We start from the raw sequence: 416,098 nt of genomic DNA, 5'->3' as shown, positions 1-416,098 counted from the left end.
AATGGCAAACTGTGTTGGCCTCTAGAAGGTTTTGCTCCCAGGCTGCTCCTAATTCAGCAAAAACTTGTATTTCTGGCATATTGGACTCATCATCACCTTTGTCAGAAATGTCTTTCACCTATAGATACCTTCTAGTGCTGCAGCACACCAGGGGCAGCATTGAGGTGGGTTGTGGGAGGGGGAATTAGTTTGCATCCTCACCAGTACAATGTATTTTATTTTATTTTATTTATTTTATTTTTTGTTTTGTTCTTTTCTTTTAGCCACTGCCAAAACTGGCGAGGTCACCCTTGTAGCACACTACGCTGGATTGGTGCAGAGAGCAGGGAAATCACAGTGTCTTTGCAGGCTTGCTGTGGCCCAACTTCCCCAATCAATACTGGTGTCCTTGTCGGAGCAAGAACAACAAATAACAGTTCAAAAAGAAATTAGAAGCCCCAGCCAGTCCAGTGTTGCTTTAAGGCGCTTCTAGTCTTCCTCCTCTCACTCCCTGGGGCTAATGGCTAAGGCTTGCCTGCCAGCCAGCAGTTGCCATGGCGCTGGAAGGCCTGCAGCCTTCTGTGTATGCGCCCTGCCAGAGGGAAGGCCCTGTTGCTATGGGAACCAGAGTAACAGCCACAGGCCGGGAGGGAGAAAGAAGGCCTAGAAGTTGTGGAGCTGCTCTGGAGGCAGCAGCAACAGCAGCAGCAGCAGCAGGACCAGACAAGTAAGTGCTCAGCCAGCCTTTGTCTGCTCTCTTGGTCTGGAATGGCTGAGGATGGGCTGCTGGGCCCTGGGGCACCTGTTCAACGTCCTTGGAGACCTCCTTGCTCATGTCCTTCCTTGGACTGGTACCTGGCATTTGCACTCAAGGAACTTGTGGTGTGGGGAGAGGGTTGATTAGGCCCAGCCTTTGAACGCATGCGTGGAGCAGGGACGAAAAGCCTCAGTGTTAGCGGGAAGGGCCACTGGGCTCTAGGAAGTAGTGATGGAGGAGGCAGCTGCCTCGGAAAGATGGGGTGGCATCACGAGAGTGTGTGCTTTGCATGCAGTAGATCCCACGTCCCCACAGCATCTGCAGGTAGGGCTATCAATGGCCCCTGCCTGAAACCCTGCAGAGCCCTGGCTGCCAGTAAGTAGAGATTGCAGAGCTAGATAGACCCAACGGTTTGACTCGGTATAAGGCAGCTTCCTATGTTCCTATGAGAAACCAATTGCTCACTAAGGTGCTAGCACACTTTTGAATCCAGACAGGTTGTTATAGGGAGTTATTCTGGATTTGAAAGCACAAGGCTATAAGTATAAGCTATTATTGGTTAAGAATACTAATAGCCTGCTCTTTAGCCTCACACAGTGCATAGTTGAACTATGGAACTCCCTTCCACAGGAGGCAGTGATGGCCACCAACTTGGATGGCTTAAGAATCATAGAATCGTAGAATTTAGAGTTGGAAGGGGCTCTAGGGTCATCTAGTCCAACCCCCTGCAATGCTGGAAACTTGCCCAACATGGGACTCAACATGGGGCTATGAATGGCTACTAGCCATGATGGTTATGCTCTGCCTCCATGGTCAGAGGCATTAATGCTTCTGAAGACCAGTTGCTGGAAACCACAGATGGGGAAAGGACTCTTGTGCTCAGGTCCTACTTGCAAGCTTCACAGGCAACTGTGAGAACAGAATGCTGGACTGGATGGACCATTAGCTCATCCAGCAGGCTCTTATGTTCTTATGTATATGTTACAAGAGACTTTCAAAGCAGCTTACAGAAGTTTCCCAGAATAAATCATATCCAGGTTTAATACCAGGAGCAAAAATTACGTGGTGTCCCTCTGGTGCTAAGTGTTCTGCCTGCCTCCTCCTCTCTGCTGCACTTTTGCTCCTTATCTATTGTGCAACAGCCCTGAGGCACGCAAGGGAGCAGGGCTGTGTAGCTGGATCTCACTCAAGCCATGAAGGAGGCAGGTCTTCTTATAGCTTCTTAAGTGCCTCTAGGTTGGAGTTCATTTATCTCCACCCTACCTCCCTGTGTCTCATTTCTGAGCCTTCTACCATATAAAGAGGCAGGGGACAGAGGAGATGTAAGCACTGATACCTTCATGTTGAAAGATTTGAAATGGAAGCAGAACATGAAAGGAGAGATCTGTTGGAGCTAGGATGCACATTTCAGGGTCACACGCAGTTGAACATCTGTATTATTGCATATAGCAGGAGGCAAAGGTGCTACAGTGGAATATTGCTACCAATGCCTTTTTGAAATGCCATCTGCTATGCTTTCAAGTTCCTATAGAGCCCTCAGATAGATCACAGTGTTTCAGTTCTTACTGACAGGAAAGAGAAAGTGTCAAAAGCAGGCAGGTAAGAAGCTTGCTGTTTGCCTTTTAAATTGTCAGCTGCCATAGATAACCATATGCCTTCCTCCCAAATGAGCCTACTCACTAAAAATAGCATTTCTTTTCCTATGTATTTTTTATTATGTAGTTATATCCCATCCTTCCTGAAATGAGCTTAGAGCGGCCTACACAGTTCTCTACTCCCTCCTCCCTGTCCTTACAACAACCCTATCAGGTTGGTTAGGCTGAGAGATGATGATTGGCCCAAGGTCACTTAGTGAGCTTCATAGCTTAAGGGGGATGTGAACTCAGGACTTTCCTACTCTGATTTCACTCGCAACCATGCCAGCTTCAACTGGATTCTTCTCCTGTTGCTGGTGTATACAGCATATAATTCCAGGGCTCCATTTAGTTGTCTTTAAAGGGGTCTCCCCACACTCTAACTTGCAAGTGTGCTTTGGAATCTGTGCTTCCAGAAATATAATATTTAAGATTATGCAGTGAATAATAAGCAATTCTTTTTTAACTAGTTATACACAATCCAGCTAAAAGCCATGCATGACTTAGCTGAATAAGAGATCAGTTAAGAGCCCACGAGCCCTTTCAAGTAAGATGCTCCTACATGCAGATAGAAACTTGCAAGTGTGGTGCATTGCCTGCTGCATCTTCAAACAACCAGGTTCTGTTCTGATCCAAATAAACAGTCCTGGCCATTAGCAGATAGCATGGTGGGACTGGGGGGGGGGGGGTGTCATCTGACCTCTCATCAATGAACTCACCATTGCATACCAGGATGAAGAGGGAGATGGGAGCAGTGACGACAAGGTCAGTGTGATGCTAATGTGCTGGTAGAACTTTTCTGACACTCCTACTAGCACATTTGCACAGCACCAACCTTGTGGTCTCCCCTCTCTATCTCAGTATGCAGCAGCGACTCAGCTGGAGTGAGAGATGCAGTCACACAATGTCATCTGCTAATTGGAAAGGGGGGCTCAAGGCACCCGTTACACATCACACACAAAAGGGAGTGATAACTGGGTAATGGGAGGCTGACAGAGAAACAAATGAGAATATCAGATCTTGAGACTGCTTCTCTACTAATTTCCACTTTGAGTTTCATATTGATATATTTTTGAAGGGAAATAATTGGCAGCCATTCTCAGTTCAGTGATAGTCAGGATTGAAACTCAAGCAGAATTGTGAATTCCAGGAGACTTTTTCTCACTGTTTAAACCAAGTTTGTTGTTGTTCTTATTCCAGAGGTTCTGACAGATTAATTAAAGATGCTAACAGACCGAGTCCAGAAATCCTTGGGCCCCCACAAGTTCTCAGAAGAATTTCAAAGCAAGGTGGTGGTACCTCACATCCCAAAACTGGTCAAAGAAGAAAAGAAGCATGCCCCAGTATGTTTGCTTGCGCTCAGCTGATCTAATACCTGGCCAAGTCATTGAATCTGCCTTTGTGATAATAACTCCTGAACACCTTTTAGTTTGACATGCCTTAGAGCTTATCCACATTTACCTTTCCTCCATGCTTCTCCAGGCATGTTCAGGCACCCCCTTTTTCTCTCTGGAGCTTTCCTCTCAAAAAACTGCTCTTTAAAGCTGAATTGGAGCAAATGGCAATCCGTGGAAAATCCACATTGGCATTTGTTGTGCTTCGGCTTTTAAGACTGGGCTTTTGCACAGAAAGCTCGGGAGGTGGGGAGGTCCTTGAACATGGAGCTTTAAAGGGCACACCATCCTGGGAAAGAGCAGGAGAAAAAGTAAGTCTGAATAAACCCTTAATGTGAGACAGTAAGCAAAAGACAGTGCATTTTAAATACAATGTCCATTTTAGATCAGGATGGACAGAAAGTAGATGAGCATCTTCTGGGTGAGTTTGCAGTAGATTGGCAAGGAGGGCTTCTAACTTACAGCTGTTTAGTGCTAGGAGAGAAAAAAATGTCTCTTCCTTCCCTGCCCCCCAAATTAGACTGATTGCAGAAATAAAGCCTGAGGTGACCAGGAGTGTATTTCTGTGCATAACAACTGTGGGCTCAGTTTACTTCTAGTGTTCAAAATTAATTCCTGGGCTCAAAATTGTTTCTTTCTAAGACTATGACATTTGCACCAGGCTGGTAGATCTCATGGTTCTAGTAGAAGAAGAACAGCAGATCCTGCAATCTGGACATCTGTCCACTCCTGTTTTTGGTGATGTTTAGGCTTTATGTTCTAAAAACAGAAAAACCTGTCACTGATTAAAATACCCCTTAGTGTGTACTGAAGACCAGAAGGAGACTCATTGAGGCGGAGAGAGACAATGATTCACCAGTATATGATGGATTGTGTGTGTGTTGTTAAGCCTATAAGTTTCTCCCTCCAAAGTTTGATGAAGAGAGCTTCTGCTGGTTCCCTTTGTTTGTTCTTTTGCTCCCTACATAGGAGCAAGAAGACAAGGTTATCAACACTTGTCAAAATCACTTGTAGTAAAAAGGCATGGCAGAAGTCAATAGGAAGGGAGTTCCGCAGTTTTGGGGTAATCACTGAGACAAAGATGCACACAGTTTGATAAATTATTATTATATAATTGCTGTCCCACTTTCCTTATTAGTTTGTGAGACACAAAGTGGAAAACGAGCTTATGCTTTTCAAATATTCCCACCCTGTCCCTGGCTGCAACTCTTAGCCAGTTTATTTGTCATTCTGTACATGAGCCTAAGTCTTTTATTGTGCCCCTCGCCCTTTAAGCATCTAGCGAAATTAGCCGTACCAAAATCCCACAATCTCTCTCTAAAATAGCAATGGAATTTAATTACTTTGTGCCTTAACTGCTGACTTTGTTCAGCACAAGAGAGAAACCATGCAGACATCTGAAAATCTTGCAAGCAGGTGCCATTTCCAGTAAGAGTTCCTTTAAGATAGGTAGAATGGAAGTCCTGCATCCTGAATTTTAAATGTTTCAGCAGGAAAATTAATGGAGGTCTAGGATTCAGCAGTGAACACATATTAATCAGAAGTGCTTAACAAGGAAAGCCTTTCTTAACTCAGGCATTTATGTGGTCTTTGTTTTCAACTGCAGTTGACTCCATCTGCCTTCCTGAAAGCAATGACTCTGACGACGGAGCAGATGCTGGCAAACACCCATGAGGTGCGCCGGCCTCGAATTGTGCAGCTTCTGGACATGAGCGAAACCTCACACCAGAAGGTATCTCTTCCACATTCACCCCTATTTATTTGTGACATAACACATTAACATAATTATATACTTGCTGGCTGATGGGAGTTGCAGGCCCAAACATCTGGGGGCACCAAGTTGAGGAATGCTGATCTAGTTGTTCAGCCTGTATATCTGCAGTCCCAAGAGGATTCTAGTGCCATCATCCAAAAATGTCTGACCAAAGTTTGCTATGGATGTCCAGTGCCTTTGTTATCTATTTTTAACGCTATAGGTTAAAAACTGGTAGTCCACACATTCTTGTACGTTTGATTTAATATCAGTTGTGCTTGCTCCTTCCAAATAATTGCCACAACCTTCCTATTCACTACCATCAACAAGACTGGTAGTTCTTTTTTCTCATGTCTCTGACATGATGCTGAAAGAGACCCATGGAATGAAAGTGTGCTTTCATTAAGAAAGGCAGCCACAACAAACTATGCTTGTTGTGGCCTAGGATAAATATTATGGGCTACTTTCTTAAATTACTGTCCAATGTATAACTCCAATTACTGTTTATTTAAGGTAATTATTATCATTTACTCCCATAAGTCCTAGAGCTGAATCATGAAAGTGTGCAATCCTATGCACACTTTCCTCTGAAGGCAGCCCTGTTTAGGGAAGTTTTTAATGTTTGAAGTTTTATTCTGTTTTTAGTGTTCTGTTGGGAGCTGCCCAGAGCTGCTGGGGAAACCCAGCCAGCTGGGCAGGGTATAAATATTATTATTATTATAGTATTGAACACAAGGTGACTTGCTGCTGAGTGAACATGCGTGGGCTTTGGTTCTGAAGTTGGTAATTTGCCAGCAGCAGCAAACTGATGATATGTTGCCTGGTTAAACAGCCTGGAAGAGACGAACTTATGAAGGCTAAGCAGGAGATGGTGGCACTGAGGCATAACCAGAGAAAACAGGACTAACTAACCCATGTAATAGGTCTGTTGGAATACTACTAGAATGGCATGCTACACTTCCCTGAATGCCTGAATTTCCTTTGGGGCAGGATGGCTCCGCTCTGAGTGGTGCTGGCCTGTCCTGCTTTCCAGTCCTGCAACTGCCAGGCAGCATTTACATGCATCTCTTTGTGTCTTCTTCAGTTCTCTTCTGTTGATCTGGACCAGTCTCTGTTTCAACCATTCCCATCAGAAGTGATTTTCCAGAATTATGCCCCTTGTGAGATGTATGAAGTGCCACTAATTCTGAGGAACAATGACAAGGTATGACATGTCAGTGAAACTGTAAAGTAGTTTTGAGGTGGGATGCAGGGAGAGAAAGCACGATGGCTGGAGCATTCTTTCTCTTCTTCCCAGTGAAATAACTCTCCTGGCAAACTTTTCAGTGCCTATGTCCCATTTTAACTTCCTCTTTAGCCATTGTTGTTTGCTATCTAGTTGATCTAAGGACTGAGAGGATGGCCTGGTGAGGCTTTGCTGAGGTTTCCATAAAAGTGGTGGCCATTTTGATACCAAAAAAGGTTGCAATGTCATTTATTGTTTCCTATGCCCCTACCATGGTGACTCCAGGCTTACTGCAACTGGGCTCACAATTCACATATCTGTGATCTATGGATCTTAACAAGAACAAAAGTAAACAAACTATCGGTGGAAATGATATATTTATCTACAGAGCTGCTTTTTCTTTAAAAGTGAAGGCCTTCTGGGAAATGATCTACAATGAGCTAAAAAAGGTGTTCAAGTACACCTTCCCTAAGAAACCAGAGGCCTTCCTCCTGGGTATTGTTGGCCAAAAGGTGTTAAAGAAGGATAGAACTTTTTTCATGTACGCAACCACAGCAGCAAGAATACTTATTGCAAAATACTGGAAGGTACAAGATCTTCCCACACTGGAAGAGTGGCAGACGCAATTGATGGACTATATGGAACTGGCTGAAATGACTAGCAGAATCCGAGATTTGGGAGAAGAAACAATGGAAGAGGACTGGAAAAAATTTAAGGACTATTTACAAAAACATTATAAGTTGTATGAATGTTAAGAAGTTGCACGATTTGGAAATTCTAGCTTCAGCAATCAGATTTGGTGAGCAAGAAACTAAGATAAAAAACGTAAGAAAAGGTTGAAATTTAAAGCTATATTATGTTTATTTTAAGGTATAAGTTATTGACAAAAGGTACTTTAAATTTAGAAGAATAATATTTGAAAGACACAAGTAAGGTATGAAACAAGGTAATAATTTGCTGATATGTTTATGGAAAGGAATGCAGGGGGAAGGAGACGTGGGGAAGTCCGGTTGGTAATGTAAAAATGCTTATGAAAATTGGATTTTTTTTTCTTTTTTCTTTTTTCTTCTTTCTTTATGTGCTTTACACTTCTGACTTTGTACTTGAAAATGCAATAATTTTTTTTTTTTTTTAAAGGATTTAAAGGCAGGATACACCTGTATTTTTGATTGCATGTTTTATTAAATGTTGTGAAGTTAAATGATGTAAGTCCTTTCCAAAAGGGCAACCAGATTCCTTAGTGAAGATTATTTTTTGTGTGCTCCCTCTGAATGTCATAATCTTTTCAGATCTCATTCTCACAAATATGTACTGTACAAGGCTTGCTTGATCTTTCTTATTGATTATGACCATTCTGAGATGGCATAGTCATGAAACTGAAGTCTGCTCAGTGCCTGGGATTCCTAGGAATGCTGCTGTGAGTTCCACCACAGAAGGAAGGATATAGATGCGATAAATAAATGGAGCTTGTTGAACACTGAAAGTAGAGTAGCCCACAGCTTCTCAACTGGCCATTTTTTTCCTTCATGGCTCAAAGGCTCCTTCATGGCTCCTTCAGGACTGTGTTTTCACCAAAAGTCCTGTGCTGCTGCCTGCAGCCTGTGTACTCTTTGCTTAACTGAGCAATCATGATCAGATTACATGCACACTGCATCCCTTATGCTTTGTCCATCAAGTAATAGATTGCCTCCAACTGTCAGAAATGGCTTCCCTACCCCTCAGCTGCCAGCATCCATTTAGCTAGTTTCCTTCCAGCACTTGGCTTTAAGCTGCTGTTGAAAGGAACAGCTGGCCCTTTAGTGGTTGTTTGTGCAGAGTTTGCCCCAAATTAGCAAAAGTATGACTTACATATTTGTTCTAGTGTTCAATCAGTGTTAAATTTGCTGTCATTTCTAACTTTGCTAAGGAAAGGAATAACGTGTTGAATAATTTGGCATTTAATTATAATGTCATGTAGCATGCTTATGGACTGGTTGAAAAACACATCCACCCAATCTGAAATAAATGCTTTGCCTCTGTTCTGAAATTGTTCCCAAATGTAAGGTGGTGGGGCATTTCACCTAGTTCTGGGAGGGCACTTCAGTTTTAGTCTTTGCTTTCCTGGAAGCTGCTTTCTTGAAGTAAGGTTTTCAAGCTGTGCTGTGTCAATGAAAGGAGGAAAAACCTGATAGGCCAAAAACATTTACATCTCATTTAGAATATGGGGTTGTATCAGTTGTTGTCTTGTCGGTGGCTGCTGACTGTCTTTCCCCCTTAGTGCCACCATAATTATGCTTTTCTTTCTTCCAATCCTGCATGGGGAATGTGGCACACCACCACGCTGAGAGCCTGCTCCTGCCATTGGTCCATGTCATGGGCAGGACCCAATGAATTCCCCATTTTCTTTGGGCTGAGAACGGAGCCAGTTTTAATTAAACAAATGCTGCTTAGAGGAGCATTACACTGCACAGATAACGCATACCCACACTGTATGCCTTCTTGGACTGCCTGTCTCTCTACCCCCAAACTTCTAAATTTGGCAACTTGTGGAATTCCATGTGGGGCAGTGTAGTGCTTGTCCATGATTGGCTTTGACAGTTTACCAGCTCCACCCCACCTGACCCTGACTTTCTTTGCTGCATCTCTCTTGGCCCACAAAAATAGTTTACAGGGAACTGGAAAGGTCTGGGGGGTGGGGTGGGGGAACACTTGCTAAAAGAGGAATCCAGTGGGAATTGTCACCAGGAAAGTTACATTGATGGAGATGAAGCAGAAAACATACTAAAGGAGAATATTGAAGGTCTGAATGTTTTCCTTGATACTTTGCAATAAATGTGCTAGGAATGAACAGAAGGGCAGCATGAACAAACAAGGAAGTGTGAAAAGTAATCAAAGCCCTACAGTTTTGTGATTAAATACTGCAGGAAGATGGTGAAAAGTTTAGAAATGCAGCAGCATAATAGCAATGCAAACATGTGCAGCCCCAAATATAAGGAAATATGATTTGGAGACAAATGAATACTTTACTGGGAGAATAGCTAATAGGGAGATCACTGATGCAGAAGCCCAAAGTGGATGCAATGTGGTTTTGCTAATACATCTTGGGTAATTTTATTATGACAGGGTTTTTATCTGCAGCCTCAACTGAAGAGCACAGTGTCTATGTCCAGAGGGCACAACACTGAATGTTAGTAATAGAAGAATATTGGAAATAAGACTAAGAGAGATGATGTTTTTTCACAATACCAAAGAGCCTAGGGGAGATAATTTTGCAAGTTTCTTTCATCCACACCTCAGTTCAGGTGATATATTAGGGTGTGAATTTATTTAGCCCTATTGGTTTCAGTAGGATGAAATCATTCTAAAGCCGAGTTGTGGTGAATCAGGCTGCAGTGTAATTAAATCTTATTAATGCTTGCAAACAGACAAGTGTTAAAAATAAATACACACACTTCCCGCCGCTACATATAAGGTTGAATACAAATGGCGGTCCTTCCTTTCCCATCTGGCTCTGGTGTTTTTCCTGGCTTTTTGGAGACTGCTGCTGCTGGTATTTGGGTTAGGATTAGAGATATCTGAGCCTTTTACCTTGATGTTTGTGCATATACTAGTCATTGTCCTCCTTACTGCTCTATTGCAGCAGGCCTTTGACAAGGGTGGTGCTGTGAGCTCCTCTTGATTGCATGGTTATGAACTGTGTGTGGAAGGGACCCAAAGGGTCATCTGGCCCAACTCCTGTAGTGCAGGAATCACGGTAAAGAATCCCTGACAGATGGCTATCCAACCTCTGCTCTTACTGTCAGAAAGTTCTTCCAGCTGTTTCATCAGAATCTCCTTCTTGTAACTCAAATCCATTGGTTTGAGTCCTACCCTCCTGAGCAGGAGAAAACAAGCTTGCTCCATGTTCCATGTGGCAGCCATTTAGGTATATGAAGATGGCTATTATATCACCTCTCAGTGTTCTCCACACTAAACATACCAAACTCTCTTAATTGTTCCTCATAAGGCTTGGTTTCAAGACTCTTTATCATCTTGGTCACCCTCCTCTGCACACGTTCCAGTTTATGAATATCTTTCTAAAACTGTGGTGCCCACAAGTGGACACAGCACTCCAAGGCAGACTAGAGCAGTACTAATCCTTCCCTTACTGATGTCATTGTGGCTTTCCTGCCATTGCTGCACATTTGTTGGTACTGTGTATGCTGTCAGAGACTGGCTGGATAAGGAAGAGTGGGAGAGTCACCTGTCCAATAGCGCCCCCCCAGGAGGGCACAGAAAATGACAACTTAGATACTGGATCCTGGTGGTGGGACACTGAAGAGCAGTCTACAGAAGGGACAAGCTGGGAGGTGCTAGAAGCAAGGGGGTTGAGTGATCAAGAGGGATCAAGAGAAGGAGGGCCTTCCAGGACAGGGTCAGAGGCTGAGAGTCACAGTGAGAGCACAGATTCAGACCGAGAGGAGTCAGAGGTGGGCCCTGCTACACAGCAGCAGGACAGTCTCAGCCCTGCTGGCTTGCCTCCTGCTCTGACACCCTGCTCAAGGAGAGTCATGCAAGTTGCTGAGCAACAGGCCAGACAGGCCCAGAGGAGGAGCTTGCCCCCTTGTTGCAGCCTTTGCCTGCTTGGGAGGAATCTAGAATGAAAGGCTAGAGGGGAAATGGCAGAGCTAGTGGTCAGTTTCAGCAACATCTTAGCTGGATTAAGGCAAACCAGAGGAGTCCACTGTGTTGTTATTTTCTGTTAAGAAAGAATTAGTTGCCTTCTGTGCCTTCCATGTGTGTGCCTGTCCTGTGGCTGACCTGAATCATTGATAGCTCCTTGGCACATGCATGGATTATGGGTGGGCAGTCTTGGTGTACAACATCATGTTTGGTGAGGAGCAGCAGAGATACCAGGGATGTTCTCAAGGCTGCAGCTTAGCACTTATTTCTCCAGTAATTCTTGTGCTGCCTCACTTGTGCTTACTACTGTAAATGCATAGGATTACTTTACCACCACTATACTGATGTAGCTGGACCAGAGGATCAGCCCGTCTAGGTTGTTGGCTGCTAGAATACAGAATATATTTCTCACAGCAAGGCTGGTTAATTTTATTCATCTGTTTGAATCATGGCAAAATATTTTTCTGTATTTCTTATAGATCCCTCGGCTGGTGAAAGTTGTTCTGGAGAGTTCACCTTACTTCAGAGTCATAAGCCCCAATGATGTGTGTAACAAAGTTGCACCTGGCATGCATTCGACATTCCGCATCCTCTTCACTCCTGAAGAGAACAAGGTAAGACCATCGCCTCTCCTGCTGGGAAATCTGTGTTTCTGTTTAAGGCTGCATGGCAAAGAAAGATGCAGGAAACTGGGAGCCAAAGAGCCTAAGCCTGAGACTAGCAGGCCTTTGCACATAGCCCTGCAGTTCAGGCTCACCCTTTGTGGAATGTGTGGCATTTCTCATTTCCTCCTATTGTCAGCGTCACCCTCCTTGAACACACAATTGGCAGAAGGCCTTCTCAAACAAAAGGAATAAATCAGAGAAAGAGAAGTTGGTAGTTGGGCATGTGCACTCTGGATGTTTGAAGAGGAACACAGTGTATAGGAGCTGATATGCTAATGCTGCACTCTGCCATTCATTTGCTCATTCTATCTCTGGCTCTCTTAATGAGCTAGTATGGGCAAGGATCAAGGACACAGGTGGCTGGCCTCAGATACCCATGAATCTTGTCTAACTTGAACAAATGGAAACATTAAAGAGATGAATAAAAAATTCATTTATTGAGGCACAAGGATATGGACAAGGCTGCCTTGATCCTTTGCCTTTTATCATCTTGCACAAGGATCAGGAACCTGTCTCAGCCTGAGGGATACATCTGGGTAACTATTCAGGGACCATGTGCCAGTGGTGGGTGGGGCCTGAGGCAAGCGTGGGTAGGGCAATGAATATAAATTTTACGTTTGTACAGTGGGTAGTTTCTACACATATTCACATGGATCCGTTCACATGTAACAGGAAGCCAAACTATGGCTTAGCACAATCCATGGGCTCCCAGAGAGCAGCTTGCAACTGCTTTGCTCCACTATTTCTCCTGCTATGCACGAAGATATGGTTTGGCTTAGTCTGTTGTCTGAACTCAGGTTCATGGTTTGTCTCCTCCAGAGAAATCAAAACTGTAAGCCAATAACAATACTTGTTTGCAGCTCCTGGTTTGTCCAGAGAGACAAATCAGCTCCTTTTGTAAAATGGCTCCTGTAGAGTCATTGCAGGTGTTTGCAGTGAGACCCTAATCAGAGGTTGAAGTGAGTTCAGGTGTCAGTTTTCTGGGGCAATTGGGTGTGTCAGTAGATCCTACAATACTATGCTGTTCACCTTGAAGATCTTTTCTGGCATCTGCTGTGGTGGAGGGATGCTGAGCCCCCAGAAGCAAGGCTTCTCACTTGCATATTATTCTTTCTCTCCAGGATTATTTCCATGAAGTAACCTGCATTACTGAAAGGGAAAAGTTTATTGTCCCTATTCGAGCCATTGGTGCCAGAGGCATTTTGGATTTCCCAGACAAGCTGAATTTCTCCACCTGCCCAGTCAAGTACAACACACAAAAAACACTGCTTGTTCGTAACATTGGCAACCGAGAGGCCCGCTATCAAATCACTACACAGAGGTAAAACCTTGAGATTTCTGTCTGGGTTAGAAGGTTTCAGATTATGGAATGTGACATCAGTAATAGCCAGAGCATGAGACAATGACTCCCCCCCCCCCCCCCGATTTAAATAAACCTTTATTGTATGTACAGTGGTACCTCGGGTTACAGATGCTTCAGGTTGCAGATGCTTCAGGTTACAGACTCCGCTAACCCAGAAATAGTACCTCGGGTTAAGAACTTTGCTTCAGGATGAGATCAGAAATTGCGCAGTAGCGGGAGGCCCCATTAGCTAAAGTGGTGCTTCAGGTTAAGAACAATTTCAGGTTAAGAACGAACCTCCAGAACAAATTAAGTTCTTAACCCGAGGTACCACTGTATTTTCATTTTTCTGTATAATAAAGGAGACAATGACTTCAGTCAAACATGTTTAAAGTTACTGAGCAGGTTGTCATAGGCTACAGGAAACATTTCTTGTGCTTTAACCTAGGGGAATTTGAGCCAGCCACACCTTTGAAATAGACCACTGACATGGTTTGGGTCTAACACAGCTCTGCGTAAGTGAGAGCTAAGAAGGCTGGAGTGCTGGTTCTGTGGGTGTGGCTTAGACTTAAGAGATCATTGGCTACCGATGGCTTTAACTGCTCCCTAGCTTTCACTTTGTCTTATCTAGGTGAGCTCTGCATTGAAAAGAGCTCCCTGCTTATGCCCTTGTACTCCACGTGAGTGGGTCTGGAATATCCAGTCTCGGTTTTGTACCTGCAGCCTAAGGACATAAGAAGATGACCCTGGCTGCTAGTTAAGATCAAAGACTCACCTCTTCGGGCATCTTGTTCTCACAGTGGCCAAAAACATGCATCTGAGAAGCCCTCAAGCAGGACCTGAGGGCAACTGCAGCAGTTGGTCCACTTGAATCCAGAGGCTGTCTCTGATATGAAGATAGTTGAGAATGGTCAGTGCTGCTCATTGACATGCCTTGAAAGAGAGGGATAAATACACCTTTTAGATCTCTTTAGCCCTCTGGCTGGGAGTACAAAAGCCCAGTTGAAAAGTGTTACAAGATCACTATACCATGTTAACCAGGCTTGAATAGGTGGCCCTAGTAAAAAAAAATGAGCTTGATCCTGACCAAGGTAATTGCAATTAGTTCATATTGAAATCCATGGGCTTCAGATTAATTTGTCCCATTGATTCCAGATTTCTCCTTTGCATTTCAGACCATTCTCTATTGAGCCCTCCATTGGGACCCTTGGAATCCAGGAAACTACACAATTCACCATTGATTTCCATCCTCAAAAGAGTGGCAACCACTGTGAGGACCTTGTAGTGCATTATGACACAGGTGAGTGCAAAATAAAAGGATGTATCATTTTCTTTTAGCTTTCTTGTTGTGGAATAAAAGGGTACATAGAATCAATCCAATGTCATCTAGGAACCTCTACTACAGATGCCTTGCTACTTCCATGGGGCTGCTCTGCTGTCTGAACTGAAGTCACTTCCAGGTGTTTGGCATGAGAGTTGCCAAAGAGCCCTGCTGAAATGAACTGTGGCTGCCTAACAGGATTGTTTGCAGACGTTTCTACAACATGCTTCACCTAACCCTGCTTTGCTTACTCACTGATTCCTCCCAGGTCAACACAGTTTCTGAAGCAACAGTGCTCAGTAACCTTTTTGTTTTGTTTTGTTTTGTTACCTGCCAGCTGCTGTAATTATGCCAAAGCAGCATATGGGTGTGATACTTCCACAGGCACTAAATGGCAGAAATTTCTTCCGTTGGATGAAGTTTTCAGAACTGCTAGAACAATGCCGTATGTGAATGAGTGCCCTCAGTCATGTCAAGAGGTACCTAAATTGAAGGTTACATCTGATTTGGCCCTCAGACCTTGGCTCCAGCTCAAGAGAAGATCTTCACCCAAGCATCTGCTGCAGCAATAGTACCAGCAGTTTGCAGTTGTCCTGCCAAAGATGCTGTTTATGCCGGAGCCTATATTTGAAAGGTTCCATCACAATGTGGAAAATCCCACTCTGCTATCACTGCACAGCCATGATTCCAATGTTAAGATGATCCTGACTTACTCAGAGAGAGAAATACCTTTGCCTTTTCACTAGAACCAACCCCTGTGTGCAGCACATGGCACCTGTGCATTAACAGCCTGGCTTCTCTTCACAGAAGGCTTTGTGCCACTGAGTCCCCTTCAATCCAGACTGCAAACTACCTGGCCTGCATAGCAGGATACCAACATGATTGATGATGGCATGTCTTACCCTTTCTGAAGCATGTTACCCAAAAAGATAAATAGGTGCCTGATTCAGGTTTTTCAGACTTCTATGCTGACAAAACAACAAATCAATATTGTTATACGCTCAGTCAATTGTCTGCATCAGTTATGCTGAGAAGGCACACACACACATAGTTGAGAACCACAGTAGGTCCAGAACTAGATTGCAGGGGTTCTCGGCACTTACACAGGGTTTTTGGGGGGGAGGGGTTGTGGTAGGGAAGGGAATATGGCACTGTTGGTGTGTATCCAACCTGTTATATCCTATCCACACTTGTGGGTGTGATAAAACCATGTGTGCAGGAAAAAGACAATGCACTCAAACTCACAATTTTTTAAAACCACTTTGAACATTCAATTTTTAAATCAGTGTTTAATTTGTGCTAAAGCAGTATTTAAATTTAAGCTTTATTATGCATAACTTTGAAAATATCTTTAAAGTTGTTTTAGGGTGAATTAGAAGGTTGGGTGGAAAAGCATGATGATAAAATGGTTGCCAGCTGGAAAGACTAGAAATGGCAGCATGCTAAAACAACAATCCAATATTGAATTTGCCCTAAAACAGTTGCTTGTTTAAGTGCTATTGCATATTTTACACAAATTATAAACTCTTCTTTGAAAAATAAGCATGTTGATAAAAGGGCTCCACTGGAGAAAGGTAATAGGGATGGTACGCCAAAGTAAATGCATGGTAAATGCTTGCCAGAAAGCTTTATTATTGCACATGTCAACATCACACCTTTTGAAAGGATGGGAGACAAATGCTAAGCCTATTACCTGTGGAGATTGCGCTGCTCTTCCACTATTTTCACAAGCCACAAGTATTACTGGTGAGACAATGGCAACACTGGCTGAGGCCTAGACAGTTCCATTCCAAGCATCTGTGTTTTGTGGAGCTTGTTGAAAGAAAGCACTTCTCAAAAAATGCAGGCCTTCTCAGTTCTGTAAGTCCTTCCCCATTTCTCATTTGCTATCTCTCCTAGGGGAAGATATTCATGTAGGCTTATATGGAGCAGCTACAGACGTCAATGTGAGACTGGACAAGAACTCCTTGATAGTTGAAAAAACATATATCACTTTAGTGAGCCAGAGGTCTGTGGTTATTCACAATCGGAGTGATATCATTGCGCGTTTCCAGTGGAAGATCTTTGCAACGCAAGAAGAGGAGGAGCAAAAAAAGCAAAGGTAAACTTGAGGGCTCTGGATTTGTTGGGTTCCCCGCCCCAAATTTTTTAATTCAGTATTATAGTGAAACATATTCACAATCCTCACTTTCAAATTTTATTACACCATAGTTTCATATAATTATACAATGTATTTAATATAACATATAAATACAAATAAAGTGGCCAACTGTTCCCAAATAAAATATATATTTAAAAAGAAATCCCTATCAGCTTGTAGTGTTTTATCTTCACGTTACAGAGAAAGTATGCATGGTTTTTAAGAAGTTTAAGGTGTCACATAATTTGAAAAACAGGGTACTTATGGTAAGTATTTTCTGAACCCTCCTAGTGTGAAACCAAAATGTGTGTTTATCAAGGTCAGGGCTGTTCAACCAAGTGGGCTGCAAGGGTACATTGACATGGATCTTGCAGACCATACACTGCCTTGTGGTGCACAGGGAGTGGGGTGGGGTGAGACAAGTGAGGCCAAAATTTGATGCCTTCACGCTGCCTTCCCAAAGCTGGCTAAGTAAAGTGCTGGGCTTTAAGAAGGAAATTTGAGGCTCTGGCAGGCTCCTAGCGTCCTCCTTTCGCCTTCCCAAAGCTGGGGAAGTGCGAACTTGGCTTTGGGAATGAGGCAGGAGGACTCTAGGTCCCTGTCAGAGCCCTCATACCTCCTTCCCAAAGCCCAGCACCTCACTTACTTGACTTTGGGAATGCAGCATGAGGTCTCTCTCTCTCTCTCTCTCTCTCTCTCTCTCTCGTGTGTGTGTGTGTGAAATGTTACTGAGGGCTGCCAGAGGATGTATTGAGGGTCTCATGTGGCCATCAGGCCACATCTTGGGCCACCCTGATCTTGGTCAATGCCTATTATATTATTGCATGCCACCCCAGTCTCTGAGTGGTGCAAGATTGCAGGGGTTCCAGGCACTTACACTGGGTTTGGTTTCCTCAGAATAAGGGACGGCCGAGACTATGGTGACTCTACGATACATGATTTATACATATATAAAACCTGAGCCTACAATGGAGGGACTTACAACATTAAACCCATAAGAAGGTCTTCTTCCAATAGCCATACCTTGGATTCCAGCAGAAATCAGGCATGGCTCTTTCACTCAGCTGCCCAGCCTGCCTCTAACCTTTAGCTTTCTCTCACACACACCACCACTATGGCTTTTGTCCTTCTAACTAACTGCTAAGTTGAGGGAGGACCCACCACCCATTTTAACCACCCATACTTAGGCCATTATGGCTCTTACTGGCTAGTTCAACAATTGAATCCTTGCTGGATCCAGGAATTAGAAGGGTCTCAGGCAGTCAGCCTAACCTCTCCCCCCCCCCCACACCCAGAAAAAAATCTCACAACAATATTAAAGTCCAGAACATCTTACAACATTTCTAGACCAGCCACATTTGTGTAACTCTATTGCTCTGTTGATTCTGCTGATTCCTGTGGCTCTAACAGTGCTCTCAGTGTGGACCAAAGCTGGAACTTAACAGGCACCAATCAATGAGCTGGTTTCTTGTGGCTACCTATCAGTGCACAACTTTGCATGATCCCCTCAGCACAACATGCATGTGCCTGCTGTTTTACCTCACATGTCCAGTCTCCCAGAGTTTGGTTTCCAACTTGCACCAACTTTAGCATGGACGGTAGATTCCTTGATGCTAATGTTGCTTCTGCACGGGGGAAATACAAAGTTCAGCTACTGGGCCGTGGCAGCAGAGTGTGCGTGGAGTAACTGGGTAACAGAGAAGGAATTCAAGCAGCAGGGGAGGTGAAAAATGGGCAATCTGTTGGACCCTTCGAACTTTGCACTTTCTGAATTTTGCAGTTCCTGTTCTCCAACCCAAAATCTGTGAAAAATGTTTATGTTAAGGAAAAGTATGCATTAAAAGCCCTGTGTTGGTGAAAGCAACATCTAAAAATGCATGCCATTAAGGAAAATTGCTTGCAAAAATGTGGCCATTAGGAGAAACATGCACTAAAGTACTGATAAATTTTATGATGAGTTAAAAACAACAACTAATGCTAGCAGATGTGGAAATGTTGTGACCTGAAGATTGGGAAAATGAGAAATGGAAAGAAACTGAAACTGCCAGACTCATTCATCTCTAGCAGCAGACTCTGCTGCCACCAGAGTCTAGATCTCTCTGAGAGGCACAGAACAGGTGGGGAAAGGGGGGTGTGTGTGTGTGGCAGGTGTTGCTACGAGAATGTGGCAGGATGGCTTGGCTGAGTTGGTGGGCTGGTCCTTGCCTTGCTGTGGACTTGAAGGCACCTGTGGCTTCCCTAAAGGACCAGGCTGCAGGCGACACTAGCTGTAACCTTCCTCCTTGGTCAGAGTGAGACTTGAGGCCAGTGAGTGCATGGGCTATATGCCCCAAGGAGAAAGAGGAACAACTTGGGGGAAGGGGGCTCAGAGTTACAAGCCAGGAGCTTCCAGGGTTTCTTCCCTTCTCCCTCAATAAAAGGGGGATCCTCAAGGATAGGTGCAGGGTGCTGAGAGCGAGGGGAGGCCTTCTCAGACTCTAGCCCCTGCTGCTAAGTCTCAGTGCTGTTGCCCAGAGGGAGCATGATGCTTGCCCTCCGTCTCCAGTGGGGCTGAAGTGAGGATGAGTTCAGCCCCTTCCTTTCCCTGCTTCCACCCCTCTGGATCCCTGTGGCTAACACAGCCCCTCCATAACTGCACAATTGGGAAGAAGTGAGAGGGTGATTTTTGTTCCTATGGGAACCCAGATCTGAGCAAGTAATGGGATTTGGGGCTGCAAGGAGAGGTCCCTCACCACAGGATCCACATGTAGGATTAGTTGCCTGGATTTTGAATTGTAAACAGGCTGGCCCTACTGTTAGGCAGAGTGAAAGAGTCATCTCTGGTGGCAGCTGCTGAGGGGTAGGAAGCAGAAAGAGGTGTGTGAGTCATGTAGCATCCCTGTAAACCCTGCCCCCAGGTGCAGTGGAAGAGGATGCTGTCCCATCACTAGTGTTAAAATAAGATCCAGCTGCCAGTTGGTTGGCTCTTGTACTTGGAATTGGGAGAGAGAGTTGGTGTCTTGTCCTTTGCCTCAGGCAATGAAATGCCTTGGGCTGGCCCTACCTGTTAAGCACTGAAACGTCCAGGCCACCACTTAGGACCTTTTGTGGTGCTGTTGGGGCATCTTTAGTAAGGGTTCTAGGCCATGTATGCACAACTTGCGTCCCACTAAGCCAAAGGCAAGTGCCCACCAGAAGGTCCAACAACTTCCTGGGTTTTTTTGGTAGCTTGCTTGGGACTGCAATAAGGGGGGGGGGGAGTTGTTGAACCATTGACAGGCTCCAAGGTACATCTGGTGGGCCATGTTCAATGTGGGTGTTTTCCACATTTTGCTGGTCTGACCTAAGCTCTTCATGGGAAGGTGAAATTCAGGGCTGAATGCAGAGCCTTCATTTCTGGACACTTTTACCTTATCATGAGAATTAATAATGGCTGGAGAACAGCCAGACCTGAAATGTGACAAAAGTCTGGTCCACCTGACAAAGGGTGCAGCAGGCCCCCTTCTGCTCTTGACACCCCATGAAGACACCAGGGAGTCATTCTTCATTCTGGGAGCACCAAGGAGGATAATAATTCAGAGGGACTTTTTAAAAAGCATTGCAGTGAGGCTATTAAATTTACACAGCTTCTGTGATAACACTTTGGAGGTGTGTAACTGGCTAATGAAGGAAGGGTTCCTGACAAGGAGTGGTTATGAGAGGGATGTTTTGCTCATGATGCTAAATGGCATAAGGCCATCTGTTTGTCATGGTCATACTCTATTTTTTGCTTGACTGCTTTGCCAGTGAGAATTTTCAGAATAAGCACCATCTTACTCCATATTTTCAACTAATTAAAGTTAGCCATGGCTTTTATAAAATACTTTACTGAGCAACCTGAAGAATGGCAACTGCTGAAACCACAGATTGGACTTTGGAAAACTTAACTAGATTGATCTGTCCTGGAGGGGAAAGAGGGGTGAGTTGGGATTTTGTTTTTGTATTCTTTTCTTTCTTTTTTTGTAATTGTTATATATTGGAAATCAATAAAACTATATTAGAAAGAAGTTAGCCATGGCTGCTGCATAGATGAAAAAATTATCGATTGTTGAGGAGGACTCAGCCTCATCCCCCACACTTTCCTATTAGGATGCTAAACCAGTTTTTTACTTGAGTAAGATGGTCTTGGTTGCTGAAGGGGGAAAAGAGGACTGCGTATTTGAGCTGAGGCTGATTTTACTAGGCCACCTTCATTGGTTTGGCATTTCTTAACTTGCAAGATGGGTACCTCATAACCTTTTAGAATGTGGAGTACTAAACATGCCTGCACTGAGTTGTTGCTGTTGTGTGCTCGCTCTCTCTCTCTCTCTCTCTCTCTCTCTCTCTCTCACACACACACACACACACGTATGTTTCATTCTCTTGCCCTCTCAGCATAGTCAGAATGAGAGAGCAGCTAAGGGAAGAGAGAAGGTCCTAGAGGGGCATAGCCTAGAGCAGCTTTCTTCAAGCTGGTGCCCTCCAGATGTTTTGGACTACAGCTCCTATCATCTCTAACCCTTGGCCACGATGGCTCAGGCTGATGGGAGTTGAAGTCCAAAATATCTGGAGGGGAGGTTAGGGCAGGCTAGGGCAGACTCCCCTAGCCTGCCCTAAGGCCTTGCTAAATTCAGAAGTTGCATAGGATCCCAAGACTGCTGCTTGATGTGTTGGCTGTCAGAGCTGGAGGGATGGGTCTCAAAATTCCCCCAAATCTTGAAAACCTGCTGTTTATCCTGCAAGCAAATGCCAGTTGTAGCCTGAGAGTTCCAGCCATCCTCATTTGCTCTCTTCTTGGCTCCAAGTTGCCTATTACATGATCCATTTCCTCCTTTTTTCCCCCTGCGGCTCCAGGCTATGCCATACACTGCAGGCCCAGGAAGAGGGTGTGCTGGATCAGCTCCTGGCTGAGTGTAATATGCATCCTGATCTTCGTGAGCATCTCTCCATTGTCACCCGTACCTTTCAGAACCGCCAGGCCAGGGTGCAGGAAGACTCCATGCTCTTCAACAATCACGTTTTTACTGTTGAGCCTCTGGTAAGAAACTGTGCCTAGAAATTATGACAAGCATAGGCGTGCCTATGCTATTTGTATGCTGTGTTCTAAAAAAGCTTTGGGGTATTCTCAGTAATCCTCACCCAAACTTTGTGAGGGAAATTTCCTTCCTTCCTTCCTTCCTTCCTTCCTTCCTTCCTTCCTTCCTTCCTTCCTTCCTTCCTATTAAAATAGAACAGTGTCAAATTGCATATACAGTGGAACCTTGGTTTTTGAATGCCTTGGTACTTGAACATTTTGGCTCCTGAACACCGAAAACCCGGAAGTAAGTGTTCCGGTTTTCGAACATTTTTTGGAAGCCGAATGTCCGATGTGGTTGTCAGCTATTGTTTCTGGGGCGCCAGCACCAATTGGAAACCGCACCTTGGTTTTCAAATGTTTCGGAAGTCGAACGGACTTCTGGAATGGATTACATTCAAGAACCAAGGTACCACTGTACCTGTTATTCTCCTCACACTGGAGATGGAAGGCTGACCAAGCAATCCTGTTTTTGAGCTATGCTGGCTGAGGGGCTCCTGGATTTGGCAGAATGCAAGATGCACTTCCACCATGGGTGTAGCCCTGGCAGGGTGGTAGACATCTGCCCCCCTAAATACAAATCAATACAAATTTGAGGTTCTGCCCCCCCAAAAAACCTGCCCCCAAAATCCTGATTGCACCCATGACTACCACCAGGACAGATAAGGCCAATGGAACACCACAGGTATGCCAGCAGAATGCTCTGCCATTGCAGCTGTTCTGCCATTAAATATATGGCAGCAGAGCATGGTTTTAAAAGTGCAGAGTCATTGATAGGATGGGGGTAGCACTGGGCAGAAGCCATATTTAACACTCCTTAAAATCATGAGGGCACCTCCATCAATAGTGGAGCTGTACACCATCCTCGGACCCAACACTAGGACATTCCCTCCCATTAAATCATAGCATTGAAAGGGATGAGGGAGGTGCAGCTACAGCATCCCTGGCAGTTGGACATCCAGTCTCTCCTTAAATACCTGCAGAGGAAGAAAGCATCCCACTAGCTAAGGGAGCCTGTTCCACAGTTGAACAACTCTTGCCACCTGCTTTCTTGCCCTTTCTGGTCACTGACCGTATTAAAGATATTTGAATTTGCCCTTTCCTGTAGTCTGGAGCAACAGGAAACAATCCTTTTCCATCTTCTGCATGACTGACAGCCCTTTGGATATTTGAAGACCCCTATCATGCCTCCCAGGGGTCTTCAAGACCCCTATCATGCCTCCCGGGACGCGGGTGGCGCTGTGGGTTAAAGCCTCAGCGCCTAGGACTTGCCGATCGAAAGGTCGGCGGTTCGAATCCCCGCGGCGGGGTGCGCTCCCGTCATTCGGTCCCAGCGCCTGCCAACCTAGCAGTTCGAAAGCACCTTCGGGTGCAAGTAGATAAATAGGGACCGCTTACCAGCGGGAAGGTAAACGGCGTTCCGTGTGCTGCACTGGCTCGCCAGATGCAGCTTGTCACGCTGGCCACGTGACCCGGAAGTGTCTGCGGACAGCGCTGGCTCCCGGCCTATAGAGTGAGATGAGCGCACAACCCTAGAGTCTGGCAAGACTGGCCCGTACGGGCAGGGGTACCTTTACCTTTACCTTTTTATCATGCCTCCCGTTAATTTGCTCTTCTCCATGTGCAGCTCCTTCAACTGTTCTCACAAACTTTGTTGCTGTGCTCTTGAGTAGGGGGATGACATGAGAGTTGTATAAAATTATTTGAAGTGCGGAGAAAGTAAACAGATAAATCTCCCCCACTCTCTTGAAACTAGACCTCACTGGTGGTCATTCAGTGAAGCCGGATGTTGGGAGATTCAGCTTTCTCTTCTGCTGGCACCAATTAAAACCTTGCTTGCATGCAGGAAAGCTTGTAATTATTGTTATCTGTGTTTTTCCAAAACAACTTGGATGATGTTGTCATAGAAACTTAGAGCTGGAAAGGGAGCCATAAGATCCTGAAGAACCTGCTAGATCAGGCCAGTGGCCCATCTGGTCCAGCATCCTGTTCTCACAGTGGCTAACCAGATGCTTGTGGCAAACCCACAAGCAGGAACAGAGCACAAGAGCACTATCCCTTCCTGTGGTTTTCAGCAAATGGTATTCATAAGTCCTCTCCATGAATTTAAAGCCACCTAGTTGGGTGGCCGTTACTGACTCCTGTGGGACTGAGGTCCTTGTAGGCTACCTAGTTCAACCTGCTACTTAAGGCAGGAAATCTGGAACTGAAGATCTCCCACTGGTCAAACTGTATGTGAAGAGCAAGATCTCCAGCAGGGAACCAGTAAATGACAAAAGCCAACGAGGCTATATCCAAGATGATTTGTTGTTTTCACTAGTCTGCAGGCAATACTCCAGAGACCACTGGTGAGTCAGAGCCACCTAGTCAGTAAGTGGTGTTAGTAAAGAGTTGTTTCTGGGCTGCAAATCTAAGCTCTTTGTGGTCTGGTCTAATCTTGTTGCTTGAACAAAGCAACTTGAGGACAGATTCTGAAACTAAAGGGTTATGGAAAAATAAAGGAACCCAACTTAAAAAAAAGAATATGTTTGTGGAAAGTAAAAAGCCAAACGATCTGAGCATCTTTCCAAGCCCATGGGAAATAAATGGTTATGCAACTCTGACTTTCAGAGTACATCTCAAATTTAGCTTGATTTGGTTTTGCAAAGAAGCATGATCTGTCAGCAAAAAAGCTCTGGGGGAAGCCCAGGTGGCTTTTGCTCTTCTAACTGCTGAATAGCTTTGATTCCATTTGCAACATCTATTAGCTGCAAGTCACATTGTGAACATGTGCAAGCTGACTCCTTGGAAATGGAAACCAGAAGCAAAGGGAGGTAAGGTGTGTGCTGCTATTGCACTGCCCTTGACAGGACATCACTGCCCTCCCCTTTAAATATGCTGCTCTGTCAGGAAATTTAACTTTTTATACCCTCTTATCAGATTGTTGCAGCAGCAAATAAAAGCTGAAACACAGCTAAACTCAACGCCTAGAAAGCCACTTGGCAAATGCATATTTACCAGAGCGAGCTCCTTTTAATTAGCTGGTGATGTATTGCATTTGTCATGAATAAACCCATAATATTTTGAGGTAGGCCTGCAAGCTTAGATATTCTGGTGATAACTCCAGCCAATAGGGGAAGGACTGTCTGGGAATGTGTGCCAAGGAGGCAACACTAAGGCAATGAGCTTCTGATGGCTCCATTCTTAACAGGGTGGTTTTACCTGGGTGTGTCTGGCTTTCTGGTTCCCTGGGGAAGTCATAGAGTAAAATTCATCTTGAGAACAGGATGCTGAGAACAAACAGCAATTCCAGTGATGCAATTCTTACAACCTTATTGGGCTGCATCCGAATCTCTGAGAGGTCAGGTAGGAAGGAGCCTGGTAAGCTAGCTCCATCTGTAAGGGCATCCTTGGTCTAGCTGATTGTGGCATGAAATGAGGGCTATGAAGCCAACCTATCTGAATCTGTCCTGCTCACTGACCCTTCAATGTGGGCTGTTATTTTGCAGGCTCTTGGTAAGAGCTGCAAGACCCCTGAAATGAAATGCCCACTCATTTGTGTGCACTGACCATCCAGCACACATAGCTATACACCTCTGCTTCCCAGCCCATGTGCGCACAAACTAGCTCATGTGTTTGGTTGTAAGCAGTAAGAGGAAAATAGCATTAGTTCTGATAATCAATATGTTTTTATAAAAAAACAAGCCATACCAGGTCTTTTTTGATAACTTAATGGATTTTGTGGATAAAGTTCTAAGCACTTGATCCAACCAATATACCTTGACCTCTGCTAGGCTTCTGTCAGAGGTCTGTGTGACTTTATTGTATGAGGTTTGAAAGAAAGCAAGGTAAAGTAATGATCAGACCAACATTTGATTGGAAAGCCATATCCTGTGATACACAGAGTTCAGTGTTCCTGTTCTGGTGCCTTAGTCAAATATTTGACGTGGGAGTAGCAACTATGATCTTCAGATTTGTCAACAATACAATATGCCCCCTGACTGAGACCTTGTAGAGTTGCTGCCAGTCAGTGTAGACTGGGAGGGGGATTTTTGTTCTGTTTTTGTTCTTATTTTCATTATGTATTGTGTGTTTTATATTGTAATTTTATGTTGTGAACTGCCCTGGGATCTACCAATGTAGGGCAGTATACAAATTTAATTTAATTTAATTTAATTTAATTTAATTTAATTTATTTATAATAATAGTAGACAATACTGAGCTAGATGGACCAGAGGGCTGACTATGTGTATGACAGCTTCCTAATGTTCAATGTAAAGTGTTACATACATACGGTTAAAAAAAAGAAAGGCACAAGTATAAAATGGAAGGAAGGCAGCCAAAGATCATTACTGCAAAAGGTTTAGCAGAGAGAGTTGCTGGATGATACACTGAGCATGAGTCAGGTGTGTTGTTTCAGTGGCTCAAAAGGTCACTGTCACTTGGGAAAGGATAGTGCTGCTCCATTGAGCACTGGTTGGTTAGTCAACAGAGCAATTAAAGAACCTGCTTGGGTAAGAAGGTGGTATCTTCTTCCTTGAAGGAAGGGTTGGGCTCTTAGGGGTGCTTCAGATGTCTTGGAGGAAAAAGTGAGGTGCTCCATTGGGTCATTTGGCATTAGGGGCTCAGCCCCCACTTCTGCCTTTGTGTCACCTACTCCAGAATTCTGTTTCCAATGGAGGCCTGTCAAATGCCTCTGGAAAGCTTACAAGCAGAGCATAAAGCAAATAGCCACAAACACATGTTTGCTGCTGGCACCTGCCACTTGGAGAGACACTGTTTTTGAAGATGGAGGTCCTATTAAGCTAGTGGAGCTCTATGCACAGACAGAAGTAGGGAGGATGAGACTTGAATGTGTGAAACTGAGTAAAGATGGTATGGGAGAGCTTAGCAAGGGGAAGGGGACTTTTTAGAGGCCCCAGGTGCCCCTAATTTTGGGTTGGGAAATTGCCTTGCTGGGTCTTGTTGGAATCTTTGGCCATAGAAGACAGTCCAGCAAATGCTGCACTTCCAGCTCCCCAGGATGAAAGGATTCTTTAGACCTGCTTTATGTTGAGAAGGCAGGGCTGGAAGGGCGGTGCTTAAAGCGTTTTTGAATGCCCTCACATATCACTTCCCTTCCATCTTCAGGAGGGAGAAGTTTGGCCCAATTCCACAACCGAAATCAGCGTGATCTTCAGGCCACAAGAAGCTGGGGTTTATCACCGAACTGTATACTGTGATATCTCAGGTATGATATTCCCGCTTCACACTGGCATTATGGGATATGGTAGGTGCTTTCAGAATTCCTGAAGTCTGGTCTCGCACTCTGGTGAGCCTAAGATCATTAGGCCTTCCAGTTACATCAGATGCCTGCCAGCTTGATTGGGAGATGCCTAGCACAGTCTGAAGCACATGTTCTAGTCTGCTCTGCTTGACAAGAGGAAAGAAACGAGCCCTGAGCATGTTTGTTTGCCCTTTGCAGAGATGCAGTGTGTTGTTGCAGGCTCTGGACAGGAGCATACCTAGCTATTGGTGAGGTTGGCCCCTGCCAAGGATGCAGGCCCAAGGGGGCATGGAAATTGTGCTGCTAGTGAGTGTGTGTGTGGGCGGAAGGGCCATGTGAATCTTTCCTCCATTCCTCTCTCCTTCCATGTTTGGCCAACCCCAACCTGGCCAGAGGCTGAGACCAGGGTAGCATTGCTCCTGCCACTTTCCCAGCCCAGGCAACAGCAGAAGGAGGTGCTTATTTCCAGCACAGCCATAGCAGCTGCTGACACATTCCCCTGTGTGGAAATCTTGAATGGAGGAGTGGTTGGGGGAGGGAAGGAGTGTGTAACCCTTTCTCCACAGCCACTTTTTTGCTCCATATCATCTCACCCAAACTTAGTTTCTCTCCACGTTGTTTCAGATGTTCGCACCACAAACATTTGGAACACTGAACATGAGTATCAAATGCAATGGGAGGGGAAAATATTGCTGGGAGGAGGACATATTTGGAGTAGAGAAACAGTAGATAGGGAAAAGACCTTAAGTCCACTTCTGTGGTACTTTGTAATCTTTCAAGAAAACAACCATATCCTTGTGGGCTTTGCAAGAGCACGTAGAAATGGCATTATGATCAGCCACTCACAATAAGCCACATTGATCCACCAGGATTCCATGGAGAGGGGAAAAGAAATTTATATTTGTTGACAACTTGCTAGCTATTCCTTGAAGAACTTGACTGCTGATCCCCAGTATAGGACTGGGAAGGTCTAATCAGTGGTGGCTGGTGGAAGGCAGAGAGGCCAGTAGGAAGTGGAGCTAGAGCCAAAGACAGGCAGAGCCAACTAATTCAAGTTTTGCCCCCATCCTCCTCTCTACTTAATGACAACACAAAGATTGAGGAGGAAAAAGCTGACAGCCAGTGCCAGCAGCCCCTGGAACAGATGTACGAAAGCAGACAGGTGGGGACTGGCTGATGGCAGACCAAGGTTGGTGGGACAGTTAAGGGAACAGCCTTAACTGGGTCTTTTTCTTTTTAGTATGGTTTATATTCTGCCTTTCTTGCATCTTGGAACCCAAGGTGACATACATGGGAGTGGGAGCAGACTGATTTTCAGGCAGTGTCCTACCCAGCTGCTGATCAGAGCTAGCCTGCTTAGCTTCAGTGGTAAAAACATCTGGAAGGATGGATAGCACTTCAAATACAAGTACAGCAGAAAACTACACAATTTTCTTCAGCTTTAATAACAACAGTAGTAAAAATAATTTTTGAAGTGCTTAAACTAACTTTAGGTGCTATAAGAACATGCATCACAATAGAGGTTGACAACCTTAATTTGACAACAAAATATTAGAAACAAAACTAAGAACTTGAGTGCATGAAAGCCAACTGTAATTAGAAATAGGCCAGCTGAAATAAAGGAACCTCAACATCCTATTATTTAAAAAGAAAAAGATTCAAGTGAATGAATTAATGTGGGCTAGTAATGTAGTAATGTAATGTAATGAAACCCCTCACCTCGGTGACCCGTCTGACGCAGCGAAGAGCGGACCGCCCCGCCGTAACAAAGGACCCGTATGCCTACAACTCTTAGCGGTGGATCACTCGGCTCGTGCGTCGATGAAGAACGCAGCTAGCTGCGAGAATTAATGTGAATTGCAGGACACATTGATCATCGACCCTTCGAACGCACTTGCGGCCCCGGGTTCCTCCCGGGGCTACGCCTGTCTGAGCGTCGCTTGAAGGTCAATCGTCCGCGGGTCCCGCGCGCCGCGCACGCTTCTTCCCCCTCGCCCGCCCCTGGCAGGCGATCGGGGTGGTCGGGTGGGCGGCCGCGGGCCGGGGCGCAGCTGGGGGAAGCCGGTCCGGTCCGCCCGGCCGGCCGGCGTTCGCAGACTCCGATGGTCTGCCCCGCCTGTGCGGCCCTTCCCCGGCCCCGGGGAAGGCCGGGTGATGGCGGTGCCTACGACCCCCCAAGTCCAGACCCGACGCCCTGGGGTGGCCCGCCCTGGGGAGCTCGTCCCTCTCATCGCGTCGCGCTCCCCTCTGCCGCGCCTGCGTCCGGCGGGGCCGTGGCCGGTTGGCGGTGGCGTTCCCTCTCGCTTTAGGGACGCGGGTGGCGCTGTGGGTAAAAGCCTCAGTGCCTAGGACTTGCCGATCGAAAGGTCGGCGGTTCGAATCCCCGCGGCGGGGTGCGCTCCCGTTGCTCGGTCCCAGCGCCTGCCAACCTAGCAGTTCGAAAGCACCCCCGGGTGCAAGTAGATAAATAGGGACCGCTTACTGGCGGGAAGGTAAACGGCGTTCCGTGTGCTGCGCTGGCTGGCCAGATGCAGCTTGTCACGCTGGCTACGTGACCCGGAAGTGTCTCCGGACAGCTCTGGCCCCCGGCCTCTTAAGTGAGATGGGCGCACAACCCTAGAGTCTGTCAAGACTGGCCCGTACGGGCAGGGGTACCTTTACCTTTTAGTAATGTATTCCGTAAATAAGAAGCTATGAGAGAAAATGTACAAAGACACAGAATAGGGGAAGAGAGTTGGAACGCAGGAAGTCACTAGAAAACTAGAGAGGATAACAAAAAAATCAGAACAGAAGGATATGCAGAAATGAAGGGACCTAATGTAAGGAATAAGGGTTCCTTGCCTTGTACTTTGTTTCTGTCTTGCAGGGGATGTGGCAACACGAGGCCCTGGCATCTGCCCTTCTGTGCTGCCAGGACAGCTGTCAGGCAGAAGGAACTATTGATCTGCCTAGCTGGACCAAGTTATCTTGGGAGCCAATAGGAACTTGACTGCCAGGCTTATATAACTGTCCCTCCTGAGGGAGTAACTGCTCTAGAAATTCCCATGCTGCACCTCACTCTTCTAGACTGTTGCCTTTCGGAGCCTGACCACCCCATATGACCATGACTATGTTCTTGCCCCTGGCTGCTCTTATTTTTATTTGCTGCTCTGGACTTTGGCTTCTCCCTGACATACCTATGCAATCACCGCTGTCCCTTCCCATGGATCATTTGCAGGCCTAACCCTGTAAATCTGTGACAGTCCTACGATATGGAATTATAAGGAGGAAAGAATTAAAACAACTCCCTTGGCTGGAAGCAAAACAGGGACAGCCGTTTTAGCTGCCAGACACAAATGCAGTGTGTTAGTACACATTTGTGCTAATTACCATGTATGGTTGTTGCCAAGCAAACCCCATGCAGTGATGAGAGAGAGAGAGAACAGGAACTTTTTAAGGGCTAAAGCAGAGGATTCAACAAATGGATGTGCCACACAGACTACAAATTAAAGCATCCACTTACACAGTGGGTTTTTTCTTCTTCTATAAAGTATATATACTTTCATCTAAAGCCCAGGGGGAGTGATACTTCTCTGGAAAGCCCACCAGAAAGACTCAGTTATTATTAACCAGGAGCTTTGCCTTTTGAGCAGAGCTCTTCCTCCTAGTGCGTTGGGCTCAAACCAAAGGAGTAACATTAGAGTATGTAGTAACACTGAAGGTATAGGCAACATGATGGATCCAGGACTCCAAGTAAGTCAGAACTTGCCTTGCTTGAGTTGGCTTTCTGGCTATATATCTGTCTACTCAGGTGCTCAAAGTATGGACCTGCTTCTGAGTTTTAGTCCTCTCTGCACCATTTCTCTTGAGTTTGATGCATTGATTAGAATATCCCAACATTACATTTTCATGCTTTTTCAGAAATTGATGTAACTTTGAAATTACAACTTGTGCAAAACAGTCCTGATGGTCAGACAAGACCCTAGCTGTTATTTCAACTATTTCTGTCAGTCCAGTTTCACTTTTTTGCTTTAGTGCTTCCTTCCACTCAGTATCTTTTGAGTTCATATCCTAAAGGTAGAGTCTCATCTTCTCAGGGCGAGAGACCCGGCTCCCTCTGCGCATCAAAGGAGAGGCCATGGCCCCCAAGCTGCTTTTCAACTTTGACCAGCTGGATGTTGGGAAAATTTTTGTTGGCTCAGCCCACAGTTATGAGGTGAGTCCTGTTCTTCATCAGAGCTGTGCTCTGCCTTCCTTCCATGAGCTTAGGGCATTCACATTGTTTTATCCTTTGAGGTCACTTAGGCTAAGAGAAGCAGGGTATCCAAGGCTATCCAGTCAGAGTCATAGCTGAGTGAGGTTTTGAACTCAGATCTCCCTGTCTAAAGTCCAACACTCTCATCTACCTTTGGTTCATAGAAGCCAACCTCCCACATTCCTAGCCCAGGATTATGTAATCTAGACATCTGTGATGACGGTAACAATAGAATGGAAGTTGGAGACAGCAGCACCAGTTTTAACAGAAAGGTAAATGAGTTGCTTCTTTGAGAATTAAGATTGTTTGCATCTTCTCCTCTCCCTTGCTCCAGGCCATCCTTTCTAACAAAGGAGCTATTGATGCCCTCTTCAGGCTGATATGGCCATCCACAGCCCTGGGTGCCTGTTTCACATTTCAGCCCAGTGAAGGAATAATTGAGCCAGGAGGCCACCAGGCCATTCAGGTCACCTTCAGCTGTACTATCCTGGGACAATTCTTTGAAGAGTTCAAATTCAGTGTGAATGGATCTCCCCAGCCTGTGATCTTAGTGATTAGGTAAGCTGGCGTTTCCGTGTGCGGCTCTGGCTCGCCAGAGCAGCGATGTCACACTGGCCATGTGACCCAGAAGTGTCTCCAGACAGCGCTGGCCCCCGGCCTCTAGAGTGAGATGGGCGCACAACCCTAGAGTCTGTCAAGACTGGCCCGTACGGGCAGGGGTACCTTTACCTTTACCTTTTTTAAGCTGGAGAAACTATGGCAATGAGTTTCAAGCATATCCTTAGGGAAGTTTCAAGGTAAAACTGATGTTTAAAAAGAAAACACTTTTGTAGAGAAACAGACACACAAAGCTATACTGACAACCCACTTCCTGAGGTCCATCACATTCATAACTCAAGAAGGAGGTTATGCAGACAGTGGAGGTCCCAGTTCTCTACTGCTGTCTTGAGCTGTAGTCTGGGACACAGATGAGTGTGTGCGCACATATGTGCACATGTGCATGTATATCCAAATGCATCTGACGTTAGATTCTGTATTCCATAACAATTCAAGCATAACTCTCTCCCTTGGTCCCCTGACAACCACACTTGTGTGTTGCAAAGGCAGGGTGGGAGTCTTTGGCCCTAAAAGTTCTGCTAACTACTTCAACTAAAGGTGACTTTTCTCTGAGTCCTGTTACAAAGGAGTCTCTGTTTTCCCTTTCAGGGGCTGCGTCATTGGACCGACATTTCATTTCAATGTCCCATCCCTCGATTTTGGGGATGTCTCCTTTGGTATGTTTGCACTATTTGTGGATTTTTGTAGTAGTTGTATAATAATTAAATATAATTATTAGTTAGATTTCTTTAAAAACAAGGCCAGTTGTGAATCCTGCTTGTAGGCTAGACTGGCTTTAAGGCCATAATAATGGGGAGGGCTAGGTAAGGGCAGCTGAAAATGTGCTCAAGGTGAGGCATTGGTTCTTCTCCAGGAAATGGTGATTGCAAAGTGAGTTTTAAGGTGGGTTTTGAAGAAAGAGGTGGAAGCTGTTCTAAGAGAGCCTAACAAAAGTCAGTGAGATGGGGGTGTGAAGAAATACAAATAAATAAATAAATAAATCAGATAATCTTTAGGAAGGATTAGGGTTGACTGGGATTAGTTTCAGGAAAGACCAAATAAAGTACCACTTCATGCAATGCATAATTTCCTTATGGAATTCATTATTGCAAGAACAAATGATGGTCACTGGCTTTGAATAATAGAAAAGACCAATTAATGTCTTTCAAAACCGATTAATATGATAGCTAAATGGACTGCCTCTGAACCTTGGGGGTTCCAGCTCTCAAAACCATCAAATCAGTTAGGAAAGGACAGCTGTCTTTCCATCTTATGGACTTCCAGAGGCATCTGCCTCACCACTGTGGCTGGACTAGGTGGACTGTTGGTCTGATCCTCTTGTTATGTTCCTATTGCTAATGTAGCTATTCAACCCCCCCCCCCCCGTTCTCCTTGTAGGCCTGTATTTGTTTCCTTCTTCCTGCTGCAAACTCATCTTCCCCAATATATTCTTAACTCGTTATTTCAGATAATTTCCATTCCAGTGTTGATCCTGGCTCCTCTGTCCCAGCCTCATTAAAGACAATCTGACGTTTAAATGTGAAATCAATAGTGGTGTGGCTGAAGGCGTAATTGGTGCTTGATATCCACCATAACCTGCCCCATCCTGCCCCGTATTCCTGTTATTCAAGAGAACTCATTACTTTTTCTGCATATTTTCCAGCACTCAACACCATTTCATTTTAGCATTAACCTCTTTGTTTTTGATGAATAAATTAAAAATAAAAATCCAATCGAGTCCTTTTTGATGCCTTGGCTGCTGGCTGGACTACCTAGAGAGATGCCTTTGAAGAGTGTTTGGAAATTCTAGCTGGTTCAGAATGTTGTAGCCAGACAGGAATACCTTGGTCATGGTGATCAATACATTGATAACCTCGTGTCTAGATCATTTCTAATGGCTTTATATATGAGGCTTCTCTTAAAGATGGCTTGGAAGCTTCCATTAGTGCAGAACTCAAATCCCAGAATTTTGACTGGTACAGCCAGGTAGGTTCATTGAATCAATTTTGAAAGAACTGCATTGGCTGCTTCTTTGCTTCCGCGCCCAATTCCGAGTGCTGGCCCTTTTAAAACCTTAGAAAGCTTGAGACCCAAATACATGGCGGAGTTCCTCTTCCCTTGTCTTAAGATCTTTGATCCAGGCCCTGCTCTGAGTGCCTTCTGTAGTGGAAGTATGTGATGTATTTTAAAAGGAAAAGCCTTGAGTGGGGAGGGCATTCCAAAGTCGAGCGGGGTGCTCTCATTTGCAAATACAGACATATATTGGAGATACTGCAGGTTCTTTTCCAGAACACCACACTAAAGTGAATAGCGCAATAAAATGAGTCACACAATTTATTTTGTTTCCCAGTGCATATAAAAATTATGTCTCCTTTTCTCCCACTTGAGCTTGCCCAGCTTTTAAGACCCTCGGGAGCCTTTTGCTCTGTCCCACCAACCTCTGAAGCACATTTGGCAGGAACTCAAGAGAGGACCTTATCACTGGCTGCTTCTAGGTTCTAGAACGCCTTGCTAAGGATTTCATTGAACTTCTCCTGAGCAGATCTTGACTCACTACCATATATGGGCTTGGGAGTTACTTTTAGATTGACAACTGTGTAGATTGGAAATTAGCCTTGAGAAGTGGGTGGAGGATTGCCTTCCTTTCTAGCATATGGCTTGGAGTGTCATTTAGGAACCCCACTCTCCTTGCAAACCATGTATGGTTATTCCTTCAGAACACCTATACCTCTAGGTGAAGAGTTGTTTCTACACATTGAGGAGGGACTGTTGCTGTATGACATGGGCCTGTGCGCTTGCTGTGTGGGCCGTTTTCTTTTCCTAAAAGAAAAAATTGACTGTGTGGAGGAGTCCAAATGAGTGTCCTTTTGGGTCACTTTCAGTACCTTCATGGAGCTCCTTCTCAATTCCTGTTGGGTGAAAACATTATCTTGCAGGTTTCCCTCACACCCTGTCCTGCTGCCTCATCAACACCTCTTTGGTGCCCATGACCTTTGACCTTCGTGTCCCAGGAGATGGCACTGGGGAGCCAAGTGTCATGAGTGAGCATCAAGCCTCTGACATCTCAAGGCCAACGTGGAGGAAGGCACACAGTGGAGGGGCAAAGCCCAAAGAATTTACTATCACTCCCAACCGAGGCACCATCCGCTCACAAGGAATCATGGACATCCAGGTACAGTGCCACTTATGCTGCTGTTTGTCCTCAGTGAGGAGCAGGTGGATCCTGAAGTACAGCAAATTGATTATAGGACTTGTGCTGAGGATAGATTGTATTATAAAGACTCACTAAGCTATGAGGCAATTATTGAGTTGCAGAACCACTCACTTGAAAGTCAATTTAAGTTACAGTAATGTTCATACTGTTCACAGTGGAAAAGCTTGGAGAAACTGGCCAGTGACCTCAAATGAAAAGAGAGAGAATTCCTTTCCTATATCCAAAGGGCTGCCAACTCCTCTCTTCAGGACTTGGCCTTTTCTGTCTTTTCCTCCTGCAAAAATAATGCACGTTCAAACTCTGCTCCGTGCTGTTTGAGGCCACATAATGATGCTCTTTACAGAATGTCTCTCCTGCCATCTTTGCCCCCATTTGTGTTAAACTCCTTTTTCTCTCCCATCACTGTATTAAGGTTGCATCACCCCTCATGGCTTGGGGGCAAAAGCTGGGGTTACTTGGGACCTCCATTTTAAGGAGCACAAAAATCTTTCCTCATAAAGCTGCCACTGTCTTGCTCTTCTTACAATTGAAGTAACCAGGTCGCCAATATTTAAGATGTGTCTGTCCAACACTCCTTTCAAAAGAACTCGCTTTAATTGGGGGAGGTGCAAGACCCTTAACAGCATGGGACCCAGTAGCAATGTGAGTAGGGTTGAGTATGAATGGCACAGAATTAAAATTATGAAGTAAAATAGTTTTATTGATGAAATCAGAGTTTACAGACATTTAGAGAGAAACATGAACAAAGATAAGAACAAGGAATGACAGTGTAAACATCTTGCTTCCTGGGTCCCCAATGATGGTCAGGAAGAGGGCAGAAAAATAGTTCATGTTGCCTCTGTGAGTACAGAGAGTATAGGAGAAGGAGAATAATAATAAGTCTGTTGATTGAGTGCACTCTAGGTCTCAAAGGTAGAAGTTGTGTCTCTCTTACTGATTTTCACATTTCCATATCTATTACCTATACAGCACTGAGAACTCACAGCCCCCTTTTAATAGAACAATATAGTTGGGAGAAGATGGGATCAACCTGAGTCAATCAATCAGAGATGACAGTTCACCGAGGATAGCCATCATATAATGGGATCAGCAGAGGACACAGTTCTCTTACCCATTCACACTCCATGCAGATAGTGGGCTAGGAAGCTATACATTTATCTTTCTAAGTAGTGCATCAGCTAAGAGCACACATCTCACAGGGTGACTAATCCCCATTCATTCAAGGGAAGTATCTGCCCTCACATGGAGGTTAGGGTTGTTTAAAAAACCAAACTAGTAGGTATCAAAGATGACATTAAGGTGACCAAACTTTTAAAGATACAGCTTATTTCTGCTGTGCACCTGTCTCCCCAAATCAGGGGTTACCAGTGTGGAACCCATAGACACACATGCAGCTGCTGAGACTTTCCCTGACACCCCCCCCCACTGAAATTAAACTTGAAAGAAGCATTTCATTGTAGTCAATAAAATAGGTTGTCTTGTGTGCTTGTTTGTGGGTGGTGGTGATGGTACCCATGCCTGTTTCTTTGTTTTGCAAATGAGCCCACAGGCCCCAAAATATGTTGAGCAAAATCAGCCCCTAAAAATTTGAGGGGGAGATTTCCAAGCTTCTGAAGGCCACATGGTAAAATGGATGTGGCCAGGGCAGAAAATTGCGCATGACCACTTAATTCTATTTATTATCAGCCTTTCAGAGCCCTCTTCCCCTAACCAAAATTCACCCAAATACATTTTATATGCTCACCAGTATGATCAATAGGTAATGCTGAGTTTCTTCTATTCACTGCTGGCTTCATTGTTTGCGTGTCGAGGTCCCCAAGCCACCCCCCAAATAACTCACAACGCACACTTAATTTTTGTTTAAGGTTTTTGGCATAATTTTGGCCACAACTTTATTTAAATACAAAACCGTGAGTGGTTGTTTAGGCATTGGTTAAGACTATCTGTCCCCCCGCCTGGGGACAGAACTGACTTCCGGGCACCACCGAAAGACAGTGCGGGGGAAAGCAAGTCGGGGAGAAATGGAGCTGAGTCACAGACCCTCACCTCTCACCCACCTGCTCCCCGAAGGCTTGCCGGCCCTAGTCCCATTCCAGGGATTGGACGAAAAGATGGCAAGCCCCAGGATTCCTTTAACGGAATTCCCTTTCCGCAGCAACCATGGAGGGGCAGGCCCAGCCTATCCTAACCCCTCCATGGAGGGGCAGGCCCAGCCTATCCTAACCCCTCCTCCACCAATTTATAACCAATGCCTAACTGCAACCTTACAAGTTGTGACGATTTGCTACGCAGTAGGCAAAAACCAAATGGCCCAGCCAATCTGCCAGATGGACAAATTCCTACCAGGCCCCCGCTCCAAGGCGGACGACCCCATGACAGGCATAGCAAGGTCAATGCAACAACCCCTTACTCTAGGGCGGGTGGGCGGGTGATCCGTTGCACACAGCAAAGAGAAATCTCCAGGCTGTGTGCAGAGTATTTAAACATTTTACCCCTCCCACCAAAATTGCAACATAACTTTTACCCCAGCAACTCAGTGAACCAATCACTGCCCCAGGCCATCTTTAGAGACCCTGCCTGGTAACAGAGGGGTGGCTCAGCAGACCCCACCGCAACACGTGCTCTCCATGAAGGAGAACACGCTTTCTCCCACTTTGATGATCACTCACCTTTGGCTGCTGAAGGCATCAAAAAAACAATGCCAGTGAGACATCTTACATGGGTTGTGCTGGGTGAGAACCGGCCCACAGTGCTTTGAAGATTGTTAGGGCGTGTCTCCATCAGAAACATTTTGTCACAATCCTTACCCCTTTATTCTGTTTTATTTTATATCTCTCTGTGCCCCAACATCCCAGGGCTACTCTTCTTATATTTTTTTACATGCCTGCCTTTGGGGGATTGGGATTTGGGCTGGTCAATCACAAGGTTATGAACCTGAATTCTTTCTTCCTTTTTCCATGGCAGGTGACCTTATGTTCCAACACTGTGAAGACGTATGAAACAGCACTAGTAGTGGATGTAAAGGGGAGTGGAGAAGATGTACTGGCTCTCCCAATCACAGCAAGGTATTGCTACTTTGATTGCTGTCTTTGCTAGAATCATGTGTGTTGTGCTGACCCCATCCTTTGTGCCAATTCTGAATGAGATGGGTATTGCAACAGCATAATTGCCATTGTTTGAGTACCTGGGTACAGCATGATGCAACATAAGAAGGAGTTTGTGACTGCTTCAGTAAGAGAAACCAGAAAAATGCAAGACCTGTCACCTCTGTCTTGCTTTATTTCTTTGCTTTCTCTTCCCTCTGTGCACTTTAAGTCCTGGTTTCAAAAAGCACTTTCACACTGCCTCTGGTAAATCAGCCCTGGATGTACAGAAATGGACAGTGCTAAAAATTCCAACAGGCTCTTGAGGAAAACAACCTGGCTTTCTTTCAGCAGAAAAGTGAAAGGCAAAAAGATCCCTGCTAGAGCAGCTCCTCCGAGGCCAATAGCTTGGACAAGTCAGCAGTACCACATGATGTCACCAGGACTCCGCATTTGAGTCTCCTGTCCCCTTCCAAGTGTTTAAAACAAAGTTGTTCATATATTAGGATAAGCCACCAACCAAATGCATCTTCAGACTGCAGCAAAGTTAAGTGTGAACATATAGACCATTAAACCATTAAAATATGCCCTTATGAGTTCCAAAATAGTACCCTCTTCCCCCAGCATAGAAAAAGACCATACTTTTGGTGAGTTAAAAATGGTTAACATACAAACTCTCCAAAGGCCAGGTTCATATGCTTTTCTATACAGCATTCAGAAAAAGTTGCACAGGCAGTAAAAGCTGACTTAGTTACAGTGGTGAAAGGTGAAAGTTCCTAAATTATTAGTATAGGAACAGAGCAATGGCCTGTTGGAGCCATGTGGTCTGAGCTTAGAGCAACCAGCTCAGATCTCTTTACATGCTGAGCTTCTCAGATAGACTGGAAGGCAAACAAAGTCTTAATTACCTAGTCCCTCCCAAGGTGAGGGGAGTGGATATAGCTAAGCATGGCAGGACAGCTTACTGTATGGTATTAAACCCTTCATGCATTAATTAGACATAAGTATGTTGGTAATATGAGGTTGGTTATCCCACATTTTCCAGGTCATATCAGACATTCTGTGCAGCAGGACTCTTAACACTCAAAAGGCCAGGAAAACCAGGCTGTTAACAAATTGTGCAGGGCAAGATCTCTCTCCATCCCTCTTATTGCCAAGTGAGGGTCTGTGTCTATTGTCTTCACTTCAGATCTACTTTGAGATGGTGTACTAGGAACCTGGCCTTTCTGAATTTGAGTGGCCACATGGCTGATGATGAGCCTCTTCTTTATAATGATAGATGAGTTGTTATTATTCTTTGCCTCCTCATTATGGGTCAGATCTAAGCAAGCTTTCCTCTCTGTTTATTTGCTCATGTAACTGACTAGATGCAGCACACCTCCACTGCATGTGGCTAATCCCATCCTGAATTTTGGACGTTGTTTCTTGAAGTTCCCATACCAGCAGATGGTGAAACTTGTGAATGAAAGTGATCTTCCAGGGTGCTATGGTGTTCTTCCCCAGGTTAGTTCAGTTGTTTCTATTGTATTTTAAAGGCCTGCAGATAAAGCTGGGAGCAGAGAGGAAATGTTTAAGTCCAGTTATCACAGTTCTCAGATGATTTTATTTGATTTTAGAATATTTGAATCTTCTTTGTTGGAGCTCTTAAGCTACCCAAAATCATGAAGAGCCCTGACATGACACCAGTGGTCTGAAACTGAGTGTTTTGTCATCAAGATCTTTAAAAAACAAAAAAGATGTCCAAACAGATTAAATAAATAGGTTTCTTCACTGAGAAGACGATGACAGCTTAGCAAGTGAAAAGTATGAAGCAGGTGTCTCTCTCTGAAGGTTTGGTGTGATGCTTTTATCTCCATCCAGGAATATGAGAAGTCCCTCACCGTCTTGCATTCCAGTCCTCTGCCTTGTGGTATCATTCAGCCGCATTCCACTGTTGAGATCCCCTTGGCCTTGGAAGTCCAGGAGAAAGGACAGCAGGAGGCAGTAGCTTTCATTGCTGTCTTTGGGAATGAAGTCTTCCCACTGGTGAGTGAACTAAATGAGGGACCTGGGTGAGAAGGAGGTCTTCTCCCCTGCCCACTCCCACCCCTTTGCACTCGAAAAATGCTCAGGGAAATGGGTTGCATATGGTAACAAGTCCACTTCTTTGTAATGTGTGCATGCTCAGAACTAGTATGTCTCTGGGATATTTGTATATTGCAGAAATGAGGATTTCTGGCCACAATCCACAATTCTTACGCTATTTTTGAACATGAAATTGAGAAGCAACAGTTGCCCCAGGTGATTTTGCACTGTTAAAAGCCACAGTTCATCAAAGCCAGCCAAGCCATTTATTTATGTTCTTCCTAGGCAGAAATCTAAACAATATATTTGAGAGAGATGCCAAATTCTCTAGGTCTAGGACAGGGGTCTGCAACCTTTAAGACAAAAAGAGCCACTTGGACCCGTTTCCGAAGGAAAAAAAACCTGGGAGCCGCAAAACCGGGAAGGTGACGTCGGGACGGTGCGTGACTAACGCATGCACCGCCCCCATGTGACGTCACAGCCAGTACAGCGCCCGCCACAGTGGGGAGTGTCAGGGCGCACAATGTGCCTCCTCCCCTCGCTAGTATCCGCCCCGGAGCCGCGGCAAAGGTGTAAAAGAGCCACATGCGGCTCCGGAGCCGCGGGTTGCAGACCCCTGGTCTAGGACATCCACACCTTACCAGATTCAGAAAGGAAGGCCTTTGAGGGGCAGTCATGTGCCTATAGCCCTTGGCAGCAAATGTCCATCCCCATCAGGAATGAGGAAGAGACTGAAAGTCTGGCTCTTTAAGTTAAAAAGAAGTGACTGCATGCCCCCGCCCCTGCTTTCTCCTATTCTAAATGGAAACATGAATGGGAAAGTATTTTTCCTCCAGACGTGAAATGTGAGTTAAGCACAAAAGAAATGTTTGTTGGTGCTGGAGCAGGACAGAGTTCAGCATTATGATATAATGGAAAAACATAATAAGCAGAGACAAATTTATGACAAAGTAGGGTATACAGTTCTTGCTCCCATTATGGAGTCTTTTCAGCTTACTAATTTGTTTCATTTTTATGAGTGCCTTTTAAATAGAAATTATTGAACTGCAGTATCCTTCTGTATCACATCTGGCTGGTGCATGCAAAATCTTCCTCCTGTTTTTCATAAACTCCCTTCTTTGTTGCATGTTCTGTTCATGCTCTGGGCTTTGTCATTTCACTGCTAGTATTAATAGTTGTTATTATTATTATTATTAATTTATTTATTTAATAATAATAACAACAATAATTAATAATAATAATCGGTCCATCTGGATGGGTTTCCCCAGCCACTCTGGGTGGCTTCAAACAAAATACTGAAAATACATTAAAACACTAGCAGATCACACTTTGGGGCAGGCTGCTTGGCACTGGGATAGGTCAAGATTAGAGGATAAACCAGTCCCAAGTAGGGCTTGCCTTTGGCAGAATTGGCCTTTTATTGTCACTGTGGACCAGTTAACAAGATCACTGAGACTGATAGCAAACTACCTTCTTCTTATCAAACAGCTAGCAAACAAAGTCCTGAGCAAATTCATTTTGGAGTCTACAAAATCAATCCTTTTTATTCATGTCAGGTGGGCTTTTAATGTGCAAAAGGACTGTCTGCCTATATTATATTGGTGAGCACGTGAAGGGCAAGAGCAGTCAGACTCCCAAGTGGAGTCCAGCAGCAGTATTTATTTTGAACTGAGGCCTCAGGGTTGAAAATGCAGGGCCCAGGTCTGTACTCAGCTTAGGTGGGGATCTCCGACTGAGCCAAATCTTGTCAGCCTGAAGATCTCATTGAATAGAGGCAGACAATGAGATGTCTTCCAGATGTTGTTGGGAGTTCATCATCCCCAGCCAGCATGACTCATGGCCAGGGATGATGGGGGATTGAGCCCAACCATTTCTGAAGGGCACCACATTGGCTACCCAAGGCCTTAGTACAGTCCCATCTCCCTTTCAACAGCCAGAGTCTGATGCTGACTTTTCATCTTTATTTCCTGTTTCCTGTTATTCTCTGTGACAGACGATCCAGCTTGTGTCCTTTGGAGAAGGCCCTGTCGTTTATGTGCATCCTGCTAAACTAGACTTCGGCCCCATCCAGGTTTTAAAGGATGTTTCTCGGGTGCTCTATCTTTCCAATCAATCTGTTATTCCTGCACCATTTGAGGCACAGATGGTAAGCAGAGTGTGGCATGGTTTCTAATGAAAACTGTGAACGGAAAGGAATTGTATCTATAATAGCCTGCGGTCTGGTTTTATGTGAAGGCGTCTCATTAAACTATCTTGAGCTGAAAGGTCATTGGATGTGGTTGCACTCATGTGTTTTTGGGTGGCCTCCAAATGCATGAGACCTTCACTGACATAACTTGATGCTCCCATTGTCTCCCAACCGTAGCTTCTTGCCATTTCCTCTTTCTTCCTTATAGTAGTGATTGTCACTGAGCTGTGCTGGTGTGATTTACATCCCATGGTAAGCAGAGGCAAGGCATTCTCTACAAGCCTTTCTGTTGAGAATCTGCAAGTGGCCCAGGGGATAAGGATGTTGGATGTAAAGCTAGGAAGCCTGGATAGGTCCCTTCTCACTTTCCTTCAGAAAAAAAATGAGTTAAAGTAAGTGGTGAAGAAGGAAGGAACCAACTACAGAGTGTTTTGCACAGAGAATTTTGCACCTGACAAATACATACTGTACTAAAAGGATAAGCTATGAGCTGGAAGTTCTTGGTGCAAATCTTAGCCTCAGCTTACAAGGTGCCCTTAAACAAGACAATGTCGTCAGTCTCCTATCTGTAATTTGGGGATAATAATTACTGTTGCCTTAACCAGGTGGTTGTAAGGATTACAGAGGTCATGTGTGTGAAGTACAATTTTATCACTCTTCCAAAAAATGTTTCTTTAGCCAAGGATGTTGTTGAGAAGGCTGAAATAAAAACCAACCTCTTCCCTAATCCTCTGCCCTTCTTCCTAAGATCTGTCACTGGGGCTGTTAGCCATCTGGGCAGAGAGTCACTTGAATCCTGTCGAATTTCACAAGCATAAGAATTGGTGTCAGGGGAGGGTGTTGTTTGGAGTGAGAGAGGCATCTCCAGCTGTGCTCTTAACAGCTGTGTGGCAGCCTCTGTGCCTCCTCTGCCAAGTGCACTGCTGAGCAATTTCAGAAGTGATCATTCCCTCTCTATTAATTACTGTCAACATTTAACCAGAAGAGCAGTTGTGCAGCCAGTGAAGCGGTCACAGAAGACCAGCCCACTTTTGAATTGGGTTTTATATTTTCACAAAGATGGTGGACTTGATAGCCAGGTGTTTTATTATCTGATACTGCCAGTGTGAACTGTACAGGTCTAGAACCGTGTATATGAACTGGTTGGGAAATGTAAACTGTATCTGGCAGAGTTGGGGTGGTCCTGCAGTTATCTGAAGAATATGGACACAGACTTGTTTGACCTAACTACAGAGAGCAGGTTGGGATGCTGCTTCAAAACCCAGTGAAGCCATCAACCCAAGAGTAAGAATGGTTTAGTGCATCAGTGGGCAGAGGCAGGCTGCCCTTCCCTGGTGGGAAGCAACTGGAGCAAAGTGGCAAGACGAGAATGGGACTTTTCTTTAGTAGCTCTCTGTTTGTGGAATGCTCTTCCCTTGGAGGCTCACCTGGCACCTTCATTACATACTTTAAGGCACCAGGTGAAAATTTTTCTCTTCGGCTGATTCACATTCAATGTCCTTTTAAATGTGTTTGTGGGAGGTTTTTGTTTTTTATGTATTTTGTGTTCCTATTTTGTATTTTTATGTTGTGAACTGCCCTGCGATCTTTGGATGAAGGGTGGCAGGCAAATTTTAATAATAATAATAATAATAATAATAATTTAAAAAAAAAAAAAACATGGCACAGAATTGGGAAGGACTCTGCTTCCAGGCCTTCCAAGGAGGAGGTTTGAGATCCACACACCGTTGTTTTGTTCTGCCCGTGGCAACTTTCTGCTCATAATGAAAGGGGTCCGCCACAGATTTTGTGAATAGGAGGGAACCTGGTGAGCACTGTAGAGATTTGTAGCTTTTAATGTTTAATTAAACATTCGACTATTAAACATTAAACAAAAAATAAGCTTTTAAAGTTTAATAGACTATTGTATTTTAATATTTTGTTGGAAGCCATCCAGAGTGGCTGAGGAAACCCAGCCAGATGGGTGGGGTATAAGTAATAAATTATTATTATTATTATTATTATTATTATTATTATTATTATTACTTCTGCATGTGGATCAGGGCCTGACTGAGTGCCAGGGCCTCACTGGTGCCTCCACGGTCTATGTAAGCAGTTCCCCACCTGAGCTGCCTCAAGGTTGGGGGAGTCACTCCATGCTTCAGTCTTCCTGAATGGCTTATAGGGGCTTTTGCAGCAACGAGCATGTGGGGCTCTCTTTGACGCTGCGTCTGCAGATGGAAACTGCAGCTAGTGCAGAATGTTCCTGCCCAGCTGGTGAGTGCAAGATGTAGAGAATGTGTCCGCTACTGTAGTTCAGCTACATGGTTTCTGAACTAAAAGTTCTAGCATTTGCCTTTCAAGCCCTGTAAATGGCTTGGCTCTGCTGTGCTTGCGGAAACACTTTCCTGCCTATTTCTTCCCCATCCCTTGAGATCTGCTCACAAGGAGAGAAAAGGCCCATTTTGCATGCCTGGGTGAGGAAAGAGCAAGGCCACCTGTGGTGTCCACCTACAATAATTCCTGGGCTCTGGTGGGCTCCCTCTTGGTGTCAGGTGAAGGTTTCCATTTATTGGAATGCCTTCCTTCCAAGCTGTTGACGGGCAGATACAAAGATTTTGCATCTAGAATTTTGCTGCTGTTTATGAGATGTAGAATGATTTTTATAGTTGACTTTTATTTTATTGATTGTGATTTATGTTTTGCAGGAAAGTGACCAATAAATAGAAACACTGATAAAAAAATCTGAATAATCTGTTTGCTGTGTGATTTTTCTGTTTCCCATTGTAACATTTTTCTACCTTCCTGCCTGTCCTACAGAATGGGAGGCTTTGCTCTGATGGTCTGAAGTTCTGAGAACCAAGAGAATTAATTCTACTTGATGCAATAACAATTCAGCTCTTCTAACAGCCTCCTAGTTTTTGAAAAGCACCCCAGGTCTCTAAAATGTGTGCCAAGCTTGTGCTGTTGTGATCCTCATTTAATTATTTTAATAGATAGCTTAATATTTGTTTGGTTTCACAGTCTATGTGTTGCCCTACAGAACACAAATTCTGCTAAGTGAGCTCACTAGTTTGCAGCCATGGGCACATGCTTTTGGGTGGCTTCTGATCTGTGCAATTTATTGAAAAATGTTTCCTGCTTTAAGTACTACTGTATATCTGAGTGGCTCCTTTCTTTCTTTCTTTCTTTCTTTCTTTCTTTCTTTCTTTCTTTCTTTCTTTCTTTCTTTCTTTTTAAAAATAAGTTTATGCCTTGCCATGTGAGACATAGATGCTAAGACTGGCTTTTGGAATGTGTTTCAGGCCCGAAGTAATTCCCTGTGGAGAATTGAGCCTAATAAAGGAATTGTCCCTCCAGAGAATGAGATATCGCTAATGCTAATAGCTAACCTGGATGACACGGTGCTGTTCCAGGACAAAGTTAACCTGAGCATAGAGAACAGCAATTCTTACATCATCCCAATCCAGGCCACTGGCATTGGTACCACCATTGTCACAGACAAACCCTTTGCTCCAGCCATTGACCTGGGACCCCACTTCAGGTAGGCTGGCTTTGTGGCTTGTGGGAAATAGTATTCTGTTTTTGGATGAAAGGATATAAGTCGTTTAATTCTCATAGGGCAGTACAAGCAAATGGAAACCTTGAGCTCTTGTCATGATGCCTTGGCAACCTATAAGTAAAGGCAATGTATACTTCAGTACCATAGAGCAAATTCCACTTTGTGAAAGCAAAAATAACTCATTCTTGGGCAGTCCTGTGCCCACTTACACTGCGTGCATTGTAAATGACTGGCTGTGGAAAGTGCATGGGTGGTAACATCTCTAAAATGTATGCACAACTCTTCACATCTGTAGATATACTTGAAATAATGACTAATCTCACATTTTGTAGCTGCCATTGAGGTAAACATGGCATGATGACCAGGTTGATCTAGAAGCACTTACAATCTTAGGAGTTGGCATGACCTGCTCCCTTGGGCTTTGTACTCAGCCCTATATTATGTCACTGCAGTGCACTGTGTGTTGGGATGCTTTTGGAGACTATTTGGAAACTGCAAGTAGTTCAAAATATTACTGCTAGGCTTTCAACTTGGACCAGGTGGTGGGAAAATATTCACCAGTACTTAACAACTCTTGGACCCATTTCCGTGCACAATTCAAAATACTGATGCTTACCATTGAAGTCCTTCATGGCTTGCTATGTGGAGCACTGCCTCCAGCAACATGAACCTCACTATACCCTGAGAGAAACTTTAGATGTAATTCTGCAGGTCCCTTTACCCTGTCAAGTAAGATGGGTGGTGACAGAGGAAAGGCTTTATCACTGGTGGTAAACCACTGTAGGATGCTCTTCTCAAGGAGGCGTGCCTGGAAACCTTGCTGCCTTTTCATCCTTGAGGACATCTCTGTCTTATTATTATGCTGCTTTATCTGCTCTCTCCCTCTTGTTTCTATGAGGGTTGCTTTCTAAATTATTTTATGAGGCAAATAGGAGTGATTTGGGTGAGGTTTTCACATGAGCAGGATTGAGCTGGGTTAGGGACATCCTATTATCACAAGTTGCTCTATGGACATGGGTGCCCTTAGAGTGATGGATTCATTTTATAAAAAGCAAAATCAAGCTAATTAGGGAAATGCCCTCCATTGAAGTGGGAAGCAGGGGTGGAGGGATGGGGGATTTTTTCATTTTGACAGACGGGTCTATCTTCTAATCCCAGCCTCTTATTCTCTGATGCCTGGGATTAAACACTGATCTGTGAGAGGGATGTTGAAGTAAATATTTTAAGGTGTTATTATTCACATGCATCTATACTGTTGTTTCCACAATCACCCCCTTCCCCCATGGTAGTCAATGGAGATAGAATTCTCTCTCAGAGAAATGAGGTTGTATCCCCAAAAAATCCTGCTGGAATTCACAAACCTATCCTCACCAGTGATCCTTGGGGTAACAGTCCTTCCTTGGGAGGTAACATTTCACATACCTCTGTCTTTCCTGGGACCCTCACCCTTTGCCTCACTATGATTGCTATCATAGCTACTCAAAAAATGGTAAAGTCTTCTCTGACAGGAAAACACGTTACCTATTATTCTGACATTTGGCAGGCTTCTTCCCCTTAGCTGCAAATGGTTTCCAGTTCTGGCAGAAAACAATAGTTTTTCTTTTAAAAACAAAAACTTTCTGGATGTATCAGTATACGACCTGTAATAGGTGTAATCTACTCTGGAGGGACCCCTATGCCAACAAATTTAATTTCACTTCAATGAAAAGAAAAATAATTTTTAGCTGTTTTTAGAGTCCCCATTATAGAGAAACTTTCTTTTCAACAGATCTTACTAGTTTTGTCCTTGGAAAAACAGAGCAACTCTCAAACAAACTGGGATGCTTTCCAAAGCTACAGGTGCAAGTCAAATCTTGAGAGCAGTGCACACCACTAGTTTTTAACCTTGTTTTGTGTGGTGTTTTAAAGGGTCTGCTTCAACTTGTCAGCTGCCCTGGAAATATTGATATTGAAGGGTTGCATCGAAATCCCTTAAATAAATGTTCCACAAAATATAGTAAAGACCATTCTTATTTGCTGCCCTGAGATTTTAGCCCCTCTCTGCCCCTCCTTTCCTAGCTTGGATTCCTGCTGCTATCGCTTCAAGATCACTAACCGCGGGCGCCGCACGCATCAGCTCTACTGGATGACAGAAGGCTTCCCCCCATTCCGCCAGCGCAACACCCTCCCTCCCATCAATGCTAACACAAAGAAGAAGTCCTCTGAACTTCCGCTCTTTAAGCTTCAACCACTGAGGATGGAGCTGACCCCAGGAAAAAGCATGGACATGATGCTGGAAGGCTGTTCTGATGTTCCCAAGGTAGAGAGACTTTCACCTCTTTGTTGGGGGCATTTTGGGCTCTCAGTTACTTATTTTTGGAAATGAACCAACTTCTTTCAGGGATTGCTGCTATGTCACAAGTTGCCATAGTAGCATCAGCTGCATTTCAACTACTTGTTGCCAAGGGTTACTGTAGCTACCATATAGTCAGTCTCAAAAAATCATATATGGGTTTTTATAACTGATGTAAGAAGAGTTCTACAAGGCCTGATCAAAGCTCAATATTCAATTATTTTGTCAAGAGTGCTTAATCCAGGAGAGACGAACCTTTTTCAGGCTGAGGGCCACCTTGACCCATGTTCAACCTACATCCTACGTGTGTGTGTGTGAGAGAGAGAGTAAAATCACAGCAAGAGACTATTTTCTGTATAAAATACATATTAATGAAATAAAATGATACATTACAAAAAGGACTAATGTAAGTGGCATTAGAGTGAAATGTCTGATATGCCCACAGGAATTAATATAATCCAGGGCACAAAGAGCAAAATATCAACTGGGTATTGATGCCTTCTCTAATGCCTGCAGGAGAAAAATGAGACAGGATTAAGATTATACAGTACTGAATTTTAAAATCAGCACAGCAAGGCTGCAATCCTAAGTAAGCCACACTGAATTCAATGAGACTTACTTTTGACATGGCTAGGTTTGCAGTGGATCCAGAATTGGCCTCCACAGTCACTTACAGACTCATTGTTAAAACCGTGTTTATGGAAGACAATCTTACTTGGCTACGAGTGATCGCCAAAGAAGAAAGAAGAAGAATGATTGGCCATTAGCTTTGTCTTTACAGTGCCACAGGACTCTTTATTGGGTTTTCTGAAGCAAAAGTTTGACAGTTACACCTCTGGAAATTGATTAATTTTCAAAGGGAATACAGCTGAATTGTAAATATCTGTTGATGGCTGAGATATGCATATCTATTGTGCAATATATGTAAAAAGTTACATTGAAACAGTAGTGAGACTTGTGCACAATAAACTAATCACAGTGGAACAGAAAATATCAGATGAAATTGTGGATGAATGTGGGAACAGATTGAGACATGCTTGTACATCTCTACCATTTACACAAATGGCTGATTATGTCCTTGATTCTCACAGCCATTTAATTTATTACTATATAGAATGTTGTTGTTTTTTTAAAAAATAATTCTGTGGGAAATGTTATGTTGCAACTGGATACCAATACTGTACGACCTTTTTGTGGAAAGATGGTATGATCATCACTTTTCCATGATTTGCTTTTAAAGGTCAGTCCTTAGGCACCAACTGGTGCAGAATTCAGGATATATGGAATTGTCAGGAATCAAACTTCTACAAAAGAGAATTATATATTTGCCAATTCATGCTTCTTTTGCTTGGAACCAAATGGTAGCCAAGGCATAGTTTTCGGGGAGCCCCATGGCCAGGGGTCCACTGAAAGCACCACAGGCATAGTGGCCCAACCACTTTTATTCTGGCAAAAAAACTGTTCTCTTTCTTCCATGTACAGGTCGTAAAGGAAAGGCTGCTCTGTCATGCCATCATAGGGAAGCAATCTGGGAAGGAGCTTATCATGAAGGTTGATGTCATATGTGAATTCATTGCCCCCATTCTACACATTTTCCCCAAAGAGATCACATTCCAAGTGGAGAAGGTTAGTGCTTTGGCCATCAGGCTGCTTACTGGCATGTTACAAAGGGCTAGTGGAATGAATGGAGGATGGAGTGGGTCGTGGAAAGGGCGGTGGGCCTGTGATCAGAAACTGCAAACACACACTCAATCACATTTCAGTTTAAAAGAGGCTCAGATGTTCAGGAGCTAAAATGACAGCCACCTCCATTTTGCCAGAAGGTTTGTGCAAGCAGAGATGGGCAACCTCGTAACACATCAAAACCATGATTGCCAAAGAGATCAGCCCAACTCCTAGGCTCAAAGAGGCCCTTCCTTCACGCCTGCAAAAACATGCTTGCCAAAAGGTCATTTTGCAACTTGTTTAGCTTCCTCCAACTCAGGGCTGAAATGTGGCTTCATAACAGAAATATTTACTAAGAAGGAACAGAAAGGGCCATGATCAGCCAGCAATCAAGATGTCTGAGTAACCTGGAGCTCCTGCCCTTGGGTATATAATTTCTCTTCAAAGCAGCTGATCAATTCAGAAAATTGGAAAGCTTTTACCCCCACTCAGAAGGGGGAATGTCAATAAATATGCTGAAATCGAAACAAGGCAGTTTAACAAACTTTCTCAAGCCACAAGAACATTGCAGAGAAGCCAGGGCAATGAGCCAACAGAGAGACAGCATGGCGCTTGGCCCAATTAAGATTGCCGAAGCCATGGTAGAAAAAGATACAAATGCAGTGCTGAGAGGAATTTGCAGCTCAAGGTATCCTCATTAAATTAAAGAAATTATTACAGAAACGTGGAAGGAACTGATGGTTCATCTCAGAAATAAGGCAAATGCAATGTCAAAGGAATTAGAAGGAATTGTGGAAACTGCATCAGCAGCAATAGATTTAAGCTTACAACATTAAAAAACCCTTTAAAAATTATTCAAGTGAATATGAATATAAAATCAAAGCTGTAAGATTTTCAAAACAAACTTAAAGGGTCAATTTTCATCTGAGGAGTTTTGTGGAAGGGGCAGTATATGACAGTATTGTGGACTTGATAGTCATAGAATCATAGAGTTGGAATAGAGCACAAGGACCATCGAGTCCAACCCCCTGCCAAGCAGGAAACAGTCCTGTGACTTAAATTGTCCTGTGACTTAAATTGCTAATACCTGTCTTGTGTGATTCAGATCCTCCAAGAGACATTATTATATGAAAAAAATAGGAGTTTTTGACGGTGCTTTAGAAATGTGGAAGATATAACTTTTGAAAATTAACACATGGTTCTCTTGACTGCTTTGATCAATGGAACTGGCACAGTTATAGGTGCCCATTCTGCATTTGTAAGAACTCAATCTTTTAGTGTGATGGTACCTTCTCAGTAGTGGCACCTAGCCTGTGGAACGCCCTCCCATCAGATGTCAAGGACATGAGTAACTATATAACCTTCAGAAGACATCTGAAGGCAGCCCTGTATAGGGAAGCTTTTTAATGTGTAATTTTAAAAAATATATATGTTGGAAGCTGCCCAGAGTGGCTGGGACAACCCAGTCAGCTGGGCGGGGTATAAATAAATAAAAAAAATATTATTATCTAAACTTTGGAAATTCTTGCCTATCGATATCAGGTAGGCATCTTCATTGTACTCTTTCCAGCGCCTGCTAAAAACATTTTGGTTTAGACAAGCCTACCCAGATGTTTAGAAAACTGATGTGAGTTTTAATATGTTTTTAATCTATTGTTATTTTAACTTTTCTTATTGATAATTTTTTTGATATGTCTACAGTGGTACCTCGGGTTACATACACTTCAGGTTACATACGCTTCAGGTTACAGACTCAGAAATTGTACCTTGGGTTAAGAACTTTGCTTCAGGATGAGAACAGAAATCGTGCTCTGGCTTTGCGGTGGCAGCAGGAGGCCCCATTAGCTAAAGTGGTGCTTCAGGTTAAGAACAGTTTCAGGTTAAGAATGGACCTCTGGAACGAATTAAGTACTTAACCTGAGGTACCACTGTATTTGTAAATCACCTGGAGGGTTTTGGTTTTTTGCAATCAAGCAGCGTATAAATTTCATGGAATGAATGAATATATATATAAATAAAAGGGAATGGAATCACATCAGTTTCTACCCCCCCCCCCCCGCCCAATGAATGGGAACAATCAGTATCCTCTAGTACCAAGTAGCAATTAGTACCAAGTAGCTGGCTATTAAAAGCGTAATGCTACCCCTGTGAGGAGGTCATTTCTCATCATGGAATATGGAAGGGCTTGATAGGATGGGATGGAAAGTGATCCTCTGGTTGATCACTTGGTGCTGCGATGTACACCAGGATATACCATATATTTTTTCTGTTCTTTAATACATCTCAAATGTTTTTGTTTTCCCCTGCCAGGACCCCAATGATAGCCTGAATCCCCAGTACGAACCTCTGACTTTGAAGAACGTTTCGTCTTTGCCAATCAATGTCCTCCTCTCTTTGCAAGAACCTTTTTCCCTCTGTGATACTGATCATGAAATGCTGCCAGTACCTTGTCAGGTATGAGGAGTCTCTTTTCACCTCAGGCCTCTAAGTAAGAGGCCCTTTGCAGGGTACAGTTCAGGCTGCTGGTTGTGACCTGTCCAGTCCTAGACAGCACTGCAAACAGTCTCCAGTGACTGAAAATGCAGAAGTCATTTTCAAAGAACTACAGTGGTAGGCAGATACCAATCAGTTATTTATTTATTTAAAATAAACTTATTTCTTTCCTGATTTAGGCCTTAACTATGGACGTTGGGGAGATGCATGACCTCTGTATCAGGTTTGACCCTCTCTATAGAGATGACTTGTACAACCGAGTGGCAGAAGAAGTCTTGACTTTCCGTTACCTAGAGCATCCCCATGTAGACCACATCAACCTACGGGGAGAAGTGCGTTTCCCTAACCTACACTTTGAGACGATGGATTTGAATTTTGGCTGCATCTTGAATGACACAGAAGTTGTTCATGAGATCAATATGACCAACTGCAGTCCCCTTCTTGTAAAATACCGCTGGTCCTTCATGACAGACGATCATGAGACCCTGATCAGGTAAGAGCAATCATAAGTCCTCCCTTTGGGATTTTGTCTGATGTCCCAAGACATTGTCTACGGGTACATGACACAGTCACCCTACTAAGTGGTTAAGCAGGTCTGGGTCTCAATGGGAGATACTTGGGAACTTAATGGATACCACCTTGAGACCCACGATGAAGTAAAGGCTGGATCAAAATGTATTAATTATATGCTATTTACGTTGTTTATAATCTCTTGAAACCAACATTTTGGTTCCCAATGTCAGCCTGTGGATGAATCTGATTTGGATGATGTGCCAGCCACCCAACTTTTCCCCCTGATATTTATATTTTATTAAGGTGATTTCAGTTAAAAGAAATAAAGTGATACAGAAAAAAAGAAGGAAAAGTGAGAGGGAGAAAAACAATAATAACAAAGATACATATAAAAGCGAAAATATGGAAAACCCCCAAAAAAACAATATACAATATTCCCATACATTCTTGTATAAATTGGTATAGTGTTATTGTCCTAGTGCTTATGTAAATGTTAATAGCCTACTGCATTTTGTATAAACTCATTCCAAATGTTAATCATATCATAGCCATAGAGTCTGCGCCTGCCTGTAAGCAGTCCGTTCATAAATTGCCAGTGATGTCATATTGTCAGTCCATTGATTTAACGGTATCATTTCCTTATTTTTCCAATTTCTCAATATCAATCTCTTGGCCACCATTAGGGCATGGAAAATCTATTTCTGTTATCCCGTTGATAATTTCCATACTGCAGGTATATAGTTCAATAAAATGTTCTCACACAGGGAGCGTGCTACTCCGCCATCTTCAAAGCCGGAAATCACCTCGGCTTCCCCCTTCCACACTGCCTCATCCTGAGGATGTAGCTTTTCTTTCAGTCTTGGCATGCTAGAAGTTCCAGTTTGGTTCTCATGGCCGTTTTTTCCAAAATCACATACACCTATGAATTGGGTGATGTCACCCAATGAGTGACTGATGTAAGCTCATCAGTGGGCAGTTCAATTCCGCTTGGTTCAGTTGCATGAGTGAGTTCCCCATGGGAAACGCATTTGTGCAGTAGATCCCTACAAAAGGCAGGCTTCAATTCACCTCCCACTAACTGATGGGTGGGGAGCTGAAGCCTGGTTGTTTTTGTTATCTCTCCTTACCCCTGTGGATAATCCACTTGTTAATCATCAAGCATCATTATTATGGCAGATGAATGACAGCTGGGTGTCAAAGTTGGTCTGCAGAGATTGGGGGAGAAAAGGATCTGGCCAGTGGTGCTACCCTTTTCTTGCCTATTTGATAAGCAGCTTATACTACGCTGCCAGTGCCTCCCCTCTGCCTTAAATGCCCCAGAATAACTGAACTTTGGTTTAATTTTTCTTCTGAAAGTAGGAGAAAGAGAGAGAGAGTGCAAATGGTAGAAATGATTGCAAACAGGAACAGCTTTTGTCAAGCTGCCTGCAAACCTTCTTCCTTGCAAATAATATGAACCAGCAGTGCTGCTGCTTTCTCAAACTTGGCCTTCGTGCAGATATTTTAATTACAGCAGCAAACGGATTTTCCACAGTGCCCCAGGAAGTCCAGTAAACATAACAACTGCATTGATGGTCTGCCATTCTGAATAACATCAATAAACAATTTCCCGAGGAAAACATAAGCCAACCCAGTGGAAAGGCCTTTTTGGCTGGCAGAGGGTGGGTGGGGGGAGCCACTGAGCGGCACTCCTCCTTGTGAGCTCATTAAGGAGTCTGATCCTGGTCTGTGCCAAGTGTTTTCTGTCAGACACTGAGTGCCGTCATCCCTTCAATGCAGTTTGTAGCTGTTTGGGAAACAGTAGAGTCTGAAGGATGAGAAAGCAAGATAGATAGATAGATAGATAGATAGATAGATAGATAGATAGATAGATAGATTTGAAGTACTGTAAATGCAACCCCAACCCAAAGCATTTCTGGGTCTGAGGCTGGTGGTTTTGTCACTAGAGAGTCCCAGGCCACATTTTTACCGTGGCTGCTCATAGAGACTTTCCTTCCTCATCTTCAGTGTTTCAGCAAGCAAACAAATGCAGGTGTGGGTCCCTAGTGGCAGGAGGAGGATGGTTGGAGGGCAGTGGGGCTTAGAAGCTGCATTTAACTCCAAGGCTTGGCCAAAGACTCTGTGGGATAAAGGAGCAAGCCAAGTACCCCAGGCAGAAAAGATGTGGGGAGGAAGTTTGGCAAGGCAGACAGGCAAGGTGAGGGCATGCTGTTGGAGCCATGCTCTAGTTTCCATTTCAGCAAACTTCTGTTTTACTCGAGGTTGACAGCATCCCTTAAATCAGCTATGGGAAGGGAAGAGGATGAACCATGATATTGTTCTGTGGTGGCTCCAGGTGGTCCTTGCAACATCAGGTGATCTACAGGATCCCAAGGACTTTTCCATATAAGCCATCTTGCTAGTTTCCTACATAGTAAATGCACATTTTTTACAAATTTGTTTCAGGGGAACCGGAGGACTTTCCTTCAGGGAAAGCAGGAATATTTTGTTTTCCCAGCACACACTGGGCTTGTCTGCTCTCCTGGCTCCTCAAACCTGTGTATGATTCTCACTTGCTAGCTTCCTAGTTGCACTAGGGAGTCTTTGCCAGTGTTGTATCTTTATTGAGTATGGGGAACCTTTGCCCCTTCAGCTGTTGCTGACCTGCAAGTCCTATCAGCCCCAGCAAGCATGGCTAATGTCCAGTGATAATGGGAGCTATAGTTCAGCAACATGTGCAGGTTCCCTACACCTGACCTGTACTCTGGGATTCCACATAAGTATATATAAAGAACTAGACACAGCATTCCCAATATTATTAGCTTGATTTGGTAGTCCTTCGGCTGCAATGTAAAATCAGAACTGTTGTGAAGTGAAAGCCTTAGAAGGCCGGTAGGTGTCTTGGTTGTGCATCTCCTTCTTTTACTTTCTTATAGGGAAACCTCTGGCTTTGCTCTTACTGGATTGTAGAAAGGCTGGACCATTTCCAGCAGTCCACAGCCCCTTCCCTTGCTCCCATTTGCAATCTGCTCTTGTCAGCCATGATAGATATGAGGCTGTAGCCCACCTCCTTCCTAGGTGTGGTGAAATCCTGAGTCTCAAAATATGATCAGTGCCCCCAGCATTAGGTTGATCTGCTTCTTATCTAGGTATTCTCATAGGTCTAATATTTAGTAGTATCTGCACCCTTGGGATAGGTCAGAGAGGCCATGGAGGTTCCCTTTGGCTTGAAGGTCACAGGAGAGGCGCATGGAGCTGGGTGTTGTAAGCCCCACAGCTCTATCGATATTGGACTTGGGTTGGCAAGCTCTGACATATGTGGTGGAGGAAGAAGTAAGGGCTGAATGAGTAGTACCTGAGTAAGATGAGGGAGGATCTCCCTTTTCTACCCCAGGTTCTATTGCTTGGGGGCAAAGAGCAGGGATATCAGGTATTGCCAAAAATTTGGGAGGGCTCGGAGCAGCCAAGGTGGGAGGAACTACTGGAAGTGGAAATGACTTAACAGGAGCCTCAACAGGAGGGTGCAGTCTTGTTGCTTCAAACCAGGCTCTGCCTTCGTAGATGGGAGCAGGCCCACCCACCCTTTAGAAGCACATTTTTACAATTCTGACATTCCCTGAAGACAGCAGATTCTTGTGAGTGAGTGCACCACACCTGGGTGTGACAGGTCATGGAAACTTGTTGGGACATCTTTGTTTCTTCTGTCTGGTTCTGAACTTCTTGCCCTGCTCTTGAACTATGGCCCCTGAGCCTTTTGTCTGCTGCTGGGCCTGTACCAATACTTGAATAATGGTAAGTGAGAGATCTTACTTACAAGTAAGATTTCTGTGTTTGGGGATAGGAGCCAGGACACATGGTGCATACACCCCACATATCACCACACATCTCCACCTCCTGTGAAATTGCTTAAATATTTTATATCACTGCAACCCACCATCATGGAACCAGGCTTTTGGTCTCTTCTCTGGCTTCCCCAGCCAATCCTCCATTATTTATTATCACACACACCTTCAGACTCTCTAACCATGCTATGGCATGTTGGCATTTCAGAAGACTGTGTGAAGGTGAAATTGCCACATGCAGTGCTCAGGGGTAAAGGTAAAGGTAAAGGTACCCCTGCCCGTACGGGCCAGTCGTGACCGACTCTGGGGTTGCGTGCTCATCTCGCTTAAGAGGCTGGGAGCCAGCGCTGTCCGAAGACACTTCCGGGTCACGTGACCAGCATGACGAAGCTGCTCTGGCGAGCCAGCACCAGCGCAGCGCACGGAAACGCCGTTTACCTTCCTGCTATAAAGCGGTACCTATTTATCTACTTGCACTTAGGGGTGCTTTCGAACTGCTAGGTGGGCAGGAGCTGGGACCGAACGACGGGAGCTCACCCCGCTGCGGGGATTCGAACCGCCGACCATACGATCGGCAAGTCTTAGGCACTGAGGTTTTACCCACAGCGCCACCCGCGTGCCCAGCATCTCACAGGATTAGACCCTTCATTCTGCAAGGCTCCTCATTAACCTTCCGGATGTGATGCTGGTTGACCCCTTTCTTTTCATCTCTCTCTTTGTGTATTAATTAGGCTTCCCGGCTGTTTCACGGGGTCCTTGTGTCGGCACCACCTGACTATCCGGAGGACAGCTGGGCCTGAAGGGAGCCTCCAAGCTGTTAGCACCTTCACTTGGCCATGAAGTGGCCAGGAAGAAAGCACAGCTTGTCAGATATTATTTCTCTTTTGCTACCATGTGTATAATTACATCCAGCTAATGCAGCCTGACAGTTTGGTAGCTAAAAAACAGGTCACTGCTATTCTATCCACTCTGTGCCTTTCATCACAGTAACTAATTGTCATTCAGATTAACATCTGTTTTTCAGCTAGGGGTGAAGAATGTGACTTATTTAGTTTTATTTCTGGACCTTATAATTAGGGCAGTGACTTTTATGGTTTTCATCTAATTATTCAGTCTTAACCTTTCATTTCCCCCTACCCGCCTTAGGAGAGTTCACATGAAAGCACTTCGTTTTTCTGCATTACAGTACTCTGGAATTATTCCCCACACTCTCCTCATGCTAACATGCAGAGTAGGAGATTCATGCTGCAAAAAGGGGCAAATGCCATTCTGCATGGCATGCAGCATTAACAAAACACCACATGTGTAGCAAATGATCACTTGTCATATGTGGTGGGAACATCAACATGCCTATGATTTTGGGAGACAAACTATGCAATAGGTTACATTGATGATAGGAGCACATTTGATACTTTCTACAGTGTTGGTAATATTTAATTGGATTTAGGGTGATGTGTCTGTGGAACAGATGTATTGAGTAAAGTCTTGGTAATTGCAGCCAGAGTAGTACAAATCTACAAATCTATATGGGAATGGCTTCTGAAGTGCTTTGAATTAGCAGAAATAGCGGACCAGTTTGGTCTATAAAACAAAGTTAGTTCAGAGGCGGCCATACTTTGTAAATTATTGATATATGAATCTGGGAAATATTACAATTTGTGTAAATCTCTAAAATGATGTCTGTCTGTCTGTATATACACATGCACCATATGTGAAGCATGCTCAGTAAGCCCAGCACTTCTGGGTTCTGATGGATTACTGTTCCCCATTTTATAAGGATCCAAATAAATTAGATAAATAAACATTTTCAGGGTCTGATTGCCTGACTCAGTTCAAAGCAGTCATGTACTTAACAGGAGTTCAAGAGCAGAACCAATAACTTCTCAAGGAGAGATTCCAGACAAGATTAGTTATTAAGGCTGCTTACATGTGGCAAGGTTTGGACTGTAGACCTCAATATACATGTGTTCTGTCCCCTACGCCTCCGCTCCACATGCCTGTAGGATTCTGAAAATTATTCTTCCCTCCCACAGCCCAGTCAATACATTTTTCTGTTCCAGGTGGCTGCATTGTACTCTCTTGCAATGTGGTAAGAGAATGCAGGGATTTAATGGGATTGCAGGCAGACCACATCTTCTGTGGCATAGCAAAGGGACACAGGGCAAATCTTGTGATTGTGTGTGTCCGTGTGTGTGTGTGTTGGGGTGATGTTTTATTAAAGTTGGCTAGTTACCTTGGAATATCTGGAGTCTTTGCATTTTAAAATAAATAGCTCCCCATTCCCAAATCCCCATGCATCCTCCAGCTCTCTAGGACTCTTAAATTGCTGACAGTGAAAGAAATATTATCCGAGGCTGTGTAGGAGTCTGAGACCAAGCCTCTGCTCTAACACCCCCACTGGCCTCAGAGTTCTTTAGCACCAATTTGTTCCCATCCCAGACCCTCATGTCAATCAGTGTTACTGTCTGTGTTAGCCATTGGGTTGTGTGCTCCTTGAGGCAAGGATGTTCATTGTCCAAAAGTCTCATGGAGACCTTGACCCTTCCAAATGTAATGGAAGTAACAAGAAGGAAGAGCAGCCAAGTACCGGTAGATACCACAACACTTTTCTCTTTGTTTTTCCCATCACTGGAGAACAGTTTGATGAGCTGAAGGCTGATAGCTTCTTTGATAAGGGATAGAGCTTTGTATAGCCAGCTCCCCTGGGGCTTGCTTCTGACATCCCAGGCCAAATAGCATGAATGTCAATTGCAGAAAACAAGGTGGATTTATAGGCATTTCTGGGAAGGAGAATCAGGGGTCTTGAGAGGATACCATTGGGTGGTGAAGGGTTTCTGCCTCATAAGAAACAGGCTCCAGGGCCACACAGCTAAATTGCTCCATGTATAACTTCCATCATCTCTAACCATTTGCCATGTTGTCTGGCAGGGGCTGGTGGGGTTTGGAGTCCAACAACATTTGGAGGGCTGCACATTTCCCACCATTGTCTTACTCCATGGGTTGGGAACTGGATCCCAGCAACAGGCGCATGGAGCCAAAAATGGTTTTCTACCCCTGCTGTTGAGCTTCTGACAATTATACTCTTTCCTCAGCTTGATGTCTCATCCAGTCTCTAGCCATAAAAGGCACAGATCCCTGGCAGAACATGTGCTTTGCATGCAGAAGATCTCTAGATCCACTCCTGGCATCTCCAGTTAATAGAATCCCATAACAAGTAATGAGAAACAGCCTTCCCTGCTCAAGATTGTGCAGAGCTGGCCAGGTGGATGGAGATCTTGACTTGCCTTAAGGCAGAAATTTCTGATATTCCTGACCTTATGCACAAAACAAAACTGATTCCATGCTGTTTACATAATTGGCCTGGGAACTAGCAGGATAGGAGGGCATATTCTGATGTTATTGGCTGTTGATGAACCTTTGATTTCAGATGTTTGAGGCATGTGTGCCCTGGCTGACTAAGCCAGCCCCATCAATATAGAAATCATTGCCAACTCTGTGTCTGTTCTTGTTTCTGTCTGATGGGATTTCTGTGATTATACTCAGCATTTCTTTATTTCTGTTTGACATCCTGTGAAACAGTTACAGTGAAGTTATCTGTATTTTTCTGGACCCGTCCCAGCTCCCTCGCATCTCCATCCTTCTGCTTTGTGCATTGCAGCCCTGTAGTGGAGATAGGATGAGCAGTTTTGTAGATGCATTTGGGGCCTCCTCATGCCTGCAGTGAGGCTTTGATGTTTGGCTTAGTCATGTTCCATGAGGTCACATTGCATTAAATTGAGGATACAGGGAGAGCAAGCCAAAGAATTGGAAGGCTAGTTTAAGGCTAAGGCGAAGAGCCCTGAGCAGGACCTCTTGACCAATCTGCCAGAAACCTCTTCTTCCTTCCAGCCCCTTTAAGAGTTGCTAGGTGGGGTAAAGAAAGCAGGGGTGTTCAAGTGACATCAGATGAGACTGAACTGCAGGATAGGGTGGCAAGGAAGAGGCAGGATGTGTGCTGTCCTAGGAAAATGTTCCAGGTACTGTGGAACCTGACTCTCACCGGGTGCTTCCCCGCAAGAGATAACATAAGACCTCAGCTCAATTAGACCAAAGATCTGTCTAGTCCAGCCAACCAAATATTTATGGGGATCCCACAAGTAGGACATGAGGAGCTCAGTTCTCTCTTGCTCATGTTATTTAGAGGCATATAAATCATATCGGACTCTGGTTTAATATTTTACCATTAATAATAACAGCTCATACTGTGTTTTATTGATGGATGTTGCCTATTATATAATGCATTAAAAATGTTGCAATATTACTACAGTACTGTCAGAATGGATTGTTATCTGAAATTGGTTGCTATTATACTGTTAATTGGAATGATGTGTTGATGTGGATTTTTGAGGTTGTGTTGTTAGCTGCTTTGCCATGAGCCCTGTGGGAGGGGGCTGGCTGGGCCAGGACAGAGAAAAGAAGTGGCTGTCATGACTCCAGGGTGGGATCCAGTGGGCTGGAAAGGTCTCTACCTGGATTGGGAGAGCCAGAGGAAGACGCTCCTGGCCAGAAGCTGATTCTGGCTTCTTCATCTTGCCTATCACTCTGGCTGCTGTGCCTCTGGAGTTGCCAGAAATCATGTCCAGTCCCAGCTGTCACATCCACCTCTGAGGAGGCAGTAATATCTTGCCTAGGTCATGGAGATGCCAACTCAGGCATAAGCAGACAGGCTGGTTCAACTTTCTTGGGGAAGTGCTAGGTTGCTTACCCAGACTAAGGACCAAATCCACTTGCCATGATATGTTGTCTCCACCCCTTTTTCTTACAACATGGTTGCGGGGTAAGGGGGTGTTGTTTTTGAGTCAACATTTTTGCTTGTTTAGTCATGTGTAGCAACTACTGTGCTTTTGAACAGTGTTTTGCCTATGTATTGCACCAATCTGAGCATTAAAGATTTGGGTACAAACTGCAACCTGAGTTTGAGTTCTGCATCAAGTAGGGGCCAGGACAGCATTGCTGCTGCACAGAATGAAGAAGCTGCTTCCTAGAGAGAGTCTATCAACTGGCACAGGGTTGGTGCTCAGAAGCTATTTTGAATCATCATGAGTTGGTAGTGAATCATATTAGTAATCTGACGATTTTTTTGTTTTCTACCTTATTTTATCTGCTGTTGGTTATATATATATATATATTATAGTGATCATAATGTTAAGTTTTTCATGCTGTTGTTGGGAACTGCTTTGAGCTCAGTGTGGTTGTTGGGAAAGTGGAATACAACTAGTAAATATAAGCAAATCAAAATGGCACTGTGTTTTTCAGATTCAGCCCCAGAGATGTTACAGCCCTTCCTAAACAGGAAGCAGCCACTGAGCAGGAGGTCCCACAGCCACAAGAAACTACGAGTCACAATGACACCAAAGATTTTGAGAGGTTTGTATACTAGGCCTCAGAAATGCATAGTCTGTGTCTTGGCCCTGCACAACTAGGTGGTCCATGCCCATCACTCTGCCTGCTATGCCACACTTTGATAATGGGAGCAGACGACAGATTAGGGGGCTCTTGCTCTCTGCCATCCCAGGGATTTAGCTTGAGCAGTTAATTCCTTAATGTATCGGCTGCGGCTGTAAGTGAAATACAGCAAAGCTCCTCTTGCCACTCCACTCCAGATTCATTCTCTGGTCTTTTCTGACCCAAGTGCAGCAGCTTCATCTGCAACCATGCACAGTGCAACTGTGGCTTCTTACACTGCTTACATACATTCAAAGTATTCCCCCCACAGAATCCTGGGAACAGAAGGTTACCTCTCACAGATTTACTATTCCCAGCACCCAATACAAACTGCAGTTCCCAGGATTCTTGATTTGAATGTATGGTATGTGCACACAACCTTTATGTTCAAGGTGAGGAAGCAGATCATGCAGGAGCACACCCCTACCCCCCGGCATTGTTCCAAACAGATATTCATTGAGAGCCACAGAAGCAGCAATGAGCCTTTTCTTGTGGAGAGAGGGTGTGTGTGTTAAAAATCAACACAAAACCCCTTAGTCCACAAGACTTTAAAGGTAAGAATGCTCCCCACAATTATTCACATTTGCCTGCCCCCAAAGATTACCCGCTCACTCATATTTATACAAAACCACGTTTGTGTCCCTATTACTGTTACCCATACCCAGATATGCTGAGCACCATTAAGTAAAATTTCTGTCCCGATATTATGATTCCAGAGAAGCAGCTACAGAAGAAAACCTCAACTATGTCAATGGAGAAGAGACTGTCCCTAAGGAACTTCCAGACACTGCAGAAAGTAGCCCAGAAGCCAAGGCAGCCTCCAGGGTAATTGTTCATCTCACCTTACCTTTGGCTTGGAGACGTGGCTTGGTTAGGACACAGGTAGCACCTGTGGGTGATTTCGCACAAGTACCACTGATGTGAATGGGCTAAGTGGGCTGCTCTCTATGAATGTCTTGAGGCTGTTAGAGCACTCAGTGAGTATCTGCGAAAAGTTTCATGGGGCAGGAGGACATGGGGCTATTCTTACTAGGAGGAGAACATCTGGATGTTAGAAGGTTTTCCCTAAGTTCTATCCTTGACATTTTCTCCCAGCTGTGCAAAACATTCCAGTGCCTTGGCCTGTCTGATATTTTTCTTGTCATGGTCTGGGGTGCTATACATCTGGTTATCTGAAAACCTTCAAGCCAACCTACCTCCACTGCCTCTTGCACCCATTCCCGATGCTCTTTTTTTCTAGTCCCCATTGCCAGCTGCTGATCAAGGGGAAGAGGAGCTTCCAAAGAAGAGCGAGGTGGAGACCAAGGAAGTCCTGTGGTATGCAGAAGCAGATGATCATCATCTGACAGGCGTGGAAGAAGTGAGCAGGAATTTGTTTTTATCATTATTATTTTATTTATTCATGTAATATATGTGTATATCACTCACTCAGAAATAATTTTCTCTAAGCTGTGAACAATAAAATAAGACAATATGTTAAGAAACCACAACACTGAAAACAGTCCAGCGATCAATCTGATAAGCCAAAGGTGGTCACACTTCAGGGCAAACAAGAGCATTCAAGTGCCTGTAAAATAAAATAGCCACTTGCTTAATATACAAGGAGAGGGGATGCCATAGTATCATAACTAAATGCTCTACTCCTGCTGATGGTCCAGTTCTCCAAACTGTTACCCAGTCTCCATCTGCTGATCATTCAAGGCTGAGCCAAGCTGGACTAAAGAGCTGGAGCCATGTGTGGCTATGCCACTTCATGCTGGCTGAAGCCCACCAAAGTCCCTCTCTCCAGTGTGAGCCTCAGATGTTTGTGTTTGATGATGACCTCTGCTCCCAAAGAAGCTAGGTCTTCCTCCTCAGCCTGAGGCAGGAGACAAGCCTGATCATCATCAGCAGCCAGACCCTTCCCATGCAGGGAGGCACAACAGTTTCAGACCTTGGTTATCACACTTGGATTGGCTAAGATACTGGGAAGAGGATCAAGACTGTAATCATCCTATGGAAATGTGCAGTACATGGGGTTTTGCACAGGAAGAGCCTGAGTAAAGGTCAGAATGTATAGAGATCCATCTTTTTGGTGCCAATCCTGCAGCCACCATGCTTTCCCCACAGCTGCATTGGCTGCCTTCATCCTGAACTGGATCTTGGCATTTGCTGGCATGCAGCCTCTGCCCCTCTCTCTTCCCGATCAGGTATTTGACATCATGCCGCTGTATGGGATGCTGGAGCCGAGTGAGATTGAGCGGATGACGTTCACATTCTATGGCCATGCTGACATCGTTGCTCGTGTCAAAGCCATCTGTGAGGTGGAAGGGGGCCCCACCTACGAAATCCTACTGAGGGGTGAGGCCTCCCTTGTGAGTTATGCATTTGACAGGAAGGAGATTGACTATGGACTCCAGGTAAGTGAAAGCTGCACACACTTGACTCTGCAGGCCTCCGGCAGGTCACTTCAGTTATTTTCCCAATAAACATGCCTTGTTGAAATGTCCCCCTGTGCTTTCCTCCAACCCACCATCCTATGATGAAAATGTTTTGCAGATGTTTATGGTGGGTTGAGTCTTATGGGGACTTTTTTCAAGCCTGAACTTGTAGAATGGGTTTCCTAATTGCCTCTGAAGTACTTATTATATGCAAGAGAACACAAAAATGCTTTTGATCACAGTAGACCACTGGAAGCTGTACCTAAGCTTCCTCTTCCTCAGCTTCCACCCATTTCTTGTTTACACCTAGTTCATACCCACTTCCCAAAAGGGAGCCCAACTTCTTTGCCTTTATATATGCTTCCCCTCCACATGACATCCCACCCCACAATACCTCTCAGCTGGAAGAGTGTCTGTCAAGTCCACTGGATTTCTTATATCTCAGAAAATGGACTCTCAGGCTCCAGGTGTTGCTTCTGCTTATACCCTTCAAACTTCCACTCTATATGCTTCTTTCTTGAATTGCACATTCTATGTAAGAACCATGCTGTCTGTCCACCTCCCCACAAGGACCCTGCTGAAAAGGACTGCTTTTCCCTCTTCATTGGGCCCCATTGAAAGAGTTCAACAACACCTACTAAGCCTGCCTTAACCTTGCCTAAAGTGATATTCAGGGAGAGAATTTGGGTCCTCCTTGGCTCCCCGCCTCCTCCTCCTCCTCACCACAGCAAAACCTGCAGTGCACCTCCACCGCCTTTATACCCCTGAGAGGCTTGCCGAGCCCAAGAACCGGGGTGGCGGTAGGGGAGACTCTTTCCCTAGATATCTGCTCTCTGATTAACCTAGCCACTCTCAGGTGGCCTCTGTCAGGTCCTTATGCCTCTAATACATGCACCCCTCCAAGCAGAAGTCATACCAGCTGATGACCTTCTCTCAGGTTTGGGCATAGCCAATTTTATAGCAGGGTTTGATCCACAAGGCCACTCCCTCCACCTGCCCTACACCTTGTGCAGCTGACCCCTGCGGAAAGCAGGATTGAACTCTCCACACATCAGCTGATGCGCAGGGAGTTCAATCCTGCTTGGTCGTTATCCCCACCCCACTGCCAACTTTGGCAGGTGACTAAAACAACTCATCGGTTCATCACCTGGCATCAAATGACTGAGAGGCAGGTGATTCTTCTCCCCTGCCAAAGTTGGCCCCCATGGTAGGATTAAAAGATCTGGCTTGCCAGGCCAAAAAGATTCCCCACCGGGTTAAGGTTAGGGTGTTAGGATTAGGGGGATGGGGGTTCAGGTTCAGGGATGCAAGGCGACATAGATACTGCATTAACATGATCTGAGGATACACAGCAACGCTACCAAATGTTTCTTAAAATAAGATTTCTGGTGACTTAGGAGGGTCCTGCTCAAGTGAAACATCTGGAGATATTTTGTTGCTGACAAGATCATCAAAATACAGCAGACTAGTGCTGGTTGGAAAACTTTACACATGTGCAGAGCATCACGTATGATGTGGTGCTGGAAATATTACATGATCTCCTCCCAAACGGCTGGTTGGTGTTGAGTCAGAGGAGGGATGGAAAGAAGGGCTCAGGGCAAGATGCTTTCAGCATTGCAGCAAAAGGTTTGCACGTTCATATTGGCATCACTCTTTTCTCTCCCTAAGCCTTTTGATCAGATATGTGTGACTGAGATTACGCTGAAAAATACAGGAAAAGTTGGATTTGAGTACTTTGTGACCAACACCATTGCAGCTTCAGCCAACAACCCTGCACCTGGTGTGCCACTGACTCTGCCTGTTTCTGTGAGTAAGAGCAGAAGCTGGATAGATGCTGTTGTGTTTAAGGGTCACTTCTTTATGCATTTTGAGTTTTGAATTATTGTGCAGATTGTGCAAAGCAAGGCAGGCTCTTGTAAATGTGTCATTAGAATTCAGGTGGAATCTGCCTTCAAGCATGAACCCTTTTTAAGTTAAGGCTTCCTTCCTTCCTTCCTTCCCTCCTTCCTTCCTTCCTTCCTTCCTTCCTTCCTTCCTTGGCCTTTCTCTCTGTCTGTTCTCTGGAAAGAGCTTTCCTTTAAGATAACTCATTCATTTCACAAAGACTCAGGCTGAGCACACACACCCCGCCCCTCTGTGCGAGGTGAAGTCCATCCTATAGATGTCAGAATGGAGGTTTTTGGTGTGGAGAGCCTTCCTCTTTTGCTACCTGCTCTAGGTTCCTTTCTTGTAGGTGGGTCAGCATTGAGCCGGTTGCTCTTTCACAACAAGAGAGGGGAGCACTGACCATTTTCCTAACTGGAGAGAAATGCCCCTTAAGTGTTTAGTTATTTGGTGCCTCACCAAGAAAGCCTGTACTTTTCTTAGCGCAGGCCTGTGAGATGCCCACCAAATCCTGTCCCTGCTCATCTTGGGTGGGAAGAAGTAAAATTTCCAGCAACAATAAAATTAAAAAAGGTGGGGAGATGGCAACCCTGCCCCTAGACTCGAGACACTGGAGACACTGGCACAGTCCATCAATCTAGGACTGGGTCTGTGAAGATGCCACACTATCCATGCCATCATCTCTTTCCATTCCTTTAATCCTTACTTAGGAATTTCTTTGAAAGCTCAAATCCTTCTGTATATTTAAATGACAAAAGCAAATGTGCTTAATTTGCATGATGTCTCTGGTAACTAAACCTGGCTTTTATTTGGTGGGAAATCTAAATTTAAAAAACAATGCAAGAGTTTACACAACCACCTGTGTAACAGGCTAACATAATGTTTCTCACTGATCCAGTCTGTGCCCAAGACAAAGAAGATGTCAGGCTGTCCACTTAAACCATTCTATGAAGGCAAGATTGCTCAGCCCTCTATTTGGCAAGGAGCAGCGTTACCTATTCAGGATTCTCCCACTTGTCTCTCCTAGAGTTATATTGAATCTGGGAAGGAGCAGGTGTTGAAGGTATATTATTTGCCTGGCATTCCGGAGGTCTTCCAAAGAACCTTCCAGATCCAGGTGGCCCACATGGATCCAGAACTTATCACCCTGAAAGGAGAAGGAATCTTCCCCAGAATTTGCGTGGATCTACCCATAAATGTTAAAGGTAGGGGTTAGTATCCTAGAGCTTCCACCGTCCTTGGAAAGTGCAGCTCCATCCCTGGTCCAAACTCTCACCCCTTTGTGCTTGCTGTAGGAAATGACCGGTACAGCATCCTCCTAAGAGAAGTCAAGGAACGCATGGAGCAGGATTCACACAAAGATTCTATCAGTAACTCGGAGGCAGTGGGCACAGACCCAACCATGGAGGAATCCAACTCTGTAGTAAGATTAAAAGCTCCTTTGCTTGCTTGTGAGCTAGGCTGGGCTGGGCTGGGTGAGGGCTGGGACACATTGGCAGGGGGAACTGGAATTATTATTATTATTATTATTATTATTATTATTATTATTATTATTATTATTTTATACCCTGCCCATCTGGCTGGGTTTCCCCAGCCACTCTGGGCGGCTTCCAATAGAATATTAAAATACAATAGTCTATTAAACATTAAAAGCTTCCCTAAACTGGAAGAGCCATGCAAGCCACACAGTTCTGACATGCAGAAGGAAGGGCTGAGCAGGAGCACAAAATGGCAGATGGCTTCTTCAGAAGGGCAAAAGTGGGCATTGGCAACCATGGAGGTATAGGAGGCCAGTAGATCAAAAGCAACCGACAGAAAAGGGAGCTTTCTGGTGCTGATGCTGTAGGGGAAGCAGGAAGGACTGTGCAGGATTGGGGCCAGGTTGGCTGACTGTCTCCTTGGTCTTGACAGCTTGCCATGCAAGTGCAGTTGGAGGTGGAGAGGCTCCTTGTTCGAGAACATGCCTTGGAGCAGCAGAAGCAGCTTTCCTGTGACCCAAAGGAGGACCCTGCCATCAGCCAGCGAATTCGCCGCAGATTTGTCAAGTGGGTGCAGATCTCCTCCCTATGGCCACTTCCCCAGACTTCAGGGTTATGAGGGGGGCTCCCAGCACCTGAGTACTTGGAAATAAGTGGAGAATCTCAGGAAACTGCCTGGTCCTCCCAATCCACCCAGTTTCCTCTGCCTCTGGGAAGTGGGGAAGCTTTCACCATGTGAAGTTTCTTGGCTTCGCTGGCAATCTCTATTTGGACAGTCTGCAATCTGTAGCAAGCCACCAGACTCTGATGCATAGAATCCTGTCAGAGATGCATGGGGAGTCAACTCATGGCTTGTCCAGGTCTTAGCTGAATGCTGTTTTGAATCTACCTACATTTGAACTATAATAATAATATAAGAGGAGCCTACTGGATCAGCCAACAGCCCATCTAGTCCATCATCCTATTCTCACAGCAGATGCCTGTGGGAAACCTTAAAGCAGAATCTGAGCACAAAATCACTCTCCCTTCCTGTGGTCTCTAGTAACTGGCATTCAGGAGTATTTCTGCCTCCAGCTGTGGAGGCAGAGCACAGCCTTCATGGTTGGTAGCAACTGATAACCTTTCTTCTTCATGAAGTTGTCCAGTCCTCTTTGAAAACCATCCAGGTTCATGTCCATCACTGTCACCTGTGGGAACAAGTTTTATTTTTAATAGTGCTGCATATTTATTTTAATATTTTAATAGTGCTGCATGAAGAAGCATTTTATTTTATCTTTCCTGTATATTCCAACATTCAACTTCATTGGATAATAAAAGTAATCCCCTCCCAAAGGGCTGCAGTGCCATTTCTGTGATTGGCACAAAGGAGAATGTTACTTTCCGCTCTGCTACCCTCTGCCATAATTATGCTCTGGCACTTAAGTGAAATGCTTAAATCCTCAAAGTCCTGTTGAAAATGTAGCCCTCACTATCAAACATCTATTTACAACCAGCCGTTGCTACTTTTTCAGAGCACAACTCCCTGAGTACATCTTAGACTTTGGCTACATCATCCTGGGCACCGTCCGGACCCACATTATCAAAATCACAAACACTGGCCAGTTTCCTGTGTCCTTCTATGCAGATAGGCGGAACTTGCGGGACTCAGGTAATAAGGAGATCTGGTTCCTTTTCATTTCTAGCTCAGCCTATCCTGAAAACTTGATTGATCAGTAATTGAATGGGAAAAGCATATACTGTATAAATATATTAAAAGCCCAATGAATTTGCCACCAGTACAAGCCCTTCCCCTCCCACCCCAATTGTTTTACTCTCAGACACTGAATACTTTTTTCCAAATAAGGTTTTCTTCCACATCCAGTTGCCCACTATGGGCAGAGTATGGGTAAGCACAAAGACCAAAGAGAGAAGGAGATGTGTGTCATCAGCAGACTGATGGCCCTGTCAGGATTCACATCTGGTCCTGCTCAGTTTGCCCTGTGCTGGGAAGATTATTATGGTTGGAATGGCTGCTCATCTGACTGCTGTGAAGGTGGTCAGTGGTTCCCTCAGCCCCAAATTCTTGAAATAACACTACACAGAGCCCTCCCTACAATTGTATTTCTATGGTCTGAGATTTGCCTATCAGCAATACAGCTATGTGGACGTAGCCCCTTCTCATGCTAATTAGGAAGAATATGCATTTGTTAGGTTTGGCTGCTAATTTCCCACATTCAGTTTCTCTCAGAGGGAATTGTACCAAGCAGGCAAGCCTGACATGGCTGCCTCCAGTTTTGCAACCCCAGGTGCTTTCTCAGCCTAACCTGCCCCCTGGGTATGGGGGATAAAAAGGGTGAAGAGAGAGCCTTGTGCAGCCATTCTAAGCTCCTTGGTGGAAGGGTGTCATGTCAGTGTAATTGAAAACAAACAAACCAATGGCTGATTCCTCCCTGCACACCTGAATTGGCAAGGAATGACACTGTTGCTTTTTTGAGCCAGGTTTCGACACAGAGCTGGACAGAGTGAAGAACCTGCCCTACTGCGAGACGGAGACATTTGGAGTGCGCTTTGATCCCCAGAGTGCCAACCAGCCCCTGGGAGAGGTGGAAGTGATCCTGCCAGTCAAGGTACCTTTCATTTTGCAGCCCGCCATTCTGCACTGCCTTGGGACCCTTGGCTGAGGCTGGGGATGGGGAAGGAATTTAGGAAATTGGAAAAATGGGACACTGCAAGGAACTGAAACTAGTGGGTTCAGCCCTCCTAGTTGACATGTCCTACAAGGCAGGCAAAGTTTGTGATGCATCACAGCTAGGATGTAACTTTCAGAAAGAAATGCAGTCATCAGAAGAGCCATGAACACGTACTTCAGTTGTAGCTACAGCTGGCCTCCCATGATCCACTTTGAAGTCCTTGGAGTTAAGACAAAGCCTGCCATGAATTATGGAGCCACATGGGTGGGCAGGGGAGACCAGCAACTGGACAACTGCATTGGAATTTATGGAGGGCAGCTGGATAGGCCATAGTAGAGGGGAAGGGACATAGCTGTGTGGTAGAGCACTTGCCTGGCCCGTAGACTGTCCCAAGCTCAATCTCTAGCAGCATCTCCACATAGGGCTGGGATAAGATTTCCTATCTGAAACCATGGAGGGTTGATCCCTCTCTGTGTTGACTGCACTGGCCTATATGGACACATAGTCTGACTCAGTATAAGGCAGCTTTCTGTGTTTCTAAGAAAGGCTTAGGAAGGCCACATCTGACTCCAAGGCAGACAATGTGATCCAAGAAGTGCCATAGGCAAACTGTGCCCTTATAAGTAGAGCAATTCCTTCTGTCTGAACTGAGCCCAGCTCTCTTTGCTCAGACCAGGCTCCTTAAAAGTGCTCTGGCCTGGAGTCTAACACTCCTTTGGGACACAACAATGCTGTAGAATGGAGTGTGAGAGGTGGGGCCATGCCAAATTTTAGCATTGCACAGGACAGTGCTGAAATTTGAGAGCCCCATATCTGCCAATGCGGCTCTGCCCACTTGTCAAACCTGGCCTGTGAGTGGTGGGGGAGAGACCGATCCTGTATCTCCAGGCCCGATCTGCAGCATATATATTTGATTTCTCCACCATTTGATACCTGCATGGTGCCCCGAGTGCCATTAAGGGTACAGTGGTACCTTGGTTTACAAACTTAATCCATTCCGGAAGTCCGTTCTTAAACCGAAACCATTCTTAAACTGAGGTGCACTTTCCCTAATGACACCTCCTCACCGTTCGGATTCCGTTCTTAGACCGAGGTAAAGTTCACAAACCGGGATACTACTTTTTTGCGGAGTTCGTAAACTGAATCGTTTGTAAACAGGACTGTTCTTAAACCGAGGTACCACTGTATGTGTGTTAGAGGTTCCCATTTCCTGCACATGGTGCTTAGGTCTTGTTTGTTGTTTGCTCCAGGTCCTGACCGGACCCACATTCAACATCTCTCTACGTGCCATGGTGATTATGCCATCTCTCTGCATGTCCAATGACAATTTGGAGTTTGCTGCCACTCAGTGCGGCCAGTGCCAAGTCGAGACAATCCAGCTTCACAACCAGCTCCAGGTCACCTGTGAGTGGTTTGCCACCAGCAGCGAGCAAATAAAAAAGGTAAAGTAGACCTGGCCGCAGGCTCCTCTTTCCCCTTTTCTGACCATCAGGTTCCACCCTGCTCTTTCCACGAGGGTTGCCACCTCATCAGAAATGAGTCAGCCTCTCCTGTGCCTTGAACAGCAGCTCAATCTCCAGAAACTGACCAGTGAAGCTTTGCACTGGATAGAGATTAAGTTGTACTTAAAGGTGTAGCTACAGATGATAGCTGAAAAGCTGACAGAATCTGCCCTCCTTTTTCTACTCTTGAGGCTGAGTCCTTTTGATGCGTAAAGCACTGAGGCAAGGTCTCCAGAGGTTCAGAAAGGCAAGTTCTCAGAGGCAGGCCCTGTAGCTGGTTAAGCCCACAACTGGCAATTCAGCTTCAGACTCACTTGAGCCACTGAAAAATGCAAAAGAAAATAAAACTGTGAGGTAAAACACCCTCCTCAGACAGCATTGCTACTGCAATGAGGAAAGCATCTTTTCCCTTCCCCATCACCCTAAGCTGGGGAAACCTTTTAGTCTTGTGCCTATGAATGGAGGGCAGCACCACCCAGGGTGCACTGAATTGCCAAGAAACATTGGTCCATCTACCTGGCTAGCAGGTTGTTGCATGTAACAAGACAGCAGGCACCTGAATTTCAGATGCAGTTAGGGTGGGAACAGGTCTGTTCACAATGGCACAGAGATCCATTGCTCAGTGATGTCATTGTTTGTTGTATGTTTAGGTGGACAAGCACATGCCAATGGCCTTACGTCGGAAGATGCGCCGTGAGTTAAAACACAAGCCTAATATCTTTGAGATGATCCCTCCCTATGGGATTCTGGCTCCGGGGGAGAGGCTCAATGTGCAAGTCAAGTTTGCACCCAGAGAAGAGGTAGGAGGTCAGGATGCTGTTCATGCTATTGAACAGTTGCAACTCTCGTTGCAAAGAGGGTTCAATGGTAGCACATGAGAGTCCTCTAGTCAGTATTTTGGGGGGGGGGGAGTGATGATTTAAATGATTCATTTGGTGACAGTTAGTGTGAATTATTTTAGCTTTTTAAATGTTGGCAGACAGGTCAACGAGTCTTTTAGAGTTGAACCACAGCATTGATAGCCCTGCTATTGATAACATTGAAAGCGATGATGTTTTGGAATGGAAGGCTAGGTCAGCGGTGTGCTCACCCAGAGTCCTTAAGGATCAGAACATGGGAAGGAGCTTGGCCTCATTGAACATAGAGCACATGAGGTTAATAAAAGCTGTCGAGAATAGGCTAGGTCCAGAACAAGTTGGGGAGAAAGTGACTATTCTGTTCCATTTGGAGCGCTTTAACTTGTTTTTATAATAGGAATGGTTTTATCTGTTTTTTAATAACAACATGTTGTATTGTTGTGAAAGATGGGTAAGAAATTTTACAAATGACAAATAACAAATAAATAAGGGATCAACAGCTTTAGCCTTGATAGCCAAGAGGGCTTTTCCAGTTTAGAGGGTGAAAGAAAAGTGCTGATGACAGGCCATGAGGGATGAGAGGAATCTTGGTCTGGCCCAGCAAAACAACCAAGAATCTTGTGGCACCTTCCAGGCTAATATATATTTCATGGCAGGAGGTTTCATGGGCTAGAGAGAGCCCGCTTTACCAAACATCTAGTGCTGCCTTCTGCTGGCAGGTGTATTTCTATCAGCATGGGTGGTGGAAGAGAATGTTATAACAGAGTGAGGCCAGAACTCCCAGCATTATAATAGATGGGTAGTTGACATTACTATGCTGAGCACAAATGTAGAGCAAGACAATGCAACAAGTATGAATCCATGGGCATAGTTTTCTTACGACTGCTAGGCAAGAGCTAAACTTGGGCCTTTCTATATTCTTTCTTTCTTTCTTTCTTTCTTTCTTTCTTTCTTTCTTTCTTTCTTATATAAAAAGAGGTTGGATGGTCATCTGTCAGGGATTCTTTAGCTGTGAATCCTGCATTGCAGAGAGTTGGACAAGCAGGGGTCAGCAACCTTTTTCAGCCATGGGCTGGTCCACCGTCCCTCAGACCGTGTGGTGGGCCAGACTATATTTTGAAGGAAAAAACTGAACGAATTCCTATGCCCCACAAATAATCCAGAGATGCATTTTAAATAAAAGGACACATTCTACTCATGTAAAAACACACTGATTCCTGGATCATTGGTGGGCCAGATTGAGAAGGCAATTGGGCCGCATCCAGCCCACAGGCCTTAGGTTGCCTACCCCTGGACGAGATGAATCTTGGTGTCCCTTCCATCTCTACAGTTCTGTGAAATAATCTCTCCAACTTTTGTTATCTTAGAAATCCTACCGCCACTACCTGATTCTGAGCATTTCCCAGAGCACCCAGCAGCTGCAGCTGAATGTCTCTGGGCAAGGTCTGGAGCCGCGTCTAGAGTTCACTCCTTCCATTCTGGAACTTGGGCCCCTCTTGCCTTACGCCATTGGGGATGAGGCTGAAGTGGTGGTGAAGAACCCTTGCAGCTTCCCCATTGAATTCTACTCCTTGGAATTTGACCAGCAGTATCTGTTGGAAGAGCGGGTAAGAACCAAGCACACTTCCTCCCATCTGAGGCTGCAAACTCTAGCTGTGCATACTCTGCTAATCACACTGTTCAAAGTGTGGTACAGTGTCAACAACAGATGGTGGGCTCAAGTCTAACAGGTTATGGCCTTAATGGAGCACTGGCCAGACTCCACATGAGACAGTTCTTTGTATCCTTATATATCTGCTTGGTTTTAGATTCTGCGGATGTTGAAGGGCTATGACACCCATAACATGCTTTTGTTGCCTCCTCGCATCCCTGGGGAGAAGTTGCCTTTTGAAGTCCTGGAATATTATGAGGAGCAGAAGAAGTTTCAAGGTGACCAGGAGACAGTTAATCAGGAAAATGGTGAGCTGAGGAGACTGGGCTTTTTGGAGAGTCCAGCTGCATGGGGTGGCTATTTTTGGACATCAGAGAGGGTGTAAGGGGACTGACTAATTCCAGCTACCTGCTGTGCTCATTTCTAGATTTTGCATCTACTCCTGGAATGAAAAGGTGGGATAATGCCTTGCTAGTCATTCTCACGGTAGACCCATTGAGGTTAATGGACATGTCTAATTTAGGTTCATTAATTTCAGTGGGTGAAGAATTGTAGAGTTGGAAGGGACCATGAGAGTCACCTAGTGTAACCTCCTGCAATGCAGGAATCTTTTGGCCAATGTGTACTCTGAGTAGGAATTAGCTGGATACAACCCCGTGCTTGCAACTTTCATTATTTAATGTGACAAAAGAGTTCTGCAAGGATTACTCAAACTATCCAGGAGCATTGCCTAAAGCGGGAACCCAAAGTGATGTCAGGTCTGACACACTGCTTCCATATCACCTGACTACACCTATTCCAGTATTAAAGGAGGCCCTACCTGATTCACAACTGCCTTCCCCCTGCAGCCCCAAAATTCTGGGGCTGCATACACACCATTCATTTAAAGCACATTTGAAACACATGGGTTCCCCAAAGAATCCTGGGAATAGTAGTTTACAAACTACAGTCCCCAGGATTATTGAATTGGGGGTGGGGTATGTGTCTTAAAGATTTGCAGCCCAAGGGTATGGTCTAAGTGCCAGGCCAGGGGAATCCCTTCTCCCACCTTGGCACATCTGGATGCTTCCCATTGACAGGACTTGTGACTTACTTCCCCACCCAGACTTGGCTGCTGTGACTGAATTCCCTCTCCCTTTACCAACCCCCCCCCCCCCAGTGCTAATCCCTACATCAGTGTTTCCCAACCTTTTTTGGGCAAAGGCACACTTGTTTCATGAAAAAAATCTCGAGGCACACCACCATTAGAAAATGTTAAAAAAATTAACTCTGTGCCTATATTGACTATATAAAAAGTACAGTGGTGCCTCGCAAGACGAAATTAATTCGTTCCGCAAGTCTCTTCGTCTTGCGAGTTTTTCGTCTTGCGATGCACGGTTTCCCATAGGAATGCATTGAAAATCAATTAATGCGTTCCTAGGGAAACCGCCTTCAGACCAGGTCCGGGGACAGTCTGTCCCCCGACCTCTTCTGAAGGCTGGGGGGGGGGGACAAGGGCTTTTCTTCCCACTGCCAGCCTTCAGAAGGCTGTTCTGAAGGCTGGCGGTGGGAAGAAAAGCCCTTCTTCCCACCTCCCGCCCCGCAAGCTCCGGGGACAGGAGGGCTTTGCTGCCGACCGCCAGCATTTTAAAAGCCCCTGCTGTCCCGGGCGATTTTAAAATGCTGGCGGGCGGGAGCGAAGTCTCCGCTGCCCCGAGGAGATTTTAAAATGCTGGGGGTCGGCAGCGAACACTTCGCTCCTGCCCGCCAGGATTTTAAGATCGCCCGGGGCAGCTGGGGCAGGTGTTCCCGCCCCCCCCGCCCCGCTTCGGAGCAGCGTTCCGAAGCGGGGCGGCTGGGGCAGGTGTTCCCGCCCCCCCGCCCCGCTTCGGAGCACCGGGAGAAGCGATCTCCCCGCAGCCCCTTGCTTCAAAAGAGGTCCGGGGGCAGCGCGAAGCGCTTCCCGCTGTCCCCGGACCTCTTTTGAAGCAAGGGGCGGTGGGGAGAAGCGATCTCGGGCGCCGCGGCGCGCAGGCGCACTGCTCGCTCCTCTTTCCGCGCAGGCGCCTTCTCTCGCTCTTTCGCCTCCTTTTCTTTCTCTCTCGATGGTCCGCCTACAAAGGAGCGAGGGAGGCGCCCGCCATGTTTGGATTTGCATCCAGCAGGAGATGCCGCCGCCGCCCCGCCTCTCCCGCCTCCCTCCCACGGCACACCAGGCAAGGTCTCACGGCACAGTAGTGTGCCGCGGAACACCGGTTGGGAAACACTGCCCTACATCACCACACCTTCACAGGATGGACTACATAGAGCATGAACTGGGTGGGTGGTATAAATCATTATCCCTTCATTCCAAAGCCATGGTGTCTTTCAAAAGCAGCCTCTGCCCATTTTATTTTACAATTGGTTAAGGTGAGCCATACATAAATGCAGTTATTTGTCCAGGCAACACAATCTGAAGGCTAGAAGCTAGTCTTCTGTGTTTTTGAGCCTATTTCCAAGAGCTGATTGGTGCTGGTGGCAAAAACATCTGGAAGGTGCCAAGTTGGCAAAGGTTGGTCTATAGAGAATGGCATGTCCTTCACTGGTTTGCTTTGGTTAAGACCGAGTGTGGGGAACTTCTGAAAGTGCCACCAGTACATTACTTGGTGTCTCTTGTATGCACTGTGACATCTGCCCTCCTTTCCTCTTTAGTAGAAGAAGAAGAAAATGCTTTAATTTCTGATCATGGGATGAAGCTCCTCCCTTCCAGTGCTGGGCAAACAACATCCACGGCGGCCTCTGCTCATCCTTCTCTTTCCCTTAATGAGGATACCAGAACTTTCAGGGTGGAATCGAAATTTGATCAGGAGGAAGAAGAGGAAGAGGAGGGGACAGACAGAGGACAAGGTGAGTGAGAGCTTCTGGTGCTGCTGGGACAGTGAAAAGAGCATGTCATCATCACCACTGAAAAAAGAAAATGTATGTGATGTAATGGGGAAAGATTTAGACATCCACATAGTGACATTTTGCTGCCACCTCATGGTGAAAATCTATAAGGAACTAGATCAGGAGAAAGCTTACACCAAGAACAAACTTAGTTGGTCTCTAAGGTGCTACTGGACATTTTAAAAAATTTTTTATATATTTTGACTGCGTCAGACCAACACGACTACGTACCTGAATCTAGATCAGGAGAGTTTAGGTTCCACATGTGTTGGAATTGTGGACCAGTGCATGTTTTCTAAATCTCAAAAATACCTGGCTTGACAAAATCCTTTTGACTCATAATTGTGTTGCATGCCATCTCCTGCAAATTTTGTTCTCCAGCATGAAGCAGCTGCAGAAGTTGTAGTGGAAATACATTATCTTGACTTTTCCCATTGGACAAAGGCTTAAGCCCTGTCCACCCATTGCTTGTGCACAGGCCCTCACTATGTTGACAGAGGAATGAGGCTTCACTCTTAGCTTGTCTCCCCTGATATTGCTGATCTTTTTTGCATGTTATGTTCAGGGGTCTGTGGTGAAATTCCAATGCACAGTGTTTGATCAATGCACATGACAGCATTGGTAAGAAGTCACATAAAGGGTGTTGAGGCTGGAGGGACAGAGTGAGCAATAGAAAGAAGAGAGATACAAGTACATTAATAATGTGATAAATTAAAACAAAAACAATTTCTTACCCTGCCTGACAGGATCAGTATAAAGCGTTCAAAATAAGCTCATTGAAACAGATTACAGGTTCTGGAGTTAGATTTATTTATTTTTAACCCCAGAGCAAATGTATAGATATATACTGTCTGTTGCAGTAAAGGATTAAAAAAGCCACGGACACCCCTGCCATCTGCAGCAGCAAAGATGAGAGAGTGGCATTCCTTATTGGGCTTAAGGATTTCTCCCCTTTGGCCAACCCTCTGTTCCTCCTTGAAAAAAAAAGGGTCTGTGCAATTTCTGAAGATGTACTATTTGTACCTGACACCTTTCCTTTCTGAAGCCCTTTGAAGGATATGGCCTTTGAGCAAGCTGTCTATAGCCCTGATTCCTTTTCAGGAGGGAGTCAGCAAAGTGTGATCAAGAATAAGGAAGCTGTGGGAGAACTAGACAACAACCCTGTCTCAAAAGCCATTGCGCGTCACCTTGGCATTGATATATCTCCAGAAGGACGGGCTGCCAGGAACCGCAGGGGCATTGCCATCATCATCCATGGTGCTCCCCTTACAGGTACAGAGACCACCTCGGAGCAGCAGGGCTACATCTGTGGTGACTGTATACTCCCAGATGGCATCTGAGTACCACCATGTGCTCTGAGATCTCACTGTCATCCTCAGTTTTTTGCAGCTCTCTTCTGAATATTTTTTAGTTTGTGAACAACTTTTTTGGGAGCTGAAGGACTCGAGGCATTTTCTTGCCAAGGCTGATGCTAACCGTGGGCTAAGCTAGAGGTGCGCTTAATGCAGAGCAGGCAGAGTGACCTGCCTTGTTCTTCCTTGATGAATGGCGGGTGCCAGGGAGAGGGGATTTGCCCTGGGAAGGCAGCCATGCTCCTGTTTTAGAGAGTCTGTTGATAACTCCTGTTAGAACTCTCCCCAGACCCCACCCATCCATCACTGCTGGCCCTTCTGGTTTACTCCCCCCCCCCCCATGTTTTTGTCTTACTGGACTATGTCCTTGAATTATTGCTTCTCTGGAAGAGAGGGGTAAGTGAGAGAGTATGTAGAAACTGGCTTACTGTTCACATTCATTGTTGCACCCACTTTTGCTTCCGGCCCCACCCCCCACTGCCATGTGGCCCTCAGAAAGTTGTCCAGAAGAGAATGTGGCCCTTAGACTGAAAAAGCCCCTCCATCCCAGATATAAAGGGATGTCAATAAATGATGGATGGTGAAAGTGTGTGTGTGTTTAGCAATACCTTTGTCTCTGATTTCTCTAGGAAAGTCCAGTGCAGCCATCACCCTTGCCAAACACTACAGTGCTGCTTGCTTATCCATTGATTCTGCGGTCTTGGAAGCCATCTCTGATGGGAACACTTCAGCAGGGCTTCGTGCTCGTGAACTCTGCATCCGAGCTGCCATTGAACTGGCACAACGGGAAAATGAAGAGGGGGGTAAGTGGGGGTTGGGGGGTCTTCAACATCATGGCAAGTACCCATCTGGCCTTTGCCTGTGCTCCCCATAGCCCATCCTCAGTGAACTTTTACTCTCTTCTCAGGACCAGCTTGACTCTCACTCCAGCAGGGTATATCCAGTGGTGGGGTAGTAGTTAGAGCATTGGAATAGGACTTGGGAAACTAGGGATCAAATCCACACTCGGCTACTTAAATCCCCACTCAGCTTCAGCTCACTGAGTGATGACTTTGGACCAGTCATGATCTCTCAGCCTAACCTACCTTGCAGGGTTGTTGTGGTAATTAAATGAGATGGGGAAGAACCACGTATGCCTTCTTGAGTTCTTTGGAGGAAAAGATGGGATAGAAATAACAATTAAATAGCAAATACTCTCCCATAGGGAAACTACTTGAAGGTATGTCTTGCCTAGCCACAAATTAGGAAAACCTAATGTTATCATGAAGGCTGTGGAGACCTGAGCTGACCCAACAGTGACCTCAGTGTGAATGTTCTGCAACCCCACATCTGAGAGGGCCTCTAGCAGCTCAGTCAGGGAGGCTGTTGTGAGCTGCACTAACTACATGCCCAGTCTGACCTTTTGGCCCAAAACTAGATACAGGCCCTCAAAACCTGGCTCTGGGTAAAGAGGCCTAGTGGAAGAGAGCACAGTGCTCCCTCCCCTTGCTTATGCTGACACTGCAATGGGTAGCCAGGCAGACATAGTTGGCTGAGGCCAACCTTTCCCAATTCACCCACTGAGATCTCATCACTATGCCTTGCCAAGTTTGGATGCTGAAGTAGTGTTCACTTCTCTGACTTGTAAAACATCAAGGAACTATTTCTGTCTGTCTGTCTTTCCCATCAAGGAACTGAAGGGCAGCTCACCCTGCCTCTGAATAACAGGCTCAGTACAGAGGCTTTGGGTAAGCACACCTCAGAAGGCAGCCATAGTTCAGAGTCCAAAACAGGACCCCTCTCAGCCGTCTCTAGAGGCTATAGGGGAAGCACGGCGACGGCAAAGGGCAAGTCTGAAGGTCACACATCACAAAAGCAGCAGCAGCATCAACAATCTGATCAACCTGGATCCCAGGTGAGAGAACTGAGGAAGAGCAATGACCCAGTGGTAGAGCATATGCTTGGCATGCAGAAGGTCAAAGGTTCAATCGTTGACATTCCTAGGATGGAATGGGGAACTACCCTGCTTCGTTTAAAATCCTGGAGAGCCTCTGCCAGTCAGTGTAGACAGGCCTCCACCAACCTGGTGCCCTCCAGGTGTTGGACTACAACTCCCATCAACCCACCAGGTTGGTGTAAACCATACTGAGCAAGATAGACCAATGGTCCAACTCACTGTAAGGCAGCTTCTTAAGATTTGCCAAAAATTCCTGCCACCCTGTTGCCCCTTCCTGAGGGGAATAGTATGGTGTCCCAATGCTGAGGCCTAGTGCCCCTTGTAATGCCATTCTGTAAATATTTCTGATACACCTACCTTTCTCTCAGGTGGGTCTCCCAATGGTCACCCATCCAGGAATTGATTAGTTTGTATTTGCTTTGCTTCAAGAATGCTGCAGCAACTTCAGGTCCTCTCAGACCATACTGTGGATTCCTGTTGAGGTGTTTGGGCCCCTGCAGACATACTTTTTAGTGCAGATTCACAATGATACAGCACTAATGTTCTGGCTTATACTTGTCCTGGTTTTATTGCAGTGCAACTTCTCCAGCCAGCAATTACACAGTAGCATTGTAGAACAACTAATAAAGCAGAATAAACCCACTGCTGATACACTATTACTGTGTCAGGAATGTTTTGCAGAATACACCCAAAGCAATATACTACCTGTCTAGAGTGGCCTTTGGTTAAACATTCCTGTTTTCATGCCTTGAGGGCAGTTCTTACCAGGCTCTCTTGCTGGCCTTGGAGCCACTGGAAAAAAATGGGTGCTGATGCAGCTGCCCTTGGGAAGAGGAGCCACGTGTGGCTGGTCCACTTGTCTTGACACTTGGTTGGAGCTGCCCCTCTGCCCTTTGATAACCAGGTGCTGAAGCTTGGAGAGAGCAATGCATACATCAGGCCTCTGAAGCACCTTCCTTGGAAAGACATCCTGCTGGTTTTGAAGTTAAATGGTTCCATTTGTGTTTATAGTTTCCCTTAGTCAGAATTTGGCATCTGACCCTCACTCTGTTCCTGCTCTCACAGAGGGCAGCCCAGATGGCCAAGGACAAGAGACACATCTTAATGGGAGGCACAAAAAGACCTCAGCTTTGAGAGACTGGCCCAGAGAGCCATATTTTGGCTCCATATTTTGTGGAAAGGTCAATTTTCAAAGTGTTGTGTATTTATTAGTTTGTATATGTGTTTCTCTTTCTGCCTCTCCCCTGCCTCAGACTTCCCTCCCTTGTCCTCTTGGCAATTGACCATGCTTTATTCCATCTCCCTAAGCTGGGAGGGAAAGTGGTGACCCAGGGGTGGCTGAGTTGAAGGGAGAAGCAGGTGCCTTCTAGCTCAGCAGGTTTCTTGTGGGAACTTTCTGTCTTATCCCCAATTTACAGATTCCGTCCAGCCCTATTCCCAGCGCTCCGATCCAGCGGCGCCTTAGCCTCTGTGGCAGTGTGGCAGGAGATTACGGCCTGTTGAGCTGTGTGCTTCCAGAGGAGCTATTGGTGGAGATTCTTTCAGAGAGGATGCAGGTAACAGCAGCAAAGGGAGACACTAGCCATGCAGCCTGGGGGTCTTACAGTGGTTCCATCTGGAATCCTGGGCCTGGGTCTACACAATGTCTGCCTGCCAGGTCAGGAGTATCCTGTCCCTTCCTGCATAAAGGACCATGGCAGAGTTGCAGATGGCTTTCTAGGGTCCCTTTTCCTGGTGTGATTCCAGTGGCCCAGAGTCCTGTGCACTTGGCTATCAAATACCCATTGCCAAATCGCAATTCCTGGCCAATCACAATAAAGAAATGGAGGGACCATGAGCACCTGTCAACCTCAGTTTTTCATTCTAAAATGAGAGTACAGTGGTACCTCGGGTTACATACGCTTCAGGTTACATATGCTTCAGGTTACAGACTCCGCTAACCCAGAAATAATATCTCAGGTTAAGAACTTTGCTTCAGGATCAGAACAGAAATTGTGCTCCAGTGGCGCAGCAGCAGCGGGAGGCCCCATTAGCTAAAGTGGTGCTTCAAGTTAAGAACCGTTTCAGGTTAAGAATGGACCTCCGGAACGAATTAAGTACGTAACCAGAGGTACCACTGTACTAATGATGCATTTATTGCAGGCAATTTTATCACGGTTAGGCATTGGCCGGGGTATTGTTATGCAAATGAGGTCGGGGGGGAGGATCGCCATCACCTCCCCCAGCGCTTGGAGGGTAGTTCGTTAAAGGACTCCGGGGGGCGTCACCTCGTCCGAAACCTACGGAGGCTAGGGCCTAAAGCGCGCTCCCGAGCGGTAACCCCTTGGGGAGCGCCTACGGATGTACATCTGGGGGGCTCCCCCTGTTGGTGCTTAACCCTCCCCGGTTAGACCGGATAGTCTGTTAGGGGTCAATGCCTAAGGCCAATACCACTCTTACCTGTAATCAATAAAGTTGTGGCCATTTTCGCCCATCAACCTTAATTCTGGTGTCCGGTGTCTTTATTTATTTCTTCTGTGGGAGAAATAAAGTTACCTGCACTTAGGCTCTTTTGTAGCTGGCAAACAAGAATTAGGGTTTCCTATGGTGCTAAGGGCTATGGATCACTTCTACTTCCAATGAGCTTTAAAAATGTGGAGCAGTAGCTATAATCTAGATCCAGTTGTCTAGCAGGATTCCCATAAAATGTATTTTGCAAAGATGGTTGTGAAGTATCCCAGGCTCCACAGACAAAGAGAGGATGAAAGTTATATTTTGATGAGGAATGCAGCTATGCTAGAGGGCCACAGGTGGTGATGCTTGGGGAAAATGGAGAAAGGCCAAGGAGGCAGCAGATTTGCCAGAAAAAGCTGTGGCTTCCAGTTAAAGGGCCTGGGGCGGGTGGCCTCAGGTCTCTCCCTCTGTGTTCCAGTGTTACATAGCTAGATGCCACAGCAATAGCACTGAAAGCCTAACTGGCATTATCACCGAGGTGCGGGAGCCCAGGTGAGAGTGCCCTGCAAGGAGGCTTCTTGGCCAGTAGCTGGCTTGGGTGCCTTAACTCCCTTTTCCAACAGGGAAGAATGGGAGTTGGTTTGCTTTCCAGCAATTCAGTGGTGCTTCAGCTGATTTTAGAACCACTTTACTTATTTATTTAGAGCATTTGTACCCCACTCATCTGCCAAAAAGGTTCCCATAGTATCTTACATACAATGTTAAATTAAACAGTCCCTGCCCACACAGACTTACAATCTAAGAAACACAACACACAAGGAAAAATGGATAGGGTGAGAAAAGGGGGGAAAGCAAACCAGGCACCACTTCTTAAATATTAGTTCTCAGCATGACCAGCTGCCATATGAACAGTTATGGGGCCGGAGGTGCCTTATGGAGCTGTTTTTTGGCAAAGCTGATGGGATGAGTCTCCTGCTTCCCATCTCTCTCATGCAGGTAGCCTATCAGCAGAGTGACTGCTGCCAGGTGACTCCTGCTGCAACAGGATCTGGGCCTGGCAGTGGCCAAAACCTTGCCTGAGCCTAACGGGGATGTGCTTTCATTTTCCAACAGCTGAGCGACTGCTATCGTGGCATGGTGTTTGATGGGCTGGATACCTTGTTTGCCCGCAGCATGGCATCGGCGCTTACCTGTCTACTCAAAGCTATCAACAACAGGCGCCACATCTATTTTGTGAACCTGTTCCAGGACTTTGTTGCTATGAAAGCCAGAGAGAAGGCCAAGCAAGAGCAGGAAGGTAAGGAGGAGGAGGAGTTGGGAAGGTGGTGGTCCCTTGCTTAGCCCAGCTGTTCCTCTTTGTTTTGCTTCCAGTTGCTGAGAATCAGGGATGGGGGAGAAATTCACTTTTGTATATTTGGTTTAAAGGCTTTCCATACATTAGGAAAAATCTTCACTTGTCCCGGTTTTCAACAATTTGGGTTTGTTCCCACAAAAAGGTGGTTTCCTTTAAAAACTCAACAATCTTGGGGTCTTGCTCAACAACTATGTGGGTGCCAGGAAATTAACTTTGTGAAATATGGCAACCCCAAGTGTGCATAAAAATGCAAATATAAGGGAACGTTGCTTTGCAAAAATGTGTTTTAGGCAAAACTGAATACAAACTTACGTATATTAGGAAAAATTAGCAGTCAAATGTTGATGAATTTTCATGAGGATTTGTTTTTTATTTTTATTTTTTAAAAATGCAAACTCATTTGGAAATGTGGAAAACAAACTGAAGAGTGGAAAGGTGAGAAATGGAAATGGAGAGATTCACCCCTCCCTACTGTATATAGAACCCAATCATTCTCTCCCAGGATTTTAGCTTAATGCTACTACTCAGTTTGATCTGCAACTCCCCTGTTTTGCTGTCCCCACCCCCTGATATTTGCTCTGCAATAAATTTAATGGATTGGGGGCATGGGTGGCATGTGGTATTGCCACTTGCCTTGGATGTGGCTCTCCTGGTAAGTTTCTGGTGTCTTTCTTTCTCCTTTGTCTGCTTGGAAGAACGGGAGCAGCAGGAGGCCATTGCAAGAGAGAAGGTTCGTCTTCAGGAGATGGATGAAGAGGAGTATGATGCTCTCACCGAAGAACAAAAAGTCCAGTTTGATCATGAACTGTTGCTGGCCCTGCGTGAGAGAAAAAAGAGGTCAGAGCAGGCCTGGGAATATACTCTGTCCCTCAAAGAGCGGGGAGGACATTGTCACTGTGGGCAGTGATTGTAGAGTTATCCTTAGGAATGGATGTAGTTCGCTGGTCATTTCCATTATAATATTTGCTGTTCTTCATCCTCTCATTGTGGCTTCTTTCCCCATGCTTGATCCCTGAACTGTGAGAAGCACATGCCCCAAAGGGTGTTTAAGCATATAAACTGGGGGAGATGAGGGCAAATAAGCATACTTTGAAAGGTTCAAGAAGGAGACCCTAAATGCTGAGCCAACATTCAGACAGCCCAACACACTGCAACCAGAATGTGATGATGGCACCAAATCCCTGTAGTTCCAGTTTCTGGAACTAAGAGTTCAGATTCCACCTCATCCTCCATATCAGAGCCCTGTTGACTCCAGGCTCCAAAATAGGCTTCAAAGGGCCAAAATGACTCTGACCTGCCAAAGGTTGACTGGCCCATAGTGCACCTGATGACATAATGAACTGCTCAAACAGCCTCCCTATATAGTCTTCCTAGCTGAAGAAGGACCTTTCTGTCACACACACACACACACACACACACACACACACACACACACTCTCTTTGTACTTCTGTACTTCTCATGATAGCTGAGGAGGGAGTGGGAGAAGAGGGCAAGAGGTTTCACAAGGACATTCTTGCTCATGGTTGGGGCATCCTAAATTGCTGGTCATCCTGGAAGCCATACTTCTCCCCATGCCTAGTTACCTGGCTTGCATTTGCCTGGCACCAGAGCCTCCCAACTGTAGCCAGCTGCTGCCTTTTTAGCCAGAAGCAGGGGTGGGAAGGCCTCTGGACCCTTTTGAGTACTCTGAGATGGGGTTCGGTGGCTGAAGAGGCTGAGCTGATTCATACTTGATCGGGGGGGGGGGGGGAGAGAAAAGCTTGATTTGGGGAAGTTTTTCAGGCACCTGGGAAATGAATTAAGTTCCTGATTTTCCTGTGTGCCATGCATTGAAGGGAGCAGGAGAAGCTGGCTCGGGAGCTGGAGGAGAAGAAGCACCAGCAGGAACTGGAGCGCCTGCGGGAAGAGGAGGAGATGAAGAGGAAGAGCAAGCGCTACAAGAGGGAGGCAGCAGTGGCCAAGGAGAAAGAGGAGGCTGCAGCAAAGAAGGCCCAGCAAGGAGGCAAGCAAGTAAGTCCCAAGCAGCCCTTGAACCCAGTGGTTCCCCCAATGGGTGGTGCTTGCCCCTCCCCCCAGGGGATGGTGGGATTACCTAGAGGCAAGGGGGTGGCAGGGCAGTACTGGAGGTATAAACAACTATCAGATTTTGAAAACCTGGTCTCACTGGACCAAGTTAATCAGTTTTGTTGAAGTAGTTAAACCAAATTTCATTTAATTTTGAAAAAATGTGCAGTATATTGTTACTATTCTGAATTGTATTGTGTTTTTACGTTCCTTAGTGTGTCATGCAAACTGCTATTCTGAATAATGCTTTTTATAGGGTAGGGTAGGGGGCACTGGGAATGAGTTTACGGAACCAAGGAGGTAGGAGCCCCCAAAAAAGTTTGGGAACCACTGATCTAGGGGCACGTGGCTGATGGAGAAAAGAGATAAGATTCCTATGGCTAAGTGATGCACCCACTCATGCCAGGGCACTTATCTCCACTTGGCAGCATCGGGCAGTTTGAGTGGCTTTGTTTCTTAAAGCTTTAGTGACCAGTTTGTGGGGAAGTGGCCTGCATTTTTTAGGAATAAGCCAAGTCCCAGGTGGCTCTCAGCATTATCATCACCATCATGCTGTTGGGACACTTGGATCCTTTAGAATGCGTGAAAGGTGGCTATCTGGGCTCCTTGCTGCAAGCCTGAAGCTACGTACTTGACAGGCTCTCCTTTTTTCCTTGGTTCTGCTCTTCCAGAACGCCCCAGTGCCTGCTTTGAAATCTGACGGGAGGCTGAATGAAGGGATTGAGCGGAAAGCATCCACCAAGGAGCGCCCAGAGTTTAATGTCAATGACAAAGATGAGAAGAAGAGGAAAAGTAAGACGGGCCCACAGAATGGTCAGCCAGGAGCTGCCCCACCCGTAGCCCAGGAAGATGAGGAAGGCGAGAAGGAAATGATGAGCGAGAGTGAGAAGAACTTGGCTCTGAGGTTCAAGCTCTACGATGCCAACCAGAAAGACATAGTCCAGATCCTGACCTTCTGGGACAGAGTTCAGTTGGTGCAGCTGCTGCCACCCGGCTCTGAAGAGAAGCAGGAGGAAGCAGAGGACCAGCGGCAAGCACCCTCAGGCCGCAAGGGCAGAAAGGACAGGGAGAGAGAGCGCCAGGAGAGATTAGAGAAGGAGAGAGCAGAGAAGGAGCGTCTGGAGAAAGAGAGAGTGGAGAGAGAGCGCCTAGAGAGGCTCAAAGCGATGGAGGACAACAGGGCTGGAGGGCAGGAGGGAGAAGGGGGAGAACCAGATGTGGGGATCCCATGCTTGGAGTTCCAGGTGCTCAGTTCTGAGGACTCCAGTGGCAAGAGGATCCTGGAGAGTGGCAAGCTGCCAGATATCGTCCAGGTGGGGACCCTCAGTGATTTTCACAGAATGTGGGCTAGCCTCCACACACCCGAGAAATGGGGATTATTCTAGTGGAAAGGAACCTCTCCAGTATTAGCAAGAATGTAGAAATTTAGCTTGAGGGAGCCTTACAGATGTGATGGAATCCTGAAGACATCAGTTTTCATTTAGAGAATAAGCATGATTTTAGCTCTCGTAGAATATTGGTTTAATTGTTTATGCACAGCACAGGCAGGTCTTCAGGCAGGCAATGGCAGTTTGAGACAGGCAAATGGCTCATAGTCTCGAGAAAAGAATGGCCAACAGATCCAGACATCCTTTCATGCCATCCTTCAACAGCAATGGTGCTGTGGGCAGCTGGTCTTTTAAATCCCCATTCTATGTGTGGGAAGGATGCAGTTCCACCTAGATGCCTCTAGTCTCCCGTGGCCGATACTAGGAAGAACAATATGCCCACTGGTATAAAGAAAGAGGCAGGTCATTTCATTTGCATTTTACAATAGCAGCATTGCAATGAGGCCTTAATATAGCTTTCTTTCTTGCTATAGATCTTGAATGGCTTGGGACTGGGTCCTTCTGGGCCACCCATTCCTCCCACTGCCTGTTTCTCTGTGATCCCATATCCGGAGAAGCGGGCAGCACCAGTTCCTGGAGAAGCTCTCAAGCATTTCACCTTCCTCTTACCTGAAGATCCGAGTCTGGAGGAGGACAAGAAGGAGACTGAGAGTAACTTGGAGACTCCAGTGAATCTCCCTACAGTAAAGGTAGAGGGCCTCTTTGCTCCTTCATGGGAAAAACAGAACCTGAGAAGGGGAAAGTCTGCCAATAAAGTTGCACAATAAGGAGGACTGACAAACGCCATTGTGATCAGGGAAGCTGGGTTTGTTGCCTGGGAGGCAAAACTAAAAAAATGAACCCCTTCTCCATCCAGTCAGGTCTTTGGGTTCCTCTATACGTATGCTTGTTTTCTGTTTGACCCATGCTTTCTAGCCAGGGGTCTGTCTTTGCCCCACCGCTTTCCCCCAGAAAACCTGCTCTTCAGTGCTGAATCAGAGCAAATGTCAATCCACGGAAAACCTGATTGCTGTTTGTTCCAACTGAGCAATAAACAATGGGTTTTCCTGGGAGAAAGCAATGGGGCAAACAGAAGTATGCGTGAGCCCTCTGTTACATACGCTGACCAGGTCAGCATGCTGACTAAATCAGAGGTAAGGCTGCCTTAATTGCCAGGCATGTGAAACACATCACACTGGATGGAAAGGAGCACCCCCAACTGTCATTGACCAAGGGAGAGATGCCAGCATTTGGGGAAGACAAAGATGATGTTGATCCAGAATGAGACTTAAGAAAGCAAAAATATTTCACGCATAAAAAATACTAAAATTTTAAACTAGACAACAGTTCTGACTACTAGACTTAAGTGGCAATTGCATACTCGCTTACCTGAAAGTAAATAATACAGTACTCAGTGGGCTTACTTCAGAGTAGATATATTCAGGATTGTACTGTAAATAGTGTATTGGGAACTGAATCTCTGCAGACTAAACAAGATTTATAACTGGTAAAAATGTAGCAGTTGGTTTACGTAATAGGTTTTGGTGGTCTAATTATTACTGATCTTTTATGATCCATGATCAATAATTGTTAAGATTGAGTAACCTAATGTTAAATAAGGTTCTACTAAATAAATAATTTTCTCTTTTTTGGATAATGGAGTAGACATTTTTGTTAAAGCTTCTTGGGATGTTTAACTTATAAATAAAATAAATATCATGCAATGATCTGGATTGATGACTCCCTTTCAGAAAAAAAAAATTTGCTTGTGAAGAAGTCTAGGCAGTGGATGTCCCTTTGTCACCATTTGCTACTTTTCCCATGGCTCCAGAACCATCCTCAAGATCCATAAGGGGAAATGGAACTCCTGGAGGAATTACACATATAGATTAGATATGTAAAATAGGTATTTCTGTTCATGGTGTTAGAAGGCCTAAAGATTTCTAGTTGTAATAGTAAATCTGGATTAAAAGGGGGGTGGGAAGGAGAAATGGGGGGGGGGCAGAATTTTGATGAGGACAACTGTGTGTGTGCCATGAAAACCTGCAAGAAGCAACAGCAGTATATCTACAATAAGCTGCCTGCTTCTCTCTTTCCTCCTGTGTTTCTTCTGGGTCTTAGGAGGAACAGACAACCCCAACCCGAGGCAAGGGCAAGAAGGAGAAAACCGACATAACCCGTGATTCTTCAAAGGATAAGAAAGGCAGCTCTCGTGGCAGGAAGGGTATTCATCCTACCCCTGGTGCAGTAACAACTCTGTCAGAGCTAGATCAGGGTGGCCTCACAGGGGAACCATCTACTGAGAAGCTCAGCCGGTAAGGGAGCACGCAATAGGGCCTGGGGCATGTCTCACAGCAGACAGAAAGCTAGCCAGGGCTGGGGTGCGGCTTGAAACATTGGCTGAGCAGAAGCAGAAAGTGAACCTTGCATGCTGATCTGGTGGGGGTGAGGGTGGGCAGAACTCTGCTCCTATGATCCTTGCATACCCATATACCCCACCCCAGTTGTTTGAGGTAGACTCTTTGTGCTTTGTATTCCACAGGTTGACCTGCTTTCGTTGGACGGTCCCTGCTAATGGAGAGGTTACAATGCGCCTCCATTTCTCTTCCACCACAACAGGGTACTTTGATCAGGTCCTAAACTTTGAGATCCTGGGGACCCAGCGACAGTATCAAGTTTTCTGCAGGGGTGTCTGCATATATCCATCCATTTGCCAAGATCCTATGTAAGTGCTAGGAAAAGGGCACTGCCTAGTTATATAAGCCTTCTGGGCTAGGATCCAGAGCTGGCCTGAGAGATGTGTACCTTCACCTCCTTAAAATAAAGCTGCATCTAGTACCCAGCAGAAAGGTATTCTGCAAATATGAGGTCCTGGCACAACACTGAAGAGAGAGGATGCTCCAAGCAGATAACATGTCTCCTGCTGATGTGGTTTCAGACACTGGCTGAGGGCTGTGCCCTTGACTGCCCCGTGAATCTATAGGTCTCTTGCTTCTCTTTGTGGTGAATTCTGTTTTCTTTCTGAAGACAGTAAGGAAAAATGCTGCCAAAGGCTGATATGGAAATCAGACATCCGTATAAAGCAGTTATAATGAGAGTGAACCTCATTCCTTGCCCCTCTTGTATTATACCTGCCAAGACACTGTGCAGTCAGATTATTTGCTGAAGCACCTCTACATCCAGGCAAATAATGAGATGTGGATGCTTGTCCTGAGCAGGTGAATTTTCCAACTAAAAGATACATAGAGATTACACTACCATGGGGGTAAAGATTATACCCATTTTCCTCATAGGCAAAGAAATTTAGAATGGGATTTCTCTTGAATATCATCAACATTAGTTGACAGCATAAGGTTTGTCTCATCTTGGCATCGAGGCCAAGGGACTCAGTAGTTCACAGGCTATTTATTTGAGAGGCATGTTTGTATTGCCACCTCCCCCATGGGTGCTATGCCATCACATGGGTTGATGTTGCCACCTGTTGTCCAAGGCAGGAAATGTTCAAACATGAGACTATTACTACTTCCTGTCCTTCTCACCCAATTCATTTCTTGCTTTTGTCCAAGGTGGACAAACCCCCAGTATGGCCATAGCATGGATCTCCTTCCAACAGGGATATTTGCCCCTTCCCCAAAGGACCACCTGAAGTTCCACTATTGCAGTCTTGTTGATCTTTCCCCCATTGCACACCTCCTGATGCATTTCTGCTTCTTTCCTCCAGGATTGTATTCCCACACCGTGTAAAGAGCGTCAAAGCCGATGACATAGTATCCAAAAAGTACATCATGAATTTGGGGGTCTTTCACTTTGGCCCCTTGCTGTGTGGGAAGTCAAGGGAAAAGTAAGTGCCGGTTGTGTTCAGCATAAAAGGACAAGCAGTTAGCCCAGAACTTCAGCGGTATTGAATTCACTGGTTGACAGTATACCAGAATTGTTGAAGTGCCCCCACATGAGCTAGAAACCTGAATGCTGGGTCCAAGCCCCATGATCAGTGGTGAACATTTTCAGTGCAAAAACAAGCTTTCCAGGGTCATGAAATGATTCTTCAAATTCTGCCAAATAATCCTCCACTTTTGTGTTCTCCATCCTGGCTGTAAAAGAAGGCGTGATTCCATGATTCAGGTCTCCTTTGAGTGCAAATTGCTCAGTCTCCACAGGATGCTGCCTGCTCCAGGCAAACATATCTGAGCCAGGGAACATGGGAAGTGCTTCAGTGTTAGGCAGTGCCTTGTCATGAGAGGCAAGTGTAGCCCTGCTCTCCCCTGCAACTCCCAATGTAAGCTATTCATGCCTACAGGTACAAGGCCCTGCGATACCCCAATCATTATGAAAAGCTCACCATCCTCAACATATCTCCTTTGGATGCGGAAGTTCATTTCTTCTTCCAGTATGACTCCAAGGCAGTCACATACCTCTTTGACCCCCCTACCATGACACTCAAGCCCAACGAGAAGCAGGTAATGACATGAGGCAACCATTGTCTGTAGTGTGCATTTCACGCAAGTCAAGGCTTTCCAGCTGAATGTGTGTCATCCTGACTCCCCAGGAGCTGACAATTTGGGCTTATCCAACAGCCAGTGGTATATTTGAGGACAACATTGTCTGTTGCATTAAAGAGAATCCAGAGCCTGTAATCTTCCGGGTCAGCTGCCAAGGAGTTCGCCCAGAGCTGGAGCTAGATCGCCGGCTGGTGCATTTTGAAAAGCTCCTATTGCACAGGTAGATCCCGCTGCTTTGACCAATCTCCAGTTGCTTCCTCTGCTTTAAGTTCCTTGAACGTTTTTTGGTGCTTTGGATGCAGCAGGAGTTTGAGACATGAACTTTCACCATTGACCTCTGAGCTTTCCAGGGTAGCATACAGTGTATTTCTCTGCATTGAGTGAGGTTTGAAGGGCATGTAAACTGTGAGCATGTAAAACTGAAGTTGCTGGCCTTGTTTATTCAGTTGAGGCTGTGTGCAAATGAATCCTCTGCTCAGCCATTATGCGAGCTACAGCATGGAACTCAGCTGGGTGTCATTCTCCAAGAGATGTTCCCTTCCTTTTGCCATATGAGTCATGGCCACTTTCCCAGTTGGGTGAACATGATCTCACCTGCCCAGCATAAAGAGGCACAGCAAAACTCTTGTAGCCCCCAGAAAACTATGCTGCTTTGGCTTCTCTTGTTTCTGCAGAAAGGAGACAAAGCCACTCTACCTCAAGAACTTCACTCCTCTGCCTGTTGCATGGAGGGTCAGCGGCATGGAGAACATTGGTGATGATTTCTCTCTTGCCGTTGATATGGGTGTGATTGAACCCTACTCGGAGTACTGCCTGCTAGTGAACTTTAGGGCCACAAAGACACTCAACATTAAGAAGGCCATTCGCCTAGAGGTGAGCATTCCTTAGCAGCTACAGTCCACTTGGTTGGGTCTTGCATGCTGCCACTTTTCCTGGTGTGTGTGGTTTGTTTGTTTGTTTGTTTGTTTGTTTGTTTGTTTGTTTGTTTGTTTGTTTTGCAAAAGCTTGGGAGTGCCTCTGGTCCTTGGGGCTGTAAAAATATCAGGGTGGCACTTACAGGAACAGCCCTATCAGGTGGCAGGATGGGGCACCTGCCTCAGTTGGCAAATCCTGTGGGGCAGCAGTAAGGTGTTGGAGGACAAAGCTGTGTGTGCTACATTGTCTTCTCTGCAGCCCCTCACTTGGCATACTGTCCCATCAGTCACCCACGTTGAAGTTCATTCCAGGGGATACTCTGGTCAGCCTCTACATGTAGAAAGGTGAGGACCCCATTTTGTCCTTTGCCTGAAGCAGCATAAAATATTGGCCAGGCTCTGGGCACTTCTTTAGCTCTGTGTATCATTTGGTGTCTAGGGCTTGAACTAAGACCAGAATCAACTTAAAAGTTACACTCTGCTGCTCACTTGCAGAATTTAATTTTTCATCCTAAACCGTAGTAAAACATTGATGGAAATAATGTTTTTTTCTGATTGCTTCTGAGTGTTGCAAGTATCAGTCATACTTTTATTTGAGACCAGATAATTGCAGGTTAAGGCAACAAGAATGTGTGTGCAGATAAGAATGTGTGTGTTTGTTCTGGGCAAAGCCAGTTGTGGAACTCTTCACCAAGCCACAAGCCCTAAGAGGGTTCTCAGCCCCCTCTCATATTCTTCTGTGCAGACGAGTTAAATTTGGATAGCTCATTTGGTTAGAGCGTGGTGCTGACAGTGCCAAGGTTTCTGGTTCGATCCTGTAATGGACAGCTGCATATTCCTGCATTGCAAATGGTTGGACTAGTCAGGCACGGCCAAACTCAGGCCTCCAGATGTTTTGGAACTACAATTCCCATCATCCCTGACCACTGGTCCTGTTAGCTAGGGATGATGGGAGTTGTAGTCCCAAAACATCTGGAGGGCCAAGTTTGGCCATGCCTGGACTAGATGATCCTCAGAGTCCCTTCTAAACCTATGATTCTATGAGATATCTGTGAGGTATCTTAACTATCACTAGAGCCTTCTCTAATCTTGCTTCTGCAGGATTTCTTCCATCAAAATCTCCCTCTGTCCTTTCATCAGCCCTCCTCTTCTCTTTCTTCCTCAGGATTATCTGCTGCTTATAAAGCAAAACCGACCACTCCTGCTTGTTCTGCAGCTCTGCTTCCCATCACCACTCCTCATATAGGCCATCTGAGCTTAATTACAGCCAGCTGGTGTGGGTGGGGAGCACTGCTGCCTCTCCCATCTTTACCACACATATGTTCTACTGCTGGGATAAGGCGTGGCTTCCCTCCTGCTCCATTTTCACAAAACGATTTGTTCCCTCTGAAAAGGGGACAGGGAATTGTTCCCATTGTTGAGCGTGGGGTAGCAGTGGCTTACCAAACGTGACAGAATATGACATGGCTGAGGGATTTATTTATTGTGCTTTTAAAAACATCTCCTAGGCTCTTATATCAACCACAAGGTCTAGCATCATTCTCACTGAATTCTGGTCCAGAAAATATGGCTGTATTGGCAACAAATTTCACCCAGCAAAGAGTGATCCTAAGGGAGCTCAACAGAACTGTTGCTTGCTGTCATTTCAGGTTTCAGATGTGGAAAATATTCTGGGGATTGTCCAGATTGAAAACATCCAGATCATTGCTGAGGCCTATGATGTTGCCCTGGACATCAGCTTTCCCAAAGGTGGGTTCAGCGCTTCCCAGCCAAAACCATTCTGAACTGATTGTTTACAGGAAAGAATGCTAAGTAAGGGTGGGCAGTCAAGAGTAAAGGACCAAAAGGACAATGAACCAATATTGGAAAACTAATAATAAAAAAACAAAGGACAAGAAACCTACCGTATTTTTCGCTCTATAAGACGCACCAGGCCACAAGACGCACCTAGTTTTTGGAGGAGGAAAACAAGAAAAAAAATATTCTGAATCTCAGAAGCTAGAACAGCAAGAGGGATCGCTGCACAGTGAAAGCAGCAATCCCTCTTGCTGTTCTGGCTTCTGGGATAGCTGCACAGCCTGCATTCGCTCCATAAGACGCACAGACATTTCCCCTTACTTTTTAGGAGGGAAAAAGCGAGTCTTATAGAGCAAAAAATACGGTAATTCCTGGCCTCCCAGGACAGGACTTCCCTATGTCCCTTTCCTACAAATTAAACTATGCAACCCGTAAAAAGAGCCCTGCAGCAGGATCAGACCAAAAGCCCATCTAGTGCAGCATTCTGTTCCCATAGCAGCCAACCAAAGGCCACTGAGAAGCCCATGAACACGGCAAAGCACAATAGCCACTGCTCTTCCAGGAGCTGGGGGGGTTCAGAAGCATGCTGAGGAGTAACATATATGCCACCATGAGAGCAGCCACCACTGCAGGGGCATTTCTCAGTAGATAGTTCTTTCAACATGGTCATATGTTATTGCTTCTTGTTGCACTCCCCTTTCAGAGAAGCCGATCCTGACAGGTATAGGAGCTCCTACACAATGTAGATAAGTCACTTTGGGAGTGTGTGTGTGTGTGTATGTGCACATGATAATAGTGCTTTTGAACCCTTTCCTAAATTCATCCTGTCTCACCTGGGACCTTGTTATCATATGATTGCCTGGAGTGCAGCCTTCCACTACCTGCAAATGCACTCCAAGTGTTGTTGGACCCCCAACTTTCAACAGCCCCAGCCAGCATCATCAGTGATCAAGGATGTGGGAGTTGTAATCCAAAGCAACCTGAGGGCACCAGATGGGAGAAGGCTTGGACATCCCTTTTCCCCATCTTTCTTTCTGCCTTTCTCTATGCTTACCTGCTTCATCCAGACATATGCACCACCCTTTGCTCTCAAAGGAGGAGTTTAATTGGTTTTAAAAGGCAGATAAAAAAGAGCCTTGCTCTTCTGGCTGCATCATGGATAACAAAGCTTCTGGGAGAAAGATATAAAGAACTTCAAGGCAGAAACTGCCCTCTGTGAGATGTGCTCTGGCATCCTGAATCACTCATTCCTTAGTACTCTACAGCAATTGCTGCTGCTTCCCTCTGCTACCCCCACTGCTGCCAGTGTAAGGGTTGTAATCTACCTGGTCCTGCCTGTGACTTCTACTCCTAAGGGTGGGAAAATAGCAGTGAAATCCAGACCACTCATGACAATGACTTTTGGTTGCTGCAGGTACAAATGGTGGTGTGGAGCTTGGGAATATTAAAGTCATGGATGAAGCTAAACAAGTGCTGTCCCTGAAGAACAAGGGGAAATATGAGATTGGGTACAGGTGAGCTCCATTTACTCTGAAGGCACCTTCTGTTGTGCCCTTTGTCTCCTGTTGGCTTTATTAGCATGGGCTGAAGATGGTGCACAAACACTACTGCCATCAGACATCACCCTCTTCCTCCTCAGTCCTTCTGAGATTAGTTATAGAGCTTGGCTTTACCCTAATTGTAACCCAGATTCAGGTCATTCTACATTCAGGGCTTTGGTTTAAGTAAATTCTTTGTGTTTCCAATATCTTGGCCGAGGACTTTCCTTATGGTCTAGGTATTTTGGAGGTAGGAGCAGAGTAAGTGGCATTCCTTCATCCAAGTGGCAGCCCACACTTCCCACCCACACTTTAATTTGGGTTTTCCTTATCTGCAGTAAGGAAAAACTCCTACATAAAATCCTCTGTTACGCAACTGTGGATGTACTGAAGTATGTTGTGTGGGCAGGGTTTTTGTGTGTGAGTGGTGACATTTTGCTGAGTGTTGTCTACCACCCTCCACTTCCATTGGCAAGCTGATCCCTGGTGGGCTGCTGATGGAGTCAGACATGGCACACTCTCTCTCTTTTATGCTGCTTTGTGCAAATTTGATATACTGGGAAATGTGTAACTGAAAAATAAATTTAAAAATGGCTGTGCACAGGCAAACCAATACCTGAGTGCATGGCCTACAATGAATCTCAGGTTTCCAGTACCCAGGGAGGATGGAGAAGTTCCAGTTGCGGGGAGTAGACAGCACAGCATCCCATCAAGCACCACCCACTAATGTGGATGGGAAACATTGAGACAGAGTTCTATTGAAATTCATCATGTGTAGATGAAAGTGCACAAAAGCATGTGTGGAAAAATGGGCTCTTCAACCCACAGGCTCATTGACACAGGCTCATTGTGTGCACACCTCACGTTTTTGGGGGTCATTATATTAGTTTAAAATGGACACAGCTGGCCACAACCTTTTGGGAAGTTGTTTCAGTATCTCTTCATTTTCTTACTGCCTCTAGCTTTAGTGTCTGTCATGATTCTGGACCAGTGCTGAGTCATTTTTGTTTTGTCCTTACTCTCTAGCTTTGTTGTGGAATCCACAGATCATGGGATGCCCAATGTGACTCCACTCTTCACCATCACACCCCAGAAAGGGAATTTGGGTCCCAATGACCGTCCCACTTCAGTCCTGATACTTTTTCGCTCTGGGAGGGAAGTGAAAATTGAGGAGAAGCCTATTCTGCAGTGCCACGTAAGAGAGCTGGCAAGAGCTGGCAGTAAAGAGGCCTTGAAATGCCTTCACTGTGTATACTTGAGTATGTGTGTGTTTGTCCATGGCACATGGACTTGGTGGCTAAGCAGTGCCTTCAGTGCATAGCTGCTGCTGTTACAGGATCCTTCTTTGCTTAGGTGGTCTCTCCAGAAATCACCATATGAACGGAAAAGCCTTAGCAGTCAGCCTTTCTACCTACCAAAGAGACAAAACAGGGAAAGAAGGCTCAGAGCCAGGGGACTGGTGGTGGTAGGATGATGAATGGTCAAAGGGAGAAGAGGGAGCAGACTGGGAGGAGGAGGTGTTAGAAGCTGAAAAGGTGACAGGGTTTAATGAGCAGAGAGAGGCTATGGCAGAGAGCAATCCAGACTCAGAGGCAGAAGCGGTGTGTGTGTGTGTGTGTGTGTGTGTGTGTGTGTGTGTGTGTGTCAAAAGGCAGAGTGAAGGTAGGCTGCTGAAGAAACTAGGGAATCTCCCCTTCCTGCTGTGACCAGCTTCCCTGCCACTTGTCTCCCAGAAGACGTAGATAAATGAAGAGAGCAGAGCAGAGCAAAGAGAGACAAGATGAAGGAGGCGTAGACTGCTGGGGAAGGAACTGGGGGAGGAGCAAGAGAGAGAGGTGGGAAGGTGGGGACCTTTGGTCCTTGCAATTGCCTCATTGGAGCAAGATCTACTGCTGTGATCACTAGGCCTGCACTGTTTTAGTTTCTTTGAATAAAGAGTGCCTCCTGGCAGGGAGTCTGCTCTTGTGCCCAGGTGACTTATTCTTGGAGCGCTAGTCTCTGACTGCCATTCCTTATGATGACCTACATGCAGCGGCGTAGCGTGGGTTGTCAGCACCCGGGGCAAGGCAAGTAATTTGCGCCCCCTAACCCGTGGATTTGCGCCCCCTAACCTGTGGATTTGCGCCCCCTAACCCGTGGATTTGCCCTAACCCCAGATGTTGCGCCCGGTGCGGCCGGCCCCCCCTGCACCCCCCACGCTACGCCACTGCCTACATGCATTGGAACAGTTCTGTGATAGGAGGAGCCAAAGAAAACCAATCTCTCAGCAGAGTCTGTGCTGGGCAGGGGGCGTGTTTCCCACCTCTCCCTCTGCAGCTTCCAGGTGGGAAGAGAAGAACAAGAGGGTCACCAGGGCAAGGATTTGGATTGTGGTGCTTTATCGCCACAAGCTGGAGCTCATCCTTCTGCCAGCCTAATCTCTTGTCCTCTGTCTAGGTTGTTGAGCCCAACCTCTGCGAAGGAGGAGAGATCATTGCCACCATTCCCATCAAGGTGTCAGTGCATTGCATGTTTACCAAATACAGCATCACCCCCCCATCACTCATAAACTTTGGGCCTGTGGTACTCAATTCCCGGAAGACCAACAGCTTCACCATTGAGAACAAAGGGATCCTTGACTTCAAGTATGGCATCTGCAGGCAAATCCGAGATGTGGTGATCCCACTGAGGAAAGGGTGAGCAGGCAACGGGGGATGTTTTCTTGAGAGAGAGGATGGATTTGGGCTCTGAGCTTGATTGCAATTTGGAGTGTGTTCTCAGGCAAGGCCAGTGTGGCCATGCAGAATCCACATGTTCAACCTTCCTTTTCCTTTCAAAACCTCATTAGGTTCCAAAGAAGTGTCATAAAATCCAGCCACTGCAATAAGGCAGCATGTTTCCAGTGTAATGAAACTACCCTGAAGGTTTGCTGCAGTTCCCCCGCCTCCCAGCCTAGAAGACTCCATGCTCTCCTTTTCACCCTCCATTCATCACCTGACACACACCGTCTAGCTGCGACATGAAGTCATTTGCCCCTCTGGTTTCACCACTTCCTCATCAGCCTGAGATCACTGGCCCCATGCCAGCCAGCCAGCCATGGACTTGTGGCCCTTTTGGAGGTGCCTGTCTGCTGGTGACTCTGGGAGCCTCTGACATGTGTTTGTTCATGAGTTTATCCCCAATAAGATGCATATTTCAGTTCTTCCCAACTGTAGCAAAGTCAGGCTCTGGAGTGGTGGCTGGAGTCTACACCCCCATCCAGAAGTATTTTGTTTCCACTTTCTCTTGCAGACCCTCTCATGAGAAGACCTCCCGCACTAGTGATGTCTACCTTGGCCGGCAGACTGCTCAGCTGGGAAGGCAAAGCAAGCGCACAGAATCCATGCAAAAGGATGTGACCATGGTGGTGCAGGTAGGCAGGGGCCTGCTTCCCCTTCATCCCCTGAGCTCTGGGTCTGGCGTCTGGGTCTCTGGTGCTCTTTCTAGGCTCCTTGGGAGCTATTCTTTCCTCATTCTTTGTCCTTCAGACCTTCTGGCTATGCTGGGATAGTGTTTCCTATTGGGCAAATGTGAGACATCTTACTGTTTTGGGGAGGAATGGTATTGCCAAATATGTTATTGTTTTCACTTATTTATACAAGCAGCAACAATCAATATTCAGCAATTGCCTGTCCCCCCCAAGCACCAAGTGTCTATTTAGTTACATTTAATGTTTAAGTCACTTCAGTTTTTAAGAAAAGGTATCATTCCACAAGTCGCTGTCTGTTTTTGGAGGCCTATATCCATGTTTTGTTGATGTTGCCCGTGTAATAAAACTATGCCGGGTTGATTGAAAGGTGTGTGTTTTTTTGGTCTGTTCGACTCTCTTGGATGTGGGTTGCCAATTTGTTCATTAAGTCCCAGAGTCATATAGAGTCTTCCAATACCATGCTGGTTTTCAATGTTGTAACTTTGTGAATTGCATCTGTATGAACATTACTGTTGTTAGTTGCTTTGAGATGCTTCGTTAGAGACCAATGAATGAATTAAATGAAGTATCTAAACAAGCACATGTGCGCCATCTTGGCAGGTGCTGTGCTCAGGGAAGGAAACCAGGGAGAGGAGGCAGAGAACAGCATTCCTTGGGAACAACCTCTCCCTCCCCAGGTGTTCCACATTAATGGACTCCAGGAAGGAAGAGCAAGTAGGGTTGGATGCTCTGATTTGGTCCTCAGCTTTCAGCATCCTCAGCATTGGGCACACTGCTGCACCTGTGTAAGGTTTGCCAAGTGCAGCTTCCTTACGTTGCCAACTGTCTCTTTCACCTGCTTCTATAGTAAGCAGACCCAAAATAGCTGGTGCAGCACTACCTGCATTGGTTCAGGGGCAGCTGTAGTGAAGGCTGCCTCCTGCTTGGGCTCTCTCCATAGGCTCGCTTCTCCCTTGGCATATTCACCGTCTCCCCTGGATTTGGAACCATTCCTCCAGGAGGCCATCAGACCATCACTGTGGACTGCATTGCAGATGCAGTAGGGAAATTTGAGGAGTACATGAACATAGAGATCACTGACCGAGACCCCGACGACAACCCTGGTGGCATTCAGTACAGTCTGCTTGCAGAATCGTGTGTCCCAGGTAGGTGATAGTAGCAGCTCTGGAACCATCACAGCTGGAAGGAGAACTAATCTCTTGAGTCTCATTTTGCCTGCCATCTGCAGGGAGGGAGGGATTTATTTTGTCTGTGATAGTCTTCCAGGGAGTAGCCCTCCTTCCCCTGAAGCCCTGTGAAAGGAATGATAAATAATTACTTTTGGAAGAGTTGCTCTGTCCTATCTCAACTTCAATCTGTAATTAAGTTGTCCTCACTGTATTTCCCCAAGGTTTTGTGATGGATGACATGGGGAGCATTTTTGAGGAGCATCGAATCTGCAACAGCAGCAACCTCAGCCAGGTTCTGAAGACCATAGGATGCGAGTGTGTGTTTGTGACTGATGAAAACAAGTTCATCTTCAATAACGTTTTGGTTGGGCACCAGGCAGTTGCCCGGTTCAAGATCTGCAACACTGGCCGAATCCCCTGTGATGTGGTTTTTAGCGTAAAGTCCATCTCTTCCAAGGTGAGAGCATCTGCTGTGCTGTGGTGGTTTTGTGTGGTAGCTGCTGCTGCTGCTGCCACCGCCCCTTAGATTGGGTGTTAAGATTGTATTTATTTAACACGGCTCCAGGTGGCCATCATGGGTCTCTCTTGCAATCTTCCTAATGTTCCTCCACTGCTAGCTTTGATACCATGTTTTTATTTCCCCCTGCCTGACTGCCTACCACAAAACAGATTCCCTTCCTTGTGCTTCCTGTAGCCAGTTCCCTGCAAGGGTTGGCTAGGGCATGTAAATTACATGACTGCGATGGGAAGACTGGAGCATGGGGAGGATTCGCTTTCCCCATCTATATTCTCCCTGCAAGAGTGTACATAGGAATGAATGGCCATGCCCACCATCATGCGCTCTTGTGGTTGCATATGGTCCTCAGGGGTAAGCAAAAAGTTTGCCCATCTCTATTTAACCCAAGAAATCACCATGTACATAGCTGAAACAGAATAAAATTAATGGTCTAGGAATTTCATGTGGAAGCTTGTTATAGAAATACAGGGAAGACTTATACGTTTGCCCCTATCATAGCAAACTGGGTCCATTGATAAATCAGTCATGGCAGCATTTGCTGCATTGGCAGAGCTGGCGGCAGCTTGGAAGGAAGCAGGCTAACTGCCAGTCCAAAATGCCACAGCTAGACTGGTAGTGGCTGCCAGGACCATATAACACTGGTCCTGAAAGACCTACATTGACTCCTGGTATGTTTCTGAGCACAATTCAAAGTGTTTGTGCTGACCTTTAAAGCCGTAAATGGTCTTAGCCCAGTGTACCTGAAAGAGTGTCTTCCCTCCATCATTCATCCCAGACACTGAGATCCAGCTCCGAGGGACATCTGGCAGTGAGGTTACAAGGAACCAGGCAGAGGGCCTTCTTGGTAGTGGTGCCTGCCCTGTAGAATGCCCTCCCATCAGATATCAAGGAAATAAACAACTATCTGACTCTTAGAAGACATTCGGGAAATTTTTAATGTCTAATGTTTTACAATTTTGTATGTGTTGTAAGCCGCTCAGAGTGGCTGGGAAAACCCAGCCAGATGGACGGGGTATAAATAATAAAATTATTATTATTATTATTATTATTATTATTATTATTATTATTATTATTATTATTATTATTATTAGTCCAGGAAGTGTCCTGTCATTCTCCACATCCTCTTATTCAGGGAGGGGGCTTTCTGTGAGTGGTTTTTGAAGCTTCACCAGCTGTATGATGTTTCCACAGTCCAGTTTCCGGATCAGTGACATCTTTGAGCTCCAACCAGTGCGGATGTGCATTGCCAGCCGTTCACATGCCTTCACAAGCCTGACCTTCTCACCGCAGAGCATGCAAAACTACCAGTGCATTTTTGAGGCTGCTGTTGATGCACCGCCCAGGTATCCCAGTCATGGCTGATGGAAAGGTGGTGGCTCCTTTGGGCCATCTTCTAGACATGCACACAAGGGCAATGTGTTCCCTTGTCTCTTACTTTCAGTGTGGTTGCAAAGTCAAGGAATTTATCCTTTGAGGTCACTGGGGATGGCAACCTCCCTCAGGTCACCATCATGCGCCCTGTGCTCCGCAATAAGAAAGGGAACCCACTCCTACTCTTCAGGAGGCTCCTGTTGGGCCATACAGAGATCCTTCCTCTGGTCTTTAAGAACTGTGGCAGCATCCTAGTCCAGGTAGGCAGCTTTGGGCATGGCAATGTTGCTCTTATGTGGTCCATAAGGTGCACTTATAAATATTTTTCTAAATAAATAAGTAATACATATGTTTTAAAAATATATTAAAGTGGTTTACAGCAATAAAACAAAAAAAAATTGAAAAACCATATGAAAGGTGAAAAAGAGGCATCAGTTAACCATTGGGGAAGAATGTGTTGCCTGCATACACCTGGGGAAATAGGAAGGTTTTCAGCAGGCATTTAAAAGTCAGCATGGAAGGGGAAGTCATGGGCTTTTTTTATACATGCGGGGAGAGCTTTTCACTTTCTTCCCACCACCCGTGTCACAGGGACAGCTACTCTAAATGCCCTGCTCTGATTTGGTCTTCTGAGATCTTTGGGACCATATATGAGGGGGGGGGTGTAGTTCCGCTGCCATCACCCAACCCTCCTGTTCTTCTTTCTTCTTCTTTTTTCCACTCTGCCTCTGCCACACATCCCATCTGAGGGCTGGCCCTTGAGGAAGCAACCCTTGGCCACCATTGCTGCCACTGGGGTGTGCCGCTGAGTGAGGCTGCCCAGGAGAATGGGTGGATGGTGTCCCTCCCCAGGGTGCCTCCCCTGCACTGTTGTCCAAGTAGCTCTCCACTTTTTCCCAGCTGCATTCTTCTTCCATGTGTTTTTCAAGCTACCCAGGGTTCCTTCTTCAAAGGGCTCAAAAGCTGCCTCCAGGAGGCTTTCATGAGTGTCTGCCGGGACACTAAAGCTACCATGCCAGAGCCAAGGGGGAGAGGGTGGTGCAGGATTGACTTAAATATCCTGGGAACAAGATCTGGCCTTGAGGTCAGCAGTTTCCTATCTGTAGTTTAATGAATTAAAGGGTTTCATAGCAGCATAGGCTGAATTGGTTACCTGAAACATCTGGATGTTAAGAATTTACAGAAAAAGCTGTCAGGCAAAGTTCTGCCTATTTGATAGTATTCCAAGGTGCTGTCTGGATCTAAATGGTCTCCCACGACTCATGGCTGTGTTGCTTTTCTTGTTTTGTCCCTTTCCCCAGCTGTTTCTCAACATCTCAGATGAAAATTGTGCTTTCACTTTGAAACACAGACCCACTACCAAGTGCATTTATATGACTTCTCAGAATGAGGAGAATGAACCCAGCGAGGGAGGTAAATGACACATACCTGCTACCATGGCAAGGGCGCAGTAGCTGTGGAAACGTGGGTGGTTCTCCCTGTGGCACTGGCTTCCTTTTAGCCCCTTGTCCAGAGCACTGAGACGGCTGCCTGAACAAAATGTCTGCAGAGGTGCAGCTGAAGGTCTCGTAAACAAAAAGCAAAGGAAGGGCCTTTTCTTTCTCCCAGAGATCTCTGGGCCTTGTGGAGGAGGAATTCTGATATTTTGGTCTCCTGTTTCCTTTGTCCTTTCATAGTCAGGAAACCTCACACGGCCTCTCTTATCCTGCACAATGGGGAGTCTGCTGAGTTTGATGTGGTTTTCCAACCCACCTTGGCCCAGCGCATTGAAGGACTGATCCACCTCTCTATTGTGGATAATCAGTACGAGGAGACCAGCATCCAAATGGTGGGCGAGGGCTACCAGGATGATGTTGTGCTGGACAACATCCACAGCTTGATTACGGGGACTGATTCTGAAAGACATCTGGAAGAGAACACAGCCGAGGGTGAGAGAAAGGGGAGGTGCTTCAGTGAACTGGGAGTTGGACCGCTAGCAACGTGTGACAAATTTATATATATATATATATATATATATATATATATATATATATATGCAGGTTTTGGTGTCCTCGGGTGTCTTCCCGTGTAAAAGTTGGGGTGTCTAGGCGACGTTTCGACGAGGTCTCACTCGTCATCTTCAGGCTGGTGCTTTCGGCTTCTTGTTACTGGAACAGAGCAGGATCTCAGTGTTTGAGTTCCTATAAATACTGTGGAGGAGGTGTGGTGTATAGCCTCCAATGTTCTGGGCAGAGAGGAAGTTCCCATTGGAGGCTATACACCACACCTCCTCCACAGTATTTATAGGAACTCAAACACTGAGATCCTGCTCTGTTCCAGTAACAAGAAGCCGAAAGCACCAGCCTGAAGATGACGAGTGAGACCTCGTCGAAACGTCGCCTAGACACCCCAACTTTTACACGGGAAGATACCCGAGGACACCAAAACCTGCATTCCTGTACCCGTGAAAATCTACGAAAGCAAATATATATATATATAAATATATATATATATATTTGCTTTCGTAGATTTTCACGGGTACAGGAATGCAGGTTTTGGTGTCCTCGGGTGTCTTCCCGTGTAAAAGTTGGGGTGTCTAGGCGACGTTTCGACGAGGTCTCACTCGTCATCTTCAGGCAGGTGCTTTCGGCTTCTTGTTACTGGAACAGAGCAGGATCTCAGTGTTTGAGTTCCTATAAATACTGTTGAGGAGGTGTGGCCTCCAATGTTTTGGGCAGAGAGGAAGTTCCTAGGCTAGTGTGCCTTTTCTTCTTTTGTTCCTTAATTGCTTGAGGGATATCTTGAGTGATTTCTTGAGTGATATCCTGAGTACCACTTAGGTGGGTCATTAGGTGTGGATTAGTTGCTAAAGCCTTTGTGTCTTGACCTCTTGAACTTTGTGAAGAGTTTTTCTGAGAAGATGGGTGTACTACATTTAGTTGTGCTCTGGCTTGGCTTCGTGTATAGGGGCGAGCTGTGGTTTTGTGGCCTGTGCCAGCCAGATCTGTGTAGGGATTGCAGGGGGGTGCAGCATCCGGAGGTGCCACCATGGTTTGGCTACTGGATGGTGTCTGTAATTTATCTGTGGAGAGGGTCTGGGTTTGGGTCTGGTGTGGTTGATTGGTGATGGCGTTCTGTGTGCCTCTGGATCTGGTGTCAGTTTTTGTGGGGAGGGCTAATTTCCAGATGTCTGGCAAGCGGGATGTGTCGTCACGCTTGTTCATGTTGTGAGGGTGTTTCTCTATCTCGATGGCTTCCATGATTATTCTCTTGTGGTGATGTTCCATGTTAGAGAGCAATTTGGAATCTGCAAAATTAATTTCGTGTCCTGTTTCTTTCATGTGTTGGAAGAGAGAGGAAGTTTTTTCTTCTTTTTTGACGGCATTCTTGTGTTCTGCGATACGTGCATTTATTCGTCTGTTTGTTTGTCCAATGTACGTGGCTGGGCAGACTTTGCAGGGTATTTCATAGACCCCTTGGTTTTCCAACTGGATTTTATCCTTGGGGTTTCTGAGGATATTGGCTATTTTTTGGTTGGCGCAAAAGGCTGTTTTGATATTGTGTTTATGGAGGATTTTGCTAATTTTATCTGTAGTGCCCTTGATATAAGGAAGGAGGGCCATGCCATTGTTTTCTTCTGTGTCTTGGTTTTTGGGGGGTGTTTCTTTTTGGATTAGCTTCGTAACCCTGTTTTGCTGGTATCCATTGGCAATTAGCACATTTGAGAGATTCTGTAACTCAGTTGTCAAGTGGTCTTTGTCAGCCAGGCGTTTGGTTCTGGAGATGAGAGTCTTGGCTACGGAGTTTATTTGTGCAGGGTGGTGGTGTGATTGTGCATGTAAGTAGCGGTTGGTGTGTGTTTTTTTCGGTAGATAGTGTGTCCTAGGGAGCCATCAGGTTTTTTGTAGATTAGGACGTCAAGAAAGGGAAGTTGGTTTTACAGACACCATCCAGTAGCCAAACCATGGTGGCACCTCCGGATGCTGCACCCCCCTGCAATCCCTACACAGATCTGGCTGGCACAGGCCACAAAACCACAGCTCGCCCCTATACACGAAGCCAAGCCAGAGCACAACTAAATGTAGTACACCCATCTTCTCAGAAAAACTCTTCACAAAGTTCAAGAGGTCAAGACACAAAGGCTTTAGCAACTAATCCACACCTAATGACCCACCTAAGTGGTACTCAGGATATCACTCAAGAAATCACTCAAGATATCCCTCAAGCAATTAAGGAACAAAAGAAGAAAAGGCACACTAGCCTAGGAACTTCCTCTCTGCCCAAAACATTGGAGGCCACACCTCCTCAACAGTATTTATAGGAACTCAAACACTGAGATCCTGCTCTGTTCCAGTAACAAGAAGCCGAAAGCACCTGCCTGAAGATGACGAGTGAGACCTCGTCGAAACGTCGCCTAGACACCCCAACTTTTACACGGGAAGATACCCGAGGACACCAAAACCTGCATATATATATATATATATATATAAAACCATTTTAACAAAACAAATTATCAATCAAATGTGTGGCAATGTGCTGGCCATACCTAGCTGATCACAGACTAACAGTTAATTGATGCAATGGATTTCCTCAGAGCAAAATCTTACCCAGAACTTGAAGATTCTATGCTGGGATAATAAGACAAACAATAATTCTTCTTGCATGGACAGCTCTCGAGGCCAACTTTATTTTTTTTAATGTCTCAAGAATATAATTCTATTACAGAATAAAAACTAGTAACTGTATTCACATCTGATGCATAAGTAGACCCAACTAATGTGGTAAACATTCGTGATAAGAAGGCTATAATATTATTCATTTTTTATTGAAAATATTTCAATTAAACAAAATAAAGTGGAAAACAAGAAAAATGAAACAAATGGTGCATAAAAAGGGGGAAAACTCACTATAATGACGTACATACTTATCTAATACAAAGGCATATAAATGAAATTAATACAGTGGTGCCTCGCAAGACGAAATAAATTCGTTCCGCGAGTTTTGTCGTCTTGCGATTTTTTTCATCTTGCGAAGGACGGTGTCGGGAAAGTTTTGGAAAAGCTTCAAAAATCACCAAAGTCTTTAAAAACCTCAAAAAAGGCTACCACACCGCGTTCTATGAGTTACTCCTCGAAGTCAAGTCGCAACTGTATTAACGGTGTTAAGAAAAAGGAAACAAACTTGCAAGACGTTTCCGTCTTGCGAAGCAAGCCCATAGGGAAAATCGTCTTGCGAAGCAGCTCAAAAAACAAAAAACCCTTTCGTCTAGCGAGTTTTTTGTCTTGCGAGGCATTCGTCTTGCGAGGTACCACTGTATTCTAATACATACACGATTTATAATCTACTATATTTTTTATAAATGGCTTCCAAATGTCATAATAGTGATCCATAAACAGTCTATGTCTATAAGCTATTTGTTTGTATGTTGCAAGAGTTGTCATATATTCTATCCATTGATTAAAGGGGGCCATAGATTTATGGTTCCAGCAGTGGCGGAGGAAGAGGAGTGCGGGGCAAGTGCACCACCCCCGGCAGCGTGATCCCGGTGGGGTGCCATCGCAGCTGCCCCGCCCGTGCTGGGCGCCACGTCCCCACAGGTGGCATACCACGCCCCTGCCTGCTGTCCGCCCCCCGGTGCCGGAGCATGAAGCTCCGCCACTGGGTTCCAGTGGATCAATATCAGTCTTTTAGCCGTAGTGAAGGTGAAAATAATCCATTTATTCTAACCAGTTGTCAAATACAGTAGGTAGATATTAAAATAACACCGTCCTCTGACAATACTAGCTTTCCCCCCAAAGTAATATTTATACACTCTAGCACTTTCTTCCAAAATTTCATAAGCATTGGACATTGCATAAACATACTTTTCAAAGAAGCATTATTACATCTACAACAGGTTGTCATAGATAGTCCCTTTCTATACAAACATTAGAGTCCAATAAATTCTAAATATTATATTTTGTAGTATAAGACACAATTTTAAATTCATCGACACCTTTGCTACAGAAGTTGATTTCTATATTTCCTAAGATAAAGAAAGTAGATTTATATCTATTTGCAGCAATACTTCTTCATACGTATTACTACATTGTTAAAAAACAAAACATACGCAGCTTTTTTTTAGTAGTATCCCATGGTGGGCCAGATCCTGAGCCCCTTCTCCCCCAGCAGATCACTTTGAAAGGTTGGTGATGCACTGAGGAGATGGAAGCAAACTTGTGAACTTAGAAACCTGAGTTCTAAGCAGATGGAAAACAAAAGCAGACAAGCAGCTCCAAACCGTAGTTTGGCAGCTATGCATATGGACCTTCAAACCATGATGTGGGTTCTTAACGTTCAGTGCATACCATGGTTGAGTGTGGCATTTGAATTGAGCTAATGGGCAAAGGGGCTTAAAGGATCAAGAAGGCAAGTGGGAAGTAAGAAGCTACGCCTTGTGACAATGTCTTTATCACTGGGAGGCAACAAAAGCTGCCCTTGTTCAGAACACCTGGCCTCTTTCCCCACAGCTCCCCGAATAGATTGCGTCCAGTTTGGGGACTGTCACATTGGCAGGTCCTATCAGGCATCATGTACCATAACCAACCACAGCAAGTCAGATGTGATGAGATTTGAATGGCCGACTTCGGGTCCACTTCACTTCTCCCCACAGGTAGGTGGAGGCACCCCTGTCCTCAATTCTCCTTTGCTGCCAAAGCTCCCAAAGGCCCAAGGCTTTGCACCCCACTTATCTCTTGCAGGCTCCATTGTTTAGTGTGGAATTGCCATATGTAGTCCCAACTGGAATGAAAATATGTTTCAGTATGTTCAAGATCATACAGGGGAGGCTGCAGCCTGAAGTTGCCATTGTGCTTTTCACCAGTGCTGAATTAATCCCTTAGGAAAAAAGTGCAGGTCACCATCAGCGTGCACTCAGTTTACTCTCAGGGCTGTCCAGTGATCAATGCAGGTCTTTTCTGACCCTGCTATTTCTCCTTGGTTATCTTGCCAACATCTGACTCTCTGGTTCTCCACACCCCTCCCCTAGGTTGGCCACCTCCATAGCGGGTGCACCAAAAACATCACAGTGACCTTGAAATCTAGCCTCCCCGTCACACTGAAAGAACAAGCCATCAAGTGCAAGGTGACCAAGATTGCCTTCCAGCTGCCAGCTGACCAAATGCCTGATTGGGACGATCGCCTTCACACTGTCAAATGGGTGGACATCTCAAAAAGTATCACGACAACACGCCCAACTAAGAAGAAGGTAAGAAACAAGGGAGCGAAGAGATGCTCAGAGAGGTCTCATGCAGGCACTGATGGAGCTGAATTGAACAAGGCTAAATTCTGCATCAAGGGAATGAGGATTCCAGGTCCAAGACAAATTGAAACAGGGGGGTTGCTGTATGTTGCACATGTTGTACAGCTCAGGATTTGTCACATGACCTGTTGTAGCCTTTTGTTGTTCAGGAGGTTTCTCTGCTGGTTTTTCTTCTGCTTGCTGCCTTGCCAGATATGAACCTCACCTGGCACTTGTTGGGCTCTGGGTTCAGGAGCTACACTCTCATCTGGAGATGTCAAAGGAAACAAATGCTATTTTCTTCCCAGATCTAATGGGTGATGAAAATGAAGCCTGTCCTTTTGGGATTTACATATTACTTGGAATGAGTTACTTCCTTATCACCTGACCTGTGACGTTGTCCTAATTTGTTTACTTTAACTTCTTCATAAGGTTTCATTTTCTATTTACTTCCTTCCTTTTGTATTAATTTTTCATATGTAACCCAATTTTTACTCATATTTATCCTTTTCACACTCATCGCTTCTAATGGGGACACCCATCGCAGTGTTTCCTTTGCTGAATCTCACTGGCAAAGTGGCCTCTCCTTGTGCCTCCATCCACTTGCCGGCGGTAGTAATGCCCCTAAATACCAGTTACTGGAAACCACAGGAGGGGGAGAGTGCTGTGGCACTTGGTTCCTGCTTGCAGGCTTCCTATTGACCACTGTGAGAACAGGATGCGGGGTTAGATGTGCAACTGACCTGATCCTGAAGAGCTGTTCTTAAGTTCTTAAGGTTGGAAACGAGCCACCTTGTGGTTGCTTCCTATTGTGGCTGCTTCCTATTGTTCTGCTGTTGGTGTAGGTGATTGAGACAGATCCGGAACCTGCTCACACGACTGTGGAAGACAGTGGCCGAGAACTGGAGCTCTGGGTGAGTGCCACTGTGGACTACGCACAATACAAAATGGAAGTGGAGACAGTGAACTTCAAGGACACTTTGCTGTTCCAGACAAGGGTGTACGAGTGAGTAACAAATATGCAGAATCTTGTTCAGAGGCTGTCTTCTATTTTTGTGCCCCCCCCCCCTTTTGTGGAGTCCAGCTTCCCCTACCTTACAGTGTGCTGGACACATATACCTGATTATTATTATTATTATTATTATTATTATTATTATTATTATTATTCATGCTTCAGGCCACCTTGTTTTCCCCAAACTTAGTGATGAAGAGGATTGAGTATATGTGACCAGAGCACAGTGACTCCTCTATTTCCTTTGTTCTGAGCCAGACCTCCCAATTTCCTCCTTTTCTCTCCGCCCTCTTGTTCTACCAGTGTGGAGCTGTCTAATACAGGGAATGTGCAGCTAGAATACACCTGGAATGTGGTCATGGAGGAGACCGGGAGGGCAGTCAACTTTGCTACTGAGGCTTTGGCAGCCAGCCCAGAAGGTGCAACAGGTAAGCCTTAGTGGGCTTCTCAGGCTCTACTTTCCACCACTTCTCAGGTGCCTTGAGAACATCCTCAGATCCTTCCCTTCTAGCTTGTGGAACATCACACACCCCTGCCTGTTGGCCCTTTCCTCTCATCTTTTTGGATCTTTCAAGACTGTTCATATATTTGCCTGGGATGTTCAGGGCAGGTTGTAACAGGTACAACAGTAGCTGCATCAGCCAGAAGGGAGTTACTTGCCAAGGGATGCTTTCTAGAGAGTTAATGGGGAACTTTTAGCTTGTCTGTATGCTTATTTAAAACATTTCTTTGGCAGTTCACAAGCATATAAATACATTTTCTATTAAAAAACCCCAGCACATTTGTAGTAAAGTCTTTCCTAACTTCACTACAACATTAAAATGCAATAAATGCATCCAGATTAAGCAAGACAATTTTTACAACAGCATCACAACAGAAAAGCAGCACACCACCCCTCCCCAGCTATCACAATATGGATCTCAGCAGCTGCAATGCAACTTCATTTGAATATCTAAGCAGAGAGACAGGTCTATCTGCAAGAAGGCTTTCCTCCACATAACCTAGGCCAAGCTTGCTAAGGACTTGGCCCAGAAGCAAACACGCAGGCAGCACCGTTCTTTTAAAAGTGGTGCTTCTTGCTCACAGTCGACAACTCCACTCAGTTATGCCATTTCACTGCTTCTGTCCAAGCTGCAGCTTCCAGGCCAACCCTAAACATGGCATTTTTGCTCTATGTCTCAAGTGCTTGCTGTTGCCATCACCTCTTCCCCATAACATTCTCTGGAGCATGAAGGACACTGGCCAGGGCAAACTTGCACGCCAAGTCCCAGAGATGTTTGCCCTGGTAGATGAGTTCATAACAAGCTATAACGTCCAGATGTGGAAAATAAATGGAAGGTCACAAAATGCTGCTTTGAATAATGCATTGAGGAGAAGCAGTTGTCTCAGCAAATTCTTCCTTCAACTCAGCTGAAGTTCCATCTGTTGCTTCCATCAAGACCGTGTCCAGCCGACGGTTCAGTCATTTTGAGAGTATGGTGGACAGCCTTTCTTCCTACGTGTCCCCAGCAGCCACTGGAGCCCCCTTCTTCATGGAGCCCAACTGTGGTAGCATCCTTCCTAAGAGCTCCCAGACCCTCCAGGTGAAATTCTGTCCTCAGGAAGTGGGAGAGTTTGAGGGCCGCCTACTCTGCAGGTAAGGAGACTTCCCACAAATGCCATCCACAAGTCCTGAGAGAGCAAATCTTCCCGACACTGCAGATGTTGTTACATCTTGCTCTCACCTTGAGTGCTTCCTTACACAGCTGCTGTGGTGTTCGGTGGGAGGCAGGCAGCATGGTCTGTGACTTCCTAACAAAATGGCTATTACCTAGGTTTAGAAGGCTCTGAACTTTGCTCTGTATGACTGCACAGAAATTATAGTCACTATCTTTCTGGCATCAACACTGTCTCTCTGAATCCAGGGGAGAAGGAGCAGTGCAGAGGCAGCAACACAGGTTTCCTCTTACTTCATTGCCCCCTTTTGATGGACTTGGGATGGTGGCGGCTCAAGTGTTCCCATAAATAGGGGGGAAAGGCCTCCAACAACAGAGTTTTGACTCTCCCTGACAGTGCCACAAGTAGTTGAGCCTTATGCAGTGGAGGCCTACACCAGTCAAATGCTGAACTTATCTGAATAGTATGTATATATCTGCTCAGTGGGACAAAATGCGGGTGAAGCTTTTGCTCATGCCTTGGAATGCCAGCAGATGCAAATGTGCATTGACCGCATAATGCTTGGTGAGAAACTGTGTAAAATGGGGATTTGTTAGTCCAGAAAGGGTGGTGATCACTGCCAAAGAGGCAGAAAAATAGCAAGGGAGTTTCCTTGTGGGGAAAAGATGAATCACATGCCATGTGTGAGGTAGGGAGTCCCAGAAATTAATTTTCATATTCCCTGTCAACCTGGGCCTTTTTTCCTTTCAGTATTTCTAACCTGAAGCCTGATGAGGAAGGCCCAGTTGTGACTGTGAAGGCGAAGAGCCTCCTGCCCTACTGTCATTTTGAGCTGGAAGATTCCAATTACATCACTGCGCACAGACGCAACCAAGACTTGCGAGGGCCTGGTGGGATGAGCCTGGATGCCAACACCAAAGTGATTGAATTTACCTCTATAGGAGTGTACGTCAGGAACACCCGGTGAGTATCCAGTCAGTTCTTTGCATTGACTGCTTCATTCAAACACTCATAGGTCTTCTAAGCAGTGACTGGGAACATCCCTTGGGCTTGGGCTTTCAGCCGAGAGAGCTGCTTTCCCTTTGGCAGTGTTGCATGCCCAGGATGGTGGGGCTGCTGGTGCAGCAGTTTATTCCACGGCTGCGTTTTTGCTATTTCTCCTTCCTGCGTGGCACACCAGCGCCAGTCATGACTCTGGGGAGGGTCTGAAGCAGCTACCTTGGAAGCATTTGCTAACATCTGAAAGTTTTGCATCAGTGCAAAAGCACCTACATATAAAAAAGAATGTTTATCAGCAGAAAAGCACAAGAGGAATAAGGCTATATCCTCAGTAGCTGGATGTTATCACTGCTTCCAAGGACCGTTGAGGAAATAGATGCTATTGAAAAAGATTTGTCAAAATGGATTGTTCAACTGGTGTTCCCTCTTCTGATTAATATTATTTGGGCTGTTTTGCTGTATCTTTATTGATGTAATAAATCGGTCTTGTTATTGTTTATGCTTTGGCTTCTGGGAACCTTTACCATTGTTTTTCTTCATATAAAGCATGTCACTTATCTGATAAAAGTCAGGAGGCAGGGATTGAAGCTTGTGAATTTCATAACTTCACCCAATAACTTGAGTTCTGGCTGACAGTGACCCACATGCTGAATTGGTGAATCAGGCACTTTTATTTGCATCCAGGCTTCAAGCTTTTATTGATGTGTAAAGTTTATTTGATTCACTGGTGGGGGCTGACTTTTAATCAGTAGCACTCTGAAAATGAAGGCACACTTGCTTATTTTTTATGTGGCTTTGTGATAGGCTTGTTACTGTAAAGGGAAAGAAAATCAAATGTTAAAAATAGTCTTTCTCTCTAAAATGAGTGATAGCTTTAAGAAATAAATTGTGTTGTACTTCACCACAAAAAAACAAAAACCAAGCACATATCCTTGCACTAGACCTTTGGTGCTATGCAAAAGTGCATAAATGCAATTTGTTACTGAACTGGTTTCTTAAAAGACAGATGAACAATCAACTAGACTCCCCCCCCCCATTAGCTGACAGCCTAACATGTCTCCGATGTCACTTCTTCCATGTCTTGGGTAGGAGCTTTGCCATCATGAACCCCACCAATGCCACCTACTCTTTCCAGTGGGTCTGTGAGCAGCAGGAGAACAAAGATTATGCTGCCTTCATCTGCTTTACGGAGCGAGGCCAGCTCCGGCCAGAGAAAAAAGTGGAGGTGAGTTGGCAGAGGGAATGCCAAGTTAGGGCCACCATTTCTTGCCTCTGAGTCTTCCTTGGCAAGGTTGTGGCCGCTCCTGGTTGCCTGTTCCTCTTGCAAGTGTGGAATTCAGACAAACAAAGGGCGAGACATATATGGATGTGTCATATACATGTACCTTTTCCATGTGCCACTTCTGGTAGTTCTTATTCCAGCAAGCCGACACAGAAGCACATCTATTCTGGTAACAGTATGTGTTTTGAACCCACATGCATGTCTAGCACTCATGTGTATTCACACACACACTAAAGATAGGTTTAGGATCTTTTGCGGGAGTTATGACATGTGCTTGTTATGTGTTAACCCTTAACCTCATGCCCACAATAACTTCTCACCCCAAGGTATAAAGAAAGCTTGGTTTATTATAGGAAACACACATGGCAGAATATATAAATGTTGCTTCAGACAGCAAAATTACAAGTTAAGCAGGCAGCAACTACTACAGTGCACACTGCCCTTGACCTGAAGAGTGAAAGAGTCCCTGTTTTAAAAAGCCTATGGAAACATGGGTATGACAATTTTGCCAACAAGACCCACACTAAGAGCAAGAAAAAGAAAGGGAAGAATATATCTGGTGTAGGTGGGTTTCCATGAAGCAAGACACAGCGATAACAGCAAGAACCTTTATTGACCTACATAACTGTGGAAACAGGGACAAAGCAACTGCTTATAAAGTGAAGCAGGCCTGTGCTGTTCCTTGAGAGTGCTGAGAAAGAGAGTTCCTCAATGGAGCTATGATAGCTATTGACTATTGGAAAACCTGGGGTTTTAATAATATTTTTAGTCAGTGCCTCCTAGTAGAGAAGGAAGATGCTGGCTGCAAAACTGGGGAAGTCCTTAGTGATGGTGTGTGTGTGTGTGGAAATACTTTTGAAAGCATTGTAGTAAAAGGCAGGGGGAAGGAGGTAGAAAACTGGCACTAGCAAGAGCAGGGCTGTGCCAGAGGTTTCCAGTTGCCTTTTTACCTGTAGGTCATATTTGAATTCATCCCTCAACATCTGGACACCACAGAATCCTTTTGGACTTTCTTAATCCCTGAACACAACCTTTCTGTCCCATTCCTCTTGGTTGGCCACACCACGGATCCTGCTGTGTATCTTGAGAGATCCCACCTGAATTTCCGCTCGCTCCTTATTGGTAAGGATAGACATGGAAGGCAGCGGGGGGGGGGGGTATCTGTCCATTTCAGTTTCTTATTTTCCCAGTCTGAATATCTATTTACCATATTTCACACAGTTTGTATAAATGTATGGTGCAATCTAATCATATTCTGCAATTTAATCTTAAAACAAATATTCATAAAAATTCTTTAGTATTTTGGTGCACAAAGAAATCAACTTTGCAAGGTAAGAACCAAATGGTCTTTCCCTTTAATATATACATTTTTGTTTATATATTATAGTTGAATATAATATAGTTTATTATATTTGAATTGCAAAATTCAGAGACATGTGAGTTTTAAAGGATAAATGTGTTTCATTTTGTGTAAGTTTTATTGGGGAAAAATACATTTTACTCTTAGGCAGTAAAGATTCTGAGTAAATATAATTGGGAAGGCGGTGAGTTCTCTCTAGCAAACTGACTCAAACCCTAGCAATCTGTTGCTATTCCTCTCTCGCCAAGGACACGAGGCTCGTGAGAGCATCGACATTATCAACAATGAGAATGAGACCTACAATTTTTCCTTCAGAGAAGGCTCTCGTTTTTCAGAGGGGCGAATCAGCTGTCTAAAACTGCAGCCCATGGAAGGCTCAATCCCACCTCGTTCCAGGTAAAGGAGGATGTGGAGCTAGATAACAAGTGCCTTGAATGGCACATTCTTGGTACTCAGGCTGTCCCTGTTGATTGGGAGCGAGCCAGACATTCCCTTCGTAAGATTCTTGTGTTTCTGGTCCCATGGCATCATCTGTAAAGCACTTGTTCTTTGGCCCCTTTCTCCCCTGCAACTTCACATTCTGCATTGCAGGGAAGGATTTTGGCTACAGGCTTAGCACAAAGCATGCATTGACATACATGCAATTTTCCGCAGGTTTATGAGGGGTTAACTGGTCTTGAAAAGCCCTCAGTGCTGAAAGGGCTCAGCATCCTACAGGATGCAGTTATCCTTGTGACTAGTTTTCTCAGTGCAACCAACCCCAACCAAATGTGTGGTGTTTTCTCACCAGGCTTCCTATTAGCATCTTATTCATGCCTAACCTGGAGGGGGAGGTAAACTTCAACTTGATCTGTGATGTCAAAAGAAAGAGCCAGCCCCTCTGTTTGAACATCAAAGCCACTGGCCACACCATGAATGTGTCTGTGAAGTGTCAGGAAAGTAGTGGTTTGCTTACTGAGCTGGACCCCGACCAGCCACACCGGATCAGCTTTCAAGAGGTGAGAGCCCAGGATTATCTTATCGCTACTTGACTCCAACAAGCATCAACAATTTGCAGAATTTTCCATAGTGATGGCTTGCGAAACAGTGTCTTTAACAGCAAGCTGTGTTGATGGAAACATCCCCAAGCAGATTGGCTAGGCCGATCCCTAAGCATCAGCATTGTGGATTCATTTGTAGGAAAGGTAGGGTCACAAACTGTGAGAGGTCCTTGCAGAAATGTACTCTGATGCTCTTTGGCAACACTCCAGGTGGTGACAAATCCCCTTCTCTCTCCCACTTCAGGAGGCTCGTATTATGCATGCAACTTGAGAAAAAAATCAAACTGAGCTCAGTGGAGCTTAGATCCTAGTGCAGAGGTGGGGCACGGGTGCCATTGGACTCTTAACACCTGAATGGCTTGGGTTACTGACACGCTCACCCCTGAGTGCCCTCTCCCACTTCATGGAGCCTGTTTGGCCCCCTGGTATACTCCAGAGCTTAGGGCAAGGAAACAAGCTGGGAGACGGCTTGAACGCAAGTGGAGGAAAGATCTGAATGAATGCAACCAAACACTGGTAAGGGCTCATTATCAAGCCTACCTAGTGGTCGCAAAGGCAGCAAAGAAAGCATACTTTGCTGCCTCAATTGCATCCTCATTATGTCCTCCTGCAGAGCTTTTCCAGGTTGTACAGGGCTTTTTACAGGCTGGCCCAAAGGAGGTGGGAGAACCAACGGTAGCCCACTGTGACGTGTTTGCAAAGCATTTTGAGGATAAAATCACTTGGATCTACCAAGACCTTGACTCTGCTGTTATAGCAGATGAATCTCATGGGGTGTCCAGAGCACTGTCTAGTCCTGTTGTGTTGGATGAGTTTCAGTTGGTAAGGTTTGAGGATGTGGACAAGGTGCTCAGATCGGTCAGGGCCACCACTTGCACTCTAGATCCTTGCTCCTCTTGGCTGATAAAAACCAACAGGGAGAGAACAGTTGGCTGGACCAGGGAGGTGATCAATGCCTCTTTATGAGAGGGGGTGGTCCCTGCCTGTTTGAAGGAGGCAGTGGTAAAACCATTCCTTAAGAAACCTTCCCTGGATTTGGGAAACCTAACTAACTACCGGCCAGTTGCTAATCTCCCTTTCCTGAGCAAGGTTCTGGAGTGAGTGGTTGCAGACCAGATTCAGGCACTTTTGGAAAAAACTGATTTTCTGGATCCATTTCAATCGGGGTTTAGGCCCGATTTTGGCACAGAAACTACTTTGGGTGCCCTGTATGATGACCTCTATCCAGAGAGACACAAGGGAAACATGTCCCTGTTAATTATTCTTGACCTCTCAGCAGCTTTTGATACCATCGACCATGGTATCCTTCTGGAGTGACTATCCAAACAAGGTGTGGGTGGCACCACTAGTTCAAAGGAAGACAAGCCTATAACAAGCAGTGGTTCTGCAACAGTATTAATGCTGCATCTTCTCTTTGCTCTGGACAGATGCAAGTCAGTGATTATGCTCAGTGCCATTTCTATATTCTGAATACTGGCAAATTTAACTTCAACTTCTCATGGGAACTTGACCTTGCCAAAGCAGTGAAGCAATATTTTGCCATCTCTCCAAATAATGAAGTAGTAGAAGCAGGGGATCGGACAGAGGTCCTGCTGTCCTTCCACCCGCTGAAGCCATGCACCTTAAAAGATGTGGAGCTGAAGCTGCAGGTAAGGAAGACCCAGGGTCGGTGGTGGTGGGTTTCTTCTGTTGTCTGACGAGAAGGTTTCAAATCACCCACTTAATATTTACACCAAGGATATAAAAAAATAAAGCTTAGAACTCCCAGCACAGATATTGTCTTAAAAATAAAATTAGCCAAGTATATATTAGTCTGACAACTAATCTGACCAGTTCTCAGGCAGCCTCTCTCTGTGCTCACAGATCAGCCATGGACCAACATTTACTTGTTTGCTGGAAGGCTCAGCTGTGAATCCCAGCATCCATTTCTCCCTCACCAAAGTGGAGTTTGGAAGCTGCTTCATCTACCAAGGTGGAATGACCGTTTCCAAACGAATCCTGACTGTCACGAATAAGGATGCCAAGGATGCAAGGTAAGCTGGACCAATGATGTGCCTCGCAGACACAGAGCACCATGCCAGATGTGCAGGAGGTAAATTCAGGTGCACAGCACCAGCAGTGGTGTGATGTTGGGCTACAGGCAGAGCAAAGAGCTAGCAGGGTGGAGGGCAAAAGGTGGGAGAATCAGAACCAAGAATCACAGGCAGGGAAGGTCAAATTAACCATTGCTCAGGTAAAGTCCCATGTCTGCCTTGGGAATTTAGATAGCCCCATCAGCAAAGGGCAAATCAATACGCTACCTAGATCAGCGGACTCTCCTTAAGAGGCATCACAGCCCTGTCAACCTTTCAATCTGCAGCATCTGTTGGGGTTGCAATTAGAAGATCTCCAGCTGCTTAGATGGGCTTTTTCGGATGAGCTAGCTGGTATCATTAGTGGTCCCAACCTCCATTTTCTGCCTCACTTGTTGAAGGCAGAAGGCAATTTTGGAAAGTATAAACCTCACCCCTGATGTGGTACCTGACAAATGTGTGATGCCCCATTTGCACAGGCACATTAGCAGTTAGGAAGGGATGAATGTGTGACACAACACTTTGGATCATGTCTTCTCTCTCTTTGCCTGCTCCAACTCTGCCCTGGGAGGGGCCCCTTGTGTTCTAGTGCCTTGCCTCAACATTGTCAGTGGAGGCGACAGCGTTGGTTTGTCAAAAGCCCAAAGCACTGTGCATCTCTCCACTGAGAGCAGCTATTAGCCCAAGAAAAAATGCACATAGCAGAAGCACAGAGAGTTGGAACAGACATTAGAGCTGATCACTGTATGGAGAGAGAGAGGAGAGAGGGAGATTGTGGAGGCTGTGAGAGGGTAAAACAGAGAGCAGTGAAGTTCAACCCCTGTCACACTCATTTGCTTTTTGAAAATGTAGCTTAATAATTCCAAATAAGTGGCATGGATTAAATAGGCGGCATGACACAGGGCAGTTGATACAGAATTAATTACCGTATTTTTCGCCCTATAGGACACACCGTCCCATAAGGCGCACCTAGTTTTTTTGGGGGGAAATAAAGGGGGGGAAATTATTTTTTCCCCCCCAGGCACGGGGCTGGGGCGGGGGAAGCCCAAGCTTCCCCCGACCCCAGCCCCCAGAACAGGCAACTCTCCGCAAGCCGTGGGAGCCCGGCGCCGGGCTCCCATGGCTTGCGGAGAGCTGCGCGAAGCCTGGAGAGCGAGAGGGGTCGGTGCACACCGACCCCTCTCGCTCTCCAGGCTTCAGCGAAAGCCTCATTTTTGGAGGGGAAAAAGTGCATCCTACAGGGCAAAAAATACGGTAGTTTTACCATCTATATTGGCAACCCTGCTACTTTTAGCTGTCAGTGATACAGATATTATAACCAGAAAGCAAATAATACAGTATACAAATAATTATAACCCCAAGTTAAATAATTAAATAAAATGATGAGGCAGGTTAATAAATAATTAAGTAAATGATTAAGTAAAAAGTTAACTGGGTAGGCAGATCAGCATAGAACATATCAGTAACATGTAAATCAATTAAAATGTGCTGTAAAAAGTAGAAATTGTCACATTGTATACATAAAGATTAACCTAAACCTTAAATATAAATTTCTTCTGAGCAACCTATAGAACTGTTACGAAACAGGAAAAGAGTTATAACCTGGCACTCCTTGATATTTATTCCAAAAATCATTTTTTTCAGTCATATTTGAGGTCCACAAGTCAAACTGTTGGAAAGCTGCTCATCTTTCAGAGTCAGAGGCACCTTTTTGGAGAAAGAATCTTTCTGTTTCAAAATGTGGTATCAGTGCCACCTAAGTCTAGAACCTAGTAGGGGCTCAGGCAGGCTTTGTGGCTGGAGAGAATGACCACCACTCTGTAAGGTTGATGATAGTCTTTTCTGCCTCTTCATAGCCTGGAATGCTTGTTCACCAACACAGCTTACCTCGAGGTTGGTTTCCATGCTGAAGTGCTGGGTGCTGGAGGAAAGGCAGAGATTCCAATCACCTTCTATCCCCGCGAGGCCATTTCCTACCATGAGGTCATCACCTTTGAAATCAATGGGGTCTTGCAGCGTAATATTGAGGTCTTCGGGAAGGGCATTGAGATGAAGGTGAGACTGAGTGAGTGTCCTGGACCTCTGGGCTCCACAGCCAGAGAGGCCAAATTAAGACTTCAGCTTTTGTGTCTCTTATAAGATGCAGCTCAAATATGTTATTCTTTAGGCAAGTGGGATGTTTTTCTAGGAGCTGCATCTTATTTATCTTTATTGAATTGGCTTCCTTCAGCCTTGCATTTGTTGGGTTTCTACAGTCAAATCTAAGTTGAAAGCAAGGAAAAGATCCTCCAAACAAGCAGAGGCTGCTTCTCAATTTTTACATCGAGATAGAAGAGTTAGCACTGACATGGTCATTAACTGAGGTGTGCAGAGTGGGGCAGAACCTACAGTGACAGGAAAGTGGTTGCAGACAGGGTAGGAGCAAAGCAACATGGTTAGAACTCTTGAAAGTCCCCTCCCTGGGCTGAATATGAGATTGTTGAATAAGGCACTTCTGAAACAACATTGCATCGCAGTCAGGGATATCCAAAGCTCACACTGGAAGGAGGATAGATGTTCACGACAGGGATGGGGATCATCTGTGCCCCAACCTCCAGCAGCCAGCTGGGCCAGTGCTCAAGGACTGCAGGAGCTGTTGCCCAGTACGTTCTCCACCTCTGCTTGGTGACACGCTAGGCCAGAGGGAAATGGTGAGGAGTTTGACTTTCCATCACTGAAGGAAATCTGGAGATCTTGGAAGGAGACAGGGGGACTGAGGCATCTGAAAGGGGCATCAGCAGTTTCTTCTGGGCAATCTAGACATCATGAAGGCACAAAAATTTTGAGTTTTTTCTGCTTTCAGCATAATTGCTCACCTGCTGTTTTTTTCCTAAAAGACAATGTTGTTTCCTCATCCTTGAGCCTTTCATGCACTCTCCTGGTGTCATTTTGTCCTCATGTCTCATTGTTATATGGACCCTTCATCACACTAGCCTGTGCCATTTTCTTACCTCTTTTCCCTGCTCCATTTCAGTTCTCCCCACTGTGTGTTTTCTTTGCCCACAGATAGAGGTTACAGAACCTCACAACAAAGTGCTGAAATTTGGAGCTGTACCTCCAGGGCACAGTGTGAAGAAGATGGTGACGATAGTGAACCGCAGTGTCACTTTTGTCACCTTCAACCTTAATTTCATGTACTCTGCATCAGAGTTGCAGGAACAGAAGGTAAGGGTCCCCCCCCCTCTCCTGCCATGGGACCCCCCCTGCACCACTGGTCATTCTAACATAAGGGATTGTGTTATTAATATTGTGAAGCATTTCTAATTTCAGTGGCTTAAACACTCCCCCCCCCCCCCGAAATCGCTGAGAAAGAATTCAGATTAATAAGTAAGGCTACAATCCATTATTAGCTCAGAAAAGTTAAGACTTGGATATTGTTCACCTGACTCTGTTTTGAGTGAAGGAAGAAATGCTATTGCATAGCAGAATCATTAACCAAAAATGTCTTACCAGTCAAATTTGGCTTCTGGAACACTGCCAAAGCTAAACGAGACAAACTCTCACCAAAGAGGTTCCCTCCCAAACGTAATGTATTTTCTGGCTTTCCTCTCCTTTTGACAACACATGGGAAGCCTGGATGGCTTTTGTAGTTGGTTACCTTAGGAGGGGAGAACTCTGGCAAAACTTGGATTCTGCTCCAGTTTGGGCACTTTGAACTGGGTTTGAACAACTTCAGGTATATTTTATGCAGACTAATGTTATAACTTATTTTTTTTCTTCAACTGCACTCCTGTGAAATTATGGCTGGTTCTATTAGCCTTGTGATCTAAACGGAACCTCCATGTTCAAGCAGTACCATATGCTGGTGGAAAGCAAGGAAAATGAGAAATATGAGTGGTTTGGTTATTTCTAAAAATGGTCGGCTAGCAGACCAGGCAGACCTGGTCTCTACTGGGGCAACTGAATCGCTACCCATTTATCTGGCAGGACCTTTAACAACTCCATAAGGAGAAATACGAAGCACTGTCTGTCCTACCTAGTAAGGGTGTCAAAGTTTATAATTGAGATGTTTGTTTGGATATCACATTTCACAGTTCTGAAAATTCATACCCATTTTAGATAGAATCCATCTCCCCTCTGAAGTTCAGCCCAGTGTTGACCCTCCTTGACACAACTGCCTCCAATCTAAGATCACCAAATAGCTATGTTTGCATCAGGAAGATTTCATTGGTCCTTTAGACTTTGGATATAGCTATAGCAGTATCCTAGGCATAAGGGCCCCTGGGAGCTTTAGTTCCCAAAGATGTCCTTATTAGCACCATCAGGATCCATGGGAGCTACTTTTCCCAGTTCCAGAGGGGTAGCCATGCTAGATTGTTGCAGTGAAAAGAACAAAGAGTATTGTGTAATCTTCAAGACTGACACATTTATTATGGTTTAAGCTGAGGTGAACTACAGTCCACTTCATCAGATGTGTGAACTGTTATCCTGAGTTACAGGTACAGTATATGTTTGACATGTGGAGGAAGTGCAGGGAGGTTAGAGGGAAATGAATTACAGAAAAGCACAGACAATTAACAGTTGTTGAAATGACATCCTAGTGTTCTATGAAGTATGTAGTATCCATGGATCCTGATGGGTCTACTAGGGCACCAAGAGCCATGGAACTACATCTCCCATGAATCTTTGCACTGGGAATAAGGTTAAGTCCTCCTAATTGTGACATTTTGCAAGTGAGTTTGGAAAAAAGTGAAGCATTGAGGTGGGGGTTCCAGGCCTGTTTATTAGTAACATGAGAGGGTGTTACCTCAGAATGGGACTCAAGTTTAATTTGTTTGAGGTAGGTCCATTCTAAATCAATCCAGGAAGAGCTTGCCCTTCACTAATTACATATTCATAGTGCAAAAGCCATACATTTGCCTGTTATGCAGCTGTTCTGCCAGAGAAAAAAGTGGCAACCTTAGCCACCAAACCTACCAGACTTGCTGGAGAAAAGCAGCCCCTTGGAGTTATCTGGGGCAATGTCTGGTCCAGGGAGTGTTCAGTCCCATCTCTCTTTGACAGGTTCTTTCCATGACTCCATGCAATGAAATAACCCTGAAGCCCAAAGAAGGCACATGCCACGTGGAGTTGACTTTTGCCCCAAAGAGCCGCATCCTGCCTTTCAAAGAGGAGGTCCTGCTTGAGTGCCACGGGATCCTGCGCTCCCTCTTTGTGGTGCAAGGCTGCAGCCAGGGCATCGAAGTCAGTCTGGACCAGGATCATGTCCCTTTTGGAGCAGTGGTGCTACGGAGCCAGGCTTCCCGCCGCATCATGATGCAGAACACAGGAGACATCGGTGTGGGGTAAACAGAGAAAGTCTTTCTGGCTGAGTTTCCCTCTCCACCCCACTCCACCATCCTTTATGCTCCACAAGGCTGGTCTTCCTCCCTTCAGGTCCTGGCTTAAGTGGCCATTCACTTGTTCCAGAGGTGTCAAAGGCAAAACAAAACAGAGAGGAAACAGGACAGTAAATCCATGTCCACTGGGCCAGCTTCAGCTGGTAAAAACTTTTGCACGTTTTTGAGTAACCCAGGATTCTGTTAGGGCAATGCCACTCACTTGACTCTCCTTCCAATCCTGTTATCCTTCCCCCATCACCTCCCACTGTCTTTGTCACTAGGGGGATGTCGCTGCATCAACCCCTTTTCAGTAATTCCTCTCTGTAGCCCTTCCGTGGTGCACCAACCATCTTCAGAAGGGCTAATCCAAAATGTGTGTTTTCCCAACCCCAATGGGAGGCATCTCTAATAGATTGTGTCTGTTACAATACCTCTAATTCCCTGTATGGCAGCAACTCTCAGCATTAGAGATCAGCAATCTGCAGCCAGTGGGTTTGGTCTTCAGCCTCCCAGGTCGGCCTCCTGTCTTTCTCTTCCAAATGTGCCTCTTGAAATGAAGGCACAAGGAAAGGAAGCATGGAGGAAACGAGAGCAAAGGGGCTTTCTGGGTTGTCCTCCACCTTTCTGCTGAAATGCTTCTTTTTCTTTTTGTGAAAAGATTTAAATGGGACGCCAAGCGCTTCAAGCCAGACTTCTCCATTAGGCCAGTGGAAGGCTACATTTCCCCAGGAACGGACGTCTTCTTTGAAGTGACTTTCCACCCCTGTGAGCAGAGCCAGGACATCTGCTATGAGAACCTCCAGTGTCACATCCAAGGCAGAGAACCACTCAAGCTCATGCTCACCGGATGCTGTGTGGGAGTCCCCCCGGTCAAAGAGGTACAAAACCTCCTCAACAGGACTGTTTTTGTGGGATGGCAGGTCTCACATGTGACTAGCCTGTGGAACACTCTCTGAAGCTGTATTTGCATATTTGGGCAGAGGATTAATGTGTTTGGATCAGGCTTGGATGTGAAACCTCTGAGATTTGCACTCCCTGAACTACCATGCAAAACTGAAATACAGTTATCCTTCCATCCCCCTCCCCCCATCTGGCCATGTCCCAGCACTTTCCTTTTAGTTGCTCTTTTCTGTTTATTAAAAAATAAAGGTCAGATGTGGGTATTTCCACCCTTGCCATAATAACCTGCAACACACACTTTTTATTTGGCCCTCCAGATGTTTTGGGAATACAATTCCCATCATCCCTGACCACTGGTCCTGTTAACTAGGGGTGATGGGAGTTGTAGTCCCAAACCATCTGGAGGGCATAGCTGATGGCCATGCGTAATGGAAATTGTAGCAGTATTTGGAGGACACCATGTTGTTGCTATCCCTGAATTACCAAATAAGGAGTAATACAGATGTAGTAACTCAAATGTTTTCAAAATGTCCCCCAGTGATAAAATACCAGTTGCAAATGTTTTTGTGCTTGGGGGAAGATGTGCTTTGTAGGTTCTTGAGCTCTAAGCCAGCCTTCCCCAACTGGGTGCCCTCTAGATGCTGTTGGACTACAACTCACATCATCTTTCGACTTCTGGCTCTACTGACTACAGCTGATTGGAGGTAGAGTCCAGGAACATCTGAGGGCCCAAGGTTAAGTGACTCCAGACTATGAAGGACTGGCAACAACCCCACCACCTCCAGTCCCACCCATTTATTTTTTCTTTGAGACGGTGCACTGGAACTCTTGCTTCCCCAGTGTAATTCCCATCTTCAGTCAGCTGCCCTGGAGAGCTTTCTCCTCTTTGTGAAGGGAAATTATTTAGCAAGGTGAAATTCAGGAAACCAGTACCAAAACAGCTCTGGACAGCCTGGTTTTGAATGTGCTAAAACCACCTGGAACATGTTCAGAAGTCAAGTGTGTTGACCATATGGGGAAAAACTATGACACTCTCCGTCCCCTCCTTTCACTCTTCAGGTGGTGAATTTCACATGTCAGGTGCGGGCAAAGCACACACAGACCATTATGTTATCCAACAAGACCAACCAGGCATGGACCCTGCGGCCAATCATCGAAGGGGAGCAATGGAAGGGTCCAGAGTTCATTAGGGTAGAAGCCCACCAGCAAAACAAGCCATATGAAGTCACCTATAAACCTCTTGCCATGAATTCAGACAACAAGAAGGACCAGGTATTTCACAACAAAGGGCAAAAGATGCCGGGGGCGGGGGGCAGAGAGGATCTTTTGGGTCTCAGATCAGAATTGCTAGGGAATTGAAGTAGATTTGCAGACTTCTGTCTATGGAGACTTGCAATTGGCAGCCAAAAGTTTCCATGTACCTTTATCAGCCAATTGTTTTAAAATAATTATTTTAAAGTAATTATTAAAAAGAAATATTTTATTTATTGCATTTCTATCACACATTACTTCTCCAAGGAGCTCAAGGTAGTGAATTTAGTTTTCTCCTTCCTCATTTAATCCTCGCCACAGCCCTTTGAAGTGGTTCAGGCTGAGAGGCAGTGACTGGCCTAAGGTCACCCTGTGAGTTTCATGGCCAAGGATTACCATTTTTTAAAATTAAATAGAAAAAAGATAAAAGAACATTAAACTAAAAGAACACAAAAACTGAGAGTTGGATCCAGTGCTAGTCATACTCAATGAACCCATTGAAGTTAATGGATCTGACTAACTTTGGTTCATTACTTTAGGTGAGCTAAAAGTATTTTAGCTGTAGAAGCACCTCTGTAGCTTCATTTGATGCTCTGCTATGTTGCATTGAGCATGGTGGGCTTACTCCAGAGAGTGGCATTTCCAGGAGAAGGCAGCTGTTTTGTTTTTCTCTTGCAAATGCCAGGTGACCTGAGGACCATCTTCTTTTCCTAGTATCTTTCAAAGCAGCCACATTTCACAGGGGAAATCTGGTCATGTCATGTCTGTATCTTGAGGTTCACATTTCTCCTCTTGCCTGTTAGGGGTCCATCTTCTTCCCCCTCCCGGATGGGACGGGGCTGCTGTACCTCCTGCAAGGCACCGCAGAGCCTCCAAAGTCTGCTGGGAACATCATAAGAGAAGTTCCATGCAAAACATTCTACACAGAACTTCTCCCCATCTCCAATTGGCTAAACAAGCCACAAAGGTAAATGGGACGGGGTGTGTGTGTGTGTGTCATAGGGTTGGGACTGGCAGCGTCTGTTCCAACCAGTGCCAAGCAGGATTCTACAGTTCAAGGTGTGCCTTGGTATCCATTGTCAGTAACCTGTTACAGGCCATGGTCCCTGAATTCTTCAGACCTCTTGCCTTTCTCAGCCCTCCCAGGCTGAGTTTTCCCCAGGCTCTCTCTGCAGTTCCAGTGGCTGAGAGTTACACTCTGTTGGGTGAGCTTTGGTTGCAGTCCAAGGAAAGCCTTGAGACTTCTGCAGTGACCAGTGGTGAGCTCCATGCAGACTATTCCCACAGCAGGAAGTGGGAAGGAAGGAAGGAAGGAAGGAACTACAGCCAGGCATACCTCAAAAACCTGGGCAGCACCGGTGAAGGATGCAGCAGATAGGCTAGTCTGTGGTCTAGGTCTTGCAGTTTGGTTGCACTGTGTGGCACAATAATGTTCACTTTGTTACATCCTCCTCCTCCTAAGTCCAGGGCAACAGTATAGCTCTGAGTAAGTCTCCACCTGTCTTCCTTCTATTTTATGTGAGGAAACTGCAATACATCCCAGAGCTCCCAGCAGTTGCCTTTCTTAACCTTAGTCACTTTGAGGTCCACATAAAATGAACATTGTTTCCATAGAGGTGGTTCTGAGCACCCCCAAATGTTGCTCAGACTCTTCCTACCCCCTAACCACACCAGTTTCATGCCTGATGATGATATATCTAAGCAGAAATATATTGAAGGACCATGAAATGGGTGAGATTGATGGTCCAGCTGTGCAATGAAATGTGACTCTTTTGAGTCAGGTTGGTGAGCCCTCATCAAGACTATACTGCTTATGATGGGCCACAGGAGCAAAATGAATATATTCCTTTCACAATTGCAGTGTGTGTGGGGTGTGTGTGTGTTTCTCCAGTGCTTCTCCAAGTTGGAAGTCAACACCTTGCCCTCAAATGGACCTTCAGCCTCCTTTCATCTTTTCCTTCTCTGTCGCTTTCTGTGGTCACATCAATCAAATCCCACCTTTGAATATTGCTCCAGCAAGTCCATATTATATTTCTCTGCCAAGAAAACCCAAACTAAAGACTTAGGATGCTATGGAATCGGCCAAGAATCTTGGGTATAGTGCAGAATACAAATTTCAGTAGTAGTAGTAGTAGTAGTAGTAGTAATGGCTGCCCTGTGCCTTTAACACCAGCTGAATCTGTAGAACAAGCAAGTGAAACTTTTCATATCATTGGAATAAATATGATTTCCTGCTAAATGTCTGCATACCTGGCCCTGCCCATGACCCAGTTGAAGAGGCTAAGCTATTTATTTTTTAACTTGCTTGAATAAAAGTTGAAAAGCTGCAAATTATACAGAAGACAGTTATTTGCTTGTGGGTGTTTTTCTTCAGTGGATAAAGCTGGAGAGAAAGTGGCCTCTCTTTGTCTGCACAGCCACAGCCAACATTCCACATCTAGTCCCTGTGGAGCATTTAGAGGGTGAATGTGGTGACTGTCCTTCCTCTGACAGATTCCGTGTGACAGTGGATATGCTGAAGCCCGAAAGGCTGGAATTGACCACCACACTGAAGACCCTGGACTATGTGGATGTGCCTACTGCTGCCAAGAAGGACCACAAGCTCACCTTCTTCTCTTACAGGGAAGGCATGTACAGTGCCAAGGTAAATACCCAGCCCAAACACCATCCCCTTTGCCCTTCTGAGGGCACCTGAAGTAGAAGGATCCCTCGCAGTCATAGGGACCACATCAGTGGAGATTTAAGGACAGCCTACTCAGCAGAGCATTTGGGGATGCAGCTAAAACCACCATCAGCCCCTTTCTGGGCTGCAGGGATTTCCATACAAGAGGCTGTTCTGCAGGGTTTTTTTGGGCATTTTGTATCAAATGGGTGAAGGGCAGCTCACATGGTGCCCCCAGGTGTTGTGGACCATTTATTGTTTATTTATTACATTTATACCCTGCCCTTCCTCCCAAAGAGTGCCAAACAGCTGTAGCTTCCAGTATCTCTGACTGCTGGCTTTGCTGTCTAGGGCTGATGAGTGTTGTGGTCCAAAACATCTAGAGGGTACCACATTGGTTATCCCTGGTGCACAGCTGAAAAGGAAAAAGTTTCCGATATCAAATGCTTTGGAATCATTTCCCCTCAGGCTCTACATCTGCTGTCTTGTGTGGGCTGAGAATTCATTGCCATCCTTTCCAGTCACCTGACCATTTTGCATTTCTCCTTTTCTGAGAGCAGCCCAGCCACTGCTGGCAAGAACTGCAATTCATCATAGTTTCAGTGATGCTGAGCTGCAACACTAGTTCAGTTGCCCTGCACTAGGCAGTCTGAATGCTCAGTGCTTCTGGAAAAAGCAAGGGTGCTCAGTTTTGCGCAGTGTTTTGGCAAAAGGTGGGTGGGATAGAGCTGACCTGAATGGATTTCCATCCTGCAATGGAGTCACCACCATGGCAGCTCCTGACCCTGACACTTCCTTACCTTTGCAGGTGACCTTCCGCAATGAAACGACTCAGGAGTTCCTGTTCTATTTGGTGACTTTTAAGGTCATCCCATGTGGCCCACTTGGCACCATTGAGCTGATGACCCCTGTGCGGCAGAGCACCTCATCTTCTGTGAAGGTTGAAAACCCTCTCCATGTCCCAGTGACCTTCAACACTGACTGCAAAGTGCCAGACATCAACATTCCCCCCCAGTTCATTGTCCCGGCTCAGTCGGAGGTATGAATTTGCCTTTGAAGTGGCCAAGAGCCTGGTCTTGCAACTGCCTCAGCCAGCAATGGCCAAGAGGGCTCTGCTGTCATTCAGCAGTCAGCAGAACTACATCTGGGTGATTGTTTCCTTTCCCTAAAATGTTTTGGTTCCACTTTATATGTAAATATAATAATATAATAATAATTATAATTATAATAATAAATATGGATTTCCCACCTGCTGCAGTCTGGCCTGGAGCCTGGCTCAGACTTGACACAATCCGTGGGATAACTTTAGTCCTACCCTTAAGTTGCTGAAGGCAGCTGGCATAAATCTCTCACCCTCATACGTCCTTCTTCACTGAGGAATCCAGGATTTCTTTCTCTTTTTCCATTTCTCTCCTGCTCCCTCACACACCCTCTTTTTCCTTCCACTGTCTCCTTATGGCAGGCCTCTAAAAAACCCTTTCACCTTCCCTCCGGCGTTCTCCTGTGGAGATGCTCCCTCCTTCCCCATGTGTGCATTCTGCCTGCAGGAAGGACTGGTTGACTTTCTTTTCACATTTTGAAAGCAGCATGATAAGGAAGGGGAGGCAATTCCCGAGTTACTGTCAGATGAAAACAAGCTCCTCACAGGAAGGGAAATGTCACTGCTGCTGCTGCTTCCAACACCTCCAAGGTGTGGAACGTCCTCCTGCCCCCTGCCCCTCCCAGAGTCATCAGGCAGCCAGGACCCTTGGCATTGGTCTGGCTGTCACTGGATAGATTGTCAAGAGGGATTAACTAGCATCGTTCAATAGTCCATACTGTTCTGTAGAACAGAAAGTGACCCAGCCCAACTGAAAATGGGAATATTTTGGCCTCTAGAGATGTGATTTCTCTATTATCACCTTACTCTCCAAGGAGCCTAGGGTGGTATACATGGTTCTCACCCTCATTTAATCCCCACAATAACTATTTGAGGTAGGTTAGACTGAGAGACTGTGAGTGGCCCAAGGCCACTCAGTGAGTTTCATGGCCAAGTGGGGAGACCTGCTCTCTCCCAGGTCCTAGTCTGACACTTTTAACCACTATGCCATACTAACTCTCTATGCCTGCCTATTCGCTTGCCTGTTCCTTGCCTGCCTTCCATGCTGCCCTCCCAGCCTGCCACCCTCATCAACTTGCCTGCTGCTCAACTGTCTCCAGGTTGACCCACTGGCTGTGGTGCCTCCGTCCCAACCCTGCTCTTGAACCTGCCAGAATTTGCCCCTTCTGCTTTTCCACATGCTCTCCCTTCTCTGCTGCTGCCCAGTGTTGGCCATGGATGCTGAACAATCATTCTTGCAGAGAAAGGGAGTTGGGTGGAGCCACTCAGTCAGTGACTGTCAAATCCCCCTCCACTTCTTGACCGGTTTCTTGTTCTGCCCCCTCCCCTCTTTTCTCAGGGGGTGCTTGTGTTTGAGTTCCAACCAATGAGGCCTGGAGAAGTTACTGGGCGCCTGTCCCTCTACAGCAATGAGCTGGGCTCCTTCCAGTACGACTTGATCCTGAAAGCCACCCCAGCCCGGCCAGAGAAAGCCCTCTCCTTCTGCGCCATGCTGGGCAGCAGCCAGATCGTCTTCGCCAAGTTTGTCAACTATACCCGTCAGAAGACAGAGTACACCACCAAGGTGATTCCTGTTGCTGTGATGCCGTTTCTGGTCCAAGTTGACAGACACAGAGCTTTCACCCACGGTAGCCTTTGCTTGTAGGCAAATCAACTTTCCCATCATCCTGCTCCACTAGCTTATGATACTGCCACACCTTTGTGGCATTGTAGCTCTTGCTACAGGCCCTGCAGAAGCAAAGTGCTTCCTCCCACCCCATCTTGACCACAGTGCCAACAAGCTTCTCTTCCCAACTAGCTGGAAAGCATGTGAACATCCCTCTGGAGCTGCTTTCTGCTGAGTCAGTCCTGTTAACATCTGCTTTTGCAGGCAGAGAAAGGTATTTCCCAGCCTGGGACTGAAGCAGGGACCATGTGCTTACTTTATGATGTTTATACTCTTGCCTTCCTCCAAGCAGCTCAAGGTAGCATACACGGTTCTTTCCCATCCCATCCCAACAATCCTACTTGTGAGAGGTAGCGACACTAGCTGAGTGGGGATTCCCACGTCTCTTTGACTCTTTGCAAAGCATTTGCTCTGCTGTCCTGAGCTGTGACCCTCCTGTTACGTGTGCCACCCACTCCCAGCAGACAATGGCAGGGATGGGGAAGGGCTGTTAAATTTATCTGGACTTTGGCTATGATGCAGCTGAAATCTGTGCTAGCTGGTTGTGGGTCCCTCTCCCTGCTCAACAGGTTTAACCCAGGCTGACCTGAGCAGTCAAATGGTTGTTTATGTGTGTGACTGGGGTGAGGTGAGGAGTTCTCCACGAGGAAACGTTGACTTTTCTTTGCAGAAGATGCAAGCAGTTCTATGAGTCTCCCCTTTGCTGCCAGGCAAATGAAAATTGCAGAGGAAGTGGAAAAAGTTTGAGGCAGCACGAAGGCAAGGGTGGATGTGACAATGCAGTGCAGTGCAAATTTGCAACTGAGAAAGCAAGAGGCCTCCTCACTCCATTTGAACATACCTTTTGGGTTCTGACAAATATAGCATCCTCCAGGATATTGTAGATAAAAATAGCTGCTGCCAGGCTCCAGATTGTTTCCTTCTGTGCCCAAGTTGGGATTTTTCTCACAAGGAAGGATTCTGGGTAAAAGGAGATCTGCCTTACGATGCCTGTGTGAGAGGCTGCCAGGGTGAAATGCCTGTAGGTGCATGGGACCTACCCCCGCCTCTATGCCTCTCTCTCCTCTCCAGTGAGACTCCTTGTTTTCAGAACAAACCAGTACAATGGGTTGCGCTCTTCTGTCTGGGGTTGGTGGCTGATTGCTTCATTGCTCCAAAGGACAAAGGCATTGCAGGAGGAGTTTTGCCAGGGAGAGGAAGCAGTAACTGAGCCTGAGCACAACAATAATGCAACCCAGTTTGTTTGTTCTGTTTTACTGGAGTTTGTTCTGACCCTCTGGACAAGATGTGAGTCAGTAAGAAATGTTACGTTTGTCTGCTCTGTGGTACAACTGCAGCCACCAGACCAACCAGACTGTGATTTCTCTTTCCAGCTTGACTGCCCTGACTTCCACGTGGACAAAGTCATCAATGCACCTGCAGGATCTCTAGGAGGCACTGAGGTCAGCGTGGAAGTAATCTTTGAGCCTTGCCAGTTGGGTGAATGCAAGGGAACACTTGTCCTTTCCTCAACCATAGGAGGCGACTATGTCATCCCTCTCAGTGGCACATCAATCCCTCCTAAACCACAGGGGCCTATTCAGATCAGGGCTGGCACCAGCACAGCCATTCCCTTTAAGAATGTCTTCCTGCATCCCATGGCTTTCTCCTACATTGTGGAGAATTCTGCCTTCACTGTGAAGGCCACTGAGACTATTAAGGCTAAGAAATCAGCTACCATCCTAGTTTCCTTTGAAGGAAACCCAAGTGGCACCAAAGCCGCTGTCACCAGCAAGCTGGTTGTCTCTTGTCCTCGTGCAGCTGGGCTGGGCTCAGGAGTTTCCTGGGTTTATTATCTAAAGGGTATCACGCCTGAGAAATGAAACTGTGGAGAGCCACTGTGTTGTCTTGTTTCATTTAAGCATTGCCATAAGGAGGGGGAGAGAGCTAGACAGTCAGCGCATGTCTTGCTTTTTGGTATTTGAGCCCCTGTGTCAAGCATCTTCCTTGCTTTTCTTGGGAGAAGGGAAAGTTGGCAATGCCTCTGTACCTTTTGGAAGGAGAGGGGAGGAAAGCCCTCTGTGATTGTCCTTGCGGCAGGCACGGAGGACAGCAGGGTGTGTTATACAGGGCTTCCACATGCAAGATTTCTGTCAGAACAAACCAAGTGTCTCCTTGTGTAAGGAGGGCAGCACACATCACACCAGGAATGTCCTTCTTCCCTTAATATTCCTCCAGTGTTCAATCTGCTGAATAAGTTAATGCAGCAGCATAAAACATCACCTGGAAATGTGCAAAATGAGCTTCCGCCTTATATTCATGATAAGAATGTCTTGTTACATAAGATTTTATTTTGGAATAAAGGTTATTAAACAAAACAAGAAACTGCTTGAAAGTTTGTCAGGACAAGGCTGCGGGTAGGATTCTGGGATCTGGTTGGGAGAGAGCCAGACCAAAAGCTTAATGTCTGCTCAGGTTGCCTGGAAACAGTTAGATGATTTGGATGGCAATAATCAGCTGTCAGTTCCCTCCATGGTAGAAAGTGGGAGAGGCAGAACCACCATGACCTGTGACATCAGGGTTGTGCATAATGTCACATACCTGTCTGTAGACTCAGCTGTGCAAATGTGCAGGTTAGGCTGAGAGGGACAGCTGGCATCCTGAGAATCTGTTTCTGGAACTTCTGGCTGCAGAGAAATATATAAGGGCATGGGCAAAATATTCAGTGAAATATTTGACTCCAGAGGGGATAACAGGACTTCTCTTGGTGATAGTGATGGAGACCAGGGCCTCCTTGCTTATGACCCAGATGCTTTCCAACAAGGTGCTATTTGCCATCATGCCTCTCTTCAGAACTGCCCTCCCCCAGTGTTGGCTCTGACAACATACTAGGTCCAACTAGAGAAAAGTGAGCCATTTCCACAAGTGGCTGATTCCTAATTAAGCAGCACAATCTCTGCCACTGCTCACAGTTGTCCTAGTGTCAGGCTTTCATTTAAATAAACAGGTAGAGGGGGTTGTGCTGCCAGTCTTTCAAATGAAACTTAGGGACATGGGGGATAAGTATGGTTTTGACTGTTTCTCACTCAACATGCCATCATTTAAGTTCCTTCAAATTGAAATGCTTTAAGCAGACTAATGTCAGCACTTTCCAGAAGTTGTTGGGACTCCCAAGTCTCCTCAGCTGGATGGCTGCAGGTTCGCCACCCGTCCTTTACAGCAATGCTCTGCAACAGAGGGTTGGGACAGCGGCATTATTTGCCAGAATTTTAAAGGGGTCCCTAAATGTCTGTTTGGACGAAAGGTGGGATTCGAGTGTCAAACTGTTGAAGGCAATTACTTTATACAGTAGAGTGAGGAAAATGCTGGGTCTGCGAGACCCGCTGACATGAATGAAGGCGACTAACGTAAGCCATCCGTATCAGTGGGTCTATGAGCAGCACTGAGTTGGAGGCAGCCCAGAAAGGCAGGAAAGTGATTTATACCAGGTCAGGCCACCTGCGGGAGCTGCTAGCCCTTGGAGCCGGGCGATCCCGCTCCACCGCCTGAGGGGCGTCTGCCGATCCGGATGAGGCGTCGCTCGAAGGCGCAGGGCGAGAAGCCCCACCAAGCCTCCCCGACCTTCAAGGTGGACTGCGCCGCCCTGACTGCATCTTGATCGCTGGCGACGCGCGGGAGCCAGTCCGAGGACCGCATGAACGAAGCGGCTCAGGGGAATTTGTCACGTGAGACCGCCGGGAAGGGGGGGGGCAGCAGGAAGCACCTGATATCTCACGTGACTGGACCAAGATGGCCGCCGCCTGGTAGCCGGAGAGAGAGGAGGGAAGCGCCTCCTCCGCTACAGCAGCGCCAGTGCCTCCTCCCCGCCCACCTGCTCCTGCGCTCGGGAGCCGCTCGTCCCTTTCTCCCCTTCTTCCTTCCTTCCTTCCTTCCTTGAAGCCGGGGCAGGGCGGGACGACCGGCGCGATGAACCCGGAGAAGGACTTCTCTCCGCTGACGCCGAGCATCGTGCGGGCCTTGAACGACAAACTCTACGAGAAGCGGAAGGTGGCGGCGCTGGAAATCGAGAAGTGAGCGAGGGGAACGGGCTGCCTTCCATTCACGCTCTTGGGCCGCTGAGGGGGCCCTTCTCGCACCGCACTGGCAGCAGCAGCCGCATTAGTAGTGCCCGGCAGGGTCTTTCCCATTGGCGGGGCTTCAGCCTCTGAGCCAAAGCCCTTTCCTCAGCGCCCGCCTCCCCTTGCTGAAGGGCTGGCCCTTTGGCTGCTCCTGCTCATCCTGTCACCGAAGGGCCTCTTCTTTCTCTTGGAGCAGGCCTGAGCGGGGGGCTGGAGTGCTGGTTTAGAGCGGGATCTACAAACAGCAGCTCTGAGGAAATTGCGTCTCTTCTCTCACTCCTGCATTTCTCCGCTCTCACCACATACCAGGCATAGAGATAAAGCCCTGAAATAGGTGACACAGAGGCAGGCTGCTGTTCGTATGGTGGAGGGGCCTTATCCAGCCACAGAGAAGACCAAGCCTTTCTCCCTGCACGCACCTTGCAAAACTACTTGTCAGCTTGAGTGGGCAAAACTGGGCAAGGTGGACCAGTTTTCTGGCTCCATTTCATTTGTTCATAGATGATTCATTTGTGGGCATACAGGGTTGCTAATGGCCAGCTAAATTAAAAGAAATATATTTCTCATGTTAAACTGGAGCCAGACATGGACCTGGTGAGACAGGATACAGCCTTCTTATTCTCCTGTTTTTAGGCTGGTGCGTGAATTTGTGGCTCAGAACAGCACAGCTCAGATCAAGCATGTGATTCAGATTCTTTCTCAGGAGTTTGCACTTTCCCAGCACCCACATAGTCGAAAAGGGGGGCTTATTGGCCTGGCAGCCTGCTCCATTGCTCTTGGGAAGGTAGGTGGTATTGCTGTTTCTTTGACCCCATAGGAGGACATGAGCCCTTGTCCTCTGTTAGAAGAGAGAGAGGCTGTCTGTTCTAACCTCACAGTTCCAGAGGAGGAAGACATTCTGTGATGGGTGCCTTTGGAAATCTAAAAAATGGATTCCAAATTAGTTACAAAATTATTTATCACAATCTCCAAAAATAAGCTTTATGAATAATTAAGCTCTAATGCTGATTTAGTGCAATGTTAAGAAATATCTCCTAGTAACATCTTCATATGTAGGGAAGCATTTAGTCAAGCTGTGTGCTGCTTCCAGCTGCCTTTGACCAATTTCCTGCCATTTTCCCTGGCAAAATTTGAGCTTATTCACACATTATTTGGCTAATAAGGAACTCCAAGTTTTGGGCCACCTTTTGTTTATTTTGGCATTGTTGGAAGGGAACAGGTTCCCTTCCCTCCCATCAGCGGCCAGAAAAGGCAAGGGAGATGGGACTTCTTGTTAGCAGAGTGACAGCTCTTCCTACATTCCTGAAAAGAGGCTGAATTCTGGCCCATCTCCTCTCACTGTTTAAAATGGACTTTCTTGCCTTTGCTGCATAGTAAGGAGCTTTTGCTCTAGGTTTGGGGTGCCCATACTTTTTGGCTTTGAGGACACTTTTGGAAACTTAAGAAACTGTTGTGGGACCAACAAATGTTCATTTCACAGAAGAATCCCCCCCCCGGCCCCCAATCCACATCCCAAAGACCAACACCAACCCAAAATAGGCAAAAAACAAAACAAAACAGGAAACACCCCCCACAACAACTCTCTCCCATCTCCTTTTTAAAAAATGGACAAGGGATGGAGACTTTAGCACCTGTGTGCCTGAGGAATCTATGTTGCCCACAAGCATGATGTTGGTGACTCCAGCTGTAGTCAGTGCCTGGGCATTCTGTTCTTAGCCAGGTTTGCTGGCCCTATTCTAAGCCCCCACCCCCACCCCGGTGCACTTGCAAGAAAGCAGGGGCTCCACTCTGGTGTAGCCACTGCTTAAGTCCATGGCTCCGCCCCCCCATCCCTGTGTTTTGATTTGCAGGACTCTGGTCTGTACTTGAAGGAGCTCATTGAGCCTGTGCTGACATGCTTCAATGATGCTGACAGCCGCTTGCGGTACTACGCCTGTGAGGCCCTATACAACATCGTGAAGGTGGCCAGAGGCTCTGTCCTCCCCCACTTCAAAGTGCTGTTTGATGGCTTGAGCAAGGTAATGGGTTTCCTTGACAGGCCAAGAATGTCTCACCTCTGAGGTGAGGTCTCTGATGTCCTGTATATTCCTGCTCTGGGGCTCTTTGGAGGTGTGGGTGCTGATTCTGGACAACTAGGGCTGAGAGATGGCACTGAGGATTTCCATAAGCATCCCCTAGAGGAAAATGTTCCTCCTACATTGATGCCTTCACTCCAGTTCATCCCCCTAATACTAACATGGCTGCAGAAGAGCTCTGGGAACCTGGCAGAGAGTCTGGTCCAGGGGTCCATGAATGTGCTTTCCAGATCGCTCATGGCAACCATAGCTCAGATGGTGGTGTGCACCTGTGGGTGGGGCTTGCCTCTGGCTTTGCACACTTTCTGGGCATTTCTGGAGCTCAGTTTATTGTCAGACAGGAGGTGGTGTCCCTGTCCGATTGCTGGGAGTCAATAGCCAACAGAAAATAGTTGTCTCTTGGTCAAGTCACTACTAGTGTCTTATACACATGGCTCAGCCACACCACATACTCTCTCTGTTTTTCCTAGCTTGCTGCAGATCCAGACCCAAATGTCAAAAGTGGATCTGAACTCCTGGACCGGCTTCTGAAGGTACAGTTCTTCCTGCTGACAGCAGCTCATGATGTGCTGGGGATAGGTTACAGATGGAGGGATGCATATTTCCTGCATTAGTCTTGGGGTGTTGAATAAGGCAAAGAACCTAGGAATTTGCTTGGCTGATTTCAGGTATCAAATTGTGGTATTTGTGATCTCATGTAGAATGCAGTATCCTGGTTTTCAAGTTTTAAATATAGAAAGCTGCTAAAAAAGTGATAATGTTCTTCTGGGTGTGATACAAGTGATGAGTAATATGAAAGTTAATTTTGCAGAAAGTGGTGAGTTTGGGTGTCTGCCAGAGTCCCAGGCCAGGAGAGAGACCATGTTCTCAGCAGCCCTGCCATTCATGCTTTATATGAGACACCTGAGAAGGCTGGAGACTGTGTTGGAACTAAGTAGCACTGGAATGTGGACCCAACTCCCACAGACAAACGCTTCTGTTAATTTTTCTAAGGGAATCAGAAATTTATGGGAGTTTGAAAGATGGGAAACTGAAACCAGGTTCATAAAGCAAACTGAGCATGCATAATGCACCTCTGGCTGGATGCTCTAGCTACTGGCACTGGATCCTAGATTGCTAAGAAACAAGCCATCTTGTTCTAGAGGCAAGGCGGATGCTGCTGACCAGCCTTCTTCTTTAGAGATCAAAGGTCACCTTCCTTGTTCCCACTGTCCTCTGAGATTGGTTGTTCCCTGAAGAGCAAGCAGAATTACACGAAAGCGAGCTTCCTCTTCCAGAAGTATCTGAGTTCCCTAGGAAAGGCGAAGAAAAAGCTATACAGTAAAACCTCTGAAGCAGCTTTGGCCTTTGCCTGGGCATCTGGCTGAGTCACCAGAGGACTTCTCAAGCACTCCAGAGAACAAAGAGCAGATATTTAAAATGGTGTGAGGCTTTGGTCATCTAGGATTCTAGGACAAGGGAAACAAACCAGGTTTTTAAAAAATAAAAGATTGTGAAGATTTGGTTTTTCACAACCTCTATAGAAAACGGACAGGGTGTGATTGTTCTCTGAAAGAAGGCATAGAGTCCAAAAAACTAGAAAATGAAAGAGGAACCAGCTCTTCCACAGAATCCCTGTTGGCCATAATACCAAACATGAAAACTAATTTAGCACGGAGGGCATTGCCCTCATGACCAGAACTCTGAGGATCAACTGGAAGTGGAGAAAGAAGTGGGGGGAGAGTGTTGTAATGAGCATGATTTCAACCACATTCACATCAACAGAGTAAAAACATATTTGGAACACAGTAAATTACCTGAAGTTCTAGGTTTACGAAGCCGCTGTGGCTTAGAAGGGTTCTGGTCATGGAGCCTCCGAGAGTGCAGCAACCAGGAACTTAATGCTGGTTTTAATAATTAACCCCCAGGACCTGTGCCCCTGATACAAGTGTTGTTGACTGATCAAGAACACAACGTTACCAAGTGTGTTTGTGTGCATATGGATTCCTCTTTTGAAACCAGATGGGACTATGTTTAATTTAGTTGGCGATGTTTCACTTTTGTATACATATGGTGGCTGGAGATTTGCCAAGTAAGTTAACTGTAGTTGCATTTGGTTTCAAAAATGGATTTTTTTCAATAAGAAGGAAATTAGTTCAAAAGGAAAATTAAGGACATTAAATCTCTGCAGAATGCTTGGATATGGGGGATGTTCAGGGATCATCCTCTTACAAATGCTGAGGTCATACATTCACACTGGAATATAAAGGCAAGTGTTGGCTATCATGGTGTGTTCAGCAAGCATATGAAGCAGATTGTAGGACAGCATCAGCCAGAACCCACATCTCTGTTAGGAAAAGACTGGACAGCAGCCCTTAAAGCACCACAATGTTGTCCGGAACATCTGGAAGACTCCTGGCTGGTGAAGGCTGAGCTTATGCATGGCTGGAAGGCTCTCTTTCCTTTCTAGAGTGGTAGAGGTCCTGGACTTTATGTAGGGTTCAAGCAGTGATGGGAAGGGAGTCAAGGCTCATTCTCATGCTCATTGGCTCTGACTGTCTAGGACATTGTGACCGAGAGCAACAACTTTGATCTGGTGAGCTTCATTCCACTGCTGCGTGAGAGAATCTATTCCAACAACCAGTATGCTCGACAGTTTATCATTTCCTGGGTAAGTGTTTTTGGTCTGATGCTGGGATTTGTTTCTCTGGCATCTCAAGTGAGCAGTGTGTTTTATAACTGTCAGCTCAATGTTTTCTGATACTTTGGAATGGATGGTGGTATAAACAGCAGCATGGGGGTGCTTATTACCTGCTTGGGAAGCAGCTGGAGCTGCTGTGTATATTGTTGCTCTTGATGGCTCTTTTAGAAACTGATGGTAACAGGTGATGCATAGTTCCTTTGTGGAAAGGCCTTTCTTGTTTCTCCTTGGCAATTGTTTGCAGTTTGTCACCAGTAGCTGCTGACTTCCTGATACCTTCCTTCCAAGCCCTGTTGCAGGTTTAGCAGAAGGGAGTCCCTTGCTCTGACCACCTGTGTGCCCTGGCTGCATGAAAAGGGCCTTTGAGAGACTTTCTACAGGTGTGGAATTCCTTTCTACAGGTGTGGAATTCCTCTCTTCTATGTGAGGTGCCTCTTAGTGGCCTAAAATGACCTTTCAGAGTGGGAAAGGCTGATTTCCACCTTGTCAGTCTCAAATACTTTGGGGAGCATATTTTAACCTTGAGCTGGCTAAAAATTTAAATGATTAGTGAGGCAAATCTTCCATGTATCTCAAAGACTTTTTGGGTCTTGTTTCTTTTGAGTGAATGTACATAACGGGGAGATCTGCTATTAAACAAATGAAGCTTAAGCTGCAGTGCCCTTAATCCTGGAGGGGCCACAAAAGTGAATTTAGTCCACACTGCTTAAAATGTTTAGTTCTAGCAGTAAGGTAAGGTAAAGGGCCACTGGACAGTTAAGTCCAGTCAAAGGCGACTATGGGGTGCAGCACTCATCTCACTTTTCAGGCCAAGGGAGCCAGCATTTGTCCACAGACAGCTTACTGGGTCATGTGGCCAGCATGACTAAACCGCTTCTGGCACAACAGAATACTGTGATGAAAGCCAGAGCTCATAGAAATGCCATTTACCTTCCCACCGCAGCGGTACCTATTTATCTACTTGCACTGATGTGCTTCAAACTGCTAGGTTGGCAGAAGCTGGGACAAAGCAACAGGAGCTCACCCTGTTGCGCTGATTCAAACCACCGACCACAGCACCACCCGCATCCCTAGCCCCTAGTAGACCCAATTTGAGTTGAGCTTTATTGTATATATTTCAACAATCCCGAGAGTCAGTAGCACAGATGTGAATGTGTAGGGATCTGTCATGGGAACAACCCCATTGAAGAAGATAACAGTGGCTACCTAGACCTTGTTTCTGGTTGCAAGGAGCTCCCATGACAGTTCAATCTTCAGGGCCCCCAAAATGTAGCTCCGCCACTGGCACATAATCTAATTTTCCGGAACACCCCATCTCCTTTAGAAACTCACTTGCTAAAGGCCAGGCTGGGCTGGCTGAAGGTTGCCCCTGAAATGATGTTACCCCCACTCTCTGTCCCCTTCCTTCTCTCCCATTATGCAAGCTGCTCTAGGACCCAAAAAGCACCACTTGACATCTTGTGGCAAATCCGGTCTAGGTCTAAAGAGACACATGCTACTTCTTGCCACTGCTCTTCTGTATCATCTTCCTTTTGTTTGTCTTTTCCCCTTGAGTTAGATCTTGGTTCTGGAGTCAGTTCCAGATATCAACCTTCTGGATTACCTGCCAGAGATTCTAGATGGCCTCTTCCAGATCCTGGGTGATAACAGCAAGGAGATACGTAAAATGTGAGTGCAGAGCTGGATAACTGCTTGGCTGTTGATACGCAGGCTTTGCCCCCCTGTTTCCAGGGCAGTGCTCCATAAGTTGTATCACCATTTCCTTCAGCTTCAACCCAGTTGACACTCTTAAACAGGAAGCAGCAGCTTTGGGTGTGAAGAGGGGGCTGTTGCCTTGTGTGTCCTGCTCAAGAGCTTCCCACAGGGACATCTTCTCGGCCACTTGAAGAATAGGATGCTGGATGAGATGGGCCCATCTTGGTGTGATCCAGCTTCAGGGCTCTATGTTCAAGTGTCTTGGTAGAAACCAAAGTTTCTAGGCTGGAACCTGTGCTGGATGCCCAGCAAGCAGACTCTGTCTGTGTGTCCTCTGTCTGTGTGAGGAGAATGAGTGAACAGAAAGGGGCCTCTGCTTCCCTTTCCACCCTTTCATGTTATTTCCGCTATAGCAGAAGACCTATCTCTGAACCCCCTGCTTCCCCCCCCCCCCTTGCACACAGGTGTGAAGTAGCCCTTGGTGAATTTCTGAAAGAGATCAAGAAGAACCCTTCCAGTGTCAAGTTTGCTGAGATGGCCAACATCTTGGTGATTCACTGCCAGGCTTCTGGTAAGTTACTTGTATTTCCAGCCCACCCTTCACCGTATAATCCTCATGTGTGTTCCAGAACCATCACAACTGAAACAAGTATTATTAAAATGAAACCACAAGACAAAGCATAGGAGCAGAACAGAAGCAGCACTGTTCAGCAGTGATGGAGGGAAGAGGAGGGAAGGCTTCCTGGGGAAAGAGAGGCACCTCACCCACCCCTTTCCAGGCATCCTGCTAAACCACCTTTTTGTTTCCTAATCACTTTGACTGCAGATGACCTAATCCAGTTGACTGCCATGTGCTGGATGCGCGAATTCATCCAGCTGGCTGGCCGGGTGATGCTGCCATATTCCTCAGGGATCCTGACAGCTGTCCTGCCGTGCCTGTCCTATGACGACCGGAAGAAGAGTATCCTTGTAGCAGAGGCTGTCCTCCCCCCATCCCTTCCTTCACAAATGTCCATCAGCACCTGGCAGAAAGGAGGGAGGAGGGGCAGGCTACGTCAACAGCCCTGGTTTATGCCGTTGGAGGATTTTGCTGCTGCTGCTTCCTTGTGAGCCTGTGGATCATGAAAAGGACTGGGGGACAGCCCCATAAGCAGCTTTGCTTTCTGTGCTTTCCTTTTCAGAGCAGCCCCACAATTGCTTTCCCTGGGATGCTTAAGCAAAGGACTGGCTTCAGTAGGAGAGCCATTTTCATGTGGACACTTCTTTTGTGGGTATCTTTACTGAAAGATGTAGCATCGCTTGGGCTGGGCCATGAGAAGGAATCAAGCATACTTCAGTATTCCTTTTGGCCCATGAGTTGAGAATCTTTCCTATTTTTTCTGATAGAGGGCTTGTGCTGTATTGTTCTCTAAACATTTGCCAAATCTGATATCTGATGCAACCTTTGCCAGCCTAAAAATTAAAAGGTTTTGTCTTGAAAACCAATCAACCTGAAACCAGTTTTCCAGCACGTAAAGGCTATGGAACTCACTCCGACAAGAAATAGTGATAGCCACCAACTTGGATGGCTTTAAAAGAAGACCAGACAAATTCATGGAGTAGGCTATCAGTGCCTACAAGCCATGATGGCGATGTTCTTCCTCCACTGTCAGGGCCAGTGTGCCTGTGAATACAAGCTGCTAGGAATCTCAAGTAGGGAAAGATGCTCTTGTGCTCAGGTCCTGCTTGTGGGGTTCCCAGTGAGGCATCTTATTGGCCCCTTTTGGCTTGGTCCAGCACCCCCTCCCTCTCCCCTGTCTGTTATTCTAGTGCCTATGGGCCCCTGTGAAAGGTATTGAGGCTAGACTCTTGCCATAGGGCCTGTTCTGTATGAGCCTACTACAATGGTGATTGGGAACATGACTTGGGAATGAATGTTCCTTACATCCCTGGGGTGCAGGCATCAAAGAGGTGGCCAATGTGTGCAACCAGAGCCTCATGAAGCTGGTTATTCCGGAAGATGATGAGGTTGATGAGACCAAGCAGCCCACAACAGCCCCCCAGATAATGGAGGGTGATCAGGATGAATCTCTCTCCAAGCAGGAGGTGACCTCCGGCGGTAAGTCCTTTCCCCCCCCAAAGCAAACTGTCTTTCTGTCTGGCTTTTTGTGCAGATACTTATCCCTGCTCTCATGACCTGGACTTTGGAGTATTGCAATGTGTTTTCTGTTGGGCTGGAGAGAAGGGGTTACCTGAGAAAAGTACAAGGCTAGGGGAGCGGCAGGATAATGTGCTAAACAAGTGGAGATAGGACAGTACAAGTTTCTCACCATGGAAAGACTGGGAAAAGATGAGGCAATCAAGACATTCCAAGGCTACCCAATCACTCCATAGTGGGAAAATTGTATCTCCAGTCACTTAGCCTGTCTTATATTGGCTGGGTTTTAAAAGGTGGTGTTCTCAAGTAGTTGTGTGTGTAAGAAAAGAGTGGAGGATGGTGTCCTCGAGAGAGAAGCAAACACCTACTGTTGATCAGGTTCCCGGTGAGGGGAGGCTCAGTTGGAAATGAAGCCAGGTCTTCAACAGAGGCATTTTGGCAGTGGCTCAGAGTGTCAGCTGCACCATGGACCTCAGCAACGAGGCTGCTTGGTTTTCAGCATCCTGAATGTTATCTACAGACCTGACCACCTCACCGTCTTGATGCTTTCAGAACATTCTTACCTGGGGCCACATCACTATTTTGTTTGGGGAGCAGTCCTTGCAAGTGCCAGCCCTTTGTGTTCCTCTGACAGTGTTGTGCCATGTTCAAGCTAACTGACACCTGTCTCCCTGCAGGCTGCCTGGATGCCTCCGGCGATTCCAATTTCAGCAACACCAGTGTCTTTATACCAGCCAGGTAAAAAACAACTGCCTCTTTTTAATGAAACTGGGGGATCATCTGTAGCATTTTACAGATGGGGAGATTCTGCTGTGCATTCCTATGCTTGGATCTTGCGCTGGACTGGATAGTGCCATTGAGTTGCTGCAAACCATGGTTTACAGAGGGCTTTGGTGGCAGAGGATGCTGCTTAGAAGGAATTCAGAGCAGCTGGTGAACTATGAGGCACCTCTCAATGATGTGAGGTTCTTTCCTGCTAGTAACTGGGGGGGGGGGCATTCAGATGAAGCGAGCATATTTCTGCATGCATTCCCCCCACAATAAGGTGCTGTGGGTCAAAGCACACCTGTGCTTGGGATAGTAAACCTCTTTCTTCTAACCCACAAACTGTAGCTTACAAACCCAAACGCTGTTTAGACTTGAATTCTGTAAATAGCTATGAAACTTGCTTTTAGCTGTCTCTAGGGGCAGCATTTGAGTTTGTGCAAAACATCTGATTTCAAATGGCAGCAGAAGCTGGTGAGTGGCAGGTGTTCTGCCTTTGGGCACTCAGCAGTTTTGCAGGATCCCTTCCGGGCATTTGGGATGGGCATTGTCCAGTGGGCAGAAAGAGCAAAGCAGCTGAATCCTGTGGGATAAAAACTTTGCTGAAGCAGAGGAGGTGATAATTGAGTGGCATTTGCCCAGACAGTTAGCTTGCCTTCACTCCATAAAATGAACAGGCCATGACAGTCTGTTTGTGTATTTAAAGGAAGCATGGAACCTGAGTGTGGCCCTCTCAGCAGCCTTGGGTTTCTTGTATACCTGGAAGCTTGCATATCTGTAAGGTAGCTGGGGCTGATGGGAGTTGTTGTCCAAAACACATGGAGGGCACCAGGTTGGCAAAGGCTGTGCTGCAGCATGCATAATTCTGCAGCTCCTCAAGTCTCCCTTCTCCTCCCCTAGTCATCTTAGTTTTGCAGTTTGCCTTGCAGGGAAAGTTCTCAACCCAACCTCCCCCCACCACATACTTTTAGTCACTCCTTTTCCAGCTCTCAGGTGCCCTTTTTTAGATGAGGCAACAACCAGAACTGTATGTATTCATTTTTAAAGAAATGTTACATTAAAATAAAACAGTTTAGACCAGGAGATGGCAGAGCAGCACAAAGGCCAAGCCTTGGGATGGAACTCATGGTTGGAATGCCTGGGAGAGTAAAACTTTTCTTTGCTCGGTGCTGACAGGGTATTGAGCGTAGGTGCCAGGGCAAGGCATTGGCACTGTGACGGACCTTTCTCCCGGTGGTTACTTGCTGCTTTGGGGGAATGGGGGCACTCAAAGTTCCTGCCTGAGGGTGACCTTGGGGCACAAGTAGGCTTTTGTGGGGAAAGTGATCCATACACAACGTTCTGTTGGTGCATTGTATTCCACGTACAGGTTTATAGGAAGTAATTATAGATTTGACTTTTAACAATAACAGCACCCCAAAACTTTTAACTGCAATAGTAACAAATGATAGTTGATCAATATGCTGAGAATGGCCAGGAGGAAGGAAAAATTCTTGGAGAAGGAGCAATGAAAATGAGGAGTCAAAAGTGGATGTGGTGATTTGGAGGCCAGCAGTCAACACAGTTAGCTGTGGCCTCACAGATAAGGGGCTGCATAAGAGGTGGAGAAAGAGAAGTGCCTTAGAGCACTGGAGGCCTGATGCTGGATCTAACCACCCAGGCCACCTCTTTCCCACAGTGGCCCATCAAACACCTCAGTGAGGACCCCACAAGCAGCAGCAGCAGCTTCTTCTTCTTCTTCCTTGGCAATCACTCATAGCCAAGTAAGATTGTCTTCCATAAACACGGTTTTAACAATGAGTCCATAAGTGACTGTGGAGGCGAATTCTGGATCCACACGTCCTTCTCCAGTGGGGACATAGGTTTCTGGGCAGGAGTTGATCATGGTGATGGTTTGCCAAGTACGCCTTCCTCTTAGCATGTTTCTCCCTTTCATCCTGAGTTTGAGTGTCTTCAAAGCCCATGACACCTTTGGTAAAGGCTCTTCTCCAATTGGAGCACTCGCAGGCAAGTGTTTCCCACAAGCAGGACATGGGAGGCCACCTCTCCCTCCTGTCCCTTTTGTTACCCAGTGACTGGCACTTGGAAGCATCTTCCACCTCTCATCCTGGAGGCTTTGTGACCAGGAAATGAGGCGAGCTCAAGAGCTGCTTTTCTGCAGTGCTGTTGCAGGGCAGTGGGTCCCATGCAGCCCCCAGTAAAATTAAGGTGCAGAGTCAGCAGTGCCTGGTGGGCTTGCTCCCTGTGTCTTCTGGAATATTGAAATGAGATTGCATAATATCCCCTGTGACCTTTTAAAAATATATAATTTTTTTTTATAGATGTAATATAAACCCGCTTTTTTCTCTGTTCTACGCATGCCTCCTAATACCTCCTAAAAGGGGCAGCATGCATTCCTTCCAGCCATTCTCTGCATGGAACTGAATTGGTTGCTAACTGTGGGGCTGCCAATTTTCTTCCCTTCCTTCCAAATCTGCTTGGAAGGGAGACGTCATCTGCCCTTGGGAGTAGCAGGAGCCTTTGTACTTCCTTGGAATTGGAGTAATATATTGACATCCCACTGTTCTTCCGTTGTGGAGCTCAAGACTATGCACATGGTGCTTCCAAGTGGTCTGCACATCCGTGCACTGACAAGACGCAAACCTGTGTGGCTTTTGCAATGTGGCTACATCATGTGCCCCCGGGACCAAATCAATAAGCACAAGCTATTATTAGTAACAAAACAAATCACAGGAGGGGGTTTGCAGCATGCAGGGCAACACCAGGAGCAGGGAGGAAATAAGTTACATCCTCTTGGTTATGTGTGCATCTTTCATAATGGGATGGAATGTCAATATGTTGCTTTCCTTCTTCCGAAAACCAAAGAGAATAATTTTTTTCCAGCAACATGCAGCCACACAGATCCATGAGATGGTACTCAGTCAACAGCAGTTGCTTTAGTTGCCACAGATTTTTAAGGGTTTGTTCTTAAGCATACAAAATGGAATGGTGGAAGCAAAATGGAAATTCAATCTACAGACAAAGGATGGGAGCAGTTGCTGGAAAATAGCTGCCAGCATTACTGGAATAGAGAATGACTTTGCTTTCATTCAGCTGGCAGCTTAGGAAAGCAAGCAAAGGAGCAATATTTTAGTGATTTATGGGAGATAAACTTTGTCTCTTTGCAAGGTGAAAGCTGTATATATGGGAAGTGTTTGTTGAGGTGAAATGATGAACCAAGGAGCCTGTTGCATTGTGAGTTTCTGTGTGCTGTTTTTATATGGACTCAATATAGGCAGCTAAGTATTGAGAAGAAGTCATTCAGCAAATGCTATTGACAATAGGGAAACCAAATGGTACAAGTTGCCTTGAGGTTATTTATGTTGAAGGGCGGTATAGGAATTCATTGAGTGAATGAATGAAACCATGTTCCTGCCTGATCTTAACTTCTGTCTCCTTTTACCTTTAGCACTGAGAGAATCCAGGTGACCCTGAACCTCGATGGAATTGTCCAAGTATTGGACTGTCACCTTCATGATTCAACCATTGGGATGATGACACGGATAGCAGTCCTGAAGTGGCTGTACCACTTGTACATCAAGACGCCTCGCAAGGCAAGTCTGCTCATTGATCAGATCAGCCCTGCATCATGGCCATTGGCCCACATTAGAGTTTCTTTTCCCCCTGACTCTTCCTTGAAGAGCAGCTAAGATGCTATTCTTAAAGCTTTGGAAAGCAAGCTTGCCTCTTAAGAATATAGTGGTACCTTGGTTCTCAAACTGAATCTGTTCCAGAAGTCTGTTCCAAAACCAAAGCGTTCCAAAACCAAGGCATGCTTTCCCATAGAAAGTAATGCAAAATGGATTCATCTGTTCCAGACTTTTAAAAACAACCCCTAAAACAGTAATTTAACATGAATTTTTTTATCTAATGAGACCATTGGTCCTTAAGATGAAAGCAATAATCAATGTACTGTACAATAAAATAAAATAAATAAGACAGTATTGTAGATGATAAAAATTAAAAAAAAAAATATTCGTACCTGCACTGAAGATAGTCATTGTTTGGATGGGGGCTTTTATCCATTTCTGCAGCCTTAATACAATCAATCCATCTTAAAACGAAGAACAAGCCACAGTCACAAAAACAAAAAAGCCACACAAACAAAAACGCAAAAAATAGCAAAAACAAAAGCACCAAATATAAGCTCCAAATATCACCTCGGAACACTGCAGTCGGAAATGGAAGGCTTTGATTACAATGGGGGGGGGGTGCAAATTAGCAGTGCAACAGTGAAAATGGAAGCTCAGGACCACATTCGGCTACTAAAGCAAAGTTTGCAAACCAGAACACTGACTTCTGGGTTTGCAGCATTCAAGTTCCAAGTTGTTCGTTAACTAAGCTGTTTGAAAACCGAGGTACCACTGTATAGCATTGCACTCCTGATACATGTGCTTTTTCAGCCCAGAAGGAACTAATTTTTTTTATTAAGTGAGGCACATTTGTTGAGTCAGCGAAATTTGGGAGCTCTTTTTGGAACATCCCATTGCAGAAGTTTTCTTCCTTTTCTCCTCCAGCTTTTCTACCCCCCCCCCCTTTGGTGCTGATTGGCTTGGTAATAAAGCTGCTTGTAATGGATGGAAGCCCAAATTGTTTCTTGCTTTACATAGAGTCTGCTGAAAGTGCTACGGTTATGAGTGCTCTGGCTCAGTTTGCATGTAATGCTAAGCCAAGCCATGCTTCAGTGTGAACACACAGGCTTCCCGAGAGGAGATCACAGCTGCTTTTCTCTCCCTCCAGTGCTGCTGCACTGCCCTGACCTAAGCTGTGGTTTGGCATGGAAAGTGCTCTGAACCTGGGACCTGTCTCACAGCAGACAAACCATGAGCTGTAAATCAAGAAAAGCCTTGGCTGTGTGGTTTGTCTCCTCTCTGCGTGTTCATGTTAAAACACAGTTTGGCTGAGTGTTACGTGCAAACTAGTTCAATATATCAAAAAGCAATAGAATACTTTTCAAAGGAAGAAGCCCTCCCTCTAGTTGGTGACTCTGGCCTCAGCTGCAGAGTTTGTTTGGTAAGCTTGCGGGAAAAGAGGGCATCTTTCCAGCACAAGGACTGGGATGCTCTTAAACCTGGAGGCAGCCTTTGCTGTTGTGGTGGCAGCCTCTGGCAGAGCACCAGACACAGTGACTTCTGTGACTGTTTTGGGCTTCTTTTGCCTTTCAGATGTTCCGGCATACAGACAGCCTGTTTCCCATCTTGTTAAAGACATTATCTGATGAGTCTGACGAGGTGAGCATAAATCCTGCACTGGAAACATTTACCTCCATTTATTTTATTTGTGTTTTTTAAAACAACAACAACCTGTGTACTGAGAGAGTAAAAGTGGCTAGTAGGTTACTCAGACAACAGGTGAAAAGTTCATCAAATTCATTGTCTCCTGAGCACTGATGCTCTTGGGCAGCTCTATTTAGCGGGTTAGGTTGTAAACAGAGTGAAGCACTGTCAAACCACCCACATGTTAAGAGGTGATTGAAAGAAGTGGCTTTCAGAGTTTCCCTTCCTCAGCCACATATTCTCAGCGTGGAACTTCAGATGGTGCTTCCCTTGGAGGCCATGGCAGTTTGAGCTGTTGAATAATGGAAGCAATTGTACTAGTCGCATTTGCCTGGAAGCTGAGAGGCTGCTGTCTCTGGTGAAGCTTCTAATTTGATTCTGCCTCATGACTTGGAGGGGATGGTTCTCAGGAATGTCCTCCTGCGATCTCCTAGAATAAAAATCCATGGCAAGTTCAGCTTCACTTTCACAAGAAGGGAGCTGCCTGCTGAAGTATTCCCACTTGGTGGATCTTGCACCAGGATGAGACCCTTTCTATCATCTGGCTTTGACTTCTCTGCTACTTTCTTTGTTGCAAAGAGGCTGGGATATTGTTGGCATACTGAAGATATATGAAGTTGGATACACTTCGCTGCTGAGGCCCTGCATGCAGGTCCTTAGCAAGCGATCATTGTGGTCCAGGGCATCCTTTGTTAGAAGTTAGTGCCATGTGTCCTTGTCCGCAAGTTGGGAAGTACATGCATCTTGGAGTCACATACCATGATCCAAATTACACTGAAAGGAATGAGCAACCAGATAGCAGATCAAAGTTTGGAAATACACTGTTTATTACAAATAGAGGCCGTTATTATTTACATAGTATTTGGTTTGGGCTGGCAGCCTGGAAGTTAAATCTAGGACACAGTACAAATGTGAGGGATCTAATAGCAAATATGGACAGTAAAGATTTGCTGGAGCCAGGTAGACAGGTGTGGAGTTGAATTGCCTTAGAGGGGGAAGAAGGATGCAAACACGCATCTCTGCAAAGCAGCATCAGTACCTGTGTGAGAGAAAAACTGAAGCTCAGATATAACCTATTCCCAGATGGGGAGCGATTCTTCTTTGGCTGGGTAGGTGGGTTGCAGTTAATCAGGAGATTGTCTTGGCACTTGGACCCCTGGAGTTACTTAAGCTGCCTGAACATCTGGCTCTTCATCGGTAATATGTATTGCTGCCAACAAACAACCAGAAAAAAGGTAGTTTGGGAGACTGGTGGTAGGCTGAACCCCTGTAAGTTTTCTTGAGCTCTGTATTGCATCTGTATTGCTGTGAAAGGTGTCTGTGTGTTTTGTGCCTCTCCTGGAGCCCTCCCTAAGCAGATTTAAAAAGACAGGAGGGAGGAAAGGCAAGGAGAAAGGGGGGCAACGCTAACAAGGAGTGGAACAACTGAGGTTGCCCAAAAGCCAGCCTTGATCAGACAAAGATGGAATGGGCTTGAATTGAATTGAATGGGCTTGAATAGACCACTAACATTTAGAAGTAGAATTCTTTTTTTGGCTACTCCAGGAAGGGTTTCCCCCTGCAACAAAGGGGAACTGGAGTGCTAGTTGGATCTGAGCTTTCCCACTGGGCGTGTTGAGAGCCAAAATGCATGATGCTCAAGAAGGGGTTCCGGCTGCATACTGGAGGTATGGAGGTACATGTTTTGCATGGAGGATCCTAACTTTGATGGATGCTAATGGGTGTTCGGGTACCTAGGATGTGTTTGTCAGGGAGTTGCAGTGTCTTGGGCATGAGGTGTTCTCCAATAGGGCTCTGAGTAAGCCAGATCAAGATGTACCTTGGGTGGGTTGATCAGATTAGAGGTTGGGAAGAAAAGAAGGCCTTTACCATTTCCCAGGATCTGCACTATGATCCTTGACTGGCAAGAGTCCCACCTGTTGGTTGGTTGGTTGGTTGGTTGATTGATTGATTGATGCAAGGGCACACTGTGTCTTACTTGCCCAGCAAGCCAGAGATTTCAGAGTCAAGATGCCTGGGAGCTTCCTTGAGACCACTGTGAGGCTAAGCTCCTTGCCCACAATGTAGGATCCCATGGGAACAGCCAGCCCATGGCCCTGGTGCCACTGGGTGAGTGGAAGGAAGGAAGGAAGGAAGGAAGGAAGGAAGGAAGGAAGGAAGGAAGGAGAGGTGCTTGTTTGGGGGGGTGCTCACTGAGACGTTTGGCAGGGAAGAGACTGGCATTTGCTCAGGGTACTGAGACATCCATGTGGTTGTCCTGAAACCATTTAGGATGGTGGGGAGACAAATTGCAAATGCTTCTGAAGACCTTCACGCTCTCCCCCACTTTCCTGTGTCTACCTCTGCTGCAGGGCTTTCCCGAGGGAGGGGCTTTCCTGCACTCCCCTTCCTCGCTCCGTTATCGCCCAGAGCTGCAAGCCCTCTTGCCCCAGCCTTTCCTGCGGAATGGGCTTTTTCACACTGAGTCCCATGGGGCTTTTCTCCATGTGATGCAGATCCCAAGTACAATGAAGCTTAACAAAAGCTTGTGCCAAAGTGAATGGCTGCCTTTATCCGTTTATGCTTTTATTTGTGCTTGGTTGGATTTCAGCCCGCAGTTCCCCCGGTTTCCCAGCTCCCAGCTTGCCAAGGCTGAAATTTGGGACTTTGGTGTGTTACAAAGAACAAGGAGGGTGAGCTTGACGTGACCTCGGATGTGCTTCCTTCCCCTTGTTCTCGTTGTAGTCCTGGAGTCACTGTTTCATTTGCAGGCCAGCGGATTTGCAGGCGAATGTGGCAGCCTCCAGGGACAATGTGGGTGTGGGAGAGCACTTTTAGGGACTGGGCAGCCCTGGGGTGAGGCAGGCAACTTATTCAGATGTGCGAGCTGGTGCCATGGGAGAGGCAAGCTCCTCTGCCACCCCTCCTTTTAGTTTGTGTACACTCTAGACTCAGGGAAAACATTCGGGTAGTCAGAGGTTATGAATTGGACTTTAGAAAATATCGAATGAATAAAAGGTGCACGTTGGGTCATCAAAATTCCTAACCTCTCCTATGTGGTCTGAACTGGAGGGGACTAATCGGGAAGATCTTGGGGTTGTGGTGGATGGCTCATTGAGAATGGTGTTGGCGCATCTGGGCATATCCCATTTTGTTTCAGTGGGGCTTGCATGGGATAAATTCCCCAGTGGGTTGTGGCTTCTAATGATGGCTGCTGCTGCTGCTGCTGCTTTGGGGCCTTGCCAGCATTTGTGTTAAGCCACAATAGCTTAAATAAGTGTGGGGAGAAGGGAGGGACTTTCCTGCTTTCGGGCAATGTCAGTTCCAGATTGAACAGAAGCCGGATGGGGACTGTGAAATTTTCTGGTTCAGAGACCAAGGGGCAAAGTTCACCATCCCTTTCCCCCACTGAAAAGGGGGCTAGTTAAGTTGTCACTGGAAGATTGATTGGTTTCTCTTGGAAATGGGGAAGAGGGCTCAAGCCTAGTCTTCACATTGCACTCTTTTTTTTGGTGGGGGTCTGCCAAATAGGGGAGATCTTGTTCTTGACCGGGTTTCTTCTTTCTCTGATGGTTGTACAAAAAGAAAATTAAGTAGAGGAGCCCTTTGAGGCGACAGAGAGAGAGAGCGCTTGCTGCCTGCCCTTGCAGAAGGGGAGTTGCGTTCAGGGCCCAGGCCGCCTTCCTATGAGATGGATGGGGCCCCTTCAGCCCTCCCAGTGGGGCTGAGCGGCTTGGGGTCTTAGATTTCCCTACAGTTGGGAGCATCAAGTGTTCTGTCAGGCACTGGCCACTAGGGGGCCTCAGAGTCTGCAGCAGCCTTTTCATTTTCTGTTGCCTGGTCCCCTGCCATTCAGAAACCTGTGCGGAAGAGCTTCTGGTAGCACGGTACTATTTGCACTTGGCAGGTTGTGTTCCACTGGTTCATCCATCAGCCCAGGGGCAGTTGATCTGAACATTAAGCTGGAGGACATCCTTCGGTCTGTGTTTGTCACCTAGATGCCCAGGTGACTTCTGTGGCCAGGATGACCTCGCCACAATGGCCCATGCATTGCTAACCTCGGGACTTGATCACTGTAACACACATTGTGTGGGGCTGCCTTGTAGCTGCTCTGGAAGCTGCAACTAGTGCAGAATAATAATAATAATTTTATTATTTCTACTCGCCCATCCGGCTGGGTTGCCCAGAATGAGGCGGCAAAGCTGCTCACAGGAGCAGATTTACTGACAGCATGTTACTCGGCCCTGAGAGAGCTGCACTGGTTGCCAATTCAGGGTTCTTGTGTTAGCCGTAAACAACCTGGACCAAAAGTAACTCAAGGACTTGCCTGGTCTGTTGCTCTCCACCTCCGTCACTGAGATCCTGTAATGGGGTGTTTCTGGTGGGCTTGGCTGGCTTGTGGAACTCACTGCCAATAGAGGGCTCAACAAAAACAATCCCTGCCCTCTTGTAGTCATCTTCTGAAAACTGTTATTTAGACAGGCTTTTGAAACTTGAATTCTTTTTTTCTTTTTTTTCACTAGCCAGTATTTATTGATTCTGTTGATGTTTCTGTTGATTTTATTGCCATGTTTTTATGTGCCTATAAATACTTAAACAAATAGGCATGCTAGTAGTTGGGGAACTGAACCATGTGGCATCGGATTGGGGCAGCAGCAGCAGCACTTTTTCCTGTTCTTTCTGGAGGAGGATCTGGAGCTTCCCCCACTGGCTTTTCTGTGGTTGGGGCTAACTCACAAGTTGCATCATCACCCTGCCTATCCCAAGTATAAGGAGGCCTCTATCCTTTGAGATCCTGCTCTCTGCGGATGGTAGGAAGTGAGGGGGGAGCAGCAGCAGCAGCAGCAGCAGCAGCTCCTTTTTCGTGAAGGGAAGATGCTTCTCAGTTGCTGTCGAATGTGTCACGTCTGCCTGAGCGCTGGAGGTCTGCCAGAGGCCAGCTTCATTTCCTTTAGCTCCAGTTATCTTTGCCAGCTCTGCTCCCTTGACCGTGCGCCTCTTCAGAAGGCAGCAGAGAGGCGAGGGAAGCGAGGCAGAGAGCTCAGGGTGACTCCTTTGGTAACCAGAAACCTGCCCACCAGTGGTGGCGGTGGGACGAGTGTGGATGGGATGTGACAGCAGTGTCAGGCAGATGTTTCTGCTCAGGATGCTGACTTTTGGACTTGTATGTGTGTGTGTGAGAGAGAAAGAGCCCTTTGTTGGTGAGCAGCAGAGGATAGCTTTGCACAAAAGTAGGTTGCAAGAGGATGCAAGAGCACCAATGAATAGTGCTAAATAATTGCTGTGTGTAGATTCTGTGTGTTCCTGGGATCTCAGGAGACTAATATCAAGCTATGAGGTTCTCTTTTCGATGTTGTGGCAAAGTTATCTCCTGAATAATGGCATTCCCACTGCCCCTGCATAAGCTATATGCACGTACTGCAAAGCTGCCTTCATTTTATGGAAAGAGGTGACCCATTTACGCAGTGCTCGTAATGCACCTGTATCGTGTAGCTCTGATGCTAGGGGTGCGGAAGGATCAGGGCAGGCACAGGGTGCTGAAGCCCTGGAGGCTACAGGAATTCTGGCTCAAAGCCCAGACCCAACATTGCCCCCTTTTGCAGCAGTGGGTATGAGAGGTTTTCAGGGAGTCGATTCCAACACGCGGCACCAGTTCCTGCACTGGTGATCCTGGGACAGATATGTCATTCCCCACAGACCACTTTCCAGCCTTGGTGGCATTTTGTGTTCCCATCCTTAAAGAGGCAGCAGGATGCACTCCCGAGGTGCTGAGGCCTGGCACTCCTGAGTATTCGAGTCTTGGGAGGAGGAGTGTGTGTTGTGTGCTTCCATGCTCTGCCTCTTCAGCAAGACTGGGGCAGCTTGCACATGAGCCAGTGGAGCGAACATCAGATTGGTTCAACTGGAACATGAGGCACATTAACTTGACCTAGATCTGGTTAGCAGAGGAAGTCTCGTAGACATGCATTGGGGGAAGGCAGTAGCAGCAGCAGCAGCAGCAGGATTTTCATTACTAGAAAACGCCTCCTTGAAATGCTTTTGCTCTCCACTCAGCAAAGCTAGTGTCATGTGGAAGGCTGAGCTGTGTTTTTCCCACTTTCCGTCACTCTCAGCCATTCCGCAGTGGTAGTAAACATATTAGATGCAAAATCCCAAAACCTCCTAGCAGTGCTGTTTCCTAATCGTTGTGGTTATGGACAGATACATGAAAACATGTCAAAAAAGCTCAGCTTTATTCTGTGATACACATGCATTCTTTGCCATTCCCAATAAGGCTGTTCCTCCTTCCACCCTCCCCCTTTGGCGTGTCTCTGCTCTCATCTTTTCCATAAGGCACATCTGACCAGATCCAGTATCTGAGAAGAAATAAAAACAGATTTCCAGATTACGTAGAACTTGGGCAAAAGCTGCAGCGACCTGTGCAAACCAGATTCATATTTGCACGGATGCATGCTATTATTTCCCCCCACCTTCGGAGAATAGGAGCATCTCTCGCTGCCGGTTTTATCTAGGGCTTTTCTTTCTTTGAGCCTAAATCCTAAAAAAGTAATCTCACCTTCCCATTTTTAAAAATAATCTCTGCCAGCTGATCTGGTGGCTCTTACGTTAGGGGGGGGGGTGGCTGTGCTTCTGGGCTGCACCCCTCCCCCCACCAGGAAGCCCCCCCCCCCACGCTCTGCCTTGTCCGTGGGGGAGGGGAAGGGCTCTGTGGCCTCAGCCCTTTCATGTCCAATAATGGGAGCTTAAAGAGCTGCTGCCTCGGCTGCTTCTGCTTCTGCTGCTCTCAGATGATGGGACCCAGCTGATGCGCCTTTCTGGCACCTGGCCTGTTGCCGTGGCAACGTTAGGCATTTGTGTTCCTGCAGGATATTGCTTTTCTTACACCCTTCCAGTTTCATTCTTTCGCTCGCACAAAAGAGAGGGAGAGAGAGAGAGAGAGAAGCTGCCTGCTGGAGGCTTGCTTAGTGGAAAGATGCATCGCGCATGCAAAACACTCTCCCTCCCCCTCCCCGCCATCCTGGTTGAGCTCCTCTTGGTAGGATGCACCATTTCAGTTCATTCAAAGGCAGCCTTGCATGTGGAAACCGCCAGGCTGAATAGGGTCCAGGGGGGTCCAGCTAACTTCACAAGGCAAGGCAGTGCACATCAAAAATGGATATGCGCAAACTCGTTTGCTCGTTCCTCTTCCAGGGCAGCAGTGGCCAAGATGTGGTGCTTTCCCCTGACAGCCTCCTGGTGCCGCAGCTGCTTGCTGCTCAGTGCCATTCCCAGGTGGTTCTACATTGTCTATATAGGTTCAGCAGTAGGGTGTGATGGGACACCAGCCATTGCTGAGGAGAGGTAGTAGGGGGAGGCCTCTTGCCTTCATGTAGGTGCTGGGCCTTGGCCAGAGCAGAAAACTTCACGCTGCTCCTGTGGAGCCTTCCTTCCTTGCTTGCTTGCAGAGAGTGCTCAAAGTTCATGATCAGGGGCTACCATATACCAAACGCTCTTCCTCTTCCAAGGCCAGGCTGTGTGGCAGAATAACTGAGCCTCACTTGGCCCAACCCAGGGGAAGGATCAGGTGAGGAGACCCTGGGCATGAAGCAGAGCTCACCCACTGAGGTCACCTTCACACCATACATTTAGAGCACTGCAAATAGTCAGTGACTTCCCCCAAGTAATTCTGGGAACTGCCGTTGGCTATGGGTGCAGAGAGTTGTGGAGAGTTATTCCTCTCACAGAGCTACCATGTCCCAAGTTCCCTTTGAAGAGGGGTTGACTGTTAAACCACTCGGAGGATTTTATAGCTCTAACGATGCTCCTCCCCTAACAACTCTCAGCACCTTTAACAAACTGCAACTCCCAGAGTTCTTTGGGGGAAGTAATGACTGTTCAAAGTGGTATTAAAGTGCTTCAAATGCGTGGTGTGATTAGGGAAGGTGGGTTAGAGTGGACACATTGCAAAAGTGAGAGGCCTATGCTGAGTCACCAGAATAAAATCATGTGTGCCGCCTCTGTTTTGGCAGTGGAGCACAATGCCTTCCTGGGCTCCTGTGGGCAGATTGTGCTACCGGTGCAGTGGTGGTGATGCCACGGCTGTGAAGCAAGTTAGTGATACTTGTGGCAGCTTGACAGGTGGTTGGGCGACATGCTAAAACATGCAACATGGCACAATACAGGACAGATGGCAAGCTTGGTGCTGTACACATGCCTGGTTTGGTGCTTTGTTTTTTCCCCCTTTAGTGGACCTTGGGCAGGGGCTGAAGCTGGTGAAAGGCCCCAGGCCCAGCCTCTGGCACTTGGGGGCATCTTTGCCCAAGACCGTGAAAATCCTGTTGCCAGTCAGAGCAGACAACACTGTGGGCCTAATGCTTCATGTATCAGGCAGCATCATAGTAGGGGCAAGGGCAGTCTTCCCAGCCAGGAACCCTCCAGATTTTTCCTCTACAACTCCCATCAGCCCCAGCCAGCACAGCCATGGGGCTAATAGGAGTTGTTGTCCAAAACACCTGGAAGACACCCAAGTTGGCAGAGGCTGGGTTAGAGTGTGGGATTAGGACTGAGAAGATCCAGATTCAAATTCTCAGTCAGCCATGAAACTGGCCTTGGGGTCAGTCACTATAGCTCTCGGGCCAGCCTACTGCTCAGGGTGGTTGTGAAGATAAAATTAGTGGTGAGAACTATGGAGGCTACCCTGAGCTCCTTGGAGGAAAAATGGAGGGGTAATAAATATATTTCCTTTTTCTTTCTTCATTTTTGCATGCTCACCTTACCTGATCCCATTGACTGGGGGTGTTGGCTTGACAGGTAATCATCTCTTGGAAAAGCATCCCTGGTGAGATGCATGAAAACAGGTCCTTATCCTCCCGAAAGCCTCAATTCCTGCTGACAACGGCAACAGTGACTTGCCATGCCCACGACAACCTCTAAAATGCCTATGCAGAGGACCCTCTGCACTGATTCCTCATCATGGAGCCAGTGAAGAAATTTTCCTTTGGATGTTTGAATTTGCTCTTAGTTCAGAACTAGATTTGCTGGGATGTCCTGCTTATGCTCTGAGTGACATCCCTACACCACCTTCCCTTGCCCAAGGCACATAAGAGGAAAGTGAAACATTCCATCGTTGCGTCGCAAGTTTCCCCACCATCATAAGTGGTGGCTGGTAAGGGACGTTTGTGTGTGTGTGTGTGTGGATAGACATGCAGCATGGAGGTATTATACTGCACAGTTTGGATAACTAGAAATTATGGGATGCAGGGCAGGAGATATGGGAGCTTCACCATCAAGCTTGTCCATAGTCTTTCAAGTGCAGGGATGGAAGTGAGTTCATAAGTCTCATAGAAATCAGAAGATCAATCAGGGATTGAAAGTCAGATCATAAGGGCAAGGCAGAACCTGTTCAAAAGACACCATGCCTGCCTGCTTGCCAGCTTGACCTTTGTGGTTGCCAGGGGCTAGTTTTACTAGAAGCCATCATTGTGTTTGGGGTGTACCCATTGCAGGTTAATAACAGCTGAGTATCGCTTGGCTTCCACACTCCCACCTCAAATCCTGTATTTGGCTTAATCTCCATTCATTTGATTTAAACACTTTCCCATTATTTTAAATCCATGCATTTCAAGAGCGCACACTATGGCTATGACCATTCAAACATTTGTTTGCAATATTCAGGATCGTTAAGAAAGGAACTGAAAATAAAACTGCCAATATTAAAGCGACCTTGTACAAACCTTTAGAGCCTCTGCATTTGGAATACTGGTTTCAGTTCTGGTTACCGTATCTCAAAAATGGATATTGTAGAGCTGGGGAAAGTGCACAGGAAAAGAGCACAGGGAGTCCTTGTCTTCTCTGCCTGGCTTGTCAGCCACCCCTTGATCTCTTTTTATTCCTTGATTCCAGGTCATCCTCAAGGACCTTGAAGTCTTGGCCGAGATTGCATCCTCTCCAGCAGGTCAGACAGAAGGACAAGGGGCACCTGACGGCCCCAGTTTACGACCTGGGCAACTGGAACTGCACATTCCTGCTCCAACTAAACCTTCCCAGGTTGGCTCCTCTGGTAAGTGCCCCTGTCTCTGGCAAAGATCTCACACGCTCTGAGCAGCCTCTGGATATTTTTTTCTCCTGGTGCAAAGTGGCACGGGGCAGCTTTAGACAGGCGAAGGCAAGTGATTCCCTGGCAGAATCGGCACCAGTATTTGAGGGGAATGTGTTTGCCACAGAGGAGGGCCGCAGAGTGTGATTCCAGCTACAGCTGGAGCCTGAAGACTTCTGTGCAGCTTCTGCTTGTAGTAACGGCTGGTGGGTGGGGAGAGCGAACGGAAGCATTTGTGTTGATAATTATACACCTCCAGACTGATGCAGAAGGAGGGTGGGAGGTGAGAAGAGAAGCAACAGTTGTGACACCAACAAGGAGGCAGTTTGGGAATCAAAAATGTTTGGCTGTGTGCCTGCCTTGAGTCCTCATGCCTGCAGAGTAGAACTGAGCCAGGTGAGAGCTTAGAAGAAGTTTGAGGGTGAGACCTAGACTCCATTTCCTGCTCTTCCCTATTGCTGGCCAGTCTCCTTCATCCCATCCCATTCCTCTGCTTCTGAAATGCTGTGCCTGCGCCCTTCTGTCGTTGGGACAGACTGCAGGGCAGCCCCTCTGGAGCAAGCCATAGCAATTCATCAGGCTGGTCTTCAATAGAGTTTGTGTCAACAGGAAAGGAAACAATGGCTAAAGTTTTAACAGGGAATCTATATTTCCACGCAAATCAATCCCAAAGCTTTTAACGGATGTACATTATAGTATGCCTAATTTCTGCCATTTGTGAATAGTGGGAGTCCTTGCCTCTGCCGGGAACTGCTTCTGATTTTGTCTTAGGGCAAGTGAGGTTTTATGAATGGGGACATCTCAGAGCACAGGGACCCTTTTTAGCCCAGATGGGTGAAACTTGATGAATGTTAGCATTAATCAACATACATAGCAACAAAGCCGCTATACAGAGGGGTGAAGGTAATAGAGGGGAGGGGAAAGACGAATGAGGATAGAGAGAGAGAGAGAGAGAGAGAGCGCACACAAGTGAACAGCCAACCAGTGGTGCTGGGGGACTGTGGCATTTGGAACACAGGTCAAAGGCACTGAAACAGCGCCACCTCTCCCTGGGTTTCCAGGCCCAGCTCAAAGGGCTGTAAGGGCTTTTTCATTATCAGGGACTAGCTGCCCACTCTTCCAAGTCATCAGGGGAGGCCCTCCAGGTCCACCCCCTCCCCTCATGGAGCTTAAGGATCAATGCCTCCACTTTCCATGTGCCAGACTGCACTGTCTTCCTCTTCACTCTCCACCTTACAAGAATAGTTAACAATCTTCAAGTAGTTTTCTTCGTCCAGGTCAATTAATTTGGGCTCTATGTGTGTGAGAGTGCTGTATTAATCTGCTTATCCTTTGCACTGTTTCCCACGCCACCCCCAAAAAACAAACACCTTTTTACTGTCGTGCTAAACTGCTGTTTCTTACTTTAATTACTTTTGTCTTTTTTGGATTGTAATAATGTTGAATTTATTTGTAATGTTTCTTATGGTAATGTGAGACATAGCAAAGGCTTGGTGACTTGTTTGGTTGCCTTTGAACACAAGGAACTTGGACAGGGGATTGGGTACCTGTTGGTTCTGCTGATTTTGCAGGGGCTTCCATTATCATTGGCCATGGGCTGTCGTTCTGGAGAGCTTTGCACCCCTTTTCAGTGGTTCTCCTTAGAGGAGCAGTTTCAGTATGCTCACATCTGATGCACATTTGGCAGAAACCCTAAGCAGGGGCTTCTTGGTGGCTGCTGGGACTCATTGCCAAGGGGGACAAGCTTGCCCAATTTTTGACCACACACTAGTTGGCAAAAACATTTTTATATGGACAGATAAGCTGACTTTAGAATATGTTGAAATTGGGGTTTTTTTCTGTTGGTTTTGATTTTATTGATTTATCTGCCTTATTTTTCTGTTCTTCCTCACTCTGTATTTTATTGCTGTTTCATTATATCTTGTTGTACTTGTGTTGTTGCATTTAGTAACCTGGAGCACCATTTGGTGGAAAGGTGGGAAATAAATTTAAAGATCAAAGACACAAGAACGTATCAAAATGTGTATTTGGGTAGGTAACATGGCACTGGTGGAGGCTGGTTTCTTCGAAGAAATGACAACTCACTTTGGATTTCCTTATTGGTAGAATACCTAGTTGACTCTTCTTATCTCTCTTCATCTGTGGCCAATTCTGTAGCAACAAATGTGGCCCACAGAAAGAAGTGGTTGCCCAATTGGGAGTCCATTTGGGTGGTTCCCTCTCCTGCCTTGCCAGTGTTTCCTTCCAAGGTTCCAAGTTCTTCAAATACCATCTTGGTGGAGACTAAAGGCAGTGTGAGAACATCAGATGAAACCTGAAGTTGCAACTGCATCAGGCCAAAGGTCTTGCATCTTGCATCTAGTCTTGCATCTTGTTCTACACGGGCCAAACAGTTCTCATAATGGGAACCCTGTTGCTGTTGCCAAATCTGCCCAGTAACACAGATAAGAGAGTAACAAGATGCCTGCAGGTGCATCGTGGTGAATGAGTTGTCTCTGCTGACTCATGAAGAGTTATTAACCCATTAACTGCATTCCTTAACAAACCCAGCATTCAGGACCAGAGTGCAGCAGCAACACTCTCCCCACCTGTGACTCCCAGCAACTGGCATTCCCAGACATACTGCCTCCAATAGTGGAGGGGCAACATAGCCATAATGGCTAGTAGCCCTCTCCTCCATGAATTTTTCTAAAGCTGTCCAACTCTGTGGCCATCACTGGCTCTTGTGGGAGCAAATGCCATGCTAGTTCTTCTTCAGCAAGACTTGTTCTTCTATATGCTTGGTAATTTTATCTTTAACTATGCTTCCCACCAGCTTTCCTGGAAAACAGATGTTAAGCTAATGAGCCTGTAATGTCTCAAATCCTTTCAAGATGCCCTTTTAAAAACTGGTATTATATTGGCCCCTTTCCAGTCCTCAAATATGGAGGCTGATCTTCAGGGTGAGTTACGTACTTTTGTTAGAAGATCAGCACTTTCACATTTGAGCTCTTTGCGAACTCTTAAGAACTTGTTGAGCCTTGTCCATTCAAAAGACAAAGAATGGAAGTCCAAGCAACCTCATTCTTTTGTGACTTCCAATCTTCCAGTCTGCCAAAGGATCCCAGGCAGCAGTCTAGTCCAGATCTCTAGGAGAGGCACTCACAGGGTGCTTCCTTCAGGTTCAGAGCAGGTAAAAATCCATAAAAGTTCATCACCCACCCAGATCACACAGGTATGGCAGAGGCCTGACTGCTAGGTTGCTGAAGGATGCTCAGAGTGCAGCATCTTGGAGATGGCCAAGGTCCTCAGGACTGGGTTTATGACATCTGTGGGAGAATTGCATGCCCTCCCAAGTCATCCCTAATCCTCTTAGCCTCTGTTGGGCAGAGGGGCCACTGAACCAGCCCTTGCCTGCTGTCAAAGAGACCCTCTCACCTACTAATCAAGGCCCCACTGAGAAGGGAAGATTAAAAAATCACAGGGAAGATTAAAGATTTCATCAGCACCATGGAAATGTGAATTTTGCATGCAGGAAGCATCTATGCAGACAGCCCTTTACTTGCCTTGATTGACTCACGTTCCAGAATGCTTAAAATGTGTTTGGCAAGGTTAGGGCATGAGGGAAAGGAAGGTTTTGTTAGGCTTATCACGTCGTGCCTATGTACATGCCATATATTTAAAGCACATTGCTTCCCCCTAAGAGTGCCAGGGACAAGTTTGTTAAGGGTGCTGGGAACTGTAGCTTTGTGAGGGGTAAACTACAATTCCCAGGTTTCGGGTGGGGGGGATAGTGTGCTTTAAATGTATGGAGTGGATATAGCCTATGTATTTCCTCTGTCCCCCTGGGAGCTCACTCACACATTTCTCCCTGAGCAACTGTGTAAGAGAAGTGAGTCACACAGCAAGCTTCATCCCTGAGCAGGGGCTTATCCTGGTCTCTCTTCCCTGTCTAATGCTCAGCCCACCACCCTGTACTGATTTCCCATCTGGTGCATGGCTGATGAGCAGGAAGGGCAAAGGGACAGATCATGACAGGCAGTGGGAAGGGATAATAGGGTAAACGCCAACCATAGCCTGCCTGGTTGTTCGCTTATAGTTCACCATCTGGCTAGAGGCTCCCTACTTCTTCATGAGAGGGTTCTGGGTTACCTGAAGTTGTGGCTGGTTCTACCTTTGCACAGTGCCCTGGTGCTGTTGTCTCGCCCGCTTCTTGGAAGCTTTTGGTCCAGCCTGTAATGCCCTGGCTAGGAAGCACGATGAGCTCATGCTGCTTGTCCCACTGTTGGCTTGCGCTGAGCACAGCTGGGAGCAAATGCGCAGGGCCTCGAGTGTGCTATTGATCCTCTGTCTGTGCGGGAGACGGGTGGGGGGAGGAGCTGGCTAGGCGGCTGCAGAGCTGTGCTTTAGATCAAGTGGATGGCTTTCTCTTCCCTCCCCTGTAGATTATCTAAAAATAGCCATGCAGTTGTGGCATCCATCCTAAAGGCTGCCGTGGCCCCTTTAACTCCATTCCAGTCCAAGCCTTTTATGTCACATAATAATTTGGAAAGAAGATGTTCAAGAAGCTGTGTCTCCCAGCTTTCTTACTACTTAAAACATCCATATCTGTGCAGCCCTTTTAAGGACATGGCTCTGGTTTTTGTGCCCAGGATCATAATATCTGCAGCTGATTGCCAGTAGAAGTGTCTATTGGCTAGAGACTAGGAACACAAAGAGGTTTGCCGAATGTCATGAGATGCGAACCCCCCAGCATCTCATGGCCAGAAACAAGTAGGTGCAGCTCCATCATAACCGTTAAGGCAGATGGCCCGGTTTGCGGGAATGATCCTGTGTGGGACTTCTTAAGTTCGTTCTTCTGAGAGAAGAGAAGAATTTGGTGATGTGGGGGAAAGTCCAGCAGCTTTTGACAAACATGCTTGTGCCAGAGTTTTTTTTTCCTTTGGGGGGGAGGGTTATTCCAGCCTGAGGCCGCCAGCAAATTCTGTACATTCAACAAGGCGTTTCTCCAGTTGCACAGTGGGCTTCAGGGCCAAGAAGATGATGTGGCAAGCTGCCCTGACTCTTTCTGGGCAAAGACAGAGCTGGGGGAGGATGGCAAAGATAGGAGGATCAGAAGCTGGACTGTTCTTCCAAGTAGACTCCTAGGCATGCTGTGCTAAATGGCACCTTTGCAAGCCCCCATCTCGCCCTCCCTGCTGGTTTCCATTATATGTTTGCCTGCTCAAATGGCAAACCACCAGATTGGCTCCCCAGGGTGGAAGAGAGGACCAGTGCCATTTCATCCTCACACTTTCCTCAGAATCTGCTTATGCAAATGCTGCTGTTTGCTTTTCCTGGCGGGGTGTATTTGCTCTGCTTGCTGAGCAGATCTGCTCCCTGCTTTGCTTCCCCCTTATTTCTCCTTTGAGAAAGCTGCAGCGAGGTGTGCTGAGTTGTCTTCATGCTTGAGGAAAGTCTTCGTACTTTTTTCAAGCTGCCCTTTCTTTTATTTGGCAATATTTCTGTGACTGCATTGGTACATGCCCACACTTTCACAGGGCTTCGCAAAGATGATAAGTGCTTTCTTGGTCTGGAAGCATCCTGTTCATAGCCCAATATGAACATGTGGATCCTCAAATATTTGCTTGTATCCCACCTTTACACCGCCCAGTGGGTTCTTCTGGGGGAGTGCAACCTTGTCAGAAACAGGCTGAACATCTAAACCTCAAGTGAGGGATAAATTTGTAAGAGTAAGTGGATTGTGCCCCACTGCCCCAGACAGAAACAACAATTTTAAAGGGGGCAGGGAGCCAGGATAATAACTATTAGCTTCTCCGGACTCGTGACTTCTGTTTTAATGAGGAGAAGGCCAGGCTTGTGATCTTGAAATACTTGGGCAGGCTCTCAGAACCAGCAGATCAGCTGCCTTGTCATGTGAGGGCCCAGCCAGAGGGGAAGCAGAAAGCTCTGCTGTGAGTAAATGACTTGCTCTGGTGTGCTAGCTAATCCCCTTGCCAAAATGCTGGCTCTGAATCTGTAGCTCTGTCAGACACAAAACCACCCACAGAGGTGGGTTGCCCCCTCTGTCTTCAAATTGCTTGGCTAGCACTTCATGGAACATGTTAAAGTGGGCTGGATCTCTGAGATCCTAGTAGTGGGCTGGAATCAACGCCCCCCCGCCCCCCCCACGGCCAGCGTTTCTTCACTTCAAACTGCTTGATCGAGAAGCAGGTTGCTTTCCCCTCCCCTTGTGATGGGCTTGGGGGGAGGGCAGGTGAAGCAAAGTATTTTGATTTTTACAGTGTCAAATGCCTTGACTTATGCTCCTCCCAGTGTATCCCAGCCCATGAAAGAAGTCAGCGGTGTTCTCTGGGAAGAGAGGTCAGGGAGGCAGCAGATGTCACAAAGCCAGCCACTTGTGCTAATCTGAGCTGGCTTGTGAAATAGGCTTTGGGGATTAGGCACTGAGAGCAGGGCCTGAATCAGGGACCCACAGAGCAAGAGGACAGGAGGATGCTGGGCTTAGAGCCAGACATGGCCTTCCTGGAGTCTTGCTTGGGCATCACCCATTTCCAGCCTGGCATTCAGATTTCATTTCTGGAGGGAAGTTCCTAGCGTCCGGCTGTGGTGAAGTCTCGCATACTGCATGTGTTGACCTTGAAACCCTCTTAATCGGCAACTTTTCCCATGCGGAGAAATGTGTGCATCAGCCTTCCCTGGCCTGGGGCTGATGGGCGCTATAGTCCAAAACATCTGGAGGGCAGCAGGCTGGGGAAAAGCTGATTTGCCCCATCAGGTGTTGACATTTTGTAGGCGACTGTTTTGCCTTGTGTTCTGGCCTGGGAGAGCAGCTCTGTCAGTGGATTCACACAATAAACCCGAGATGTTTCTAAATGTGTGTACATTCCACCCACCCACTTTTTCACTGTGCACCTCTCTTGCTATAAAACCCTGCAGAGGTACGAAGCATCCCTGTGAAGATCCCAGGTCTTGTGTCCCAATATGCAGAACTGACTGCCTTAGGCAGGGCAGCCATCTCTTTGGGTTCAAATTGGCTTTCTGGATTGCAGGAATGCCTCCCCTTTGTGCTTCTCTACCTCTTCACCACCACGACCGCCCTCCCCGTGACCTCCACACTTTCCCCTTCTGCCTTGTTTCAGTCAAACAAGAGCTTACTCCGGGGAGGGGTCTTTCTGCTGCCATGTGCCTCTGGAAATGGGCAGGGCAGTCAAGGGTGTGTGGCGACAGGGAGGAGGGACAGGCACACACCCAGGTGCCCTGTAGTTGGGGAGGGAAGGAATGAAGACTGGCTTGTGTCTCCGTGAGCCTTGGGAAGGGGGAGCCTACATCTTAACAACATCTGTTTCAGTGATGAATTGAGAGGCAAATGTCTTGGGGCGGTTCTGTTTTTGTTCTTTGAGCTGCTCTATTTTTATCTTCCCATGTGATGTTCCTTTACATCATATTTACCAAGTTGAAATACAAAACATCCTGTAGTAGTATTAACCGGCTGGAAAGTCTCTCCTGCACATCAGGTTTCACTTAAGATAATCTGCCTGCCTTCCCTGGTGGCGGCAGCAGCAGCAGCAGCAATCCTAGTGCATGTTTGGGGATGGAGAAGGGGGTGTGGGGATCTGCTCTTGCACCCGCTCATAGGAGCCTGATGGTCAAAAGGCCTCCTGAGTGGTTCCTACTTTTAGAAGCATAGGATTGGTGGAGCTGCAGCTCTCTGAAGCCCTTTCACAGCCCCATCTGCCTGGCGGACAGCTGGGGGAGGGGGATGAGGGCTGGAAGATCATTGGTCTCAAGGCACTCCAGGAACTTTCCAGTGGCCCCCCTCCAACCCCCCTCCGTTCCTGCAGAAGAGCCAAGAGACAGAAAAATAGTTGCTCTGTGAATGACACAGAATTTCTTCCATCTTGCTCTGCCCCAGAGTCACAGGCAAGACATACTAAGCAAAATGCTTTAGACTAGAGGAAGGGGTTTGTAGAGGCTCTCAGAGCAGTTTTCTGTTGGGGGGTGGGGAATAGTCTGAAACGTTTCAGGGGGGAACTTGGAAAAGAGCTTGAATAGCAAAGGGCAAGCAAGCAAATTTGGGGCCGACGTAAATCCAAAATGCTCTGTTGGCCTTTACAGACAGTTATGACACCTAGTTTGGGGACTGAAGCTGCCATGGTTGGGCTGGCAGACTCCTGTTGTGGTGACGGAAGAGGGAGAGAGGTGGGGGGGGGGTCTTGCTGAATCTCCTGGGCCCCTCATTAGCATTTAGAACTTTTGGCCTCCTCAGAACCTTTCTCTGTTGACAGTGGAGGGCACAGTGTTGAGCTGGGTCTGCTTCTGTTTTACAAAAAGCTACCATGATGCAGTGCTGAGAGACAATTGTCCTGCCACAAGAGGGATGACTCTGCAGGGCAGTGCCAAATTGCAGTCTTCTGTGGTGTTGACCATCTGTATGGAACTGCGGGAGAGGAGAGCAAGTTAAGAGTGTCTAGTCCTCCTTTTGCCTTTCTGCAAGGAATAAAGCTGGGCTTGTAGGGGATTTTCGTGGGCAAAAGCATATCATACAGTGACACGGTGTAGAGCTGGTCTAAAGAAAGAAGATTGCCCGCAGGAGACTTGCCCAACCTGCTTGTTTTGGAATACTGCTCCCACCAGCCCTAGTCCCAAACAACTAGTGTTTCTGACTGATGGTGAGCTACCTGAGTAGGCCCATGCGTATCACACAGTTTCCCTGAACTGCTTATCCTTTTAGGGAATCTTTGCAGAATCCTCCCATACACCCACCGTTTGCAGATGCCAGAGAAGTAAAACTTGCTTCCGGACAATTTCTGCAGAAGTAATGAAGCCTGCAAACTGCTGGGTTGCTGGGCAGAACTCGCCATTATCTTCACCTCTGAGGAAGTAGAGGGAGAGAAGAGAAACCTTAAGGGAAGGGGGAGCTCAGGCACTTGTTTAATACCAGGTGAGGATGTGTGTGATAGGGAAGTTGAATTTGGGCACATGTAGCATTTCCCCGCTTGATCAAGCTGTATGGCTGACCAGGTGGTGGAGTTGAGGAGAAATTCAAGCTGTCTTCTTTCTGAGCTTCCTGCTAGAGTGCAGTCTGCTGTGGCAGGCCACGGGAACATGATGATGACTGGCAAAGGCATGTGATGCTCACCTTGGCAGTGAGAGTTAACACCATCATAGTTGCTTTCCAGGAAACCTCTGCAGCTTCTTCCTGAGCAATTCCCCTGAGACAACCCTACTCAGTTGCAACTCACCCTTGTGCTCACTGTGGGCAGCTGAGGTGTCCCAACACAACACTTGTGGGCTTAGGCTTCTCTGTAAGTGTACTAACAGCCAGTCTGGTGTGTTGCGTATCTGTGAAGCCTCTGATTTGTGAGTATCAGCATGAATGAATCGGTTCAACTGTGTTTTCCTAACACCTCCTCCTGCCTTTCTAGTATTTCTGCTCCTATAAATAGTAAGGCGGGTTTAATTGTATCTTCTTGCTATGCCATCGTGGGCGAGCCACCCATCGGTGGCAGAAGCTGGAACAGGGGAAGTTAAAGGGATCTGGGAGGCGTGGGTGGGACTCTTGGAAGCCTCTCTGCTGCCTGACTGTTTCTATGTTGTAACTGTGCAGATTAATTGAAAACTGGCTGGGCAGAGATTAGGAGCTGTGAGATGGTGGGCGCAGGAATACAAAGCTGAGGTCTTGGTATGGATGTACCTTCATAGCAGGAAGTGGGTCTCCTCTCTGCATGCCTCACACTGACCACTTGTACAGTGTATCCAAATTTAACAAATTTTGCTGCTGAACCAGCAGCAGATTGAATAGTGAAGCTGCAGCCTGTTTCCTGATTGTGTTGTGCATTGTGCAGCAATATTTGCCAACTCCTGACCCCAAATGAGACGTCTGTGATTTTACAAGCTGCCTGGCGGGCAGGGAGAGAGGCTGCCAGAGTGGCTTTTCTGGTCCGTTCTGCAGTTGTGCACATCTTCTTTCCTTGTCGTTCATGAGTGTGGAGCCCAGGAGTGCTGACTGAAGAGCCAAGCATTGACTTCCCCATCGACAGCCGATCCCTGGAACTGTCTGACCTGCAACTTTTTTTCCTCTTGAAAAGGCATGATCAGCATCTGATTTGTATAAGGGGAAAAAGAGACCTATGTTAGGGCGCAAACCTTGAAGCTTTTCCTGTGACCTGGACATTCTGCCCAATTCCATCAGGTCTGACCCTTGCAGATAAACTTCCTTTGAAGAAGGCCCTGTTCAGCCTTGAGTATCAGTTCCCACCCACCCCTTGTCTTTCTGTTGTTTTCCATATATTTGGACAGGATAGTAAGCCTTTGTAAGAGTCAGGAAACAAGTGGCTTGGGCACTTAAGTGCCTCCAGACTCTCCAAAACCTTACAAAAACAGAGGAACTGGGTGTTCGTGAAGAAGGGCTGGGGGGGGGGGGGGGAGAGAGAGAGGGAGAAAGAAGTGCATATTTTGTTTCCTACATCCAAAGAGTTATACCCTAAGTTTGAGGAGAGGCTTTGAGAATGATATTTGCCTGCCCATTCTGCACCTTTTTAACATTGTGCTGTTTGATTGAAGGTTTAAACAAGTATTAAGGCTGCTCTTTATTGCCAGTGCCTACCATGACCACCACCCTTTCTAGCAAGAGGACACACTTTCCCCTTCAAAAGAAGTTTGGCTTTGGGGTTGTCTTTTGCCTCTGTTCTCCATGGCCTAGTGACCGACTTGAATCACAGTTTATCTATGCTGGCTGGGGCTGATGGAAGTTGTAGTCTGAAACATCTGGAGGGCATCAAGTTGGCAAAGGCTGTTTCTTGGACATATTGAGAGTCCTGTTGTGCAAGGTAGTCTTGTGGGTTCATAGAGCATCTCTCCTGAGATGCTTCATCTCCATACGATGTTTCGATTTCCATTTTTCCATAACCTAGCCTGCTCTATATCTGTGCTTAGCTGGGTTACTTTAACTGCTCTTTGGAATGACTGCCTAATAATCAAGTTTTCACCTTTATCTGTCAGCTTCCAGCTATGGTTTTCTATTGCTGTGCCAGGTTTGTGCCAATGTCTGCATATAGGAAATGCATTTTTATGCCTTTTCAGTTCAGAGGCATCTCCACACCTTTCCTCTCCCTGTGACTCAGAGGAGGACCAGAGTTCCTGATCTCTTTTATGACTGTGTAAAACAAAGAACAGGCTAAAACAAATGGTAGTGTGCCTTCACCATGTATTGCAGGGGAAGGGCCACGGTAGCTCAGTGGCAGAGCATCTACCTTGCATGCAGAAGGTCCCAGGTTCAATCCCCCATGGCATCTCCATGTAGGTTTGGGAGATCCTTGCTTGAAACTCTGGAGAACTGCTGCCAGTCACTGTGGACAACAGGAGCTGCTTGGTATAAGGCAACTTCATGTAGCTAGAGAGAGTAAAGCTGCCACTTCAAATCAGAGCTAGGATAGCCTGCTGTGATCACGGGTGACAAGCAGAGCTTAGAAACCCACCTGTACTTCTACAGGTGCTTCTTCCTTAAACAGAGTTAACTTCCTCTCTCCTCCTTCTTCCAGGTACCAAAGGCATGGAGTGCTCTCCCTCGACGCCCACCATGAACTCCTACTTCTATAAGTTCATGATCAACTTGCTCAAGAGATTCAGCAGTGAGCGGAAGCTCCTGGAGTTGCGGGGAGCTTTCATCATCAGGTGAGGCCACATCCCGCCTTGAATTGCCCCCTCTGTGCTTCCAAATGCCTTTCTGGTTTCTGTGTGTTCCTGTGTACAGGTTTGGAGCCTGCCTCAAGTGCTGGGCTGGGTGGGGCTTAGTTCTCTTCGTGCAACCAGTGGTACCTTCCTCTCAGCTCCCTCATGACCCTTCTGTTGGTGTGAGGTCAGGAGACAGGCTGTCTGTGGGCTGTCGGTAGTGGCACCTGCCCTGTGGAATGCTCTCCCTTCAGATGTCAAGGAAATAAACAACTACCTGACTTTTAGAAGACATCTGAAGGCAGCCCTGTATAGGGAAGTTTTTAATGTTTGCTGTTTCACTGTGTTTGCTGTTTTAATTTGTTGGAAACTGCCCAGAGTGGCTGGGGCAACCCAGTCAGAGGGGCGGCATATAAATAATAAATCATTATATTATTATTATTCCTTTGAACTTAACATGTGAACATAAAAATAGTCCACTGGATCAAGCCATTGGCCCATCTAATCCAGCATCCTGATCTCACAGTGGTCATCCAGTTGCCTGTGGGAAACCTGCAAGAAGGATCCGAGCTCAAGATCAAGCTCCCCTTCTACAAAGTCCAGCAGCTGGTATTCAGAAGCATTGCTGCCTCGCAACTGCAGAGGCAGAGCAGAGCCATCATGGCTACTAGCCATTGATAGCCCTCTCCTCCAAGAATTTGTCTAATTCTCTTTTAAAGCCATTCAAGTTGGTGGCCACCACTTCCTCCTATGGGAACGAGTTCCATAGTTTAATTATGTGGTGCATGAAGAAGCACTTTCTTTTGTCTGTCCTGAATCCTTCAACGTTCAGCTAAATTGGACGTCCATGAGTTCTAGTGTCTAGAAGAGCAGGAGAGAAACTTTTCTCTCTCCACTTTCTCCATGTTTGTTCAGCTTTTCCTCACCAAAGTCAGGGGAGGGGAGAGCAGAGCCTCTGGCTCTTTGATAAACGGAGATACAATGGAGGCCAAGCAGCTGTGAGCTGTACTTCTGTGGTGGGCTGCAGGCTTGCCTGGGACAATGGTCTGCTCAGCTGGGGCAAAACTAGGCTGGCCAGTCGCCCTCTTTCATCAGAGTGTCTCCCCCCCCCCCCCACTCGGCTGCCGCCAGCTCATTTGCTTTATGGAAAGGAGCAGCTCATGAGAGGCCAACTGTTGTTCATGAATGCCTTTTAGTCCAAGTGAACTGCATGCAGCAGCCCATGTGAGGGGAGGCAGCAGCCACAGGTTTCAAGCCTTGGGTTTCCTGTGTGTCACAGAGCCAGGCCTGCTTTTGGCCACCCTAGATTTTGAGGATGCATTCCTGAATGAGAAACGAAAGGATTCTGTTCAGACCGAGAGCCTACAGACTTTGGCACCATTAAGATGTGCCTCTGTGTGTGTCAGGCGGAGAGAACACTTCTTAAATCTCTCCAATTGTGGGTCAGAGGATGCAAGGGCAGCTGTGCCGGCAGGCCTCACTCTTGCCATGGGCTTGTCCACAAATCCACTCATAGAATCAGAATAGTAGAGTTGGAAGGAATCCCATCCAGTCCAATCCCCTGCAATGCAGGAATCAGAGCTAAAGAATCCCTGACAGATGGCCACCCAGCCACATGTTTAAAAACCTCCAATGAAGGAGAGTCCATTCTACTGTCCACCAGCTCTTTACTGTCAGAAAGTTCTTCCCAATATTTAGTTGGAATCTCCTCTCTTGTAATTTGAATCCATCGGTTCACATCCTCTCCCTCTGGAGCAGCAGAAAACAAGCTTGCTCCATCTTCCATGTGGCAGCCCTTCAGATATTAGAAAATGGCTATCGTGTCAACCTCTCAGTATTCTCTTCTCCAGGCTAAATATGCTCAGCTCCCTCAACTGTTCCTCATAAGACTTGGTTTCCCAGACCCTTGATCATCTTGGTCACCCTCCTCTGCGTGTGTTCAAGCTTGTCAATATAATTCCTAAACTGTGGCACTCTCATATTGCAAGAGTGGATCACCTTGAGAACAAATTATTTTTTATTAGTTATGTCTATTTTTATCCATGTCTGCAGCTCTTTTCCAAGTAATGCATCACGCCCAAAAGAGAAGGGATTGCTCCTGGGAGCTTATAAACCACATTTTGACTATTGGGAGGGAGGGAGGGAGGGAGGGAAAGCAGATGGGTGAGGAGAAGGAGGGAGTGCTTCTGTTTTCCTCTGTCTCTCAAATGGATTCGCAGATGCAGGGCTGATTGGAGAACATGGGTGAAAGGGCAACTTTTTCAAAATATTAAGAGCCACAGGATCTTCCTGACAGGCTTCTTTCCTAAAGGCCCTCAAGACAAATTATGGGGTTTGGCCGCCAAATGCAGACCCCAAATGCATCAGTAGCCCATGAAGCATCTGATCAGCGAGTCCAGGTTCATTTCTAGGTCAGGCCAGCAAACCTTTCAAGCCGTCCTCCCCTCCTTCCTTCCACATTTTGGTTTTGAGTAGGACACAAACTCTCATAACTCCACTTACATAAGAGTCATTAGGATGCACGGCAGCCCACTCTGTGGCCGTTGACCATTTGGCTTGCAAGGTTGGTGGCAATCGGAGCGTTACTTTGCTGTAGCTAGAACTTCGATTCATTTTTAATTGCTCTGTGGCGAGAGGCACAAAGAACCCGCCCTTTTGTGAAGGTTGCCCTTGTTTTTTGGTTGGCATGTCCTGAACATGAATGGCTGTTCTTGTTCGCTTCTGTTGTTGTCTTCGACACGTCCAAATTGTTAAGATTGGGAGCCATTGGCCAATATTTTCATTGGCTTCACAATGCCTCCCTCTCGCTATTCTGGCTGTGCCGCTGGGGCTTGCCTTGACATCCCTTCCCTTGAGTTTCCTCAGAGAGGAAGACTTGGGTGTGTCAAAGTGATGAAATCAATCGCCACAACTCACTCTACAGTGATATCCCGATGCAGGAATAATGCTCTACGTCAGTGGTTTCCAAAGTGGGCAGTACTGAGCTTACCAAAGGAGCCTTTAAGAGGCAAGGAGGCGTGGTGACAAGAGAGTGCTGGAGGTGCAAATGATTATCAGACTTTGAAAAGCTGGTATCACTGGATCAAGCTCACCAGCTTTGTTGAATTAATTAAATTGAACAGTTTTAATTGGATTTTGAATAAACATGAAATTAATTGTTACCTGTTTGAATTTTATTATGTTATTATTCTCCTTAGTGGGTCATGCAACCCACTATTCTGAATAGTGCTTTTCATAGCATAGGGTAGGGAGCACTGGGGAGGAGTTTATGGAACCAAGGGGTCAGTGTATTTTTATCCTGTGAAATGCCCTGAGATCTTTGGGTGAAGAGCAGTATATGAATATAATAAACAAAAATAAATGAAACAAGACTTTTGGGAACCACTGCTCTAGAAGATAAGACACCAACCATCTAGTGGAAGTGGCAGCGATCTCTGCTTAGATCCTAAGGGTATTTAGTGGGCCTTCTTAACATGTTCTACCCAGCTGCCAGTGCGAAGCTTTGTAATAATCACTTGTGCTTCCTCTTGCTGTTTTGCTGGATAAGGAAAGAAGCACCTCTGGTTGCATTTTTCTGTTTTCCTGTTCAGGAGACTTGAGTGCGTCTTGCATGAGGCTCTTGTGGGCATAGTCCTAGTGAGAATCTGAGGGCAGCAAGAAGCAGGTCGTTCTCCAGGCCTTTTGTCATTTGATTACTTTGCCATTCTAAGCTTGTCACTGAATTCTGGGACACAGCCTGCACTTTTTGGAAAAGACCAGCTGGTGCCACAGTGTTCATTCTGCACTTGAAGTAGTAGTTTACTGCAGTCCTCAGCTGAATGTGGAAGAGGGTGGAGTTGGCTTCACTTGCCCGGTTGGAAATGGGCCTCTTGTGTTATCGGTAGCTGTGCTCTGTGGGTATGTCAAGGTTGTTGGAAGTTTTGGAAATCAGAGTTAAGATTCTCTCTGCAAACAAATGTTTTTCATTGAGTTGAACAGGTGCCACAAATGTGCCTGCTTCCACAAAGACTAAGAAAGAGGGAGGAGTTGAGAGCATGATAGACAGGTGGAGAGGAAGGCACCAACTCAGCATAGTCAGTGCAGAGGACCAGGGAACTGCAGGGGGGCCACATGTCTCCCCCCCAAAAAAAATGTTTCCCCCTCTATTGGCTTCTGAGATATAGCTGAATTTTGGCCCCTGCACAGCAGCTGGATACCTTTTATTTTACTTAAAAATAATAATAAAGCTGATAACTTGCACTGAATCCTATGCCAGGTGCTTTCAAGACAACCCACCTCTGCCCTTACAGTTCACCCTAGTCAGGTTTTTTCAGATTTCTTGAGATTCCAATTTTTTTTTAAATACCATTGAGTCTTAGAAAGCTACTAACATTTTGCAAAGCAGTGTGTGTCAGCTGCAAACAGCCATTATCCATGGCTTTCAGAATCCCAGCAGCAGCAGCCTGTTGACATCCTCTTCCCCGTTCATATGGCCAGAGAATGTTCATCCTGAGGATTGCAGGGTGTGACGCTGGGCTCCCCCTGTTCTTAGAAGCTGGAAGTCTTTGGGTCTTGCATTGTTTTTAGACATAGGAGGACTGGATTTTTCTGTTTTGCTCAATGAGCTTTGGCAGTGGGTTTCTCGGAGGATGGGAGAGGAGAAGGTGGCTTGTTGGGTTATAAACCAGTGGAATGGAAGCCACAGTATTCAAGTCCCTCTTGCATGATCAGAGAAGGCCACAGGGCAAGGGGAGCCAGAGCACAACATGGGTGCCTCTCAGTGCTGCTAATGGGGCAGGGCTGTAGCTCAGTGGCAGGACATCTGCTTTGCCTGCAGAAGGTCCCTGATTCAGTCCCCAACGGCATCTCCAAATAGGGCTAGGAAAGGCTCCTTGCCTGAAACCCTGGAGAGGTTCTGCCAGTCAGAGCATACGGTACTGAGCTAGATGGACCGAGGGCCTGATTCAGTATCTGGGCAGCTTCCTGTGTACGATGCCACATTTACCTGTATGCCTGTGGTGCCCTAATCTTTCCCCTTCTCCTTTTGAAGGGTAGGTTTCTGTTGAACATGAAGCAAAATATTTGATGACGAGAGCAGTTTGACAGTGGAGCTGATTTAGCTGAAGGGGAGTGGTGGGTTCTCCTGTGCTGGATGCCTTCAAGCAAGCAGGGGCTGGACAGCCATCTGTCTACCCGGGGTGCTCCAGATCTCTGGCTTTCCTGCATCAAGCTGTAGTGGGGATTGGTGTGTGTGTGTGTGTGTGTGTGTGTGTGGACTGGGCTTCCAGGAACTCCACAAGGCTCCCTCCAGCTCTCAATGGATCTGAGCAAACTGCCTAAAACTGCAAGCCCAGGCTTTTTTTAAAAAAAGTTAATAGATTGATTTGTTCAATAGATTCATTCAATACAGCAATAGGATTATTTACAAAATTAAGCTAATGTATGATACCACACTCCATCAATATGTTGAGGCATCTTGCGTCTGTGTGGGAGACCCTTTGGTTGGGCAAATGTCCAATGTATTTTACTCATTGATGTATTAATTCACGGATCTCCTTTTCCATTCATCGCAAGGCAATGTACTTTCCTCGTGGCTCCAAGAGCTTTGCAAAGTGGTGGAGGTGGCCCTGTGCACAAAGCGACTTCCTCTCCCTCTTTCCTTCCCCCAAAGCATGCATGATGTTTGTAAGGTAGAAAGCCTTCTTGGCGATGTTGAGATTTTCTCAAGGTAACAATTGACTAGTTAAGCAATCTCTAAGTAGCCATTGCTGCAATTAAATCTTAATTGGTCTATCTGCGCTGGATAGGACCCCTCATTGCTGACATGTGGCTAAGCATAACTACTTGGGAAACAGCTGGTCCATTCTGTGGGGAGAAGGCATATTGGCCAAAGACCATTCATTTCAGAGATGGTAATGGCTCCTTTGGCGCTATTAGCATCCCCGATAAATAAGAGGATGCTTTTGAAATACGCAGGGATCATCCGTGCTTGGTCTCAGTGCTCATTTTTAGTAATTGATTGACATTAAGCTTCACATCTGCAGCCTAATGGCTTCAGATTCTGAGAGTGGGAGGCAGGCTGCCTAGTTAGGTAGGTGGTCAAAGTGAGCATGCCAGTACTTGTGATGTGGAAGCCCCCCCCCCCCCCGACCAAGACTAGATGTAGATGCAGAAGTGGCATATATCTGCAGTATGGGGCAGGTGGCAACTCTGCTTTCAGAAGAACCAGAATGACAGGGAGTGATTTTTGCTTTTTTAAAAACCTTTGCATGGGGGGGGGGGGGAGTGAGTAGCTTTTCCGCAGGGTTTCTTGGGCGTTGGAGCAACTTGTAAAACCGAAGCCCGTCTGTTTTTTGATTTGGTAGCTTCCTGCTAGAGATAGGCAAGCTCTCCTTGGCCTGGATTGAAAATGTTCAGAATTTTTCCAGGGCAGAAAAATGGGGGAAAGGAGAATAATTTCCCAACCTCCTTCCTTTCCCTGCAGAGACACGGCCCCTTCCCTTTCCTCATAGCAGCAGCTGATTAGTTTAAACCAGACCCTGCTGGAGAACCCTAGGAAGAGGGACACGTCCTGCTTTCAGGGAGGCCCACGTGTCCCTGAGAAAGAAGACCCGAAGCAAAGCAAAATGCTTCTCCTCTTTGTCCTTGCTGTTCCGGTGCCATCAGCAGCCTTAAATATGAAGACGGAGCTTCTGCGCCCAGTGGGCATTTGGCCAGTAGGGGAATGAATGCCCTTGGCGTGGGAGGCTGCACAGTCAGTGGTGTGCAGAAGGGAGCCACTTCAGAGTGCAGGTGCCTCTCTGGGAAGAGGGTGGCATTTGGGAACCACTGTGTTTGCCTTCCCCTGGGATTCTTGTGGGTTTGCCTTCTTCCTGCCAAGTGGAGTCTTGTGACTGGAGGATGCATTCAGTTCATTACAGCCGGCTGTGATCTTAGCACTCCTCGCTCTTTCCTCCGGTCTGTTAGTCCCACACCTGGGAAGAAGGGGTTGGACACTCTGTTTTTGAAAACCCTGCTTAGGTTATTCACTTGGGTAGCTTAGTTATCAGTTTGTTTTGCCCCCATGATGTCCAGGTCCAACTAGACAAAGGACACCCCCCATTTCAGCATGGGGATTAATAGAAGGGCCATGACAGGAGCGAGTATTCTCAGTAACTATACTTTTAAACAAACCACACTTCCTTGAGTTTCAATGTCCTCGAGAAGTATAGCTGTTCTAAAATTGAAAGCAGAAGCTTCCGGTCTCCTTGCAGGCACAATTGAGAAGTAGGAATACAGAAGCCTAAGACTTGCGATGTCTAGCTAATGTAGTATTAGGAAACCATGGTCTCCTGTTACATCTGAAGTGAGCCATGGTTCTCTGTAGCAGAAGATGCTAATTGGCTGCCATTAAGTCAGTAATCATTTGTGTGTAAACTATTCCCCCGATTCCCTATGCATTTCTGAATGCAGTGAAGGTATCTGAAGGTGCCATCTGCCTTCAACACTCCTCCTCCCTCTGTGGAAATCCTTAATAACATTTATTCACCTTTCTCATGCTGTGTAAAAGGAAGGTGCAGCCTTATTGCTGCATATTCCTCAAAATTGGATAAGCCTGTGAGCATTTGCTCTTGTTAGCCCTCCTGAAGCGTCTTCATCTATTGCGTTTCTAATGAAGAAATTGAATGGTTAGAAATAAGGAGCTTGAGCTGCCTCGGAAATTAGGCCACAGCTGTCAGCCTGAAAGCAAAACATGCATCTCTGAGCAAGATGCTGGCAGAATCTGCTGCTGATTAACCCCCTTTTAAACCAAGTTGAAAAAACAAAAACAAAACTCCTGGTGCCTTGAAGCAAGCTGGGGAAAGCAGCCAGAGAGAGGCAGGGAATGGAGCATGATGCCTCCTCCACAGAGCGAGGGCAGAGATCTTCCTTTCGCTGTGGGTCTTTGGAGCTTTGGTCCAGCTCAGCCTTCCCTAACCTGGTGCCCTCCTCCAGAGGCTTTGGGCTACAACTCCCATCAGCCCCAGACAGCCCTGCTGTGTAGTTGTCCCTTAGCATGGCCTTGCTGGCTGGGGCTGATGGGAATTGCAGTCTAAAACCTCTGCAGTGTTTAATAAACACTTGGGGCAAACTGTGCTTACTACAAAGTGACTTAAGTGTCACTGTCTCTGTGTTGTTCCACTCAAAGGTCAGCGAATCTGACCCCCTTGTTGGTACAGAAAATCTGTTGCCACAGCTTCCCTAATAGGTGCCCGTCCAGCCTTTGCCAAGAGGCCTGTAGCGAAGGAGAGGCTGCAGCCGCCTTCCAAGGTAGGTCTGTTCCACTGCAGAAAAAGCTTGTGCCGTCGGCTTAAGTTTACTGGAGGTCCTTTTTCTTGTTCTTTGAACCCGTTGATTCCGAAGCTGCTCCCTGAAGCAACAGAAAACAAGTGCGAACTCGTTCTTCCATGTGAATTTAATTTTCAAATAGTCAATGCCTCAAGCTCATGTTTATATTTGTTTGCACAGGGTCAGATGCCATCTACATGGTACATTAAAGGTGTTCCCTGTAGACCCCTTGGAAGCAGATTAAATAGTGGCGTTCTTGAGATACAGCAGTCCTTGCCTCCTGATTCTCTGCTATATCTGTCAATCCTGAGCCTTTGGGGAATGGTGCGCAAGCCCATTTCACACACACGCACACACCCCCAGGGCTCACCGTTGGGCTCTGTGGGAGTCCTTGGCCATAAGCGCTCAGTCATGCTCCATGGCGTCTCTTGATCTCTCTGAGAGCAGAGATAAGCAGGAGTTTTGGGATGGCGTTTGCTGCAAGTGCCTCTTTGATGCTTGCTCTGTCATACTGGCAGAGGAAGGCTGCTGCAAAATATGGGTTGCGGAATTTTCCACCTTTTATTTTTTGTCATTTTGCATGGTCTGTTGGGAGGTTGGCTGTCTTAGTTCTGGGCAGTCAGAAGAGTTGTGCCAGGGGGTGTCCCTTTTAGCCAGGAGAAGCTGGGGCTTCTTACCAAGGCCTGACAGAGCCTCGCGTCACCAAACTCCGCCATGAGGGTCTTGTGTTTGCACTTTCCAAAAGGGTTCCCTCGCTGCTCAGCACCAGCTGCTGCTGCTGCATTGCTGCGGCCTGGACACAGATCTTCATGTGTAGCGGGTGGGGGCAGTGGAGCTGGAGCGGCCATGTGGCAGCTGCTCAGTTTTTCAGCGATTCTCCTCTTGTTATAGGCTCGGCCAACATGCTTTCCCCTAGAGGCCTGGAGTCAGGAGTCAGAGTAGCTCTTTGGGGTGTGATCTTGTAACTCTGCAGAGAGCCCAGCAGGGTGGGTGAAATCTGGGCAATTGCAGGACAGAGCCTCCCTCCAGAGTGTTTCCTTCCTGTTCATATTTTCCTGTGTGGCTTATGGTAGCCTTGAACACAATGGCTTGGGAGATGCTTGCTCACTCACGCTCCCTTTCCTTCTGGCTCCACTATCTTTCCTCATCCTCCGCGATTCCTTTCCTTAGTTCCCTGCTCTGGAGCTTTAATAAAGGCAGGGCTGGCAGGAGTGATAGCCCCATCCTGTGGTTTCAGCAGGGGGAAAGGCAGTTAGCTTCATCTTCTGCTATTGCTTCGGCCCCTCCAGAGTGAGAAGGTTTACTAGAGGAAGGCAAGAACTTGGGGTATCTCTCCTTCCTTCTGCTTGGTTGGTATCAGGGCATTCTAAAAATGCAACAAGTTTGTCCATGCGGAATTGTTTCTGCTCCCATAGGCTCTGCTTGAGCAAGGGGCAGTACCACAGGCCGTATTTCAACAAGCCAATAATAATGGCTGTGATCTCTACAGGATCTTGGGAATTGCACAGCAGCCAGCTTTCAGGAAAAGGCTGTGTCCTGTCCATGATGGAGTCAGGACGGCAGTCCCCCCGCCCCATCTTTTCACATTTTGGCTCCTTACATGCCTGTTGCAGAAGCTCAGGCTTTATGTCCTGTGTCTGGTCATACTAGGAGGCTTTCCCCTCTTTCAGCCACCACACACAGATGACCTGCATAGACACACACTCCTAGCTTGTTTTTCCTTCTGTCCTCCAGTCACTCACAAACACCAGCTCCTCCAACCATCTCATTCCTGTAGCAGCCATCTTGGTTTAGGGAAGAATCTCTGCCCAGACAAGTCATTTGTGCTCTTCCATTAATGATAATCCATTGATTTACAAAGAGACTTGAAAATGTATAACACAACAGGTTTTTTTCAGAATAGGAAGGGCAGACCCTCTGCTGTTCCTTTGAACGTCTGGCTGCAATTAAAAGGGCATGAAAGCCTCCTGCTGTATGCTGTACCTGTGCTAAAAATGGCTACAAGCAACACAAAATTGATAAAAGAGGGGCGTTTTAAGTAAACTGCCATTTTTCAACAGGTCTGGCTGGATTTAATGGATCCTCCACGCTTGGTTAAATCTTCCGTATTTTATTAACACTTCGAACAGTGTGCCCTCTCTGTGTTCTTCTCCGGCTTGTATAATTCCACAGCAGGCCAAACCTGCTTCTGCTCTTTCCTGCCTGTGGTCCTTGGAGTGTTATTGACTTTCAAGTGTGAATGGTTAATGGCCTTTGCCTTGCTCCTGCTCCTCATAGAGGGCTCTGTGTGCCTCACTGCGCCTGAACGGCTGAGGGGTGCCTGGGGTGTGATTCTGCTTGGCCATCAAGCCCGTCTTTCAGCCGTGGCAGTCTCTTCCCTGGAGTCTCCAGATGCTTCACAGAAAGCTTTAGAGTTTCGTAACCTGGAAGCAGCAACTTCCCCTTGCACCTCTACATAGCAAGTTTTGCCCCGGCCGCATGGACACAAGGAGAAATGTGAAAATGCCAAACTCAAAGGTAGAACAGCTACCCGCAGATGTGGAAAATCAGATTCAGACCTTGAAACTACCCTATGAGGTCTGGGCAACCTTCCTCTTTCTGTTAGAGCATTTTCAGTCCTATCTAGCAAATGCTGCTTATGAAAGCTAAAGGTACCTCTGGGTGTGTCTGGACTCCGAGGGATCTTTGTCACCCTATTCCTGCTTCCCTGGAAATCACAGGTGGCGCAAAAGGGGCTCCATCTAGATCTGAGTGTGGGTTACGGCCTTGCCGGTTACTAGGTCAGCGAGTAGAGCACACACTTTGCATGCAGAAGATATCCGGTTCAGCCTCCGGCACCTACAACTAGGGCTTGGAAATGCTCCTGTATGAAGAGGTTACACAGTGTCTCCTCTAAATTGACCGTTCACTCTGATTTGATTTGGTGGAGATTATACAAGTATGGGCATCCCTCTTGACCTGCTTGTGTGGAGGTTATACATCTTCCCATCGAAAAAAATTTGTCCCACAATTTTTTAGTTTAAAAAGTAATTTTTTTATTTTAAAAAATGAATTTGTTGCGTCAGATCACTTTAATCCACTTTAATTGCACAAACCCAAATTTCCAATGTGTTATTGAATCCCTCCTGCAAAAGACTGGCAGCCTGAAGAGTCGCTGTCAGCCAGTGTCAGCCAGGGGAAGGGAACTTGCGGCTCTTCAGTTGTTGTTGGACTCCATTTCCCATCAGCCTCAGCCAACTTGGCCAGCAATGATGGTAGTAGTAGTCCAACAACATCTGGAGGGCCACAGGTCCTGATCCCCTGGGTATAGACCATGCTGAGCTCAATGGACCAGCGGCCTGACATGGTGTTGGGCAGTTTCCTGTGTGACCTGCAGGGAAAAGTCTTGTGTGCTCTCAGCCCCTTAGAACAAGCTGTTTGAGCTGGCAAAGCACTATTGCAGCCTGCAAAGGCACATTTCAGACTGTGGGCACAGAGACTGCAGAGGTGTGAGACAAATGCCTGCTCTCGTCATCGCAACACAGTTTCCCATTTCAAAGCAAGCAAATCCATGGCAGGCTGAATGAGGGGGCTGGCCTGTAGCCAGGGAATGCAAATAATAAATAGCTGAATGGAAATCTGTGCAAATGTCTGTGTTTTGCCAGCTCCTATTGATAGAGAGGTTGTGTAGTGTGAGAGGCAGCAGCAGAGAGGCTCTCTCTTTTAGATTACTGTACCCACCTGCCCACCCCACCCTCCGGTGGCCTCTCCTCAAGCAGGTTGGAGCCTGAACATGGAGCCAGAATCCCTGAGACGGCACCTTGGAAAATGATCTCCTCATCAGGGCCAGAACCTGCAAGGCTTTTTTGATCCACTTACGCAGAGAGGGGCACCCAGCTGGCTTTTGCTATGCCTAGATCAGTTGTAGTATGTGACGTGTCCTCTGGGGTATTCCTGTTATTAGGCCTGAGTGATGTATCAATGCATCATCCAGGACCAGTTTGAGGTCCAGATGGTGATGGCGTTTTGACCCGGCTATATATTGTGGGTGGGGCTGGCACCTTAACTCCCTTCTCCAGCCAAATGGGCAGGCTGCCTTCTTCCTCCCTGTGCCGGGCACTGGCAGGGGTGGCTTCACCCAAGTGCCTTGCAGGGCTGGTGCTCCTTCCCTTTAGACATCATGATATATCACTAAATTGCAATGTACACCTGGTGAGATATCACAATGTTGAAAGCCTGATATGGCCTAGCCCTGCCTACTGTGAACCCTTGTTGGTATGCCCTGCATGATGGTGATGATGCCGCCGCCAACCTTGCACGCTTGGGGCTTGCGCAGCAGATAGTGCCACCCGCTGCGGTTTGCTAGGGTGCCTCTCTGCAGCCTTCCCATTGCCCATGTGCCATAATCCTCCTCAAGCCACTTGTGCCAAGGATGCCGGGAGGGAGGGAGGAGGGGATAGAGGCTGGCTTTTAATGAGATGGAATTCACCCGTCAGAAATGTATGTGCTCCACATTTCCCACGTTACTGAGATGACATAAGGGAGTTTCCATGTGGAATGCTTCAGCTGTCGGTTGGGATCACAGAGGACGCCAGCTGCAGCATCGCCCCTGTTGGTTCCTGCTGCTCCTGTTCTCTCCCCCCACCCCTCTGCCCTCCACCTTCTGTGGAGAGCCTCTATAAACTTCCCAGAGGTGCAGCAGGGCAGAAAAGAAGTTCTTGGTTTGAAACAAGAACACAGAATAAGTCTTCTTAGTAGCCTTCCCCCCTCTCACTGCCCAGATGCAGCATGGCTGTTGCTTGAAGGTAGTAACTAAAGAGCCTCAAAACGCTGAGTGTTATCACTGTGAAGCATATGTGACAGGTGTGGGTGTGTGGCATGGAAAGAATTGCCTGTTGTGTCTCAGTATGTAGAATCTTTGCATTCAATCTTGTATCGTTCGCTCGCCAGGGAGCGCAGTTTGCTGTCTCCATAAGGGCCTTTTCAACCTCTTCTCCAGAATTGACATGTCAAAAAGCTACTTGGTGAGTGGGGGTGGGGGAGAGAGAGAGAGAATGGAAGAGGCCTTTCCCTCCTCCTCTTCCTCTCCCTTTTCCTCCTTTCTTTTCACCAGAATGAGGGGGCCTTGAGTTGTCGCCCTTCCTTAGTGTTGTGCTTTGAGCAGTGGCCTTGGCAGGAAGGGGCATCTGGGTGGGCCTGGCTTTGTTCTTGTTGTCTTCACCCACCTAATTGAGAACCAGAATCTGAAATGCAGCCCAGGAAGTAGCCGAAAAGGGCAGCATCGATATGGCTGCAGCAGCCGCTGGTGTGCCGTCTGTGTGACATTCCTTTCATGCAAGCTATTTTTCAGATTTCCCCAGGCCACAAAGAAACAAAATGAAAAGAAAACCCAAGCTACCTTGCCAGGCTAATCGAAAGCAGGCCTGCTAGTAGCCAGCCGTTTCCTTTTGGACTCCTGCATGAGAGGAGTCAGGCATGAGCCAGTGAGATGTCAGGGCTTCTATTTCTGGAAAATGGCTCCTCCTTCCTCCTCTTTGGTCAAGGGAGCCAGACGTCTCTCTCTCTCTCTCTCTCTCTCTCTCTCTCTCTCTCTCTCTCTCATTCTCTCTCTCTCTCTCATTCTCTCTCTCTCTCTCTCTCTCCTCCCTGCTTGCTGCTGTAAAGTGTGTGTGTTTGGGGGCAGGCAGTCACTGGTGGGCTCTTCCCTCACTCTCTTCCTTCATACATCTCTTTCTTCCTGGCTGCTGCTCCTGCTTTTCCTAGAAAACTTCCCAGACTGTGTCTGCTTTCTATAGTATTGATCTTCACTCCTGATCTGCAAAACACAGAGCAGTTTTTTAAGGAACCCTGTTGATAAAAGTCACACAAGCCAGGTCAGAGTTTCCCTCCCTTTCCTTCTGGGAGAGGAGGGAGCTTGTCTTCTCTTGGTCAGGTTGGAAGACCACACCCAACCAGAACGTGATGCTGTCTCAGATACAAAGACTGTCCTCCAGGCTCCTACCATAAAGTAAATATTACTCTGCATCAACAAGATTTTCTTGAATCCAAGTCCAGCATCAGAATCCACATACTGTTTATTTTGTTCAGAGACTCCAGTCACTGGCATGATGGTTTTAAGCCATGGATATATCTACCTCCTGACCCCTTAGCCTTCTTGCAGAGACTTGGAATGTCTCCTCAGAAGTATGGGAAAGGTCTGTGAAGATCTTCCTAATAGATTGTCTTGTGATAGAAAAAGTGTGTAGAATCCCCTTAAAATTACCGGGCCTGGCTATCATTTTCAAAGTGGGCGAGTCTGCACTTTGCAGATGGCAAGCTGGGGCTGCATTTTGGAGTGGCACATCTTGCTCACAGAATTTCTGGCTTTATTGCCACCCCTTGCCCAGTTTGGTCAATAGATGCAACGTGTTAGGATTGCCCAGGTGGAGACTGTGTGGATGAAGTTTGTGCCCCTGTCCTCCGCTGGGCATCTTAAAAATTAATCAGGTGGCATCTCTTGCTGAGATCAAGAATCTTCAGCATAGGTTGTTAACAATCAGCATGCCGACAAAGCAGGCAGGGCCATCAGAAAGCTGCTACCCCCTTCCTTCTGCTCTGTCGGAGATAGATCTGCTCCCTGATTTGATTGCCATTAAACATGTGCCTGGTCTCACCAGCAGGTTGACAGCGCTGCTATTTTGAGCCCCCTTCCTGTTAGCGGGGAAGATGGGGCGGCTATGTTTTCCTTCAGGAGAGTGTCGGATGCCCTCAGGCAGTATTTACAGATGCCACTTCTGATTATTTGATGGCAAAGTGTTTTGTCGGTGCAGGAGCGAAGGACAGCTTGTTATGGGCCTGCAGAGGCCCTTGAGCCCTCTCTGTAGAGGAAAGGGGAGATCCTCGCATCTGGTTCTGTGTGGAGTAGGGAGCAAAGAAGTGTCAGGAATTTGCACTCCCGTTCTAAAGTGGTGTTCACAAGGAACACCTTTGTTGTTCATATTTATATGTTGGCAGTCTAATCCTAATGGGGCCTATCAGAAGCGCAGATCAAAATGGTAGCATATCAGAAGCGCAGATAAAAAAAAGCAAATCAGCTTGCCATACAAAAAGCATGTTCTAGGTAGTGAATTCCACAGAATAGGGAAGCATGCTGAGTGGGCACTTCTTGATCCAGAAGGCCTGGGTGGGCGCTCAGAGAGCAGGACTTTTGTCTGGTGAGCTGTTAACGTATGGGAGGATCTGATCCCTGAAGAAACCTGGAGTTGGAACCTTTAGGGCTTTAATAGTTAGAGCAAGTCCATCAGTGTCAGGGTGATGGGCTTCTTCCAATTGGCATCCATTGAGAGCTGAAGTTTCCAAATATTCTACAAAGACAGCCCTGCACACAATGCATTAGAGTCCAAAGAAGAAGTTGCCAGAGGATGTATAAAACTGAGAAAAATAGGAAAGAGCACATTTGCAAAGCCACGACCAGCCACCAAGGCTGCCTAGAGGCACAGCTAAATCAAAGAGCATTTATCCCAACTGTTCATCTGGACCCCAGGCAGCCCTCCTCCTTGCCCCTAACCCCCATGCTTAGTAGAGTGCCCCCCTTCCTACAGCTTCTCTTCTGGGTGGAGTTGGTTTGCCCTGTTTTGGCCCACAACAACTTCTCACGGAAGCCAGTGAAAAGGAGAAACCGAACGGTGTACCTTCTCAACACAACGCCAGCAAATTCTGGACTGATTTGCAGCAATGCTGTTTTTGACCTCACAGTTGCTAATGGAATTGCCTAGCGAACATGAGAAGAAAGGAGGCTGGCCTCTGAACTGGCCAGAGGAATAGCAGCCATGAGCGGGTGGGCACAGGATAAGGAGGGCACCACCAGCAAGGAAGGTCAGCCTGGCCTGGCTTACAACTCACCACTTAGTTCTGGCCAGTATAAGTCTGATCTTCCTAATGCTTTTCCCTCCACCCACACTCAGGTGCCCTGTGTTTTTAGTTTGTAAGCCTGAGAGCAGGGTCTGTGTTTTCAGAGACCCATCTTTATCTGAAAAATGAGCTGAGAAATATATAATAAAATGGAGTTCAGGTAAGAATTGCCTCTCCATTCCAGAACGCATGGTCATCCCTGGGTAAGGTTTTTGTGCTTCATGCTCAGAGTCCAGCTCTGACTGGGGCCTATGCATTCCATCCCTTTGATGGGAGGGAGGAGACACATACTTGAGCCACGTATCTTGTTTTGGATTGTTCCACTAACTGTGGCCTGTGCACACTTGCCACTGCGGCACAAGCAGAACGCTGCAGCTTTGGGTGACTTAAACATCTGAGCAAATACCATATCTTCATTTCCTAGGGAATAGTTTCCCCAATCTCAAGAGCATGCCCTAATCATGTTTGCGGGGTGTTGATCTCGATAGGACTCGGAGCCCCATCAACACCATTTCTCTCCAAGTCTCTCTGAGAGAGATTAAAGGGAGCTGCATATGCAAACCTTGGTGCTTGTGTTCTACAATCTTTTGCTGAATCACCCTCTTTCAGAGTAGAAGCTGTTCCTGCAGTAAGAGCCCATTGGGTGCTGATTCTGAGAATCCCGCCCCTGCCTCCCAAGGAAGCAGCTGACAAGAAGACTCTTGCAAGCTGCTGCTAGTGGAGTGGAACCCTCTGATGGCGATGGGGGCCTGGGAGGGGGCGAAGCCTTGCTTAGCGATGAGCTTGGAGAGGCAAAGCCCCCTTGAGTTGGCTCCCTTCCCAACTCTCCGGAGCTGTATCCCAAAGTTGGAGGCCTACTTTTTCAAAGCATGTCTCTGCAATTTAAATGGTCTTTGACAAGAAAATCTTAATGAGTGTCAATGCACTGGGGGAGCGGGGTGGGGGTGATTTCTCCAGAGTTTCTGTTTGGGACTGATTGAATGACTATTCTTGGACTTGAGCAGAGGCCTTGAAATGAATTATTATTCTGTGCTGGAAATAGATCAAAACCAGAGCTTAGAGCCTTTAGAAGGGCTGAAAGAGAAAATTGATCAAGTCTCCCTCGCCTGGGGTAACTCGGGTTGCCGTTTCCCATGTCCTTTGAATGCACAGAGCTGTGAAGCCAAGCTTGTTAAAGGAGGCAGCAGCGGTAGCGGCATTAGCACTGGGCTTTGTGTCAGGCGTCCTCAGGCAAACCCTACAGTGCCACCACCGCAGGCTTGGCAGGGAGAAAGAGGGAGCCCATAGAATCAAAACAAACACGGAGGGAAATCTGGCGCTCGGTTTCCAGTGCAGAAGACTTTGGGGGTTCCTGGAGAGGTTAAGCAGAGCATTCCTGCTGCGACTCGCTGAGTCCCTGCGAAAAAGCTCCAGAAAAGGTCAGCAAGGCTGGGGCTGGGTGAGCTCTGAGCAGATATATTGGTAAATCAGAACCACCAGACTTGCAGCACATCCTTGGGAATTGGAGACAGGGTGCAACACAGGTGAACCTCTGCTGGCTTTCTGCTGTGAAAGCGGGGGCATAACTTTGCAATCACCTAGCACACCTTCCAGATATATCATTACTGCTACCACAGGGAGCCTTTACTGGAATTGTGGGGAATAAATATTTATTCAAATAAAAAAAAAATGATAGAAGGGAAACGAAGGATGAAGGTAATGCCACATGCAAGATTTGTTTGTTTGTTTGTTTGCATTTTCCTACCTTACACTTGCTTTGAACTCAAGGTCATTTGTGAAAGAACAAGGGTTTGACCTCAGCCCTCCACTCTGTCTGGAAAGCTTGAAATTGCTTGTGTTAATCCAGAACAGATTGGTCTGGGGTGAGGGTGGGGGCGCTGCCTGATGTGTCCCAGAGAGCGAGTTGGAAGGAAGAGAAACTAGGTGAGGCAGCTGTTGCTGCTGCTGCTATGTGTGTGTGTGAATGGGGCCTGTAATAAAAAAAGCTGCAATATGGAGCACTGCTCTCCTAGGATACTCATTTTTCTCTCTCTTCCATTCTGGTTTCCCCTTTCCAACAGGCAACCTAGTATTCCATGGCTTACATCATTGGGCTGTTGGGGGTTGTTGTTCTTTCTCTTCTCCCTTACGTGTTTTTTTTCATTCATAATACCTTTGCAAGACCTAGGGGTATTTCCCAGAGCATTTTAATTCCTCCTTTGTTCCTCAGTGACCCTGTTTCCTAAAACCCCATTGGCACTCACCAGCTGAGTTTGCTGTTAGAAGGAGCGATGGGGCTTCTTCCCTAAGGGGCAAGTTCAGTCTTGGCCTACTGGGGGAAATATTGACAATTCTGATAGGAAGGAGAACACCTTTGTAAAGGCTTGCTGCAGAGGACGGGGCCAGGCACTTGTTGCATCCTAGATTCTCGCCCAAGATTATTCTCTTTGATATTTGGGGATTGTGGAGGCGGTATCCCACCCACCCCAGATTCACAGCAATCCCCTTTGTTGGTCAACACCTAATCTCCATTTTTTGGTGCCATGCAGGCAACTCTGTCTTCTCCTGAATGCTGAGAACATCTTTCACTCGATGGCTGACATCCTGCTGCGGGAGGAAGACCTCAAGTTTGCCTCGACGATGGTCCACACCCTCAACACCATCCTCCTGACTTCTTCTGAGCTCTTCCAGCTGAGGAACCAACTCAAGGATCTGAAGACGGCGGTATGTTGCACCTGAGAAGATGTGTCTGTGACTTTGCTGGGCTGTGCAGCCTCTTTCTCCACCCACCCTTGAAGTGACTTGGGCACTGCATGCTGGAGCTCAGGTGGCCATCAACACACCCACCCACCCTATATTTTAAAGCTGTCCAGGTTGGTTTTTGCCACTGCCTCTCACAGGAGTGAAATCAGAACATGAGAAGAATATCCACTTTTTCCCTTCCTTTCCTTCCTTGCATCAGCTGGCCATATGCAATTTTCAGCTGTTTTCTGCTACCAGCAGGACAGAAAACATAAATTTAATAAAGCCCCCAGGGGCGGGGGGGGGGGCAGGCTGTGAATGCCGGATCATGTGCTTGTGTATCGCCATCTACCATAAGTGGCACACATGGCGGTCCTGCTGTGCTTGGCAGTGCTGAAGCCCTGCCACCAGGACATCTGGCTCTGCATTGTTGCAGGAGGTGACCCCTCGTCCCACCTTGCTACCTAGTTTTGGGGGCTCTGTTTTGCTGGAGTTCCCTTTGGTTCCCAAGAGCGGACTTGGCAGTGGTGTGTGGAGGTGCAAGTCAACTCCTCTTACTTTTTTGTCTCCCCAGGAGAGCCGCAACCTGTTCTGCTGCCTGTACCGTTCCTGGTGCCACAACCCAGTGACCACCGTCTCCCTCTGCTTCCTCACTCAGAACTACAAGCATGCCTATGACCTCATCCAGAAGTTGTATCCTTCTAGCACAGGGAGGGAGGGAAGGTAGCATGAGGCGGCGGCTGTCTGCACTGTGGAGTCTAAGCAGGCCTCGGAAACTGCCGCCTCTTGGCCCATAAAATACGGCAGTGAACTCAGGCTGCCAATTAGAAGTGGTCAGCCCCAAGGTCCTTTACATTGCGGAAGGGATCTTCATTTTCTGAGATTCACCATTGCACATCATGATAGCAGCAGAGATCAGAACAGCTCCTATGGCTGGAAAAGTCTCTCAGATAAAAGAGCTCAAAAGTCGTAAGGATGTTGGGAGATGGTGGGTGATGTACAGGACTGGATGTGCTCCCTGCCTCTCTTCCTCACCAGGCGGATCTCACATAATTTAGTGCAATGTTTCTCAAACTGGGGTCCTCAGCTGTTGTTGGACTGCAACTCCCATCATCCCTGACCACTGGTCCTGCTAGCTGGAGGTGATGGGAGTTGTAGTCCAACAACAGCTGGGGACCCCAGTTTGAGAAACATTGCACTAAATTATGTGAGATCCGCTTGGTCATCTTAAAATGGGCATAGTGCAGAAACAGAGGAAAGCAGAGGGCGAATGGGGGCAGAAGAGACAGCAGAGCATCGTTTCAATTACACATCCTTTGGCTTAGCTGCAGTAGGATATTATTTTGGAGATTTATATCCTGCCTTGGATTGATCCTCAAAGCAGCTTACAATAGATTGCAGTCATAGAGAGAAACCTAAAGCTCCCAGCCATGCAAAGCATTGATCACTGAGCACATGGCACAACCTGCTGGTTAGGACTTCCAGGAAAAGGGGAGGTTTGAGAAGAGCCTATTTGTAGCATTCGCACAGTTCTCAGCTAAGGCCAGTTTCATCCCTAATGCTGCTGGGGGGTGCTGGGGGTGCAAACCGCCAGGCCCTGTTACATGGGGCTGGTTTTTGTCTGAAGTCTCTCCTATGTGCTTTGAACCATGTTTTAAAATTCATGGCGAACTCATCTTCAGACTTCTAAAAATTATATTATTGGGCATAAACAGAGTACTACAGGCTGTATGTGCATGACCAATCTCTTAGGTACACACAAGTTCAGATTCTCTTTTAAGAGCACTTGGCGTCTATTAAAATTACAATAATTTTAATCTTACTAAGTTTATCACCACCAATAACTTTAAATCCACTAGAGCAGTCTCCGCCAACCTAGGACGCTCCAGACATTTTGGACTGCAACTCCCATCAGCTCCCCAGACAGCACCAGGTTGGCGAAGGCTACACTAGACTGTGTACATTTAGATTTTTGCTGTTACCACTGACCTGCTTCTGCCACAAAAATTTTGAACATGGGCCTGCCTTAGCAGAAACTGTCCGTTCCCAGGACTTTTTTCCAACAATGAGGATTAAACAGCTTCTCTGTTTTTAGCTCATGTTTCCATGTTGAGAAGGCGGGAACAGTCAGATCTGGCAGAATAATCCACATTTTGTGCTTAGCATTGGAAAAGTGGCCTGCGGGTAGGCAAGGGTGGAGGGAGTTTCTTCCAGGAAGGCCTCTCTGTGTCTCTGTACGAGCCCCATCAAAAGGCAGTGGTGTTTTGCAAGCGCCTTCATCATGCCATCTTCAAAGCCAGGAGCTTCAGAGAAGAAGCTTGTTCATCCTCTCTCTGGTCTTTGGCTTTGTAGGGCAGCGTGGTGTTAGGCTTCTGCCCCCCCCCCTCACCCTAGTGCCTTCCAGATGTTTTGGACTACAAATCCCATCAGCCCCTGCCAGCATGGGCAGATTAGGCTCCTTAACAGCCATGCTCAGTGGTGACCTGGAGGTCACAGTGGATTTCCTGATTGAGGTTGACAAGCTGGTCCAGTTGATCGAGTGTCCGATTTTTACATGTAAGCTCTCTTTCACTCTTGCAGAAGTGTGTATGTGTGTGCGCTCGCATTGGCAGGAGGGTTTGGGGGGGCTTTGCACTTTGTGGTGCATTAGCATTGACACACGTACCCGAGGCCCCTCTCCTCCCCCACTCCCTCATTGCAACTGGCGACGTGGCCCAAATAAATAGAGCAGAAGTTATGAGCCTCTTTGCTGTGAGACCTTCTGGCTCATGTGCCCATTAGGGCCATCCAAAAGCAGCAGCAGCATTGCAGTGGATAGGAAGCAGAATGTAGGTTAGGGACACAAACTGCATTTGCTCAGGGGAGACCAAGGGAAACAGGGGATGAAAAACCAGCCCCAGGGGGGAAGGTGGGAGGAACTGAGTGGGTCTGCTCTGGAGAAGAAAAGGATAACATACTTCAGGTCCCCAAGGGCCCCCTGCATAAGAGAAGTGGAGAGGCTTCTTCGCTGCTGCTGCTGCTGCTGCTGCTGCCCCAGAGAGGGCAGAGACTTGATCACATGGGCTTAAGTAATAGGTGGGTAGCTGTTAGCTGAACATTAAGAAACTTGCTGGGAAGAGCTGTTGGACAAGGCGATTGCAGGGTGGGGTGGAGGCCCCCCTTAGCTATCTTCCTTCAAGCAAAGGCTACTAGCCACAATGGCCACGCTCTGCCTTCCACAGCTGGAGGCAGTCGTGCTACTGAATATTGGTTTGCTGGGAACCACAGGAGAAGAGAGTGATCTTGTGCTCAGGTCCTGCTTGCAGTTTTCCTATAGGCATCTGGGTGGCCATGGTGAGAACAGGATGCTGCACTAGACAGGCCTTTTCCCCGATCCAATAGGCTGCTCTTATGTTCTCAGAGGCTGGAAAAATCCTTCTTTGATCTGCTGGGGATGGCGGCTCCAGCTCTCAATCTCCTGCATTGATCAGGCAAGGGGTTGGGCTACCAAGTGGCCTATAAAGGTAAAGGTACCCCTGCCCGTACGGGCCAGTCGTGTCCGACTCTAGGGTTGTGCGCCCATCTCACTTAAGAGGCCGGGGGCCAGCGCTGTCCGGAGACACTTCCGGGTCACGTGGCCAGCGTGATGAAGCTGCTCTGGCGAGCCAGCACCAGCGCAGCACACGGAAACGCCGTTTACCTTCCCACTATGAAGCGGTACCTATTTATCTACTTGCACTTAGGGGTGCTTTCGAACTACTAGGTGGGCAGGAGCTGGGACCGAAAGACGGGAGCTCACCCCGCTGCGGGGATTTGAACCGCCGACCATACGATCGGCAAGTCCTAGGCGCTGAGGTTTTACCCACAGCGCCACCCGCATCCCAGGTGGCCTATAGTCCCCCACAAAAAAGACCCTTTTTGATTCCAGGCTCTGACCTTTGCACTGGAGTTGGTGTGGAAACTCAGGGGGCAAGTTCCACTTTGGAATGTGCTTCTGAGCTACCTGTTGCTACAGAAGAGAGAGCCTCAGCAGCAGAAATGATTTCTCCCACTCCTGCTGAACCATGTGACCTTGTACCATGCCCTCCAGAGTCTTCCTTTCCATGCAGCTGCAGTAGCCACCAGTGTAGTGGATGTCAACATGGGAGCCACTTGCAGCAATGGTTGCAAGGAGCTTCTGTTCCATGCAGAAGCCCCCCTTGTTCTTTTTAATTGCTGGGATCTTCACTGGGGATGAGGCACTGCTGTCTCCCACCCATGCCTGCCGAACTGGGCTGTTGCAAGGCAACTATCTCACTCTGGAGGGGACCTGCAAGGCAATCTGGAGCAGCACCCTGGCATACACCAAGGTCCCCTTGTCCAAATAAAGCCTCTCCTGCCTGCTGCCCCTCATAAGAAGAGCTCTGCAGCTGGATCAGGCCTTGGGCTCACATCCCTGCCCGGGCCTCACACTGTCTCCTGAACTTGCTGCTTCAGTGACAAACCTTTCTCCATCAGCTGGCTTTCCTGTTTCTATGTTACCCCATAGAGCAGGTGTTAAACTCCTCAGATCCCTTTGCCTATGCTACCAAAGAGGCATGCATGCACACAACACTCCTTCTTGCACAAAGGCAGTCCCACTGTGACTCCCCCCCCAACCCTCCGAAATTCATTGGCATTTCAGTGTCCCTCTCCTATTTCTGGGTCTATTTGCTGAGTGGATGGCAGCATCTCTGTGCTTTCCATGGCAGAAAGATCCCCATTTTCCACCAGGGACACACAAATGGTGTGATGGCATGCGGCTGCATGCATGCATGCAAAAGGCAAGAAGATGGATGGATGAGAAGAACGCAGAGGTTCTGTGCACCCTGCCTCTCCCTCCCTCCCCCTCTTTGGACAAAGGTCAGCAGCTTTCACAGCCCTGCTTACCCTTCCCTTCTTTGCTTGCAGATCTCCGCTTGCAGCTGCTGGACGTGAAGAACAACCCTTACCTCATCAAGGCTCTGTATGGGCTTCTGATGCTCCTGCCCCAGAGCAATGCCTTCCAGCTCCTCTCCCACCGCCTACAGTGCGTGCCCAACCCAGAACTCCTGCAAACAGCGTAAGTCGCCAACGCGCCTTTGGGGCATCCTTCAGAGCAACTTGCCCCACTGCCTTTGCCGCCTGCCCTACAGAGAGGCGGAGCTTCTGCAGAGGCTGTCTTGCTGCAGGACCATCCAGCCACGAAGGAGTGGGGAGGACCCCTTGGGCACAGGAGGGCACGTATAAAATGCTATTTGTTGTTGGCACTAAGGACAGGGTGCACATTTTCAAGATAATAACACTAAGGCAACAATAATAATAATAATGCTATGATTTTTCTGTCCAGTACACGAGGCAGGAAGGTGTGGACTTATCCAGCACGCTGCCTTGTTGTGGTACCATGAGGAGAGAAGCCATGTCTGTCTACACCCCTCACCCTCTCTCCTGTGCAGCTACTGCATTAAGCCCAGAGCTTTATGTTGGGTCAGGAGCTGGCCCCACTTGCTAATTCTCCGCCATCACATTGGCCTTCCTTTCCTTCTAGCACACCTTATGGTGGCTTTGGCAGGACCTTCAGAGCTCTCTGCATCTGCCAAGTGCTGGTTGTGGAAGACTGGAGTTCTGGTTGGTTGATGGTGCTCGTTGATGGTGGGGTCAGCTGATCATTAGGTGCAGATCTGCTTGTGGACTTGGTTGTGTGGATGCACTTAGCCAGGGCCTGTGTTTTGAGTAGACAACACTTCCCATGACAGTTTCTGTTTGTTAGCAGAAGGAGTGTCTGTTGGCCCCGTGACTCATGTAGGCTGGCTGGAGTAAGAGAAGGAACAGTAGTTCGTTTTCAACAGCAATGATGGAGCGTCCGCCTGGCCTGGCACCACTACTGGGCATTCCTGTGAGTGCCGACAGTGCCCAGCTCTGACTTCAGCACAGCGGGAAGGGGAAGGATCCCTGTGCATGGCCCAGATCCTGCCAGCCAGCCATGCCTCACCCCACCCCCAGGCAAACATAATTTGCATGGGTTTTCTAGCCTGGGCTCTGCCTTAAGTTGAAGCTCCCCTGCTGGCCTTTCCTTCCCCTTGAGCTTGTCACCTTCAGGCCCAGCTGAGGCCCACGTCTGTTGCCATTCAGACTTCTTGCAGTCCCTCTGTGTGGTGGTGGTGACTGGCCTCTTGCCTCTCTTCCCCCCATGGCAGAGAGACTATAAGGGAGCAGCGATCTGAACCGTCCAGTTTTCTTCTGTGGCTCTTCTGCTCCAGGGGCTGTAGTCTTTGAGTTGGGTGGGGGGCTGCAACTCTCAGCAGGCAAGGCCCCCAAGGGTGTGCCGAGAGCCATTCCTGGAGCTGTTTTGTGGGAGGGGGGAGGACTTCTGGTCCATCCTCCTTGCCCTGCACAGTGAAGCACTTTTTGAGTTTTGTCTATATTTGGTCAGCCTCGGAGGGCTGTGCCTCATCCACAGGCATTTGGCATCTGGGATGGAAACTTTCCCTTGTGGTATTGCCATGGAAACAAGCAGAGCCATGGAGGAGATGGGAAGGAGCCCGTTCCCATCAACGTGCCAGGGGAGCTTGTTTAGGTCTCCTTGGGGATCCTGCATGAACCGCAGGCAGCAAGAAGCCAGCTCTCTCCTCCTCCTCCTTCTCCAGGTGCAGAGTGCCTGCTGTTGAGGCTGTTGTCCGGCAGGGCAAGGCAGGGTGAGCCACCAGCTGTCCCCTCCCCTTTTCTCCTCTTCCCTTCGGGTACAGCAGCTGCATTTGGAAGGCTCCTTCCCTTTCAGGAGAGCTTTCTCTTTGCCCAGCTCTTAGGATTCTTGCATATAAGGGCAGCAGCTTTTTGTGCTGCTGTTTTTCAAAGAAGCATGCACTGGGGAATGGAGTCCATGTCCAAAGATCCATTTTTTAAAAAAATTGCCAGGCAGCCAGTTGTTGGTGTTGGGCTCCAAATCCCATCAGCCCCAACAGCCAGCATGGCATCACATACCCAGGAATGATGGGAGTTGGGAGTCCAGCAATACCACCTGGAAATGGTACGTTCTGGAAATGGCTCCAGGAGGGGCTGCACATCTACTCCCCTCTTCAGATCTTCAGAATCTGCTCTGTTTCATGGGCAAGTTGCTGCTTTGCGGCTGCTGTGAATGCAGGTCACTGACCCTCTTTGTGTGGGCTTTGGGCCAAGAGTAGTGACAACTGCTGGGGCCCTTCCCCCCACCCCCACCCCGGCTCTATGAAGGCTGCAGCAGGAAGGGCTCTTGCTTCCTGGAAGGCCCTTGTGTCAGAGTTTCCTGAGCTGGCCTAGAAAGGGTGGGGTGGGAGGAAGGAGCTCTGGCACTGGGGCAAAGATGAGAGTGAGGGGTGGTCAGTCTTCTTTAGCCTGTAAATGACCACGAGGGCCTTCCTTGTCAGTTGTGTGTAGGGGAGACCTGTAGGAAAATAGCAAGCCATTTAAGTAACAGGGAAAGTGAGAGTTGCTGTGTGGATTTTACCAGGCTAGGGGATGGGGGTGGGGAGATGTCTGCCCCTCCCCCATTTCTTTAATGTCAGCTCCTGTCCCAGATTGGTGTCACTGTGACACAGCCCCATTCCGCCCCCAGGCTTGGGGGTCCTGGAGGGTCACTTTGCGTGTGAGCTGTTCTCTTCTGTGTATTTTCTATGCCGTTTTTCTCCCATGACTGCTGAATATTCGGAGCTGTCAGACAGACTGAACATCTGATTAACTGTGACCTACATTCCATTAAACATTGGCAGTGACTTTCATAACAAATGCAGCTGAAAAGCATCCCCTCCCCGAATTAGCTGGAGATGGGCAGCATTAACTTGCCTTCCTACTGCCCCCCAACCCTTCCCTGGTGTTTTTTCCATTTCATTGCAGGGATCAGGTAGCAGATCTCTTCCCAAATTCTCCTTTTGCAGAAATAAAAGTTATGCACTGAGTGGGAGAGGGGAGGGAAGGGGGACCTTTTTGACCCAGAGGGCAAGTTCATTATCTCCCCACACCCCCAGGGCCCAACTTTGCCAGTTGGCAAAGGTGACCACCCACCAGTCAATCGCTTGATGTCATTAGAAGCCCTAATTGAATCACCAAGACAGAGGCTGTTTGAGGAGATGGTGTTCCAGATCTTCTGGGTGGGTTCACACTCCTCTTGAGGAATCGTGTGTGCAGATTGTTGGAGCTTATTGATCTAGCTGCTGCCACTATAGAAGCACAAGGGACCTCGGTGGCACACGTTGTCTTTTGCCAGCTTTGTGTGCCAGCCTCTCCTGACAAAGAGTCTAGCCAGAGATATTTAGGCTCCTGTAATCTTCTGTTTAGACTAGTGCTGTGCCCTACATGTGGGGCTGCCCTTGAAGATGGGTCAGCTGCTGTAGCTAGTACAGAATGCAGCTATTTTGTGGTTTCACCCCCTCCCCCATCTAAAGCAGTATTTGAATTATTTTGTTTGGCCTGGAAAAGAGGAGACTGAGGGGAGATATGATAGCCATCATCAAATATCTAAAGGGCCGTCACATGGAAGATGGAGCAAGCTTGTTTTCTCCTGCTTCGGAGGCTAGGACTCGAACCAATGGATTCGAGTTACAAGAAAGGAGATTCCAACTAAACATAAGGAAGAATTTTCTGACAGTAAGCACTGTTTGACGGTGGAACAGACTCCCTTGGGAGGTTGGGGACTCTCTTTTTTATTATTAATATTTTTTGTTAAATTTTCAAATTTTACATTTCATATTAAACTTGTTTTATTATACCGTACATTGATTTACTTCCCTCCCTCCCTTTCCAAGGTTCATTTAACTTATCCACCATTCCTGCATATTTTAATATATCCAACTAATTTAATTTTCCTATCTTACATCAGTTCAAAATATGTTATATTGTTGAATTACTTTAATACTGCCAGCATTTTTAACTGTGCACGATTATTTTCAATATACTTGACAAAAAAAATCCACTCCTCTTTAAATACCTGTTCTTCTTGTTCTCATATTCTACTTGTTAGGCCTGCTAATTCTGCATATTCTATCATCTTAAGTTGCCAGTCTTTCTTACTAGGGGCCTCTCTCACTTTCTGTTTTTGGGCTAACAAGATCCAAGCCGCTGTTGTTGTGTACATGAATAAATTCTTCTGACTCCTGGGAACCTCTGTCTGAATAATTTCTAAGAGAAATGCTACTGGCTTTTTTAAAAAAGTTGTTTTAAACACCTTTTTCATCTCATTATGTATCATTTCCCAATATACTTTAACTTTTTTGCATACCCACCACATATGGGAAAAAGTTCCTTCTACTTCTTTGCATTTCCAACATAAGTCCGATTCCACCTTATACAGTGGTACCTCAGGTTACATATGCTTCAGGTTACAGACTCTGCTAACCCATAAATAGTGCTTCAGGTTAAGAACTTTGCCTCAGGATGAGAACAGAAATCGTGCTCCAGCGGCGCAGAGCAGCAGGAGGCCCCATTAGCTAAAGTGGTGCTTCAGGTTAAGAACAGTTTCAGGTTAAATAAGGACTTTCGGAACGAATTAAGTACTTAACCCAAGGTACCACTGTACATCTTAGCCAATCTACTCAGAGTTAAATATCATCTATGGATCATTTTCATATAATTCTCTTTCATTTTTTTTCTTCATATAATTCTCTTTCAATGTGTAGCATGCAGTAAATTTCAGATGGTTTTTCCCAAAATTTCTCCCAGAGGTTTAAGTCTATATTATATCCTATATCCATTGCCCAGTAGGTCATTGATTATTGAATCAGCTCATCTTTTGTTTCCCATTCCAATAACAGTGTATACATTTTGGACAATAATTTTTCCTTGTTCGTCAATAACTCTTTTTTCAAACTGTGAGCTTTTTTAAAAAAACACATTTTTTCTTATCTAATTTAAACATATCATGTAATTGGTGATACTGAAGCCAATCAGTAACTTGGCTTCTTACTTCTTCCAGTGGTTTCAGTCTGGGTTTGTTCCTCGAAAAGTCCAACAAATCTCTATAGGTCACCCGCCATCTATCCATGTTTATTCTTTTAATTGTAATTGTTTCATTTGGCGACAACCATAGGGGTTGCAATGCCTGGCATCCTCCAAGTCTTTCCATCCCTTTGGAACCCCATCCTCTCCACCTCCCACTTCTTGCAACATCCTTCTGCTGGTTGCCAAGGACTAAACTCTTCCATCATGACATTTCACTTCTTTCCTTGTGGAAAATGAATTTCCAAGGCATTTGCTGCTGCTGCTGCTGCTGCATTGAATCCAGGGAAAGAGGCGGATAGAACTGGAGAAGTGCTCTCTTTCTTGGACCAGCTTAGGTCAGCAGCAGTTTGGAGGTCTCTTTTGACTTGCTGAAAGAGAGTGTCTGGTGGGGATTTGCGAAGTTGATAACTGTTAACAGCAGGTTTTGTTTTGTTTGGAGCTGGCCCTGTATACACGATGGGTGTGCACAGCACACACACACACACACAGAGAAAGGCAGATCTGAATCAAAAGCATCCTCACCCTGCAATCATAGCAGGTTAGGCAAATCTGACCAGTTTGCTTGCTCTGCTTCCAGTGTTTCAAGGCATGTGCTTTCTTTGGGGGCAGTGGGCAAGGGCTCATGTAAAGGAAGGGTTGATCAGTGACAGATTAGCCGGGGAAGAGGGCAAAGTGCTTTGAACTGTTGTGCAGGAGGAGCAGGAAGGTGGCCACTGACCAACGACGCTTCTCTTAAACGCTCTTGCAACTTTTTTGAGATTACAGCAAAGTATCCCCAACAGGCTTTGGGGTGTTTTCCTCTGCAAGCTGTAGAGCAAGGACTGGAGACAAGAGATGCCACATTTTTGCCAGGTTCTGCTCTTGCCCAGCAATTCTAGGGACAAGTTGGCCCCATCTGGAGACCATTGTGGTCCTACTGACTAGAGTCAGCGCTCCAGAACAAGGAAGGTGCTGGCTGCCTCCTGTGGAGGGGGAAAGAGCTGATGAAAAACCCCAATTCGTTTCCCAATTGCATTTTGCTATAGAAATCTCTCTTTAACTTTCTGTAAAATGAAGGCTGTGGTCCTGGGCAAATCCAGGCCATAGAATTCAGCTGCATTTCCAAACATGCATAAAATTAGACTGCCCCTCTCCAGTTATATCATTTACCAAATATTAGATAGAAACACTAATATTTCCAATAATTTAGTTCGGTTGCCTAATCACAAATATTTATTTATTCCATGGAATTTATGTGCTGCTTGATTGTAAAACACAAAACACCTCAGAGTTGTTTACAAAAAAGACAAACTTTTAAACTTGGGGCATATAGTTGTTATAAATGTAAGATTTTGTGACAATATTATATGCAAGGAGTTGCTGAGTATTATAACATTGCAAGGACTCTTATTTAGTCCAGTGTCCTTTGCATAATTAAGTACATGAGCTATCATTGCGAGGTGTATCTGCCTATTTTAAGGTATGATGCAACCCCCTGCGCAGATGGACCCCCTTCCTCCATCCCATCCCATTTGCCTTTAGGCCCTAAATGAGGTTTGCCCTTGTCAAACTGTCCTCCTACTTTCCTCTTAGCAACCGCAGTTCTCCAACATTCTGACACTTGGTAATGTTTATGAACATTCTGTGACATCACAGCTAATCAGCCAGTGATTGGAGACAAGTGTCTACTAACAGCTGGTTTTTAGCCTATAAACCAGTCTGCATCTACGCCAGTTTTGGTTTACATCACTCCTGTGTTTCACATCCCCCTGCAATTTTGGAGAAAGCAGGAGGGTGTGAGCTCAGAGTGGGCTCAATTCTGTGCTCAGTTCAGTGTTTGTCACTAAACACAGATTCAGCCATTTGCTTTACAGTGCAATCCTAAGCATGCTTCCTTAGAACGATTCATCACTATTAAGCCAACCTACTATGGGAGCAGAGCTGTGGACATGAGTGTGCTAGCTTGTATCTCTGCTATGAGCCTTCCTCGAAACAGCTGCCTTTGAGCTGGCAAATGGAGGGAGATCTTCTTGTGATATTGCTCCCTGATGAAGGCCTGCCATTCCTGGAATCTGGTTGGCAGCTCAAGCAGCCCTGTTGCTGCTGCCGCTGATTCCAGCTGTTGTTCCTGCATCTATCCCCCACCCACCCCCTGTCTTGCCTGCCTTCCCATCCCACTTGCAGTTCCAGGGTGCTGAGCCACAGAGCACCAACCGCTGGGCTGTCCGCTTACCAAAGGGAGAGGCGCGCAAACAGGAAATTCTTTGCAGTTTGAGCAGAGCTCAGGCACTGGGCTTTGTCTCCAAATACACCCTGGATTAGTCACACCAAAAGGGCAGGCTAGGATAAAGAGCCCTTCTTGCCCCATTTTGAATGTTGGGAGCTTGTAGGAAGCAGAGAGGATGAGATTCAAACTGCCCAGGTCAGATACAGAGTTGGCATCTTGTCTTGGCTGTGAGACCTACACAATTGGCCTATAAGGAAACACAGCATCCTTGCATGTACATGTCATTCATGGCATTTGTAGGGAGCCATGGAGGGAAACCTCTTTGCTCCCCTCCCTCTTGATAGGGAGGGAGGGTTGGTTGGCTGCAAATTTTTCTGCTTGAGGCTGTGATGGGTGATCCACCCAAGGTCCTTTTTTCAAACTATCTAGGTTGTAATGGTAGCTTTTAGGGGCTTCCTCAGTGAGAAGATGAGTGAAGGCAGACAGAACACTGCACACATGTCTGCTTCCATCTTCCCCTGCAATCTGCAACCACAGTGGAGTTTTTGGGTGTATATGGTTTGCAATAAACGAGTTCATGCCACATGAACTGATTGCATGCCCCAGAACAATCTACAGAGCACAAGGAGAGGTTCCTCAGCATGCTGCCCTGGGATAAATATTATGAAGATAAATATTATGAAGGGCAGTCCACAAATGTCGTGAACAAAAACAAAGCAAAATACAAGTCAGTTGGGAGGATCTTGGAGACCTCCATGTTGAAAACAGCCCTTGTACATTTCTGGTTCAGAAAACCAATCTTTTTCAAGAACGTGATTGGCTTTGAATGAAGGAGGTTACAGGCAGACACCACTTTGAGATAAATAGGGATGGCTCAAGAACACTGAAGAGCTTGGCAGGCATTATTCCTCGTTGCCCTTGAGGTCTCTGCATGAGAATCAAGATCAGTCTCAAGCTGCATGTTCAGGAAATGGGGGTCAGAGGTGGGGGGCATCGCCTTGGGCAGCCACTTGCCTGCTAATTCTGAAGGCCAGCTGTGTTGAACTTCAGGTGGAGCAAAGCTCTTGTGGCTGACTCAGATTCATTGCACCTGGGCTGGATTTCTGTGGTTTTAATATTTGCGTTTAGCTTACCCTTCTATGAGATTGGGAAGAGAAATCCTGAATATGAAAACAGTATGAGATATATTTTCTCTGAAAAAGTAATTCTGTTATTTGTAAACTTACAGATTGCCATATATTATGGATGCTTTAGCTGAGATCCCTGCATTGCAGAGGATTGGGCTAGATGATACTTGAGGTCCCTTCCAACTCTGTGATACTATGATTCTATTATCAGAGATAGTCTGTATTGAGCAAGAATACCAGGTCTTGTGCAACTTCAAGAACATTTCCCCTTCCTCAAAGGGATTGGTTGAGCACAAAAGGGTCCTGCTGTACCTGCATATGACTGCAGTGAGATGGAGTAGAGGTGGTCACAGCATTGCCCTTCTTTTTTACTGTTGCATCCATGGGCACCTGTGGTGACTATCTCAAGAGTGCATGTGTCTTCCAGTCCCCAGCCCCTCTTTCTGGCCACAAGTCTGTTGGCAACAGAGCCCAGCCCCTGATGCTCTCTCTTCCCTCTCCCCAGGGATGGCCCAAAGGCCAGCCTCACCTCCAAGAAGACCTCTGTCACCACCCCTGCCATAGACTACACAGAGTTGCTGCAACACTTTGAGAAGGTCCAGAGCAAACACCTCCAGGTCCGGCACCAGCGAGCCAACCGGGGCGAGAACCTGGATCGGAGAGCTGTCTTCTGAAGGCTGGAACCCAAGGGACACAGAGGAAGCAGCCAAGCAGCCGGAGTAGCTAAACTCCATGGCTTGGAGTTGAGAAGAGACCTTGGCTGGATATTGCTGCTAGCTACACACTGAAGAGATGCCACCTGGCTGTGGGGACGAGCCAGCATGTTCTGGGGTGCCTTTTCTGATCCTCCCAGGCAAGATTTGCTTGTGAGGTGGAACAAGAAGCTGCTGTCTAGTTTGGGATGTGCTTTTCCTCTCTGGCAGTGGTGCAAGAGCCCTCGCCTTCCCTTGTGATGGTCATCTGATGGTCGTAGCCGTGCTTTTGCTACTGCCAGAGGGGAAAAAAGAAATGGGAGGACTTCCCACTTCCAGCCCGAGAGGGGGGAGGGTTGTGTGGGAAACCCTGGTGCGGCCCTTCCTCCCCACTGATTTGGGGACGCAATTGCCAAATTCACAGCGCCTTGACCCCTCTCAGCAACCCTGTGGGCTTGCACACTGGTCCCCATGTGTGGGTTGGTCAACTGCTATGAACTCCCAGCAGGATCACCTCCCTTGCCTGCTTCCCACCCAGCCCCCCAAAAACGTGTGTTTGGACTGCACAGTCTTAGCTTACAGCTAACCTGTGTGTATGTGTATATATAGATCTCTATAGACCAACTGTATTTCTAGCCTGGATTACTTTGTACTATTGTAAAACACTCCTTGCAATAAAAGGTATGGCAAATAAAATGATTGATGGCAGAATGGACTTCACTTCCTTTGGCTACATCCTCCCTGTCATGAGAGATCAAAGGGGTTGCCCAGTTTGCACTGCTGTTTGGCCAGGGGGGTCTGTTGAAACCTCAGTTTGCTGCCCAAGACTTACCCAGCCTTTTCCTCCAGCTGTTTTGGACTACAATTCATAGAACTGTAGAGCTGGAAAGGACCCTCTATCAGCCCCAGCCAACATGACGATGTGATTTTGGGTCTGATAGGAATTCTAGTCGAAAACAGCTGGAGGAAAGCAGGTTGGAAGGTGAATCTATCCTGTGTGCCAGTCTGAAGGTACCACAGCAGGTGCTGGACCTTCTTTCTGCTGCTATCCACTCTGCATAAAGTGCTCCCTGATCCTGCACGTTATACTCAGAAGTAGGTCTGGTTGCTTTCATTTCTGTGAACAGACATGGCATTTTCTTCCATTACAGAGTGGGGAAGTCCTTTGCCCTAGTAATCTGAACCCTGACATTTTATTTAACCTTTGGTGTCCTGTATGAATAAAGTTTTTTTAAAAACAAAACAAAGGCTTCTCCTGGATCAATGAGTGTCATTTCCACAGGCAAAGCTCCCTTTGTAGCCACACTTCTCTTTGCGAGCTCTCACTTGCAGGGGTTTCTGCAGTTCCTTCTGTGTACCTGCATTAAATCTGGAACCTCACTTTGTAGCCTTCTGGTTGAAAAGGTTTACTAATTGTGACAGGAAAATCTGCCTGCCTTTTGAGAAGCTAATTCTCTTGCATATCTGGCTGTGCCTCCTACTTAGGACAGCAGGGCCTCAAGCAGTGATGCAACAGGCAGCCTCTTCTAGAGGAGATAATCATGCAGCAGCTGCAGCAGCAGCAATGCAATGATACCAGTAACTCCCCACCAGGAATCTCTTACTACCTAGGTGGAGGCAAGGCCTAAGCAGTAACTCCGTGGAGATGCTGCAGGTGGACTTTGGGCTCAGGGTTGCCTTTGACCTTGACCTCGTTTCTAGCTTTAGGCCCAAGAGGCCCCTGCTTCTTGAGCAGGGCGCCCTACAATTAAGAAGGCCGTAGCTCAGCGGGAGGGCTGCTGCTTGGCCTGCAGAATCCCCGGCAGCAGTCGGGCCAGGTCTGAGGTTCTGGAGAGCGGCTGCCAAGCAGTGGAGGCAAGCTTGGGTGACGTGGTGCCACCCTGCTTCCCCTGGCGAGGGTGGGCAGGGTTGCTCCCATTTTGCAGACGGGGGCTGGGGAAAGTCCAGCCCGTCCACGCAGCACGGAGCTTTGAGGCAACAGCCAGAAAACGCAACTGCTCTGCACCCCGCCCCCGACGTGTAGCCGAGACCCACCGGGCCTCCCTCCCGCCCACTCGCCTCGAGTCCGACAGGAGGGGTGTCTCCTGTCCCCAAGGGGCCGGCCTCCTCCTGTTAGTGGCGAGGGGAGCGTCTCCCAGGGCCCCCTCGGCAGCTCCAGGCTTCGGTGGGCGAGAGGAAGAAGCCGCTGCATCGAAGCTGCCCAGGCGGAGCGCGGCGTTGTGGGTCACCCGCGGGCTCTCCACGAGTGGCGGCGGCGGCGGCTCCACTGCTCTCCCTGCAAAGCCCCTAGCTTGGGCGGCCCCTCCCCCTCCTCCCGGCCCGCCCCCTCCCCGCATCGCCCACGTGACTGGATCCCTCTCTCTCCCCCCCCTTCCCCTCGGATTCCGGCTGCCTTCTCCTGCGCCCCGTCGCTCTGAGGCGTCCGCCCGGCTCCCCTTTTGCGCGCGGCGACGCTCTTTTCCTCCCCCTCCCCGGCCAGCGGGGCGCTCGCCGCCGTTCTCGTCGTCGTCGCTGCTGCTGCTGCTCCGGGCCAGAGGATGGCCACTGCTCGGAGCGCCTCTTCATCGCCTTCGCTCCCGGCTGCGGCAGCGCGGAGGGCCGCCCGTGGCGGGAAGTGACCGAGGGAGGCGCGCCGAAGAGCCGAGCGAGCGAGCGCGAGAGAGAGAGAGGCTGCGGCGAGGCAGAGGGAGGAGGAGGAGGAGACGCCGCCTTCGCCTTCGCGGGGCTGTGTCGGGACTGGCCCCCCTCGACGGGCTGCCGCCGCTCGGCCATGGAGACGGCGGAGAAGGAGTGCGGGGCGCTGGGCGGCCTCTTCCAAGCCATCGTCAACGACATGAAGGTGAGCCGCTTCGGAAGAAGGAAGGGACCGGCCGGCGCCGCCGCCGCGCCCCGTCTGCACAGATTGGGGAGGATGCGGGGACGGGGGGCGGAGGCTGGAGTTGCTGCTGCTGCTGCTGCTGCTGCTACTGCGGGAGGCCGAAACCCGTAAACAAGCCTGGCGGGGAGGGGCGCGCAAGGCAAGGGGGCTTGCCTCTGCCTCCCTTCCCGGAGAGCCCGTCGCGCCCTTGGCTCCCTGGCCCGCCGGACTCCCGAGGCAGCGCGCGGAAGATGGGCACGCGCGGCGGCGGGCGGGGGGGGGGGTGTCTCGAGGCTGGCCTGCCGCCGCCGCCCCCCAGCCCAGACAATGCTGTCATTGCAGGAGGAGCGATTTCGGGGGAGGGGGGGAATAAAACCATTGGGGTGGCGGGGGGGGGGGAACGGAGCTGCTGCCGCCTTAACTCATTCGGCGCCGAAGCTGTAAATCGGGTAGCCGAGGCTCCCTCAAGCGCGGCGGCGGCGGCGTCTGCCTTGTGCTTCCCTCCATCCCGGCTGCTCGGCTTCCTCCATCAGACGGTTTTCCTTCTTCAAAATGGCCAGGCGCTGTTTCGGAAAGAGCTGAGCATAGTAGCAGTTCTAGCCTGGACGGTCGCGGAGACGATACCTCCGAGCATGGGCAGAGGGCCCTTTCGCCATCGTTTACTATCTATATCTAGTCTAGTCTAGTCTAGTCCCTACGCAGTAGAAGCGCCGTAAAGCTCTGCATAGTGATAACTTATCTAAATACCAAGGAAGGGGCGGGAGGGGGACTTAGAGAGAAATGAGTGGATCAGTGGCAGATGGAGGAAGGGGGCGGGGAAGTTGTTGGTGCTGGGCCTGGAGAGCAAAAAGCAGAGGCGAGTAGCGCTCACTGCCTTGCCAGATTCAGCATGGAGGTAGTTGCCCCGTGTCCTGGCCTGCAGGAGCCTCTTCTACCATCTCCACCACCACCCCTTATGCAATCCTGTCAAGATTACTTCTCTTACATGGCTTGTAAGGAAAGTGAAAATGCCACATGGAAGAAATCCACACACCCTAGAAAAATGTGTGCCCTAGGAGGGCGACTGCAACCAGGAGTTGTGAGGATCAGCAACCTAACTGGCTTTACAAGAGAAAGTGGCCAACCCTCTTGGAGAATGAACATTAGAGTGGCAATTTAACCTGGAAGGATCAAATTAGCAGGCTCAACAACCTTCGAGGATTCAAACAACCAGTTTTTCACCAATGAGCCCTGGCGGCTCTGGCATCTGCCCCATGCTAAGGATCTGGGGAATTATCAAGACAGAAAGGGTCTCTCTTGTCTTGAACTTCATCTTGAGCCACATCTCAGACAAGGTGGAAAATCTGGCCAGCTGAAATTGATGGCAGCTGAGTTTATTGAGCATCAGATTACCTTGCGGACAACCTCATGCACCTGAATTCCCACTGCAGAAATTGGCCACGAGTGGGGAGGCTGTTAAAATCCAGCTGATGAAGCCTTGGGGAGGAGATTGCTAGACACGTAGAGTGAAGCTTTGGGTTGGTTCTCCTAGATCAGTCTTCCTCAGCCAGGCTCCCTCCAGGTGTTTTGTACTACAACTCTCACCAGCTGTTCCAGCCAGACCCCTGGATCTATTTTGGTTCCAGTTCTGGCACTGGCTTCTGAGGCATGAAGCAGTTTCCTGGATACCTTGTGCCGAGCCACATTGTCAAAGTTGGGCACAGGCACAAAGTGCCATGTTTCTCCTTGCTGCATCAAATCATGGAGCTGGACAGATCCCACCCACTTGCCAGTTTCCCCCCTACTGCTAAGTTTGATTTCCAGTTTCTCTTCTCTCAAGGGGGACTCAAGATGGCCTCAATTCTGAAAGCTGTGTGTCCCACTTAACCTGAGTTGTAACTGTTGCAACAAAGTAGAAGGGAGGAAGGCAACCCATCCAAGGGCTGACCCTGCCTCAGCAAAATTAGTTTTGCATTAAAATGCAGCGTGCTGCAGATGTCACTCATTTGCTTAATATGCACTTAAGCCCCCCCCCCTCCATTTCTTGCTATACCAAGTGAGGAGGAAGCGGCGTGCGCTCACACATGTGTGGGTTTTCCTCGCAGAGATTGTTGAGGGGGGGCATGTTGTTAGATACTGTTAGTGCTTCAGGAACTGTGGGTAGCTAGATCCTGGAGGAGCCACTTCCCACGGCAGTAGACGACCATTTGAAAAGTAAGCATTGGAACAATTAAAATCGTAATGCAGAATAGAATGCAACAAATAATCTAAGACAGACTTAAAATAATAATCATAGTAATTACCAGAATGAAGCACCAGCAAAAACCTGGGAGCGTAAACCCCCTTCAAATGAACTGGCTCGGATCTTGCATCTTTTAAATAATAGTAAATAATTCATGAAGGTGATGGAAGCTCCTGTGGCTGCTGGGATCCTGCATTCAATGCCCAGTTTGATGAGTTGCCTCCCTTTCTCCTCCCCTGTCCTCTTATGACCACTGAACACCCAAGGGTGTTCCTAAAGTACCAGGCTTCCTCTTAAAACTGGCATACAATCCTTAGAAGCCCATGGATGTTTGAAGAGCCCCTTGAGTCTATTCCTGGGCCCAGGATGGCCCTCCAATTGCAAGTGAGAAGGGTTCCCCCCCCACCTGCCTTCTCCAGGGCCTCTACTTTCCCTTTCCTTTACTCTGACCAGCTGCATCAGAAGCCGCCCCAAGCACCTGTATGGTGGTTTCCCAAATAATTCTGTGGTCTGGGGAAGCCTGTGCCCTTCATCATGTCCCATCAGCCCCAGCCATCATGGCCAATGATGAAGGATGATGGAGTCACCCCCAGCCTGGGCTAAAGCCAGCAGTTTTGCTCTGAGATAAAGCAGCAGAGTTCTTCAGAAGCATTCTCTTCCAAGCAGTGGGGGAGTCACTCCCATTCATTCAGAAACTCCTCCCCACATTTTAGGAAAACCGTGTCATTATTGTTTGCTTTATTACCTGTCCTTCACCCAAAGGTCACAGGGCAGGTTGCATCATTAAAAAGAATCATTTGACCCCTTCAGACCTCAAACTCATTTTATACCACTATAACCTGCAGTCCAAGATTAAATTTTCTCCTCATTTCTCCCCTCCCTCAGTTCTACTTTCTGTCCCTGCTTTTTTGTATGCTTTGGTTTCTTAACAGGCCAGAAACACGCCCTGGGACAGCAGCCAGGGCAGTTTTGTTCATGATGAGCACCTGGTGTGGGAGCTGGAAAACTGTTAAGCCAGCAAGGGCCTGAGATGAAGGCCCTTAAGCCCTTCCTGCCTGCTGCTCCTCTTCCTCCTTATCATCTGCTGAGTCATTGTTTGCACCTGGATCTTCTCTCAGCCAAGTAGACCCTCATCCCAAGGAGATGCCTGGCAATAGAGCCTTCTGTATCCAGTCAGGTGCTCCTGGGCTTCGTGCTGGGTGCACTGCTGCCATCTCTTGAGGCCCATGGGGGGCATTCTCTCTGCCGCCCTTCATGTACACAGGGGTAGTCAGCGTGGTTTCCTCCAGATGTTGTAGGACTACAAGTCCCATAGGCCATGCTAGCTGGGGCAGATGGAAGACACAGTTCAAACACACCTCTGAAGGGCACTATGTTGGCTACCACTATGTCACTAAGGTGTGCTCACCTAGTCCTCTTAATGCCTTTGCCAAGAGGCTCGCCTGCCGAGAGAGGTGATGGTGGTGTTAGGCATTGCGTAGACCTCCTCAGTAGGTCTTGCTGCCCCTGTTATCTGTTTGGATTCCTGCAAGAAAGGCTCCACAGAACCAAGTGTCTGGCCTGCAGTTCTGCCAGTGTTCCCTGACTGCCTGGACTCTCCATGTCCTTCCTCTGTGTATTGTTGGAGCTTTCCTGGCCTTGGTGGGGTTTGTTGCCCACGTGAGTCTCCACTTACATACAAGGCATGTTGAACTGGCAGTTTTGAAGGAGACTCTGACCTGCTGTGTCAAGGGAGACCTTGCACTCCTCCCTCTGTTCTGGGAGTGTTTCATGAGGTGTGGGTGCCTGGCCAGTGGCCTTTCTCTTCTTCCTAGCCCACTATTCTGTGTGTCAGTGAGGACTGCTTTGGCCTGGCTGGCTGTTTCCCCTGTGGCTTTGTGGTTGGTCTTAATGCCCAGTTTCTGAGTCTGCAAGCATTAAGCCAGCTTGCACTGGCTTCCACATTTCTGTTGCCCTTGGCTGATGGAGGCTTGTGAGCTGGACCAAGTTCTCAGTCACACACCACCTCCTTGCTTCTTCTGCCACGGCTTCAGGCAGAGTTGCACTGCTGCAGGTGAGTTGACTTCCTTGCCATTGCTACTACTAATCTTCCAGTTGGCTGCTGAGTTTATCAGCCTCCTGTCATCCAGAGAAGCACGGTTTGGCATCTGTAGAACAGCAGATGGTTCTTAGAGGAGTTAAGATGCCTGTGTGTGTGTGTGTGTGTTGCAAGGGGCCATGCCTCCACTTCTTCCACTGTGCCCCTTTCTCCACAGAGTGGATGGTGGACATATATAGAATGAGTCACGAGGTCATTGTCTCATGTGATGCCAGCACTAAGTGACTGAGAGGTAGTCCTGGACTGCCCAGTCGACATCACTGGAGGACAGGATGTGGCTGTTAATTAATCTAACAGAGCTAAAATAATCGTTGCCATTTCATTTAGAATTTACAAATGAAGTGGAAGTAGGGGAAAGCGCAGCTCAAAGGTTAAGCCTTGAATGAATGGGAGGATGATGAGGTCGCAGGTTGAGCTTCAGGAATGCAAGGAGAATGTAGCCAGGCACTCGGTCTCGTTTTATTGAACAAGCCTTTCATGGGGGATGGGCCTTTCTAGGTGCTCTTAAATATTGGGATAAACTTTGACCATCTCCGAAGCACAGACAGACCACCATGTTCCATAATTTTAAATTCCCCTGGTGTGGATTGAGCATCATTTTCTGCCACTGATGACACTCAGGCTCAGGGCACAAAACACTTTAAGTGTGTGGATACTGCAGGCTTCCATCTCCCCTTCCAGATGTTAATTGTACACAGGTGCAGGCCAGGTTAGCAATGAAAAGTTAGTAAAGCCAAAACTAGATGCAGGGGCTGGAGGCCTTTATGTTCACATGTGGATAAAGTTAGCAGGGGCTTCTGATTTTTCAGACAAAAGGAAGCATGCAAGTGAGGGGTTTAAGACTTCCTCAAGTCTGTTGATTCCCTTCCCATATCTTCTTCTGAGGAATGAAAGGGAGAGGTGCCCTAGGTGGTTCAGTGGAACTTAAAAAAATGGATGCCTCATTCTACACCTGCTTATATACCATTTACAAACTTTTCTCACATTGAAGCTGCAACTCTCAGGAAGCCCAGCTTTGGGCTAACCTCCAGCTTTGATGCCGCCCTGATTCCAGCAGCTTTGCCCCAGGGGCAAGAGGCGGGTGGCGAAGCCATTTTCTGCTCTAGAGCCCTTCAGAGCCAGGGAGAGGACAAAAAAGGGTTGCAGTGAATTCTTGAGGCCTAGATCCTTGTGGGGGCAGGGAGAAGGAAGCCTCCCACTGTCAGACCAAGGGGTGCCCCATGGAGGGCCTGGACAGATAGTGCCAATGCAGCTGGACCTAGGAGAGAGCCAGGAGGCCCTGGCCAATGCCAGCCTTCACCAGCTTGGTGCTTTTCATATCTATCAACCACAGTCAGCATGATTTATCACCTTCAGTTTAAATAATCTGGAGGACACCAAGTTGGTGAAAGCATTTATCGCCATTTTAGGGGAAAGAAGAGGCAACTTGCCTGCCCTGGATTTTCCAGCTGTTTGCTTCATTCATTTCCTACTTTCTTGTTTGAGTCATTAATTTCTTTCCTGCTGAATTCACAAAGCAGCCATCATCCACATTGCTGGCTGCTGAAGACACATTGCATTCCCAAATGAGAACCCTGAAGTGCAGGGACCACCAGGAACACCCTGTGTGCAGCTGTTTGTAGTTCTAGTCTGTAGCCTGGGCTATGCTGTGCTTCAGTGGGTGCCCTTGGAGACCAGGCTAGGCTCTCATCCCAACAAGGGCAAACCCTTTTACCAAAACTCAGGGTTCAAGGTATAGCATAGTCTCAACAAGTTGAGGTCAAGCAGAGACAACCACCACTCTAGATCCAAAATATAATCTGGAAACATGGTTTGGCTCACAGGGAGTTCAACAAGGAGACAGAAGCCCATTTTTATTTACAGCTACTGGGGGGCTTAACTGGGAGGCCTTATACCCTCTGGTCTCTGAAAGCAGAGTGAAACTGGCAGTGAAAATGAAGGCGTATCAGAGATTGCATACTCATGAGTAGACCTGTGACTGTATCCATAGGCACATACTAGGTCATTTTTGGCCTGGACCCCAAGCTTTGGGTGCTGACGTTCTTGAGGACTGTGCAGGGAAGGTCAAGTGAGGAGCCTCCTCTGACAGTTGTAGGGGTTCTTCACCAGGGATCAACCCACAGGGCCCCTCAAGCAGATCCTCAGCATTGGATCCAGGGGGCCGTGCCTGCTCCACAGACCCTTAACCTGCAAGGTGTCTCAATTCGTTCTTGGAGGGCTCGTGGTTATGAGAACTGTTGGGCCTCCTGCCCTTGGGCAGAAGCAGTAAGGGTTTCACTTCTCTGTTAATGAGTGATTTTTATTTTTTGTCTATGTGGACTGAGCAGGGTCCACTGCTTGGTGTGCAGGCCAAGGAAGGGGCAGGATAAGGTCACACAGAATGCATAGCTCCAGCTGCTGCCCAACTCTCAAACAAGATCAGGTGAGGAGCTGACTGGAGTCCGACCTGTAACATTGGAGTTTGACATGTGGGAAAGGGATCTCAAAGGACATCTGGTCGAAACTCCCCCTGCAGGAAACCTCTGCAGGAAGTCACAGCTTCCATCCAGCCCTTGCTGAGGTGCCTCTAACAAAGGAGAGGTGGCCGTCTTCTGAGGCAGTTTGTCCCACTGTCAAAGCAGCACGTACGCTGGACATTTTTCCTAATGTTTGCTCAAAAATCTCACTTCTTGTAATTTGAACTTGTTGATCCTGCATCCTGGAAGAACAGAAAATAAATTTGCCCTGTCATCTACACCAGCCCTTCAGGTATTTGCAGATGGCTATCATTTCACCTCTACAACTGTTCCCTCTCCATCCTGGACCTGTACAGCTGCATCAGTCTTTCCTAGCAGGTCTGACTATCCATGCTGAATCCCAGTTGCTGGAAACCATAGGAGGGGAGGACCCTCTTATGCTCAGGTCCAGCTTGTGGGTTTCCCATTGGGGCATCTAGTTGGCTGCTGTGCAAACAGGATGCATGACTAGATGAGCCCCCTTTGGTCTGATCCAGCTGCTGAAGGGCTCTTCCGATGTTCTTCATGGCAGAGCAGATGCTTTGCTCGCAGAAGGTTCCAGGTTCAATCTCCACCTACTTTGGTTAAAGAATTCTCAAGAGCAGGCTGGGAAAGACTTTTCTCTCTGACAGATACCCTCAGAGGGGCTGCTTCTGCCAGAGTAATTGGACTGAGCTAATTGGACCAAAGGAAGTTTGGTCCATCATCTTTGTGACAGCCTTTCAGTTCTTTGAAGATGGCTATCGTCTCACCTCTTAATCCTCTTACCCAGGCTACACATTCAAAGCACTGTAGGCCTCTCCTCCTCTTAGGACTTGGCCTCCTGCCCTCTCTGGATGTTTTAGGTCGCACCACACCTGGATGGCAGTCCAGGTGTGGTGCGACCTAAGCAGAGATGGGTGATGCTGTTACAATAACATCTTCTAGATGCCTTTTTTCTGCTAATGTAGCCTAGAATTGCATTTGTCTATTTCGCCACCACATCAGAGTTGACCTGCGTTTAGCTTATGATATTACGGAAACCTCTAGAACCCCTTGTTATTTTTTAATCCTGCTGTTGGGCTTCTCTATTCTTCACTTCAGGTTTTAGCTTATATATGAAAAGGTGAGATAGGGATCACACATCGTTAGCGTTACTCATAATGAAACCATAGGGCTGTTATTAACTCTCTTCTCTGCAGCTCCCTGGGCAATTCTGTTTGTTGTCATGAACTTCTTGGAGGACTCCATTGCAGCAGAATTCTTAGTCTTTTCTTTTGTACAATGTGATGAAGGGAGACTGCAGATCAAAGTTCTTTTCATATTTCTGTCCTCTTGTATATTACAGCCAATTTATCACAGCCAGCAGGTATATTTGTCCTGGAGGAGCCAGACTTAAGAGAGGATAATGATATTGGCCCCTAGGCCTCTTTCTGGACCACATGTTGGCTGTACCAAGTGAGGAAGTGAGCCCCAAATATAGGTACAGAAGGCAACCCTCCCTCTCTTGATGGCATATCTGAGCAGGTGCTGTGGGGAACTCATTATCTCTCTCCCAGATTATCAGATGTGGACTTGGTCATTCCATGTAATGGGCACCATACGCACAACGGCTTAATTTTACATTAATTTCATACTGGCATCCCATGCTACTTGGTGCAGAAGTATAGGCAATATGGTGGATAATATGGGGGTGGTGTTTTATTGCTGATGACACGCTGCTGATTCATTAGTTATCTGTGGTAGGCAATGCTTATCCCTCCGCCTTCATGTGCACAACATTCATACACAACTTTATTTTTCTTCTGCCCTGCTCACTGCCATCTTAATATTAACCCTTTCTCTGTAAACATCCATCTCTGAATCTGTTGTCTGCAATGATGATTGATATTTAGGCTACCCTGCAAAAGTACAACTTAAGGATTAAAATAGCGTGTGTGAGAGAGGGAGTATATGTGGTGTGGAGACTGGCAACACTTCCAAAACCATCTCTCCAAAGCATTCTGAAAATAGCTCCGGGGTCTGCAGTGGCTGCCTGCCTGCAGTGGGGACCATCCGTGACAGGTGTGCCAGAAGCAGCAAAGTGACAGTTGGCTCCGCGCTTTGAGCAGAAGATGAGCAGCTGCAGAGTTTTGTCTGGCTTCAGAGGAGCAGTGGATTGTTTGGCTGTGAGGGCCAGGTGGTGGCAACCCCTGAAAGGAGATGCTTGGGCCTCATCCTGCCTAAAGTGTCAGAGAGAAGGTGGAATATGGGGTGAAGGTGGATATAATACAAAAAATAACTCTTGGTGGGCCCCTCAATGACAAACGGAAATCCCACTTCCCTCCTGACTTCTCAGCTTGAATGACAACTATCCCTTTATTACTGATCTAGGGCTATCCATGAAAATGGTGCTTTATGAAGAGTGAGAGGATGCCTCGGCTCTGGAGCTTGTGGTGTAGAATATGGCACACAGGAAGCAACAGAAGAAGGGGAGGGGAAAATGGGGGTGTTGGAGGAATTGGCACACATAATATTCATAATAATTTTATTTATACCCTGGGTTGCCATTGGACTTGCCCTGCCTTAATGGCTACGTTGGGCTACATATATATATATATATATATATATATATATATATATATATATATGAGAAACATTCCTCTGTTGCTTTTTTAAAATACTCTTCTGGAGCTGGGAAGGGAAGCAGTTTCTTAGCATCACAGTTGATGCCATCAGTTGGCACCATTCACAAGCAGCCGTTCTGCTGTGGACTTGCAGAGACCTAGCATTTTCAGAGCTTGACCCTGCAGCATAGAGGAAAGGGGCATTTGAGTTAAACAGAACAAGGGCCCCGCTGTTGTTAAGCACCTTACCTTGTCACACCACCCACAGGCCCCTCTGCTCCCTGCAGTGCTCAGTCAGAGATGCCTCTGAGAAGTCCACAAGTGGGGTTGGAGGCCCCATAGCCACTGGAGTTGAGGGGTGCACGCTGCTTCTGCAGCTGGAGGTTCCACGTGGCCAAACAAGATGGTTCAGGTCCATTTCAATCCAGGAACTGCCTGGTGGCATGACACTGAGCCTTCCTGAGAATGTCTTGTCATTCAAGGGTTAGGTGTCAGCCTTTGGGCTTGCTGGGCCTGAGTGCCAGGATCCATTTAGGCATTGGGCCTGACAGGAATAGCAGTGTTGAATGAGGAAGTGCAACAAGAAATACTGCAAAAGAGAGAAGCTTCCCGTTGCATGCTGTGGCTTCATGCTATTGCCATCATTTTGGCATGCTGTGACTGTGCCACTTGGCACATGCTGTGACTGTGCCACTTGCCAATGGCACATCTAGTTCAGCATCCAGAGTGGCCAGTCAAATGACCTTATGGGGAGCCTTCAAGCTGGACCTGAGCTCACCAGCACTCTCCCCTCCAGCAACTGGTATTCAGACGCATACTGCCTCTGATAGTGAAGGTAGAGCATAGCTATTATAAACTTCTGTCTTGTTGCTTCGTACATCCTTTTTCTCTAAACTAAAAAGCCTCAAATGCTGCAGCCTTTCTTCACCTTGATCCTTTTGGCTGCCTTTTTCTAAACCTTTTCCAGGTCTACAATATCCTTTTTGGGGTGAGGGGACCTGGTCTGTACACAATATCCCAAGAGCAGTTGCAGCACAGATTTGTTTAACAGCATTATGGTATCGGCAGTTTTATTTTAAATTCCTTTCCTAATGATCCCTAGCATGGAATTTGCCTCTTTCACAGCTGCTGCACACTGAGCCGACATCTTCATTTTCTCTCCCTTGGGTAGGCCACAGACAATTTTTTTTTACAAAAAAGACTTCCCCGAGAGGCTTAGCTGCAGACATGGCAACCCGTCCGTCTGGCACAGGGCAGGCGGAGGAAGATGAGCTGGGTGAGAAATGAAAGGCGCTGCAGTTGACTGCTTGAGCTTTTCCCTGGCAGAGAGACAGAGGCCTCTGTGGCTAGGACAACTGTGCCTCTGAAGGCCCAGGTTCCTCTGGACGCCACGCAGGCCATTGACCCAGCCCGGTGACTAGGTCTTTGTATAACCACAGGCACTCCAGGGGTTTCCACTGCGAGTCAGTTTTGCCAGGGAGGGAGAGATGATGCCCTGCAAACCGCACTGCAAGCAGCTGGGAGAATATCTGCTGAGTAATACAGTAAACATCCGAAATGAGATCACTCCTGGGTAGAAGATAATTTTCCGATGCAAACTGAATTTTTTTCAATGCAAATTACCTTAATTTACATCTGAAATTTTTCCACTTTAATTTTTTTTTAGAAAACCCACATGGCTGCACTAAGTGTCTTCCTTCTCCTCTGGCTGCTAGGCAACATGCCTTGCTATCAATCCAACCCTGAGAGTTAACATACACTTGACACCTGCCCTGCTTCTCTTCTCTTCCACATTCATTGGCTGACCTGCTTGGGTCTGCATTGGCTCTGCTGTTGCCATAGGATGCCAGACTCCAGTCAGCAGTTGCATTCCAAAATTGTCAAAGGACAGTACTGCTTATGGTTTTCGTGGCACGTTTTTTGGCAATAGGTTGATGGTTTTTGGCAAAATGTTGTGCATTGCCTTGTGCTGTTTTCTGATGGAGTCTGGGGGCTTCTAGAGTTCATAGTCACTATACTTCAGCTGTAATCTGCAAGCAGAATTGCCATGGATCGACTCCTGATAACTGCTGCATTTCATCTATGTGGTCATTCAACTATGTTCCATGCACCCCAGTGGGCTGTTGTGGCTGGGGAAGTTTAATTCACCTGAGAAGCCACTTGAATCTCAGCACATGTTCACCATAACTTTTGTGATGGGCACCATTTTTTCCACCTTTTTGTATTTTATTTAGTACTAACACTTTTCTGGCTGTGCTTTTTCATTTCACTAGAGTGCCTTGGCAATATAATACAACAATGCTAATTTATTTAGAACTGCAGAAGATTAGGCGGCACATAGATTATGGGGATCTACCCAACAGCTTGTGTGGCCTGCATGAGCTCCATCTGATTGGTGGGCCTTGTCCTCTCTCCAGGAGCCCTGGGAGTCTTACTTAGTTGCTGCAGTCCTTGCTGCAAGCAGTGCCGGGCAACTGGGCCTGATTCCCACAATGCCCTGGGGTAATTCTATACTGGGGGCATTGGGGGAAATTAAAATAGTAACTTGACCCAGCCCCCCCCCCCCCAGTGCTGCTCAAAGCAGTGGGCCCTGGGTAGGTGTTATTAATGGCCCTTGTGGGGCACCTTACCCATGATGACTCAACACATGCCAAAGTAGATAAACCATTTTGAGAGGATAAGTGGAGGGACTCACAATAAACACAGCAAGTGGGGGATACTAGCTAGCTAACCTATCCTTTGCCAACCTAGTGCCCTTCAGATGTTTTGGAGTACCAAAGGTACTCTGGCAAAGGCAGGTGGGAGTTGTAGTACAGGGCAGATGGAGGGTGCCAGGTTGGTGAAGGCATGGTGAGCTGATGATTTTGAGAAGTAGGGTGAGATTCCCTCTGCATCATGCAGGGGCAAAGATCACAGGGAAGTCTCCAAGGCAGACTTTCTGACTAGTTTGTCGTATGTCATAAAATTATTTTACAGTACAAAATGGGTGTGAACACAATTTTAAAAGGGGGCAGGGAGGGAGTTCCCCAGGTTGTGGTTTTGATTTTTGATAGAGCATGTCTATCTGAGCATTCTGGACTAAGGAGGGTTGTGCTGCAATTTCTTTGAAGCCAAGTTGAGTTTCAAGCCTGGTGGTCTAGACGCTTCATCCTCTCCATTTGTGACATTCTAGAATCCAGCAGAAAATGGGTGCCTGCTTTTTCTACACTTATAAATGCCTTCTGCATTGGGCAGTCTGGCGAGGGAATGTTGTTGTTGTTCATCCTGGGAAAGAGTCTTGATTGCATTCTCTCTTTGTTGATTATTGGATTTTGCTCATCAAGTGTATCTGTGGCAGTATTGAGGTGCACTGTAGCCAAGTCATCCTGAGGTGGTTTTGCATGATATCATATGCAGAATGTTACTTTCATCATTTCCATAAGAGAGGCTTAGCAAATACCACATCTCGCCACCTGGAATACATTCGTAGGAATTGCCTCCTTCTGACTAGTATTAGAAACTGAGATCTAAAAGCTAGGAGCTAAATGGCACCTTAAATCTAGGTTATGGGTACAACAACAGAATGTCTAGGTGCGCTTTTTTATAACAATAATTCAAAGCTGAAAATGAATGAACTGCAGCTGAAAGTATTCGTTTTTCACATGGTCTATTCCTTCCCTTGCCCACCCCCCAATATTCTTAAGAGGGTCTCTTCTCCAGTCTTCAGAGAGTAGCTGGAAGTGGGGAGGCAGAAAAAGGTCCTCCTTTCCTTCCACTCTGCAGTTTTAATCTGAAATCTTAGGCGTAGTACTGCACCCAGAGCTCAGAAACTGCTTGCGCTAATGAAATTCCCTGTCGCAAAATGCACCTAGAACAATGGGAGTTTCAAACACTGGTCCTTGCAGTCCAGATGTCCAGCTCCTTGGGACATCCCCTCTCCTCTTGGTTCTGCAAGTCTCCATAGTCTCTTCCTTCATGTTTAATCTGACCGGTGCTGCTGGGCAAGATTGTTCATAGAGATCTGGAGTAGAAGGAGAACTCCAGCTCTTGCTGTTTTTTTTGTCTCTGTGTTTATGTGCGGCTTGGCTTCTATTGGCAGCTGGATGTGGGAGAGCGGAGTACAGTTAAATCAAAACCAGAGCCATGGCAGTGGTAGCAGGCAGCCCCATCTGGCAGCCAGGGATCAGGAGAGCACAGCACCCGGGGAAGAGTTCAGGCAAGCTCTCTCTAGCCAGGCAAGGGAGCTCTTCCTGGGCTATAAGAGGAGCAGGAGGCAGCAAACAGCCCTCCCAAGTTGGAGGCAGGAATGTTTCCACAAAGCATGTTGTTGTACCTGACTTGTGTAGCTCATCCAGCGGGCTCTTCATAAGTTCAGGAGCAGAACACATGCTGTGCATGCAGGAGGCCCCCTTTACATCTCCCCTTCTAGCCCTACAAGTAGGGCCAGAAAGAATACTTGTCTAAGGAGAGATGCTGAAAAGATCCTACCAGTCAGAGCTGCTGGCACTGTGCTAGACGGGTGAACAGTCTCACTCTGTATTTAGCATCTTCATCTGCCCCGCTCAGCAACCTGGGGGAGGAGCTCTAGCATCGCTTGCAGTCCCCCACCCCTTGGTGCTGCCACCTTCAGTGGTACCCCCAGAAGTTTTGCTGCCCCAGTCAAACATTTCTTTCTGTCTGGAAAACTTGCTTTCAAGATGTCCACCTACCTTCCATCTCAAGAAGTACATGTTTTGCCAATGAGGCATTCCAAAACTGTTTTCTCTTCCCGCCCCATCTCCCCCCCCCCCCGGCAGCCCAGTTTGACATGTGGTCCAGTTCCCGCAATAGTTTTCAGGATTTTCAAAATTACTTGCAAGGAAGTCAGATTTTAGTGCAAAGGGTTCAGGCTGTTTACAGCAGAAGGGGAAGAGGCTCAGCTGGATGCGATGCAGATACTTGATGTCAATTTGGTGTGTTCCCAGCAGTGGCATGATAGATGTGAGACGAAAGGTGTCGCCAGGGCGTGTGCTTTGACCTCCTTCTCCCTCACAAAAAACACTTTGGTGCCACTTTGGGTGCCCTGTGTCTGAGAGAGCTGAATTTCTTCAAAGTAGCCCCTAGATCAGAGCCGGCAGGACTCCTGGGTTCCTTGAAGAGCTGCCTGGCTAGAGCTGTTGCTGTTTGCAATCCTGTTGTGGGTAAGAGCACTGCAGTGGGAGGTGTTCTGCCATGTCTGAAAGGGATGGGCTTCTCTCCAGCTCTGTTTTGAGAAAGTGGTGGAGGAGGCTACTGTGTTTTCCACAACTGCAGGACTGGGAGAAACCTGGAGCCTTTCCTGGAGTTCTTAGAGACAGAGAATGTGGCACTTGCCTGCTTTGCATGTATTAAAGGGTGCTCCAGAAAAAGAACAGTGCCTCAAACTGAGAGAGGCGTTTACTTGCTGTTTAGTGCCAACAGGGGTGGTTCATGCCAGCCCCGTCAAAGGTGAGTATTCCTTGCAGTTCAGAGAGGAAACACATTTTAATATGGCTTAAGTTGGGCAGAGGGTACTGTATTATCATTCTTTATTTGGTTTATTTCTATGTAAGTAAGAGGAGAGGAGAGATCAAGCATTAAATAAGACCATTATTACCAGTAAAAAGGTAAAGGTACCCCTGCCCGTACGGGCCAGTCTTGCCAGACTCTGGGGTTGTGCGCCCATCTCACTCAAGAGGCCGGGGGCCAGCGCTGTCCGAAGACACTTCCGGGTCACGTGGCCAGCGTGACATCGCTGCTCTGGCGAGCCAGAGCCGCACACAGAAACGCCGTTTACCTTCCCGCTAGAAAGCGGTCCCTATTTATCTACTTGCACCCGGGGGTGCTTTCGAACTGCTAGGTTGGCAGGCGCTGGGACTGAGCAACGGGAGCGCACCCCGCCGCGGGGATTCGAACCGCCGACCTTTCGATCGGCAAGCCCTAGGCGCTGAGGCTTTTACCCACAGTGCCACCCGCGTCCATTATTACCAGTAGTGGTCATCATAGACCTGAAAGATCTGAATAATTTTTGACAAGTATCAAATGTCCCCATTTTAGACAAAGTTCTTGAGAGGGTGGTTGCCAAACAGATTCAGGTGCTCTTGGAAGAGACAGGTTTTCTGGATCCATTTCAATTTGGACTGAAGCCTGATTTTAGTACCGAAACTGCCTTAGTTACACTGTATAATGACCTGTGTTGGGAACAACTTATTATGACTATGTTGATCCTCATTGATCCCTTGGTGATTTTCAATATCATCAGCCATGGTATCCTTCTGAGGCGACTGTCTGAGTTGGGTATTGGGGGCACTGCATTGTGGAGGTACCACTCCTCCTTGGATGGACAGCTCCAGAAGGTGGTTCTTGGGGAGCATTGCCAACTCTTGTGTTTTATCTAGTATGGGGTCCTGCAGGAATCACAGAGTCAGTTCTGTTTCGCATGCTCTTTAAAATCTAGATGAAACAGCTGCGTGGGTTCATACTGATTTCTGGAGTGTGTTGTTATCAGTATGCTGGTGACGCAGTTCTAGCCCTCCTTTTCATCTTATGCAGGTGAGGAAGGCAGTGTTCTAAATCAGTGCTTGGTTGCAATAATGGACTGGACGAGAGCCAATAAAACTAAAGCTTAATCCAGACAAGACTGAAATGTTGGTAGGTGGTTCCTCTGACCTGCTGAGTGGCGTTTGGCCTGTTCTAGGTGGGGATTACGCTCCCTCCGAAACAGTGGGTTCATAGTTTGGGCATTCCTTCAAGACTCATTGCTGTCACTTCAATTATGATCCTACCTGTACAAGGATAACTTGGCTACAACAATCTTTTCTCTGATAACGTTGAGGTTAGATTACTGCAGAGCAATTTATATGGGGCTGCCTTTTAAAAACTTTGGTAGCATCAATTAGTGCAGAATGTGGTTGCCCAGCTGTTGACAGCTTCAAGAGAAACAGATCATATAACACCAGTTCTGTTCCAACAACACTGGTTGCCTGTATGCTTCCAAGCCCAATTCAAAGTGCTGGTTTTGACCTTTAGAGCTCTGGATCTCCAATATGACTCTACCGGGGCCTTTAGAGCTTTGTTTGAGGCCCTTCTGCAGATTCCGGCTCTGAGGGTGGTGACAGGGGAAGAGGGCTTTTCAGTTGTGGCTCCCATCTATGGAATGTGATCCCCAGCAAGGCCTGCCTGATGCCTTCATTGACTGATACCAGGAGAAAGCCTATGTTTCCCCCCAGCTTTTTGACAGATGAAAGATGACGCTTTTGTCGTTAGTGTGCTGCCAAAGCTTCCTGCAGCTCTTAAGGGGGTTACTTTTTGTTTTAGTTCCATGTTATAGTATATTAATTTGTGCTTTTAACAGTGTTGTAAGTTACTTGGAGACCTTCAGATAGCAAGCAAGTAGCAAATCTGATTATTAATAGTGTTAATACTACTAGTGCTACTAGCTGTGGAAAAATAAAGATTTCAAAATCTGTCTAAGAGTGGAGAGGGAGTTCTGGTACTGTTATTTCTATTTTAAAGACAAACTTCAGCATGAACAATAAAAAAACCCATCCTTCACAGTAAAAAAAGGAGGGGTCATCATTTTTTCCTCTCATCTGCTTTTTCAATCAATTAACATAGGTTTGGTTATTTCATTTATTCCTTCTTCCCACATAGAACACACTCCATTTCATAGACACAGTTCGTACCACACAGAGAGCCCATGCAGAAGATCAATTTACGTTGATTCATAACAATAAGGGTCAATAAATTTGGGGTAAATTATTAGGGTTGCCAGCTTTTCTGTCTCAGCAGACATTAACCAGTAATAAAGTACCTTTTGGATTCTTTAGACTAAAATGCTAATAAAGGCACTGTGGGCAGATTGGGCCTTTTTTTGGTCATGTGGAATTGTGGTAACTGTAGTGGGCAAAAACTCTCTGTGGAAACAACCGGTTCTCCAAATAAAGGCAGAAAATGGCACCTCCAGCCGCCTTTGGGCAATTCAGTCCAAGCTGTTGCTCCCCAAAGACCTGGGAAGGCACAGCACCCTCCATGAGCAGTATGCAAAGCTATGGACATGAAATGCACTGCTCTCCATACTGTTTCTGATTGGCACTTCTGCTGGTCCTGCTTCTACATCTGAGGACACATGTTCGGCCTAGAATCTTTAAAGAAAATTATATGTTAAGCCCGGGTTTTGATGTGGCAGTGCAGCACTGCATAAGCACAAAGTTGCCACAAAGTGCAAGGCGGGGGCGGGGAGGGGGGGAGGCAAATCCGTTTTGGCATCTTTCCCTTTCTCCCTGCCGTCTCCCATGATAGGATTTGCAGAAGAAGAAATTATAGGCAGTTCTTGTTAAGAGCTAAGTTTGTTGCTGAGTTGCCTTTAGGCCTCTCGCAGGCCTGTCAGTTTCCAAACTGGGGCTGGAGAATGTGGACAGCTGCATTTCTTCCTTGCAACAGTGAAATATTTTTTCCTCATTCATGACCCGGCAGAAACAGCTGGGTCTCTGCTGTTGGTCATTGGACCTGGCAGCCGCCTGGCGGCATCTCTGCCTCTCCAACATAGGAGACAAGAGACTGCTGGGACAGCAGATGCAGTGGAGGTGATATTTTCACCCTTGCCAAGATTTTAGGGCTGGGCTGAGCCGGGCGGGGGGGGGGTTGCCCACTTCCCCTCCTAAGCACAACACCCCTTAACAATGTAAACACCAGCACCAGATGGTAACTATGGTTAAAGTAAACCAGGTTCCCACCAGGGTTTGCTAAGCAGCTGAGGCCTCTTTTAAGTTCAGCTTCAACAATCAGTCATTTAAAAATGGCCGCCTTTAACAGTTTTCTTCTCAAAGAGAGGCAACAATCCTCAGCCAGAGATGGCTGCTCACATTTACGAATGATGCTGAAAATGTACAAGGAGATGACGGTCTTTTCACAGGAGCCCTCTGGATTCAAGATTGGCTGTTTGTTGTGTCCTGTTTGTGGGGCTGGGGTAGCTCAGGCAGTGAACGCAGAACAGTCACCTGTTTGCTCAACTCTTTCCCCCCTCCCTTCTCTGTTCCAGAGTTCCTACCCCATCTGGGAAGATTTCAACTCCAAGGCAACTAAACTCCACTCCCAACTGCGGTGAGTTTCTCAACAGAGCTGGCACAGCAACAACACAGCTGTCATTTGTCCCCCAGCCTGGTCTTCTCGCCATGTGTGTCATGAAAAGAGACTTGATTTCTTCTATGCTCTCAGCTTCCTCTCCCCACACCCTCCTTTCTTTAGAAAACAAACTGCGTCCCCAGCTGGTTCAGGTTCTTTTGAAACCCCACAGGCAGTAGCGCTGTACGTAGTGAGAGAGTAGACCAAGCTTCACCAACCAGCTGCCCTCCAGCTGCTTTGGACTACAACTCCCATCAGACCCAAAATCACCTAGTCATGCTAGCTGTAGCTGATGGGAGTTGTAGTCCAAAACAGCTGGAGGGTGCCAGGTGATGGGGTAGATTTTGCACGGCAGATTACGGTTTCATCAGGCGTTCTTGGCCAAACAGCAGTGCAAGCTGGGCAAATATCCCCAAGTGGTGTATATTTTCCAGCTGGCAGCTGCTCTAGGAGTTGAATGACACTGGCCAGAGGAATGAGAGCTGATGGGTGGGTTTTTGGTTTTTTTTATTATTGTAATCTGCTGCAAGCTACCTTGGATATCATTAGATCCAAAAGCTGGGTGGAGGTCTTCTCTCAGATGAGATGCAGTCTATTTTTTAAAAACCACCCTGCCTCATTTCTATGTGGGGAAACAAAACCTGTGCAGATCTGTATCAGTTTTTCAGAGTGTGTCATAGGGCTCAGTCCATATACAGCGAAATGGATCCAGGAAATTCTGCTGCCACCCCTGGAGGCTGTGACTACCACATAATGAGCTGGGAATGCCCCGCTTCAAAGCAAAGATAAAATAACTTACTGCTTTAAGTTAAGATGTTTTAGAAGCAATGGGGAGGGCAGAATCCTAGTAGCTTTGCTGCCAGTAATGAGAGGTCCCACCCATACAGCTGCTCAGAAACAGCACAGTTGGCCCCTGAGTTCCTTTCACCTGCCATTTCTTACCTGGATGTCCCTCTCCACAAGAAGGTACCATTTCTTAGCATGATCTGGTGTGCGTGTTCTGATCCTCCTTTCCATCCCCTTCCAGCCATCACAGAAAAGCATGTGCCAAAGCCACAGCCTCCCCCATGTCAGCTGCTTTCTCTCAGGCAAGCGTGCCTGCTCTTTTCTCTGGAACTTCCATTCTTCTTTCTCTCCCTTTTGCTAGATCATCACTGTGATCTTGTTGTTAGTTCTTTGTATCCTAGGGGTTTTTATTTTCTTTCAATATTTTCCAGACCTTGTGGCTCTTTTTCTTTTTGTAACAAAACAAAATTGAAGTACCAGCCTGTCTACAGGCAAAGTGCTATTGAGTCTTTTAATGGCTCCTTTGCCTTTTTAATTAAACAGTTCCTGTTTGCAGATTTAACTCATAGCTTTGTGATTAGCACTGGTTCAAGATTAGTGTTGAGTAGCTTTTAATATCCTCCTGAATAGCCTTTCTTAATTGCCTTAATATTGTTTGCGGTTCCCCTGGGGAGGGGAAAGCTCCATTTATCATTTTTCTTTTTTAAAAAACATCATTTTTAAAAATAGCAGAATACATTTTTGGCTATATAAAAATGAGGTGTGTGTGTGTGTGTGTGTGTGTGTGTGGAGACACACTTACATAAGGAAATCTGTAATCCAAGCCCCCACCCCATGGGAACAGAAACTGACCCTAGGCCGGCAATTAACCAAGTCCATTCAAGGGGCTGTTCATAATTGATGCCAGGTAACATAAAATGGGATCATTCTATAAGGATTAAACTTTTAATTAAAGCTTCTGAAAACCTTTCATGAACAGGATTTTCTTGTGAGTTAATGTTATAGAAGGATCTTGAGAATAATAGATAATACAATGCTATTTTAAGGCTTTGTGTGGAACCTCTATTTTCAATTTTAATTTTTATTTTAGTTAATTGAACAAAGTGAGTGCCTCAGCAGCACTAAAGGGTTCAAGTGAAGAATATAGCATTTTCCTGGTATTCTTTAGGGGAAAGCACCTTTCCAAACTCTACTTTGTGGCCCAACCCAGTATTTGAGTAGAGCCTGCCTCAGTTTTGCCTATTTGACTATATTCAGTTAGTCTGCTAAAAGCATCTGTGGCAGTTGGTTTTTTTAACAGTTACCTTGGGCATAATTTTTTCTAATGCCTTCTTTTACACACGCACACTGTTATATTTTATGAGTGTGCTAGTTGCAATCAGTGTATGCCAACTGTAAGTACAATAGCGGGCAACCTTGGCAGTTTCAAAGTTTTTAATCTTGTTTACTAATCAAATGTAAAATAAACATGATAAATGAGAATATTATGTAGGGCATCAGAAAAAAATCCTGTACAAATCACTCTGATCACAGTTCAAAAATTTATAGAAAACACTGTTTTCTTGCTAGTGTTATATCACACCTGAGTTTCTTGACATTTTGCTGGAGGAAGGATAGAGTATAGTCTGGTGTTATCCTGGGATTTTAAAAAACTAAAAACTAGGGACTGTGCCCCTGTTTCCTCCACTTGCAACACCCCCTTTAGCCCAAGGTAGGGAACCATTTTGGCTCTGCAAGCCATATCCTTATCAGGACCTGCCTTGTGGTCAAAAATTGACAGGTGGGCAAGTCCATCCACCTGCCAGTCAAGTGATGTCACAAATGGCATCATGCTTCTAAGCCTGGACATTAAATTGCCTCTCAGGCAGCTGCATGCTTCTAAAAAGAAGGTTTTTGCCTTCCTTTTAGAAATATTGCTCCTTGTGAGGTACTTTGAAGTCCAAACTTCAAGACTCCAAAGCCCAGCAAAATGGAGCAGGGAGCTCTCTCATGAACCCAGGTCAAGCTAACTTGATCTCCATCAGCTGATGGGTGGAGAGGTCAGGGGCAGTTTGGCGCATCTGTTTGGCCTGTTCCCAGAAGGAATGGCCAAATGGAGCTCTTTGTAAGCAATTGAAATAAAATTGGCAGACAGGGCTATCACCTTTGGTCCACCCCACCCCCCAAAAGTCCTCCTCCCTTTCTCAGGAGGCTCTTCCTCAGCTGTGCACCCTTTCTCCTCTGCCTCATTTCCTCCTTCAGTCCCTTTCCCTCCTCCTTTGCTTCAGCTTAAACCTCCTGCCCTCCAGTTTCCACCTTCCTCTCCTCCTAATTGTCATCACGCTGTAGTTTGCAGGGCTAGTGCCATCTGTCAGTGGCCTTGTGAATTACACCATGACAACAGTCTTGTATGTGTTTTACAGAGAAAAGGGAATTCAGGGGCTGGTGTGTGAAATTAATTGCAGTGCTGATGCAATCAGCTAAGAGCTGGTAGGTTTCAGTAATGAGTGGAAAGGTGTCATCTGGATGCCAAGCTAGGTGTCTCTGCATCCTATCCTTGTACCTTTGGCCCTTATGTACTTAAATGGAGGATTTTACATTCATTTCTATTAATTTATATGGTTGGTTTCAGCCCAGCTTTCCAGCCTGTCAAGGCAGTTTTAACCCTCGATTTTGTCTTCTGCAGTGTTAGCTACCCCTCAGTTTTGCATTATCTGCAGTTTTGATAAGCACTCTCTATGTTCTCCTCCAAGTCTTTTATAAAACAGCAGAGGGCCTAAGACAGAGCTCTGGGGCACCCTGTGAGACCTCCCTTCCATGTTAATGCTGAGCCCTTGTGAGCACTTCTTGGGTATCTATGCTGGATAATAATGAGCTAGGGGTCCATTGTGTCACACCTTTGCAACAGAGAGAGTATAGGTTGCTTTGGTTGAGGTGGCACAAGGAACTGAAGGATTCTTTGGTTAATAATAAAATAATAATAATAAACCGTCTCCAAGATTGTCACCTCTTACTCTCTGATATTCTATAATATTGAAGTAAAAAATGAGGACATTTTTGGGAGCAAAATAATCCAGTGAAAGTAAGAAAATGTACTGTGCCAAGGAGATATGTTGTCTTGCTCAGAAGCCTTGGGGATATTTTCACAGGCGCACCTTCTGTGATGGTTCCAGTGCTTCCGGGTACTTGCCACCTGCTCCAGCCATTAATCTGGAAACACAGGCCCCCTAAAGGAATGTGTATATTTTGAGAAAGGCGTAAGTTCTCCAGATACTAAAGAGTACATTATATAAAGTATTGCCAGAATCAGATATTTGCCCTTATCCCTAGCAAGGTAAATGGGAGCAAGATCTACAGATAAATATTTCTTTAGACAGCTGGAAATGCATATGGAACTCTGCAACTCAAATGAATATGAGCACAAACCTTAAGAAGTTTTACAAGTGATTGTGCAGATGATGTTTCTCTCCACAGAGACTGAGGATGCTTCCGGACAGCAGCTCTTAAGCTGCAAACAAGTCCTGCATATTCAATTTTTCTGTGTGCACTTTTGGCACACTACCTTCCATGCAATCCCATTTCCCCCCCTATCTTAATAGTCACTGATATTCTGCTGCTTGACATCCACACTAGTGGATGGATCTTGCCTTAAAATAAAGGAATTTTAGGAGCGATGATACAGAAGCCATGACAGGCCATAAACTCCCACTACATCCGTTAGTCGTTCTTTTTGATCATACAGAAATAATACTCTCTAAGGAAGATCAGGAAATGGTTATTTATCTTTTAATGGCTGCTGGAATATGTATTTCACGTATAACTGGAAATAGGAGGTTACAACAAGCTTTCATTGGCTGTGAAAATGTCTGGGATTTTAGTATGATGAAGCTTACTAATTTTACTCAGACAAGAAGCAGAGTAAATTGGAAAGTTACTCAGTTGAGAGTTGAGTAAGATTTTTTGGAATTGGAAAGTATAGGAACATATATAACCCCAATGAGTTATTATGCACAATTTAGCAGCACAGAAGTTAATTAATGAAAGATAATCAATTCAATCTGTAAATTCTTTGTATTGATGACACAATATGGACAAGGCATCCTTTTGTGCTGGTGGGGGGAGGGGAGCAAGCAAGGGGTGCTAATGGACTTTCTCCATTGCCCTTTGCCCAATAAAAATCCCTGCCTTCCCCCAAACCATTAGTCCTATCCGGCATGGCTAGTGTCCAGGGATGATAAGTTGTAGTCCCAACAATACAGGGCACCACTTAAGCTACTTGTGACTTACAGAGTCACATGATCAGGGTATTAGCTAAGCCCCGCCCCCTCCTTTTGTCCCACTACTCCAGCTGAAGTTGGAGCCCTGCCTCCCTGTTGTAGTGAAATAAAAGAAGTCCACACACGAGCATCATAGTGCCTAGTGTGGCTTTGATTCATTACCAGCTCCTTCCAGCAACTAAGAAGGCAAGCCCTGGCTCTCCTAAATCCCAGGTAAATGTGCCACAATTGTGATATGTGAAGTCTCTCTTTGAGCCATGTTGCTACTTCCTATGCAGCAACACAGAAGCAAAGGGGCTGGTTTTGAGAGTGGCAAGGCAGTTGCAGCATCCAGAGGGAAGCTGCAGAGCCCCCTCCCCACATATCACGGCCCCAGGATCCCGATGCAGTTGAGATCCCAAGAGGTTGAAAGTTGCCTCGACTGCCTTGCCTGTGAGCAGCTTCCAATCAAAGCTGAGCAAGAAGGTTTCCTCCCCAGAGTTCCCAAAAAGAGCCTTGCTCTCCCCCCCCCCCAGACTTGTTCCCAGGGTCACCCCCTTGCTTTGCTTTTCCCCAAGAGTTTTTGGAATCCTCCCCCTTTCTGCTTGCCAGCCACCTCCTCTGGCATATCAAAGGCTTCTATGAAGGGGCCCTTTCAGCCCGTCCACCCTGGCTTTGCCGTCGCCGGATATGCCTTGTGCGGCTGCCCTATTAATAGCCCCCCTGGCTTCGCTGGTGTTTCTCAGCCCTCCGCGGAGCTGAAAGAGCCTCTTGTGTTCCGCTCAGCATCTCCTCAGCTGTTTGCGCACTGTGTTCCCCTTCCACTCTCCCAAAGCGCCTTTTGTGCTCATTGCCTATCTGGAGAGAGTGCTCTCTATTTCCTTCGCTTTCTCCGCACACAGAGTAACTCCACATCGGCTCAGAGCTAGTTTGGGGAGGGAGAGATTGAAGCTCTGGGCTCTGCCTAACAAGGAGTGTTGGCCAACCCATAAGTAGAAGGGGAGGCTGGACAAACTTGGTGCTTAAAGCCTTTCTTTGGGAAGAGCCTCCTCTGTTTTAATTAATTAATTGATTGATTGGATTTATATCCCTCCTTTCCTCTCCAAGAAACCCAGGGCAGCAAACACATGTCTCATTTAAAATAAAGAAACAAAACAAAAGAAAACAAAACATTTTAAATCGGTTTAAAACATTGTAAAAACAACTACAATTAAAAACATCTAAAATCAGTTGCAGTTAAACTATAAAAAAAATTCTAGAAGCAGCTAAAAACATTATTCCATCCAATGATCTTAGAGTTACTTGAAACAGTATTTTGTCAGCTACTCCAGAGCCAGGGAACCACCACTGAAAAGGCCCCGTCACTATCCCAGTTACTTGCCATGCAAACTGTTTGAGGCTCAATTTCTACTGGCAGCTCTAGGTAGGCCTGGGAATGGTCTGTGTCTGAAACCCTGGAAAGCCTTGGCTGCCAGACAGTGTTCATAATGCTGCACCAGATAGACCTAGCAGTCTGATTCGGTATTGAGGCAGCTTCCTATGTTGCTCAGGCTGGGGAGAGCAGGGAGTGCAAAGTCCTTGCAGAAGCTTGGGCCAGCCATGAACAGCCCACCCGGTTTCCAAGTGCTGCTGCTAAACACAGAGGCCAGATGATGTGTAAAGAAGAGGTTGGCAGACTGCAGGGCAAGGAGCCAGCCCTGAGGTGGCCAAAGGCAGCAGGACGTCAGAGAGAGAAACTCAGGGAAAGGGAGGCCTCAGGGGGAAAGACAAGAATAAGGAGGGAAGGAAGGAAGCTGAAACAAAAACAGGGCAGGCAATATAGTTCCAAGAAAACTGAGGAAACATTGGTGCTGGCATAGAGTCTATTTGAGCTCATTTCTCTCATTCTTGAGAGAAATGCTGCCCATCCCCCACAAAAAGAAAATTGTAGGTTTTCCACCTACCCTCCCAATTTCCTGGGGGCAGGCACCTGAGAGTGATTGCTGTGATTGGTTCCTTAAGCTCTACCTCAGACAGGTGTGTGCTGTTTGGCTTGGCCTAGAAGTTTAGGGTAAGGATCCGTCTCATGCAGGCTTTTTAACATCAGTGCACGTGGATGTGTCATGGGACTCTCTCCATGCCTCTGAGCCATTTGGCACATGGAATCCCCAGGTTGCTAGCTTGGCTGTCTTGGCCTTGCAGCCAGCCTGTGCCCACAGAGCCCAGAGTATGCGCTGAAACACACAATGTGCTCCTTTGCAAGGTGGGTACGTGTAAGGGGGGGTGCGATGTCGGTAGAAGGTCAGCTGTGGTCAGCCCGTAGTCTTTCTGGACCGCTCAGGAACCCTGATAAGCTTCAGAGTCCTCCAGACCACAGGCTGACAGTGTGGGCTTTAAATCACTTGTTAATAGGGTAACTGAGGAGAGTTGTGCAAGAGGCACTGGATGTCCTCAAGATTTTAGAAGCAAACAAGATTCAGTTTTCTCAGAATTATTAGCCCAGTTGTACTTTTGACCTCTGATTACCTGAGTCTTGGCAGCATTGCAGGCTTAGGCCTAAGTGCTAATAATGCAGGTCTGGCCGTGAAGGGATGAGATGAGGCCTACTCACTTGTTGCACCCACCCAGCCCTTTGAGATGGCAAAATGGCTTGTGCTGTTACTGCATGAAGACCGCCAACCCTCTGATCTCTCTCTTTCTGTCCTTATGTTTTAGGACTACTGTCCTGGCTGCAGTGGCCTTCCTGGATGCCTTCCAGAAAGTGGCAGACATGGCCACCAACACACGAGGTACGTTGTGGGAGCTTTTTGGACTAAAAACTAGCTGACTGCAAAACCAGCCATGTCGCACAGCCAATGGCAGAGAGCAGAACAATGCCTGTGGGGAAAAAACTCACCACTAAACTGGCAGGCCCATGGCCCCTTTCTGTTTACTCAGGATCATTTACAGTGCTGCAGTTACCCCACAACATACTTTTAATCTCTCTTTATACTCACACTCAATCTAGCCCTGTGCTTGGTTTCCACCTGCAGCAGCCAAACAGGTGCCCCTGGGAAACATTCAAGAGGGACACGTTCAAACATCAGAGATGGAGCAAGAATTGCTGTGTGTGTTTCTTTCTGTTTCTGTGACATTCCCATGGGTGACCCTACTGTGGTACTAAGTTTAGTGGTTATTGCCACATCTTGTGGCAGTGAGTTCCAAAGGCTTTAAATTTTTTAGCAATAAACATGTTTTCCCGAGGAAAAATATATTAGAGGATTTGTTATGTCGCCTCCCCACTTCTGAGGAAGCATTTGAGGCAGGTCACATCGGTAATAAACAATAGTAATAAAACAGCCAAACGAGAGGGAGGTGGCAGCAGCAGATAAAATATGTGTTGCGTTCTGAACCAAGTTCCAGTCAGCATCTGGGAAACCCTGAGCTTGTGGTGCTTAGAGAGAGAGATTAATTTCATGGTGGGGTCTTACGTGGTCATTGGCAATCCCCCTGCTGATCTCTGCTAATCCAGACATGCTTGTGGGATCACCATGAGGGGAAGAGCAATCATCCTGCTTTTCTAGCAATGCTCATTCGAAGGCCCTGTGATAAATAGGGCCCTCTTTTAAGTGGCACTTCCTTCATTTCTGTGTGGGTGCTACAGTTGCAGGGGGAAATGGGCTTCTGGAGGCAGCGAGGCAGGAGCCCTTAAAAGTTACCTATAAATGAGTTCCACTGCCATCAGGCAGGCGCCATCAGTGCACCTTTTGGTTTCATTTTTGTTCAGGCAAGTGACAGTAATTCCAGACATGTAGAAGCTGTCATGTGTTTTAATCTGGTTTAGTTTATTGTTATTTATTATTTTTGAATGTTTTAAATATTTGCTTTTACGTGTTGTTGTTTTTACTGATCATTTTATTATGTTTCTAAACTGCTTTGAGATTTTATCAAGCAGTATAGAAATATTGTGAAAGAAAGAAGAGTTTCAGAGTGTGCCTCTTTTCCCTCCGTGTAGGGGTGTAGCAGGACGAAGTGACCTATTCTGGGCACCTTGTGGCATGTAGATGGCAGAGGTCTGCACCTGAGGACCAGTCTTGCTTGTGGCCCCTCAGATTGTCCTTGGATATGGGCACCACCCAAGCACAAATCAGCCAGGAAGCTCACGAGATGGTCTTGATCAAGCCCTAACCTTGAGCTGACCTGCATAACCCATTTTCACTGCCCTGAACTTCTTCAAAAAAGAGCAGAGGGAAAACACAGCTTTTTAAAAAAGTAATCTCCTCTGAGCCTTAAAAAGATATATATTCGCCCTTCACCCCTAAGGTCCAGGGTAGATTACAATTAAAAGAAGGGCCATGGCATGGTATGCCACTGTAAAAACTGGGTTATCTAAAGAAGGAGAATCAGCAGGAAGCCAGAGTTTGAAGGAATTGACTGTGCAGGTTAGTTTGTTGTTTGACAACAATTGACAGAATAATGTATGTGGGCAGCATTTGTGTTGAGCCATCAGTTACTGGGATAAATCTCTGAAAGCGAGCAGAGAATTGGGTAGGATGGAGCAGGCGATAAAGGAAAGCTGAGGAGGCTGGTACAAAATAAGGAGATGGAGGGAGGGCTGATGTATTCTGTAGAGATATAGGGAGCACCGAATGGAGCTTGGAAGGGAAGCAAAATGTAAATAACACCTTTCACCTGAAGCAGAATGAAAAAACTGGTTTAGAATGTGAGTTAATTCCAGAATAAGGCCTGAAGACACAAGAACTCACCACTTTGCTATAGCTAAGCAACCCTGGGCCTGGTCTGACCCCTGGATAGGAAACCACCTGGGAACCACAGGAATGCTCCCTTGGATTCTAAGGCCACAGAAAGGTGGGATAGAAATGTAAGAAATAAAATGTAAAACAAAAAACCAAAGAAACCTACAAAGCATTGAAAGAACCAGATGGGTCATTGGCCTGACCCAGCAGGCTCTTTATACATTCTTATGAACCGAGTTATTTCCTTTTTTCAGGAAAAGCTTGGTGTGGGAAGGGTTCTTCCTTTGAACGTGACTCTTTGTATGAGGGCAGAAGGGCTATGGAGCAGTTTCCTGACATTCTATCATGGCTGGTTCACTCCGGCTTTTAGACAAGAAGCCACAGCTTGTTATTTATAAACATCTAGGGAAGGGCTGTGATGAGGAAACAAAGGTAGACCTCCATATTTACTTGCACAGGCTTTCTGCACCTACTACTCAACCCCATGTAGAGATTTGCGTTTGCTGCTGAGATGATGTGGCGATGCCAGCGACCCATGCCAGGCCAGGAGTGTGTATGCCTAGCAAACACATGCTCATCTGTTTGGTTATAAATCATGGGAGGGAGTTTCCCCTTTAATGCAAAATGGACCACATGACATGTGGGGAAATGTCCTAAAGAAGTAGGGAAAGGGAGCGAGGTTCAAACCCACCTACCCTTGTGTGCTTACTTTTAGTTTTAGAAGTAACCCCCCTCTTCCAAACCAGTGGGCAACACATATTTAATGAACAGGTCCATGCCTGGCTTAGCCCAGCCTGCCACCTCCCCCAAGTCCACAGAATACCCTGTTCTTTAGGTCTAGGGAATTAAGGGAAGCCTTAGTGGACAGATGTGCAGGGTGATTACTAAAGGAGGGAGCCACAGGTAATAGAAAATACAGCCATGGCTGTGATTTGGAAAGGAGGTCAGGGGAGGGGAAAGGGAGTCCTTTAGGAGGAGGGGCTTCTGGGCTGCCTGGTAGCTTGGAGTGTGTGCCCTTTGGAGAATTCCACAAGAGGGGAAACTGAGGCACAGATCATGCAAATGGAAAATGAGGTAGTAAAACTTTTCATCTGCGCCATTTCAGATCACATCACAAGTGGGAAACAGTTGCATGCTTCTCAATAGTAGTAGTAGTAATTATAATTTATATTCCGTCATCTGAGCAGCTTCCAGCAAATTAAATATTAGCATGTTATTAGCATATGAGCATATAAAACTATTCCTTACCCCACCCCCAGCTTTCTATATGTGAGTCTCAGGCTGTGAATGAGAGTTGCTTTGCTCTGTAATTCCTTTTGACATCCTTGTTGCCTGCCTAGCCTGTGGGCTGCACTGCTGACTCAGACCATAGTGAATGTCCCATCTGATGCATCTGGATCTATCTTGGGAACATGGCTTCTATGCTTGAACCACATGCCTAGGACATCACCCAGTTCCATACTCTCAATTTTTCCTGCAGACTAGAACTGCCAATTCACCCATAGCTGTTTACTGAAAGAATGGCTGAATCCAATTTTTCACCATCCAGGTATTTTGTGTGGGTGGGCAGTTTCTGCCTCTGGAGGTTAGATGTCTTGGTTATGGCATGAAACTAAAAGGAACTGAATTATATAGAGTGGGACATGATAGGTAATCACCCAGAGCCTGTTGGCAGCTAGATATCATCCTTCTCTTTGGGTCTCCTTCTGTCCAGCTGTTCAGCAGAGAGCAGCTGAGAGGGAAGACTTTGATGATGTGCAAAGTGTGCAATTGTGGTTCTTTCTTCTGTAGGAAGATCAAAGCGGAGGCAGGGGTGTCTCAGGTGGTAGACTTATGTTCCGTACAAATATGCAAAAAGTCATTCATGCATTTCTTTAATTGCGTGCATGCAGTTTTGAGGTTGCCATTGCAATTTGAAGTTTGAGACTTTGAATAGTTGTAAGGCAGACTTGCAGCTCAGCTGTTATTTGCATTCTTCTGCTGCTATGATTGAATTTATTTTGCCTTTTGCGCATTCAGGACAGAAAGGGACTTTGAGAGCTTTTTTACGAAGTAAAGAAAACATCTAGGGAGAAAATAGAAGGTGAAACAATTTTAAATACACCCCTTTGCTTGTAGCGTTTGCTCATTAACTCACAATGCCTTGCCCTGCTCACTGTGTTAGGCCACTCGTGAAAGCACTTTCATGGCGACAGCTTTTTTGATCCTAAAGGCGGCAGATATGTTCAGGATTGAATGCCTGGTGCATGTGCTTGTACCACTTGGCTGTCCTTAATCAAGGCTGGCTTCATTGCCCCAAGTTTCCTGGAGTAAACAAGCAACTAGTCCATGGGAAGGAAGCCATTGTGCCCACAAGCCTGCATCATCTTGGTATTCTAAAGCTGTCTAATGCTTCGACGTGGCAGGAAATTTGCCAAGGAAATTTACATGCAAAGATAAAATGGTCAACAATGCAATAAAGCAGTCTGTGGCTCAAGAGTGACTTTTACTAGCACTGTGGGCTTGTCTGGAAAAATAATTTTGCCACATTTCCTCATGACTTAGTAATATCTAGGGCAATGTTATATGTGGGGCTGCCAATAAAAAGTGTTGAGAAACTTCAGTGCAGTAGATTCAAAGTGTGGTAGACACATATGGACTAGGATCTGCTGTGCTGATAATATTTGACCAGTGGTTGAAAGATGTTCACTGGCTTCTCCAGTTCTCTACCAGGCTCAGCTCATGTTGTTTGTTTGTTTTCTACCTATAATGCCCCAAGTGGCTTGGAATCATGGCTTTTGAAGGGCTGTCTATCCTAGCCTTCCCCAACTTGGTGCCCTCTAACATATTTGGAGACAGGGCTGGACAACTCCCATATGAACTTGCCTGTATATGGAGTTGCTAAGCTCTCGGTAACACACACACACACACACACACACACACACACACACACTACACTACACTACACCAGTGTTTCCCAACCTTGTGCCTCCAGCTGTTTTTGGCCTACAATTCCCATCATCCCTTGCCACTGGTCTTGCTAGTCAGGGATGATGGGAGTTGTAGGCCAAAAACATCTGGAGGCACAAGGTTGGGAAACACTGCACTACACTACACTCCCATTGCAGGGTAGTGATAGGACCTTTGCTGCAGTGGGGGATCATGCACTGCCCAGTTTTTTCTCCTTCAGTGCCAAGTGAAAGCTGCCCTATTATTCTAGTGGGACACCATTAAGGACAGGTTTTTGGCTTTAACTGGTTATTAGTGCTGGTTATGTTTTGCTTTTAGTTGTGTTTGTGGACTCATTTGCTTATGACTGTGTTTTATGGCTTTTATAATGTCAACCACTCTGGGGTGCACAAATGAAGGAAATGAAGCTATTTGCTTGTTGCATTTTAGCCTGTTTTTTAGTTCGTATTTTGTCCTCGGTGCTATTTCAACAGATGTGTATAAGCTCCCTTGGAAAGGCAAGGTATAAATAATTGCAAACATAAGGTGTCCTGGAGCTGGAAGTGATCACAATATTATTCAGCTCACAATTCAAAGGAAGGCGAAAACACTGAAGTGCAAAACAATCACAGGCAGGGGAGGCACCTTCCCACCAAGGGATGTGGGAAGGGAGCAGGCTGTTCTTCAGGTACCAGCTTCTAAGCAGAGCAAGACTTTACATGTCAGCACCAGTGCACTAAATGGTCTCAGAAACACACCACAGCTACTGAAGCTCCAAGCTTCCAGCCCCAGTAAGTAGCTGAATTTGAGCTCAGTAATTGAAGGAGAGAAAAGAATCAACTTGGCCCAGCCTTCCCATCCTGACACTGACAACTTTTGAATGCATTGACTCCCCCCACCCCACCCCATTTTAAATTTTCTTGTCTGTCTTTCCTCTTTAATGTTTCGCTGTTGTCCAAGAAGGTTGATGGGTGGGTGAGTAGGAGGTGCTGCATCATTTTAACTTTTGTGTTTATGGCAACAAAATTCCCCAGGCGGTCTCTGAAAAGAGACAGAAGGACCTCTAGGACTGCACGGTTTTATCCACTGAGTTGTTAGTGGGGTAGTGGAAGAGGACAAGGGAAACTGGGGGGTTGCTCTGATTGCACATGTGTGGACATTGCTCGGGGGGGGGGGAGTGTTGCTAGTGAAGTTGCCAAGTGCGATTCAGAATGTGAACCACAAGATCTCAACGTTTGCAGAAAACGCAGGGAGATTTTTTTCTGAAAGAGATACTAAGGATGTATTTTGTGTCAGGTGATTACAGCCATAGGGTTGGGGGCTGGGGGTAAAATGTCTTGGCCAAGAGGGAGCAACTCTAAGAGGAAGCAGCACTCCTGGTCAGAACCGGGAAAGGGGGAACAGGAGGAAATGATTTCTCCCTGTCAATGGCTGTGATCTGCAGCAGAAGCCCCGTTCAGCAAGCTAAGGAAACAAGCAAAGGAAGTGAGTCATCCTCCTCTGTCTATTGCTGCAGCTGCACAGCGGTGGCTCTGGAGCCAGGATGACCCCTGCCCCCAGTAAGAAGAGGTGTGTGAAGTGCACCACTGTTGTGGAGGTAGTGCTGGTGTCCTTCCATCCTCCATGGTTGGGAGAAAATTCCAAAAAGCAACAGAGGGTCAATCACAACAATGTCACCTTCTGATGCTCCAACACTTAAGAGTGTTGCTCTGGAAGGTCAGGCTCAATAGACTGCAGGACCAGAACCATAAGCACAAGCAGACTTGCGGAGAATTAGCTGGCCTCATCTGAGGTCAAGAAGGAAATGGTCTTGGGCTCTTGGAATGTACGAGAGAGATGACCAAAGCGCAGTGATCATGCTTAGCATTGAGCAAGGCCACTTGGCAAATCATTGCCTAGTAATCCAAGACTAGTAAAAGGAACTGGGTCACTGGTAGGACACCTGGCCCTCACAGCTACCCTACCTTTAAGAGCACCTTTTTGATCAAAAGTTTAAAATTGATTAATCTCTGATTAAAAACTTTGCAGCTCATCCCATTCCTCCCCCCCCCCCCCCAGTGATAGCTGACAGGTCAGGTCAACTCATTGACTGAATGAGCATCAGGTGCCTCACCCAGAGCTGGATGAAAGATGTCTTTCCAAGCAGTGTGGTGGCTGGCCTGCTTTAAAGGGCTGTTTTAAGGAGTAGGGTTAGAGAATGCATGTCAAGTGCTCTGGGGCAGCCTCCAAAGATCCCTTCCTGAAGGCTGTGTCTTGGAGACTCCCTGCAACTTTTGCCACTTCCTGGCCAGCTCAGGCTGGCCAGCAGAAGGTGAACTGTTTTGCAATGCCTTATATTCTGCTTTGAAGAGGGGCAAATTTCTCTCTGCAGCTCGCACAGTGCTGCATACTGGTGTGCGTGCAGATCCCTCATTAACCTGGATTCATCATGCCGGCTGAGTTGATCATGGTCTGTTGCATCCACTCTTAACTTCCTCCCTCCCAGTACCTTTGAGGGGTGGATCTGCCATTCCCAGGTGACACTGGGTTCCTCTGACGTGTGATTTCTGTGCATTCGTCTTTCCTGGCACAATTGCGTGTCTTTGCCTCATTAATCTTTCACAGTCATTCTGCTTCGGTGTTGTGGGAGTACGCAATGTGTTCTTCCTAGGAAGTGCTTAAAAGGCAGGATTGAGAGGCAGACATCCTTCGGGGGCACTTTTTATGTATATCTCAAGGAAAACAGAAGGTAGTCTAGATCCTGGAGCCACCTTTGCCAAGATGGTGCCATTCACGTTTTGGGAAGTAACTCCCAACAGCCCCATTCAGCACAGGTATTGTAGCCCAAAGCATATGAGGAGCAACAGATTGGAGAAGGCTCTTCTAGAGCAGCAATTCTTATTCTTCTTTGGCGATCACTCGTAGCCAAGTAAGATTGTCTTCCATGACCATGGTCTTAACAGTGAGTCCGTAAGTGACTGTGGAGGCCAATTCTGGATCCACATGTCCTTCCACAGTGGGGACGTAGGTTTCTGGGTGGGAGTTGATCATGGTGAGGATTTGTCAAAGCTGCCTTCCTCTTAGCTCGTTTCTCCCTTTCGTCCTGAGTTTGTGCTTCTTTAAGGTCAATGACACCTTTAGTAGAGGCTGTTCTCCAACTGGAGCACTCACAGCAATTACGGCACGTGTGACCAGGAACAAGTTGAAATGGAAATGAGCAGAAAGAGACAGAAATCACCTCTGGCTGTTAGTTTCTGGTGCTATCAAGGGCATTTAGCTGTGACCTACAGGGTGCCATCTCATCTTGTGTAAAGGCCTCTACAAATGCATGTTCATGGTCATTTCAATGAGGCTTGCACTAGATAACTTCTCATTGGATTGGGCTCCCATGTGAATTAGTGTATGTGGGCATTTTCCTCTCCCTCAAACAGCAGAATGCCCCATAATCCATGTTTGTGAGGGATGCAGTTTGGTGGGCGGTTCCTATGAAAGACTGTTCCATCCATTCATATCCTCATGTTCAAGGCGCAGAGAGAGAGGGGGGTCAGTGTCAGTGTGGTTATTGCTACCCCCAATGGACAAAATCTGAATTGCTCTGTTCTCCATCAGGCAGGGCCCTAGACTTGGAACCAATTGTTAGCCTTTGATAGTGATAGCCTTTAACTCAAAGGATATTCTAGAGCTGGGAGGGTAAGGCAGAAAGGAGCAACCAAAATTATCAAAGGGGCTGGACTAATCAACCCCACTATGTAGAAAGGTTACAACATTACAATGCAGCTCAGACCTCATCATGGTGTATTTATGGGTGAAGTTAGGGGGTGTGCCCCAAATGCATTCCCCTCCACACACCTTCTTACATTAAAATGCATTTGTTTCCTAATCTCCCAGTTTGGAAGGATCCTTCTGATGCTCTTTAAGTTGCAAACACAGCCTCTAGCTCCACTGTGTAAGAGGAAAAAATCCTCTCTTTTTAATGGAAACTCTTGTGAACATTTTACTAATTTGTGTAAGATAGGCTATTGCCAAGTGAGTCACTCTACCATGAATTGAATCCTGGAACAACCTTTGGCAAGGGGAAGAAGTGTTTGTGAGATGAATTGGGTGGGGGGAGTGTTACAAGCCCACTGGAGAGTCCATTTTCACCTGTGAGATCCTGGAGGGGAAGATGTTGCCCCAAAGTAATGTTTCATAAGAGCTTCTATTATTCTGACTTTTCAGTACCATGTAATGCCTGGAGATAATAGGGGCTTCTGAGGGGACTGGATAGAAACCCAGACCTGGGACAGTGTTCAGGAGATCCATTTTGCCTCAGAGAAGGTGGCGGCAGAGCAGGGATGTCCAGAGAGGAGGAACTGAGTCTCAAGTAGAGGCTGAAGAAACGGCTTGCAGGGCTCTTGTGAGAGTAACATATGATGCCTTTCTGTATGCCCCCTCAGGAGGAAAGTCAGGAGAGAGCCCTGATAGCTCTGCTTTGCTACTTCTGAAACAAGGTGCTCCTTCCTCAGACTCTCAAGACAACTTGGTTTCCCAGCCCATGTGATCTCACTCCCTCACCCAGCCCCAATGTCAGGCTTTCCTTCAGCCTGTGGCGACATCTCAATTCCTTGCCTCTCCATTTTCTTTCTCTCCGACTGAACAAGAGAGAAGGAAAGAAAAGAAATTTCGTACTTGAATTTTTCTGCAGTACCTCTTGACTGTTGTCCATTAACATGAGGGCTGGTTTTTCACCTCAGGAGCCACGAGGGACATCGGCTCCGCGCTAACCCGGATGTGTATGCGGCACCGCAGTATTGAAACCAAGCTGAGGCAGTTTACCAAGTGAGTGCCTTTCGTTAGACTCGCGTGCTTGTCATGTGTGTGGGCCAGCCCCAGGCTCCCTTTCCAAAGAAGAAGAGGGAGAGGCTCAGTGGCCTTGAAAACAGGATTGGGGAGGTGCTGAAATAGGCAAGACATGCAGAAGGAGGCTCAGGGTTTTAGAAACTCGAGCCACTTCCATACTCTAGTCCAGAGAATGAGTTATTGAGCCATTTGGATCACCTTGGCACATTTATGGGGATTTCATTGCAAACCCTTCTCCACATCCCTTGGCCCTGCTAACCCACCTCTCTCTGGGTGCCTTCCCCCCTCCTGCAGCGCCCTGATGGAGAGCCTGATTAACCCCCTGCAGGATCGGATAGAGGACTGGAAGAAGACTGCTAACCAGCTTGACAAAGATCACGCGAAAGGTAAAAGGGCAGGAGGCACCCTGGCTGCCCCATAGCCTGTGAGGCAGTGTCTGATGCTCAGAGGAAAGCAGTGGCAAGGATGTGACTGTGGGGCTTAGGGTGGGAGGAGATGAAAGCCAGGAGTTGAGTCTGGGCCCCATAGAGAGCAGTGGCCTCCCTTGTCTGCTCACGCCATGTGGGGGACCTCGGGGTCCACCCGCCAAGCTGTTTGCCTTCTGGTCACTTGGAATCAGGCCTCGTGTCTCCCGATTCCTGTCTCCTTAGAATACAAACGAGCCCGCCATGAGATAAAGAAGAAGTCCTCTGACACACTGAAGCTTCAGAAGAAAGCCCGCAAAGGTAAGATCTGCCAGGGTCTTTCTGGCCAAAGGGCAGCTCAGTTTGGCTAGTGATGTTGGCCTCCAACCCCTGAATGAAGAGGGGGGCTGGATATGCTGGACTGCCCTTGGATAAACTAAATTGCTTCTGCCTTAGCAGTGAACGTTTCCCTGCACAGGTAATGGCATGGATGGAGCAAGGACCTTGGTTTAATTCTCCAGTTAAATGCATTGCAGTGTAAGATCCTGGTTAAACTAGGGTGGAGGCCTCCTTGCGGCATAATGTCCTGGGGCCCAGAGGTTCTCCAAATCCCTTTGTGGGTTGTTTGCTTTGCAGGTGAGACAGAGCTTTGTGTTAGGCAGTGACAGAAAAGGGAATGAATTCAGCTTCCTGAATTTATTGGGGGGGGGGTGTTAAAGCAAGTTTCTGGCCCCTGTGGCTTGACAGTGTGGGTGGGCAATACTGGCTGAGGCCTCAGAAACCAGAGGAGATGGCCGAGTGAGAGGTCTGTTGATTAGGCTCACAGCATTCACCTTTGCTCAGTTCAGGAATCTTGGATTTATTTGTTTTAAGTGCAGAAGAACACACATGCCTCTCAGCTCTTGATCCTCTTCAAAGCTGTGAGGCATTTTAACCCCCAAGGAGAAAGAAGGCCCAGCTGTCTTCAGAGTTGTGGTATCAGATTCCGAAGGGAGCTTGCCTGCCTCTGGTTCGCTTGTGTGTCTGAATGGGTCTGGGTGAGAGTGGCAGTTTCTGCAGGGGGCATTGTACAGCCGGTGCTTTAAGTTTCCGCACTTTTGGTCTGCCCTCCCATCTTGTGAACACGTGATTGCCAGGGGAGGGTTGCTTTCAGAGCCTTGCTAAGTTCTTATTGCCCTAAAATCAGGCCAGTGTGTTGATCCAGGTTGTTGCTCCTTGAAGTTACCATGTGTGTATGCTGGTGCTGACTGCAAAGGGAGAGGGGGGGCCTCGGGGATAATTGCCTATCAAAGTGCCTCTCCCTCCCCTATATGCACACACTCTGTCATGGGAAGAGAACTGCGCTGGTGTTCTCAGTGTGGCGTCTCATACCATTCTCAGTCCTTCTAGGTATTGAGAGGGGTCTTCCTGGCTCCTGCAGCGGACCCTCTGAGGCCCAAACCAGATGTTGCGTGTGCACGTGGCCACCAATGACTCCTTGGGAAGACAAGGTGCAGGGTGCAAATGTCTCTGTGCCTTCCTCCTCCTGTTTGGCTGCTCCATGCAAGTTGGATTGGGGACCTGTGGCATTTGGCTTGGGTCTGGGGCATTTGCATTCTGCCTTGGGGAATCCCCACCCCACCCATGGACCTGCCACTGCCCCCCACCTGGGGGAGGTTATCAGAGTCCTGTGGCTCCCACTTTTGCTCCTTGTGCCAGTGGAGAAGACCTGACCAGACGCCGCTGTCCCCTGCTGTCATTTTATGGCGGGAGGGCAGTTGTGTACCTGGTGATGTGGCTGAGTTGGGCGGTGGTTCTGTGGGGTCCTGTTCCGGGTGAGAAGATGGCTCTATACATCAGCCTGTCTTTCACACATTCTTCTTTCTCTCTTCCTCCCTCTCTCCTTTCTCTTCCCTCCTTTCCACATCCTTCCTGTAGAGCTACTTGGTAAGTCAAACGTTGCCATCTCAGCTTCATCCAGGCATCCCTCACCCTTCCTCCACGCTCTTGGCTTCACTACCTGTAATCCTCTCCCCCCTCCCTCCCTCCACTCTGTTTCGGTTGGGCTTGAAATGAAATGAAACCTCCGGAGGCCATGCTGACGCAAGTGGTGCATTGAGGGTTGGGAGCAGCTTAAGCTGATGGGGCCGACTGAGGCTCAGCTCAGCTTTGCTGGAGGCAGAGAGGAGGTGGTCCTTACTCTGTGATGAACGCAGGAACCTGAGATGTAAGGTGCTGACAGGCCACATGGCAAGAACGGAAATACTAAGTTCAAAGTTGCTTCATTATTCTCAGTGAACCTTGCAACGACCCTGTAAGGCAGGCCAGCATCACTGCCCCCCATGTTGCAGGCGGCCAGGCTGAGGCTGAAGAAGAGCAGTTTACCTCAGGCCAAATTGGAGACTTGGGAGATTGTTCCAAAGCCATCTTATTTTGGCCTGCTGGCAAGCAAGGTCCCATGGGAAATGGGTGTGCGCCTCCCCTGCTATGCCAACCCCCTGACTAGCCCATCCACAAACTAGCTAAGCACCTGAGATGCCAAAATCCCTGGGGCTCTTGCCTTGCCTCTGTTTAGAGTAATCTCCCCCCCCCCACTCCCCATTTTGTTGGTAGAGTACAACTCCTACCCCCAACCCTTGGCCTTGCTAGCTGAGGCTTATGAGGCCTTTTAGGTCAAAATATGTGGTGTGTGCCGGGTTTATTTATCTATAGTTTGACCATTTCAACCTTGGGCCTTTCTTGGCTTGGAAAGTCAAGTCCCTACCTTTCAGCCTAAGCTCCCTTACAAGGTTGTTGTGAAGCTGTTTTCTAAAGACAGTGTTCTTTGTGTCTTAAAAGAAGCCTAGCATAGATGAAAACCCTTCGTTTGATTTGGAAGAGTTGCATTCAGGCCCCACCTTCCTGGGGCTGCAAAAAACTGGGTTATTTTACAGAATGTATTGCAGGCATAGGCAAACTCAGACCTCCAGGTGTTTTGAGACTACAACTCCCATCATCCCTAGCTAACAGGACCAGTAGTCAGGGATGATGGGAATTGCAGTCTCAAAACATCTGGAGGGCTGAGTTTGCCTCTGCCTGATGTATTGGGTTCAATCCCAGTTTAAAGGATTGGGTAGCAGCAAGCAATGTGAAGGAGGAAGAAGGGGTCCTACCCTCTCCACCTGCCTGAGACCCCGCAGAGCCACTCCTCTGGGCAGGGGTCTGCCTCAGTGCAAGGCTGCTTCATATGCCCTGTTGCCACTTTGAAAAGGGGGATATCAAAGGGCACATTCAAAGCACATACACTTTGGTTTCATCAGTTGAACACAAAATGGGAAAACAGCTTGAATTCTCACGGCTCCAGACTGGCTCAGTCTCTCACTCTGGGGCCATCTTCTCCAACCTGGTGTTTTGGACCACAACTCCCATCAGCCTCAGCCTTCTCTGGAGGAAATCCTCCTTGGTATTGCTTATGGCAGGCATGTCCAAAGTCCATTTCGGGGGCCTAATGTGGACCACCGGTCGGTTTAATCCATCCCCTGTGGCAGTTTATTTCCTGGGGTTAAAACCTAAAAAAACCCTCAACAACTTCAATCCTAAAAAAAGGTCAACAACATTGGTTGGCCCTTTGGTCAGCCCCCATGGCCCTTCACTTCCTCAAATCTGGCCCTCTTTTTAAAAAGTTTGGACACCACTGGCTTATGGGATTTGTAACCCAAAACAACTGGAGGGCACCGGCTTCAGGGAAGGCTGTTCTGGAAGGTGGCTAGGTCTCCTTCAGAGGGAGACCACAATTTCCACCTGCAGCAGAGTGCCACCATTTGTCTGGGCACTTAAGGGCCCCAGGTGCTTTCAGTTAGGGACCAAAGGCCTGGTTAAAATTGATTGGTGCAGGTTGGAATAACCATTCCTTCCCCCTTAGGCCAAAGCAAAGAGGAGGCCTTCTTGTCTTGTGCTGGGAGACACTCACAAGAGCATCCCTATGATCCCTAGTCAAAACAAAAAAAATTCCTTCCAGTAGCACCTTAAAGACCAACTAAGTTAGTTCTTGGTATGAGCTTTCGTGTGCATGCACACTTCTTCAGATACACTGAAACAGAAGTTGCCAGATCCTTCTATATAGTGAGAAGGTGGGGAGGGGTATTACTCAGAAGGGTGGTGGGAATGGGTGATTGGCAGATAGCTGTGATGGAGAGACCTGGTCTGAACAAAGACATTGGATTCTTATCTCATTATACATGACAAAGCCATTTTTCATCTTCTCACCCCTTGCTTTTTCCTGTAAGACCTATTGCAGTCGTTAAGAGTCGTCAACAGGCTCATCACAGCTATCTGCCAATCACCCATTCCCACCACCCTTCTGAGTAATACCCCTCCCCACCTTCTCACTATATAGAAGGATCTGGCAACTTCTGTTTCAGTGTATCTGAAGAAGTGTGCATGCACACGAAAGCTCATACCAAGAACTAACTTAGTTGGTCTTTAAGGTGCTACTGGAAGGAAATTTTTTTGTTTTGACTATGGCAGACCAACCTATCTGTAACTGGACCTATGATCCCTGTTAGTATCCTCACCCTCGTGAACCACAAAGGCATAAGCAACAAGACATTGTCCGTGGGCGCTTTTTAAGTTGGCTTTCATTTCAAGCCTGATCAGCACCACCACAGGGCCTCATTATTCCCATCTGGACACTCCTCTTTCTCTGGCTCTGCTGCACCGCTCCAGAATGGCTCTGGGGCAAATGCTGAGATCCACCCACCTTGGGCCCAGATCCGCCCCAGAGAGTGACAGCCTTGAGATTAGGGATGGGGGAAGAGCCACTTTAAAAAGTGGAATTGGACAGGAATGCACCCTTCAGCAACAGCTCATCAGAAGGGTGGGTTGGTGCCTTGGCTTCCATTTTCAAAAAGCCAGTTCTGGCTTTTCCCAAGCATTATTAAATTCAGCAAGCGTTATATAGGTCTTGCAGGTTCCCCCCAACTTTATAGCTCCTTTTCCCTGGGTCTTTTGGCTGCCAAGCCCAAGCATCAGGATCTCAGCCTTAGCCCTCCAATATCCTGGGGCCCACTGCCTCAACAGCTTGGCTGTTTCTTGACTTTTTCTCAGCAATCAGCCATTCTTCCAGTCTTCCCCGTTCCTCCCAACACTGGTTTTCCACCCGCCTGGCTGCTCAGACATCTTGCTTTACCTTCTTTGCATGTGGGCTGGTGGTGGTGGGAGGCAACATATCTGAGTGACAGCAGGGCTGCGGTTGCACAAGGGTGGTCTTCATTGCTGTCCATCAAGCCAAGCATTTCATGGTTGGTTCTGCACACATTGTGAATTGCTTGCTGGCACCTCTGTTTTGCATAGCCTGTGATCAATGGGTGGTTGTGAGCATGGACAGCTCCAGGGGAGCCTTGATCCTAAGGGCTCTCTTGGTGTCTGTGCTTCCAACGAGCCTTTGAAGTCCATGTGTCTGTGTCTCCCTTTGTGTGTCCTTGAGTATTTGTATGAGTAGCAATACCCACCCACCCCACCCCAGATTGCTCACAGCGCAGCCTTCCAAGCAACTGAGTCACACAAATTTCAGCACTGCTGTGAAACTAGTGTCTGAACTTGGAATGAATTTGAACTTCTGCTTTTGAATTACAGTGTTGGAATTGTGAATGGGTTTGTGTGGGAAGGAGAGAGTGATGAATCCAGCACAAACTGGGACGGAGGAGGGAAAGGCAAGGTGCATCATGGGAGCAGGGCAGCCCTCTCCGTGACTCTAGGAGTGCCAAAGGACCACTGTGCTCTGTATGTGGCTAGTGATACACAGATCCACTGCTGGGCCAACTGCTGGGACTCCTCTTGCCAGTGGGCAATTGGAAAAAGCCTGTGGGGTGAATTCAAAGAAGCAGAAAAGGATGGATCTAGACACACCTGCCCACCTTTGTAGAGTTGAAGAGCCAGAAGCCAACATGGGCTTGTTTGGGCCCAATTTTACTGCTACACCCAGAAAATGAAAATGCTGCATAGCAGGAGAAGGCCTCCCACTGCTTTGATCATGACCCCTTCAGACTTGTGTGGGCCAATGGGGCTTTCTTCTCCCTGCAACCCTATATGCGAAGGACAACCTGCATCTCATGTAACATCTATCTATCGGTAGCAGTACGATGGCTCCTCTCCCAGTCTAGAGAGTCAGGCTAGAGAGTAGAGGCTTGGCAAAGGACTTGTGTGAATCATGGAGATGGAGGGAGTGGTAACAGGAGGAGCAGGAATGGTGGAGCGATTGTGCTTTGCAGAGGTCAGGATGGGCCAGAAAGAAGGTAGGAAAGTGACTTCACAGATTGAGAGCGAGGAGGCTGCTGTTCCAGGTGCTGTAGAATGGCATAGTCAAAGGTGCAAAGGCAGAGTAGGGAGAAGAAGGCAGGGGTAAAGGAGAACTTGCTTCAGACTAAGAGGTCAAAAAGAGAAATATTTCATAGGAAGTGAAGAGGGTGGAGAGCTTGCATCCTTGGTGGGAGCCAACACAGGCGCTTAAGGAGAGGAGCAAGGTGCTCCTTGGAGTGGAGATGGGGACAGTTGTGACATCCTCCACTCCCTTTATTGCCTCATACGTCTTCATGAATTGGTAGCAGTTGGGGACTATGGGGTGAAATAAGGCATGGTTCCATCATGACATCTGCAAAGTCAAATGAAGTTAGTTGAGGGAGTAGGCAGGGGAGGGCAGTACAAAGAGATGGGGGGGCATTTTTGCAAGCAATATTGAAATAGCATGGTGGGCATTTTCAGTTATGCAGAAGATTTTCCTGAAAAACAATGAAGGTTTTGGCTTAGCCCAGTTTACAAATATAGTTATTATTGATAGATTGAGTTTAAATTACTTGTAAGCTGCTTAATATTTAAGAAAATCCAAAGCTGTATACAGAGTATTCAGTGCACAACATTCAGACTAGAAAAGACATAAATACAGTTTGTTGCTTTCCACCTTGACCAGTGATATGACATATCTGGCCAATATCACTCCTTTCGGGATGCAGACATGGACAGAAATGTCGCCAGGGCTGATGTGGGCCAGGAGCCCAGTGCCTCCTGGAGGACCAGCTACAGATATTAACAGTGGCCCTCACACTTTTATAGACCTATGCAATATATGCAGTCATGATGCTACTTGTCTGAAATCATCAATTTTATCACATGTGAACATCCATAAAAATTAAGCAAGCAAGAAACTGAGCTTCCCTCTGTCATAACAATAGGGACTGAGAGCAACAGAACCAACATCATAGTTCATCAGAATGACAAATCCTGGACAACAGCGTCAAAGACCAGTGTTTACTTCTTTTAAAAGTCATTTAACCTGCTCTTCAGGCAAAAAGGCTTCAAAAATAGCTTGTAGATTGAACAAAAAATAGCCCCTCATAGTGTTTGGCAAACCAACTTGGATGTGTTTCTTCACAACCCTCTGAGTATTTTAAACATCTCTCGTACAGGTCAGAGTACTCACAAAATGGTTGCTTTTGGTTCTTGGGAGCTATTCAGTAAGTCTGGATACGGGTGCATTATGCTATAATCAAACCGGTTTAAACAGAATTTAATTTTGTGTCTGAACAATGGAAGATGAGGAATTGCCATTTATTGAGGACACGACAGGCTCTTTGATAGAAATCTGTGACACCAGGTTGGAGTCTGCTCTATGCCCTGGTAGTGTTTATTCAGCAGAGACCACCAGTCACTGAAGATATCGGGAGACATCACTTGCAGCAGTAAAATCTAGGAAGGTTTGCTTGTTTCTAGACTGGCATTTTCCCTACCTAGAGGACCTCTCTGTGCTCCAGTTTAGGTTACCCAGTTTCACCATAGTCAGGAAATATACAGATGTGAGGCGCCACATCTGTTCAGGGGCTACCTCCAGAGCTTTGAGGCTGGACCTGGGGGCTGGTGGGTGAAGAGGAGGTGATGTCTCTGTCTCCCTGTCCTTCTTTCAGGTAAAGGGGACCTGCAGCCTCAACTGGACAATGCACTCCAAGATGTCAATGACATGTACCTTCTTTTGGAAGAAACGGAGAAACAGGCTGTCCGCAAGGCACTCATTGAGGAGCGAGGGCGGTTCTGCACCTTCATCGCTTATTTGCAACCTGTGGTGGTAGGTGCCCCCCACCCCTACCTTACCCAATATTCAGCTGCCCACATTTGTTTCATGGGTTGAGTAAACTGAGAAAACAAGTCCCTTACTTATAATGTATTTTAATTTGCAGACAACATTCTGGCAGCCACCCCTCCCCCTCCCATAGTGACATTATACATCTGGGGTATTGGTAGGTACTTAAAATATTTGGTGCACTGGCCCATTGGAGAAAAATGTGCCTCAATTTTGTATGTGGTGATTTATGCATATAGATGCAAATTTAGGCAACTTGCAGAGAAAAACAAACTCCGGCTCCTCCTGGACTTACTCTGAGCTATGGGGTGTCAACAGGGTTGGATTGCACCCAACACTGTCTGTCACACACCTGCACACACCTCTGCTCCCACCTGAAGCAATGCTTTAAAAGGTCTTACCCCGTTCATATGGCTAATCTACATCCTGTCTTTCTCCATTCCTTCCCAAGGCTTCAGCCCTTTGCATGGGAGCCAGTCCTCTTGTGGATTTAGGTGGACTTGCCAAGTTAAGGTTAAGGAGGCTGTGTGCACCAATAGTCTGTGAGACTTTGGGCGAGCCCTTCCCTTGAGATGCTGTTGATTTATTTATTGCATTTATATCTCGCCTTTTCCTCCAAGGAGCTCAAGGTTGTGTATGTGGTTCTTGATGACTACATATTAGATCAGCCTTCCTCAACCTGGTGCCTTCTAGTTATTTTGGACTACAACTCCCATCAGCCCCAGAGGTGGACTGTGCTTCTGGTAGTATCGCCCAGACTGAACTGCTAAGTTGCCTTTGGCTCTTCATCCATACTTCTATCTCCAAGGCTAGGGAACCATATGGATGGGCCCTGCCCAGGTTAACCCACATAACCTTCATCAGACTGAACCAGTACTTGCAAAGGGTCCATTTGTGATGCAAGGATACTTATCATAGAATCGGAAGGGACCACAAGGGCCATCTAGTCCAGCCCCCTGCAATGCAGGAATATTGTCTTTCTCCAGAACACGGCAAATGCCCGATTCTCTCCTCTTGTCTCTTTTGCAGAATGGAGAGATCACCATGCTGGGAGAGATCACCCACCTGCAGGGCATCATTGACGACCTGGTGGTCCTGACAGCTGACCCCCACAAATTGCCATCAGCCAGTGAACAGGTGGGAGAGCCAAAAGGATGCAGTGCTGTGGAGGTTTTAGAAAAGGATGTGTAGCTATGTGGAGGTTATTTGGATTTATATACCAAATCTGTATGTGATTCTTCAAGTCAAATTCTCAGAGTGGCTTCCAGTACAAAAGATAAAACATTAACAATTTAAAAGCGACAATAATGAGAACACAGTAGCAGCTTCACTAAATCAGAACAAACCCTAGAAGGCCCTTGATTAAATTCTCAGTTAATTTATTGCATCATGCAGTTTGGGAAATATGGAACTAGTCCAGCCCACGCTCCAGCTTTCAGAATTTAATTGTGACAGGTGCCCAGATAGCCCAGCATCGAACTTCTAGCAGTGGCAGAGTCTCTAAGTGAAACCAGGGAGGAGGTAATCCGAAAGGAAGGAATTGGAAAATACTTCCTAGGTTCAAAATACCTTTATATAATGGAAACTAATTATTCCTTCACACCCACAGTGATGGATACAGGAGCTTATCCAAACCCAGTAATGACTTATTGGCCTTATGTGCAAACATATGTCTTTTGAGAATTAAACAAAGAACAGAAGTGCAGGCTTATAAGGTGGAATTGAAGGGGTTAGATGGACCAGTGGTCTCGAGGCAGCTAAAGGTGGTCTTAATGGGGCATTGTCAGAATGTGTACCTGCCTGTGTGGGATTGTTGAGTGGCCACTGGTGACATGTCCTCCTTTTCTGAGAAAGCAGAGTAACCCCCTGGACTCTGCTCTAATTGGGAGGACAAATGAGACACAATTGGAAGGTTTTGTACGTGTCACGGAGCTACCTTTTAATGCCAAATATTTTGCAGGTGATCAAAGATTTGAAGGGCTCTGATTATAGCTGGTCTTACCAGACCCCGCCGTCCTCTCCCAGCAGCTCTGGGTCCCGCAAATCCAGCATGTGCAGGTAGGTGTGTTTGGCGCAGCTGGAGGAATCTCCCAGCTGAAGGGCATGACTGCCAAGGGGAGCATAGCAGGACCTGCCTTTCTCTAAGTGGGCCTCTCGCCACTCGTATGATCCCACGGAGATAGCGAGTGAAGTGCTTTAATTCTTGAGCGACTCTTTTCTTTTTTTAATAGTGCTTTTTGTGGTACTTTGTTAAAAAAAATCCCAAGTTCAAATAACTAATGCAAACCTCTCCCCATCACTGGGAAGAGAAACTAGCAATTCAAAGCTCTGTTGACCAACAGTCCCCTAGTTTAGATCAACAGGAAGCAATGGAGTCAGTCACCTGAACTTGCAACGGAGGCATGTTTAAAGGCACAGGAGCCCTGAGGTGCTTTAAGCACATGTCGCCTGCTCATGCTGCAACTGTGTCTCGGGCTCCCCCAGGAAACTCTGGCATGCCATGTGGACTAAGAAGTGGGGGAACATGGCACTTCCAGAGCAGTGGGCCTAGTGCAGAAACACCCTGGGATTGTGTGTGTATATTTGTGTGTGTGTGTGTGTGTGTGTGTGTGTGTGATCATTGTCAGGCCCTCAGCACCACTGCTGTCTCCTAGCTGGGAGAGAAGAATGTGTCACTTTCCCCCATATGCTCCTTTCCTGTCTGTAATGCCACTTAATTCCTCACAGTTTGTGTGGGTTGGACTGGTGTGTTTTTTTTAATAAATGAAAACAAAACACTCTCTTCCTTCCTTTGCACCCCCTGCTATTCTCACTCCTACCCCATCAATGCGCTTTGATGATGCGCTTTGTCTCTCCTGCGCGCCTTGTCCTGCCCCCCTCCTGCCCGCCATGCCGTCTCATCCTGCCACCCTTTAGCGGCACTAGCAGTGCTCAGGGTGGCCCCCGTGGCTCACGGGTTCTCAAACATACTCACCAACTTCCATATGTCGCTACCGCAGCCTGGCACAGCCCGTCAATGCCAACACCCGCCTGTCCAGCGTCTCATCGCATGACTCTGGCTTCATCTCCCAGGACGCCATGTTCTCCAAGCCACCTTCGCCAATGCCCTCGGACCTCACCAGTCAGGTAAGCTCAGCGGGGCAGCCGCCAAAGGCCACAGAATGAAAAGGGGAAGCCCTGGGCAAACATGGCAGCTATCAACACTCTTCTTGCTGTTACTCTGCTGCAGGCAGGCCCAATCCGGTTGTGCATGCACAGCCTCTTAGGGGAAGTCAAGGGTGCTGGTGGCCACAGGACAGGTGACAGACCCCTTAAATGAGCCGCCATCCCCCACCCCCTCCAGTTTAATCAGATTAAACTGGCCTCAGTCCTTCCTTTTTATAAACCAGGCTGGTTGACTATTTAGGTGGGGTAAGTTCCCAGCACTACATGGGCTGTGCAATGGATGGGTGTGCCAGTCCCCATTTTAGCTGGTTCCAGGTGAGATGTTGACAGCCACATCTCCTTTTTGCTTGGGAAGGGAGTAGACTCAGAAATCTCTGTGAGGAAAAGAAGCTTGCTTCTCTCCTTGGCTACCCGGTGGTTGCGGAGCCCCAGGAACTAACAGCCTCAGCTCTCCAGGGGTGATGAAGAACTCCTACATAGGTGTCAAGGCCGTTCCAGTGCGAATTAAGAGCCCAGAACATCTGGAGGGCTCCAGACCTGTGAAGGTGGCACTAAAGCATGGATTTCTGAATCCCACAGCCGTGGAGGGTTACAGCCATTCAAAGGTTCTCATGTCCCCATTTCTTTTAAGTGTAAAGAGCCAGCAGCTCTTTCTCTGGGGCTTCTGCAACAGTTGGTCCAGAGGGATTTTATCCAAGACTTGCAGAGCGAAGGTTTATCAAGCTGCCCTGAGCTGAGGGTGGCTCCAAGAAAAGCAAGTTAAGATATTTGTGAATAATGTTGTGTTTTTGTAAAGTGTCTCATGGAGGTGCAAGCAGAATGTCTGGCCTGCGGGCAGGAAGAGGGCAGCTGCCGAGTGCACCTGTGAGGAAGGTGCAGGAAGTTTGGGACGTCCCTCTGGCCTCCTGTGTGCCTTGTTTCCACACCCTGGGCGAGAGGAGGCTTTCCCCTCCTGCCTCTCTGCTTCCTGCAGCTGGCCCTTTCCTGTTGCCCTTGCAGAGGGAGGAGGCCTTCCTTCCCTCGGCTCCTTCCTCATCGCTTCCCCTGCTGAAGAGTTATTGCAGAGGGCCTGGAAGTGCCTGTGCAAAATCCATGTGAGGCCCCTCATGGGCTTCCCGTGAGCGTGTGTGGCTCCTCTGGTGCTTGCACTGCCTGCTGTGATCTAACACCTGGCTCTTAAGTGTCAAGGCTGGCTGCCCTGCGCTTGCATCTGCCTCCTCGGGTCTCTTTCTCTCTCTCTCTCTCTCTCTCTCTCTCTCTCTATCTCTATCTCTATCTCTATCTCTATCTCTCTGCCTGCTGCTTTCCCTCCACCAGCTGCTTAACCAGGTCTCTTCTCTCCCTTCTCTCCCATATGTCTGTTTTGCTCCTGCTGACCTTTGGACTTTGGGCATGGCAGAAGTCCTCCAGCTCCGCATCGTCCGAGGCCTCTGAAACCTGCCAGTCTGTTAGCGAATGCAACTCCCCGACCTCGGTCAGTTCTAGCTCTGCCCCCGGGGCATGGTCAGGCGGCCGGAAGGTGACGCGCAAATCGGCAACATCCTTCCCACCCACCCACCAACCCACCCACCCATCACACACCCAGGATCCTGGGATACGCACCCCACCCAGTGGCTGATGCACTGCAGGGCTTTAGCATGTCACAAACCTTTGGGGAAATGGACACCTCCTCCTGCTCCTCTGGTTGCCGTCTCCCTCTCTTCTTCTTCCTCCACCATTTCTGTTCCCAGTCCCACCTTGTTGGCTGGCTTTTGGCTCTTGGCTTTTTGATGGTTGTTGTTTTTTTGGTCCTGGCTTGATGATTCCGGTGTGATTCTGGCTTCCTCTGCAGCTCTGCCCAGCCGGTTGCCACGGGCCGCCCCCTTCCCACCCCCTGCAGGTTGGCTGGGTGTGCAGCGGTCATGCGTGTGCTCTGGGTTCTCTTCACCGTGGTTTCTTACTGTGTTTCAGTGGAAACCCCTGAATGTAGCTCATGTGGCCAGGACTGAAGGAAGCTCCAGAAGAAGCCTTAGCCTGGTGTGTATATTGTGGTGTGTCCGTTTCCGAGATCTTGACCAGGGGAGTCAGCTGCTCCAGAGCTGGAACAGGAGCCTTCTGTGGCTCTGTTGGCTCTGGAAACATGTAGCTCCAAGCCTAATCTTCCAGCAGCAGCCTAGGGATTCAATGGAAAGCAATGGAGGTGATGCTGCAGAGGTCACTCAGGAGCAAGAGCCTCTGCTCTGCACAAGTTCCATTCTGTTTGGGGGTTTTTCTGCATCATTTAATATGCTCAGTGGTTGAACCCAGCCAGGCTCCCACTCTAGCATTTTTAGGTGCAGGTAGCAAAGGCTCCCATGTGGCCCCAGATCAAACCCATCAGGCTGTCTGAAGCAGTCGTTCTTTCCTCTTGCACACTGGCATTGTGAGCACATCAAAGTGCTCTGGAAACAGGAAGTGCTGCTTCCTTCTTCCTGAACACAGGAAGCCTGCATCAGGACAGCTTTGGGATGGCAGAATATGAACTATTTCCCCTCAGCTGACCCACCTGCCCCCCCCAAGTCTCTGCAATGTCCCTGTGCTGCCATCTCTCTATGAGTTGGGGCAGGAACTGCTTCCCATAAACAAACACCATGTAGGGTTTGGTGTGAGTGGAGTGAAGTGGTGTGGGGGGGCTGAGAACAGCCCCTGCCTGGAAGTCCTTCCATTCTCAGATCAGCCATGAGCTCACTGAGTGCTTTTAGACAGCAGTCTGCCTTTCAGGACCACTGTATGGATTGTGCAGAACTGAATGTGCTGTGTTTTGAACACTCAGTATTTATATAGCACTTTCTGTAAGAGGGAAGATTCATTCACCTGACTTTTTCCAGAAAATTCCAGTGGGATGGGGGACACATATTGTTGGAGGTATCACGACTGTCAGCTGCTTCAAGCTCTTGGGGAAGCAGCCCACGCTTTTAAAAGGAAGCAGGCACCCTCCTGTCCTGGCACCTCCACCTTTCCTGTCTTTGTTGAAACCCTTTTTAAGCCAAGAGGGGATTTCTCCGTCACCAGCCCAACAGAGCAAAATGGTGGCAAAGCCATTTTGTGATTGCCACAACCCCTGCTCTTTGCCCTGGGGTGGCCCTTTTGCCAATTCCTCTCTCCCCACCCCCTTGCCCAATCCCTCTCCATCCAGTCTCATCTCCCATTTCTGCCCTATTCCATACCCACCTGACTTTGCACTGCTGTGCCCGATGTTGGGGCCCCAGCTGTGCCGTCCTACCCATCTCCTCTTGGATTTTGCAGGATTGGTCCAAGGCTAGCCTCTATGAACAGCCGGTGGCAAGCACACTGCAGCGAAGGAAGGACCGCGTAGAGCATCTCCGTGAAGCTGAGCTGGGCTCCACCAGCCTGGTATACCCAGGAATCAGCTTGGAGGAAGGCTCCAGGCCCCGCATGTCCCCGGCCTCCATTGCTGCCAAGGTATAGCCAGCTTCAGTGTCAAAATGGGAGACCGGGGGGACAGGAACTTGGAAGAGGTTTGGTACCCTGGTGATGGAGCACTTATTTGTCCCAAACCTTAGCTAGGAGAGAGGAAACTCCCTGGAGGAGAAGACCTGGGCCTCCTCTGCATGTCTTGTTCCAGAAGGAGATTTACCCAAATAGCAACTGGCATTCTTGAGCTGAGAGCAGAAGGGAATTTCAGGGCAGCAGAGGAAGTTCTCTCTGAGAAGTGTTTTGCAGTTGATGAGTTTTGCTCATATGCATTGTGAAAAACTGCCACCCCCAGCATGCCATTGCATGCCAGCAGCTTCCTGTGTAGCCCTTTGCCCTGATGGGGCTGTGGAGCCCTGGAGGAATTGAATGATGCATGTCTGTTGCTTATCCTTCCTATGTTTGGTGAGGGACCTGCTTGAGTGACCCTGGCAGACGTGATGCCTACCCTCACCAGCTGCTGTATGTGAGTCACTGGGGAATAGTCATGGGAGGGCTGGCCACTGCCTTTAGGTGCGCCTTTCATCCTCCCACTTCCACCTTGCCTCTGCCCCACAAAGCCCCCTCACTTCAGCCCCCCCCCCCCAGTACACACAAAAGAAATGGGAATTCTTTGCACATCCTGTCTTGAGCAGAGCTACAATGATGAGGGGCTCATGGGGTGCATGTGGAATTGGGGCACGCATGTTAGCCTGGGAGAGGTCCAGGCTAACTACCCTCATGGCACAAGCTGCCTGCCTGCTGCAGGTGTTGTGTTCATGGCCAACATAGTTTGGGGAATGAGATAACTTGATCATTCTCCTATCTCCCCATCTCCCCTTGCTTTCCATTAATGTTTTCTGACCTTTGGGTGTAGGTGGCCTGGCCCAGGCACACACATGGTGTCATCTCCTACAGCTCAGGGTGCCATTTGCTTTGAGACCAGCTCATCACACCTCTCACTCCCCACCCCACCCCATTTTGTTTCTTCATCAGCATGGGGAGGAGGTGTCCCCAGCCGCAAGTGACCTGGCCATGGTGCTGACCAGAGGCCTGAGTCTTGAGCACCAGAAGAGTAGCCGGGACTCCCTGCAGTACTCCAGTGGCTACAGCACACAAACCACAACTCCTTCCTGCTCTGAGGACACCATCCCCTCACAAGGTATCTCTGCCAGTGGGCTTCTTGGCACCCAGGGAAGGGGTGGGGTGGCGTTTTACTTAATGTGGTTGCCCAGTTTAACGATAAATATTATATTTATCTATATCTTGCCTCCCCCCCCCCACCCATGGGATTCAAGGCAGCTTACAACTAAAATAGACACAGGTTATATATATTAAAAGAATCAAAATATATACGTATGAAAGATCTCATATAGTGGAGAGTGTTGTGCATGGGGTGTAGCAGTGGCTGCTTGGCTGTGCTGCACCTGCCAGCTGAGAAAGCTGACGCTCACCCTGTCCATCTGTCGCCTCCACAGGCTCAGATTACGACTGCTATTCCGTGAACGGCGACATGGAAGGGGAGAGCCAGAGCGAATTCGACAAATCCTCGACTATCCCTCGCAACAGCAACATCGCCCAGAATTACCGGCGCATGATCCAGACCAAGCGGCCTGCTTCTACTGCTGGCCTGCCCACCGGCACTGCCCTGCCCACCGGCACCACACCAGGGGTGGCCACCATCCGCCGCACACCTTCCACCAAGCCCACGGTACGCCGAACCCTCTCCAACGCCGGCCCCATTCCCATCAGACCCCCCATCGTCCCTGTCAAGACACCAACAGTGCCTGACTCCCCTGGGTACACCGGCCCCACCCGGGTGGGCAGCGAGGAATGTGTGTTCTACACTGACGATGCCTCACCAAGCGCCATGGACTTTGCCAAAGCCTCGCCCAAGAGGCTGAGCCTGCCAAACACCGCCTGGGGCAGCAACGTGATGGAGATCTCTGTGTACGCCGGGAAGCACCTCTCCACCGAGGAGGAGGAGCAGCAGCTGGCAGCCAACCGGCACAGCCTGGTGGAGAAGATTGGGGAGCTGGTAGCCAGTGCCCATGCCCTTGGCGAGGGCCAGTTTCCCTTCCCCACGGGGGTCTCTGCCCTCGGTCCCGGGGAAGAGACACCCACTCCTCCCCCGGCGGCCTCCAGCGACCCTCCGGCGGAAGACATGCTGGTGGCCATCCGGCGTGGGGTGCGCCTTCGCAGGACCATCACCAATGACAGGTCGGCGCCCCGGTTTTTGTGATGGACTCTTCCCCAGCGCCTGCTCAGTGCCCACCCGGTGGCTGGAGAGCAACCAGAGTCAGGACTAAACCAGGGGAAATGGAAGAGAAGTAAACAAACCACAAAAGGCAAAGCCACTTTATGGAAATCGTGTCAGAGTCTAGATATAAAGGAGACTAATCTATATGCCTTTGCTAACAAACCTGCACAGGCACAGCCTGGCACTGAACTGGTTTTGGAGCCTCTTTTATACACATTGTTTTTCCATCTGCTGCCCTGCCCAGGTTTCCTTTCCCCTCCTGCACCTTCCTTCATCCTGGCCTGCAGAGAGACCGGTTGCTGCTGCTGCCGCCACAAGGAGGGAGGCCATTCCCTTGCTCCATGATTGTCAGGGAGGAGTGAAAACCTGAACTGGATCTAGCAACTACAGTGTTCTTAGTATAAACTACACACACCCCCCGACACACTTGCACATGGCAAAGAAATGGAGGCTGCCGTTCCTAGAGAGCACCCACCTCCTCCGGACAAAAAAATGCACTGTTAGTCCTGTGCTGAATCCTTCCTTCACAGCTCTCTGTCTGTCTGTCTGTCTGTCTGTCTGTCTTTCCAGTTATTTTCTGTTTGCCATCTGTTTGTATCAGCTACTTCAAGAAAGACTTTACAAGCAGCAGTTAACACCCCCGTGAACAATCCCGGAAGCCTCTCGTGTTCCCAGGTGGATCCCAAATGTGCAGCTGGAGGAGAGGGTGCAAGGGGCAGGGAGCGGACAACCTGCAGGCATGTCACCAGGCAGGAGGGCCCAATCCCCCCCAACAAGAGGCTGAATCACCGCCACAGACTTATTGGCCTCTGTTTCCTCCATGGCTCTACTGGGAGCAGAGTGGGCAGGTTGGTAATATTCAGGAAGAGGATTGCACTCTCGTCCGAAGTGGGCTAGGAGCTCTGTAATCTGAGAGGCCGAGGGTTGGGCTGCTGTTGACCGGCCCTCAGTGCCACTTCAGGACCGGGCTTGAACCTTTTGGTAAGAGCAGTGGCCATGGTTCTCCCTTGAAGGTGGGTGGGAGGGAGCAGAATTGGCAGTGATGGAAAGGTGAAGGTGGACAGCTGTTGCTCTGGAATAGCTGTAGCTAAGTGGATATAGGGGCAAAAGAAGCCTTTTTGTGGATGGTAGTGGAGGACTTTGGTAATTGAGGGCCTTAGAGGGTTTTGAAAGCAGGGTGTGTGCAAAGACCAAGGGTGTCTGCTCTTGAATTCTCCTACAACCATCTGGCAAGGCCAAAGGTTGTCAAACTGATGCTCACAGGTTCTGGTGTCACTGGAAAGGCTGTAGCGGAGTGGTAGAGCACCTGCTTGGCATGCAGAAGGTCCCAGGTTCAACTGTTGGCATCTCCAGATAAGAATAGGAAAGATTTTTGTTGTGGGAGGCTGCTGCCAAGCAGTGTTAGGCAAGGCTGAGTTAGGTGGAGTGCTGGGTCTGGGGCAGTGTCCTCTGCCTTTTCCAATGTGAGCCTGTTTTGGCCAGGTATGGGTATGGTTATGACTAAACCTGTGAGTGTGTGGCAGGGTGCCTCTTCTAACAGCATCAAAAGGGGCCCCATTTTGTCAATATTGGGTGGATAGTTTGAAAGGGGTAAAAAGTATCTGCAGAGAGGGAAATAGCTGAACCAACCCTCTTGGTTGGTTCGTTTACCTTTGGCGATGTTGCTGCTGCTTAGCCAGATCTGATGTACAGTCAACCACATCCCATTCATGGTACAATTCCCCGATTCACCCTGACCTGCTCATGAAATTAAGAGTCCACTGCTGTAATTTAATATATAAAAAAAGTGCCCCAGCAGAAAGTGAGGAAAGAATTGCCACAAGCAGGCTTTAAAAATGGGGGCAGAGGGGATTTACAGAAACAGACCAGCTCCTTTGTTCTGGTTTTGGCCTCCAGATCTATAACCAAATGAATATTCAGCACAGCTTCTTCCTTTGTGCTTGGAACTGAAGGAGCATGAGTTGGATTGCAGCTCCCAGCCAGAAGCTCCAGCTTGGGCCATGCAGCTGCTGTAAGAATACCCACATTTCTCAGTTTTAGGCCAGGGGTGGAGAACTTTTCACCTTCCAATGTTATTAAGACTCCCATCAATGCTGACCATGGGCTAGGCCGGTTTCTGGGCCTGATGGGAGTTAAGAGTTCAGCAGGGCTGGAGTTTAGGGCATGCAAGCCAGGTAGTCAGAAGGAATATAAATACAAATTGTGCCTATCACCTTTTTAAGCTGTTTTGCTTGCTTCCACCTGCCCCCCAAATTTGGAACATACCTGCCTATTCTGCCCCACAGAAACAACTTAAGGGTTTGGATAAATTCATTGAGCTTATTTATATTAGTTATGTAATGCAACTGTTTTAACAACTACTTATACCCAGATCTGGAGAGTGCAAGAGACTTGGATCTACCTTCTGCTCACCCTGATATTGTCCCAGATAGTCTAGAAATCGGCTGTGTTGGCAGATGGAAAGTGATGTTGGGAAAGGGGACAGTCTTGAAAGAAAGAGAAAGTGATGGGGAAAGTCAGTGGCTGGGAATTAAGGTGGTCTAAGGTGAGGGGGAAAGAGGGAGAGGCCTTTCCCTGTGCTTGACTAGGAAGGAATCAGAGAATTGTAGAGTTGGAAGGAATCATGAGGGTCATCTACTCCAACCCTTTGCAATGCAGAAATCTTTTGTCCAACATGGGGCCTGGCCCTGGGTTAAGAGTCTCATGCTTTACAGATCAAGCTTCCTCAACAAATGAGGGTCCATTAAACGGCCCCTGCTGCATTGCCTCCACCTTTTGTGTTTGTTGGGCTCAAGAATGAGCATGTCTTGCTTTTCTGTCCTGGGACTGTCGAGTATCCAAGGATCACTGAACAGCACAGATGTAGCACAGATGGGGTGGCTAAAGTGGGGGAGGCAGAGCCCATGTTAGACGTTAGGGGGCTTCCTTTGTCTTTGGATTGGCCAGGCATTCGAGTACAGAGCTTACCCATGCAAAGAAAAAAATAAAAGATGGGCTTGTGACAATTATTTCAAGAGAGATGCCACCACGTTTCTCATAGCAAGGTGGTCAACAACCCTTTCTACAGTAGAGAGAGAGCACAGCTGTGGACAGCGTTGAGTGTTGTGTGGTGAGGCACGAGCAAAGCACAGCGGTGGTGAAAACACGAGGTGGCCATAGCAGCCAACTCAAGGCCCCTTGCAAGGGCTGGGGAGCCTAGAAGCCTGTGAGAAAGCACAACTGCACCTGCTCCCTCTTGCTGGATCCTCCCCGTCTCCCCATCCTTAGCCCCTGCAAGGCACAGCAGGGCCTGGTGTTGTCGTTGTTGTACATAGAGCCACAGCAGTCCCCTCCACCCTCCCCACAGCCCAGACGTCTTATGTGCGCTTGCGTGGGTGTCACGTTGTAGCCTCCTTAACTCTTATACTGTCGTAGTAATAACAGTTTAGTTTCTAACCAACCAACCTTCCTGTGGGTGCCCCCCTCCTCCCTGTCATGGCCAGAAATGACAACAGTGACAATGCGTGAGAAATGTTTGCATTTTGCTTTTTATTTTTATTTTTGTACAGAGGAAAAAACCCTTTAAAATGTCTCTCTCAACTGATGTTAACTATTCTGGTGCTGTTAACTTGTTCTTTTTTCTAATTTATTTTCCCTACCCCCCCCCCCCTTTTGCTAGCAGCCCTGGCCTTACCCACCCACCCTCTTTCATTCTTAAAGTTAATTATCCTCTCCCTTCTCCCTTCATTTAAAATAGTCACTGCTACAAGTAACGAATGCACTGTGAAGATTCCAGTATTAATAAAAGTTGTACTGTAATTAACGCAAATTGGTTCCTCCCACCCCATCCCACCCATTCTTACTCTCCTACGCACAAAGCAGTTGTTTCTTCAGGCCAGGCACACAACATCCACAGGTGGTTTTCCTACCTGTAACCCTCCTGGAATCACAACACAAATGCTAACACACCTTTGTCCCAGCCATTCCAATTCTGAATTTATGGTTACAGAAATGGAAAGGTAAGTGTATTTTTAAAAAACAAAGCACCAGCTTCTATAGTTCTGACCTAGTAGGGGTTCTTGGGTCTTAAGGTGTATTTCAGACGAGCATAAGAGCCTGCTGGATTGTAGCAAAGGCCCATCCCGCTCTGGCAGAGACAAACCAGATGCCTGTAGGAAACTCAAAAGAAGAGCACAATAGAAACAACTCATGTGATTCCCAGCAACTGGTATTCAGAAGCACACTGCCTACAACATTGGAGGTAGCAATCAATAGCTGCGTCTCTCTGTATCTTCTCAAATGGAAAGCAATAAGCATGTGGTGGTCTTTTTTTAGCCTTCTGGGGCCTTTCTTTTTCTAATGCTGTTGCTCTAAAGCCCCAGCCCCTGGACTAGGAGAAAGGAGCTGGGCGTTGCTGATTTCAGTGCCAGCCAGTGCATCAATCCCCAACCCTCTTCTCACAGCTATTTGCATAATTCCAACACCTTGTAGCAAGAAACTAGCATTTCCATGCCCATAGAATCTAAAGAGCTGCATAGTATCCAAGTGTGCCTGCTTGTGTATGTGGAGAAGTAACAGGGGTGAAGTCTGAGGGGTATTATTTCTGTAGCTTCCACTATAGCGGCGTAGAAGATAGTTCTTCGCCACAGCAAGCTTTACCATAGTCTTTGTCACTGACAGCTGCCCTTCACATCAATCCCCACCCCTAATCACTGAACCATTTCAAGGCTGGGCTGTGTTAGGCCTCTCCACCAGCCCCAACCTTAGTGAGGCAGCAGGGCAGCAGCAGTCCTCCCAAGGCTACACACTGCTCCACTCTGGCCTTGTGTAAGAGGGCAAGACTCTTCCCAACCAGACACAGATTGCTCCCTTTTCCGCAATCCCTCACTGGCTACTGGCTCCCTTCTGATGGGCTCTCCTTTTCTTGGAGACAGAGAAAGTCCAGTGTGGCAGTTTGACACAGCATGTCAGAGCCTACCCAAAGCTGAATGAGATTTTCAACTGGCAAGAGAATTTGCTTAGTTCTACTTCTGAAATGGATAATCTCCAATCCAGAACTCCCACATCCATACATGGAAGGAGAAGTAGCACTTTAAAGTAATTGTTCAGTGAAGACATTTGAAACAAAAGCAACCTGAAGCACCAGGAAACTCTTGAAAGAGGCCCAGAAAGCCTGGCCCAATTTCTAGATCTGAAATCACCTGGCTTTGGGCTTAAATAAAATACTGCTCATAAGTTCTCTGTAGCCTGATCAGGCAAGTGCCCATTCCACCAAGGGGCAGTACTACCAGTTCCACTGTATTTCTAGCTGGACCTCAACTAAAGGGACCCAAAGCACACTTTGCCAATACAGAATATTAGGTAAGGATTCCCTGCAAAGTCACCAGCAGCTCCCAGAACCCAGTTATTCATGAGAGAAGTCACCAAACAGGTTTGTCAGCCAACCTTTAATCCAGATGCTGGGTTTTATTAAAGAAAAATCTACGGCCAGATTCACACAGGCCATCTCTTCAGCAGACAAAAGGCTAACTTGGTACAAGACTCTATTTACAAACACAGAGATAAAAACTGCAGGATGGAAAAATTACACCAGCCACGCCCACAAGGCTTCCCAGACACTGGCCAATGGAAGAGGAGGAGCCCTAACGTCCCTGTGCTCATATATTACCAATTCAGGAAAGGCGACTTCATCTAGCTAGCTCCCTTGACAAGGAAAGGGCACCAGGGCCTTGTCCAAGGGCAGGTCGGTAGTGGGTGCAGCACCCAAACTGTCTGTAAAAAGGGTGGAGCCAGAAACACACCTGAAAGGGGAGGCCTTGCCACTTGGGAGAACCTGACTGACTCCTGGAACAGCATGGACAGAACAGGTTGATGACATGGTTGGACTTTCAAATCGCTGGAAGAAAACAAGAGTACCAAAGTGGGAGCAACTGGCCAAAAAAGCTCATACCCTTCAAAACATCTTTGGAACAGGAATCCCAGCCACGTCCCTGAAGAGGCCCCTCTCAGAAAGCATAGCGGGTGCGGATGTCCTCTAGCTTCTTGGACACCTCTGGTGGGGTCCTGTCCAGCTCTTCAGACACGTTCTTCTGCTTGTTGGGCTCCATGGAGTTGAACTGCTCACACAGATCCCCATCAATGACATTCTAGCAAGAGAAAGAAAGGGCGGGGGGCTATTTTAGAAGCTGCAGCCCATGGAACAAAGGAGGGAATGGGCTCAAGCACAGAAAGCAGACCCAAAGCACACAGAACAAGAGGCCTTGTCTAAGAGGCCCAAAGGTTCTCCACAAAAGTCAGAATGAATAAAAGCAAATTCTCTCTTTAAAAAAGTACAGGTGTTCAGCAGACATTTGCCTAAAAGTGAAAAATGAAGGTGTCCACAAGTTCATGGAATGGGGGACGGGACGGGACAAAAACTAGCAAACTCCAGCAAAAAACCTTGAACTGCCTTGCTCAAGATCACCCCAGGGCTTGGCATGTGGTGAACTTGCAGGTTTAGAGCTACACTGATAATGTTGCAGTCTAGAAATGAAGACTTAACAGTGCTAATGCAAAAATAACCTGCTACATGACTCCTCATTGTCACAGAAGCATTTCTGGAAATGCAGATTCATATGGGGGACCAGAAACCAAATTCTGACACCATGGACAGTGCTGCCCTATCCATGATGTACAGGTGACCCAAGAGAAACACATGGTTTCCCAAGAAAAAAGAAGACCCACCTTGATACCTAGGTTAGTTCTAACAGGATGCTACCATCACCAGGGAGAACTGCAATAGGGAATCGCGGGGAGGGGGCTTGAAATCTATACTTATCACTTAGAAAAGATAAATATCTATTCAGACAAACCACCAAGATGGTGAAAAAGAAAAAGTCAGAGAATCACGTAGACATATAGGCCCCACTGCTGATTACCCTTCTTAGCAAGCAGAAACCTGTCCTGGAAAAGCCATTCCAGCAACCTCAGCAGATGCTCTGACCAAAGCATAAAATGCAGGGGGAAATTTGGCCTTCACATTGGCAACTTTTACCCATGAACAGAGCTTACTAGCATATGATGGACACGTAGCAGAGACCCACAAACTCAGCCTACCTTCACTGGGAAGTAATAGGAGCGGAAGCTGAGGTGGTCTCGTCCACAGAGAGGAGGGTGTTCAGATCTCAGATGCATCTCAACGTGCTGGAAGAAGTCATGATCCTGAAAAGAGCAGAGAGCACCATGAAAGGTAAAGGAAAACAGCTGGAAGCAGCAGTGTCACGCCACACCCGGGGCCAGCATTGAAAAGAGGAGTGGCTGTGATTGGTACACTGGTTGACAACACGCCACCTGAACAAACCTCTTAGAGCAGGGGTAGGCAACCTAAGGCCCAGGGGCAGGATGCGGACCAATCGTCTTCTCAATCCAGCCCGCAGACAGTCCGGGAATCAGCGTGTTTTTACATGAGTAGAATGTCTCCTTTTATTTAAAATGCATCTCTGGGTTATTTGTGGGGCATAGGAATTGGTTCAGGGTTTTTTTTTTCAAAATATAGTCCAGCCCACCACATGGTCTGAGGGACAGTGGACCGGCCCAGGGCTGAAAAAGGTTGCTAACCCCTGTCCTAGAGAGAGTGAGCCCTCTACAGGCTGGCATGCATCATTTTGGGGAAGGATGTATTTACATAGCAGGAAGTTCATCACAAAGCACTGGTCCAATGTGGATTTCCCTCTTTGGAAACCTGCCTGGACTTCAGATATCACCTTATTTGTATCTGTCCATTCTTCCAGTCTCCCGAAGAAGGAGCCTGGCATATAGTTTATGGGTCTATAACTGGCAGGATTTTTCTAATCACCCTTTTTGTATATTGGGGCAATTATACTCCGCTTCCACCCTTCCGGTATGCGACCTGAGCTGTTAATATATGAAAACTGTTTTGCAAAAATGGGTGACCAGAAATCCGGTCTTATCTTATAAATCTCCATTGGGATCATGTCTTCTCCTGGAGCTTTATTGGCTAGTTGGCTTACAATTAGCCTCTTAATCTGATTGGGCGTGATGTCTGGCCAGTCTGGCAGTTATAACAACTGAGTATAGTAAACTTGTGAGGGTGGGTCAGAGTGGGGGCCATATATTCTTGTAAAATATGTCACCCAGTCCTTTCCTTGGACAGATGCTTCTAACGAGTAGCCCAGCCCATTTGTACCGTGGGCAACCAAATGCCCAAATTTCCATGAGTCCTTTTTAGCTCTGCTTCATTCTGTCATGCAATAAAATTTTGGTCATGCCTCATGGGCAGAGCCAACTGGCAAATGTGGGTGTCACCTGTGTCAGCAACGGTTTTCAGGGTCCATTATATTGCCAGGTGTCAGTGTATGCATTGGGGAGGGGGGAGACATACAGAGAGCAAAGAGAGCCATAGGCAGCTCAGGAGGTCCAACAGCAGCCAAGCTCAGTACGTGCAGTAAAGCAGATCCATTTCTGATCCACACAAGGAAGAGCCAAGAGGCCAACTGTGGGCAGGGAGTGGCATAGCCTCCCCACCCTTTCAGCTTTGTCTTCCATCCTCCCATAACTCACTGTCGCTACTGCAGGGCATTAAGTGCTCCTGCTGCACTATGTAGATGAACAACTCTTAATATTTCCATCATACAAGAACTTCCTACCTCATGTGATGTAAACGGGACCAGAATGCCAATGCCCCCAGATAAGGTCGTGTAGACAAGAGATTCAGAGCCTCCGGGGATTAGAGTCGTCTTCTGCAGGGACAGGACTGTTTCCCCTACATGGTAGTTCATAATCACCTCTGCCTGAAAGTAAGACAAGCAAGACTTCAGCAGGTGACCTAAGATAATGCATTAAATCCAGACAATCTCATTTTCATTAAAGAAAACCTACATTTATCACTTCCAGTGGTTGGTGAGGACATTTCTAAACACACTTATAATGCAAACTTGCAACAGTGATTTCCTATGTGTAATGCTTGGGGAGAGAGGTGCTATTAGGCTGCTGGAGTACATTGGACCCCTTCCATTATGAGCACAGTATTTCATTAGGACAGTATTTCACATTTCTAAAATGCAGTGTCAATTAAAATTTCCCCCCTAAAACAGGAGGATTGTTGAAATGTCTTAAAATTTACTTCCTGCTAGCTAAGTGTAAAAAATAAAATTGTGTAGGAGGGTTACCTCTCCTACAGTAACAGGGGTGCTATGAAACTCGGAAGGCATTTCAAGTATTTGCAAAAAAAAAATTAAGCAAACCTGAATCACTTCATACTCCCAACACAGTGCTACCTCAGGTTACATACACTTCAGGTTACATACGCTTCAGGTTACAGACTCCATTAACCCAGAAATATTACCTCGGGTTAAGAACTTTGCTTCAGGATGAGAACAGAAAGCGTGGCAGCAGCGGGAGGCCCCATTAGCTAAAGTGGTGCTTCAGGTTAAGAACAGACCTCCAGAACTAATTAAGTTCTTAACCCGAGGTACCACTGTACTGCTCAACAATTACATGGGGTCAGTTGTCCTGGGTTGTTTCTCCCCCATATTGTTTCAGGATTCATTTAACTAACAGGGGTCCCAATGTTCCCCTATTGGAAAGGGAAACTGTCCCTCCTATCCCCAGGAACTTCTCAAAACAGAGTAGGGGGGAAATCACAAATGTTTTGCCTGTATCATGTTACAGCATTTCATGAACACAGAAGAGATTTTTCTGTGAACTTTCAAAAAATCCCCATTCCTTTGTGCATGAAAAACAACTATAAGCAACCCTAATTCCAAAGCTCCAAAGGCATCTGCTTGACCACAGGAGTACAATTTCACTCTATGCAGGGGTTTAACTCTGCTCCACACTGCATTTATGTAGATACAGAAGCCCTTTCAGGCTCCAACCGGCGGACAGTCTTGTTATTAATTCCATACGGATACTGGCTTCTAAAACCAATTCACCATGACATGTTTTTTATCAGTAGATTTATGCATAGATTTATATATTTTTAAAAAGGAAGTTGCTGGTTCCAGAAAAAGGCAGGTAATGAAGTTAATAAATAACCAAAGAACAAGAAAGAGCCTCCAGTTTCTCATCTGAGGAAGCACCCCCTTCCCTACACCAAAGTTACCTTTTGAGAAGCCCCATTAAGAAGGCCTCTATCCCATAACGCCTTGTTTCCAGTTGGGTCCTCGTCTACCTCATCATTTGTGTTGGGTGGTAGCCGCACCTACAGGAGGAGGCATCAAGAGTGTCAAACTCACTTGTGGCCTTGATGGCAAACGGGAATAACTGGAAGGTGTTGTAAGCATGAATTCAGAAAAGCCCAAACCAGCAAACACTCTGCATGTCACTTCAAACCACAGTGAGTGCCCCAACCTGGGTTCACAGCATGTTTCTCCCCCAACAAACCATGAGAGTTAGCCAAGGTTTGTTCTTAACTCATTGCCTGTGCTTGTTGGAAGCAAACAAACCAACAGGCTGATGTCTGAAAGTCACAACAAGCCATTGCAGCCGCAGCAGGAGAGGAGCAGACCAAGAACTTTTCAGGAGCATGCACCAACACAACCACATAAATCCACAAGCTGTTTTTAGCTGTGGGGTGACTATGGTGTGTAATCCAAGCCACAAAACGAGAGCAACCAAGCATGTGTCTCCATTAACAGAACAGTCACAAGGTGTGCACTTTGGCAGAAGAGTGTCCAGAGGAAGTTGCCACCCCCCATGACAGAGTGTGGGAGAAAGGTCTCACAGGCCACCGGCTAAATGGTGATTAGCAAAAGCAAAAGGCTGGGGTTTCACTGGCATCTCCCACATCAGGGAATCAAAACGACAGCATGACAGTTCTCAAATGAGCCCCAGGAGTTTCCTGGCTGCCTTCAGGCTGACTCACCACACAGATGTTGCCAAACTTGTCAGCCCCAGCCACTGTGTCATAGTCGAGGAGGCAGGCAGTGGTGACCCAGCGGGGGTGGGTGTCATCTGCAAAAATGATCAGCTGGTTCTCGTTCCTCTTGTAGCGCACCCAGATGAAGCTCTCCTGGACATCCGAGACGATCACTCGGTGCCCAATGGTCTGGATCCCACAGATGTAGTTGGCAATGTGCTGGGAAGCGACAGCAATTCAGAAAAGCAGTTCAAAAAGCAGAAAAGGGAGGCTGTTCAAGGCAAGCCCCAAAATCCCTTCCTGAGCTACTACGCAAATGAAATCTGAACATCACTGGCATCTCTCTGCAAGGCTATGATCATTTATAGTGCAACAGCTGTAGCTTTCTAAGAGAGAAAAGGAGAGTTGGGACATTGCTTATCTGTGATCACTTTCTATATCTGAATGTGCACTGAGAACCAGTGCTAACATCATTCTAGGTAGTTCTCCTGATTCTAGAAATACTCAGAAGGCCAAACAAACAAGGGAAAAGCAAATCTGTGAAATATGAAAATGTTCCTATTTCTACTTTCTATAACCCAGAACCCGCCAGAACTACAAATCCCATCATCCTTGACCATTGGCCACGCTGACAATAGCTGATGAGAGTTGTAGTCCAAAACATTTGGAGGGTCCAGGCTGCTCTGTGCCCTTTTGTGCAGACGGTTCACTACACCATTATAAAGTTGGTGTCAGGAACGACTAAAAAAAATTCCAAAACTTTCAACTATCACCTTGTGTGAATCACAGGCCATGGCTTCATAAACACAAGACCACACCTTTGAGCCTCAGAGTCTCAATTCTATTCCCAAGGGAAAGAAAGGTACAGAGAGGGTAGAAACAGCCCTGAAGACTCGCCCCTTAAGCAATCTGAAGGAAGCCAAAGCTCTGGGCAAGAGAATGTTTCCCTGGAACTTGAAAAAAGTTCAAAGGTTTCAACCAAATTTGTTAAAAGTGATAGGGTATATCTGCATTAGGAAATGCAGCTCCCAGGAGATTTGCACACACAAACACACACACAACGTTCTAAATACCTTATTCTCACACTTCCGGAGCAGCTTCTTCTTGCCCAAGTCATATACCCGCAAGAGTTTCCCCACACCAATGAGCACTCTGCCTTGGAAGGGGGCAATAGCAGCTGGTACCTCCTCTACTGGGGTCTGAACAGAAAGGAAATGAAAGAGAAGAAGCCTTTGTCAAGCAGACTAAACAAAGATCACTGCATAGATGACGTCACACCACTGCACGGATAGGCAAGTTTCAGCCCTGGCAAAGGATGCGGATCCACCACCACTGACTTTTGGGGCCCACTTGAATCAAGTACCCATTGCATCCACTGGGGAAGAGATGGTCATTGCAAGCCCACAAGGACAAACTGCCTCTAGGAAGGGGCCTCCTAGTCCGGTTCCTGCCCAACAAAAGAACCTGCCTCCACACAGGCTGCTAGGTATCAACAAGGAGGAAGAATTCCAACTTTTGCAGTGCTCTGTACATTGTTGGCTTTCTCCATGTCAACAGAAGCCAAAGCATTCAGCAACCACCATCAGGTGCTGCAAAAGCTCAAGTCAGATCATCTATAAATGACCCATTCACAGGTCTATGCTTGTTTTGCTTCAAATGTCCATTAGATAACTGCAACTGTCACACCATTACTATAATTGCTCAAATTTCCCTGGCAGCAAGCAATGTGCATACATTTTGCATGGCAAACACAGGCAAAATCCAATGTGATTTTTGATATGGCTGCTGTTTTGTGCACAGAAGGAAAACCATTTGTGGAGTACTTACTAACAGTGATGGTCCTCTGTTCCCAACCAAGAGATTTCCGTCCCAAAAAGTCGGGTCTCATCAGTACATTTTAGCAACCTCTTGGCAAGCCCCATCCATGTTCATCTTCCCAGATTCCTCCCCCTCCAACCCACTAGTGGAGGAAATTCTCACCTTGTGCAGGAACTCAAGCTTCTCCCCACTGTTTATCAACTTATAGGTGTAGACAAAGCCTCCAGCCACAGAGCGTGGGTTCAGGATGAGGTCCTTGGCTACGCCCACTAGAACATGCCAGTCGTCACCACCATTGGCAAATCGGCACACTGCCACACTGTAGAGAGCCAGAACGATAATGTTACTTGACAAGACAAAGGGAAGACTGGGAAGGCAAAAGAAGTAGTTGCTTCACAGCAACGAAGAGCAAGAGAGAACACTTTGGGGGAAGGCAGCAGCGAAGGGTATGTTGTACCATTTGCTTGTGGTAAGGCAGTATAGAAATGCAATACGCAAACTGAATGAGATTTAATTAGGGCTGTTGTCAACTGAGAAGATCATGGTAAATGACTGCTATCGACCCCAAGACCCCAAACAACTTCAGGTAGACCGCATTTTTGCTTTATTTAATTAGATTCTAGAGTCATCTGGCAACAATAGTATAAGTAAATATTTGGTTTGACTGGTGTTCTTCAAGTATGACCAAAGTATGACCCGGTATAAAGAGTAATTTTCATTATTTAGCAGAAAGGACAGCATTCAAAATGGTAACTTGCTTCAGAGGTGCAGACACTATTCCTTACCTGAAGGCAGCTTCATTTTGCTCCAGCTGGACTAGATCTAATGTGTTTCCTTGGATGGGGTTCATCACCCGGACAACAGACGCCCATTGTCCATTTCCTGCTTTTGGGGCACCAAAGATGGACTCAGGAAGGTTCTCGTTCAGAAACGCGGCTGCCATCTCTGCAGCTAGTTCCCTCTCATCTTCCCCTGCGGCTTCCACCATTTCCTGCAATGCACAAGGGGGCAAAAAAAGGACTGTAAGAGCTGCCTGCTGGTTCAGGCCAAAGACCTATCTCTACTGCAGCATCCTGTTCTCACAGTGGCCAAAGCAGATACCTCTTGGAAGCCCAAGCAGGACCTAAATCATTCCCAACAACTGGCATTTAGAGGCATGCTGCTTTTGGCAATGGAGACAGAATATAGTCATCATGGTTAGTAGGCAACTGATAATCTACTGCTCCATGAATTTGTTTAATGCTCTTTTAAAGCCATCCAAGTTGGTGGCCATCACTGCTTCTTGTGATTTTGATGGTTAGGCATTCCTAACTGAGGTGCAGAAAGTAAGTGAGCTTTTCCATGGGTTACAAAAGCAGACTAGCCTCCTCTCTAGAAAGGAAAGTGGTCACTGCTCTGCACAGTGTTGCGACAACTTCCCCACCAAGTACAGCAGCAGCAAAAGAAGCTCCAGCTCACAGAATCCTGTCCCTGCCCTTCTTTGGTGAGAGCTGGGCCCCAGGCAGAAGCCAGGCATGTTACCTCCGCCATCTGCTGCTTCCTTTGGGCTTTAGTGGCCTCAGTATAAGCATTGTGGTCCGTCTCAATGATGATTAGGTTGTTGCTCTCAGGGTGGATGACGAACTTCCTAGGAGTGTACTGCAACGGGAAGGCAACCTGGTTGAAGACAGCTCCAAGCTTCTCCAGGGCCAAAATCCTGTGGGAGCCAAAAAGTTGCAGACATTAAGCTTATCCCAGTGAGCCACCTTAAAGGAACTAAAAGGACATCCAAGCCAAACAATGGAGCCTCCCTGATGGGCAAGCATCTGTGGCATGAACAGGCAACCCCCTTTAGTATTCAAGATCAGGAGAAACAGCTGCCTCCTGCCCCTAAAAGCAGACCTTCAACAAAACCAACATGGCTGCTATTTCAGAACCACCTGATGCTTTGTGAAAATGTAGCGCAGCCTTTGAAGTGAACACTCCACAGACTGGCTACCACCAAGGAATAATCTCCTCCCAACAACCAGGCATGTTTCAGGTGGGTTGCCGTGGGTGGGTGGCTGCCATGTACAGCTCTCCTTCCCATCTTGAGCAACTGGGAAGGAGGCCAGATCAAGCCACTCAACACAGAGTGGGTAAGCCACCTTACCCATGAAAGGTCATGTAGAAAGGAGGCATTCAGGGCAACCCTTTTGGGCACCAGCTGCCCCTGCTTTGCACAGGAAGGAGCTTGGGACAGACAAGCAAGACAGACAGATAGTCCTGTGTGCCAAGAGAGAAGGCAAACAGGTTCCATTATTTGTTTCCTTTCCCACTGCTGGCATTTTGATACGAACCTCAGTGTGTTTGTTGAGATGGCTACTATGCCCTCTGGACACTGCTCTGAAGCAAAGCCAGAGGCAAACTCCAACGTTTCATATGAGAGGGGTGTTAAGTGGAAGCGGGATTGATAGGAGTAACTCAGCCAAGAACGGCTTGACATGGCCAGCACCTGGAGCAGGAGGAAAAGAAGAGAGAGAAAACTCAGGGAGAGAACAGCAAATGGGACAGAGCAGCTCACACCTCTGGGAACCAAGCTGGCTGCCTTTTCCTCCTAGCAGCCCACAATCAAAGGTTCTGTTGGCAGGGCAGAACTAATTACAGGTTCTAGGAGTCCCCAAGCCAGCAGCATAAGAGAAGTTGTGAGGGGGCCAAACTGAGATTCCTGCATTGCATGGTGTTGGACTAGATGACCCACAGAGTCCCTTCCAGCTCCACAACAATATGATTCTGAAGGCCACAAGCCTGGCTACTTTATCACCAACTTTCAAAAGCACATTGCACTCTGTAAATCAGGTGCAATGACTACAGCAGCAAGAGCCAGGCAAACAAAGGACATTGAGTACTTCCTCCTCCTTTAATGCCCCCTCCCTTTCCCATAAGTAGCTAAAATGAGCAGGATCCAGAAGAAGGCCAAGATATTTCCTTTCCCCTGGCCTCATCAACACTCTTGTTTGCTCCCTCACTCACCCCCCCATCCAATAGCATGTATTTTCCCTCTGTACCAGACGGTAAACAAGGAATTTAGATGTGAACTCATCCCGCCCCAAATTTCTAAAAGATCTTAGTCACAGTCCTCCTGAAGTTTTTGCTCCTCCCCCTCCAGCTTTTCATGAGTGCACTCCTCTGATTCCCTGCTCACTCACCGCTTCTTGGCCTTGCATCCGGACTCGGAAGAGCTTCACAGGGCGCGAGCCCAGATACCTGGTCCTTGTGTCAGAGAGGTCACCAGTAACTGGATCAAGGACAGTTCGGAGAAGCACACCGTTCTGGGTTACAAGGGCAGATGAGCAAAGCAAGGTGGGGGGAGAGGGACAAGGGCAGGCAGAGAGAAAAAGAGCACCAGATTAACTCGGAATACCAGTGTATCTTCAGCTCCTGACTCTGGAAGTCTTACTATTTCCAGCTTCTCTCTGGCATGTAAAAAATTAAGCACAACACTGCTACAAAGCTGCTGTTTCCTCCTTTAACAAACTAAGAAAAGGTTTTTTTGTGAAACAGCTTAAAGTATAGGCAATCCCACTTCCCACCTAAATACAAAGACCCCTGACCCGCTGGAAGATGAGCTTTAACACTTCCATCCTCCTCCCTGGCAGACAGAAGGTATCCTTCACAATGGAATTAGAGTCTGCCTTAATCAAGCGGGAGAGGGCTCCGTTCCTCGGGATCTCTGGAAGAGTGAAGAAGGTGGCAGGAGGGATGCAGTGTTCCCTTCTGGCAGGCCTTCTGGGAGGGTGTATGGAACGCGTCTCTATACAGTTGTACAAACTCAAGAGCATGGCTTCCCACACAGTCCAGTCAAATGCAGCAAGACCTGGTCCAATCAAGGATCTAGCAAAGGTTCTGGGCGGTAACTGCTCACCTGCAAGCCAATGTTCAGGTACAAGAAGCCAATCGAGCCCCGCTCTCCCAGTTCATCCTGCTTCTCAGCGCCACCCATTTCCACAATGCACAGTGATTCTGGCTGGGCAGGGAGAGCTTGCATACTCAGTGGCTGAAGACAGTCCTAAGGGATGGAGAAGGAAGACACCATTACTAAAGCATAAACAAAGAGCAAATCATAACATATAAGGTCTTTGTTGCTACCCTGAACCATTTCAGACATCAGATGAGGAACTGTAAATGGCTGGATTCTCCTTTGTATAAAAATGCCTGGCACATTTGAAGAAGACTAGGCTGACCTGCCAATTTTCTATGTAGGAGGGCATTTAACCACATCCCCCAGCAGTCTGAAGAGCTAGACTGAAGAAGCACATGGCAATGTTGATTATGCCAACCAGCTCAAAATGTTTCTCCATTTGGGGCAATCTGTGGGAAGATTCATTTCATCTGAGGAAGTCTTTAAAGAATAATTTTTAGCTCTGGCCTTCTTTCAGGCAACCCAGCATCTTCCAAAAGTTTGGAAAACAACTCCCATAATCCTCAGCCAAACTGGCTAGGGCTGGGGTGAGTTGTAATTCAAACCATCTGAAAAGTCACCAGGTTGGAGAAAGCTCGTGTACACCTTAATTATTGTGAATTGACCTATTATATGGCCACTGAAGCATGACCAGAGGTTTGATGCTCCTTACTGGCATCAAGTCCTTTGGAATGCCTGAACCTTCAAATTAAGAGGCAGGGGTATCAAAAAAAGAAGGGGAGGGGAGAGAAAGCAACTGCAGTTTGGGTTGGGAAAAGAGCATGCTAGAGTTCAGCTGGAGTCAGCTAAAACTGGAAGACATATTGGGGGACTGGAGGAGTAAGCCCTGCCTTTGGGGTTTCTGACAAAGCACCAGCAGTTGTGTTGCCCACTTTATGAGTCTGCTTGCTTCCAATATGCTCTCCTTTCATATTAGATAACAAACCAAAGTCAGTCTAGTGCATTCTCACATCCAAAGAAAGGAAAGCCCTGCTAACTACCCCTGGAATTTCCTCTCACTCAGGTTTTTTTTTGGGGGGGGGGGTTAGTTTTGGTTAAAATACTTTAATTCGGGTCAGCAAAGGCTTAGCTACAGGCAAGCAACTCTCAGGAAGCACTTACAGAGGGGTCGAGGGAAATGATGCGCACAGTGTTGTCCACCAGCCCAACAGCAAGGAACCGGGAGCGCTGCTCTCCTGGGGGAACATTGGCCAAGCTCATGCACACCACGTCAGCAGACATCTCCTTCCTCTCTGTGTATTCATTCAGCTGCCCTGACTGGTGTGGAAAAAAGGCACAATGGAGGAAGGAAGTCTCACCTGGATTAGCAGAACCAGACGCATTTCAGATCAAGAGCTGTGCAGTAAATTCTTTAAACCATGTATGATGACAGGTGACCTTGCTTGTTTGACCTTTTGAGATAGGAAGCCTGGAGCACTTTGAAGAACACCAAGTTTATCAGAGATAAGCTGGTCTTAAAAAATATGCCAGTCTCTGCAATGGCCCACCAAAGCAACCCCCAAACACCCACCCCACCCAAATGGCACAAATCACCTGAATGTTATTCTGCACAAGAACCCCTGAAATGAAGGAATGCGACATAAGGAGCCCAATAATGCTGTGATGCAGCTCTCATTTGTTTCCACTGCAAGCCTAGTCTGCAAACCCTCATGAAAGTCACATCTCCCTCCAGCTAAGCTCACGTACCGGGTCCATCTCAAAGTAGACCAGCTCTCCCCCCGTCAGTGCGATCACCACTTGTCTCTGATTCACAGCACATTTGACGATGGTTTTCTTCCCTGGTGTTTTCCACTCATTAACTCTTTTATCGGCTCTGATGTGCCGGATGCCATCAGGATAAACCTAAACAAATACAGAAATAAGATGCTGAGTCAGTCCACCTGACAGGAAGTGCCTTTGCTGTTCTTTCCATTATTAGGCTAGCCTTGCAAGTCAGTTCACAGACGTTATCAGCCTAGCCTTTTTTAATTTTTTCCTAAACTGCTTGCTCACATACAGTTTTTTACTGTCATTTGGACACACCAGAGGTCAACAAGGAAAGCAGAAGAACCAGCACCTCTTATCTGATTTACAAAAGCTTACTCAGAGTGCTCATCTGTAGCCCATTTGCCACAAGCACGTGGCAAGATTTCCATGCCTACCTATACAGCTTTTTAGTTTGCAAAGTGATCTATAATCTTTATCTCATTCACACAACTAATTTCTGCTGTTCACCATCAAGTGCTCTCATTATATCTAGCTGAGAGAGGGCAAAGTCAACAAACAGCAACTTGAAAAGTGCCACCAAGGTAAATGATCAAGATTCCGCAAGCTCCTATCTATCTTTAAAAACAAAACAAAAATCACAGGGAATATTAGTCTATGCAACCAGTTAAAATAATGCAGTAGAAGACTAAACGTTTTTTAGTAAGAGCGGAACACCAAGGGAATCTTACTTTGAAAGGCCCTTGAAACAACCCTTTCCCAACCCTAAAGGTGATCTTATCCTCTAGCCAGTTTGCAGTCACAACTATTAAATTAGCTACCACCACCCCATCCATGCCAGGAGAGCACCACAACCAAACCCTCTCTCCTTGCATCTCTTGAGAAGGCCAACTGGCCTGGCTGCAAAAGGCAAGCAGAACACAAAGAGGTAAAAGGCCCCTTACCTGCACCAAAGCATCATCTCCCAACAATGAGCAAGACAAGGTGGGCGTAGTACCAAGGAATCCAGAGTCTGTAACCTCCTCTACAGTTTCTCCGATAGACAGTACCAGGGTGGCATTGACGAAGGACACAATGATATAGGCATCAAATTCATCTAATTACAGAAGAAAGAAGACGGGTGCCAATATTTAGAAGGTCAAGAAAGAGGTTTGTAGAACAAATATGGACAACAAGAACTCTTCACAAAGGCTACTACAGTTATTTCCATCATCACCCTCACACATGGCCTTCAGACACTTGGACTGTGGTAAAAGGAGAAGAATACTCAAGGCACAAGGAAGCTACAGCAAGAAGTGTGGACCTTCTTTGAGAGCCTCCCCCCCCCCCCATTTATATCATAATCACATCTGGGTCAGAATACAGCTGGAGTGAAAACAGTTTCTTGCTCTCCTCCTAACCACAAGAAAATGATCAGACAAGACATTTATTCCTGCAGCCAACAGAACAGTTTATTCTCATTTGCTCTCTCTAAATCACACACATAAACAGTGTATCTGTCAAACAAAAATTGTGATGTAGATCAAAATAAATCCCACAGGTTAATAAAAATACACCAACCCAGACAATGTAACTTAACTAAAACATATGAGATGCAGCTAATTTAGTGTTTTTTTAAAAAAATATGATGGGAGTTGGCAGGAGGGATAACAAAACACTATTACGAAAACAATGAACTAATGAAGCAGATGGAAGCTCAGAGAACAAATGGTTAGCAACCTCTCACAGATTTTAGATCTTTCCACCAGAAGTTAATAGTAAGCATCCACACACCTTCTTTCCACATTCCAAAAAGGGAATAAACCAGAATGCCACTGAACTATTAAGCGCCAGATCGAGGAATCCGAGTCAGAGCAGGCTTTTGCAGAGCTAGAGAAACTTCTATGGCTTCACAGGTATAAATTGCATTGAACCATCAAAATGCAAGATTAGAAGCCACTAGAAAGAGATATGCCCATGGTGGCAAGATCCCCACTTCTGCATCAAGATGCTCTTCTCTTTGCATCTTCCCGCAATGGAGCCCTACAGGAGCTCCAGGTCAAGCAGTTGTCCTCCCTAGAGTTCAGGCTTCCACAATAGATGCTAAGTAGCAAATCCGGTTTAGTTACCAGCAAAAAGACCAAGGGGATTTCTTGTTCAAGGGGCAGAAGGGAAAGAATTTGGCTGCAGTTTTATGGAAATGAATGGGGGCAAAAGGGAAGAATTAAACAGCAATACTGCCAAGGATGGAGATACCAGGGGGGCAACATGGATTCAACTGAAGTAAAAAAAAAAAAGTGGGGCTGAAGAAGAGACTGTAATGTTAACTAACATAGTGTCCACTCAGCTTGGAAATGGGTACATGAACGCTTTCCAGTTGTCTTCTATCCATAGAAACAAAATAGCTTATTCACAGGTTTTAAATATAGTGCCAGAGATTACACAGGATTTAGACAATACATAGATATGTTAATATGAATTGTAATTGGCTGTAAGTCGCTTTGGGTTGCCTTGGGAAATATAAAGTGACCAACAAATTTAATAATAAACAAATAAATATGTAACATTTTAACAGACACTTCACTATTCAATTTCCTCACATTCACTCTGCCAATGAAACCATTTAGAAATTACCACTATAGCAGAAAACATTTCCCCTGCTGGTGCAATCCCCAGTAGCGCTGCAAATACCCCCCAAAAGAAAGCCCTGCAGGGACACAGCCAGTTAGGGTAGAGAATACTGAGCCAGTGGCCCAATGGTCTGAATGGATACAAAGCTGCTTCTGTGTTCCTGTCACCTATGCTTGTGTAGCTGCATTCCACGTTAAGCACTCTCCAGCTTGGCCTTTTACAGGGGCAGCACACAAATCAGGATCTTAGGCTGTATATTTCTTTTCATCTGTTGACCACCAGCTTCAAAGAACTCAGATATGGAATACAGCCATTCTAAAGAGTTAAATACCAACAGTGGACGGGCCCACCAAGCTCACAGCCAATCCTGTGGAGGCAGCAGGCAAAGGAACAAGCAACTGAGCAACTCATATAGGAGGGCTCTAATTAGTTCAGCTTCAATGTCAGAAACTAGATACAGTAAACTTGTAGCTTACATATATTTAATTTGTGCGAATTCAGCTTTATGTGCTTGGCAAATAAATTAAAGGGGGGGCAGGCATCTGGCAAGGGGGGGGGACACTTTCACAACATCCTCCAACGTGTTTTGACTATATGTGATTTTGACTTTCGGTGCTATCCCCAGAATGTAAACACACACACCCCGCATAAATTTCAGGCTTACTGTATAGCCTTCACCAAACTGGTGCCTATCCAGCTGTTTTGGGTTGCAGCTCCCATCAGTTGTGCTGGGGAAAGCTGATAGTCCAAAACCGATGAGAGGGCGCTAAGGCTGGCAAAAGCAAAGCCATTCACACTTTTACTTGCTGACCTGAGTAGAGCTCACTCACTCCCATCTCCATGACATGTGCTCCTCTCTGTCACAATAAAGAATAAAACTGCCACCCAAGTCCTCCACAGACTCCTAACACAGTTCCAGATCAAGGCACTCAGGTGTTCAGATTCACCCACGTCATAAGCTGGATTTGACTGTAATGGATGCACAGGGTTCAGCAACACAGGCAGCAAGGCTTCCTTATTCACAGAGCACCCCCACTATCCTCAGTCTGCAGGCACCCAACAGCTGCCAGAACTAGCTTTTGGGGGCGGGGGCACTCCTGGACAACTATCAGGCTTCCCATGAAGCTTCACCCCTCATGTGCTTCCCCCACTCTTTTTATCTACACAATTCAATTTACCCCTTTTAAACGCAAGAAACAAATCAATTATATGGAAAATCATAGTGTCCGAATAGTCAGAAGTTCATCATGGACTAGATTGTTAACAGTATCATTAGCACTGGGAATTCATTCACAAACATTATTTTTTGTTGAGATTCCTTTCTTGTGGTTGCAGAAGTAACCTGTTAGCTCTAATGACAGTCCATACATGGCTTTCCTAGCCCAAACTCTCTTGGAAAAATTCAATGAAACTTATGCCCAGTGTCTGGCTGCTCCATAAAAGACAGCATTGGCAAAGTTTTGAGTGAGGGAGGGAGTGATCACAGCAGCACTTGAAGATCACTGTTTAAAAGTTGCAGATTATGCCCGTGATCTCATGCCTCTTAACTCTGCACATGGATTTTAACTGCTGCATAAACTGCTGTATTTAAATTGTCTTGTAAGTCATTCTGTGAGCAGCAGTGAAATGGTAACACCACCACCAACTTCCTGTGAAAGGCAGGGGAAAGAAGTCAAGCCAGAGAGGAATCAAGACAGGCAAGCAGCACCTCTTTTCTCCTTCTCAGCACAGAGCAAGGTGAGGCCAACAGGGTGAGTGAGCAGACAAGGTCCATCATATGTCAACAGTGCATCAGAGACAGCTGCCTGTATTGTTCATTTTGTACCCAGAGTGGGAAGTCTGGTAAGGAACAACAGTCACTAAACCCAAAACTCTGGGGTGTAGAAGGATATGGTATAATGAATATCTAGACTTTAACATCTCTAAACGTGAACTTGGTCTCACCACCCCCATTAAAATACTGGAATGCCCAGGACCAGTGGGCAAGAACAGATGGCAGTTCCTTACAGTTACAGGCATGTGAAGCTTAACTTTATCTTGCGAAAGGCCCCAAGGATGTGGAAAGCAATTGGACAGTAAAAGCCAGTTCTTATCCCAGGAGCTCAGGAGAGGGCTGAGGACTCAGGTGGTACTTGAATACTGACTTCTTACATAGTTTGTTGACAGAGGTGTTTGCAAGAAAAGTAATTTAAAAAGAGCCTCAATGTTGTGCCTCTTCCTCCCCCCTCCAGTTACAGCCCTTGGCTGTAGGTACACACCTGTGGGAGGGGATCAGCACCTCCACCACCAGCCACCTGTGGAAGAAAAAAGAAGGCTTGGTATTGGTAGTAGCAGGGACCACATACCAGCCAAGGTTAGTTTTTGCTTGGAAGGGGTTCATATGGTACACATGTAACATGAGAGAATGCAGAACTTCAGAAACACAAGCCAGACACAGGCAGGATTACCACATTATGACCAAGTCAGTTTTGTACTACTGGCCTGGTTTGCACACAAAGTGAAGTCATTGTTTGTTTGACCATGTATACGGCACAAGATGTACCACAGATAATAAAACAAACCATGGCTTTCTTTTCCCAAGTTTAGTTTCTTTTCAAGCTGATCTTGCCACATGTCTTTGTAGCTTGGTAGCTTTGTAGCTTAGTGAGGAGGTGGTGAGATGGCCAAAGAAATAGTGATTGAGGAAATGTGGTGGATTCATACATAATAGCAAGCCGTAATTAAAAGCTAAACAAGGTTCCAAAGCCAACAAGAACCCACGGCTTCAAATTGTGGTTTGTTGGCAGTAAACAAACCATAGTTAAGCCACTGGGCAGGGTACAACCCAACCATGGTTTAAGAAACCATGGCTTAGCATTTTTTGGACACCAAGCCATTGCATTAACACATTACATGGCGAAAACTGGCACACACCTGGTTAGAGGGAGCCATTAATAAATACTAAGTGCATCAAACAACCTTGTGCATGATGCTAAACTGAACCAGTAAAGCTCTCCTCCTGACCAATGTATTCTACTCAATCACACTGTAACATGAGAGCTGGGACTCACTTGGGTCACCCAAACATTTATGAGGCACTGAAGTCCACATATAATAAATTTATTTTCACACATGGAACAAGTTGGATGGCCATCTGTCATGGATGCTTTAGCTGAGATTCCTACATTGCAGGGGGTTAGACTAGATGGCCCTTGGGTCCCTTCCAACTCTAAGATTCTAAATTCCACGCCATGAAAAACCAGCTGCTGTCTGGGAAAAGTTTCACAGGGGCATTTTTTTTTCCTGACCACCAGCCATGTGAATGACAAGCAACCCTTGCAGGTCAGGAAAGCATTTTCAGAGCAAATCTTGAACTGCTGAAAATACAGAAAGGCTGATCAAAACAGGTCCTGGCTTTCCAAAGTTCTGTGCTAGCTAGACAGCTGAGAACAGCACGGATGTCCTGTCTGAAGACCATACACACTTTTGACTCCATCACAGAGGACAGATTAATATGAAGAAAAACAACAACAACACACACACACACACACAATGAGGAGCAAGGGCCTTCAGCAAATGGCAAATGCAAGTCAGGAGGGGTACCTGGTTATTTCTCAGACATGCCTTCAGGGAAGGGCATTACAACTTCCCCTAATTCCAAAAAAGCACAATACTATTTCATGATTAAGCAAATGATGTAGTATGAAGAGTCATAATTGTGCTGTCCATGGAGCTTTTGAGCAAAACAATCATGTTACCACCATAAGCCTAGGATTGTGCATTAAGGCCTCTTCTTCTTCCACAGACAGGTCAGGTTCTATTGCAATAATACACCCCAAGACAGACTGTCCCAGGACAGCCGCCCAGGTTCATTGCCCCAGCAGAGATTCCAGGAACACACAGAAGGTGTAGTAGCACATAAGATACCAAAGGCTGTATGGCAAAGACAATTCCAGTAAAAGGCGGGGGTGGGGGCTGAAGGAACACCATGAGTGGTAAAGATCATAATCATATACTAAGAGACACCAAGAAAGGCCACAGCAGTGAGCTTAAAGGCAACACTGCCAAGAGATCACTGAACAGAATGCACTGCATCCATAGCATGAGGAGCAACAACACTGTCAGTGCTCCTGCTCTCAGCAGGGAGGGGCTCCTAAAAACCTACACAGGCAGATTTTCTCTCCTAGTTGGTATGTGCAATTTTCACACAACATTTGTGCTTACTCCAGTTTAAGAATGAAAGTCATAATCCTGAGGCGGGTAGATGCTCTCCAGGCAAAGACAGCTGAACCAAGAAAGGTGACTTGTAGATGAACAATGAAATTCAATGTGCCATCTACCGCTGCATTTGCATCACAGAAGACATCCTACCTTCAACATGCCTCCTCACTGTCCATACAGCATTGGGGTTACCAGGCAACTCTGAGACGGCCATTTCAGATACCTAGAGAAAAACAAATTTTATTAATGCTAAAAAGCTTAAAACAGAGCTTTTCTCCACCAAATAAAAAGGACCTAATTATTACTATTACACAGGAGAAAACAAAATTATTCTGTCCTTCAAACACTATAAAAATGCTTTACGCTGAACCCAACCACTGGAAAATCTAGCTCAGTATATTTCTCCAAAATCCCCAATGCACATGCTATTTATGACTTCTTATGACATTCTCACACAGTGCAGCAAAGGTGATTCACCCACCTGGCTCTAAAATCCAAACAAACTGAGATCAGTTAGGCTGACCTTTTAGCCCAGGCATAGGCAAACTCGGCCCTCCAGATGTTTTGGGACTACAACTCCTATACCTAGCTAACAGGACAGGTCAGGGATGATGGGAATTGTAGTCTCAAAACATCGGAGGGCAGTGTTTGCCTATGCCTGTTCTAGCTCTACTCAGCTTCAGAATACACCAGGGAATCCATTCTCATCTAACAAAAAAGGATTCACCCAAGAGGATGATCCAGAATGGCTTTGCTCTTCATGTCCTGCCCTTCTTACCTCAAGTCCATGTCTAAGGACCCTCAGTGACGACCGAGGCCCCCTCCCACAGGCCACATATAACTGAGGGGTGTCTTCATTAGCCAGATCAGCTATCTGCACAGAAAGCAGCCAAGATGCAGGGATAAGAGAGGAAAGGTGACACATTCTTCGATTAAGATAGGTTATCACTTTCGAAGCATCATAGAGCTACAACATTTTACTCCCATTTACATATGTTATTGCGGCAAAGGTTCTCACATTTGCCACTTGATAAACTGGTAATCTGCATTAATAACTAATGGCAAATGACATCAAGTGGGGAAGATATTCCCCTGAATTAGTCTCACGGTTGGAGCGATCTCTTATGGAAGAGCTCATTTTCCAACCTTTTACTAACTCCATGTTTTTCAGATTTCAACTTTTCGGATTTCCCTTCAAAATTGTATTTAGGGTTTTTAAATATATATTTTTAATAAATTTTCAACAAAAACAACAAACAACAACACAGATAATAACAAATACAATAACCACAAACAAAGAAAAATACATAAACAGTATCAAATCCATAAAACGGGATTCCCCAAACCCCGTGACTCCCCACCCCCCGTTCCTTAAGTTTTCTTTTCAGCTGCATTGTCATTTCTACTCCAAATTATTTTTTTACCTCAGATTTCCTGTACTATTTATTAAATTTCAAGTGTTTTTAAAATCCTGCCGATGTAGGATAAACATAATAAACATTTCCCATTCTTTTTTAAATTCCTTGTCGTCTTGATTTCTGAGCTTTCCAGTTAGTTTCGCAGTTCAACATAGTCCATTAACTTGGTTTGCCAATTATTTAGGTTTTTTGAAAGGCTTGCATTTTGTGAGGTACTTTAAAGTATTAATTTACATTTTGGTGTTTTGTATAAAATTACCTTTTTATAAATCAGGTGCCGCAAGTGGCTCCCCCAAAGGGTTTTTGTTTCCACTCAAGACCTTAGGCCTTTTTAAAAAAACAATCAACTGCTTCCATAGATTCCCCCACTGTCATTCAGGAATGGCAAAACAAATGTGGCCCTCAAGCCATCCCTCTCCCAAATGTCACCTTTTTTAAAAAAAAAAAAAAAATTCTGACTGCTCCCACCGGGAGTGGGCTCTCTCCTGACAAAATTCCCTCCCTTCAGATAGTCACTTCTGTAAAAATGCTGCAAAACGACCTACAGCTGGCACAATTTAAGAAAATATTATGCTAGCCCACTTTGCAAACTATTGGGGGCGCATAAAGTGTTAAGTCCTGGGCCCCTAACAAATCCTGTGCAAAATTAAAAGTGGCAAAATTCAGAAGAGTGCAGTGCACTGGATACAACTCCCACCAAGTCAGACACTCTCTCATAGGGGTATCACCTCCTAACTTACAACCCAAAGTAGCAGCTGTGAAAATTAATAGTGGGAAGAGGAGGGACAGGCATGTTGCGCTAAGCAACTCTGAGGAAAAGTGAAATACAAACATGACAAAGAACTAACTCACCTGCTTTGCGTTTCTGATCTAAAGGAGTTTTGGAGACTTATACCATTTTTGGAATTATTCTCAAGGTCTAGTGGGCTATGCAATGTCCAGCATCAGAGGTCAGCACAGAACCCAGCAGCTTGTCACAAGCTATGGGACAAAGCACACAGCATACCTGACAACACAAGATGGGAGACAGGCTGTCCAGTTCATCCACCAGCACCAAGTTCTTGAGAGGCCGGGGCTGGAAAAAGAATGTGTCTCCTTCCTCCAACGGCATGGCAGAGGAGAACTCTGGCTCCTCATCATCATCCCCCAGATGAGCAATCTGATAGAGGTAGCTGCAGAGAGAAGAGGGCCACTTCTGATGAAACTGGGCCGTTTCCTCCCCACCCCAGGCTTTGCTATTTCAATTATGTCCAAGATGTAGGGCTGCTTGCTGAAGAAAACACTTTGAGGACAAAGGAGAGTAGCTGAGGGGCCAAGTTTAAGACACATCTTCACTTCCTTATTTGTCTATCTCAGGAGTTGTCAACCTGGTCCCTACCGCCCACTAGTGGGCATTTCAGGATTCTAGGTGGGCAATACAGCGGTGCCTCGCAAGACAAAATTAATCAGTTCTGCGAGTCTCTTCGTCTTGCGGTTTTTTCGTCTTGCGAAGCACGGCTATTAGCGGCTTAGCGGCTATTAACGGCTTAGCGGCTTTAAGAAAAAGGAAACAAACTCGCAAGAAGCAAGCCCATAGGGAAATTCGTCTTGCGGAACGACTCAAAAAACGGAAAACCCTTTCGTCTAGCGAGTTTTTCATCTTGCGAGGCGTTCGTCTTGCGGGGCACCACTGTAGGGGGTTCTATGGCACAAACTGAATCCTCCCTCCATCAAGCACTGGTGGGCGGTGAGGAAATTTTACCATCAAGAAAGATGCATTAGTGGGCGGTAGGTATAAAAAGGTTGACTACCCCTGGTCTATCTGTAGAAAGGGCAAACAATACAATATGCTCTCTGCCCCAGATCCTTTCTCTCTTTCTGTGAATAAAATGTCACACCATGAGCTATATGTGTATAGACGTGTTTGGGCCTCACTGGCTAAACAAATCTAAATTTTTATCCCAACATAATAACCCACAACACCCATGCTTGCTGTAAGATTCTGAAAACAGGACATTGACACACTCCTTGATGAAATTAGCAAGATGAAACCAACCAGGCAGGCCATACCTGTGGTTGGTCGCAAGGGTCTGAGATTCGGCCACAACTTGAACAATTTCCAGATTTAGAGAAGGAAAGGCAGTCAGAACTGCATGTGTGCTTTGCAGAACATCATCAGCAGTACCAAGCATAAAAATTCAGCAACCCTTCAGAAAGAAGTTGGAGATTTCACTTACTGGTTTCCAAACTCAGAAGCCACAAAAAGGAACCCAGTTTTCAGAACACACATGGCAGCAGCAACAGGAACTGTATCAAAGTACTTGAGTCGAATTTCTGTTACCTGAAACCACCACAAATGAGTTACTGCTTGAGCTGGATGTGAAAGTTCACACATCACCCATTCTCCCTCCCTCCCCCTCACACACAAGCAAACATTTCTCTCTCTCTCTCTCCCCCCCCACACACACACAAACAAACATTCATGAACGCAGTGGGAGACGTACCATGTCCTCATCAGTCTCCAAGGTGATTTTGAAGATGTCACCCTGCTCAGTCTGAGCCAAGAAGAAGAACATAGACTTGGTCTTGTGAGTAGCAGAGCAGACAAAAATCATGCCTCTTTCAGGGTCATCCAAGTCATTCTGCCAGAAGGAACAGCAAGTCAGACTCAAAGGCAGAAGCTGCCCTAATGGAATCATAGCTAGAAATCACCTTTGTTAATGGCTTCCCCCCTACTGCAAATATCACCCCTCTTTATAGCAGCTTTCCCTCACTGCTTCCTTCCATTCTGGGAAAGTTCTTCTCCTGCTAATCCTCCTTCCTGGGCCCTTCTGGGATGCTGCTCCCGACCCCTCCATCTAGCCACTTCCCTCGCTTCCCTTGCTGGGCCTTGCAGGAGCTATAAAACTCACCATCCCTGGGTCCAGCTCTGCCCCCCTCCCATATCAATTTCCAACAATGATCCATTTATTAAATTAATTATATCCCCCAACTCTTGTCAAAGCACCTCAAGAGACCTTACAAGTAAACATTAAAACATAAAATCAAATTACCAACAAAAAGAACAGACAAGGCAATGGTTTGCAGTGGAACAAAAACATGAACCTTAAAACTGCAGCTCAAGGGTCTCAAACACCCTCTGAAAGAGGACCATGTGTAGTTGCTGCCTGAAGGCTAAAGCAACAAAGGAGACTGTACCCCAACTCCACCAGACAGGAGGTACAGCCCTCTCTCAATGATGTCTTTGACTGTCTAATATAGATTTGCAATTTAAAAACCTCTAGACAGTGTCTTCTGTGTCCCTCACAGCACCAAGTACGTAATCACCAACAATGCTTGATCAGAAAGAACTATCATCTCCACAATAAGCGTCAGAGAAGAGACATCAACTCATCACATCAAGCCACAACAGTGTTTTCACTTTCAGTTTACAATTAGCAGTACTTCCATACTTAAGTAATAATTTCTATCATAATAGTTTCAGCTACTAGGAAATTAATATTTTTGTGGCTGGTCCTATAATGAGCCACTCTACACCACATAGCTCAGGCTGAAGACTAGGCACCCCTACCATCAAATGACCTGCCTCCATCACCAGCTGCCACTACTGCTAGCCATCCAACTGGGTCCTTCCTCCCATAAAGCAAGGATGGCCCAAATGCTTTCCTTGGTGCCTATCTCACGCCTTGCTAAGAATAAGGCACAGTGGGCAAGATCACCCTGCAAAGTGCATGCATTGCTGCCATTTTGCTGTGATGAAAGCAAATGCTGTTTAAGAGTATTTTCCTCAGTTATGACAGTGGTGATGGAGTATGCACTTTCTAGAGCAACCTCATCCACAATTATTGCAAAGTCTACCAGTACAGCTGCTGGAGGTGGCAATGGTGGCCTGCCTGCCTAGCTCAGGCAGCACAGTCCCTTGTGGACTCTTCAGATATATTGTTACATAGATTCCAATTCCTAATGGTCCCTAAAAGTCTTAGCAAGATAATGAGCATTGAGAGAATTTTGGGAATTTTGCAAAATCATAAGTCAACCTTTTGCTGCCAGCTCTTACTAGCTGATATGGAAAAGGAGTTAACAAGTAAGGTGTGGCATGGGAAGACCCACTCCCCACTCCATGGAAGCCCAAGTTCACTAAGGACCTCAATGAAGCCTACATAGCTTTGTTAATAATGCATTCATCTTCATACAAATGCTACGTTTTCTGGCCAAACCTGAAAGGTGAACCATTTTTTCAGCTGCCCAGAGAATGCTACTGGGATACTCCTTTAGGGTGAAAAAAGCTACAAGATCCTTACCCTTCTTCTGGGAATGGGACATCGGATATCTGGTTGGTCACCAAAGTTTTTGTAGGTGATGTAGTTTTCAGAACAAATCAGCACTCCACTGGGACCATCAGAACCTCCAGGGACTGACAAATAAAAGAAACATGTTGTAAGAAGCTGAAGAAGAGCAGCTGCAGCTATAGTTTCGTCTGGTTCTTGTGGAACTGGTTTACCCAAGGTACACTTGAGAAAAAACTGCACGTTTGCCACCATTTTCAGGCTGAAGAGGAGTCTGTGTTCAAGCAGAGGAAGTGAAAGCAAGAAGGGACTTGCAAATATCCGGTGTTTCTTTCAACAGCATGGCCCAACTGGGTGGCAAGCCAGCTCTCCTACTCTGGCTGCCCCTCTGCCAATCCTGCCCTGTCCAGTATTGGCCTGGCTGCCAGACTACTTGGTAGTAATGTATTCGTGTTTGAATGTCTGCTGCAATAAGACAATGTCAAGGTTTGGGCTAAGGTGCAGACAAACATCAGGGTAGCAATGAAAAGCACAGGAGTGAGAGGGTTACATATGGTGAGCTTTCATGAATCTGATGGTTTCTGAGGTCTCCACTTTTTAACCTACTTTAGGTTTCCAATGTAGAGCATAGAGTGGAAATACTTGTTGCACTTTTGTAAAGCATGGCACAAAAGCAACTATCAAGGATATGTACTTTTCATTCATCAAGTACCGTATAGCTTGAGCCTACAGAAAATGTGCATTTGTCTCAAGCAGTTCTCTTTCTGACATCTTAGGATAATGCCTTTTCCCTAAAAGGACTGGAAATGGTAGCAGTACCTGTAATGAGGAAGTTGCCATGTTCTTCCAAGGGTTCACTGTATTTCCTGACAACATGGTTCAAACCCAGATCTAACTCATAAAATGTCAAGGTTTGCTGGGTGTTGGCTGCCGCTTCTCCTGTGGGGTCATTGTCAGCTTCCTGTGGAAAACAATACATGTACCAACAATAAATTAGTGTCATACTCTGCCTCGTAAGAGAACATACTTTTAGATGCATTTTTAACGTGAGCTGTCCTGGAAATTTCAACTGAAGAATACTATATAAATGTTCATAATAAAATGAAAATTATTAAGAGTAATAAAGCAGACTGAAAAGGTTTGCCTGCACTGTAAGTGAAGGTCCCAAAAGAAAAACTGCCATGAATAAAAAATTTAAATATCCAATAGTTCAGAAACTGATTATTCAGTCTGCCACCTGCCTGTTTATCTGGTGCAGCAACTGACCCTATTGCCACAAAATCAATGGAACGTAATATATAAGAATTACTTATAAAAATTAAAATTATGTTTTGTTCTTTGTAAACCACCCTGTGACCATTTTGGTGAAGAGAAGTACAGAGACCTCTAATATAAACTTATAATCAAACTAACCAATAAAAACACCTCAAAGCACTTCAAGAGACATCCATACAACTCCTGTCTTACAGTGCCTGTCCCACATGTATCCAGAGCTGACATAACTTAAATAACAAACACACATTCTCCACCTGCCTCCCCAATTCCTCTACTGTTTCCCTGTGTCTGTTTTAGATTGGAAATCTCTTCGGTTACAGGAATATATCATACCGGTGCATAAATGACACTATATACACAACAAATAGTAATACTGTTGTTGTTATTAATATGCCACTAAGAACAAGGGACGCGGGTGGCGCTGTGGGTTAAACCACAGAGCCTAGGACTTGCCGATCAGAAGGTTGCGGTCCCTGCTCCTGCCAACCTAGCAGTTCGAAAGCACATCAAAGTGCAAGTAGATAAATAGGTACCGCTCCGGCGGGAAGGTAAACGGTGTTTCCGTGCACTGCTCTGGTTCGCCAGAAGCGGGTTAGTCATGCTGGCCACATGACCCGGAAGTTGTACGCCGGCTCCCTCGGCCAATAAAGCGAAATGAGCACTGCAACCCCAGAGTCGGTCACGACTGGACCTAATGGTCAGGGGTCCCTTTACCTTTAGAACAAACTACTAGTACAAATTCAGGTGAGGTGCCCTCTGATCTTAGGCTGTGTTCTCTCTAAGCCCAAAGTCAAGGACTTGGGCACCTTTGGAGAGCACTTGCTCTCCGCAATCGCTTGCTTGCCCACCAAGGCCTGTTTCCCTCCTTGCCCTTCTGATCTGTTTATGTACTCAGTCATGTGACTTGCCTAACTCTGATAGTGGGGACCTAACCCATGGTTGCACTGGAGGCCTCCTCCATGCCATCCAGAGAAATCTCTATTTTGCTGTATTATGGAGAATACAATGAAAGACAGCTTATTTATAAGAAGGGCATACTAAGCATATTGGAGAACTTGAAGATGGACAGTTGACTTTGTTGACAAAGGAGTCAACAAGGTGTTAGTTGCATTTTTTTTAAGAGACACACAAACAGTTGAGCAGGGAAGAGTCACCAGAGAGACGAATTCCTCAATACCTCATAATCCATTTCCAGACAGGCAAACATGGGATTTTCAAACCCCACATCTACTCCAACTACATGGTAAACCAAGGTGTTGGCTTTATGCGCTTCTAATGGGGAAGAAATTGTGAGTCGGGCTGCGGCATCCCTGTTCAGAATGTACACTAGCTTCTGCTTCTCAATGGCACCTATGAAGAGATAGAGAGAACATTAGGAATACAGAAGCAGTCTGCACTTTAATGCTTAAGGTGCCCAATCCCTACCCTTGCATAAGCAGGCCTTGCAGCCCTCTCAAGGCACAGCAGTTTTCCCCTGCTACTTTCCTGTTGGAAGAACCAGTAGTTGCATTCAGATGTAACACTAAACCAGTTTAACATTAGAAGTTGAACAACAGCAGGACTTGGGTTTCGCACACCCATCCTCTTCTGGACTACAAGAGCCATAACTGCCATTGTCATAGTGCAGCCCCATATAAAGGAAAGGTGGCATTAAGGTAGCTGCATACGCTCTTATAACCATGGCAGTGGAGGCTCACCTGAAGACACCTTTTTTTCTCATCACAGGATGGTAAACAATTAGAAAACCATGTTCAACATTCAATGTTTTTACAGATCCACTTTAGCTACTAAGATTTGTATCAAACCCCAAAATTACATTTCAGCTTTAAAAAAAATGGCATGATGCATGCAAAAGAAAATGGGCATTTATGATGAGAACCTGATCAGAATTGGATCCAAATGTCTCCATGTCTTATGTCAGAGAAGAGACATGAATTCCTAATCATCACTTCAGGGAAAACTGTTGCACCAGATATATAGGGCTCAAGTGCTTTTCTTCAAACTGACACCCACAGAAGGCTCCACTTACACCCCATTAAGCAAACTTAGCTACCGTATTTTTCGCTCTATAAGACGCACCAGGCCACAAGACGCACCTAGTTTTTGGAGGAGGAAAACAAGAAAAAAAAATTCTGAATCTCAGAAGCCAGAACAGCAAGAGGGATCGCTGCGCAGTGAAAGCAGCAATCCCTCTTGCTGTTCTGGCTTCTGGAATAGCTGCGCAGCTTGCATTCGCTCCATAAGACGCACACACATTTCCCCTTACTTTTTAGGAGGGAAAAGGTGAGTCTTATAGAGCAAAAAATACGGTAGTTCAGTTTTCTAATTCAGTTTCTAGTTCAGTTTTCTGCAGTCATACACATAACCACATCAAATACCAAATGGGTAGCAGGAAAGTATTTTGAATTATACTACATTCCAACAAATTCTTCGTAACATGAAATCACCCTGATTGGCTGAGTAAATCTAGCTGGAGTGGCTAAGAGTATAAACTGGGAATCCCTGGTCTAAATATCAACTCAACCACAAACTCACTTAGATGGCCTAAGGAAACTCACAACTTCTCAGTTCCCATTTGCAACACAGATCTAGTTGCACTGGGATCGCCAATAAAAGCACTTTTGATTGGAGCAGTTTCAAAACCTAAACCAAGGATAGAAAAACCAACCAATGTTTCTTATCCAAATCATTTCTCCCATTCAGCTATTCAACATTATTATACAGCTACCACTGAAAACAACCATCCCAACTTACTGATCATGACAGCTCGCCCCTTGGGATCCACAGCCAAATACTGTCCAGGAACAATTCTGCGACAGCCACTCTTGCCAAAGGTTTCCTGGTGAATCTTCTCAAACACATTTTTTGAGGGCTGATATTCCAAGATAACAATGCGACCTGAATCACTGCCCACCACAATGTAGTCTTTGGTTCCACCAGTTAATCTGAAGGCCATGAGAGAACGAATGATTCCAAAGACTTCCACTGTCAGCAAAGTATGAACTTTTCCTGTGTTCGGATCAGGACGCAGCAACTCCAAGATTTTGCCTCGAGAAACAACAATTTCTTGTTGTTTGGTACCTAAAAAGAAAAAAAACACCTGATCAGTCAAAGAGGAAGATGGCCAAAGCATCAGCACTTCTCTATCAAACCTCCCATTGCTGCTTACAAATTCAAAAGTGCCTTGTAGGTTTGTTTTCCCTACCTGAGTTGTGACCACTTTTTACAGAGAGAACACATAAGTAGTCATTCTGAAATTGTGATGCAGACCAGAAATCAGAATGCCAAATCTTGAATCAGAATTAGAGGTCAACAGACAAGCTGCTTACTTTTCAAAAGCATATTGCTCTGCTATGATGTGTGGCCACTTAACCCTACCCTTCCTTGCCTTTTGATAAGCCAAGGAGAAAAGTGAATGTTGCAAGCCTAACCACTGCCTGATGTCTGAAGAGGTTCAGAAAACTTAGTTTATTTGGCCCAGAAAAATATGACAAAGTTGAATTCCCATATTCTACAAGAATCCTGAAATAGTATCGCTGCCATTCTAAACAAAATTGCAGGTATACAACTTCAGCAGAAATACGTACTATGTCTAATATCAGACTTTGCTTTCACCTTTCATCTAAGCTTTCAGCCAGAACTGAGTACCTGAAAAGTTGCCATGGATGGCATAACTGATCCCGGTGGCTCGCTGCAGAGTTAGGTTATAAAGGAACATGGTGCCGATTGATATCACTTCACCTCAGTTCACCTGCTGAGAAAAGGAAACCAAGCAGTTAATACACTATGCATGCTTTTTTAAACTTGTTCAATTCTGACCACACATTTACATAAATGCCAATTGGTGGAGAAAACTTGAATGTTAAACCCATTTGAGAGATGGTTCATATGAACACTTCACAGACTGAAAAACCTCAACGAGGTGGTTTTTCCTTCCTAACTTTCCACAAAGCAAAATGTTCTTATGAAGGAAGCAAGTGTTAAAACTGAAAGTAACGGGCACCCTGAAAATATTTGTTTCCTAATTTTAATGATGAATCAACATCAACGTGCAGTTTCACTGGAGGGGATACAAACACTTTTTACAATTTGTTACTTAATAAATTCACATATTACAATGGAGCAGACATTCCCAGAGTAGCAGCCATTAAATCTGCTGCAGCTAAAACAACTAAATATCTTGTAGCATGTTAAAAACTAAAACATGTTTATGATATAATATTTTATGGACTAAAGTCCAGATCACCAAAGTTATTTTAAAAAGTATTAGACAACTTAAAAGATGTATGGCATGATCAGGGAGAACCATTTTAACAGGCCTTATTTCTGAGTAGACATGCACAGGACTGCACGGCTGCATGAATCCTGACCACATTCACTTTCGAGTACACGTGCAGTAGGATGGGCGGAGAAATAAGTCTCTTACAAATAAAGAGCAGCACCGTCCTCTCCACGTTGACTCAAACGTAAGTGCCACCCCGCTCAATGCGGCTTCCCCCTCCACAATAAACCTGCCTTGGTATTGCAAGTTATGTGGGTTAAAACAATGGAGGGTCAAGCTTAAATTCTGCACGAAAAACTCCCTCGTGATTTGCGAAAAAGCAGCGCGCGTCCTACCGCTGCTGCTAGGCGCCCCCTCCCCTCAGTGGGCAAAGTGAAATGCGGCCAAAATGGTCCAGAGAAGTGTAAAAAGCGCGGCGCCCTCACCGCCTGCTTGCACAGAGCTCTTTCCCGCCCGCACCGGCGTCGCCCAGCAACGGTCCACTCAAGGGCCTCGGTAACACCGCGCGCGTGGCAGCCTACAAATACGCCATGTCCTCCTCCCGCCGGGGATTAGAGAAGTTGCAGCCTAATTCTGAAAGGGATCTGGCAGCGTTTACCGCAGGAGCAGCGCGGATGGCGGCGGATCCTGCCGCTGCTTCACTTCCTCCACAGCCCGCAGTCAAGCACCGCCATTGCCTCAGCGGCCTCCCGCGCTCCTTGGGTCCTTCCACGTAAGTAGCGCGGAACTGAGCGATTGGGCTGGCCACAGCGTGCCAGAAGCAACCCCCGCGCGGCTTGGACTGTTCCACTTCACCCGTTTTAGCCTGGAGCTGATGTGGTTTTGCTCTGGAAATAATCTCACCATTTGATTCTGCAATAAAAACGCCGCTGTTGGTGGTTGTTCCCCCGCCCCTCCCCGGGACACAGGCAATAGCTTGGGCACCTATATTTACGTTGCCGGATGTGACGATTTGTCGGCTATAGTCTACTTTGGGTAGACGTATACACGGACGCCGGAAGCCGAATTCACTTTTGGAAGCTGTGTTCTAGGAGCTTCACTGTCTTTTCTATCCATTCTCCTGCCAGCCTTTGTCTGCCTGTGCTCCGTTGCCTCGCGGGTTTTATTCTCCGCTTGTATTCTTTTAGAAGACATCTGAAGGCAGCCCTGTATCGGGAAGTTTTAAATGCTTGGTGTTTGACGATGTTTATATATATGCTGTAAGCCGCCCAGCCAGATGGGAGGCGTATAAATAATAAAATTATTGTTATGTTGAAACGCTTGGGCTGAAATGCACTGAGCCGGTGCGGGGTCCTGGTGACCGTGTTAGACCAGGACTTGGGAGGTCTCGGGCATGTCCGCGTCTCTCAAACCCCGGTCTTCCTCGCAGGGGTTTTGTGAGGATAAAGCAGCCCCCGTGGAGCATGGAGACTGCGTCCAGCGCTTTGAGCGCCTTGGAGGAAAGGCCATGAGAGACAAAGTGAAATGAAGTCAAACAGGCGTTGCAGCCATCAAGAGCCAAGGGAGACCGCGGGAGACACGGTTTCAATGCCCCCGCTCAGCCTTGGAAGTCAGAGGCTGCCCTTAGGCTAATCGCTGCCTCTCGGCTTGTAGGCCTACCTCGCAGGGTGGTTGTGAGAATAAAATGTGGGAGGAGAGCCGTGAGCTTCCTGGGCGAAAGAGGGAGCAGAAATCTAATTACAGATCAGTAACTTTGGTCCGCTTACGCTTAGGGCCCGGGCGGGAGAGGGGGGGTACCATTAAAAAAAAGCGTCCTCAGGAGCCCGGAAGCACCATTTCCTGGTTAATTCAGCACGACTCTTCAATTTTCTAATCTCTAGAACGACGCGGGGCCAAAATGGCGGCGTCGGCCGGTTCAGGCCTGAGGGGAGGGAGCGATGGCGGCGGCTCCGGACCTTCTGTTTCCTCATCCTCCTCGCTATCCATGGAGCAAATCCGGGCGCTCACTGACCTGCCGGAGCTGGAGGCCGCCTACAGCCGCCTGTGCGGGGAGGAGGTGCGCCTTGGATTATATTCTCTCCCTCCCCTTCCAGCCCCCGTCACTTCGGATCTAGGCTGCCTCGGTATCCCTTCGGACCTCGCTCCTGTCGAGGGTGCCCCGCCGCGCCGCCGCTTTGAGTTAGGAACGGGGAAGCAAGCGGCGGGCAAGGCTCCCTTTCCCCCCAAAGAAAGCCCCATCTTCCCGCAGCACAGAGCTAAACTGTGGAACTCCCTTCCGCAGGAGGCAGGGGTGGGCACTAAATTAGAGGACATTAAGAGTATTGGGCAAAGTGGAAGAAGAGGAGGTTTTCAGTGGCTATTACCCAGGATGGCTATGTGCTGCTTCCATGATCAGAGGCAGTGATGCTTCTGAATAGTAGTAGTTTCTGGTATTTCAAGGGGGAGAGTTGCTGTCCCACCCATATCCTGTTTGTGGGTTTCCCTTTGGGGCATCTGGTTGGCCATGGTGAGGAAAGGATGCTGGACTCTGTGGGCTGCCTTTGGCCTGAGCCATCAAACCCCTCTTAGGTTCTCCTTCCTTCAAGATGGGAGACCAGCTTTCGCCAACCTGTTGCCCACCAGATGTGATCAAATGATGTCGGGGCTGCATAGTTGGCAAAAGGGGGGTTAAATAGATGCTCATGACTCTCCCTCACAAAACTTAAAACAAGGTAGAATGATGAAAACCTAAAATGTCATATCATAGGGCCACAAATATTCCACAGTTAAAATTCCTGGGTGCATCTGAGCAAGTGTCTGTTTCGGTTTCTGGATAGATGTGGTAACAACCATCAGTACTCTAGTCCCAAACCTTTTGTGGCCTGGGACACATTTGGCAATCTAATAAAGTGTTGTGGCCACTGCAAAGACCCAAAAACTAGTGATACACAAAATATCTCATCCTAAGTAAACTACAGGGAAAACACTATCATAAGCAAGTCAAAGGGGAGGCAACCTCCCCCCAAACAAGCAAAAGAGGTATCAGCAAACCTACCAAAACAAACAGCCAAAAGGTATGCAACCTCAAACGCAGGCAATCCAAACACCCCCACAAAGAAGGCAAAACAGTCCCACTAAGCCTGCTGCCACCACCACCCACTCAAATACGGGCAAAACATTCCAACCCACTCAACATAAAAGCCAGTAAAAGTAACATATATATAAAAACAGCCAGGAACACACCCATATCACTTTAAAGGTAGTAGTAACAGGATCCTGCCTTTTTCTTTCCTGAAAAGGCGGCAAGACAAAGAAAGGCATGAGCCTCCAGATCCCCCACCTTCCTTTCCAAAGAGGAATTTCTCTGGGCCAAGAAAGGGAAGAGGGTACAGCACATGAATGCCTGCAGTTTGCTTGGCAGAACCACACAGTGTTAAGCATGCATGGGCAGGTGCAGTTGTCCTCAGAGTGCACCACAGGGAGTGGCCATGGGCGTTATGTTGGGGACCCCAAATCCAGCATAATGTGGATTGTGCCATATGATTTGGTAGAATCAGAGCTAGTGATGTGCAACAAATATTGGTCATGTGTGCAAAGGTCCTGAACCCAAGGAGACAAAAGAGCCTTGATGGATCATTCCAGGGCAGTATCTGCCTCTGGAAGCCCAGGAGGAGGATATGATAGTGATGAATATCCCATTTATCTAGTAATGGACTCCATTGTTGTTTGAGAGGAAGCATACCCTCTTTCATGGAAAGGATAAACTGATGCAGAATAGAGCATGTGATGTACCCAACCCCTATTAGCAACCTTTTGCTTGGATCTCTGATCTGATGTCACATTGAGTTCTTAAGTCATGCTGTTACCATTGATCTTGAAAGGGACATGCTGCAAATTGGGCATTGATTATGCCTGCAGCATTATATTTCTGTTTTTCAGAAAGCCGTGGAAGAAGAGTTGGAGATGCTTCTGGAACAGCAGAGCTCCATGGAGAGCAAGATGGCTACCCTTCATCGCATGGGGTGAGTAGCAGTCGTAGTACTGTATGTGCAGTGCTGCATCATTGCCGGAACAAATAGAGCCAGATGAAGGTCAGGCCGATTGTCATTACCCTTGTGGATGCTGTTTTTTCCAAAAAAAAATTCCTACTTTCCCTTGTTTCTTTGTTTTCAGTCCTAACCTGCAACTCATTGAAGGCGATGCGAAGCAGCTAGCTGGAATGATCACTTTCACCTGCAATCTGGCTGAGAATGTCAGCAGCAAAGTCCGACAGCTCGACCTTGCCAAGGTAAAGCCATACTGAGCTTTGAGTCCGATTGGGTTGTCATGACATGGCTGTGTGTGATTGTTGACTGTGTGTGATTAAGGAGGAATTTTTCTTTCCCTCCCCCATCACTGGTCCTTTCATACCTGTACAGTAATAATAATATTGTGGGAGTATTGTTTTGGTTTGTTATCATGGTATGTATTTTTGTGTTTTTATATTGTGAACCACCGCGTGATCTTCATAAGTAGGGCAGTATAGAAATTCAATAAATAATAAGAATACAAAGCTGTCCCCTTTTACTCATCTGTTTTTGAGATGTGGTCTTTATTTGAGTTGTCAAGGGTTGCAGAAATGTTTCAGATGCACTTGTTTCAAATACGACTGTTCCCACATATTCTCCATTTACATGGGCATATCCCTTCACATGCATAATCAAGAGACATGTTGGGATCTTTTAACCTGGAGTTAAAGTGGGTTACGATCACAGAAAGAGGAAAGAGCGAAGAGACAACAGGCCAAGGTCTAAGGTATTCAAATATATTAGTTACTACAGGGATAGGCAAGGAAAGGGTGCATTGTAGGCATACTGGAACAAAAATGTCATTGTTTGGCATCTGAAAACTGTTAGCAAGGGAGCCCATCTCATCTCCCAGGGCATGGAATGCCTCACATACAGTGCCATGACAATGGTTGTCCCCCACATTCCCACCAGGCACCCTTTCGGTGCTGAGAGCAGATTTTCCCCTGTGTAGATGGGCAGGATCCTTGTGGGAAGAGATGGTCTGCCTCCAAGCTGTTTAGGACTTTAGAAGAAGTCATTCGAAGCCATGACACCTGATATAGCAATAGCAAGCTGCAAAAAAGCTTGCCCCAGTCAAAACTTCAGCTTAAGTTTCCAAATGTTTTTCAAAGACATCCTGATGCAGCGTGTGCTGCTTTGGCCCAGCCTTGATAAGACGAATGTGTGTGATCGTGGCCAGGCTAGTTGCATCCTGGAGAGCTCTTCCCTGCTGTGCTGGATCTTGGAGGCCCTGCTTATCGTATCTTGAATGCATGCTCACAGAGCAGCAATCTGGCTGGTGGGATTGGCGCGGAGCACCCATAGCTGGGAAATCATCATATGTAGCTTCCTCAGCTGTTGTGGTCTCCATTAGCCTCTTCTGCTCCTGCCTTGCCAATTTTGGAGGGGAATTAATTGGGGCCCTTCTTGGCAGAATCGCCTCTATCAAGCCATCCAGAGAGCAGACGACATTCTGGACTTGACGTTCTGCATGGATGGAGTCCAGACAGCCCTGAGGAATGAAGATTATGAACAGGCTGCTGCGCATATTCATCGCTACCTTTCTTTGGACAAATCTGTCATTGAGCTCAGCAGGCAGGGCCGGGAAGGTATTCATTATGTTTATTGGTTTATTTAATTGTATCTAATATCCCACCCTACACTGTAAAAACAATATTTGGGGTGGATTCTAATATATTAACAATAGCCAAAAAGGCACCTGATTGTTGTGAAGTACATTAAGTGTCATTTGGTTTTACAGAATACACCCAGAGTCATCTTTCAATTCTGTGTTTCTGTGATGATTTCTGATGTTACTAGTAAAAATGAACAAAAGCCAACTTTGTCACTACGAACAAATGCTGCCTAAACTTCTACTACTTTCATTCCACTTTTTTTATTTCACATATTTATAACACCCTAGCGGTTCACACAAGGGTCTCAGGGCAGGGCATGACGCATGTTTTAAAAACACAATAAACAGTATATAAATACAGAACCATCATAAATCCTAATTAAAAGTAAGATTAAATGTCAACAGGGATGAAATAAAAGATAACCAGCAGAAGCAAATCACGGTGCCCTTCCAAGGTCTGAACAAAAAGGAGCATTTTTTAAAGTGATAATATTGATGTGTGACCCACCTCTGAGGGGAGGTCCTTCCTTAAGTATGGAGCCATTTCAGAGAAATGATATTGAGACTCTCCTTTCTGGGCAGGCAGCATAATTGAGGCCAACTTGAAGCTTCTGCAGGAGGCAGAGCAGCGCCTGAAGGTGATTGTGACTGAGAAATTTGACATTGCCACAAAACAGGAAGACCTGCCCCAAGTGGAGCGCTTTTTCAAGATATTTCCTCTGCTGGGCTTGCATGAAGAAGGACTAAGTAAATTCTCCGAGTACCTGTGCAAACAGGTAAGTGTAGCTTGAGAGCTGCTGCTCGTTTGCAACTGAAATGCATTCTGAGCTTCTTGGGGTTGAGCCATTGCTCCTGTTCTAGTGGGTCAGTCATATAGAAACTGGGACTTTTTAGTTTAGAAAAAAGATGGGTAAGGATGGAACACAGTAGATGTGTGCACAGTTACAAGCAGCCTCATATTCATCACGTAACACATAATTCAACTATGGAACTATCTGCAACAGGTTAAAGTGATGGCCACCAGCTTGGACTGCTGTAAAGATTTGATTGATTGATTGATTGATTGATTGATTGATTAACAAAATCTTAATTTTTAAAAAAGGCTCCTCGAGGAGGATTGTCCTTGCATGACTTTTGACTGAGGCTGTGGGATAACATAGGCTAAAAGTCTCCGTTCTTTTCAGGTTGCAAATAAAGCGGAGGAGAACCTGCAGTTGGTGATGAAGACAGACATGAGTGACCGTAGAGCTGCAGCTATCTTTGCAGACACGCTGACCCTACTTTTTGAAGGTAACCCCCTGCCACCATTGAGAATACCTTAGAATATCTGCCTTATGCTAAGTCAAACCATTGGTCCATCTAATTCAGTACTGCCTATACTGACCGCCAGGGACTTTTCATGATTTCAGTTGGGGCGTGTTCCCAGAGCTACTAGGAGATGCCATTAAGGACTGACTCTGGAAGCATCTGCATGCCCAGCAGATGCTCTACCACTGAGCTGTGGCCCTTCCCCATATTACTAGAAACAGGATGCTGTCTTGACAGCATTGCACAAGCAATGAAGTGTTGAAGGAAAGTCTTGGGCTTCTGTTTGGAATGATCCTTTTGTCCTCACAGGATGGGGTGGCAGCTTTTTCTGGAGCACTGTACAACAGTCTCATACCACCTGTTTTTTCTTCTTCTAGGGATTGCCCGTATTGTGGAGACCCACCAGCCCATTGTGGAGACCTACTATGGACCAGGCAGGCTTTATACACTGATTAAGCACCTACAGACAGAATGTGATCGACAGGTAGAAAAGGTTGTGGACAAGTTTATCCAGCAGAGATCCTATCACAGACAGGTGAGAGACTTGCCAGTGTGGCCTGAGGAAGACATGGAGGAACCCACTTTGAGCCAGTTCCATGAGGCTTCTCTTGAGTTTGCCGGTGCAAGAGAGCCCTTTATGTGGCTTGTAACAATAGGGACAGCACATGCAGACCTCACATTGTGGGCTGCTGCTGGGGTCACCTGTGTTCTCTTATTGGTGGTGGCATGCCAGTGCAGAAGGCTAGTCTCTTGGCTGGTTAGGGAACTCAAATGCTCTAATTACTAGTGGCCCCAGTTACTCTCACCCACACCCCGTCCTGCCTGCTGTATACCTTCAATCCCTGTTGATTCAGTTTTTACAACATCCCAGTGGTCACTGTTTCTGTCCCATTTGCAAACTGGGCAGAGTGTGGCCACCCAGTGCACCCAGGCTGATATGCCTAAAGGGTCTTTAGGTTCCACACAGAAAAGTGCCCCCAAATGTCTGCAGCCACAGCCCACACCCTCCCCTCCCCTTCCCTCTCACTCAAGGCATGTCAGAAGGTGAGTGACCTTTCCTGTAGTCCCTAAGTTACTAACTCTGCAATGTGCCATGTACACCAATGGGTAATGATGCTACCCATTGCCTTCCAACTCTCCTGTGTGTCAGTTTAGCTGGCTTGTCCAAGGCCACCCAATGAGCTTCAAGGCCCAGCAAATAAATGAGCTTGCTCGCTGTCTCTGTTTCTCTGTCTCTGTCTCTGTCTCTCTCTCTCTCTCTCTCTCTGTGTGTGTGTGTGTGTGTGTGTGTGTGTGTGTGTGTGTGTGCTGAGTCATGCTCTAAGGCTTGGTGGTGATTTCCCTGTAGACTCCTGTTGTCCAACATAGCAAATACTTCTGGGGTTTGCTTATTAGTGTGTTTTTTCTTTTCTTTTTAATGCTTCTTTCGAAAGCTTCTGTCAGCACCCTTCTGTTTCTGATCTCTCTCTAACTCCTATGTAAATTCCCCTTGGGTATGGAATGAAGAGGTCATCCTTAGCTCTTCTTCCCTCTACCTGTTGCCTTATTACTGCTCCAGCGGGAGGAGACTGGTAATTTAGGAGTCAACAAGCAGAAAAGAGATTTCTAACAGCTCTCTACTTCTTACACTTGCAGTTTCAGCATGTTCAGAACAGCATGATGAGGAGTTCAGTTGCAGAAAAGATTGAGCCAAGGTAAACTGGCCAAAACCTCCCCCTCTTTCCTTCCTGCTTTTCAGCCACAACTCTTTTCTGTCTCACAATGGAAGACTGCACGAGATGGAATTGTGTTGTACCGTATTTGTGTGTTTGATGGAACCATTTGCATCAGAGAGTGATCATATCAGCTGCAAATTGGAATGGAAAAGGGGGAAGAGTGGATTAGAATAGGTAAGAATGTAAAGTGGTGAGGATGAGCAGGCCAGGGTCTTATGAGTTGACTTACACCCTGGAGCAAATGATTATGACAACTACCACTTGGTTGCTAATGCTTTCTCAGGAAGGTACTCAAGAGGGTTGTGGCAGTTGTTGGCTCTGTTGAAGACTGGCCATTAACTGGACCCTGTTCCAATCTAGGTTAAGTCCTGGCTGGTATTACATTTCTCTGCTTGAGTTGTTCAATTAGCTGGGTGAATTTATAGGATTGAAGGCAATTTGCAGCAGCCAGAGGTTTGCATCTCTCTCTGGAAAGGAAGAGTGGGGGTGGGGGTGTACATGCACCAGTTTAAAACCCACTCTCCAGAGCTGCTGTGGCAAGTTTTGCCTACCTTATGAGTTTGTCTCTGGTCATTGCTAAGCTCAAGTTTTAGCCACCCAGCTGATGACTACACTGAGGTGTCTAGGGATTCTTGTTCCTGCCAAACCCAAATGCACAGTTATTAACCAATTTCCTTGCAGGAACAGCAAGGCCTCCCCTTAAGCTTGTTCCTCTGCTATGAGGAACAGGTTTTCACAGCACTGGTAAACAAAAACCACAAATCATTGGCATGACAGGAAATGGCAAAGCCAGCCTTATGGTCCCAGAATGGCTCGTGGCGCTACATTTCTACATCTGCAAACATTTGTTTGTTGACGGGAAGCATTGTTTTACATGTGGCAATTTCAGGATTCCAACGTGAGCTTGCTGGCTGTCCAGAGCTGTCTTAGGACTTTGTTCTACCACCTCATCTTGTTGTGAAATGCCTGCTTTCTCAGTGGTTCTGCTGTTGACTGTCACTTTTCTTCTCACAGGGAACTTGACCCCATTTTAACGGAGGTTACCTTGATGAATGCACGGAGTGAGCTGTATCTGAGATTCATTCGAAGGCGCATCATCTCCGACTTTGAGGTGGGAGATTCCATGGCTTCAGAGGATGTGAAGCAAGGTGAAAACTTAAATGCTCCTTGCACAAAACCAAATCGGAGATGCTCTTTGACTTGTGGCTGGTTTGGCTTACCAGATGAACTTGTTGTAGTGGGCAAGATTTCACAACAGAAATAATAAGTTAACAAATTATGCTGCATTACTAACTCCGCTTACTGGGAGTAAGCCCCATTGAATTCAATTGGACTTGCTTCTAAGTAGGTATGGTTAGGATTGCACTATTAGGATTCCTTGGCCATGCTTTGTGGGCTCTGGATCAGGCAGGATTTCCCAATATTCATGTGCCAATGTGGGTAGGGTTGGGATAGAAGTGGGCAGAGTAACAGTGACTCTCACCTTTGTACATCTGGCTGAATTCCAGCCATGTAACAAACAGCGCAAGATGCCTCCAGGCACACACTCAGACATATCTGTCTCAAGCCTCCATCCAGGCAGGCAAGAGGCATTAACATTTTAGGAAGGTACAGAGCAGGACTAAGGAATTGCTCAACCCACCCCCTCACCTCTGCAACTTCACTCCTGCCAAGAAGGTTGTGTTCCCTTGGGCTGTGGTTACCAAGGAGGGTGTGGAAATGGCTCACAAGCTGCTTGGTGTTGATATTGGGAAAGAGTCAGAGCTTGCAGTCCATAGCTCCTACCCCTGCCTCAGGATCTAAGGAAGCCTTCCAAAAACCTGCTGCCTAATTCATTCTGAGTGCATTTTCCCCCCTGGCCCAAGTCTTGTGTAGCATCATTCCCCTGTTCTTGTTTTCCTCCTAAATAGGCTGTTGATTGCAATACAAGGTGGGTGACTTACCAGGAGTGGGGAATGTTGTGTGCAGGAAATTGCAGTTGCTAAGAAGGAGCTGGACTGGTGTTCTGTTACTGCAGCCCATGGCCTGCTTCTTTGCTTGTACTCCACAGAGCATCAGAAGTGCCTGGACAAGCTGCTGAACAACTGCTTACTGAGCTGCGCCATGCAGGAGCTGATTGGCTACTATATTACCATGGAGGAGTATTTCATGAGGGAGACTGTCAACAAGGTAGGGGAAGCTGCCCCCCCTTTTCAGGATGGAGGGATATTGAGTTGAATCTTAGGGTACTGAGTGCATCATAGTGGATTGAGGCCCTTCTGATTGAATGAGCTCTGAAAATTCCTGTGGGGTGTAATGTTGGGGATTTCTGAATTGCCTATACTGCGAGCACCAGAAAAGACTGTTACGGTTTTGAGACCCCTTTGAAATTCTCTTCATAGATTAAAAAATATCCTCTATTCTTCAGGCACAGCAAATTCTGGAAGGCCCATGTCTGGAGGGCGCACCTGCCTGCCAGAGCAGTTCATGATCAGCTGGCTTTGCAGGTTGTGAAGAGTCTTGTTGGCCCTCCTTATTTACTTGTCTTACTCTAAGTGACTTACTAAAGGTTGAACGACATAACATATAAGGCAATACATTACAGTAGAACCTTTCCGCTAACCTATAATCAAGTCCAGCAGAAAAACCAAAAGCATCAGCAAGAAGAGCATGCAATCAAATAGGTGTCATACTAGGTCATATCCCTGGTAGAAGAGACAAGTTTTAACCTGGCACCTGAAGGATGTTGTTGACCGTGCCAGACAGACCTCACTGGGGACAGCCTTCCACAGACTGGGAACCAGAGCTGAAAAGCCATGCTCTCCCTTGTTCCTTCTCTCTGAATCTCCCTCAAAGAGTGCACCCAGAGAATGGCTCAGATGAAGATCAATGACTCCAGCGAGGTCCTGAATCATATAGGTGAAAACAGGCACTTTGAATTAGGCCAGGAAACATGCAGGTAGCCAGTGCAGCTGCACCAATATAGGTGTTCTGTGGAAGTCATTGATGTGTGTTGATTTCTTTGCCAGGCTGTTGCTATGGACACATGTGAGAAGGGTCAGCTGACCTCCAGTATGGTGGATGATGTCTTCTATATCGTGAAGAAGTGCATTGGGCGGGCTCTTTCCAGCTCCAGCATTGACTGTCTCTGTGCTATGATCAATCACTCCATCACGGAGCTGGAGTCAGATTTCAGGTGTGTGGTGTGAAGCTTTTTGGCCCTCCTAGACTGCGGTGGTCCAGGCAGTTCACCTAATATAGCACTTACGGTTACAGATTTTCAGCACATAGGTTTTTGGCCTCCTTGGTCTCCACCAGATGGCGCCATGAGGTGCAGGTTCCTACCTGCCTTGTAGGTATCTGCTCCAAGATTCCTAAGCTTTTGTCTCCCCCTTTGAAAGGGTAGTCAACTTCCAGCCTCTTTTTTGTGAAAGGCTTCAAGAGGATCAGCAGAGAGGAGCAGGCTAGCTTCTTCTTTGAGCAGAGAGTGAAATTCTGAATTTGACACAGGGGTCACATCATGTCTAGTTCCACAATGGCAAATGTTACATGCAAAATTCCTTGGCTTCTTCATACTGCAGCCTTCCAGATTCCTGGCCATTATTGTGCACAAGAAAGGCTGTGACTTTAGGGGCACTTCATTGGCATGCAGTGAACAGATGTTCTGGGGATGGATGGCCAAGTGCCTCGAGAATATTCCTGGGCAAGAGAGCAGAATATTTATTATCTAAGCCCTCTTGAGAACTGTGTATGTCACTTCCATGTGCTGATGAGCAGCTGAAATAGCTGGTTCTAAATAAAGGTGGTGAGTAGGAGGGTGGCAGGCAATGATTGGAAGAATTGGGAGGAAGGAAATCCTTGGAGGAGTTCACTGCCTTTGTCCCCTTTGCCCAGCGTGGTATGACAGTGACTTGGAAGCGGTCAGATCTCACAGGACATCTTGGCAACTACCATCTCCTCTCTTGCCCTTTCCAGGGAGGTCTTGTGCAACAAACTCAAGATGGGTTTCCCAGCCACCACATTCCAGGACTTCCAGAGAGGTGTGACCAGCGCAGTGAGCATCATGCACAGCAGCCTTCAGCAGGGCAAGTTTGACACCAAAGGCATTGAAAGTACAGATGAGGCCAAGCAGTCCTTTCTGGTGGGTGTGCAGCTTTAAACACCTGCAATACAGGTGGGAGACATAGGGAAGGAATAGGAGCAAGCATTGTGATCTTTTCTATGAACCGCCCTGAGACCTCTGTGTATAGGGCAGTATATAAATTCTATTATTATTATTATTATTATTATTATTATTATTATTAAGCATTAGCCAGGATCTGGAAGATTAAGCTATGGTGTTAGAGCAGTGCAACTGGGTGAGAAAAGATGGATGTCACCAAGTAGAAGTCAGTGTGATGGGCTCCAAGAATGAATGTCAAGTATAATGAGGTTTTGTATTTGCAATGAAGAGAGTTGTACTTACATCCAGGTGAATAGGATGGAGAGGGAGTGGTGAGGTTGGTCACGGTGTTCTGTATTCTCTGTCCAGAGGGAGGGAGGGAGGCAGCCAACCAACCAACCAACCAAACAGGTGGGTTGTCTTAACCCACTAGCCAAGCAAGCAGTGGCAAGTCTCAAGAGAGCATCTGGCTATGTCCTTCTTCATGCCCAATCCTAATTGTGCCCACAGCAAGGATCTTCCCAGGAGTAGCAAATTTCACAAGATTCTGATCCCCCTTTCCTCTCTGCCTCCTCCCATTCTTTAGGTGACATTAAACAATGTGGAGATCTGCAGTGAAAACATCATGACACTAAAGAAGACCCTGGAGGTACTGTCAGCAGACCTTCCACCACTGATTACCAAGAAAGGTCTTGAGGGCATCTTTCTCTTATCTGTTGTTAGCGTTGTTAGTCTGCACTCTTTGCTCTTGGGAGGCTGCCTGTTGGCCTGACTCAAATCTGCAGTTGGGAGCTTTTATCTAGATTGATTCATTTTCTTAAACTTTTTAACTGGCTCATCCCAGCTGTTTAGGGTGGTAAACACACTTAAATCAGACGAATAAAACTTCTCAATAAGATGTCTGTTAAAATAAGCTACTGGGTTTAAACTGCCCACTGCCTGCTTAGCCCTAGCTGTGATGGTTTGCATGGTGTGAAGAGGTAGAGGCTGTCAGTGAAGTCCTCTCCCACCTCAGCTCTTGCCTTTTTCCTTCGCCCTTTAAAATGTTACCCTTTGCATACTGTGTTGAGCCCACAAAACAGGGGGTTGTGGCAGCCTGTCTTCCCACCTATTTCTAAGGCCAGCCCCCTCCCCCAATTGTTTTCTTCCTGAGGGTTAGTGAGCAGAGGATTCTTCTGTGTTTATTTACACTAATGTATGAGCCCACTGTTTCCTGCTTGCCAGTCTAGCTTCAAAGGCCATTTCTTTAACTTCTCTTTAACTATGTTCTCTCTCACAATCACCAGTCATGTTTCTCCTTTGCTCCTGGTAACAAACAAGGCTCTTCCTGCACCTCAGGTTCTTTTGTGCTTTCACACAGAGTGACTGTGCCAAGCTGCTTAGCCAGGGGTTTGGGGGTGAACAAGCACAACCCAAGATTGACAGCTGTCTTTCAGACATGGCTGCCATGTCCAACAAGTTTCGAGATCTGTTGCAGGTAAACTTTCCAATGTTTGAACATGGCCTCTTAGCTCCGTTCAGCAGACAAATCCCAAGAACTGTCTTACAAAATTGCCTAGTGGTGGTTTGCTCAGCAGGCTGCCTCTGATTTCCAGAAATCAACAAGCCTGGGCCCTGCATGAGGCATTCAGCCTCTGAGGCATGAGAACTTCACTGTAAAGGGAGAGACATCTTATTTGGCTGATGCTTAAAGTGGAATCCAGAACAGGGGCTATGATGTTGCAGAGTGGGAAGCCTTTTGTGGGACTGCCTGGGGCAGCACATACCTAGAGCAATATAAGACCAGGCCAGTACCTGACAGGTTGCTGTGACACCCCTTCCCATCCTTAAGCACCTGTGTCTTGTCTCTGGGGCTTCCCAGGACTTTGCCACTTCAAATTGCAGGTGGCCATGCTGTGGCTCCATGGTTGGGAGGCAATCCCTTCCTCCACTGCAGGAGTCACTCAGACTCAGGCATATATACGTGTGGCCATAAGCCTGCTACCCAGTGTTGTCACTCTCCTTGGTTGCTGCCACTGCAAGCAATCTCCCTCTGTCTTTTGGAGGCAGAGGAGTCCTGTGTTTCATTTGCACCTTTGTCAAGAGCTGCTCTCCTGAACAAAGTTGGTACACATAGGCCAGCAATGGCTAAGAACAGGTGTCTGGTACCTGGTTTTTTAAATATGTTGGTAGATTGACAGAGGTTTTCTCTTTTTCTCCACCTGCTTCCCCACAGGAAGGGTTGAATGAGCTCACTAACTCAGCTATCAAGCCACAGGTGAAACCTTGGATCAACCTCTTCCTGTCAGTCTCCCATAACATTGAAGAGGTGAGTCCTACTGCCTGCTCATTTGAACTGCTCAGATGGTACAGAGAAGGGGCTGTTGGAACGAACTCCTCCTACTTTCCAGCAGAGAAATACAACCAAAACAGCAAGCTAGAGAATGGCTGGGCTAAAACCGACTGGCATAGCTCTCTTTTATGCTGCTGGTAGTTTTAAGTACTCTTGTGGGTTTTAAAGAAAATAACCTTCAATGTTATTTTTACTATATCTTGCACTATCTCAAGCACTTAGAGAGGCAGGATACATATTTTAAAAATCCATCCTCGGGGTGTTTCCTCAAGCCTTCAGGCCTGCGGAAGCAACACCCTCTTAAAAGGCATGTGACACTGCAGGGAAACCTGCCAGGTGCTGATGAAGATGCTTTGGTTAAAAATGCCAGGTCAGCTGAAGGGGATCCTGTGAGCCCTTCTAGTTACAAAGAGGTTGTAAGGATAAATGCCCACCTGTGATTCGGGGGTTTGAAGATCTTACTGCCCTTTTCACATTTGAATATATATCTTACAATATTTCTTGAGCACCTATTTGGGCATATGGATAGCTTGCATTAATGTAATGTTTAAATTAAATTTGATAGGTTATTCTTATCCTTTTTGATGGATTATTCTTGTTAATGGAAACTAATATGGGTTTCCCTCCTTTTTTTTCTTTGGTATATTTGGAATAAAAAAACTTTTAAAAAATTCATGGGCTTGTGCTAGAATGATGGGAGACCCAATCTGTATCCTTTTCCCATTGTAGGAAGAGTTCAATGACTATGAGGCCAACGACCCCTGGGTCCAGCAATTCATCCTCAATCTGGAGCAGCAGATGGCAGAGTTCAAGGTGTGTTTGGGGCCCTGAGCAGGCGTTATCTACTCTTTTGTAACCCAGCTTGCCTGTGGCCCTGACGACACATCACAGGCAAGTGGATGTACCATCACAGAGGGGGCCATTAGTGCCCTCCTCAACTCTTCCCTCTCACTTGTTTTCCAGTAACATTGCCCTATGAGATGCAGCCCTTGTTTTCTGTCTGCAGGCTGGATTGTCACCGGTGATCTACGACAGCCTGACCAGCCTGATGACCACCCTCATTGCTGTTGAACTGGAGAAGGTTGTTCTCAAGTCTACTTTCAGTAGGGTAAGGAGAGACCTTAAACAGGAGGGCCAGAGAGCAAGCAGCCTGACTGCTCCCTTCTTGCCACTCCTCAGAATTCTTGTCCCTTTGCTCTTCTCTTGGTGGAGCTGGGTTTCTCACAGTGAGAAGCACTTGCTGCAGGCAGCAGCTTCAGTTTAAGAAGCTGAATCTTGTAAACAAAGCAAATGCTGACAAGAGACATGGCAAAGTGAATCTAAACTGTACAGAAGATTGCATCTGCTTTGCTTCTCTTCTGGTCCTGCTGCTGTGGACTAAGCCATGGTTTGAGGTATATTCTATGGCTTTACCTTCACCATAGCCCACAACGGCAGAATCAGAGCAAAGCAGCTGCCCCCTTCTTTCTGGGACCCTGACCATTTATGCCTCATCTGGGCTTTATTGTTGTCGTTTATTTTCACTTTGGTTTGGCTTTATTACCTGAGTCCGAATGTTCTCCATCACCCTGTGGCACACCTTTCAGTGTAGCAACCCCTAACCTCTTGCTCTCCTTTTGCTTCTTCAGCTGGGTGGGCTGCAGTTTGACAAAGAGCTGCGCTCCCTAATTGCCTACCTCACCACAGTGACCACCTGGACCATCCGTGACAAGTTTGCCCGGCTCTCCCAGATGGCAACCATTCTCAACTTGGAAAGGGTGAGCAAGCTTTTGCTCTCTTTGGGAACTGGGAGTGGGGAGGGAGCAGGAAGCAATGGCAAGATATGTATGTTCCAGGGTGGGCTCTGACCCATTTGCTCTACTCACCACAACCCACCAGCTCTCCTTGGATTTGCTGTGCTCTGAGTCAGGAACAGATTAATTGTTATTAATGTTCCCAGCTGGCAACAAGACAGTGTAGTAGAGAGCAAGTCACAGGCCTTGCTTTCTCACTCTAGCAGCATCCCATCCTCACAGGGCTGTGGAGACCACAGGCATATGAAAGCCGTGGAGGCTACTGCTGCTTCTTCCACCTGGCTTTATAGAAAGGGTCCAAGATGCCTGGCCAGGCTCCCAGCATTCAAAACAGGCTCCTTTGAACAAGTGCAGAATGTCTCTCCCCTCCCCCACTGGGTAAAGGGCAATCAGCAGCAGGGAGAGCAAGGCAGGCAGAGCAGATGCACAGACAGGAGCAGAGGGCTGGATGGCTGACTCACTTGACTTGCTTAGTCCCACCTTTAGAAGTTCAGAAAACTGATGACTAGAGCAAATATAGCATAGACTAAAAATAGTATGCCTCAGTCTCTTCTGTTCAGGTGCTGGTGTTGGGCCTTGCAGCTGGAATCCTCCCATGTCATACGCTGGCTAGAGAGGAGAGCACTTGTGGGCCCATGTTGGGTACATGCTTATCTTCCTCCACACAGAGCTTAGCATCCAACCCAGCAACATATCAGTCCCACTGCTGAGGACAGGCACAGCTATGGTGTTCCAAGCTGCCCACCTGCTTTTTGGATGGACTGTCACTCTGTTCTTCTTCCTGGTGAATCACTTTGCTTTCCCTCTTCCATTCAGGTAGCAGAGATTTTGGATTACTGGGGGCCAAACTCAGGCCCACTGACATGGCGCTTAACCCCTGCTGAGGTCCGTCAAGTGCTGGCCCTCCGGATGGATTTTCGCAGTGAAGACATCAAGCGACTTCGCCTCTAGCTGTCTTTGCAACAACCTACTCCTGCTAGTGGAGATCACTGGTGCCCTCTTCTAAGAAGGCCTTGCTATGTTCTTAAGACAGGAGGGAAATGCAAGTCCCTTTCCCAGTGGGATCTCTGAAGCTGAAAGAACAACCACCTCAGTATACGTTGGGTAAACTTCAAAACCTTAGTTCCTCCTTCAGAGATTTCCCTCTTGTTTTTCTGCAAGTTGGTACAGCTCACCTGTTTCTACATCTTTATCATAATGCACAAACATTTCTACACAAATTCAAGTTAAATAGCAACTGAAATTGCCAAGCAATTATTGTAAATTTTAGTTAGCAAGTGGGGCTAAGACCACAGATCAACTAAGTCAAAGGAACAAGATGGTGCTTTGGGGGATGTAGACATGTCTTCTATGCCAGTAGATTCTGCATTCTGTCCTTGGTGTCTCCAGTGAAAAGGCTCTTGAGAAACAGAGACAGTTAAGATGCCTATGACCCTGGATAGCTGCCTACAGTCAGAGTCAACAGTGCTGAGCTCTACCAATCAATGGTCTGAATTCATTTAAGATCCCTTAATGTGTTCATCATATGCTGTGCGGAGGGTGGGTCGATTTAAATAAAGGAGATTTACATCAGCAAGGAAATAAAAAGTTTTTCATTGATTACTTCACGTAATTTCCTGAAGAATGCTGCAGATCTGACTGCCAGGCCCTACTAATTCACAACTAAGTATTGTTTTTCACTTGGGTGGGGCAGCTGCTGTTTTCACCCCATCTGCAGTGAAGGAGTGCATGAATCTTCCAAAGAAATACTAAACCAAATTCAGCCACTGAGTCATTCATCCATAGATCTTGCACAGCTGTAGGACGTGGGCAGGAAACCCTGCAGTGCCTATGGTTCCCAATCCTCCTCCAGAAGCTGTATTTGGAACCCAGCTATGTCCACCTCCACAGTGTGGATGCTGAAATTCCCCAGGCCCTGAAAGGAAGGCATGCAGGGTGAGTGAAATCTTCACTACAGAATATTTAAGTCAGAATATTTTGTTCTGCAGCCTGGTGGAACTTCAACCCTACAAGGGGGTCGACTCCAACTCCTGACCTGACATCAGGGCTACATGCCCTGGAAGGTCACAGGCCAGTGCAGAGGCCACTCTTCTCTTTGGCCAGGAGGCTACATTCTAGCTCTGAAAAATTAGGTTTCTACACACAGCCACGTCTCCATCTGACTAAGCAAAGAGGCATCATCACAACTGAAGAGACCAGCCAAAGAACTCAAAGATTATGCCAAGCAGTGTTGGTGAGAAGTGCAGCCTTGACAAGGGGTGTGGCCATCTCAAGGGCCTGTTAGAGAGGCCTGGAGGGCCAAACTCAGCTCCCAAGTGTGAGGCTCCCCCTCCCTGCAACTACATGGTACCCACCCATCACTGAATTTCCCCTCTCCAAATTTCCTTGGGAGAGGGTGTGTATTAACCTGCTCCTGGACCCCAAACCTGCAAAATGTGCCCTGCTGAAATTTCTGCAGGGAGACACCAATTGATAGGGACTTAGGAGCTGGCTCCACTCACCTCTGTTTCCATCAAGATCCTTTGCAAGGCCTCTTGGTTCCTGGGCTCTTTAGTTAAGACATAGAGAAAGCCACCTCCTCCAGCGCCAGCCATGCTCTGCCCATAAACATGAGGCTGGAGCACCTCCATCATGCGCCGGACAGCCAAAGGTTCACACCCAGGGGCCATATTCTTCTTCTGCAGCCAGTAATGATTCATACACTTGCCCAAAAGAGCCAGGTTGCCTGGGGTGAGAAGGAGGAGTTACAGGACACTCTGGCATTGAACAGTTTGCCCATTTTACAGCAAAGTTGCTAGGTCTCCTTTCCCTGTCAGATACAGCCAGACGGTGCTCTTGGCTCTAATCACATGGTGTGCATGTCAGCCTTCTTCCTTCTGGGGAAATCTGACACCTGGGCTGCCCACCACAGAAGTGGGAAGATAGTAGCTCTGGCTGCTCTTCCCTGCTTCTCTGATGCTTTCAATCTAGCAAGAGGAGGGCTACAAGATCCAGCTAGATAGAATTGCTTTCCCCAAACCAGTGAGTGCTGGCTGGGGCTGAGGGGGCTTGCCCTCTAGATGTTTTGGACTACAGCAATTTGGGGAAGGCTAAAGTCCATGATGACATCTTAAAAGATGCCCCCCTCCCACTCCCATTGGTTGTTGCCTGGAGTAATTGGTCTGAAGCACACACAACTATCCTAGTAGCTCCTGCAAAATGAGAGCCTGCAACATAGGAGGTGCTTTCTGCGCAAGATGTTTTGAGCAGAGGCGCTGTAGCCTCTGCCCTAGGTAATGAGCTGTACAAGATGCCCAAGGAACAAACTGCAGTACCTTGCCGAAGGGCCTGGGCACACTCCTCTGCATTGTTCACCAGTGCGCTGGCATTCTGCACAATGGTGGGTAGCCGGGCATACCAGTTCCTTAGAACATCCTGAAAGAAAAGGAAGCAATTAAAAGTTTTCTCCGTTTCTGGTGTTCAAGAGTGCTTAGAGGAAGAAAGGCTTAGCAAATTCCTCCTCTACAACCACCCTCCTGCACCTTTGGGGAAGTGCCAGTGTAAAAATACTCTCTTTAACATTGTGTTTTAATTGAGAGCCATCCTGGTGTCATTGGTAAGAACGCTGGACTAGAACCTGGGAGACCAGGGTTCAAATCCCTACACGACCATGAAACTCACTGAGTGACCTTGGGGGTCAGTCAGTGCCTCAGTCTAACCTACGTCACAGGGTTGTTAATGGAGATTAAATTGAGGAGGGAGAGAACCATGTAGGCCACCTCGAGCGTCTTGGAGGAAAAGGTGGGATATAATTGAAATAAATAATAAATTGCATTTTACGTGACCTTAGGGTGAAGGGGGAGTAATAAAACAATAAGAACAGTATTAATAAGAATACATGCAACCCTACCAGGTGAGTCATCCTACCTGTGTAGACCAAAACTCAAGGATGAAATGCATCATGCCAAGAGCACAGGGAGAAAGGTACGCCTGTTGTAGGACAGGTACAACTCTAAGCTATGTCAGAGCAGTGGACCTCAGGCCACAACTGGCACCTCCAAGCACCTTCCGTACCTGGAGCAGGTTGCGGGCCAGGCGGGTCTTGCCCGTGTACAGCAGGAGCAGGTGCTCATTCAGGGTGTGTATGAAGCCCTCTGGGACGGTGATTTGCTCCACTTCTACCTTTAGTGGCAGCTGAGGCTTTGAACGCCCAATCTTGAGGCCTGGCACTAGCCCACCCACTTGGTCCTGCCACCCTCCGCCTGCAAGGAACAAGAACAAGTGTTGAGGAAGAGATCCTGCTTGTTTACCAGTTGCCAGGGGTATCCCTTGTGGGAGGCAAGAGGGGTCTCTGATCCAAAGGAGAGAAGACTTATCTATAGTTGGGAGCCCTCTTCCTTTCTGAAGCTGACGTGGGAAAGGACAGAAGGACCTTGTTTTGGTTTAATTTGGTTTCAGATATTACACCATGTTATTATAGTTTAAAAATGTATAATCAGACATGATAAAGCATGGGATAGAATTCACATTATTAACATCACTTGAAGTCCTTTTATTTGTCCAGGCCTGCAGAATGATGATGGCCATTTAATTATTGTATTTTGCTTATGGTTTTATCCTGTTCTATGTTGTAAGCTATCCTGGGCACCCTTTGAGTAGGAACCGTGCCATGGACAGGGGTTATTCAAAAGTGACTTTCCCCGTCAGATTGAGCACCTTTCCATGATGTCTCATCCTCGGCAATATTAGGAAGTAGGTGTGAGAAGCAGAATACCAAAAATAGATCCTTGCTTCAGCCAATATAGATAACACCCACATTGGTTTATCTGAATGTGAATGCTCTGCCCCAGTGGCAAAGCAGCACTGAATGTAATTATCAAAAGAATACGGTAAAGACCCTCCTCCTATGCATCCCATTGCATATCTAAGAGATGCAAATGAGGATCGCCCTGCCATCAACCCAGCCCTTCCCTTTGGCCTGAAAGGGCTGCTCTGCCTTCACTCTCACGCTCATGCATCCCACCCACTGCCTTTTCCTCTTTGATCTAGAACCCTGTTTGCTTCTAATCACTTTTGGCTCCTCTCCACCCCAGATCACAACTTTGAAAAGCTGCCTCTGAAAAACTATTTCACTGCACAAGAATCCTTTCATCACAAGGCTAGTTCTCCTGTCTTCCTAGCAAGTCTGGGTCAGGCTGCTGCTGGGGGCTCTGCCTTCTATTATGCACATTCCTTCAGGGCAAAGTAAAAAACACAACCAAAGGGCAGAAGCTACTGGACTGGCCCTGTTGCTTGGAAGGCACCAGAATCCAGACTGGAGTAAGACCTGTTTATGTGTTACTCAAGTGGAGGGCAAAAGTCTGCAAAGCAAGGAGGAGGTCACTGACTTAGCTGCTTGGCAGAAGGGCAGGATATGACATTTTAAAAGGAGCAGCAGAGAAGGAATTAAAACGTTCATCCAATGAAACATACAGAAATGGGAATCAGACATGGCCAGGAGTGTGGAGAAGAGGGAGCAGTTTTGTGCAAGCAACAGAAACACCCCAAAATATCTTCTGGAGGAAAACAGCCAACAGCACCTTTGAAATCACAGCAGTCAAAGGAACTGGAGAGATTTCAGCCAAGTCTTGATCACAGAATTGTAGAGCTGGAAGGGATCACAAGGATAATCTTGTTCAACCCCCTGCAATGCAGGAATCTTTTGCCCAACATGGGGCTTGAATACACAGCCCTGAGATTAAGACTGTCATGCTGTGCCGACTGAGCTACCAAGGCAGATGAAGAAATCCCTTCAAGGCCCTGCTAATGCTATATTTGAGGCTAACTTCAAGAAAAGGAGGACAAGATGGCACTGGGTTAGACACCTCCCTTTCTGCAGATTTTTGGTTTCACTGGCATGTGCAGCAGAACAAATAAAAGGTCTTACCTGTGGTGAGAACCTGCTCCAAATGCAGCACGGCGTGGATGAGGGACTCAACGCTGGTGGAGTGCCCAGATGCCTGGTATAAAGAAGCCATCACAGCCCCCGCCAGGATGCTGCTGGTGCCTTAAGGAGAGACAAGTGAGCACAACATGGCTAGCGGGGTGGGGTGGGGTGGGGTGGCAGGGTGGAGAACTACCAGTTTTTTTCTTTGTCACTGTAGCCCTATGCCACCCTTTGGATTCCACACACCAGACCAGAACCTTGTCATGAGAAGGGCCAGACTAGGTCAGACAAAAGTCCTCTCTGGCCATGTAGATGCCTCTGAGAAGCCCTACAACAGCCATCTCCAGCTGTTGCTCCCTGGTAGCTGGTACTAGTCAGTGGCAGAGTGCCTGGAAAATGGAGGTTCCATACACCTAACATCTCATATTCTACTTCTGTTCTTCTGCAGCCGAAAGAGCAACAGTGGCAAACAAGAGGGAGGTATTGGAAAACTCAAGGGAAGGAGCAGAAGGTCTGCAGAAGTATATAAAAATCACAACACACACGTAACTAGCTGTAAAGTAACATAACATGATATGTAAATAAAACTGTAATTTTAATCATCATATCAAAAAGCACAGTTCCTGGTGGCAACGTATCATATCTTCTATATATATTGGAATAGTCCAAGGATTGTCCAAGGATTGTCAAGTTCAAAGATTACAATGCAGTTCCTGTTGGCAATGAAATGGCATTGCCAACAGGAACTGCATTGTAATCTTTGGACCTGACAATCCTTGGACTTTACGATACCAATATATATAGAAGATAAGATATGCTGCCACCAGGAACTGTGCTTTTTGATATGACGATTAAAATTACAGTTTTATTTACATATCATGTTATGTTACTTTACAGCTAGTTACGTGTGTGTTGTGGTGTTCAAAAGATGGTTCACGTAATGAAGCAATAGTGGTGTTTGTTGAAGTATATAAAAAAGCACTGAACTTGAATGGAGGAAAGGAAGGAGAGGTGAATGGGGTTCTCATCTCATGCCTTTGGGGCAGGGCAGGATACACGAGGCCCCTCTAATGTCAACAAGAGAAATGCTGCCAGAGCGGACCTGAGGTCTTTGCTAGGTCCCCTTGAGCAATGCCAGGCATTCACATAGAGAGGTTGGAGGCATACCCAGTCCTGATCCGTGAGGAAGACGTGACCAGGTGCAGAGTTCAAAGCCGCCTCCAAAGTGTTCCATCAGTTGCTCCCGCAAGGAATTCTGAGAGGCAAGGTCCACAATGTGGGTGCAAATCAAGGCTGCTTTCAACAAAGCTCCTAAGAAGAAGAAAAAAGATGGGAGTGGAAGCCAGGAGAGCCCCTTTCTGGCCCACAGTGGAAAGAAATGAGACCTGGACTCGGGAAGAGGCTGGCGGGGTTGCAGTTAGGATCTGAACTTGGGAGTGGGAATGCAAGGAAGCTTAACAGGCCATGGTGGGGAGATCAGGCAGGGGAGCCACTTCAAAATTCAGCAGGAGTGACGCTGGAGGGCGGGCACAATTCACAGCAAGAGTCAAGATGGCATTGCAGAGAAACAGGCCTCATTCCAAAGCATTGTGATCTAGCAGGTGAGTAGCTGGTCCTGAGGCCCATTAAAAGAGAGGCTACTCTCAGGCCTCCGACAGACATGTGAAAACAAAAGGCACATTTTATAGCAAATGCAACTCTGCCTAGAATCATAGGAAGCTGCCTTATAACAAGTCAAACCTTGGGTCCATTTAGCTTAGTATTGTCTACACTGACAGGCGGCAGTTCACCAGGATTTCAGGCAGTCCAACCTGGAGATGCTGCCCGGGATTGAACCAGGAATCTTCTGCATGCAAAGCAGCTATTCTACCACTGAGCTACAGCCCAGCCAGTACAGGGCTCCCTACTGCCACCTGATAAGTCTCTCACAGGGTCTCCTCTCAGCAAGCAAAGAAGTTGCTTTGGTACAGTTGCTCCCTTCCCGCTCCAGGAAAAGGGGCTCTTACCGGGTGCGTGAGGCTGGCAGTAATCCCGCAGGTCTTCCAGGTCTCTGCAGACCAGCTCCACCACCATCTCTCCCTCCAGCCTCCCGCTGCGGCTAACGAGCCGCAGTTCTGGCTCGGCAATGCGCCGGGCCTGTGCACCAATGGGCCTGTGCCCATCCACCAGGACGGCCAGGTCCACCACTGCGCCTCCGTGTTCATACGTGATGGGAGGGGTGTCGCTCCAGCCACCTGCAAAAATTAGCCCAAAGGGGGTCACGTAAGAAGCCGCACAGCCTCCTGCCCAACCACCCACCCAAGCCCATAACCAAAGAGTGGGACTCTCCCCAGGAGACCTTGCAGTGCTGCAAAGGATGCTGGGTGCTGCTTGCACCCAACTCATCCTCTGTGCCCTTGCATGAGACCCTGCACATCATGCTTCTGCTCCTCAGTGAGCCCAGGGCTTGCTTCTGCCTTGCAGGGGAAGGATCCCCCGGCACTCAAGGCAGGAGCCAAACGTTACTCACAGCCCCTTCCCTATCAAATCCCCCCTGCACTGTCCTACACAAGCTCCCTCCCTCCATTCAAGACCACACTGAGTCGTGTTCTGCAGAGCAGGACAGGGCCCCTGCCAAGCCTCCCCAGGCTTGCCAGCTTGGCCCTCTGGGCACAAGGCACCTGGGGTCAAAAGAGGCAAGCGGCTACCTGGCTCCAGAAAGGGCAACTTGATAAGCCCAGGCCCAGCAGCCACTTACCAGAGAGGTCTATTCTGGCTGGGCAGGCCGCTCTCAGCCAGCGGCCCATGGGAGGCAGTGTGGCCAGCCTGAGGCTGATGAACTGGCAGGAGGACATCACAGCCTGGCGGACAAGGATCTGCTCGGCACCCTCGTAGTGTCGAGCGGCGCGGACAAGGAGGACAGGCCTGCAAGGAAGGAGCAAAGGGAGTCTCTGGTTGCTTGGGCTGCTTCTGCCAACAGCCTTCTCCAACTGGGTGCCCTGCAGTGGTCCAATGCTTCCATCAGCATGAGATGCTGTGAGTCAGCATGGTCATAGATTATGCGGGGACTGATGAGAGTTGTAGTCCTAGGCTGGCGAAGGCTGCTTGATTGGCCAAGTGCTTTTCCGTCTCAGTTGTGTTTGCCCACACAGAAGCCATCCTGAAGGAAACTCTCCTTCCCATTTTTTCAGTGGGGTGAGTTCCACTCAGAGACATTCCAGGACAGAGGCAGATCTCTCATGCAGGCCCCCAGATTCTTCTCCCGTCCTCTGTCTGCCACCACAGGCTTGCTCTGGAGGGCCACTTGTGAGCCTCTGTCCCTTACACAACTCCAAAGGCCCCCATGGGCCCAGGCATCTGCTCTGCAATACCCCATGGACATCAGAAGCAGAATTGAACCCTTGGTCTATGTAGCCCAGTCTCTGACTGGCAGCGGCTCTCCAGCACCTTGGCGGAGGAGGGTCCCTCCCATACATGCAGCATTTTATTTGTATGCCCCCTTTCCATAGTTAAAACCATGCTCAAGGCGGCTTACAACATGAAAAACATAATTAGAAATATAACAAAAATAGCCATAAACAATAAATAAAACACATCAGAAGCTGCACAACCAATTCAACAATTCCCACATTAAATCATAACAAGATATAAAAATAAATATACATAAAATTATTATCAACAACAGTAACAACTGTCCCCGCCCCCCCAACAACATCCCAGCCCAAGAGCCTGTTCAAGAGCCTCAGCTTTTGTAGCTGGAGTCAGTCAGGGACCTGCCCAACCAGGCCAGGTGGAAAAAGGCCTCCCATCGCCTGATGCCAGGATTTGAGCTTGGCTCAGGTGCTTTGCCACTGCACACCTGCCCTTCCCCTGGGGCCTCGGAAGACAAGGCCAGCCCACCTGGAGCAGCTGAAAGGGGGACACATTGAGCATGTTCCTTCCCTCCATGCTCCCGGTGAGTGCAGGAAACAGCATGGCCTTGAGCAGTGATGGCAAGGTGTTCCTGGTCATGTGCAGACTGAGCTTTGCACAGAGAACTTGCCTTTGCCAGGCAGATGGACAGGTGGGGCCAGTGGGAATACAGCCTTATCACTACACACACACAAACTTGCAGTACCTGTCCAGCCACTTCTTCCTCTCCTTGGCCAGCTCCTTGACACCCTCAGGGATGTCCCCCTTCTCAAGCTGCTGGAAGGCCTGGGCCCAAGCTGCGTTGGCTGCCGGGCCGCTCCGTAAGCCCCCTTCCCCTTTGGCCAGGCAGCCCAGGAGGTCAGCAATGCAAGCCAGGGATCGAGCAGCAACACCAGGGTCTTTGGCCATGGAGGCAACTAGGAGGCAAACAAGAAGTGGCCTCAGAGCCTGAAAAGTGGCTCTTTGGCTTGAAACTGGGCTGGTCCTGGGAATGGCTACAGGTGGGAACATTGGGAGGTTTTAATGGGTGTCAAAATGGTCTGCAAGAACTCCCCAGAGCCAGTGGTCCATGGGAGGGCTGGGAGGAACCGTCTCCACAAAGCCTGCGTGGATTCACAACGCAAGTGTCCCTGGAGCCAAGAAGAGTGGAGGGGAAAGAACCCTTTCTAGGAAGACCTTCGTCCACATGGGCAAGGCCAGTCCGCCATCTTTGAAACCAGCCAGGCTGGGCAATGGCAGAGCTGCTCACTGAGGTGCTGGTGGGTGGAGCTGCCAGACTCCCAGGGAACTCTGGGAATAGATAAAGCAGAGCTTCCCGCTTCCCCAGACTGGGGGATAGGCAATCCAGCTGCAGCCAGAAGGAACCAAGGTGGAATTCTCACCCAGCTGTTGGCAGGCATTGGGTAGGAGCCCCTCACTTCCTTCTTTCCTTCCACTCCCATATATAGGCACCCTGCAATTAAAGGGGCAAAATGCTGCCCCAGACACACAAACACACACACACACACACCCTGCCAGTATGTCTCACCCTCGTCCAGTGTCTCCAGCAACGCCTTGTGGTAGCCCTCCAGGGCTGCAGAGCGGATCAGCGGTAGGAGGCTGCAGTTGCTGTGCTCCATCAGGACCCTCTTGGTCTTGCTCTGGGCCTGCAAGAAGAAGGTGGCCCTGCGGGCAGCCAGCTCCGCCTCCTGGTCCAGGCTCCCCTTCAGCTCCTCCCACGACATGCACCAGGAAGTCCGCCAGCGCTGCAGCTGCTCAGCCCCTGGAGGAGAAAGAGGGGAGCCCAAGAGCCAGAGGACGTCCCCGACTCCCAGGGGCTCGGAGGCATGCAGCACAGGGAACAGGCGGGCATTCAGCAGGCAGCGGCGGCTGGAAGGGATGTCTGGGCTCCAAAGGTCATGACTCCTGGGTAGGGCAAGGATGGTGGCATGTCAGTCACTACCACCCAGCAAAGCATGTGAAAAGCAGCCTCAACCACACAAGGAAGGAAGGTGGCAGCCCCCAGCCAGCCCTCCCCGCTACAAGGCCACAAACCAGTAAAGTCCCCCACTGCAAGTGATGAACAAAAAGGCTGCTTTGTCACTCATTTTTAACGGGACTGTAAGGATCAAAAATCCAAACTTGCAACACAGATTGTACATTGAATATGAAATACACCCTGAAAGTGTCTCTTGAATGAGTATCAGTTGCACAAATTGAAATCTTGTCTTAATTAGTTAATGATGAGCCCCAGCACCTAGAGCTCGTGTCCAAGGAGGCATTTTTAATTTTTACAGGTAAAGGTAAAGGGACCCCTGACAATTAAGTCCAGTCACGAACGACTCTGGGGTTGCAGCGCTCATCTCGCTTTAAAGGCCACAGGAGCCGGCGTTTTTACGCTTCCACAGATAAATTTTCCGGGTCATGTGACCAGCATGACTAAGCTGCTTCTGGCAGAACCAGAGCAGTGCATGAAAACGCTGTTTACCCTTCCCGCCGGAGCAGTACCTATTTATCTACTTGCACTGTGTGCTTTCGAACTGCTAGGTTGGCAGGAGCTGGGACTGAACAACGGGAGCTCACCCCATTGCTGGGATTCTAACTGCCGACCTTTCGATCGGCAAGTCCAAGCGGCACAGTGGTTTGTGTTATACTTTTCATACACTGTTCAGGGGCAATTGTAGATAAGCAGTACATAAATAAAATAAATGGAGGCAGAGCAGCAGCTCCACAGCACGGGGTGGGGGTGGGGTGGCTGATGTGTGGGGCCCTCAAGAGAATGGGCTGGGACCTGCACACGTACCGTATTCCAGTGCGGAGGAAAAACTCACTCCAGGGCCTGTTCAGGTAGGTGCCGCCTTCTTCTGCCATACTCTAAAGAGAGAAGAGGGCAGGCGTGAGTGTCTCAGAGAAGGAGGAATAACCAAGAGAACACAGGCGGGGTGGGATGGGATGGGGCAGACAGTTCTGGGGTTCTTGAGGTCACCTGCCTCAAGACAAACTGCCGCCCCCAGCTCTCTGAAGGAAGCAGCAGAGTTGCTGTGGGGAGTGGGATTCCCCAGAGACCTGCAAGGTGCCTCCAACCTGTATGGGCTCCTTCCCCCCAGGCCAAGCAGACTCCTGTTACACACCTGCCAGTCATCATGATGCCCACTCAGGGTGAAGACCTTGCAAGGGATCCCTCTCAGCCTGACAGTGTGTCCCTGGACAACCACGTCCCGAAGCAGGTAGCTCCTGAGGGCCACGGAGGATGCCACATCCAGCCCAGTGAGGAGGCAGCCAGGGTGGATCTCCAAAGGACCCTGGAGAAAAAGACCAAGTGGACACGGGCATTTCTGACACACACTCAGCTCTCCTGCCACTGCAGGGAGTCCATACGGGGCTTGTTCTTTGGGTCTCTGAGTTGGCAGGACAGCTGGGAGAGAGGGGAGACTGTTTGCCCACTGCCCCAGGGCAAAGCCCACCCAGAGAAAGCAGGCCTGAGATCCTGGCTCAAGGTTGCTGCAGCCAAGTGTCAGGCAACTAGCTGGCTGGGGAGAGTTGAACTCTCAAAGCAAACGAGGGTAGGCAAAACACCAACAGCTCTGGCTCCCTGCAGCCTGTTTACAGCAGTTCTGCCCCCCTCCTTCCCTCCAAGGAGCTCAAGGTGATGGATATGGTTCTCCACCCCTTCAGTTTATCCTCAGAGCAGCCCAGTCAGGTAGGTCTGGTTGAGAGGCCGTGACTGGGCCAAGGCCACCCAGTGAGCTTCAGGGCTGAGCGGGAGATCATTCAAACCCCGGTCTCCCAGATCCTAGTTCAACCCTCTGAACCCCTACACCACACTGAACCTTGGGTCCTTGTCCTCCTCATATCATCTCCTACCCTGGGCTTGATGCTACCAAACCTCAAGGCTTGGCCTAAATACCACCTCTGGGATTGGTGCCTGTTCCAAATCCACCAAAGATAACCCTGGGTCACCAGAGAGAGAACTTCTGGCGCTCAGCAGAGAACAAGGGCAGTTGCCAAACTTCTTACTCCCATCCCCAGCATGGCCCACCTTCAAGCGGCAGTGCTGGATCACGCTCCCAGGCCCCACTTTCACTGCTCCCTCCAAGAGGCTGTTGGTGACAGAGCAGCCCTCAGCCAGCAGCTGAGGCTCCTGCACGGGAAGAAAGAGAAGGAGGGGTCATGGTGAGGCAGGGAAGTCCAGGCAGTCTTGGCAGACTCTGCCTACATAAGCTGCTAGTCCTTATGGGTGGGGAGCAAAACGTGCAATCAAGTGGGGCAGCATCAGGTGAAATGCAAGGCCCCAGAGTGGAGCTTAGCAGAAGGAACTGTCCCATATGAGCCCCATAGCAGCTCTTTGCCCCTTCCCCTTTGGCAACAGCTGCTCCTTCTGTCCTCAGTTTGTGCCCACACCTTCTAAATTACAAGAAAACCAGAATTTTGGAATCTTAATTATGGAAAGTTGTCTCATCAGCAGAATGCACATAGACTTCAGTTTCACCCAGTTGCATATCACACCTGCTGCCCTACCCTGCCAAGCACACACACAACTGTGCTGCAGAGAAGGGCTGCTGGGGTGGCGTGAGGGGCCCTCCCACCAAAACAAGGCACTCAAGAGCCTCTGAGGCATCCCCCAACCAGGGGTGGTACTCACAGCCACATGGGAATGTGCCACTTTGCGGAAGGACCTGCTGCGGGCATTGCCTGGGTGGGGCGTGAGGTGGCGGATGTGGTCGCTGGCAGACATGGTCATGTAGTCATAGCAACCCTCAGGGATGTACGCTGTGAAGAGGGAGGAGCCAGAGGCCACAATTGGCACCTCAGAGGGTATCCCACACCAACAAGGCCTCCAAAGGCCTCAGGAAGGAAGGTCAAAAGAGGGAAGCCAGAAACGTGTTATGTAGCCAGCTCAAGTCCTGCACAGAGTAGACCCACTGAAATCAATAGACACAGCTGACTCTGGTGTGCTCTGAGTAGAACTTAGCTGCCTATACAAGCCAATGTGTTTTGTCTGCCCCAGGACTCAGGATGGCAGCCCCTCTCCTGCCTCCTGCCAGAGGAAAACAGCCTCCCACCACTGCAGAAAAGATGGAGAGAAATGCAAGCTTGTTTCCCTGGAGGCAGATATCGGGATTCTGTGTGCAGTGTGCCCCTTGCCTCCCCGCTGGGTTCCCTTGCCCACACCCTAGGACAGAAAGCGATGCGCTGCCCCAAAAAACCAGCATCGCCAAACGGTGGAAGGGAGGCCGATTTCACCAACCAGATGTTTTTGACAACTCGCATCAGCCCCAGCGTTGTATAGCTGTGCTAGCTACAGCTGATGAGTCAAAGTTCAAAACATCTTGAGGGCACCAAGCATCAGGCTGGAGAGGCTGGCTGGCATTGGACGAGGCAAGTTCACAACCTCACCCATCGTGAGAGGCACAGCATGGAGAGCTTTCCACAGCACGGAACGGGCACTTCTCTCTGACCCTGCCTCCTGGACATTGTCGCCGCTGCCCATCCCTGGTCTCTGACCCTTCACAAAGGCCTCTTCGCCGACTCCCTTGGCCATGCAGAGCAGGATGTCGAAGAAGAGAGAGAGCTGGCATAAGGGAAGAACAAGGAGGGGGCAAATGAGTCTTCTGGACAGGGAAAGATCTGGCTCCACAAGGAGACGCCCAAGCAAAGCATTTGCACATCATGACAAGTGGAGGGACAGTTTCCAAGCTGTGCAATGGAATGACTGGAAGAACAAATGGGGTGGGTGGGAGAGATTGAAGGAGCACTGTCTCAGGTTAAAAGCTGCCCAGAGGGGCTTGCAGGGATCTGCAAGGAAGCAGGCTTAAGAGCATAAGGAAATCCTGCAGGATCAGGTCGGTGGACCATCTCGTCCAGCCTCCTGCTCTCACAGTGGCCAGCCACAAGCAGGAACCGAGCAACAACAAAATTAAAGTAGCACGGGGACAGACAAAGGAGGACAGCTTCACACCAGTGTGGCTCCCCTTTATCACATATAGAGGCCAAGAAGATAATGACCTATCCAACCCAACAACATATGAATCAATATGACTAATATGACCCAACGACCCCATTCTCACGCATACAAGCAAATCACATTGCAATCAGCCAAGGTCTGATAGAGGACCGAAGCACATGATGCTGACACAAACACCCTGCACAAACATTACGAAACAGAAAATCATTATCCCTACCGTCTCTCCCCGCCCCGCCCCATCTCTCTCTCCTTTCTCTTTTCTCCCAACTGCATAATGCAGATGACAAGAGTGTTTCATACCGAATGCAAACAAACTGTGGTAAAGACTCTTATGAATTGAAAGTGGAGACACTATATGTACTTTTGTTTATTTGCTTGTTTGTAACACAAGAAAATCTTTAATAAAAAACTTTTTTAAAAAAGAGCACATTTCTCTCCCGCGGTTTCTAGCAACTGGTATTCAGAAGGGTATTACCTCCGATGGTTGAGGCAGAGAATAGCCATCATGGCTAGTAGTGGAGGATCTCTGGGCTCAGACAAAAGCTCACTCACTGTTCCGCAAAGTGCAGAAAGAGGGAAGCTGTGCAAGCTCCAGTGGTCTCTGTCTTAGGGAGGTGTTATCCCCCCCCCCCCGAAAAAAGGATATTGCATACAGAAAAGAAGAGGAGAGAGAGAGGGAAGGGGCTTCTCAAAGTGCCCCCCCAAAAAAACCCATTTATTGTAGTTGTTAATGCCCATTGAGAGGTGGAATAGCTGCTTCAGCGGGAAACAGTTTTGCCAGAACACTGAATACTGTTTAGGCTGCTTCCTCCTTGGCCAAAGGCAGCCTCACTTGTATAAGTCATGAGAAGAGGGAGGGACAGTGGCGTAGCGTGGGGGGTGCAGGGGGGGCCGGCCGCACCGGGCGCAACATCTGGGGGTTAGGGTTAGGGGGCGCAAATTACTTGCCTTGCCCCAGGTGCTGACAACCCACGCTACGCCACTGGGGAGGGAGGCCATTCCTCCACCACACAAACACACACACCTGCAAAAAGCTGCCAAGATTCAGGAGTAGAAAGAAATGATGGGGGGAGACCACAAGCAATTATTGCTACAGACTGCATCATGGCATAAATTCCACCGAATACAAGATGAAAGCAGAACAAGATGCAGACACAAATCTCTGAGAACAATAATAAGATCAGTTAAACAAACTCAGATCTTCCACACACACGCTAAAGAAAACATTTCACCAGGTACAAAATTGATCTTCCACAAATGGTAAGGTTACACCTCAGGGAAAGCCTTCCTCTAAACAAAAACGACTTCCATAAGCACTTAAACATCATCTCAGGGGGTGCCTGTTTTTGGTTGGGAATTGATTCCAGAGAGCTTATGCTGCAATACTAAAAGCCTGGTTTCTAATGCAGGCTAAAGACACCTCTGGGGCCGGCAGTACTCTGGGGCTGCAGTTGCAGGGCAGCCATCTATGGGGCAAGGCAGCTCTTTGACCCTTGAGATATGAAGAAAACACTTTTGTGACAGATTATGCAAAAAAGCCCTCTCAGGGTCAGATCATGATGTCCTTGGCTGCTTGAGGCATTCTTCCCGACGCCCAAGAAACCATCACTGCAATCGGAACGCTAAAGTCAGCCCAGCCTCAATGCCACCTGCCTCCTCATAGGGGAAGATGGGGAGCGGGCAACACAACTGCAGCTCTGTTGTAGCATGTTTTGGTGCACATGGGCATCCCAACATTTTGCAGCTGGAGCACTGAGCTTCCAAAAAAACCCACCAGGAAAAGAGGTAACTCAAATGGAGGAGAATTCACCATGGCAGGGAAGCCTTGAAGGGTTTGCAAAGCTGCAATAGGACCTGAGAACACTAGTGTGCCCACAATCCTCACAGCACTGCTTCCTGCAATAGCTGTTACTGTGGAGTGGAGGGGGGGCACATTCTCCCAACAATGCTGCAGTTGGAGAACAGGGGAAATGCTTTGCCCAGGAGCAGATGTGATAGGAGGTGGTGTTGGGGACATCCTCTGGATCACTCGCATTGACTGGAGGCAGCAGCCCATTCTGGGCCTGGGAAGACCCCAGTTGGTGCCCTCCAGATGCTGGCTGCAGATGGTGGGAGCTGTATTCCAAGAGGATGCCATGTCAGCTGCCCCCCCACCCCCCACTTGACTTGGCAACTTTTAACACAATCTTCAATAGCACCTTGATCTCAAACTCAGGTTGTACTGGCCTTTTGAAGGCTGACTCAATGGGCCCAAAGCCCCACAGCTCACTCACCTGGCCTTCACCCTGCGACCATCCATTGTGGGGGTTTCTGGCCAGGGGCTTGCTGCCGGCCACTCGGGACTTCCCCCAGACCAGCTGCATTCACACCTGGGCAGATTTATCTGCAGCCACCCAGGTGATTTCCTCTTCCCTAACCTGCCTCTTCTTAGGGGCCTCACCTGGATGGCGGGGGCTCCTGAGTCCAGCCCCAGGTAGGTGCAGGCATCAAGGGGTGGGATGACATGGGTGGCCAGAAGCTGCTCCGCTGCTTCAGAGGAGAAGAAGACAACCCCACACACCTGCAGGGGTAATAAGAAGCTCAGCTTTTCTAGGGTTTTCAGCCCTGCAGACTAGTGAGATTTCAAGAGTTTCAGGCAGATGGTTCTGCAGCAAGCTTGCCCTGCAACTGAGGGCTCACCCACACTTAATTTTTGCCCTGCACTTTCTAGCCACAGGTCCATGCTTCCCCCCCCCCCCCAAATTTCCACAGGAAAACCAGTTATTTGATGCAGAATCAGAATACATAGCAATTTGGGTTTCCATGGATTGCCATTTATTCTGGTTCAGTCTACCTCTGAATACCAGATGATGGGGAATAACAATGGGAAAGTTGAAGTTTCACTCGGGTCCTGCTTGGGGGCTTCCTTTCCTTGGGAACATCTGCTTGGCTATGGTGAGAATGTTGGGTCGGCCAGGGGCATGGATGACCCCCAGGCAAATGACAGGAACGTTTCCAGCTTGTCCCTCCCATCGGCGTGCAGCTCTAGGGGGTTCAGACAGCCTTCCCCGATGATTTATAGTGACTCATGTATTGGAGACATCCAGAAACCCAACAGAGAATAGGATGCTGCACTAGATGGGTCTGATCCAACTGCAGGGCTCTTGTAACTCCAGCCCAGGCCCAGAACTCACCAGTGGGACCTTCCCGTCTGGCCCCACGCACTGCCGGATTTGGTCTTCGGGGCTTTGGTAGAAGATGTCTTGCACCATCCCCTGGAGGGACAAGGATGAGCAGAGTTACCCCAAGGAGCGTCAACAGCTAATGCACTTGGGCAGCAATTATCTGTGAGAGGAGGGCCTAACGAGACACGGTGCTAATCACTTTGTTGGCTTTTTAATTTTTAATTTTTCTCTGACATTGTAGCCTGGAGACTGAGGCTTTCACCCTTTGTCTCCTCCACAGTCCTGATCTGGGCTGCATCTGCCAAACCATATCCACTGTATCTGCCCTGGTAAGAAAGATACACAACTATGTCTTCTTACAGGACCCATGAAAGTAGTGGGGCAAGTGAGGAGAGGCATCTTCAGATGCTTCCGGGTTTGTAGCTCCCATCAGACCCCGCAAGCAGCATGGCTAATGGCCAGGGGAGATGGGAGTAGGAGTCTAGCAATGCCTGGAGGAAAGCAAGCAGCCCAGGAGAATGATGCCATCAAAGGAAAAAACACCCAAAAGAACTCTGGGCCTGAAACTTGTTGTCCCTTACTTTTGGGAATTGGGTTTCAGGGAGATGGTTCTGCAGCAGGCTTGCCCTGCAACTGAGGGCTCACCCACACTTAATTTTTGCCCGAAAGGGTCGTCCAGGATGCTCCTCTGCCTGTCCCAGGCAGGGGGTTATAGGGGCAACTGGGTGGCTGCTGGAAGAGGCTTGGGCAAGGTACCTGAGTGTCAGCGAGGTAGACTCCATGCTGCCTGGCATAGGAGATGCTCCCGGGCACAGCAATGACTCTCACCCCCTGGAATCCATTCCAGTCGATCTCTGGGAGGGGAGGGGAGGCATCCAGCTTTACATCAGATTTGGTAAGTTTTGCCCATTGAGGAACACCCACCCACAACCTCCCAAAATAGAAATCAAAATGAAAGGAACACCTCAAAATGAATCAGGGGAGGAGAAAGAAGGCACTTTTCAGCCATTCCTCAGGACGCAACCTCTTCCGGCTTACAAAGAACTACCACTCTCTCCCAGCCAGTCCTTGCGGCCTCTCATACACCTCACCTGTCATGGTTGGGACTGTGAGAAGCATATCTGTGCTGGAAACCCAGACCCCTGGGGGGGAGCCTCTGCACACCTGGAAATGGAGGCAAGGAGGAGGAATTTGAGCCTGTAGGAGCAGGAGCAGAACCTCTGAGCCCCTGCAGGACACGGTGGGGGTTGGCAGGGAGAGGAGATGAGTGGAAGGCTTGCCCCCAATCTCAGTAGGGCCAGGGCAAAGCCCACTAAGGCACTGAAACAGGACAGCCAGCAAGGATCCGCTCCACTGACCTGGTGCATCAGGGTTGCAAGGAGGCTGTCCAGGTTGCAGGTGAGTGCCTCAGCGGGGGCCACAGGCTCCTCCAGGGGGAGGCAGGTGAATGCTCGGCTGCAGTCATCGAATAAGAAGTCCCGGCCCTGGCAAGAAGGAAAGCAGAATAGCAGAGCAGCAGAGGGAGAGGCTGAAGGCACAGCCTCCAAGTACTTGGGCTGAGGATTAGAAGCAGGTTGTCCCACCCTAGAGGAGGGAAGTCTCCTGCTGTGGAAGCTCTTCTCCTTGGTGCCCGACAAGAAATGAGGCACCACCCTCTTACTCTTCTGAGGATCGCACCCAAGCACGGTCAGTGCAGCCCCACCACAGAGCTCACCATATGCAGAATGAGGATCCGGGCCTTTTGCAAGACATCAGATGTGACCACCTGGAAGGAACATCAGAGGGGGGTCTCTTAGATTAGGAAATACAGTGGTCTGGAAGCTGAGAGACAAAAGAGGTGCCATGAGCAGGGCAGAGGAGACAGAAGGAGGCAGCCTGGGGTCAGGGATCCTAGGAGTCCATTCTAATTACTGCTTTCATAAATGTCTACATCTTCTATTAGTTTGATTTTTAAAAAATTAAAGAGAAATAAATAAATGTCATAAATGCATAGAGAAGGGGTGTTGGCACTTAGCTGGCCACTGTGAGAACAGGATGCTGGTCTAGGATGGGGCCTCGGCCTGATGCAGTGCTGTGATGGTACCAGGGCAGATATCACAACATTGCCCTCCCATACCTGCTCAGTCAATAGGTGCCCTTAGGCATGAGGGTGGGGGGATTCTGCTGGCGGAGGTCAATTGGCACTTGTGTTCTCCCTTGCTCACCGTGTAGCCTGCTCGAGCGCTCAAGTGCTCAGCTGCCACCAGGAGTGCGTTGAGAGTGGCTCCTCCACTGCCAACCTGGCCCTTGGGGTCTTCAACCGTGAGCAGGATGGGCTGTCGCCCCAAGGAGCCCCGATCCCTGCGGATCTCCAGCTCTGGAAGCCAAATGAATAGAGACTCAGTTAGTAAACACAGGTCACAGCATAGAGAGGGCGAAGGAAGAAGGATCCCTGCAGCTTGTGAGAAGCCCCAGAGGTAGGAGTGGAAGGGTCAGTGGCTCCCTGGTTGGTCCCAGCCTTTCCTGCATCCCTCAGTCCTGCCAGCCCTTGTCTGATGCTGGTCCAGCCACGCCTACAGGTGGATTCCCAAATACTAAAAGGTTTCAAGGTGACCGAGGACATTGCTTGGGCTTGCTTTTGGTTAGGCAACAGAATATTAAAAGCTCATAATTAGCTGCTAAGCCTGCCACCTCCCCAAAGACATCAAATCTAGCCTAAAGGGCGAGAATAGTAGTTAAAGGATTGTCTAAGATCAACAAGATGTTGTCAGTGAAAAAATTAACACTATATTGCCAACGCATTTTTAAAAACCCCATAGTGCTCTACAACAAAATCATGAAAGCATAATGAAATTACAAAATCACAAAATAACTCTGGATTTTCAACAAAGGGTTGAGTGAGGTGGCCTACAAGCTCCACTCCAACTTCATTGTTCTGAGTCCCACCGCACCCCCCTCATTTTTAATTCAGCTCCAGCCCTAACCTTGCCCTGCAATGTGTTGGCTCGGATCCCTGTGTGGACAGGAAGGCCTCCACTCACCTTTTTGGAAGGCAAAGACGCTGTCCTTGTGCTGACATGTCAAAACGATGACGGTCCAGTCCACCTCTCCTCCAGCCATGCGTTTAAAACAGGCCTCTCTGCTTTTTGCACTGCTGCGCCTGCAAATAAGGGAGCCACCTGCCAATCAAGCTCAGCTTAAAAGCCACTGATCTGAGTGACACAATTACACAAGTCCTGCCAAATCACAAGGTTGGACCCCTCCAGTATCTATTAGTGAACATGGGAAAGGGGGGTGGCATATGTCAGCCCAGCCATGCAGTTCTTGGGTCTACTGAAGAGCCAACATGATTTTTTGTTGGACTACAACTCCTATCACCACTGAACACTGGGTCATTTTTTGCTATTGCTGATGGGAGATGGAGTCCAACTACTTCTGGGGGACACCATATGGGTACAGTGGGTGAAGAGAGCAGGGGAACCAGTGTTCCAATTGCTGTCTGCTTACGAATCTTGCCGGCTGATGAATGTGGGCTACCTGCTGTCTCACTGGACTACTGCAAGACCCTATGCCTGCCTGCAGGTAAACCTAAGTGGGTATAACTTCCCTGATGCATACATTGTTCTTTCCCACTTCCCTCCTCCTGCCCATGCAATCTCAAATATACATTGGATGCCCCTTGCGGGACAGGGGTGGGTAGGGCAGTGGTGGCTCAAATCTGGTGCACTCTATAAACACCAGGAACATCATGGATGATGTTATATGTAAAAATAAATAATACAAAGGTTACTGCATATCACCAAAGGGCATTGCATTTATCACTCTCATACTTCACTCAAAAACAGATTGATTCATGTTCACTTCCTCCTGGATAAAGTTTATTTATGCTGATAAAGTTTTTTGGTCTCAAAGTTCCCCAGAAGGCAAGGGATCCTTGATAGGTCTGTGGGGAGCTTTGGGTCTCTGGCTTTTGTGGTCACTTCCCACCATTCTGGCAGCAAAGCAGTTGTGAAGATCCTGCTCTTTCGGCGCTTTTGCGAAGCCCTCCCATCCCAAATGAGTTGTGCATCATTCCTTCTTTCACAAGCTGAACAAATTAAGCTGAATATATAAATATAAAACATGCAGAATTAGCATGATTTATACCGGCTGCAAAATTTGTTTTTCTCTAATGCCACTGAACATAGACATAAGTGTTTTAATCAGCACAGCCCGGGGTAAAACCAGCCCTGGGCATTAACTTGGGCAGGGAAAACAAAACAAATTGTGTCAGGACCACTTGGCATTGGCATCCTGCCCCCCTGCCCAAGTAGGTGACCCTATTTTGTTTTTTTTAAAAGATTTTTATTAAGGTTTTCAAAATATTACAAAAAGAAAAAAGAAAAAGAAAAAATACAGAGTAAAAACAGTTAAAAACAATTCAATCTTTCCGTGTCTTATCTTTCATTTGCCTGTTCCCCGGACCTCCTCACACCTCCCTTTTTTGTATCCAGTTCAGTTAGTTGCTTCAGCAAATCCTTTCCCTCTTTGTTTTTATCCTAATCTTTAGTCTTAACATATTATAACTTTAAATTATCACCTGTTAACAATCCATTTTTGCACATCTTTTTAACATTACTGCTGAAAACCACTTAACTTCAATCCAACATCATTCTAACATTCATTAATTTTGCAGTATTTCTGAAAATAGTCTTTAAATTTCTTCCAATCTTCCAATGACCCTATTGTGTACCACAGTGAAACAAAGAATTTGTGGGATCTTGTCACAGTCCCCCCCTTCACATATTTGCATTTTTGACAGGCATGTGTGCAGCCAACACCCAGTGCCAACACCAAGGACTTCCTAATGGGCTCCCTGCCAACACCATCCCTGAAATTTTATCCTTTCCCAGTTCCATTGTTTAGAGAGGGGAAAAACCCCACCCCACAGTCTCACCCCAGAGGGCTCAGCATCTGAAGAATTCTTGCTAAGCTTTTACATGTTTTACTTTTTTGACATTATTGTTACATTTCTATCCCACTACCTTTCCTACGAAGAGCTCATGGAGGTGTAGATGGTTCTCCCCTCACCTCCTCATTTTTATCCTCACATCAACCCTGTGAGGTAGGTTAAGCTCAGAGAGAGAGAGAGAGAGAGAGAGACTGCCATGACTGAACGGAGTTTTGAACTCAGGTCTCCCAAGCCCTGGGAGGCCAGCACTACACACCACACGGCCATTCAGCTGCCCTTGAGGCTGCCCGTGGGGGGGGACGGGACGGACATTCCCTCCCTCATATGAGCCAGGCTTCCCCTCCACCCCTCGTGGGAAGGACTTTTCGGCCCTTTCACGGGGCTTCCTTCCCGAGGCCCACTTTGCAGGTAGCGAAGCTGCTGCAGCCCGAAAGTGCATGACACGCTTACACGGGAGTAAGTCCCACGGAAGCCAAAACGACTTACTTCCGAGTAGACGTGCAGCAGAGCACGCTGAGGCTGCAAGCCCCTTAATAATATCGGATTAATCAGCCCCTCCTTAACACGCCACGACAACTTCCTCCTCTTGCACTGGCGCTTTAACTGAGCCCTCTTTCCCCTAGATCCCCACCCCACCCCGAGATTTGCACTCTGGGAAATGTAGTCCATTCACGCACAAACCAGGGAAGGTCCATCTGCCAGTAGAACTACACTTCCCAGGAGGCGTTACGCTTCGAGTCGGGAGGGCGGGCTGCTCTTCCTTATTTAAAGGCGCAGGCCCTCCTTCGCTCACATGGGTGCCTCCAAAACAGCGCCTGCGGCGGCGGCGATATTTCAGGATTTGAGTCAGCACCAATTTGCAATGCTAATTCCTTGGAAGTTTTATATGTGTGTGCTTGCGTTTGCGCGCCCAGTGGTCCTATACGCCTTACTTTGAAGAAAAGCCCTCTGAGTTCAGCAGGCGTTAACTCTCAACTAGATGTTCAGCCGGATCCTATGCTCACCTACTAGGAATGAGCCCCTAAGACCTTCATTGGTACCCTTGGGTGGATGCACCAGACCCTGAGCTTTCACTTATGTTATGTACTGAAGTTCTCACCCTGGGCCAACAGGGGGATATTGTAGATAGTTTTCACTCAGGTCCACATATGCAAATAAGGAATTGAAAGTGACGTTCAGTGATTGGATAGTTACAGAAAGTTGCTACTGTTGCTTTGTAGTGGAGCTCTGTATAAGCAGGTTGGCTGAACCCTTCAATTCAGTTCTGTTCTGGCCTGTGAATAAACAAGAGCTGTCTGAAGAATCGCTGTGTCGTCTGATATGTTCACCCACAACTTAACAACTTAAATATTAAAAAGTAAGTCTCTGGACCTCCGAGAAAGAAATTTAGGAGGGTACCTTTCCAAGCAAACTATGAGAGTGCCTTTGTGAAGTGAAATGAGCCGAACACTTTTCCCACCTGTGGCCTGCCACTTTTCTTAGCTAATCAGCAAAGTCAGAGTTATGATTGACGACGAGTGTGTTGTTCCGACACCAGGGGGAAATAATCCCCGGAGTCTTAAAAGCAGCCGTTTCCTCCTCCCATTTAGTGTGCTTTCCCTGCCCCTTCTCATTTTCTAGCCCTTGGAATCTCCACCGTTTCCACTGCCTTTACTCCCAGGCAGCAATACTGTATGCATTTTTCTTCTCAGAAAAGTGGTCCCTAAAAGGCTTCTTCTGAGATCAGGTAGTCTCTAAAGAAAGTCATTTCTGCAAATACTACGACATAGTATGTGCAGGCGGATGTTAAAGAGAAAGCCCCTCTCTCCCCCGCCCCCTCTGCAAATGTGAAAACATCTTAGGCACGTTTCCTGGTGTGCTGCAGCTGAACGGCAGGCACTCCTTAAGAATTTACTGTATTGTTAACTTGCAGCACCATAATAGATGTCTATTCAAAAGAAAGTCTCTTTGTGTTTAAGAGGGTTATTCCCAGGTAAGCGAGTCTAAGATGACAGCCTAGGCTTTGGTTTAGGTTGGCGCTGGGGAAAACCAGTTTTTTTGTACCTTGAACAGCTGCATGGCATGCAGAATTTCAACAAGTTAAGCCTTTTCTGGTATGAAAAAGCCTCACCATGACCATACTCGTTCTAATTTTGTGTTATGCTCTGTCTTCCTCCCTGGCAGCCATCCCTGTGCCTTGAGTAGTACAGCCCAAAATTCAAGTCTTCAAGCAGGAAACTTTCTCAGCCTTGCCTGAAGGAGTTGAACCAGGAGTTGCACCTGGGACCTTTTACTTGCAAATCAGGTGCTCTGCCACTGAGCTGAAGCCTTTCCTCTTCATGGGTCCCCTTAGCTTGCTCAGGGGGGCAGAGCAGGCTGTCTGTGGACTTGTGAGAGTGTGTAGGTGCTATGATTCTCAGGTCCCATCTGCACTATACATTTAAAACAGCATCTTGCTACTTTAAATGGTCATTGTTGTTGTTGTTGTTCAGTCCTTTAGTCGTCTCCGACTCTTCGTGACCCCATGGACCAGAGCATGCCAGGCACTCCTGTCTTCCCCTGCCTCCCGCAATTTGGTCAAACTCATGTTGGTAGTTTCAAGAACACTGTCCAACCATCTCATCTTCTCCTTGTGCCCTCAATCTTTCCTTCAGAATGGATAGGTCTGATCTTCGTGCAGTCCATGGGACTCTCAAGAGTCTCCTCCAGCACCATAATTCAAAAGCATCAATTCTTCAGCGACCAACCTTCTTTATGGTCCAGCTCTCACTTCCATACATCACTACTTGGAAAACCATGGCTTCCCACAAAGATTTCTGGGAACTGTTGTGTTATAAAGGTACTGGGAGTTGTTAGGAGAGCTCCCCTCCCCGGAGCTGCAATTCCCAGAGTTCCTTGGGAAGAACAATTGATGTTTGAACCCAGTCTGGAAACAGGAAATGTAATACAGGAGATGTATTAGTGCACGTGGGGAAACAAGTGTCGGAAGTCTCTTGTGCTAACCATGTGCTGGAGGAGCTGTCCAAAGAGTTGAGAGACAAATAATGAATGACATCCCTCCTCGCGGCAGCAAGCTTGGCTATTGCTCCATAAGATGGGACAATCTGAACACTGAAAGTGGGCATTTGGGGGCGGGGGAGTCTGCTGATTGCTCAAGAACTCCCAGATCAACTATGGGTGCTTCCAGGCAACAACCTGCTCATTGATTTGCTTGCACACCCCCCCCCCATTCTTTTTATTGCTGTTCGTTTGGGGAAGCACGCAGCGTTGCACATTAAACCAATCCGCCGCCCCTCCCCCCCCCCAAGATCGGGTTTGGGTTTTTGAGACTTTAGGGTTAAGGAAAGTGCCGGGAAAATGCTCTTCCTCGCAAACAAATCAGTATAGTTCAATAAACAGCCAACCCCCGGGGTGGGGGGGGGTGAGTGGCTCAAAGCTCTCCCACCTTTTAGAGGAGCTGTCCCTTTAGCAAACACAAACACCGAGCTCCCCGCACCCCAGTTTCCTTATCTCCATCCGCTCTCCTCGGAGGTCGGTTTACGCCGCCTTGCAAGGAAGCTCACAGCCTGGCTTTCTTGGCCACGGGTAGCGCATCGGAGGCGACAAGACCTGCTGCGCGCCGATGCCCTGAAAGAGCGCGCGCTCCTCCCGGTGCCCTTGCTAGATGCCTCGGAAAGCGCCGGGGACGCGTCCCGCAGGGCTAGGACTAGCTACGCAGCGGCGCCTACCCGGTCACAGAGGCAACGGCAGCCCCCTCCCTCCGCTTTCCCACCGCCGAGGCGAAGCTGGCGAGAGGCCGAAGAGGCGGTCTTTTCTTCCCGCCCGGGGGGCCGAGGCAGCTGGGAGCCCCCCGCCCCTCCGCAGAGTCTCCGCCCCTCCTCCCCTCCCCTCCGACGGCCGGCCTCGCTCCCTCCTTCCCGCGCGCAGCTCGGCCGGCGGAGCGGCGCTGAGGATGGGGCGGCGGGGCGCCTGCGGAGGCAGCAGCCAGGAGCCCCGCGGCAGGACAACGACGCTGCCGCTGCTGCTGAGGAGGCCGCTGCCGCCGCCTGGTGAAGCGGGGCTGAGCTGAGCTGGGCCCGGTGTCGCTAGTCCGCCCGCCCGCCCGCCCGCTGCCGCTGAATCCCCCCAACGCCCACCATGGACCGCCGGCCGCAGAAGCAGGTAAGGGGCAGGACGACGACAACGACGAAGAGGAGGCCTGCGCGGGGCTGGACAGCGAGCAGCTCCTTCCGCCGCCTTTGTCTCTCCGGCCCTCTGGGGGAGTGGACCCGGCCCGCAGCGCAGCCCAGTGGGGCGGACCGCCTGCCTGCCGCAGCGTCGCGAGGGGCTGCTGAGCTGTGGCAGAGGCCGAGGGAGGGCCCGGCCGGGGGCTGCTGCTGCTCCCTTCTCGCTTCTCCTGCTCCGCGAGGCAAAGGGGCGCTCGGTCGCCGCCGCGCTTTCAGGGGCTTTTCCCACTCGGGAAGGCGGCGCCGCCTTGGGTTCTGCGCGCCCGGCTGCAGCCCAGAGGAGCTCTGCCTGTGAGGGGTCCCAGGTTCCGACCTGGCTTTGCCGGGAGGCCGAGCCGGGATCTCTATTCTGGCAGGGGGCTCTCCAACGCGGAGAGCCGGGTGGCTTGTGCCTCCGGGATCCCTCCAGCTCCTGGCTTGAAAGAGGGGCTGCCTCCGGCCGGGCCTCTCGCCGGCTGCCCCCCACGGAGTCTTCCTCAGCCCCGAAATCGGTAAAGTTCGATCTGTAACCGGCGTGTTACCTTGCCACGCTGTTCCCTCTGCATTCGGTTGCTTCTGGGCATGTGCAGAGTGGACTGCCTGCCGCAGCTGAGAGCAGTTAGAGAGGCAGCACCTCTCTCGGTGCCCAAGAGTTTGAAAGGGGGTCGGATTGCTTCCTGAGGGCACTTCAGTGGCAGAGAGTGCTGGAGCGGAAGACCCCGGGTCCAACCCCGGAAGAGCTGCTGCCAGTCCGTGTAGGCAGTACAGGGCAAGATGGATCTGACGGCAGCCTTCCCCAACTACCTGCCTTCCAGATGCTTTGGGCTGCGCTTGACCCCAGCATCCTACAGCTGTGCTGGGTGAGAGGAGTTTCAGTCAGAAACATCTGGAGGGCACCAGACTGGGGGTCCACCTGCCCCACCTCATTCTCTGTTCCCAGCACTGGTCAGCCAGGAGTCTCAAAGAGAAGCCCCACAAACAGGACATGATGGCAACATTGCATGCCCCCAGCACCTGCTGTCCAGATGTAGACTGCCTCTGGATGTAGAGGTTGCATTTAACTGTGATGTTAGACAAACCTACAGAGGGAAGGCCTACGTCAGTGGCAATCATTGCCCCTTGAGGTGAGGGGGTGCCCATAAGCTGATGGTTTGTTTTGCGTGACTGAACAGACTTTTATCCTTACTTAACAATCTGCTGTCAGTAAACTTCATTGCATGATCCTGAGGCCTCGTTTTTAAAAGAGCTCCGACTTCTTAACTGTGTGACGTCCTATGTATCAAATTTTTGCATCTTGATACAGAGCACCACCGAAACCTGTGTTTCAGGTCAGCCTTGTAAATGAGCCCACAAAAGTCCCTAGTCTGCTAAGAGACTGCTAACAGCCTGCCCTGGAGGATTCTCGGCTGTCTAGTAAGCAGACTGGGGGGGGGGGGGGGAGGAAGGGAGAGATAATTCTGCTGCCCTTGAGCCATTGGGCCAACCTATTTGCTTTCTGTGCTGGTAGCCACAAGGGAATTGACCTTTCTTCACAGCTCAGCACAGAAAGCAAGTGGGCTTGGATCTGCTCCTCCGCTAGCCTGTTGTTGTGTTTCTGTTTTGGCTTCCCTCTCCTCTGTGTCTACAACAAAAACCAAGCCATGCAGTGATCTCTCTCCCCACCAGCCCACTCACTTGCCAGCATGGAATTCCTTGTTGCCTATAGCGACTAGGCTTGCTATTTAAAGCTGGTTCCGATGGGTTTCTCTCTCCAGCATTTTGCACAGTGAAGACGGATGCAAAGAGTTGACACAGCTTCTCCCTGCAATTTCTGCTCTCCAGCAGCCCTTTGCCATCATGGCCCTGGCTGCCTTCCATTTCCTGAGGTATTTAAATTGGTTGTCTTTATGCCTTTAGGAAATAACACTTCAAATGTCTTCATTTGCTGTTTGCAGTATGCACTTGTCTGCTCAGGGTTTGTGTTCCTTTTTGTTCTCATTCAGGGGCAATATGCTTTGCACTCTCTCCCCCCCCCCCATTCTTATGACTTCCATAACCCCAGGCAGAGTTGCAGTTGACTATCAGTAGATGCAGTAGAATGGCAGCTTGTATATTTTTGAATTTGCGCCTTCTTGTATTTGTATTGCACTATTGCACAAATATTTCATTTCCCCCCCCAAAAGGTTAGTTAAAGACCAGTTAAAAAGTGAGTGAATGAAGCACATCTAGTCCATTTCATGATAATAATATTAATGTTCAATTAAAACCAACACTGAATTATTTGATGAAGAGGATCTTAAATCAAATGAATATATAGACAAAATGCTTCATTATGCAGTATGCTGAACTCTTGTTCCTCTGTGATACATACTATCTGAGCCTCTACTATAGTCGTTTCAAAAGAACCTCCAAGTTTCCTTAATGGATTTTGATTCTTCCCTGTAACATCTCTTTTACAGATCCTTCATTGTTGAGTAATTCTCTGTCCTGAAATTGAATACGACTTGAGTAAGACTTTCTAGACATTGTTCCACTCACAGGCATGTTGAATTTGATCATGCTGTGCTTGCTATTGCTCCCAGAAAGTTTTTCCTGTGCTGTCACTTAACAGTTTCCTGTAATGCTCCATGATTCAGATTTCCTAAATGGATATTGCGGGAAACCAAGGAAAGGGTTAATGAAATTAGGAGGGTCCAGGGGGAGCGGCTTGATATTTTCATAAAACATGTGGCTGGATACTTTTAAATTAAAGCTCAGGTTTTTCCAGGATGCCAAATTCTGTGCAAAACAGCAGGTTCTGTGACTGCCCAGGAGCTGCATCGGATAGCACCCAATAAGATGGTTGGAGTCAAAGCTGTGAGGCAACTGCATCCTAATCTCTGAGCATAGTTTATGTGATGCTTCTGTGATGGATGTGGGCCCAGAACAGAAGTGCTTAGTGAAGGAAACTCTTCTGTGCCCATCGCTGCTTTCAAAACACCACAGTATAAAATATTCTTTTATTGACATATCTGCACTGTTGGCATAGCCTCCCGCTTGTTGTGTTTGTGTGGCATGGTGTGCTTTGCAAAGAGTTGGGGGTCCAACCTTGTTGAATTTCTTGGACTGCAGGTTCAAGGATTGGGCTGGAAGGATTTTAATGAAAAAATATTAGCACCCAGTTGGTTCCCATCTTAGACTCAGGAGCCAGTTCAGACTTGCAGTTGAAAATAAGCAAGTTAATGAGCACACTTGTTTTAGTTTGTGGGCAATGCAACACACATCATGTTACCAAAACCCCTGAAGTCACTGCATGATAAAATCTGCAAGATCCCAAGCACAAAAGCGTACATGGCTGAGTAACAAGCCTCGTGGTTTCTTTTAATTAAAATCCTGGTTGAAACCTACTGTTACAAGATGTAAAAGGCAAAGACATTTTAGAGAGTGTGAGAAAAGTTACTGTGTAACACCAAGCTGGCTGTTGCTCCATCAATATATAGTGGTACCTCAGGTTAAGTACTTAATTCGTTCCGGAGGTCCGTGCTTAACCTGAAACTGTTCTTAACCTGAAGCACCACTTTAGCTAATGGGGCCTCCTGCTGTTGCTGCGCCGCCGGAGCCCAATTTTTGTTCTCATCCTGAAGCAAAGTTCTTGATGATGACTTGGGAGATGCAAAATTATGCAGGCCATCTGTTAAATGTCCGAGGGAAGAAGCAAGGAGCATCTTTTCCTCCTTCAGTTCCAGAGGAGGGGTTGGCACCACAGCTCATTGGCCCAGTTCAAGGTGCTCGTGCTTAACCTATAAAGATTCCCATAGTCTAGTATGCAGAAGCCTCTGACACAAGTCATCTCTATTGCGTTCTTTGTTTACCCAACCAGATCCTGCTTCATTAGAGCATCTGTTGCTAGGACGGCACTCTCTCCCTCTGGAACTGAGGATCTGTTCTTCTTATAATTTGAAAGGACTGTCACAACTTTTCCTTGCCTGCTTCTAGCACAGCCTATCCCAGTCTGGTGCCCTCTGTATCTTTTGGACTACAACTCACATCAGTTCTTACCAGCACAGGTGTATGATCCTGGGGCGGATGGCAGTTGTGGTCTAAAACATCTGGAGGGCACCAGATTGGGGAAGGCTGCTCTAGGATTTCTCCTTGGGAGTTTTTTTCTGAATGGCTGAGAACATCTTCTAGCTAAGGTTTTTTTTAAAAAAATTGTGGTTCATCAGTTGTTTGCAGTTGCCTTGAACCCATGTCAGAAAAGCAGCAAATACATATTTTAAAATAAACAATTTAAACCATTCATGGATGGTTAAGTTCGTAGATCCAGCCCCAAGGCAGTTTCACAGGCTAGCTGAGGTGCAGTAAAAGTTTGCCCAGGGTTCTTACCTGAGAGGGGAAAAGAAAAGAGTTCAAAGTTTTTCCTCACTTTAATTGCCTCTTTATTTTCTTTGTGACATCTAAATTGCAAATCTTACATCTGCATGGAGTGCAAGGGAGCCAACTGCAAAAGTGCAAAATCTACTTCTGGCCTTTGGAGCGTGGCCTGCAAAACCAGAGGTCAGGTTCTTGAGAAGACAGTTGATGGCCAAATTCGTATTTGGTATTTTCAGTAGCTGTTGCAGTTAAGAGGCCTCCTTGCTCTTTGTATGTGTGTGAGAGACAATGCTTCTAGGGGTACTGATGGACAAATGTGTGATCTTCATTGCAATCAGATCTGTTTATGTGCAGTGCTTTTGCAGAGAGCTGGATGGCACAAGAGCCATCTTTGTTAACTTCAGCGCAACACAAAGTCATTGTTTTTAGCAGCAGATTCTTGTGGGGGTCTTTAGGTCTGACTGTATAGGTGCCTTTCCCCCCTACCCTTTTCTAGATCTGTGTGCCAGAGCTCCAGAGGAGGGGGCAATGAAAACGTTAAAGGCTCACGCTGGACAGCGGCAGCCACACAATTCACCTGCATAAAGTACAGTGGTCCCTTGGGTAACATACGTTTCAGGTTACATACGCTTCAGGTTACAGACTCCACTAACCCAGAAATAGTACCTCTGGTTAAGAACTTTGCTTCAGGATGAGAACAGAAATCGTGCTCTGGCGGCGCGGCAGCAGCGGGAGGCCCCATTAGCTAAAGTGGTGCTTCAGGTTAAGAACAGTTTCAGGTTAAGAACAGACCTCCGGAACGAATTAAGTACTTAACCTGAGGTACCACTGTACTTTAAACTGTACAATTGAATCTCTGTTCTGTGGTGCCCAGTGTGATATAGTGGGCAGTTAATTATAATTGCAACAGTTAACCTTGAAGGATAATCCAGTTGGACACTTCAACTCACTTAACAACAACACCATTATCATCATCATCATCATCATCTAAAATGAGCTGGAGAAATCTATACTCAGGCAGTGTTACTATGTATGGCCCAGATTTCTGAAACTTCTCAATATGTATGAAAATCCCCAGGCACTCACTCTCTGTCCAGAAACCTTTTTAAAGGGTTTCATTGTTGGTTTCATTGGCCCACACAGACTTAAGAGGAGGAGGAGGAGCCATTTCAAGAGCACAGAGAACTGAGGAATGAGGGGGGCACATGGGAAAGGTTCCTGCCCATTTAGCAGCTACTTTCCTTCAGGTACTGTGAGGTTTGCGGTTTTGCTATTCATGCAGCCTCTCTTCAGTCTCCTGATTTTCCTGTGGATAGAAAGTAGGCTCTTGGCTCTGTTTGGCTGCCACCGCCGCTGCCTCCTGCTCCTGTGAGCAGCCAAGCCTACACAGGAGGATGTGGAGTAAGCCTGAATCATGTGGTCAGCCTGCAAAAGTGACTTCATTGGAAAGTTTAAATACCAACGGTTACTTCAAACCCCTTACTTGCACTGTAACTCCTGCCCCCAATCAGAGAGTGTTTTAAGTAAAGAGGGAGCTGAAAGCATTACTGGAGTGTGATCTTCTCTTAGAATGACTCTGTTCCAATTCTAAAGCGACTTGGTGTGTGAAGTTCCTTCGGGCCAGCACCACATCTCAATCTGTTTGCCGGTCCCCACCCAGTGTAGGAACTCCATGCAAATGAAATGTCGGAGTTTGTTTCAGCATAACCTTTATTTAAGTTGTAAACTGCCCTGTGCTCTACAGATGAAGGGTGGTATAAATAAATATTAATTACTCATAATCCTAATAATACATTTTATTCTATAGCCCACTCTTTCTCTAAGAAGCTGAAGGTGAAGAACCTGCTTCCCTCCATCTCTTCCATTTTATCGTTGTGCCAATCTGCATATTGTATCACATCCTATAAGAAGAGCCCTGCAGCTGGATCTGACCAGAGGTTTCTTCTAGGTCAGCCTCCCATCCCTCTTGGTAGATGCTCTTTCTGACTGCTCCCCTCCCACCTTGCCCTCTCTCTCTCCCTGGGCCAAGGCCTTGCCAAGCTGCCTCGGATTTATCTGTGGTTGGCTCAAATTCCCCCTCAATTGGCAGTTTCCTTTTCACCTGGTGGAGTCCGCAGGCTGATATCCAGCCAATGGAAGGGTTTCAACGGCTCCAGCAGAGCTGCTTCTTGCTGCAGTGCAGCACCATGAAAAGGAGGTGGGGTTCCTCCTCCTCCCAGAAAGTGTGCCAGATGCACACTCAAGTCTAGTGTTGCTTTTCTGCAGCAACTGTTATGAGAAAAAAGAGGAACATCCTCTTAAGTGATGGCACAATGGATTCAGTATGCAGCATGGGCCCTCTGGAGAAGGTGACTGTTTCTGTAGAAACTGTTATAGGCTGCCGACCCTCCGTGATCTTCCACCACCCCTTCCCTACCAGATGTCCAAGCTCAGTGCTTATATTGGGGAAACACATGTTTTCCAAATGGAAATTGAAGAAGGGCTTCCCTTTTGGCACCCAGAAAAATCATTTGGCCCAAAAGGAGCCATCCCCTCTGTTCTGGTTGGACAGAAGAAGGAAGTCCAGGGCGGCGAGGCCAGATCATCCAGTCTGCATGAGGTAACAGTTCATTTGCACCTAGTGTCCAGCATATGGAATGACAGGCAGGGCAAATTGATAGTGAAGCAACAGGCCCAGAATGCATCAGACTGCATTTAAGAGCAAGTTTTAGCTCCCAGGATTCTTCATGAAACTGATGGAGAAGAGCAGAAAAGTTGCATTGTAATCACCATAAGCCTGTTCCATGCTGGAGGCTGGAAGCAAACGAACTGCGAGTACCCAGTGCAGCTGACTCTGGTCATCAGCCGTCAACAGGACCCCTGCATCCCAGGGCAGGAAATGCCTGTAGTTGGTCTGATAAGGTGGCTGTTTAGAAGGCAGTAAGACCACGCCCATTTTTTCCTTTCCCTTTTTTGAAGGCCGCTTCCTTTCTTAGCCTCTTTTCTTTTGCTGCAGCTCTCATTTGAATGGAGGGCGACCCTGAGGGCATCTCTCTTGACAACAGGCTCAGACTCTGGGCTCATCTACACCTCCATTTGCCCCACTGCTTTCCCCCAGGAAAACACATGGTTTAGTGCTGAATTGGAACAACAGGTGCATTCTTCTTGAAACTGTCAAGCTGTGAAAATCATGTCCACTGTCCCCCTAGAAGGTCGAAAACCATTTTGGGATTCAGGAAGGGTAGCTTTGGATATTGTTAGGAGATGGTTTGCTAAGATCCTTACAAGAATTTTGCCGGCTGCAGCTAATAATTGAGATGCCTCAATAGTTTCCGCAATCCATTCTATCACCTTTTTTAAAAAAGAGATTGATAATTTTGGTATGCCTAAAGTCTGCTGGGATCTCCTCTCTCTCCCAGATTTTTCTGATGAGCTTGCGAAGTTGTTGTGTAAGCACAATTCTGTCCACTTTGAAGACTATGGCAGGTATCCCATCAGGTCCGCTGGCTTTGTTGTTTTTCATTTGGTTAATGGTTTTGGAGATACCGCAAGCTCATCTCTAATTTGTTTTTGAGAATTTGTGAGAGGACCTCAGCAGTTACAGGGGAGTTGCAGCTAAGGAGATGCTGGCAATGTTCTTTACAGTGCAGTGTAATAGCTTCTTTATATTTTAGAAGTGTGGTACTGTCTGTTGAGCGTAAGGGCGTATGCCATGATTTATTGGCCCATAGAAGGTCTTTGTGGCCTTAAAGAAACTTTGTGCATCATGAGTGTCAGCTAAGTACTGGACCTCTTGAGCTTTCTTTTTTTTTTTAATCCACCTCCTGTTCTTTAGTTCTCTGGCTCTTCATTGAACCTCAGCATTAGCGTTGGCATAGGGTTTTTTCTTTGTGGCACAAACCAGTTTCTTGGTTTGGTATCCGATAGTTTGTTCACAGGCTGCAGTAATGGATTTTTTAGCTTGGTCCAGTGTTCCTTGATGTTATCAGGGATCTTCCTCAATATCAAAGCAGTTTCCTGAATCTTCCTCTATTCTCCACCTGCTCCACTGAAAATAAGCTGAGTGTTTGTAAACAAACACAACACCTGTACAAAACATACAAAAGGGATTCAGCTAATCTTGGAATGTCGTTTAACATGCTCTGTAGAATCAGGAGTTACTTTTGGAAGTGTCAAAAGAAATGTGGTTATCCTATGTGCTATGTAAGGAGTTTCCCGAAAGACAGATTGGTGATGGGGAAAAAGAGGTTCTGCATCCAGCTATTTATGCATGAGACGGATTGGAACCATTATTATTTTTTAATTGTCTTGCTTGTGGAAACATCATGCTAATTTGGTTTTTCAGCTGACACACCCTGCCAAAGTTGCAAGATCCAGCTTTGCATTGCGTAGCCCAAGGCACTTTTCCAGTATTTAGGCATCTCCACTTTCACTGCTGTTAGCACCAAGTCTTTTGTAAATAGAGAATGTTGTTGATAGCAGATTGGGGTAATAAAATAACAGTTGGAAGGGGCCTTGAAGGCCCTCTGGCCCTACCCCATGTGGTTTGCCAGATCTGCAATGCAGGATCCAAGTGAAGACTCCCTGGCAGGTGGCCCAGCCAGCCACAAACAGCAGGGTTGTGCCTGTTCCCCTATTGAAAAATAGCTTTTCCCATTAGTATAGCTGGAACCTGCTTCCATGCAATTTCTGCCACTTGGTTCTAGGCAGCTATCATGGCATCCTCACCCCCCTCGGAAACCCCTCTTTGCCAAGCTAACCATAGCCCAGCTCTTTCCACTGTTCCTCAGAGGGGTTCCTGGCCACCATCCTGGTCTTCCTCTTCTGGGCACACTCTATTTGGCCAACGCCCTCTTTTTAAAAATTCATTTCAAGTTTTTCTTTTTGATGTTTTATACAGGTAACCCTTTGGGTGCTGGGGGGGGTGGATTAAAAAAAATATGTTGAGGAGGGTGTGCACAGTCACTTGACGTGACTTCCAGAGTGTCCTTCATAAGGCCTTAAGGAAACATGTCCATATATGAGATTGATACACCTGAGACCTTTCCATCTTGTCTTAATTTGTGGAAAGCTGCTTCCTCATATGCAGGACAGTCAAGTCACATCCTCCAGCCATTGCACTATTGAACTGGGCAGAGGGTGGCTGTTCTTTGCAGTCCTGGAATAAGAGCTGGTTAGCCACCATGACTGTACGTAGGAGCCAGTCACATTCTGCATCAGTCATTGCTATCTTCTTATTAAAAGAACCCCAAGATATGAATCAGGCTTCAGACTGTTACAAAAGAAATAGCATTAAAGAATTTTCTCCTGAGTACTGAAACTGGATGGACTGCACAGTCCTTCCATGTAAAAATCCATTGTGGTGATCACAAGCGTTCTCCATTACTGCAATATACTTTGTGGGAGTGGGGTGGCTAATATTGTTAAACAACTGGGAGTAAAAAAGTATTGCCTGAATCCTTCTGCCCACCTTCAATCTAGATCTAGAGGACTTGATGCCCTTTAACAAACTCCCACCGCAGAGAAAACTGGCATGTTGAGGCATGCCCTGCCATGCTAGCTTTTGTATATGCATGGTGGCTGTGTTCTGGTTTTGGTCTCTTTGCCAGTACTGCAGAACCAACTTCAAGAAGGTGCTGCCTATCTGAGCCATTTAAATATTCATAATCCATAGCCAGATGTGGTTGGTGGTGGCGGCATACATAGCTTTTGAGGGGCAGTGAGTGAGTGGGGAGAGATGCTTCAAGTGAGTTTTCTTGCCCCAAGTCCCCCTTTTGTAAGCCGCTCTGGGGATTTTGCTGAGGGGTGGGAAGTGCAAATCCCTAACTGCTTCCAGCTGTGCCAGAGCTGCTTTTGCAGCAAATCTCTCTCCCATTGCAGGGATTACCCTGGATTCCTCCAGCTGCTGTTTTAAGAAGGAGCCCATAGAGAGAAGAGCTTGCTTTGCCTCTTGGCAGATAATGTAAGGGGAGGGGCTAAATCCAGGCAGGAGGAGGGAGAGGGTGTCATCGATACAAGCTGGAGCAATTGATGGCTGTTGGGTGGGCATCAGAGTGACCTGCTGGAGGAAGAGGTGGAAGAGGAGGAGGAGGAAGGAGGACATGAGATGCTGAGTAGAGGAGACTGAGAGTTGTCCTCTTCAGTCTTGAAATACAAAATGTGCTGGTGAAGGGGAGCCCTTGAAGGGTCATCACAGGTCAGTGGGAAACAGCAAAAACCTAACACCTCTGAGCCAGGAGAGAAGAGCATTTTCATGTTAAGGACTGCATTTCTTTGGGTGGCACATGTAAACTATTATGGGCCAGATCCTGGACCATACTTTCTCTTGCTCTTTTTCTGCATACATTCCAATTATTTCCTGTTGTGGAGCTAAATAATTGAGCTTATTTTTGCCTTTTGGCCATGCCTTGTTAAGCTATTCAGTTAGTGAGTTGCTTGACCAGCTTGACATCTTTTAGGATTCAGGTCACTTTCCAGGCGCTGCAGCAGTTAAATCTCTGGGTGGGGGAGGGGATCCATTTCGCCTATTGCACGTGTAGGTAAATGTGTGCTGGCTCCACACGGAAACTGGAGGTGCTTTTTGCCAGTTCGTCTGCTGAATTGGTTGATAAACCTCCTGATTCTAGGGCATAATGGTTGACTCGCAGGTCCTTAAGAAGAAAAACCACCTTGCCTTTAAATACATTACAGGCAGGGTTGTGTTGGAAAGAATAAAGGGAGCATACGGCTTTGTGGGGCAGGGAAGCTTCCCCCAGCCTGGTGCCCTCTTGATATTTTGGACTGCAACTCAAAAGAAGGGATTGTGAGGAGCTCCAGATGGAGAATGAGCAGCAAAGTGGCAAGTGCAGTTCGGTGTAACAACTGTGAAGTGATGCACGTTGGGGCAAAAAGATATTGATTTCACAGCTACGCTCCCAGGGTGGTGACTGACCAGGAATGAAACCTTGGGGTCACAGTACATAACTCAATGAAGATGTCACCCCAGTGTACACCATTTGTGGAAAAGGCATATTCTATGCTAGGGATCATTAAATTAAACTGCCAATATCATCATGCCACTACAGTATACAAATCTATGGTGTGATCGCATTTGGAATGCTGTATCCAGTTCTGGTTGTCTCGCCTCAAAAAGGATATTGTAGGGTTGGAAAAAGGTTCAGCAAAGGGAAACCAAAATGATCAAGAGGATGGGAGTGACTCCCCTATGAAGAAATGTTTCAGCATTTGAGTCTTTTTAGTTTTAGAGAAAAGGTGAGTAAGAGGCAACATGATGACAGTTTATAAAATTACTCATGGCTTGGAGAAAGCAGATAGAGCTAAGTTTTTCTCCCTCTTCCATAACACTAGGACTAGGTTGGAAGTCGACCAGGTTACTCATAATAGTTTTATTGTACCTAGAATATTTTTGTATATTTATAATTGATATGTATTAATTATTTTAAGCAGTCTTGGAAATTTTATTGACAGGTGAAGTATAAATTCCTATAAAAAGAAATAAATAATTGTGTTTTTTTCTACCTATTCTGAGGCATGCAATGGTATTTTGGTAGCCAAGATTTATTGCCAAACTAAAATATATCAATTGCATTGACTATTTCAGATAACAAGGTAATCCTAGGATCCGTTCCTATTAGGTATCAAAGTATCTTAGCAGAATTTACAAAACATATTGCTGTCACTTCCATATATTGCTGTCACTTCCACCTCCCCCACCCCACCCCAGGTGTGTATGAAGCTATTTAGCAAATATGTGTGTTTGGACTTTCTTAAGAGTGAAGGCATAACTTACCTTTGTTCATTGAACCTGAGTGCCCAGGTCATTCTTTTTTTTTTTTTTTAAATATATTTATTAAAATTTTCATATAAAACATGCATTTAAAAAACACATCTCATCATTGTCCATTTAACATCTCTCAATTGTTACATAGGACTCCCCCACACCTCCCGCGTACACTTACATCATTATTAAATTAATTTCAAACAAATTATCATTTTACTCATAATCTTAATTTTAGTTAGCATATAATTCATCCTTAAATCTAATTTAGTGATAGACAGTTATTTTCTGCTCTGGCATCCGGTTCAACACTCAACCAAATTACAATATTTTTGTAAGTAAATCTTAAATTTCTTCCAGTCTTCTTCCATCCTTTCTTCTCCCTGGTCTCGAATTCTGCCGGTCATCTCAGCTAGCTGCATATAGTCCATCAGCTGCATCTGCCATTCTTCCACAGTAGGTAGCTTCTGAGTTTTCCAATTCTTGGCAATCAATATTCTTGCTGCTGTTGTTGCATACATAAAGAATGTTCTGTCCTTTTTTAACACACTCTGGCCGACGATACCCAAGAGGAAGGCCTCTGGTTTCTTAGTAAAGGTGTATTTAAACACCTTTTTTAATTCATTATATATTGTCTCCCAGAAGGCCTTCACTCTAGGGCAGGTCCACCAGAGGTGAAAAAATGTTCCTTCATTTTCCTTACATTTCCAACATTTACTATCAGACGAATGGTATATTTTGGCTAATTTAACAGGGGTCATGTACCATCTATACATCATTTTCATCACATTTTCCTTCAATGCATTACATGCAGTGAAGTTCAGCCCAGAGGTCCACAACCTTTCCCAATCTTCAAACATAATATTGTGCCCAATGTCCTGGGCCCATTTTATCATTGTTGATTTTACCATTTCGTCTTGTGTGTTCCATTTCAGCAGCAAGTTATACATTTTTGAAAGTACTTTCGTCTTAGGTTCTAACAGTTCAGTTTCTAACTTTGACTTTTCCACTTGGAATCCTAACTTTTTGTCATTTTTAAACACTTCTTTAATCTGAGCATAGTGTAACCAGTCTCGCACTTTATCTCTCATCTTCTCTAAACTCTGCAATTTCCAATTGTCACCATCTTTTTCTATTATCTCCCAGTATTTTGGCCAATTGGCCTCCATATTGGCTCTTTTTTGAGCCTTGGCCTCCAGGGGTGACAGCCACCTCGGAGTTTTACTCTCCAGTAAGTCTTTGTATTTTATCCAGACATTAAAAACTGATTTTCTGACAATATGGTTCTTAAAGGCCTTATTTATCTTAGCTTTGTCATACCATAAATAAGCATGCCATCCAAACGCATTATTAAAACCTTCCAAGTCCAAGACATCCGTATCTTCAAGAAGTAACCAGTCTTTTAGCCAGCAGAACGCTGCAGCTTCATAATACAACTTTAAGTCTGGCAGGGCAAAGCCCCCTCTTTCTTTCACATCTGTTAGTATTTTAAATTTGATTCTGGGCTTTTTGCCCTGCCAGACAAATTTAGAGATATCTTTCTGCCACTTCCGAAAACACTCTGTCTTGTCTACAATCTGTAGTGTCTGAAACAAAAATAACATTTTTGGCAATACATTCATCTTGATGGCAGCTATTCGGCCTAACAAAGAAAGTTTTAGTCTTGACCAACTATCCAAGTCTCTCTTGATTTCTGACCAACATTTTTCATAGTTATCTTTAAATAAACTCAGATTTTTTGCTGTTATGTTTACCCCCAAATATTTAACTTTCTTAACCATATTTAGTTCTGTCTCTTTCTGAAGCTGTTCCAGCTCAGTATCTGTCAAGTTCTTTCCCAAAACCTTGGTTTTTTGCTTATTTAACTTAAATCCTGCCACTCGACCAAAGTTTTGAATCAGTTGTAATACTCTTTTCATACTAGATTCCGGCTCCTGTAGTGTCAAAACTAGGTCATCTGCAAAAGCTTTAAGTTTATATTGTTTCGCTCCGACCTGGATCCCTTCCACCAACCGGTCCCCCCTAATCATATTCAGGAGCACTTCCAGAACCGAAATAAACAGTAATGGGGAAATCGGGCAACCTTGTCGTGTACCTTTTTCAATTTTGAACCCTTCTGTAACCACATTGTTAACTATCAGTTTAGCCTTTTGTTCTGAGTATATTGCCTCAATCCCATTTTCAAACCCCCGTCCCACTCCCATTTCTTTTAAATTCCCCTTCATAAATTTCCAGGATATGTTGTCAAAGGCTTTCTCCGCGTCTATGAAAATTAGAACTGCTTTAGTGTTTATGTTTGTTTGCAAAAGTTCCAATATGTCTATAATGTTCCTTGTGTTTGCAAACATGTGTCTGCCCGGGAGGAAGCCTGCCTGGTCTTTATGGATTATCTCACTTAAAACTTTCTTGAATCTTCGTGCCAAAACATCTGCAAATATTTTGTAATCCACATTTAAAAGGGAGATGGGACGGTAGTTCTTAAGTTGTGTCTTTTCAGTTTCCAACTTTGGTATCAATGTGATAAATGCTTCCTTCCACGATTCAGGCGCCTTCTTCCCCTCCATTATTTCATTACTGACCTCCAACAATGGTTGTATCAAATAGTCCTTCAATATCTTGTAGTAGTTAGAGGTCAGTCCATCTGGCCCTGGTGATTTGCCCTGTTTCAAACTCTGGATGGCCTGCTCAATCTCTTGTCGCGTTATTTTACTATTCAAAATTGTTCTATTTTCTTCTGACAGCTTTGCTAATCCATTTTTCTCCAAAAATTGTGTAATCTCTGCTTCATCTTGTGGCCCTTGAGTGTATAACTTTTTGAAATACCTCTGGAAGCACTTTCTAATCTCTCCCGGGTTCTGGATGTTCCTTCCTTCAATCTCTAAGTTTGTTACTGTATTCAGTCTTTGTCTCCTTTTCAACTGCCAAGCTAGCAGTTTCCCACATTTATTAGCCGACTCAAAGGTTTTTTGTTTCATTGTTTTGATCTTCCATTCTATTTCCTGATTTATCAGTTTAGAATATTGTGCCTGATGAAGTTTAATTTCTCTCAGAATCGGTTGGGACTTCGGGTTAGATCTTAACTTCTTCTCCAACTCTTCGATTCTTTCCAAAATTTTATCTTTCTTTTCATTTTGCAATCTTTTCTTTAAAGAATTCTGTTGAATCAAGAACCCTCTCGTGCCCAGGTCATTCTTATTGCTTAAGAACTTTAGGAGTGCCCCGCTGAATCAGGCCAAAGTGATGGGTTCTTAGCATGAATCCCAGGAAATGGCAAGTTCCAAGCAGTCCTGACCAATCATTTGTTTTCCATGAAATACCTCAGTTTCTCAGCTAGTAATTTTACCACCTGTAGCCAGGACTCTCCTTCACTGGAGGCTTTTAAGTGGAGGTTGGATGGCCATCTATAATGGGTGCTTTAGTTGAGATTCCTGCATTGTAGTGGGTTGGACTAGATGACTCTCAGAGGTCCCTTAAAACTCTACAGTTCTATGAACTGTGTCTCAGTCTTAAAGCTAACTTTAAGATCTACCAAGACTAGCATCTAGCATTCTGTAAAATGTATGATAACCTTTGTAGCTATGAGCCCTGTTTACTGTAGGAACTGCTATCATCGACAGGCACGCTGTGGTTGCACGCTGTGGTTAATGTTAGCTTATTGTTCGTTTGAAACAAGCAACTTCAAAACTGCACAGCTGGAGGAGGGATAATGAGGAGAGAGAGGCTGCAGGGCTCAAGCAGCCCTTGCGCGTGTAGCCCTTAACTTGGATGGCTGAGGTTTTTGTCTGCATGAGGACAGGGCTTTTTCATGGAATGTACTCGGCAGTTACCAAATCGGGAGTTTTTCATCAGACATACAATAAAAACAAGACAAAACACATAAACAACCCTTGCAACAATTCCAACAAATCACAAAGGGCACACATTTTGTATAAAGGTCATTTGTTAATCTGAGGAAGGCAGGCGAGGTGAAGAATCTTTAATATCAGAGGTCGCAGGAATGTCTGGGAAGCAAGGCAGCTGGTCTGCAGTTGAAGTCCGGAGTGAACAATAGGAGACCTTTGATTCTCCTCTCAGAATCTTTTGACTTTGAGACCTGAGTGCATCCTGAAGCTGTCACTTTTATGCCACTGAATATCATTCAAGCAATTTATTGTACTATAAAATAATTTGCATATACAGTGGTACCTTGGTTTAAGAACAGTCCGGTTTAAGAACGATTTGGTTTACAAACTCCACAAAACCAGAAATAGTGTCTTGGTTTGAGCACTTTACCTCGGTCTAAGAATGGAATCCAAACGGTGGAAGGGCACCAGCGGTGGGAGGCCTCACTAGGGAAAGCGTGCCTTGGTTTAAGAATGGTTTTGGTTTAAGAATGGACTTCCAGAACAGATTAAGTTTGTAAACCAAGGTACCTCCCTCTCTCTCTCACCGTGTGTGTGTGTGTGTGTGTGTGTGTGTGTGTTATACAGAAACAATTGACACAGACTTTCATAAAGCGCACACTAGCAGTAGCTCAGTTTCGAAAGTGTGGAAGCTTACAGGCCAAGCTTGCCAGTTCTAAAAGGAGAGGCAGAAATGCAAAGCCAGACCTAGACGGGGTAAAATTGGGCAAGTTGGAGAAAGAAGCTTGAAGCAAGGAGGAGTGACAGGTGAGGTGAGGAGATGAAATGGATGGTGACTGGGGCTGTTTGCTGCCAGAAGAGAAATGGAAGTTTCCAGAGGAGGAAGAAGGCTTATGGGTATTGACTTTGTGAGGCATAGGCATTAGGTAAGATTCGGGCAAGAATGGAAAGAAAGCTGTGGGAGACTCGGGGGGCATGGCTGGCGAATGGGCAAGTTATATACCAGCAAAAAATCAGAAGTGCAGATGAGGAAGGAGCAAAGGGCAAAGCAAAGAGCAGATCTCCGAAAGCAAGATTGGGGAAAGGGGGGCTGAGAGTGAGCTGAAGCTGGTAGTCCTGTAGGAGAGAGATTGGGGGCAAGAGGGAAAATATAGAATTTGGCCAGCTAATGGTCCATGCACTCTGGCATTCATCACAGTGTCCCATTGCGCCAGAAGTGGTTTAGTCATGCTGGCCACATGACCTGGAAAGCTGTCTGTGGACAAATGGGAGGTGAGCACCGCTCCCCATAGTCGCCTTGGACTGGGCTTAACCATCCAGGGGTCCTTTACCTTACCTTTTGCCTTACTTCTGCAAAGATGAAGACTTGGTGGTGGGGCTGAGAAGAGACAAAAACGGGTTTCCACATGTAATGCCGTTGTTTGTGAAATGAGTGAGGTTTCTTCAGGGGTTCCAAAGGTTCCCAGCTGCTAAGGCAAAAAGCAGTTGTTTTTATGCCCAAGATAAGGGTTTCATGATGTAAATAAAAGCAAAGACTTGCAATCCATTTTTTCCTGTCTACTCAGACTCCCTGGATTCAGAGATTGTTTCCTTGGTTAAAGGCCTTGGTCCAACAAAAGAAAGGGTAAAACCAACCTGTGCTGCAACCACCCTTTTCTGTTGCTTCTAAGTGGGGGACTTGGTTTTTCAATTTAACAAGCAATTCAGAAGGAGCCACAGGTGTGGGGGCTGAGACAGTGTTGTAGATGCTCCTCCACCAGGCTTTTGGTTATGACTCAAGCTGCTCCAATCTCTTTGTATGCCTAGAATTTCAGCTGCCATAATCTCAATCAAGTTGATCTCATAACAGTGGCTATATTAAAAAATAATGCACCAGGAGCACTCACTGACTTAAGTAAGGGGCAGCTTCATTAGGGATTGATTCTTGTGAAAAGCAACATGCTTGCTGCAGAATGAATAGAGCATTGGCCAGAATAATGGACATACTGTGTGTTTGCATGTAAGTGGGGCAGACAATGAAATGCAGAGGCTCTTGTCCTTCTATTGACAAAGTCGGCCTTGAACTCTTGCCAGTGAATCCTCTCTGTGAGCTTTCTGTTTGAGCCAGAGGAAGACTTCCTTTGTTTTAGGGAAGAAAAGAATCTGTGTCTTTTCCTATTGCAGTAAATTAAACAGATTCTTATTAGGAGTCCTCCCCTCCTCCCCTAACAGAGTTGTGGGTCCTCTCAGCCTCATATATAACAGCGTGATGATTTGACCCTCTCACTGGTACATTTGTAACATAAATTGGCACCTCACTGGAGGGTGATTTTAGGAGTTAGCATCCTCTTCAGACCTGGAGCTTAAGGACCACTTAGTAATTCTAATTTATGTTTGCTCAAATGAATCGTTCTCAGGTCCCCCCCCCCCCCCCAAATTTAAGGTGCTGTGTTCTGGAGACTGTTGTGCAATTGGTGATCAGCTGAGTATGGAAATGTCATTGCATCTAACTTCTGGGTTTTTCCACATCTGCCTGGAGAGGTTCTCCCTAGCTATTCTAGGCTGCACCAACAGAAGCATTGTGTCCACATCAAGGGAAGAAATAAAAGGTAGAGGTACCCCTGACCTGACCGTTAGCTCCAGTTGTGGAAGACTTTGGGGTTGCGCATTCATCTCGCTCTATATGCTGAGGGAGCCGGCATTTGTCCACAGACAGCTTCCGGGTCATGTTGCCAGCATGACTAAGCCGCTCCTGGCAAACCAGAGCAGTGCACAGAAACGGCGTTTACCTTCCCGCCAGAGCAGTACCTATTTATCTACTTGCACTTTGACGTGCTTTCGAACTGCTAGGTGGGCAGGAGCTGCGACTGAACAATGGGAGCTCACCCAGTCGCGGGGATTCGAACCGGCGACCTTCTGATCAGCAAGTCCTAGGCTCTGTGGTTTAGACCACAGCACCACCCATGTCCCTAATGAATAGTACTGCTCTATTCTGTCTTGGTCAGATCCTACCTGTTGTACTGTGTCCAGTTCTGGGCACCACAATTTAAAAAGGATATGGACAAGTTGGGACATGTGTGAGGTAAGGTGACTAAGCTTGTAAAGGGTCTGGAAGCCAAGCTTTGTGAGGAAATGTTGAAGCAGATGGGCATGTTTAGCCTGGGAAAGAGGAGAAGACTTAAGAAGAAATATGATAGGCATCTTCAAATATCTCAAGGGCTGTCACATGGAAAATGGAGCAAGCTTGTTTACTCCTGCTCTGGAAGGTAGGACCCAAACCCATGGATTCAAGTTACAAGAAAGGAGATTCTGACTAAACATCATGAAGAACTTTCTGATGGTAAGAGCTGTTTGACAGTGAAATGGACTCCCTTGGAAAGGGTGGATGTCTGCCATGGATGCTTTAGTTGAGATTCCTGCATTGCAGGGATTTGGACTAGATTCTAGGATTCTGTGATTCTTTGGAGAAGTGTTTCAGGGAGGTGGGCTTGGAATACGGCTGTGGGTCATATTGTTTTGGATGCCATTGGGCAGTTTGAGGTGACCAGTCACTGCTTCCTTCCTGCCTCCTTGTAAAAGGGATGCTTATGAATCTGATACACAGCAGCCTGCAGTATTGGCTGCTGTTGGAGTGTCAGAACTGATCCAAGGCCAAGCTGGGTTGGGAAAGATGGGTTGTTTGTCCTATTTGATTAAAATAAAGGAGCAAGCTTGGTTTGTGGATGTGCTGTTCTTTTCTGCAGAATTCTAAGACGTGATTCTAGGAGAATGACCAAAACCAGCTGGATGTCATGTTGTGGGCTAATGGCTGCTTTTATTTTAGAAGAGCATGTTCCTATCCCTGGGGTTCAGGCCTTACTAGCAAAAGGACATGATGCAAGACAGTGAGAAATGCAAAATTATGCCAGAAAGTGCCCAGAGCTGGGGATGTGGTTCTTCTACTTTGAAAGGCAGTTCTAACTTGAAGCCTGATGCCCCCAGCCTGCAATACATTTGCACAACAGAGGGAGGTAGGTCCAGGAAAAGGGTTTTTCTTCAACCTTCTGTGTTAGTTCTAGGAGACCAGTGTGTCAATCTGCGGCTTTGACTACAAAGATTTATAGTGGATTTCTATTCATGGCACAATTGATACAAGGGAGAGAAGAAGCCCATGGAAAGCAGTCTGCTCTTTTTCTTATTGTGGTACCCCGGGGTGCGACTGGCTTGAGCTATCTGTAGTGGTCCTTCATTGTCTATCCTGCAGGAGAGGACTATTTCACACAAGTTCCCTGTTTCTTACAGGAGGGGAGGGGGGGTTTGCATTGATCAGATGTTGCAACCAAGAATTTGCCTTCCCTGAGGGCTGTTGGAGCAAATTGGGGGGCGGGGGGGGGTCCCTTCCACCAGGCACCCTTGAGCTGAGGCTTCCTCCCTCTTGCTGACCTTTGACAATTCTTCTTTTACATATCTATCATTTTAAAATCCTCCTCTTTCTCTCCAGTTTCAGGGCTTTGTTGCAGCAGAACCTTTTCTGGGCCAGCAAGTGGAGAGGGAAAGATTGCCAAGGGATTATTTAAAAGCCTGAGCAGCTGAGGAGGAGGAGGAGGAGGAGGAGGAGGAGGAGGAGCCACGGGGACACTGCACTTCCACGTCTGCCAGATGCCAAATTGGAGAGGAAGTTGCAGGGCTGAGCGGGAGCTGTGTCTGCAGACTGAGCGTGTGTGGCGGCAGCGGAGGGCGGAGAGAGCGCCTGGGCCACCCAAGCGGCGTCTGTCCCCGGGCAGCGCTGATCCAGATGTGCAGCTGCCAGCTCAGAGGCGAGGTCCTGGGATGGGAACTGGCAGGAGCTTCCCGTCTGCTGGAGTGGTGGTGCTGAGGGAACGTGGCTCATTAACCCCGAGGATGGAGCTGCTCTGATACTCGGCAAACAGCTGCTTTCTCTTTCTCCGGCTGGGATGCAGAGCCTTGAAATGTGTGTCCAGGAGCAGACGGGACCATGGCGTTCTCCTTTGTATTAGGACAGGCTCTCCCCCTCCTCTCAGGAAGGAAAAGTACTCAGGCAGAGTTGGGGACCTAGTTTGCTGGGATAACCTGTGGAAACGGCTCTCTCTTGAGTCAAACAGTGGACGAGGGCACAGGCTGCTCTTATTTTGCTCTTCTGTGGCCCAAATTCTGTATGCAAAAGGCTTGGGCGGTGCCATAGAGGTTGTGACTGATGTAAGAAGAACCCAAAGAGAGGCTACCTGGGATGGTCTGTTCCAAACACCTGCCTGCATTTTCATGACTAAGTTGGTCTCTGCAGCACCTGGAGAACTGTGAGGGTTCCCAGAGGAAGCTTTTGAGAAGCCAAACACTTTCTCCGCCAGCTTTCCCCCCTGCCTTTTTTTCTGTTGCAAGAGAGACACAGGCCAAGTGACCCTTCCTGGCCTCCCCTCCCCTCCCATGCCCACCATGAAGTTTTCGCTGCGCTTCTGGTTCCTCTCCACGGCTTTCCTGCTCGTCTTCATCATGTCCCTCCTTTTCACCTACTCCCACCACAGCATCGCCTACCTAGACCCCAATGGGCTGAACGGCATCCACCGGGTGAAGCTTGTTCCAGGCTACGCAGGTATGCAGCGCCTCAGCAAGGAGGGGCTCTTTGTACGGAGCTGCACCTGTCACAGGTGCATGGTGGACGTGAGTGACTCAGAGTGGTTTGACACCCGCTATGACAGTAACATCTCCCCAGTGTGGACCAAAGAGAACATGGACTTGCCGCTGGATGTCCAGAGGTGGTGGATGGTGAGTTTTTTTGGGACCAGGGACCGAGGGGTGGGGTTTGACATTCCCACTCCTATTACAACCACTTAGGGCAGCAAGACCAGGGCAGCCTGCTAAGTCTAAGCACCATGCAACAAAATTCCCAGCCTCCAAGCTGCTTAGTCTATATCCTGGCAAGGGAAATTAGGCTGGGAGATACTGTCTTAACTAGATGAGGCACAGTTCCTTATTTTGCACAATGATTCTTAAGCATTTTTGGACGAATTTGGCAGCTCTTGGTGTGCATTCTTCAAAATCTGCCTTTACGTACTGGTATATTATGAATGTAGATCTGAACACATGTTTATATCTTTGAGTCATAAGCTGACTTTCATAATCTTGAAACAAAGCTGCAGATTTGAAAATAAACTTTAAAAGTTTACACTAATGTTTGAATAATGACCAGCTGCTCATAAAACTATTCTTCAATACCCCTTCACTTCCTGTTTTCCTTAACCCTCAACATAACAAGCCAGTTGGATGGCTGGAGCAAACCCCCACATATTTTTCATCTGTTCTTTTAAAGTAGGCACCGCTAAGGTTTTCAGTCCTTGCCATATAGGACCCTAGTAGCTGTCATCCTATAGCTTGCCAAGGCAATGTGGTTTTCTTTTCTTTAATAAATTTTATTTTTGCATTTTCTGTTTTATATAAACGAATGAATTAAATACATAAACATATAATCACCTTTGACTCCCCCCAATTGTGGATCTTAATGTAATGATTTCCCCCTCTACATCTCTTTCATAACTCTATTTTTATAAATCCTTTGTCAACCCATAGTTCACATTTTTACAACAAGTCTTCTCTTACTTTGATGTTTCCATCACTGCTGCACCACCTTACCATTGTTTTGAAACTGATTTCAAAATTCTCTTAGGCACAAGAGAAGGTCATCCCCTGTTCACCATAAATACTCCCAGACCTGCATTTAAATCTTATTGCTGAAGTCTGGAGCCCAGTTGTGCTATCAGCTCTTTAACCTGCTTGTTTTGCATTCATACTGTGACAATATCTTTTCTATATTAAAAAGCAGGTGCTTATTGTTTTCCTCAGTCTTTTCAAAATCTGTTTTTTCTCCTTATCTCCCTGTGGTTTGTTCAATATCAAATGTTAAGGAAGGGCCATAGCTCAGTGGGAAAGCATCTGCTTTGCATGCAGAAAGTCCGAGGTTCAATCCCCACCACCTCCAGGTATGTCTGGGAGAGATCCCTGCCCTGAAACCCTGGAAAGCTATCATTGCCAGTCAGTGGATGCAATATAGTGGGCTGAACAAACCAAGGCTCTGACTTTATGTTCTGTGAGTACAGGAGAAGTTCAGCATAAAATTAAGTGCATCTCTATTTGCTTCAGTGGTGTAGATCTATCTACAACTGAGTTCCATCACTTTCCAACAAATCACAGTTTATGTGTGTGTATTCTGTTTCATTTCCAAAATTCAAATAGCCCAACATCAGAATTCTATCTTATGTCGAAATTAAATATCCGTGGAATGTTTATAACCCTTTGCTGTTCAAATATTACCAAATTGTATCCTTCATTTTTGTTTGAGAACCATAGTGGAGATGAATTGTTGTTGTTGTTGTTGTTCTCGTTACTATTAAAATTTTCTATGCCACCCTTCACCCATAATAACAAGCAAAAACAATACCCCTCCACTCCAAATTCAGTTTGGAGTTTTTTTTAAAAGATTATAATGTAATTCAAAAAATTAATGAGTTTCTTAGTGCTTCCCATCAAGCTCTCTGGTACTACTGCTGGTATAATTTACAGTGCTACGATTAATCCAGGTGAAATAGCACCTTGCCTAGAAGTGATCACTATGTAGCAGGGCTTCTCTCCCTAAAGGCCAGATGGGATGCAGTTCCTGGGTTGTCTTAGTGAAGGGATGACTAAAAGTCACATTAAAGCCTCTCCCTAGATCTCTGAAGTTTTAAGAGTGATTTACCTCCGGGCACCCCTCCACCACCCCAAAAATAAAAAATCCTGGGATTTTTTGTTGATTCTTCCTTTTAAGCTCCTCTAATGCAGCATCGAATTCTGTCCATTCCACATTTTCCATTTCATGACATCATCCAAAAGCCCTTCTTCTGGTACCAGGGCCATTGTGCGGCTAGCAGTTGGCTGCCTTGGGCTCCTTTGGGCGGAAAGGTGGGCTACAAATGGAATAATCAAACTAATAGTGTGTGCTCAAGTAGCAGCTGACCAGGAGTGCATTTTATCAGTTGTACATGGCAATATGGCTTCCTAGATGTGCAAATCTTGCCTGCAAATCTTAAATACCTATTATTCAGCATCTGCAGACAATGCCTTGCAATACAGTCTTCCAGGGTCAAGCGACAAAGATGGTACAGGCACCATTTCATTGAAAGCTGCTTTGGTTTGCTTTTGTCCTCTGCAGGAGTTTTCCCTTTAGCGCAAGAGGAGGAGAAGCAGAAACCTGCAGTCTAAACAGAGCCATGACTCATGCATGTGCAGGTTGCCTGGCTTTTGCCTCCCTCTGCCGTTTGGGCAGAACCAAGGTTTGTGCCTCTCCAGATGTGTTCTTAGTTTGGGTGTTGCTACTTGAGAAGAAGCAACCAGCTCCAGCCTCTGCCTGGGATAGCCTGCTTCTTCCTCTCCTCTCCTTTTGCCCATCCAGCAGCACCATCTGTTTGAAGAAAGCTGCAGAGCTTTTTGCTGAGTGACTGAGGCTGGATTTGCTGCAGGGGCTGAACTTCTCACCTTTCTTAAAAGGCCCAGATTGGTGCTTTCTTTGTGTAACTGCGAAGAAGAATAAGGAAGCAGCAAGCCAGCTGTTCCTTGCCTCTTGCCTTGCCATCTATCTCTTCCAGGAATGTTTCCTTCACCCTTCCCCAGCCTAGTGTCATCCATTTGTCAGACTAGCTCAGTCGGTGGAGCTAGGGCCATGGGTTTGAGCCCCGTATTGAGCAAAATATTCCTGCATTGCAGGGGTTGGACTAGATGGCCCTTGTGGTCCCTTCCAGCTCTACAATTCTATGGTTCTACAGTTTCTACCAGCATGGCTTTGCTGGCTGAGGCTGATGGGAGTCGTAGCCCAAAGCATCTGGGTGGGGAGGCACCAGGCTGGGGGGTGGCTGGTTTGCTCCTGCCAGGAGTAGCTCTCCAGGGTCCTCAGCAGAGAAGGGCTTTTCCTAGTCCTGCTACCTTTTAACTGGGGATTCTGAGGAGCCAGGTGAGGGTACCTGGGGGGGGGGGAGGCACCATCCATCCTCTAAGCCAGTGTTTCCCAACCTTGGGCCTCCAGCTGTTTATGAACTACAATTCCCATCATCCCTGACCACTGGTCTTGCTAGCTAGGGATGAGGGGAGTTGTAGTCTAAAAACAGCTGGAGGCCCAAGGTTGGGAAATACTGCTCTAAGCACCTCTGGCACTGGGAAGAGCAAGAGGCCATATGCAAGAACCACTTTCTGCCTTCCTGAGGATATGATGAAGAAGAGTTTGGATTTGATATTCCGCTTTATCACTACCCGAAGGAGTCTCAAAGCAGCTAACATTCTCCTTTCCCTTCCTCCCCCACAACAAACACTCTGTGAGGTGAGTGTGGCTGAGAGACTTCAGAGAAGTGTGACTAGCCCAAGGTCACCCAGCATCTGCATGTGGAGGAGCGGAGACTCCAACCCGGTTCACCAGATTACGAGTCTACTGCTCTTAACCACTAAACTACACTGGCTCTCAATATGATAGCTGGTTCTTGCTGTATAGTTTGGTCTGTGCCTCTCCTCTGCAGAGGAGAACTTTCTTCTTCTTTTTGAATTTAATGTTTTGCAGGTAAACAACCAACCAAACAGAACAGAGCAACAATGCAACCTATTCTTATGTCATCAAGGGAGTCGAAACCATATCTCACCATTTGTTGTCCTCCAGAGATATGTTGCCAGTCCTGGGAATAGTCTTTCATTTCTTGTTTTTAACCAAAGTCAGTTCACCAAAGATTTAGTGGAGAACTTCCTTAGGGCCTGCTGCAGGAAAGGCTGGCCCCCAACCATTCCGCCCCACTGTTTCTTTTGTCCAGCAGAGTGTGGACATGCAGGGCAGAATTCCCAGGACCAGGAAGTACCGTATTTTTCGCACAATTGGACGCACCGGACCATAGGATGCACCTAGTTTTTTGGGGGGGAAATAAAGGAAAAAAATTTCCCCTTTATTTCCCCCCCAAAAGCAGGTCAGGGAAACTGAACCAGGTCGAGGAACAGCGGGATAGTGGCGCTGCGCCTCCCTGCTGTCCCCCAAGCTTGTGGGGCTGGCCGATGTCTGTCTGGCGGGCGGGGAGCTCTGCTTCAGGGCGCCCCACCCGCCAGGCAGCAGGCTGCTATCCGCAGTGTGGGGAGCCCTGTGGGGAACTCCTGCAAGGTTCCCCACTCAGCGGATGTATGCCTGGCGCAAGGGGCGCTCTGCTTCAGGGCGCCCCACCCGCCAGGCAGCAGGCTGCTATCCGCAGCGTGGGGAGCCTTGTCGGGAACTCCTGCAAGCCTCCCCACTCTGCGGATGTCTGCCTGGCGCGAGGGGCGCTCTGCTTCAGGGCGCCCCACCCGCCAGGCAGCAGGCTGCTATCCGCAGCGTGGGGAGCCTTGTCGGGAACTCCTGCAAGCCTCCCCACTCTGCGGATGTCTGCCTGGCGCGAGGGGCGCTCTGCTTCAGGGCGCCCCACCCGCCAGGCAGCAGGCTGCTATCCGCAGCGTGGGGAGCCTTGTCGGGAACTCCTGCAAGCCTCCCCACTCTGCGGATGTCTGCCTGGCGCGAGGGGCGCTCTGCTTCAGGGCGCCCCACCCGCCAGGCAGCAGGCTGCTATCCGCAGCGTGGGGAGCCTTGTCGGGAACTCCTGCAAGCCTCCCCACTCTGCGGATGTATGCCTGGCGCGAGGGGCGCTCTGCTTCAGGGCGCCCCACCCGCCAGGCAGCAGGCTGCTATCCGCAGCGTGGGGAGCCTTGTCGGGAACTCCTGCAAGCCTCCCCACTCTGCGGATGTCTGCCTGGCGCGAGGGGCGCTCTGCTTCAGGGCGCCCCACCCGCCAGGCAGCAGGCTGCTATCCGCAGCGTGGGGAGCCTTGTCGGGAACTCCTGCAAGCCTCCCCACTCTGCGGATGTCTGCCTGGCGCGAGGGGCGCTCTGCTTCAGGGCGCCCCACCCGCCAGGCAGCAGGCTGCTATCCGCAGCGTGGGGAGCCTTGTCGGGAACTCCTGCAAGGCTCCCCACTCTGCGGATGTCTGCCTGGCGCGAGGGGCGCTCTGCTTCAGGGCGCCCCACCCGCCAGGCAGCAGGCTGCTATCCGCAGCGTGGGGAGCCTTGTCGGGAACTCCTGCAAGGCTCCCCACTCTGCGGATGTATGCCTGGCGCGAGGGGCGCTCTGCTTCAGGGCGCCCCACCCGCCAGGCAGCAGGCTGCTATCCGCAGCGTGGGGAGCCTTGTCGGGAACTCCTGCAAGCCTCCCCACTCTGCGGATGTCTGCCTGGCGCGAGGGGCGCTCTGCTTCAGGGCGCCCCACCCGCCAGGCAGCAGGCTGCTATCCGCAGCGTGGGGAGCCTTGTCGGGAACTCCTGCAAGGCTCCCCACTCTGCGGATGTATGCCTGGCGCGAGGGGCGCTCTGCTTCAGGGCGCCCCACCCGCCAGGCAGCAGGCTGCTATCCGCAGCGTGGGGAGCCTTGTCGGGAACTCATGCAAGCCTCCCCACTCTGCGGATGTCTGCCTGGCGCGAGGGGCGCTCTGCTTCAGGGCGCCCCACCCGCCAGGCAGCAGGCTGCTATCCGCAGCGTGGGGAGCCCTGTGGGGAATTCCTGCAAGGCTCCCCATGCTGCGGATGTGTTCCCGAAGCGCCTGGAGCTCTGCTTTCAGGGCGCCTGGCGCTCCGGGAAGCAGGCTGAGCGGAGCGCTAATCCCGAAGCCCCAAGCTTCGGGATTAGTGCGGCGCTTCGCTAGCCCTGGGAGAGCCACGCAACGTCGCGGGGCTCTCCCAGGGCTAGCGAGACCTTGCCGGCACCCAGAAGCTTGGGGCGCGCAGAGCTCCGCGCGCCCCATGCTTCGGGATTAGCGCGGCGCTTCGCTAGCCCTTGGAGAGCCACGCAACGTCGCGGGGCTCTCCCAGGGCTAGCGAGACCTTGCCGGCACCCAGAAGCTTGGGGCGCGCTGAGCTCCGCGCGCCCCAAGCTTCGGGATTAGCGCGGCGCTTCGCTAGCCCTGGGAGAGCCACGCAACGTCGCAGGGCTCTCCCAGGGCTAGCGAGACCTTGCCGGCACCCAGAAGCTTGGGGCGCGCTGAGCTCCGCGCGCCCCAAGCTTCGGGATTAGCGCGGCGCTTCGCTAGCCCTGGGAGAGCCACGCAACGTCGCGGGGCTCTCCCAGGGCTAGCGAGACCTTGCCGGCACCCAGAAGCTTGGGGCGCGCTGAGCTCCACGCGCCCCAAGCTTCGGGATTAGCGCGGCGCTTCGCTAGCCCTGGGAGAGCCACGCAACGTCGCGGGGCTCTCCCAGGGCTAGCGAGACCTTGCCGGCACCCAGAAGCTTGGGGCGCCCTGTGCTCCGCACGCCCCAAGCTTCTGGATTAGCGCAGCGGTCCGCTAGCCGTGGGAGAGCTGGGTCTCCCACGGCTAGCGGATAGCTTCCTGAAGCCTGGAGAGCGAGAGGGGTCGGTGCGCACCGACCCCTCTCACTCTCCAGGCTTCAGCGAAAGCCTGCATTCGCTCCATAGGACACACACACATTTTCCCTTGCTTTTTGGGAGGGAAAAAGTGCGTCCTATGGTGCGAAAAATACGGTACACAGTGCTTCATATTCTTCTTTGGCTTCTGCACATTTCTGAATATACAGCAGCAGGAAATGCCATCTCACACTCTGCTTTTCAGCCTCCCATCTCTTGTAACACATCTCCCCCACTCCCCATTTCTTTATTTTTCAGTTTCAAAAAGCACATATAACAAGCAATCCCCATATAACCCCCAAGAAACATTCCGTGAATATACAAAGTAAATGCTACAGTCAAACAATAAGCAGGCTAGTACAATAGTTCATGGTTGATTATGGCAGTTAAGGGTCTTCTACTCTCTGTTTTAACAGATTGTCCCAGAGTAAGGCATAGGTAGCTGGTGGTGGGAGGACAACATTGTCCTTTCCGTTGTACTGAATTAAACACCCACCTTACAGTTCCTCTTGTCTTTGTCTTCCTGAGCACTCTTAAGATGTTTCTCCATGAGGGTTATATCCCATAGTCTATACCACCATGCCTCCAGAGTTAAGTTAGTAACTGTTTTCTAATATTGTCTAACTGTATTTCCAGCTGCAGACATGAAAAAGATTAGTAGTAGGTTCTTAAATAATTAATTCTTATGGTCATCTGTAAACAGATTTAATAAAGCTAGCCTTGGATCAGGTCGTATCACCTGTCCTATAATAGAAGAAACTTCTTCAAAGACTAATTTCCAAAATAATTGGAAAACAGGTATGCATTCACACCACATATTGCAACACACCTTGACTCCTGGGGAAAGAGGCTTGTTAATACCCTGGATTGGATCTTGATGTTATATTTGTATGTTGCTTTTTCCCAAATATGCTTGAGCTAGTGCAGCAGCTCACATCAATCGTAGCCCCATCAAATTTCATTTTGTCAGAATAACAAAAGCAATACAATATATATCTGAAATTCATAAAAGAAAATCACAGAAGCATATTTCATATCAGGGACACAGTGATAACAGCACTGAATACCAGGCCAAACTATTACTCACCTCTGCCTAATCCAATACAATTTGTATCACAAGAAGTGAATAATATTATTGTAAAGGGATCTCTGCTCTCTCTCAAGTCTTCAGCTCCTAGGATATGTTTGGGGGAAGCTTTGGTGTTAAGCTGGGCCGAGTCCAGTTTCAGAGCAAGCTGTAAATGTAGACAAAGAGCAGCATGTCCTACTCCTACTCCCATGTCTAAAGGATTTAGTATACCACACTAACTAACAGCTGGCTGCTTGGTGTCTGTGGGGTGTTCACTTTGGCCTCATGTTGCCCTCTCCTTTCCCTGCAGATGCTACAGCCGCAGTTCAAGTCCCACAACCTGAATGAAGTCTTGGGGAAGCTCTTCCAGATTGTCCCTGGAGAGAACCCATACAGCTCCCAGAACTCACAGCTGTGCCGCCGCTGTGCTGTAGTTGGCAACTCGGGCAACTTGCAAGGCTCTGGTTATGGCAGGGAAATCAATGGGCATGACTTCATCATGAGGTGAGTGACTGGGAGGGCCAGATCCCTCTGTGTCTTGGGCTGTCTTCTCTCCATCATTGCTGGGCTGGCTCTTGCATCAGAGAACAGCAGCCCAGCAAACATTGGGGACGAAGAAAGCAGCAGCAACAGCTGGCGCTGCCTGCCTCTTCCACTCCAGTTTCTCTCCCTGCTGAGGAAGGAGGTTTGACTCCCAGCCTCTCTTGCCTGGCCAAGTTGCCATCTGACTTCTTGGCGATTCTCTGTTGGTCACCTTCAGCTACCCCACCAGCTGTCCAAGGAACAGATACCTGTGCTTGCGTTTAGCTGCTGCTGCCTGAAAGTTTCCAGAAGCTCTGCCGGCATTTGGGGTCTGTCACTCTGCAGACATTGCTTTGCAATTTGAAATAATATGAACTTGTATCTGAGTTGGCTCAAAACAGGACTAAAGTGGCTGAAACTGTGTCCCAGAGAAAGGCCTGGAAAGTTGACATTTCAACTGGAAGCAAAAAATAAATAAAATAAAATAAACATTGATGAACTTGGACAAGCTTGGACCCCAACTTTGTTAGTGTCTTGACTCCTCGTCATTGTTTCTGGTGGCTGCTCTTGAGTCCCCTGAACTGGGTAGTTTTCCCTTGAATGAATGAGGTGGGATGACCTTCTATCACTCTGACAGGATTGCCTGCAGTGCAGAGTCAGTTCAGGTGTTTGGCTGCAGGTCAATATGGCATTTGGATGGTGTTGTTAAGTGGACACTTGCTTAATCGTATTCGTTCCTCCACCTCTTCTCTCCCGCTTTCCCTCCAACTCCCCGCTCCTTTCATCTCATGGCTTTCTGCAGTTGTAGCCCTGTAGGTAGGGGGCTCTTGTGTTCTTGTACAGCACCTAGCACATGAGATGCTTTTGCAAATAACACATAAGTGGTGTGGGGAACCAGAGTTCTCATTCTGAATCCAGCTGACTGTGGAAGAGCGGTGCCTTAGCAGTGTCTGCCCCACCACAGCACCCCTTTCTGGATCCTTTTTTGTCACTATAAGAGCTTCATCCTTCATCACCTTGCTGCCATCTAGTGGCAGATCTCTCAAAAGGCAGCTTGAGGTGAAGCATGCTGCAGGTTCCCTGATGGACAGGGTTGCCAGCTGCCCGCTCTGGAATCGCATCCTGGATGGGACTTGGCTGCCTCCTGTGAAACAATGCAGCCTCTCCTTTCTCAGTGAAGCAAAACCCAGGGGTCTTGCTTCTTGGTTACTATAAATGGGCCTAATGTTGTGATTTTGCCTAACTTGGCACGTGGTGGGTGATCCAGGACTTTGCTCCCTCCAGTGTTTGTCGGAGATGGGTGAGGCTGAGTTCTGTCACTGTTTGCATTTGAGTAGAGCTAGAGTCAGCAGTGTGGCTGTTTTCATCAGAATTGCCCCAAACTATAGGGCTGCAGCTATTGGGATGGGTAGGATTACCGGTAGCTGCACCTGCTGTTGCAGAATATTTGGGCTTCAAGGCGATGCAAAGGAGCCACTATTTATAGTTATAAATAGTTATAAAGGCACTGTGATTCTACACTGTATGCTGTTATCACTGCAATGTAAAAACTGTGCAAGTACCCCCCACCCTCAAAAGAATATTTTTGTGTTCAGAGGCTAGGTTGAGCTGCAACACACACACACACACACACACACACACACACACACACACACACACCCCTTTTTGTAATAATGAAATGTTCCAGACCACAACTTCAGCAAATGATTCTCCCTGATCCCCTATTCTTTCCTTGCAGAATGAACCAGGCCCCTACAGTGGGCTTTGAGGCAGATGTTGGGAGTAGGACAACCCATCACTTCATGTACCCAGAAAGTGCCAAGAACCTGCCGGCCAACGTTAGCTTTGTTCTCGTGCCCTTCAAAGCCCTGGACCTGCTGTGGATGGCAAGCGCCTTGTCGACGGGCCAGATCCGATTGTATGTATCCTGCATTGCAGGGGGTTAAGCTTGGAAGACCCTTTGGATACCTTCCAACTCCACAATTCCATGATTCTATCCCACCCAGTGAGGCAAAGAAGGACAGCCCTGGCCAACAGGCACCGTGTCGTTTCCTGGGGATGAGTAATTCCCATTCCTGTGCCTTCAATCCTTTCTGGACCTTTTCCAAAAGATTGCTGTCTTAGGTAGCATGCTGGTCCCACCCATTTTTATTTTTCAGTGTATGGCTAAATATTTGAAAGCAAAATGTTGCTTCCAGGGTGTAAGCAGAATAGACAGTCCACACTTGAATGTTGTACACAAAATGAGGGGTGTAACATACATAAAGGTAAGGGCCAGAGCTGCTGGGTTCAACTTCAGGTTGGTCCAGCCCCCAGATTTTCACGGTGGTGTTCCTTGTGTCTGTTGGCCCCTCCATGCCCCCCTCTTCCTTTAAGAGTTAATATGGAGATGTGACAGAGAGGAGGGCAGAGGGAGCAATTGAGCAGAGCATCTTTTTAGCAAGAGGGGGGCAAGGAGCATCTCATTCTCATTCTTTCTCCTTTCTGCTTCTCTCATAGCACTTATGCGCCCGTGAAGCCTTTCCTTCGGGTGGACAAAGACAAGGTAAGTCTGGCCCTCATGGAGGAGAGGGAAGGGATGCTCTGAAAATATCCATGTTGGCTTCATCTGCATGGCTATTTTCTAAATTCTCATCTCTCTTAAGATAACTTGAGAAGCAAGTTTTTTGGGGTTTTTGGGTTGGTTGGTTCTGCTAAAAATACAAACAGTTCTTGAATACTATATGCATTGCTATACACATACACACTCCAAGTTTCCTAAGGTAATCAGATACATTTTTTAAAATGGAAGTCGCTCTGCACCACGAAGGGCAACTGAGCATCGAGCAACAGCCATGAGTCCAGGATTACCCCCAAAGTGCTTATGCACCCCTTCAGAGGGTGTGTAACTCCATCAAGAGCAGGCAACTTCCCAGCCACCCAGTCTAGGGAACCACCCACTAACAGTGCCTCAGTTTTTTCCTCTGGGCTATGTGGACTGAGACTGAAATACTCAATGGCCATGTGGAGGGGCTTCCCACAGAGAAAGCCCTGCCTGTTGTGATGTTGTCTTCCGTAATTTGTGTCCTTAGGTTCAAATCTACAACCCAGCTTTCTTCAAATACATCCATGACCGATGGACAGAGCACCACGGACGCTACCCTTCCACGGGGATGCTGGTCCTCTTCTTTGCCTTGCACGTTTGTGATGAGGTGGGTTCTTAAGTAGCTGGAGAGGCTTCCCAGCCTGTAAAGAGAGATTTCATGTTGAAGAGAGAGGGCCAGCACCTGGAATTTGGCAGGCTCCTCTAGTCTATTTAACAGGCTGGGTGCAAGAGTGTGTGTATGTGTGTGTGCACACGTGTGCCTGTGTGTGTTTTAAAGGGGAGGCAAGGGAGACAGAATGTAAAAAGGTGGATCACAGTTCCCGACCACTCAGCACAGAGATTCAACACAAGGCAGGACCATGGACAGGTCTACTAGCTTTACTTAATTATACGGTAGTACATTAATTAACACACACACACACACACACACACACACACACACACACACACACCTACACACACTTTTGGACATAATAATAAAATATGCTGTAAATTGAGAGATAGAAGAAATTATAACCAAACAACCTGATGGGGACCAACAATGCCAGGTGTCTTCTATCATGGAACTTTGAAGTGTTAGGCATAGCCCTATTGGCTTTAGCCCAAACGTAGCAGAGTTTTCCTGCACAGCGAGGAAGCTAGTTGCGGCGGTAATGACTAGTCAGCTAGACTCAGAATAACTATTTACAGGATTTATTAAAAGGAAAAATAAAACCAGCAGAGTTTCTGCATACAAATAAAAGCAAAATAAATCCTTTCTTTCTCTCTCTCTCAAAACCATACACAGCACTTCTACTCCAACTCCTAACACACCTCACATCAAACTGTGCTAGCAATCCCTAGATAACAGAGTTGAGTGCTGGTCGTTAACCAATCAGAGTAAGTAGTTTCTAGGTCAAGCAGACCTGGGCTTTCTGCCAAGAGTAAATTGACACTGCCTTGAGTTAATTGTGCGAAGCCAGAATCTGTAAGTTTCCCATGAGAATCAATTAACAGAAACTGAACATTCTATGGCCGTGTCCACACTGGGAGGTCTGTGTGTATGTGGGTTGCTCTTTCCATGTGTGCATCTGTGCAACTTCATCCACACGTGAACACATTTAAATTTATGTGTCCAAAATCTGTATTAGTGTTTCCCATCCACACTAGTTGACAGTGTTGATGGATAGTATTTGTGCTCCATGTTGCAGTCTTCTCCCACCTAATGTTCTGTAAACATGAGGCCCATTGTGGGCGTGTGCACAGGTAATCATAAAAAGTGGGGGGGGGGGGAAATCAATTTATTGTTGAAATACAAGTTTCCTAATATGCCAGATTTGCACAAAAGAGCAGTGAAAAAATGAATGTGCCCATTTGGCTTCAAGCTGCGCAAGTGTGTGGAGCCTCTCCCATGAAAGGCCTACCACTTCCTCTCCTCCCATTATTATTATTACTACTGTATTATTATTATTTGAATTTATATACTGCCCTATACCTGGAGGTCTCAGGGCATTTCACAGAATAAAATCAAGACATAAAACCACAAAACACACACACAAGAAAACAACCCAATAGCCCCCCCCCCAAAACCACATTTTAAAAGGGCATAGGATGTAAATCAGATTAGCCAAAGGTGTATAATGATACGGTGAAGCCAGCTTTGCAAAGTCTGGTAGTCATTTACACCTACAGTGCCCCCTGCCACTCCATTGTCTCTTAGTGGGTAATCCCACTGAGTTTCACTTCAGTGGATGTTTCCCTTGCTGACAAGGACCCTCTCTTTTCTTTCCCTGGCTGTAGGTGAACGTTTTTGGGTTTGGGGCAGACAGCCGTGGCAACTGGCACCATTACTGGGAAAACAATCGCTATGCAGGAGAGTTCCGGAAAACTGGGGTGCATGATGCTGATTTTGAAGCCCATATCCTTGATATTCTGGAGAAGACAAACAAGATTGATGTTTATCGTGGCAACTGACCCCTCCAGGCTGCTGTGTTCCAGCACTGACTTGGTGACTGGCCTGCAGGGGAAGATGGGATGGGCCGGGTAGTGTGGCCAGCTACCTTTTGGGCCTGGGCAGAGCACTGGGTTTCCCCTGAACCCATCAAGATGGACCCTGGGAAACCTTGGCCCCAGGGAGCAAATGAGGTACACTGTTTCTGAAAGCAATTGCAGCAGAAAGATACTCTCAAAGGGGAGTGATGGAAGTGTGTGTGTTTTGTTGATCCTCTCCCCTCAAATCAAGAGGATTTTCAAATAGAACAAATCAAGTTTAGAGGATGTAGCACAGGTTTCCCCACCTGGTGGCTAAAAGGAGATACATTGCTGCACATTTTCTTTCTTTGAATGAAGATAAAAAGTAGGAAGGGGTGCACAAAAGCAGCCAAAGGAGGAGGAAATCTACCTGGTGGCTGGCCAGGTTTGGCTGCTCTTTGACCAGTTCTCAGAGGTCTGCCCTTCTGAGTCTGCTGGGAAGCCTGGACACTGACTGGTTGCTAAGAGCGAGGCACTGCAAGGCTGCCTTTGAAGCCACAACTGGAAGAAGCCCTTACAATCCAGAGAGACTCCGTTGTTATTTTTTAAAAAAAGCAAATGAACAATCAACTTTCCTTTGCTAAATGGCACTTCTCGCTTCCCACTTTTGCCCAGGGAAGATCCTTTTTTGTGTGTCTTCATTTTGTACAATCAGGTTTAAAATGCAGAGAGCAGCTGGATTGTATTTGTTGTTGTTACAATCAAGTAAACTCTGGAAGATTTTGCTTGCGGAAGCCAAGTCTGGGAGGTGAGGTGCGGCGCCTACTGAAGACTCTGTCGTTCAGCACCCTGACTCTGGCAGGTGGTTATGGACACAGGCGGTTTTCAGGGAGCCGGTGCCACTTGGGACAGGCACTGCCCCCTTATGCTAGAACCTAAGGGGAACCCATGCCAAAGCCACCCGAGTTTCAGACCCGGTGACTTCTACCTTTCTCTACCACTCATGGCTGTAATCAAGTTGGCTGCCATCTTGGGTTTGGGTGAGCAGGAGGTTCCCTCTCATGGCAAACCGTTTCTTGTGATCTCAGAGCAGGGTGCCTGCATGTGTTTGCCTACTCTACCTCCACCTTTCTGCCCCACCCTTTTACTCAAATTGATTCAATGACGGGGGGCGGGGGGAGCCAAGGAGGTGGCCCCCAGTCTGAAAGGACTGGCCAGCTGCCTCCAGATAGTCCGGACCTTGACTGAAAGAACTGCTTGCTGCCCCACCACCAAGACTCCCTGCCATTGGACTGATTTGTGTAGCTAAGTCCCTGCAGATTGCAGCAGAGAGAGAGGGGGGGGGAGGGAGGGAGAGAGAGAGATATGGTTTGGAAGGGTGGAAGAGCACCAGGCTGCATTGTTGGAGGGTAGCAAGCTAGCTGAAGGGCAGAGTAGGAGGAGCTAATTTCCTTCTTGTTGAGTTTGCTTACTTCGCCTAGAAGCTAGGCTGGTGGAAAGCAGCGTAGCATGTGGAGAGCTGCCTAGTTTCAGGGTTTGTTTGTTTCCCTTTTCTCAGAATCATATTCAGATGCAGCAGGGGTTCCTGCTGGTGAGCAGAAAGTCAGGGGGCGGGTGAGCTATGCTACTCAGGAACATGTCCTTCATGAAAGGAATCTGGTGTTTGCGTCAGCTGCCTTTGGGCAATTGAAGAGGACTGGCTGTCAACTTGCCAGCCCTCTAGACCTAATGTTTTCCATTCCTGAAGGCTTCCAGGATTTAACCAACACAGGTATTGCACACAGGTATTATTTAATGTTTTGCTGTTGGGCTGTGGGCGAGTTCTGCTGAAATATTTTATAACCACTGAAAGGAGCAGGCAGACTTGTCCTTTGAACAGAGCCCTGTGGCATCCTCGCTTCGCACTGTCCATGGGTTTGCACTGGCCTCGCCTTTTAGTTGTGGGCAGGAGGCTTAGGAAGTTGGGCTACATTACATTTCTTGACCTTGGAAGGGAGGAGAGCAGGGGCGAAGGCAAAGCTGAAGGACTTCCCTCTTGTTTGAGCATCAGGCATTTGTGGGTATGCAGGCCAAGACCCCAGGCACCAGCCCTCCCTTTTCTCTGCCCTTCAAAACTGCAACCATGCCAAACAGTATTGAATAAGTATTTCTTTAAAAAGAAAAAAAGATGAGTTGTGTAGGAGGGAGCAGCCCTAAAGGGGACCAATCCTGACTCCTTGTGGCAACAGTGACTTAACTGCACAGCCTAGAAAACCATGTTTCTTCCTCTTTCCTCCTGTACCTCCCCCACCCAGTTTACATGCCTCTCAAGAGGGTTGTGTGTGTTGAGGGAGTAGAGCACATTAGAGACCAGAGAGATGCTCTTTGCTTGAACCGCAAAGTCTTCTGCTAATGAGCTTCTGCTGCCATCTGGATGCTGAGAGGCAGCAGGACTGGCCAGGCTCACTGTGCAGCCTCCCAGCTGCTGTGTATGGTCAGAGTAAAAGGAAGCAAGTCTGTCTCTAGAAGAGCATCGACCAGGCATGTACTTCTAGGGGGGCAGCCATCCAGGCACCACCCTCCAGGGGTTTGAGACTCCTCCAAGCCAATACTGCCTCATGCTGCTGTGGCTGAAAGTCCAAAACCCCTGGAAGGCACATCTGGTTGGGCATCTGGAGCCTCCCTCCTGCCAGCTGGCTGAGGGAGCAGGTGGTCCACCTGTTCTTTTTTCTTCTTTCCAATACTTTCCTAAAATCTCTGGGCACTTTTTTGGCAGGTGGGGTGGGGAATAAATATTGAGCATCAAAGAGTGCCTTGACTTGCCCTGCTGGCTCCCTTGGACTCTTTCCACTCCCTGGTGGTTTTGTCTGCTATGTGCTTGCCTTTTTCCTCTCTGTCTCTCCCTTCCTGCTGTTCTGTGTATGTGTGGAGAGGTTTTGCCTGAGCGAAAGAGCCAGCTTGGAACAAGGCAGGCCGCTGCCTGGCTCTCAGCAGCACCTGCATGGCTGCCTTCTGGTGGGGGTGATGGGACAATCTTTCCAGGCCACTCCACCCCTGGGCCTTCAGAGCAGCAAATATTCCTCATCTCACTCTGTCACTTGGAAATGGAAATCTTCCCCACCCCTTCCCTCTGCCTCTTTTGTAAATGGGTTGCAATTATTCCTGCTGAATGGCTTGAAAGAATCTCTTCTGCCTCTTCAGCAGCCTGGTCACTTAATGCCTGCAGGAGACAAAGCTGGTAGGTTGTGATGGGTGACTATATCCAGGTAGAACTTGCATGGCAGAGCATGAAATGTTGTGCAACTTTGGCCAGATCCTGCCTTACCACCTGCCTTCTCCTTGGGACCATCTTTGCTCCAAAGAGAAAAGCTCCTCCCTATGAAGGGCTCTGCATCCTACATTGCCGAAAGTGAGCTGTGGACTGGCAGGATCAGAGTTCTGGTTGTGTAAGTGGCCAAATGAATGTTCTCAGTTTGCAAAGATTCTTTAAGATGCTCTTGCTGGGCATCTCTGTTGGCTGAACCCAGCCCCCCCCCCCCCCACCTTCAGTGAGGTAATTTCCACTTGACTTTGGTTTTGCCACCTGGTCAAAGAGTCCTGCATCTCTGAGCCACCCTCCCCTGGCTCCTACAAATGAGCTGCCAGCTGGACACATGGCCAGCCCATCCATAGGATAAGGCAAATGGTTGTTCCTGGTGGATCATTTGCAAGGGAGCTTCCCACTGCTGCTGTGACACGATTCCTTTCTCCACAGTAGCTGACCTTCAGTCCCCAGCCAGCAATTTTGCTGAATAACTGGGGGGGGGGGTTGGAACTTTAGAACTGCATGGAACAAACCTCTGCCCTTTCAGAGTTGCCAGTGGCTGAGTTGGACGACGTATGCAGTGGCTGCTGGCAAACCCCAGGACGATTTCTCAAACCAGCAAAATGGTCTGAATAGAGGTTGCAGGTGTGGGAGGTGTGCCCCATGCGTCTCAAGGGAAGGGAAAGTCTGGAGGAGGTCTTGTGCTTTCCCCAGAGTGATCAGAAGGACTCCTGCTTAACTCCCCCTTCTGCTTCCTGAGCTCCACAGACTGGGGTAGACTTGGAGGCCTGGACCATCAGCTCCCACCCATGGTCCAAGCCCCAAGACTTCCTTTCTCCTCCTCTGAATGAAAGTTCTGCCTGCCTCCCCATCCCTTCTGCCTTGGGCTGCCTCTGTAGACAAACCTCTTATAAGCAGCTACTTATAAACTAAGGAAATTATGGATCCAAAGCTGTTTACCCTCCTTTTCTAGCCTACACTTCACTTTATCAGTATTACATGCACTTCTGCTGCCTCCGTTTGTACTTTTTGACTTCACATGCCACAGTTGGAAGAAACTGGATTTATTTTGTGTTCTGTTGTACAAAATAAAATCTGTACCTTTTTCCTTCTGCTGATTTCTGCAGTGGCTGCGTGGGTGGAGCTTTTTCCTTTTCCTTTCTGTGTTTGTGTTTCTGGCCCCCTAAGCATCTCCCAACCCAGGTTATTGTTGCATTCTGAAGGTAAAGGAAGGACTTGGCCAGCAAGACTCTGGGAGGAAGGGCACATAATAATCTGCCACACCCTGGCCCAGGTCCCTTTTATTAACAAAAGAACTTTTAACACAGCATTTGTAAGAACCAATCAGATTTCCTCTGAGCATTTCAAAAAATCCCCATGTGGGACAAAGTCAGATCAGAGAAATCCTTTTAACTACAAAGAAATTATTTCCTACTTGAGCATGCATACATGCAACAAACAAGAACCAAGGAGGAATGCATTTAGGAAACCCTTACCATCTCCAGGTATACTCTGTTCCTGGCCATTAAGATCTATCTAAAGATTAACAAAGGGGGACGCGGGTGGTGCTGTGGGTAAAAGCCTCAGCGCCTAGGGCTTGCTGATTGAAAGGTCGGCAGTTCGAATCCCCGCGGCGGGGTGCGCTCCCGTTGTTTGGTCCCAGCGCCTGCCAACCTAGCAGTTCGAAAGCACCTCCGGGTGCAAGTAGATAAATAGGACCGCTTACTGGCGGGAAGGTAAACAGCGTTTCCATGTGCTGCGCTGGCTCGCCAGATGCAGCTTGTCACGCTGGCCACGTGACCCGGAAGTGTCTCCGGACAGCGCTGGCCCCCGGCCTCTTGAGTGAGATGGGCGCACAACCCTAGAGTCTGGCAAGACTGGCCCGTACGGGCAGGGGTACCTTTACCTTTAAAGATTAACAAAAGCTATATCAAAGCTGCCTCCTTATCTTTATGACCAGGACACCTGGTGAAGCAACTGGTCTGCGTACAGATTTGTCAAGCCTAGAGAAAATGGGGCAGAGATGCAGAGGCTTGTGGGATTGATAAGAAATAATGTGAAATGATTCCAGCCCAGTCAAAGCAATGCTTTGATCGCTGACACAATGGCTTGCTTCATTTTTTCATAATTCCTTATAGCAATCCCACGTGACCACTACACGTTATCAACCATCACCTGGGGGTAGGGAGCAGCCAGGCAGCCTCTCAGGTTGCACTTGGTGAGCTGACATTCATCTTCATGGATGAAGGTGGTGATGGTGTAGCACAAGTCATTAAAAAAACCCACACACATTTCCTAATCTTGGAACTGCATTCCAAAATTGTTTCTTAATAGATACTGCTGGATCCAGAGATAAAAGAAGTATTAGAATTGGCTTATTTCATGTATTTTCCTTAAATTTGAACTGACTTTTATATTGAAACACAGAATGTAATTCTGCAATCTCAGCTCTTGTTTGTGACTTCCTGGCTCCAATGGTCCGGTATAATGAGCCCCCCCACCCGCACTTGGGCCCCATTTGCACTACACATTTAAAGCACTATGCTGCCGTTTCAAACAATCCTAGCTTCCCCCAAAGAATCCTGGGAACTGGAGTTTGTTAAGGGTGCTGACGGTTGCAAAGAAACGCCTAGTCCCCTCCCAGAGGTACAGTTCCCAGAGCACCCTGGGAAGACCCTGCAGCCTCTTCAAGAGAGCCCTACAGTTGCCACCAAGGATTGGCATATTCTTCATAGATGCATTTACCACCTCAGGCCTTCTGTGGGCATACAGTGCCAAGGACAGGGTCTCACTGATGAGACAACCCCCCTGTTCTTGTTGAGAGTCGGGGTGCCACTTTCCCTCCACACAATGGGGGTTTTCTAGGCTTAGTTTCTCCTGCCTCAGGTGAAATTTTTGAATGATGCTCTGAGAGGTCCCTGGACAAAAGAGGAGCCTTTGAAGAATAACACATTTCTTCCACCACAATAAATCTTTCTGAGTTTCAGGTGCCACAAGATTCTATTTAGGGTGTGTATTTAACATTATTGTGCACTTCTTGGTGTTCTAGCATGTACGAATGGGACATTTAAAAATTGTTTTCAGAATTAGGTGTAGTTACCTGGCTTTAAGGCTTAAGAACATCAGCCGTCTCTGGTCTAGGTCAAGATTTTACCAGTTTTGGGGAGGCCCTTTCTATAGATGAGAGGTTGGGCAGTTTTGTAGCTGGCTTTAGCAATTTGCTAGTGAAGGAGACAGCACCCAGAAGGTCAACAAACTACTACCAAAGTCTAATCCAAGAGCTCCTTTTATTGCTTTGCACCCTGAGTAGCTGAAGACCCCAAACTGTGGCTCTTCCCATCTCCTGTGTGAATCTGGCATCCCCCTCAGGACTTCTGGAAGGCCCTCATCTTCTGCCTTTGTATCCTCTTCCTCACCAAGGGACAGTTTGTCCTTCCCAGTCTAAAAAGGTTCCGTTGTCCTGGTCAGAGAGGCGGGAAAGCACTTGGATGATCCCTCTTGTGCTGGAGGCCACACTCAAGACTCCCTGGAACAAAAAAGCGACATCATGCTGCATTATTAAGTGGCCAAAAGCTGCCATCTGTTCTACCAGCAGCTCCACAGAGGTTCCTGGCATTCGCAGAAGCAAGGCTGGCACCTCCTGGGGACGTGCCTGCTGCAAGAATCTGACAAAGCAGCCTTCCTTCAGGAGTGCCAGCCCATTGCCCTGTGCATGCTGAAGTAGTCTTGCCAGGCAAGGGACGAGGCAAAGGATGTGGAGGTGAAGGGCTGCAAATGGGATTTGAGGGGAGGGGAGCTGAAGGCTGGGGTGTGGCACCACACCAGCCTGGGTGGAGGGCATGGAATTATTGAGACAGGTGGAAGGAGGCGCCTTGGGAAATTGTGGTGTGCCCCCCTCCCCCCAAAAATGCAAGCTAAACTTTGCTTCAAGGTATAAACTGAGCCCAATTTCACAATTTCAGCCTCCCTCTCTCTGCTTGGGAACTGGTAGGAGGCCGTGCTGCACCACTGCTTCTCAGAAAGAAGAAGCTATGTTTCACCCCTGGCTCTTACAGCTCCTTCCTCTGATACATGAACTTGCCTAGTGGGGCTGGGAGAGACCCTGCCGTACATTTCCATGGGGCTGCAGCACAGCCCTGCTCCCCTTGGTCACAATGGCTCCCAGAGCTCTGGCAAAACAGCCCAACTCCACATGGTTCCCTGCTTGTGTTCCTGGTGGGGCAGAGGAAGAGGGCAACCGGCAGCCCTTTTGGCCTTGTTTCATGTGGAAAGGAAAAGCCCCACCTACTCCTGGTTCTGGCTCTGCCCAGTACCACCCTCTGGCCCCTGACAGATGGCTCTATGGGAAAGTGGCCTTCAGCAAGGAAATAGACAGTCTCCTCCCCCCTCCTACTTGCCTCCTTCCTGAGTCATGGGATGCCTCCACCCTCCCCTGCTTTATGCTGCCCATGGGTGTTAACCAGATGCCATTCTGGTTGGGCAGCATTTCTTAGCCCGTCCATAGGTGTCAACAGCAGCTACAGATAATGTGAAGGAGCACACCAGGGAAATCAGAGGATCCAGCTCCTTGATTGCATTAATGATGAACCTGAATTTTTGTTCAACTCTCACCTCAGCCTCATCCCATGGAGACATTTGCATCTTGGAATCTGACCAGCAGGCCCCAAAACGCTGTCATTGGGGGGGGGGGGGGGCGGGAGGTCCACTCAAAAGGTGCTCAGAGGGAACTGCTGCATGGAAACCTTGCAGACTGCGTTTCCCCTGCTGCCGTTGACCTGAATGAGGCTGACCTCATCTGTGACTTCCTGCCAGTGACTGTGCAGTCCAGGAAAGTAAGGATGATCATGTGTGGGTGCTGCTCTCGCTTATTTAATATTCCCTAAGTGCCTCTTTCCAAGCTCCCACAACAGCTTAACTGGTCTGTATGTGAAAGCTTGTGCCTTTTTCATCCCATGGGTACACAAGGCTTCCCCTGAGGGTTGTAGAATTCACTCCCCTCCCCTTTCTGTGTATCCTCTCTGTGACTAAGGTAGCGAAGTCCAGGAGGGTCTGACCTCCCCGCAGGCACATCAAAATCCACCCTATATCGTTGCTCAGAAGTGGGCCCTGAGAATTCTTCTTTGGAGGTGGTCAGGCCAGTGGCGTAGCGTGGGGGGTGCAGGGGGGGGCGGCCGCACCGGGTGCAACATCTGGGGTTAGGGCAAATCCACGGGTTAGGGGGCGCAAATCCACAGGTTAGGGGGCGTAAATCCACGGGTTAGGGGGCGCAAATTACTTGCCTTGCCCCGGGTGCTGACAACCCACGCTACGCCGCTGGGTCAGGCTGAAGTCCACAGTGCCATGTGCCCCCCACTCCATTCCATTATCACTTGGGCTGGTGCCTACCTGCTCTACTCCAAGGTGGGTCTTCACTCCTCCAGGGTGGATGGAGACACACAGGATCCCATAGGGGCCATACCCAAGAGACTGGCAGCGCGTCAGCATGTTCAGAGCCGCCTGCAGAGGCAGAAGAAGAAGAAGAGTTTGGATTTGATATCCCGCCTTTCACTCCCTTTAAGGAGTCTCAAAGCGGCTAACAATCTCCTTTCCCTTCCTCCCCCACAACAAACACTCTGTGAGGTGAGTGGGGCTGAGAGACTTCAAAGAAGTGTGACTGGCCCAAGGTCACCCAGCAGCTGCATGTGGAGGAGCGGAGACGCGAACCCGGTTCCCCAGATTAGGAGTCTACCGCTCTTAACCACTACACCACACAGGCAGAAGCATAGTCAATTGGGGCAGGAGAGTTGGGACCTATTGGTTCAAGGGATGCCGAGCCAAGTGTGAGGCTGCAAGAGGGGGTTACGTTGTTGCCTGCTTTCATGCCCTGGCTGGTTCCAGCCATCTACAAGCACCTTGTGGCTCTCAGGCCATGGAGCGCCTATCCCATCAGTGCCTGACAGAACCATCCATGGCCTGGAAGGGCAGTTGGGCAGCTCTGGGGGAGATTTGTAGTCAAATCCAATAATACATATGCTTGCTGGTTTGCATGTGGAGGGGTTAAGACCATAGAGCTGTATTGCTGATAATCCAACTCAGACCATAGAAACATAATTGGTAGAGAAGACTCTCTGTTGTGTCATTTCCTCTCCTCTCCTAGGAGGGAAGAAGCAAAAGAAGTATTTTCTGTCCTCTCCCCCTCCTCACTCACTCTCTCTTCAACCAGCCATGAAGGGGGACCTGCCTCTGATCACTCCTGAGGCTGTAAACACAAGTATTTTACCTGCCTTTGGTTCTAATGCTTTTGCTGCTATGGATGAATGCTTGACTGTGAGTAAAATATGTTTCAAACTGCCTTTTCAGTCTGTAGCCAGTTTCTTTGATAAACGTGGTAACTGTTATAAGAAGGTCTTACATATATAAAATAAATGTTCATAAATGTACCAAGCAAACACACACACACACACCACATGTCTGAAGCCCACAGAAAAAGTCATGAAACCATTTTGTCCCTCCCAAATTGACCTCAGATATTTCTCTGCAAGGTCAAAGGAAATGGGAAACCTCCCCATTGTCTATTTGCTCACAAATCCTCTCTTAAGGGCATATTTAAGATATGAATAGGGTGAGCTTGTGACCTGGATTCAGGAATTAAGTAGTTATCACCACAAAAGAATAGCCAGGCTCTCCAGGTAAACCCATTAGCAGCCAGGTAAACCCATCAACAGGTTTCCTGCCGGCCCCTTCTCTATGATGTATTGGGTTTGGTCTTGGGCTACACCCTTCCTGTGATGTATGTATGATGTTTCTGGGGGTGGTCTTGAGCTCCAGGGTGGGGAATTTCAAAAGTAGGAGTTCTTGGTCCCTCCTGCCTCCAGCATGTGGTTGTGAGCACCCTGTTGCAACAGTTAATAAAGATCAGGCTTACTAGCTGCTTTGCTTCTCAATAGTCTCTGGTTGGCCTCTGTTATTTTCTCCTACCAATAGAGAACCTACAAAAGGTCTCTATATGGGCTCTTGGGTACCCCATAAGGGAAAAGGAGCCGTTTTTTCTTATAACAATTTGGCGAGCCAGGCAGGAGTTTCAGTTGCCCAGATTCTGGGGGTGAGGAAGGACTGGTGATCCAGCGCACACCAGGCCATTTGCCAAGAGGAGTCACCAGTCCTCCAGTGATCCCAGGATCCAGAAATAACGAGTTCCAGTGGGTCTAACCAGAGGAAGCAAAGCTCGATTGGGCCAGCCTTAAACAACCAGTCAAGAGATCCCAGGATTGCCAGGAACAGCGCATGCGGAAGTGAGCATGAGAGAGAAAATGGGGAATTAAGGAAACACGTGTAGTGGGCGAACTAACCGCAGCAACTAAAAATCTCTATCTTTACTATCCAATAACAAAGGGGGAAGATCAGCCTAATGCTTTCAATTAAACTGCATAAGATGGGATTTAAAGTCTGTTCAGCCCTGCACTTTTAAGCACAAGTGGTAAGCTGAACCTATTGTCTGTTAACACCGCTCCCTGTGGGTCTGTAGAGGGATAAAATATAGTTAATTGTAGCCCATCATCTACCTAATAAAACCTAGCAAGCTCTTTGCCTCTCATGGGGCTGCTAAAGAAAACCCTGTGTGCCCTGAGCAAAGGTAGAACTGATGGATCCCAGGCCCACGGAGCACCCATCTCATTAGCTCCCAGTCGGCCTGGGAGGCCTCTGCCATTCTCTGCGTTTTATATCATTTATTTGCTTTAGTGTTTTGAAATTGTAATCTACCTTAGGCACCTATAAATACATTAAATAAACAAACCTATGTGTCCTCATAGACAGTACAGTGTGCCTCAGATTCACCCTGTGCCCCAATCATCTTTCACTTGGCCTAACGACCCACCCCCCTCTTGCTCTCTCTCTCCTCCCCACATGCTCCAGAAGTGGTACTTCAGGGCTCCTTGGCAGGAGTCCAGCCTCTCCCCCTCCTTTCCTACCTTGCTGCAGCGGTAGCTGACGTCTTGCCTCCACTCCCACCCGTCAACGAGTGAGATGGAGCCGTAGCTGCTGGACATGTTGACCACGGCGGCTTTGCTGCAGCGCATCCCGCTGTGCCTGCTTTGCTGAGCTGCCATTTTGAGCAAAGGCAAGAAGGCCTGTAAAGGGAGAGAGAAGCAGCACCCATCATCCATTGTTGTGCTTCACCCTACAGCCCCCCACCCCTCTCATTCTCTCTCCTGCTAAGAAGCCTCAATTCTTTCCTCCATTCTTTTCAAATTAGCTGGAGACCCGCTTCCTGCTGCTTCCTCTGAGTGGGAAGAGGCCCAGAGCTGGAGAACTAGCTTATGAGTAGGTTTAGTGGCCTTGCAAGGCTTTTAGCCAACTCTTTCCTCACCTGGCACACCAGCATGGGTCCAATCGTGTTCGTGGCATATAGGAACATCATGTTCTGGGTGTTCTCAGAGCTCAGAGTTGTTTCACAAGCCATGGCGGCATTATTTATGAGCAGGTTGAGACCACAGCCTGCCACACGCTCTTCCACTTTCTTGGTAGCTTCCTTGATGCTGTGAGGATCTGTGACATCTAAATCAACGGAATTTAATAAGTTTGCCAGCTAATGCCACTCTGCTCCTTCCCGAGGCAAAAAGCAAAATATTGCTGAAGTAATTCTGCAGTTGTGGAGAACCAGGATAGGGTTAAGGAGAATGGCAAAGGTATAAAGGTAAGAACTGAATTCAAATCTCTCTTTGGCCACTGTCTCTTACCCTAGCGGGTGGTGCTGTGGTCTTGACCACTGAGACTCTTGGGCTTGCTGATTGGAAGGTTGATGGTTTTAATAATAATAATAATAATAATAATAATAATAATAATAATAATAATAATAATAATTTATTTGTACCCCGCCCATCTGGCTGGGGGTGGAGACGCTCCTTCAGGTATACAAGACCGAAGCCGTTTAGAGCTTTAAAGGTCAGCACCAATGCTTTGAATTGTGCTCGGAAACGTACTGGGAGCCAATGAAGATCTTTCAGGACCGGTGTTATGTGGTCTCGGCGGCCGCACCCAGTCACCAGTCTAGCTGCCGCATTCTGGATTAGTTGTAGTTTCCGGGTCACCTTCAAAGGTAGCCCCACGTAGAGCGCATTGCAGTAGTCCAAGCGGGAGATAACCAGAGCATGCACCACTCTGGCGAGGCAGTCCGCAAGCAGATAGGGTCTCAGCCTGTGTACCAGATGGAGCTGGTAAACAGCTGCCCTGGAAACAGATTTGACCTGTGCCTCCATGGACAGCTGCGAGTCCAAAATGACTCCCAGGCTGCGCACCTGGTCCTTCAGGGGCACAGTTACCCCATTCAGGACCAGGGAATCCTCCACACCTGCCCTCCTCCTGTTCCCCAAGAACAGTACTTCTGTCTTGTCAGGATTCAACGTCAATCTGTTAGCCACCATCCAACCTCCAACCGCCTCCAGGCACTCACACAGGACCTTCACCGCCTTCACTGGTTCTGATTTGAAAGAGAGGTAGAGCTGGGTATCATCTGCATACTGATGAACACCCAGCCCAAACCCCCTGATGATCTCTCCCAGGGGCTGCATATAGATGTTAAAAAGCATGGGGGAGAGAACAGAACCCTGAGGCACCCCACAAGTGAGAGCCCGGGGGTCTGAACACTCATCCCCCCCCCACTTTCTGAACACGGCCCAGGAGAAAGGAGCGGAACCACTGTATGACAGTGCCCCTAGCTCCCTGTGAGATTTTGACCAGCTTCGGCCCATCTGAAGCTGATACAGGCTCGTCTTATTTTGAGCCCAAGCAGAGTAGTCCACACAGCAGAAGGATAAGCAGTATGTGCCACATTCTTAACTTTATTTCCACTCTATGCTGAGAGAATACAAACATGCATCTTGCCTCTGTGAGAGCAGAGAAGCAACAGTCTCTCTAACAAAGAAACCGAGAGAACAGTGAAAAACAGGAAACCAGTGAACGTCACATCCAGTCTCCCACTCCCGTGGGAATCCAACAGTAACTCTGACTGTGGAATGCAAAACAATGTCTTGTGACTACAGTTGCTGCTCAGTGAGGGAAATAGAAACCAACATCCTCCCCCTTTCTGTGAACATCACTGGGCAGCGTGTTCGTACAATATCAGTACAAACCCAACTTCTGCACATAGGTACAGTGTTGATCCCTTGATACAATCTTGGACAATACATCAGCAGGAATTTCATTACCTAGCATATAGGACACCGTTACGAGTCCCTTCTGAATACATTCCCTAGCATGTTGCAGTTTCAATTGCAAATGCTTCATGCTTTGCTTACAACCTTCAGAATTCAGCAAAGCCAAACATGCTTTGTTGTCCTGGTAAACCTGGACTGGACATTTGACAGGAATTTTCATGTCTTTGCACAATTGTAACAACCATTCACAATCTTTAAGTGAATAAGACAGTGCATTCAGTTCAGCTTCACAAGTACTTAAGCTAACTGTTGTTTGCTTCTTGCATGACCAATCAAATAGACCCTGATTGTACATGTAGCAAACTCCAGACGTACTTTTCCTGTCTGTAGTGTCACTTCCAAAACTTGCATCTGCAAATATCTCAAGACCACCAGACTTCTGATTGTTAAATTTCAGTCTGTAATGCATAGTGCCTTTCAAATAGCGTGCTATGCGTTTCAGAGCTTTCCAATCCTTAACAGTAGGATTGTTGACTTGTCTGCTTAGCAAATTACAGCTAAAAGCAATGTCAGGTCTTGAACATCTGGCAATGAAGTTTAGTTTGCCTAGCACACTTCTGTACAGTGTAGTGTCAGAAAATGCTTCTTCAGTGTCATCTACCTGATAACCTGTTGTCATCGGTGTGTCTACAGGGTTAGCATCCATCAGGTTTAGTTTGCTTAACACATCCGCAATTTTCCGTGACTGGTGTACTAGAATATTACCATCTTGATCTCTCTCTATTTCCAGAGATAGGTAGTTGTTTACCTCACCAAGATCTTTCATGTCAAAGTGCTCTTTCAGTTGAGCTAGGGCGATATTGTACATTGTGACATCTTTCCAAAAGAACAGAATATCATCAACATAAAACAAACAATACAGCTTCTTTTGCCCCTCCTCTTTGACAAATACACATGGATCAGCTTTCCCTTGCTGAAAACCTAGAGAAACCAATACTTCAGTGAGTTTTGTGTGCCAACACCGTGCACTTTGTTTGAGACCATAAAGAGACTTCTTCAGAGAACAAACAAATCCCTGTTTTACCTGTACGCCATCAGGTGGAAGCATATAAAGAGATTCACCTAGAAATCCGTACAAAAACGCTGTATTCACATCGTGGTGACTAACGTGTAGATTCTCTTCTGCAGCAAGCTTGAGCATAAGCCTAATGCTCTCATACCTCATGGTGGGTGAGTAGGTCTCATGATAGTCTTCACCTGGTACCTGTGAAAAACCTATGGCTACCAATCTGGCTTTGTGTCTGACTATCTTGCCATTTTGATCAGTCTTCGCTTTGAAGACCCATTTGCTTCCAAGTAGTTTCATTCCTGGAACTACTGGAACTAGCTCCCATGTTTTGTTCCTCTCTAAGGAATAAAGCTCAGCCTTCATGGCATTTAACCATGGCTCAGCATCCTTTGAATCCAAATCCTGGATTTCTTGGAAACTTGAAGGTTCAAATACCTTCTTGGAGCTTTTAACAGCTGCTACTGCTGTCTTAGCAAACTCATCAGCAAATCTCTTTGGAGGTCTGCCTTTTGTGGCTCTCTGAGACCTGCGAATTAGCCGTAGGTCTTCAGCACTCTCCTCTTCTTTCTTAGGAAAAAAGTGGCCAATTGTGAATAATGGTTCCTCCAATTCTTGATCAGAGCTTTCAGAGGGTCGCATAGAGGCTTTCGCACTCTTGAAATCCTCTGAATCATCTGATTCAGTCTCAGACTCAGAATTGGGTTGTTGCGGCAGCTGTGGCTGTTGCTGCTGCTGTGGCTGTGGCTGTTGCCTATCCTCAGTCTCATCACTGTCATCAGGATAACATTGGAAAATTCCCACATTCTCCCCCTACTTGGCATTGTACTCAACATTTCTTGTGAGCCTAATTGTCTTAGAGTCAGTCATCATTATTCTGTAAGAACCTTTCTGATAGCCTAGAAAGATACCATGCAATCCACGCTTGCCTAACTTGGAGCTTTGTGGTGTGTGAACCCACATGTCAGAACCAAAAATTCTCATGTGTTTGATGTAAGGCTTCTTGCCAAACATCTTCTCGTAGGGGGTACAACCAATTGCTGAAGATAACATGCGATTATAACTGTAAACAAAACACGAGATTCGGCCCAATCACTGTCTGGAAGATTGGTATCATGCAGCAAGGTTTTTAACCCTTGAAGCAATGTATGATTTGCCCTCTCGCAAAGTCCATTCTGCCATGGTGAGCGAGGACTAGACAAATCGTGCTGAATTCCTTTCTCAGTCAGAAAAGCTTCAAATTGCTGAGAAGTGAACCCCCCCCCCCCCGTGGTCAGGGAAAAGAGTCTTTATCTTCTTACCATGCACATTTTCCAACCAAGCACAGAATTCCTTGAACCTTGGAAAAGCCTCTGATTTCTGCTTGAGATTGTACACATAAATATACCTGGAAAATGCATCAATGAGAACCATGAAATACTTGTTTCCACCCAAAGAGGGCAACAGTGGACCAACCAAATCAGCATGAACAACCTGGTATGGTTCTGTAGCTTGCCTACTAGACACCTTTCCTTTCGCAGCCATTTTCACCTTGTTTGCTGCGCATGCCTTACACTTCATGTGGTACCTGCAGGGTTTAATAGTCATACCTTCAACCAAGGCAGGCATTTTAGATACTGCCTCAAAATGCAAATGACCAAATTTCCTGTGAAATCATGAATACATCCTGCATGCAAACTTTTGTTAGAACCTGCAATGCAACAAGTTTCATCCTGCACAACATCATCAAAATACAAAACAAACAAATGATCAACATATTCAGCATGCAATACATAATTGTTTTTCTTTGTGATGGTGCACTTCTTGTTCTTGAAGGAAACGTCAATTTTCCGTTCATTCAGCTGCGCAACACTGAGTAGATTGTGTGCAGCATCTGGAACATAGAGGACATTGTGTATCGACAAGTCCAAACTGTGAAGAACAACAGTTCCGTAGCCTTGACTGGGGATCGTGTGGTCATCTGCCTGGTGAATCGCACCTTCCTGCGGTGTAAAAGACACGAACAGTCACCTGTCGTTGCATAAGTGGTGCGTTGCGCCCGAATCCACCACGAAGAAAGATCTAGACGTCTTCTGGACCTTTGTAACCTTTGGAGTGAAGCGTGAGACCATTGCCTTGTGCTGCATTGTCCTGGACACTGGACCTTTGCCTTTGCCTTTTCCACGCGTTGAGCTTTCGCTGCGCTGCTCTGTCTTGGCCCTGGGAAATCTGCATTCCCTCTTCATATGGCCTAGACGTCCACACAAGTAGCATTTCACTGCCTTCAAAGCTTTGGCGCCATCTGGTGGTTCCACTGCATTATGGGATGACGTCTGTGAAGACTCCCCCTTACCTATGCAGCTAGCACCTCGCCTGTCCGCTTCATTCGGAATCACGGCAGTAACATGTGCTACTGTGATCTGAGCAGTTGGCTGAACAGCAATCTGAGTGGCAACGGACTCCCAACTTGAACCCAAAGAATGTAGTATCATGAAGGAATACACAGCCTCTGGAAAGGTGAGTCCTCTCTGTTGCAGCTCATGTCTCAGATTCTGCATCTCCATTAGATGTGTACGAACATCTGCACCTTCAGCAAGTGCCATATCATGCAGCTTGGCATAGTAGAACAAAGAAGCACCAGCCTGTGTTCTCAAATGAGCATCTCTGAAAGTGCCCCAAATCTCTCTGGCTGAGGTCTTATCACGCAACAGATAGAGCTCTTCTGGGGAGACTATCAATGTAAGAGTTCCCCTTGCTTTGGAAGCCTTAGCTCTCCATTTATCTGTCAACGGAGCTGGGGGGGTGTCTGTAATAACATTAAACAGACATTCTTTACACAGAAGAGCCTCTGCGTACAGTACCCACTCCGCATAATTCTTCTTATTGAGCTTTGGAATCCCAAAAGCATCAGCCAGCCTTGCATTAGCCATCTCTGCTGCTTTAAACAAGCTGTGTCTGTGTACAGCTGCTTCATTCCAAAAGCACTTTTAAAAGTACTTTCAGTTTTCAAGCCTCCCAAGCCTGTGAGCCTGTGCCGCGGCAAATGGCTTTAAAAGTTCAAAGTCCAGCCATAAAGCCATTAATTAGGAGCTGGCAGGCTTCCCGGAGCAATGAGCACATACCTCTCATCAATCTTCTTGACGCACAGAGCAGATAACGTCCGATCTGTCCCTCTGCCTCTGCCGGCATTCCGATCCTCTGTTTCTCTGTTCCTTTGCCAGCAGCCATTATTCAGTCAGATTCCGTTTTTCTGGGCCCGGAACCAAAAATGTGAGATTTTGACCAGCTTCGGCCCATCTGAAGCTGATACAGGCTCGTCTTATCTTGAGCCCAAGCAGAGTAGTCCACACAGCAGAAGGATAAGCAGTATGTGCCACATTCTTAACTTTATTTCCACTCTATGCTGAGAGAATACAAACATGCATCTTGCCTCTGTGAGAGCAGAGAAGCAACAGTCTCTCTAACAAAGAAACCGAGAGAACAGTGAAAAACAGGAAACCAGTGAACGTCACATCCAGTCTCCCACTCCCGTGGGAATCCAACAGTAACTCTGACTGTGGAATGCAAAACAATGTCTTGTGACTACAGTTGCTGCTCAGTGAGGGAAATAGAAACCAACACTCCCAGCCCCTCAAGACGGTCCAGAAGGATGTTATGGTCGATGGTATCAAATGCCGCTGAGAGATCCAGCAGAACTAGGAAACAGCTCTCACCTTTGTCCCTAGCCCACCGGAGATCATCAACCAGTGCGACCAAGGCAGTTTCAGTCCCATGATGAGGCCTGAATCCCGACTGGAAGGGATCCAAATGGTCCGCTTCTTCCAGGTGTGCCTGGAGTTGTTCAGCAACCACTTGCTCAATCACCTTTCCCAAGAATGGAATATTTGAGACTGGGCGATAGTTGGCCATTGTGGCCGCATCTAAAGTTGGTTTTTTAAGAAGCGGTTTAATAACCGCCTCTTTCAGCAGGTCTGGGAAGGCTCCCTCACGGAGGGAAGCGTTCACCACCCCACGAAGCCCATCGCCCAGTCCTTCCTGGCTAGCTTTTATAAGCCAGGATGGGCAAGGATCAAGGAGACAAGTGGTTGGTTTCATTCGTCCAAGCAGCCTGTCCACATCCTCGGGGGTAACAGATTGGAATTGATCCCACACAACTTGACTAGACAGGACTCTAACACTCTCCCGCCCCGGCCCTGCTCCCACAGTGGAGTCTACCTCTTCTCGAATCTGAGCAACTTTATCTGTAAAAAACTTTGCAAAATCATTGCAGGAGATCATGTGGCCCATATTGGGCCCTGATGGAGCAGGTGGTTCCGCTAAATTGCGAACCACCCGAAAGAGTCTCCTGCTGCTGTTTTCCGCAGATGCAATAGAGGCGGTGAAGAAAGTCTTCTTCGCCGTCGCTATCGCCACTTGGTAGGCTCAACATTGAGCTCTAACCCATGTCCAGTCAGATTCAGAATGGGTTATCCGCCACCGGTGCTCTAGCAGTCTCAACAATTGTTTCATTGCCCTCTGATCCGTGGAAAACCACGGGGCTGTCCGGGCTCCATGCAATCGGAGAGGGCGCTTCGGAGCCAAACAGTCAATAGCCCTGGTTAACTCCACATTCCAGCGGGCCACCAGGGAATCAGCTGAAAGGCCATCAACATGGGATAAAACATCCCCTACCACTCTCTGGAAACCATTTGGATCCATTAAGTGGTGGGGGCGGATCATCTGAATCGGTCCCACCTCCCTGCAGTGGGGAAGGGTCACGGAGAAGTCCAGTTGCACCAGGAAGTGATCTGACCATGGCACTTCTTTCGTTTCGCTTTTACTTAGTGTCAGATCACCAACATCCATAGAGGTAAACACCAGGTCCAAGGCATGTCCGCGGCTATGGGTTGGGCCAGACTTATTCAGGGACAGCCCCATGGAGGCCATGCTTTCCACGAAGTCCCGAGCGGCCCCTTGTAAGGTCGTGTCGGCATGGATGTTAAAATCCCCTAGGACAACCAAACTAGGTGTCTCCAGGAGAACATCTGCCACGACCTGAAGCAGCTCGGGCAGGGAATCCTTGGTGCAGCGGGGAGGTCAGTACACCAATAGGAATCCTGTACTGCCCCTATTGCCCAAATTCCAGAACATGCACTCAGAAAACTTGGTTTTGCCAATAAGACGCCTGGTGCAAACTAGTGACTTCTTAAAAATCACTGCAACCCCCCCTCCCCGCCCACAAGGCCTGGGTTGCTGTGCGTAAGAGAAACCTGGTGGACAAGCAGCGGCAAGGACAGGCCCATCTGCTTCCTCCAACCAAGTCTCTGTCACACATGCCAGGTCAAATCCTCCATCTACAATCAAGTCATGGATCACAGTGGTTTTATGGATCATTGACCTGGCATTGCACAGCAGCACCTTCAGGTCGTGTAGGTATCCCTTGCTGATTCCAGTATCCGTCCGGTCAGGACCAGCCCTGGAGGCAGGGATAGTCCTCAAGCAATGACTAAGCCTGCTTCCTCGGTAATGACATGGTCTGGTCTTAGCGTAACTCCTCCTCCTACCCGTGATCACTGAGATCAGTTGTCCCAGTGCATCCCCCCCTGTGGAACCTGCCCCAGCCATTTTGATTGCTGGGACCCACTCCCAGGCAGCCCTGACCCCACCCCTTAAAATCAAAATAAAACCTATACAAAAAACAAACCAACAGAACAATAAAACATTAAAAACAAAAAACAGAGAAAGTTACAAACACAACATAATTAAATTAAATTAAATTAAATTAAATTAAACAAATTCCCACATCCAAGTAAACACCCACCCCACCCCACACACCCGAGGCCTCCTTGGAGCCTTATATGCTGTGGTGGAGTATGGGGCCTGGCCCCAAGCCCAAGGTGGAAAATGGGTTTCAAGGGGGAGCGGTCCTCCCCACAAACTCACGGCAGAGTGGCAGCAGCAATGTCCTGGGCCTCCTTGGAGCCTTATATGCTGTGGTGGAGTATGGGGCCCACCCCCAAGCCCAAGGTGGAAAATGGGCTTCAAGGGGGAGCGGTCCTCCCCAAGACTCACCAGCAAAGCGGAATTCCTGCGACCAGGTGAGCTCCCGTTGCTCTGTCCCAGCTCCTGCCAACCTAGCAGTTTGAAAGCATGCCAGTGCAAGTAGATAAATGGGTGCCGCTGCAGTGGGAAGGTAAACGGCATTTCTGTGCGCTCTGGCTTCCGTCACAGTGTTCCGTTGCGCCAGAAGTGGTTTAGACATGCTGGCTGCATGACCCAGAAAGTTGTCTGTGGACAAACGCCAGCTCCCTCGGCCTGAACGCAAGATGAGCGCCTCACCCCATTGTCGCCTTTGACTGGACGTAACCGTCCAGCGGCCCTTTACCTTTTTTTACCTTATGCTAGCCTGCCTCAGAGCATTATGAAGAATAAAGATGAGAATTGTTATCTGCTCCCTGCGTTCTTTGGAAGAGGTGGAGGAGTTTGGAAAGACAAGGAGCAACAATAAATGGGTTGCCAGTGGGAAGGGCAGTGTAAGACTATTATAGTTCATGGTAGGTACATACCCAGTTGAAGTAGAACAAGAGTTGAGACATTTGAATACCTGCGAGCCAGTTCCTTTAATACCTGGAGAAAGAGAAATCAGTTTGAGAAAACAGGCAAGTTTTACATGCTAGTCTCTAGTAAGTGCTTGCTCCAAAATTCAAAAGCAACTGGGCTATGTCTTGGGGGGGGGGATAAATGGAATCCCTACACATTCCATTTGTGTAGGGAGTGGAGCAGGCACCTGTTATATCAGGCCCAGTTTCAAAGTCACATTTTCTCCTACCCTTTGTCCCAGCTTTCATATTATTATTATTATTATTATTATTATTATTATTATTATTATTATTATTATTATTTTATTGGCTTTACAGGCCAAGGGAGCTGGCATTTGTCTGCAGACAGTTTTTCCAGGTCATGTGGCCAGCATGACTAAGCTGCTTCTGGCGCAATGGAATACTGAAACCAGAGCAGCGCACAGAAACACCATTTACCTTCCCGCTGGAGCGGTACCTATTTATCTACTTGCACTTTTTGGCGTGCTTTCGAACTGCTAGGTTGGCAGGAGCTGGGACAGAGCAACGGGAGCTCACTCCGTCGCAGAGAAGGTTCTGCATGGGGTCACAGGTGGCAGCTGTGACCAGCCACTTTCTACTACAAATTTGCAGAGTTTTGGAATGGGAAGGGACGGTGGCTTTGCTGCTTTACAACTGCACCCATCACTGGCTCCATTTTAACTTCTAACTTTTAACCAAAACAACCCAAAACACTTCAGTACTTAGCTTAGCCAACACAAACTGCTTTTGAACCAAATGCAGATAAATGTTGTATATATTAATTAACAGAATCCCTATTGTTGCAGTGTAGTCTTGTACAACATGAATGCAACACAGGAAAATGATTATTTGGTATATCTTCAAGAATGCACATGCAACACCCACCCATTGGAAGATTTCAAAACCATTCCATTCAAAAATGCCCAGAGTTCAGTGGTTAGAGCCACTGGTTTGCATGCAGAAAGTCCCAGGTTCAGTTCCCAATTTCATCTCCTGGAAGAGCTGGAAGAGACTCCCAAGCCTGAAACTCAGGAGAGCCATTACTGGCATTGTAAACAACACTGAGCTAGATGGATCAATAGGTCTTTCAGTGTCAGGCAGCTTCCCATGTTGCTCATTTCTCATTAGCTCCTCCAATGTAGCCATTCCAAATAATGGAACACTCTCTGCCTGCTTGAACCCCGATTTCATTAATTTCCTCCCCTGTGTAAACAAGCCATTTATTGAAGGAGCCTTCTGAAATCTCCTGGCTCTTGGCCCTCCCTGTTCCAGCTGGTGCCAATTGGAGTAAGGTTGGCTCCCATCTTGCCTTCTCTGTATTCTTACCCAGATACTCAAGAGGTATAATGAATGGATATTTTAGCCAGTGGATTGGCCAATGTCCAACTGTTTCATCCCAATCTTCAGGTGCTTACCTGTCCTTCAGGTCCATCTGGATGCCGGCAGGTGGCAAAGATGAGCTGAGGTGGATATGGCAGCTGGAGAAATTGCTCCACCAAGCCCAGGCCAATCCCCCGGTCACTTCCTGTCAACAATATGCTCCGAATTCTGAAATCTTCCATGTTGTCTGTCAGTCTGTCTCTCTGTGTGTGTCTCTCTCCTCTGACTGGAGGAACTTGGGTGGAGTGGAGATATCTGGGCCATAAGAGACACTGCCCATCTTCAGCTGATATCCATGGTTATGCAAGTTTGCAAAATGTAAATTAAGTTGTCTCAGCACCAGAGTAATCACACACGAGCAGCTTAAATTTCAGCAACAAGAAACTATTTAAAATGATGCATCACCCAGATGTGTCAAGATCAGGCGTGGCCTGAATGATGTTGAGGCATTTGAAAAACAGGTCTGATCACACCATCTTCCCTGAAAAGCATTAGCAGTGGGTGTTTGATGATGATGTTGATGACGATATGATCAGTTTGGAGAGGTCTTGCTGCAGCTCATAGAATCATAGAACTGGAAGGGATCCTAAGGGTCATCTAGTCCAAACCCCTACAATGTCGGAATCTCAACTACAGTACCTATGACAGATGTCCATCCAATCTCTGCTTAAAAACATCCAAGGAAGTCCATGGCCTCACGAGCGAGTCTGTTCCACTGTCAAACAGCTCTTACTGTCAGAAAGTTCTTCCTGCTGTTCAGTTAGAATCTCCTTTCTTGAAGCCATTGGCTAGAGTCCTACATTCTGGACCAGGAGAAAACAAGCTTGCTGCATCCTCCATGTGACAGCCCTTCAGATCTGAGGATGGCTATCATATGTCCTCTCACTGTGCTCTTTTCCAGATTAAACATATCCAGCTCCCTAAACTGTTCCTCATAAGGCTTGGTTTCCCAACCCTTAATCATCATTGTTGCCCTCCTCTGCACATATTCCAGCTTGTCAATAATCTTCTTAAATTATGGTGTCCAGAACAGGACACAGTATTCCAGGTGTAGTATGATCTGTTGATGCAGCCTAGAATAACATTAGATTTTGTTTTGCTGCTGCATCACACAATTGACTTGTGTTAAACTTGTGATTTACTAAGATCCCTAGATCCTTTTCACGTGTACTACTAGTAAGGCAGGTGTTCCCCATCTTATATTTGTGCAGCTGGTTATTCCTGCCTAAGTGTAGACCCTACTGAATTTGACCCTAACATTTGACCCTACTGAAATTCATTCTGTTAGTTTAGGCCGAGTTTGCCAATCTGTTAAGGTAATCTTAACTCCTGTTTCTGTCTTCTGAGGCATTGGCTACCCCTTCCAGTTTGGCATCACCTGCAATTTTATAAGCAGGCAGAGGGCCTTCTCAGTAGTGGCGCCCACCCTGTGGAATGCCCTCCAGTCAGATGCCAAAGAAATAAATAACTATCTGATGTTTAAAAGACATCTGAAGGCAGCCCTGCTTAGGGAAGTTTTTAAGGTCTGATGTTTTAATGTATTTTTAATCTTTTGTTGGAAGCTGCCCAGAGTGACCGGGGAAACCCAGCCAGATGGATGGGGTATAAATAAATTATTATTATTATTATTATTATTATTATTATTATTATTATTAAGCATTCCCTCAATTCCTTCATTCAGGTCATTTATAAAGACACAACAACTGTCCCAGGGCAGAACCCCACTTGTCACTTTCCCCCCAGGATGATGAGGAACCATTAATGAGTACACTTTGGGTTCAGTCAGTCAACCAGCTACAAATCCATCTAACAGTTACCTCACCCAGCCCACATTCTAGCAGCTTTCCTTTGCCTGTGTATAATGAAACCCAAGAGGGCATGATCACTTCCTCCCAAGGTTCCTTATACTTTCACCTCGTCAGTTTCTCCCTTCTGATGAGGACCAGATCCAAGAGAGATGCCCCCTTTGTTGTTTATTCCACCTTCTGGGAAATGAAATTGTCAGTGAGTCAATGGAGGAATTGGTTGGATCTTACATTCCTGGCAGAGTTAGAGTTCCACTCCTGCCTCTGTCCCCCTCCGTAGGAAGTCACCTGTCATCACCACATGTCTTTTCCTTCTCTGGAGAGTGGCAGGAATCGTTCTCTGCACTGTACCTTCCACTGCCACCTTGGTGTTTTCTGAGGTCTGCAACCGCTGTACTTGCATGGAATCAATTTTGTAGCTCCAGAGACACAGCATGGCTGCTGACAGTCCTGCTTTTTTGTGCCATGTTCCTCCAGGGGTTTGTCTCCTGCATTGGGCAATCTTCCTCCGACCTAGGGGCACCCCGCCTGTATCTCTGTCCCCAGACAGTCTGCTCTAGTGCATCAAAGTGTCTGGCCCCAGGTTAGTAAGTTAACGCAGGTAAGCAATTTTATGTAATTAAAAAAATACCATTGCAAAGAAGCCAGGGCAGCTAATGACATACAGTCTATACAGCCATAAAGGGAAGATGTTGTAAGTCCCAACCACATATCAAGTCATTTCCCCTCCTACAACTAGGCAGCGCTGCTCCTTTGTTCTCACTGTCTCTTTGTTTTGAATTTAAGTATCACCTGCCACTGGCAGATTTTCTCTTACCACTTTTTCCTCTTGTATCTTAAACTACTTAGGACTTTTTCCCCAAAGGATTTCCAAGTAGAGTGGGACTCCCTTAAACTGGGCTCATTGGTTCTTGGGTTTGTTTGTTTTTACTCACCTTCCTGGTATTTCGTCTTTTGTCTTTTCTCACTTTTCCTTCCCAGGCTTTATAAAATCGCCACATCAGTTACCAGTAATAATCCCCAGCATCAAATCAAATCAAAATGACCAAAGGCTCAGTAGTCTGAGCCTCATTTGTTCCATAGTCTGGTGCCTCTTGGTTAATCTGGAGATCTCCTGCACCAGTAAGGTACTCCTGTATCTAATATTGGTGTTGTTGATTGTTGACATTTGTCTGTCTTGAGAGTCAATGGAGTGCACCTCCGGGGGTGGAGTCAAATCTCTGTGTTAGCAGCGCCAAAGTGACCTCCCTGAGGAGCAGGCCTGGGTAGTGTGTATGGAGGTCCTTGGTCTCACTGATGTGGTCCAAAGGAAAGCAGAGCAATATGTTTGGCATTGGCTTGGCTGCAGGAGTTGCCAGAAGGAGGTGTACAAGGTACCATTCAACCATCTTAGGGACTCCACTCCAGATTCTGTAGGGTTTATTGTGTAGGTGGACCCACTATTAGTCTCATCTGTTCAGTCCGCCTTTCTTTCCACACAGAGGAAGTCCCTAACTCACCAAGTTTAAGACCCCTCGGCTACGCTAACTTGGTTTAGCCAGCCAGTAGAAGCCATTCCATGGGATGCGGGTGGTGCTGTGGGTAAAACCTCAGCGCCTAGGGCTTGCCGATCGAAAGGTCGGCGGTTCGAATCCCCGTGGCGGGGTGTGCTCCCGTCGTTCGGTCCCAGCGCCTGCCAACCTAGCAGTTCGAAAGCACCCCCGGGTGCAAGTAGATAAATAGGGACCGCTTAATAGCGGGAAGGTAAACGGCGTTTCCGTGTGCGGCTCTGGCTCACCAGAGCAGCGATGTCACGCTGGCCACGTGACCCGGAAGTGTCTTTGGACAGCGCTGGCTCCCGGCCTCTTAAGTGAGATGAGCGCACAACCCCAGAGTCGGACACGACTGGCCCGTACGGGCAGGGGTACCTTTACCTAGAAGCCATTCCAAGGATGTGGCCGCTTCTAGGAGCCACAGGGCAGCTGTCTACCAGCTCCATCTAGTATGGCAGCTGAGATCCTATCTGCCTTGCCAGTGCTAACCAGAGCATGTATCCTCTAGCCAGGATAGTGAAGCTGCTGCATTTGCAAGCTCACTCATCTGTTGTCCAATCAATACTAGATAATGGGCATGTGCCAGTCACTCACCAGCTGGAAGAATTTATTGTGCCCTTGGGATGTTTTGTATTCCAATAGTCACCTTTCCCCCAAACGAGATTGCAGACATGTCTCATGAGAGGCGGAAGGAAGTTGGGATGCTCTTCTCTGGAGAAGAGAAGGCAGAGGGGGGAATCTGAAAGTCCTCTCCAAAGGGTGAATGGAACAGTCATAGAGAAGAGGACAAATACCTCTTCAATGGGGACTTCCTGCATCAGGCTAGGGGCTGGATTCCTAGATGGCCTACAACACACACACACAATTCTAAGCTTTTAGTCCTTTTCACTAGCAACCAGAATAGCCTTTTTAAAAGCTTTATAGCAGCCGCGGAGTAATAAATGGGTGCCAACTAAGGTACCAGTCCTGCCTGTCAAAGTGACTTGGGGCAACTCCCTTTGTGCTCATTGGTTTATTTCCAAGTAAAGGTGAATAAAAGTGGGTGGCAGTCAGTGATGCAACTTCAGGGATGCTTAATAATGGTACCAAAAAAAGCATTTTGGGGCTTTATGCCTGGCTTGGTGTTTTGCCCTTCACAATGGAAGCTGTGCAGTGAGCAGAATTAAACAATGCCTGGATTGCTCACCAACCATCTAAGCAGGCTAGCAGGGTAATTAGATGACATCCACTCAGCCCAAGGGTTGGGATAGGACTTGAAAGGATTCCATTATTCAGTCCCTAAAGCAGTCCAGTTCTGAGCTAAGAATACTTGCAGAGTTTGGTCTTGAGTTGTGGCCTAGAAACCTGAAGTTAATTGGGTAGTCAGCCTTGACTTAGTTCTTACTGTGTTTGGAGAAACTGCTTGAATTCTGAAGGAACCTGCTGCTGCTGTGGAAAAACTCCACACCGCCTTGTCCGTCTCCAGGTGGGACTAATACGAATAGACAGAGACCACTTCCATAAAGCAAAAGCACCCAGGAGGTTGATACTTATTTCACTGCTGCATTAGGATCCCCTGGTCTTTCCAAGGTATGGTGCGGGTCATGAGATGCAAATGGCACAGTACCAAAATCTTTTATACCCTTTCTGAGCACTCTGAGACAAAGAATTTTAGATTGATTGGTTACATTTCACAGAAGTATGAGCTTGTTCAGTTCATATGCTCTTATTGGTGATTACCGTACATTCCTAACATAGCATTTTAGTAGACACTGCCCCATTTCCTTGACATGCCCCTTTTCTTATCTGTCTTACTCATTAGATTTTCTATCAAACCGTTCCCAACGGGTCAAGATGGGTTCCTACATCTCTGCCAATCTCAGCATGAATACGGGGATGCCGCAGGGGTGCGTGTTGAGTCCACTTTTATATACGCTCTATACAGCTGACTGTGCCCCCAAATACCCCAGTAATAAGATCATTAAGTTTGCAGATGATACAATGGTGGTTGGTTTAATCATGGCTGGAGAGGGGGAGGCAGCCTATAGGAAGGAAGTTGAGCAGTTGGGGGAGTGGTGCAGGAAAAACAACTTACTCCTTAACTGAAAGAAAACAAAAGAGATTATTGTGGACTTTAGGAAATGTAAATGGAATATTCAGCCACTTATTATTGAGGGGAAGTGCATGGAACAGGTCTTGGTGTTTCGATTTCTGGGAATGGAGTTGAGAGATGACCTAACCTGGGGCGAAAACAGCAAAGACCTGATGAAGAGAGCACAGCAGAGGTTATATTTTCTGAGAAACCTCCAGAAAAACAATCTCTCAAAGGACCTGTTGATGGCATTTTACCATTGTACTGTTGAGAGTGTATTAACTTATGGTCTGTGTGTGTGGTTTGGGAGCTGCACGGTCAGAGAAAAAACAATGCTGTCCAGGGTTGTAAAGACTGCGGAGAGAATAAATTGGGTGCACTCTTCCCACATTGGATCAAATCTATGCTTCCAGGTGCCATAAGAAAGCTGCAGAGATAGTGCAGGATAGTGCACGTCCTGGAAATGATCTCTTTCAGCTTCTGCCTTCTGGAAGAAGGTACAGGGTTATAAAGACTAGGACTAGCTCCCTGAGAAATAGTTTCTATCCAAATGCGATTTTGATTTTAAACGCTGTGTAAGGAGTCTCTGTGGAAGTATATTGTATTTTAAAATGGGGTATCGGAGTTTTTAGGGGGCTAACGGGGTTGGGATGGCTGGGGTAGCAGGCTTGTTGGTTTTTTAATGTCTTATGTAGATTTTTTTCAATTTCGTTGTTCTGTATGGGACAATGACAATAAAGAGTATTGTATTGTATTGTATTGTATTGTATTGTATTGTATTGTATTGTATTGTATCGTATCGCATCGTATCGTATAGTATCGTATCATCTGTCTTACAAATCTCAGGTCACATAAATATTGGACTTTGCACACACCGGGCTGGGCCTTGCTCAGGTTAACTTCAAAGCTTCTTCACAATGCCTACCAGTTATATTTAATTGGAAAGCATCTTTCATGAGTCACTGAGGAAGATGCTTCCTGAGAATTTTCTTGTAAGGCAGTTCAAATGTACACACTGCTGTGTTAAAATGTTGTGCATTCTTTTGAGTCATCCTAGAACACAGGTGCTATATAAGAAGAATTCTGAAGCTTGCAAACCAACAGCCATGGATAAATTTCATGTCCAGAGTGTTCTAGTGACAGGATCCAATCAGGGGATTGGCCTGGGACTTGTCAGCCAGTTCCTGATGAAGCCAAACCCGCCAGAGTGGGTGTTTGCCACCAGTCTGGATCCTGAAGGACCTAATGGGAAGGTAAGGCTGGTCTTATCCATTGCACTAGCAGAAATATGGGGCAGTATTATCAAGGAGAGGAAAGAAGCCACTGGAAGCCTCACGCAATTTCACGGGGGCTGTCACATAGTTCCAATTCTGTGCAATTCCATTTGCACAGGAGAAGCAATTGCTCCAAAGAGATACAGAATGAGGCATCCCCTGCCCAGGGTATTCCAGCTGTTTAGGACTGCAGTTGTCATCTGGGAATTGTAGTCCAAAATATTAGGAGGTCACATTAGGATGGCAGATTATGGAGGAATAGATGACATAGCAAGAGGAACTTTGGATGCTTGGGATGTGGCCACTTCTGCACTAATATCCTCCACTGGGTCTCATCATTTTGGTGTAAAAAAGGGGGTTTCATTAATGCTTTTTTCCTTTTTTTCTTTTTCTTTTTTGGTAGAAGTTGAAAAAGCTGGCTCTGCGACATCCAAACCTGGTGGTGCTACAGTTAGGTATGTATGTTTTCATCCTGCTAACACTGCTGATGGATGCAAAATTTTACACATTTCCCCTGCAAATTCTCACTTACTGTCTTCATCTTGTTGTTGGCATCACATATAGTTTCATCCCCACCTGAATAGAGGTGTTCCCAGGGAGCACTGGCACTGTGGAACACAAGCCAGAAATAAAAACTTGCCAGAATGCTCTACTGCTCTTGTGGCTGATGCATGAGTGCAAGCCTCCCAGAAATTGGCTGAGAGCTTAAACACAGGAACTTAAGAAACTTCCTTCTACCAGCTCCAACCATTGGTCCAGACAGTCTGATCCTGTGGTGAATTTGTGGTGAAATGGTCATCTGATGGCTTCATCAAGCAGGCAAAGCATAGTGTAGTGTGCTAAACTGAGGAGCCATAGCTCAAGATGAGAACATCTACTTTGGTAAAAGGCGAAAGATTTATACGATCCGAAGAGAAACCAGAGTATTTATTTATTTAAAGATAATTATGAGAAATGTTGGACAGAAGTTAAAAAAGATTTGGAAATTTGGTCAAATTTGAAGCTTTCATTGCTAGGCTGTATTGCTGTGATCAAAATGAATGTATTGCCTAGAATGTTGTTTTTATTTCAAACATTGCAAATAGTGGACAAGATGGACTGTTTCAAGAAGTGGCAGAGAGATATTTCTAGATTTGTCTGGCAGGGCAAGAAGCCTAGAATTAAATTTAAGATATTAACTGATGTAAAGGAAAGAGGTGGATTTGCCCTGCCAGACTTAAAACTTTATTATGAATCAGCAGCTTTTTGCTGGCTGAAAGAATGGCTACTTCTTGAAAACACGGACATTTTGGATTTAGAAGGATTTAACAATGTATTTGGATGGCATGCATATTTATGGTATGATAAGGCCAAAGCACATAAAGCATTTAAAAATCATATTGTAAGGAAAGCATTGTTTAATGTTTGGATAAGATACAAAGATTTATTGGAAAATAAAACCCCAAAGTGGTTATCACCGATGGAGGCGAAAGCTGTGAAAAGGCTCAATATGGAGGCTAACTGGCCGAAATATTGGGAAATTCTGGAACAAGAAGGAGACAAACTGAAAATGCAGAGTTTTGAGAAACTGAAAGATAAAGTGAGAGATTGGCTCCATTACTATCAGATAATGGAGGTTTACAAATTGGACAGGAAAATTGGCTTCCAGGTGGAAAAGTCAAAGTTAGAAACAGAGCTGTTGGAACCCAAAACTAAAAATTTGTCTAAGATGTATAACTTGCTGTTGAAATGGAATCCGCAGGATGAAACAGTTAAATCAGCTATGATTAAGCGGGCACAAGATATAGGTCATAACATTATGTTTGCTGACTGGGAACAGTTGTGGACCACCGGTATGAAATTTACGGCATGTAATGCCTTAAAAGAAAATATTATGAAAATGATTTATAGGTGGTACATGACCCCAGTCAAGCTTGCAAAGATTTACCATTTGCCTGGCAATAAATGTTGGAAATGTAAAGAAACTGAAGGTACTTTTTTTCACCTTTGGTGGACGTGCCCAAGGATTAAGGCTTTCTGGGAAATGATATATAATGAAATGAAAAAGGTGCTTAAATACACCTTCCTTAAGAAACCAGAGGCCTTTCTCCTGGGCATGGTCGGCCAATTGGTGTCAAAGAAAGACAGAACATTTTTTATGTACGCCACAACAGCAGCAAGAATACTCATCGCAAAGTATTGGAAGACACAAGATCTACCCACTCTGGAAGAATGGCAGATGAAGGTGATAGACTATATGGGACTGGCAGAAATGACCGGCAGAATCCGAGACCAGGGAAAAGAGGCGGTGGAAGAAGATTGGAAAAAATTTAAGAATTATCTTAAGAAATACTGTAAAATTAATGAGTGTTAGAATGGCGCTGGTTTTATAAATTAAGGGGTTTACAGCGGTAATGATTAAGATTAAAGAAGAAAGGAGGCTATAAACTTGATAGGATTAAGAGTAAGAATTTGCTGGGGGGGAAAGCTTGACATTGGAATGCAGAAAGGGGAGGTATGGGGAAGTCGGGGAAGTTAGCTACAAGAAAATAGGGATATGAAATTATACTTGTTATGTGTATTTGTTTTTTGTTGTTGTTTTTTGTTTGTGTTTATGTGTTTGTTTAAAAAAATTGTGAAAACCTTAATAAAAAATTTATATATATATAAAAAAGAGAACATCTACTTTGCCTGCAAAAGGTCCCAAGTTGGTCTCTGGTATCTTCTAAAACTTGGACAGCCACTGCTGCTAAGACAGGGCTAGTTAGCTAAATCAATCAACAGGGCTTGCTCATCGCTATCCCTTTTCTTCAAGCAGATATCCGAGATCTGAAGAGCATTGAGGCTGCTGTGCAGAGAGTCGAGGAGCACGTCAAAGAAAATGGCCTGACATTGCTAATTAACAATGCTGCCATTTTGGTCAAGTTTACCCACTTGGCTAATGAAACAGCCAAGAACATGTCCGACCTGTACAACACAAACACTGTGGGAACCTTGCAAGTCAGTCAGGTGAGGATGTGCCAGGTTGGGGGGGGGGGCAAACTCTTCATTTCTCTGGAACCTTCCAGAAGTTACATGATGAGAGTGAGAGCAGGTGCAGGAAGGAAACGGTCCTGTGAAGCTGTTATCTCTCCCAAGAGCCACAGAAGTCCTAGTGACAGATACGTGAGACTTCTTCATCTTAGACCAAGTCTGCTCAAGGCAAGCATGGCCCCAAGAGTCTGCTCAGGTCAGATGGGCCCAGGATCCTGGTCACAAGGAAGACACTTGGACTTTGGTGGCAATAGGGCAGTGGTGCTGAGGTGGATTTGATTTAGGTTAAGTCTGTTCTGGACTATGGAGATAAAACAACCAGGCAAGGACTGAGGGAACGTGAAGTTTCAATGGATCATTGGAGAAGGGTACTTTATTACAACAACGATGCCCCTCAAACCCTGCAAGTGTCTTCCTAGGATCTGACAAGGGAAGTTTGTTGACATTGATGAGGTCCATTTTTAAACATCAGATAGGGGGCTTGTACCAAGGAGTTATTTTCTAAATAAGTTTTTTTTTAAGGAAAATATATATGCATATACACTATGTGTGTGTGTGCAAATAATAATGTTAAAATTAAAATTATATAATATATTAATGGTATTATTATTATTATTATTATTATTATTAACATTAAGGGCTGCAGCTCAGTGATGGAGTATCTGCCTTGCATGCAGAATTCCCAGGTTCAGTCATTTGGCATCTCCAGGGAAGGCTAAAGAGAGACTCCTATCTGAAACCCTGGAGAACTGCTGCCAGACAGTGTAGACAGTACTGAGTTAGATGAACCAATGGTCTGACTCAATAGAAGACAGCTCCCTGTGTTCCTGTTTGTGTGAATGAGACATTAGTTACGACAATGTGATGGGTTGTCTGACAGTGACCCTAAACAGGAAGATGAAAGCATGCAAGGAGAAAGACGAGCCCAAACTCAGTGATGTCAAGGCTGCTGTTCTGCCCCTTCTCCTCCTGCAGTTTAGCCCATTCATTTCCACACTTCCCCCTTTCCAGTCCTTCCTTTGCTACTTTCCTGCCACTAGAAATGGCTTCTCTGAGTGGCTGTCTATTGCCTGGGATCTTCCTTCCATCTAATGAGCCCAGTTGTGCTGGTTTCTCCCAGGCCTTCTTGCCCTTGCTGAAGGTTGCTGCCCAAAGAAGCCTCCAAGAAGGGCTGAGCTGCAGCAAGGCAAGCATCATCAACTTAGCCAGTGACTTTGGCTCTCTGGAGAAAATGGCTGGATGGGGCCTCTCTCAAGTCATCTCCTACCGCTGCAGCAAGGTACCTCTCAAGGCTGTGTGCTCCTAATGTTTGAAGTATGATTAAGATGTGGAAGATGCAGCGAGTCCAAAACAGCAGCCCACACCAGTTAGTCTAAAGGAAGCACCAGATTCCAAGTGGTTTGTGAATTAGCCAAGTTATGAAATTTCGAGTTCTTATGTAGTGTAAACGTCAGAGCCTAGTGGATGTGTTGGAAAATGTGACGTTGATGAGATCCACTTTTAAACTTATTCTGCACCAGGGTTTTCATGCGACTTCACCCTCATGACAACAGTCCACTGGGGTAGCTCCTCAAGGCCTGAATTTTTAGTGGCAACAGGAATTATAATGCCCAGAAACAGCATAAAATTTATGTTTGTGTAGATATACCGTCTCATCTACCTTTCATTATTTATTTGGGTGACGTAATGGTAATGGTGATATGATAAAATCATATACAGTCGTTATCAATTGCACCACCATTACATCACCCAAACAAACAATGCAATGTCATTGATAATGATTTTGTTGTTTAAATAAATGAAGTAATAATTCTGAATGGTGAACTCACCACTTCTTGGCCACACTCAGAGGTTCAGCATTTAACCACCCAGCCTTCTGTGCTCTGGCTGCCAGAGAGTGGCCAGCTCCTCCTCCTCCTGCTGCTGCTACCTGAGTGCTGCTTTTAAGCTGGATATGCTATGAACTTCTCCAGGCAGCACAGGTGCCCTGTGTGTGCATCCTCCCTAATCCTAAACACTTGGGGGGGCAACCAGACCTTGGACACCACCTTTTTGTGTAATTATCAGGGCAACTGGACCCTGGTGCTCCTGAGTCTTTAAGGGCCCTCTGCCTGGAACACCTCACACCTGATGTGCCCTCTTCTCATGGCACCTCTTGCCCTCAGGCTGCTGTGAACATGCTGACCAGGTGCCAGTCCTTGGAGTATGGTCCCTTGGGAATCCTTTGCATCTCCATCCACCCTGGCTGGGTGAAAACTTCCATGGGGACATGTCTGGTAAGTGAGGCCAGATCCACCCATTAAAATGCCTTGGATGGTCAGGCATTTTAGTGATTTTCCCCTTTGAGGAAGTCTCTGTAATGGAAGGCCAGGGAGTATCAGAGAGTCTTCCTGGGGGCTCCACATTTGCTGCATAAGGAGCAGCCTCAAATCCATTGCTGAGGTCTTTCTTGGGCAGGTGTAACACTCACTTTGAGCTCCAACGACACCTTAGTCTGGTTGTACTTCTGTAAACTGCCCTAAGACTTGCGAGTGTGTATAAATCCAATAAATAATAATACCTTGAATTGGAAGAATGCCCTCTTTTAGACTGCAAAAGGCCAGGCTCCTGGGGAGGGACTCCAGCTCAATCAATGAACCCCAATAAGATGTTCCTTGTGCAGATGGAGAGGGTATAAACTTGGTTAATTCAACCTATGCATTGGGAAACATCTGTATGATACTTTAAAATATAGATAATTTCTTAAGGAAGTGAGAAAGAGGTAAATAGGAGGCACAAACAATCGGGGATCATTGGTACATATCTAAAACAAAAAAAAACATTTCAATAAAATAGTATAACACAAAAGTTGGAAGCAGGCGCAGCAGCAGGTGGCGCTGGTGAGCAGCTCTGGGATTGGAGAGGAGATGCCAGGGCCTTCTCGCTTGCACATGTTCATGCATTCCGTTGTGTGGCAGTTTATGACAAGGTCTGTCCCTGTGCTCATGAGGGTGAGAGACTGATAGAACAGAACAGGTAGTCAGCCCTGTCAACCAGGGGAAAGGCAGATTCCCGTGGCGTTTCTAACTGTTCCCTCTCAATTTCATAGGTCCCAACTACAGTGAGTGAGAGTTGCAGTGGGATCTTGAAAGTGCTTTCTGCTGTCACTGACAAAGACTCAGGGTCTTTCATTGACTGGAAAGGGCGTGTTGTTCCTTGGTGAGAAAACGAGTTACAAATCATGGGCCTCCATCCATCCATCCGCTCCATGAAGTCTGTGATGGCAATAAAACACAGATAAAGCTATGTGAACTTCCTGAGTTGCCCGCTTCCATTTCTTTCTTGCTTGCTTGCTTGTTTCTGTTGTATCTAGAAATGCCTGTTGATGCCAACTGATAGATCCCATTTCAAGTTTGCAAGTTGTTTTCAGTTTGGTGGAGGGAAAGAACCGACTTGGCAACACAGCCCCACCTCCACTTGCTCCTTCTTCAAAGGAGAAGACCTTGTTGTCCCGCAGAGGAGGTGCAGGGTTCCCTTTCTCTTCATCCAGCTGCTCTTGGTGGCTGCAGATTTTCTACCCATCAAGAGTAGCAACTGCACACTCATCCTGAATAGGCTGTCCGGGGCAAGCCGTCCTTTGGGGGCACAGCTGTTTTAGCCTCTGGGTTGAAGTTCAGCCTTGCTCAGAAATCTCCCCTGCGTTGAAGTAATGGCATTCACACCTATTTTAAGAATACAGAAACTGTCTATAATGAATAACACCAATCCATTAATGCCAAGCCATTTATTCAGTGGATGGCGGAAGCTCATTCAGAAACCTTCAAGCAGTGTTTTCCATATACATCACATAATGCCTTATGTGATTTACACAGTATATATAGAGAGAGACAAAAACTGATAAAACAATAAGGTTTATTATTCAGATAAAGGGTAAGGGAATGAGTTACCGTATTTTTCGCTCTATAAGACGCACCAGACCATAAGACGCACCTAGTTTTTGGAGGAGGAAAACAAGAAAAAAAATATTCTGAATCCCAGAAGCCAGAACAGCAAGAGAGATCGCTGCGCAGCGAAAGCAGTGATCCCTCCTGCTGTTCTGGCTTCTGGGATAGCTGCGCAGCCTGCATTCACTCCATAAGACGCACACACATTTCCCCTTACTTTTTAGGAGGGAAAAGTGAGTCTTATAGAGCAAAAAATACGGTAAGTCTATATGCTGTTAAGCCAAAACCCCAAGCCCTAGATTCCCTTTGTTGCTCTTTCAATACTTCCTCTTCACATTCCTAAGGGTGTGTCCCCCACATATAAATGTTAAATACAGTGGTACCTCGGGTTAAGAACTTAATTCGTTCTGGAGGTCCATTCTTAACCTGAAACTGTTCTTAACCTGAGGTACCACTTAGCTAATGGGGCCTCCTGCTGCCACCGTGCGATTTCTGTTCTCATCCTGAAGCAAAAGTTCTTAACCCGAAGTACTATTTCTGGGTTAGCGGAGTCTGTAACCTGAAGTGTCTGTAACCCGAGGTATCACTGTACTGAGTGCTCAATGAGGTGTCAAAGACTTAGCTGCATCCTGTGAAACTTATCTGTAACTGATGTACCTCCCTTCTATAACGTATTTCTGATGTATGACTGACGCTCTGGCTGGATAGGTTGTGGGAAGGTCCACCTGTGGATTGGAAGGTATAAACTTCTGTTTTTCTTTTGTTTGGGGTTCTCCTCCCTCCTGCGTGTGGTGAGTGGGGACCCTGTTGCAACAGTTTATTTTCTCTTTAATAAAGCTGCTTTGCTTTTCAATATACACTTCTTGTCCTCTGCTTTTTCTCTCCTACCGATAGGGAACTCCATCTAAGGACTCTATACGAGCTCTATATACCCCATAAGGGAATTAGAGGTTTTTTTCTTTTAGCATACCTCCTAAAGGAAACAGGCTACCACCTCTATGCATACATGCTATTACTAATAGTATTATTGCCAGCCTGGTTTTCTCCTGGCCTGGGCTAGTTTCTGATAGTCCTGAGCTTGGTGCAAGTCAGAGACCTCTCACAGTTGCTGCCACTGCACTCCCAACATCCCTTCTAGTTTTCTGAAAATTATTTATTTTATCCCCCCCCCCAAAAAAAAATTTTATATACTACCTGATTGTAAAAAAAGAAAGGAAAGGAAAAGGAAATGCTAGTCTACCTCCATGGGTTGTAATCGGCTACTCTCACCTGGTTTAGCCAGCCAGTCGAAGCCGTTTCCCAGGGTGTGGCCACTGTTGCATGCTGACAGCTTCTAGGAGCCACAGGTGAGAACTGAGTGGGGGGGGCAACAAAAGGTGGACAAACTACCCCAGAAAGAGCATGACATGTCCCCCATTTCTGCTCTGTGCCATGAGTACAGTGGTGCCTCGCAAGACGAAATTAATTCGTTCCGCGAGTTTTGTCGTCTTGTGATTTTTTTCGTCTTGCGAAGCACGGTGTCGGGAAAGTTTTGGAAAAGCTTCAAAAATCACCAAAGTCTTTAAAAACCTCAAAAAAGGCTACCACACCGCGTTCTATGAGTTGTTCCTCGAAGTCAAGTCGCAACTGTATTAACGGTGTTAAGAAAAAGGAAACAAACTTGCAAGACGTTTCCGTCTTGCAAAGCAAGACCATAGGGAA

General features: G+C 47.1%; 9 protein-coding genes, 2 long non-coding RNA genes, 2 other non-coding genes and 1 pseudogene across 32 annotated transcripts; 8 read left to right on the top strand and 6 right to left on the bottom strand.

Annotated features, from left to right (window-relative positions):
* The first annotated feature begins 300 nt into the window (after positions 1-300).
* Positions 301-135,445, top strand: HYDIN (HYDIN axonemal central pair apparatus protein). Of its 2 annotated transcripts, none has more exons than XM_077931772.1 (86): positions 301-706; positions 3,571-3,713; positions 5,371-5,496; positions 6,602-6,721; positions 11,863-11,997; positions 13,170-13,369; positions 14,566-14,690; positions 16,611-16,812; positions 21,703-21,886; positions 27,032-27,131; positions 31,244-31,362; positions 31,736-31,959; positions 32,608-32,675; positions 34,935-35,170; positions 38,177-38,277; positions 39,663-39,798; positions 40,156-40,320; positions 42,353-42,505; positions 45,832-46,070; positions 48,147-48,387; positions 49,903-50,046; positions 52,396-52,539; positions 52,758-53,071; positions 62,208-62,318; positions 63,113-63,221; positions 63,637-63,756; positions 64,586-64,795; positions 66,485-66,622; positions 67,728-67,905; positions 67,996-68,123; positions 68,612-68,745; positions 69,690-69,826; positions 70,657-70,784; positions 72,098-72,289; positions 73,000-73,149; positions 74,574-74,813; positions 75,015-75,165; positions 77,531-77,722; positions 78,863-79,033; positions 79,743-79,916; positions 80,784-81,007; positions 82,468-82,605; positions 84,596-84,779; positions 85,532-85,673; positions 86,673-86,847; positions 87,573-88,214; positions 88,763-88,978; positions 90,390-90,583; positions 90,811-90,993; positions 91,990-92,109; positions 92,566-92,725; positions 92,815-92,987; positions 93,442-93,640; positions 95,331-95,430; positions 96,893-96,992; positions 98,043-98,211; positions 99,453-99,691; positions 100,287-100,407; positions 101,405-101,609; positions 101,855-102,090; positions 103,342-103,493; positions 103,592-103,781; positions 104,823-104,934; positions 105,198-105,449; positions 110,010-110,152; positions 110,528-110,746; positions 111,625-111,785; positions 112,095-112,219; positions 113,202-113,427; positions 114,198-114,410; positions 115,536-115,671; positions 116,685-116,850; positions 117,337-117,484; positions 117,879-118,086; positions 119,556-119,777; positions 119,992-120,161; positions 122,057-122,255; positions 123,246-123,404; positions 125,244-125,524; positions 126,219-126,438; positions 127,520-127,732; positions 128,515-128,678; positions 130,205-130,355; positions 131,182-131,412; positions 132,812-133,036; positions 134,512-135,445. In XM_077931772.1, the coding sequence occupies exons 2-86, from the start codon at positions 3,594-3,596 to the stop codon at positions 134,998-135,000; spliced, it is 15,354 nt and encodes a 5,117-aa protein (XP_077787898.1). In that variant the 5' UTR covers positions 301-706; positions 3,571-3,593; the 3' UTR covers positions 135,001-135,445. The 2 variants fall into 2 exon arrangements, with proteins under 2 accessions (XP_077787898.1, XP_028595268.2); XM_028739435.2 differs by having other exon boundaries at positions 77,528-77,722.
* Positions 28,954-29,106, top strand: LOC144328619 (5.8S ribosomal RNA). Its single transcript, XR_013393837.1, has one exon. It is a non-coding gene; the product is annotated as a 5.8S ribosomal RNA (ribosomal RNA).
* Positions 118,401-119,477, top strand: LOC144328274 (uncharacterized; annotated as a pseudogene).
* Positions 135,446-135,448: 3 nt separating the features above from the next.
* On the bottom strand, positions 135,449-136,825 carry LOC114601866 (uncharacterized). Its single transcript, XR_003707832.2, has 2 exons — positions 136,603-136,825; positions 135,449-135,804 (listed from the first exon to the last, which is right to left on the bottom strand). It is a non-coding gene; the product is annotated as an uncharacterized LOC114601866 (long non-coding RNA).
* A 228-nt stretch (positions 136,826-137,053) lies between these two features.
* VAC14 (VAC14 component of PIKFYVE complex) lies at positions 137,054-207,165 on the top strand. The gene is made up of 19 exons (XM_028739448.2): positions 137,054-137,187; positions 137,869-138,019; positions 139,086-139,253; positions 139,781-139,843; positions 141,853-141,960; positions 143,549-143,658; positions 144,150-144,256; positions 144,512-144,646; positions 145,625-145,783; positions 146,500-146,560; positions 150,036-150,180; positions 151,792-151,857; positions 161,764-161,920; positions 173,479-173,611; positions 192,292-192,466; positions 193,059-193,177; positions 194,961-195,040; positions 197,393-197,543; positions 206,268-207,165. The coding sequence occupies exons 1-19, from the start codon at positions 137,084-137,086 to the stop codon at positions 206,434-206,436; spliced, it is 2,361 nt and encodes a 786-aa protein (XP_028595281.2). The 5' UTR covers positions 137,054-137,083; the 3' UTR covers positions 206,437-207,165.
* Positions 158,096-166,239, bottom strand: LOC144328430 (uncharacterized). Its single transcript, XR_013393661.1, has 2 exons — positions 166,088-166,239; positions 158,096-158,237 (listed from the first exon to the last, which is right to left on the bottom strand). It is a non-coding gene; the product is annotated as an uncharacterized LOC144328430 (long non-coding RNA).
* Positions 207,166-208,813: 1,648 nt separating the features above from the next.
* On the top strand, positions 208,814-266,440 carry MTSS2 (MTSS I-BAR domain containing 2). 8 transcript variants are annotated; one of them, XM_028739450.2, is made up of 16 exons: positions 208,814-209,293; positions 227,727-227,788; positions 235,525-235,598; positions 245,186-245,270; positions 245,586-245,677; positions 245,942-246,016; positions 247,613-247,621; positions 253,609-253,766; positions 254,811-254,918; positions 255,742-255,839; positions 256,781-256,907; positions 258,346-258,420; positions 258,897-258,962; positions 260,211-260,387; positions 261,375-261,540; positions 261,857-266,440. In XM_028739450.2, exons 1-16 carry the CDS (start codon positions 209,225-209,227, stop codon positions 262,618-262,620), a joined length of 2,205 nt encoding a protein of 734 aa, XP_028595283.2. In that variant the 5' UTR covers positions 208,814-209,224; the 3' UTR covers positions 262,621-266,440. The 8 variants fall into 8 exon arrangements, with proteins under 8 accessions (XP_028595283.2, XP_028595284.2, XP_028595288.2 ...); XM_028739451.2 differs by lacking the exon at positions 247,613-247,621; XM_028739455.2 differs by lacking the exon at positions 258,346-258,420.
* Positions 266,441-268,045: 1,605 nt separating this feature from the next.
* On the bottom strand, positions 268,046-299,720 carry SF3B3 (splicing factor 3b subunit 3). Of its 4 annotated transcripts, none has more exons than XM_077931774.1 (26): positions 299,586-299,720; positions 298,354-298,456; positions 297,460-297,786; positions 295,883-296,055; positions 294,250-294,391; positions 293,446-293,558; positions 291,649-291,786; positions 291,382-291,485; positions 290,172-290,337; positions 288,526-288,621; positions 287,898-287,970; positions 281,882-282,033; positions 280,920-281,075; positions 280,335-280,490; positions 279,177-279,320; positions 278,461-278,583; positions 277,612-277,766; positions 276,815-276,989; positions 276,079-276,284; positions 275,456-275,612; positions 274,549-274,674; positions 273,482-273,694; positions 272,720-272,818; positions 271,263-271,406; positions 269,713-269,817; positions 268,046-268,763 (listed from the first exon to the last, which is right to left on the bottom strand). In XM_077931774.1, exons 2-26 carry the CDS (start codon positions 298,421-298,423, stop codon positions 268,623-268,625), a joined length of 3,654 nt encoding a protein of 1,217 aa, XP_077787900.1. In that variant the 5' UTR covers positions 298,424-298,456; positions 299,586-299,720; the 3' UTR covers positions 268,046-268,622. The 4 variants fall into 4 exon arrangements, with proteins under 4 accessions (XP_077787900.1, XP_077787899.1, XP_077787901.1 ...); XM_077931773.1 differs by having other exon boundaries at positions 298,354-298,459; positions 299,586-299,718; XM_077931775.1 differs by lacking the exon at positions 299,586-299,720 and adding an exon at positions 299,413-299,569 and having other exon boundaries at positions 298,354-298,459.
* On the bottom strand, positions 296,581-296,663 carry LOC114603676 (small nucleolar RNA SNORD111). The gene has a single exon (XR_003708148.1). It is a non-coding gene; the product is annotated as a small nucleolar RNA SNORD111 (small nucleolar RNA).
* Positions 299,721-300,807: 1,087 nt separating the features above from the next.
* COG4 (component of oligomeric golgi complex 4) lies at positions 300,808-317,476 on the top strand. Of its 2 annotated transcripts, XM_077931782.1 has the most exons (19): positions 300,808-300,983; positions 302,846-302,928; positions 303,080-303,194; positions 304,388-304,562; positions 305,171-305,364; positions 305,773-305,878; positions 306,274-306,431; positions 307,532-307,590; positions 308,626-308,759; positions 309,662-309,780; positions 310,620-310,786; positions 311,566-311,731; positions 312,339-312,401; positions 313,113-313,229; positions 313,968-314,060; positions 314,814-314,897; positions 315,091-315,192; positions 315,713-315,841; positions 316,694-317,476. In XM_077931782.1, exons 1-19 carry the CDS (start codon positions 300,825-300,827, stop codon positions 316,826-316,828), a joined length of 2,358 nt encoding a protein of 785 aa, XP_077787908.1. In that variant the 5' UTR covers positions 300,808-300,824; the 3' UTR covers positions 316,829-317,476. The 2 variants fall into 2 exon arrangements, with proteins under 2 accessions (XP_077787908.1, XP_077787909.1); XM_077931783.1 differs by lacking the exons at positions 315,713-315,841; positions 316,694-317,476 and having other exon boundaries at positions 315,048-315,158.
* Positions 317,455-339,846, bottom strand: FCSK (fucose kinase). 6 transcript variants are annotated; one of them, XM_028739439.2, is made up of 24 exons: positions 339,697-339,846; positions 337,301-337,419; positions 336,485-336,636; positions 335,995-336,045; positions 335,639-335,764; positions 335,372-335,444; positions 335,037-335,134; positions 334,290-334,370; positions 333,557-333,676; positions 330,549-330,723; positions 329,794-329,921; positions 329,191-329,292; positions 328,283-328,453; positions 327,955-328,025; positions 326,701-327,077; positions 325,879-326,089; positions 324,520-324,686; positions 323,789-324,016; positions 322,950-323,093; positions 321,783-321,902; positions 319,931-320,118; positions 319,192-319,291; positions 318,379-318,602; positions 317,455-317,792 (listed from the first exon to the last, which is right to left on the bottom strand). In XM_028739439.2, the coding sequence occupies exons 2-24, from the start codon at positions 337,377-337,379 to the stop codon at positions 317,706-317,708; spliced, it is 3,273 nt and encodes a 1,090-aa protein (XP_028595272.2). In that variant the 5' UTR covers positions 337,380-337,419; positions 339,697-339,846; the 3' UTR covers positions 317,455-317,705. The 6 variants fall into 6 exon arrangements, with proteins under 6 accessions (XP_028595272.2, XP_077787903.1, XP_077787904.1 ...); XM_077931777.1 differs by lacking the exon at positions 321,783-321,902; XM_077931778.1 differs by lacking the exons at positions 335,037-335,134; positions 335,372-335,444.
* Positions 339,847-342,979: 3,133 nt separating this feature from the next.
* Positions 342,980-378,663, top strand: ST3GAL2 (ST3 beta-galactoside alpha-2,3-sialyltransferase 2). Of its 3 annotated transcripts, none has more exons than XM_028739461.2 (7): positions 342,980-343,350; positions 363,784-365,063; positions 373,115-373,308; positions 375,065-375,244; positions 375,826-375,871; positions 376,398-376,517; positions 378,191-378,663. In XM_028739461.2, the coding sequence occupies exons 2-7, from the start codon at positions 364,725-364,727 to the stop codon at positions 378,362-378,364; spliced, it is 1,053 nt and encodes a 350-aa protein (XP_028595294.2). In that variant the 5' UTR covers positions 342,980-343,350; positions 363,784-364,724; the 3' UTR covers positions 378,365-378,663. The 3 variants fall into 3 exon arrangements, with proteins under 3 accessions (XP_028595294.2, XP_028595295.2, XP_077787897.1); XM_028739462.2 differs by lacking the exon at positions 342,980-343,350 and adding an exon at positions 345,158-345,259; XM_077931771.1 differs by lacking the exon at positions 342,980-343,350 and adding an exon at positions 367,483-367,603 and having other exon boundaries at positions 364,858-365,063.
* A 6,266-nt stretch (positions 378,664-384,929) lies between these two features.
* Positions 384,930-401,498, bottom strand: LOC114601869 (C-signal-like). The gene is made up of 6 exons (XM_028739463.2): positions 400,816-401,498; positions 399,368-399,428; positions 389,992-390,179; positions 389,594-389,752; positions 387,030-387,140; positions 384,930-385,170 (listed from the first exon to the last, which is right to left on the bottom strand). Exons 1-6 carry the CDS (start codon positions 400,960-400,962, stop codon positions 385,057-385,059), a joined length of 780 nt encoding a protein of 259 aa, XP_028595296.2. The 5' UTR covers positions 400,963-401,498; the 3' UTR covers positions 384,930-385,056.
* A 5,604-nt stretch (positions 401,499-407,102) lies between these two features.
* Positions 407,103-415,228, top strand: LOC114601875 (C-signal-like). Its single transcript, XM_028739475.2, has 6 exons — positions 407,103-407,441; positions 407,866-407,917; positions 410,260-410,450; positions 411,595-411,753; positions 412,640-412,750; positions 413,563-415,228. The coding sequence occupies exons 1-6, from the start codon at positions 407,160-407,162 to the stop codon at positions 413,674-413,676; spliced, it is 909 nt and encodes a 302-aa protein (XP_028595308.2). The 5' UTR covers positions 407,103-407,159; the 3' UTR covers positions 413,677-415,228.
* Positions 415,229-416,098: the final 870 nt, after the last annotated feature.

This window comes from Podarcis muralis, chromosome 7 (genome assembly GCF_964188315.1).
Source record: "Podarcis muralis chromosome 7, rPodMur119.hap1.1, whole genome shotgun sequence".
In the NCBI taxonomy this organism is placed as follows: Eukaryota; Metazoa; Chordata; class Lepidosauria; order Squamata; family Lacertidae; genus Podarcis; species Podarcis muralis.
This window is presented reverse-complemented; position numbering and strand designations above follow the sequence as displayed.

Excerpts from the sequence above, each read along its gene's own strand:
- LOC114601869 (XM_028739463.2), bottom strand. The coding sequence starts at position 400,962 with ATGGAAGATTTCAGAATTCGGAGCATATTGTTGACAGGAAGTGACCGG. Across the intron at positions 399,429-400,815 it reads CAGATGGACCTGAAGGACAG|GTATTAAAGGAACTGGCTCG; the intron begins GTAAGCACCTGA and ends CTCTTTCTCCAG. Across the intron at positions 389,753-389,991 it reads GACCCATGCTGGTGTGCCAG|GCCTTCTTGCCTTTGCTCAA; the intron begins GTGAGGAAAGAG and ends CTCCCTTTACAG.
- COG4 (XM_077931782.1), top strand. The coding sequence starts at position 300,825 with ATGGCGGCGTCGGCCGGTTCAGGCCTGAGGGGAGGGAGCGATGGCGGC. Across the intron at positions 304,563-305,170 it reads CAGCAGGCAGGGCCGGGAAG|GCAGCATAATTGAGGCCAAC; the intron begins GTATTCATTATG and ends CTTTCTGGGCAG. Across the intron at positions 314,898-315,090 it reads AGCAGATGGCAGAGTTCAAG|GCTGGATTGTCACCGGTGAT; the intron begins GTGTGTTTGGGG and ends TTCTGTCTGCAG.
- SF3B3 (XM_077931774.1), bottom strand. The coding sequence starts at position 298,423 with ATGTTCCTTTATAACCTAACTCTGCAGCGAGCCACCGGGATCAGTTAT. Across the intron at positions 273,695-274,548 it reads TCCGGAAGTGTGAGAATAAG|CACATTGCCAACTACATCTG; the intron begins GTATTTAGAACG and ends GTCGCTTCCCAG. Across the intron at positions 272,819-273,481 it reads AGTTTGGCAACATCTGTGTG|GTGCGGCTACCACCCAACAC; the intron begins GTGAGTCAGCCT and ends CTCCTCCTGTAG.
- HYDIN (XM_028739435.2), top strand. The coding sequence starts at position 3,594 with ATGCTAACAGACCGAGTCCAGAAATCCTTGGGCCCCCACAAGTTCTCA. Across the intron at positions 98,212-99,452 it reads AGCCTATTCTGCAGTGCCAC|GTTGTTGAGCCCAACCTCTG; the intron begins GTAAGAGAGCTG and ends TCCTCTGTCTAG. Across the intron at positions 105,450-110,009 it reads GGAAGAGAACACAGCCGAGG|CTCCCCGAATAGATTGCGTC; the intron begins GTGAGAGAAAGG and ends CTTTCCCCACAG.
- FCSK (XM_028739439.2), bottom strand. The coding sequence starts at position 337,379 with ATGGCTGGAGGAGAGGTGGACTGGACCGTCATCGTTTTGACATGTCAG. Across the intron at positions 329,293-329,793 it reads TGGCACATTCCCATGTGGCT|GAGCCTCAGCTGCTGGCTGA; the intron begins GTGAGTACCACC and ends CTTCCCGTGCAG. Across the intron at positions 327,078-327,954 it reads TTCCTCCGCACTGGAATACG|GAGTCATGACCTTTGGAGCC; the intron begins GTACGTGTGCAG and ends TGCCCTACCCAG.
- LOC114601875 (XM_028739475.2), top strand. The coding sequence starts at position 407,160 with ATGCTTCCTGAGAATTTTCTTGTAAGGCAGTTCAAATGTACACACTGC. Across the intron at positions 411,754-412,639 it reads TCTCCTACCGCTGCAGCAAG|GCTGCTGTGAACATGCTGAC; the intron begins GTACCTCTCAAG and ends TCTTGCCCTCAG. Across the intron at positions 412,751-413,562 it reads CTTCCATGGGGACATGTCTG|GTCCCAACTACAGTGAGTGA; the intron begins GTAAGTGAGGCC and ends TCAATTTCATAG.
- VAC14 (XM_028739448.2), top strand. The coding sequence starts at position 137,084 with ATGAACCCGGAGAAGGACTTCTCTCCGCTGACGCCGAGCATCGTGCGG. Across the intron at positions 137,188-137,868 it reads GCGGCGCTGGAAATCGAGAA|GCTGGTGCGTGAATTTGTGG; the intron begins GTGAGCGAGGGG and ends TCCTGTTTTTAG. Across the intron at positions 139,254-139,780 it reads TGTTTGATGGCTTGAGCAAG|CTTGCTGCAGATCCAGACCC; the intron begins GTAATGGGTTTC and ends TGTTTTTCCTAG.
- ST3GAL2 (XM_028739461.2), top strand. The coding sequence starts at position 364,725 with ATGCCCACCATGAAGTTTTCGCTGCGCTTCTGGTTCCTCTCCACGGCT. Across the intron at positions 375,245-375,825 it reads TCGACGGGCCAGATCCGATT|CACTTATGCGCCCGTGAAGC; the intron begins GTATGTATCCTG and ends CTTCTCTCATAG. Across the intron at positions 375,872-376,397 it reads TTCGGGTGGACAAAGACAAG|GTTCAAATCTACAACCCAGC; the intron begins GTAAGTCTGGCC and ends TTGTGTCCTTAG.
- MTSS2 (XM_028739450.2), top strand. The coding sequence starts at position 209,225 with ATGGAGACGGCGGAGAAGGAGTGCGGGGCGCTGGGCGGCCTCTTCCAA. Across the intron at positions 209,294-227,726 it reads CCATCGTCAACGACATGAAG|AGTTCCTACCCCATCTGGGA; the intron begins GTGAGCCGCTTC and ends TCTCTGTTCCAG. Across the intron at positions 245,678-245,941 it reads TGACAAAGATCACGCGAAAG|AATACAAACGAGCCCGCCAT; the intron begins GTAAAAGGGCAG and ends CTGTCTCCTTAG.